This window comes from Pelodiscus sinensis, chromosome 17 (genome assembly GCF_052426305.1).
Source record: "Pelodiscus sinensis isolate ZL-2025 chromosome 17, ASM5242630v1, whole genome shotgun sequence".
NCBI classification, from domain to species: Eukaryota; Metazoa; Chordata; order Testudines; family Trionychidae; genus Pelodiscus; species Pelodiscus sinensis.
Genome location: NC_143068.1, coordinates 22,953,356 through 23,530,071, shown reverse-complemented (window position 1 = coordinate 23,530,071; position 576,716 = coordinate 22,953,356). Strand labels below are relative to the sequence as shown.

The following is a 576,716-nucleotide window of genomic DNA, read 5'->3' as shown; positions in this document are numbered from 1 at the left end:
ATGTCATGTTCGTTCTGTGTGCAGCCTGGTTCAAGTTTGCTTGTCTTCTGGCCATAGATAGTCACCCCACTCCTGCTTCATCTAGCTGACGTCACTAGTCCCTCTCAAGTGACAAATGATGTTCAGTGCCCAGTAATATCTGAATGCTTCTCCAAAGGCAGGCTGTTGCTAGAGTTTCAAACCACAGGCACAATTGACGTCAGAGGGTGTATTACCCATAGATCAGTCTCTAAACTACATTACTTCATCTAGTTGGCAAATGTTCAGATAGAATCCTTGATGGGATCTGCAGTCTCTTAGAATAGTTTGTAAGTCTAATATATGCTTAAAAAGCTCAGAAAACTGAGCATTAATATTTCCTGCTATTTTATTATGTAGGAGTTGAACTGCTTGCTCATGCTTTATTTAGTCCAAGCATAAATATGCTGCAGACCAACACAGCAGGTTATAGATTGACCACCTTAATCCAGAGCCTGGAGAATGCCTGTTAGCACTACTAAAGCTAATCATCCTTAAAGGGGGACATATCTTGCTTTTTTCTGCCGGTATTCTGCTGTCAGCATAGATTAGACAAGTAGATTGCTGACCATGAGTTTTTATTATGACAGCCAGTGTAAGTGGCATGATAATTTACACAGTGAGAGAACTCCCTACTGTTATGGTAGCAAAAGACATTTAAAGTTAAGAGGAGTTCAAAAGCTATTCAAAAGCTTCAGAGGGGTAGCTGACTTAATCTGTAAGTGAAAACACTTAAAAAACAGTGAATAGTCTATGGCACCTTAAAGTCTAACAAAACATGTAGATGGTATCATGAGCTTTCATGACCACAACCCACTTCTTCCAATGAATGGAGTTATTAAAGGTCCAGTTCCAAAATAAATATGGGAGGGGGCAGGAAAAAGAAGGGAAAAGGGGAAAAATAGTCAATTAGAGTGTTCGTGCTACATGAAGCTGATAGAGATGGTGCACCCTAAACCTAAAATTAGATAAGCAATTTGTGCTACACAAATTGCATATCTTATTTCGAAACTATTTTGAAATAGCTTATTTTGAAATTTGATGTGTTTACACGCTATTTCGAGCCATCCCGTATCCCTTGTGCAACGAGGTTTACCGGGATGGAGAAATAACGCCCCCGTTATTTCGAAAAATATTTCAAAATAATGGGTAGTTTGTGTAGACATGGGGTAACCATGCAGTGTAGACATACTCTAATTGACTATTTCCCCCCCGTCCCCTATTTATTTTGGAACTGGACCTTTAATAACTCCATTCATCGGAAGAAGAGGGTTGTGCCCACAAAAGCTCATGAAACCATATATGTGTTTTGTTAGTTAGTCTTTAAGGTACTGCTAGACTATTCATTGTTTTTTAAATACTTAAAAAATAACAAATAGTCTGATAGCACTTTAAAGACTAACAAAACATGTAGATGGTATCATGAGCTTTCGGGGACACAACCCACTTCTACACAGCCAGTTATCTGAAGAAGTGGGCTGTGTTCACAAGAGCTCATGATACCATCTACATAAGTGGTCCCCAACCTTTTGGAGCTGCTGGGTGCCCTGGGCAGGGCTGCTCACACACTGTGCGCCTGGGGGCGGAGCCGCTCAAGCACCCGGGGGTGGAACCGCGCATGCACTGTGTGCCCGGGGGCGGTGACCCCATGCGTTGCGCATCCAGGGGCGGGGCTGCCAATTCTCCATGCATCCGGGACCAGCGCCCCCTATAGCCACGCGCCCCCCATAGCCATGCGCTCGGGGCCGGCACTCCCCATGAGCTGTGTGCCCAGGTGCAGGGCCACCCATTCGCCACACGCCCAGGGGTGGGGCCACCCATGCGCCGCATGCCCGGGGGCAGGGCCACCCATGCACTCAGGGCTGGCGCCGCGCATGCGCGGCGTGCCCAGGACCAGTACCGTGCGTGCGCCCAGGGCAGGGCCGGCCCTGAGCACTTGGCGGGCGCATGTAAATGCCCCGTTGGGCGCTATGGCGCCTGTGGGCACTGCGTTGGGGACCACTGATCTACATGTTTTGTTAGTCTTTAAAGTGCTACCAGACTATTTGTTGTTTTTTAAGTTTTTCCTGTTACAGACTAACTCGCCTACCCCTCTGAAACGATTGTTTTTTAAGTTTTTCCAAAAACTACCTGATGGATCTGTTGTTGGAGGCAGCTCACTCTACACCTCTGAATGAAGTCTGCTACTTTGGGGAAATCTAATAGAGCCAGTAATGTAGAAGATCTCCATGAAGCCTCCCAGTAGCCTTCCAGACATCAATGGGTAGACAGCAGCAGCATTAAAAACCCCCTATCCATCTCTCCAGCTGCCTTCAGTGTTCTTTGGACAGCAGGAAGATGGGAAAGGATTGCTATAGTGTACAGTCTCAGCTCTTTGAGGAGGCTTCAGAGCAACTCTGCTCCTGATTCAAGAGTGTTCAGTGTAGCTTTCTAAGAGCAAACGTGAATCTCTGAAAATCCAACATTTTCATAAGAACTCTGACTTATGCTAGGAGCTCTTTAGATTTGAAAAAAGCCCAGAATAGTGTATCTAGCCCAACCTGCTGCTTTTCTGTTCTGATTCTAATATCTGCTCTTTAAGGGCCTACTCCAAAACCCACCAAAGTTGTAGGAAAGGCCCTAGCAGCCTAAACGTACGCTATAGAGTTTTACCTGATCTAGAACTGAGTAAACACTGATTGGCTATAGATATAGCATAAGACAGAGGATAGGTTTTGTCATGAGCACAGTGCAGGAACAGTGCTTGAAAGGTGCACTGATCTTCAAATTATTTGAACTAGTTGTTTGAGTTTAAAATTACCCCAAATTAATCAGAATAGTTAGAGAACCAAAAAGTACCACTATGGCTAAACAGCGAAGTAAAAGAAGCAGTGAGAGGCAAAAGGCATCTTTTATAAAGTGGAAGTTAAATCCTAGTGAGGAAAATAGAGAGCATAAACTCTAGCAAACGAAGTACAAAAATATAATTAGAAAGGCCAGAAAAGAATTTGAAAAAAAAATTAGCCAAAGACTCAAAGTAATATCAAAGAATTTTTGAAGTACATCAGAATCAGCCAGCTAAACAACCAGTGGGGCTACTGGATAATCGAGATACTAAAGGAGCACTCAAGGATGATAAGGTTACTAAGGAAAACTAAACAAATTATTTCTCTTGGTCTTTACAGCTAGGGTTGCCAGATACTTTCACAAAAAATCCCAAACATGTCAGGGAAAAAATTGGTTGAGCAAAAAAAAAGTGGGGGGACCAAACTCGTTGAGCAAAAAAAAAAGTTGCTGTGCCTTTAAATTTTCTGGTTTTTTTTAATGGGCAGAAGATGCAATTACCAGACTGTCCGGGCAAAAAACAGACACCTGGTAAGACAATTCACAGCTGAGAACGTGAGTGAGATTCCCAAACCTGAGCCATTCTTTTTAGGTTACAAATCTGAGGAATTTACCAGATTGAGGTGTCATGTGAGGTTTTGGAACAAACTGATTAACTAAATATTAACAAGTCACCAGGACTAGATGGTATTCCCATTTGAATATTCTGAAAGAATTCAAATGTGAAATTGCAGAACTATAGTCTGTAACTAATGACTGGAGGATGGCTAATATGATGCCAATTTATTAAAAAGGGCTCTCGCGGTGAACCTGGCATTTATGGGCTGGAAAGGCTAACTTCAGTTCTGGGTAAACTGGTTGAAAGTATAGTAAAGAACAGAATTGTCAGACACTAGAGGAACATAATTTGTTGAGGAAGAATCAACATGGTTTTTGTAAAGGGAAAACTTGCCTCATCAATCTGTTAGAGTGCATCTACACTGCGGGCTAAAGTCGAATCAAGATACGTTAATTGCCTTAACTCAGCTTTTGGTGCTATCTGCACTGCAGGAAGACACAAGAAGAACACTCTTCCTTCAACTTCCCTTATTCTTCGTGAAATGAGGATTATTTTGAAATAATGGGCTTGCTGTGTAGATGCGCACTCTTTTATTTTGAAATAACATGAGTTATGCAAACGAAGCAGGGGGATTTAAATCCCTGCTTCATTTGCAATTGTGATGTGTCTAATTTGCATCCCTTTTACGGAAAAGGGATGCAGTCTAGACACAGCCTGGGTGACTGGGCAACAAAACAGCAGATTAAAGTTAATGTTGATAAATGCAAAGTAATGCACGTTGGAAAACATATTGCTAACTGTACATATAAAATGATGAGGTCTAAAATTAGCTGTTTGCCATGCAAGAAAGAGATCTTGGAGTAATTGTTGATAGTTTTTGAAAACATCCACTCAATGTGTAGCAGCAGTCAGAAAAGAAAACAGAATGTTGGGAATCGTTAAGAAAGGGATAGATAAGACCTAAAATATCATATTGCCTCTAGATGAATCCATGATACATCTCGAATACTGCATGCAGATGTGTTCACCTCATCTCAAAAATATATATTGGAATTGAAAATGGTTCAGAAAATAACAATAAAAATGATTAGGAGTTTGGGGAGGAGAGATGAATAAGACTGGGACTTTTCTGCTTGGAAAAGAGACAGCTAAGGAGGGATATGGTAGATGTCTATAAAATTGTGACTGAAAGTAAATACAGGAGTGTCCTTCTCATAACACAAGAATTAGGGGTCACCAAATGAAATTAATAATAATGTTAATGCTCAGTCCAGTCATTGAGGCAGTTTTGTCTAGTGTTGCAACCTTTTCTTCAGTGCTTTCATGTTGGAGTGAAAGGAGGGTGACATCATCAGCAAAATGAATGTCTTTTAGCTGTTTGTTAAGTGTCCACTCAATGCCCCATTGATGGCCATCTGTTGTCCTGCTCATAATCCAGTCCATTGTGATCAAGGACAGGAAAGGTGACAACAGGCACCCTTGTCGCACTCCTAAGAGTATGCTGAGGGATTCTATCAAGACACCATTGTGAACAACTTGGCATGTTGAGGGTTCGTATGTTGAACGGACCAGGTTAATAATTTTGGATGAGGGGATGACCTGGAAGATGCAGAGCAGTTCATCTACTTGGAGAGTATTATGGGCAGAGATGGAGGAACAGACAAGGATATCAATGCTAGGATAGGAAAAGCAACAGCTGCATTCAAGACTCTTCATCCCATATGGAGTTCACAAATAATATCTGCAAAGATGAAACTGCGAATCTGCAACACAAATGTGAAGAGTGTGCTCTTGTATGGGTGCGAGACCTGACATACTAAAAAGTCTTCAAATCACAAGCTACAGACATTCATAAACACATGCTTGAGGTACATCCTTCACATCAGATAGCAAGACTTTGTCACAAATAAGGAGCTTTGGAACAGAGCAGGACAAGAACCACTTGACGTTCCAATCAAGAGAAGAAAGTGGGGATGGCTAGACCACATTCTCAGAAAACCATCATCCAGCATAGTCCATCAAGCTTTCTCATGGAACCGGCAAGGAAAATGCAAAAGAAGACAACCTCGGACAAAATGGAGAAGATCTACTAAGACTGAAGGACAACAACTGGGGTATTCCTGGAGTCAGCTAGAAGTTTTGTCTCAAGACAGAGTGAAGTGGAGGAGACTTGTAGATGACCTATGCATCACTTGGAGTACAAGAGTTTAAGAGGAAGAAATGAAATTAATAGGCAGCAGGTTTGAAACTAACAAAGGAAGTATTTCTTCATACAAAACCTGTGGAACTCTTTTCCAGAGGATGTTATGAAGGCCAAGACTAAAACAAGGTTCAAAAAAGAACTAGATAAATTCATGGAGGGCAGGTCCATCAATGGCTATTAGCCAGAATGGACAGGGAGGGTATGTCTACATTGCATTCCTCCTTCGAGAGAGGATTGCAAATGCAGACAAACAAAATTGCAAATGAAGTTCAGATTTGAATGTCCTCATTTTTGGAGTACAGGATCTTTTGAAAAAGCCTGCTGTTTTCGAAATAACCACATATAGACCATTGTTTCACTTTCAAAATAGCGCTTTTTCGAAAGATTATGCAAATGAAGTGTGGGAAATTCAAATCCGTGCTTCATTTGCAATTTTGTTTATCTGAATTTGCATTCCTCTCTCGAAAGAGGAATGCAATGTAGACATACCCGGATGGTTTTCTTCTTGCCAGAAGCTGGGAATGAGCAGCAGGAGATGGATTACCTGCTCTGTTCATTCCCTCTAAACCAGGCACCTGGTGTTGATCATTGTCAGAAGACAGGATAGTGAGTTAGATGGAACATTGGTCTGCCCCAGTCTGCCCGTTCTTATGTTCTTATGAATGCTCCATATCCGCAAAGGTATTTCTGTATTTCTTTCATAGGCAATTGCTTACTTTCATGGGCCACAGGGTTCTAGTTTCTAATTATAGTGGTTCTTGAAATGATGACTGCAAGAGTTATAACAACAAAAATGAAAAATCTGCAAGATGGAAATCACAATGACATGATTTAAATGACTGATATCTCTCAATTTTCCAGAAAATGAATTCTGCATGCTGATGGGCCATATACATCATTCTTTGCTTTGCTGGATTTTGAATCTGTTAAGTGCTCATCCATAACTTGAAGTTTTCAAGTGCTTTTCATTTCCACTTTTTCTTTCAGAATTTGGGATCCTATCCTGTGATGCACTAAATGTTTCTGTGAAAGTTGTGAGTACACTCAATTCTCAGTGAATTGAAGGGAGTCTGGCACTGCACAGAATTAGAATTTTGGCTCCATTTCCAAGTTGATCTTTTCTGATCTCATTAACTGCAGGTGTTTAGCATGCCTAAGATCAGCCTCTGAACATCTCCCTTCTATTTAAATTGAATAGTTTAATTTCTCCTTGAGATTCAGTATTCCTAGCTGTACCATTATTGTTTATGAAACCACGTGTTATGGGATCAGGGAGATTTTTTTATCCACAAAGAGTAGAGTCCTGCTGCCATAATATGTCACCATTGAAGTAAATCTTGAGAGTGCTGGAACTGACAACAAAGGACAGTTTGACAGTAAAACAGTCAGAGACATTGTAAGGGTTCTAACAAATTGTGATGGATGGAACATCATAAAGAGTAATAAATATGCTCCCATGACTGTTGCATTGTTTACAGGGGTAACATGCGGAACAAGTTGTTTCTGTAGAAAAATGTTTCAACATTTTTTTCAGACTGGTTTAAAGTCATTTTTATAGGTTCCCCCCTCTTTATTTGCTCTCCATTGCTTTCTGAACAACCTCTTCAATGTCTGACTGCCATTTTCCTCTTATTTTATTCTTCCCAGTTGGACAAACTAATTCAGTTTGGGAAGGAATTTAAATGGCCTTGGTTGTACTTAACTGCAAACACATGTGCTTGATAAAAGAGGAGAGGTGAAGTGAAGATGAATGATGTAACCGCCTTTTCTAAAACACTTCATGTCACTGGAATATTATCATTTGTTTTCTAACTGTATGAGGTTTTTATTCTTTGAGCATACTTAGTAGGGAACCTATGTTGAAATGAAGAGCTTTTTGATGAGGGCATTATGTTTGTCTTCCCGTATTATTGACTTAAATGGAGTAGGATTTGGCCCACTGTACAAAGTTAACAGAGTTAACAGAGCAAGTTAACAGAGAAATTCTGAGGACTCACTCTGCACAAGTAGCATATATTTTAGCACCAGTTCACTTAGGGGAGGAACAGGACTTCCCTTACCGTAAAATCCCTACTATAATGCACACCTATGCATAATGTACACCTACCTTTTAAACATGAGAATTCTGGCATAAACCGAGCTCCTATCTATAATGTGCTTCCCGACTTTGCCGTATTTTGTTTTGTCTTCTCTTGTCTTGTCTTGCCTTTTTGTATTACCGGGTAATCACGCGTGAGCGCCCGAGTCTACAGTGTGCAGCGTTTCCATGCCCTCTTTGGGATGCCATGAGTTGTCAGCGATCTTACACGACTGCTGAAAAACTTAAAGTTGTTAGCTATGCTGAGGCTCATGGCAACAGAGCTGCCAGCCGTGAATTTGATGGCATAGCAGAGTCTAACATTCGACTTTGGAGACAGAAGAAAGAGCGCCTGCAAGCGCTGCCTCGGATGAAGGTGGCTGAACGAGGTAAAAGTGCTGCATATCCTGAGTTGGAGGCCAAGCTGGTTGAATGGATTGCTGAGCGTAGACAGTAAGGCAGTGGTGTTAGCATTGTGGAGGTTAGAATGAAGGCTTTGACCATTGCCAAAACATGCGCTAACACAGCTGGGTTTAAAGCTTCGCATGGCTGGGGCAATCGATTCATGAATCGCCATAGCCTATCGGTCTGATGCCGAACAACAATCGCACAGAAGCTACCCATGGACTCAGACACCAAGCTACTACAGTTCCAAAAGTTTATCATAAAACTACACAAGAAGCACTGCTATGACCTTTCATTAATTGGTAATGCAGATCAGACACCATTAAATTTCGATAATCCGTACAACAGAACGCTTGAAGTGAAAGGTGTCAAGACCGTCTCCATTGCTACCACAGGCCATGAAAAGTCTAGGTTTACAGTAATGCTTGCTTGCATGGCCAATGGAATGAAGCTGCCTCCTTATACAGGCAGTCCCCAGCAGCGGCTGAATCTGGACGCCAGTTCCGACTTACATACAGATTCAACTTAAGAACAAACCTACAGTCCCTATCTTGTACGTAACCCGGGGACTGCCTGTATTGTGTTCAAGCGCAAGACAATGCCAAAGAATGTTATATTCCCGAACACCGTTCACGTGCGTGTTCACCCTAAAGGCTGGATGGATGAAGCTTTAATGCTTGATTGGCTACAGACGGTTTGGGTGAAGCAGCCGGGTAGACTTATGAGAAAGCGGTCTCTAATAGTTTTGGATGCATTTTGGTGTTATTGTATGCCATCCATCAAGAAGAGGCTTCAGCAGGACAAAACAGACTTGGGAATTATTCCTGGTGGAATGACCAAAATGTTGCAGCCACTTGATGTGACAGTTAAGCCAATGAAAGATGCACTACGCAGGGAGTGGAACACATGGTTGTTGGAAGGTGAACATACATTTACTGCAGGTGGACGTATGAGAACACCGACGCTGCAAGATGTTACCCAGTGGACAGCGGATGTCTGGGTTGAACTTGATCCCGCTATCATAAGGAAGGAGTTTCTGAAATGCAGCATTTCTAATGCTATGGATGGCAGCAAGGATGATGCCCTATGGATGGATCTGAGCGATGATGAATCATCTGAGGGCGAATTACTGGTATGCGAAGATGACAATAATTTGTATTACCTGGATGAAGATGTCGAGGGCTATACCCCAGAAGATATTGCTAGTCTGTTCGAGGAAGATTCTAACAAACGTGAATTCGAGGGCTTCGAAGATGAGTAGAAGATCAATTAACATACGGTATTTGCTTGTTTGTGCTGCAGTGTTGATTTCATTTGTTTAACTTACCTTTTTGAAACTGTGTATATAGTTGCTTGTTGATGCTAATAAAAATCAACTTAACCTCTGGTGTCCAGTGATTAATTAAGTGCCGCGGAACTGCCAAATGAAAACTTTGAAAAAAAACTCCTATGGATAATGCGCATCCCGACTTTGATGTTAAAAAAATGGGAAAAAAGTGCGCACTATACTCGCAACTTTATGGTAACTACAGATCAGCTATTCAAATCACTCTTAAAAATATTTGTATGTCTCTATGTCACCATTTGCTTATATAACTGAGCAAAATTTGATTGAACCTAGAACCTTCAGTATGGAATATAATGAGCTGCTTCCACTGGAGGTGGAGGAATAACTCTTTTAGCTGACAGCTGTAATGTATTCTTTTAGTCTTACAGGGTATATCTACACTGGCCCCCTAGTTCGAACTAGGGTGGCTAATGTAGGCATTCGAACTTGCAAATGAAGCTCGGGATGTTCCCGGGCGGGCGCCATTTTTAAATCCCCTTAGTTCGAACTGACTGCCCGCGGCTACATGCAGCAGTCAGAAGTTAATCCGAACTAAGATCCATACTCTCCGAGATTTGGTTACACTTACACAGGCTGCCACACAATTTTATCCTTGTTTTTGCAAGTCCTTTCTCCTGCAGCCATGGGTATTAGAAAGAGCCTCCTTATTTTTCTCCATTTCATGTCAAATATCAGAGGAAAACATTTTTCTCTCTTGTTCATTGTCTTTTTAATTGCTTTACCAGCTTTTGATATTTATTACTGAACTGTGCAATTTTATATTTTTCATTTTGGAAAACAAATTATATAGAAAAAGCTACAACTAATGTGATTTCTGCCAGCAATGCCCCTCTGCCATGTATATTGGCCAAACTGGAGAGGCTCTACAGGAAAGAATTAATGGACACAAATCAGATATTCAAAAAGGTAACACACAGAAACCTGTGGGGAACATTTTAACTTGCCCAGGCACTCATTAATGGATCTTAAAGTCACTGTATTGTTTCAGGCCAATTCCACAAGCCAAATACACAGGGAAACCTTAGAACTTAACTTCATTTACAGATTTGATTCCTGTCAGAAAGGTATGAATAGAGACATTGGCTGGATGGCCCACTACATTCCACATCCTACTGACATAAAAAACAATGGGTAATTAAAAACAATTTGCACCTTCTCTATCAGCTTCATGCAGCAAGGACGCTCAAATTGACTATTACTTTCCCTTTTTATTCATTCTTTTTCCTTCTCTATTCCTCCCCATCCCTTCTTTATTTAGAAACTGGACCCTTAATAACTCCGTCCATCTGAAGAAGTGGGTTATGCCCACAAAAGCTGATGATACCATGTACATCGGGGTGGGCAATAATTTTTCATGGGGGCCATTCCAAGATTTTGGAAAGTGGTCGAGAGCCGCACGCTTCTATGATATTAATGGAGGAAATGTATGGTCTGGAATGGAGGTTAGGTGCAGAAGGGAGCTTTGGGTAAGGGACTAGGTGCAGTAGAGAGACTGGAGTCTGGGAGAGAGTTGGGATGAAGCAGGCGGTTGTGACCTAGGGCAGGAGACTGCATTGCAGGGGTTTGGGATGTGACCTAGGGTAGGAGGTGATCGTGATCTGGGGCAGGAGATTGGGATGCCAGATCTGGGAGTGGGAGTGGGTATAAGAGGGGGACAGAGGGTTTGGGTATGTGGGGGGGAGGGCAGAGAGTTGGGGCAGGAAAGGGCTGGGGTGCCAGGAGCATGCTGTGGCCGAGAGATTTACTTGTCAGCTGCCAAACTAGCCTGCCTGCCTGCAGAGCTTAAAATGTTTCCCAGCCAGCCAGCCTGCTTGCCTGGCCATGAGCTTCATGAATAACTGAGCCAGGAGAGGGTGCGTGATTCTTCTTAGCTGCCTGTTATTCTAACAAGAAGCTCCCATTGGCTGGTTTCTAACAGAAACCAGCCAATGGGAATGTACAGGGGATGGGGCGGCTCCTAAAACTTCCCCCCTCCCCTCCAGTTTTAAAACAGAAACGGAGCCCTATAGCATTTCTGCACAGCACGCGGGGCTGCAGGGCAAGCTGGGGAGCCTGCCTGGGGCTCCCTGCTGCTTCTGCAGGCAGGATCTGGTGGCTTGACGGGCCGGATCCAACCCACAGGCCATATTTTGCCCAGGCCTGATATAATGGAAGAGTGCAGCCCTCGACCACTTATCAAATTCTTGAAGTGGCTACCCATAAAAAATTATTGCCCACCCCGATCTATGGTATGTATGGGATGACAACCACCAAAATATCCATGTTCAAGTCTAATCTACTATATATTTGAGAAAGTTTGTCTGTCTGTAAATGAATGTCTGTCCACCTATACGTTTGTTCAAAAACAGCAAGAGCTAGGATCACCAAATTTGGTAGGCAGCTTCCTCCTACCATAACTTAAAGCAAGGTCAGGGTTTGCTTGTGTCAGGAAAGTGGGATGTGCCTGGAATGGGACTGCTGCTCATAAAACTATACAGAAAAGAGACAGGGACTATGGCTCCGGTCTTGCTCTCACTGACGTAGGGGCACAACTTCTAAATAAAGAATGTATTTTTCATACTGTTTTGGTACTAATCAAGCATCTTTTGGAGATCATCCAGAAGCAAACAGATTATTTATTTATTTAATTTTTGATTTACGAGTGCATCTCCTGTTGAACTCTCTGGACTCATCTACAAAATAACATGGGATTATTGCTTTATAACCAGTAATCAAAGCAAAATCAAAAGAGATAGGTATGCCACCAGTCCCTACTTTGCCCTAATAATAGCCTATAAAATGTGGTCTTTTTCACACCAATGGGCTAAGTGTTTTCAAAATAAAGGGGCTGTTACTAGCAGTTAAATCTGGAGGTTAGAAGCTTGAGCACTTGGCTTGTCAAGGTAAACTCCAGAAATACTCTTGGCAGGGTGAAACACACCTGCATGGTGAGTGAATATAAAACTAAGCCAAGCATACCATTAACGCAAATGAGCCCAAGTTATTCATATCTCTGCAGAGTAATCTCTGCTCTTCTTCCCTCCTGGGCAAATAAATTAAGTTCCAAGTAGTTGATTCCATGTGTTGCTTTCACTTCTCTGGCTGGGCATTAAGGTTTTGTTTCACAATATACTTGGCATATAATTTGATTTGCAGAATGTGTGTGTATAGTTACTGCAGTTTTGCATACAAGGTGGGTGACTGTATTTGCAAATGTACCTAATTAGTCATTTGTCTGAGCTAACTGTTGTTGTAAATCTACCGTAGTTGTGTATGTACAATTTTGAAAACCTGGGGCTGATAATTCTGGGCTTTTTTTTATATGTGTGGTGCTTATCTCCAGAGTCTTTGGCCAAAATTTCTCCCATACCTCCCCTTCCGTTGGTAAAACAAGGTTTACAGAGGGTTTTTTTTTCTGACATTTGGACCTGAGTAAAGCTGCTTCCAGGGGGGAAAAAACGGAAGAAGGCATGCAAATGAAAGTTCTATTTGCATACCTCTTCCGAAAAAACCCACCTTGTCACCATATGCTTGCTTTGCAGGGTACTGTACACTGGCTGGTGGTTGCTCTGTCTACTAGATGACACATTTCATCAGTGGTGCATGTGTACAGTCTGTTAATTACTATGGGATTTTTCAGATGCCAAACATATAAAATGTTATTGTAGCTATTAAAGATTATTGTAGATTCTAAATGGACCTGCGTGATCCCCACTGTATTAATCATGTCCAAGTTCCTTTTATAATGAAAGGGCCCTGTGATTCTTGAAAACTTGCTTGAGCCTCATCTGAGGAATCGATATTAAATGATATTTCACCTGCACAAACATTGGACTTGCATAAACTTGCTTTTAATCTAGTACCTGTGAAGTTAGTTTTGGGGGCAGGAAGGGGGGTTCTTCTTTGCTGCCTGTCAATATTTTGATAGAATTTGTGTTAAAAAGCAAACTTTCCTTGTGAGAGATTTTTCCCTCCGCAAATCTGTTTGAAGGAATTTTTGCTAGGATGAAGTACTTTTTTATCTCTGTACGCTAGCTATAAATTATTGCTGGTGTTGGTAAAGGGATACATTTTAAATGGCTCACAGTTGGGGGCCAGTTCAGAAAACTTCCTGTCACCTGTGTACACTCCTTTAAAAAGAGGAATTGATGTCAAATCTTGACCTGCCTGTGGACTTTTTCCTCCTCCTATTTTTTTTAAAACAAAGCCCCAGATCAGCATGGTCAGCAGTAAGCAGTCCCTGTCTTTTAGTACAGCCAAGCATTTTGAAAATGTATTACCATTGACCCATGGCACTATAGATGAAATTACATTTCTTTCATTTGAGAAGTTGTTTGCTTGAGGGAAGGGAGTGAGAACTAGTAGTTTATACTGCAGCTTGGTAGTGAGGATTCTTAATTTTGGGGTAGTATCTTCACCTTTCTGGCTACATCTACACTATAGGGTTTTTGCGCAGAAACCGCTGGTTTTGAGCAAAAACCTGTGGAGCGTCCACACCTCAAGTGCATTTTTGTGCAAATAAATTTACAGTAAATCAAAAGAACAGAGGGGTTTTTGCGGTATAGGTATTCTTCTTTCGACGAGGAATAACTCCTTTTTGTGCAAGAGCTCTTGTGCAAAAAGGTGTGTGTGAACGGGCAACAGGGTTTTTTTGTGCAAAAAGAGCCAATTGAAAAAGCACAAGTGCTCTGGTGGCTATTCTGTGAATAGCAATCAGAGCTTTCTTTCGAGAGAGCATCCATGCAGTCTGGATGCTCTCTTGCGCAAAACCTCATTGCTTTTGCGATAAGCTTTTGTAGTGTGGATGCGCTCTTGTGCAAGAAGTTTTTGCGGAAGATCTCTTCTGCAAAATGCTTCTTGCGCAAGAAGCCTGCAGTGTAGACGTAGCTTCTGTCTCTCGGTTTTGCCAGCTATAAAATGGATATGCTTTAAAAGCTCATAAGGCTACTATTGCAGTTTGTAAAATACTGTGATATCCTCAGGATCAAAGTATTAATATTAATGTAATAATTATATTGCTGACTTGAGGAGGAAGGGCACCATATTATAGACTATTCAGCCATAAATGCTGATAGTTTAAATTTTTTTTTTTAAATAACTGTACAGCCATATTTTTTTAGCTAATGGGCCATGTTCTCAAACAATTTGCATGCCCAGTTCCTAAGACTACCTGGGCAAATCAGGTAATTGCATGCGATATGGCTAATTAGGAATGTTTGCTTGATCACATGCCATAACTTGGTCATTCTTTTGCATACCCGAGACTACTAGAATCCAGATTCAAAACACCTTGTGATATGTTTGGCTACATTAGCATTGAAATAGATCAATTCCAGAGGTAATACAATGCATTTAATAGAACTGCTGACGTCGCTTAGTAGAACTGTTGAAGTCACTCCATATGCATGTCAGTTCATATACATATGTAAATATAGTCTCAAGTCATATACTGTTGTGGAAAGTCCTGCAGCACCAAGTGAGATGAAGCTATAGGTTTTATAACCATTTTACAGGATTGTGAAGACTTTTAGGCTGAGTTTTTCCAAGCTGCTGAGCGGATTTGGATGCCCCTTTCCTTTTGATTTTTACAGGATGATGCTGGAGGGACAGGATGTGTGAGCTGGTGTTTAGGGGGACTAGCTTCAGACTTGAGAGAGCTGGGTTTAGCTCCCTGTTCTGATACAGACTTCCCGTGTAACTTTGGGCAAGTCACCTAGGCTCTCCAGTAGGGATGTGAAAGATTAACCAATTAACCAGCTAAAAGGTAAGCATCACCCTAAACAGGGTGATGCTTACTGGTTCCGGGTAACCAGTAGGGGCTGGAGCAGCTATCTGCCCACCCCAGGATCTGCACCATCCCTGTGAGGCCCACTGGAGGCAGAGCCTGCTTCAGATGGCTGGCCAGAGCAACCCCTGTCTGTGGTAGACCTGGCCCGACCCTCCTGCTGCAGGTTACAGAATGTTCAGTCCCTATTCTCTAGGTACATTTATACAGCCCATGGCAGCAAGTCTCAGTTAGGGCTGGATTAACTCTTCTAGGGGTCTGAAGCTAGTAGCTTTTGTGGGGTCCCTTAGGCTGTGGGGGTATCTAAGTTATCTAGATATCTAAGTTAATTGGATGTATATTTTCAACAGCCAGCTGCTAAGTATTCTGATAATCATTTTACGGCTGGGTAACCAAGGCAAAAATTAAGTGACATGCAAAAGGCCACACAGGAAATCTGTGGCAAGGCCAGGAACTGAGTGTGGATTGCCTGATTTCTAGTCCAGTATTTAAACCACAAAGCCATTTGTTGTCCATTTCTTTATCTGGTGACAGAACACATGCATTGCATAACAGAAATTCCGTCTCAGCACTGCTCAAAAACCTTCTATTGAAACATCTTTTTCAGAGAAAGTAGCTTTTTAACATAACAAATTATCATATTTTTTCCTATTTCTCCCATTTTTATCCAGCAACAGAAAACAGAAACATTCCATTTTCGATGAAGATCAGCTTTTGAAATCTTCATCTAAATTTCTGTGTCTGTTGGGAGCACCATGGAGAAGGGGAATAATTCCCAGGAAGCTCTATTCTTTATGTAGCCCATTAAATATCATTCATCGCTGTGGTATCTACCTAATTTCAGAAATATACATGTATGTAAGGGTACTCACTGACGTACTTGCATTACTCGTTTCTAGAGACTTGGACTACGGGAGTGTTCTTATTAAAAACATACAGTGGATCACATATGACTGAGCGCATGCAGATAAGTCCTTGCATTTTAAAATATCTGTTTACCTATACGAGACACTTACTTTACTTGTTTGGCAACTGCAAAGCTGTCACAATTATCATATTTTAAAACAAGCTGTTAGAATATAGGTGCTTATACTTTTACTAGCAGACAGATTTCCCATTTTACTTTGTGAAGGAAGAAAATACCATGCAATTAAAAGTATAAGCTTAGTTAATAGAAAGGAAAAGATCCGATTTATTAGAACAAGTGTTAGGTTGCTTTTGTACAACTGCTTTTTTATCCTTGTAGCTGTAGGTAAATATACTAAATACACACACACACACAGGCTACGTCTAGACTGGCATGATTTTCTGCAAATGCTTTTAACGGAAAAGTTTTCCGTTAAAAGCATTTGAGAAAAAGAGCATCTAGATTGGCACGGACGCTTTTCCGCAAAAGCACTTTTTGTGGAAAAGCGTCCGTGCCAATCTAGACACGGTTTTGTGCAAGAAAGCCCCGATCGCCATTTTCACGATGGGGGCTTTTTTGCACAAAATAGTACCGCGTTGTCTACACTGGCCCTCTTGCGCAAAAGCAATTGCGCAAGAGGGCTTTTGCCTGAACGGGAGCAGCATAGCATTTCCGCAAGAAGCACTGATTTCAGACAGTAGGAAGTCAGTGTTCTTGCGGAAATTCAAGTGGCCAGTGTAGACAGCTGGCAGTCTAGACACAGCCACAGTGTTATTCGTAAAGAAAAAGTTATAGATGGGAGAGGGGAGGCCAAACCTGACTCCTGGACATCTACATATTTGTGATTAGATATAACACTTCAGCTATGCATGGAAAAGGCTGACGATAGATAGCTGACATTTTCAGCTGTGGAACTACCCTGGATTACCAGAAGTTTATAACTTTCCAGTCTCTGTCTGAGTGAGGCACCATTAGGAAGGTGATGTTTTCTGACATGAGCACTAAGGCTGCGTCTACACTGCAGGCTTCTTGCGCAAGAACTGTTTTGCGCAAGAGTTCTTGCGTAAAAGGTCTTGCGCAAGAGCGCGTCCACACTTCCATGTGCTTTTGCACAAGAGATGTGCTTTTGCGCAAGAGTGTCCATGGTAGTGTGGACACTCTCTTGCACAAGAAAACTCTGATGGCCATTTTAGCCATAGGCAGGGCTCAACAAATCGCTGTATCTACTTGCCCCTGGCGAGTAGATTTCAGCGTTCGCCCCGTTCACCGGTGTTGCACGCATGTGCAGTGCCGGTCTGGCGCATGTGCGGTGCAGGGCTGGCAAGTAGATCTCGCCGCAGTTTGTCGAGCCCTGGCCATAGAGGTTTCTTGCGCAAGAAACCCCTGTTGCCCATCCACACTGCCTTCTTGCGCAAGAGCTCTTACGCAAAAAAGCTTATTCCTCATGGGGAGAGGAATAACTCTTGTGCAAGAAGCCCTCTGTTCCGATGCTTTACTGTAAATTTACTTGCGCAAGAACGTGGGTGCAGTGTAGACGATATATAATATGAATATATAATGAAAGTAGGAACTATGGCATAGTGTTACGGGAGGAATCATTATGTAGTGAGCCTTATTAGCAGCAACACTATTCCTACAGATTGGAAACTATGCAGGTAAGCTAGGAACATCTCTCTGTACAGTTCTCAGCAACAGACAGTGATTATTGTTACTTTAAAAACCTCCTGTGCCTTCTGTTATAATGGCAAGTTGGCAACAGCTATTACATGGTATCAGAAGAAAACTATAAGTAAGAAAAGAGAAAAACAAACCTTTTTTTTTTTTAAAGGACCAACTAAAGCCTCCAGGAAAGTTTGTGGTTGAAGGAAATGCAGCAGAAACTGGAGAAAATGGAAGCAAGAATTTGAGCATTGCAAGGGGTATAGACAAAAATGATGAATGGCTACAAACAGCATGATTTTTTCCTGCGGCAGATGACAAAGCAAGAGGGGTATTTAATAGTTCTCAATTTCATGATGCAGAACTTAAAAGACAAAAAATACATGTCTTAAGAATAAATTTCAAGCATACTGTGCACCGGAAAGAAATGCCATGTATCCAAGGTACACATTTGTCACCAGAAGTCAGACAGATGGAGAAAGCATAAATCAGTTTGTGACTGATTTAAAACTGGCAGTACAAATCTTTCAGATTTGGAGAACTGTGTGAATCCCTCATTAGAGACCACATTGCGTGCAGTATTGCATCAGACGTAGTGTGGGTTAGGTTGTGGAGGAGACTCATTTAACCCTGAAATGTGTGGCAGATACATGTCATACAGATGAAGTGACTGCAAAACAATTGAAAAGGCTGGGGGAACCAAGTGCATACACTGCAGCCTAAGTTCACCTTCAAGAACGACCCCGAGATGGAGTCATGGGCTGGAGGGTATCTTGTAGATTGGCAGAAACTTAGCATGGATCTGCTAGGTTTCTAGGTTTTGCAGATTACCTAATTCTGTTATTCAAGTATTAGCTCTACCTGGCATTACTTGGGTCCTTAACTCAATTAATATATTTTTTGAAAATAAAAGGAAAATGTATATGCTTTATTTAAATTATTGTATTTTTTAAAAATACAGTGTAATTTTATGAAGTTAATTTTTATTTCAGATTTCTCAAAAAAGGGATTGTTAAAATTTATCAATTTAATTTTTTTAGTAAAAATATTTTAATGGGATTTCCTCAATTGTATTTTTTCTTCATCCCTACAACTCTTATCATTCACTATGTTTTAACAAAACAGAGCTATACTCAATTTGGTGTCCAATAACTTTTTTTCTAGTTTTCAAACTTTAGGGTATGTCTAGACTACAGCGCTTTTCCAGGATACCGGAGGTATCCTGGAAAAGCTCTCCAGCATCCAAGGAATGAGTCCTCTTTTCTGAAATAAAAAAGTCGGAAAAGTGGACGCGTTTTGTCAGCGACCCTGTAAACCTTGTTTTACAAAGAAGGGATGTTCCAAAAGAGGGATTTTTTTTCCAATATTTTGCTGCGTGTAAATGGGCCAAATGTCAGAAAAGCCTCTTTCGGAAGTAAATCGGAAAAAGATATGCAATTTGAGTATCGAAAATTGCATTTCTTTTTTCGATTTATCTTTGTAGTCCAGAAACAGCCTTACACATTGATTCAGTTGTGTAGAACAAAACACTTCTCCAAATTTCTCCATTTTATCTCTTTTTTCTGTAAGATTTATTGAGAAGCAATCCCATTCCAGGTTCATCCTACTATTCTGGATTATCTTGGTTCAGTCTCTTTCAACATTCATTCAGTTATGTCAATTTTGGAGACTGTTCTTGATTTGGCAATTCTGTCTCTTTTCTGTTTAGTTTTATGAGAAGCAATCCCATTCCTTGCACATCTCATTGTCCTGGCACAACCAAACCCTTACTACGCTTTAATTTATGTTAAGAGGAAGCTGTATACCAAGTTTGGTAGTCCTAGCTCTTACTGGTTAGGAGGAGTTCTTGATCAAACAAACAAATTCTCTAAAATATATAATAGCGATACATACAGGTCTGCTTTGTTCAGGACACTACATGTGTTTCTGTATCAGACACTGCAAATCTCTGCTTGAAAAGTATAAGTATGGCATACCTGGAAAACTCATGTGTGACTGTGGACCACAAATTTACTCTTTTACAAAACAATGGGACTTTATTCACAAAATGTAAAATCGATTGTTCCCATAATTGGCCAGAATGTCTGAGAGCAGTTCAAATGGTAGAAGTATTCTTAAAAAAAATCTATTTTGGGTAATACAGATTTTTGTCTTAGCTTGTTGGACAATTGGAATACACTTATGGGACATTTAGGACCCCCTGCTGAACTCCTCATGAGACAACATACAAGGATTGCTTCATCAAGTTGTTGTAACATGAGCTGGTACAAGGAGACATACAAACTAGGGTTGTGTCTGCACTTGAGACCTTATAGGGCCACACCTGTACCAATGCAGCTGTGTCACTGCAAGATCTCTCATGTAGCTGGCAGGCGAGAGCTCTCCCATTGACAATCTCTGCACTGATTAGGCCTCAGTTGGAGTATTGTGTTCAGTTCTGGGCACTGCATTTCAAGAAAGATGTGGAGAAATTGGAGAAGGTCCAGAGAAGAGCAACAAAAATGATTAAGGTCTAGAAAACTTGACCTATGAGAGAAGACTGAAAGAATTGGGCTTGTTTAGTTTATAAAAGAGAAGACTGAGAGGAGACATGATAGTAGTTTTCAAGTATCTAAAAGGGTGTTACAAAGAGGAGGGAGAAAAATTGTTCTCCTTGACCTCTGAGGATAGGACAAGAAGCAACTGACTTAAATTACAGCAAGGGAGTCAGGGTGGTTAAACTCAGGAATAAATTGCCCAGGGAGGTTGTGGAATCTCTAACACTGGAGATATTTAAGAGCAGGTTGGATAGACAACTATTAGGGTTGACTTAGACAGTGCTTGGTCCTGCTGTGAGGGCAGGGGACTGGACTCAATCACCTCTCAAGGTCCCTTCCAGTTCTAGTGTTCTATGATTCTATAATTAATTCATCCCCAACTGTGCAGACTACCACTTATACTGATGAAATTATGTCACTCAGGGGTGTGTTTTGCTGATGTAAGTGGTGTAGATACGGCCTAGCCTAAAATTAAGACAAGAAGAGGAGACATTTATTTGACAAACCCTTTATCGCCACTGGGAAATGGAGAGACTATATTCATGTAAAAGGAAGCTAGAAGCCTTCACAAGAGATTAACCCAACAGACTGCTCCAAGATCTTATCCTGGTGAGATATAGGAAGGAGATGTCTGTCAATAGAAAACACAGAGAAGATTATATGGTCTCTGAAAGGATTGTGCAGAAAGGGTATGAAAATATGGCACAAACAAACTGTGTCAATATCCAGCTCTGAAATGCAGAAATAAAATGGCACACTAAAACTGACTGTTACCACCTCTGAATTCTGAAGGCAGAGTGATAAGAGAACCTACTAGACAGAATAGTTGTTCTGGACTCTTTAAGGATACAGCAAAGGGCATGTCTTCACCTGCCACGTTCAATTTAGTGGGTCTAGTATAGGCCTGTAAATCGAACACTAAGGGCAGCTCTGGCTGGTGCCTGCACTATTGGCAGTTGCAATGAGTAAGGGAAGCCGATGAGAGTGTTGTCCCTCCCACAGTGGTGATGGCGCCACACATAGCTTAAGGTAAGTCGAATCCAGCTGTAAGGCAGAAATGCTGAATAGAGAAAAGAACTGTGTAAATTTTAAAGCCCACTACTTGTAATGAATCTAAGTGGTATAATCTAGCGCTGTATTCTTGTCAAATGCTGGGAGGAATTGCAAATTATAAGAAAATGTGTGTAAAGACCATTAATGATGGAGAAACTGTTTAAATTGTGGTTTTCCAAAATGGAGTCCAAAACTCCATTTTGTATTTAGAACTTTGCAAAGTTGCTTTTACAGTTGAGTATGGCATCAAATGTGCAGGTAGAATGTTTGAGTTTAAACCTTAAGCTACCTGACAGTTAACTTGGCATAAGTATGAATATGCATGAGCATTCATATCAGCCAATCGAATCATACCACGCTGCGAGAACATCTTTGTTATATCCAATCAATTTAAACCATCGGGTTAATGAATATGTATGAACCTACCTTATATAAGGTGTGACCGAACGTCAGTTCGGGCTGGTTCCCGGACCTAGCTGGGGCCTGCAGCGTCGTGGGTTCGTCGGGTTAGAGCATCCTAGCCTGGGCTCTTTTCTAGGAAGAATACCTTAATGGTATTTGTCCTGTACAGCATCCCTTAGTATCGTAATGGTACTAGGTATCCTGGTGATACCGAACATCTTCATGGTGTTATAGTTTTCCTCATCGGGGTATATGACGGAAGGTCATGATTCCCACCCTTTAAACTAATTTAGTCCCTTTTAGAGGTAGGCTAACGGAAGGTCAGACCTCCTCTTTCTTAGATTGGGTTTAGTTAGATTAGTAACTTAGATAGACTAGATACCGTCATCGTGTTTGTCCGGCAGGCTGCGTCGGTGGATGCATATCGGCCGTCATCGAGTTTGTCCGGCGGGCGCGTCGGGATCTAGATAGGGTTTTATTTTAGGTTTAGGATTAGGGTAGGTTAAGGACAGGGTCTGCCATCGCCGGTTTGAGACGCTACCGAAGAGCGTGAAAAGGGCTGACGAGAGAACGATTCGTGGAAGACGAATCGCCGGTCGTCGTTCCCAATTCCTGCCTTCGTGTGACTATCCGGTCTCGAATCGTCCGACCAGGGATCGCCTGGTCGTTCCTCGCCCGAGGCTCCAAATCAGCCAGAGGCTTGAGGTCACCAGCTTCCGCAGCTCCACCATCGTCGTAGACTCTGGTAGTATTCAACGGTTTGAGGGGACTTCCCCTTCTTATCCTTTAGGTTTTTGTATAAAGGGGACTGCCCCCTTGTATGTGTTCATTTGAGGTATTGTTTTGTTAAGTTTATTTGTAACAATATAGTCCTGTGGTTTTCAGTTGTAAAGCAGACTTACGTTTTATTTTACGCGCCTTATAAGCTATGATTTGACATTCTCCGGTGATTAGATACGGAGTAGAGGGTCGTTACCTTAAGTACCATCCCTTGCGGATTGGCCAGGTTATTAAATCAACCTTCGGAAGGTTGTCCTTAAGACATCCTTCCTAACTCTGTCGATATACAGGTAACAGAATTGTGGCGACCGCGGCAGGACCCTCTCAGAGTGTCATTTCATAGTTTTATTTTTTTACAATTTATATACCTCAAATGAACACCAAGAGTGTGGCTTGTGGGTTGGTTCTGCTTTGTAGCTAGGGTTTTAGGTAGATAGAGGGTAACAAGGAGGGGATAGGTATCCTTGGGCTGTGGACTGGCCACCCATAGTTTTGGGGCCCTAGGAACCTCCAAACTGCCCAACGTCTCCCTTAATCCCGGCTGGAAACAGTTCAGCCTTATTTAGGTTCTTGCCCCTTTAAGAGGCCTAGTATAGGGAGTTAAAGCCTAAGGTTAAGTAGGTAGTCTCAGTTCGAACTACTAAGTTCGAACTGAAATAAGTTAAGTTAGGTTAAAGTTAAGACAGTGTCTCGAGATAAGTCTTGGTTCGGACTGGACGCAGTTCGAAGCAAGCAATTCGAGCCTGACATTGGTATTTCAGCCTAAGCCAAAAGCTTAGTGATTTGGGTAGTTCGGCTTGGAGTGGTCTGAACTGGGGATCCGGAACTCTCTGTAGGTATACAGAGAGCCCCGCTTGGTTAAAATACATACCAAGAGCCCGTGGTTCGAAGTAACATCGAACTAAGAGGTTGGTCTCGGCTGCAGCCAGAAACCTCATTTTAAACCCCTCATAAAAGTTTTCCTGTGAGGGTTCCGAACGTTCGCAATTCCGCCATTTTGGGTTGGCGTGGAACGTTCGGGGTAATTTAAATAGGTGAACATTTGCATAGGGTAATTTGCATAGTGGAACGTTGCCTAGCACGGAACGTTCGTCGGCGTTGCTTGGCAACCGCCGCTTACTGCGTGGAGCACCCCAAAGGTGCCGCGCAGCTTATTGTGCAGGGTTCCAAGGTGGACCGAACCCAAACTGCACAATTATTATTTTCTCTTTGATAGTCTTAAGGTAAATTCTGTGGGACAGTGAGGCTTGATCAACCTACTGTACCCAATAACCCCAGAATTTATCAGGTTTTATCTAGTTTTGTGAGTTGGTGAGTAGCTCACAGGACTTAGGTATAGCCTCTAAGAAAGTACACAGAATTTTCGGCATACATGGATGCAAGCCGGCGGAGCAGTTAAATAAAAGTGTACTAGAGGATGATGTTAATGTTTTTGTTAAAAATGTTAATGTATGGGATGAGAATGATCTTAAAGGGGAAAATTGTCTAGAAAATTTTAAGTTAATGTGGGAAAAATTTGTCCAGACAAGACCCAAGCCCAATAGAAAGACTAAAAAGGCAGCTATCATACAAGGACTGGCCATGGTGGCTGGAGCATTGGATACCGAGGTGAAGGCTATTAGTAAACAGTTAAATGATGCCAATGAAATCAGAATGGCACAAGATGCAACCATTAGTAAATTAAAAGGGGATTTAACGCTGAGAGAGACTAAATATAGCACCTTATGCTCTCAACGGGATGCTTTAACACACCAAATGGAGGATGTCATTAAGAGGTGTCAGCAATTGGAAAGCGAACTGACCGACAAGGTAGCAAAGTTTAATGATTCCAAGGCTACCGTGCGACACCTGTTACATGAAAAAAGCCAAGTTAAAACCGCCGTGGTAGATCATACTGAGTGTAATAGAAAGGTACAGGAACTAGAACATAAATTAGGACTGGCTAGAGGTTTTGTGTCTGCCATTAACGAAGGTATTGAGAAGGATATTTACGAAAATACCATCTTAACCAATGAATTAGTAGAGGGCATTGTGGAACCCATTATCACCACTGAGGTGTTCCACCCTAATGACCCGAATCCCATCGTAAAATATGAGCGGAGAGTGTTGTCACCTGAGCAAGCTAGAGCTGTAGGACAAAATCTGGGCCCCTGTAGGAAAGCCAATGCAATAGATTGGATGGCAAAGTTAGCCAGGACCAATCTTACAAGTGATGATCTGCTCATAGTGATTAAAGAATGTTTACTTCTGGAAGATTTCATAGCCTTCCCAGCTGACCTTGCCACTTCAATCCACCCAGATTTTAACAGAATTTATAAGGCCTTATATGATATATTTTATCCAAATGATGATATTCGGGGACGATTTTATTCCAGTAAACAACAAGAAGGTGAAAGACCCGAACTTTATTTTATACGGAAAGAATTGCTTCATGGCCTGGCAGGATTGAATCCAGGGGGGAGTGGAGATACCACTCATGATACCCCAGAGTTTAAGAGATCTTTGTTTTTAGGGTTACTCCCTTCAGTAAAAGCAGCTTTAAGCAGCTTAGATATTGAGAGAGTACCTTTGGCGATAATGAAAAATAAGATCAGAGAGATCTTTGAGTGGCAGTCGCAAGCTGGATTAATAAAAGTGGCAGGCCCATCAAGAAAGATTTCGGAAGTAAAAGAAGTGAGGTCTCAAACAAAAGGAAGGAGACGACCACCACCTCCTCCTCCTGGGGCAGCTTCTTATCGTCCTTATCAGAATCAGGACAGACGAAATGAGCAAGATAATGTGGCTAAGTTACCTTTCCAGCCTACTAGAATGTTTAAAGGAGGAAGGGAGCAATTAGCTGCAACTAAGCAGGTACTGGCCAACAGGTTGGCTAGATATCTCCCTTGGCCGAAAGTGCGAGAGATGGATATCGATCAGATCTTTGAAGCACTTGCAAAATTTGAAAACAATAGTGCGGCCGCTATATCCAGGGAGAGTCATCCTGCTCCAATCTCCGCTATAGATGGTACCCTCTACTGAGGAAGCCGAAATCTGCCTCGGCCCCTGAAAATCGTGGCACCGATTGAGTTTGACTTTTTCGGGAGACCCACCATTATAGTAGAATTAAGAGGCAGATTCGGAGTGATTATGCAAAGAATGCTTGTGGATACAGGGGCGTCCACGAGTATTGTCTGTACAACATCTGCTCATACTGTAAGACAAGTAGAAGTAAGTCATACTAAGCATCTACAGTCGTATAATGGCAAGACGTCAAAGGTTCCTTTTACCAACTCCATTCAATGTCGAGTTGGGGCCGCTACAGCTCAGATACCAATCGGACTACAAGCTTTAGATGGTGTTGGTATTATGGGAATAGACTTGTTGAAGGAGTTTGGATTTGTTATCGACTTACCAAACCGATTCCTGATACAAGTGCCTAGAGGAGATGCTGCAAGTGCTACAGTAATACCTAGTGTCCATCGACTGGGAGCTTTAAAGGCAAATGAAGAACTTCAGCTCCAGGCACATGAAGATGATGTGCAAGCTGTTATAAATCGTCATGTAGCAGTTTTTGCAAGACACAAACTTAGCTGTGGAAAGACCAAAGAAGTTGTGGAAGTAGCTGGTCCAGACCCGAAACCTATGAGACAGTATCGGTTTCCTGTGGAGGCGCAACAAGGCATTAAAGAAACAATCGATGCTTTGATTTCTCAAGGAGTCTTAGTTAAAACTCAGAGTCCCTGCAACTCTCCAATATGGCCGGTTATTAAGGCAGATGGGAAAACCTGGAGGTTGACGGTAGACTATCGAGGGGTGAATAAAGTTACTCCCCGTATGACTCCAGTTGTCGCCAAATATCCAGAGATCATGGCTCAAATTGCCAATGGTGCTCGTTGGTTTTCAGTGCTGGAATATCCAATGCTTTCTTTTCCATCCCGATTGCTGAGACATCGTGGCACAAGTTTGCTTTTACGTTCAATGATCAGCAATATACCTTCACCAGACTTCCACAAGGATTCCACAACTCTCCAACTATTTGTCATCGTATGGTGTCAAAGGCACTGAAAGATATTCCCCATAAGGTCAACGTAATATCATATGTGGATGACATCTTGATCGCCACCAAAGATCGTGCCACTCATCTAGTAGTCCTGGATGAAGTTCTATCTGCTTTGGAACAAGCAGGATTTTTAATTAACTCTCAGAAGGCTCAATTGGTCAAACAAGAGGTCACCTACCTGGGTGTGAATCTGGGTGTGGAAGGTCGAAGACCTGATAAGGACAGGGTGGAACTGATATCCAAATTACCAGCTCCAGCTGATGTCCATGGCCTCCGTATGTTTCTTGGTCTTATTGGATTCTGTAGAGATTTCATTGAAGAATTCGGGAAGACCGCCCGACCCTTATACAAACTCCTGAATAAACGACAGGAATGGCAGTGGGGTTTGGAGCAGGAACAAGCCTTTTTCGAGTTAAAAACTGCTTTGATGAAAGCACCAGCGCTAGCGTACCCCGATCCGACTAAGGAATATCATCTATCACTGACCACTGGTAGAGAAGCAATTGGAGCGGTGCTAATGCAGCATCATGGCACCACCTTAAAACCAGTTGCGTACGGCTCAAGGACTTTGTCTGGTGTAGAACAACAATTCACACCATGCGAAAAGGAAGTTTTGGCTTTGACATGGGCTCTCATACATTGGGAGTACCTAATTGGACAATCACCAATCATCCTGAAATCGAGTCATACTCCCGTTCGGTACATCATTTCTGGAAAAGCGAATAATGGAAGAGTGAGTCATCCACGTTTGGCGCAGTGGACCCTCACTCTGATGAACCACGACATCGTGGTGGAACCAACGAAAACGCAATCACTGGTTCCTGCCATTTTGTGTCAACCACTCAGGCTGGAAGATTTACATGTGTGTCCAATACCAGAAGAAGCCACGTCCACTATTAAGTCACCCTTCGGACTGATGTCAAAATACGAAGAAGTCCGGAAGACGACTCCTCAAAATATCTGGGTCGTGGATGGAAGTTGCTATCGAAATAATGGACAAGTCATCACAGGTGCTGCTGCACTGCATGTGGCGTCTGGAAGGAAGATTTTAAGACGAGTGAGCCTTCCTTCCGCACAGGCTGCTGAAGTAGTTGCTATTATTTTAGCTTTAGAAAATGCCAATGATCAGGACCTCACTATCTGCACGGACTCTGATTGGGTATTACGATCCTTCATTGATTGGATGACGGTGTGGAAGCAACGTAACATGTGCACCACGGATAATCGTCCCGTCATCTATGCCCAATTACTAAATTATGCATGGAGTCTTGCAGAAAATCGGAAAGGAAAAACTTTCCTTTTTAAGGTGAGAGCCCACCAAAAGATCACCAAGAAATCTCGGTGTTAAATAATACAGTAGATCAATTGGCAAAACAAGCAGCCACACGACCATCAAATATGACTTGGCAACTCCCAGCGGCGTATGAAGAAAAGATCGACGCCGTAACAAACCAGACGACCTTAAAAGATTCTGTGGACATAGTTAAACTGCAAGAGAAAGACCGAGAAGTAATGCAGTTGTTAGAACAGAGCCGGTATAAGGACTATGTAATAACGAAGCATGTAAATGGGCCGATTATGGCACAAGAGATGGTGTCCGACCAACAAGAAGGGAATCCATTACTGATAATGCCTGCCATCCTGCGCCAAGAACTAATTGAATTAGCACATGCGCAAGGTCACTTTGGAGTAGAAAAGACTGTCAGTAGGATCAAGAGTGTTGCTTGGTGGCCTCGACTACGGGCAGATGTGGAACATTGTATTAATAACTGTTTGCAGTGTGCCCAAAATAACCCGAAGGCACATAACAACAGAATTCCACTGAAACATCAAGTAATTACTGGACCATGGCAAAGATTACAGATTGATTTTATTGGCCCTTTGCCAAGGACAAGCCGTGGTAATGAATACTGCCTAGTCATCGTAGACTCTTTCACCAAGTGGATAGAGGCTATTCCAACGCGAAATTGCACCGCGAAGACTACTGCTCGCGTACTCTTAAATGAGGTCTTTTCAAGATATGGGTTGCCCTCTATCATTGATAGTGACCAAGGATCTCATTTCACTGCAGAGATCACTAAACAACTCTGTGTTGCTTTAGGAATTAAACAGCTGTTCCATATTGCAGGCCACCCACAGTCATCTGGGCTGGTTGAACGAACCAATCGGACGTTGAAAACTGCATTAAGAAAAGTTGTCGAAAAATCCGGCAAACAGTGGGATACTCATCTCCCACTTATACTCATGGCTACTCGATCCACTATGGGATCCGCTGGATACTCTCCTCATGAGGTACTCTTTGGAAGACCTATGAAGACGCCCGAGCTCTGGTGGATCGAAGGAGGGGTGCCTCCTGACGACTTTCAGCCAAAAATCAAAGTAGCTGAATATTTGCAGCAATTGTTGAATACTTTGTCCGACATACAGCACACAGTGGCACAGACGCTAAAGGGCAATATCCAGAAAATGGATAAAAGACTCGCAGGAGATTTTAAGATTCAAGACTGGGAGGTCGGAAGCAAGATCATGTACCGACATTTCAGTGAAAAGAGCCATCCTTTGAGTCCGCGATGGTTGGGTCCGTGTTATATCGTCAACAAAGCTGGACCCACCGTCTATCAGGTGGAAATAGTCAGTAGGAAAAGGAAGATCCTTAAATGGTTTCACGTGAGCCAATTGAAAGAGTGGAAAGGAAATTAGAGAAGAAACTTAAATGGAAGAGGGCTAGGAAGGAAGAGTATGGAAGCATCTAGGAAAAGATCTAGTGAGGAGGTTTTAATCAAAATCTTTATTATTTGTGTTTAACAGGAGCATTCCACCATGAAGACATCATTTATTTTGTCAATTTGGTTATGTGTTATTATGATAAGCATTCTAAATTCTGTAACAACTAAAGTAGTAATTCCGACCAGACAGAGTACAGTAAAAAAGGTTACGGTAGAAAAGGGCGCTATTCAAAAATTAGTGCAAGGCGCTCATGGTCTTGAGTGGGTAGACTTAGGTGGACATGTTTTTAAACAAAAAGATGGGTCGACGATTGGTGCATACTTAAAGGGTCTGACATTCCATCAAGACGAATTATGGAGATGTCAAGCAATAGATCGCCCTCTAAGGGAATGGGACATTAAACCTTTGAAACAACATCAATATGATTTGATGACACCAAAAAGATATGTCTGGACTCATCGTGAATCCCGAGATCTAGTTTATAATCGCCAGGTGATCAATTCCAAAACATATAAGCCTTTGAGAGGTAATACTAATCGATGGGAGGTTAGGCTTCCCATTTTTAAGAGTCAAATGGTCACAATTCGAGTAGAGCAAGATCATCGGGTTTGCCATCTATTCGTTCGAGATGAAATAGAAGGCAATATATTATTATATTTTACGATGGGTAAAGATGAGACTAAAGCTAATGGTTTTACAGTCCCTGGTTGGTTAAATATGCTAGTAGATACGTCTCCATCCAAGAAATGCCTATGGACATTTGTTAACCCCCATCTCTGCATAAATGAAACCATGGCACATGCATCGTCAGATATACATAATAGACGATGTCTGACCAATTGCAAAATAATAGCTCCGAGATGGACTGGTTCAACATGTGTATATCTGGACGTTCTGTATCATCCTATAGTGAAGCCAGGACAAGTCGTATGGGTGATAAAGTTTTATCACGATCATTTTACTACGACTACAATAGATGCTACTGTTATATCACCAGCAAGAGTAATTCGTGCCACAGTGCCATTGACCTGTGCAGCAAATAGATCACCACACAGAACTAGTCAGTTTGCTGCATCACCAAGCTGTATAGTAGATCCACAGCCAGCTGGTTATGAGTGTACTGGAGTATTTATAGAAAACATCACTGAATCCAACACCTGGACAGTATTAGGATTATTCGGGGTTAAATTTCCAGTGAAAATATTAGTAGCTGAAGAGCCTGACCGTCATGAAATTGGCCCTTATGTAGTTAAGACCAATATGGCTCGGCAAGTACTTATAGAACCCAAATACCACGTCAGATGGGTACACGTGCCGATATCTTCCTACGCCACCGACGTAAATGAAAGGTGTGAGCCTTTTGTGGAGCCGCTTATACAGGGCTGGTACAAATGGCTACAATCTATCACCTTATCTGAACAACAAACCAGAGCCAAAAGAGACATTGTGGCTAAGGTCCTAGGCGGAGTAGGTGCTGGCATGGGTGTTGCTAATGCCATCGATAATGCACACCTGTCTAAAAACTTGGCCAAACTAACCGCGGGTACCGAAGATTTAATACACCCTCTCGAAGAGTCTTTATTAGGGTTGGACAAAGTACAATTAAAGTTAACAGACTTGTTACCAAAGTGGGCTGACTCCCAGGAAAAAGATCATGTGAAAATGTTAGAAGGCATGCAAGAGATTATTAATGATACTGCCCTAGCATTAGCCTGCACCCAAGTGCAGAATATGTTATTTGGCTTATCACGCAGTATAATCCGTGATTCATTAGCAGGCCATCTTCCTGTGGAAATTGCCACCCTAATTAAGAGAATATCTACAGCTTTCGAAAGGGAGAATTCGGACCTATGGAATGTGTTACATGCTGAATATGACCCTAAGTATGATGTACTGCATGTTGTGCTTTTGACAGTTATAAGCGCACAGAAAGAATTGATATATCCAATAGCTACGCTTGGACTGAATCTTAATGGTTCAGTAATGATGCCTATTACAACTAGAGCCTGGGTGCGTCAGAACTCAGAGGGTGTTTTTGAATTAGTAAATATGCAAGCGTGTATGTCCCAAGATCATTTGGGATATGTATGTACATCCAACTTATGGACTCAGGGTCATCTCTGCCTAAATAACGCAGAAGGAGAGTGTAACTATGAATTACACTCTACTCTTTTGGGAAATAACAAGTCAGTGGTTGTGCAAATAGATCAGCACTGCGTGTGCATACGAAGCCTATGTCCCTCATTTACCGTAAATAAGTTCTATACGGTAGTCATGCCAAAATTAACGAATTTATGTCTATGTAGGGTCTTTGAAATTAAAGGCTGTGACATCAGCGTTACTTTGATCAATGCTGAATATGAGGATATTACGGTACGCTATGCCATAATAGATACCATAACACCGGTGTCATTAGGGCCAAACATTAATGCTATTAAAAACATGATGGAGCACCCTGATCTAAAACAAATTATTTCAGACATCAAGAATGCTAGCGAAAAAGTACATGTTGTGGTCCAGCATTCTGTGAACCAGATAGTCCAAATTGGCAAGAAAATCCATATAAGAGAAACGATATGGACCGAGTTATTTGGAAACATCGTTGGAGACGGAGGTTCTATTAGTATTACGTCTATACTAACCAATCCCTTAGGTTTAATTATCATTTATATCACCATGTTGACCATCTATGTAATAGCGTTGTCCTGTTATCTCTGTTGTCCACCAAGGAAGTTACCTGAGAGAGTCTTTGCATTTAAGTCTGCCTAAATTAATGTGATAAAAATCTCATTTTCCTTTCGATCTTTATCAAGGAGGGGAAATGTAAGGCAGAAATGCTGAATAGAGAAAAGAACTGTGTAAATTTTAAAGCCCACTACTTGTAATGAATCTAAGTGGTATAATCTAGCGCTGTATTCTTGTCAAATGCTGGGAGGAATTGCAAATTATAAGAAAATATGTGTAAAGACCATTAATGATGGAGAAACTGTTTAAATTGTGGTTTTCCAAAATGGAGTCCAAAACTCCATTTTGTATTTAGAACTTTGCAAAGTTGCTTTTACAGTTGAGTATGGCATCAAATGTGCAGGTAGAATGTTTGAGTTTAAACCTTAAGCTACCTGACAGTTAACTTGGCATAAGTATGAATATGCATGAGCATTCATATCAGCCAATCGAATCATACCACGCTGCGAGAGCATCTTTGTTATATCCAATCAATTTAAACCATCGGGTTAATGAATATGTATGAACCTACCTTATATAAGGTGTGACCGAACGTCAGTTCGGGCTGGTTCCCGGACCTAGCTGGGGCCTGCAGCGTCGTGGGTTCGTCGGGTTAGAGCATCCTAGCCTGGGCTCTTTTCTAGGAAGAATGCCTTAATGGTATTTGTCCTGTACAGCATCCCTTAGTATCGTAATGGTACTAGGTATCCTGGTGATACCGAACATCTTCATGGTGTTATAGTTTTCCTCATCGGGGTATATGACGGAAGGTCATGATTCCCACCCTTTAAACTAATTTAGTCCCTTTTAGAGGTAGGCTAACGGAAGGTCAGACCTCCTCTTTCTTAGATTGGGTTTAGTTAGATTAGTAACTTAGATAGACTAGATACCGTCATCGTGTTTGTCCGGCAGGCTGCGTCGGTGGATGCATATCGGCCGTCATCGAGTTTGTCCGGCGGGCGCGTCGGGATCTAGATAGGGTTTTATTTTAGGTTTAGGATTAGGGTAGGTTAAGGACAGGGTCTACCATCGCCGGTTCGAGACGCTACCGAAGAGCGTGAAAAGGGCTGACGAGAGAACGATTCGTGGAAGACGAATCGCCGGTCGTCGTTCCCAATTCCTGCCTTCGTGGGACTATCCGGTCTCGAATCGTCCGACCAGGGATCGCCTGGTCGTTCCTCGCCCGAGGCTCCAAATCAGCCAGAGGCTTGAGGTCACCAGCTTCCACAGCTCCACCATCGTCGTAGACTCTGGTAGTATTCAAGGGTTTGAGGGGACTTCCCCTTCTTATCCTTTAGGTTTTTGTATAAAGGGGACTGCCCCCTTGTATGTGTTCATTTGAGGTATTGTTTTGTTAAGTTTATTTGTAACAATATAGTCCTGTGGTTTTCAGTTGTAAAGCAGACTTACGTTTTATTTTACGCGCCTTATAAGCTATGATTTGACATTCTCCGGTGATTAGATACGGAGTAGAGGGTCGTTACCTTAAGTACCATCCCTTGCGGATTGGCCAGGTTATTAAATCAACCTTCGGAAGGTTGTCCTTAAGACATCCTTCCTAACTCTGTCGATATACAGGTAACAGAATTACACAGCTACGTATTCTACGCAGCTGGAGTTGTATACAGGCAGTCCCCGGGTTACGTACAAGATAGGGACTGTAGGTTTGTTCTTAAGTTGAATCTGTATGTAAGTCGGAACTGGCGTCCAGATTCAGCCGCTGCTGAAACTGATCAGTTTCAACAGCGGCTGAATCTGGATGCCAGTTCCGACTTACATACAGATTCAACTTAAGAACCCCAGGCATCCCCAAGTCAGCTGCTGCTGAAACTGATCAGCGGCTGATTCCAGGAAGCCCGGGGCAGGGGCTTCCTGTAGTCAGCCACTGGTCAGTTTCAGCAGCGGCTGACTTGGGGATGCCTGGGGTAGAGCAGCTGGGGTGCTGTTGGGTTGGTCCAGTAGCGCCGCCGCTCCTCGGCGCTACTGGACCAACTCAGCAGCACCCAAGCTGCTCTGCCCCAGGCGTTCTGATTCAGCTGCTGCTGAAACTGACCAGCAGTGGCTGAATCAGGACGCCTGGGGCAGAGCAGCTGGGGTGCTGCCGGGTTGGTCCAGTAGCGCCCAGAGCGGCGCTACAGGATCAACCGGCAGCGCCTCAGCTGCTGTACCACAGGCGTCTGGAGCAAAGCTGCGGAGCACGGGGGCAGCGGGACAGCCCAGACACACCGTGGCTGTCCTGCTGCCCTCGGTCTCCACGGCTTTGCTCTGCTTTGCTCCACGTCCCCCTGGTCTGCAGACCAGGGGGACGGGGAGCAAAGCGGTGGAACACGCGGGCAGCAGACATCCCAGACGCGTCTGGGCTGTCCGCTGCCCACGTGTTCAGCCGCTTTGCTCTGCTTTGCTCCCCGTCCCCCTGGTCTGCAGACCAGAAGGACGGGGAGCAAAGCGGCAGAACACGCAGGCAGCAGACAGCCCAGATGCGCGTTCAGCCACTTTGCTCTGCTTTGCTCCCCGTCCCCCTGGTCTGCAGACCAGAAGGACGGGGAGCAAAGCGGCGGAACACGCGGGCAGCAGACAGCCCAGACGCGCGTCTGGGCTGTCTGCTGCCCACGTGTTCCGTCGCTTTGCTCCCCATCCTTCTGGTCTGCAGACCAGGGGGACGGGGAGCAAAGCAGAGCAAAGTGGCTGAACACGCGGGCAGCTGACAGCCCAGACGCGTGTCTGGGCTGTCTGCTGCCCGCGTGTTCCGCCGCTTTGCTCCCCGTCCTTCTGGTCTGCAGACCAGGGGGACGGGGACCAAAGCAGAGCAAAGCGATGGAACACACAGGCAGCGGACAGCCCAGACGCGTCTGGGCTGTCCGCTGCCCGCATGCTCCGCCGCTTTGCTTCCTCTCCCTGGTCTGCTGGAGACCAGGGAGAGGGCCCCGTTCGTAACTGCGGATCCGACGTAAGTGGGATCCGCGTAACTCGGGGACTGCCTGTATTTAGGTCGACTTTCTAGGTCTGGTGAAAAAAAGATTGAAGCTTACATACAGAGTACTATCTAATTTTTTTTAAAATGTAATGATAGTGGGCACTTTGGAGTAGCAATCAAAATTACTTATAATGCTGTATAATATATGATTTTGTTGGGTTTGGTCCTGTTTTGAGCGAGGGGTTGGATTAGATGACTTCCTGAGGTCTCTTCCAACTCCAATCTTCTGTGCTACTGTGATGGGAGGAATCATGTTGTTACTTAGAGCCTGGCAGACAAAGCAGCAACACCTGTCTGTACTACTCTCAGCACCAAATCACTGCTACTTTAAATGTCTGCAGTATATCTTTTTATGTTATAATTGCAAGTTGGCAGCAGCCCTACACCCTGCTGCATGGGGATGCGCTATAATACCTGTGTACGTGCTGTGCTGAATGAAGCTCCCTATGAGTCTCCCTTTTTGTACTAGAGCCTAAGAGAGGAGCAAAAGGGAGAGGAGTACACACAGCAAGCAGTTAGATAAAAAGCATCAATGTGAACTATGTGAGGCCCGTTTGGAAAAATGTCGTTCAGCTTCTGTTTGATTCAGTAGGAGAAGTGCCTGGTGCTTTTGCCTTGTGTTTGTGTCCTTGAGTCATTCAAAATGGCAAATCAGCCTTAAACAAATGACAGACCTGCAGGGTGTAATATTCCAGAAAAAAAGCTGCACAAACCTCCCTGGTTTACGAAATTAATTTGAGCACACCAGCAGCCTTTAATAACCGACAATTTAGAAAGCATCTGCGTATCTCACTTATTGTCAGTAGAGTTACTGAATTGACAGTGGAAGTGAAAATGAAACACCACCTGCTTTGTCCTGCAGGAGATTCAGTGAATGACTTTCTGGGCACATGTAACCAGATCAGGCCGTATGCCTGTTCTGGCACCAAAGCGAGGCTGCTGCGTGCCTGCTCCTGGAATGTGGCAAGAGAGCAGCATGCCGCCTTCCTATAGCATCGGGGGATTCTGAATGATCAAGAGTCCAGTTCAGAGAGTGACTATTGTGGTGAAGTTTTACCTGCCCACAGGAGGCACCATTCAGACACTATTTTCTTGGGACTATATAACCTCCACCCCCATTTCCACTTTTTTTTGGTCACGGGGCCATATAGGCTTTTGAGAGCTGCTGAAGGAGGGTTTTTATATGTGTGAGCCCAGGATGCCCCATCTGCCAGCTGGGGAGACCACAGGAGTGTCAGGTTCCTCTGACAATGTGGGGTAGCCTAGCTCCGTGCTCCTTCAAGGGTGGCATCTGTGGTGGAAGGGGCAGGATTGGGGCATCCAGCTAGTGTGGCACGAGGCTCTGGAGCATGCCGCCTGGTGTTCCCGCCCTTTAGAATTGCCAGGCCCTGGGGCAACAGCCTCGTTTCCTCTCCCTTCCCCCATTGGAGGATCTGTCTGCAGGAATTTGTTTCTCAATCCCACCCAAAAGTCTGTATTCATAGTTTTGTTTTCTGGCTTGTTTGTTTTTTGTACACAGCTGCTGTGGTTGTTAGAGCTAATGTAACTTAAGAAGAATAATTAGGGCATGAAAGTGGCCAAGTTGTGATATAGAGTTAGGGTACACCGGTTGTTCCGAAATAACTATGCGAGCATCTACACAGCTAGGTCATTATTTTGAAATAATTTCGAAATAACGGACGGCATTTGTAAACCTAATTCCATGAGGAATAATGCCTCTTCTGAAATAGCTATTTTGGAATAGCTGTAGTGTGGACGCTCCACTACTGCTATTTTGAAATAGCTCTCCCCTTAGGGGGAAATTACTCCCTAGTGCAGTGGTTCCCAAACTTTTTGGCATCATGCCCCCTTTTTGATTTTTGAGAAACCCTTCCCCTCCCCCCAAAATAGCAGCAAAACTTGTTGGGCAAAAGAAAAAGCCCTTTTAAGAGCAGAGCAGGCATTGCCCTTTTAAGGTGGCCATTTTGAAGTCTGCCCCAGCCAGCCTGAGCGGACGGACCAGGCTCTTTCTTGGGGAGGGGGAAGGATTGACCGGGGGGGGGGGCTGGGTTGCCTCATGCCCCACCTAGAATTTCTTCATGCCCCCCCAGGAAAGAGCCTGGTCCGCCCCTCAGTATGGGAACCTATGCCCTAGTGCTTCCTGGGGCTCTAAATTGAGATAGCACGTCCACATTAGGGGAGCCTGCCTCGGACTAATTTCCAGGCTTCCCTATAGTACAGATGCACTATTTCTAAATAAACTATTTTGGATTATTTCTTCCAGAATAGCTTAGAAATAAGTGTGCATTGTAGACATAGCTTTTTTCTCAGTCATCAAAGGAGCTACACTGGAAAGTAGCAATAGTTACTTTTAAGCAAAGCAAGAGAGATGAATTGGTTTAGAGATGAATTGGAGCTCATATGTTTCTTTGATAACACCTTCACTGTTGCTGTCCGGGAAGAGAATAGGGAATTCAGTACTTATTTCCTTTGAACTTTGCCCAGTGAATTCATTCATGTAGCATGATTTTCCTGAGGAAAGGTGAAGTAAATAAATACTTTCCTTCATATTCTTCTATTCATTAGTGGGAATAAAGATTAAGAGCAAAAAGCCAAAGGAGGAAAGAAGTGTTGTCCTTGACCATGAGATAAAGATAGGAATTGTTGATGATAATCTGAGAAATCTTATCCCTGTCGCATATGAGCCTGGTGTGTCCTTGTGGGCTTCCTGAGCCTGGTGTGTCCTTGTGGGCTTCCTGAGCCTACAGTGTGACATTAAGGACACACAATATATACCAGAAAGAAATAATAATACTAATATCACTTTGTCTAAATTTCATTTTCTGGCATTTTGACCAGATGAAGAACCATTATAGTCATCCAACTGGCTGCAGAAAAATTGGCAACAGAAGGCAGTACTTCACTGCAAGTGATCTTGCGATTGAATGCCTTGAAGGGCCTATAGAGGAGAGTTTGGCAGGAATTTGGGAGCTTCAGAAAGAATATTTAGCTGGGCTTGAGACAGCATGGACTGGGAGAGCATATGTTGCATTTTATGCTGCTACAGATGGAAGGAGTTTAGCTCAGTCTATGAACTGATGTGATTATTGACTCATCCACAGCCTTTCAATAGAGAAATTTAAAAATAATGGAAAGTTTGATCTGGTAAAAGACTAGTGCAAGAGAATAAGGTGCATCGCATATTGTAAAAACTAGACCCTGCCTTTCTTTGGAATTCAGGAAGTACATCCAAACAAGGACAACTGTATACAATTAAAAGGTTCAGAAGTCAGAGCGGATCACAGAGTGTCAAAGGAGTTCAATGAATCCACTATGGAAGTTGAAGGCATAATATGTATTGTCTTAGGGTATGTCTAGACTACATGGCTCCGTCAACTGAGCCATGTAAACTAGTTTACCCGACATAGTCAATGAAGCAGGGATTTAAATAATCCCCGCTTCATTAAAATAAAAATGGTCACTGTGCTGTGCCGACAGTCAGCTGATCTGGCACAGCGCGGCAGTCTAGACGTGGATCGGTCGACAAGGGAAGCCTTTGTTGACCGCTCCATTATGCCTCGTTAAACGACGTTTACAGGAGCGGTTGACAAAGGCTTCCCTTGTCAACCAGTCCGCATCTAGACTGCCGCGCTATGCCAAATCAGCTGATTGTCGGCACAGCGCAGTGGCCATTTTTATTTTAATGAAGTGGGGATTATTTAAATCCCTGCTTCATTGACTATGTTGGGTAAACTAGTTTACATGGCTCTGTCGACGGAGCCATGTAGTCTAGACGTACCCTTATAATGGAGGAAGGGACCAAATATTAATCCTACTGTCACAATTCTGAATTGCAAAGAATAAATCAGTGGCAGCTAAGCATGAGAGTTGAGGATGTTTCGTAGTACTTGATATTATTTCTTTATATACTTTATCTATCTACAGAACTCTCAGACAAATGTCATGCACTTATATAAGAAAAGCTGGTTCATCTTACTTGAATGGGTCCCATTTACTGTATAAAGAAGCATCTGCAAATGTTACTTATTGCTTCACAATTTCTCATCGATTGTTATAGGTCATTAATCATTATTATTAATCATTATTTGCCATATCACTCCAGAAAATGGTCTATTTTATTTCCCTTGTTTTAGGTTGTCTCCCAGAATATTTATATGGTGAAATATATTTTCTTTCTCATTCACTTTATCCCCAAGGCTTTTATATTTCACTGCCTCAAGACCCATAATCAATATATTTTTTTTAATTTTAACTTCTCAACATCTTTTCCATGATGGGGCTAAAATCGTTCACTAGGTTAAGTGGAGCGAAGGGAAGTAGGGTTGTGAAAAGAAATAGATTCAGTGTGGAGACGGGAAGTTGCATAGTGGTAAATGAGAAGAAATATGATCTTTTGAAAGAATAAAACAAATTCCTGCAAAATGAAACCACTGGCAGACTAAGCATTGCCACAAAACTCTAAGATCTGAAAAGAAAAAAGAAAAAACAACCCTCAGCTGTTTCACATGGTTTCATACAAATAATTTGTTTTTATCTTTGAGCAGCTTTGTGGTTTCACTGTCAGATTTGAACAGACCTAGCTCTCTCAGGGTATGTCTACACACAATTTTTATTTTGGGAGAAGGATGCAAATAGCGCTGTGCATTTGCATACTTCCTCTGGGTTTTTTTTTCCGGAAGATGCTCTTCTGGTATTTACCCATGTCTACACATGGCCAAATTTCGAAATAAACCCCTATTTCATAAGACCCCCTATTCCTCCTACAATGAGGTTTACAGGGGTCTTTCGAAATGGGGGTTTATTTCACAATTCGGCCCGTGTAGACATGGGTAAACACCGGAAGCGCGTCTTCCAAAAAAAACCTGGAGGAGGTATGCTGATGCGCAGCACTATTTGCATCCTTCTCCCGAAATAAAAATTGTATGTAGACATACCCTCAGTGAACCCCAGTCAAAGCTATTGTGTTTTATCCATTCTTCATCAAAGTGAAACTGGGAAGTCTGACACAAGTGCATATCTCAGTGGTTTGGACCTGGGACTTTGTTTGCTCAACTAGGTTCATGAACTTGAGAGAACCTTTTGAAACATTTGGCCCAAGCTGTTAGTTGGCTAGAAAGCCCAAACCAAGTGAGTTTTACAGGATTTGTGTACTTTCAGCCTGAAAGTAGGAATAAGAGATCCTCCGGAAAAGGGCTTTATTCCGGACGATCGCGCCAGTCTAGACGCTTTTTTCCGGCTTTTCCCCAAGCCAGAAAAAAAGCGGCGGACATGTTTATTTAAATCCGCGGGGGATATTTAAATCCCCCGCGGATTTCCCTATTCTGACTTACCTGCTTTGCATCCCTTTTCCGGAATTTGGGGCCAGTGTAGACGGAGCCTCAGGGTTTTTGCTTTTTGCTGAGCAGTAGCTTGTAGGCTACTCTTGCTACCCAAAAGCAATTGTGTTAGTGACAGGGCTGGGCTTAAACTAAAAAATTCAGATAAAGAGCAAGATTTCAAATATCCCAGCTGTCAAGGCTTGGATGTGGAAGTTTGACTTGGTCCTATCTCTGTTCTGGAGTGGAATGTGGTTTTGCATATGGTTGTGCAGCTGGCCTATGCTCCCTTCTCTAACACAGCCTCATCTTCTCATCTGCTAGAGGCAGCTGTAGTATTGCTAATAGCTTAGAACACTTTCTTTCCCTAGATGGCAAGTCCCAGGTGTCATGACTCCATCTGGCTACTTTTCTCCTCCATGGTCTGCAACTGTTCCACCAGTGCCTGAAGAGAGGTTAAGAACTTATAGCTACAACAAAAGGTAAGGTTACAACAATAGGGCCAGCTGGTTTATTTTCCTAAGGCATCATGAGCTTTTCTTTCTTTCTACTGAAGATTCTTCTGTGCTTTTCAGTGTATTTTATTCTTCTCTTGCCCACAGTAGGTTTTGATTCCCCAGTGGGTGCTCCAGATGACTTACACACTAGTGATTCCATCTTTCTTATATTCCCGACGGTCGATTCCCCCTACTCCAGCCTGATGTCTGTTTTCACAGACAACTGCTTGCTTGCCCAACCATCTTGACGTTGAAGTTAGGCCTGAAGTGCCCTCTGTGCATTTATGCAAAGAGACTGGCAGGGAGAGCTGACATACATATTAATTCACTTCCTCTCCCTCTTGTTCTGTAGAAGAAAGGTCTGTAGATTGTACCTGGAATATTTATTGTGATACATTTGTTCCTTATTAAAAGTCTAAGTAGGGTCCATGTCACGTGCAAAGGCTTGTGGTTGTAGTAGCAATGATAGGTAACAAGTATTGTGGTGATGCATGCTGGTATTTAAGAAACAAGGAGACACATATCTATCTTCGGTTAATTAATAGCATTGAACCCATTGGACAAAGTGGAATCAAAATCCAGCATTGCATGATCACTACATATTGGCAACTTCTTTAGCTGTGATACTAACCTTCAACCACCATTTTGTTAGAAAGTAGTATATTGTAAAGAAGATAGTCTCACTTTATTTTTCTTTTCAGAAAGAAAAATGTCCACATTCTCATTACTGAGTGTTTGCCCCCTGACAAACTAAGGCAGTGGTTCTCCAACGTCATGGCACTGTGACCCCCTTATGACAACCAAAATTACTGCATGACCCCAGGAGGTGGGACTGAAGACTGAGTCCACCTGAGCCCAAGGTGGGGGACATGTAACCTTAGCTCTGGGCAGTTGGGCTTGGTCTTGGCCTTCAGACTTGCTGGGGCCCAGGGCCAACATCAGCCTAGGTAACCCCGTTAAACTGTCCCCACCCAGAGTTTGAGAATCCCCGAACGAGGGTTCCATTAGCACGACTGATTTGCACACACAATTAGTGAGATTGTGTGAGCAAGATAAGCACAACTGCACAGACAGAATACCAGGTCGGTGTGCCTAACATGTCTGAAAATAGATTTTTAAAAGGCATTTAAAGAGATTTAGACATCCATTTCCCATTAACATTGGTGAGAGAGATTGAGAGGGCAAGCTTGTCAGTTTACAAACTACGGTAACCCTTTTAACTTACCTGCTTGTGAAAGAGCCATTCCTTTAGAGAACTTTATGTTCTGACTTAATTCCAATATCCCTTTAATTACTATGTCTTTTGTTGGGTTCACTTACTGACAATGCTTTCATTTACATGAAGGGGAAAGTGCCTTCAGAAATTAACTACTTAATTCTTAAGTAATTCATTTTTCTGTCAGCAAGATTAATATGTTGTGAATGATGAACATGTATATGTAACATGATCTTGGGGATCTTTGTGTAATACAGCTGCTCCTGGCTTTAAGTAGATTATTGTGTTAGTTTTTTCTATTTTATTTTTGTGGGAGATGGTAGAGTAAGGGTAGGGGCATGCATGAGCTCTGGTAGAACAGGAAGTTACAAACAGTGTAGGAGTGTAGGCTGTACCCTTGGATATATGTAATAGATATTGACAGGCTCTAGCAGGGGAAAAGAGAACTTCATTGTGTTGCTGATAATTAGTGCAAGGAGTATGTTTCTGGTGCCTGCATGTTTTCAGGCTACAGCTACATGGAGTAATAATGTTGATTAACAAGCCATTGTCATCTTGGAAACTTTTGACAAATATGAACTTGTCAATTTTGTTAACCTGGTTTCTTTTCCACTTCAAAACTGCAGCCACTCTGTTCTTCTGTTATCTCAGCAACAAACACCATCCACTGCAAATCCTGATACCTTTCAACTTTGAGCCGTTACCTACCCCATTGTCAGTCCACCTTGCATAGTCAGCAGTTTCTCCATATAAATCCACATTCTACTGTTACCTTTACTGCTATTGTTAACATTGTTACCTTGTGTCAATTCACTGACTCCCACTTATACCAGTCAATCCTCCACTAACAATCATATGTCATCCTTCTCAAGTTCCCTTTATCTGCATTCTTCATAAGAAAGTCTTTCTTTTTTGCTTTTAGTGACCCTTTTCCCCCAGGGAACAGGAAACAGATGAATATTTCATTTTTATGGAAACGGATAGAAATGTGCTGTTCTTATTTGCGTGGTATTGCATTTTCTCCTAAATCTCATACATTCCTTCTATTCTGGAGGCATTGCACATTGGAAGATCAAGAAAAAAACTTAATCTTATTTCTTATCTGTTTTATTATACCATGTGAATCACAGTGGTATCATGGTGGTATGGTATTTGTACGCCAAATAGAACAAATACAGATATAAAGTAGTAGTTAAATTAGAAAATTATTAAAATATTTGGCAAATATTGTTTGCCTTTTACAGTTAATAAGCAAAGTTAATTAAGCAAGTGGATTAATTGTCCACTGTTATGTAAAAGTTTTGCCACTGGGTTAGATTGCCTTGAGAATTTATTAATCATAGAATCACAGAAGGGTTGGAAAAGACTTCAGGAGGCCATCTAGTCCAACTCCCTGCTCAAAGCAGGACCAATGTCAATTACATCATTCCAGCCAGGGCTTTGTCAAACTTGGCCTTAAAAATTAATTTCACTTGATTTGAATGGTCAAGTTTCAGGGAAATGAATATCACCTAGAAGATATTTTACAGGACATAATTAAAAATTATGCTTAACACTTCCTTTTAAATGATGAATTGATTGAAAGGGAAAAAAGCTTCCCCAAAAGGAAAAAGATTTAATTCAAGGAAAAGCCCAAATAAATACATGATCTAAAATTAAACAATATGTTCCCTATAATTTATAAGATTTTTTAAAACACGTTCACTTCCTTTTTGGATATAAATATGTTAGGTGTATTCCCCTCTCACCCAGGCAAGAACTTCTAATTAGTGTTTTTGGTAAGTTTCAGTAAATAAAAATAACAAGCTCCTTTCTTTCATTTCAAGTAAATGGGGAAAAGTGCTCATTTCTTGTTGGGAAGGCGATTATAATTCTCCTGCTGTTTAGTTTTACTTATGTATTTTTGGACTGCCAACCAAACCCCCAAGACTTTCATTTCTTGCCCCTCTTACATTTCTTTCTATATATCCCCTGCTTGCTCATTTCTACACATTGCTTTTTCCCCCTCTAACATAGCATCTTTCATCCATAAATTTATCTTATCAGGTGTTATCAAATTAACCTTCTCAACACTGCCAACAAGGACAATGATTATCCCCATTGTAGAGAGAAACACTAAGGCATCGATGGAAAATGAGCTGCCTGGGGCCACACAGCAAATCTCTGGTAGAACTGAGAATAGAATTCAGGATTCTTGGGCTGTGTTCACAGTGTCAATCTTGGGGCCCAATCCAAAGCTAATTGATGTGATTGGAAGGACTCATATTACATTAGTAGCCTAAGGATTGGGCTTCCTAGCCATAATTCACCAGTGGTGCAGCACCATTAATGGAAATAATGCTGTAAATTGTAGTGTGTTCCCCTTCTGTTAAGTTCCAGGCAGGTTCATCTCTCCTACTGGTCTCTTTGTAAATCTCTATTTCCATCATTCTCTTTCCATTAGCAGATGTATCATTGTTTTGTTCTTCTGACCTTGCATGAAGTGTATTTAAGATGATACACACTGTGCCTGAATGTCTTCGTTTTTTACTTTGATAGCTAATGTTGTTATCCCTCTTAGAGAGTCCTGGAGTCTCCAAGAATTAAAAGATTAATCTTTAAAGATTTATCTTGGGATGAAACCTCCAGAAATATATCAACTCTATTTATAGATTATTTTGACAGTCGAGAATGATGGGTGTGGTTTGGATCAGTAATGTCATCTTTGTGTGATTCTTAGAAGTTGATGCTATATTATGTGCTTTATCCAAGATACAGTTAATGCCCCTGATGAAATGCTGCTTTGTGTACATTCAGGGTCAAATCTTCCTAGTCTCTCTATTGCCACGAAAGGGCTAAAACACAGAAGAAGGTGGGCCAAGAAGTGGAGAAGCTGCACCAGATGACACTATAGGCCAATATCTTCAGTGAAGCTCCTTGGTTCTCTCCAAGGAAACACAGATGGGGTTTGCAAAAGTGCATATATACTCTTGCACAGAGTCAGCTTGAATGCACACAAACTCTTATGCGGCTTGCAGGGTGGAGTTTGTATGTAGCTGCCTATGTAGGATATTTACATTTTGAGACTTGTGTGCGTGCACACGATCTAGAGGAGTTGTGTTGACAAGGAGATTGCAATGTGAAAACAGCTTCAAGACTTGTTCGTTTTGCATGATGGCCGGAACAGTTTCTCAACATCTGTAGATAATATGTACAGGTGGCTATGCCATACCATGCCATGCACAACTGAAAACTCTAGCAGCGATGGTTAATAAATTGAAACTGTTGTACATTCACTTGCCCTACCTAGTTTTTCTGTGAAAAGCAAAGCAAAGGAACAACAACGAAAAAAAACAAAACTCAATGACAGCAACAAAAAAGGAAGGCTGTTGGAAGCAGTTGTGGAGTTGTTGTAAAATTAAGCTGTGGATGCATTCACTCTGTGCAACACAAAACTGGAACTCATTTACCACTTTCTATTCTGCCAGCGTAGAGAGAGCTAAAAAAAGGAAAAGCCTGTGCTATTGAGCTGTTCTTTTTTACCCTCTGGAAAGCATAATCAAACTAGGTCATACAAGGAGCTACATCTCAGCCTTTTGTTTGTGTGCACTGTTATTAAACACATCCCTCTATTTAAGATAAAATAAATCAACAAAATAAAGATAAAAATCACCAGCTTGCAGCTTGTGTGAACCCTGATGTCCTGAGTGCAACAAGAGCCAAATGTTGTTCGCAGAAAACCAATGAAGCACAAAATATGGCAGCATGTGTCACTCCCTGTGCGCATTATTATCTCTTGCACATTATCTGAGGCACCCCATCTTGCACAGTGTGTGTCTGAATAACCCCCTGCTGTTGAGTGGATTCATGCCTGCTGTTCATTTTTGAAAAGTCATTTCACACAATTATCCTGCTAAATATTGATAGCTTTCACCACTCCAGCCATGGCTAATTAAAAGACACACTGTGTAAAATTTTAATTAGGATTCATGTCAGGGTGAATAATGATTTAAAAAAAATGAAAACAAAAGTGTTTGGCATTTCGGGGTGGGGGCAGGAGGGGTTTATTTACAACCTGCTGGTTTGTTGCCGCAGCTTTTTGTCTCCTCTGATTTTTTCCCCTCCCAAGTTGTTCTAAGGGAAGACTTAAGAATGGGAAAGAAATTGGAGAAATGCAATATCTGTATTTTTAGGTTGGCTCCTACATTTTAAATATTCTTCAAATGGCTCTGCCATTTGGTATCAGGCTGCACATATTCTGTGGCATTGGGGTTTTCCTGTCTATTAAGCATTTACCTTTGAGTGACTGGGTGTGGGATTGATGACTAATTAAGAGAGTTGACCCCCTATTTCAAAGCATAGTGGTCCTTAACCTCAACTGTTCATTAACTCCTGGGAAATACCTTATGCTAAGCTCATTACTGATTTCAGGTCCCACTTGCAATCAAGGGGAGAAAAAGATCTTTGCTCCTCTTTTTTCCTCTGTGGGCTGCATTACTCCTCCAAATGCAATGGAAAGATGAATTGTAGTTTTCACACAGTGCTTTCTTCATGAGCTAAGCCTAGAATTTAAAACTTAGCAAGTAGTTTCATGGATGCTTTCAAAATCTGTTTAGGCTTGTTTGGGTAACTGGTGGGTATAATTTCAAAGTCTGGTGCATTCAGGGGTCTGTGGAAAACAAACAAAAATGGGTATGGACACAGTCAAGTCTAAATCAATTTATAATTCCTTACAACACCTAATTTTCTGCTCAGTCTACAATAAATAAAATGGTTCAGTGTTTCTGTCTGATAGGTTGTCATATCTTTGACATCACTTTCCATATCAGACTTATTTATGTTCAGAGTGTTTTTCCTTAGGGCAGAGGGCTAGCTTGGTGGTTTGAGCATTGGTCCTGCTAAATCCAAGGTTATGAGTTCAATCCCTGGTGGTGCTATTTAGGAAGCTGGGACAAATCTGTCAGGGATGGTATGTGGTTCTGCTGTGAGGGCAGGGGCCTGGACTCAATGACCTCTCAAGGTCCCTTCCACTTCTGAGAGACAGGTATATTTTAAGCTCTTTTATCGTGCAGTGACATCATATTGCTGAGCTCATGACATTTCTGCCTTTTCATGGCCAAGAGTATGAGATTGTTAGAGCAATCCTAGGAGTGATTTCCTTGCAGGTTTGGAAGGACACAGATGCTAGGTAATATGTTATTATTCAAGTAGAAATATCTTAAAATCTAGGCAAGATCAAAGGCACAGATTGACATTTCACACATTGAAAAGTAAATTAGATTGATGTTTGACTCTCCTGTTTGACACTGTATTTCTAGGTATTAAAGGTTTGATCCAAAACCCCATTGACATCAATGGAAAGATTGTCATTGGCTTCCATGTTTTTCGGCCAGGCCTCATAGGCTATGTCTAGACTGCAGGCTTCTTTCAGAAGAAGCTTTTCTGGAAGAGATCTTTTGAAAAAACTTCTTCTGAAAGAGAGCATCTACACTGCGAAAGCGCATCGAAAAAGTGATCTACTTTTTTGAAAGATAGCGTCCACACTGAATGGACGCTATCTTACATGTAAGCTGTGATTGCTATGGGTGGAATGGCCACCAGGGCACCTGTGCTTTTTCCTCTTCTTGTGAAAGAACTCCCTCTTTCGGGAAAAGGCTTCTTCCTCGTAGAAAGAGGTTTACCAACATTGGAAAAAACCCTTTGTTCTTTCGATTTATTTTCGAAAGAGCACGATTGCAGGGTGGACGTTACTCAAGTTTTGTCGGAAAAAAATGGCTGTTTTTCTGACAAAACTTTGTGGTGTTGACATACCCATAGAGAAGAGTATAAAAGAATGAGTAGTAGAAAGACTTGATAAGTGGTCTGACCTTGAAATGGCTGTATTTCTCATGAGTGAATAAAACAGGAGTGAACTAAACAGGTCTCCTATATAAATGCCGAAAACAACATGTTTTGCAAAAAAACATAAGAGAAGCTTTTAAAAAATGTATTGGACACATTTGATAATATATTTCTGCTTCTTAGCCTGGTACATAAATTACCAGGTTCAAGTATCTTAGGCTCTGTCAGGCTAGAAAGAAATTCTATGAACTATTTGAAATATAGGAGTTCCACTTCACTATTAAAAACAAGTCATCCTGTAGCACCTTAGGGTTTATTTACACTACAGAAAAGACCAAAGCTGCTGCTGTCGATCTTCCAGGGTCTGAATTAGTGGGTTTAGTGAAGACATGCTAATTCGAACTGAGAGGGACACTCTAATCGATGCCGATAGTCCTGCTTCCACAAGGAGTAGGGGAAGTAGAAAGGAGAGTGTTCTCTCTTCAACTTCCTGCAGTGTGGACAGAACCAAAAATTAAGGTACTTCAACTTCAGCTATGCAATTAAAGTAGCTGAAGTTGTGTATTTTAATTTAACCTTATCCCGTAGTGTAGACATACCCTTAGAGATTAACAAAAATATATAGATAATATCATGAGCTTTCGTGGGCAAAATCCACTTCCTCAGATGAACAGAATTATGTCTGCAACTATTTTTTTCCTGTAGGATGACAGAGTGTTGTCATAAGTCACTCTGTGTCTCCATGCCCCCAATTCCACGCCCAGAACACTCCCACTCCACCTGGAAAGGGCCTTTCGCCACACTACCAGCTCTGCCGGCAGGCTTCCTGGCTGACTGGTCTCTTCGCCCACAGCCTCTCCAGGCCCAGATACGGGGTATGTGTGTGTCAATGCACCCCGTATGGCCCTCAAAGTAATTTGAGGCTGGGGCAACGCATAGCCCCAACCTCCTGCCACTGTGCTCTGGCTGGGGGGGGGGGGACAGAAACTGTGAGCTGCATGGCCATGGGAGTCTCACAGCCACTCCTCTCCTCCCTCCCTCCCCCTAGACCCCACGAGGTCTAGGGTTGCCAGGTGTCCGGTTTTGAACCGGTCAGTCTGGTATTGGAGGTTTCTGTCCGGGAAACAAATTGAGAAAATACCGGACATATAAATGTCTGGTATTTTCTAATTACATTAGTTTTATTATTATGAGTATCAGTACGTATATGCGTACTGCCTGGCTGGTAGACACACTCACACTGCATGAGTGTGTCTGCCAGCATGCCAGTATGCAACTACATGGGGGGGTGGGGGTGGAATGAAATCCCTGGGGCCGGACTTGCTTGTGCTTCGCTGGAACCGTGTACGGGACGGACAGCGCCCGGGATCTGCGTGTGCTCAGGTCAGTCCCACTCCCCGCCGGACGATTCTCTCCCTCTTCTCCCCCCAGCCAACCTCGCTCCCCCAAACCTCCTCTTGGCCAGCCCTGCTTCCCACCGACCAGTTCCTCCCCCCCCGCCCGATCTCCCCCGGCCAGCCCCGCTCCACCCGACCCCCTCCCGGCCAGCCCCGCTCCCCTCCCCACCAGTCCCGCGCCCCATCTGAGATAAAGTATGTCTGGTATTTTTTTTGAAGCCATCTGGTAACCCTAACGAGGCCTGGGAGGGGAGGGGCGCATGTCATGAGGCCTCCCCCTCTCTGGTGCTCCACAGCGCAGGAGCCATGCCTTCTCTCCCCTCCCAACTTCCTAGCCCCATTCACACACACCCTAGGTCAGGGGAAGAGCCAGGACTAGTGTGCCATGGCGCAGCCCTGCCCTGCCCAGCAGTGGGATGGGGGGGGGCAGGGAGGCCTCCCCAATGGCTGTGGGAGGAGGGATGGGAAAGAACTGGAGTGGGCTGGAAGGTAGGAGGGAAGAGAAAGAGCTGCGATAGGCTTGGGTAGGAGGGAGGGTGAGAAAGAGCCGGGGTGGGATGGGGGGGGGAGAAGGAGCGAGAAAGGTGCTGGGGCAGGCTGGGGTGGGGGCAAGAAAGAGCCAGGGTGGGCTGGAACACAGAAGGTTGAAAAAGGTCCAGGGGCTGGGGCCAGCTGGGGTGGGCCAAGGGGTGAGAGAGACAGGTCGGGCCGGGGGCTGGGTGGGCCGGGGGGGCAAGAGAGAGGGCTAGGCTGGAGAAGAAGGGCAAGAGAGAGTTGGAACTGGGCCCTCCCCAGTGGCTGGAGTGGGGAAGAGCTGGGGCCAGTGTGGCTTTGGCCCTGGTCCTCCCCAGCCTAGAGGGGGGTTGGCGAGTGTAGGAAGCAGGGTGGCACAGCCCCCTAGTGATACTGTATATATAAATATGTTAATCTCTAAGGTGCAACAGGATTATTTGTTGTTTTCTAAAGTTACAGATTTAGAGTACATCTAGATGACAGTGCTATTTCGGGATACGTTTTCCTCATCTTAACCGTGTGCCCATTATTTCAAAATGCAATTGAAATAATGTGCTGGCTATTCTGATGTCCCAGTAAACCTTGTTCCACAAGGATTAAGGGACTGGCCGGAATAGCGGTCTATTTTGAAATTTGGTGTGGGGTAGACAGTGCCAAATTTCTAAATAGACTATCTCGAAATAAGCTACGCAACTTGTGTAGCTCAAATTGTGTAGCTTATTTTGAACAAGTGCTGCTATGTAGTCACACCCTAATATGGCTATCCCTATGAGCAGGGCTTGAGAAATGGCGGCGAAAGCCGCTCGCCAGCCCCACACTGCCCATGTGCAAACGCCGCATTGCGCATGCACATGCCGCTGATAAACGGGGCGCGCAGCTCAAATCTACTCGCCACGGGTGAGTAGATTCTATAGTTTGTCGAGCCCTGCCTATGAGCAGGGGTGGGGAACTTCAGGCCCAGGGGCCGGATGTGGCTCTCGGCTTGCCTGAATCTCGACCCCAAAGCTCAGGACCCCCTCCAACATTGGGGAGCCTGTGCTGGTGCTCCAGTCCCCCCGCTACCCTCCTTTGGGGCTGGAGCACACAAAATCTTCTAGGCTGGGCCTCCTCTAGGCTCTGGTGTGCGAGGGGAATGGAGGAGTGTCTTTCTCCTTCTCATTTGAGGGCCACAGTGAGGAGTTTTTTCCCCAATTCTCACTTCTGTGCGGCCCCCAACTGATTGTTCTGTGGGTCAGCAGCTCCAGACTAAAAAATGGTTCTGCACCCCCTGCCTATGAGACTTTTGCTATTAATAGTAATAATTGCTAGACCTGATTCTTCTCCATTAAATAATGTAAAGCAGGAGACTTTATGGCATGTCTCCTGTTCCTAGATCATGTGGATTTACAAGATAAGTGGCCTTCAGCCTCTCACTAGTCCAGGATTAATATTTCCTGTGCTAGGTCTTAGGCCAAGCACATTGGCAGGGAAGAAATTATTTTATGGCTTCCATGGGGGTTTTTTAAAAAGAAATTACAGCAATGTGATGCAGAGTTGAGATTTAAGACTGATCTCCGGAGAGATGATTATTGGGCAGAATGCAGGTGAGTAGTCTGAAATAGCGTTTGCTGCATGGTTCTGCAATTTATCATGTGACTATCCCCAACTCATTTATGCTGTATCCCTTCTGTGTTGTAAGGTTCACTGTGAACAAAGGTGGTTGAACATATGCAAAATATTCTGACGGTAATTGGGGCAAGACATCATCATTTCTGGAGGGAAAAATAACTGTGAATGCAGAGGCAGAGTAATTTGCCTTCATAAAATATTTAAATTATTAGTTTCATATACGTTGGGAAAGAACTGATAGGATGGAGAGATCTAATATTATATATTTGCCAGCAAGTCCTAGCTATGTTTCAGTATATCATTTATTTGTACGTAATTTAGCTTTTGTCCTGATTGAGGTCTTCATCCTACAAGGTTGTGAAGCTGACGGGGCTCTGCATCTCTAGAAGTTACTCAGCTTTGCGAAGGATGGAGATCGGCTCTGAGATTGCACATTAATGTGCATCCCACATCATTATTAATGGAATGTCAATGCACAATATATCTTTCAGTTCCTGTAATCATTCCATTAAAATATGAGTAATTGAGAAAGTATATGCTGCTTTGTGTTACATGCAGACTCTAATGAGAGCAGGCCAGGTAATTTATTTGCAAATGGTGTTCATGGACTAAACGCTGGCTTAATTTCATATGCTACTGCTGTTGGGTTTTCCTTAGGACAATATAAACATGATGACAGGTTCCTAATTAACTGATTTACAGCTCTTTGGAACAAATGGTTATTAATATTCATAAATGTTTGCAACATTCAAACAGATGTATAACCCTGACATGACAAAATATAGACTAATTTGGAGCCTCTCTAGTACAGCATGGAAGCTACCTTCATGCAGCAGGAATGTATGTAAGTGAGTGGTTTTCTTCCTTAACAAAATACTAACATTTACTAATAAGCAGGAGGCTGTCACTCTGGTACAGTTGGTAGTTTGTTTTGACATTTTATATAATGGTAGAAGACTAAACCATCAATCTTATAGACGTGGTACATGCTTCAGTGACAAAGCTCTCCAACCTGGCAGTACTTTTGAAAGCCTCAACTGCCTTTTACTTATTAATCCATCTCTCCTGGCTTCTGACAAAACACCGGCTGCTATTAATGAAGAACAAGGAAAGATTCACATTGATTTCAGTGGACTTTGGATTAGGCCAGAGGTCAGCAAACTTTGGCCTGTGGCCTGTCAGGGTAATTCATAGGTGGGATGCAAGACAGTTTGTTTATGTTAAACATCGGCAGCCCCCCCCCCCCGCCCTTCCCCACTCCTGCAACCCCTGTAGCCTCACTGTTTCTGTCCAAAGGCAGCTGCAGGAAATGGTGCAGGCTGCAGGGATGTGCTGGCCGCCACGTCCTTCAGCTCCCATTAGCTGGGAACATCAAGCCACAGCTGCTGGGAGCTGTGGGAGGCCAGACCTGTGGATGCTTAATGTAAACAAACAGTCTTTGCAGTTACCTGACAGGGCCTAATCCCAGAGTTGGCAGCCTTTGGCTTGTGGCCCAAGTGAACAGTTTATTTTGGGGTCCAATCCTGCAATTGAATACATTCTGCTCTTAGTATGTTCTTAAGCCACACTTACTACCACAGCATCTGATGTTCATTAAACAACAGGACAAGCAGCTCTCCCATGTCTGTTCTCTTGTTTTCTCCCTAAGGGAAAACATGTGGGGCAGTAGAGTGTTTTGTTTAGGATTTTTAAAATATTACGCAACACACAGTATATCTGTTTGTCACACTCATGCTACATACTACAGAAGGCAGGGTCAAAGAATCTGTGTGGGTAGGTGCCTGCAGGTGTACACAGCATCACCAGAGGGATGGCAGATGCATTCATTCACATGCTTGAGAGACTCAGGAGTTCTGAAGCAGGTGAAGGGCAACATGTCTCACAGGCGATCTTGCAATGACTCTTATGAGTTAGCCAAAGGGAAAGTCTGCTCTTATTTACTGCCGTTATTCGTCACTGGAGCTATTGAGATCAATCCTCTACTTTGCTGGTCCCTGGTGGAAACCACAGAGTAGAGAGCAGGGGTGGATATAGGGCAGGGCGAATGGGGCGGCTGCCCCGGGCCCCGTGCTTCAAAAAGCCCCGCGCATGCACCGTGGCAAAGGGGGGCCCCGCAAAACGGTCATCTGCCCCTGGTAGAGAGAGTCACCAGGAGATAGTAGCAGTTCGTGGTCTGTCCTTAGATCATAGTTTGGAATAGCTTCAGCCTTGCAGCAGCCTCCCGCCTCCCCAGGATTTTCTGTGAGCCAGAGATTTTCAGGGGGCAGCAAGCTCTGGCCATGCCCCTGAGCCCTCCTTGTCCATGCTCAATATGGTCCTGCCCTCACTGGAGGAAGGGTGCCAGTTGGCCCTTGCTTAGCAGGCTCTGTTGGCTATTTCAGGCTCATTTTGCAACTCACCCCTCTCAGTGAAATGGATAAGTATTCTCTCCATTTTAAAGAAGGTTAAACAGAGGCAGAGGGATTAAGTAACCTGCCCGTGACCACAGAACCAGTCAGTATCAGAACCATGATGAGAACTCAGGCTTCCATTCCAGTAGTCAGATTGGTACAGCGGGCTGCTCACTCTGAACAATTCAGCATGCTGGCACTTCAAACCTTAGCTGCCTATTTTACTTAAAAGCTGGGGAGCCACATAATCTGCCTATCAGCCAAACGCAGGGTCAATAGCATGGAAAAATAAAAGAACTTGTCTATGGGTGCCAGGAAAATGACATTTCTGAAACTCTTGGCTCAGTCACATCAACCAGCTTGTGAATTAATGTGTATTTTGTGAGAGGTATTTGTGCCAGGGTGGGAAAAGTTTATAAGGTGCCGTTTGGATTTGGTCAGAGCAGATATATTCATTACTCATTGGATTTCATCCATCATTTCTGTTCCCTGTAAAGCTCAGAAAGCATTTTGGTTTTTATGATACAATCAAATGTCTGGTGTTTGTAACCGGGAGTAGCTTAAGGGTTCTGCATAGCAGCCCTGTAAAATTTGAAGGCCTACAAATGAATTCCAGAAGTTAAACACAGCCTTTTTGTCTTCTTCTGCAGGGTTGGGAAACCTCTTTTGGGTCGGGGGCCGCTGACCCACGGAAAAATGAGTCGGGCTGCACACAAGTGAGAAGCCAAAACCCTCCCAAATCCTCACTGATGTGGCCCCCGACTGAGGAGAAAGACACTCCTCACATTCCTCTTGCACACCAAAGCCTGTCTGGGGCCCTGGCTGGTAGATTTTGTGTGCTCCAGTTCCTCCGTAGGTACGGGCTCCCCAATGCTAGGAGGGGAGCCTCAAGCCTCGGGGGCTAGATCCAAGCAAGCCGGGGGCTGCATCCGGGCCTCAGGTTCCCCACCCCTGTTCTAAAGAATCTAAAGCAAGTGCCATCTATGGAGCCCATTTATTTCAGGTATCTTGACTCTCATCCTAGTTGTGATTTACATCAAACATCAGTGTCACGAATAGTTACAGTAAACTGATAACTCATCACCCTAATTTAGAGAGAGACCTCCCAGCAGCCCCTTGTTGCACAGAATTATGAATCGTATCCCGTCCTTTCTCCCTGTAAAAGCTTGTAGGACTGTTCCCCATATCATTCCTTCTAAAAATCTTTCTGTTTTTGCATACAGTGTGTGGCAAGTCTCTTCTACTGTCTATCTGTCCTTATGCTTAACAGTTTCTCCCAGCATCTGGAGAAATCTTTTCCTTTTTTGGGGCCTAACTATCTTCTTCGATATTTGTCAATTTTAGTGTCAATCATGAGCAATCTTCATGCGAGAATTTAGCCCTTAGTTCCAGGTCATTGCTGCTTGTCATACCATGAGGGCCGTCTTTTATTTTACACCCAAACGTAGTTCTATCCCCATGCACCTTGGTATTATTTCATCCTCATACATTATTTACACCACAGATGTGGAAACAGTACAGTAAAGTTACTCTTGGCAAGATTATCAAACTAGTTAGTCATACAGTTATGTATGCCAGAAGTGAGTGCAATGAAGTGCTTAATTTGCACATATACTCATTCACTGAAATTTCATATATGAATCAGGTAACTGAGACGGCTAATAGCCTATTGGTCTCATTTATGTGAATAATTCCCTTATTTGAGTGGCAATCGCAGTACATTCACTCACAAACTGCGTGTGCAATCGCCTATATTTTGGAGTTCTTACTTGAAATATTTGCCCCACTGTCTTATAATAATGGTCTAAACTTCCTGTTTAGTAATTTTCCTTGTTTTTCTTACTTCTCTCGCTTTCAATTTTTATACTACACTGTGCCCTATCCTTGCATCTTAGCAGATTTAGCAGTGCAGGAATACTGGTGTGCTCCAGGAATCTGAAATGTCTACAGATTGTACTTCCCTGGCCCAGCATCCTTGGAACCTGACCAGTCATGAACCATGAATTTGCCAGACCAAGGGAGATCAATGCTGGTCCCTCTGCTGTTGCCGGCTGCGGGGCTCCGCTCCGGAGTTAGCAGTGGGGCCATTATTGACTGTGTGAGGACTGCAAGGGCGCTTGGGGGGAAGAGGCAGGGTGCCTGTGTCCAGGGGCCAGAAGCTCAGCTTTGTGGAACTCCATAGTCACCCTTCCTCTTTCCTTGAGTGTCCCCTGTACCTGCTTCTCTCCATTCCTCCCTGAACTTAAGTGTCTCAAATGAACTATTTGTAGTGCTTCAGAAGCTCTGGGAAGGCAGGAGAGGAGTTGCTGAGCAAGGGGCCCTGCTTTTCCCTCTGAGTGCCCCAGCCCGGGAGTACCCATGGGGATGCTACACCACAGACCTTGTCAGACTATGGAAGACCGGACTAGAGATGTTGCACCTGTAATGACAAAAAAACCTCCTTGCCAAATGCTTCATCCTTTTTTGCTTGAGATCAGTTTAAAACAACAGCGGCAGCAAGGGGGAAAGGAGACATAAAAGAAATCAAAATAATTGAAGTAATTTTGCTCCTTTTCCCACTCACATTAATCAATAGATACATTCTCTGGTGATGTTTTTTAATATAAAACCAACTTGTCACAAAAGGCAATACAGGAACAACCTTTCCTCAGATGGCAAAAGTCTACCTGCTGCACCTAGATTTCTGTTGGAAAACAAATATTCCATGTTTTCCCACTTCCATGTTTGGGCTGAACCATGTGGAATTGTTTTCTGTTGTCAGCTAGTGTAAGGGCTAGGAGGTCCAATGACTGCAAAACTGCCAGGCATTGAACACCTCCACTCTGTAACCCGATTGCAATCCGTTCCCCTCCCCCCATGACCTATTGCAGACATAGACTACAGGAAGTCCCACCTCAATGGGTCTGACAGGCAGCATTCCAGGGCTCCTGATTGGCTCTCCATCCTCAAAAAAGCCCAAAGGGCATTCCAATACATGTACAGTCAACAGTGCAGATCTGGAGTTGCTATGACCATTCCTGCTTTCTGGTATTGAACTGGTTTCAACATTGGCTTGATTTGTGCCTCGCTTCCTGACCAGAGCCTTAATCATCACTTGGACTCTGATCACCTGTATCAACCTCAACCTGGAATTTATTTAAGAATTTCTCTGCTACTCTCAGGCTCAGGTTTGACCCTACTCCGACCCTTGTTCCTGACTGCTCTTGTCAGGATCCTGACAACTAGAAATGCATGTAAAATTGAATGTGGGGGGGGGGGGGGGGAGGGGGCGGATGTGTTCCTGCTGTAATTCCAGTGACGCTGACGGAATTACAGCAGGATCAATATGCAATTGCTGTCCAAAAATTTGAAATATGTGAGGAACTGTTTGTAGGATGTTTTATTGCATTATAATTTCTTGTTGCAATGTTAATGGGTGGTGTAGACATGGTACCAAGATACGGGACAAGAAGGTATGGACGTGATACTGAGTTCTACTGGATTTTGAACAAACCTTTCTAAAACACAAATTTCTACAGCATATTAATCTAAACTCCACAATAAATAATGTATCTTAATAATTTAATTACATAGTCATACTTACTGATACCTATTTGAGTTCTGACATCATTCACCTGAGTATAAATTCAGTTTAATCTGGTACATTAAATAATACATTTGTGTAATATCAGCTTAATGCTTAAAGGCCCCATCGTGTCTTTATCAGGAACCAACTGAGGTTCAGTGCAAAATTAGGTTTTTTTTTTTCAATGACAACTGTAACCAGATTTTAATCATTGCATTTGGATTCCATTGGTGGTCATAGAGGCCCCAGAGGCCTAATCTACACCCAAACTTGCACCAGTTTTGTTTAACCAGTGCAAAACTCTCTGTATACACTCTTATTTCAGTTGAAAAGTGGTTTACTTTAAACTTGTTCCTAATAAAATTAAACTAAACCTGGTTTAAACCAAAATTGAAGCATTCACAGACTTTTGCACTGACTTAAAATAATTTTAAATTGCATTTTAAGTTAAACTGGTGCAACAATTATTGATGAGCCCATAAATAACTACAATACGTTGGACAAAATTCTGCTCCATTATGCTGAGGTAAATCAGCAGTGATTCTGCTTAAGTCAGAAACCCAGAGTAATTCCAATGAAGTCAGTGGAGTTGCTCCAGACAGACACATACACTGAAGCCAATATCAAGTTTTGGCTTATAGTATCCTGCTGACTAATAGGAAAATTTCCTGGCAGTGATAGAGGTCAGTCAGTTGATCCGATTTTTTTAAGGTTTTCTTTAATACTCGTGTCCATAATACATAGGGGCTTAATCAAAGCTCTTTGAAGTCAATGGAAAGGTTTTTTAAAAATTATACTATGGAATGGAATTTGGGAAACTTAAAATTGCACTGAGAAAGAAATGGAGAATGCTCTGTGAATTTTTGCCTTAAGCGGATGGATAGTATGGACAGACTATAGACCTGGGTAAATTATTCATTTTTCTTTGCAGGGTGTAACAGAGTGAACACATTGCAATTTTCTCAAATGTCTTTGTTATCCAAGATTATTAATGAAATTTGTCTTGAACATTAATTACTCTCTGATTTGCTATTGAAAATCCAAAATCTGGGCTAAGTTGTGACTGGGTGTATAGTTTTGTTTGCACCTCTTGAAGAGAAGAGTGTAACTCTTATGATCACATTTATGATGCGAAGGTTCATTATCCATGAGCATTTGAATGGAAGTTTAAAGATATGTTTTCCCTGCCATAGTAAAATCCACTAACAGAAAGTGATCGCAAAAGAGAGAGTAAGCATCAATGAAACACTGAGTCAATACATCTGAACTGGTATGAAAAGAAAATTTGTTGGTATATGTTTGGATCCTGTCTTGTCCATCTTTAACATCTATAAGATTCATGGAATTCTAGAACACGTTAACTGCTTCAGCAATTGTTCCTCTGTTCATAAGCATACTTGACCGTGTTTAAACAAAGTGTGTAACTTACATGGTGGAATTCAGCTCAGTCACACCAGTGTAAATCTAGAATAACTCCATTGTTTATACTGGAATTACCCCAAAGTAACTGAGAGTGAGTCTAAAATGGAATTGTTACTCATATAAAAGGTTGCTGCCTTTTCTGTTGAGAATAGATGTTTGTCAAGGGGAAATCAAACATTAGCAATTCCAGAAGAACTTACTGCCGTGTTGCCTCTGCAATGCAGCCTATCCAGGTTTAATCTTGTACCAAACTTGCAGGAGCTTTCATCTTTTGAGGGGACAGTGACTGTAATTCATTGTTTTCTTATTACTACAGAGACAGTCATTTCTTGCTAAGCAGTGCTGAGTGATGTGTGGTGATTTTATGATCTTATGCAGGGATTAGGGCATTGGAGCCAAACTCATTTTCCTTACTCATATATTGGCCTCAAATCATGGTTCATGGACCATGCAGATAAAAAGCAAATGATTTTATTCAGTTCACATTAAATTCAAACTTCAGGCCTTGGAGAAATAATGTATTAACACTTATCTTACAGAGCTGAATTCTTTTAGAATATCAATCCTTCAGCAGGCGGAGGAGATAGAATGCAAAACCTTTAGGAGCACAGAATTTTATTTTGAACTAGGTATTGTGCTGTAAATTGAGTTAGATGAAATTTAAAATATGTACACTGCTCCCATTAGAATCTTTAGCAGCTATGTTTATACCCTGGCCAGTCATCTGTAATGAACCTCAATGTTTTAGGAGAAAAAAGTCTGATAGACATAAAGGCCTGATGCAAAATCAGTTGACATCAACTGAAAGATTCCGACTGACATCAGTGGACTTTGGAGCTGGGCCAATACTGTGAACCTAGTGCCAGAACCACAGGAAGTATGATTCTATAGGTCCATTGTATTAATCTGTTTGCTTTTCCACCTAATCTGTACAGGTTTACAGGCTTTTTTTGGTCAGACTAAAGTGTCTCTGTACCTTTGGCTATATTCCACATTGTACTGCAGGAATTTTGTAAAATTTAGGAATGTCTTCCTCTTCAAGCAGTTTTTGCTTCAATCTGTTTAATACCATCCTGAAAGACATTAGCTTCATCATCCAAAAGTTCAGTGAAATTTTGTTTGGGGCCAAAATTCATTACTTTTTTAAAAACCTGCAGCCATGCTCTGCTTTGCTGATCTAGCTGAATTTCTCTCAGCCATTCTCTATTAAGTAATGCAAAACACCTTGCTTCACAACATAGCTATTTAGCATGTGTTATAGTTTTACCTTCTCTGTAATAACACCCCCTGGAGTGAGGATGGCTCCCTTATATGTTGTTAGTAGCCCTAAAGTCTTCTGCAGCTTCACATTTGTAAGTAGTCTCTGATAATCCTTCAGTGAAATTAAACACAGCAGACTCTATAAAAAGATGCATATTAAGTCTTTCTTCTTCCACTGGTAAAGAAATCCAAATAACACTTTGTTTATTATGTTCTAAATTAAATAGTTGTAGAGATGCTTTACCGTGCTCAGTACACTCTGTGTTGTCATTGTCAAGCTGATGGATATGAAATCCTCCAGCAAGCCCTCTTGAAGTGGTTGTTGTGCAGCTGAGTGGGGGAAAAAGGCAACCTTCTCTGTGTGCCCCAGAATGCTGAATTTTCTGCTGGGTTAGTCCTTGAGCCAACAATAATTTTTGCACTGTGAAATTATTTGTGACAGTGTAAGGACAGTAAGGACACATTTGTTGAGTGCTGTCCATGTTGTGCTTTCTGCTGGGCTCCCAGTTTATTTATTGTGCCTGTACCAAGGAGCTACAACTGCATTGTGTATTATTTTACCACTGTTTTGATTCAGCAGCATCTAATGTGCATTTGGAGATCAAATCAAGCTCCATCAATAGCTATTTTTAGATTCTTCATTCTGTGTACCACACACTGGCTGATTCCTTCATATATCATTTAACCTCTCTCCAAACTGACTATGCAAATTTCCTGAATTCAGTCACATAGTCACAAATTTGTTCACTTTCTTTTTGATTCTACTTATGAAAGCAGAAAAATTCTACAGTCATTAGAGACTTTGGAGATAGGTGATTTTTTAGACCTTCCACTTAAATTCTGAGTCTGTGGGTTTGTAAGGATCTCTTGGCAGGTATCTCTGTCTCTTCTGTTAAAGCTGTTACACCTTGTTGAAATGAATATTCACTGGAGCAGGGACTAGAACCCAGGTGTCTTCCCTCCCATCTGAGTGTCCTATTCACCATGTGATCAAGTCATTCTTTCACCTTTCTTCTGACCCATTGTTTATACAAAGTGGAACAACTTCAGTTGGAGGACTGATGGATATTTATCTCCCCAGAATAGCCAATGGCCTGGCTGTACGCTTCAGGAGCCTGTGATTTATCCCCATCTTTAAACTTCCCTGAATCAAACAGTTGCTCCATTATCACAGTTCTCCATTGTGAACCTCATCCCTGAACTGTGAAGACCAGTCTGTCTGTGAGTCCAGTTTGTGCCTGATGTGAATGCTCTGAGGCCAGTGGCATGACATATGGGATGCATTGCCTGAGTCTGCCACCATCTTAGAACTTCTCTGAGGAGACAGTTTCCATATTTCTGCATGGCTTTTCATTGGTCCTCTCTGGACACTTAGAGTATCTGATCACTGGAGTCACTGTCATCAACTAGTACCTTGTACCAAAAGGTCACCAGTTGTTCTGGGTCGCAAGTTGTCATTGTGGTGTGACTGAAATAACATTCTGTCTGACACAGAACCATCTCTTGGCGAGCAACACATTATGGCCAATATTAATTTGGGTAGGGAGAGATCAAGGCTAGGCATGGCAGAGTTAGTATCCTTCCCCAGCTTCAGCCATCCAGTTTCAAGCTGGTTCCTTAACTAGCCTCAGAAGTGTGCAGCACAGATGTGGGATCATGGTTCAATTTCCATGTGTTGCATCTGGTATCCCTTTGAAAGGGATGCTCAACCAGTGTGCATATCCATCTGTTTCTTTAGCTTATTTTCCAGACTGGTACTCCTGCCAGAGCCCAGCTGTTCATACAGTATGCATTCAAGGTTGAAGCCTCAATTCTGGGATGCTATACTGAATGTATTTTTCCCTCTCTGCTTTTGTAGCATTGATACAAATGCTCCTTAAAGCCAAAATATTTTAAGTGATTGTATACCTTGAAAGTAATGAAAGATGAGGAATGGAAGGATCTTCCTGTACAAATTATCTTTTATCATTTTAAGTACATAAACCGGGATTTCTCAAATGGGGGGGTCTGTAAGAGTACTCTAGGCAATCCACTGGCCCCACTGATCAACTCCTTTCCCCTTCAATTCTTCCCCTGCCTCTCATGACTCCTGCACACTAGGGGTACATCTAGACTACGTTCTTTTTTCAAAAGGAGATATGCATGTTCGGTGCTAATTTGCATATCTTCTTCTGATTGCTTCTTCGAAAGTGTTTTTTTTCGAAAGTGAAAGCAGTTTAGATAGGGTTTTTTTAAGAGCCCCCCTTTTTTGAAAGAATCTTGTATGCCTCATTTTTTAAGGAAGAAGGGTTCTTTCGAAAAAGGGGGGTTCTTTCAACCCCCCCCGCCTAAACTGCTTTCACTTCGAAAAACCCCTTTCGAAAAAGCAGTCAGAAGAAGATATGCAAATAGCACTGAATTTGCATATCTCCTTTCAAAAGAAGAACATAGTCTTGATGTACCCTAGAGAATAGCTGTTATGTGTCTTACAGGAGATGTGGGGAGAGAGGAGTAGGGATGGGATGTACTCGGGGAAGGGCTGGAAAGAGATGGAGCGGGGTGGGGTCTTGGGGATGGGGAAAAGTAGGAGCAGGGTTTGAGGCTGAGTGATGGCTTGCTGATCCATTAAAATTTTAAATCAGAATGGGAGTCCTTGGGCTGCTAAAATATGAGAACTACTGCAGTAAACAAATGGTTCTGTAGATACTCTGGTTCTATGTACAGGCAGTCCCCAGGTTACGTACAAGATAGGGACTGTAGGTTTGTTCTTAAGTTGAATTTGTATGTAAGTCGGAACTGGTACATATTGTAGAGGAAACTCTAGCCAAACATTTCTCCAGAGCTCAGTTTTATTCTCCCACACCTCACTTCCCTCAGTCCTTTATTCTCAAGCTGAGGTGTCTGCTGAGAAAAGCCGCTCCGCGTCTCCTTGGTCTGCTGGCGGGGGGGGGGGGGGGGGGCTAGCTTCGCAGTTCTCTGGTCTGCTGGGGGGAAGCAGCTAGTACGGGGTTGCCTCACCCCGTTTGTAAGTAGGGATCCGATGTAAGTCGAATCCATGTAACCCGGGGACTGCCTGTATTCTCTTTGTTGCATGTGTTCTCTCCTTCAATTTAATTTTCCCCTTCCCAACCACGCCTTTGACTAGGGCCCGGTTGCTCCTGTATGTTCATAAAGCAGTTCTCCAAATGTACACAAAAATGGGAGTGTGTCTTGCTGACAGCCATTCTCCCGGTATGAGGATGAAGTGATGGGTGCCCAGACAGCGTAAGCCGAGTATAATGGCCAGAAGGAGTCAATGACAAGTGATGGTGGAAACGGGTGCAAGTGTTGGATGTTTAATCAGATACAAGCTATTGGGCTGGATGCTGATGTAACTAGTTGTGTCTAATGCACTGCGATATTCTTAAGGCATTTCCATGCAGTTTATATTTTGTTTGAAATTACTTCAGAATGTATAGGTATTTTTTTACCAAAAAATAAAAAAAGGTGAAAATCAATGCAAAATTAACTTCAGTTTTTTTGGGTAAATAAGAGTTAAATTTGGGGGATGGGAAGGCAGAAAAAAAGCTACTGGGAAAAGTAGGATTATTAAAAGTGAAAGCAGTTTCATGCAGAGCATTGCCTAGAGACTGGACCTATGTTACCAACCCAGCATCGTTCCTTTTGCCTGGTCCAGGGAATTCTAGCATTTCTTTCTTTGTACTTGAGTGGTTCAAAATATACTTGTACCTGAGTAGTCCAAAATTTGGATGCAAACTGGTAGGAAGGAAATAGTAGCTTTTGTAAAACCTAGGCATGTTTCTGAAAAACTGAACCAAAGGCCTTCAGTATACTGAAGGCCAGTTTAGACAATTTAGGAGAAGTTTCTGACATTAAACTTCATGCATCTATGATATGCAGCATGGGATCATGACTGACAAAGTGTATCATTGAGTTCTGTGTTAGCTACCATCTCTGACTGCTGTAGGTTAAACGTGCACATGTCAGCTGTTAGTTTTGTTCTGCCTCTGTCAAAAATGCTCTCTTTGTGGACTCTTCAGTGCGTAGACGACTCAGTGCCTGGGGGCACTTTAGGCCTTTTTAAAGGTTTGGTTAGTTGCTGTATTGAGCAGCTTTTATTCTTCCACATAACATAGGAGTGGGAGAACAAAAGATGCCCAGAATCTTGAAATATTGCTTCCAGGGCTTGGCGCACATGTCTGTCTTCCTCCAAAGCCATATTTCTGACCTGGGAAGAATAATGGGTAATGCACTGGGTTGGGACTTGGGATCTCTGGGTTCACAACCTAACTCCTGCTGCAGATGTCCTCTGTTACCCTGGTAACTTGCTTAATCTTTCTGTGCATCAATTCCCCATCTGTAAAATAGTAATAACCATATTACTTTTCTCCCACGCTGTCTACTTACAGAGTAAGCTGTGCATGGGAGCAACTGTCTTTTACCATGTATGTAAAAAACCCAGCACAATCTTGGGTGGAATCTGTAGAGGCGAGTGTAGGACAAGTAATAATTAATAATCTTGTTCAAGTTTCCTTGGGATAAATTACTTAGTCTTCAATCTCATTGTTTGTTCACTTAGCTAATGTCTTATTGCTTCATAGAGTAAAGCAACCTTTACTTTGCACAATGCAGTCACACCTCTCCCGTGCATGATGTTCTGTTCTTATGTCTATATTCTTTTTTAGCCCTAGTTTTCTTTTTATGTTAAATTTTCCTCTTCACTGGAGTCTTGCATTTGTTTCTGTTATCTAAAAAAGAAACTACTTCAATCAAGTAGGTTATTGTTGAGTGCACATTAGTTTTAATGAGTAAATGTAATTTACTGATTAAATGGAATTTAACTAACCCTCATTAAAGAGAGCATCTAACTAGAGTGCTTGGCTCATGTCATCTGGCCATCACAGCAGATGTATTATTCTAGCAATTGTCTTTTTCAGCGGCTCCCCAGTAACAGTGAGTAGTTTTGACTCATGTAATAAGGAGCACGACAAGAGGGAATTTGATGTTTAATAAATCATGTTTTTAAGTTATTTAAAAATGACACTTTGTAGAAAATAATTTTATTACTTTTTAATGTTTGTATTAAAATTCAAAATAGTTAAAAAGGATATAACAAGAAAGAGTCCAAAAATTAAGGACACCATGGATAGATATTTTCAAAGAACCTAGGATTTTCCAACAAACGAGGTGAGGTGCACAATTATATACAAGCCTATGCTCATTTTGCATGTACACTGCATGATTACAGATGTGTATCACGTACAGTTGCCAGATTTGCCTATATACATGTAGTAAATGCTCAAGTATATTAGGTGAGCAATTGCATGTTTAATTCCATGAGCAAATTATTACAATTTCTTATTACATTTATTGTGGTCTCGTGGGAGTGCAGATTCAGTAAGATAATCTATAGCAGGGATGTGCAAAATATTGTCCACGGTCTGGATCTGACCCACCAAACATTCAGATCTGACCTGCCATGATTCTCTGGGCCTCCAATGTCCAGCATGACTCTTGGGAGGGCTCCCTGTCTGCTCAAAGCAGCCAGCTGCTGGGGTCAACATGTGAGTGTCTATATAATGCATGCCCCTTGAGGGTACGGGGATTTCCAGGCTCTGCCTCCAGCCAAACAATCGTTTGCAGCTCGCGCCTGGACTGTGCTTACAGGTGCAAGCAACTTGCAGAACCCCCCTTCCCAAGGGGCACATCAGCTAGCTCCAACAGCTGGCTGCTTTGAGTGGCTTGTGGGGGTACAGTAGGCAAGGAGCCTGCCCAATGGTCCTGCTGGACTGCTGGCTGGGAACCACCTAGAGTAAGTGCCTCCTGGCTAGAGTCTTCATTTGGCACTCCAACTCCCTGTCCAAAGTCACAACCTCCTCCTGCTCCAGGTCACAATTCCCTCCCAGATCCTGCTGCCATCCTACAACACTCCCCTATTTCAGAATCCACTCCTGCACCCAAACCCCTTCCCAGATCCCGCACCTCTTCCTGCATCCCAATCCCCTACCCCAGGTCACAACCCCCTCCTTCACCCAACCTCCATCCCAGACTCTGCACTCCCTCCATTAATATAAAAGAAAAGTGTGGCCATTGACCACTTACCAAATTCTTGGAGTGGCTCCCTGTCAAAAAATATTGCCCATCCTTGATCTATAGCTATTTATGTTTAAGAATAAAAGGGAAAATACAAGATTTGAAATTTTCATTGCTTCTTGTTATCGGGGATGTTATTGGGAGGGTGACTTGGCATTTTCTTTTGTGAGGATGGGAGAGAGATAGAAGTTTAATCCATTAACAAATTATGAGAGATTCTTGCTTAGGTGATTAATAACACCCTCATTTAGCCATTTGAATTTCTGTTGTTGGGAGAGAAAGTCCTGATTTTGGCTTAGACAAAGTCCATCATAAGATGAGAACTATTTTCATACTGTCTTTTCTTCTTAAAGTAAATAGGTGGGTCCTGTTTGGGGTTAAACAGTGGAAGTTTTTTAGAGGGCCAGAAGGAATCAGTAGTTATTCATCATTCAAGGTTCTATGTATCCCTCAGCCTGTGTAAATTACCTTGTTGATTTTCACCAGCTGAAGCTACAACTCAATGTCTCTGGCTTTCACCCCAAGCAGCAAAGAAGCCCCTTCCAAATTCTCATGTACTGCTAGGAAGCTAGAAAGAAGTGCTGGAGAGAAAGTAATCAAAATCCCTATTCTAACAGTTGAAGGATTTAGCATCACTGCAGTAGTTTGGGTTTGAATAGGAAACTCCCTTTCATACAAGAATTTGCAATCACTTAATATAGGCTGCCAGATGGAGACATCACAGAGCTCTTGCTAGAGAGCCACACTGGGAAAGATTGATTCAGACAGCAGCTGGTGAGGAGCAGCTGTAAAATCACCTCTCCAGAAGGGCACACAAAACTCAGCTCTCTTACTGCATCACCAACTCCTGGATCAGTATCAGTGTGTCAAGGCTCCACACTGATCAGTGGTATTTATTGCATTTTATGAATTGGATGCTGGCAATATACTAGATGTTACATCTGGAACTTTTATATGTTCTCAGTCCTAAGCCAGAGGCTAGCAACAAAGTCCTTCATTCTTTTTCTTTTTCTCTGTTGTGTGATTGCTGGTCCTGGGACTATCATATTCTGCATTTGGAAAGGAACTAGGACACTTTAAATGACAGCATCCTTTAAAATATGTAATGATAATATATCAGAGATAGTCATGAGATGGTTTTTCCATCCCATAGATTTTTTAAAAATTATCTTAAGGTGTGTTATTCATTTTATGGAAAGCCATACAGAATACAAAGCCATGGGGATAACTTCTTGCTACAAATGCTGAAGGAACTGACCAGGGGCCATGCACAGCTTGATCTGTGCTCACAAACAGGGAGGAATTAGTAGGGGAAGTAGAGGTGCATGACAATCTGGGAAGCAGTGATCATGAGATGGTAGATTTCAGGATCCTGACCAAAGGAAGAAAGGAGAGTAGCAAAATACACACCCTGGACTTCAGAAAAGCAGACTTTGACTCCCTCAGAGAACTTATGGGCAGGATTCCCTGGGATGCTTACATGAAGGGGAAAGGAGTCCACGAGAGCTGACAGTATTTTAAAGAAGCCTTATTAAAGGCACAGGAAGAAACAATCCCAATGCACAGCAAGAAAAGCAAATATGGTAGATGACCAGATTGGCTTACCGGGGACATCCTTGGTGAGCTTAAGCACAAAAAGGAAGCTTACAAGAAGTGGAAACTTGGACAGATGACTAGGGAGGAGTATAAATATATTGCCCGAGAATGCAGAGGAGTTATCAGGAAGGTGAAAGCACAATTGGAATTGCAGCTAGCAAGGGATGTGAAGGATAACAAGAAAGGTTTCTACAGGCATGTTAGCAATAAGAGGGTGATAAGAGTGTGTGTGGGGCCCTTACTGGATGAAGGAGGTAACCTAGTGACAGATGATGTGGGAAACGCTGAAGTACTCAATGCTTTCTTTGCCTCTGTCTTCACAGACAAGGTCAGCTCCTAGACAAATGCACTAGGCAAAACAGTATGGGAAGGAGGTGGACAGCCCTTGGTAGGGAAAGAACAAGTTAGGAACTATTTAGAAAAGATAAACATACACAAATCCATGTGCCTGGATTTAATGCATCCGAGAGTACTTAGGGAGCTGGCAAATGTCATTGTGGAGCCTTTGGCCATTATCTTTGAAAACTCATGGAGATTGGGAGAGATCCTGGATGATTGGAAAAAGGCAAATGTAGTGCCCATCTTTAAAAAAGGGAAGAAAGACAATTCAGGGAACTACAAACAGGTCAGCCTTACCTCAGTCCCCAGAAAAATCATGGAGGGCATCCTCAAGGAATCCATTTTGAAGTACTTGGAAGAGAGGAAAGTGATCAGGAATAGTCAACATGGATTCACGTAAAGCAAGTTGTGCCTGACCAATCTGATTAGCTTCTATGATGAGGTAATGGGCTATGTAGATATGGGAAAGTCAGTGGATGTGATATATCTTGACTTTAGCAAAGCTTTTGATACGGTCTCCCACGATATTCTTGCCAGCAAGTTAAGGGAATACGGATCGGATAAATGGACTGTAAGATGGATAGAAAGCTGGCTAGACTGTTGGGCCCAGCGGATAGTGATCAATGACTCAATGTCAGGTTAGCAGTCGGTTTCTAGCAGAGTGCCCCAAGATCTGTTCTTGGACCGGTTTTGTTCAACATATTTATTAATGATCTGGATGAGGGGATGGATTGCACCCTGAGCAAGTTTGCAGATGACACTAAGCTAGGGGGAGAGGTAGATACGCTGGAGGGCAGGAATAGGGTCCAGAGTGATCTGGACAGATTAGAGGATTGAGCCAAAAGAAATCTGATGAGGTTCAACAAGGACAAATGTAGAGTCCTGCACTTGGGATGGAAGAATCCCAAGCATTGATACAGACTGGGGACAGAATGGCTAAGAAGCAGTTCTTCAGAAAAGGACCTGGGGATTATAGTAGATGAGAAGCTGGATATGAGTCAACAGTGTGCCCTTGTAGCCAAGAAGGCTAATGGCATATTAGGGTGCATTAGGAGGACCATTGCCAGTAGATCCAGAGAAGTGATTATTCCCCTTTATTCAGCTCTGGTGAGGCCTCATCTGGAATATTGTGTCCAGTTCTGGGTCCCCCACTATAGAAAGGATGTGAACGCATTGGAGAGAATCCAGTGGAAGGCGACTAAAATCATTGGGGGCGGGAGTGCATGACCTATGAGGAGAGACTGAGGGATTTGGGTTTGTTTAGTCTGCAGAAGAGGAGAGTGAGGGGGGATTTGATAGCAGCCTTCAAATTCCTGAAGGGAGGTTCCAAAGAGAAAAGGGCTGTTCACAGTAGTGACGGATGGCAGAACAAGGAGCAATGGTCTCAAGTTACAGTGGGAGAGGTCAAGGTTGGATATTTGGAAAAACTATTTCACTAGGAGGGTGGTGAAGCACTGGAATGGGTTACCTAGGGATGTGGTGGAATCTCCATCTCTAGAAGTTTTTAAGTCCTATCTTGACAAAAGCCCTGGCTGGGTTGATTTAGTTGGGATTGATCCTGCCTTGGGCAGGGGGCTGGACTTGATGACCTCCTGAAGTCTCTTCCAGCTCTATTACTCTATGATTCTATGACTCTATGGTATGATTCTGTGGCTTGTTGATTTCAGTGGTGCCAGGATTTCACTCACTGTTGTTGTTTCAATGATTCTGAAACAGGCAGACAAAAATATTATAGGCAGAGAGCGCTGTGAAATGCATATACAGAAGGCTGCCTAATCAAAAAGAACCTGTTGTCAGTTGTTTATAACTTTATCAAACTTTCACTGTTTGGATAGAAATTTTCCAGATTTGGTTTATGAGTGGTAATAGCACAGAAGACTGGTAGTCAAGAATTTTGGTTTCTTTCTCCCCTTTATGTGCATCTTCTCTCTTTGTTTCTTTTCCCCTTTATGTGCGTCTTCTCTGTTTGTTAAAGGAAACCTATGGATTCTTGCCTTTATAAGTTAGAGGTTGCAGGGAGACAAAGAATCCATTTTTAGTTCAAAAATTTCCAGTTACAGTTTTTTACCAACTCTATAGTCAGTTGAAAAATAGGGATGAAATGGAGTCACTAAGTTTTTCAAATGTTTTTGATTATTTTAATTTTGAAATTTCAAATTTCTGCAAAATCCAGAAACTTTTATCTGGTTTTACCTGAAATATCTTCATTAAGTACAGCATATTCAGTACAATTTTGTTTCTCAGAGGTTAAGTGAAGTTGGTTACAGTGAAACCCCATTTCTAGCAATTTAAGTACAGGTTGAACCTCTGTAGTCCAACACACTCTGGTCCAGCAACATCTGTGGTCCAGCATGATTTCAGTTCACCCACTTATCATGGGTGTGGCCAACTTTCTCACAGTCCCATAAAGTTTGTTTATAGCCACCAGTCCTGGCTCTCAGTGTTCTGTGCTGCTATTTAGCTCTAATTTACCCCTATATGTCTTCTAAGAGCCCAGTAAGCAGTAGAAGTACAGGCAGTCCCCGGGTTACGTACAAGATAGGGACTGTAGGTTTGTTCTTAAGTTGAATCTGTATGTAAGTCGGAACTGGCGTCCAGATTCAGACACTGCTGAAACTGACCGCCAGTTCTGACTTACATACAGAATCAACTTAAGAACCCCAGGCGTCCCCAAGTCAGCTGCTGCTGAAACTGATCAGCAGCTGATTCCAGGAAGCCCGGGGCAGAGCAACTCTGCCTGGGGCTTCCTGTAGTCAGCGCTGGTCAGTTTCAGCAGAAGCTGACTTGGGGACGCCTGGGGCAGAGCAGCTGGGGTGCTGCCGGGTTGGTCCAGTAGTGCCCACGGGCGCTGCAGGACCAATCGGCAGTGCCCCAGCTGCTCTGCCCCAGAGTCCAAAACAAAAGCCTGGTCTCCTGGGGGGGGGAGCACACTAGCTGCGCCCCCCCCCCCAGCAGACCAGGGACACGGGGAGCAGAGCCGGAGCGGCAGCGGGGTACCGCGCCTCTGAGGCTTTGCTCTGGCAAAGCCTCAGAGGCGAGGGACCCCGCCGCGGCTGCAGCTTCAGTCTGGGTGCCTGTGGTCTGCTGGGGGGTGCCTGTGGTCTGCTGGGGACGGTCCCCAGCAGACCACAGGCACCCGGACTGAAGCCGCAGCTGCGGGGGGGTCCCGCGCCTCTGAGGCTTTGCCAGAGCAAAGCGGGGAACCGCCGCTGCTGCCGCTTCTGAAACATTTTTCCGAAAGAGAGCATCCACACTGCAAACGTGCATTGAAAAAGCGATCTGCTTTTTCGAAAGATAGCATCCAGACTGAATGGACAATCTCTCTCATGTAAGCTGTGATTGCTTGGTCACAGGGCACCTGTGGAATGGTCACCAGGGCACCTGTGCTTTTTCCTTTTTCCTCTTCTTCCGAAAGAACTCCCTCTTCCCTCTCCACACATGCTTTTTTGCAAAAGAACTCTTTTACAAAAAGGCTCTTCCTTGTAGAATGAGGATTACCAATGCCGGGAAAACCCCTCTGTTCTTTTGATTTTCTTGTGGAAGAATGCAATTGCAGCATGGACATTACTCAAGTTTTGTCAGAAAAACGGCCGTTTTTCCGACAAAACTCTGTAGTGTAGACATACCCAGTAGAGTAAAGCTGCTATGTGAAAATTGTTTCTTTGCCCAAGGAGTGATTCCACTTTATATAGTAGATTAATTCCTACCCAAGATCTGTGTTGACAGACTGCCAGCAAACGTGAGCAAAAGATAAAAGTCAGTGTGATCAAAGCAAGCCAGCTGAGGCTATGTCTACACTACCAGGTTATTTCAAAATAAATTATTTCAAAACAATAACTCCCGAAATAACTATTTTGAAATAAGCTTATTCCTCTTCACAAGCAGGAGTTCTTGTGAAGATCATAGGTGGCTGAGAGATTGTTCTACAGAAACATAAGGAAAATTGCAGCTGTTTCCCAAGGATAATTTTTGCACTATTGAGCTTTCGTCAAACAAAAGCTTGCAAGCCCCCTTTTATTATGCATGCTGCAGTCAAAAAGCTGACATAAAATCAAATTCTTTCCATGCCTTAAACTAATTACTGTGGCCTTTTCACTCTAAATATTGCCCTGTCATGAAATTCTGTAGCTAAATATTCAGAAAGGCATAAAATGCCACAGTCAACCCCAAACAAGCTGTGAAATGACTAATGGCTTGAGCTTTAATCATCTACCTCGGAAGTAGCAATTCTGTATGCATTTCTGTGAAATGTTTCTGGAACTGTGTGGCTCATCATGCATTTCCTAAACTAGTAATGTAAAAAATGAACTACCACCATTTAATGGGAAATGTCTTTGAATGGCTTCTTGTCTGACAAGTTCCCAAATACTTCACAATTTCCCATTGTGAAGTATTTGGTACATCTTTTACTATAATAGAATCATAGAACACTAGAACTGAAAGGGACCTCCAGAGGTCATCAAGTCCAGTCCCCTGCCCCCATGGCAGGAGCCAGTACCATCTAGACCATCCCTGATAGATTTCTATCTCACCTGCTCTTAAATATCTCCAGAGATGGAGATTCCACAACCTCCCTAGGCAACTTATTCTGCTGTTTAACCACCATGACAGCTAGGAAGTTTTTCCCAATGTTCAATCTAAACTCCCTTGCTGCAGTTTAAGTCTATTGCTTCTTGTCCTATCTCAACTTCTACTATTTATTTTAACCTGGTCAAACCAATGGTAGCTGCAAATGAAATGCAATAAAATGGAAGCATTTGTCTGAGTAAACTCAGCACTCTGACAAAAGTATGAATTGCTGACAAGGTACTTTTTGTTGTCTGGGAAAGGAAACATCTTTTATGTGCAGAAGCTGGACTAGCAACATTTTTCCAGTTTATCCTTACACTAATTAGAAAGAAGTGAGATGCTGTTCAGGCTTCTTCTGCTCACAGACCTGTAATGTGGCAAGCTCTTTTTTTAAAGAAAGTTCAAGCAACAGCTTGCTTTAAAGACCTGTCAGAATAGCAGTAAGCTGGCAAACAACAATGCTCGATGCCTCCGTATCTGAACTGATGGGGTCCTCCTCGTTGGCTCCTATGCTTGCTGCTTGTCGTGTTGCCTGTCTGATTCTAGACACTTAACTGTCTCGTCTGTCTGTCTCTAGACATACATAACACATTCTGCTGTCTCATTACCTGCATGCTGGGCTCACAGTTTGAAGACTTTGGGCCTGATTGGAAGCCCACTGAAGTCAATGTCTGTCTATTGATTCCAGTGAGCTATAGGTCACGTTGAAATTAACATAGGATGTTCTTCATAAAAACTTGCATTTGAATGATCCTAGGTATTTTTTTCCTTTCAATAGGTGTGGTTTCTATCTGTGACTCATGAAAGAAAATGCCATAGGTAGACGCATTGGCTTGGGGTGAGTGGACAAGAAAGATGGATTTATGTTAGAATTGTGGCATAATGATTTTGATGAACTTTGCTGGGAAGCCTATGGCTGAAGAGTGTACTTTGCTGAACCACGAACCATCAGCAAACTTACTGTTTCCATTCTCAGAGGTAACAAAAGCCCTCCAAGAAAGCAATGCTTATGGGAATGATAGAATTAGGCCAACCCTTTCCAAAGTGGAGGGTCTCCAAAGAATATCGGAGCCCACGCCAATGGAAACTTTCCCCTGAGTTATGACTGAAGGGGAAGACCCTTCAATTATACAATCCATTTTGAGAAACCTACATTAAAAATGAATCACTTGTGGAAACACTGCCTTTTAGAAGTAGTTCTTCAGGGAGTTTTGATCCTAACATATCTATAAATCATTGAGAGTATTACACAACCTTCTGATATTAGTTTGGCTCCTCTTCAGACATGCGTATATAACTTGGGGGTAGAAAAATTAAATTCCTGGGGAGGGAAAATAAATAAAACAATAATTAATAGCTTTTTTTTTCTCTGTGAAAGATGTGTTCTTATTTACTATTGGCTAAGTTTTTGCTAGAATATAGTAAAAATGAAGCTCATTGTCACAGTCCTTACATAAACCAAAGATAAATATCCAGTGCTGGTAAAAGTGGAGAAATTACCTTTTATACTCACTTTGAAAGGTGTACTTGTCTTCCCAATGTGCCAGGCACAATAAACTTCGCACTTCTATAGCCACTCCCACCAGGGGAATCTCAAAGTGCTTTAAACAAATGCTCATGGATTAAGTTTCACAGCAAAGACTCCAGTTAAGGAGGGAAGGGGGGCTAAAGCGCCTTGTACTGGGATGTTGCTTCCTTATCTTCTCCTTCTCCTCACTATGAAGGAGCAAGAGGAAAATACACAGCTTATGTGCATTCCTTTTACTCCTGGTGGGCAGAGGAGGAAGTAATGCTAGCTGTGAGCTTTCCTCTCGCTTCCTGATGGTGAGGAAAAGGAGAAGACAAGAAAACAGCATCCTGGTACACAAGGTTTTAGCCCTCCCTCCCCCAACGCTCTTGCGAGGAACTTGAAGGCTAAATTCACAAAGAGGATGTAGGCCTTGCCATGTTGAGGAGGGATGTGGCCCAAACCATGCCCCTCAAAGGGACTTAAGCACTTAATTATAGGCTGTAGGGATATGCCTGTCTCCACTTGGGATTCAGCCATGAACCCTCTTCTCAAGTTAGGTACCCAGGGCAGGGTTTTTAAGAACAACTGAGGAGATGGTAGAGGTACCAGTTCCTTCTCTAATAATTTTCAGGGCATGGCCCAGATTTCAGGAATACTGGGCTCTTTTCAGAGGTGAAACTAATTTAAATTACTTTCAGGTTCTATTGTATTGCCCCTCCTGGGGTCTCATAGTGGGAGGTGAGATATGTCAGTACTTGTAAAAAATGTTAAGTGTGGGATGGAGTGCAGGGGGCTCAGGGCAAGGGTTTGGAGTGTAGTGTGAGGGGGTTCAGAACAGGGGATAGGAATGTGGGGAGTGCAGGAGTCAGGGCAGGGTGTGTGTGAGGAGGGACTCAGGTAGGAGGATTTATGGGGAGTGGAAGAGTTGGGAGTGTGAGGCGGGGATTTCGGCAGAAGGTTGGAGTGTGTGGAGGGGTGAAGGAATTGAGGCAGGGGTCCTTAGAGCACAGGGTTGGGGGGTGTGCAGGAATAAGGGCAGGGCACTGGAGAGGTGTGAGGGGGCTCAGGGCAGAGGGACAAGGATGCCCTTTAGGAAGGGCAGAGTGGCTGAAACCTCCTCCCATTTCTACCGAAGCTGTTTGTTGTTTGCTGTTCCCCTTCTGTCACTCTCAGGGAGTGAAAGGAAAGTGCTCAGCGTGTGTGCCTTTCTCTCCCTCCAGGATGGTGCAGGGAGGGGGCAGAGGAGTGAGTGACCCATGCTACGTCCTTCCTCTTGCTCCCTCACAGTGATAGAATGGGAACAGGAAACAGCAAGCAGCATTGGTAGAAATGGAGGCAACACAACAAGCAGGAAGCGCAGAAACTAATGAGGAGAACCCTTTCAGCCTCTCCTGCCCTTCCTAAATGGTGCCCAGGGGGCCTCTCAGGGCCTGGTCAGTGCCTGACTGCTGTGGAGTACACTCCCAGCCAGCCCCTTTCACCTGCCTGCTGCTTCAGGAGAACCCTGAGAGCCTGGCTGGAAGCACACAACCTCCTCCCCCATCTCCCGGCAGCAGAGCACCCCAACTGGCTTTTACCAGTGTGACACAGTGGGCTGCACCACCTTACTTTCACCTCTGATTCTTCCTGATGGGGAACTGAGATTTGAACTCGAACTCTCAGGTCAGATCCCTAACCACTGGGCCTTAAAATCATTCTGACTCTGTGGTCAAATGACTATTTAAATAGTTACACACCATGGAACAGCTTTAAAAGGGAAATGGAGACAGCTGCTTCAGAACAGCCCAGTGGTGAGGTCAATACAGTGGATCCATATTCTAAGATCCCTCACCTCACCTGCCATATTTTGTAGGGGTTTAGGCATGTTCTCAGCAAGCCTGCTAGATCAGGCCTGCAGGCAGGTTAGGCAAGAATAGTGTGAATCGTGCTGAGGCATAGGTATGAATTTAAGCATTGGGTGGTGTCAGGATAGAGGCAGCTGTGTGCATGCCCAGCAGCCGAAATTTGGGCATTTCAGGGACTTTAATTGTGGAAATGTAGGCATCCAGAGATTTTAGGCACCTACAGGGTTATGTGGCAGCTGGTTGGGGACTTTGGGAATGTAAGTGGTGCATACATTTTAGAATTACACATCTAAGGTGTAGTTAGGCATCAAAGCCTCTTGTGAATCTAGTACTTAGTCATATAACCCCTCTCAATTTAGACTGGGAAATGGAGGCACAGAGAGGGGAAACTGGTTTTTTCAGGGTCACTCAGTGAGAGTGATGGAGCATGGACCGGAACCAAGATGTATTGACTCCTAGTCCTGTACTTTTAACTGCTAGTAAGTGCTCCCTCTTTGACCTCTGCATTTTAATTACTAGTAAGCATTATACATTAGTGGTAGTGCTCCAGAAAACAGTGTCTATTACTGCTGGGGAAATACCACATTCCCATTGATTGCTTTAGAATAACATGATGTAACTGTACTGGATGCCGCTAGTCCAGTCAATGCAGGTTAGGGTAAATTCAGGACATTTTGGACAGAGGCCTTGCACCTCAGCATGTGCAGTGTGGTGGGGCAGAAAGTCTAGTGCATGCTTGGTTTGGCTTAAGCAAAGCAGGCTTAAGCAAAGCAGTTTTAAGCCCCCTTGCTGTAGCAATGTCTAGGCATGTCAGTCAATTAACTACTCAGTGGAAAAGTCTAAGGAAAGACATTGCCATTATGCATACTGTACAGGCATCGTCATTGTTGTGCATAACCCACAGGCTATCTTGACTCATCATTTTCAAACATTTTTACACAAAACATTGCGCAAGTACATTTCTACTTGGGATTCTTTATTTTGCATGTAGTTACTTTAATTCTTGCTAATAATCTTTTCATTATTTTTTCCAAGAAGCCGAAATCCTTTCTCCCAAATGCATCTCTGATTAGTGTATTGGTAACTTGTGCATGGTATGGAAAGGCGCTACCATGTCCATATCACCATTCTTCATTAATTACCATCTCTTTTAAATATTGAGATTTAAACTGTTCCTTTTTCTGCAAACCTCTTTTCTCCCAGATATATTTAAATCCATTAAGATGACATTGTGGTAGTAAACCTTAGTATATTTATGTGGAGCTGGCTATCTAACAAATTGAATGAAGCATGTAACAAAATTAGAAGGAAATGGAGTGGGATATAAATCAGAATATATCATTTAATAATATCTGTCACCAAGGGAGATAAAATATTGTGAACTGTATCTAGTGGAGCAGATGGAACATGAGGAAAGAAAACTGAGTAAAATTTAACTCTGTGTAGAATTTACTACCATTGTTGCTAGGTGTTTTAACTACAGAAAATTAAAACACAAAACCATCAGTCTAATTATTTGGTTCTGTATATGTGAATGCTAATATTTAGGGCTTGATCCAACACCCACCAAAGTTATTGGAAAGACTTCTTTTGATGTCAGAGGACTTTTTATCTGGCCCCAAATACACCAGCATTTACTACCTGAGTGTTCAAGGTGATAAAGTTAACAAGGGCTTGCACTCACAATGCTAGATTTTAAACAGGTGTGTCAAACAGCATGGGTCTATTGATATCAACAGAATGGGACTACTCCCATTTATGCCATCTGCCCCATAAAGTGAAGGTACAGATTTCATGATATTCTGACCCATTCAAGTGGGAACTTATCAGAGGCCCAGTTAAAACTCCACCCTACAGTGTTCCAATATAGTTTCCCTATATGAAGCTCTTCATATTTGATTTAGCTTCCTTGGCAAGGTATAGTATGAGACCACCTCTTAAACTGGTGCAAAGCATATAGAAATGCACCTTAGGCAAGCCAGGGTATCCCAGGAATGCTGGAACTATTTGCATAGTGGGGGCACAGAGAGCCATTGAACTGAACTGTAAACCCTGGATACAATGGAAACCACTTCAAACCAACTGCAGCACACCTCGTCCTACACACACCCTTAGTTTCAAAACCTAAGTGGTATCCTTTTACTTAAAAAGCTTAAGGGTCAAAGCTCTTCATAGATGCTGCTAAAGTACATTTTATTGCTGTCTAGAGTCACTTCTTCACTATTGGTTATCACTCTCTTGGCTATGTTAGATGACAAGTTATTATATTAATTATATGATACAAACAAGAAAGAAGCTGGGGGTGGAGAAGGAGACTGGAATAGAGGAAATGTTTTGCGGGTATGAGTGATTTAGTTTCCTTACCCTGTCAAACTTTTCAGCTTGTCTGACTTGTAAAGAAAAGTGTTTGCAAGGTTTCTGTCCTTGTAGAGATACAAAAGTAATTGTGCAACATCTTATTTTTCAGTCATAATTTTATGGCCTTCTTTAGTAAGGAAACAAATAGTAGGCAACTGAAATGGTTAACTTTAAGAAATATTTACTCTTTAATAATCTAATTAATTCAGAGGCTCACACTGACCATGGTAAGACTATTTCTTTGTGTCCATTTTCTACGACTATTAGAAGTATTCTGTTACAGAAAGATAAATGTGATAATTTTATGTGTATATGTGATATTGCCTGTCATTCAAAGGATCTCAAAGCACCTTACAACTGAGAAACAGAGGTTATACATGCTCACACACTCCTGTTCTGCCCTCTAGAATGGAACACAGCAGCTATGTAGCAGCACAAAGTGTCATGCACAATTGTTTTGGAAAAGGGTATAAAGACAGACCATAATCAATGGAAGTTTGGGGGGAAACTCAAAGGAAAAGGAATGTAGGTACCAGGACCTTACATTTGGCACAATATGGAACCTTTTCTCTGCAAACTTAAACAGTAATAATACATTACATACCACACAGAAATTTTAACTACACACTGTATAAGGTGCTAACTACATAACATTGTCTGTTTTCCAGGTTTGAATTACAAAGCTTTCCTTTTATAAAGTGACTTATCCAAGGTCTTAAAGTGCTTTACAAAATTAGATCTTTTACCCCATTTTGCAGCTGGTGAAACTGAGGCATAGAGAATTTTAAATGACTTGCTCAGTGTTACGTAACAACTGACAGAGCTGGGAAGGGAATTCGGGTCTCCTAACTCCCTTTGCCCTGCTTTGGCTAGTAGACAATGTTACTAACACTGATCACAATTTGGCACATCCAACACTAGGCTGTTAGGGGTGAACTTATCATAGCGGTGCTGTAATCAGTCTCAGTTTCCCAGATGGATGCTGAACAAAGAAGAGCAAACTGAGTAGGGAAAAAGAAAATTCTATACTAAACCTTTAGATGTAAGTTTAAAGTAAAGTATAACAAAACAAAAACGTTTTTTTTTAATTTTCCTCTTCAGTTGATAAATGCAGACACAGAAAAATGAGCCATTCAGGTGGCCATTCAAAAGTAAATATGAACCAAGAATTACCGCACAGTGCTACTGGCAGGGTGTGCATAGGCAGTCTGTTTGAACAGTCACACCTGGGCTGCAGGAACAGAAGTCAGTGAGCAGTAGTTGGAGGAATTGGTAGACTTAGGTTCAATAAGGAAGAGTCAGGGTCAAAATCAGGCAGGGATCGGAGACTGGAGATCAGAGGAAGCGTCAGGCTGGAATCAGGTTGGGAGTCAAGACAGAACTGGAGACCTGAGGTAGAGCCAGACTCGAGTCAGGCTGTGTTTGGTGGCCAGAGATCAGGAGACAAGATGAAGTCTGGTGTTATACCAGGCCAGAAGTTTGTATTATTGACCAGAGAACTTCCTGGGGCATGATCTTGGATTAAATAGGTGATTGGCTAATTAGAGAGCCTCAGGACACTGTCACTCTGGTCTCCCTTGGGTGGTACTTCCTGCAAGCCTATTGTCCACAGTGCTGGCTGTGGCTTGGCATGGCCTCATGGTGGCACTGTAGGAACATCAGCTCTCCTATGCTCTCCTGACCCAGGTTCCCTGTATCTATACAGTCAAGTTCTGATGAAGTGGGTTTTGCGCACGAACACTCATGATCCTGTATATATTTTTTGTTAGTTTCTAAAGTGCCACATGACTCCTCGTTGCATCTGTACAGTTAGCAGAGATGCTTAGGAGAAGAAAACACTGTGGTATTTCAGCTACCAGTATGTGGTAAGTGTGGGTAAATGCTAACTTCCGTGGTACCCATTGCATGGTCTTGATCCAGAATATATAAAAAGTTTTGGATGAAGCCCCTAAGACTAGCCTATATCAGCTGATTCAGGTTCACGTGGCTCAGGCTAAAGAGCATTTTAATTACAGTGTAGATATTTTGGCTCATATTGGAGCCTGACTTCTGGGACCTCCCGCTTCACAGGGTCCTATAGTTTGGGCTCCATCTGGAGCCTGAAAGCCTACACTGCAATTAAACAGTCCCTGAAGCTGAATCCTGTATGCCTACATCAGCTGTAGGTGTTTACTTGCAGTGTAGACATACTCCCAACGAACAAAAGAATCTAAAGAAACAAAGAGGTTTGGGTTCTTAGATTAAATCAACTTTGGATATTTGGTTTTAGGGCTTGTCTGCACTATGGGCTGGCTTGACACTGCAGCAATCGATCCACCGATGGTCAATTTAGTGAGTCTAATAAAGACCTCGTAAATTGATTGCCAATGATTCTGTTGAATCCAGTACTCCAGCGGATCGAAATGAATAATGGGAGAGTTTTTTCTGTCTGTCCCTCCGCAGTGTAGCCCCCATTGTGAGTAGACCTGAGTTATGTTGATATGAGTGACTCTACTAATATAACTCCAATTGCATAGCATAGAATGACCTGTCTTTGTAGTGTAGACCTGCCCTTTGACTGCATCATTTCCACCTCCAGACTTTATTACTGGCAGCAGAATCCTCTTCATTTCTGTAAAATAGATCCTGGGTTTTCCTAGACTTACCCAATGCAAGTCTTATCTATTCTCATGTACTGCGAAGCATTGCACATTCTTAATACTTTATCAATTCTGAACAAAAAAGGGTGCAATTCTTAAAGTAAATATCACAACTCCAAACTGAGATTTTTATTAATACACCTTGCAATTCCCTACATAGCACCACTCCCCCCAAGAGCAATCCCTTCTGTTTGAAAGAGAGGCTGCACACGTTAAGCTGCTCTTTCTTGCTTCTAACTTCACAACCACAGAGCAAGAGCTATGAGTGCATCAGGAGATGTCTCTAAATTACTTTCCTGTGTTTTGCACAGGACATGTGAGGTTACACATTCCACACACAAAACAGTGATATAGTAAAGTACTAGCATGCAAACATGGGAAGAGTTAAGGTTATATTGTTGTTGGGAAGCATCACCTTACATTGTATTTTCTTATATTTTAATATTTGTGATTTGTTTTATATTGCAATTCTAAAGTTCTTGTAAGACAATTTAGCTTCCTGTTTCTTGAAATTCCAGCAGATGAGTTTGTGGAGTGATGTTCAGGAATATGTTTGCATGACTGATCAAGTCCAGGTTAACATACTTTGTAACCTTTGCTATATGGTGATGACCTATGGTTGTGTTTCTGACAAACTTCTATAGGTGGTGTTTTTTAATTGCTTCACTTCCCCAATATTTAAATTGAAAGATTATGTAATACAATGAAATGAGCAAACAAACTTGAGAGAGTAGTATTGTGTGACTGTCTTTTGGAATATTTGCATATGGTTAACCGAGAAATGCATAAGGAAAAGGTTAAATGATCCTTCTTTTACATATTATGTTTAAAATTTCTTTATAATACAGCAGAATTGAAATTATTAAGAAGCCTTCAGATGCATTCATCTGAAATATCACACAAAGAGGCAACTGTGCCTGGCAATTATGAAAGAATTTTAAACTTGTATTAATATTTCAGAGTGGTGGAAAAGCTGGATATGCGTGATAGCCTTTAATTCTCCATAGCTAAGTCTCTCTTTCTTTCCTTTTGATGTCATCTGAATATCTAGTTATTCTTTACCAACTAATATATTAAAATAAGATCCTTTAAGCAGACAAATTTTAAACTGTGACTTTGGGCTTGTGAGTCTTTTCTTAGGTGACACTGATCATGAATGAGGGCTAAACTGATCCAAGTCCACTCATTGTGATGAAGAATTCTCTTCATTTCTGATTTCTGCTCCTGCAATATTCCAGGATGGAATAAGATTTTCATTTCCTGTGATTATGTATTCAATGTGGGATGGTTTCATCACAATGCAAAGAGAAAATATACATTGTCTCCATGGAGACTCAACGGCCGAAGCTACATTCACACTAGCATCATGGAGAAGATTTCCTCTCCTTTGTCTTCCAGAGATGGGGACTTGGAGAAAGAAGATTGAAAGCAAACTAGACAGAATTCTCTAGAGACTGTGGGAGGTTTTGCCTTTGTCTTTTCAGCAAAGGATGCTTTGTATGAACCTTGAGTGGAGATGCTTGAATGCTGTGACAGATGTTTTGTTGGTCCACTGGGAAAGCTTTAAGAGTTTAAGATCCTAACTTGTATTACACTCGATAAGCAATGGTGAGTAGGCAATTCACCACACATACTTTATTCAACAAATTTAGCAGAATGTGGTTTCCATAAATGTAGTGCTTATTAGAATGTATTCAGTGAATATTTTTTTTGAAATTTTCACTCGGTGAGTTAATGGGGATGATTCAGCATTCAAGCCATGTCTCTTGGTTATTTGATATGTGAGAAGGTATTGGTATATTCCCCGAGGGGAGGAGTACACTAGTACTTCCAGTGGTGCACAAATAATTCTAATTTCAAATTAAAATATGATTTCGATGAATATTTATGAATGTGACTTTGAAAATATTTCTCCGATATTTTTAACCTGCTCTCAATAATGGATCACACTGAATCTTTCCAGGTTATCATGATATTTCTCTGAACAACTAACTATTCAAGTTGTGTACTGGTCTTATGACATAGCAGGTAGAATTCAGAAATGAAATGTGTTGGGAGTGATTGTGAGGAGCCCTATGTGTAGGAACCAAAGAGAAATACTGTACTTTAACTCACTTGTGGTAAGAAGATAGAGGCTGCTCAGTGTGTACTCCCAATGTCCGGAACTCAAAAGTGAGCCCTTGATTTGATCAGATACAAAAGAGTCTCGATTTTTCCGACCGCCGCTTATCCAACATTCTGTTTTATCTGATGTACCACCTGCCATCACATACTGCCCGCCAACGTGACAAATTGATGAATAAGAATGCAGCATGTACAACAGCCAATCACAATTAGCACCAAACACCCACACCATGCACAGGAGTGCAGTCGTGCTTTTGTTTGGTGACGCCAAAGTAGATTGAAATTTCTTTATCAGCATGACGAGTGAAAAAAGAAAGTAATTGTTTCAATGGAACAAAAACTTGAAGCCTTACAAAGCCTAGATAAAGGCGAAACTATGCAAAAAGTCATGTCAGAATATGGTGTGGGGCATGTTACTGTTGGTGATTGGAAGAGAAAAAGAAATGAAATTGAAAAATGGTGCTCTGACAGGGCTTCAAATGAAGGTCTGAAAAAAAGAAAGACAAAAAATGCAAGTACGAAAAGGTGAGTGAAGCTTTGTTTTTGTGGTTTACATAGCAAAGACAAAACAGCATGCCAATAACTGGGCCTATTCTACAAGAAAAAGCACTGGTATTTCACAATGAATTTAATGAAGGAGAAGCCAACCTCACAGCTAGTACAGTCTAGCTAGATCATTGGAAAAAATGTTATGGAGTGAGACAGCTCAACATCTGCAGAGAAAAGTTGTCAGCAGTTTCTGAATCAGTTATTAAATTTAGAGAACATTTTCTGTCTCTTGTAAATAATGAAGGGTTATCGCATGAACAGGTACACAGTTTTGATGAAACGGGCTTAAATTTTAAAATGCTTCCATCAAAAACTCTGGCTTCCCGTGCAGAAATGTCAGCTCCTGGCTATAAAAGAAGCAAAGAAAGAGTGACCATTTTTGCCCACAGTAACGCCTCAGGTAACCATAATCTCAAACTTGCTTTAATAGTAAAATCCAGAAATCCACATGCTTTCAAAAATATAGCTCCCACAGCACTGCCAGTTTGGTACAGCAACCAAAAGAGAGCATAGATGAGTTCTGAAATTTTTCGAAGCTGGTTTTATAATGAATTCATTCCTTCAGTAGAAAGATTCTTGAATTGAAAAAACCTAGAAAGGAAAGCTATTTTGGTTATTGATAATGCGCCATCTCATCCTTACGTAGACGAAGTGAAGGATGGGGACATAAGAGTGATTTTTTACCACCAAATGACACCTCATTGTGCCAACCTATGGTCCAGGGTGTTATTGAAGCTTTCAAAAAAAATATCGATGTCGGCTTCTTAAATCACTTATAGATGTTATTGGTGATGGAAATAGCATGCTCGATAAATTGAAAAAAATAAACCTAAAAGATGTTGTTTATTGGGTTGCGCAAGCTTCGGAAGAAATTGGGAAAAAAACCACTGGCAAGATCATGGAAAAAAATACTTACGGATGACGAAAACAGAATAAATGAAGATGAATATAAAGAAGAACGAAGTCAAGAAATTTGTGAAAATCTTTTAAACTTATTGAAACAGATACCAGTCTGTGAAGATGTAAGCAATGACGACATACAGGAACGGATGGAGAAAGATCAACAAGAGCTGGCTGATAAAGATTTAATTGACCTTGTGAATCGTGGTGATGATGACAATATGGAAGATGATATTTTCGAACTAGAGAAAGTAGACAGATTGAGTCACAGTGAGGGAGTGATGGCTCTCAACACAGCACTAATTTACGTTGAGCAACAGAGGGAAGCGACTGTTACAGACTTACTGCTGTTCAGACACTGGTCATAGAATCATAGAATCATAGAATAATAGGACTGGAAGGGACCTCAAGAGGTCATCGAGTCCAGCCCCCCGCCCTCAAGGCAGGACCAAGCTCCACCTACACCATCCCTGACAGATGTCTATCTAACCTGTTCTTAAATATCTCCAGAGAGGGAGATTCCACCACCTCCCTTGGCAATTTATTGGTGTGATCTTGCCGTGAAGAAAAGCAAGAACGCCCAAAAACAACTCCCAATCACTCATTTTTTAAAAAATGAAACTTTTTTATATTCACACAAGTGTTGTAAATTTTATTTTTGTTTGTTGAAACATTCCATTTTATTTTTTCCTTAGAATTAGTAATAAATTGAGTTTATACATATTTGTACCCGTGTTTTTTATTAGTATTCCGTTTTAGCTGACATTTCCTCTATGCAACCATTTTCCGATCCGGTTTAGGTCAGATAATCGAGACTCTACTATATCACTATAAACTAAGGCTGGCTTGAAAACAAAGTTTTGTGGAAAATGTCCAGGTTTCTATGTTTTTTGTTCTGAACTTAGGAAAAATCGAGTCTTTTCAAAACTTTTAACAGAGGGAGAATCCCACCTGGAGTAGCTAGTATCCTAGTGGTTAATGCACTCATGCGAATCTGCAGATTCAGATTCAAGACCCTGCTTTGAATTAGGCAATAGGGACTTGAATATGAGACTCCCACACCTCAGGTGAGTGCCTGGATTTCTGAGGTGGGTTTCACTGTTGATCAGAAATTCCATCCTGGATTCGAGAAACCTTGTTGATGAAAGTTGGATTGAAATGAGATATTTTAGCAGAAAGATTTGGTTTTGATTGATTGCCATTTTCCAACAAAAAAAATCATCCAAAAATTCTCAACCAACTCTTCTTAACATTTAATACACACGTGTACATGGGTTTGTGCACTAGTCCAAGGATTTAACTTGTAAAATGTTTCCACTTTAACACAAGAACCAAATGCAAACATGCACAGATACTGACATTAATCTTATTCAGATGCCATATGCATATTATCAACCTTTATATGGATTCACATTAAGGACAATGTTGCCTGTTTAAATTAAACAGACTATTTAAGTTTTATCAACACTATCATGGGTCAGGCCGCTCCTCAGGCTTACAGCCCTGTCATCATCGGGGCTTACCTGCCTACCGCCCCCTCCACCCGTGTCCTTTTAACCAAATTCCCGCCGTTCCGTGTCACTATGCAAGGTCCGGAGCTTGTTCAAGGGCTCCTTTAGTCTCGTTCTTCCTTGGCGCTATGGAAGGCCCACAAAGAAGGAGGGGGACCCGGGCCCGCCCTTGGTCCGGGTCCCAACCCAGGACCCTAAAGGCAGCGGCACTCGGTCGCTGCCCGGTTGGTGGGGGCTCCCCCGTAACTCACCAACCGCCCGGGTAGGGTCGACGCGCTGACGCCGCTTGCCGTCTCCGTCCTGGGTCACTTCCTCCTTCTCGCTGTCTGATCCGCCTCGGCAAAGGCCTCCTCCGTGCCAGCGGATACTTCTCCTTGATCCCTCAGCCTCTGACTTCCCTCTCTCCCGGCCGGAGCATCCTTCCCCCTTTGCTCTCCCTGGGCATCTTTTAAAATGCCCACCTCCATTGGCCCCGCCCCTCTTGTCCCCCGGGGAGGGGAATCCCCTCCGGGTGCCGACTGTGTCCCTGGCTATCCCCGTGCAGACGGGGCATGTGAGCAGGGGCGCCATCCGCAAGCATCCGCGCTCGCGGTTTCCAGGGCCACCAGACGCCACGGGTTGTGCTCCCGCAGCAGTGCCGGCCTCCCTCTTGCCCCCCGCGGGCTCAGGAGTGCGGGGTGCTGTCAGTTCCGGTGCGGCCGGGACCGGCGCCCCGTCACAAACACAAACATTAAAACAACCCTAACAGGCAGATTTACTTTGACTGTGCCCATTACCTTTTAAAACTAGTTTTCTGTGAAATGTTGTACATTGATTCTGTATCTTTTTGTTTTCTATGTTCATGGCAAGTAAGTCTTGTGAATGCATGTGCAATTATGTTCAGATTGGAAGCCATCAAGCAGACCTCTTAAAACATCCATTTCTATTCTCCTGTTGATGAGAAATTCAGTTGTCTAATTATGAAGCAGAAACCAAACTGTGTGACTTAGGTGACCAATCACATAGCATGACTAGGGAACAGCAAATGGTTGAAAACTTAAGTTAAATAAATAGTTTGCTAGGAACCAATAGGTGGAAATGTCTTCAATATAACGTGTGTCAGAACAATTTCAAATAACAAACATTGTACAAATATCCGTCTGATCATAGTTTCCTAGTAGGAGGAAAGTGAAATTTGTAAAATTATGGTTAACTCTTTTGACCTCTAAGTATTTAGGGATCTAGCAGGTTGTTTTCACTGAGAGGAGTGATGCGTTATAAATTTCTTTGAGGCAATGCTCTGTGTTTATGAGGAGTGTACACAAAGTCATCCTGCTTCCTTGAACACAGGAGGAGTCAAACTACAGGAGACAGTTTACTTGCTCAATATTCCAAACTTGTTTTTCCAGCCATCATTCAACACAAAAAGCTCACTTAGCTTTCTCTCAGTGTCACACTACAACTGCTCCTCTGTCTGATCTCTGATTCCTACTGCTTTCTTTGCCTCTTCCTGTGGTTTTTGTGACTGCCTTTGTCTCTGTCTCTACACACACACACACACACACACACACACACACACACACACACACACACACACACACAACACATACCCCTCTCTGTTTCTGATTGGCTTTGCATGTACCTGTGATTAGGTGGTTTATCTTATTCCATATTCCTACAATGGCCCAGTTCTGCAACCTTAATGAAAATGGGATTACTTATGATGTGTAAGTTTTGTGGACTTGGGCCTTGAGTTCTTTTGTGCTGGATTCCATTGCCAAACAAACTGGATTTCCAGAGGCATTTTCAATGTGTGTCGCATACTAGAAGGCTTAAACAGAAGCTTTAGAACCCCCTCTTTACTGTCTTAAAAATGAGTCTGCCCTGAGCTGCGAGGGATGGTTCAGAAAACTGTTTCAATCATATTTCATCCTTTTGCAGATACAATTTGAAACACTGATAGAGATGTTATAACACTGATAGCCGTGTTAGTCTAGTGTAGCTGAAACAAAAAACAGGACTGTGTAGCACTTTAAAGACTAACAAGATGGTTTATTAGGTGATGAGCTTTCGTGGACCAGACCCACTTCCTCAGATCAATATGTGGAAGAAAATCGGCACAACCATATATACCAAAGTGATACAATAATAAAAAAAGTGAATGCATGTGAAATTGACTAATCACATTTTAGAACAGGGTGGGGGTAAGTCCCAGACCAGATTAAGGCAAACTTCAGAAAAAAAAAACACCCTAACCTTTCTGCTCTCCTGAAATGTGAGTGGGAAGATGAGCTATTGTTATTACTTAACAGAAACTACTGATCAGATGATTTGCATCTGCCATCAGCATTGATTTCCAAGGAAAACAAGACAGAAAGGGACTATATTCTATTCAATGGTTTGAGTGAAATCCTCAAAAGCAACTTATACATGCCAAGAGAAGGGAAAGGGACGGCATAAAGCCTGGAAAATAGATACACTATGATTTGTCAGCCATGTGCTGGGAAGAGCAGAATTTAAATGAAGTATCCTGAGAGCTGAAACAAAACAAGCTGAGATCAATCCTGAAAACTGCCAGGTGCTAGAAATGGCTGAACATCTCTCCTGAATTTGAGAGTGAGGCCACTGTGTTTATGCTATCAGCAAGAAGACAAGGCATACTCACGGGACGCTTTGCCTCCTTGCAATGGATCTTGCTGACAAGGTCACTGAAGGCCCTTCAGGCAACATATCAAAGCCCTTCAGTAAATCCTAACGGCCAAGCATACAGGTGGCCCAATTTATTTTACTTTATTTTTTGGTTTTCAAACACCCAGGGAGTTGCTGGGTGCCTTGCAAAGCAGGCCCTGAGTCTGCGTCGGATCTCATTTATGCCTGTGTAAATCAGGATTAGCTCCAGTGAGGTCAATGGAGTTACAAGGGTGTAAATATTCATGTAAATGCAAAGTGGATTGGGCCCATGGTCCCTGTCCTAATGAGCATACAGCCTAAATTTAACATGACCTCAAGTGAGGGGTCACAAACAGACAGGAAGAGGAGAAAAAGGGGAGAGCTGAGGAAGGTGGCAATAAGATGACCATATGGTTACTCAGGAAGACATGGATAATCTGACTGTCTTGTTACATTCCTTCCTCCTCGCAATTCATAGCCTTGATAATGACATTATTAGTCTATTATGTTTGCTGTGAGGCTGATAAGTAACAGTCTCGTTTAAAAGACAAGGCTGGATGAGAGAATGTCTTGACTAAGGCTACCCAAGAAGACAGTGTCTAATGCATTGATTTGTGGAATAAGAGCACTAACAGGGGTTCTCAAACTTGTATAAGTGGAGTACTTCATAATAGTGTCTCACATGCATGATCAACAGACCTATGGTTCTTATGGTGAATGTGGATATGGAAAAGTCATAGTGTCTTGTCTTTGATGCAATAAATGTTTTATCCTTGGGAAAACAAGTCAATCACATGATCTATTCATGGTTTGTAAGCTCCCACTCCTATCTGGTCTCTCCCCTGCCTACAATTTCTGGCTGGCTGCCTCATTGCATTCTCTCCCCCCCCCCCGCCCACTGCCGGCTGGTAGCACCAGTTGGTATCTAGGGGTGTGTCTAGACTACATGCCTCCGTCGATGGAGGCATGTAGATTAGACAGATAGGCAAAGGGAAATGAAGCCGCGATTTAAATAATCGCAGCTTCATTTAAATTTACATGGCTGCCGTGCTGAGCCGACAAACAGCTGATCAGCTGTTTGTCGGCTCCGCACGCTAGTCTGGACACGCCGTGCCGACCTGAAAGCCTTTTATCGACATCCCCCTTATGCCTCGTAGGATGAGGTTTACAGGGGATGTCAATAAAAGGCTTTCATTTCGACAGGAGAGCGTCCAGACTAGCGCCCGGAGCCGACAAACAGCTGATCAGCTGTTTGTCGGCTCAGCGCGGCAGCCATGTAAATTTAAATGAAGCCGCGATTATTTTAATCGCGGCTTCATTTCCCTTTTTTGAATACACAAATCTACAAATCGAATACACAAATACAAAAATCTACAGGCATGTAGTTTAGACGTACCCTAGTAGTTCCAGGAATACTATTGTCTTCAGTCTCTGAAGGCAGCACTTGGCTGTTTCCTTTTCTCCTATTTTTATGTTGCAGCAGCATCATAAATCTGGATGCACCTCTTCCTTCTTTCCAGCTGCTTTCAGAGGTCTCCAGGCACTTCTGTGGAAATGTGGAGGAAGAGCCAGTACCATGTGACAAGTTAGCTCCTCGGAGATCACTGTTTGGGATTGCTGTAGAAGTTTTCAAGGCCTGTATAGAATAAGGGAATAATGGAAATGAGACAGCTCTGAGCCGGCATCATCCTTGCAAGCCATGGGCTAACCACTTAAGCATCAGTGGACAGTGCTCCACTGAAAATGGCGACAATGCCAGGAATGATACTGTCCAGGCTGATGCCCATCACTGCGAATGTAGTTGCTGTGCAGCTCACACACAGTCTGTCTTTGCATTGGAAAATCAATAGGGATTCCATATGATCAAAATGCTGTTGGCATCCAGAGAGCTGCTGTAAATTATTTGACACTTACTCCACATGGAGAACTCTATTACAGTAGAGAGCATTGCTGGGGAGAGAGAAGAGGACATCAGAAAACAGGGTCAAGTCCTGTCTCATGCAGGATGCATTCTAGATATTAAACTCATCGCTGGGTGGAATTATTTTGCTTTGTTTTTGTTTTCTCCTGTGCTTAGCACTGACTTACATATATGAAGACAGATCCAGTAAGCTTGGATTCAGATGCCTTTGAAATTACTTTCTGAAATAAATGACGACGTTCACCTTTTGTGATCTCATCTCTTACAGAGAATGGGCAGGTGTATGCAATTCTGCAGCTTCAGAGGGCTAGGGGGAACCTAAACTAAAGGCATCAGGCAGTGAAAGGATTACTTGCAAAGAAAAAGAGGCTTGTGATAGAATAGTAATAGGGCTGTATCTTGAGGCAGTGCAGAGGTGAGTGGAATTCTTCGGTGTGCCAGCCTTGCCATTTCATTGGAAAATATCAACTTGTGTGCACTTGTAGGTCTCCTTTCAGATGAAGTATGTCAGGCCTGTGCATGTGTTTATACATCCCTTCCTATGACTGCTAGTTAAGATGTTTTTAATCTCACTGGGTTTTAATGAGCCAAGAAGTCACATGTTCTAGTCTTCAGGCCCCTTGTGTGTCCCATTCTAGGCTCCATCATGCAGTTCACTGCCAGCTATGATTCTGCATGTATGGTGTGCCAGAGAGTTATCCCAATGGCAGGAACGTGATTCTAGCAGAGTGGCAAGGTAAGGGCCAGAGCAAGGTTTTGACATGGCCATTTCCAGGTTCTCATTCTTGATCTCTTGCTTAGACCAGTAATAGTTGCTAAACCGGTTGAGAATATTCAAGGGTGCTCAGTGATCACAGTGTGCAATTCTTAAGTGCTCTTATGCTTGTGAGTGGGTGTGCAAATGCTCATTTTGCATATCCAACTGAGGTTATGTCTACACTGCAGGCTTTTGCCAGCAGAGAGTATGCTAAGGAAGCGCTCATTAGCATTTGTCATGCTGTCATTTGCATCTCTCTGCCAATGCTTTTTGCACCGGAGGTTTTTGTGCAAAAACAAGCAGTGTAGACGGGTCCGTTTTGCGCAAAAAAAACCCTTTTGCGCAAGATCCTGTAAACCTCCTTTTTTGAGGCATAAGGGATCTGAGGTTTGCGCAAAATGGACCCATCTACACTGCTTGTTTTTGCGCAAAAAGCATCAGCAGAGATATACAAATGACAGCGTGACAAATGCTAATGAGCGCTTCATTAGCATACTCTCTGCCGGCAATAGCCTGCAGTGCAGACGCAGCCTCTGGCACCGAGACCTTAGTTCAAATGAGGCCGGTCTGAGAGATCACAATATAGTGGGACTTGAAGACTATGATAGAAAAAGGACTTTGTTTATTACATGACTTTAGTACAGTGAGTCTGGCTGGATTGAGACTGAAATCCACCACAATCTTGGGACTCCCCAGTCACCCCCCAGAAGATCTCAGGTTAGAAGGAATTTTGCTACATATCGTCCCTTACCCCAGAAAGGCTCTTCAGACTTTCCTCTGAACCTGTGAAGTTTAATTCATAGTTGATAGGAGTGGTGCTTGCTCTGCCTTCTCTCCATGGAGTGGCCTTCTCTCTGGCCAGCTGCCATCAAACTGTGGATGACTTGCAATTGGGAGTCTTTCCTCTCTCATCCTCGGGTGCCAGTGGTGTGTGTGTTCTTCTCGGTGCTCTCCATGCAGCTTTCAGCCAGCTCATGCTGCCTCAGCTTCCTTAAGGTAGTGGGCCTAATTCTTAATCCACATTAATATAATTAATTGACTTTGAGGTAGTTACACCTGGTCTACACCCATGTAAGTGAGATCAGAGTCAGGTTCGGTGTACTCATCATGCTGACTCAGTCATCCAGCTGACACAACCTGTCCCTGACATGCTTTCGTATAATGGCTTGGCATAACATTGTCAAGGCAAAGGAAACATCTGCACCCATGGTTTTGTGCCTGCTCCCACTATCCTGGCTCCTCTGCGGTGGTAGCAATTGGCTGTAAAGGTGTTCTGTCTTGCCCTTCCCTCAAGTTAAAAAGTGGTATAGATAAGGAGTGGTGTAGCTATTTTTCCCTCTATAGATCCTTGAGACCTAATTATGGTTTCCTAGCAGCAGGCATCCAGTTATCCAGCAGCAATCAATTGTGAGGCATGCCAGTTCTGGTTTTCTCCCCTGTTCTGCTCTGACTCATTACCAGCTGTTGTGTCTGTCTTGGGTGTTGGACCCCTCTGAACTCTGGGCCAGAATCCCAAAGCTCTGTTAATCCTCCCCTGAAGTGGAACAGAATCCTTACATTACAGGTGATGGAAAAATCTGAGTATTCTGGAGAAAGAATGATAATCTGTCTTCATTATATTTGTGTGCTCCTGCACGATGGCCAAAGCAGTTTCAGAGGGGCCTTGGCAGAGTTTTGACACTAGAAGTTTTGACTCCAGCAAGTATTTGCAGATTTTCTTTTTGAAGAGCTCTTTTGGCTCAAACTTATTTCACACTTAAAAAAGATTTTCGAAAGAATTTGGAAATGCTGTTTATTTTCCATAAAAATGGAAATTTTTCTTCACTCACTGCACAGTCAATCTGTGGAACTCCATGCCAGAGGATGTGGTAGAGACTAGGAATTTAACAGGGTTCAAAAAAGAGCTAGATAGATTCATGGAGATTAGGTCCATCAATGCCTATGAGCCAGGATGGGTAGGAATGGTGTCCCTAGCCTCTGTTTCTCTGGAAATAGGTGACAGGAGACGGATCATGTGAAGATTACCTGTTGTATTCCCTCCCTGGGCAACTGATATTGGCCACTATCGGCAGACAGGATACTAGGCTAGATGGACTGTTGGTGTGACCCAGTATGGCCTTCTTATGTTCTTATAACCGATGCTCACCTGCTTCCTGCCAGAAGAGAGCAGCAAAAGCTGGTGTAACTAGAGAGAGAAATGTGCAGATGCAAAAGGGGGGAGGAGTTGCGCTGCTGTGTGGTGCTATTTGCTTCCAGGCTTGCAATGACCATGCGGTCCCACTTCTGTGAGTCACAAAGGAGGAATTTAAAGCAGTAAAAGGTAGAGAACAGAAGTGGTTAGCACCTTAGCCTGGGGCTCTGGAGAAGGGGGTTCCATTCCCTGCTATGCCTCAGGCCTCCTCTGTGACTTGGGACAAGTCACTTAAATCTCTCAAGTTCCTCCTCTGTAAAGTGTTGATAATAGCACTTCTTATCTCAAAGGGGCGCTTTGAGGATCAAAACATTAAGGTTTGAGGCTTTCCTATAGTAACCAGGGTTATGTTGATAAGTTATAAGGCTTGAAAGGACAATTGTGATGTTCAGGTTTGACCTCCTTCAATATTTGCAAAATATATTTATAGGTGGGAAGAGACAAGAGAGCATCTGCTCTACACTGCATGCTGCTCTGTATCCTGGCAATTTTCCCAACAGAAACTGGCTCAAGTGTCAGTATGGTTTTAACAAAATACAGGACTATGTAGCACTTTAAAGACTAACAAGAGGGTTTATTAGATGATGAACTTTCGTGGGCCAGACCCAGCCCACAAAAGCTCATCATCTAATAAACCCTCTTGTTAGTCTTTAAAGTGCTATATAGTCCTGTATTTTGTTTCAGCTACACCAGACTAACACGGCTACATTTCTATCAGTATGATTTTAGTCAGTGTTAACTGCCCTTCAGTGTCTTTTTCTCTATCTAAAACTGTGTGGAGAAGAGGGATAGTGTGCAAAGGGGCAGCCATGTTACTAGGTGAGAGGACACACTAAAGGTGAATATAGACTGACCCAAGATGGAGCTTGTTTGTTTTTCATGTCGCTTAGTTCTTTGCAATGGCACTTGGCCATTGCTGTCAGTGGAGTTTGACAGAGCCCATGTCCATGAGAGGAGAGGATGAGGTGGAAACTTTGATGAGCAGATCATTGAGTTTTCAGGCAGACATTTCCCTTCCCTTTCAGCTGGAGGGCGGCTGAAGGGCTACTCAGACTGAGTCTGTACATTCTAAAGTTTCTTTTGCTGCAGTTTTAGCTCTTGGTTTGTGAGCTGTGGCAGGGCTAGGTGGTAAAAGGCTGGACAGCATGAGGTAAGTGTTTACAAAGCTAGCTGACATCTTGAAAATTACCAGAGACCCTTTCCTGAAACCACACATACCCTTGTGTAAGGCCAGCTTTTACATCATTGCCCCAGAACTGGCCTCATGGAGCTGAGGCACATGATTCTCCTGTGCAACTTGCATGAGCTCTCTTAACTCAGCTGTATGTTATGTACACAAGGCCTGCATTCTTCCCTTCTTAGCCTATAATTTGGAGCCACAAGGGACAAAGCCGGTGGGCAGGGGGGAGAGGAAGAAAGTGGAAATGAATGACTAGAGAGAGAGAAAGAAGACCTGGGAAAGAAGAGGTCTTGCATAATGAGGATTTAGCTGAAACCCTCATGAAAAGTCTGATAGAACTGAATAGAAAATTGTAGGCTTTCTGTAGTCTTTTTGAAGCATCTGCTAGTATATGATAACTCGATCCTTGACAGAGGATTCTGTAGGATTGTGTTTAATACAGAGTAAGATTGTTCTGTGAGATTAGAAAACTATAGATTTTTAGAATCATTTCTAAAAATGTTTAAATTGTATAGGATTTCTCAGAAGGGAATACTTAAACTGAAATTCACATGTTACACGATGGGAAGTTTACATGCATTTGAAAGTTAGATAAATAAAGGCTGGAACAAATATAGGAGATTAACTGGGATTGTAGCCTGAGACAGCTTCCAATTATCTTATGTTCTGCACTTGCATTATGAAAATACATTCAGTATTGGTGAAATTCACCATTATGAAGAGGATAGCACAAGACCTCTAATCACCCCTCTTTTGTGGTCTTCAGTCGGACTTCTACTTATGCTGGCCCATCTGTGCAGGGGTGAATGCAGCCTTTAGTAATGACTGATCATACTACATAGTTGTACACAGCATGAAATATGACCAAATGAAAACCCAAAGGATCAAGAAGACAGTATCAGAATTGTTGACACTTCTGGTTTGCTTATTTTAGAATAACATCATGAATAGATGAGCAAAGCCAGGTGGCCTATTTAGTATAGCTGTGGCTGGGATAAATAACAAATATCTTTTTTTAACTTGCTGCCAAACTGCTTCAATTGAATATCGGTAGTTTAAAACATCCCCCCAGCTCCCACCTTCTGCCCCTCCATGCAACATTTAGCTGTAATTGATAGCCCCAGCCAGAGAGATCAAGGGCTGAATAGGCTACCAAAACGGAGCTGTCCTTTCACCTCTTTCAGTTAAATGTTGAGGCCTACTGATAGTGGGGCATGAAGCAGGTTAAGTTTACATGCTACTGCCTGAACTCTGTGTGTTCTGTAAATAAACTGAGCTTTAGGTCACCAGGATTGGCAGTCTGGCCTCTTTCACAAACACTAGAGGCCTGATCTCAAACCCAGTAAATTCAATGGGTCAGTGGGACTCTTTCTGTTAATTTAGATTCTGCAGCTGTTCGGGAATTTTTCAAATATTTTTTTTCTTAAAAAATGCTTATTAATTGAAACCATGTCTCAAAAAGGGGTTTTTAACTACTTTTTTGACTCAATAATTTGAAAAGTTTAAAATGGTCTGTTTCATGGTTGACATTTTCTGAATGTCACAATGGCAGGTGAATGGGCCATTGTGTAGCTGGAATCAATGTAAATTGGAGAAGCTCCTAGGCTGCTCTTCTCTACGTTAGGACTGAGATTGGTTTACTGACCACTCCCGTGATCAGCTGCTCTCACTGAAGTTGGCTGTATTACAGAGGTCATTATAGATGCCATGTTGCCAGGGAAAGAGCCCCAGGGGCTGAGACGGTATCTTACTCCTGCCATGGAATATCAGTTGTTCAAGCAGAGTCTAACAGCTGCCTAGTATATGTCATTGGTGTTGCCAGCCGTAACAAATTAACTTACATTGATAGGGGGAATTTAATTAGCTATATTTTCATAGCTAAGTTATGCTGTCGTGCCTCTGTTTAGTGTAGTGTTTTTTTTTAAGATGGATGGGGGAAAATGTGCTGAATTGATATAGACCGATGTAAAGTGAGGACTATGATATTTTTTGTTGGTGCAAAGTTTAAACAGTAACTATGTTTGTGAAAAGTTAATACATAACTTTTATAGAAGCTAGATGGAAAACTAGACAGCAATGAATTTTCAGGTTGGTCTCAATACGGTAATTCTTTGAAAAATGCTTTCACTGTATAATGTGTTAAACCATTATTTGAAACCATCTCCTTTCTAATTAATTAGTGTGTGTTTGTAAATACATTTCCAACCATTGACTGCTAGGCATTTTTGCCATCAGTGGGAATCAATATCTGCAACCTACTAGTGGGGAACTGTGAAAATTCAAGCCTAGAAGATGTGGTTGTGTAGTTCCTATTATAACCATACACATACCTCAGAGGGTTTTCAAAATGCCACCTTTAATGTTCAACACCGTGCAGTGCATCAAAAGATCAGGTAATTTTTCAGATCCATTGGAAACTGTTCAAGAAACAGGAGAAAAGTGAAAGAATTACTGATGATCGGACTTTAACCACTGGAAGAATTGCATTTCATTTCCATTTCACTCATGATCAGGTGTTCGGGTTTTATAATTTGCTTTCCCAGGGATAGCTTGTGAGAGTATATTCAGTTTATCTGCAGAAATATGAGAAATGATAATTTTAGCCCAGATGCATATGAATTATTAAAACCAGAACTAAATCGTCTCTTGCCTTGAGAGAGAAAAATAGGTTGTTACCTGTATGATGTTGACTGCTATTTTATGTAGCCACCAAACAGTGCTTAGCTTTCTAATGTATTATCGGCATTGTAAAAGCACTGAATGTGGTTTATTACTGCTAGAATCCTCACAGAATTGGGCATTATCTCTGCTAATGACAGGCATCTTATTGTTCCCTTTGGTGTTGCTTCTGTCTATCAACTAACAAGTTTGTCAGTGGCTGCTGTCTAAAGATGACTTCTGTGGGGGCTTGCACATTGTTTAGCTGACTAGTAAGACTTTATTTCATGCATGCAGAGCAAATTGGTGATACCTAAAAAAGAGGGGATTCAGGCAGTTGAACTTTTAACACAGAAAAGAAACTTAACTGTTCTAGTCAGTTGAGGTATTAAAACAATGGCTTTTGGAACTGACCAAGAACAGGGTAGTTCCGTTTGCTTTCTGTCCTAATGTCTTCACCCTTGCTAAGAAGCAAATGACATTCATGTTTTTCGAACAACTGACCTTTAGAGAGACTGTTGCTTTTACAGATGCTATCAACCTGTCTTATTTTCATGTCCTACAAAGACCCTAAGAAAACACATATTGTACATTATTGGTTCCAACCATCTATAGCATGTCAATTCCAAGACAACCGTGGGACCAGGTCTCTGAGGTTAGACAACAAACAAAGCCCACATACATTATTTATGCTGACATGAGGAAAGTAGCTATTTTTAAATGAATCGATCAATCAATCCAAGTTGACTTATGGTCAAAGTTGGCTTGTCGCCATTAACAACTCCTATTCTCTTGAACTTGGCTGTTTCCCCCATCACTTAGATCTATGTGTCATTACACAGTGGTCTATGATTCTTTTCAAGTTTTAGCCAATTGTTTAACACAATTAACATTTTGGAATTCACACTTCGCTTCTCTGCATCAAAACAGTTAAATCAAGTTTAAATAGATTTTTAAATGCCTAAGTGATTCACTCATTACACTCAAAGGATGGGGCTGGATGCAGCTGGTACTCTAATTAACAGTTTGTTCTCATGGATATAGTTTGTTAAATTTACTATATCAATATCCATTGTTCTGATGTTTCCACTGTAAAAACATTATTCAGTGTCACTCCTTAAAAATAAAAATCTCTTTAGCATCTCAGAATCATCTATAGCAAGGAGGCTTTTAGCCAAGAAAATACTTCAAGCAGATCTTGTTCAGAAAGCAAGTTTCTGTGACATTTATAAAGATGAAGGGACACAGATTAAGTCCAAGGCATTAAAGTCGGGGTGGGGAACCTTTTTTGAGTTGGGGGGGGGGGGGGCACTGATCCACAGAAAAATCAGTCGGAGGCCACAAAAGTAAAAAACCCTCACTGTGGTCCCTGACTGAGAAGACACTCCCCATATTCTCCTCACACACCAGAGCCTAGGGGGGCCCAAGCTAGTAGATTTTGTGTGTTCTAGCCTCCGGAGGTGCTGGGGGAGCTATGAGCCTCGGGGGCTGGACTCAGGCAAGCTGAGGGCTGCATCCAGGCCTCAGGCCTAAGGTTCCACACCCCTGCATTAAAACATGAAAGGGTTTTATCTCATTCTATGAATTAGTTATTCCATGGTGAGTTGACACTTAAACTACATTTAAATCTGAAAAGATTAAAATTAATACAGGTTTTGGTGGTGGGAAACTTTTTATTTTTTGTCTAATCCAAAATTTCCCTCTTTGCTTTCATAATTCTCTACAGACTTGCCTCAACTCATATCATGGACACAGCATTATATTTTAAAAAATCCATTTGGGAGTACAGTTTGTCTAAAATTCACTATATAAAATTGTGGTGTGCCATATATATTTTTATATCAAGACTGGTAATTTTTGGTAAATTAACCAAATCTATGTGTGAGAAAAAAGAGAGACTCTAAAATGATATGGTTGAGAATTTTCTCTGTATAATTAATCCATTTCCTCTAAGGGTATTCTTCTGAAGAATTTCCCTGCAGTCTGAAAGATTAGTCAGTACCATTCTTGAGTCACATTGATTCAAATTTCTCCTTCAGTATAAATTATAAAGTCTGTCTTACTGTCTGCAGACAAAACCCTTTTAAATATGAAATCTGAGATTTAGTTCCCTGGCAGAAGGAAGTATGTGCTTCTGATTCATATCTACTAATGTCAAGAGATGCTTCGTCAGTTTTTTTTTTTTTAATCAATATTAATTTGAGGTCTAACTGCCATTAACTGTCTTTGTTTTTTGAACTTCACTGCTTTTCTTTAAACTATTATTCTTTTATATGTGTCTCAGAATTGTTTTCTTTTGGCACAAATTTTGTGCTAATGTTTATGGGAAAAACAACCTAGCAGGTACTGCACAAATACTTTGACCCTTGGCTAATATTTCTTATCGGTGTGAGGAGCATTCTGTTTTTTCAGGCTTTAGAAATGCTAAGTCCAAAGAAGACTTTTTTTTCTGTTTTTTACAGTGTAATTTGAAGTTGGGCTGCACTTTAACTGTGTTTTATTTTTTTCCTTTTGTCCCCCGCCTGCTCCCCTCCCCTCCAACAGCCTTGCAAAATTACTTAAATCAAAATCAGTATTCATTACGTATTAATGGCTAGCATATGTCAATGAGCAAGAACGCTGAGTAAATCATGCATGGCAACTGACAAACCCTCAACATTGAGTCTTAACATCTATAAAGCTGGTTCAGTGCCATAGAAGTCACTGAGCTGTACTTTGGGTTTGTTGGTGAGGAGAAAGTACCGTGTTTCATTGAGCTGTTGCTTGCAGAATTCAGCACGCTTGCTGGATCATTAGCTTCCCTGACTGCTGGCAGGTGGCGTGACGAGAATACTGGCCTCTGGGCAACCAACCAGTATTACTAGGGCCTTTGTGATAGGCCCTTTGTGCAGCTGCAGTACAACACAGAGGATGACGCACATTGTTGATGAATGCCTGCTGATTAGTGTCAGTGGTGGTCTAGAAGAACTTCATCACGCCACTGAAGATGCTGTTGCTTGGCTAGATGACTATGAAAATGCTAAATAAATAAATGGTTAGCCTGACCCAAGGCATAAAGAGATTCTCCTGAGAGCTCTGTTTCCATTATCTACTATATAGTTGAGAGAGTTTGTGCATCTGTCTGCAGTTTGTGTGTCTGTCCATCTGTGAGTCTGTTTGTTCACAAACTCCTCCTGAACCACTAAATTTGGTACACAGCTTCCTCTTATCATAACTTAAACCAAAGTCAGGGATTGATTGTGCCAGGATAATGAGATGTGTGTAGAATGCTATCCGTTCTCATAAAAGGGAAGGATGTGATAGCAGGGACAGTTATACTCATGTATGACCACAAGTGAGCAGCCACTGGCTGGCATCATAGCCTCACCATGGTGGCCTCCCTGGGGAATAGCTGCTGGCTGGCCAGCATGTCCCCTGCCGCCCTGGGCAGTTCCTGGGGAACAGGCTCTGGCATGGGGCACCTGGTGCCCCTAGGAAAAGCTGGCGGGCCGGCTATGTGTCCCACTCTGTCCTGGAGCTGGACTTGTGGAGAAGCCAGCAGGTGCCCCCACCCCTGCCTTGAGTCCCCACCCCTACTCTGACTCTTGCACCTCCCACCCCCTACCCTAAGCCCCAACTCATCACCAACACTGACTCCTGCACCCCCACGCTCCCTGCCTCCTATTGAGCCCCCACATCCCTAAGTCCCTGCACTGATTCCTGCACCCCCCATGACTCCAGCCCCCTGCCCTGAAAGACTTGAGCAATGTTGGGTAAGTCTTCTAATATTGCATAAAATAGGCCACCTTTGATTGGTGCATACATACATTAGATAGGACTGGATTGAATCACCAGTGAGATTTGCAGATGTTTGAAACTCAGCTGTAGATTCCGATCTCAATTTTGCAGCTGGTCATTATCTTTATAATGAGCCAAGGCAAACCCTTCACTGAAAGCCCCTGCACATTCAATCTGGGTTTGAATTTTGTAGCTGGACTGGATCTCTAATATATTTTTAAAAATCACACCAACCCATCATATTTGTTGGGATGGTAATGAGACTCCTAATTCCAAACAGGTGGTTTTGTGCTTCTGGTTAGGCTGAATATTATCTCTCCCCATCTAGGGAAAACAGCAATTCTAGGCTAATTGCTCACCTCAGTGGCTCACTTCAGCTCTCAGTCTAACCCCTTTACTTCAGGGGAAAGCTGTGGTCTGATTTAGCCAGTGTCATCATTGGCATGGCAGGGTAAAGGAAGGGTAAAAAAACATCTTAGTCTCTGGTGGCCTCTCAGACATGGAGGCAACCACACTGGATTTCCTAACTCAATCAGAGAGGAAGGGGGCAGTGTAGATGCTCCTCCTGGTGCAAGAGCCTCTTTTGCATACCTAATGAGCTGCCATTTTTTGCAGATGAGGCTCAGTGATATTCCACTCAGCCTCATTTGCATATTTCTGGTGCAAGAACCCGCCAGTATAGACCTAGCCCTGGGGTCCAAAGGAGCTGCTCCCTGAACAGTGCTCTTTCTACCCCTCACCTCTGGACCTGACAGCATCTTTACTATTTCTGCTCTCCAGCAGTACATTGTCCTCCCATAGCTCCTGGCATGCTACTAAAATGACTGAAAGGGAGACTTTTAATCAGTTCTAGCTGGTCCTTAATTGGCTCCCAATGTCTTATTTAACCTGTATCCACTGAATAATGCAGGCTCTTGACTGTCTCCAAGTGTCTTAAATAATCTGTCTATCTCTACTGGTTAATTCTAGCTGGTCCTTGTTTGGTTCTAGGTATCCCAATCAACCCACCTGTCTCAATGGGTTCTAAATAGGTTCTTGTTTGCCTCCAGGCATCTTAATTAACCTGTATCCACTGGTTAATGCAGCTGTCTTAATTAATCTGGAGTAGACCTTGTTTGTTTACCAGAGAAATAGGTATTTGTTTAATATGGGGCTAATATACCTGCTTTTTTACTTTTTTGCAGTCATCAGATCTAACCCTGTCACAGTACATATATTTTGTTTGCACTGAGGTGAATCAACCCCTTCCATGAACATAGATTCTTTTTGTTTGTTTCATTACCAGTGAAGTCACCCAGCAAACAATTACTATTTATCAAGGACCTCTGAGATGCTTAAAGCCCAGGTGAAGGGCTTAAGTGAATCTTAAATGGAACAAGAGGCATTTTTCATTCATTCTGCACTGGTATAAATATCACCTGACATCATTTGTGAGAAATTGAAGGACTCTGGTCTGATAGCTTCATTATGAAGCTGTATTGTATTCCTATGAATCCATGAACAAGTAACAGTGGGTTTTGAAAAGAAACTATGATTATTTGTATTGCCATTTAAGTGTTGTTTTCAAAATCCTCACTCTAGAGAGTCTATAGACTAAATCCATAAACAACCAGGGAGGAGCTGTTTAGTGCTAGCAGGCTTCATGGAATGAATGTCTTCCAAGGAGAGCTGAGTCTTGTCTTTGTGGTAGTGTTAGCTGAAGTTGTCAGTCAAGTGTTGCCTCTAACTTGACTTTCATACGCATACGTGAATATCTAGCTCAAGTTAGATGGTATTTCAGACTCAAGCCAGCTGGCTTGTCAGGAGTTGAAGTGCAACTTCTGTTGATGCCAGAGCTAAGAATGCAATGGGATACAGCTACAATTGGAGTCCTCACGACTCCTCAGTAGCTAATCCTATCACTCTGTAGCTCCAGTGTGGTTTTGCAGGGTGTCTGCTCCCACCTGAGCATGGCTAGCTCAAGTGGAATAAACCAGTAACTTGAGGCAATTGTTGCAGTGAAGACCAAGGTTCCCTCTAAGCTGTTTGGTAGCACAGCCCTACAGCTGCTTAATCAGCCCTGCCCAGTAGGGGCTGAGGGCTGCACGCATGGAGTTTCCTGGCTGCGGGAGGGGCAGCAGCAGCGAGTCTCTCCCAGTTGGAAGGAAGGGGACTGAAAGTGCTGGGAGGGATGAGGAGGAGTATGTAAGTGTGAGGCTCCAGTGCCCCACTGCACAAGAGGCGGCTGGAAGAGGGGGCAGACCGGTGATGAGCAGGCCATAGGTGAAATCCCAATGGGCCGCAGGTTGCCCACCATTGGCCTACAGATCACACCCTGAACTGTTTGATAGGCAGCATTGGTTCAGCAGCTCTGACCCAGCAGCCTGTCTACCATCCCACTCTGGCATCCACCAGCCTTGGTTACTACTTGCATGGTGACTCCAACAGAGTCCCAGATTTTCCCCAGACTATATGCTCTGTAATGTCCAGCCCTGTAGGCTGGGAAAATAATAAGGTTTGTTTGTTTGTTTGTTTTTAAAGAGTTCCTCAGAAACTGCACTCTCTGCTTGTTATGCTTGCCTGTGTCCCCCCTCCTCCTTCCCCTCTGGCTGCTTTTGTTTCACTCAGAGAACCTGTTGATGTTTTGACGTCATTCTGTCGCCCGGCAGCAGCATTCTTTCGTCCAGCAGGAAAAACTTAACTGGAATAAATATTTCCCTCTATTTAAACACAGCACTGAATTGGTGTATAGTAAAATAAAACAAATGTATCAGCAATAGGACATAGGGTACGTAATACCAAGTAAAAGGAATAAACTTACAAAGGCTTAAAAGTAAATAAAAGAGAAAACATACATCTAAAAGTTTAAAATGAACTCTAGCAAGGTACAGGCTTTGTTCAAGATAGTTTCTCTCACCAGTTATTCTTTGTCTCCACCCTGCATGTCTTTCCCTCAGTCTGGACCTTCCTCAGAAGTACAAGATACTGGCTTCACTTGTTTTCCCGGTGAGAGAATGTCACCTAACTAGGGGTCTCACCTACATTTAGTTTCCAGAGACCTCCTCTCCTCCCTAGATTGAAACACCTATCTTTCTTATCTTTCAAGAGCTCTCTTCCCTTGTGTCTGTCTAGTGATGAGTGCCTTTTATCTTCTGTCCTTGCTTTTATCTTCTGAAGTTCAATGAAATGGTTTCAGGTGGTGAGAACTTCATGTGGTTTTCCCCTTCCCGTGGCCTTCCCATCCCTCTGCTGATTTTTATGTAGGTATAGCTTCCACTGTTTCTGGGTGATGCCAGGGCAGTTGGTCAGAGAAGCAAACGCATTTCTTTGTCTAGACCTGTTTGCCAAATCCCTGACATGCTTGGTTTAAAAATACTTTCACATATATCCATAACTAACCCCATGTACATACATCATGTGAGAAGATTAATGATCCGCAAGCTATTAGCTTTCAAATGATACCTCACAAGGCATATTTTGTACAAAGATTATTACAAATGTGTGTGGACTGGGAATGCAGGAGTGGTTAAGGTCACACCTCCGTCCTTACAAAGCTGTAAGAGGATTAGCCACTGGCTGACCCAGAGAGGGCAAATCAGAGCCTTGACAGTGCCATTGTCACTGTATGTTCTTTCTCCTCAATGTAGGGGAAACCTGTTTTGTCACTTTGTCCATTTATAGACTCCGAGACATATCAGAGAGTATCCACAATTTCACCTTTAGTGTTGCTGCATTCACAGAGACCAATGTGGTGTTAGAGTGCAAATGATATACTATGTGCCACCTTTGGAGATGTGATGAGTATTACACACCTGACAAGCATTGTTGACACAAAGCTATGAAACACAAGTGGGCCTCTGTGTCACAGTTAGTAAACAATAGATAGTTGGTCTGTATTTAATGTAAAATGTAAGAGCAACCTCTGTGCTCTGCGTCACATCCCTCCTCTTCTGACAAGAGCTGTAGCCATTTTTTATGTCCATTGCTGACAATGTCGTGGATACGTTTGAATATCCTCTGAACAGGTTATTTTCAGGTCACTGGTTGCCTAAAATGGTCAGGAAAGAATTTATCCTTGAGTTTCAATTCATCTGTGGAGAACTAACTGCTTTGCTCCTAGTGACTCATGTAAACAAGCAGTCAAAATTTCTTCTTTAAATATTCCATGTTAAGCTGTGAGTGAAATGACCATAAGCACATATATTTTGTTTTGGTACAGCAATACAAAGGGGAGGAAACAATTTAAAATTCACAACAGATTAAATACTGCTACTCTACCACCCTGCAAAAAAAAACAAAAACAAAAATAGATGAGACAAGCATTTGGGAACAATGGCAGCAAAATGGCAGCCTCTAAGCATACAGAAAATTCTAGCTCTTTGGCTGTGTCGTCAAACATACTGACTCCTAGGTTCTATATATACTACCATCTGTTTATCTAGCACACCATTGTACTAATAATGAAGTGAAATTAATTCTGTCCCTGTTCTAATTTTATTGAACAAATCTAATGATGATGTAATTTACATTTGTGTAGCATTTGTCATTCTGCAGGGAACCTTAACATCATGCCACTTTAAAATGATATGCAGTGATGATCTTCAGAATGTTGTTTTTATATCTAGGGCTATTTCCTGTTCCACATTTTAGTGTGCTTACGGGTATCTCTGATACCGTGTGTGGTAACTGGATAATTATTGTATTTTTAAAGAGAATTCCTGTGATAGGCAGACTATGAATGGAGATCGTGTTAGCCACCTCTGAGATGGATAACTGCTACTGTCTACCAGTCCCCACAAAAACTTAGGACAGAAAATGAAGAAGAATGCAATGCATTCAACTGATATTGCAGGGCAAGTTTTATAGATTGAATATAATTACCAGAGTTGGATTTTGGCTAACACAAGGGAATAAGACTATGCTTTTTTGTGAAATAGGCTCTTCAGTTGACCACAGAAAGCCCAGACTTTGATTTTTAGATTTAATCCCAAAGATGGATAACTATCATATTTCCTAAGGCTGCAATGGCAACTGCTTTCCTTCTCTCTTCAGGTCCATGCCTCATCCTGGTGCCAAGCCTGGCTACTTAGGTTGTATTTTAGAGAACTGGTTAAAATTGAAGAGTGGGAGAATAACTGTCAGGGAGGTTGAAAATTAACAATAAAAAGTGTCCCTCTGCTTTCCTTACAGTGAGTCCGTTATAAGAAGCATTAGCTATGAATCAGAATTTCATTATACTAGGCACTGTACAAACAGAAGAAAAAGGAAAGTACCTATCATGTTTCACCTCTCCTGAATACACATCTCCATCTCTGCCTATTCCTTCCTTTTGTAGTTCAGGGACATTTATTCAGAGCTCTGCTTCTTGTTTCCATAACTCTTCCAGTTTTTTCTTCTCGAGGGAATATTCTCTCCTTTTCACTGTTGCCTGTGGTGGGGTGTTCACCCTGCTCCAGGCATAAAAAGGGTTAAAACAGCCCCGAGAGAGAGAGATGTAGCTAGGGGCCAATCATGAGAGGCCCTTGTAGTAGCCAATCAGAGCCCAAGAGGGCAGTATAAAACAGATGGCTGGCCAGGGTGAGCCACTCTTGCTCCAGCTCTGGAGAGAGAAGGACTTAGCTGTCTGCTAGCTAGGGTATCACAAACAGAGCAGTGCTGAGGAAGGCAGGGTGAGCCAGAGGAACTGTAGCCTGAATAGTCCTAGGCTGAGGTCTAGCAACAGAGGCCTCACAGGTACTAGGGTTGTAGGCAGGCAGGGCAGGCAAAGGCTGTAGGTCCACCACCCCTTGCCTATGCTGAGTGGTCATGTCAAACTTCAGTTTGCCCCTGAGGTAAGGAGCTAGATGATGACTGGCAGTAGGGTCACTGAGGCAAGGTGGCTACATTTAGACTGGCATGATTTTCCAGAAATGCTTTTAACGGAAAAGTTTTCCGTTAAAAGCATTTTCGGAAAAGAGCGTCTAGATTGGCACAGATGCTTTTCCGCAAAAGCAATTTTTGCGGAAAAACGTCTGTGCCAATCTAGACTTGCTTTTCTGGAATAAAAGCCCCGATCGCCATTTTCGCGATCGGTGCTTTTTTGCGGAAAACAAATCTGAGCTGTCTACACTGGCCCTTTTGTGCAAAAGTTTTGCGCAAAAGGACTTTTGCCTGAATGGGAGCAGCATAGTATTTCCGCAAGAAGCACTGATTTCTTACAGTAGGAAATCAGTGCTTTTGCGGAAATTCAAGCGGCCAGTGGAAACAGCTGGCAAGTTTTTTCCAGAAAAGCGGCTGATTTTCGGGAAAAACTGGCCAGTCTAGACACAGCCAGTAGGTATAGGGGGTTAGAGGAGACCCTGCAGGGGAGAACCTCAGAGTGTGGGAGCATTGCCACCCGGCAGTACCTGGAGGGAAAGGTGCCGTGATCTTGGAGGGATGTGAGTTCCAATGCAAGGTGGTGGAGTCATTAACAGAAAACAGGGAACAGTAGGTGAGATACTGGCTCGAAGAGGGTGCTCGGGCACTGAGCAGAGCTAATTCCCAGAGGGTATGTCTGCACTACAGCACTAATTTGAACTAACTTAGTTCGAATTAGTTAATTCGAACTAAGCTAATTTGAATTAGCGCATCTAGACTTAAAAACTAGTTCGAATTAGCGTTTTGCTAATTCAAACTAGCATGTCCACACTGAGTGGACCCTGAACTGAGGTTAAGGATGGCCGGAAGCAGTGCCAGCAGGGCATCAGATTAGGACTTAGAGTGTGGAGCTGCTGCCTCAGGCTAGCGGAGGGCTGTGCTTAAAGGGACCCGACCCCCACCCTGGACAGACAGTTCTCAGGGGTTCCCCGCTTGCAAAGCAGTCCTGGCTTGGAGTGCCCTGAGTGCCCACACTCGGCACATCACAGCAGTTGGCCATCAGCCCGGCTGCACTTGCCGCAGGCTGCCATCCGGGGGGGGGGGGCCAACCGGGGGGGCTGAAGGAGAGCTTCCACCCTAAGGAGCCCACAGAGCCACCCCAGTCCTCCCCATTGGGGGCTCGTACCCCATTCCTCCGTCACCTCCTTCCACTTACCCCTCCCTAGCCCCCCTTCCTGATGTACAAAATAAAGGACACGTGTGTTCAAAAATAGAAGCTCTCTGTATTGAACAAAACTCGGGGAGACTGGGAAAAGGAGGTGGGAGAGGGGAAGAGAGAGGGTGGGACAGGGGAGGGCAACTAAAATGATCAGGGGTTTGGAACAGGTCCCATATGAAGAGAGGCTAAAGAGACTGGGACTTCTCAGCTTAGAAAAGAGGAGGGGATATGATAGAGGTCTATAAAAGCATGAGTGGTGTGGAGAGGGTGCATAAAGAAAAGTTCTTCATTAGTTCCCATAATAGAAGGACTAAAGGACACCAAATGAAATGAATGGGTAGCAGACTTCAAACTAATAACAGAAAGTTCTTTTTCACAGAGCAAATAGTCAACCTGTGGAACTCCTTGCTGCAGGAGGCTGTGAAGGCTAGAACTAGAACAGAGTTTAAAGAGAAATGAGATCAAGTCATGGAGGTTGGGTCCATGGAGTGGTATTAGCCAGGGGGTAGGAATGGTGTCCCTGGCCTCTGTTTGGAAGGCTGGAGATGGATGGCACGAGACAAATGGCTTGGTCATTGTCTTCGGTCCATCCCCTCCAGGGTACCTAGTGTTGCCCGCTGTCGGCAGACAGGCTACTGGGCTAGATGGACCTTTGGTCTGACCCAGTACGGCCATTCTAAGCTCAGGGCTCAGGGTCGGGGGTCTTAGTGGACCACCTTGATTTTCATGCCAACCTGCTCCTGGGTGGCCTGGCTGGCAGCTCTCCTGCCCTAGATGGCCACTTTCCTGTGCCTAGTGCGGAGGTCATGGATGAGGTCCACGATGTCTGCACTAGACCAGGCGGGCACCCGCCTCTTGTGGACCTGGGCAGGCTCCCAGGAGCCGCCAGCCTGGTCCCGGGAAGAGGCGGAGGGCTGGGTGGCAGCGGGTGGCCGGCTCGAGCTGTGCCAGGTGCAGGGTCTGCTGGCTGGGTGCTGTGAGGCTTTCACCTGGCATGGGCACCGTAGCCAGCCCGTGCCCCTTTAAGGGCTCTGGGGCCGGGAGAGGGGCAGAAGAGTTTCCCTGGTGGTGCCCAGAGTGGCCACCAGGGAAAGCTGGGGAGGGCTAGACTCCCACTAGTTCGAATTAAGTGGCTACACAGCCCTTAATTCGAACTAGTTATTTCGAACTAGGCGTTAGTCCTCGTAGAATGAGGTTTACCTTGTTCGAATTAAGCGCACCGCTAGTTCGAATTAAGTTCGAACTAGCGGTTTGCTTGTGTAGCGCCTATCAAAGTTAATTCGAACTAACGTCTGTTAGTTCAAATTAACTTTGTAGTGTAGACATACCCAGAGTGACTAGCAGGAGGCATGGTGGTGAGTTGCCATCTTACATTGCTCTTTATGAAATTAAATGAAAAGCAACTTTTCCTGTCAGTAGGGTAGAGATTTGGTGCTTTGAGAAGATGTCTGTTTAGCAACTTTTTTTTTCTTTCTCTGTGTGATCCCAAATTATGTTAATTTAGGGCCACGTATTCAGAGTAGCTTGATCTAGACCGTCATTTTTGCACTTGCATTTTAAGGTGCAAATCATTGCTGACCAGTTTAATACCCTGTTATTTTTGGTGCAATTAAGATCATTTGTATGCTGAAATACCTGATTGCATTAATAAAACAGATAATTATACTTGAAAGTAATTGTAATTGCTCTCCCTGATAACTGTGGGTGCAGGATTGCATCTGTAATTATTTGTGCTCACAAGTTTTCACTTACTTGAAACATGCACTTGGACCTCTGGGATTCATTTTTGTTTCATTTGCAGTGGTTCATACTTACGTGGTATTAGCAAACTATTTTGTATAGTACTGCTAAAGTGGCAGAACCAAAGTCTTCAAAGCCCTGTGGAAAAGAAGAAGAAGGGGGCCTACCTTTCCAGAAAAACAAAAGCAAATGACCAACTTCAACTAATGTCATACTGAGCTGGTGTCTTGCTATTCATAGATTGACTTAACTCACCAAACAGGAAAGTATTGCAGTGTTACTCAGCTTCTCTGCAGAATAGCATTGCGTGCTCTGTCCCGCCAAATATCAGAACTCAAATGAATGGCTGTGTTCATGCAGCAAAAGGAGACGATCTTGGCAAAAGGAATTCCTGAGCATTCTATGAGTTTTTGACTTTTATTGGGCCAGAAAGTCTGATACACATCTACAAGAAAACTATTTAAAATACATACAAAAAAGTGGGTTTCCTCCCTAAATGAATAAATACAGAATGGAGAATCTCTAGGGGTATGTCTACATTACAGCACTATTTCGAATTAACTTATTTTGAATTAGTTAATTTGAAATAAGCTAATTCGAAATAATGCATCTAGACACAAACTATTTCGAAATATCATTTTTCTAATTCGAAATAGCGCGTCTACATTGAGTGGACCCTGAATCGAAGGTAAGGCTGGCCGGAACCAGTGCCATCAGGATCAGACAAAGGCTGCGTCTAGACTGGCAAGATTTTCCGCAAAAGCAGTTGCTTTTGTGTAAAAACTTGCCAGCTGCCTACACTGGCTGCTTTGAATTTGCGCAAGAACACTTCCGCAAATACAATGACTCTCCCGTTCGGAGAAAAAGCCCTCTTGAGCAAATGCTTTTGCGCAAGAGGGCCAGTGTAGACAGCTGAGAACTGTTTTGGGCAAAAAAGCCCAGATGGCGAAAATGGCGATCGGGGCTTTCTTGCACAAAACCGTGTCTAGATTGGCACGGACGCTTTTGCGCAAAAAGTGCTTTTGCGCAAAAGCGTCCGTGCCAATCTAGACGCTCTTTTCCACAAATGCTTTTAACGGAAAAACTTTTCCGTTAAAATCATTTGCGGAAAATTATGCCAGTCTAGACATAGCCTTAGTGTGTGTGTCTGCTGCCTCAGGCTATCTGAGGTCTGTGCTTAAAGGGACCCAATCCCCCATCCCGGACAGACAGTTCTCAGGTTTCTCTGCTTTCTGGTCCACCTCGCTGAGGGACAGCAAAGCATTTGTGTCTCGGAGTGCTCTGCTTGCCCTCGCTTGGGACACCATGGCACTCTGCAACATGGAACCAGACTTGCCCCCGGGGACTCTGCTGCATCTCATGGACACTTTGCCAGCAGCCTGGCTGCACTGTCTGCAGGCTGCCATCCAGGAGAACCATCGAGGGGCTGTCAGGATCCAGGGGGTCCTGCGGGAGAGCTTCCACCCTGAGGAGCGCTAACAGTCTCCCCGGTCTGTCCCACTGGGGGCTTGTGCCCCATTCCTCCCTCTCATCCTTCCACTTACCCTTCCTAGCCCCCCCTTCCTGATGTCAAAATACATGTATTTCCAAAAATAGAAATTGTCTTTATTTAACATAACTGGGCGGGGGGGTGAACCTCTGGCGAGACGGGAGAAAGGAGGCGGGAGAGGGCAGGAGAGAGGGGAGAGGGAAAACTGGGAGGAGGGAGCTGGAAGGGGCAAGCAAGGGGAAGAAGGGGGAGGGGAAGCTCAGCGCTCAGGGGTGGGAGTCTCACCGGGCCCACTACCTCCCAGCACCACGAAGGAGGGGGCCTTGGTGTCCCCGGGGGGATGGGGAGGAGGGTGCGGAGGTTGAGGAGGAGGAGGTTGAGGACGAAGAGGTGAGAGGGGAGGCAGGAGTGGGAGGAGGAACAGTAGCTGGGGGGGGCAGCAGGCACAGGACCAGCACGGTGCAGCATGCTCTGCAGATGGTGACAGATGGCACAGCCCTGGGCAAGCAGCTCCCGCTGGAATTCCCAGTTGTCCTGCGCCTGCTGCTCCATGATCCGGGTCTGGGCTCACAGGGCCTGCAGGTGCTGTTCTCTGTACCCCTGCCGCGTGGTGGTGGTCCTGCTGAGCCTGTGGGTGCAGGAGCATGTCCCAGGCGGGGAGGTGCACCCTGCACAAGCAGCTGGTGCGGCTGTAGAGAAAGAAGAGAAGTGGCCAGTTGCTCTTGGGGACACAGTGGATGATGCCCAGCTCCCCCTGCGAAGTGAGGGTGACCGTGCCCTGCACTGTCAGAGCTGATGTGCTTGCACAGAGGCCATGGTCAGCATGTCCGGCTCTGCCTGGGAGTGGGAGCTGCCCCGAGACCGCTCCCATGCCCCTGTGCTGTGTATAGTGCGGCCGGGGCAGAGGTGAGATGTCCCCTGCCCTTACATAGAGGGAGCGTGTGAAGGGAGGGCACCCTGCTGTGTCCCGCCCCGAGGTCGGGAGCATTTCAGGTCTCTTCACACACGTGTGACTATTGGGCCACGGCCCCTGTGTGGCACGCAGCTGGAGCCACCTGCCCAAGGGTGGCACGGTGCATGCCTGCATGTGCACAGGTGGCTGCGTGATCTGTGGGAGGCATGACTCACACTCACGGTCTCTGGTCTCCCTCCCTGCCTCCCGCCTCCCCCGGATAGGGGACAGTGCTGGCACTTGTCTGGTATGGCCTCCCCAGACGACCCTGCCAACTCTGGTGCTAGGACAGCTGGCGGTGGCCCCTCTGCTGGCCTGGGTCAGGGCTCCCAGCTTGCTGCCCCCATGGCTGGCGTGGACCGCCCCGCCCCCCAGGATTCGGTCAAGGGCAAGGAAGTAGGGGCAGGTGGCAGCCCCTGATGCGGCACCACCCCTGGTGGCCTTGGCGCATGCCTGCCGCAGCTCCTTAACTTTTAGGCGCACCTGCTCCTGGGTGTGCCTGTGTCCCTTGAGGGCCATGGTGGCCGCTATGCGGCCATAGACGGTGGCATTCCTCTGACTTGTGCGGAGATCATGGGCATTGGGGGCCTCCTCCCACACTTCAATGAGGTCCATGATCTCCACACCAATCCAGGCGGGAGCACACTGTTAATGGCCCCTGGGTGCTAGGGGACTGGGCGGGGTATGGCTGGCTGCCATTGTGTGGCCACTGGCTGAGGGGCTGCGACTGCTGGCAGGCCTGGCTCTCACACGTGACCAGTGGCCAGAGTCTACCCCTTTAAGGGTCCCTGGGGCTGGGGGAGAGGAGAGGAGTTTTCCTGGTTTGGCCCAGAGTGGCCACCAGTGGAAACTAGGAAGGGCTGGAGGCCTCCTAATTCGAAATAACTGTCTACACAGCACTTATTTTGAATTAGCTATTTTGAATTTGGTGTTATTCCTCGTAGAATGAGATTTACCAAATTAGAAATAAGTGCTCCACTGTTTCGAATTTATTTCGAAATAGCGGTTTGGCTGTTTAGACGCTATTAAAGTTAATTCGAAATAATGGCTGTTACTTCAAATTAACTTTGTAGTGTAGACATACCCTAGTTAGGCAGCATTTCTGCAGAAAAATCTGGGGATTATAGTGACTTGCAAACTGCATATGAGACAGCAATATAATGCTGTTAAGGAAAAGTCAATTGTCATTCTGGGATGCCCCTTTGCCTCCTTTCCCTTGTTGGTACAACTGCCCCAGGGGCCAGAAATTCAAAGGGTGGTGGTGCCTAGAACCCTCAACCCTTTAAATCACTTCTGGAGCTACAACATGCTCCAGGCGGGCGGCTCTTAGGCCTGCCTGAGGAGTCAGGGGCACTGTACAGCAATCCCCAAGCAGTGCTATTGGGAGGGCGCTGTGGTCTGCGCAGCGCTGAGGGCCTTCTGCCCTTGGCTCCGCCCCTTCCACCCGAGGCACTGTCCCTTCTGGGAGCATGGAGCTGGCCATCCCTACGCCCCACCTTGCCCAGGGGCCTGGTGTGACTGTTGGCTCCCCTGATGTTGGTTAATTGATTTGATTAGTTGAATTGGTCTCTTTTGGTAAGGTTTCAATAAACATTTAACTTAAATGTCTATGATGATAACACTTTGCATATTCTATTCAACGCTTTTGAAATAGTTTGCAAACGTTAGTTAAGTCATGCAGTACTTCTGGGATCCTGGGTAAGTCGTATTATCCACATTTTACAGAGCTGGGCTTATAAATACCCACGGGTAAGTGGAGAACATAGAGATCTGGGTCAAAAATGGGAGGAAGTGTGGGCTATAATGGCAAAGAGAAAGGAGGGTCAGGGCAAAACTGGGAGGCAAGGTCAAATCAGTATCTTAGATGCCTATATACAAATGTGAGAAGTATGGGTAATAAGCAGAAAACTGGAAGTGCTAATAAGTAAGTACAATTATGACATTGTTGGCATCACAGAAACTTGGTAGGATAATACACGATTGGAATGTTTGTATGGAAGGGTACAGCTTGCTCAGGAAGGATAGACAGGGGAAAAAGGGAGGAGGTGTTGCCTTACATATTAAAAATGTACACACTTGGAGTGAGGTGGAGATGGACATAGGAGATGGAAGTGTTGAGAGTCTCTGGGTTAGGCTAAAAGGGGTAAAAAACAAGGGTGATGTCATGCTAGGAGTCTACTACAGGCCACCTACCCAAGTGGATGAGGCTTTTTTTAAACAACTAACAATATCATCCAAAGCCCAAGATTTGGTGGTGATGGGGGACTTCAATTATCCAGATATATGTTGGGAAAATAACACAGCAGGGCACAGACTATCCAATAAGTTCTTGGACTGCATTGGAGACAACTTTTTATTTCAGAAGGTTGAAAAAGCTATCGGGGGAAAGCTGTTCTAGATTTGATCCTAACAAATAGGGAGGAACTCGAGAATTTGAAAGTGGAAGGCAGCTTGGGTGAAAGTGGTCATGAAATCATAGAGTTCACAAATCTAAGGAAGGGTAGAAGGGAGAACAGCAAAATAGAGACAATGGATTTCAGGAAGGCGAATTTTGGTAAGCTCAGAGAGCTGATAGGTAAGGTCCCACGGGAATCAAGACTGAGGGGAAAAACATGTAAGGAAAGTTGGCAGTTTTTCAAAGGGACATTATTAAGGACCCAAAAGTAAGCTATTCCGCTGTGTTGGAAAGATAGAAAATATGGCAAAAGACCGCCTTGGCTTAACCACGAGATCCTGCATGATCTAAAAATAAAAAAGGAGTCTCATAAAAAATGGAAACTAGGACAAATTACAAAGGATGAATATAGGCAAACAATGCAGGGGCAAGATTAGAAAGGCAAAGGCACAAAATGAGCTCAAACTAGCTACGGGAATAAAGGGAAACAAGAAGACTTTTTATAAATACATTAGAAGCAAAAGGAAGACCAAGGACAGGGTAGGCCCACTAGTCAGTGAGGAGGGAGAAACAGTAACAGGAAACTTGGAAATGGCAGAGATGCTTAATGACTTCTTTGTTTCGGTCTTCACCGAGAAGTCTGAAGGAATGCCTAACATTCAGTGAGAATGCTAGTGAGAAGGGGGTAGGTTTAGAAGAATGCTAGTGAGAAGGGGGTAGGTTTAGAAGATAAAACAAAAAAATAAGTTCAAAATCACCTAGAAAAGTTAGATGCCTGCAAGTCACCAGAGCCTAATGAAATGCATCCTAGAATACTCAAGGAGCTGATAGAGGAGGTATTTGAGCCTCTAGCTATCATCTTTGGAAAATCATGGGAAACAGGAGAGATTTCAGAAGACTGGAAAAGGGCAAATATAGTGCCCATTTATAAAAAGGGAAATAAGAACAACCCAGGAAACTACAGACCAGTTAGTTTAACTTCTGTGCCAGGAAGATAATGGAGCAAGTAATTAAGGAAATCATCTGTAAACACTTGGAAGATGGCAAGGTGATAGGGAACAGCCAGCATGGATTTGTAAAGAACAAATCATGTCAAACCAATCTGATAGCTTTCTTTGATAGGATAATGAGTCTTGTGGATAAGGGAGAAGTGGTGGATGTGGTATGTCTAGACTTTAGTAAGGCGTTTGATACGGTCTCACATGATATTCTTATCAATAAACTAGGCAAATACAACTTAAGACGGGGCTACTATAAGGTGGGTGCATAACTGGCTGAATAACCATACTCGGAGAGTAGTTATTAATGGTTTCACAATCCTTCTGGAAAGGTATAAGAAGTGGGGTTCCATAGGGGTCTGTTTTGGGACTGGCTCTGTTCAATATCTTCATCAACGGTTTAGATATTGGAATAGAAAGTACGCTTATTAAGTTTGCAGATGATACCAAGCTGGGAGGGGTTGCGACTGCTCTGGAGGATAGGGTCATAATTCAAAATGATCTGGACAAATTGGAGAAATGGTCTGAGGGAAATAGGATGAAGTTTAATAAAGACAAATGGAAAGTGCTCCACTTAGGAAGGAACAATCAGTTTCACACATATAGACTGGGAAGCGACTGTCTAGGAAGGAGTACGGCAGAAAGGGATCTAGGGGTTACAGTGGACCACAAGCTCAAAATGAGTCAGCAGTGTGATGCTGTAGTTAAAAAAAAAAAGCAAACATCATTCTGGCATTAAAAGGTGTGTTGTGAACAAGATACGAGAAGTCATTCTTTTGCTCTACTCTGCGCTGGTTAGGCCTCAGTTGGAGTATTGTGTCCAATTCTGGGCACCGCATTTCAAGAAAGATGTGGAGAAATTGGAGAGGGTCCAGAGAAGAGCAACAAGAATGATTAAAGGTCTAGAGAACATGACCTATGAAGCAAGGCTGAAAGAATTGGGTTTGTTTAGTTTGGAAAAGAGAAGATTGAGGGGGGACATGATAGCAATTTTCAGGTATCTAAAAGGGTGTCTTAAGGAGGAAGGAGAAAACTTGTTCATCTTGTCCTCTGAGGATAGAGCAAGAAGCAATGGGCTTAAACTGCCGCAAGGGAGGTTTAGGTTGGACGTTAGGAAAAAGTTCCTAACTGTCAGAGTAGTTAAACACTGGAATAAATTGCCCAGGGAGGTTGTGGAATCTCCATCTCTGTAGATATTTAAGAGTATGTTAGATAAATGTCTATCAGGGATGAGCTAGACAGTACTTGGTCCTGCCATGAGGGCAGGGGACTGGACTCGATGACCTCTCGAAGTCCCTTCCAGTCTTAATATTCTATGATAACCCATCCAGGTCTCCTGCGAGCTGGTGTCATGACTAGATCACAAGATGATCCATTCTGTCATCTAACTGCATACCCTTTAATTCTAGCCTGGCAAAGAACTCTAACATCATCTTACCTTGACAGAGGACTGATTCTAAGAGTACACCTCACGTTATTCTGAAATATCATAGTCTGCATCTATACTACAAGCAGTTATTTCAACATAATATCAAAATAATGTTGAGCTAAGGACTTCTTACTCCAACTCCTGTAACCCTCATTTTACAAGGATTTAGGGAAGTCGGAGGAAGAGTGCTTTTTCTCGGACTTCCTGATGTGAAGACCATGCCTAAAGCCAAAATAAACTATTTCGACTTAAGCTATGTAATTGATGTAGCTCAAGTTGCATAGCTTATTTCAGCTTAAGCCCTGCTGTGTAGATGTGCCCTAAATTATTGCTTTGATGTCAATCAAAAATTTAGCAGTACCAGTGCAAGACTATGGGGCTACGTCTAGACTGGCATGATTTTCCAGAAATGCTTTTAACGGAAAAGTTTTCCATTAAAAGCATTTGTGGAAAAGAGCGTCTAGATTGGCACGGACGCTTTTCCGCACAAGCACTTTTTGCGGAAAAGCGTCCGTGGCCAATCTAGATGCGCTTTTGCGCAAAAAAGCCCCTATCGCCATTTTTGCGATCGGGGCTTTTTTGCACAAAACAAATCTCAGCTGTCTACACGGGCCCTTTTGCACAAAAGTTTTGCGCAAAAGGGACTTTTGCCCGAACGGCAGCAGCATAGTATTTCCGCAAAAAGGATTGATTTCTTACAGTAGGAAGTCAGTGCTTTTTTGGAAATTCAAGCGGCCAGTGTAGACAGCTGGCAAGTTTTTCCAGAAAAGCGGCTGATTTTCCAGAAAAACTGGCCAGTCTAGACACAGCCTGGAAATAATGTACATTTGACAACAAAATTGTGTCATCCTAACAGTTTTCTTTCTTAATTGTTATTTTAAACTGGAGATTATTTGGTCATATCACATTTTGTTTTCATCTCAACTGCTAATCAGCCCAACTGATTTCTACATTAGTTGCGTAGCTGCAGTCGAAATAGCACCAAAAGTCAATTAAGCTACCTACACTGCAGTAATTCGATGGAAGAACACTCTTCCTTCAACTTCCCTTAATCCTTATAAAACGAGTGTTACAGGAGTCAGAGTTAGACTCCTGTTATTTCAAAATAATGACTTACTGTGCAGATGCGTTCTTTGTTATTTCATCATAATATCAGTTATTCCAAAATAACACTGCTGTGAAGACATAGTCATAGAGTACAACAATGGTAACATGGATGTATTGGAAACAATTGCCAAAAGTCTCAATACCACAATAAAATTGCTGTATTGCAGCATCATGTGTTAGTTGCATTATTTACTCATGTCACCTGCCACAAGAATCAGGAGAAGCTTCTCCAAATGCAGCTGAAATATATTGGGACAATATACTTCTCTGTATTTTTCTGAGTGCACTGTAATATGCTGCTTTGTTATAAAAGGGGAGTCTGTTACATCATTTGTCCATCTTAATCACTTCCCAGTCACGCAACAGTGTGAACAGATAGACCTAAAGGGAAATAACTTTTTTATCACTTTCTGAAACAGAAGTTTCTTCACTTCATAAAATGTGAGTTATGAAATGAATCACTTCAGGCCTGGTCTCTGGCACATTTCCATGTACACAAACAAAACAAGCTCTGATTTTTTTAGCATGTACTTAATGGTGCACTTTGAGTATCTCTGGGAAGCTGGATAATATCTAGAAAATAAATTCTGTTAGCATATTACCAGGAGATCTTTTACTATTTGAAATTGTTGAAACCTACATACTCTTTGATTGGTTTAGCACACAGCATTCTGATGGGTGCTGGTGAAAGGATTTTCACCATGAATTCTGTGTTCATGTAGAAGTGGGAAAGGGGGGGGGGGGATGAGAGTAAGGAGGGAGCCACCAACTTTGGTTTAAAGAAAAATATCAATAGATTCCCTTTGGATTTCTGCCCTGAAACCTGCAGCTATTCTTAGAATAATTAAACAGCTATCATTTACTGTCCTCAGACAAGATGCTCTATGTTGCCCTGTGCAGTAATAAAGGGGTGTTTCTTTGCTTCTCTGTTTTAAAATACTATTTAAATACACTGCTCCAGATCTAGCAATTCTGTTCTTATGGACTATGAATGGTTCTGAGTAGCACTGGTCAAAAATGTTCCAATGCAATCAAGAAATGCTGTTTGAGAAATTAAAATGTTTTGCAGGAATGTCAGTTTCATCAAAAAATGTCAATTAAAATGATCAAAGCCTTCTGATAAGGTCAAATACTTCACTTTTACTTTATCATATAGGATAAGTCTACGCAGCGCACACAGCTCAAAATAAGCTACGCAATTTGTACTGCACAAATTGCATAGCTTATTTCGAGTGTATTTTGACATAGCTTATTGAGTAATTTTTCATACCAAAATTCCATTGTAGTGGTATTTTTCCATACCAGTTTCCCACCACCTTCTATTTGCAGAGCTTTGTTCCAGCAGCAAACTCAGCCAGCCTCTCCAGCTGACTGCAGTGCACACCCAGCCATTCTCTGGCTCCTCTCTTTTCACTTCTCCTCTGGCTGCCTTATCTAACTCTGTGCTAGTGAAGCCCACAGTTGTTTCCCATTTCCCATGGGGTTTCTCAGGTGGCTTCAACTGCCCTTCTCATCTAGGCTCTAATGGCAGAAGTGTGGCTTAGCCAGCAACCTGTCGCATGACCTATATGTCTCCATAACTGGGCCTTCTCTGTTTATCCCAGTCATATCTTCTTTGCCTTGAACCTCCTACACCATTTTTGTACTCTAGATACCTTTGTGGGTTCCTCTGGCTTGTTGACCGGGAGGGGTTGGCAGGAGATGGCACTAGAGGGAGGAGATTTGGGGGCCAAGGGATGTCAGCTGTGGTGGGAAGGGTCGTTTCCACCTTCTCAGAGAGGTAAACAATCTCTGCCCATGATCGTGAACCTGGCGTTCAGTTCTGTTGGGTCTGAGCCCCAATGTGAGTATTTGTCAATGTAACCAAAACAAACAAGCTCTGCCCCCTCCTGCATGACAATTTGTGTTTAACTTATCAATTACAATCTCTTTTAGTATTTTAATGAACAGTGACTGATGCTTATCCCTGCCCTGCTGTCTGAAGTTGTAGAGAAAAGAGCAGGTCATCAGTGAGGAACCGTCCCTGCTGTGCTACCAGAAGAGATAAAATGATTACATCTCTACAGCACACATCAGAAGAGGGTGGGAGAGGTAGGATTAGCTCTCATAGGAGACTGATCATGGGCGATAGAGTCTTTTACCCTTTGGTCACCCACTAAACCCACCAGATTAACTGTATTGCCACTAATTGGCACCTGTGATGCATAAAGGTCAAAGACTTAATAGACCAATAAGACTGGAGCACCTTCTGTCCAGATCAGGTATAAGGCACATTGGTAGGGGTCACAGTGTGTGTGTTGTATGAGTCTTGCACTGCCACTGCCTAAGCCATGCCTGCTTTGTGGACAAAGGGAGAATTTGATGCTTTAGGGCTGTCAAAATCAAGTTCCTCTTCCCTGGCCCCCTTGTCCTCCCCTCCCCGCCCACTCCTAAGGCATCACGCACACACACAACAATGCAAATCACAAATCAGTATTGTGTCTACAGAACAGTTTCTGAATGTTGTTTCAGGATATGCCGCATAAATCTTGTTTTATTGCAGTATCTCAGCAATATGGTACAAAATGTAAACACTTTATGATTGAGACAAAGCCATCAAATTTAGAGCAATAAATTTAAAAAGATTCTGAAAGCAAAGAGAAGTAGCAACCCACCCCTTTTAATCAATCTTTTTATTGAGTCTTTGACCCTAGGCTGCTACACAATGACTCAGTGACATAGTTTGTATTCAGGAACCATCTGCAAAATCAGATACTGAAATGCCATAGCAATTGGTGACAAACTAGACCAAATACCTCCCTGGTGTGTGATCCCTTCCAGCAGGAAAAATATAGCCCGAAGTGTTTACTGGGTTTGGTTCAAAAGGTAACAGGAGTAGATTGATTGACTGTCTTGTGTTTTACTTGAAATATCATGTGGAGCACTGATTCCACTTGGAAAGAAGGTTCCCATCTACAGATCTATTATCCCTATTTCAAAACTCCACATTTCTCTTAAAGGTCTCCCATCTGGATACTGATCACCTCGGCATACTTTTAATTTATTAGGCTTGAGTAGATATATTTGTAAGCTACTAATAATATCTTATTTTGTTCAGAATTCTTACAGGTGAATTGACCTAATGAACAATTGCTCTGTTTAACAAAAGATCTTATTTTGATGCCAAACTGAGCAACCTGAAAATATGCTGAGGAGGGGAAACGAGCAGTTCTCAGTAAAATACATAAAACTTCAATGTTCTGAGCAGTTGATCTACTATTCAAATGTTATCCGTTGAGGAGGGAGCAGGAGACATTCCAAGGTGATGGATGCAGGAAGGGGGAAGGCAACAGGAGAGGACCACAGGAGCTATTTGCAGGTTTCCGTGATTTGAAAACAATTATGGGCCCCTTTCCAAAACATTCAGTCTGAAATGCATAGTGATTGCCTGATGTATGGCTAAAATAACTGGAGGACAACTATCAGAGGGGTAGCCGTGTTAGTCTGAATCTGCAAAAGCGACGAGGAGTCCTGTGGCACCTTATAGACTAACTGAAGTGTAGGAGCATAAGCTTTCGTGGGCAAAGACCCACTTCGTCAGATGCAGTCTACATGCATCTGACAAAGTGGGTCTTTGCCCACGAAAGCTTATGCTCCTACACTTCAGTTAGTCTATAAGGTGCCACAGGACTCCTCGTCGCTTTTGGAGGACAACTGTTCTTTTAAATCACGTCACCTGCAGGGAGCCCTAAAGATTGCAGCATACTACAGTCATACCTACATATTTAGGTCCAAAGATTCAGAATTTCATCTACCTTTTGTATGCAATTTTGGTAATTACCTACATCATTTAAAAAACCCCCACAAGCTCAGCCTTTCTGTATGTTGGAAGTTAATATACATTACACTTATAGCCTGCTCAGATTCCCATTTCAAAGGAGTGTGTTTATATTCTGTGAGTTGCTTGGCCCATGAGGAAGATGGCTTTGTACCAATTGTTAATGCACACTGTATCAGCTGCATTGGCATTATTATATTACCATTCCATTGCAATCACTAGACAGTTACATGGTACCCACCACATTAAACAGCTCAGCAGGTATGTTCTACTAGAATAGGAGTTCTCAAAAGGGGGTTCAGGATCCCCCATGGGGTCACAAGGCTATTACATGGGAATCACAGGCTGTTAGCCTACACCTGAACTCTGCTTTGCCTCCAGCATTTTTAATGGTGTTAAATATAGAAAAAAGTGGTTTTAATTTATAAAGAGGGTTGGATCCAGAGCAGGGTTGCCAACTGTCAGTAAATTTATGGACAGTCTGTAAAAAATTAGCCGAAATTGGAAATATCCATAAAGTCTGTAAAAAAAAAAATGTAGGTGTCTTGTCTGTAAATTTCGTAGAGGTGCAATAAAATTTCAAAAAACAGCAATTATTCAATAGCGATTAATTTTTTTCTATGCTGCTTCGGCCATTTTACTGTGGAGCAGTGGAAATTGGACGTTTTAGTTGTTTAGTTGTCAGTGTTCGGATGTACAATCACAAAATGGAAAACTTCCAGGACCATAACTAACTAAATGAAAGTAAGCTAAATAGCATATTGATCTTGTGATGTATGAATGACAACGATTACTTTTCACTTTTGGCCATTTATGTCATCTTAATATAGTATAAAAATTATGTTTGTAAAAAAATTTGTCTGTCTATACATTTTTCCCATTTTGTCCATAAATGAAATTTCTGTGGGTTGGCAACCCTGATCGAGAGGGTTGCAGTGTGAAAGGGGTCACCAATTCAAAAGTTTGAGAACCACTGGACTAGAACATACCTAGCACATTTTACCTTAGTACTGCTGTTAAAACATCTGTGCCTTCCCATTGGAGTGGTCTCCAAAATGTGGATGTTAAGAGTATCCTCCAGTGGTTGCTGATGTATAGTGAATGATTGGTTATATACAAGACCCAACATGGACCATTTTGACATAAGAAGCAAAATTGATTTAGTGTGACCTACTATATCAAAGTGACTCTTGTGGACCTTGTCATCCGCTGAGTTACTGGAATGTACTTTAATATGGGTCTGATGGTGCAGGTTAAACCAAACCCAGCTTCTATGCCTATGGTAATGCAAATAATAATACATATTAATTCAATATAACTTGGCAAAAGGTCAACCCTGTATGGAGACTGACTGACTGACTTCCACCAAGTGGTAACAGATATTCAGGGCCTTACAAGCCAGCTTCCCAATGGAGGAAAAATTAGTGATGCATACTCTGGGGCTATGTCTAGACTGCAAGCCTCTTTCGAAAGAGGCTCTTTCGAAAGATACTTTCGAAAGAGCCTCTTTCGAAAGAGAGCGTCTAGACTGCACGTTGAACTTTCGAAAAAGCGGCTTGATTTTCGAAAGAAAGCATCCAGTGAGTCTGGATGCTCTCTTTTGAAGAAGCCCTATTTACATTGAAGAACGCCTTCTTTCAAAAGAGGAACTTTCGAAAGAAGGCGTTCTTCCTCGTGAAATGAGGTTTACCGCCATCGAAAGAAAAGCCGCGTTCTTTCGATTTAATTTCGAAAGAACGCGGCTTGAGTCTGGACGCAGGGGAAGTTTTTTCGGAAAAAGGCTACTTTTCCCGAAAAAAACCCTGAGTCTGGACACAGCCTGGGTGTATTCCAAATGTAGCTTGTTTTATTTTACTTGTACATGTGAGTCAGGGAACAGAAGTGGTCATAAACACATGTAGGTTATTGCTTCTATCAGGAATCTGTGACCAACACCAATGCCAGTTGCTAGGGAATAATTCTTCCTCAAAAATTGACTCCAATAAGAGACCAAGGCAGGGACAAACCTCTTTTGCTGCTTGCACAGGTTCCTATATTCAGAACTTTGTATAACCAAACCGCAACATCAAGATTGTATTCCCATTATTGTACATTTTCTTGCACACTAAAGAAAATAATTGGGCAGACTGTAACAGCACCACATGGTGCCTATTGTCAAATCTATAGTTTTTTGTGCATGAATACAGTTAGGGTACATCTACACTAGCCCCCTAGTTCGAAGTAGGGAGGCTAATGAGGACAACTGAAATTGCAAATGAAGCGCAGGATTTAAATATACCGCGCTTCATTAGCATGTTCCCGGGTGGTCGCCATTTTGGAAACTGACTAGCCCGGAATAGCTGCCCGTGTCTACACGTGGCAGTGAAACGGGAGTTCGAAGTAAACCCTTAACTCAAATTAGCTGTTATTCCTCGTGAAATGAGGTTTAACAGCTAATTCGAGTTAAGGGGTTTACTTCGAACTCCCGTTTCACTGCTGTGTCTAGACACGGGCAGTTATTCTGGGCTAGTCAGTTTCCAAAATGGCGACTGCCCTGGAACATGCTAATGAAGCGCAGGATATTTAAATCCCGTGCTTCATTTGCAATTTTGGTCGCCCTCATTAGCCTCCCTAGTTTGAACTAGGGGGCTAGTGTAGACATACCCTTGCAGAGGAATATACATGTCTCGGTATCCAGATGTTATAGGGATTCTGATAGATTCAGGTGCCTGTGGTTATAGGAAACTGCTGACACATGATGAGAGCAGTGCTTGTTGGCTGGAGTGACAAGATATGAAGGTGAAAAATCAGGATGGGAGGGCAGATATTTAGTTTTCTATATAAGATAAAGCCTCTAATATCAGGATAGTCCTGATAATATTGGGCCATCTGGTCACCCTATTGGTGGCACATGAAAAGGGCATTCGTTTTCCTAAACCAGTGGTTCCCAGCCTGTGGGCCACGGACCCCTGATGGTCTGCAAAGATACTGCAGGGGGACCGTGGAAAGTTAAAATAAGGATCGAGCCCACCATGTTGGGCCCAATCCTCACTTTTCTTTATCTTTTCTTTTTTTCTCCACCAGGGAAGGGGGTCCATGAAATGTTAATAGATTGAAAAGGGGACCATATGCTCAAAAAGGTTGAGAACCACTGTCCTAAGCCATGACTGTGTTTTCCTGTGAGTGGGGTAGTACAATTCACTGTGCTCATGTCATTCCTAGATTTGCCACTTGGAGGAAGTGGAACTAATTTATTGACACTTATACATGTTCAGTGCCTTCTAAGCACCTCTCAGTGGCACATAATTATAGTAATGTAAGGATGCAGTTAGTGGTGCACCATCACACTATTTTTAGGGGAGAACATAACACATTCAGACAAGGACACGAGCAAACTTTATTGGTGTGTGAAGGGGAGAGGAGCAAAGTGGGAGCTCAAACCAAGTGAAGCCATGCTTGCTGTGTGTTTGTAGACTCTCTTGTGCTGATTGTGCTCTTACCCTTCCATATGTAGGTCACTTAGCTGGTGTGCTATTAATGGTTCTTAGGTCAGTTATAGTTCTTGTGATGATAAATGACTTTCTTCCCCAGGAAAATGTGTGTTAAGGTTAGTTGTGCATTTACCTTCATGATGGAGTCAGTGTGGGCAGAGGAAAACAATTAACCTATTTAAAAGCACATATTTTGAAGAAGAAATTGTACATGGACAAAGCCAAGGGGTATGTCTACACTACAGAGGAAGATCGAAGTTGCTGCTATTAATTCCAGAGTTTGAATGAGCAGGTTTCGTTAAAACAACTAATTCAAACTGAGAAGGGCGCTCCAGTTGATGCCGGTAGTCTTGCTTTCACAAGGAGTAAGGGAAGTTGAAGGGAGAGTGTTCTCCCTTCAACTTCTTGCAGTGTAAACCGTGCCAAAAGCCAAGTTAAGCTTCTTTGACTGCAGCTACACAATTAATGTAGCTGAAGTTGCATAGCTTAATTCGACCTTGTCCCATAGTGTAGACATACCTAAGTAGCATTTCCCATCATATAAAGAGAACATGGTTCAGTTATGTTCAATCAATCAAGCCAATGGAAAAGATTTATTTAATGATATTGGCTGTTCAAATTATTTGAATAATTTGTATGTAGTTCAGTCAGAACAAGTTAAAGACAAAGAGAAACATCTGTGGATGAAAAACATTAGTGATGCCTGTAACAAAGGAAGCTAGTTCACTACTTTAATTTGGAGCCAAATTAATGATTGTGACAGGAAGAAGGAGCTCCACACAGGGCTTGGCTGTGAAGAGTTAAATCTGTATGGAGCAAGAGGATGGGGACATGTTGCCTCAGTTTCCAGGAATGGGAAATAAGTGCTAGTAGGTAAGTCTGGTTGAGAGAACTCTGTGATGAGGGAATCTCCTGGGATCAATTAAGATGACCAAGATATAAAAGGGCAATGGCTCGGGATGGGTGAGTACTTTCTCTCTCTTTTTTCCTTGGTGGTTTGTTATGTTTGGCCCTGGTGCAAAGAGCTGAGCTAGGAGAGAGGCTTTTATTACATACCCAAGAGAACTGGAACATGTACAATTCCTTTTGATTTATTATCGAGCACTTTTGTTTTATGGCCTGTCAAAGACCCAAAAGACCTTTGTAAGCTGGACTTTATACATGCAGTCTCTTTGCTGGCAGAAGGGGAGCTGGTTGGCTTTGACCTTGAGCTGAGCAGCCTCCCTCAGTACTGACCACATTTTTTTCCTTGTTTTTCTCACTTCTACTGGTTAGTTGCTGTTATTTTTTCATAACATTTTATCATGGCCAGAGAGTATGCCTAGCACTTGGCAGATGACATGGGAAGGTCACCCTATGTTTGCCGAAGATGGGATTGGGTGACAGGGGATGGATCACTTAATGATTGCCCATTCTGTTCATTCCATCGGGGCCATCTGGTATTGGCCACTGTCGGTAGACAGGCTACAGTGCTTTTTTTGTGATGCTATTGCCCAGTACTCAGTACCGGCACCTCCAGATGCAGTACCAGCACTTCCAGTCAGAGCTCAACAACTTATCCCCTGGAGTACCGGCACTTATTTTGTTAAAAAAAAAAGCACTGGTAGGCTATATGGACCTTTTGTCTGACCCTGTATGGCCATTCTTGTGTTCATGGTCCCTGCTCCTAGGACTTTGTTTTTGTTGTGGTCCAATGAGTGGAGATGAGGAACAAGATGGAGGGGAGTGAGCTAGGCAGAATGAAGGTTATAACATGGCACTTATTTCTAATCCTTGGTGTAAAGGAAACTTGTGACATTCCATCTACTGGTGTGTGGGAGCTATTGGCAAATATTGACATTTTGATGATTTCACTGTTTCCCAAACTGAAAGGCAGACATTCTTGGGGGCTAAGTGGTGGGGACAGACGAGCCCCAACAGGACACAGTCCAGGATCAATGGGACTAAGGAATCTGGCAAATCCCCATGGACAGTGGATAAAGCAGTGGGCAACCTTGAAAACTCCTGATCCTGAAACCATTTCTGGCCATAGGAACCCTCTATGCATGTAGGGCTACAAGCTGGAGAACAGGCGTGAGTCACAGCTCAGTAATGAGAGCAAGTAGGAATGTTGCAGCCACCCTCTGGGCAGCAGGTAAACCTCTGGTGAGTAGGGATGTAGTCTGTAGGGCTAACCTGCTTGCTTGCTTCCCTATATTTTCTTATAGAGTTATTGCCTTATGGTTTTGATTATATGTTTATTATAATAGGTTACAATAGGTTTATATTAAAGTAGTTTGGCTGTAACACAAGGGACCTACAGGCCACATCTTGTATGTTAAGCTAAGGCAAAGTTAGCATACACATGCCTGGGTCCATCTGATGAAGTGGGTTTTACCCACCAAAGCTCATGATTCTCTAAATATTTTTGATAGTTTCTAAGGAGCCACAGGACCGCTCCTTGTTTTTCAGATAACACATTTGGCGTACATATGTCTGGGACCTTTCACCTAGCTAGCAAAGTCAATGTGCATATATCCAGGACCTTTCACATAGCTAGATAGTGATAAGATAAATCAATCTTTAATGGCACAGGGATTTCCAAATATATCCTCAAACTTAACAGGTATACTACAACTTGGAAAAGGCTGAAATAAACAGTTAAGACCAAACCAAATAACTGGTTAGGACATAATCGGGGGCTAAGGTAACAAATTGACATAGATGATAAGTTGAGATAAATCGTATACAAACCTATAGGGAAAAGACACTTCACCATTAGTAGGGTGAGGAAATACAAATAAAGAGAAAAAACCTTCCCTACTGAATATGCATCAAATATAATGTCCCAGTGGCAGCCCCACCTAAGGGTGGCAGGAGAAGGAGATATAGCCCTTAAGAGGTGCCAGAATGGTGACCACTAGTGATGACAAGGAAGGGGATGGTGATGAGGAAGACAATGGATAACACTTCAGGTTGTTCTTGAAGGAATGGTGTGAGTTAGGGATGTAAGTGACTAGTCGACTATCTGATAAGCCTAGGCTTATCGGGTAGTCCAGTCATTACTCAACTAGCGGCTTCCCCCCCTTTGCTGCCTCTGTATTAAAAGCTGTCGCCCCCCCTCCCCCCCGCACCAACTCCATAGGGGGACAGGGGAGGCACAGGTGCAGTGGGGGAAGCAGCATGAGGGGGGACTGAAGCAGTCCTCGCTTGTGCAGGTTCCCCACTATGCCTCTTCCTTTGAAATGTACAAGAGCCACGGGTGGCTTTTGTATATTTCAAAGGGAGAGGCGCAGCAGTCGGGACTGCATCCTTTACATAAAGGAAGAGGAACAAAGCATTAAACAGCCAGGGAAGAGGCAGTCATTTATTCTGAGCTATCCTGTGCTAGATAGATGTTTCAGGGGGACAAGCTAAGGCTCATGTATTTCTTATCCTTCTCTGCCAGCTTATTTCAGTAGGGAGTAAATGGACCGATCAGCTCTTCAAAGATATTTAGGTGCATAAAACCCTTTGATTCCAATCTGAGCCGTGTCTGTTTACTCTGGAATGCCCAGGCCTGAGATCTGGGTAGCCAATACAGAAGAGTCAGGAGGGAGTCCTGCATGGTTCTGCAGTCTGGCCAAAATCTAGCACTTTGAAACAACTATTAAATATGACCCCTTTGCTTGTGGAGTAACAAGTGTAAAATGAAACTGGGCTAGATTCCAGATTGTGAGCTGGCTCCTTCGTATCACGTAGGTGGGGTAAAGAGTCTGGATTTTGGCTGTGAGGGCCCAATAGAAAATGCTCTTGAGGAGATTGGACTTGTGCCAATTGCCTCCTGCCCATCACTGGTATACAGGAGTGAGGAATGGTATGGTAGAATAGAGTGCAAGGTAGAGCTGCATTCACTGATTTTCCACAGGCATAATGGCTCATACATCAGTGATGTAAGTTAGAGCAGTCTGTAGAGAGATCTCTTAGGAGGTGGGGTAGAAGGGAAAAGCTGGGACTGGCTGGGCAAAGAGTGTGGGCCAAGGAGCTGGTGCGGGGAGGGCACAACTTGGATGAGAATCCCAGGGAGAAAGATTGGGACTGTGAACAAATGAGGTTAGGGTTGGAGTGGAGACTGGAGGCCCTGGTGGGGGAGTGAGAAGGATAAGAAGAGAAGTGGGGAGGGGGAAACTGGGATGGGGCATCCTGAGGGTTGAGAGTAGGACTTGCTGGGTAAGGAGACTGGGACTCGGATGAGAAGCCAAATGATGCAGTGGAGACTGGGACTGGATAGGTGAGGCTAATGAGACTGGGATGAGCAACTAATGTGGAAGAAGTATCAGAGGGGTAGCCGTGTTAGTCTGAATCTGCAAAAGCGACGAGGAATCCTGTGGCACCTTATAGACTAACTGAAGTGTAGGAGCATAAGCTTTTGTGGGCAAAGACCCACTTCGTCAGATGCATGTAGTGGAAATTTCCAGAGGCAGGTATAAATATGCAGGCCAGGATCAGGCTGGAGATGACAAGGTGGATCCAATCAAGGAGGATGAGGCCCACTTCTAGCAGCTGATCTGGAGGTATGAATTCCAAGAGAGCAGAAGCTGCTTTTGTAGTTAGCGAGCCATTCACAGTCTTTGTTTAATCCAGAGTTGGATTGTTAGAATGGCTTGCTAACTACAAAAGCAGCTTCTGCTCTCTTGGAATTCACACCTCCAGATCAGCTGCTAGAAGAGGGCCTCATCCTCCTTGATTGGATCCACCTTGTCATCTCCAGCCTGATCCTGGCCTGCATATTTATACCTGCCTCTGGAAATTTCCACTACATGCATCTGATGAAGTGGGTCTTTGCCCACGAAAGCTTATGCTCCTACACTTCAGTTAGTCTGTAAGGTGCCACAGGACTCCTCGTTGCTAATGTGGAAGACTCCTTGCAGCCAGGACTTCTGCCCCAGTTCAGTGTTAATTTCCTTGTCCTTGAGTTGGTGTTGATGCCATAGGCAGAGAGAAAAGGAGAAATATTTTAGGGTGTCTGTCCCACTTTTTTATACTCTTCTTTTTCTTTGAAAATCATCTCCAGCTGAGTTTCAGGAGACAGACTATCTGTGGGAATTGGAACCTCCAGTTGTTTCTTTGCCAAAATATAGGTTTCTTGCTCACCCCCTTTTTCCTTCCAAAGAATGGCTCCTAACCAGGTAATAGGCCACTTGGTTTTATTGAAAAGTGGCTTTTGTCTCTGAGGAACTGGTTTCTGCCTGCTTTTCTAAAACTGGAACATGTCTCAGCAGTATCTTAAAATAGAATTGTATAACTTTACATAGAATGTTGCCACACATTTTACCAGGATAATAATGATCTGCAAAATTATGATTTTTTTTCAAATTATACCTTGCAAGGCATACCTTGTACCATCAGGCATACCATCATTGTTTTGTGAAAAGGGTGAACATAGAGATACAGACTGTCACACTGATTATGAGCATGAACATTTTTTTAAAAATTTTGAAATATAGTTTGTACAACACTAGTGTGATTAATGTTTCTTCTGGTTTTGTATATTTAACAAAGCACCTTCTGGTAGAGAGAAACTTGGAATTAGCCACCATATATGTAAATCACAAATGAAACCTATTCAGAAATAATATTCTTATATAGTAGAAAATTATACAAGTGTTGATCTGTTGAAAGACAGATGATCTTTCTAACTTATGTCCTATTTGGGAAGGACCTGTGTTTTGTTACTGCCAACTGGCTTCTTTCCACATTTCAGAGAGACTTCAAATCTGGCTGGAATCCATGCTCAGTGGCTGAAATCTGACAGATTTCCCTCCCTCCATTTTCGGTGGAATATATGGGAACAGACTCCTCTCTGGTATTTTAGCATGTAATGCTGTGCTGCGGTATATCTCAGTTTTAAAGGGCCTAGTCAGTAGCTGACACAGCTCACCAAGTGATTTATGAGTTTTAGCATAAAAATGGAAGAAAATCTCATACTTGAAATTTAAGGACCCTAAACATGTGTGTGTTAAAAATAAAATGTCACCAGATCAATATGAAGTTCTTAAGGAAGGTCTTTAGAAACAATACGTATTTGTTTCCTACAACCAGGCTACCTTTTTCTCCCAGTGGGAAAAATTTGCAAAACCGAATGCTCCCTTTGCTCCCCCATGGTCTGCAATGTGATTTTCATGTTTTGACAGCCTTGACTTTGGAGGGGGTTGTAAATTCACTCTAGAATTATTTTATGGCCCAGTCAAAAGAAATCAAAATGAAATTCAGTGAATTTATATCACTTTGCTGTTTGCCCATCAGAGCCAGAAGAACCTAATAAGCAGAAGATAAATTGAGCCCAACTTGTAGAGGAAATAGGTAAAAATAATGGTGTTATGCTGAATGATGGCATTATTAAACAGCAAAAGGTGGCACAAATAGCTCAGGATACTAGAAACAATGTGCTCGCTACACTGGTGCTAATGTGACTGGGTTTTACAGTAACCTGAAAAGTTAGATGTGATTTTTAGATACTGTGCCATGGCATGTGCTGAATTCATAGTTTTGATTATATGCTGCCTTTTTCCTTTAATGGTTAAAATCAATTAACAATACATATTTCAAATAAACTTTTGATCTGTGGGTGATATAATTAACCTCTATGCAGAAGGCCAGAACAAAGGCCAACTTTCTGCTTGCCCCTTTTTTAATGACTAAAGATTTGATTGGCATCCACTAAAGCAAATTGGAGTTTTGCGACTGATTTCAGCAGAAGGAGCAGAAAGAGACCTTTCGATGGGATGTAAGTATTTTACAGGGTGAATTTCACCCTCACCTCCAGAATCCTGAAAAAGCCTCCCACACATACCTTCCTTTATGCATTGTGAGTAGTTCTTTTTACTTGAAGTGTTTTCAGGATTGGGGAATTGTAGAGAAAAGACAAAATTCTCAAACTTGGATGCCCAAAGGTAGGTGCTTAATTCCATATTTAGCTACTTAAATAAAAGTAAATTCATTTTTATGGGTGTTGAGCACTGACTGGTAAACGGAGTGTCCAAACCTCAAATGTGCTTTTGCGTAAGGAAATCAAGAGTAAAGCAGCAGAACAGAGGGCTTTTTCCGCCATAGGTAAGCCTCCTTTTATGAGGCATAACTCCCTTTTGTGCAAGAGTTCTTATGTGAAAAGACAGGTGTGCGTGCTCGAGAGGGGTTTGTTGCACAAGAAACCCCTATGGGAAAAAACACAGGTTCTCTGATGGCCATCTAGTGTGGATGCTCTCTTGCGCAAAAGCACATCGCTTTTGCCATGTGCTTTGATGTGCAAAACATTTGAGGTTTTGCCATGTGTAAAAACGTTTGCACAAAAGGCTTCTTGTGCAAGAAGCCTGCAGTGTAGACATAGCCTAGGAGTTGTGGGCCCTCACAGTACCTCTGAAAATCAAATCACTTTTTAAAAATAGTATTTTGTATCAGATGTTTAAGTATGAAAATGTGCCTCACTTTAGGTTCCCAGACATGACAATTTTGGCTTTATGCCATTTCATTCATTTAACTCAAATCTTCTTAGTCCCTCAGTATTATCTTCCTAAATAAACATGGGTTTAAGATGTATAAATATGGTACCACATGGAAGACCTTCTAAATGTCTCAGTCTAATCCCGGTGATGTTCTGTAACAGTCTGAAAACAAACAACAATTATGTACTGAAATGATGTGGAAATTTTCCCTTAATATTTCACATAAACAAGTTCATTTGTTCATTCAATAAATGTGGAGTACTTCAAAGCAAATGTCTATATAAAGGAAGAAACACAAAATTTTGGTTGGCAAAATTCCATCTTCATACCTAAAGAGTTGTCAAGCAGTTAGCTAAACATTAGAAAGCTAATATGTTTGTGCTGAAGGAACAGCTCAAGCCAAAAAAATTATTTTTTGGATGGAACATCCAGATGTTAGCCTATATACTCACATTAATGGAGACAGAATGACCAGTGTTAGCTGGCAAGTCGGCTTTGGCAAAGCTAGTTTAAAGAACATGCACAGATGTACATGCACAAATGTTTATGCACAGACTCCAGTGCTAGTTAATGTAGATTGAAGTGGCTCTATTGTTAAAATTAGACTGTCAAAGAGAATTATAACAAAAAGACTTGGGTCACAATCTATCCTGATTTACACACCATAAAACCCCAATTGAACCTTGGAGGACAAATTAGTTCCTAAGTGAGAGCAGAATTTGGTGTCTCAGCCCTGGTCTACACTAGGGAGTTATTTCAAAATAATCCTCCTTATTTTGAAACAATAAGTGGAGCATTCACATTCACCAAGCCTATTATTTTGAAATAACAGGCTGGTTATTTTGAAAGCTCTACTCCTGTTCTCCTGAGGGAATTAGCTTATTTTGAAATAGTTATTTGGGAGTTGTTATTTCAAAGTTAGTTATTTTGAAATAATTTCCTAGGGTAGATGTGCCATCTCAGTTCTATAGCAGGGGAAATGTCCTTATAAAACAACATAGGGATAGTGGGTGAATACCATATTTGTGAATGTTCACTCCAATACTGTCAGTTCAATTGTATTTGGACTAACATTAGGGGGCTAGACTGCAGGCTCATAGCCTAGGAAGTGACAACTTCCAGGGGTGATGTGAACACATCCAGCCTTCATGACTTTATGGATAAATGAGAAGGGAGATCCAGCACTGTCAGGAGCAACAAACTTTTTTCTGTTCTAATGTGGTTTCATGGTATGGAAAAAGCTGAGAACCACTAGACTACAGGATTTGGTTTTCTGTGCCAAGTCAAGTGTGCAGAGAGTGAGTTTATTGTCTGTGTGGTAACCACTGGATTTTATGTGTTGGGAATGCACAGAACTGTTCCTATGCCACCAGCGTGTCTCATAAATCACCTCTAGCTTTAGTTTGACAATTAAAGCAGCACTGAGATGCCAAGGCTGTTTGCCTGAATAGCCTAAGTAAGGGAGTAATAGGCTACCCTCGGTGCCTGTTTCCTTTGAGTTAGCTACAGAATGAGGAATGAAATGCTTTCAACGGCAAAATCAGAAATGTGATATTACCTGTCTATACATGCCCCAGAGCAACAAGGCAAGTGAGGGAATATCTTTTATTGGATGAGCTTCTGTTGGTAAGACAGACAAGCACTTCTAAGAGCTTTGTGAGGCTCAAAAGCTTGTTTCTTTTACCAAGAGAAGTTGGTCCAATAAAACATATTACCTCACCCACCTTATCTCTCTAATATCCTGGGACGGACTCAACTACAACTACCCTGCATATACATGTCCTAAATTGTTTTCGCTTAACTCACCTAACTTTTGACACTCTCTTCCCTGAAAAATAAAGTAAAAATATTGGCAAACATACTTGTTATTCAGTGTATTAAATCCTTCAAGGATCTCTGGCCAATTGACAAATATACAACAGGAGTCAATTCCATTAGTCATAGTGTAAGTTTTATAACAATGTTTTCGTCTTTAAGGCATTTGTTTCAGGAACCTAAGCATTTTGACAAGGGAATAATTATAAATAGAGGTGTGAGGGAACAGAAAAAGGCAGTCAGGGAACGTCTACATGGGGACTGGGATTGTTGCTGTTGATCAGAGGCATTGTAATGACTCTCTCCTTAGCTAGAAGAATGATGCCTGTTATCAGAGTTCTGCACAAACTGTGCCTTCCTGAAGAGGGGAAGGAACTTGCCGGTTAACTTCAGGACTCTGTTAAGAATAATAGATTTAAGTAAAGTTTGGCTCAGATCCTCACTTCCTACTAAATTGTGTTTGCGTTGCCAGAGTGGCACAAAGGGGTCTTAAATCAGTTCTAAAGCAGCAATTGAGGAATCTCTGAACATGCTGATCTTACGTTACCTGCTCTTCCCATCTTCTCAGCATCAGGAGTAAGCCAGGGACAGGAGCGTGTGCAGCAAGAGCTCGAGCTGGTCTTCATTAGAGCCGCCTAGTGTAGAGTTGCCATATTTGAACTTTTAAAAAAGGACACTCCTGAGAGGGAGTGTATCTGTATCAGTATCTACCAACTCACGTTGTATTAGCCTGGAGTAGGGCTACTCAACATGGGGCCTGTGGGTAGCATGTGGCCCACAGCCCGTTTGTTTGCGGCCTGCAGGTGGGAACCAAAACAAAAAAAGTATTCAATATAATGATTTTCTGTTGATATGCATTTTAGTAGTTAAATTCCTGGACTGTCATTGCTCATTAAAAGTGCTGTCATACGGGTGGAAATCGGTTACATATTGCATTTTATTAATATAAGCAGAACTGACTTAAATGGGGCCTACATGTTGTGTAGTTTTGCCTTAATCTTTCTGATTGATTATATTTGCATGTACATACAACTGCATGTAAGTTGTGGCCCTCAGCATGTGCTATGAGAATCATTGTGGCCCCTGGGGCTTTCAAAGTTGAGTAGCCCTGTCCTAGAGGCTTTGTCAAATTATGTTAGGGGCCAAAATAGCCTTTTGTAGGCCCAGGATCAGGGGAATGGAAAGGTGGTTTAGAGCTCAGCCTAACTGAGACTCTGGCTTACTGTGGGGGTTTTTTAAAGCCTGTTTTCATTTAAGCTGAAGTGGAAACCTAACAGGGAAGTTCAGCTGCCCAAAATTCATTCTCTTCAGAATTAAAAATGGGCCAGAGACAGAATTGTTTATTCTTAGTCCCCCTCTATGCTGAAATGTGAGGATTCAGATTACATTGGAACAGCATTCAAGGATCCCTTAATTTTGGCTTTTCAAAGCCTAAACCCAGCAAAGGGCAACCCGTCCCCCCAATTATGTTTCATTTTGCTCAACTGTATAGACAAAGAGATAAAAACAAAATAAGCCAACGCAAGGGAATTTTTCTGCTGGAAAACTCCAATTGCAAACTTTCTGGCCCATTGCTTCTGATGTATCGGATCACCCACACAAACACTGAAAAAATTAAGCTGAATGTAAATAACTTCTAAATCATTCTGTTGAGTTTTACACTTTATTTTGATGCCAAGTTTTAAAGTAGCATTAAAAAGTTGACCATGAACAAGAACAACAAAAGAGAAATAGTAAGTTATAGTTCATATGGTAGTTCTGGCTGTCTACCTTAAGCTGTTGTACAAAGGGAAAAAATGCTTATGCCCAGGCTTTGAGTGTGATTTTGGTTGCTCACCTGTGATAAATTTCAAACCAAGAGGACATCAGTGCTGTCAAGAAGGCTGGCATTACTCCCCAGGTTTGTGAGTAGGATCCACCTGCTGGGTAGTGATTGAATGAGCCATTTGGATCTGCATGTGGAAGAATACAAAACTTCCATGAAACTAGATAGGTATCATTTGTGCAAAGGAACCACTGAATCCAGAGCTGCTATATTAACTGTTTAAATTGCCATGAAAAGATAAGCAATATATTATGTCTCCCAGCAGACTAAGGAGATTGTTGTTTCAGTTAAACATTTATAGAGAGACAGCTTGCGGTGGTGGATTAGAAGACTGATCAATGAATGTAAATCATAGATATTAGAGATGGAAAAGCTCTAGTCCTTCATCAGCTACCAGCTGTTGATTATTAACATGGTGCACACAGAACTGCTGTGCTGTAATTGATACATGTGGTTCCTTTCACGTGTGTGCCAGGTAATTGGGGAAAAAGGTAGCAAAAGGATTTACAAGCTGACAGGAGCCTATTCTCAAACCTGCCACTTGAACCAATCTGTGTCTGTAGACAGATAGCTCTGTGCTAAAATGTATGCATTTCACCAACCCTATCTTGCAGAGGTGTGGTGAGGTATAATTAATATTAAAGTGTTTTCAGATCCGGAGGCGAAAAGTGCTATGGAAGGGCAAAACAGCCTCTTCCTTTTTTCCATGTCTCTTGCAGTAAGAGTTAAAAGTTATGCAGGCTTCCTTCTCCGTGCCAGCTCTCCATGTTTTTGGATCGCCTACGCTCTCCAGACTGACTGGCACCAGCTGCTAACGCAGCCTTACAGACAACCCTGCAGGGTTTCCTCTCCCCAGCATTGTAAGGTAAAGGGACTCTGCTTCCACTATAAAAAACAATCCAGAACATTTACACAGGTCAAAAGCACAGCAGGAATTTAACAAAAATATTATTACAGTAATAATAACTAGTTCAACAGTAATTTCCTTGTAGGGATCAACCATTGAAATGTAGTTTGCAGCATGGTAGCCATGTTTGTCAACATTATTAGACAAAATGGGTGAGGTAATTTTTATTTCATTTCATTTTATTAGTAGTACATCTTAGTATTTTGTAGAAATTGGTCCAATAAAAGATAGTCCTTCACCCACTTTGTCTCATTAAAATATAGTGCATTTTGCAAGACTGTCTGGTTGGGAATTTATCTGAAATAGTCAGATATCAAGAGTGGCAAGGTAGGTGAGGTAGTATATTTTATTGGACCAACTTCTGTTGGTGAGAGAAACAAGCTTTGGCTTGCGAAGAGCTTTTCTTCAGGTCTGGGAAACTTAACCCGAGTGTCACAACTAAATGCAAGGTGGAACCAATTGTTTTAGGTAAATAACACGTACCCAGAGTGGCAGCTAAAGATTTCTGGAGTAGCATAAGATAGTTGGAAGAAGAAGTTGTGACTTAAAATAAAATGGAGAAATCAGCTATAGATCCCAATGGCTGAATTCCAATGGAATGTAAACAAGTGTGGATGGGGTCTAATCTGATGTAATTTGCACTTTCTTCTGGACCCATAAATGAACGTGTTATACAAACTAAGTCTTCGTTGGACTCCTTTACATTTAATTTACTCATTTAGACTTCCTTTGGTTACATCAATACTGCACACTGCTTTCGGTGGTGCGTAGAGTATGTACTTTGGTAACTGCTTTGGCACTGGTTTAAATAGCAGTGTAGCTGGTGAGGCACAGTTTAGGCAAGTTGAATGCTGACATGCCTGAAAGGTGTGGGCATGTACTTCAGTACATATCCTATGCAGCACCCAAGCTGTGCCTGCTTATCTATGCTGCTGCTTATAGCTGCGCAGTGTATTTCTGCCTCCCAACTTCTGGAGCCTTTCTCTGTTGCCAGAAAAAGACTCTGTCAGTGGGGAAAGGCTCAGACAGTACACTGTAGAGTTGACTCTTTTAGAGCTACGTACATTCATTGCAGTTGTCTAATAGCAGTGTACACTCAAAAATTATGTAAAAAGAATGTTACTTAGGTTGCGTAGTAACACATTTAAAACTTAGGAAATGCCAGATTTACGGTGGTCTTTGCAACGTGAATTCTACCCATTTGAGCATCTGTTCTGTGCACTGACTGAGGCGGAGTCCTGTGGAAAAAAATAGCATGTGAAGACCAAATTGTAATGTATGTGTGTAAGGGTGCCGAATTATGATTGCACAGGCAGCCATAAATCTGACAAGTGCTAACGTGTGAGTGCTTGATTTTACATCAGAGATAACATTCTTTTCAGTATATTTAGAAATGTTTGTAACAAATTTTATTATGTACAGCTGTATCGTGCGGGACACAGAATCTTACCCACCCCTTCCTGTAACAGGCCCATGACCTCTGGCTGAGTTACTGATGTCCTTGGTTTAAAAGACTTCCCGTTACAGATAATCCATCATTTATTCTAGTTTAAGCCAGCAAGTGAGCCACATCCCACACTGCACCTGGCTGTTGGTGGGAGTCCAGCCCACCTCATCTCTCTCTCTCCAAGCCCCTGGGTTGGGTGAAGGGGCAATAGATGTAACAATCACTGGGGCAGTGTGCTAAGGCTGTGGGTTCACAAAGGAAAAGGGACACAGTGCGGGTCTCTTCTCTATCTGACATCTCCTCGGCTGCCCTGGTAGCTCCCTGGTGTTCCCAAGGCAGGGAATAGCTGAGGGTGGTCACAAGAATCCTTCAAAATAGAAAAAGTAAGGTCATGAAAAAATGGTTACTTACCTACCGTAAGTGTCGTTCTTCGAGATGTGTTGCTCATGTCTATTCCATGTAAGTGTGCGTGCCACATACACGCATCATTGGAAAGTTTTTCCCTTAGCAGTACCTGTTGGGCCAGTGGGGAGCCCTCTGGAGTGGCGCTGCTATATCGGCTCAAATATACCCCTGCTGGCTCTCCACCTGCTCAGTTCCTTCTTACTGGACTACTCTGATGAAGGGGAGGTGAGTAGGATTTGGAATGGACATGAGCAACACATCTCAAAGAACACACTTATGAGAGGTAAGTAACCGTTTTTTCTTCTGCGAGTGATTGCTTGTGTCCATTTCATGTAGGTGACTCCAAAGCAGAAACCCAGAAGGCGGGGTCAGAGTCCTAACCCTCCATGGAATGGAGAACTGCCCTACCGAGAGTTGCATCCTCCCTAGCCAAGTGGGCCAACATGTAGTGGTTGGCAAACATGTGGACCAACGACCTGAGCCACAGGGGCTGTGGAGGAGAATGGCCCTGGTGGAGTGGGCCATCAAAGGAGGGACCGGCACCCCGGCCAGGTCATAGCACACTCTGATATAGGAAATAATTCACTAAGAGATCCTTTGAGCCTAGACCGGTTGGCCCTTCAGCCTTTTGGCAGGCTGTGGAGGCTTATGGAAGGCATTTGTTCAATTTAAATCAAAGGCTAAGGCCCTCCTAACAGGCCTTATATAAGGCCTGTTCTTTACCAGAGGTATGAGGCTTAGGGTAAAACACTGAAAGGAAAATGTCCTGGGAAACATGAAACTGAGACACTACCTTGGGCAGAAAAGCCAGATGAGGACAGAGCCTTGGAAAAAAAAACATGTAAGAAAGGTCCAAATTGAGCATTCTGGGCTCTGACACCCTCCTGGCTGACGTGATAACTACCAGGAATGGCACCTTCCATGACAGGTGAAGTAGTTAACATGTCACCATTGGCTCAAAGGGGGGCCTAGTGAGCTTGGTCAGAACCAAGTTAACATCCTACAGAGGAACAGGTTGCTGAACATGTGGGTAAAGCCTATACAGCCCCCTCAGAAATTGGTGGACCATGGGGTCCGTGAAAAGCGTCTTACCCTGGGAGCTCAAGTGAAATGCAGAGATCGCTACTAGATGAACCCTGATGGAAGAGGAGGACGAGGTCGAGGTTGGTAGGTAGTGCAGGACCAACAAGACCAGTGTCTTCACCGGAGAAATGCCCCGCTGAGCAGCCCAGATAGAAAAACGCTTCCATTTAGCTAGATATACGGTCTAGTAGTGGCCTTCCGACTTCCTAGTAAGACCTGCACTCATTCCGAGCACTGCAGCTCCAGAGCTGTCAGCCATGTTGCTTCCATGCCATGAGGTACAGGCACTGGAGGTTTGGATGGCGGAGCTTGCTGAAATCCTGTGTTATCATGCCTGGATACGGGGAAGAGCCATTGGCCTCTCGAGGGAGAGGCTGTACAGCGATGTGAAGCTGTGCTGCCTTGGCCACACCGGCACTACAAGGAAGCTCCAAACTCCCATGCCCTCAGGATCACCTTGTGTGCTAGGGAAAATAGGGGAGGGATGCATAAAGCAGACCCTTGGGCCGGGGTGAGGAGAGCATCCCATGGCCAAGCCTCATGAAGGAGCAAAACAGAGGACACTTTTTGTTCTGAGTCGCAAACAGGTCTAGTTGGGGAAACCCTCACCTGTGGAATATGTGTGGGCCACGTCCTCCCTGAAGGACCAATTGTGGCTTGCAAAGGACCTGCTGAGCTGGTCCGCGAGGGTGTTCTGGGTCCTGGGAAGGTAGGAGGCTACCGGGTGAATGCCCTCCTTGACACAGAGATTCCAGAGCTGAAGGGTTTCTAGACATGGGAAGAGAACGAGCACCACCCTGCTTGTTTATGTTGAAAACTGCTGTCGTATTGTCAGACAGGATGAGAATAGGTCTGCCCCTGAGGTGAAGGAGGAATACCTGACCCGTGAGATGGATTGCCCGTAACTCCCAGACCTTTATGTGTTAGGAGAGTTCCTCTTGGTACCACATACCTTGTGTTATCATGTTTCCAATATGGGCTTCCCATCCGGTGCCAGCAGGGATGGTAGGGATCAGGAAAAAGAGCCTGCAGACCACTTCCTCCTGGAGCCACCAGTCCAAGGAGCGTAGGATGCTGGGAGGAACCATCACAACCCTGGGAGGACAGGTTATGCACTTAGCCAGCCACAGCTGTAATAGGCAAAGGCAAAGCCTGCCGTGCTTCACCACATATGTATAGGCAGCCATGAGCCTGAGGAGTCACATGCAGTTTCTGGCCATGGTCAAGGGAGATGCCTACAAGGCTAGGATAGTGTCTCTGATGGTCAGGAATCGGACCCTGGGCAGGAAGGCCATGACTAACTTTGAGTCCAGGTGGGCCCCCATAAACTCTTATACCTGTGTGGGCACGAGGGTGGACTTGGCCACATTCAGAAGAAGTCCTAGGTCTGAAAACAGGTCCTGGACCAGAGAAATATGGCATAACACCTGAGCTGGGGACAAGCCATGTACTAACCAATTGTCCACGTATGGAAGGAAGGAAGATGGCCACTGTGGCCATACACTATGTGAAAACTCAAGGCACTGTGAAAAGGCCAAAGGGAAGGGCTGTAAACTGGTAATGGTCCTGGCTCACAGTAAAGTGTAGGAACCTCCTGTGACGTGGGGCAATGGAAATGTGAAAGGAGGCGTCCTTCAGATCAAAATTGAGAATGAGGATGATAGATGCCAACGTCACCATCTTGAACTTGTTTTTGGTGATGAAGGCCGGAAATCACCCTGGGCCTTGGGGGACCAGGAAATAACAGTAGTAAAATCCCTTACCCTTGAACTCTGGGGAGACCACTTCCACTGCTCCAAGATTTAGAAGCTGTTGCATCTCTTTCTGCAAGAGATGCTTGTGAGACAGGTCCCTGAAGAGGAATGGGGAAGGGAAGTGAGAAGGGGAAGATGAGGAGAACGGAATGGCATAACTCTACCATTTCCAGGACTCAGCTATATGAAGCTATTGTTCCCCAGGCATGGTAGGGTGTTCAGGAAGGGAAGAGTGGCAACTGGTAGACTGTCCTTGGGCGCACCTTCAAAACCCTGGCAGGGGCCTTCGGGTCTTTTGAAGGGGCTTGCCTCCTGGTCGGAAGAAGATGGGGAGTGTTGTCTGTTGTTTCTGTTGCTTGCATTCTTGCCCCTACACCTAGAAAAATCAGGGTGAGCACTCTACTGAGAGGGGTGAGGGGGTTCCTGTTGGAGAAGGAACATCTCTGGGGGGCAGGGGTGTGAATCCCTAAGGATTTCAAGGTGGCCCATGAGTCTTTGAGCCCATGCAGACAGTGATTGATCTTCTCCAAGAAGAATTCAGGACCCCGTGGAACGAGGTGTACAGATAGTTCGGAATGGCTTGCTAGTTCGAACTATCTAGCCCGTGCCGCTTGTAGCCGCGCGGCACGGGGTTCGAACAAGCCGGCATTTAAAAATGGCGCCGGCCGGCTTATGCAAATGAAGCCCGGGAAATTCAAATCCCGGGCTTCATTTGCAAGTGCAGTATGCCTACATTACCACCCTAGTTCGAACTAGGGTGGTAGTGTAGACATACCCTGCGTGGTTTGCCCCCTAGACCACCAAGGATTTCGGCGGAGGGTGAGAGAAGGGGTGTTCATTACCCTCTTGTGGCATACTTTCAGGATGTGCCTCGATGGAGACCTACCCCTGCTAGGTTCCAGAGAGGCGCATGGATGTCTGGGTGCCTTACGCACTGGAGCCAGAGTACTCTGTGTCACCAGTGCCGAGTCCAATGCTGGGGCCACACGAAGATCATCCTCCATGAGAAGAATCTTCAAGCAGGACTTTCTCTCTCGCTTGGTCCACGGCTCGAAGCGCCTGCAGATCTTGCAGGAGTCGGAGAGATAAGCCTCACCAAGGCTCTTTAAACAGGCTTTGTGAGGGTCTCCACAAAGCATGGGCTTCTGGCACTTTACAGAGGGCTTGGGGCCTGGGCATGCCCACGGAAGGCCCCGGGATCGTGAAGCAAGCCCTTAGCTAAGTAACAACCATATATACTAGATGAAAGCAACTATTTGCACACAATAAGAACTAGTCACAGTAAGCTAACTAACAAACGAAGAAACACAACCAGAACTGCTAAGTTGTGCTTTCAGATCAAGAGCAAGGCACGTTCCAATGACCGTCACAGGCAGTAAGAAGGAGCTGAGGGGATGGAGGGCCAGCACGGGTATAGATGAGCTGATATAGTGGCACCGTTCCAGGGGGTTCCCCTGCTGGTCCAACAGGTACTGCTAAGGGAAAAAGCTTTCCGATGACATACGCCCTCCTACATGGAATGGACATGAGCAATCACAACAAGAAGAAAAGATGGTTACCAGCTCCCCCTTTACATGCCCAGAAAGTTTAATTTGTACTGGCCCTACAAAGTGTAAACTACACCAAATTACTAGAATTATGATCATGAACCATGTGGTGCCATTTAGAGGCCTATTTGGTCAGCAGGGCAGGCAGTAGGAAGCTGTAATTGTGCCTCCTGCCTCCATGGGCTTTCAAGTCAGAGCTCTCTCCGGGTATGTCTACACTACCCCGCTAGTTCGAACTAGCGGGGTAATGTATGCATATCGAACTTGCTAATGAAGCCCGGGAATTGAATATCCCGGGCTTCATTAGCATAAAGCCGGCGCCGCCATTTTTAAAAGCCGGCTAGTGCGAACCCCATGCCGCGCCGCTACACGCGGCACGGGCTAGGTAGTTCGAACTACGTAGTTCCACGAGGAGTACAGATAGTTTGGAATGGCTACGTAGTTCGAACTATCTAGCCCGTGCCGCGTGGCTACACGCGGCACGGGGTTCGCACTAGCCGGCTTTTAAAAATGGCGGCACTGGCTTTATGCTAATGAAGCCCGGGAAATTCAAATCCCGGGCTTCATTAGCAAGTTCGGTATGAATACATTACCCCGCTAGTTCGAACTAGCGGGGTAGTGTAGACATACCCTCTCTGACTTCATGGCTCTGAATGCACAGCACATGGGAGCCTGAGCCAGCTCCAGAGACGTGATTGTTCTTCCTATTTGAGCCTATCTGGACCTTGTGGAGGAGAGAACATAGTTGAAGCTGTGGGCAGTGGGAACATAGCCTCATGGGTGACCTTGATATAACGCAGTAGGGAGGGAACCCTGACCCATGAGAAGCCTTGGCTAGGGGAAGAGAAGTTGTTTTTTTCGGTAGTTGAGGGGAGAATAGGGGGGTGTTTGGTATAAAGGGAGAAGACCATGGGTGGTGGGTGAAGGTAGGGCTGGGGGAGGTAAGCTCCAACCCTGCCCCTTCTGTCCAGGCCCTGTCCCCCCTCCCCACAGAAGCCAAGCTGCCGCCACTCCCCCCGCACCATGGGAAGGAGGGGGTGGCACGCAGCTCCAGTCTCCCCGGCCCCAGAGCATGAGGAGGGTGCATGGCTCCAGCCTCCCTAGCCCAGAGTAGGGGGAGGGCGGGCACTGGGGGCAGCAATGCTCTGCCTCCAGTAGGCACTTTCGGGGCAGATTGTGCACAGGGCCAGGCTGGCTGTTTGGGAAGATAGTGCCTTCCCCCGCCTGCCATACCCACTGCCCATGGAGAAGACACTGGAAATGGAATGAGGGTAAGGGAGGGAATGTTTATGGAGAGGGAATTATATCGTCTTGGTGGGCGGAGGAGGAAATGAAAAAACAAATCTCATGATGGGGAGCTTGCAATGTTGCAAGGGGATGTGGATTGCAACTGCTTTAAATACTAAGGAGAGGGGATCACCACATGGGAGTGTAAAGGATTTTTTATTCAACTAAAACTGGGAAGGGAGGGGAATCTCATTCATACATTCAATCACACTTACAGTCCCAGGCAGGATGATAAGGCGAGCAGAAGGCAGTTCATATTCTTTAATCGTCCCAAGTTGACTCCTAAGCTGGTCCGCTGGCCAGGCGATCCGAGCAGAGGGCGTTCGGGGAGGCTTCACTTGATAGTCCACCACCACTGTGTCTCTCTCCCTCTCTGTCCCTCTCTCCTTCAAGGATCAGCCACATGCAGCCTCTGAGTCTAGGCCTCTTGGGGCCGTGTGCACTCTCTGCTGGGGGCCGTGTGCACACCCTGCTGGGGGCCGTGTGCATTGTTGTTTACTCCTGCTGTTTACCTCAGACATTCTTCTGCACTCACTCAGGGAAGGGATAGGGGGTTAACAGACAACACTCCAACAGTTTAAGGAACCAAATAACATTAACAGGTGAGAAAGAACAACCACCATTTTAACTGTCCCCTTACTTCTCCTTTGCCTCCAACACCCCGCCCCTTGATCTATTGATCATCCCATTAGGTGATGTCGTTGGAGGGCAAAGGTTACCTGTTGAAGGCGTACTACTCTATTTACCAATCTACGAGTATAACAACATAGACATAAAAATACAATAAAGAACACAATTAACAATAACAAGAGTCCTACAATAGGGTGGACTAGAACTCGTAGGATAGATCTGGCAGATCCTGACCACCCTTTAAAAATGTCCCACCAATGATGCTGAGTAATTTGAACAGCCTCATCCCCTATTTCTACGAGGCGTTTACTTTGTTGAATAATGTGTATTTCTTTATTTTTAATTTGTTGAGCTACAGCTTTGGCTTTCTTAAGACTATGTTGGGCATCCTTTTGTAGTTCAGCCCAAACAGCAAAGTTAATGCTTGGGGGGGGTCGGTATGACCATATAACTGCTTGTATAGCCAAATTCTCAACTGGGGGAGGCAATAAGGCAGGTGAAAATATACCATCCACTACAACCCCGATAACGTTAGATACACAACAAGTATAATTACTGGGTGCACACCAAGAAGCATTGGAAGATGGGGTCCACACCACTGCAGTAGATAAATTTGCTCGAACCCCACACATAAATAGTGGACTAGGGGTCAATACCACTACCAGTTCTTGTAATCGCTGCAACACACACATGGTTTCGGCATCCCATGGGGAATAACAGTCATCTTTGGCTGGTGCTTTGGCAGGACATATCCATCGACCAAAACTTGGGCTTACACACTCTTTGCCTAAATTTAAAAACCCCAGTTGTGGGTGGTGATGGCTGTGAACACTACGGGGAATCCATAGAGATGGTCCTAAAGCTTGGGGCATAGGAACCAGGGTACACAGGGTAAAGTGTGGGGACTTTTGGGGAACTGCCAATAATGACAAAACCCCTGTCCATGGCCCCTTAGGCACATAGGATATACGGTGAGCGTATTTCCAATCGATTTCAGTAAAATGCTGTTGCACCACCCCTGGAACCAAACCCTGGTCCAGGAGGGTACGTTGCTGGAACCAGCTTACAAACAAAACTTGCTGAACTGTTAAACACTGTTCTGCCCAAGAATGATTGACAAAAGATTTTACCAAAGCCGAAAGGGTATTAGTTAACAGATGGAGGGGTAGAACCCCCATTGAGGCAACAAGACTCTGCCCAGCTGCCAAGTCCTCTGAAATACTCGCAGCCGTTTTTTGGGCCTTTTGAAATAGGGACCCTGTGGCAGATAACTTGTTGGCCACTACTTCAATATCTACAGCATTTAAAATGCCTGTTCCCGTGCCCAAACCTCCCAAAACCCACCCTCCCAAATCCCGCTTAGCACGGTAAGGGGGGTTAAGAGCTAATTTCAACCATGCTTCTACCAGGCGAGAACAATTGGGCCACACGGTGGACACATTAATTAAAGACATGTCAAATTGAATCCGATACAAAACCAATTGAGCCACCGTAACCGCTTCCGCCTGTAGAGAGGGAATTTGGGCACAAATTAGAGGTGACGGCGGAGCCCGCGGGACTATCCGGCCAGGTACCCATCCCCCCCGCAGTTGCAACAGCCATCCTCTAAATCTGCGGTTCTGGCCTCCACAGTTTACATATAAGTTTAGAATACCTTTGACACATGGCTCTATCACTTGGACACTGCTATCCCACCATTGGGACCACAAAATCACCCGCTGCTGTGAGCTCAAGTTGGTGGAAAGAAAAATGGAGGAAGTAGTGGGATCCCACCTTTGAAGCCGGGCTCGAAGCCGGTTGAACCAATCACAAGTTGTAGTTCGTGCAACCATATTAGCGTGCTTACAGATTCCCTCCCACCAGATAGAGTTGCTTGGGTCAGCAAAAGATCCATTGCCATTCTGCCAGATCAGTTGAAGGGTTACTGGGCCTACCCATGGAACCCAAGGTGTACATCGTGTGTGTAGACGAGTATTATAATAATCTCCTATTCTTGATGGGTTCCCTCCCCGATTTGGTCCTAAGTGGCCACATGGGTCAATTATGGGTAAGGCAGTTCCATCAGCAGTGGAGGCAATAATTTGCAAAAAAAAAGGCCTTAAAGGAATGGAGGGATACTTGTCTACTGATTTACACCACAGAGTTGAATTAATGTTGGAATGGTTCACATGCGTGCCTGTTGTCTCATTCCACCATGGAGTCCGTTCTGCAGGTGGTGGGAAAAACTGCAAGTCCAAACGCCCTTGAGCTCCAGGATACTGGCACCATCTGTTTTAAAAGAAAACTCACATAACCAGATTAACATAAAGCATGGTAGTTTTCTTGAATCGCTGACACTCGCTTCAGTTGACCATGGTGAACCAAATGTTTTCTGGGTGAATGATTGTTTGGGCTTCTGCTAAGGAGGTGGCCTGTCTGTGGGTGGTGGGGTAACAAGGGCAGCCTGCTGGACAGCATCCAGCAAGGCTTCCACGTCTGCAGGTTCCCCAGGCCTCCATCTCCCTATTGCCTGCTGTATATACATTGGGAGACTCTGTGCAATTAGCCTTAATTCATCCACAGGTAAAGCTATTTGGGCTATGGACGTGGGGGTACCACTCCTTGCTGCAACAGGCACACCCCGACCACACAGACATGCCAGGAGAACCATCCTTTCCACAAACCTAGTGGGGTCTTCCCCCGGTGCGGCAGCTGCTGAAACCAGTTCCGCCAGCAATGCTCGTGGTCCCACAGCTGATGTCATTCCCATCAGCATCTCAAATATATCTTTGTGTGTGGTATCACAGGCCTGGTGTCGGGCCACCCCCGCTAAGTCCCCTCCCAATCCGGATGCAGCCTTGAGTACCCGCCGAGCCTCTGTCATATTTAGGCTCTGATCCAGGCACAAAGTCACTAGATCTCGGGACCATCCACTGAACCCAAAACGAGAGGGTCCTCCTAAGGTTTTGGCCAACTCCACCGCCTGTGCAGGGGTCAACTCAGTCTCTGCTACTGTATGCCCAATATTCAGGGCCTCTCCTCCCCCTTGGGGCGTGGGCCCATAAGTCCGGACCACCCTCCGGATCGCTGCAACCTGATGTCTGAGATCTGGCCCTCCAGGGTCTGGATCTGGGTGATCCAGGTCACCCCAAGTATCCCCATCCCAATCTTCACCCCAGTCTAGGGATTGATCATTTCTCTTAGGAAGCCCTAAAGCTGCTACTCTTCCCTTAGAAAGCAGCCTTCCCTCTGGCCTACTCTCTCCCAAAACTAACTCCTTGAGACACTGCACCCTTTCACTTAAAGTTCTATTCTCCTCCTGGACATGCTCCCGTTCTTCTTCTGCAGCTGCCACTTGTATGGCAGCAACAGAAAGAGAAGAGGCTTGGGAACTGGCTGTAAGCGCCTGAGCTTTCCATATATCTCGTTCTTTCTCCAGTTCCTTCTTCTGTTCGTTCAACTGCTCCACATCCTGTGCTAGCTGACTCTTAGCTGCCTGCCACTGATGTACTGCCTGCCATAGCAGCCAAGCAGCTGCTCTCTCCTTACCTCCCTTGTCTGGCTTATACAACAACACATATTTTTCCATCATTAGTTCCAAATCAGTCACTGAAGCACCAGAGAGCACCGCCCCTTGAGTCCAGGGGTCAGCCCCTTTACTTTGGATCCATTCCCTCAGGGGTCCGGGCGTAGGTGCTGCACTCCACCCTTCTCCTCCCTTCTGGGAGTACTTTACACCTCCCTTTCCTTTACCCCAAATGGGCATCTTGTTGTCGGGAACCTGGACTGTGTGCCGTGGGTTGCTAGCCTACCACGTTACAACGCACCCCAGTTCCCCAAAGTTCACCGTCTCAACTTCCCGTGGGGAAAGGACTTTTACTTATCCCCTCCTCCCCGGCATCTCCACCAAAAATGTTGCAAGGGGATGTGGATTGCAACTGCTTTAAATACTAAGGAGAGGGGATCACCACATGGGAGTGTAAAGGATTTTTTATTCAACTAAAACTGGGAAGGGAGGGGAATCTCATTCATACATTCAATCACACTTACAGTCCCAGGCAGGATGATAAGGCGAGCAGAAGGCAGTTCATATTCTTTAATCGTCCCAAGTTGACTCCTAAGCTGGTCCGCTGGCCAGGCGATCCGAGCAGAGGGCGTTCGGGGAGGCTTCACTTGATAGTCCACCACCACTGTGTCTCTCTCCCTCTCTGTCCCTCTCTCCTTCAAGGATCAGCCACATGCAGCCTCTGAGTCTAGGCCTCTTGGGGCCGTGTGCACTCTCTGCTGGGGGCCGTGTGCACACCCTGCTGGGGGCCGTGTGCACACCCTGCTGGGGGCCGTGTGCATTGTTGTTTACTCCTGCTGTTTACCTCAGACATTCTTCTGCACTCACTCAGGGAAGGGATAGGGGGTTAACAGACAACACTCCAACAGTTTAAGGAACCAAATAACATTAACAGGTGAGAAAGAACAACCACCATTTTAACTGTCCCCTTACTTCTCCTTTGCCTCCAACAGGGAGCTTGCACCACGATGAGGAGCTGTGGTGTTTGCCCCTTTGTCTCTCCCATTTTGCTAGCCAAGTTACTCTACTGACAGTCTCTCCAGATTGAGCACAGAATATGAAGTCTGGTCCCCTGAATTATTCTAGCCACTGATTCCCTGAGGCTGGCTTATGTTATATTGATGCGTTTACCATTTCGGTCTCACAGCTGTGGTCATGTGCAAGACAAAAGGCGCTTAAGGAGATGGATTTTGACTTGTCAAAAAAATTGTTCCGAGTTCTTCACTTTAATAACTGTCTAACCCCAGTTGTTTAATTCCACTCAACTCAACTCATTACACTGTAAATATGATTTACTGTCCTTAATGCAAACCTAACTATGTACAAGGCAATTTTGTCAGACAAAGTTTACCCCTCTGGGTAGAAAATAATAGACTCTTCTGGCAAAATTCTCCCCTTGATCCACATACCAGATCATGACTCCTATATTTTTATCTCCTTACTCGTGTCTCACCCTCCTTAGGACAATATCAGAAGCAAGATTTGCTATGCAGATCTGAGAGGAGAATTCCCCCCTTAATCATTTTTATATCTTCTTTATTATGACTTGCTGAGCTCTGATGTGTTTGGCTCTGCACCTATATATAAGAAAATGCTGATCTGAATCTGACAATTAGACATCTTATTTTCAATCTCTCTAATACACACACACACACATACAGTGTCTCTCTCTCACATGCACACACACACAGAGAATGTCTACACTACACGGAAGATTGGCACTGCGGCGGTCAATCTTCCAGGGTTCGATTTAGTGGGTGTAGTATAGACCCACTAGATAGAACTCAAAGGGCCCCTTCCATTGGCATTGGTACTCATACTTCTTGCAAGGAGTAAGGGAAGCCGATGGGAGCATTTGCTCACGTCAACTTCCTGCTGTGTGGACAGGGATTTAAGATACGTTGACTCCAGCTACATAATTTATCTTACTTTGAGCTTTCCATGTAGTGTAGACTAGACCACACACAGTAGACACAAGAAAGATGAGTTGAAACGGAGGGAATCATGATATTTTAAGAATACTATACTAGCAATCATCTCTAGGCTTTGATAACCCATCAGGGTCTCAACCCTGTACCTGGGAATCTGAGAATAAACTCTATGCAAAGGGGACTCTTGCGGCAATATAAAATCTTCTTCTGTATCACTCACTTTGCAAGTGAAGCACATGTAGAGAGAAGGCCCTTTGGCATCTTTCTTCCAATGGATATCTGAATGATTAATATGAAGGGATATGGAGGGGGTGCCTTTTCTCTGCAGTATGTCAGATGTCTCTGTGCTATGTGGAAGCCTCACAGACTGTTGCCAGCAGCCTCCATTACAGATTGTTTCTTGCATTTCCAGATCTAATCAGACAAGATGGCATGTAGATTTACAGGAAACATTTTATTGGCAACCTGACTTTTTGCTAGTGATACAGTTCACAGGCATACTATGAGGACAGCGATGCCTCTCATAAGACTAGATTCATGAGAGAGAGAAAGTGTTCCTGAAAAAAGTGGAAGAGGCAATTTTTTTCTGAGCCATTGTCCTTTCTCATGTTGGATACATACACTTAGTTCCGTGGGACTCTTGTGTGAAATGGGATCTGATGGGCACAGAATGATCATGACTCTGGTTTAATAGAGAAGAACACTATTCACCAGGGGCTGCGAAGGGAATGGAGGATGGATGGACTTCTCAAGGGACAGCCTCCCTTGAACACGTTTGCTAGGCTTCCCTGTCAGTTTATGTCCAGTGGACTGATATGTCTGAGTGGCTTTGCATCTGTAGTCTCTGCAAGTACCTGTGGACCATAACTACTTAAGTGATGCTCTGTTCCCGCCACGTATTTCCAATAACAACTGCACGTTTTCACCTTGTGTGGGCTTAAGGGTTTCTCAGTTAATATATCCCCACTTACCTTTGGCTTTACAATGGGAATGGGATTCACATCACCCAGGATGCTGTAGTAGCATAAATAGCCAGCTGGATGTGGAGTACAGTTAACAAACAACGGGATGGTTGATATGTCGTGAAAAGAAAAACTAGTACTTGGAGTACGTACTAATGCGGAAGATGTTGATTGGGTCATATTCACCATCTTCCAGATTTAAGTTGCATTTAGTATATCTCTGACATTCACATGACCAGCTGCTTGCTAAGGGGGAAGGATTGCACAAGGCTGACCCAAGTTGTTGGCTAAAGCCCTGCCTCTACTGCATACAAGCTCTTGTCCAAGCCCAGCCTTCTACCTGCATGGGGCTGGCATCACTCCTCACCCAAGCCCTGCTAGTTTCCCTCCCCCACTCATGGAACTGTTGCTGCTCACCCGAACCCTGTCTGCCCCTGAACGGCTGGCTGTCACTGCTTGCCTGAACTATGCCTCCTCTCTGTGCAGGTAGCTTCCCTGCTCACTCCCGTGCCTGTTCCTCTGCATCCTGCTAGACTTGCATGACCCATTTTTTTGGCAAGTGTGGGCATTTGTCCCATTTGCTGCTGATTGGTTGGCAAGAGAAAATGGGATAAAAGCCTATTTTTGCCACACACACAAAAATAAGTCAGGGTCACAAAAAAGTCACAAAAAAGTATAACTGGGACAGGACTCAAAAAAAGAACTATCCCAATTAAAACAAGGTGTGTGGTCACCCTAATCCTAACACTGTGCTGATATCTCTGAAGAATGGGATAGTATGGAAAACCTACATATCCCTGTCAAACTGGAGCACCATTTCAATTATGTGGGCTTCTTTGCTATAAGTAGTAAGGTGAAATTTGTGGACTGAATAAAGATAGAATCAATAGGAATATAAATGTTCTATTTTAGCTCCAAAGAAGATTACAGCCAGGGGAGAGAATAAAATACCTGACTGTATCTTTCAAAGGCCCAGCTGGACACACATTTTCAAACACTCATAATTGTTCAGCAAATCTTATGAATAAATAATATTTTCAGAATGGATGTGAAAGCATTACGCTAATATTCACATCACTTTTGCTTTTCACAAATATTCTTGCAGGTAAAACCTCTCATGCTAAATATTTGAAAATAAAAAATTATGAATGGTAGCAAAATTCATCAGTGGGTTCTAGTCTCAAGAATGTTCAAAGATATATTTTGGTTGTATTTTCTCAGCTCTAGGCTGAAATTTATTTGCATGGAATAACAGACTAATTTAAAAAATTGTAAAAATCAAGGAGGAATACCACCTGTTTCTGAGAGCAATGATGGGGGAATTTCACTAGTTAAATTGTTCACTGTACTATGAAAAGTTCACCCAGCTGTTACTGGGAGGATCAAAATGAATGGATACTATCAGGTTTAAATTAGCTCTTTCCTAAATCTGTCACTGTCATGTAGTTTTAATATAAAATCTTATGAGCATGTGATGATCTTGACTACCAAACTACCTAGCAGCCACATAGGGCCCTTGCTAAAAAGTATTGTAAGGCAGTGTAAAGAAGTGTACATGGAAAGAGACTTAAATCATTTTTATTTTATGAAACCTTAATATAGTAATTCCTCATTTAACACGATAGATGCGTTTCTGAAAATGTTCGTGCTAAGTGAAAATGTACTATACAAGGTCAATTTTACCATTAAAAATAATGGAAAAGATAGGGGTTGCGTTTCAGGTGGTGGTGGCAAAGTCAATTTTTTGTTGGTGGTGGGTGGTCAACGTCAACATTAGATATCTAGCAACACAAGTCACCGTGGTTTGTTAAAACACAAAGATAAACATGTGAGTGAGTGGAGGAGCGCTGTGACCACGCTCATGTGTATTACCACTGTTTTCACCAACTTATACCGTCGTACAAAGTAGTCTGCCACTTGGTTATTTTCGTGTTATTTTGTGGATAGTCATGTTATTCAAAAAAAATTCCCTAAAAAAAAAATTGTGCCATTACGAAAATATGCTAAGCAGGCACATGTTATATGAGTAATTACTGTATTTTATTTCTGAAAGGAATATAGTAGATTCTTTATTTTTAGAATGCTCCTTTAATGATCTACTTAGTTTAATCCAGGGCTGGTTTCTGGTAACGTTGAATTAATGTCCCTTTCCTGAGAAAATTCTAATACACTGGCAGCTGCCGCTTACCTGAAATGATGAACAATGTTAGCCCTTTTACGTTGAAATCCTTCTGGCATAACTTCACTCCTGACCTTCCGAGCTTTCTACACCATTTAAACTGAAGGAGAATTATGAAAAAGGATATTTCACTCAATATAGATTTTTAGCACTGCCAGACAACACAGAATCTGATGCATGGACACCCAGCTGTTGTATAGCTGCCAAGATCTCTTGTTTAACACAGAAAAGGAAGGGAGTGTTGCAAAGTGGATAGAGCTCTGATTGGGACTTGAGAGCCCTCAGTTCTGGTCCTGGCTGTGATACTGGCCTGCTGGGTGACTTTGTACAAGTCCTTTCATCTTCCTGTCTTTCAGTTTACCCTTCTGTAAAATGGGGATAATGAGGCTTGCCTTCTTTTAAAGTGCTTTGAGATCTACTGATAAAAAGCACTGTATCAGAATTCAGTGTTATTATTGCTCCATTAGTATGAAAGTTATGATGTGATGGACACATTTAATCACAGCATAAAATGTTCCATCTATTCCAGATTGACTTCCGAAACAACTGAGTAGGTAGATATGAAATAAATAGTTATTAGCACCAGCATTCCACACTTGGCAAAGAAGTGTTATTACCTCACCTTGTTCTCTATCTACTTAGCAGCCATTTTGGTCCTCATTAAAGATCACACCCTTCCCGCTCCCCGATGGAGTTGACATTCAGTACAGAATGGATGGGCAGCTCTTTAATCATCAACTTTTTCACTCAGTGTTTAAGGTCTGCAGGGCGTCAGTTACTGATCTTCACACTAATGACTGTGTCATCCTTGCACACCCTAAGAATGACCTTCACTCCATACTGGATTTGCTTACCGAAGGACTCTCACTCAGTAATGAGAAGACTAATGTGCTCTATCAGACTGCTTTGGGTCACACTTAGACAGTTGAGCACTTTTGCTACCTTGAGAATCAACTTTCTCAGAACATTTAAAATTGACACTGAGATCCTGCACAGGATCCAATGCACATGTGCTTCCTATGACAAATTGCTCTGATGCTTTTTCATAAGTCATGATCTACGGGAGGACACCAAGATCCACGTCTATAAGACAATTGTTGTCCCTACACTCCTTTATGGATGTGAAATCTTGGTGACCTATTGATCACACCTCAAGAGTGTGGAGATGTACCTCCAATGATGCCTCCAAAAGATTCTTTGTGTCAAGTCACTGCAGTAATGCTAGCATCCTTGCTGAAGCCAATGTCACCATCATTAAAACAATGATTCTCGTGCACCTTCTGGACATTGTGTGCAGATGCCAAACTCTCATCTCCCAAAACAAGCCTTCTACTCCCAGCTCACTCTTGGTCAGAGATCCCATAGTGGTCAGAGGAAATCCTACATAGGCACATCGAAAGAATATCTTAAGAAAATTGATGTAGACATCACAAGCTGGGAGGAGCAAGCCACCAACCAACCCAGCGGCACCATATCTTCCATCAGGAAATGGCTTGCTTCAAGGAGAAGAACCTTGCTCTCAAAAAAGAAAAGTGAGAGAGAAGGAAAGAAAAAGAGAGAATTTTCTCTCAGAAGGCAGCTGACCTGCCACAAAATGTCTGTACCTACTGCAACTGGATTTATGGTTCCAGGATCAGATTCCTGAGTCATCTCATAATCCATATGTAAATCCGTGGTAGAGAGAACCTCAATTCAAGTGATTGTCAATGATGACCCACTTTTGGGAGCTTGTAAATGGCTACATATGGATGGAACTGCATGACAGAAAGCGAGATATAAAGTTTGAAAGGAAAAATATTCACCTATTGATCCTAAATTTTCTTTGGTTTAACTCCACTGACCTTATAAATTCTATTTATATATCTTGGCCTACCATAGACAACTCTCTGCTTAGATTTAAACCCTTCAAATTTTTGTAGACAATATTGCCATAGAAGTGATTCCTGCTCCTTTTTCCAAATGTGACTATTTTTTGTCATTTGTAAGTCTTTCCTAAATGTTGCATGGAACAGAAAATATTATATGGCACAGAAAAATTTCTGTTGAAGTTCACAATGAATTTACATTTTACCAAGAGGATATTTGGAAGTCAGTGCAGCATATCAAATGAATTGCTCAGAGTTGGGTGTAAAATGAGAGGCTATAGTAGATGTCCCAAAGTTGATTTGGAACAAGAAGCACCTCCATTTCTTTTATCTCTCATGTTTCATTGTCAAAGCAAATGCATATTACAGTAAATAGCATTTCTGACCCATAAAACAAGTACACAAAAGCTGCAAAGATGGGATAGAATATACATGTGATATTTGCATCAATTAGCTTATAAGAGTTAAATGGCCCAATATTCATAAGATTTCACTTGGATTCTCTAAAGCAAATGGGCTGAATGATAATTTTTCTGGACAATGGTATTCTTTTCTTTTCTTTTCTTTTCTTTTCTTTTCTTTTCTTTTCTTTTCTTTTCTTTTCATGCCAGGGTGATTAAAGTGGTTTATTTTGCTTTGGGAGAGCTGGACCCATTTCTGTTTAGCAGAGGAACATTTGTTAGTGATTCCAGTACACTAGGCTTTATCCCTCTGAATATCCCCTGAACAAAAATATTCCATAATTTCATTTGGGTCAATAATGAGGCAGAATCAATGTTGTTTACTCAAAAGAGAAGCTTATTATGGAATAAGCCTTCACAGAGATAAAAATAAATACAAATGCTGTATATTAGTGCAAAATCCAAATTATATTGTGTGTTTTGTTAATGAAATTATTGTTGAGGGCAAAAACTCAACATTGGGGAAAAGTGGACATAGTTTCTTGAGCTGCATTAACTCAATCCATACCCGAACTATTAAGACTTTAAATGCTTCTCAAAACCTGACTGCCAATGAGAGATCTTAGGCCAAGGCTACACTACAGGAGAAAGTAGAACTAAGTTATGCAACTCCAGGTACGTGGATAGCATAGCTGCAGTCAATGTACCTTAGCTTGACTTACTGCAGCATTCCCACTGCAGGATGTCGATGGGAGAAACTCTCCTGTTGACTTCCCTTACTCCTCACAACCTAGTGGAGTACTGGAGTCAGCAAGGGTGTGATCGGTACTAGTGTTCCCTTTGCAAGGAGCTGACTGACTGTGTGGAATTGATTAATCACCTGTGAAGCTGTACTGCCATGCTGTTTTGTGGGAACACTCGTTCTTACTAGACTTGCTAAATCGAACCCCGGGAGATCGATCTCTGCAGCATCAATCTCCTGATAAGTGCAGACAAGCCCTTAGGTTGTCTGCCTGTTCTGCTTCCTCAGATATTGCCTGGTGGTTAAAACAATTGATAGGGAAACAGAAGACCTAGATTCTGTTTGTGGCTTTTCACAGAACCCCCCCCCCCCCCAATCTCTAATAGTTAATCTCTCAACCTAGGCAGGCACGTACACAGACCTGTCACCTTCCAGGACACAAGAATCAAATAATTGCCTTAAAGGTGATTTTATTAACAAAATAAAAAGATATACTTGATAAAGCATACTTGTATGCTAAATGTTACAGGGCAGCTGAGAAAAGAGCAGATTAAAACACAGAGGAAAAAATGGTCTCTCTGGCACAGCTTAGGTATAGTGAATGGAGGGAGGGAAGCACATGGATTTCACATGGAGAAGTTCAACCAAACAGTGAAATCAAGAAAAATACTCTGATCACAACTAAATATACATTTCTCTATCTACTCATGAGCTGTACTGAGCCATACTTCAAGGCCCAGCCCACTCCCATGCCCAATATTTCTTTTAGGCATGGTAATTCTGTCTGATTACTTTAGCTTGCTTCCTTCCAGCTTCTAACTTCGAACTCACACACAAAGGAATAGCAGCAAGTATATATGTAAAATTGACATTTCAGCACTGTAACCCATTGGTTGTTCTGGCTTCCTGCCAGCACCTTAGTAATCTGAGTTTAACCCTTTAGTTACCAGCACTCCTATCCATCACCTATGCACATGCAAATTTCAGTTAGCTTATGCAGTTTGTGTGCATGCCAGCAGACTAGTCAGTTTTATAAAGCCCCATTTAATCTTTCTACACAAATGACCCACCACTGTCACCTTCTCTGCTCTGTCTCCTTGTATCTCTGCTGCTATTTGCCTCTGCCAGATTCCCCCAAGATACCCATTGTCTTTGGCATTCACAGCATAGATTGAGGTACCAGGCACACGGTGGCACAGACTCCACCAGAGTGACAACAGTTGTATCTGCAGAAAGGATACATTTGGGACTGGCTCACTCTCTGCCACTCGTTCATTTCAAGAATATAAAGAGCTGACACTTTGAAATAGTGTCTGTGAAAGATCAATGCACTGACCCTGAGTCATTTCAGTAATCAGGGACCTTTACAATACATTAAAATGAAAAGCAAATCTTAGAATGAAAACCCTGTCTCTAATGCATTCTCATTTTGTGCTGTTGCAGATGCACACTAAATGTGCTTTACACACTAAGCTGAACGAGGAGAAGGTAGAACTTTGAACCTCAAGTACAGCACAAACCAGTACTTAAAAAGCCATGACGCTTAGCTACATAAAGTACGCTATAGACGTTTCCCAAACTTTGGCATTCAACCTGGGGTTCAGTCCTTCAGCTTTTACTTAGCACAGCTGCAGGCAAAACACCCATTGACGTCAATGGGAGCTTTGCTTGAATGAGGTCTTGACCCCTGAATTGTAACTATCTCTACAACAACTAGCCTGTCTGGAGGTTGAGACATACTTTATACACATTTTTATGGTTGATTTTCATTTGTCTGATTTCAGTGACACACCCTCACCCCCTGCCCGAATCTTACTTGCCTTAAAAATACTTGGGAGAGTTTGGTGGAAGTGCACTCACTGTCCCATGGAATATTACCTTGTTTCTTGAATACATTCAAGTGGAAGAAGACTACTGTCTTCATTTTATAATTATTATAGGGACATAAATTGAGCAACATATGCTTGGTCAGCTGTCCTGCTCTTCTGCTAAGTAGTGATTTTACAGTGTACACATGCACCAAAGTAATTATTCTCAGATAGTTTATGGTATTTTAGTTCTCTTTACTGATAAATCTAATTTATATGGCTTGGCAATTCTAACAATGATGTATTTTCTGGCCTCAAAGGGGGTACCATATGACACACTTTTTGTTTATTAACTTGCAGAGATTAGGTTTTTGCATAATGTAAATCTGAGGTGCAAGATATTTTGTCTATAATGCTATGAATGCAATTAGTGAGATAAACACAGAGCAAAATTCATTTTCCCTGAAAAGAAACAGTCTGATTGGTATGCAAAAAGCACCTTTATTTGCAATACTAGAGCTTCATAATGTGGTTAGCAAGGCACAGAGTGCCTTGCTAGAATTCTGGGATGAATAAAACATGGAATTAATTGCCAAAGAAGAACCTTTGCCAGACTGCATGAGATCTACTACTGTACTGGATAAAATCTGTAACTTATGACAGGCTCCATTCCAGTATCAAAGGAAATGATGCCAATACTGGAAAAGGTTAACCAGCACTTCACATAATTTTTGGTAGTCAATATTTCTCCCCTTTCAGATTCAGGCTGGAGGCAGGATTTGGACGCATCCTATCATGCTGCCTGAAGTTTTATATTGAGCTGTGGAATATACCCATCATCGTGCCTTATATTAATAACTTGGTTCAACATGCAGTAGATTATAATGAGAACACGTTAGGAAAGAAAGGATACTACATCCAAAATGTTAAAACTCAAATGCTTAAAGTTCCTAAATCTATATGGAGGCTCCTATTTAAAAGTGGCATGATTTTTTAATGTGCTGAGTGGGGTAGCAGGACTCAGCATGCCTTTAAAAAGCCACTTTTGTTTTGGAAACTAATATGAATTTAAGGCCCTGATATTAGGAACACATTTTTGAAAATTTTGTCCTAGTTTAGAAAACTTTGGCTGAGAATTTTACTAAATAGCTATGGCTGCCTTCTCTTTGTTTGTACTGGATAAATGTGATGCCATGATTGTATGTCAAAAGGACAAACAGAAAATACAAATTAATTTTTTTTCTGTAAATATAACAGAGAAAATGAATTTTGCTCTGTATTTATCTAGATTTTTTTATACAAATGCTAAGCACAGTTCACGTTTGTCCGAAAGTTCTCTCAGGCTCATGAAAAAGAGCTGTTTCATGGCTTTCCACTGAACCCATGCAAAACTGGTGGTTTCATGTGGTCTTGATGCAAAACAAGGGAAAGTGTGATGGTTATGAGTGAAGTTTACTTTGAGTGTTTGGGTCCAATTGAACCACCAGAAAGATACAGGGATGGGAACTTATATAGATCAAAACAGAAGAAAATTTTCACATGAACGCTTGCAAAGTGCAACCAGCAAGTTATGGAGAGCTGGAGTCAAAAAGATTTAGGAAGAAATCCTCCCCTATCTTTTCTGGCTTCTTTACACTGAGTAAAAGGGCCAACAAGGACTCAAAACCTCATAACCATTTGGGAAAGGATTCCCCCAGGGCAGGGCTACAGAAAACACTGTAAGGTAGCCTCCTAAGGACTACCTCACAAGCCCTGGCATGGGTGGCATATTAGGCATGGGGTTGAGTTGGAGGGAATGTGCTTGGGAGTTGAGCGACAGCACACAATGCTTGTGGAATTTTTTGCAGCCTGGAGATGTTGCTATAACTGCAATACTTAGTCTCTTATTTCTGCTGCAGGACTTTCCAGCCTCTGGAATAGCCTTGTATCAAGGTGGGTTCAAAAGTGTAGGGCCTAGGGTGGGGTCCTTAGCCACTGTGCCACAGCAATACACTCAGCTGCTGGCTCTGACCAGAGGCCAAATCTCAAGCCCATGATTGGATAGACAGGCAGGACTCTGAGTGGGTACTTGGAGGCTATGTCTACACTCGCGGCTTCTTGCGCAAGTACGGCCGTTCTTGTGCAAGAATCTGCAGAGCATCCACACTGCCCGCCCGCTCTTGTGCAGGTAAATTTACAGTATGGCGTGGTAAGAGAGGGCTCCTTGTGCGAGGGCTCCTTGCGCAATAGCTACGCTCTTTTTTGACAGGTGTAAGCCCTCTTGCACAAGAGCTCTTGCGCAAGAGGGCAATGTGGACTCTCGGCAGGGATTTCTTGCACAAGAAAGCCCTATGGCTAAAATGGCCAACAGAGCTTTCTTGCGCAAGAAAGTGTCCACACTGCCATGGGCGCTCTTGCGCAAAAGCACAGCTCGCACATGGCAATGTGGACGTTTTCTTGCGCAAGGTGTTCTTGCGCAAGAAGCCGCGAGTGTAGACGTAGCCAGAGTATATAAAGGCCCCAGTGCGAAGAGGAAGTTGTCTGAGCAACAAACCCTACACTGCCTCTGTAGACTGACCTGCTGGCTCCCTCATCACTTGTATGCCCTTGACTATAGCTCTGGACTGTTCCCTTGGCCACCAGGCATTACAAAGGGTGGCTTAAAGCCCTCCTGCCCAGGACTCAGATTTTTCACTATGCATCTTGGAAGCAAAGCTCAGACTCTCAGCCTTTCATGGTCAATTCTACTGTACCACTAATCCAAGCAGGTAGAGGAGGTGCTATTACAGTAAATGACCTACAAAGATTTGTTTTATTTTCATTGCTTTTCTCCTGCCAAGCTTCTTACTATCATTGGACGCATCTGTTTTCAGGTTCATTTTGGGAGGGAAAGAGCAGAATCATCATCCAAGTTTTTTCAGGAGTGCAAAGAAACCATTGGACTTGTTCTTCCAAACTGCATCAATTATTATCAGGCAGCCCACGTAAAATACTTAGGAGACAGGATATCAGATATTTAAAGGGGTTGCACAAATACTAATTTATTGGCTTAGTTTGCCTCCCTTGTGTAGACTGGCAGCTGGATCAGAGCAGGTGGCAGAGACGTAATGCTTTTGTGGGACTTCTAAAGGATATGAGGAAGTCAAGAGACAGAGGAAAAGGAACAGCAGCGTCATTGTTTTCTAGATTTGTACAAGAAATATATGGATATACATAGAGAAAGGGGAGTGAAAGAAATAAGATTACTTTTAGCTGTGTGCTCTAGTGTATGGTTCCAGAGTTTCCCCCTTGAAAAACTCAACCCTTCTGGAGACTGATTGAAATAAATGTGCAGTGTCGTTCATTAATGTGAGAATACAAACTCAGTTACGGCTCAGGTCTTTTGTATATGGAGATGTGATGGGAGGACTCTTTTTAAGGAACTGGTGCATGCCCAAATATTTTATGCAAAATATATGTAGATTTCTTAAGGTCCTTTTCATTTCTATGTAAATTATGACTGAAAAAGCTTCTTTATTAATAGCTCAATAAGTTTATGGGAAATCAAGTGAGCATCTGGCAGAGCGAGAGAGATGCAGAATATTTGTGTCAGTAGTACTGGAATGAACAAGGCCCTTCACATCAGAGCAATTTTGATGTTAATATTTGCCCTACTTTTATCTATTTTCTTAAGCAGGATGTTTTTCTGCAGCTCCTTACACATCACTGATGTGAAGAGCCTGTAAAAAAAGCCAGGGCTTTCTAATGAGAAATGAATATCCATACCTTAGGTTTGTATTTCCAGTATAATTAACTTGAATTTGTGTCCTTTCACATGCAAATGAAGTCATTGAGAACACTGCCAGCTGTAATCCTTCCACTCTTTGGGGCTTTGCAAGTTTGCAGGCTACATTTTCAGTTGTAGGCGCTTAAAACTGAACCTTTTCTTGTGATTTGTGCCGTACTGGCGTGTCACTCCTGTCACATTACGTTATACGATGTACGTAGCAGCATGGTCAATTTAATTTGCTGCTAACTAATATGCCTTTTTAAACTGTTCCAAGAAGAACAATTAAGAGAAAGACATTTAGAAGAATCATCTGGTTTTAGAATAACTTTTTGTGAAAGCATTGATTATCCATAGCTGCCTTGTTTCAGTTGTTACACTTTACCGTTTTATTTATTTGCTACTGAAAAATTTCAGCCATGTCCTCCAGAGCAGAGAAGTATTAGTTTGCAAAGTTTAAAGACATAGTTACAGACACTGAACTGTGGCACCTGTTTAATGCTACATTCCACAACATTTTAGTCCCAAATCTTGTGGGGTAGTTTACCAGCTCTGGATTCTTCACATCTGCATGCAAATTGGTCTAATTAGGAAGCCAAGCATGTATAAAGGGATTGGTTAGTGTAAATATTTGGTTCATAATTGCAAACTTGGAAGCTGGGTTGTGGTGAGCTGAAAATTTGTCCCTGCGTGTGGAACACCCTTGACTGCATGATGGAATGATGCTCTTTCCATTTATCCCATTAATTGCTGGGTAGGTAGGGTTCCAGAAGGTTACTAAACTAACAATGAAATCCTAGGAGTAAAATCCACAGTTGTGAAGTAGAGGTGTCCATTTATCTGGCCAGTGTAAGCAGGCCCGCTGATGTGGGCAACTGCCTTGGTGCCTGGTGACACAAAAGGGCCTGGAGCTCCTGGCAGCCGGTGCTGCTGCAGCAGCAATGTCAACCATGAGCCCAGGGCCCATTAATTGCCTCCAGCCCCCATTCTGCCAAGGCCCCACCCCTGGACACGGAGCAGGGGCCCCATAGGAAGCTCAGGATGATTAGGAAGTGCTGTGGGGAGGAGTGTTAACATACTGCTTGATACATGTGGCTCTGGAACAGAGCTGGAGATTTGGGAGAAGGGGACTGGGCAAGGGGTTGAACACCTCCAGCACCCGGAGGAAGCCAGCGCCTGTGATATTAGTATAAAGATGCTTTTTATAAGTATTTCAAGTACAGTAGACTTCCGATAATCCGGAACCTATGGGACCTAGGTGGTGCTGGATTATCAAATATGCCGGACTATCAGGAGGTACTATAAACTGGTTATATTATATACTGTATATAAAGAGTTCTTAGCCCTTTTTATTGTACTTACTGTATACAGCATACTGTAATGTTTTAGTTTTTTTAAGCCTTTTTTATCCTTTTTGCTCAGTTCAGCTGCTGCCGTTGTTACCTTGTGACTCATTTTTTGCCAAAGCTCATTCACTAGGCTCTTGCCATTTTGATGCCGGACTGTCAGAAGTGCCGGACTATTGGAGTTTTACTGTATTTAGGTTGGACATTAGGAAAAACTTCCTTACTGTCAAGGTGGTTAAATACTGGAATAAATTGCCTAGGGAGGTTGTGGAATCTCCATCTCTGGATGATCAGGGGACTGTGAGGGCAAGGGACTGGAATGGATGACTTCTCGAGGTCCCTTCCAGTTCCAGTGTTCTATGATTCAATTCCTGGGGAAAGGAGAATAAGCTATCATGGAAAAAACACCTTTACAGCAGTGTAACTGCATCCCTGTTAGCAGTTATACCGATATAATTTTTTTGGTAAAAAAAATCATGCCCCTTATCGAAGTAGTTATATTGATACAAAAACTCTATGTAGACCAGGCCTAAGACAGCTGCATAGTCACTTATGGTAAAACAAGAAGTGAGACTCAACTGTGCTGAATGCAGTGAGGAGTCTTAAGGCTACTAGACAGAGGTGCATCTTGAAGTCCCCTGGCTCTCTACCTTCCAGTTTGACTCACAAAGTTTGTGCTGTGTAGCAGTGATCCCTGTAAGCTAAGCTCTTGGGTGGACACCCAGGAGAAATTCAGATGCTCTCCAGCTGATTAGCAGAGTGTGCTCATAGCCGGTTGCATTTGTTTCTGTTGGAGGTGCACATCTGCATGTGCCTTGGTGCACATAACAAAATTTATTCTGCACATGGATGGAAAAAAAATTAGAGGGAACATTTCTGTGTAGTATCAACACATAGAGCCTCTGCAAGTCCAGGTATGCACAAAGCAGTCTTGGATGGGTTTGCTGGTTGCTAACCATACACTATTTTCCAGAAATCCTATACTGGCCTTTCTTTCATTAAATGGTGATGCAGCCAGCAGCCTCCCTGTCCCATCTACTGGGACTCCCGCCTTTGGGGAAATATGAAATAAATGTACCCCGAGAGAACTATACCATGTCTATATGGGTATGTCTACACTACCCTCCTAGTTCGCACTAGGAGGGTAATGTAGGCATACCGCACTTGCACATGAAGCCCGGGATTTGAATTTCCCGGGCTTCATTTGCATAAGCAGGGAGCCACCATTTTTAAAACCCCGCTGGTTCAAGCCCCGTGCAGCGCGGGTACACGGGGCTCGAACTAGGTAGTTCGGACTAGGATTCCTATTCCGAACTACCGGTACACCTCGAGGCGTTCCATGAGGAAACTCAAATCCCGGGCTTCATTTGCAAGTGCGGTATGCCTACATTACCCTCCTAGTGCGAACTAGGAGGGTAGTGTAGACATACCCTATGTGACTCAATGCCACCTTAGAATTGACAAGGATTTGGGGTTTGCTACAGGTCTACATTTGGACTTGATCTGACCCCCTCCTCCTATCCCCAATACTGTGGAATGTTGTTGAAAGTATAAACCTCCTCACTAGCAGCCAGTTACCAGGGCTTGGGGACTGACAGGTTATTTTTATTGTCCCTCTGACTGAGATGTTTTAGTTTAAAACCCTAAAGAGTGAAAAATTACTCAGTCTTCAGACTTTGCTGGGTTCTCTTAAAATGCACATTTTAATGTAATCATCTGAAGAATGCCACAGTGTGTAAGAAAAAATTGCCAGTTCTAGAAATGGAGAATGTGACACTGCTAGCACGATATATATTAAACTGCCAGGGGGGATTTTTCTTTAGTTCTGAGAGCCAATAGACGTATTAAGAACAAGTCAAAAGCTATTTCTTTTTCAGCCTGTCAAACCTGCCAGGTTTAGACACATCCCTTGTTTGCTTTGTGCCTGTTTGAAGCCACTTTGTTCTACATCTGTACGGTCATCTCCATTAAATTTTAAAATGAAAGCCTGCTGCACGCGGCCTGGTGAACTGACATTCAGGGATAAGGTCACCATCTGCTCAGATGCTCAAAGCTTTGTGCTGAAAATTGCATTTTGCTTTGACAATGACAGACCCCGGATGGTTCATAGGAAGGGTCAAGTGAAAACAGGAAAACCAACAGAAGGCAACTTTCATTTACTAGAAAACCTATGACACAACTCCTTAGCTTTTAGTTTAGGGAATCCAATTTTCCTTCTAATGTGTGTGTGTTGGGGCTTTTGCAACCATCTGCACACTCACGGAGTGCCAAATTCATTCCTGGTGTCACTCCATTATTGTGCAGTGACTGTCACCAGGGGTGAATTAGGCTCATATTTCCTTTTGTCAGGTGCATGGTCGGCCCAATCACTCACATCTCATGGATCATCTTTGGTTTCCTTTTCTTCAGTAGTACACTTCCAGCCACCACTGAGGTAGATGGAGGTGACTGACTTTTGTGGCACTTGAGTACTGTATGATATGTGATCTCCCTCAGTAAAATGTAGAACTTGTCCCAGGTTTCTCATTTGGATGGTTATTGTTTCATGCAACAAGAACTATTGGATCTGATATCACTTTGCTAGTAGGACTGGATGGATAACAGATTTTTCAATTTTCTGGCAATTCCAAAAAAATCATAAAAAAAAATGTCTCGCTGACTGAAAATGATATTTTTCAATATTTTTGAGGAATCAAAAAGTAATAGCATAATTTAAGTGAAAATAAATGGTTTGTTTGACCCCCAGAATTAAATATTTTCTTTCCGTTTCAAAAATATTTCATCTTTTAAAATAATTATATTGAGGGATGTTTTTAAACAAAGTTATTTCAAACTGAAAATGGAAATATTTTGTTTTGAAAATGTTGAAATGCTTAGAGTTTGTTGGATTTTTTTTTTCACATAAAAAATTTGGCAAAACATACATGAATTCATTTAACATTTTGGAGATGCTAAATATACATTTTTCCCTCAAAAGATTTAGCTAAAAATATCATACAGCTATTGAGTTATTTTTACACCAGTGTAACTTCATTGACATTAATTAAGTTACTTTGGTTTTATATCAGCGTAAATTACAGTATATTCACTCCCATTGTACATATACACACACAGAGAGAAAATCTTCTCTTTTGTCTGTTCTGAAAAAGACTCAGTGTTGCAAAATTGTCAGTCAAGACTTGAAGCTTTAAATCTCTTTTCTGTAGATCTCGTATTCTCTGTTGCTTTGACAGGTGACATAAGTATTGACCTGAAAGCTATTTTTCTAACTGAGGCTTTATATTTCTCATTCTTCAGCATTTCATTTTGGGATCCTTTTTATTTTTCAGAGCTTATTGTATAGGAAGCAACACAGCTGTGCAAATAAAGTTGAAACCAGCAAAAATATCTGCAGGGAAATCTCATTGGCAAGAAGTGTACAGGGTTATCTTAAAAGTATGTACTGCATTCATATATGAGAAGGCAGTGGAATGCTAATTAAGAAGCCCTAGCAACCCAGCACATATTGATTAAAATGTAATAGGAAACAAAATGGAAAATTTCATGCTTGGCATCCATCCAGCGATCTTTTCATTTTCAAAATAAGCCTGAATATGTGGTGCTCACAATTAGAAAGTAATTTAATTAGTCACTAAAACTTTGATTTGTAAATTAATATTTAAATATATTCCACCTATTGGCTACTGGTTTCTTCTCATTCTAATTTTTTCTGAAAGAGTGTCAGCTACAGACTGATGTAATTACCAGGCCAAATATCAGACTTCAAAGGAGCAGCTTTCCTGCAGGATCTGGGAAACTAAGAAAAGGGGGGAAAATTAAACCTCATACCAAAATAAACTAGTCAGATCAAGGAATATAGGGGAGATAATTGCAAAATTCAGACTCTGCTCATGCAAATGCCAGTGCAGTGTAAGAAGAAACTCACAAGAGGAAACTGACTTACTTTGTGAACCTTTTTAAGGCCATATTCTCACTTCAGGTTGCCATTGCTGTATATAGCAGAACATTCCCATCTCTTTCCATAATGTGGGGTGATACATGTATTTTTATTAATAGAACTAGCCACACACTATATAAGTTTCCCTTACTGTACATAGGATGCACCACCCTGCTTTCTATCTGTTTTTAAAACATAAATTCTCTAGCTTGTGTTAATCTCATTCAATTCAGGAGAGGTTAACATTAATTCTAGCAATTGTTAGAAGTAAAACTGATTGTGGGAAAGATGCACATGTATGAGCCTGTCCCCATTTGATTGGATTTGTGTATGCATTTCTCACATGACTTTTTCCAGGGAAAATCTCCCCCACTGTCATCCTAAAAATGAAGTTCAGATTCTCTGCTGGTATGAATTGGTATTGCTCTGTTAACGTAAATGGAATTGTGCTTATTTACCGCCAGCTGAGAACATGGCCCCTTTAAATGTCCTGAGACTATAGCTATCTCCTTGGAAGCGACTTCACTTAGGAACCTCTGTTTCTTTCATTCTGGTTGATGAACTGCATTTAAATGGCCTAATATATTTGCTTTAAGAAATAATACACAAACTCACAAGCCTCTTCCCCAAAAGGGTGTGCTCTTGTTTTTTTAAGGTGGATTTGTAGCTGTTTCAGTCACTAAAGTGGAAGCTGAGCAGATGGATAATGCTGTGAAGACAAAAATAATAACAGCAACAAAATCTGAGAAATAAAAGTAGAAATAAACATGCTGAAGACGAAAGAGAGTTAGAAAGAGCATTGGGAATAAACAAAGGTTCAAGCATGTTCTAAGAGCAGAGAGCAAAGCTGAACTGTGAATCTGCCAGTTCAGTTCTGGTAAGTGCTGAGTACCCTTGATTCCCACTGACCTACAATACAATGCAGACCTACATTACAATACTCACTGAACATTAAGGACTCTCAGAACTTGCAAGTAAGTGCTCAGGACCTTGCAGGTTTCTGGTGCAGTCCTTCTTAGGTGGTTTTTTTTTCCATCCTAAGCTAAATTTCCATCCTAAGCTTTTAAATTTCACCACCAACACAAATCTCTCTCTATGCTTCTAAACATAGTCATCCCCCAGCTCTTAACCTTTTTGTTTCAGCTCTATCTTCTTTTTTTTTAAGATAGTGCAAGTAGATGTGAACATAGTATTCCAGATGTGAGTTACCCCTGGAAGAAGGGCATTGTCAAATTTTCAAGAATATTATTTAGCCTGTTCTTAATGCAACCCATTTAAATGTTTTCTTTGGGGGTTGGAGTTTGTTTGTTCGGCTATGTATGCATGTTGAACAGAGATTTCTATGGAGCTGTCCACAGTGACACTCAGGTCTTCTTCTGGTGCAGTTACAGTGAATTCAGTACTCTGCAGAGTAAATGGATGCTTTTTAAATTAAATCACATGGGCTGAGGAGAAGAGGGGAAATGAGGCTGAATTGCAGGCTGTGAATTCCACCTATTTGTGTGAGCCCTCCACAAAGAAGCCACTTGCAAGATGTGATTCTGTCATTTCTATAGATGACCAATGCATATGTATACTAGAGACCTTTCTAGTGAGAAATAAGACTTGAAAGATCAGCCCTCCCCAGCCCCAATCAGTTCACCAGTTTCAATAAAAACTTTACAAGGGGAGATCCGATGTCCCATGTCCTGGTGATAGTCTCCTGGGTTTGCAAGGAAATGGGAATTGTGTCCAAGATACGTTTTCTCTGCCTGGAATTGTATGAAAAACAGAAAACTAAAGTGAAGCAGAAGTCCTAATTACTGACACAGTCCTGTGTGTGTGAGAACTGGCCAACGAGCTGCACAGCAGCAGTCACTCACAGATCTGCCCATGACAAAATGCCCTATCAGATAAAATATCTTTAGCAGAGATATCTGTACGACCACTCTGGCAATCTCCCACTCTCCCTTATCAACTCACCACCAGCGAGTGCTTCTTTGAGTTCCTTCAGTACAGACCCAAATATATCCATCTCTTATGCAGACCTGCTATTTATTTTAAAATTGCATGGCAATTTAAAAAATATATTTCTTTGTCCTCCTTTTTTTTTTACTCTTGTCTTTCATTGCATATATTTTCTGCCTTTCAGCTTCAGGTCTCAGGGACAAAAATAACATTTCAGTCCTTGCCAAAGTGTCTATCAGGTATTAACTGGTGGCCAAATTCTCAAGTGCACTTTTACCAGCACACAGCTTAATTTGGTGTGAATGCTTGATATTTTATTAATGGAGATTGCCTATCTCCTAGGACTGGAAGGGACCTTGAAAGGTCATTGAGTCTAGTCCCCTGCCTTCACAGCAGGACCAAGTACCACCCCAGACAAATTTTTGCCCCAATCCCTAAATGGCCTCCACAAGGATTGAACTAACAACTCGGGGTTTAGCAAGCCAATGCTCAAACCACTGAACAACCTCCCCCCCATATATATGTTTTCAGTTCTCATAAACATCAAGACTCATCTAGACTACATTGAAGTTTTGAAAGAGGATATATAAATTCTGCTGGAATTTGCATATCTTCTTTCGATCTCACTTTCGAAAGTAGTTGGGACGTGGTTTTTTCGGCAGCTTCCCCCCTTTTCTGAAAAGCTGCGTAAACCTCATTTTTTGAGGAAGAGCTGCTTTTCGAAAAAGGGCAGGGTTGCCAAAAAAACCCAAAAAAACGCGTCCCGACTACTTTCACGTTTGAAAGCTCTGCTTTCGAAAGTGAGATCGGAAGAAATTCCTGTGGAATTTGCATATCCTCTTTCAAAACTTCAGCGTAGTCTGGACATAGTCCATGATAGCAATGTTGGTCAAACTCTCTTCTGTTAGTTGAGTGAGCTAGAAAACCCCGAGATGCTAGGAGTTTAGTTGAGATTGTCTAGGCTGAGAAACAGCTCTCTAATGACATTTTTTAATTAAATCCAAGGAGTATGTTTGTGTTCCATGGTCTCAATCCTAGTTAAAATCTTTCCTGTCAAAATGTATCAGCACTGACTGACATGTTGAGGTTTTTCCATCCTCTGAGAATTGCTAGTGCTGTTGCAATGAGACATCTTAGTTTCTGCAGAACTTGTTTCATCTGCTCTCACATTACCTCTTAAATAAACGAGAGCTCAAAAATAATGAGAGAGAGTGGGAAAACCAAATTCCTTTTCTTTAATTAAAAAAACACTTGCAAATGAGAGAAGCTCACAGATTCCTTCTGGGTAAGTCAAAGACACGTGGACTGCAAGAGAGCAGATACTACAAAACAGTCCACCTCAGTGAAGATAGCATGTTTGATAGTCATATTATCCCACCCTGAACAACTCTCTACCCGTTATCGAAGGTGAAGTGCAGTTAGGGTACATAACAAAGCGAACCAAATCAAAGGCAGCTGTATTAACAAAAGAGGACAATTCTACCCTCAGCCTCTAGACATTGAAGCTCTCTGGAAAAGTATCAGCCAAGATAATTGCTTATCTGCATATTGTCTCAAAGAGGATGGAGCGTCAAATGCCCAGCATAAAACATCCCCATAAGCAATAGTATAATCCTACCACTATGGATATTTAGTAGCTCTACCTGGATGCAGGAGTAACAATAGATAATAAAGGAGATTTAATAAGCACTTAGCAATTAATTAAATACCTCTTGGAGTTAGCCCTTAGTATTCTGGTATGCTGTAGACTGCCAGCTTTCTGAGGGTATGTATGTACCTATATTTGCAGCTTCCAAATAGTTAATGGTTTGCTACGGCTATATAGACAGACTGCACAGTTCAGAAAAAAGGACCCCAGGCATAGCATGCATAATACAGCTTTCATCTTGCAATTTTCATGCTGGAGTTGAGCTGTATTTGTATCTGATTCTCTTACAGATATAGCATGAAACTCAGTGGAGTAGTTGCACACGTGTGCAGAAAGAGCTGTGGGCCTTACGACACACTCATTTTAGCCAACTGTACTCAGTAATCACACAGTTGGTGCTAGAATCTTTTCTAACTGTTCAGCGCTCCAATAAAGTACATTTGGCTGATGATAAAATGGTATCAAGGCAGAACCAGAAACCTTCTGTGCTCTTTTTACAGCTGGCTATATTGACTTTACCTGCACTCTAACTTAGATACTTAGTGGGTACCTGCCACCTTCAGGAAGCATCGTGCCATGGTTCATTAAAAACACTTAAAAAACAACAAAGGTCCAGTAGCACCTTAGACTAGCAAAAATATATAAATAGAATCATGAGCTTTCGTGGGTACAACCCACTTCTTCAGATGACATATCTGAAGGTGCTACAGGACCATTGTTTTTTTTAATTACAGTCTAACACGGCTACCCTTCTGAGACCTTTACACATGGTTCTTTAGGTATTTTACAAAACAGTCCCAAATACTCGAGTATGCAGGTGTCCAAAGGTTTTCAGAACTGTTCTCTAATGGTCCTATTTGCCTTAAGGAGCAGAGTCCTTCATGTTGTTTTCATATGAGAATGGCATTCATATCTGATTGGGACTCAATTAGGTAAAGGGAAATGTAGCTTTATTAGATTACAGTTCCCAACTGTGCTCTTCTCATTCCTTCCAGATTAAATAAGGGAGAAAAAAAATATGTACAGTTTCTGCTTACACACCCTCAGTTCTGGGCCTTCTTTGGTATGTGGGAGTGGGGGTAGGAGTAGAGTGCAGCTCTGGAATCGGGTACATTGGCCTCACATATAGCAGATTTACAGATTTCAGACAAGCATCATTGTGATTTATGTATAAAATTGTAATTATGTATGCAAATTAGTCACATATTTATGCATGGTCCTTATGAAACTTTATTAACGTAGGCCTGCTCCCTAGCCTGGCATAGCTAGTGCCATTAATCCTTCATTTTCCTAATCTTCAAATTCACCAAATTATATACCAGTGTGATCTGGCTATGAGTGCGGGTTAATGTACGGTGATTCTTTAATACAGAATTAAAGGAGAGAAAGAGGACTAAAGCCATTCGATGTGAGTTTGTAGAAAATCGATCTTGTCAAATTAACACAATATCTTTTTTTGATTGTTACCAGTTTGGCTGATGAGGGCAATAATGGTGATGTCATACACTTCTGTAAGATGGTTTTGACTGGGTGCTGCACAGCATTTTGATAAAACAACAAGAACCATGTAAAATCACCAGGGCATGCATGAAATGGATTAAAATCTGGCTATCCGGATGTGAATCGAAATGATAAATGACTAGAGGTTGGCCTCATGAAGCCAATGCAAGAGACAGACAATCAGGCTCTGAGCAATGAGTGGCGGGGGTATGGATGGCTCAGTTCTGAGCCCCCCAGAAGGGGCAGGACATGAGGCAGAAGGGGCGGGGTTAGGGGCAGCCACCTCTCAGAGCCACTGGACCATGCCCCATGAGGCTCTGGCAGTGATTTAAAGGGCCTGGGGCCTCCCTGCCCCTTATTGGTGGCTTAGCATGCTGCTGTTTAATATTTTTATCCATGGCCTTTAAAAAGTTTTATTGGGATAAAATTTGTATATGACAAAAATTGGGGGAATAATCAAACTAGCAATGAAGAGAGATTACTGATACTGATAGTGATACTGAGTCACCTGGTACGCGGGGCACAAGTAATCAAGATGCATTTTAATCCAGTCAAGAGTAAAAGTTCTTCATATAGGAACAAAGAATGAAGGCCAAGCTTACAAGATGGGGGAGGCCAGGTCAGGAAGCAGTGACTCTGAAAAGCACTTGTGATTTATGGGAGATAATCAGTTGAATGTGAGTTCCCAGTGTGACACGTTGGTCAAAAGAACTAATGTAATTCTTGGGTGTATAATTAGGGGGAGGATGATGCTTGTGTTATATAAATGACATAATCACAGGGCCTCTTTTTGACCTTATAATTTAAGCTTCTCTGAATCTATTATGTTATTATAACATATAGGGATTTTCTTTGGTAAAAATAATATCTAGGTTGTATCTTGTTGAGAACCTTATGCAAGCTTCCCCCCTCCCTGCAAATAAAGCGTAGAAAATGCATCTCCTGGATTTTATACCAGTGACCCAAAATGCCTGTAAAATACAGGCTGTGCGGTGAAACAATGTCATTTCTCTTTGACAAACCACAACATTACTTGGCTCAGCCGTGAAAAAGAGCCTGGTTCATTTACTCTTCTACCTCAAAAAGCTGTTGAGCAACTGCAGTACAACTAAGCTACTGGTATGGTAACCGTCTGAAAGAAATGTAATATGATATGACAAGTCATAACTATAATGAACTCCCAAGGGCTGGAGATACTTAGATACATTACCTGGCTATCGACACTTAGACTTCCTTGGTTAAGTGGGTAAATGACACTGAAGGGACTATCTGTGAAAGCCCCATGAAAGACAGAAACAATTTGCTTTACATTTAGGGTGTGAAAGCTCTGAATAATTCATATCCTATTCAAGCTACTTTGGATCTTTATTTATCAGAATATTTTCACAAGCTCCATTAGGGTGTTTAAATACAATCAATAGAGTACTGCTGCAAGCCGAGATTAAAATTGTGCCACTGTGTCTAATTGATGCTAACATGTGTTTTAAAGATCCCTGTTCTAGGAAATGTTTAGCATTACCAGTAAGATTCAATCCAAGACAGCGTTATTGATCTGAATGTCAATCCTTGGATCCTTGAGTTACTGCTTTATGCCTGCAAGACACTTCTGTACTTTCAGCTCAAATGAAACGAGTTTCAAAAAGCAGAGTAATCATCTCCATTCCTATATCACATGTGAAATGGCTTGATTCGTATGCCTCACAGGGTTGTGTCCTGAGAAGTCACATTGTTGAGATTTTTCCCCAGTTCTTCGTTCACTCATTAGAATTGTAAGGCTCAGATTTTTACATGCAATGTCGGTAAGTGTGCAAGCAAATTAGATAAGTGTATCTCCACATGGACAGTTACGTGCATTTGTTACTGTGGGTGGTGGGTATGATAGTCTGTGCCTCCCCAAACAGCCAGGCATAGCCATGTCCATGCTCTGCCCTCAGGCCCCCTCCTGTTTCCCTCTGCGGCCCTCCCATGCAGCAGCTCTAGGTTGGGCTGGGGCCATGTCACCCTCTCGCTCCAAGTCCCAGTGTTCCAGGGCTAGGGAGACTGCAACTGATCCAACAGCCCTCCTGATGCTCCAGGGTTGGGACAGCTAAAGTCAGGTCTCTATGTTTATTGCTGTGTTTTCAGTATCAGAGTATGCAAATTAGTCAAATATGACCAATTTCTGAAAATGTGGGCATAAGAGATCAGTTGACTCTTTATATAAGCCAGCGATGGGCATCTGAGGCTAGTGAGTGGGCTGCATGAGTGGCCCTCCTTCCTCTCAGTGGGCTGCAAGATTGTCGTTACCAAGATGGTCTCCTCGGGTAGGGTCGTTTTGATAACGGCGCTTGTGTACCTAGAACTTGCAGGCATGCGGCGATTCAACCAAAGCAGCCCTTTGGCTGAATACAGAGGGAGCATCCGGCCTCTCTGTCAATAACCTCTGCCATGAGCCCGCACCTCACTTCATGCGCCCTGGCTTCATGTGCGTGTCAGTTTAGTAACACTGGTAGGAAAGCAAACACTGTGATACATAATCTAATTTCCTGGGGGGTATAATACTTTGATTTAATTTCAGTTGTTGGGGTTAACGCACAGGGTGGTAGTCTGTGGTATATGGGAGGTGAGATTGAATGATCTGATGCTCCTTTTTGGCAATAAGCTCTATGTCTAAGCACTCCCTGAATCAGGGCATGTCACCAGCAGCCAATCCCCCCTCTGGGGCAACACTTAGGGCAGCAACTTCTCTCAATTCGAGGGAAAAGGGTAAAAGAGAGGCCAGGGGAGGTTACACCCCAATTTCCCCTGGAACTAGCACCTGAAAGTAGCAACTCACCTGTTCCTCAGGAGAAAACATCATGCTCCTGCTGCCAGCTAATATTAAGCCTGGACCTTGTTCCACTCGTTCCATGAGGCGTACAGCTAGTTCGGATAGGAAGCCTAATCCGAACTAGCTAGTCCGTGCTGTGTGTAGCCGCGCGGCACGGGGTCCGACCTAGCCGGCATTTAAAAATGGCGCCGGCCAGCTTTATGCAAATGAAGCCCAGGAAATTCAAATCCTGGGTTTCATTTGCAACTCCGTATGACTACATTACCCCCCCCTAGTTTGAACTAGGGGGGTAGTGTAGACATACCCTTGGAGACAGAAGCCCTGAGGACATGGGCAGAGTTGGGGACATGAAGAGCATTGCTTCCCACATACTGCATCATGAGATCAGGTCTCCACACGCACCCTCAATCTCCTCTCCCTGCCCCCTGGCCAAAACAGAGGCAGGAAGTCAGAGTGGGGCAGTGCAGGGCAGCTGTTGTTCTGGCTGGTGCCATGGAGAAGGCCGCAGCAGCAGACCCTCATCTGCTCCCATAGAGGCTGCTGGTAAGAGCCGCTGGGGTGGGGAGATCCAGGAACAGGGACCCAGCACAGAGCCCCTAGTACTCCTTTACCTACCTCCCACATGCATGTATATGCAGGGGAACTAGGGGTGCAGGGTATGCGTGTGTGTGTGTGTATATCCTAAATAACACATTTGTAAATTGCCAACAACATTATCTAGCAGCAGGTATCAAATAAAGGCAATTGTTGTTCTGAAGAGTTTATATTAGCAGCAGAAGAAAAGGAGAGACCAGGACACACTGAGAAGCCCAGAGGACAGATTATCTTTACATTATTTTTTTTCCCTTGACGTTATTTGTAGGTGTTGTTATGAAAAAAAAAAATAAGCCACTAGGAGAGATTTAAGTCTTTGGTTTCAAAACTCTTCTTACTAAAGCCAATGGTAAAACTCCTCCTGATTTCAATGGGAGCAGGCGCAGGCTTTTTCTTCTCTATTCCCACAAAGTAAAAGCTTGATGACTTTGACCACGCTTCTGCAAGCTCTTGTCAGCCGACGGTCAGGGCAGTGTGTGTGTGTGTGTGTGTGTGTGTGTGTGTGCGCGCGCGCGCTGAAAAAAGGTTTAATGTCCGTGACTTTACCACTAGGACCGGGGTCCCGTCGTGGAGGGCAGCCAACAGGCTGACAGACGCCCCAGAATTTATAGGAAGAGCTTATTACATCTCAGATTTTAGCTGCTAGGATACAGGATCCCTTTGCAGCGGGCAGTCTAGGGAAGACTGAGAGATGCCCCACTGGGAGTGACACGATCCAAAATGCCCAAGCTCTTCCTATACCTGTCCCTTATGACCGGCTGAAGTTCTTTTAAATTGTGCTTGGTTCTGTTATGGCAACTGAAGGAGTCAGGTTAAAAACTTAAACAGTGAGGCTACGTCTACACTGGCCCCTTTTCCGGAAGGGGCATGTTAATTTCAGAAGCCGTAATAGGGAAATCCACGGGGGATTTAAATATCCCCCGCGGCATTTAAATAAAAATGTCCGCCGCTTTTTTCCGGCTTTTAAAAAAGCCGGAAAAGAGCGTCTACACTGGCCCCGATCCTCCGGAAAAAAAGCCCTTTTCCGGAGGATCTTATTCCTACTTTGAATATAGGAATAAGATCCTCCGGAAAAGGGCTTTTTTTCCGGAGGATCGGGGCCAGTGTAGATGCTCTTTTCCGGCTTTTTTAAAAGCCGGAAAAAAGCGGCGGACATTTTTATTTAAATGCCGCGGGGGATATTTAAATCCCCCGCGGATTTCCCTATTACGGCTTCTGAAATTAACATGCCCCTTCCGGAAAAGGGGCCAGTGTAGACGTACCCTTACAGGTTTATTAAAAAGACTTATAAAAGCATATGGTTACAATGGCTATTGCTGTCTTTCTTAACTGCTAGCAAATACAGATCTTAAAAATGGTTACAAAGAAAATAAAGATAGAAAATAGAAATAATGGTACCAAGTGACAGCTTAATCTTTAAAGAGCTCTAAGTCTATGTGTACACTTAAGACAAAGGACCACATCTAGGTACAAGTTTTACCCCTTTCTGTGCCTCTTGACTCCAGCGGGTCAAGCCAGGGCCGGTCCCTCAATTCCTAGGAAAGACGAATACTAGGTGGGCGTCCTCGTGGAACCTCGGGAGGTCAAACACCTAACCCGACCAGCAGATAGATGGTAGATTGACACTTAGAGTAAATGTGCTGCTGGACCCATCTTTATACCCCTGGGGACCCGTATCCTCTTTCTTATCTTAAGATGCCAAATTGTACTGGTCTGTTTTGTGGCGCCAGTTCTTACAAGCAAGTTTCAAATAATTTACACTTGTAAGAGAGGAAGATAGCTAAATTAGGAGTGCCGGATATTCTTTGCTGGGCGGGAGATTCCTCCCCCGCGGACAGCTGTGTGTTCGTATCAATATGGGTTTTAGTCAAGGGCACTCCTCGGCAGCCTCTTGGTCAGCAATTGGCATATCTCTGTTTACAGCCATTCACGGTCACTGAGCCTGCATATCCAGGCAAGCAAAAATGGATGTTACAAGGGGGGTTCCTGTCTGGCTACAGCTCTCCAAATTTCTGTGTTTTGAGCAGTGGTGATTCTGATACAAGAAAAGACAAATTCTTTCTTTCTCAGGGGCAAAAACACATGGTCAGAGAAAACAAAGACACTTCTTGGCCTTCTCCAATGCTTCTCAAAGAATATTAAGGCCCATAAGCAGGAGGGGTGCGAAGGGTGCGAATGCATCCATCCCATGGTCCTCCAAATAAGCCTGAGGCTGGGACAGTGCATTGCCCCAACCTCCCTCCCCCCGTACTCCGGCCAGCCAGGGGAAGACAGAAGCAGTGCATTGCCCCAGACTCCTTCCCCCATGCTCTGGCTAGCAGGGGGAAGGCTGGGGCTGATTTCCCTCCCCACAGAAGCGAGGCCGGGGGCAGGGCTGGGCCACGGGAGCGAGGCAGCCACCAGCCTCTCCCATGGCTCACCCCCCCCCCCCACACACACACACAGAAATTCCTGCATACACGCCTGATGTTGCTCCTTTTTTACCTGAAATTTTGGGACCCTGGGATGTTCCACCTGGAAGTAGAAATTGATGGAGTCTGGTAAATTCTGGTGCTAGTTTCTGGGCAGATTTTTTATTAGGCCTTGTTTTAGATGTAGTTCCTTAAATGTCTCTTACAGTATCTTAAATGGAAGGGACATTTACATATCATTTTGAACAAGGTTTTAGCTCAACCTGTAGCAAAATTTCACCTAGCTCATAGCAAAACACATATCTGGCATTGACGTTGGAATCCTATTCACTGACATTTTAGAAATATTATACTCATGGTATTAAGCACACACTTGAAATCATTAGAGCTTCTGCCCAGAACCCACACTGCCTTATCTGTATTGCTGATCTTAGTGACTACCAGCCAGATGCAGTGTTGTATTCTGTTTACGGCAAAGTTCCAAAGACTTCTCTCCGAAACTATTATCCTGCACTCCCCACCACGCTATTTTCTCTATTATATGGAGATACGATTTTGTAACAGCATTTGCCTGCATTATTTCCATTCACTTCCTTCAACAAATATGTTAGATAGATATAATATGCTCTCTAGCTGTGATTTCAGGAAGACCTCTGACCCCTTTTCCTGGGCTAGATTTCCCTAATGGTGCATGGTAGTAAATTGCTAGACATGTGTCAATTGAAGATCTTAAAGAAATTGGCATAATAAATGTTAACATAATGGCCTGAATCAGTGCTCAGAATTTCTGCTTTTATTTTAGGAGAGAATCTATATTTTCCTGTGCTAGACAGTCAGTGAACAAAAATGGCTCCCAGCCTACAGCTGCAAAAGGCAATTATTCCTGTCACAAGCTGAATTAAATATCAGCCTTCACAAAAATAGTAATAAGTTGACTGCTTGGATCTCTGATTTCTATTAAGCCTTGCTTTCCCCGCTCTGAACATTGAATATGCTTGATTTATATGAAGGTGTTTTCTACATCCATTGAACGCGGTTTGCATATTGTTAGTAGTGATTGACTAAGAGTCACAATGACCTGCTGTTTAATACAACAAAGCATTTTTGAACAATGGGCTGGGCCTCAGAACCTTGGACATGTTGGGCGAAGTTGTTGTATGAGCTCCAACTCTGTCTTGCCTTTCAACAGGTGCACTTTTCTGCCTTCCATTAATTATGCCGGCAAATGACAGGCTCTGTCAATCCATCTGACTGTTCCTATAGTCAATAATGTGTAGTATCTTGGCACTATAATGCCAATACAGTCAAGCAGGACAGCCTATAATTTCCACCTGCAATTTGTGGCAGGTGCCAAGATACACGGGCTATTCTCTATGGGCACAAAATTACCGATACAGTTAGAAGCCATCTTTGGAAATCACACCCAAATGCCAAAAATGTGTTAGTGAGATACTGGTGCCATTGTTCAGTTCAAATCCACAAGAAGCCAGAAAATATGAAAGTTAAGGCTAACATGGAAATGTTAACTCAGCTGTGTTGCACAGCCTTTACGTTTTCTGGTACACAATTTGGTGCTTAATGTGCTATAAAGTAAGTGTTCCTTGTCCTCTTGAGATGACCTTTTAGGAGACTTGCCTTTTCCATTTTTTTAAACAGATACTTTTAATTATCTTGATTTTAATGGGTCCAGTACCTACAGAGCTCTGACTGGTAGGTGCAATTGGAAATACTTTGGAAGTATTTGAATACATTTATAAATGATCTAGAAAAAAGGGGTAAACAGTGAGATGGCAAAATTTTCAGATGATACCAAACTGCTCAAGATAGTGAAGACCAAAGCAGAGTGTGAAGAGCTTCAAAAAGATCTCAACAAACTGAGGGTATGTCTACTCTAGCTCGTTAGTTCGAGCTAGGTAGGGTAATTAGGCAACCGGAGTTGCAAAGGAAGCCCGGGATTTAAATATCCCGGGCTTCATTTGCATGTTCCCAGGCGCCGCCATTTTTAAATCCCCCTTAGTCCGAACTCCGTACCCACGGCTACATGCGGCATGGAGTAGGTAGTTCAAATTAAAGATCCTAATTTGAACTACCGTTACTCCTCGTGGAATGAGGAGTAACAGTAGTTTGAATTAGGATCTTTAATTCGAACTACCTACTCCGTGCCGTGTGTAACCACGGGCACAGAGTTTGGACTAAGGGTGATTTAAAAATGGCGGCACCCAGGGAACATGCAAATGAAGCCCGGGATATTTAAATCCCGGTCTTCCTTTGCAACTCCGGTTGCCCTAATTACCCTACCTAGCTCGAACTAACGAGCTAGTGTAGACGTACCCTAAGTGATTGGGCAACAAAATGGAAAATGAAATTTAATGTTGATAAATGTAAAGTAATGCACATTGGAAAACATAATTCCAACTATACGTACAATATAATGGGGACTAATTTAGCTATAACTACTCCAGAGAGATCTTGGAGTCATGGTGGATAGTTCTCTGAAAACATCCACTCAGTGTGCAGCGGCAGTCAAAAAAGCAAATAGAATGTTAGGAATAATTTAAAAAGGGATAGAGAATAAGACAGAATATATCTTAATGCCTCTATATAAAACCATGGGACACCAACATCTTGAATACTGTGTACAGATGTGGTTGTCTCATCTCAAAAAAGATCTATTGGCATTGGAAAAGGTACAGAAAAGGTCAGTAAAAATTATTACGGGTTTGGAACGGGTACCATATGAAAAAAGATTAAAAAGACTTGGACTTCTCAGCTTAGAAAAGAGGACACTAAGGGAGGATATGATAGAGGTCTATAAAATCATGACTGGTGTGAAAAAAGCGAATAAGGAAAAGTTATTTACATATTCCCACAGTATAAGAACTAGGGGTCACCAAATGAAATTAATAGGCAGTAGGTTTAAAACAAACAAAAGGAAGTTTTTCTTCATTCAGCACACATTCAATCTGTGGAACTCCTTGCCAGAGGATGTGGTGAAGACTAGGACTTTAACAGGGTTCAAAAAAGAGCCATATAGATTCATGGAGGTTAGATCCATCAATGGCTATTAGCCAGGATGGGTAGCAATGGTGTCCCTAGGCTCTGTTTCTCCGGAGGTAGGTAACAGGGGAGGGATCACGTGAGGATTACCTGTTGTTTCCCCTCCCTCTGAGGCATCTGGTATTGGCCACTATTGGCAGACAGGATACTGGGGTAGATGGACCATTGGTATGACCCACTATGCTGTTCTTATTATTATTCCCTCCCTTTCACAGGCTGATAAACAGAGGCACTGAGAGGCGAGGATCAACATTTTCAAAACTGAGTGCCTAACGTTATGGGACTATCTTTGCATTTAGGTGACTAAATAGTTGGACTGATTTTCAAAAGGGCTATGCCACTAGCAGCTCTCACTGATTTTAGTGGGAACTGTTGGTTGTTTGCCTTATGGAAAATAAATCCACACGTTTAGGTTCATCACTTTAGTTATTTGACAGTCTAAATGACTTACACACGCTCTCACAGATTCAGGAGTGGGACCGGACTCCATGAATTCTGATTCCCAGAATTCTAACTCTACTCATGTGATAGAAGGCCTCATCACAGCTCTGCATCTAGTACTGCAGATCTGCAGATTATTTTTAAATGTAACTTTAATTTTTCAGGGTAAGAGTTTCAAAAGTGTGCGTGCTTGAATATGCATTCTCATGCAAACTTTTGGAAAGCTGGCTCATATTCCTTTTGGCTTCTTCTCATCTGGCTTCTGTTTGTTTCTGCACATTGTTTTATCAAAACTCTACTGACAGTGCCACCATGGAATTAGGATTAATGTCTTGGCAATGACATGTTAGTTACTGAAACACTAACAGGATCATTGTGTTCACTGCAGTTTTGTGAGATTTTTATCATCACCAAGAAATAAGCACATCGCAATGAACTCATAGTGCTTTTCATTTAAGTACCCTTTGAGAGCTCCACATAGTCCATAACTGCAGTGTTGAAGCTGGTCCTGAATGTAGAGCCATTTAATGCAAATACAATGTAATTGTTGTTTAAAAACTATTTAGAAAATATTTGAAATTGTGAAAACATTTAGCTGAATGGAAATTATACAACCACTAGACATAGTTGCACAGACTTATTACAGCATTAATTTAAATGTAAATGTATGGTTTTCTCTTGTAACATAAATAAGTTATTTTTTCTGCAAACTTTTTTGCATTTAGAAACTTTCCCATCTTTCTCGGCAAAAAAAATTAGGATTTTCTTCTCTTCTTGGTCAGGATTGCTGTTTGCAAAAGTCTCACATTAAATTCTGATACTTCTCAATCATGTCCATTTTTTTTTCTTTTTCTTTTCCTTAACAAGCATGACTTCATCTTTCCATTTACAGGAAATGAGATGAAATTGCCACAGGTAAGCAAGAGTCTCCTTGATCCTGTTATATGTCTCTCCTTTCATCATCAATTGAGTATCAAGGCAATTTGTTATGCAGAAGTTACATTTATGGCAACTTCAGTATAGAAGCACTGTTCTGAATTATTTATTGAAAAATTAAATGGCAACATGCCAGAGAGCTAAAATGAAATTCCTTCTATTGATAGGCACTTTATTTTTCAAGTTACAGAAATATAGAAGACCTAAGTAAATTTTCCCAGTAACTCTTTCAATCCTGAAGCATTATTTATATGTTCCTTCAGTTCAGGATTTATGTGAAAGAACTGACTTTCTAGGGAACCTTATCATGCATTACATCAGGAAGCATATTTTATAATGGCAACAATAAAGTCATACCTGCCTGGAACTCTAGAGGCTAGAGGTGAAAGAACAATGTAGATTTTTTTTTCTTCCAAAAGGAAGGAATGTGCATGTTCCCTGAATCCAGGAAAAAGACAATTTGCCAGATTCTCTCTGCTGTACAATAATTAGAGGCAGCTTGACTTTTCTCGCATAACTTGACTCATGAGATTCAGTGTTGAGATTATGGCTGTTTGGTTTGTGAAATATTACATTGAACATTCCATGCTTTCCTTCTCCTCCTCTTTCTGCTTCTTTGACACTTCTAATAAGGAGAAATGCCTCAAAACCAAGTCACATTTCCAGGATGCCGGTTCTTAGTGTAGATTCCTACTATAGGTTCAGATTTGGTTGCTGAGTTTACATGCTTGTGACCACGTTACAATCAGGTACTTTTCTGGATGAATCCCATCTTTCAGGAATCCATAGCTGATAGTTCTTTGTAAAAATATTATGCAGAGCGCTTGTGCAAAGGTGCACGTGGCATAGAATTTAAGAGCTAGACAAATGCCCTGATTCAGCAAAGCATTTAAGCACATGCATGAGTCTCATTAAAGTCTTTCATTAATTGCAGTGAACTTGGAATTAGGCCCTAAACAGGGCAAAGATGCTTACATAATAGCACCTCTGCACGGCAGTGAATTTCATGCATATAAAGATGTAAGTATTCTTATGACAAAAAGCCCTCTGGGATACCAGAACTGCATTGAGCCCCTTTAAACATACCATGTTGAATTTTTATGGAAGTGGCCAGCTGGTAGCCTAACCGCAGGACTAGAACTTCCAATCAAGGTTCTAATGTGGAGGATTAATGGCCAAGGAGTCCTGCACTGAAGTTAAAGGCATTGCTGATGGAAAATTAATTGGGTAGCAGGTGAATATAAATGGAGAACACACAGAGTGTTCAAGGTGGAATGATGGGATGGGGGAGCTATAAGTGGTAATGCTGAGAGCTTAGTTCTAGAACAAAAACAATCGGGACTTCCCTGTCTGCACTACTGTCTTTTTTGTACTTTACTAAAGGTGTTAGGATCCTAAGCCCCAGGATAGCTGCTACATGAGTATGTTTTAATAGGTACATAAAGATGATATAGAGAGTATTAACTGCTAAAGCCAATTTAGAATAGGCAGTCAAGCATATTGGGAAAAGGGAATACTGCTGGCTCTTCTAGCTAAAGATGTTTGTTGCTATGGAGAAACAAAAGTTGTATTAGACCAAGACCATCCTGAGCTGTACTAAAGGACTGGATGGAAGAAATTATCCTGATAACTCTCCCTTCCCATCCAATTGTTTAGATTCTCTAAATCTCAGAGAAACATTTTACTATAATTAGGGATATGAAAGGTTAACTGGTTAGCTGGTTACCCGGTAAGCATCACTCTTAATGGGTGATGCATACTGGTTTCAGTTAACTGATGGGGACTGAGGGCTGCACCAGCCCTGCAGGGGACCCACCCCGAACAGGGGCTGCTCCCGTTGTCCACAGCAGCCTCTGTCCACAGTGAGCCCCAGGCACCCCATAAGCAGGGGCTACTTAGCAACCCTTGCCTGCAGTGGGGGGGAGTTGTTCCAGGCCAGTGGGACTGGAGCAGCCCCCTCTCACCTATGCCTCCTTTAATCAGTTAATTGGTTTATACACAATGTTTAACCAATTAAATAGGATTTTACATTCCTAAGTATAATGCAAATATATTTTCAGCATAGTGCAAAGCATAGCATGGAAAGTACATCTCCTAGTTAAAGAGCTGACAGGAGGCTTCTCATATGCTATTGCAACAGCAATTTGATGTGCATCAGGGAGAAAACTTACTGTGGAACTGTGCCCAGTTCTACTTCCAGCAAAGATGCATGGTAATTAGTTGTTCAAACTGATCTCCAAACCACCCCAATCAGTTCAACAACCCATTGTTATTTAGAAAATCTCTGGTTTGTAGCAGTACTTATGTTGATATGAATCTGGTTTGTTTATATATAAAATCTGTGTATAATTTCTCTCTCTGTGTAAATAGTTTATGGAAAGTATCTGAAGTTTTGGCTACTTCTGCATTTATAATAAATCAGGTCAAGTCCTCTTTTATGTGTTACAAAGAAGCAAAATAGGCTATTCTTAAATATCCTTTGTAGGTCTCATTCAGTACTGGTAGGTGGTTGCTATAGATAAGAGTAAAGAGCTTTAGATTTTCACCTTGGTGGAAAATACCATCAGAAACTTCCACTAGCATGTGCTGATGCAAATTCTAGACTTGCTGTGTGCTGGTTAATGCAGCTTCATTTATTTGTGGGTTTGGCAGAAATGCCTTTGTTGTGCTGCTAAAATACCCACTGCATAATATATTCAGAAAGCTGTTGGATTTTGTGAGTTTGTGTTATAACAAAGATGCATTGTTAATAGGTGGAGATAGTGCAGTCGTTCTCAAGCTGTGGCTTGGGATACCAAAGTGGGCATTTTAATGGGGTCACCGGGGCTGACTTAAACTTTCTGAGACCCTGGGCTGAAGCCCATGCCCAAGTCCCACAACCTGAGGCCGTAGCCAGAGAGTTTCAACCCCACCTATTGGGACTCATATTACATTCCCCTACCTAGATCAGTGAGACTCAGGTGGGCTCTGACTTCAGTTTCCCCTCCTGGAGTTGCATAGTGATTTTTATTGACAGAAGGGGATTGTGGTGCAATGAAGTTTGAGGACCCCTGATGGAGTGCTAAATATTGGAGTTGAGTTCTGGTCCCTTTCTCCTGGCTAGCAAGAATTGGGAAAGCTTGAGAGAATGAAACCCTCAGTCCCTGTGGTAGTGGGGGAAGAGTGAATGAGCGATCGCTTGAGCCAATATGTGTTAGTGATGAGTTCTGGATGAACCATTTACGTGGCTCCTGATCCAGTTGTTTGCAAAGCCCTGTTTAGAAGCACGAACGTGGAAGCATTGCAAACATGTCCATATCGAAATTCTCTTACATTCATTAATTCATGGAACTCTTTTTCCATTGTTTGATCAGATCCCATGTACGTTCCTGGTGCGTTTCCCTGAAGAATGTGCTATCTCAGGTGCTCCAGAACTGCAGGGGATAAGCACAGTACCTGAACAGAAAATAAAGGGAATGGGATCCATATAAGAGCTCACAACACTGCACAGTTGAATTTTCAATTGATTATCCTGCAACATAATATAGGATGGAAAGCAAAGCTCAAATTTCAGAGGGAAAACAAACCCTAATTCCAAGATCAAGGCAGCTCCAAAAGTGTAATCCAAAATTGGCCAGGTTTAAATTCTATTTTTCCTTATGGCTAATAGTAATGCAGTAACGAACTGACTCCATTTTATGAACATGACTGTTTATTAATCATGGAAGTATTTGACTTCCAAACGTTACAAGGAGAAAATCAATATCTGCTTCCCATTTTTGTACTATAGATGATGATATGTTGGGAGGAATTTCTGCCTGTTACAGGTCCACATTTTTCTTCTCTGCAGTTTAAATTAACAGCTTCCAGTCTACTGTAAATTATTCTCTTGTAAAGTTTTCTTGCCACTGAGTTGATAAAGCAAGATGTGATCCCTGTTTGTATGCTGTTCTGTCCCCTGGGTTTTCTGCCATGTGCCCTTTGTATTGCCTATAGGCATATGCTCATGTGGTTATGCTGAAAGAAGATGTTTTTCAATGCATCATAAAAAGGAAGTGCATACACTAAACTTTTTCTAGTGACTCTTTCTGTCCTATATACCATCCATACGTTCATTGCCTCCTCCAGTAAGAAAATCCTGTATAGAAAAGTAGGCTTCCGGTGTCCTTTTACCATGGTGACTGGAGATTACTCACACAGAGCAACATTTTCCTCTGAGATCTGCATTGCTCTTTGCTCTCCTATCTGTACACACGCTGAAATCCTTTACTCATGTATTGGACTGTTGTCTCTATTAATTTCATGAACAGTTTGTTCTCCACTAGCTATAGAGCCTGATTTTTAGGCAAACCTCAGCTCTTTGTGAGCAGAGTTTTCCACCTGAAATATTGTATACCCTATTGTTTTGCAGATACAAATAGTAACACGAATAGCTAACTATCTGCTTGCTCCTGCTTATCAAGTATCTGAAAATAGATGTCCAAGTGCTAGCAGCTGTAGGAACAAAATTGCCAAGCACCGTTACGTGCAAATACAAATTGCACCTGCATTATTAAAACATGAATCCAACCTATTTTGTCTTTATCCAAATGGTTACATCTGATCTATCATAATTGTTAGAGAAGAAGGCAGTGTACTCTTGTTAAAATGTTTTAATGTGAGGTTCCTGAAAATGTGATCGTAGATCATCAAATTACTCCAAAACAAAGAGTGTTTTGGGCATAAGTCCATATAACTAAAAGCAGGAGAGATGGGCAAAAATAGGAGGGTGCTTTACGTGGTTGTTGTTGTTTCTTTTTTTTTCATTTTGGCTGGTTTGTTTGATTGCAAACCTTGGTTAATTGTGGTTTTATTTTGCAAACTCAAATACAAGTAGGGTTTGCCAGGTGTCCAGTTTTCGCTCGGACAGTCTGGTATTTGTGGCCTCTGTCCGGTAGAAAAACCTGACATCTTACATGTCTGGTATTTTCTGTTTTTCTCCGACAGAAGGCTGGCGGGGACATTCTTTCCCTGCCACGTCTGGAGGGGGCAGCAGGGAGCGTGTGGATTTAAAGGCACAGTGACTTTTTTTTTTTTACTCAACAATTTTGGTTCCCCATTTTTTTCCGCCCCTCAATCAATTTTTTCCCCGCCGTGTTTGGGATTTTTTGTGAAAGTATCTGGCAACCCTAAATACAAGATGGCTCAGTCCATGTTCATATTATTTGAACCACCCAAAGTTGTAATACAGAGGGAAAGAGGAGGCTCTGCTCAACTGCTGTCTATTTCCATCATATTTATATTAAGTTTTCTCTGAATCCTCAATACTTATTGCTCTGAAGAGCCATTTTACAGGTTGCTGCTAGAATGTTTTTTTTTCTTTCAATGTCTGATACTGAAATTACTGGGAGATTTGCCATTGACTTCAGTGGGATCAGTGAGAGCAGGAGAAGTAAGGTCTTGACTGCACCATAGATCTGCCACTTTCAGCTTTACTCCAGCTATTCATGGCATCAGTTGGGGGAGCATTTATTTCTGTTCGTTTTCCTTTTTGTAATTCTACCCTGATTATTTTGATCGTCTATTGGCATCCAACATAAAATGTGTAAAATGTTTATTTCAGTCATCCATTTAGTTCTTGTGCTTCATTACCAGTCATGGCATAATCACTTTTTGCTTTAAATCAAGCAGAAAGGTGCATTTGTAATCAGATGCATTGAAAACTCTGTAATTACGGTAACCAGATACCCCATTTTTAAAGGGACAGTCTTCTACTTAAGGCCTCTTGCACTGTCCTGGGTTCTGCCCCTAGCAAGTGCGGGGCTGCTCCATCCCCAAGGCACCCTCCCCTGTTGAGCCACCTCTTTGGCTGGGCTCTGAAGTGGCTGAAGCTCCTGCAGCCGGGTTCCTTGTAGGGTTGCCAGGTGTCCGGTTTTTGACCAGAATACCCTGATGGCTCTGGTCAGCATCACCAACCAAGCTGTAAGAAGTCTTGTTGGCAGCACAGCAGGGTGAAGGCAAGTTCCTTGCCTGCCTTAATTCTGCACAACTCCTGAAAGCAGCTCCACATATTGCCAACTCTGCAGCTCCCATTGGCCAGGAATAATGGCCAATGGGAGATGCAGAGGCAGTACCTGTGAACAGGGCAGCGCATGGAGCCACCTGCCTGTGCCTCTGTCTAGAAGTCAGAGAGGACATATACTGCTGCTTCTGGGAACTGCTTGAGATAAGCATCACCCAGAGCCTGCACCACGCTCCTTGCCCCAGCCCGAAGAAAATTAGTGTGTGAGGATGGGAGGAGCAAGTGATGGGGGAGGAGGGATTAAGTGAGTGGGGCTTGGAGAAGGGGCGGGGTGGGGTGGGGTGGGGAAGGGGTGAGGCAGGAGCAGAGCAAGGCTGTTCAGTTCTGTGTGTGTAGAAAGGTGCATCCTTAGTTGCCTAGCCCTAGGCAAGTCAATGGTGGGGGCAAAGGGGCCCATTTCCCAGGGATCCAGGTGATTTAAAAGGCTTTGAGGGCCGCTGCTGGTACTGGCAGAGCAGTGGGGCTAAGGCAGCCTCCATGCCTGCGCTTACTCCACGCTGCTCCCAGAAATGCCTGGCAACATTTCTGCAGCCCCTGTATCTTTGTGTGTATGTCTGCACCCTGCCCCTGCCCTGAGCATCAACTCCTCAACTCCTATTGGCCAGGACCAGATGCCAATGGGAGCTGTGGGGGCAGTGTGCAGAGACCTCCTGTTCTCCTCTCGTAGGAGCAGCTGCCAGAGGGGTGCACTGCTTACTTTCGGGAATTGCCCAAGGTAAACACTGCCCCCTGCTTCCTTCCTGCACTCCAACCCCTTGCTCCAGCCCAGAGCCTATACCCCACATCTAAATGCTCTTCCAAAGTCCACACTCCCCTGTACTCCATTTTCTTCCTGGAGCCTGATTCCTCTCACCCCATCCCAGATTCTGTACCCTAGGCCTTCTGCTCACCCCAAATTCCCTCCTAGAGCCCCCACCCTGCACCCCCCCCCCATCACTCAAACTCCCTTTCAGAGCCCACACCCCTCCTACATCCACACTCACTCCCAGGGCCTGCACCACCCGAATGTCAGACTTGCGAGGCTTGTGCAGGGCTGTGAACCCATTGACTCTTCTGTCCTGGGGTCTGGATGTGCTGTCCATGAGCCTGCTGGGGCCTGGTGCACAATGCAGCCTTAGGGCTTAACCCCTTCCTGCCCACACTGTAACTAGGGGCAGGAAGTGACTGGGTTGTGTCAGTGGCCAGCAGCAACCTGGAGATGTGAGCTGCTTTTTGACACTGGGCAGGTGGGAAAGGACAAGCTGCTTCCTGCCATGGGGTGGGGTGAAATGGGGAGGGAAGAGCTCTGCAAAGACATGGGCTAGGTCATCCTTTCTCCTCCTCTTCCTCTGCTCCTGAAAGCAACTCCTGCCCCTTCCTTCCACACAGTGTTGAAAGGCCATGGTCTGGTGTGAACCCGGGCAGGGATGTGACCTCGAGCCTGCCCCCCGCCCTACTCTATTGACTTGGGAATGCCGGGCCAAGTACCAGAAGAGGCATGTCTGTCCTGCAAGTCCAGCCAGGTATGGAGGGCAGAAAGTGCCAGGCAGGGAGTGTCAGGTTGATCCGGTGCCCCTGCTGTGTGAGAAAGCGACACATGTGTGTGTTATCTCCCCATGCGTGGGAGGATAGGGATGTGCGTGTCACCCCTCTCCTTGTGAACCCTAAAGTCTTAAAGAAGATAAATAAAATCAATCCAACTATGTAATATTTCTTTTCAGCGGGGGCTCAGTCAATGTGATGTTAGTTCGAAGGTTTGTACTTCATAGTTCTAATTAATTGCCATTGAACTTGATTGAATATGAGAAATTTTATCAGATGTCCAGTATTCAGCGTAGGGAAATATGGTCATCCTGTCTATAATGAAATGTATTCAAGATGTGATTGTTTCCCTGTATAGCTGGGCATGACTGGCTAGTTCAGTATCATCATCTGCAGCCATCATGTGGTGGAGTGGAAGAGGTGTACCAATGGTTCAGATGAAAGCGCCATTTGGTGAAGCCCCCGGTGCATGTGCCCAACTCCCTTTGCATCAGTATCTTGCAGAATTAGGCCCTAGGCCAGGAGAGAGTTTGCCAGCACCAGCCCTTGGAAATACCATTTTATCATTTAAAAAAAATGCATCCCCTCCTCTGTGCAAAAAAGTTTGTGTGTGGGCAGGAGGGTTCTCTCCTGGAAGCAGCAGCATTGGTAAGATGGTGCTAAAAGGTCAGGATGTTAAATTTAGATTAATTGGCTAACCGATTAGTCGATGTAATTTGCATTGACTATTCGATTAGTTGATAAGGGCGCCTCTGCCTTTAAAGTGTAGCAACAGCCCCAGGGCTGTTGCTACACTTCAAAGGCGAAAGTGCTGCTGGGAGCATGGGGCCAGTGGGGGATTCAAGCAGTCCCCTGCTGGACCCGTGCTCCTCACAGGGTTTCAAAGTGGCAGCGCAGCATGGAGCTAGGGATCAGCTGGGGCCTGGTCTGGCCCTGGGCTCCATGCGGTGCAGCCACTTTGAAGCACCTCCTCCTCTGTCCCCCCCCCCCCCCCCGATAGAGGCAGCAAGGGGTGGAGGAAGCGATTTTGCTTATTGGATAGTCGACTAGTCAACCAGTCGTTCATAGCCCTACTAAAAGGGCACCTCTCAGCAACCTGGCTCAAGTGGAAATATTTTTGGCCAGGTGTCAGACCCTCTTGTGCCCTCTCCCCCAACTTTAGGCACTGATTCTGTGGAGCAAGAACAATGATTCGGCTTCTTGTTCATGACTGAATATCCCCAAATGATATATATGCAGGCCCACTGACTGGCAGTACAAAGGGGGCAGTTGCGCCAGGGCCCAGTAAGTCAAAGAAGCTTGGAGCCCTGAGCCCTTTAAATTGCCTCTGGAGCTCCATGCAGTGTGCTCTGGGTGGTTCTTAGGGTTGCCTGTCGCACGTGGGAAGGGGTTGCCACGGTCCACATGGCATAGCTGGTTACTCTGGGCCCCACCCCTCCTGCCTGATGTTCTGCCCCTTCCAGGAATGCTGAGTGCTCCTCCCCTTTCCCTCCCACCCCGCTGTCCCCCCACATCTTGCCCAGGGATCCAGCATGGCTATTGACTCCCCTGTATATATGTTTCCAATTGAGAGATATGCATGACCAGCACAAGGGAAAAGCCCTGCAACAAGACTGTAAGCCAGGGCCACTCAACACGTGGCCTGCAGGCCACATGCGGTCTGCAGATGCATTTGTTTGTGGCCTGCGGTGCAGTTTGGGTTTATGTGGGGCTCAACACAGGGCCCATGGGTGGGATCCTTTGAACATGGCCTTCACTGGGAACACGCTCCACAATGGTGAGTCAATATAATGGTCTTCGGTTGATATGCATTTTAGTAGTTAAATTCCTGGACTGTCATTGCTCATTAAAGTGCTGTCATATGGGTGGAAATCGATTAAATATTGCATTTTATTAATATCATCAGAACTGACTTAAATGGGGTCTGTGTGTTGTATAGTCTTGCCTTAATCTTTGTATTCATGCCGTCAGTGTGAAAGAAGCTATTTGCATATAGATTTGCATGTATATGCAACCACACTTAAGTTGCAGCCCTCAGCATGTGCTGGGAGTATCATTGTGGCCCCCTGGGCTTCCAAAGTTGAGTAGCCCTGCTCTAAGCTGTGGTCCTTCTAAAAGTTTCCTTCGGGTGACTGACTGTGTCCTTTAGGATCTGTCTATACTGCAGTAAAAGACACATGGTGCAGCTGCTCTGGGTCAGATGACTCGGACTGGTGGGCAGGGCTGTGAGGCTGAAACTCACAGAGTAGACGTTAGGGTGCAGGCTGGAGCCTGAGACCTTAGACCCCACCAAGGGGAGCATCTCCGAGTCTGGACCCCAGTCTGAGCCTACGGTCTACACTCATACTTTTAGGTTTTGGATTGCTGTGGAGGGAAGCTCTTAGTGTCAGAACTGGTGCTTAGGGTGTGTATCACTGCATTAGGAAGCAATGCCCACCTCAAAGCCCAAGCCCTGAACTAAAGCTGGGGGACACTTTTCAAACACACCGTTTCTGGGGCAATATTGTGATGTAGGTCAATGAAAAGATTTTGCAAATTTATGCGGATCGTGGTGAATTTGATTCAGTTGCAAATAATCAAAAGACATTGCAAAAAAAGTCAACACATTTCATTTCAACAGTTTCTAAACAAAATGTTTTGACTTTTCTTCATGATTTTCAGATTGCACCCCACCCCCCTTTTTTTTTCTGAATGGCCAGAGAATCAGAAAATCAATTATCCACACAGCTCTACACTGTACTGCTCCTGTGAACTTTGCAAGATCTACTTTTGAATGTTTGTCACTGCAGTCTAGCATTTTTATGGCACCCTCTGATGTAATCTGACAAGCCTGTCCTGTAGCTTCTAGCACTGCAGAATTCTGATGCAGCTACCCTTAATCTAGCATGCTCAATGCTGATGCGTACACATTCTCTGATTTCCAAGAACATTTATTCTAGTTGAAACAGTATGAATTCTAAAGCAGTCAGCAGATAAGCAGAATCCTTCTTCTGAAGCATTTTCACTCTAATGGTTTGGTTTAACCTGCCTTGCTCACTGTGTAAGGAGATGTACAGTGGCTTTCACAAGGGTGTGGTAATAACATAGCAACATTTTCTTCCATTCTTTTAAATGCTTGTATTTTCAGGACCTCTGGATTGGTGAACTTTCCTACTGGTGTCTATGCTTCACATGCATACCATGAAATTTTATTTAGCTTTCCAAAATAGGTTTTGTTTACTAAAGGATTTACCCGGCATTGCTCAGGTCCTTGGGGGGCTCAGGGCAGAGTGTGGGAGGGGCAAGAGTCAGGGCTGAGGGCTGGGAGGTCTGTGGGGGGCTCACCAGGGCTTCCCATGGTGATGAGGATGGAACTGCTCTGACAACAGCAGCTCCTTGGGGCACCTGGTGGGGCCATGTTCCCAGCTGGTGGTTCCTCTGGGGGAGGCATGGGCTGCACTGTAAGGCCTGCTGGGGAGGGGCCATGCAACCCAGCCTGCATTTCCTAGGGGAGGGCAGGCTCATGTGGCCCAGTCCCCCGGCCTGCCTGTGCTCCAGGAGGGAAGGTGCTTGGCCACACTGCCTGGACTCTCGGCCCCCATCTTCCTGGCATAGCCCAGCTCCCTTGTCCTGCATCTCTTCTGGGAGGGCTGGCCCATGCTGCTCACCCCCTTTCCTGTGTCTCTTTGGGGAGGGCGGAGCCATACAGCCAACCTGCATCTCCTCAGGGGGCATGTAGCCTGGTTCCCCAGGCCTGCATATGATCCGAGGGGGAGGGTCTATACTGTACTTCCTGGGCCCCTGACCTGTATTTCCCCAGCCCACAGCTCCTAAGAGGGACAGGGTTTTGCAGTGCTCCTGTGGGGGGAGGTGTTTTGGGCAGGATATCCACTTACCTGTGGCTGGTGGCTGGCAACATGGAGAGCTCTAGCCCCAGCTGGCCACTTTTTTCCTGATGCAGCTGCCCCTGTGATCACGCTGTGGTATAACTGTCCCACCCCCCATGTTTGCTGCCCCCAATGGCTATTGCAGAGCATAACTATCCCTGCTCTCAACCCCCTCCCTTATCATGCTATGGAAAGCAATCCCATTCCAGGGACTTCCCATTTTCCTGGCACAAGCAAACCCTGACTGTGATTTAAGTTAGGAGAAGAGGAAGCTGCCTACCAAATTGATGATCCTAGCTCTTACCATTTAGGAGGAGTTCTTCAACAAACAGACTCACAGATGGACAGACAGATGCACAAACTCTCATATATATGTGAACAGGAACTGGATTCCTAATGATTTTCATTTTCAAAACACTTTATGAACATGACCAAATATGTGCAACAACCCTGTAAGGCCAATCAGTGTACATTATCTCCATTTTACAGATGGGGAAATTGAGGCAGAGAAATTAAGTGATCTGCCTAAAATTGCAGCAATGATCATAGTCAAGATTAGAATGCAGGAGAGCCTGTAGGGTGACCAGATGTCCTGATTTTATAGGGGTAGACTCTCTTCACACACTGCAGCCACCCTAATTCCTGCCCTCTGGATATGCAGGGCTGCTCTGTTCCCTAGTCACTTCCTCTGCTGAGACACCTCTCTGGCCTGGTTTTCTGAAGTCCCTGCAGTCGGGTTCCCTGGTCCCTGGTGCACAAGGCATCCTTAGCACTTAACCCCTTTATGTCTAAACGTTAGCCAGGGAACAGGAGGTGGCTGGGTTATGTCAGTGGCCAGCAGCAGCTTGGAGGCCTCCTGTCAACAATGTGCAGGTAGGAAGGGACAAGCTGTTTCCAGCCACAGGGGAGGTCAAATACACAGGCCAGGTCATCCCTACCCCCAATCCCCACCTCCCTGCTGTTGAAAACAGCTCCCATCCCTCCCCCGCTGCACAGTGCTGAAAGGCTGCTGCTGAGCATGCTCTGGTGTGAAACCCTGACAGAAATCTGGGGGGAGAGGCTGTGATCCTATGTGCCCCCCCATATGGCCTTGAGAAGATGCAGTGGAGGGTACCAGGAGAGGTGGGTCCATCTCAAGAGCCCAGCCAATCTTGGAGGCTGGAGTGCAATGGGCAGGGAAGGTTGGGTCAAGTCAGTCAGACTTTGCCTACGCTACAGAATTTCTTTGGGAAAATGGCTGTTTTTTTGAAAAAAGTCACTACGTCCACACTGCAATTGCATTTTTTTTTTAAAAAAATTGAAAGAACAGAGGAGGTTTTCCGACATTGGTAAACCTCTTTCTATGAAGAAGAAGCCTCTTTTGGAAAAAGGCGTGTGTGGACGGGGAAGAGGGAATTCTTTCGAAAGAAGAGGAAAGAGGAAAAAGCACAAGTGCCCTGGTGGCCACTCCATCCATAGTAATCACAGCTTACATGTGAGATAGCGCCCGTTCAGTCTGGACACTCTGTTTTGCAAAGCAGATCGCTTTTTCTATGCGCTTCGGCAGCGTGGACGGTCTCTTTCGGAAGAAGTTTTTTCAGAAGATCTTTCCATAAAAGTTTCTTCTGAAATAAGCCTGTAGTCTAGATGTAGCCTCAGTCACCCTCATTCCTGTGTTAGAGAGGTATACGAGAATGTGTGTGTGTGTGTGTCACCTCTCCCCAGGCAAACCTTAAAGATAAGAAGGTAAATAAAAAGACTCCAGCTACTTAGCATTTCATTTTAACAGGGGCACAGTCAACTTGATGTTAATTTGGATGTTCATGCTTATAATTCTGATTGTTTGCCATTGAACTCTCTTGAATATGAGCAGTTTTACCAGTTGTCCCATATTCAGCATAGAGATAATTGGTCACGCTAGTTCTGAGTTACTACAGAGAATTCTTTTCCAGGGCATTGTCTGGTGAGTTATGCGAAAATACTCATGGTCTGACTGACCCCATGTTTGGGGTTGGGAAGGAATGCAGAAGGGAGACAATGCCACATTGTTCCAACCTTCCTTCGGCGCTGCTACTGGTGGTGGCACTGATTTCTGAGCTGGCCTCTGCTCTGCTGCTGTTCAGATCAAAAGATAGTGCCACCCCCAACAGCAGTGCAGATGGAAGAGTGGAAATACCATAACATGCCATCCTCCTTGGCCAATCAGCATCGAGACTCAGAGAGCTGGGAAGTGGGTGGTTACCTCTGCTCTGTGCCTTATCTTGGGGAGACCAGATCTGGCCCAGCAGGACAGGATGATGAAGAGCCCCAGAGAGCAAGAAGGTGAGTGTCAATGGCTTCATCAGCACACCAAGAAACAGTCCCGAGTCCTTGGTAGGAAATCGAATCAACTTAACGTAGTGATTTCTATGCCTAGAATTCTCTTGGTGCCAGATGTATCAAACTGAACAGGTTCCAATCCTCTCTGACCCTCTGATCTTCTAAACAGGGACTATAAAATCAGTCCTAGGGAAGAAGACAACTCCAACAAGGTTCTTCCTCATGCTCAAATGCATTAATTCTAATTGCTGGGATCACCTCTATTTTGGCAGACTAAAGAGAGTCCTGCCTGGCCAGTGCTTGGAGTCTCCCAGTACACTCAAAGAAATGGTGTCAGTGAGTCGGTGGCATTCTAAGTATCTCCCATAGGGGGCACTGTGCTGCCAGGTATGGACTGAACCCATATCTAGGGTGGACAGATGTCCCATTTTTAAAGGGACCTGTCCCATATTTAAGCTCTCTGCAGGTGTTCCTACTTTATTTTTAATGGCAAATTATCCCATATTTTCTGTCTCCTTCTTTTCACCAATACAGGTGGGTCCTACTGCTGGCCAGATCCTTGCTCTCCAGCCGCCCACCCACCAATGGTGAGTGTGGGGAGGAGTGGTCTAGTGGCTGACAATGGGAGTGAGTGTGCAAGGTGGGTGGTTGGGCAAAGATGCAGCGTGTAGGGCAAGGCGCTCCCCCTGCTGGTCCCTCAGTGGCATGGCTGCTCTTGGCCAGCAGGCTCCTCCCCACCCTCACCCACCTCCCCCCGTTTCCAGCCAGCACAGGCTGCTTGCTCCAGTGGCTGTTGAGTATAGGCAGGCGGTGGCTGGTTACGTGTTACCTCTGCTGCCCACCCACTCTCATCTCTGTGTGAGAGAGATGTAGGGAACATGTGTACATCACCTCTCCTCATGGAAACCTTAAATATAAGAAGGTAAAATAAAAAGATTCCAGCTCTGCCGTATTTCTTTTTAACGGGGCTCAGTCAACTTGATGTTAATCTGAACATTTCGACTGCATAGTTCTGATTGCCTTTGAACTCATTTGAATACAAGTAATTTTAACAGGTGTCCCATATTCAGCATAGGAAACATGGTCATTCTATGGTCCCCAGCCTGATTTATCACACTTACTATCTGGTCACTCTAAGGCTACGTCTACACTGGCCCCTTCTCCGGAATAGGCATGCTAATTTCGAACTTTGGAATAGGGAAATCCGCGGGGGATTTAAACATCCCCCGCGGGATTTAAATAAACATGGCCGCCGCTTTTTTTCCGGGTTGGGGAAAAGCCGGAAAAGAGCATACAGACTGGCGCAATCCTCCGGAATAGGGCTTTATTCTGGAGGATCGCGCCAGTCTGGACGCTCTTTTCCGGCTTTTCCCCAAGCCGGAAAAAAAGCGGCGGCCATGTTTATTTAAATCCCGCGGGGGATATTTAAATCCCCCGCGGATTTCCCTATTCCAAAGTTCGAAATTAGCATGCCTATTCCAGAGAAGGGGCCAGTGTAGACGTAGCCTAAGAGTATGGGTCCCAGTACTGTGACCAGACCACAAACCTGCACCTCTCCATAATTATGTTATCCATTTTAACTTGATAAGTAGCCATATAAAATACTTAGTACTCTGGTGCATATGAAATTAATCTGGAACTGTTTTCCTCAGAGCCTTCCAAAAAGGAAAATAATTTATATCAACATGTAGAAGCAAACATATGCTGAATGGCTTTGCAAAGATGCCGTTTAGAATTCCCAGCAAAGGTCCCACATGTTAATATTTTCAGACACAAACATGATCATTTGGGAAAGACCTATAGTGGATTATCTAATCCATCCTTGCCATCATAGGGGGGACGAATTCCAGTAATCTTCATCTATCATTAGTAGCTGACTTCAAGTCATGAATAAGCACAAGTGCAACAAGAAACTGCCTGGAAGGATAAAAATAAAAGAGAACCCAAAGTGTGTTTGATTTTCTCACTAAAATTGCAGTGCAGTTTAACAACTGCTGAACATCTTGTCCTGTTTCAAAACTGTGTTTATTTCACATGAAGCCAGCTTGGTCATGTTTCAAAAAAATGTGGCTGTGTAGTAATCACAGTTCTGTTATTTGGTGCATAAATCTTATCCACTGGCTCTCTGGAGAGAGAAATTGGTTTGATAAACTATAAAATGCACAGGTCTTATAACCATTAATGGGCCATTAATGAGGTTTAGCTTCATTTTTATTACCTCAGGGGAGACCCATGTTGCTTTCTTACCTGTGACACGAGGGATGGACATTTGAATGGCAGCTGACTTCTGTAACTATCCCATAATGCAGGAGCATCCACGGATCTTTTGGCAGCTCCGAAGCATACAGCCATTTTTTCACCAGTTCACCCAGACTTCAGCAGAACAAGCATAAGGAAAGTACCCAAGTATGAAGCATGTATATTTTTAAACCATTTAAACATGAATTTAGGTAATAATGGAAAGCAGTGACAAGCCAAACATGGATACAAACATGAATTTGACTGATTATAACTAAAGAATATAATGAAATTTACCTTGTTTATAAATTACTTTGAGGTCTATTGATGAAAAGGACTATATAAAGAGGTATAGGCACTATTATAATTTTATTACTTTTTTATAAGATTGCTAGGGGCCATCTGGGTGATTGGAGTAGTAAAAATACAAATAAATAAGGCACATTGTATGGGCTTAATTACTTTTAGGCCCTTGAACAATATGGCATCTTGTGTCAATGTGGACAAGCCCTTTATTTTATGATCATTTGTTACTCCATAAAAGATTTTAAACCATTTTGGTTTGGATTTTTTTTTTAGATTAGATTTCTAAAATGTGTCAATAATTCATGCCAGGGCACATGTGCATTATTTAATCCAGTGAATATTATTGGAGGGAGCATGGCGCTCGATGGACAGTTGATTCAGGAGATGGAGATCTTAATTCCACCTCTTCCTTTATTTTCCTGTGTAACCTTGGACAAGTGTCTTCATCTCTGAGCCCTTGGTTTTCTTGTCTGTAAAATGGGGATAGCGATACTTTTTTTCCCTGTGTACAGTTGTAACAGGGCAGCCTGCTCTAAAGGGCTCTGTTCATTAATCAGACCGACCAGAGGAGATAGCTGTTTTGTTTTCCTGTTGTGAGTTTGGGGGTGGTTAGGACAATAAATGGGACCTAGATGAAAAATGCTATATCAGTGCCAGTTATTACATTGTTGTCGTTGTCGTCGTCATCATCACAGAATACAAATGAAAGACATTTGCCGAACTAAGCAGGCATCCTCCTGCTTAAACTCCCTAAACCCAATGGGGAAGAGGTTGATTCTTGCACCGTTCACTCTAGATTTACACTTGTCACCAGTGGAACTGACAGACTCATTGGGCACGGCGGGGGTGGGGACTGGAGCTAGCCTCCCCTAGGCCGTGTCACCTGGAGCGTGCTGCACCCAAAGAGCACTGTGTGGAGCTCTGGTGGCGATTCAAAGGGCCTGGGCCCCTTTGAATCACTCGGCCCCAGGGCAGTTGCCCTCTTTGCACACAACGCCCCTCCGTCAGCAGGCTTGCTTGTCCTCAACACCAGGTCTGCACCCCCCCACACAGTCAGCCATCACAACCGCCTGGGACTCTGGGGGGGCGTGATTTAAAGGGCCCAGGGCTCTGGCCATTGTCGCAGTAGCAGTGGTAGCTGCCAGAAGTCCCGGGTCCTTATGAATCACTGAGACCAGGGGCAGTTGCCCACTTCACCTTCCCCACCGCCCCCCACACAATGGAGGGCCTGGCTACAAGGGGTTCTGTTGTCTGGAAAGGAATCTGTGCCGTGGATTCCAGGGCTCAGACTGTGTAAGGCCATTGTCTTTGTTAATCCCAAGGATACCTCTGCCTGCCTCCTGCCTGAGCAGTGGTGCCTCCTTATCTTCTACATCTGAGTAGAGAAGGAAATTGCAATGTTCGAAAGCTATTCCGATCTAATTGTCCTTTGCAGGTAGAAGAGAATTTAATGTGCTCAGCAACAGTGATATTATTAGTTTAATGTTGTTTTAATCTTTTATTCAGGGCGTGTTTAGGTTCCCTGGAGTGGGGAAAACATTTCCATGAGCATCAAAGATTAAAAGTACATTAAAGCCCCTATCACCACTGCTACTAGACAGCACATTAATTCCTACTTTGCCTGCATATCAGTTAGATTACTTCTTTGAATAGTACAGCCAGAGTCTTCTTTCAAAGCTAGAAAGGAGTTTAGCTCAGCCTCCATGGTGATATGGGCATCAGCATACCCGCTGCGGTCTGGTGTTTCTGTCTTTGCTCCAGAATTCTCCCCATGCAGCCAAATCTCTTACACAAAGTACATTGGCTTTGAGCAGAAGACCTCTTATAGATATAAAGCTGATAGAAACTGGGGGGGAGAGGAGAGGGAAGAAGCTGGTGCTGCAAATCAGCACTGGAGTACATTGGCAGAGCTATGGGGCAAAGCTTGACCACTGCCCGACTGGGTACGCTCTATGCTTGACTCCAATCTCACTTTCTATTCCTAGTTGTTTTAACTTACATAGCTAAACCTTCATGCTTATGAAGGTGACAACTATCGAGAACTATCTGGATCAGGATAAGATTTAGGTTCAAGGTAGGGATGTGAACGTGTACCCATGTACACAGTCAACTGAAGAGCCTGGGCTCATCAGTTAGCCCTCACAGTTACACGCAAACCTCCCCTCCCGCTCCACACACTGCTGCAGAACAGAGCAGCAGTGCAGGGGGACAGGTGGGAGCAGGTACACACAGGGAGCTAACCCTTTTAAACCAGCTCCCTGTGCGTACCAACTCCTGCGAAATCACCTGCCCTCCTACCTCCTGGCTCCCCACACAGCTGCCTTTGAGACAAATTTTCAGAGGTTACATGTTTTACCAATATAAACACATTTTAACATCCCTAGTTCAAGAGTTAGAACTGGGTATACGCATGTAATTTGTATATGCAGTTTCCGTTATCATATGTGCAACAGAATATGTGACTGCAAATGTGACTAATTAGCTGTCTGCATGTGAATTTGCCAGGTTGAAATGTGTGCAATAATGCCACCAAAGATTATAAGCAAAAATATCCTCCCTTTGCTTCCAGCCCCATTAGCTAGCAATATATACAGTTTAGGAATAAAAGGAAGATTACTTAGAACCGTTGCCATCTAGATTCTAAAATGCACTGCTTAAATGTGTCATAATTTATCAGTCAGAAGGATCTTCAGGCAATAGGTTATTCTGGCTGCAGAGATAATGATCTTGTGTATTCAGAAAGGCTACACATAAATTCTTTGAGAGTTGTTGTGGAAATAGTCCCATAGTTAGCTGACAGGAGGAACAGTGCAGACTGGAATGGTGTGAAGTTGTAATAGATTCTTTCTAGCAGCCATCTATCTTCATGACAACAAATGCAAACTTTGCAGTACCTCAGCTGGCAGATAATGAATAGGTTATCATGCTACTCTAACAAACTTTCTTTATAATTTCAGCAGATTCCAAAACACTATTCAGGGTATGACAGCTGCTTTGTTCCCTTTAGTTCTCAATCTGGGGACCACTAAAGATCTGGGAACCATTAAGATCCCATCCGATAGTATATGACATTTATTCAGTTTGCACTCAGACATGTTGCTATTATGAAAGCTTTTTTCCATTTTCAAATAAACTAGAATTAATTGTGCAATTCTAACTGAAATTATGACTGAATTAGGATGTTATTTTTACATGCATGGCACAATATTACATTTCAAAATCTAAGAGGTAAATTTTGTATGTAGCAGCAGTTACCCTTCATTACAGGTCTTCCAAGAATCTCTATTTTTTAAATGCAATGGGGCGTGGAATGCCCATGAAGTTAATGGGGGGCCTACAAGGAATGAATTTGACTTTGTTGTTTTCTTTTTTGAAACCAAGTCTCATTTTGCACTCTCCCTTCCAGAGACGGCTATGTGGCTTTGGAGTGTTATAAAACTTCCCACACCTTACTCCTGCCATTGTCAGATCCCATTCCAGAGGTTTATGGCTGCCATCTCAGTAAGTACATGGTCGATTTTTTAAAAATCCCATTGGATTTCCCTAAGGTGCATAGAAAAGGAGTTACCTCATTCCCTGGCACACTAAGATTTCATAAACTCATTGCTACTCTTTCAGTCTCAATGTCCAAATTGAGTGGGAGAGCAGGTAATGAAAGTACAGTCTCCAGAGTGCAGTAGAGGCTGTATATGTCAAGTCTTAAAAAAATATATATTTGAACATTCAATTGAGTCTAATAAGTTAGTTTTATTATGGGTACAAAGCAAAACATAGACAAAAGGAGACTTTTTCATTACACGTCATTGATTTATTACAGGCTTTTTCCTGGACCCTAATCTCCTGGTTTAAAATATGGCAACCCAAGGAAAATCCGTATATGGTACTTATAGAATATACTGCATATCGATATAAATGGAGCCATTTGCAAATATACAGCTCTACAGTGTACTCATTATCTAACACTAGACCATGACTCAGATGCTTAAGACAAGTTTTAAAAGTTGTAAAAAGAACGAAAACCAAATTAGGTTTCTATGAAATCTATTATCTATTTTTAGCGTTAGACCAGAGCCAGCATCATTGATTTTACACATCCATTGCATTTGTTTTCCATGGAATTTACCTTCCGGAAGTGCAGACGTCATCAAGGGCAAAGAAAGTCTGTGGTCTTGATACTTTAATAAATGGGGAGAAGGTGGCTTGTTATATTTACTGTATATTAGGGTATGTCTACACTACCCCGCTAGTTCAAACTAGCGGGGGTAATGTAGTCATCCGCAATTGCAAATGAAGCCCGGGATTTGAATTTCCTGGGCTTCATTTGCATGAAGCCGGCCGGCGCCATTTTTAAATGCCGGCTAGTTCGAACCCCGTGCCGCGTGTAGCTGCGTGGCACGGGGTTCGAACTAGCCGGCATTTAAAAATGGCGCCGGCTGGCTTCATGCAAATGAAGCCCGGGAAATTCAAATCCCGGGCTTCATTTGCAATTGCGGATGACTACATTACTCCCGCTAGTTCGAACTAGCGGGGTAGTGTAGACATACCCTTAGAGAGTTCGTGCTTCTGTCTGTGTGTCTGTCCATCCGAGAGTCCATTTGTTCAAGAAACAGTAAGGGTGCATCTAGACTACAAAAATGAGGGAAATCGAAAATGCAAAGAAAGCGCTGATTTACAAATCTCGTGCTTCATTTGCATAATCTCATCTGTTTTTTGGAAGAGATTTTTTTTGAAAAAAAAAAGCAGTGTAGACGGGGTTCTTTCCAAAAAAAAAAAAAAAAAACCCTTTTACAAGAGAACCCTTATTCCTGAAAAAAATGAGGTTTACAGGGATCTTTTCAAAAAGTTTTTTTTTTCCCCGAAAGAACCCTGTCTAGACTGCTTTTTTTTTGGAAAAAATCTCTTTCAAAAAAGCGATCGGATGAGATTATGCAAATGAAGCATGAGATTTGTAAATCAGCACTTCATTTGCATTTTTTATTTCCCTCATTTTTGCATTCCTCTTTCAAAAGAGGAATGTAGTCTAGACGCACCCCTGGGAGAGGTAGAACCATCACATTTAGTATGCAGCTTTCTCTTATCATAACTTAAAGCAAGGTCAGGGTTTGTTTGTGCCAGGACAATGTGTATGGAATGTGGTTGTTTTGTATCAAACAGCAAGAGAGGGGTGTGAGAGCAGGGATAGTTATACTCATGAATATAAAAATTTACATGGCCATGGGATAAGAGGGAAGGTCCTTTCATGGATTGAGAACTGGTTAAAAGACAAGAAACAAAGGGTAGGAATAAATGGTAAATTTTCAGATTGGAGAGGGGTAACTAGTGGTGTCCCCCAAGGGTCAGTCCTGGGACCAGTCCTTTTCAACTTATTCATAAATGATCTGGAGAAAGGGGTAAGCAGTGAGGTAGTAAAGTTTGCAGATGATACAAAACTGTTTAGGATAGTCAAGACAGAAGCAGACTGTGAGGGACTCCAAGAAGATCTCACCAGACTGAGTGATTGGGCAACAAAATGGCAAATGAAATTTAATGTGGATAAGTGTAAAGTAATGCACATCGGGAAAAATAACCCCAACTATACGTACAGTATGATGGGGGCTAATTTGGCTACGACAAATCAGGAAAGAGATCTTGGAGTTATCGTGGACAGTTCTCTGAAAACTTCCACGCAGAGTGCAGCGGCGGTCAAAAAGGCAAATAGGATGCTAGGAATTATTAGGAAAGGGATAGAAAATAAGACCCAGAATATCTTACTGCCCCTATATAAAACTATGGTACGCCCACATCTTGAATACTGTGTACAGATGTGGTCTCCTCACCTCAAAAAAGATATTTTGGCCTTGGAAAGGGTTCAGAAAAGGACAACTAAAATGATTAGGGGTTTGGAACGGGTCCCATATGAGGAGAGGTTAAAGCGACTGGGACTTTTCAGTTTAGAAAAGAGGAGACTGAGGGGGGATATGACAAAGGTATATAAAATCATGAGTGGTATGGAGAGGGCCGATAAAGAAAAGTTTTTTATTAGTTCCCTAAATAGAAGAACTAGAGGACACCAAATGAAATTAATGGGGAGCAGGTTTAAAAGTAATAAAAGAAAGTTCTTCTTCACACAGCGTGTAGTCAACCTGTGGAACTCCTTGCCAGAGGAGGATGTGAAGGCTAGGACTATAACAGAGTTTAAAGAGAAGCTAGATAATTTCATGGAGGTTAGGTCCATAAAAGGCTATTAGCCAGGGGATAAAATGGTGTCCTTGGCCTCTGTTTGTCAGAGGCTGGAGAGAGATGGCAGGAGACAAATCACTTGATCATTGTCTTCGGTTCACCCTCTCTGGGGCACTTGGTGCTGGCCACTGTCGGCAGACAGGATACTGGGCTAGAAGGACCTTTGGTCTGACCCAGTACGGCCGTTCTTATGTTCTTATGAATGGCCACAGGGGGCAGCAAGCATACCAGCCTCAGGGAGCAACCACTGGCCAGCAACACAGCCCCTGCAACCCTGGCTTGACTCATGTAACATCTACTGGCCATTGCACTGCCCCCACTGCCCTGGGCCACCTCTGGGCCTCCATGGTGCATGGCTCCCACCACCACAGGATGGCCTCAAGAAGAAGCCAAATAAGTTTTGTGTGTGTGTGTGTGTGTGTGTGTGTGTGTGTGTGTGTGTGACTGCTGTGCACTGTGGGTGCAGCCACAATACAAATAAGCAATAATGATATCTCTCTCCATAGCGGATTCAAGTGACACCTCTGCAATGTCCTCATAATATGGAGAACCAAAGGTACAAGAGAGATTGTAGGGTGAAATGGTTAGGACTTAAGAAAAATCCCCATTGGAGCTGGGTCTGTTAGGCTATGTCTATACTACAGAGTTTTTGCGGAAAAACAGCCTCACCTCAAGCGCTTTTTTGCACAAGAGAATTGAAAGAACAGAGGGTTTTTTGTGCAATTGGTAATCCTCTTTCTACAAGGAAGAAGCCTTTTTGTGAAAGAGTTATTTTGCAAAAAGGCGTGTATGGAAGGGGGAGAGGGTTTTTGTGCAAAAAGAGGAAAAAACACAGGTGCCTTGGTGGCCATTCTGTGCATACCAATCTGTGCTTACTTTCAAGAGTGCGTCCATGCAGTCTGGATGTTCTCTTTCACAAAAGATCATTGCTTTTGCGATGCCCTTTTGCAGTGTGGACGCGCTGTTCTACAAGAAGTTTTTGTTGAAGATCTCTTCTGATAAAAGCTTCTTGCGCAGGAAGCCTGGAGTCTAGAGGTAGCCTCAGTTATTCCTTCTCCTGTTTCTAGTAGCTCAGGGCTATCCTGTTTATATCAGTCCCAGAAATATTTGATTGTTTACTTAGAGAGTGCTTTTTTGCTTTAGTCAGCGATGATGGCTCTGACTTAAAATTCAGGAAAGACCATACAGGTCTATTGTGCACAATTCTTACTCATATAGCTAAACATTTTGTATAAGGCTCTGCCTTTTACTCAGAACAAAGCCTGCACCACAGTGAGTAATTATGAAGCAAATTTCACATTTAAGTATAGGGTTTAAGTACCTTGTATTTGTATTTTTCATTTTGGAATTTCACAAGGTTTCAAAAATATTGTTTAGTAGGGAAACTGAGGCACTGAGCAGCGACATGACTTCCTCAAGTTCACATGGTGTGCCAGTGACAGACTGACCGACCCCAGTCTTTTACTCATTACATGCACTGTGAATGAATATGTTGGTGACAGTCACAGGAGAAAGTCTTTGCAATTTAGTACCATTACGCATGCTTCAAAGTATAAAGGGAAAAACTTTGGGAGAATGAATCTCAATGACCATGTGCCTGTTGATTATGAGTTCAGAAAAAGTCTTGCTGGTGTTGCTACTGCTCCTCCTTCCCCAGAAGTTTTAGGAGACGGGTAACTCCCTGACAGCGATGGCTGAGTTTTATGGTCTAGAGAAATGCTGCTTTCTTTCTGGCATGGAAAAACTACTATGAAGAAAGCCTTAGAGCCCCAAAAGCTGGCAGATCCTGCCCCAAGGAATGGAAATAAAAGTGAGAAATGATTTTGAGCAAGTTGTTAGTTTTCCTTATTCCACAGCACCAGAGTCCCATTTGAGCTGTGAAAAAGCTGTGGCTTTTTTTTTTTTTTTTTTACATCAAAGTATACGTGTGATTATTACAACATATTTTACATAAGCACAGGGGAAATGTCTTACTGCCAGAAATGACACGGTATAAGCTGCAGAGTCCAAGGAGCTTTGACCTGGTGAAGAGTCTCTTGGCTTGACTCAGAGCATCAAAATCAATTTCATAATTCACTTAACTTGATCAAACCAGTGGTGATATTGAAGGACAGGCATTTCTGGGTCTTTCTTGTGTATAGCTGGCTGCCGTGCGGGGAGGGGGTAACAATTTACTTGAGATGAAGGTTCTTAGGCCCAGATTTTTAAATGTGTTTAAGTGTTGCTGCATGGAGTGTTGCAAACCCTAACCAATGTAGAAGTCTAAAACTCACAATTCAAAAGTAATTGAAACACATTGACAGTGGATGGGATTTAAGTTTCTAAATGAAAATGAGAAATAGGTTCCTAAATCAGTTAGGCATCACAGGGTTAGTACAGCAATGTCTAAATTACCTTTACAAATCTGGGCCTTACTCTGTTTTTTAAAAAATAGTAGACCAGGTCCCCAGGCTGTGTAAATGGGTATAGCACCTGTAGTCCACTTACTAAAGGTGTCTCTTCTTATTTTCTGGAAAGTCCCTGGCTGTGTCTAGACTGGCAAGTTTTTCCGCAAAATCACCTGCTTTTACGGAAAAACTTGCCAGCTGTCTACACTGGCCGCTTGAATTTCCACAAAAGCACTGATGATCTGATGTAAGATTGTCAGTGCTTTTGCGGAAATACTATGCTGCTCCTGTTTGGGCAAAAGTCTTTTTCTGAAAAACTTTTGCGCAAAAGAGCCAGTGTAGACAGCAGAGATTTGTTTTCCGCAAAAAAGCCCCAATCGTGAAAATGGCGATCAGGGCTTTTTTGTGGAAAAGCGCGTCTAGATTGGCCACGGATGCTTTTCTGCAAAAAGTGCTTTTGCGGAAAAGCATCCTGCCAATCTAGACGCGCTTTTCCGAAAATGCTTTTAATGGAAAACTTTTCCGTTAAAAGCATTTCCAGAAAATCATGCCAGTGTAGATGTAGCCCCTGTATGCTACAATCCAGCCTCACAGACTACAATTCCCATGAGCCCTTGGGAGAAACAAGAAGGAAGTTACTCTTGTGTAGGAGATCAGAGGCTCTCCATGTGCATGAAAAGAGAGGCCTAGCAGTCTGCGACTCTGCCCTTGGATTTTGGGAACAGGCTGCTGTGGAGGAGTTTGATCCAGTCCAGGGGCTGTTGGAATGCAGCTGCAGACTGGGACTGCCCTTTGGAGCTGGGATCTAGCAGGCTGCTTCTGATAGGCACATCATGAGGCTGTAAGTGATTGGGCCTTTTTGGGAAGGGTGCTGCCTGGGAAAGAGCTGCTGCCTAGCTTGGATCCTCGTACACACTTTCTGTGGAGAATCTCCACTACAGCTGCAGTTCTTCAAGCGTGCCCACGCAAGCAAGAGTTTGGGACTCTAAGTCCAGGGCTGTGCACCTGGGGTGGGATCAATGTTGGCAGTGCAAATGCTAGATATAGATGTTCCGATTATTGTTGTGCACTTTGTTAATGCTATTCATTGTTAATCTGTTAAACCCTGTTTATTTAAGTTAAGTAAAGATTGTTTATTTTAATGTAATCTATTAGATGTATATGATTTGTAGTTGTTGTTCTGGAATTAGATCCAGATTATAGCTGGAATGAGTATATTCCTGGAGGCTCTCAAGGTACACCAGTAAGTGTGTACAAGGCCAGCCAGGTGGAGGCACCACCATTGTACATTCATTATGAGCAAGGGACTGCAGCAAGGGGGTGGATAGGGCTTTCCCCAACTAAACACCATCACCACTGGGGTGCTCAGGATCTCCTTTTGGGTTAAAACCATCAAACGCCCAGACACACCTGTGAGTGTGACCTGCTCCCCAGTAACTCAGGGAGGAAAAAGGGGGCTCCACACCATTTAAATCAATGGAGCTGTTTGATTTGTGCCACTTAAAAATCTGACCTAATACTAATAAAGATTACAAAGTGGTAAAGAAATGTAGAAGCAATAGTACATTAAATGTATCTAGCTATGCATCTGTTTATGAGACACAGCAGGAATGAATGTGCATCCATTTGCTCTGCATTCTGTCAAATATTCTGGACTGTGTTTTTATTGTATATTTCTTCAATATGGGCCTGAGCCATAGCCCATTGAAGTCAATGGAAGTTTTCAGCAGGCTTCAGAAACAGGCCCTATTTCTCATGCTGCTGTGAAATTGTTTTAAATTGCCTAACACTGAAATTCCAGCTGAAGAAGCAGCAGCCTCAGACAGAAATAAAGCTGCAACATGCATCATTGGTTTCTGTGTGGGAGAGACTCAAATAAGGTGGCAGGCTTAGACCTGCTTCAAAAATGTAGGATTTCTACTCAAGACCAATCCCAGCCCAATGTCTCCTAGAATTTGAAGGGATCAGACAGAATGTTATTTACCTGAGATCTTGATGATGATTGTAACAAAGGACAATCACAGTTTGTGATCTGCAGCCAGTGACTCAAAAAGGAATGGTAAAAGCAGAAGTCTGAAGTTTTCCTGACGTGTCCACAATAGGAGCCTATTTTATAGCTGATATTTTATTTTGTTGGGCCTTTCTCTGGAGAACCTACTATCTGGCTCTTTCAGAATATTAGTCTTCATAAAGACAGCACTTTAATTTGCAGCCTGGGGAATAGGAAAATCTATTGTTGAGTTGCTATGTAGGAAAATCGTAGTCAGCTGTGGAGAAGCTGAGATATTCCTGTTCTCTGGGCCAGACTCAAACAAGTCCATGTGGACAGCAGAAGCAGAGTGACCAATCTCTTTTACTCAAGAGAACTCTGAATATACCTGCAAGGAGAATCCTTTCTAGACACCCCAACCCATCCTGTGAGCTGAACATTAGAAGCTGCATTTTACATTTCAAATGAAGAGTATTTTCCTTTGCAGGGTCCAGTTCTGATGTTCTCGCTCAAGCAAACTCCAGCCAAAAAGTGCTGCTAAGTCAGGCAGTGGGATGTGCACATGCGTCAATGAGTTTTCAGTTGCCTGAAGAACTATGGACTACAAGGGGGAAACTGTGCAACTAAATGTCTGCCTGCTTGGGAATGCAAACAAAAATAGCCATGATAAAGTCTATTTTAAATAGAGAAGAGTGTTATTTCATTGGATTGCAGTCTCTCAGACTTTAAAATTCTTAAAACTTAATATACCATGTGATGACCAGACTCTTGATTGGGCTGTAACCTAAAATAGGGTCTCATGACCAATGGAGACCCAATTCTCCATTCTGCTATGACAGTGTAAATCAGGAGTTATTCCACCAGAGTGAGTTGATTTATTATGGTCCTGGCATACAAGTGGTGTAGGGAAAGAATTTAGTCCACTTTGTTTGTCCTGAACATTGTCAGAGCTGAGGTTCAAACTGGGACCGTTGAGGTCTATAAGTAGGCAGCCCTGCCTGGAGAACCAAAAAGGAACATCCTGTGGTTGAGGGAGCAAGAACTTTGCTACTCATATTGTGGGTGCAAATTTCTCTTTGGACATCTGCCATCCTCCTGTTAAATTTAAAATGCAAATGAGAGATTATGGACCATAGTTGAACCCTCAGCGGGACAAGTATGACCACTGAACTCTTTGATAATCCATCTTCTGCTAAAATTGCCATTTAGTGCAGTGGGCACTAAATAATTGACACTGCTCTACCCTTTTCAGTTCTTCCTCATAACCCAAGAGTTTATGAGATTTACAGACTGCCTCAGGTCTTCATTTCTCTGCAGTGCGAGGACATACTGCGCCCTGTCTAGACTGAAACTATTATCACAGATAATCCCAGCCTTATAGCTGCAGAGTCAAGCAGTAGAAAAAAAGGAGATAGGAGCATCCCCTCTGGTATTCTATTATGTTTTTAGGGACCAGTTATTTATGCTAGTTAAATAGACAGAAATGTAAATCAGGTGCAGAAACTATACCTGAATTGGTCAATTATCTCTAAGCTATTAGTATAGGAAAAACTAAGATATAACACCACTTATATATTTTTAAAAAAGGAGTAATTCCTTATATGGAACTGCAATGCTAAGAATAGTGAGTACTTGTACTGGATAATATTTTAGTTGTTCAAAGTACTTTCAAAATATTAAATAATTTTCTAAACACTGTGGGAGGTAGGTAAGTACTATTATGTCTAGGGATAGGTAAAGTCCCTGAGGCACAGGTGGAAATAAAAATGTCACTTGGCATTAAAAACCAGCATGCTCTATTTTGTAATTACCAGAGACCCAAATTCTGTTGTTTCTCTCCTGAATGCACAGGGCACCGGTGTGTTCATTTGACTGGATATCCATCTAAGTAGAAAGATACCTCCATACAAAGGCAACCTGTGCAGTGTCTCACTTTAATTGTGGTCTCTTCAAACAGTCATCACTCTCTGCCTCCCAGTATGGCAGTAAGATCAGCACTGGATGGATGAGGGGGAAACTTGCTTCTTTATTGCTGTGCTGCCTTTGAGACACTTTCCTTGCCAAAGGGGATGTTTTCCCATTGTTCCTTTCAATATACTTCTTTACTGCTGGATTGTTCACCCTCCTCTTGTGTTAGCTAATAAAGCAGAGATGTGCCCCACTTTCCAGGTATCGTATGTAGATGTTTGGAGGGGAGGAGGAGAAGGAAGTTTCTAAAATCAGCAGTCAACAGGAGAGTAGAGAACAGCAGGAAGTGGTGGGGTTTATTAGCATCCTGCAAAATAAACAGAGGTGAGAGCAAGTCCTTAAGCTACTCTGACTGTCACAGTAACAGGGATCTGTCTTGTATCTTAAGAACGCAATATGGCAGGGACTGTTTCTGTTCGGGGGGAAAAAACCTTCAGTTAAATATAAAAGCCTGCTATTGTTCTGATTCTTGATATCATCAGCATGCTTTCCCTGTGCCCTCTTTGACTATTATAAAAATATATATCCAATTACTCTGAGACACCTACAGTGATATAATTTTACTTGTTTCTTGCTCCTTTTTAATTCTTATCTTTGGTGATATTATTGTGCATCATTAAAACATTTTATTATTGTTTATTACATTAATACATGTTATTATTTATTATAAGCATCTGAATAGAATCATGTATTTGAAAGGCATATTTTAAAATTTTACTTGCTTCATTTGGGAAAACATCCAGGCTGCCATTTGGAATCTCCTGCCTCCTTCCCCCTTTTTGGACAATATTTTTGGAGTTATTAGGAGCTGAAGGACCCATTGCAGCAGTCCATCCCTATTCAGCAAAGCACATAAGCCTCAGTGAGACTTAAAGGTACATCTAAAAGTAAGCCTATGCTAAAGTGCTTGGCTGAATCGGGGCCTAGGAGATTATTAAAATGATGACACTCTTTAAAGGCTACGCCCAAAGCAGATTGAAACCAATGGCAATCTTTCCATTGATTTCAGTGGGCTTTGGAGTGGGTCCAGAATGAATAAAATTGATGTCTATAGGGAGCCTCGATGATACTCCACTGGGTACCTTGCTCCATCTCAAATTATTTGTATCTATGTTCACATTGTCTTCTCTATCCAAACTAACCTTCATTCATTCAAGCAGTTCGCTCATCATTTCCATGTCACTGACCTCCTGGAGCAAAACTCTGTCTTGCGTCTGCCTGAAGCCCACGTGCATGTACACAGCTTTTCTGTTCCATTATTTCATAAAAATGAAATCTCTCTGCTTTGTTGAACTCTTGATCTCCTTTCTGTTACCCTGCAAGGACTCTTCTTAACTAAATCTAAAATGTTCTAGGTCTCCTGCTTGTTCTGCTTCGTACTACATTAAGTAAGGATTTGTCTCATAATAACGTGGGGTCACAAAGGTTACTTGCTTGAGCTCAGGCAATACTAGAAGTAAATGCACATGAATATTTGAAACAAATTAGTTTCAGCTGCGTTTGAGCTCCTTGCATATTCTCATTTCATGCACAGCCCAGAGCAAAGCAAATTTTAAGCTCATGTTCTCAATAGCTCTTGGAAATCTGCATTGCCATGTGCAACAAAAACCTTATTATAAATAACGAGTAGTCCTCTGGCACCTTAGAGACTAACAAATGTATAGGATATATACTATCTATAGATGATGAAGTGTGTTTTACCCACGAAAGCTCATGATCCCAGATATTTGTTAATCTCTAAGGTGCCACAGGACTATTCATTGTTTTAAAAAGTACAGATTACCATGGCTACTGCTCTGAGACGTATAAATGTTTCATTCACCTAGTCAGATAACACAAACAGTGTCATAGGACATAGGCGAACAATCTCATCTAAAGGATACAGCTTGCATTTTGGACTTTGAAGTTTTGAGAGAATTTTGTGTAATTTTCATTCTCTCGATGAATTGCCTTTTCCAAGAATTTAAAATAAGAATGCAATAAAAACAAGCTGTCTCTGGCCATTCTGTGAACATAGTTATTTTTGGCACATGATTTACTTGGCTCTGTAACTTGCACTCTCACAACACAATGAAATGTTATTTTGTATTGAGGAAATCTTTACTCCATTGATAACATTGAAAATTCATATTAGCACAGCTCAGTCTCCTTCCCAATGTGGGTGCAATTAACACAATAACACGCAGAGCTACATTCAGACTTCACCATACTTTTTAGTACTTTTTCTGATCCAAAAGAGGAATACCATGTAGAGCAGGGGTGGCCAAAATACAACCTGCAGACCCTGTCAAGCCACTGGATCCAGCCTACAGCCCAGTGGGAGCCACGGGCAGGCTCCCTGCCTGCCCTGCCCCCGCACGCTGCTCAGAGAAGCTGGCTGCAGGGCCATGTGTCTCTGAGACAGGCTTCACATGCTGCCTTGCCACCAATCTCATAGCTCCCATTGGCCAGAAACTGTATTTTAACAGTATCATTTTCTACTGTTGATAAATCATGCTAGATGTCTCAAGGGTTTTAGTCCATTTTTCACCAACACATCTCATTCTTCATGTGCTTGACAAATGTTCTACTATTTATCTTAAATGTGCATGTAATCTTCCTTTCTTTCTCTACCTCAGCCTTTCTTATCTTATTTATACTCTTGGCTGCATTCTGTCACCTCTCCAGTTCTTGCTGTCTGATGTTTTATACCTCCCCAAAGCCTCTTTCATAACCTTGATTACTTTTTGCACATTGTTGTTCATAAATATTGATTTTTTTTTAATCTTAGCATATTTATTGTTGGAAGTGGGATACATAAACCTACGGCCGTCATTAATTTATCTTCACATGTTTTCTTTTCACTTCTACTGCTTTGTTCCTTTCATCTCACCATTTCTCACATCCTTCCAAAATTTGTTCTTTGGGAAAATTTGCTCTTTAGGATTTGTGTTGGTTTCTCTCTCTAGGTCTAATTTCTACCCACTTAGTTGTTTAGGCCACATCTATACTTATGTGCCAGAGATTGATCTTCTGGTGTTCGATTTAATGGGTCTAGTAAAGACCTGCTAAATTCAATGCTGAGGGCCTCCCTGGTTGGTGCCGGTACTCTTGTCAGTCATAGGGAGTAAGGGAAGCTGACAGGAGCATTTGCTCCCATTGGCCTCCCATTGTGAAGACTGCACCAAGCTCAGCTTAAGATATGTTAACTCCAGCTACGTTATTCACCTACCTGGAATTGCATAACTTAAGCAGACACTCCAGTTCTAGTATTGACCTGGCCTTAGATGCTCAGTCAGATTCTCTTGGCCAGGTCTATACGAGACCTGGAAGGTAGGCTTAAGGTCAGCTTCATATACAAAATGAACTTTTAAAACAGTTATGTTTGGGTATGTCCTAAGTTATGATTGCTGCAATGCAGCTAGGGATGTTAAATATCGGTCAATTGAATAGTCAATTAACCTCATGAATTTTTATCAGTCGACTATTCTATAGTTCCCAGGGATGAGGCTGGCAGCCAGTGCACGGTGCCAGGTGGGAGGTGGTCCATGAGGGGAGCCAGTTTAAAAACCAGCTCCCCTCGCGGACCGGCTGCCTGTCACCCCTTCCCCCGTCTGCACAACATGAGGTCCGGGGGAAGGGGCGGGGCTGAGCTCCCAGACCCTGTGCGAGCTGGAACTGATCTAGGCTGCCTGCCCACCTGGCTCCTAATGCACTTTAAATGCAGAGCCACATCAAGGATAGGTCCTGAATATGGCATGAGCCAGGACTTAGTCTGGACTGAGCCTGCTAAAAAATTGACTGGCAAAGGGGGAGGGGAGGAAATACATGTAGTCTATAGCTTTAACCTATAAGCTTTTGCTTATCCATTAATTGACTACACTATTACATCCCTTGATGCAGCTACATATTTATGTCACAACATGAGGTTCTTACCACTTAATGGACACGATTTTCATTTACACGAAGTCCCCGTTACAGTTTTCTGGCAGTTTACAGAAGGTTTATATTTCCAATCACTTTGTAGTCCTTCAGTACTGCCACAGTGTTGTGGCTTACACTGCCACTGCAATTCAGATATGCACTAGTTCTACTCGAGGTAGTGTGCAAAAAATAACAGTGTGCTGTGAGTGGCACAGCAGCTCAGGCTAACCATTTGACTATGTACCAGGCTCCAGGTGAGTTTGTACACATGCAGCTAGCTGAGCTTATGACTATGCTGGTCGCGCTACAATGCTATTTTTAGTGTGCTAACTCAAGCAAAGCTAATGTGAATCTGTCTACCTGAGCTGAGAAGTACATCCCTAGCTGGAGTATAAACATACCCATAAATGAGAATCTGGCCCAGTCAATCTCGGGTTGTATCCAGCTAGTGGAAATCTTCCTTTTTGCACTGATGAGTTTTTAAACCTTTTGGGATTCAGTTTTATCATTTTAATGTGAAAATCCTTCTGCTCAGATGGTATGTACGAAATTCTGCTGTCTATTTGCTCTCTTCATATCCTTGTAAATTGGAACTATAATTATATCAGTGGCTTAAGTCTTCCAAGATCTCTAATCTCAGCTACTTCTGAATTTTTCTTAATGTTTACTTTGATGCTAGTTGTTTACTGATTATGTCCTCCCTGTCCAGGCATTTTCACTTGGTCTGTTTTTCCTTCCTGGTCTTTTTCCTGGTTTCTTTACAGTCTCTCCCCCGTATCCACTGGTTTAACTAGTGTAACACGACCTTGTGGTTTGAGACTGGATAGAGATTTTGAAGATCTGGGTTTATCTTTGGCTCTTCCTTGGGCATCTTGGGTGACTTTCACTTAAAATCTCATTCTCTATTTGTAAAACAGGGATAATAATAGTACTTCCCACAACAGTCCAATGAGGTTAAAGTTTTGGATTTGTTCAGATACTACTGTTACGTGGACCATTTACTGTAAGTATCTAGATACTAATTAGAACCAGGAGCCACTAAGCAGTACATCATAATAAAGAGGCAAAGGTGACTTAAAGCCACCTTAGCCTCTTCCTCTCCACCTGAATTGCTAATTCTGTACTTTACCATTTAGAGAAACTCACCATAAGCATTTAGCTAGTGAACACAACTGAGATGAATGCACAGATACCGTCTTTGCATGCACAACTACTTGTGAATTTAAAGCAGGAAAGCACAATTTTGAAAGCTGACAAATAACGTATCCTTCAATTTTGACCATTTTAAAGCAAATGGATGGGGTGTGTTTTGGTAAGTCAGAAGGACATTTCCCTACAAACAGTCCTTTCCACCTGGTGTAAAGAGGGGGAGAAGGATTTCATCCAGAACTGACCTACCTGCCTTATTGCATTCATAAAACATGTGGGTGCCACATTTGAAGCTGACTTTGGAAAAAAGGCCTTGTCAGTCTTTTATATGAGTTTGAAACTCTGTTTTTAAATGTCCTTGGAGTTCTCCCTTTATTTGGTGCTGATTCATTTTATTAAATTGCGCTAATAGTTTGGGCTCTCTCTGTGGACATTCATCCAGTGTTTATGGTGTCTGGGTATCTAGCTTATCGCATATTCATACTGGCAATATCTTTTAAAAACAATAAAAATGCTGGGTTAGTTAGAATGCACAGTCCTTTATTCCCTGGACTGTCTGCCATCTCCACAACAAGCAGCCTGCTTCTCTGGGTCTGTATTTGTATTAGCAAAATTATGCCCCAAGTTTTGCTGATCTGAAATCAAGCTGAAACTTTTCCTTTGTATACTGCTCAGGTTTTTAGTTTCTGTGTGTATTTTAGTGACTCTATTTAAAAATTATGAGTAGTAATAACAATAAAACAATAGTCATTTCTCTTTCGTGTATATACTTTAAAAGTTGTAAATATGGGTACGTCTACACTACAACGTTAATTTGAACTAACTTAGTTCGAATTAGTTAATTCGAACTAACGCGTCTAGAACTAAAAACTAGTTCGAATTAGCGTTTTGCTAATTCGAACTAGCAAGTCCACATTGAGTGGACCCTGAACAGGGCTTAAGGATGGCCGGAAGCAGTGCCGGCAGGGCATCAGAGGAGGACTTAGAGCGTGGAGATGCTGTCTCAGGCTAGCCGAGGGCTGCGCTTAAAGGGTCCCGACCCCCACCCCAGACAGACAGTTCTAAGGGGTGCCCCGCTTGCAAAGCAGTCCTGGCTTGGAGTGCCCGGAGTGCCCACACTGGGCACATCACAGCACTCGGCCATCAGCCCGGCTGCACTTGTCACAGGCTGCCATCTGGGGAGAGGGGGCAATTGGGGGGCTGCAGGAGAGCTTCCACCCCCAGAAGCCTGCAGAGCCAGCCCAGTCCTCCCCATCGGGGGCTCGTACCCCATTCCTCCCTCACCTCCTTCCACTTACCCTTCCCTAGCCCCCCTTCTTATTGATGTACAAAATAAAGATAACGTTTCTTCCAACATTGACTCTGTCTTTATTGAACAAAACTGGGGGAGACTGGGAAAAGGAGGTGGGAGAGGGGAAGAGAAAGGCTGGGAGAGGGGAGGGCAACTAACATGATCAGGAGTTGGGAACAGGTCCCAGATGAAGAGAGGCTACAGAGACTGGGACTGTTCAGCTTAGAAAAGAGGAGATGGAGCGGGGACAGGATAGAAGTCTCTAAAAGCAGGGGTTGGGTGGAGAGGGTGCATTCAGAAAAGTTCTTCATGAGTTCCCATAAAGAAGGACTAGAGGACACCAAAGGAAAGGAATGGGTAGCAGGCTTCAAACTAGTAAGAGAAAGTTGTTCTTCACAAAGCAAAGAGTCAACCTGTGGAACTCCTTGCTGCAGGAGGCTGTGAAGGCTACAACTAGAACAGAGTTTAAAGGGAAGTGAGATCAAGTCATGGAGGTTGGGTCCATGGAGTAGTCTTAGCCAGGGGGTAGGAGTGGTGTCCCTGCCCAAGGTTTGTGGAAGGCTGGAGAGGGATGGCACGAGACAAATGGCTTGGTCACTGTCTTCGGTCCATCCCCTCCAGGATCCCTAGGGTTGGCTGCTGTCGGCAGACAGGCTACTGGGCTAGATGGACCTTTGGTCTGACCCAGTACGGCCATTGTAAGCTCAGGGCTCAGGGTCGGGGGTCTCAGTGGACCCCCTTGATTTTCATGCACACCTGCTCCTGGGTGGCCAGGCTGGCAGCTCTCCTGCCCTAGCCGGCCACTTTCCTGTGCCTAGTGCGGAGATCGTGGACGAGGTCCACGATGTCCGCACTAGCCCAGGAAGTTGCCCGCCTCTTGTGGTCCAGGGCAAGCTCCCGGGAGCCGCCAGCCTGGTCCCGGGAAGAAGGGGTGGGCTGGGGGACATCGGGTGGGCGGCTCTGTGCCATGCCAGGTGCAGGGTCTGCTGGCTGGGTGCTGGCAGGCTTGCACCTGGCATGGGCACCATAGCCAGCCCGTGCCCCTTTAAGGGGTCCGGGGCCGGGAGGGGGGCATAGAGTTTCCCTGGTGTTGGCCAGAGTGGCCACCAGGGAAACCTGGGGAGGGCTAGCCTCCCACTAGTTCGAATTAAGGGGCTACACACCCCTTAATTCGAATTAGTATGTTCGAACTAGGCTTACGCCTCGTAAAATGAGGTTTTCCTAGTTCGAACTAAGCGCTCCGCTAGTTCGATTCAAATTCGAACTAGCGGAGCGCTAGTGTAGCGGCTATGAATGTTAGTTCGAACTAACATCCGTTAGTTCAAACTAACATTGTAGTGTAGACATACCCTATGTTATCCTGAATTATTTTTCCCCAGTCATTTTTGCACTAAAAAAACTCCTTTGTCTTTAGAATGAATGCAGAAAACCAATCAATAAAACTAAAGGACCAAGTGTGCAGCAACCTGGATTATTTTTTCTGTGGAACCAGTGCTTTATGGTGTCAGTGACATGCTTTGTGATAGCCAGAGATTTCAGTTGGCACTCTTTTCCTCAAGCCACAATGAAAATTCTGAGCTTGCCGTGAAATGCTCCACTCAAACTTAGCATCATTGGTGTGCCTGCTACAATGCAGGATCCAACAACGACAATCCAAACCATGTCACATAGCATTGCACTTAAAAGCAATAATTTGCTACCATGCTGTGCTTTAAGATGGAGCTGTGGTAAAGTCTCTCACCTCACTCCATTACTGAGTTGGTATTTCCTGATACTACCACCTAACATTGAGTTAATTGTAGCCTGCTGAGCTAGTATTGTCCCAGATTCAGAAAAGCACTTAAAGTTTTGTTCTTAAAGATGGAATTTTTCGAAGCACTCAGCACCGACCTAATCCTCATTCCATGGAAGTTGATGGGCATTTTACCATAGATTTTGATGAAATATTAAGTCAATGCTGAATATTACTGAATATTTCACCCAGGCGGCTTTGCTTAACTGGGGGTGGGAACGTAAGCACATGCTTAAATGCTTTGCTGAATTAGGCCCATTTATTGTTGTTGTTTATTTTTATTAGAGTAGAGCCAAGAGAACCTAGCTGAGATGAGGGCCCCACTGCAAATAGTTCACCCTGATCTACTAGGCACTAACAAGCTTGCTGGAATGCTATGAATCCTTTACTCTTTCACAGACATTTTGCTGAAACTTCATGAAGGTAAGTGACAGCCATAAAGAAAATAAGCCCAGATTTGGTGCCAATAGCAATAAATGCCAAAGCGAAGGAAAAATTTGCTAATGCTATTTTTAAAAGCACATGTTACAACATCTCCTACAGAAAAATACACCCTCTTCTTATTGGGTGTAGCAGTTTATTTAAAATTGCTTCACAACGTGTTGGGTGGGGAAATCCATGAAATACTGAAGAGCACAATTCTGAATTTATTCCATTTCTTTACCTACATATTAAGCATAAACATGGTAAATAGGCTGATAACAGTAAATGATTTGTGAAATAGCAGGCTTGAGAAGTGCTAGGGATATTGTTAAATTGAAACAGTGTGGAGAAGCGGCGAGGAGTCCTGTGGCACCTTATAGACTAACCAAAGTGTTGGAGCATAAGCTTTCGAGGGCAAAGACCCACTTCGTCAGATGCATGTAGTGGAAATTTCCAGAGGCAGGTATAAATATGCAGGCCAGAATCAGGCTGGAGATTACGGGTGTGGAGAAGGCTATACTTAAATTGTGGCAATGGAATAAGATGGAAAGGACAGTAGTAACATCACCACCACCACCCCTGGGAATCTTTTTTAAGATTCGATCTACAGAGGGATAGTAAAACCAAATCCTACCATCACATGGGGTAGAGTGGATGACTATTACCTTCCTGGCTACTATGGAATTTCTCTCACCCTGGGTCTCTCTGATCTGCTGCCCCTTTCTGAGAGAGATTTGGCTTCTTGTAGGTCATGTGCTTGCTCCTACAGCTCTCAATTTTAAGGGGCTCAAGAACCGTAGCAGGTATGTGTGATTCATATATGCATGTGCCCCAAAGGCCTTGTTACTTGCATCTTAAGGATGCACTTTTCCAGCTCCTGAGTTTAGATATGCGCAATGGGCTACTGTGCACATGAAGATTGGGCTTGTACCCCAGCATGCAAGCATGTGTGCACTGAACCCTGGGTTTACACTTGTATAGCAGTGATCTATATGCTCTGAAGTGCTGTGCACTCATGTGCACACACATAAAAAATCTGTTTCTAAATGTTTTGCTATCATTCATGTTGTGCAAGTAAGCTGTACCTTGCACTTGTCCTTCTTCATTTTAAATACAGTGCTCATTTTAGTGCCAAAGATATTATCTTCCACACAAACTTGACATCCCTCACTTTTACTTCAGCATTTATTTACTTTAGAAATTAGAGCCGTGTGTTTCATGAGACTTTCCACTTCACTCCATATTCCATTACTTCAGAATGTGTTTTGTCCCGGATCAGAAAGAAAATGAAGAATTAAAAAATTTCCTACCAAAATGAAATATTCAAGGGGGGGAGGGGAAGTGTTGAGTCAATGGATATGTGCTGAAATATCATGGGTCATTGTTGGGTTTTTAAACCTTTTTTTAAAATTGAGAGAAATTTCTAAACAATAGGTTTTTTTCAAAAGAAAAAAATCAAAATCTTCCATTAAAAAATATCAAAATAGAACATTTCAGTATTAAGCGGGGGGGGTTCAATTTTAGTTTACTTTTTTGGTATAAATTCAGCACTTCCCACATTACATTCAAATGAATCATAGGGATGAAAAGAAATTTGAGCAGTCATTTAGCCCAGTCCCCTGCACTCATGGTATACTCAGAACTGGACAAAATACTCCTGTGAAGGTCTAATTTACACAGAGTACTAATGTGCTCTAGATATTCCATTGTAATCAGCAGTGTTGTCTTCAAGTCGTCATTGTCAAGTCCAAGTCGAGTCTCAAGTCACTACAGTTCTAGTCTCAAGTCGAGTCTTGAGTCCCTAAAGTCACTTTCGAGTCAAGTCCCAAGTCTTAATTTTAAAAATGTCAAGTCGCTTTTGTACAAGCCATCAGTATCGGCATTTTAGGACAATTTTTTCACCAAGTCAATTTAACAAAATTAGCAAGTCTCAAGTCGAGTCTCAAGTCACAAACAATGAACCCGAGTCGAGTCTCAAGTCGAGTCACCTAGGCAACTTAAGTCGGATTTGAGTTCAAGTCGTGGGACTCAAATCAACTCTGGTAATCTGTGCTCATTAAACTTCTGGTGACCAGTTTACAGCACTCCTGCTAATACGTCCCAGAAAGATGGTTGGTTTTTTTGCAGCAGTGTTATACTATTGGCATGTTTTTAGCTTGTGATCCACTATAGGTCCCTTTTTACAGCACTCCTTCCTAGGCAGCCATTTCTATTTTGTATGTGTTCTTCCTAAATGGAGTGTTTTGCATTTCTCCTTATTGATTTTCTTCCTATTGACTTCAGTCTATTTCTTCAGTTTGCCCAGATCATTTTGAATTTTAACCCTATCCTCCAAAGCACTTCTAACCTCAACCTGAAAGAAAAGCTTTCCGTTGGAAAATTTTAAAAGAGCTATATAATGATGCTAACCTCCTTTGTGAAGTGCTTGGAGATCTACTGATGAAAAGTGTTTAAAAAGAGTAAGATATTTTAATAATAAAGAATATAAGAGTGCAATTATAGAAACAGTTGATTTACAAAAAAGGGACAATTCCCACAACGTTGTAAGTTTCTTACATAAATAATTATTTTGTGTGTCTCATTTTGAATATTGTCATACAGCCTAGATTTTGTCCTTGGCTGGTTGAAAAGTGGGAAGCAGTAACAATTTGATGGCTAACAGGTGTCACGTTACTGGATTTTGAGGGGAGCAGCCAGATCACTGCTGCACCCATGGGGGGGTGTTGGCCCCAAAAGTGGTGCAAAGGGGACCATGTAAGGTGTCCAATAGAAGCCTACTTTCTTCTGATTCCATATATGCTATTCATGTGATTGTATAATGTCAGTATGTGAAGTTATAAGCATGTATTTTGTGTGGATACCAAATGTTTCTCTATATCTGGTTGAACTATGGGCAAAGCAGCTCAGCCTATGGACATGCTAACGAGCAAAGCTCTGGAACAATAGCCCTCTATAGACCAAGGACACACCTCAAGAGTGGTGACTCATACCTAAGGGCTACCAGCAGGGAACACAGATATAGGCCATGGGCCAGGTGACCTGCTGTAGCCAAGAAGAGACCAGGAAGGAGGGATAAATAGGCCAGGTGGTCGACTCCATCTTGGTACTCAGCTCAGCACTTCATCCCAGAGGCAGCAGTGCAGGGATCGAAGAGCCAGGAAGAACTGTGGACCCATCCTGATCCTAGGATGCGCAACAAGGACTTTTAAGCCAGCAGCTGTAACATCTCTGCTAGAGCCCGCATTGAGAACTGGGAGATTTGATGCATGTAATGTACTATCCTTTAACAACCTTACTCTCATGCTTTTCTTTATTGTAATAATAAACCTTTAGATGTTAGATGCTAAAGGATTGGCTCAGCGTGATTTGTGGGTAAGATCCAGAGGGTAAATTGACCAGGGATCTGTGACTGGTTTCTTGGAACCGGACAGAACTTGTTCGGGGTAGGTGGGATTGGGTTCTAAGATCCCCCCCCCCACTGGTGTATGAGGCCCGGGGCCATCTGGGGCACGGATATTGCTGGGGTTTCGGAGGGATTTTGCTCGTGAGGCTTCAGGCAGGCTGCTGAAGCGCTCTGTGGGACTGGTTTGTGGCCTGTTTGGAGAGGTCACCAGTCTGGGGACTGTAAGGAGCCCCAAAGTTGAGCAATTCGCCCTGAGCGGATGCCCTCAGCTGTGCCCAGACACGTCCTGGTCCGTCACAACAGGTTATAGAGAACCTTAGAGAAAACTATCTCACTGACTTTGTAGAACTGGTGTTCTACATGGTGTATGTCCGGGCTAGCCTGACAGCCCTTGTGACAGACTGGGCCGGGTCTGGGCACCACTGAGGGCGTCTGCTCAGGGCGAATTGCTCAAATTCGGGGCGTTCTATAGCCCCCAGACTGGAGACCCTCCCAAATAGGCCACAAACAGTCCCAGAGTGCTCCAGCTGCTGGCCCAGCCAGCCAGTGGCCTCACGAGCAAAACCCCTTTGACACCCCAGCAATATCTGTGCCCCAGTTGGCCCCGGGCCTCATACACAGGTGAGGGGTTTTAGAGCCCAATCTCTACCTTCCCCGAACAAGTTCTGTCCAGTTCCAAGAAACTAGCCACAGATCCCAGATCAATTTACCCTCTGGACCTTACCTACAAGATCACGCTGAGCCAATCCTTTATAATCTAAAATCTAAAGGTTTATTAACACAAGAAAGAAAAGCATGAGAGTAAGGTTGTTAAAGTATCCTACATTACATGCATCGAATGTCCCAGTTCTCGATGTAGGCTCACAGCAGAGATGTTATAACTGCTGGATTAAAAGTCTTTGTTGCACATCCTGTGTCAGGATGGGTCCATAGTTCTTCCCGACTTGTGAGTCCCTGCAAGGCCGCATCTGGGGTCAGAAGCCGATCTGGAGACCAAGATGGAGTCGGCCACATGACCTATTTATCCCCCCTCCTGGCCTCTTCCAAGCTGGGAGAGTCACCTGATCTCTAACCAGGCACCTAGATTCCTTCATAGGTGGGTCTCTGGTACTTAAGAGACCTATTGTCTCTGGAGCCTTGCTAATTAGCATGTCCATAGGCTGAGCCCGTTGCTCAACCACATACAGAGAAACTTCCAGTCTCCATACAGAGTACATATTCATAACTCCACACACAGACGTTATACCAATATATGAAGAGCATATACAGAACCAGTAGAAAGTAAGCTTTTGTTTGACACCTCACATGGCCCCCATCGTACCAACTTTTGGGGCAAACATTCCCCCATGGGCGCAGCAGTGACCTGGCTGCTTCCCTTAAACTCCGGTAACGTGACAGCCCTACAGACTAAAATCTTGCTGGCAACCATAATGTAAGCATCTCATGCACTGCCTTTATATCTGCTTCATATCCTCACATGGATGCAACACTTCTAGGGATATTAGAGACAGAAGACTATTAGGACTTTAGTACCACCCACTAATTTGTGTCCTCCTTTTGTCTTTTATTTAGAGTATGAACTCTTTGGGGCAAGGGTTCTTTTTGCTTTGTGTAGGTACAGCACCCAGTGCAAGCCCATGGCTGAGGTCTCTAGCTATTACTGCAATATAAATTCATAATATTAGTTTGTAGTGAGTTTGAATTTTTGTAGGTAGGACTGGGGGCCAGATCATCAGCTAGTATAAATCCGCCTAGCTCCATTGACTTCAGCATTTTCCAGACAATGATTCTGTTTTCCTACTAGTCTTGTTGCAGCTTACTTCCACTAACTTCAGTGGAATTGTTCCTGATTCACCCTATGCAAGTAAGCAGAGACTCAGACGCCTGTCCGCTAGGAGTTAGACTGAGTCTCCCTGATTTCATTTCACTGAGGTCCTCAAGCAAGAAGCATGAGGAAATAATGTTCCTTCACTGCTGTCTCAGTCTGGGTTCCACCCAGCCAGCTAGCACTGAATGAGTTGATTATTCCTCACCCATTCAGCAGAGCCATGTGTTTAGATTTCATCTTGCCCATTCTTAATTCTGAATGACAGCACCTAGGAGACCAGCACATTGTTTATATTATTTTCTGGCCTTAAAAATATTTCAGGTTGCTTTAAATCAATGTATAGTTATTGTTTTGGGCAATTACAATGATCGAAAAATCATGCTTCTCTTTCTAAACATAATCACCTTTTTATCCCAGCAGTGGGAGTACGGTTGGAGTGATTAAATTCTATCTGCCTGTCACGGGGCCGACTCACCACCATAGTGCCTCCAGCCAGCAGTCCTGGGAATTAGCTTGTTTGGCGGGCTGGCTTCCTCCCTCTAGCTGGTGACGCCCCATGTTTCTCTTTGTCTACAGCGTCCTCTTCAGGACACTGCCCTCTGGCAGTGCCCACTCCACTGTCTGAGCCCCCCTTCTGGGGGAGGTGTTGTTTACCCAGCTGAGCACCCCAGGGAATACCCAGTTCTTCTGTACCCACCTTTCCTCAGTGACCCACTACCAGTCTTCATCTACCCGTGTGTTTCTCACCCAGTGTTACGAGTACTCTTAGGGGTACTTGAGAGAAGTCGGGTGTACGTCAGGACAACTGAAATTTGGAGAAAACTGAATGTTTGTTTTAAGTTTTACAGGGCTTTATTATTTTTGTACTTTTTACACCCAGAAATTTCATCCTCCTTCCCCCTCTCCCCCCAGCTACAATTAAGTTGCAATGATAGAAATGTATTGCAATCATAGAAAAAAAGTTTGTGTCTGAAAACTATAGGTACTGGGGATACTTATGGGCTATGTCTATATTGCGCATTCTTGCGCAAGAAGATATACAAATGAGGTGCGGCAATGAATATTGCCACGCCTCATTTGCATACCTAATGAGTCGCCATTTTTCCACAAGGGTCTTTTGCACAAGAAGGAGCAGTCTACACTCTCCTTGCACAAGACCCCACACTTGTGCAAGAGCCATTCTACTGCTTATTTTCAGGCAGCAGTGCTCTTGCGCAAGAGGAGGTTTTTGCGCAAGGAGGAGCAGTGTAGACTGGTCCTTCTTGTGCAAAAGCCCTTTGTGCAAAATGTCTGCTCATTAGGTATGCAAATGAGGTGCAGCGATATTCATTACCAGGCCTCATTTGCATATCTTCTTGCACAAGAATGCTCAATGTAGACATAGCCATAATGATTTTTTTAAAAAAGGGGGGTATTTTTTTGAAAAAGGGGTACTTTATAAAAAAAAAAAAAAAAGGTTGAGAAACACTGATCTAACCCCTGCCTCGGGGCAAACTGCAGTCTGTAATGGCCACTCATTACTGGCAAAGGGAGGTGGACCTGCTGCCCCTGCCTACCATGGCTGTCTCTCTACAGCCCTAGTAGCCTCAGACCTTGCTTCATGCCCTGCAGCCTGGGAACTTGCTTGGCCAGAGCTTCCCCAGCTCTGCCTTCCTTCCCCAGCATCTCTCTACCTCCAGAAAGCCTCCTGCTTCCCTGGCAGTTAGGTCCCTACTACTTTCTCTCCAAAACAGCAGTCAGTTCTCTATACAGCCCCCAGCTGAGCCCTCATTAGCAGAGCTACCTCAGCTGGGGCTTCACTCAGCCCTCACTCAGGGCTGGGGTTTTTGCCCTTAAAGGGCCAGTGCAGGGCAAATGCCCTGTCACACTGCCATATATCAACTCTCAAAAAGATCGGCTCTAAATTTACAGCTAGGTCTGTCCCCTTCACCCTGCGGTCAAATAACCGTTTCCCTTTAAAGCAAAAAACCTACCAATCTCAAGGTGTCCAAACATCATCTCTCCATTAAAACAGACCCAAGAGTAGAAACTGGTATTCAGCTAGGGAAATGCCTCGTTGCCATGCATATCAGTGCACTGAGCCAACTTCTTGCCGGACTTGTGTGAATGCCCTAGAATGGGGCAAATACAAGCCACCCTTCCTCCCAACACACCTGTGAAGGTGGATAGGGGAGCGCAGTAGTAATACTTTGGCTGTCTGCACTGAAGGGCTATAAGGCAGGCTAACATAGCTGGCAGCATTAGAGATGTGATGTATCAGAAGCATGCATGGTCATGCCTTGCCTTCCTACCCCAACACACTGTCAAGTACCAGGAGTGAGGACAGCCTATGCTTGTCCAAACATTTCAACTCAACTTTACCACACTCTTGATCAGCAGGGGCCTCATCTCTTCCAGTGCTGGAATCCATCAGTGTATTCAAACCCAAGCTAGAGTCTGCAATGCTGTTCCAGTCTTGGGACTCAAATCCTTCACCGATGTATCTCACACTTAGCCAGCAGCATCCCCTGCTAGTTCAGTCCCAAGAGCCCTCATAACGTAAGTCTAGTGGAATTTGAACTGGTGATGAATATAAGTTCTCATCATGCTCATTCTGGTTTTGCACCAGTGTAACCCTATTGACTATGGTGGAACCACTTCTGATTTATAGTGATGTAAGTTTGAGGAGAATCAGCCCTGAGAGAAATAGAAATGCCACTGAATACTGTGCTCCCTTGGGGTCCTTAGAGGCATTTACCATTTAAGGTGCGACTTCCAGAGCCACGCTGCCACTCAGGAGAGCCGACAGAATTATGCTTCTAGAAGAGGAGGGGCCTTGGGCGGAAGAAGTGGGGTTGGGGCAGCCAGCCTTTAGCATTGCCTGGTTTGCACAACACACACTCCCTGCCAGCCCTTAGCACCTCCTGGCGCACACACTTGGGGCTCCGGTGGAGATTTAAGGAGGCACATGATTCTGATTGCTGCCTCAGCCACAGTACCAGTGGCAGCAGCCAGGAACCAAAGGGCCCTTTGTCCCCTCCCACCCCCCATTTGGTGGACCTGGTGCCACTCTTCATGCTGCTGGGGACCATTGGGTGTTCATTCATCACCAGCATGATTCATGTGCAAAAGTAGAATTCAGGCTGTAGCAAAGGGGCATGGTGGACTAGGAGGGACCCATGTCTGCCCCCTGGTGGACAGAGCTGGGACATCCTCAGTTACTCCATCAGAAGCAAAGAGGCGGGACAGGAATTGGAACTATAAAAGAGAAGCCTCTAGCTCAGTTGGAGGAGAACCACTAGACGAGCAGGACATCTCTCCCCTGCTGCTGGAGCCCAGACCTGACAGAGGCTGCTACAGTGCCAGAAACCCAGAAGGATTGCTGGAGCAACCAAACACTAAGGAGCTGTTGGAGCTGCCACTTGCCATTTACCTGAGCGAAACCAACGACAAGCCAGGAATGTAGGTACCTCAGAATGGGGAGTTAAGGAAGGAGCCAGGGAATCTGAATAGAATTCGGTTGTGTGACTGGTTGCTAGCTGGCCAGCATGTTGTGAGTGGTTCCCTGCTGACCCACTGGCAATCTCCTCCACTATTGTTAGGGTCCTGGGCTGGGACGCAGTGGATGGGGAGGGCTTGTGTCCTTCTACCCTGGCCACTTCATCCCTGAAGGGTGGCTGCCCTGCCCCAGCCTTTGGGACAGGAGGCCTGTATTGGTCTGGTGCCCTCCTCAGTTAGGACATCAGATAGGTTTGGATGTTGCTCCCACCCAAGAGCTGATTCCCCCTGAACTGCTGTGTTGCTCTGAATGGACATGGACCAGAACTGTCCATTGACTGAGGGCCCTGAGCAGGTAGACTCCCTGTTGTGCAGCCCAGCTGCTGGAAAGAACCAGTTAACTCCTAGCTAATTTTCCCCTGAATTGAGTGGCTCCCAGAGGGTTTGTAGCAAGGGGGCATGGTCTCCTGCCCTGACAGATAGGGAGAAACCTGCAGCTACCTTATACAGGTCTGTAAGGGTATGTCTACACTGCCACCCTAGTTCGAACTAGGGTGGCTAATGTAGGCATTTGAACTTGTAAATGAAGCCTGGGATTTAAATATCCCGGGCTTCATTTGCATGTTCCCGGGCGGGTGCCATTTTTAAATGCCCGTAGTTCAAACTACCTGCCCGCGGCTACACACGGCACGGACTAGGCAGTTCGAATTAAAGCTCCTAATTTGAACTACCGTTATTCCTCCTGCAAGGAGGTTTAATGGTAGTTCGAATTAGGAGCTTTAATACAAACTACCTAGTCCGTGCCGCGTGTAGCCGTGGGCAGGTAGTTCGAACTACGGGCATTTAAAAATGGCGCCCGCCCGGGAACATGCAAATGAATCCTGGGATATTTAAATCCCGGACTTCATTTGCAAGTTCGAATGCCTACATTAGCCACCCTAGTTCGAACTAGGGTGACAGTGTAGACATACCCAGAGAGATTTATGTTTCATGTAAACACTTCCAACAGCAAAGAACTACAGAAAGGGTATGATACTGATGCGATGCTGGTTCTGAATAGAAGTCTAGATATATAGAACTATATGTCACCGTTCATGGTAACTACAGTTGGATTCCCCTTTTGTGGGTGCTCCTCTGTAATTATTCTACACTCTCTGACAGTCCAATTTAAGCTCAACTGACACTGTAATTCATCAGTATGGGGACACTGGAAGCTCTTGAAGAATTGCTGGGAATTTGTATAGTTTCATGGCATATAGTGTCGGAGACCTCCACCATTTTCCTGTCGAATAAGAAAACGGAGAGCATGCTGCCTAACGTGTGTGCTGGCTTATTTGCTGTGTGCCCTGCACTAAATTACAAATCTCTTTCTTAAAGAAATTAAGAAGTTAGCTTCCCTAGTTGGTTCACCCATGCCTTAATTTACAGTAGCCAGTGTGAGAGGAAATGAAAGCCCAAATAAACATTTTAATAGGAAGTTGACTGAGATGGAGGATAATATAGTGATAGAGTTCTGTCATATTGGAGGCCAAAGAAGGGTGGAGCTAGATCTTCTGATTCCTTGTAGTGGAATTGGACATGGAGGAGCAGCTGGATTGGAGTGCCTGTGTAGCCAAAGTTAAAGTACTAGAGCTTCAGAAGAAGAGAGTCCTGCTGTTGTTGGAAGGAAAGGAGCCCTGTTAGCCTGACTGATCAAGACAGGAAGACTCAGCAAGGTGTGCACTGCTAAATACATTTGTATATTTAATTTGTTAGAGGTGATTGCTTTTCATTAAGAGGTTTTTATCCTTTGCCATTCTACATGGCTTATAGTCTTTGGGCTTCTTCCGCTGGTGTGTCCTTTTTTTGCATCCATAAAGATCTTGGAAACAAGAGTAAAAAGGTGACAACATTATTGGCCACATTGTCCTCTGGGAACTGGGCTGTGAGCCCCATCTCATTTCAATTACGTCTCCAAGGAACCATTAGACGGTTATGACTTTTGGTTACTACTGACTTGTGCCTAAGTTCAACCAGTGATCTGTAAGGCTGCGTTTACACTGCACCCATAGCTCGAAATAAGTTACGCAATTTGAACTACGCAAATCATGTTCCTTATTTTGAGTTAATTTCAAAATAGCTTTGGGGTAACTTCAAAATAGCTGTCTACACTGTGCCAAATTTTGAAATAGAGCATTATTCCGAAACATCCCATACTTCTCGTGGGACAAGTTTTACAGGAATGTCTGAATAGTGAACCCATTATATTTCAAAATAACAGGCTTGCTCAAAAGATGTGGAATAGCTATTTTGGGATACTTTCAGTATCCCAAAATAGTTGTGCAGTGTAGACATAGCCTAGTACAAGTAAAAGGTTATGTCCCATTCCCAACACCCAGGGTCATCCACTCCCATGTAAATGCTTATGGGGTAACAAAAAGCTGAAAAAACAACAGCAGTCATTTCTGTATAGGGGGACAAAAATTCTGTAGTTCATTTTTTTCATTTCTTTTTTTTTTTTTAAAGTCCAATGCCCCCAAGCTAATCAGATGAACGAGACTCTTTAATGGCTGATGATTGGAGGAAAGCTTCACTGATTAAAGACCAAACCTGACAGAGTATCAATCATTGCTCTTTTTGATTAAGTACAGGAGTAATCTCTGTCACCGTATAATGACTACCCTGGCAAACAATCTGATTGCTGAAGGTAAATCATTTACATTAATCAAATAAAGTAAGATAGAGATGTAGTTCACTGTAAAGACAAGATGCTGGATAGCTCATTGCTAAAGAAGCAGGCTAGACAAGCAAGCCCTTTATGTATTGTAGAACTCGTTAGATAGATAGAAACCTCCAGCTAGAATGCATTTTAATGTTCCTTTGTTTCAAAAGCAGGAGTGCTGACTCTTGCTTTCACTGACAGAGTGATTCTATAAACAATTCATCATCAAAGCAAATTTTAACAGGTAAAAAATTCCAAATATAAATAGCAATTAACAGGAAATTAGGATTAGAAAGAAATCAGGTTTTTCACAGTGCTAGACTTAATATAAGGATGACCATTAGAAGACCAGTTCAAAGGAAAGCTTTGTCTGGTAGATATCTGTGCACTGTAGAGATTTTTGGGGTCACTTACTTAATAGATAGTAAGGCTATGTCTAAACTATATTCCTTGTCCGAAAGAGGAATGTAAATGTAGCCGATCGAAAATTCAAATGAAGCGCAGATTTACAAATCTCACGCTTCATTTGCATAGTTGCAGGAGAGCACTTTTTCGAAAAAAAGGTTTTTCAAAAAAGAAACTGTATTCTAGACAGGGTTCTTTTGGAAAAAAAAACCCTTTTCCAAAAGAACCCATACACCTCATTTTTTCAGGGTTCTATCAAAAAAGGGTTGGGTTTTTTTGGAAAGAACCATGTCTAGACTTTGGTTTCTTTTTCGAAAAACTGCTCTCCTGCAATTATGCAAATGAAGCGCAAAATTTTTAAATCTGCGCTTCATTTGAATTTTTGATCGGCCTCATTTACATTCCTCTTTTGGAAGAGGAATATAGTTTAGACATGCCCTAACTGTAGTGGGGGCGAATAGTGGAAAATTAATAGAATGTATAAATTAATACAATTTTGTACTTGATTAAACAAAAATAAAACGAATGCTCCCCCCTGCAAACATTATTCTTGTTATATTATGGACCAACCCCTATTTTAAAGGTAGGAAACTGAGGTACTGTGATTTGAAGGGTACATCTACATCACAAAGTAAGGTATAACTGTAGAATAGTGATAGAAATGTAGCCGTGTTAGTCTGGGGTATAACTGTAGTGCAGGTAGGCATATCCATGCTCACTTTAATCTGGCTAACATGGGTAACAATAGTAGGAGTCTGGGTGAAACAGACTTCAGTGCAAGCTCGCTGTCTCAGTACAAGTTCACCAGGCAGCATGCATATGAACCTGGATTGCTCACCTGCTACAAGAACTCTATGATAGAGACATATCCAAAGTGACTTGACAGATCATGGAATTGAACCAAGTGCCAGGCTAGCATTTAGACTTGAAATTAGACAAAGGTTTCTAACCATCAGAGGAGTGAAGTTCTGAAACAGCTTCCAAGGGGAGCAGTAGAGGCTGAAACCTAACTGGCTTCAAGACTAAGTTTGGTAAGTTGTAGGGCATGGTATGATGAGGCTGCCTGTAATGGAGAGTTGCCAATCTGTGACTGCTTGTAGCAAATATCTCTGATGACTGGTAATGGGACGTTAAAGGACGAGGGCTGTAAGGGCATGTCTATACTTACCAGAAGATCAATGCTCTAGAGGTTGATCTTCTGGCGTTTGATTTTGCAGATGTAGTATAGACCCGTAAATCAAACGCTGAGAGCAGCCCCCTCCCCCCAGTGTCTGGAACGCTTATTTTTGCGAGGAGTAAGGGAAGCTGATGGGAGTGTTTGCTCCTGTCATCCTCCTGCAGTGTGGATACCACCAAGGCACAGTTTAAAGTAAGCCTGCTCCAGCTATGCATCTTGCATTTTGCGTAGCTGAAGTTGTGTACCTTGAGCTGACATTCCTGATCCAGTGTAGACCAGGCCTAAGTTATTACCGAGAATTTTTTCTCCGGTGTCTGGCTGTTAGGTCTTGCCAAAATGCTCAGGGTCCAACTGACAGCCATAGGGGTTGGGAGGTTTTCCCATGGATCCGATTGCCAGACCCTGTTTTATTTTGCTTTCCTCTGCAGCATGGGGCACAGATCAGTTGCAGGTTTAAACTAGAGTAAGAGGCAGATACTATGTAACTTAGCATCTTTAAATCATGATTTGAGAACATCTGAAACTCAGCTGGAGGTTAGGGATCTGTTGCAAAAAGGGGTTGGTGAGGCTGTGTGGCTTGCTATGTGCAGGAGATCAGACAAGCAGATGATCATGATAGACAGTGCATAATTCCTTGAGGAAATGGCCTGTGTGATAAAAGGAATAGTATGTCAGCACAGAATTTGTCCCTGATGTAAAACCACTGAAATCAATGTAGTTGTGACACAGGTACACAGGGCGTCAGTCTACGCCAAGGTCCCAGGCCTCACTGAACACTGACACATTTATATCTGGAAACCAGTGTGTTAACCTCTAATATCTATGTTGATAATTGTAAATTACAAAGAATGTGTTTGTTGTTTAGACTGCACAGAATGCTTGTAGGATGCTGTGTAATCTCACTTATGACCTCTATAGCCCAAGATATAAAGTTATATTGAGTGTTTGCATTGTAAACCTGTGTAATCGTGTTACACCGAATCAGAAGTATTATTTAAGGTAAAGTGCTCAAGCTGGCCTATTGAAAGCAAATAAGGTGTTGTGTTTCAGAGGCGTAGCCATGTTAGTCTGTTTCAGCAAAAACCAAGGATTCCTGTGGTACCTTAAAGACTAACACATTTATTTGGGCATCAGCTTTCTTGTAGCATCAAAGGAGAAAGGCCTTGTTGACAGCATTCCTATCTCCCTCCAGGAATGGGAGACCTATGGATGAACTCATCCTGTCAGCTTGGACTCTGGAATAGGGGAGATAAAAATCCCTGACAAGGCAAAACCGAGTCTCCTTACTGTTTGGACTCTTCAAACAGCTGGAGCTAAGAAACAAAAAGCAGAGAATCCCTGGGGTCAACCCGGGTTTGTGCTAAAAAGACATTCAGTGCTGACAGATTCTCTGTCACCTTTCGGAACCATGGAACTGAGCTCATTTAACTTGTCAGTAACTCATTTCTGTTACCTAGCTATTAAATTCTTAATTAGTCCATTATAGGAGTGGCTACCAATGTTGTCTTTGGTACGAGAACTAAGGTATAAATTGATCTGGGGTAACAAACTAGTCTCTCGGGACTGGGAGCAATCTGAATACAGGCAGACCCCGGGTTATGTCAATCCGACTTAAGTCAGACCCCTAGTTACGAATGGGGGGGGGGCGCAGCTAGTGCAAGGTGCCTCCCCCACTGTCGCTGCCTCTGGCGGCGTGGGGGGCGCTTCTCCCCAGCAGACCAGGGAGACGCGGAGCTAGCGCCCCCCCCCCCCCAGCAGACCAGGGAGACGCGGAGTGGCTTTTCTCGCTGCGGAGGACGCGGGCGGCGGGACCACCGAGATGCGCTGCGGTCCCACGTCCTCCGCGGCGCGAAAAGCCGCTTCGCGTCTCCCTGGTCTGCTGGGGGGGGCACAGCTAGTGCGCCCCCCCAGCAGACCAGGCTTTTCTTGCCGACGCCTGGGGTAGAGCAGCTGGGGGGCTGCCGGGTTGGTCCCACAGCGCCGAGGTGCGGCGCTACTGGACCAACCCAGCAGCACCCTAGCTGCTCTGCCCCAGGCGTCCCCAAGTCAGCCACTGCTGAAACTGACCAGCGGCTGACTACAGGAAGCCCGAGGCAGAGCTGCTCTGCCCCGGGCTTCCTGGAATCAGCCGCTGATCTCCCCCAGGCGTCCCCAAGAGCAGCTGGGGTGCTGCCGGGTTGGTCCTGCCGCGCCAAGGGTTGGCGCTACCAGACCAACCCAGCAGCACTCCAGCTGCTCTGCCCCAGGCGTGTCCGATTCAGCTGCTGCTGGTCAGTTTCAACAGTGGCTAAATCTGTAGTCAGCCACTGGTCAGTTTCAGCAGCGGCTGAATCGGGGACACCTGGGGTACAGTATGTACCAGTTCCGACTTACATACAAATTCAACTTAAGAACAAACCTACAATCCCTATCTTGTACGTAACCCGGGGACTGCCTGTACTTGGTAAGTGACCATTCCTGACTAAGTCCAGCTGGTCTGAGTTGCAAGATAGACTAGAGTGTCCAAGGGGACTGTCTGTGACTCTATTATTATTAGATTTTTGTAGTACTTCGGGAATGCACATTTGTTACTGGGTTGGTGACATTTAATGATAGAACATACCACCCATTTGGTGTGTCTGCCCTGCTTTTTGACAGTCTGTCCAGAAATTAGCATTCAGTCATGAACCACTCCAAAGTGGTTGAATGGCTGGCCAATTACAAACGCAGTTTCTCCTCCCTTGGTGTTCACACCTCCAGATCAGCTGCTAGAAGTGGGCCTCATCCTCCCTGATTGAATTTATCTTGTTATCTCTAGCCTGATTCTTGCCTGCATATTTATACCTGCCTCTGGAAATTTCCACTGCATGCATCTGATGAAGTGGGTCTTTGCCCATGAAAACTTATGCTCCAATACATCTGTTAGTCTATTAGGGTATGTCTACACTAGCCCCCTAGTTCAAACTAGGGAGGCTAACGTGAGCATTCAGAGTTTCAAATGAAGCCCGGGATTTAAATATCCTGGGCTTTATTTGCATCTTCCTGTCCTGGCGCCATTTTTAAATGCCACTAGTCCGGACTAACTGCCCGCGGCTACACGCGGCAGTGAAATGGTAATTCGAACTAAGTCCTTAGTTCGAATTACCTGTTACTCCTCCTGGAATGAGGTGTAACAGGTAATTCGAACTAAGGACTTAATTTGAATTACCGTTTAACTGCCGCATGTAGCCACGGGCAGTTAGTCCGGACTAGTGGCATTTAAAAATGGCAACTGGACGGGAACATGCAAATAAAGCCTGGGATATTTATATCCCAGGCCTCATTTGCAACTTCGAATGCCTACATTAGCCTCCCTAGTTTGAACTAGGGGTCTAGTGTAGACATACCCTAAGGTGCTACAGGATTCCTTGTCGCTTTTGCAGATCCAGACTAACACGGCTACCCCTCTGATACTTGACTCCAAAGAGTGTGACTGTAGTTATGCTGGGAATGAAGTCAGCCAAATGTTAATAAATATATTAACTTTTGTTGGAGCAATGGCATTTTTGTTCTGGGCTGTGAATGACTGAAATCTTTCTCCTGTCGCATATTGGGTGATTGCAAGTTGCTACGTACATTGATGGCTCTATAGAAATAATAAATTACTGCTGAACGAATGATATATGGGTACAAACTATGAGAAACCAGTTGCTTATTTGTAAGAGCAAATGCCTTATTAGTTTTTAAGTGAACAACACGAGAAAAGTGGATTCCATCTATTATGTGACAGACCTACAGCAAATATGATGCATAATATGCTTTTGTGGCCAAAGATACTTTGTTGGAGAGAATAAACCACAGCAAAGAGCGCAAATAGAAACCTGAATTGAAAATCAAAGGCCTTGATTTTCATCACATCCTATCCCAGTGGCTGCATGAAATTGTGTGCTTAATTTGGAAACACAGTTTTTGCACCTGTATGAACAAACTGATCAATTATACATGCAATTGGACATCCAATTCACCATTTGGTGTGCATATATCAATACCCGATTTGGGTATGTCATTGCAGTAATTGTGTGCAGCCCTGCATTTGTAACATTTTCATAATCAGATCCCTGTAACTGGAGAGGCAAATTGGAAGAATGAGAGGTGCAGAAAAGAAGAGATCCAGTAAACATCCATTTTAAGGGGTGTAGTCAAGAATAGGAAGTTTGTCCACTAGTAGCTATTATGGATTTTGCCTAGGGCTCTCAGGCAAATGTAAGGAAGCCAAGCAAGCCACTAACACAGGATACAAAATGTATTGGGAGATAAATATTGATTATAGTAGTAACAAAACTATGGCTCTGAAGCATTTTTACTCTGGGCCATATTGTATATATGTGTGTTGGTCAGCCTACTTTCAGCTAAGGACTTTTTAATGATGAGGGAAATTATATCAACTATAAATAACATTGAACGAGGTGCCTGGACTACAAGTTACCAAAATGCTTTGCACTAGAGCAACACAACCATTCTGCTTAAGCTAAAGTCTAAAAACGTAATAACTTCTTAACCACTTTTAGTGAGGTGGAGTGGCCCCCCACTGACCTGGAGGGGGAAGAGCCCCTCCGTGAACCCTCTTGGGTAGAGCCTGGCCCCAGCCAATCACCTGACCGGAAGACGGGGGCATGGCTAGCAGGACAAAAGACCAGCCCATGAGCTCAGTTAGGCCCCAGCCTCCAAAGGAACCAGCCACCTGCCCTGTGCTCCCACGCTGGGAGGCTGCTGAAGGCTTGCAGGAGACTGACCCCCGGGATTCCATACAGACTTTGACTGAGAGGAATTACCTGCCGTTCCAGAAGGGCTGCTGTGGGACCAGATATGTGCAGAGTGGGAGATGGGAAGTAGCCTTGGGACAGCTGACATTAGTCTGGCCAAACCAGAACTCGTCAATGTGTTGCAGAGAGGATCCCTGCTGACTCAGCAGCTGGTTAATCTGCTACTGTTAGGGCCCTGATCTGGGACGCAGTGGAGTGGATAGGCCTGCGTTCTCCCAGCTCCACCACCCAACCCCTGGGTGGCAGTCTGCCTTCCTGCTACTCCTGGCCATCCACCTGCACTGGTTAGATCTCTGCCAGAATGAGGAGACCCGATTGTTTGGTGTCCCAACTTGAACTACTGGGTGTTTGTTGCCCCGTACTACACCAGGGCCTGGGCCCCTAACTGTATAGAATGCTTGTTTTCTGCCCTGTCCTGCGCCAGGGCCTGGGCCTCTCTATTAACTGTGGGTTTGCTGCCCATCCTGCACCAGGGCCTGGGCTTCAAGGCTGTAGTGACTGCTGTTTGCGGCTCCACTCTGACCCTGGGCTGGGGCCCAAGAGAACATTGTCTCTTCGCTTGGTCTAATCACAGGCCCAAACCGAAGGACTACAGGGAATTGTTGGGCTGCAGAGGAGTGGCTGCCCACTGACCCAGAGGAGGAAGAGCCCCTCTGCAAACCCTGACAGGCTACATCACTGGATATCTGAAGACACTGATAATTTTCCAGTGTGGAATTAAGATGAATATGCAGAAGATCTAACTCATAATAAAAAAAATAAGATTGTAATGTGAAGGAGTATGGTGGGGGGAGGATTTTCAAAGTACTTAAAGTGATTTAGGAGGATTTTGGGCAGTCCAGATTGTACCAGCTTGGCCCAGTTGATACATACTACACCTCACTGTGAAAAAGAAATGAAAGAGACAGATGTAAATAAACGAAGAGCTTTGAAAGGCTGAACAGCACCACCAAGAGCAAATTTCTTTTCCATTTTAAAAAAAGCATTTGTCCAACCAGCCATGAAAGTTGTAACTTATGGCAAAGGATAAAATGTTACCCCATATCTCGACTGCGAACTCTTAAAACACTCTGTGTCCAGTTTGTTCCATATTCTGTTCCTGTAGAGTTTTTAGTATGCCCGTGAAATAGAATGTTATTGGTGCTATTTTTTTGCTATAGTCATAACATTGGGAACAAGACGATACCTGTAATTATGCACTCATGAAGTAATGTATTGTTATAACACTGATTATAACAAGAAAAAAACACTGCAGACAAATTCATTGTTTTGACAGTTTCTCCATTTTGATGGCAAAGATTTAATAAGATTAGGAAAAGGTATAAAAAGAATATCGATGTTGAGATTGTAATGTCATTGCTCTCAATAGAGGCTTGTGATGGGGAGTGCATACCTTGCACTGAAGCGGGAGGTGGAGGGGGCTAAGACTCTGGGTATGTCTACATTGCATTCCTCCTTCAAGAGAGGAATGCAAATGCAGACACCTGAAATTGCAAATGAAGCGCGGATTTGAATTTCCTGCGCTTCATTTGCATAATTGCGGACTGCCGTTTTTCCGGAATAGCGTCTTTTGAGGCAACAAACGCGGTCCCCGTGGGGTTATTTTGACAGAAAACCCTTCCTTCGAAATAACCCTTAAACCTCAGGAGTAAGGGTTATTTTGAAGGAAGGGTTTTCTGTCAAAATAGCCCTGCCCCTTCACCCAGACTGGGCATGGTCCATGTGCTGGAACAGTATAAAAGACAGCAGAGCAGCTAAGTTTGGGCTGACCAGCGAAGAAGATGGACCTCCTGTCAGAGCTCCTGAACTTCTGCTGCCAGCCACACCTGCAGCGAGAACCAGAGATCTGGGAGACAGCCAAATGCAAACCCCATGGAATCCCAGGGAGAAGCGGCTGCCGGAGAGCCTGAAGACCCAGTTACCATGTGGGACATTGATCCAAACAAAGCAGTAGGAAGTAGCCCAGGGAGGGTGCAGGAGCAGCCTCTCCCACCTAGGTGTCCTCGGTGTGTTTTAGCTGGATTCCCCACCGAGGGAGTGGCAGACCATACTGCTACTCACAGGGCCCTGGGTTGGGACCCGGTGGGGCAGGGAGGGCCCGGGTCCCCCTATCAGGGCATTAGCCTCAACCATTTACTAAGCCTGGCCAGAAGGCCATTCTGCCCTGGACTGAGGGCTCTCTCTCTCTCTATGTGTGTGTATATCTATATCTATATATTTTGACTCTGGCCATTAGGCCACGCTGCCTGGTGAGCCGAGCCACATATGGACTCGGGGTTACCCGGAGCCTGGTGAATTGTTCCACATTATAGTGACAGCCAACCCCCTTGTAGCCAAGGAGGCAGCATCTGCACCCCAGAAAGTGGTCACCTCAGTGATGGGGAGTGTTTACGCCTCCACAAGGCTGCTGAAAGAACTGGGAAGAAAACAATTGATTAATATACTTTGCAAAGAAAATCAAAGTGACAACCCCACCATCCTTCAAAGCTAAGCTGGACCAGTATTTAATCTTCTTAAATTCAGCCTTCCTCGTATTTATGCAATAAATACAAAAGGTGATTTTTGACCATTTAGTACCATGGAGTTAAGATAATAGAATAACCCTCCACCCCCCCAAAAAAGCTGTGTATTTAGTATCATCTCACACCCAGCTTTCTTTTTTTGATGTTTTAAATTAATATGTCTTGCATTTAATGTTTCAGGTACTCTTTACCATCTTATTGCCTCCTCAAACATAGGAAAATGGAACCATAGAAATTACAAGACTGGATCAGACTCATTTAACCCATTGAGTCCAGTTTCCTGTTTCCAAAATTGCCAGCTACAGGAACAGTGTAAGGAACTAAGCAACAGCCAGATGTGGAGTAATCTGCCCTTCAAAGGTTATTCAGATCCCTAATAATTAGAGATTAGCGTAAACTTTGAAGCATGATGTTTTATATCCCTTCTAAAAATGATCATTAACTATTTATAACACTCTAATATTCTAGTTTTTCATATTTATATGGAATCTTTCTACGGTTTTGGCCTTGACAATATTCTGTGACAATGAGTTCCATGGTCTAATTATGCATGTAAAAAGGTAGTTGCTTTCATCCATTTTGAATTTATCACCACCATTGAATGAACCCTTTTTCTTTCCATCAACGTACCAGATTCATTTCTTCAACATTGCTAAAAATAAATAAACATTAAAAAAATTCTCACATACTTTCCCTTTAGGGAAAAGAAGGGAGAAAGAAAGAACCAGATGTAAGAAATGCTAGTCACATTGCTTAATACACGTTTGGAAAGAGCTTAGACACCATGGAGATGGGCATGGTATAAGAAGCATAATAGAATATAATTATACTAACTTATTCTCGTTTTATAGTTAATTTTATACTTCTGGATTACATTTGTTGTTTGCCTTCTCAACAAATGCCAGGGCACAATGGCCTTCTCACTACAAAGGAATACATTTCCAAAGAGTCTCCAAAAAGGTTGTTTTCAAGCATTCTTGTCCATATACATGATATCACACATTTGAGTATTTGTATATGTAAATGTCACCTTTTCAAAATTACAAACTCTGCATCTCATAAAACTAAATTGTCATAAAAGGGGACCAGATCTGTTTACAAATGTCACACTGAAAAAGTTCATTCAGTTTTAAGAGATTCTACACATTCGAATGACATGTCCTATACGTAACACAGGAATTATTGTTGGGAAACCAGAAACATCCTACAGACAGAACCTACTTTTTAAGTCAGACCTCAGTACCTGTCTAAATATCAAGAGATGTTGGCATTGAATAAGGGTGCCATTTCAGGCATCTAGAGAGAGCAGCAGTCATGTGCTCTGGGACTTTTCATCCCGTTCCCTGGATACTAAGGGAGAGAGGGGAAAGTGCTTGCATTCTGTGCATTCCTCTCCCACCTGGCTGGTGAGCTCCCTTCATTCACCTGCCCCCCTTTCCCACTCCCCCCCCCCCCGCCCCGTGAGAGGAATGCATGGAATGCAAGCACTTTCCCCTCTCTCCCTTAGCATCTGGGGAATGGGATGAAAAGCTAGTTGCGTCCCAGAGCGCACAGTTGCTGCCCTTCCTAGATGCCCGAAATGACACCCTTGGCATTGAAACCAGGGATAAATGGTGAAGACTTGTCAGAAAAGGAATGTCAGCTTTTGAGGAAAATCACCTTGCCCTGCTCACAGGAAAAATGCCAGAAAAGAAAGCAAAGAGAACTGTCCTGCAGCAATCATGGCCCAATTCTGGCTTCCAACACCTCCTGCAATGTTTGCCAGTGAGCCTGCAGCTCCTCAGGCACCAAAGGACCCACAAAAAAATAAAACCGGCAAAGATCATCTTGGACTTCAAAGGATCACTGCCGCCTTCACTATCTTCACTAGAGAGATACTTGACCCAGATGAGCTGAGGATTCTGACCCAAACTCACTGCACAAGGCTGGCCAGTTCATTCCACGTGGATTAACTATGATCCCAGCTGTAAGATTTATACAGCTGGATCCATAGATAAGTGGGTGTTTTTTCGATTATCCAGATGGCTGTGTCATGGAACTGAGAGGTTGAAACTTAGATTGTACGGCAATATGCCATTCAGCTTCTAATAGTTTGGGAACATTGCAAGATAACCTTCAGAATGGCCAATTGATCATGGTTTTGGGTTTACATATGCAAAATCTGAAACCCTGTTGCTAGTTAAGGGGGTAATATCCAACACAACCTTCAAAACCCAGTAAACCTAGGAAGTGTTTTAGGGGGACTATGGCACACACATTTCATAGCCTCCAAATTATATTTTAAGAAGCGGATCTGACTCTAGCAGATCTTGTTGCAAGAGCTGCAAGGTGTTGCCAATGCTTCAGGGTTGTTGTGATTGTGGCTTTTCTTAGAGCTCTAGTGTTAGTTGCTATGATGGAAAGTGCAGCATGTTGATTCATGATCGCTCAGTGCCATTCATAAGGAAAGACCAAAGGCTTGATGCAGTGGCATAGGAAGTTGGCCAGGTTTATTGTTGACAAAGCACAGTACAAGTGCCCTATAGGAGCTACAGGCACACTAAGGGCACATTTACACAGCAAGGCTAAACTCAAAATAAGCTATGCAACTTGAGCTACATCAATTGCGTAGCTTATTTTGACTTTTGGCACTGTCTACACAGCAGTTATTTTGAGAGCACTCTTCCCCCGACTTCCCTTACTCCTCATACAATGAGGGTTACAGGAGTCGCAGTAAGAAGTCCTCCAACTCTCCATTATTTCGACGTGATGTTGAAATAACTGCTTGTGTGTAGACGCAGATTATGTTATTTTGGAATAACATTGGTTATTCCAAAATAACGCTGCTGTGTAGACATAGCCTAACAAGTGTATGCCTATAACAAGGGACCAGCTCATTCACGCGCTAGGATGCTGACCCCAGACTAGTACAAAGATACCTCTCCTATGACTTCTTTTTATACCCTGATTATAAACTAGTTTTGTATTACATTCCAGATGTTAATTACCACCCTTATCTTTGTACCAGGTAGTTTTGGACAAAACTTCCTCATCTATTATCCTGTCATTCCCTTCTGTATCATTATAATGGACCAGTGTGTTTTTGTATCATCTCTTGAGAATGTGTTCATATAGTTATTTGAGACCTCTGTGTGCCTCTGTGCCATCCTCTCAGGTTAGGAGTGTGCTGACGTGGCCTACCCTAATACGCAGCCTGTGGTTCATATGCTTTAGTCATGCCTTGAGTTCCAGCAAAGCCTATTACGTCCACCCTGGGCATTCTCAATGCTGTAGTTGTTTCTCTTTCTCTCCTATCAGGCCTGACTTTGAGGCATTCTCCAACTAGCGTGGGAAATGAGGTGCCAGAGCAGAAGTCTGAAAGTCCTATTTTTGAAGATAATGCATTTTTCCTCACAAATGGTGTTACAGATCCTGCTCAGACACACAGAACTGTGAAGGTTCCCTGACACACCAGCCTGTCTGCCCTCCTAGCAAACTCTTCAAGACTCCATTTATCTGAACTTTGCCTTGGAAAAAACAACTAACAGCTCTAGTTTTGGAGTTCCCCAGAGATGGCTCCTTGCAGTGTGTGCAGTCCCTCTTACTGAACACTCAGAAATTTTTACATTTGCTACATCCAAAGATATAGGGAACACATTAGTATGTCCAGTTCACTGAAGACGCACACTTCCTTTTAATACACAGAACAGAAAGGGTTTTATAATAGAATAAGAATAAGTTGTTAATAAAGACCAGAGAGAGGTATGATTACAAACACAATAAAACATGCTTTCTGAAACTTATTCCTGGGAAATTACAACCTGTGCTCAAGACATTTTTTTACATTGCTACCAGCATCTCCAGCCCAGGCAGCCCCATATGCATGGAATGAAAGGATGCTGTTCTCTCTGGGTGCGTCTACACAGCACAGCGTTTTCGAAATAACTGATGTTATTTCGAAATAACAATGTGAGTGTCTACGCAGCAATTCCGTTATTTCAAAATCATTTGGAAATAACAGATGCCTTATTATGAAATCTGTAAACCTCATTCCACAAGGAAATGCTCCACTGTGGCTATTTCAAAATAGCTCCTCCTAGGGCCATTCTAAGTTATTCCTCCCCAGTGCCTCTGGGGCTCTAAATCGAGGTAGCACATCCACATCAGGGAAACCTGCCTCAGACTAATTTTGAGGCTTCCCTGTAGTATAGACATGCCTATTTTGAAATAAGCTATTTCAGAGTATTTCTTCTGGAATAGCTTATTTTGAAATAAGCGTGCAGTGTAGATGTACCCTTTGTTTCCTAAGTGACGGGTAAAAAAATAAAGTATCTCTATTCCCTTTAGATGACCCAAAATCCATTGGCTCTGCCTCAAAACCCTGGTAGGATCTCTGCCTTCCAGACTCTAACCCTGTGTTCTCACTAAGCTGCTGCTTGTTAGGCTTGATAGCTTTATTTACCATATGTGTAAATGTACTTTCCTTGTTCTCTCTCAGTAATCAAGCCAGTCAGACAGGTACATACACTTTCCTTTGTCTAGGGGAGACTGGGTTTATGCACTGCTCACAAACACATATTAAGAAAATATGTGATGTGACACTTTGTACTCAACCCATACATACATCATCCAGTTATTTTTTCAGGACCAATATATTTTCAGTCGGCATACGATACCTTACATGGCACCTTTAAAATAAGTATTATGACAACAGTGTTTCGAGGCTAATGAGTGTGTCAAGCGTAATATGAGTTACAATATGATGGGCCCTCTGCCAATTGGCACTAACTGGCTTTTAAGACCAGAGCTAGGTCCCCAGTGTTCATTACCCACAAGTTCACATAGAAATGGCCCTGCACCATTTGCTTCAATGTATTACCCACATTTTCCCACATCTCACACACATATGTCACTCAGCACTGAGGAAAAGCAATCTAGTCATGATGTTTCAGGTTGTCTTAATTAGGTGCCATGCAATATACCACAATGTGTGATTCAAGTCAGGAATAGCTTTCACCTGCTTTCAAAGCAAAGCATATGCAGGCTGTGGCTTGTGATCAACAGCTTTTGGTGCCAATGTTAGGTGCCAAGGGTGTATTTCATTGCAGGCCAACTGTTCCAGGCACACACTGCAATTTAGAAATATAATCAAGTTATTTATTAAGCTAAGGAAAGCCAAAATTAGGCTCCAGTGATTGTATGTACGTTTGGGGCCTTTGAATTACTTTTCATGGTGAGATGGCTGTGGAGTGTTATGCTTTTCATCAGGCATGGCCAGTCTCTGGAAGTATTTTACAAAAAAAACCTATTGGCAGAGGGTAACACCATGTGATCATCTGCTTTTTCCTCATTAGTGTTACGTGTTTTCCATAGGTTTGCAACAATCAGACAAAGACTCCGATTTACTAGATAGTCTATTAATAAGAAGAAGGCCCTGAAGCACATGAAAAAGAGTCTTTTCCTGCTCTTCTTCAAGTTGTTTGATGTTGATATCAATTTTTGCAGGGGAAACAACAGTCTCTTAATTCAGTTCTCTAATTGTAACCATTAACTGTCAGAGGAAATGGTTTTCAAATGTCCTGTTCAGGACAGGCAGGGGTCTGACTAAAAAATGTGGATCCAGACATCCATGGACTTTGAGGAATTTTCTATATTAAATTTTGGAAGATCCCTATCTCCAAAATAGATCAGACTAGAACCCCAGATCTAGATGCCTCCTAACTAGAGAAAAGTTCATCTTTTGTTGGGATCTGTCTCTGATTTTGTGCAATTAATTAAATATGTGTGTGTCTAATACAAAAACAATTGTTACTATTTTAATTCTAAACTGCCGTTTTAAGGAATTCAGGCACAAAACTGCATGCATTTGTACATAAAGATGGTATATGCAGTAATCATAATTGTGTTTGCAATGTAAATATCTGGGCCTTACAGTCATGATATCTGACTCTCTTCTCCCAAAATACCAACTTTACTCTACTGCAATTTCATTGATTTTAATAAAGTTAATTCTAATGTACTCTAGTGTAAGTGAGAGTAAAATAAGGGGAAAATTTGGTTCAAGCTCAGATGTGACTTTTAGCACACAGTGAGCACGGGGTGGTGGCTAAGTTGCTGCAGAAACTATTTCCCTCTGTATTTTTTGTTTGTTTGTTTGTTCTGGTAGCCATAATCTGTTGCTGGCCTTTATTATATGTGACACCACCTGTGCTGTCTGGCTTGTAAGTTGCAGAAGAAAAAGTTCTGCCCATTCCTTGCTCCTGCCTGATCCCTCTTGCCTGCTCTGAGGGAAGTGCAGAATATTGGGTCTGGATTGCTGATGTTCTCCCAAATGCCGGACCCATGGTCAGGGTAGCTCACACAAAGGCATATGGGCATTCTGACTTTTTCTTGCACCCCTTTGCAGATGAGTAGTCCAAGACAGTCTCTAGCTGTTAAATTAGATTTATTCTATTAGAAAAGTGTTTAAATTACTACTTTTCCAGTCATGCTTAACATGCCTGGGATTTGAGATTGAACATGTCAGTGGCGCTGTGTTAATATTTGAATCTGCCAAACAGAATATGGAAGAAAATAACATTCGAAGTTGCAAATGAAGCCCAGGATTTAAATATCCCGGGCTTTACTTGCATCTTCCCGTCTGGGCGCCATTTTAAAATCCCCTTAGTCTGAACTAACTGCCCGCGGCTACATGCGACAGTCAAACGTTAACTTGAAGTAAGTCCTTAGTTTGAGTTAACTGTTACACCTCACATTCCATAAGCACTTAGTTTGAGTTAACGTTTGACTGCCGCGTGTAACCGCGGGCAGTTAGTTCGGACTAAGGGGATTTAAAAATGGCGCCCGGACGGGAAGATACAAATAAAGCCTGGGATATTTAAATCCTGGGCTTCATTTGCAACTTCGAATGCCTACATTAGCCTCTCTAGTTCGAACTAGGGGGCTAGTGTAGACATACCAGGAATTAGCTCTGTCCGTGGGAGTGTGCTGCCTTCTGGCTGGTGTCTTGCCCTTTGTCGCTCCGCTCTTCGCTCCCTGTCTACACTCCCTGGCTCTGGACCAGTGCCACACCCTGGACTGTGGCATCTTCTTCAAGATACTGCCCTCCGGCAGTACCCATCACTCCGTTCTCATCCCCATCCAGGGGTATCAGCAGACCTCGGTCGTAACACCAGTCACCGTGGCCAACTGCAGCCCCAAAGTCTAGCCCCTTGCTTCAGGGGCAAGCTGCAGTACGGATAGGCCACACACTTTGGTGGCAAGGTGTGGTGCAAGGGAGAAGGGGGACCCAGGCCTGCCCACCACTTTGGGCCCTGACCCAGTGAGCCTATGGCAGCAGCCTTGTCCTACCCTCCTTCACTCTCCTTAACTGTCCTCTGGGTTCTCTGGGCCACTTTCCTGTGACCCTATAAAGAGGGCTGCCCCAGCATGCCATCCTTTGATTTACTCCCTATAAGCCCTTTCCTGTTTGGCTGAGGTTCTATCCAGGCTCCCTCGAGCCTTAAACCCTCCCCATTAGAGTGGGACAACCACCCCATTAACAATGGGTGGCAATAGGGACTTTCCAGTTTTTTGTTCAATCAAGATCTATTCCAGCTTTCTGCTTTCACGTACAGATCAAAGGTTGCGCTGCACAGCAGGATGTCTCACACACATGTCCCTTTTCCTGCTTTCTCTGCAGAAGTGTTTTCTCACTAGAGACATAATGATCAGATAATCAAAAACAAACTCCAAAGCCAATGAAGCAATCTGTTATTGTCACCTTTTGTTTCCAGCCATACCAATGCATGGCTTGATTAAATTAAAAGTTTGCAGGCGATGCACAGTGCTACCAGTGAAAATTCACACAAGCATAGCATTGTATTGTGCATTACTGAATTATAAAAAAAAAAGGAAAGGACTTATGTGGACATCTTCTGAACCCCCCAGGCAGGAACTGGTCTTCAGGGGAATCTCCATTTATGAGAGAAATTCCAGCGTGAGCCAGGGAAATAAATTATTTCTGGACATAATATATAATTGGCTGTTTCTGGCTGACATCAAAGATTCCCAAAGCAATCCTCTGCAGAGAAGCTGACATACAGAGTACGGCAATTGTGTATGTGCTGGGAGTAGAAGAACCTAATAGATACATTTTTCTTCTCAGTGAGTGACATGTCTGCTGAAACCAAAAAGGTGCTGCCTGTCAATCTCTCCTTCCCAGGATGGTTTTGGATCTCCCAGCTGTCTCTACAGTGGCACAAATACGACTGCTGCATTTCAACGAAAAAACCGACAGATTGTTGCTTGCATACATGGACTATAAAGGGAAGCGGCAGATTGAAATTAGTAGAGGGGGAGAAAGAAACCATTTGGCAAGCAAAGTAGCAATAGAAACCGTTTTAATTGATTAATAATTCCACAGTATGATAGGTCACAGCCGCTGTGAACTGAAGAAGGGTCCCGGAACTGAATATTAGGATGGTGCATGCCAGGAATCCATCATGTGCATCTTTCTACTTTGCCCATATTATTGGATGCTAAACACACTTTACTTTGAACACATTTATCCTACCTGTTTTCATTTCTTCCAAATTCTAAGGTTCCTTCCTAATTTCTATAGGCCTTCCTTATTATCCAAATAGGAAGAGAATGGGAGGGAAGGGGGATGGGGACGGAAGGGGAATCTTTCAAACAGCCAGGAGCTGATAGGATAATATCATTTACAAATACCATCTTTCCTCATGGAAAAGAACAATCCTCTCTATAGTTAAGAGATCCCAGTTCCCCCTAAGTAACTTGAACCCTTCATGGTGTCTGGCTTGACTTTGAGGTCCATCATCATGCAGTTTGCTCTGGCTACTGGAACAAGATTGAGAATTGCATGCCAGCAGAGCCATCCTTACCCATTCACAGAATATGCAGTTGCATAGGTCACCTGAAAATTTGAGGCACCACTGGGTCTTAATGCCCACCCACCTGCCTCTTCCTATCCCTGTTCTGTGGCTCTGCATCCTCTGGAGAGGATCTAGTTAATGTCAAGGTCAAAAGGGCTGCCATACCTATTAGCAGAACATCAGACCTGTGAAAGAGCCATTCAAGTGGTAATGAAATCATTTAACAGGCATTTGCCAACTCCAGGTATATGCTGTCATTTTCTGAATTTACTGTGTTAGTCAACAGGACTTTAGTTTAAAATTTGTTTTTAAAATATATCATTAGTGTTGCTGCAGATTATAAAATCACATCTCTAAAAAAATTATCATCCCGTCCCCCCACAGCTACCTTTAGACATAAGGGCACCAATTTAATAGCGCTGCATAGGGTCCCATAAATCCCAACCATGGCCCTGCACACTGGTCACAGAATCTTCATGGGACACAAACTGATTTGAAGGATGGAGGCAGCTGCAGGCTAACCTGTATAGTTCCCATAATCATTTTTTTGACCAAACTGTGACCATCCCTGCAATAAAATCCCATCTGGTTTTTGCACATAGGTTAATGCTGGTACCAGGGACAGCTGCACATGATTTCTCTCCTCTCCACGATAAGGAAGTTAATAAACATGAGCACTTACTGCAAGTCAAGCTATATCTCTACCTGACACACTTCCCAATTTTATACTGAACACCTGCCTGTACAGAACAGATAAGTAGTTATGGAAGCAATAACAATTAAAGCAAGGAACTTTATTGTAGATTAATGACCAGCTGGGCAAGTCTTTAAATATTGCCACTCCCAGGAGAAATATGTGGGTGGTTTTCATAAAGGAAAAAATCCAAACGATTTTACCTTTTAATGGAAAGTGCTGCAGGGAGATAGAATTTGAAAGATACTAGAAGGATGTTGCCCTACAGGAATCATGTCCCCTACAATAGCATCTAGACATAAAGGCTACGTCTACACTGGCCCCTTCTTCAGAATAGCCATGCTAATTTAGAACTTTGGAATAGGGACATGCGCGGGAGATTTAAATATCCCCTGCGGGATTTAAATAAACATGGCCGCCGCTTTTTTTCCGGCTTGGGGAAAAGCCGGAAAAGAGCGTCCAGACTGGCGCGATCCTCCAGAATAGAGCCCTATTCCGGAGGATCTCTTATTCCTACTTTCAAGTGGAATGAGGAGTACAGCTAGTTCGGATTAGGAAGCCTAATCTGAACTAGCTACTCCGTGCCGCGTGTAGCCGCGCGGCACAGGGTTCGAACTAGCCGGCATTTAAAAATGGCACCAGCCGGCTTTATGCAAATGAAGCCCAGGAAATTCAAATCCCGGGCTTCATTTGCAATTGCGGATGACTACATTACCCCCATTAGTTCGAACTAGCGGGGTAGTGTAGATATACCCTGAGACTTTTTGGTTATCTCAGTCTGTTTCATTGTAAAATCATGTTATATTTGGTGCCCAATTCATTCAACATTGGGCAAAGCTGAACAGAGACTGTAGGGCGACACAGCTAAGCAGCTGGAGATAGGGACCTAAAACATATTCAGGCAACTTGTTTTAAGTGGAATTTTTAGAGGTGCTGAACGTTATCAATGTCCACTGACTTCAGGGCTTGAAAATGGAGGTCACCCAAAAATGAATTCATTGGAAACTGCGGATTTTCAGTGCCTCTGAAACTGAGGCTGATAACTTTGCATGCAAGTGTTTAACTAAGATGGAGGAAAATGTGGATCTGGATTTAAAATGCCCATAGCTCAGGGATGGTTGGTTTGAGCAACTGTAATGGCAGAGTCTGATTGTAAATGTCACATGTGGATTTCATGTGCGTGTAGATCAGGTCTGAGGTTCTATCTTGGATCTATTTCTCCTTCCTAGGCCTGGCTCCATGAAAGTCAGTGGAATGTCTGCTTACTCCTGTGCTTAGTCTCTTGAGGAGTCACCCAGCTTACTCTTGAATTTGGTTCAGCAATACAGCTCCTCATTTAGTTGCCTGGGAAAGCTAGGGTGCACCTTCAGTGCCTGCAGTGATCATCTGACTCCTTATTTTTGTAAATTTAAAAAAACATAAACTAGGGTGACTCATTTAAATCTCCACTAATTAACTGAAGTTCAGTTACGTATGTATTCCTCTAGCAATTAACAGATGTACATCAGTGTCAGTGTCAAAAACTGGAAAGGAGCCAGTCTGGGGCTCATTATCCCACCAGAAATCCTTGGTCGCTAATCACTGCTTGATAAAGATTAGACAGTTCCCTGCTGACGCTTGGCGATTAAATTCCATTTATACTGTTGCCCCATAAATACTATAAATTCTCTTTCATTAGTGCACTGCTCAGAAAACCCTTTGAAAATGGAAGTTTCGTTCGAGGATGACTGAACAAAATGGAATTTAATTAGGCCAGAAGTCCCCCAAACCACCATCAGTTCTTAGTGTGTATTAACTCTTCAGTGATTCTTTTGAAGCTGTTCTGCTACAGTATTTCAATATGTGTGGCATTAAATCAGTAGGGCTTAGCAAGCTGGGACAATGGCTTTGGACCAAAGGCATGGATTTACAGATACCCATGAAGAGAATTGGGATTTTTTAGAAGTTGAATGGCACCCAGACTATGCTGCCGCTGTGTAAAACAGCCAGTTTCACATCACAAGTTGCTCAGAGGAAAGTCAATTTTCCGGCCGTAGAAATGATGTGTGCTTTTTCACACAAATGACTTGAGGGGCATTAGAAATTTAGAATTGCAGAACACAATGCATTGATCCAGAATCTGAAGGGTTGTGTTTCTCTGTGTGTATTGTAGATGGGTTAATTAGAATAACTGGATGCTCTTCCTTTCCTATTAGGTAGATGGGCTCCTATTGGGCTCCTAAATATTCTATATTATATTATTTTATAATGTGGTTTGAAAATGAGACCAACTTGAAAGCTAGTGAAAAATAATGTTCTTGCTCCTAAGCTTCAACAGCTGTATTAAAGTCCAAACTTGGTGTCATCAAGCCAGCCTGTCCTTTGTAACATTTTGATGTCCATTTATATGTCAGCAGTAAAAGCCGGGTGGTTGACAAGAAATCAAATTTGAGGATCTTGTGTGTAAGATACCTTGCCCAGAGATCGATGTCAGTTGTAAGACCGACTCTCCTAAGGATTACCCTAGGACTGGTGTTACGAATGATCATCATGGACAGGATAAGCACCGCTGATGCTCTAAGATATTTTGCAGATCATATGAATTCTTAATAATGCTGGTAATGTTTAAATCTTTTTCTTTTTCTCTCTTTCCCATCCCTTACCATGTATCCATCTTATTCACCCACCAAGCTGCCTACAAGTTCCCTTCCTTCCTTTCTCCATTTTGACCTCTTGATGAGCTTTTAATTGATTTTAAAATGTCTTACATTTTGTCTCAATCCAAATTAACTTGGATGCAGGTGAAAATATGGCAGCCATGTCAACGACCTATACGTTTTAATTTCTCTGAGGGCAGCATTTGTTTGCTCGTCATCAGGTCTTATGGCAACATGCTGCTAAATCTCTCTAACGGCACTCACTATGCTAGTGAGTGTGATGGCAGGTCTATCTTGGGACATGATAGGCATGAATTGCAGACTGTGGAAAATGCATGGCCAATAAATATTACTAACTGTATCATGCATCTCAGTGCTACACTCATTTCCCAGTCACTAAATTCACCTACCACACTGATAGTGCTGCTTCATAGCAACATTGATGCAAACAAGACCCTCCTTATTTCAGTCTGCAGGCACTCATTATTCATAAAAGATCTTAATGACTATGAGTGTGTCTACACTGCACTGTTATTTCGGAATAATTAGTGTTATTTTGAAATAATGCAAGCGTCTACACAGCAATTACGTTATTTCAAAATAATATCAAAATAACGGGCAGCTTATTCCGACTTCTGTAAAGCTCATTCCACAGGGAATAACGCCTCTTCTGAAATAACCATTTCAAAATAGCTGCAGTGTGGACGCTCCACTGCTGCTATTTCGAAATAGCTCCTCACCAGGGCTATTCTATGTAATTTCTCCCCACTGCTTTCTAGGGATCTAAATCGATATAGCATGACCACATTAGGGAAGCCTGCCTCGGACTAATTTTAAGGCTTCCCTGTAGTGTGGATACTCTATTTCAAAATAAGCTATTTCGGAATATATCTTCCGGAATAGCTTATTCCAAAATAAGCGTGCAGTGTAGACGTACCCATAATTATATGTTTGTGATTTAAGAAATTTCAGATAATGGGACAATAGGATCAGAAAGGAAGGGGACATCTACACTATCTGGTTGCCCACACAGGAGCGTTTGAATTTTTGTAGTACCTATTTGGAAGTACATATAAGTCACATTTAAAAAACAAAGGGGTGAGGAGATCGGAAGCTGAAACACACAAGTATGGCAATGATGTGTGCAGATATGCCCACTGAAGTAGATGCTTCAGTAAGTCTTTTCTATCTCTGTCCTCCATAGGGAGTCAGCTACGAGAGGTTTCAGCCACTTTCTTTAGCATAAGAAAGGTGAACTCCATAGCGATGCATTTATTCTGTGTACCTAACTGTAAAAAAATTGTCCACGAAACTGTGTGGAACGCTGGGAGTATCTCCAGATTTGTCCTGTAATAAATGTTATTTTGCAGCTTATATTTTTTTATTAAAGTGATATCAAAGATTCAAGGACAGAAGCTTCCTGTTTGGAGTTGCAGTATCAGAAGTTAGATTACTGTATGGAGTGAACTGAGAAAACTCCATTCTAATCTTTTCCAACATTGATGCAATGGGGCATTGCAAAACTCTTTCTGGAGCAAACTCTGCTGACATCCTCTGTGATTGTGAACAGTGCAACAAATAGAAAATTAAATGTCATTCTGCCTTTTCCTCTTAGCACATGATAGTCCCCTTCATCCTTCTTGAAATGAGCTCCGGTCAAGTAGCTCAGCTGAAAGAACTGTTTTGTTGGCAACATCTGGGGTGCATCTAGACTGGCAAGATTTTGCGCCAAAGCAGCTGCTTTTGTGCAGAAACTTGCCAGCAGTCTACACTGGCCGCTTGAATTTGTGCAAGAGCACTGACTTTGTAATGTACAAAATCAGTGCTTCTTGCACAAATACTTTCATGGTCCTGCTCGGGAAAAAGCCCTCTTGCGCAAGAATATTTGCGCAAGAGGGCCACTATAGACAGGGAAGAACTGTTTTGTGCAAAAAAGCCCCAATGGCTAAAATGGTGATCGGGGCTTTCTTGCACAAAATCGCACCTAGACTGGCCACGGATGCTTTTGCGCAAAAGCACTTTTTGCACAAAAACATCTGTGCCAATCTAGATGCGCTTTTGCGGAAATACTTTTAACGGAAAAACTTTTCCGCAAAATCATGCCAGTCTAGATGCAGCCCTGCAGTGTGTTTTATTCCCCAAATGTCTGGACCAAGTGAGATCCATTAAGCTCTAAATTATCAGAAAATAGCCTCTTGCAGATTTTTCCCTCTTCATTTCTTCAGCAGCAGCAGCAGCTTTCTAGCAGTGAAGCATTATGACTTGGAGTGTTACATGTACATTGAAACCAGCCATTGCCATTGAGTTTATCCCCATGCAGTAGAAACAGAACAGTTCTGATTGGAGCTATCCCCTCCAGAAAATAGTCATATAAACAGACGTATTGTATTACTCAATCTCTTACGTACAGAATGTTTTCTAGTGATTGGTGCAGTCTAGCGCTGGTATAAGATGGAAAGCAGTTTGAGATAGCTTATCTACCATGTCATAATAAATCTGTAGCCACCTGGGACTTTTGTACACTATGGCAGACTGACCTTCACATTGGCAGAAGGGACAGAATTCTCATTCTTCCTCACCAAGAGCCCAGATCTCTGTCTATTGAGCTAGAGGAGAACCTCCATTAGCCCTTTACCTGGTCCTGATTTGACTTCTAATTAAATCAATAGGAGTTTCAACAGCAAACAGACTGAGGCATCCTCTTGTTCTCTATCTCCAGATCTGTTATCATGCACACTGTATATAGATAAACTTATTTTATATGACAAGAATTGGTCATTTTAACTTTGATTTCAGATTCTTAAATGCCATTTATTTTTGCCTGGCTCTGTCGTGGGTTTGGTATTTTTATACCTAAACAACCTCTGCCTTTACTTTACCAGCCTGTGGAGTATCACAAAAGTAATAAATCATTCTGTTCTATTTAAAAACCCATAATCTGGGTGAATGACAGTGTCAGGAATAGGAGCGTGCTTTGAGAACTGTGGAACACACTAAGAGGATCTCAATATCCTCTACACTTTCTCCATTGCCACTCTCTGCCATATAATTCACAGCATCACGTATCAGTGCCTCATAAAGATAAGTGGGCAATCCCAGTAAGGCCTGGGGGTAAGATGGTATATTTCATACTAGAAGATTTACCTGGCATAACAAGGGGACAGACAGATGGACAAACTGACAAACTCTCTGAAGTATATAGTAGATAGTTGTCCCTTTCTCCACACCTGTCCCTTGCTGGCCAATTGAGGATATTGCTGTCCTTTTCCCCATCTTTGGCTCCTTGCTGCCCCCCCCCCCCCCCGGCATTGTGCAGTATAATTATACCTCCTGCCAGACCCCTCCCTTTTAATTTTATGAGTAACCATTGATTTCTAGACACATCCCTTTGTCCTGGTATAGCTAAGTCCTTGTCTAGCTTTAAATTATGATAAGAGGAAGCTGCACACCTAATTTGGTGGTCCTAGCTCTTACTGGGGAGGAAGAGTTCTTGAACAAATGGACCCACAAATGGACAGACAAAAAGACACAAATTTCTAAAATATATAGTAAGATGAGCAGACTAAACCTGTGAAATTGCCCTTTTCAAACATGTTTTTCCCCTTCTTGTTCTGTCAGGGCAGGAGGGAGGGAGTGACAAAAGGGTAACTGAAAATTGTATTCTCTCTTTTCCATATAGCTTTTTAAAATAAAAAATGGCTTGTGTTGTTAGAAACTCCCAGAAAATTGTTGAATAATAGATAGCCTTTCCCTGTCACTAAGCAATAATGTGAGTTGCATCTGTATAGAGTAATGACCTCCTGTTTGAGGTATCTGCTATATACATGTCTAACTGACTAATGACTAGTGGAAGAGATGAGGTTCTGACTTTCCTGCCTGTTAAATAGGGATCATTTTTTGAGCTGCCCAAATGTTTGGGGTGGTTTTTGTGATTTTTAAAGTTTTTATTTAGCTCAAAATGTTTCACTTTTTAATTAACGTTTCAACAACAATACCAATCAATGTTACTTTTTATTAAGAAAAAAATAATTTCATTTAGAAATATTTCTCTCTAAAATGTCAGGGATTTTTCTCTTTCTTTCACTTTTTATTTTTTCTACTGAAATGTGTGGAGTGAATAAATTTGAAAAAGGGAGTAAGAGAATTATTTTCTCTCACTATTACAAAAAACTGTTTTCATATTGTTACAATAGGAAGAAATAAAAGTATGAGAAAATGAGTTTTTTTCAATTCATTTCTAATGTTTAATCTTTCCATCATTCATAGTGAGAAAAAGTAAATAAGGAAAAGAAAAAGTAGCTTTTTTCCTTCACTTTCTCCAACTTTTTGACCTTCTGCTCCCAGTGGGGAAAAGGGTTTGTGTTTAAAGACCTAAAAATTGAAATTTTTCCACTCAGGTGAAATAGAAAATTCAGAAAAATTCAAAACCATTTGAAAATTTCTAGTTCTGAAATTTTTTGAAAGCCAAACTGTCATAACATTATTTCTGTCAAGCTATTAAACATTAATTGTGACTAATCACATGATTAATCACCTGAAAAACAATAATAAATACAATTTATTTAAATATTTTGGGTGTTTTCTACATGTTTACACTTTATATTTAGAAATATTTGCACTGTAAAAAATAAGAGGTATTGTTTTTCACTTTATCTAATTCAGGTACTGTAGTGCAATCTCGTGATCATGGAAGCAGAACTTACAAATGTTGAATTGTGTACAAAAAAGCCCAACATTCAAAGATAAAACAATGTAAAACTTTAGACCAGAGATGGACAATAAGTGGCCAGCAGGCTTGATGTGATTTGCCAGGATAGTCCCTGGTGGGCCACCAGACATTTTATTTACCTGAGTGTGCACAGACCTGACCATTCGCAGTCCTGCTGGCTGTGAATGACGAACCATGGCCACTGGGTGCTGAGAGCAGCCGTGCCTGCAGATGCTCAGGTAATTAAAGAATCTGGCAGCCTGCCAGGAGAACCATGTCCGTGCAGCAGGCCGCTTATTGCTCACCCCTGCTTTAGACCCTACAAATCTATCCAGTCCTATTTCTTGCTCAGCCAATTGCTCAGACAAACAAGTTTTCTTACATTTGGAGGAAAAATAATGCTGCCCATTTCTTGTTCACAATGTCACCTGAAACTGAGAACAGGCATTCTCAAGGAATGGTTATAGCTGGTGTTGCAAGTTATTTACACGCCAGATGCTCTAAAGATTCATATGTCCCTTCATGCTTCAATCACCATTCCAGAGGACAGGTGTCCATGCTGATGATGGGTTCTGCTTGATAACAATCCAAAGCAGTGTGTTCTGAGCATGTTCGTTTTCATCATCTGAGTTAGATGCCACCAGCAGAATGTTGATTTTTTTTTTGGAGGTTTGGTGGTTTGTGCAGAAAACTTGCACAGAGAGCCATCCAGATACACCAGGGCTGCGTCTAGACTGGCATGATTTTGCGGAAATACTTTTAACGGAAAAGTTTTTCCGTTAAAAGTATTTCTGCAAAAGCACGTCTAGATTGGCACGGATGCTTTTGCACAAAAGCATCCGTGGCCAATCTAGACGCAATTTTGCGCAAGAAAGCCCCGATCGCCATTTTTGCCATCGGGGCTTTTTTGTGCAAAAAACAGTTCTTCCCTGTCTACATTGGCCCTCTGCACAAGTATTCTTGTGCAAGAGGGCTTTTTCCCGAGCGGGAGCGTGAAAGTATTTGCGCAAGAAGCACTGATTTTGTACATTACAAAGTCAGTGCTTTTGCGCAAATTAAAATGGCCAGTGTAGACAGCTGGCAAGTTTTTGCGCAAAAGCAATTGCTTATGCGCAAAATCTTGCTAGTCTAGACGCAGCCCAGGGGTGGGTAGTAAGTGGTCCGTGGGCTGGTCGCGATTCACCAGGGTTTGCCCCTGGCAGGACACCAGATGCTTTATTTAACTTGAGTTTCTGCAGGCATGGCTGCTCACAGCTTTTGTTAGCTGCGGTTCTCTGTTCATCGGCCAATGGGAACCGTGGGAAGTGGCACAGGTGTCCACCGCTTACCAAAACTCCCGTTGGCTGGGAATGACAAACCTTGGCTACTGGGTACTGCAAGTGGCCGTACCTACACGTGCTCAGGTAAATAAAGCAACTCGTGGCCCATGTGGGTGAAATCCTGGTGAACCTCATCTGGCCAGCCCACCCTGCACTAAATGTATGCCACTTGGCTAACAAAAGGCTGATATAGGTGGAACTTTTGAAGCAGTGCAATGCATTTGGTGACTCAGAGATAGCACACTACTTCACTGGCAGACTCAGTGCCTGTTGCAGGGAATGCTGGGAAGAAACTGCATCAAATAAAGGCATGACACGATCTAGGAGGAAAGCATGTTCATTTATAGGGAAGACAGGATCAGCAGAGAAGTCGCTACCTATATATCCGTGTAAAGTATCACCAAAAGCATCACCACCACACAGTTAACATGGCAAAAGCCAACAAGGACAGGCTTTCTGCAGAATCGGTATAGAGGGAATGGTGCTGATATAGACTGGACCCATGTTGGAGTTTTCTTCTAGTCTTTCTCCAGTGCAGGGGGGCTGACAGTCTTGCCAGGCCCCTGCCCAAGGTGGGGAGAGTGACTTGTGGAAGAGGCGGGGCCTTGGAAGGAGCAGGGCTGAGGCAGCTAGTGTCAGAACTGCCCGGAGTATGCCATGCCACAGCAACCTGGAGCATGTAGCTTATCACTCCGGTGGCGACATAAAGAACCTGGTGCTCTGGCTGCTGTTGCTACCGCGGTAGCAGCAGCAGTGACTGGGAGCCCTGGGCCCTTTAGAATCACCAGGCCCCAGGATAGCTGCCCTCTTTCCCCTCCCTCCCTTCCCATCAGCAGGCCTGCTCCAGTGAGAAGGTGGAAAACCAGGAAAAGCAGGCAACTTTACCAAGATTTTGCGAGAGATGCTACTGCACCTTGTTAAGGAGATCATAAAACGGCTGTTAATTTTTATATCCCATGTCATCTAAAAGAACAAACATGCCTAAGCTATTCTGGAAAGCCAGAGTGGTAGCTCTACAAAAACCATGAAAATACAGGCAGTCCCCGGGTTACATGGATCCGGCTTACATCAGATCCCTACTTACAAACGGGGTGAGGCAACCCCGCACTAGCTGCTTCACCCCAGCAGACCAGGGAGACGCGGAGCGGCTTTTTTCAGCAGACACCTCAGCTTGAGAATAAAGGACTGAGGTGTGGGAGAATAAAGCTGAGCTCTGGAGAAATGTTTGGCTAGAGTTTCCCCTACAATATGTACCAGTTCCGACTTACATACAAATTCAACTTAAGAACAAACCTACAGTCCCTATCTTGTACGTAACCCGGGGACTGCCTGTAGTTATTCTCTTTGAGCTAGCTACTGTCCAATATCATGTTGGAGCTATGCTTACTAACTTCTGAAATGATTTATACCCACTGTAGAGCAGGCTCTGAGCATTGTCCAGGGAGACTTCAGAGCAAGTGGTCTGCAATCGAGTTCCAACCGAAGAAGATGGGGGCTGTGTTCCTTGACTTGGCAGCAACATGTGATACCATATGGCCCTCTGATCAAGATGTTAAAGATGTTACTTTAATGGATTATTATGGCAATGGAAATGACATATTGACACAGACAACCCCCAGTGATACTAGCCAATAAACTGAACTCATGAAGGGTCCAGAAGAACAAACTCCCTCAGGAATCTGTTCCTGCTTCAGCTTCTTTCAACATATATATGGTCTGCCTCCAACATTTCATGACCGATCAAGTAGGTAGAAGATATTGGCTGAGCTTCAAGAGACAGACCATTGAGAAAAACTTGATCCAAGCGGTGGCAGTCTTCAGTGACTATTTCAAGAAGTGGAGACTTAAGCCTAGTGTGTCAAAGATGGTTTTGAACTGTTTCCATCTCAATCATGCCAATACTTCATGAGACATCAATGTCTTCTTGAATGAAGAATGACTGGCACATGACCTAAAGCCACTGTCATCTAGGATTAATTCTAGCTCACAAAGGCTACATCTACACTGGACCTTTATTTTGGAATAAGCTATTCCGGAATTGTTATTCTGAAATAGCTTATTTCAAAATAGCATGTCTATACTACAGGGAAGCCTTAAAATTAGTTCAAGGCAGGCTTCCCTAAAGTGGAAGTGCTATTTCGATTTAGAGCCCCAGAAGGCACCAGGGAGGAATAACTTAGACTGGCCCTGGTAAGGGGCTATTTCAAAATAGCAGCGGTAGAGCATCTACAGAGCCCCTATTCCAAAACAGGTGTTATTCTTCGTCGAATGAGGTTTATAGAAGTAAGAATAAGTCTCTCATTATTTCGAAATTATTTTGAAATAACTGAATTGCTGTGTAGACGCTCGCATAGTTATTTCAGAATCATGGCAGTTATTCTGAAATAACTTTGCAGTGTACACACACCCACACTAACCTGCAAAGACCACCTCACCAACGGAGCTCAGATGATTACAAGAAGAAATAGTCTTTTAAATGAGCATGCAGGCTCAACTTGTGAGCCAGCGCATAGCTTGGCACTAGGTCTGTATACTCAGATGAAAAATACTGGGCTCCTGTGTGGTAAAACTATTCCCACACAAAGCTAATATAAAATGGAATCAAATGAAGAGAATCGCAGTAGGGAGTATGACTAACAAACATCAAATGGTAAGGAGGTTTACAGGATCTATTGAAAAAGGTTAGGCTGCCTCTAGATTGCTGCTTTTTGCCGACAAAGTGCTGAGTCAGCAAAACGCGACAGCCATTTTTATGCAAATTAGGCACGGGATATTTAAATCCCTGCCTCTTTGCAATGTCGACCTGCCTAATCTGCATCCCTCTGCTGACAGAGGGATGCAGTCTAGACATACCCATGCTTAGCTTTACTTCCATTGAAATCAGCGGCAGCACTTGTAAAGCTAAATTATATACATGAATACATTTTTCCAAGACTGGCGCCCATGCGAACACACATGAGTGAAGTGTGTCCCTCAGAGCATTATTTTAGTATGTTAATTTCAACTTGTTCTTTGTGAAAAGGTTAGAGGTTCCGACTTTTTCTGTTTCTACTGTCAGGCTTGCAAGTAATTAAAATAGTGGCAGACATCATTTTATTACATGAATAATGGGACCAAATCAGATCATATGTCATTTGTGATATATCTGGTCAGTCATGTGTGAACTACTGTCTCGCCACTTTATGAAGTGCTTCAGCATTGCATATACAGTGCAGGAACATCTCTGAGGCTATATCTATACTGCAGAGGTTTTGCGCAAAAAAAGCTGGTTTTGTGCAAAAACTTGTGGAGCATCCACACTACAAGCACGTTCTTGTGCAAGAAAAAGGACAGTAAAGTGTAAGAACAAAGGGCTTTTTGCACAGGAATTATTCCTCTCCCCATGAGGAATAAGCCTTTTTGCGCAAGAGCTCTTGCGCAAAAAGGCTAGTGTGGACGGGAAAAGGAGTTTCTTGCACAAGAAACCCCTATGGCTAAAATGGCCATCGGAGCTTTCTTGTGCAAGAGAGCGTCCACACTTCCATGGATGCTTTTGCGCAAAAGCACATCTCTTGTGCAAAAGCACAGGGCAGCAGAGGCGGATGATAATTTTGCAGGACCCAGGGCAGTGCTGCAGGGCCCGGGGCGGCACAATTTTGTGCATGCGCTTCGGCAGCAGCCGACTAGAAGTAGCGTTTCGCGCATGCACCTCGGCAGCAACCAACCAGAAGTAGCATGCGCGGGGCCTATTGAAGGTCGGGGCCCGGGGCAGCTGCCCCGCTCGCCCTGCCCTATATCCGCTGCTGCATGGCAGTGTGGACAAGCTCTTGCACGAGAACTCTTGCGCAAAAAGTTCTTGTGCAAGAAGCCTGCAGTGTAGACATAGCCAAAGGCTTATAGGGATCCTATGGCCAATCATAAAGCCCAGGCATCTTTCTCATATGCCCTGCAAATCAGACTAGTGCATAGTTTGAAATCAGTGTGCAAGTTAAAAATATCGGTGACCATATGTTTCCTCAACTGGTGCATTGATCTATGACTGAAACCATAATCAAAAAGAATATTTGTTTAATATTTGGTGATTAAATTTTCAGTGATTTGGGGCAATCCCAGAATAATCAATATATTTTCTGACACCTTCAGTTTTCAAATTCTGGCACTAACCCCAAAGGATTTGAGATGTTGTGTGTAATGAATAATTCTTTCTGTCTGACTTTCATTAAATATTCCTTCCCTTCTTGATACCCCTGGGGGAAACAATTGCTTATGTTTTCTCAGAAAAGTATCCCTGCCCTTAATTTGAACCACAGTCCGGCATCTCGCATTGCTAGCGCCTTTCTTGTTTCACAGAGATGTGGATCGCTTTTGCGTTGTACCATTATGATGTCATCTAAAGAGACAGCAAATATTGCAGATGAATCCTGCCAAAACTGAAGTAATTATTCTCTGAAAAGTGACAGGCGTGTTATTGAGGCCATATGGCATTGCACAATAGTTAATATAGTCACTAATCAGAAAGAGCAGCATTTCTAGGACATAAATGTTTGGCAACATAAACCTGATTAATAGTCTTAGCATTATACATATATGCGCTTCTTGCCAGGAAACCAAGGAAACCATCTATTCTTAAGAGAGTAAGCGCATCTTCTGGGTAGCAACACAAATTATTTCTGGGACTTGAGATAAAAATGATACTTGCCATCTATTTCTGGTCAATTAAAATTGAAGATGGCCATCATAACCCTGAGGGCAGGTTGGCTAATCCTTTTCTGATAGCATTTTTTGTTGTGGTTGTTGATAGTGACTGCACATTGTGTATAGGTAGTGCAAAATGCTCCTTTATTATGGCTGACCTCTCTGGGCAGCTGCTGGTGCTTCCTCCTCCCCCTGACACACACAACAGAGTGATGGTATCAGCTAGAAGGACAGTGCCAGTTTCTGCAGGAAACAGAGGCATTCAGGACGCAGCACATTTCTCTTCCTGGTCTAGCTCTAGACTGTACAGAATAAATATTAACTAACACTGGAGAATCTCCATTGGCTCTGGTGGGACTTGTATAGTTCTTAATAGCCTGCTGGTTTGGGGAGTGTTTTGTTGTCACAGTAATGATGGGAGAGCAGTACAGCAGCAATAGTGCTTCTGTTACTGCTAGAAATCTTACTGCACAGCCCAACACTAGGCAGGCTTTGCTAGAGCTAAGGAAAGTGTGTCCAAGTGCTGGGTTTTGCCAGGACACTCTCTTTGCATAGGAGCTGACCCAGGCACCCTGTTGTGGATAGAAATTTTTCTCTGAACATCAATAGACAGTGGGCCATAGACTGTGAAGAAAGCTGTGTCAATGGCTATCTAAGAAAAGCCTCTAGGTTAAAGCATAAAAACAAAGGAACATAAGAACAGCCATAGTGGGTCAGACCAAAGGTCCATCTAGCCCAGTATCCTGTCTGCCAACAGTGGCCAATGCCAGATGCCCCAGAGGGAGGAAACACAACAGGTAATCCTCACATGATCCCTGTCCTGTCCAGACAAACAGAGGCTAGGGACACCATTTCTACCCATCCTGGCTAATAGTCATTGATGGACTTAACCTCCAGTGGATCTATCTAGCTATTTTTGAATCCTGTTAAAGTCCTAGTCTTCACCACATCCTCTGGCAAGGAGTTCCACAAGTTGACTGCATGCTGAGTGAAAAAAAAACAAGAAAAAAAAGTGAAGCTAGCTGGCAGGGTGTGATACTCACATTCATGAAGAGATATTCCATAATGCCTTATGGTGAAGGCCCCAATCCCTCAGGACCTCATTGTGCTAGACATTGTATGCACACAGTGATGATATGGCACTAGGAAGGGTCAAAGGTATATTGTTCTCCAGAATTAAGCTGCTTCTTTTTGCCTGCTCCATTAAGGATGGTGATTGGCCAGTGCAAGGACAGTAAATTACAGGCTTATGTTATCTCCACTTTCTGAATTTGACTCCCTTCTACTGGGGAGATCCCCGCTGATTGACCGCTGATAACGTATAATATTTTCACTGTTGCATTATGAATTTCATGATACACATTGGACCAGTTCATCCCCAATGGAATTCCACTGATCTCAATGGCATCCCTATAGGGATGAATTGAGGCCATTGTATTACCAAAAAAATAGCCTAAATCCAAGGAATGGCTCATTATTCTGAATACCCCCAGATCACTGCTGGTAGTTGTGCATTCTCAGTGCCTCTGGCTCTACATGTATCAAGGTGGGGGTCTCTAAATCAGTGAAGACCTTTGGAAATACTGGCCTTGGTCACTCTGTCCCAGCTCTTCAAAGATTCAAATCAATGGGTATGTCTAGACTACATGCCTCTACCGACAGAGGCATGTAAACTAGGCTGCCCAACATAGTCAATGAAGCGGGGATTTAAATATCCCTGGCTTCATTAAAATAAAAATGGCCTCCGCGCTGTGCTGGCTCAGCTGATCGTCAAGCTCACAGTCAAGACGCAGATTGGTCGACAAGGGAAGCCTTTGTCGACCACTCCCTTATGCCTCGTGGAACGAGGTTTACAGGAGTGGTCAACAAAGGCTTCCCCTGTCGACTGATCCGTATCTTGACTCGCACGGTGTGCCAACAATCAGCTGAGCCGGCACAGCGTGGTGGCCATTTTTATTTTAATGAAGCTGGGGATATTTAAATCCCTGCTTCATTGACTATGTCGGGTACCCTAGTTTACATGCCTCTGGAGGCAGAAGCATGTAGTCTTGACATACCCTATGAAAATAGGCATCCAAACACCTTTGAGAGCTGGTCTTCTTAGTCTCCGTTTCACCATTTGTAAACTGGGGCTAATACTTCCCAAGATTGTTGTGAGGGTCAGTTAGGTACTCTTAGTGTAGTAAAGAAGAACCAAGTATTATAATAAATGAAGCATATATTTGTTCACTGAACCCATAAAACTTCTTTCCAACCCCATAAATTGCTGAGACTTCTTGGGAGCAGATAGCACTTAGCCTTTAAATATATTTTAAATAAATATTTGTCTTCATAAATCTTCATTAATGTTTGTGTTTTTAATGCCAATTTCTAAGTGGTTACATTCATGCTCTCCAAGGGCTCCGAGATATTTTTTTGTTCCCACAAAAATCCTCAGTGAAGAGCCTTTGGTGTTACTTTGATATTTGTCTCACAGTTCTGCTGCTTTCTGATTTTTGGTTGCAGAGTGTTTTCTGTATTTTTCTCATGTTTGTAACATATTTTGCTCTCGGTCCCATTAACTGGTATATAGGCATTTTAGATACAGACTGTCCTGAATTTTGTAAGTTCAGGAAAAGAGAATTAAAATGGATTGATGGTTGTTAAGAAAATACAGAAGGCTACATTATTAATCTCTGGTGTTGATTTATGATTTCAGTGAAGTTATCTGAGGGATGTAGTTGACCTGTTGTTATTGACATGGCGAATTTCAAACGTTCTCAGAGAACTTGCTTTTCCTTTCATTGACCTTTGTGTGCACTTGATTATGATGTTACTGCTTTTAACATGTCCTGATCAGAATGGTGCTTGATCTGTGGAGGAAACACACCCTCTGGTTATGACAGTTTGTGAGCAGGGTCCTGTCACTTTCCATTTGGAGTCTAAAAGACTGCAGTGTAGTACTCAGAACTGAGGCAGGGTGAACAGAGAGGATGTTAGGGAGAAAAACAAACCCTGCTATCTGTCCTTGATAGGGCTAGACATAGGTAATGAAAGTCTCTGCTCTGAAGAAGAAACTTTTAATCCTCTGTGTAATGAGTGCCGCTGCTGTTCTGCTTGAATAGGTTGTCGGGTTGAATATGCTTCTGGAACGAAGCTCCTGGCACAGCCTGTTTAATGCATAAGTAATGTATGTATTCAGTGGAAATAAAATGAAATTAAATGTGCATTAAAAACACTTATGCCGTTTTTATTGCTAAGGTTGATGAGCTTGTGCATAAAGCAGCATTCCCCTAGAGCTGGGCGAGAGGCCTGGGGGCACCTTGAGCAGCAGTGGACAAGGACTTTTTGTTTGTTGTTCTGGGAGATGCCAAACAGAAAATGTGAGCGAGTTGTACAACTGTTCCTTCAGAAGGAAAGAGCTAAGTGGCAAATGCCCTGTCGCAGTCACAGGGCCAGGGGAGTGCGCACAGTGGTCTTTGTGCTGTTGCAAACATGCCCATTCAAATCAAAGGCCACCCTGCAAAGGCAGGCATGTCACGATCGGGATGATCCTGTGCCCACAGAAGTCCTTGGGAATCTTTCCAGTGACTTCAATGGGTTTGGGCTTGTGCCCCTATAGGAGTACTCTGAGGTACTGTCTGTGCTGGAGGCTTAGCCCCTATGCCAGCCACCGGTGTAAGTGCCCTGGTGCAATTCCATAGTTTAGATAAGAAAAACGTAATTTTCACTACTGTAGTGAAGTTTACCTTGATTTTTTTTCAAACAAAGAAAAATTCTTCTGATACAAATTCTGGTTTTTCTTGTTTCTCCAAGGTGTTTGCACTGGGAAGCTGTGACAATTGCTGGCCAAGGATTGCAGAAGTTGCGTCTAATACCCTGTTTAGATAGGCCCCCATCGTTTTAGTTCAAGGAGGAACAAACATTGAGGTAATGATAACCGTATTCAAAATGTGTTTCTAGAGCAGTATGGAAAATGCCTGAATAAGGCAGACTTGGGGTAGCTATTCACTGCACAGCTACCAGAGGTATCCCGAAATAGCTACCCCATGTCTACACAAGTAACCTGTTATTTCAAAATAACGGGCGCACTATTTCACCATCCTGGTTGCACGAGGGATACGAGATGGCTTAAAATAGCACGTTATTTTGAAATTTGGCACTGTGTAGATGCACCACATTTTAAAATAAGCTATTTTGAAATAGATTTTAAATAAGATGCTCAATTTGCCTAGTGCAAATTGTATAGCTTATTTTGAATTTAGGGTGTTGTGTAGACGCACCCTAACTGTTGTCACTGCCCAGCAGGTGAACCTCTGAGTGCTGGCCGGGCATGACAAGCCAGTGAAAACAAAACAAAAAAACTTCAACAAACAAGTTTGCAAAAATGAGGGCACCTGCTGTTTAAGCACAAATCTGGTGAAAACTGGAGGAGCTAAAATATGGCTGAATCAGGAAATAGGCTGTGATATTACATTACTGTGATCCACAGTGCACAGACAGGCTAAGTTCAATGAGCGGGGCAGGAGGAGGTGTGATAATATAAACAAGGAAGGACATTATGTTTGAAGAAAGAAATAACATTCACTCTGGATGGTAAATATAAGACCCCTCAAGCTCAAGGCTAGATAATGACACGGTAAAAACAATGATACTAGAAAACAATTACCGATTTCCCAGGGCAAGGTGAGAAGACAGATCAGGAAATATTTATGCAGAGAGAGGACTGGACCAGGGTTAGACCATTGATCATAGGAGACTGCAATTACTCTGACATTGACTGGAATGAGAATTATGGAGGGATTTAGGAAGCAGAGGGAATATTTATTGACATATTTTCTCATCCTGCATTATCAGCAGCAAACAAAATCAGAGGCCCTTTGGAAAAAGTTGCAATAGGTAGGTGAAGGGAAGCATCTGCTGACTGACATAATCAGATTTGAATGGCGTTCATCAGCAGTTAGGACAGCAGCAGTTGCAGCAGAGTCTGCCTCTGGTTTACAAGCACGGGGTCATGGGAGGACCTGGTTATTTTATTTTACTTTTATCGTTGTAGGTTTGGGATGAGCTGAGCAGCATTCTAAGTCCAATACATCTTCTTTCAGGGCTCTCTCTCCTGCCCTTGACTGGAAAGGGACTCAGTGACCTTTTTTCCATCTTCATTTATTCTAAACAAATGCAGGCACGAACACTGGTGATAAACTTGTCTCCAGGAGAGAAGTCAGAGAGGGAAGTGTATAGTTATGGGCCTCGTCTGCAAGACCAGAGCACACTAAGGCCTCTATGCAGTATTCTCTGTAAGCTGAGTGATTGGGTGTCCACCCAGGAGAGATTTAAATGCCACCCAGCTGCTTAACAGAGCACACACGGCACCCAGAGCTGGCAGCATGTGTGTCTACTGGTGGTTACCTCCACACATACCTTGGTGCACATACAGGTTGAACTTCCCTGGTCCAGCATCCTTGGGTCCTGAGCAGTCCTGAACAAGGGAGTTTGTTGGACCAAGTGAGGTCAGGCCGCGGTCTCTCCCAGGGCTCCCCATCTGGCTGTAGCCCTAGCCAGTGCACTGTCCCCAGCCCACCTGCTGGGCTCTGCTGCCCCCAGCCCTCTGGTGGGGCTCATCTCCAGGTTGCTGGCCCCACTATGCCCAGTGGGGCTCTCTGCCCCCCCAACCAGCCTCCTCTCTGGGCCACCAGCCCTACTCAGGTCAGCAAGGCTCCATGCCCCCAGCCAGCAGGGCTCCCCTCCGCACCCGCAGCCAGCAAGGCTGCAGTCCGGGGTGGCCTCCCTCCTGCCATGGCAGGGCCCCATGCTCCATCCCTTTTTGTACCTTGCATTCCTGAGAAGAAGGGAGCAGATGCACCTGAGTCTTGGGACTTACGTCTCTTCACCCTCCTAATGCACAATGTTTAACACTGCCTGCTCCCGCTTGCAGTATCCACTCAGCCTTAGGCTGGAGCTACAGGAGCCTTACATTCCCTCTTGGGCACCCACACAAGGATGTGCAAGATCCCCTATTATTGTGAACAAAATGAGACCCAGCAGCACTGTCTCAAAGATGGACCCTGATCAGGCAACCCCTGGATTTTCAGATCACCCTTTGATGTCAATGCAGTGCAGGTGCTTTGCATGGCCATAAATGTATCTGATGGACATCAAACAATTGAGGCCTGGTGTGATGGCCACTATCTTGGCTGACACTTCAGGGTCCTCCAGAACTAGAATCTTGAGTTAAGATTACTAGGTCGGTCTGTAAGAGTCTCACATCCTCTGTGGGTTAGGTGGAGAAAGGGTCCATCAGCATTTCCTTTTGTGAGGTCGGAGAAGCATCTGTTATCTACATTCTTTTTACGAGAAAGCCACGATGAAAATAGCATCCACGGCTCACTTAATGCCAATACGTTTTCACCATTTTACTAGCTCCTTTGTTTTCCCATCCCACATTCTCTTTGCGGCGACTTCTCAGCAAGTACAAAATCGTGGAGTGAGCTGAAGAATATTGCTTGGCATCAGCGAGGATGGAGCCAGCTTTAAAAGAAAAACTAAAGAGAAGAAAAACCTGTATTCATTCAAACAGAATTAATCTGTCAGAACTGACATCAAAAACCCAGTAGGAGGAAGAAATTAAGCAAGGAGCAATGTTAAATATATACATAAAGATTATGCAAGCTATTTAAAAAAACTTCCTGCAAACAGGCAGAATAGGTAAATACAGGTTAATGGGAAAAAATACGAGCACTGATTATTCACCAAATAATGTACAATAACACTTTTTAATGTGCACAGAGTACACTATAAACCAGATAAATATTAATGCAAACCCTGGCATGTCTTCCTCTGAATTCCAATGAGAGGAGGCTATAAATCCAGCAGAGAGCTAATGGGGGCTCCATTCATGCTGTTTTCATTAAGATCTTAGCAGCTCATGTTTGAAGTCAGGTGACACATGCTAAATTACCCAACCCAGGGGTTCGTTTTCAACTTGTCAGGGGACTAGGGGCTGCACCTAATGTGCATAGCATGGCGAAGTCACCGTTCCTTCATCGTAAGTAGCAAACTGTTCAACACTTACTCACCTGCATAGACTCACTGAAGTTATTGGGATTACTCATAAGCTCACTACTACGGGGGTCACACAGTTGGTCCTTGAGGCTAATCTAATTCCCCTGGGAGTCCATGGGTGCACCCCCACCCTCTTTACTTTAATGGGAGCTGAATTGTGGCCTTAAAACTGAGCTGCTCAGCCAGCTCAAAGGAAAGGGGGCAAGTTGGTTTCAGAGACTTGTTGGCAATGAAGCTCGCACCTTCCTGACTCAGGAGCGGCCAGCCGTTGCATGACTTGGGCACACAGAGCTAGAGAGGCAGCTCCTGATGTCTACTGCCTAGCCATTTCCATGTGTTGGATCAGATTCTCAGCCAATGTAAATCAGCAAAGCCTGATGTAAACCACCGGCCTGAAGTGAGTGGAGCGAGGAAAGTTTGCACCAGTTGAGGATCTGTCCCTGTGACTGAAGGAATTTGTGTTCCTTACATTTCAGATGCAAATATGAATTTGAAATAAGCTTTCCAGGAATAATCTCTGCTACTGACAAGTATTCGCTGTTTCTGGTTACTCCTGTACTGAACTATTGTGGGAATGCAAGGAAAAAGGAGGAGTGTAAACAGAAATTCAAAAGTATATTTGTGCTTGTGTGTGTGTGTATCTGCCACCGGGCAGATTTCAACCTGCGACCTCTGAAGCGGAGTATAGGAGCCACTATTCTCTGATCTAAAAGCCAGCTGGCTTCCAGCCCATGCTGTAGAGGTCTCTTGGTCTTAACTGTTGCTGTGGTCTAGGTACCACTTGCATTGCTCAGTACACACTAGGTGTTGTGGGTTACATACTTCCCCTAGGTGAGGAAGCCCGTCCCGAGCTTCAGAGATCCAGTTGAGATCCCAGATGAGCCCCCACTTGTAACCTCCACCAGGTGGATTTCAACCTGTGACCTCTGAAGCAGAATATAGGAGCCTCTACCCTCTGAGCTAAAAGCCAGCTAGCTCCTAGCCCATGCTGTAGAGGTCTCTTGATCTTAACTGTTGCCGTGGTCTAGGTAACACTTGCATTGCTCAGTAACCACACTAGGTGTGTGGGTTACAGGTGCATATGCACGCACATGCACACACACACATGTACATATAGTTGCAACATGTGCTCAGGGTGTAAGAATTAATGGATCAGGCCCAATTTTCTTAATGCACCTTTTAGAGGATAAGAAGTTCAGGAGGGATCCAAGAAGGCAGAGGGATGGATAATTCTGTGGTAGATAGGACAGCATATCACAGACTTACACATGAGGATCACACAACAATTTAAGCTGTCTAGCACAGGTAAAAGAGGAAAGGCAATCACTGAAAAATGTCAAGCTAAGGGGAAAGTATCACGTTTAATTAAAAAACTCAGCTACTCTTAGTATGACAAATCACTTCAAGAGACACACTATCTTATTAGACCCACCTTGCCTCTAATATCCTGGGACTGACACAGCTATAACTGCACTGCATATAACAGTAAGTCTGAAGTAAGTTTGTTACGGTGGTAGATCTGCTTATGGGGAGGGGTTGTGATATCTATACATCCCAGTTGATTCAAGGAACTAAGCCCAGGGCTCTCACTATGCTGTAGAGCATTTATCCCAAGTGCTATATTACCATACAAGCACAACAGCTAGCGATAGTCACAACATAAAAGCCATTGTTCTTTGTGTTCTGTATATGTGTGATTAGTTCTCACAAGAAATCTTGACTTGACAGCCCTGGGAATCTGGTAACTAGCCACCAATTTGTCTCTTTCCTAGACACAATGAGAAGGTAAAAGAACAACAAGAAAAAGAACATAGCTATATTCCTTTAATATAAATGCCTTAAGGTGGCTGTACCACGTTGCATTTCCTGCAAGCTGTACAACTAAAATGAACTGGGACCATATTTCAAGAAGCTTTCACATGCAAAGAGAATTAGCACCATCTACTGGTCATATGAAAAAAAGCATCCATCGTAGCCAACTTTCCCTTCCTAAACTGGACAGACTCTACCCCAAAGGATTAATGGACACAAATCAGATATTCAAAATGGTAACACACAGAAACCTGAGGGGCAACATTTTAACCTGCCTGGGTTTAAAAGAAGCCATTCTTCTACAAGAAATTTCAGGCGCCAACCACTGAGAGAGAGAGACTGCTGAACTGTCCTTCGTGTGCAAATTTGACACCCTCTCCCAGGTGGTGTCAAACTGAACTGGATGGGCCGTTATATTTAACACCCAAATGACATCAAAAGCTAGGTATGGGACACTTACAGCCCACTCTATTAACCTCATTTTGCATGAGCACTTTGATAGTTTTTTTTTTCTCCCCTTCTCCCTTCTTTTTCTGCTTTTGATTTAGGGTTTCTGTCCCTTTTGCTCTACTCATCTGAAGAAGTGGGTTGTGTCGACAGAAACTCATGATGCGTTATGTATAATTTGGTTTGTCTCTCACGTGCCACAGGACCACTCATTGCTTTTTAAGTTTTTTTATAAGTTACAGACTATTGCAGCTACTCCTCTGAGACTTGCAGAAGGAAGGAAACTTCAGCATTACTCCTCTTTGTCACACTGCAGGATTTCTGAGCAATGTGAGTAGCTGTGGGAATCTAAAGGGAATATTCATCTTATAAAAGAGAGGCAGCACAGTCCAACAGATAGGGCCCCAGACTCAAAATTTGAGTGTTATATCTGACTCTGTTATTGGCTTAGCGTGGCAGTGTGGAGAACTGCCAACTTTCTAATAACATAAAAAACCTGAACACACTTGCCCTGCTTCCCTGAGGCCCTGCCTTGTGCCCTGCCTCTTCGCTGAGACCTCATGCCCACTTCATCCCCCCTCCCTCTATTGCTTGTTCTTTCTTCACAGTCGGCAAGTCATTCACTCTCTGTCTCCTCTTCTCCTCCTATAAAATGAGGATTAGGACACCTGTGCACCTTTGTATTGCATATTGAGCTCTCTGGATGGAAACTGTTGTGCGTGAGTGACTCTTTACTACATGTCCCAAATAGACAGATTAACTCTCTAGAAATGGTCCTTGCAGGAGTATATTACCCTCCTTTACAAAATCTGTCCTTTCCTGTTTTATTTTCATGTCCAGCTCATACCATCAATCATACCCTCACACTCACAGCATCCTGAGGTGCAGGGACCAACTGGGGTTAATGGCTGGAGAACAGCTGAGGGTAATCAGCCCTGTTCAGTTAGTCACTTATTGCCAGTAAATGCCTTGTGTTGTCATTGTTGCTTAAGTAACATCCCTGCTATTGCGTGTGAAAGGGGACAAAGAGATGGCCTGTGGTTCATAGGATATGATCATTGTTCTGCGGTATTTATGTGTCCCTCTAGAGCATGATCTCTGGTAACTTTAGTTCTGCCATGAGCATTCTTTCCCAGGATGATCTGACTTGCCCGCGGTCAGATGGAATCAGTAATTTGTGTCCAAATATGTTTGACATGTTTAACAAAAATGTATGTTCCAAAAAACCAAACACAAACTATCACATCTCTTAACTCTTCAACCTCCTCGAGGTCCCGAAGCTCTTAGCAATTATTTCCACTAGTGCTTACATGCAACCACCTCTGGGACGAAATGTGCCACACAGCATTGCTACATAAATATTGAGGCCGAGTGAAAAAATCATGTCCCATTGAAATTGAAGGGGGGATATTAGGGAATCTTGGATACCCCAAGTGGAATTTAACCAAAATCTTGGTGCCAGTGTTTTCAGCCTACTGAGAGATGCTGCCATAATAATTAATAATAAATTAAGATTGATCCTCTACAGTGCCGGTGTGGAGTGTTGAATTGCGAAGTACATGGAACAGAGTAATGGACAGGAAGGACAACACAGGGGACACCCACTCTGCATTATAAGAGTGTGACTTGCATCTCACTACAGGAATGAGTCCAGAGAGGGAAGTATTTAGTTATTACCATGATAGCCTAATGAGGATCAAGCTTAAGTCCATGTTCTTTGTAGATGCATCAGTTCTGTTCCCAGATCTAACCTCTTTTTTGGTTCACCCCACATGCAAGTAGGGATGGCCATTCAGAGTTCTGCTCAGCACTCAGGTTAGTCTAACGTGTGATCTTACATTTGCTCTGAGGTGCAACCGTTTTTTGCTGTGCTCTGAGCAAGGACTTGAAGGGTAAAGGGCTTTGGCTTTAATATTTATTGCATGTCCCTAGCACTTTACAAGCAGCGAGTAATTAATGGGGTTTCCTTGTACTTTGTATTTGACAGGTGTCCATGCCATTTTACTTCTTGACCTCCTGTAGACAAGATGAACCCAGTTTTGAGTTTTGATTTTCTTAATGGCAAAGCCTGTTAAATGTAAATGACAAAGCAAAGAAGGCTGTGGAGTTAAACATGGGTTTATGTTCTGAACACCCACACCCCACAGGCATGGCTACATACTCAGGTCAAAAATAAGCTTTCTTAAGTGATTATTTACTCCCCGCTCTGAAATCATCTTGCTATTACACGGTTCCCTGAAAACACCCATGAATGAATTATAATATGATACCACCATTGAAACTCAGGGTATCAGAGAGGTTGTTTGAGGTTTCATTTTAGCTTTGTCATTCATCTGCCATCTCTCTTCACAAAATGAGTTGTTGACCTCTGTTGGGTGGGAAGCTGTGAAAGATTATTCCAGTCATTTGGCATACTCTATTCAAAAGTACTCTGGTTCTGTCAGTCGATAGTTGAAGCCAATGAAAACAGCACAATTTTCTTATGCTTCAGAGCTGTTGTCAATGTTATAATTATCTGAATCCTTAAACATGTTGGGAATCATGTCTATAATAGGACTCAGTAAGGTGCCTTTCAGCTGAAAAATCATTATCCTTACAAAGGGGTTTTAGTGAAAGGAACTGAGATGGGCAAAATCTAAGACTTAGCATCCATGAGTTGACAACAGGTGAGCTCTCAATGTTAGGTGTAATTCCAGACTAGATAGGATCAGATTTACAAAGGTAGCTTAAGTGGGATTTTCAAAAGCAACTACGTGAGTTAGGCGCCTAATTCATACTTGACTTTCAATAAGCAAAAAGTTTCAGTTGACCTAAATCTGCTAGTTTAATGAAAAAAGTTTCAGCTCCCAAACGTTGTCCAGCTCTACGTTTGTAGTTAGAGAGGCAAAATGGACATCCAGAGAGAAACCAATAAAGCAATTGCCTCTTGTGGTGGTTTCAAACACTAAATGAAAGAACTGCTCAAGTTTCACTCTGTTCCAAGCTGAGAGTCTGCATTATGAGCAACCACAGGAAACAAACAATCCGGGTGATTAAAGCAAAGCCTGGCCTTTTAGACCCTGTTCTTGCCGAGGCTTTTAACATTCTCATTTTTTATTAAAAGCAGTGATGAACTGTTAGTGACTGGTAAGAGAGAGGATGGATGAGGCATTTAGCTTTAACATCTGACTTGGTTAATCTTCCAAGAGTCTATTTATTCTTGGTGCTAACTATAGTGAATTTAATGGAACGCAGAGTTAAAGTTAGAAATTTGAGACGCAACTACTGTCTATTGAGAAGCCAATAAATAATTGAACAACCTGACAGCCCAAAACTACTGTCATCTTAATTTAATTGGAGTGTATGGAAAAGACATTACTATCCAGTGCCTACATAGTTTCCTTTACTGGTGACACACTGCTTTGAATATACACAAGCTAGAGTTTTACCATTAATGTGAAAGGAGCAGAATTGGCAGTTTGTGCTGTGTACTTCAAATCTATTTTGAATGGTTTATTGTTTTTGTGATCCTGCACATGTGGAACCTCTCAATATGTCTGAAAATGGATAATGGACATAATGGACTAAAATGAACGAGGCTGAACATCTTTGAAACTAGTTACGCTGAGTCACAAGAGTAGTTTATTAGCTGTGATTCTCCCAGATGAGTAAGAGTGGAAAAAAGTAGTATTACTATGATGGAATTATACAGCACATCATTTGAATGACATCATGTGCAGAAAGTTATCTATGCAGTGAAATTTGTTTTTAATAATCACCTTAATACTGACCATTCAGCTGGCTGTATTGATCAAAAATTGCTTTCCAAAAGCCAGTCCCTAGGAGTGCTGATATTTTGCTCCCTGCTCATACTAAAAGTTGGATGCTCGGGTAGAAGGAGTAGACTGGATGTCATTAAATGCTTTGATTTTCAAAGATAAACAATTTCAAACCAGATTGAGTATCATTTATCTGCAAATAAAGAATGTCGCAGTTTGGGGAAGAACCAGTTTAAGATAACTGCAGCTAACTGGCCTGCTTTAAAATGCCTGGCGGTTCTCATTCTGAGTAGAGGTTTTGATTCTGTATGAGGAAGCTCACCCTTTGGTAACACTGGATGAGTATAGATGGATAGATAGATGGATGATTCTGTGTGTATTATGACCCAGATCCAGAGCAGGTAAAAATTGAAATCAAGAGCTGTTTTATACCTACTGAAGAGTAGGCCCAATATTTACCTTATTGATGAAATCCATTAAAATCAATAGGAGTCAAAACCCACATCCATAGCCAAATCTATAGCAGAATTGCTAATGTACCATCACCGCATTATGCCTCTGCACCATTATTGTGAAGCTATTTCCATGCATATTTTTCAGGAGATAACTAAAAACCATTCGCTAAACAACTATTTAGGTTCAGGGTCCCTTCTCAATTTGCACACTGTTTGGAATAGTAGAAAATGTGTGATTTGGGGTCTGTGTACACCCCACTATTTCTTTAAATCAACCTTTCTTTGAAGATGAGTCCAAGAACATACATTTAACAGTAAGGAGTAAGTAGAAAAATAGAAATATCAGATCGTATCCAAGTGCATAGCAGTATGGAGATAAAGCACATGCATGGTGTGATATAAAGTGGGTTTAAAGGGCTGTGTAAGGAAGGGGCTGAGTGACAATGTACCATTCTAGGAAATACGGCATCTGTTTCAACCTCTCTCACGGACATACACAAATCACTTAACTTCTCTGCGCTGTTTAGCAACCAGCAGCTGCAAAGCACTCTGTGTTTGCTAGGGATTATTAACAGAGTACTAATGAAATTACAGCTGTGCCATGGTTACTGACCAGGGAGAGGGGGCAGTGTGTTTCCTGAAAATTTATTGAGAAGGGGCATAATAAATGGAATCACTCTTTGCAAGTGACATCAGTGTTTCTCTCCACTTATTTACTTTAGTGGAACAAAACCAACCCCTACTGGTTCTCTTGAAACCAACACAGTTTTTACCTACTGCTGTGAAATACTGGTGTTACCATAGATTTCTTTAAAGTATTTTATAGTCATATTAGTGACCACAGCTAAAACTGTCTGGTTCTGAGGAGTAAAACTAAGAAGTATTAGCCTGCTAGAAAGATTTTAAGTGGCTCTGAAACTACTGATAATAAAATCTGGTTCTGAACAATGTTTCTGAGGATTCTTGATGGGCAAGGGCAAAGAAAACATCTAGATGGGAGGTGCGCAGAAGAGGAGTTTAAGAAAGGGCCATGGTGTCTGGTTCACACAACTTGCTGTGCAACCTTGGGCAAGTCACTTAGGCCAGGATCCACAAAGGGACATAGACTATGTCTTCACTATGAGCTAGTGATTTGACCCCCCCACACACACTTGATCTTAGCCAAAAGGCAGAGAAGCAGTTATCCAGGAAAGCCTATAGACTTGCTAGGCTCTAGAGCATGGTTGGCCGGGGAGAGGGAGCAGAGCGCTGTGCTCCTGGAAAGGGCAGGGCCTCAGACAGAAGGGACAGCCCTCAGTGTCACCCATAGCCTGCCGCCACCCCCACACCCGCCAGGCAGCCCTCAAAGCTATCCAGAGCATGCTGGGGAGAGGGTGAAAGAGCAGGCTATGAGCAGGATGTGGTATAAACAGTGACTGGAGCCCCAGGCCCTTTTAATTGCTGCCAGAGAACCACTCTGCATGCTCTGTGAAGCTCTGAGAGACAGGTACCCCCAGCCTCACCCTCTCTGCAGAGGAACATGGAGCGGGGGCCCCTCACTTTGCCCAGCGCCCATGCAGGCTGTCAGCTCTTCTGATTGGTGCAACATCTGATTTGTACTAAGCCAAACTCTGTATTGGGCATTGGAATGACCACTGCTGGAAAACCGTGCCCACTTCTGTGTTCACCATTTCATGAAGGATGTTGATAGATTGGAGAGAATTCAGAGAAGAGCCGTGACAGTGATTACAGGGTTAGAAAACCCGCCTTATTACAACTGAATTGAGGAGCTCACTTTGTTTCTCTTAACAAAAAGAACCTTAAGGGGTTATTTGATTACAGTCTATAAGCACCATGGGGAACCAGTATTTAATCTTTGGTTATTCAGCCTACCAGAGAAAGGTATAATGTGATCCAATGATTGGCAGTTGACGCTAAGCTAGTTCAGATGGGAAATGAGGAATACATTTTTAACGGTGAGAGGAATTAACCATTAGAACGATTTACCAGAGATTGAGGTGGATTCCTCATCACTGATCATTTAAAAATCAACATTGGATGTTTTTCTGAAAGATCTACTCTAGGAAGTACAGACGGTCTGTTTATACACAAAGTCAAACTAGATGATCACAGTGTCCCTTCTGGCTGTGAAATGTATTGTATGAATCTGTATGTGAGAGAAAATAAGGCCCAGTATGTGTATTGTCCCTTGTGGCAAGATACATTAGGACTTGTATTGGCTATAAGGTTGCTTAGTTGCATATGCAAAAGAATAATAAACACAAATTGAAAAAATAAAAGAGGGCTGAGTTCATGTGGGATCAGAGATAAAAGATATACCCTGTGCAAATCCTTCCTTTCCCAGCCTTGTGCTCATGTGGTGTCTTCATTAACTCTCATGCAGTAATTTGAAACAGAATTCTCAACCCCAAAAAAGCAAGTTTTCAACCTTGACTAATAAGGTGAATTTGATTTTCATGCATTAAAACTGCGATAAAACCATGCTAATTGTTTTTAATTATCTGAACCAAAAATGCCTCACTTGTGTAAGTAATTATGTACGTAATTTCAAGCTGATTAAATAATCATGATTCTCCGCTCATTGCCCTCCAAGTGCTTTTAACCAAATTTAATTTTAAAAAGGATCAAGAAAATAATGACCTGATTCAAACATTAATTACTAATTTTAATCCTAATTCATTAAAAAACAGACCTATTTTTCCCCTGCAGAGTCTGCAGAGCATTAATCAGCATTTCTTAAAGTGATTCTTTTAAGAGACGGATACATTGTCCCATATTTTCTGTCTCCCCAAGCACCATCAGTGCTAGCAGGTCCTGCTGTTGGCCAGATCGCTGCCTGTCAGCTGCTCCGCCATCAGCAGTGAGTGTGTGTGTGTGTGGGGGGGGGGTCCAGAGGCCAGCAGTGGGGCTAGATACACAAGGCTGATGGCAGGGCAAAACTGCAGTGGGCAGGGCCAGATCACTTCCCCTGCCAGTCCATCAGCACAGTCCTGCTGCATGCTGGCCCTGGAGGTGATTTCCAGTCTGTTCCCACCCTGAATCTGCAGACTGCACAGCAGCCTCCCTGGCAGCAGCTTAGCTCTGTCTTCACCTGCTTCCCCCCCCCCCGGTCCAGGGAACATGGAATTGCTCCATCCCTTATGCACCCTTCTCTTCTGAGCCCTGGTGCACAATGCATCTTTAAGGCTTAACCCGGGGTGGGCAATCATTTTGACAGGGGGCACTTCAAGAGTTTGGTAAGTGGTCAGGGGCTGCACTTTTCCATGGAGGGGGTGCAGGGTCTAGGACAGAGGTTGGGTCCAGAAGGGAGCTCACGGTCCTGGGGTGCAGGAAAGGGTGTGGGATCAGAGAAGGAGTTTTGGTGAAGGAGGGGGTTGTGACCTAGGGTTCATGGTCTGGGAGGGGGTATGGGAGCAGGAGAGAATTCTGGGGTGCTGGGGGGGGGGAGGTGCACGGTCTGGGAGGGAGTTGTGACCTGGAGCAGGTGAGGAGAGGGGTCCAGAGGGTTTGGGTGGTGACCTGGAGGTAGGGGAAGAGGTGACTTGGGCAGGGAGTTAGGGTACGGGATGGGGTAGGGTGCCAGAGAGGCTCTGGCCAGCAGGTGCCAGCAGCCCAGCAGACTCCCTGCCTGCCACAGCCCCAGAGGTCTAAGTGGCTGGCTTCTCCATGTGCTTCACTGTGCTGCATGGGGGGTTAATGGGAGCTGAGAGATTGTGCTGGGGGCAGGGGCAGCCAGTGGAACCAGCCAATGGAAGCTGAAAGATTGTGCACATGAAGCTCTCCCCTATCCCTGTGCAGAAAGGCAGACGGAGTAGCTGCTCTGAGCCCTGCCTGAGGGTCCTAACGGGTAGCCTCAGGGTGGAATGAAGGCCTTGGCAGGCCATATCTTGCCCGCCCTAACTTAACCCCTTCCTGCCCAGGTTGTAGCTGGTGACTGGGTTATGTCGGTGGCCAGCAGCAGCCTGGAGGCATTAGCTGCTTTTTGACAGGAAGGAATGAGCTCTGCAAATCCACAGGCCAAGTCAGACCTTCCCACCCCCTCCCGTGACTGGAAGCAGCGCCCATCCCTTCCTCCAACACAGTGCCAAAACACGCTGCTGGTCACATCTGGTGTGAATCCTGACAGCTTCTGTTCCCTGCCCCCTACCCCCCATGGATGAAGAGGCAGGCTCCTACCCTCCCTGCTCCCGCCCCCCACCCCAGGCTGGAGCAGCCCTCCGCCTGCGGTGGGCTGCAGGTGGGGGGCTGCTTCCAGGCACTGGTTAACCAGTACCCAGAAAGCAACACCCGGTAAGGTTCCCCATTCACATCCCTAATCCTAACATGGCTGTCCCCAGCTCCTCCATGGCACACCTCAATCACTCATTTAGCGTGGGGTTTCCCTTGTGCATGCAGGGCCTCCACGTGCTCATCAGAGAGATGCTATGAAGTCACTGACTTTCTCTGCGTGCTGGCCAATTTCAGTGTGTTTGGTGCTCTTCACGCTGTACAGAACAGGAACATCTGAGCCTAAATAATTAGATATCACTGATAACATTAATTATAAACATAATAAACAGAAGAGAGAGCTAATGGAAAGGGCTAATGAGACATGCACGGATGGTGCACCGGGCATCACAGCTGATGCACAAGACAAAGGGCTTGGAATGCAATGTGAGAGCGCAGAAGTGCTGCCAAAAGGCACATTTAGTCAGGCTGATGTAAGTGCCATTGATATTTCAGAGACAGACACCAAAGATGATACAACAGAGAACGTAATCAAACAAGGGGAAGGCTCCTGGACTAAACAGCCTAATAATGGACATGCTGGAAGAGCTCTCCCCGTGAAGGGGATTGGAAGCCACCCAAGGGGCCCTGAAAGAAATGTGAGAATCACCAGAAAAGAGTATACTTCTCTCTGGGGGCTAAGATGAAGCCATTATATACTGGTTTGTACTGTACACAGAGGGACAAGAGACTCTGAGTGCGTGTGTGTATCCGTAGGCTAATACACCTGCTACACAGAACTTATTTTCTGTTGTATCTAGGGCAAGCTGAAACAAACATGTAGAGGACTCTTTGCTCTTTTGATAATTTTCCATTTAAAGGACAGAAATAGCATTGATATTTGTTGCCATGTCTTGTAATGGTGGCAGACTTGGGAGAATTCCAGCCTTTTGTAAGAGTCTGACTATTACCAACATCCAGTGGAAACACTTGCTAGTTTCTTGTTGCTGGTCTGAGAAAACAGGATCACAGTCATTTATTCCAGTTTGTAATTAGGCCCAGTATTGGTAGACTAGTAGCATAAACTCCTCATCCCAGAGCTTTATCTATACCTACATTCCTATTGAAATCAATGGGAACTAGGCTCCTGTAAGTACCTGGGTCTTGCCTTCTGATACCACTCACTGTTTAAAATACCATTGCCATATCTTAGGGCAGCAGACAGATTAGGCCTTTGCTGTAGAGAGCCTAAGGTGTAAAAGAGGCCCAGTTTTGGGAGAACACTGCAGAGACTTTATCTGATTTCCAACAAGCAAGACATTAACTCCCTGCTCAGTGGCTAACTCCACTCAGGTGATCAGGAGTAAGTAATGAAGCAGAGCTGAAGCCACTGGATCCAATCAGGAAAGGCAGGGAACTCTATATAAACAACTGCTGAGGGGCTAGCTGAGAAAGCCTTATATTAAGGCAGCATTCCCCACCTAGGTGCTATAGGGCTAAGCTCTACCTCATGGGGGAGAGTTGGTTGTGATTTGGAATTAATTAGCCTATTTTGGGGTCCTCTTTGTAACCTGACTAGGCAGGTATATATAAATCCTTGAGAACAAAGCATTGAGAAGGAAAAGCTGCTGGCTAGATTTTCTGTTGCTTAACCCAGATGGCTAGCTCCTGTTATTCCTCATCTTTTCTTTTCTTTCTACAGAGACTTGTCCTGTTTTTGTTTGAGGCTTCTTTTTATAGTAGTGTAGTTTGTAATTTAGGAAGAAACAATTGTTTATCTCCATCTGGGATGTTGGCAGGGGAACAGAGGAGTGTGTTATCTTCATCAGCCTCTCTTAATTTAATGTCTGTTCATATTTCTATAGTCTAGGCATATTTCTAAGTTCTTGTGTATGGAGGCCATGTACAGGTTTCCTGGGATTTTCCATCTCCACAATATTTTGTTGTTGTAAGAGTGTCTAATGGGCTGAGTGGAGTTGAGGGAAAACAGATTCTCTGCTTCTCTTCCCCATAAACCAAAAGAGCCATGAGCACCAAATGAGAAGTATTTCCTTAGTCCTCCTGCAGGAAAACTCCCCTGCAAGTTAAGAGAGTTCTGCTTGAACAAGGACACCAGGGACTGGCCCTAGTGGTTTTATTAACCTTGTATGAGTGTGCCCATCCCATTCCCTTTTCCCTGTCCCCTTAAACCTTGGAGGAATAATGTGAATCCCATTGAATATTACAGGATCCATCATGTGGATGTCCTGATAATGATTCTGATGAGTTTAAATATAGTTTACTGGCCACAGTGTTAATCCCCAAATGATGCCATGGATCAGATATCACAGCAATGCATTCAGCTGAACATCTGTGAAGTATATTACAGCTTTTATCCTAATGCAGGAGACACATGCTCAATTGAAAATACAGAACATTAAGGAAAATATACCATGGCTGGTACAACTTAACCTTTCCTCCCCTGCAAAAAAACAACAACACTTCACTGGAAAAACTCTTATGTGTATTTTTTTACAAAACATTTGAAAATGTGAATTCCCTACAACTCTCTCAAATTATCATTTCTGGAACATCTTCCTATAACATGAGAAGTTCTGCTGCATGCAAAAACACATTATACATTGTGTATCATTCAGCCTTGCCCCTGCGAAAGGTCTTGGGCACAAAATGATCTTCAAATGCAGCAGTAGCACAGCAGTGGTCTTTGAAGTCTCAACAGATGGGTCTTCACTGCCACATCAGGGGCCACATGTTAATTTGTCCGCACCAAAAGGCCACACCTATTCTGGACACATCTTCTTAAACTAGCAGTGGAGTTACACTAGCATGAAGTTGCTGTGGTACAATGAAGAATCAGGTCCTTCTACTTCTGCTCAGAGATGCAGCCTCTTGACATTATGGCTACGTCTACATTGGCATGATTTTGCGCAAGAACTCTTTTGCAGAAGAGTTCTTGTGCAAAAACTCTTCCAGAAGAGAGCGTCTACACGGGCATGTGCCTTTGTGCAAGAGCATCCATGCCAGTGTAGAAGCTCTCTTGTGCAAGAAAGCTCTAATGGCCGTTTTAACCACAAGGCTTTCTTGCGCAAGAAATTCATGTTGCCTGTCTACACTGGCGCAAGAACAGTTGCGCAAGAGGGCTTATTCCTGAATGGGAGCATCATAGTTCTTGCGCAAGAAGCACTGATTTCACACATTAGAACATCAGTGTTCTTGCGCAAGAACTTCCCGCCAGTGTAGACAGGCAGCATGTTTTTGCACAAAAGCGGCCACTTTGGCGCAAGATCACACCAATGTAGACACAGCCCTTAAGTATTACAAGTTCCAGTACCCCTACAAGTGACCAATGGTAGATTTTCGAATGTTATATTGGGATGCCTTGCATTGCATCCGGCTAGCAAATGGACAGGTTCTGTTGACAGGTTCTTCTGACACAGGTTCTATTCACTTACACTAGTGTGACTCAGGATCACAAATAAGTAGATTTACATTGGTCTCAAATGTGGCTGAAGGGTGACTCAGCCTCAGAATGGGCACCCTGAATCTAAAATAAGTGCCCTCTCTCCAAGACAATGTTTTAAAGTGATTATTCAATTAACTTTCTATTACTGTAGGCTGGATTCTGAGTCTCTTGAAATGACAGTGTAAATCAAGATGAGTAAGACTGATGAATCTGGCCTTATACAACAGAGGTTTTTTCCCCTAGTGACAAGAAATGTAGTAAACAAACTGGTTTCCCAGATTAGGGGAGGCACTGAAATATCCAATAACTGCAATTCCAGCAATGAGGAGTAACACAATAAATCAGATATGCTTATGTGTAAAAAGTATTTTGGGTTGATGTTCCTTAAGCCTGCTGTTACCAACTATCTAATTATGGGAAATATATGTTGTTCTTTTGTAATTGTTTCTTCTTTGTCTCCCTTGTACCCCTTTGTCTCCCTTGCTAACTCTCAGCTGAGTGAGGAAAAATAAAAATGCTTCCTTTAGCATTTTCAGACTTCAAAGCAGTTCACAAACAGTAGCTAACAAAGCTTCACAATGCCCCGGGAGGTAGGTAGTCCTATTATTCCCATTTTACAGGTGGGGAAGAGCAATAGAGAGGGTTAAACAGTGTCGGAGCTTGATTTAAAATTCAAGAATTCATGGCTCACAAACTAATTTATGTGCAATCACAGAATGACTAGCTTTTAGGGCTGGGTTGGGGGTTAAACATTTTTAGGACAACCCTAATTAAGCAATGAACAGTTTTTGGTTTTAATAGGCCAGAATCTGATCCTGGATAATGGCCCCCGATGCTGGGTAAATTCAAAACAATTTTATCCAAAACAGGAACCGCTGCTTCTGTGACCTTGCTCTACTACAAAGACTCTTGGCTGTAGTACTGCTGTAGATCTCACTGATGCATCCATGTGTGACAGAATGACAGTCTCACTTGCACATTTTGGTGTGACACCACTGTTAGTGTAGTGAAGAGCTGTATTAGGGTGACTGGGTGAATCAATGGTCACCTTATTCACAGAACTACATCTGCTTTTGTGAGTAAGCTGGGTTGGATGGGCTGATAGTGTCTTTGATCAGTGAATAATGCCCAGGTGTCCGAGAAGCCCATTGATTGCCTCAGATACCATTTAGTATGATTTGCTGTGCCAGACATTGCCTATGTGTTTACCCTAGTCATCGTGGAAGCAGTGAAACTGTGATAGTTAGCAGCTAGTGTTTTATATTTTCAAATCTCTTTACCAGCATGACCTGGTAAATCATCACAATCCTCAGAGAGGTAGACAAGTGAGCATTATTATAACTATCCCTTCTTACTGATGGGGACCTGTGGCAAATTGGTTCTGGGACTTCCCAAAGTCCAGAAAAGGGGCTAGTGTCATAGCAAGACTGGAGGTTTATTCAAAATCTTTATTAGTGACCTGGTTAAGGGGATGGATTGCACCCTTAGCAAGTTTGCAGATGACACTGAGCTACGTGGAGAGGTAGCTATGTTGGGGGGTAGGAATAGAGTTCAGAGTGACCTAGACAAATTGGGGGATTGGGCCAAAAGAAATCTTATGCGGTTCAACAAGGATAAGTGCAGAATCCTGCACTTAGGACGGAAAAATCCCAAACACTTATACAGGCTGGAGACCGACTGGCTAAGCAGCAGTTTGGCAGACAAAGACCAGGGGATGACAGTAGATGAAAAGTTGCACATGAGTCAACAGTGTACCTTTGTAGCCAAGAAGGCTAATGGCATATTGGGGAGCATTCGGAGGAGCATTGCTAGCAGATCTAGAGAAGTGATTGTTCCCCTTTTTGCAGCACTAGTGAGGCCACCTCTGGAGTATTGTGTCCAGTTCTGGGCCCCAGAAAGGATGTGAATGCATTGGAGAAAGTCCAGTGGAGGGCAACAAAAATGATTAGGGGGCTGGAGCACATGACTTACAAGGAGAGGCTGAGGGATTTGGGCTTATTTAGTCTACAGAAGAGTGAGGGGGGATTTGATAGCAGCCTTCAACTACCTGAAAGGAGGTTCAAAAGAGCTGTCAGAAAAAGGCGAGTGTGTGAATGGGGAAGAGGGATTTAGTTGGGGTTGGTCCTGCTTTGGGCAGAGGGTTGGGCTCGATGACCTCCTGAGGTCTCTTCCAACCCTATGATTTTATGAATTTGGGACTTTGAACCTCCTCATGCTAAGATCAGGCCATTCGATCATGATGGGCTAAAGAATTTGACATGAGAGGAATATTTTCTGTTAACCAGACTCATAATTTTATTGACCATTTTTCAAACAGTCTGCCCCACTGGGATTTTTTCCTCTTCTCCTTGGGGACTTTTTGCATTTCTGGAGGCGCAAGGGCATGATAGTTCAATGTCCTGTTGTGGTAATGCTTTTTTTCAGGTAGATACAGGAGAAAAAAAACCCTGTTTTTCTTGTTCATATTTTTTAAAAGATATTTTACAGCCAAAATACACTTTTGCTGAGGGAACAACTTTTTAATTTGAGAAAGGGGAAAGAGGAACCTCCAGCTCCAGGTTAGAACCCCCTCCCACACCCAAACTCCCCCTCAGAACCCTCACTCCCAACCCTAGCTGAATGAATGAGTGATGGTGGGGGAGAGCAAATGATGGAGGGAGGAGGAATGGATTGAGCGAGGGGTGGGGCCTCAGAGAAGGGGCAGGACAGTGGTGGGGCCCTGGGCCACTGGTAGGAGGCAGAGCCAGGAAAAGGTGTTTGGGTTCATGTGATTAGAAAATTGGCACCCTCACCTGGGATCTGACTCTGACTTTGGTTGTAGTCCTGAAAAGTCCATATCCTGAGCCTGCTCTACTGATTTCACTTGTCGTTTGGCATAAGCCTTCTAACTCCAACTGTGCTCACTTTTTCAGGCCTAGCCTCAAACTTTATAATTATGTAGCCTTAGAAATGCTCTGTCCTATTTTTAGTAAGAATTCTGAAGTGAAACTACATTTGTAGGTGGTACTGCACAAACAGGAAGAGAGTAGCACTGCGGAGGCAGTTTGATCAGATATCAAAAACAACTTTTCCAAACCTCTTCAACTTTTGACTTTTCATGGCTCTGCAAAGTCCTAAACTCTCTTTAACAACAAAGCACAAAAGGGTGTAACTTACATAAATAAAATCATCTCCTCTTTCATTGTAATAGAAACCAACTTTTAATAATAAAATGTTCTAGCATGTATTTAATGAGAAAAACACATACATTTTAATGTAAACCAGTGCACAGTGTAAATGCCCTTAGATCATCTTCTATGCGCCTTTAAGGTCTGTATGAACTGCATAAATGTAGGACAGGGTTCTCAACTGGCAGTATAAATCAGATCTACTGAATTCAACAAAACTGTGCTGATTTACCCCAGAAGAGGATACTGGCCCCTACGTTTTTATTTCTTGGGTGTTTCAATAGGGTTTTTTTTAGATATCATTATAGTTAATTTTAAGTTGGGACATTTGTTAAGAAATGATTCTTCTCAACAGCAAAAGGCAAGATTAGATCTTCCAAGGTTATGAAGAAGCACAACTGCTTAGAAACCATGTGTTCTGCTCATCTGACTGCAGTAACTGTCCCCTGTGTCTTGGATGTAACAGGAGCCCTCTGCTGTGGACTGAGGTGGGTCAGAAGAAATACTTAAAAAGAAATAAAACAAGCAAGCGTGTGTCCCCTCTCCCAAAAACACTCAGTCTGACAATGAAGGAAACCAAAAATATTTCAAACATTTAATAATTGAGGAAGCCTATACAACCCCCTCAAAGTTGGTGGTAAGTAATTTTGTGCCAGCTGAAGAAATCGAATTAAGAAAACCTTCACAGCCACGTGAGAAGAGATGATTTTTAACATAATATTTGAGATGGTTGGCTTGTTAACTAAATAAAACTGGAGTTCATTAATGCCCTGTTCAGAACAAAAACAAACTAACACAATCCTTCCCTCCCCCAACCCCCTACCCAAAACAAACAAACAAAAGAAACCCTTCATTCTCTAGAATGTACATCACTCCAAACAGTTCCTGGAGTCTCCTAACAATGAATTGTTTTAAAAGATACTATGGCTTTTCTACAGTGAGAGAGAATAACGTTAGGTTCCTCCAGTGCTGCTGAATTTTATTAGATATGGGTGAATCATTATTAAGGCACTCACTCCAAAAGAACATTATTTCTGGCCTGAGACTGCTGACATTCTCAATGAGTATCAGTAATTTGGAGAAAATTACTGCACAAATGCTAATACTGACAGAATGGAGAACAATTTTGAAACAGGAAAAAATAAAGTACATTATATACATGATTCCTTTTTCTTTTAACTTAAAAACCTTTCTAATACATTTTAATAACTGTATTAAAGACTACTTAAATACTGAAAGATTTTAAATAATGTAGAATTGTTTCCAGTAAACTGGGATTAGCTGTGTAATTGCCAGCATATTGGTCCCATTTTAAACAATATAATTTTTATTTAAATTTTGTATATATAATAACATGATCCAAAACAAATACTCCACTCCACATAAATAACTATAGTTCTTCTGACCTTCTTTTAAAAACTACATCTGCTCAAATAATCAGACTATAAGACCGCAATTATTTTCTTTGTAATTTCTCCTAAAAAATCCTTCATTGCCAAACTCTCTGGTAAAATATTATTGTATTTCCAGAATACATAATAGACCATTAGTAAAAAAATGTTAATCCCAAACCTGACCTCTATTGTAAGTCAGAGGAAGTAATGGTAAGAAGTATTATGGAATGTGTACTCTGCAGCATACAGAGATTGGTTCTCACTGGGCTGAGGAGGAAAACGACTCTAGAAGAGAAACTTTATATTCATATGTGAATAAACCAGAAACTTGAGTTATTCCTGGTTCAAAAGTGCAGGTCAGTGTGTTAACTCAGTGGTATTCCTCATGCTTTTACAGAAGAGACCACTGACCAAAATTCTGCTGGCAATTAAATGGATGCCAGATACACTACTGGGAGAGTAGATGTGCTTCATCTTGCTTTTGCTTTATGGATCCATAACTCGAAGGCCACAACTTCAGCCAGCAGCATAGCTGAATTCTTAGTAAAGTTGCAGTTTCTTGACATGGAATTGCCATTCCTTCTGGCCATTCGGGCAGGGGGCACGTCTTTTGTCTCAGCTCTACAGTGTTTATGGTAAGAGAACTTCTCCAATAAGCCAAGGAACCAATAAGAATCTTTGCCCATATACTGTAGGAGTTCTCAGCAGGCGGGCCTCGCAGATTCATCTCTCTTACCGAACACAGGACACCCAGCACCATCTCCTCCCGTCTCCATTTAACACCACCAGTGTCAGTTGTCATGGGTCCTTGGTCAGGGTTGATTTCAGCTGAATACTTTAATGACTCCATAACATGGGTGTTGCTTTCATTTTTATAAGTCCCCATCTAAAGGTGGCTGACATAGCCTGTAGAGTCTATAAGGGAGGATTAAAAATGGATGTTTCATTATATAATGATAAGTTACTACAATTAGCATATGACTTTCAGCTTCTTTATTGCTCTAAGAAGCAGTCACTGATATTCTGACAGGAAAGATTCAGCTAGTTGCAATTATTAATCCTTTCGCAAACTAAATGTGTCATTAGAGAATTGCTAATTAAAACACTTAGAGCTGTTATCATAAAATTGACTTTTATTTTTGAGACCTTACTCCACCGCTGTGCAACCCAAGTCATATTTTGGTCCTTAGTTCTTGGCAATCCATAAATTATTAATTTTATTATTATTTTCCTGGATATTTGTATCTGAGACAAGTCTCATTCCACTGTGATTTAATCTTGTTTACAGAGACATTTAAAAAAAATCACAGAAATTAGAGCTAGACAAGGTGCTGAAAATGGGGATTTTTCCATCTCCCCAGTACATGATGGTTCCCTGTAGCATTTTCTCCAGCTTTGTCCAAGTTTAAGTAAAGAACTCAAATGATGGGGCTTCTGTAACTTCCTTTCCAAGATTATTCCACAGTCTAACAGGCCTCACTGTTAGAAAATGTTTCCTGATACTTAGCCCAAATTCAGTTTACCTGAAATGAATTTACCTTTGCTCCGTTATGTTCCATTTAGTCTTAATGCACCTCACACCAATGAAAGCAAATAGGAACCTGTGTTTTTTCAAAAATAAGCTTTCCAAAATGAAGGTTCTTTAAAACCCTAAAATCAAATATGAGGCTTTTCTCTCCTTCACTCCACTTTGTAAATCACAGCTCGAGCTCCAGTGTTATTTATCCTGAATTACGTCAAACACATTATAGCTTTAGGATCATAAAAACAGCTCTTCAGTAATGAATATTCATTAAAAGGGGAAAATGTCACTGCTATGGAAGTGTGATGCTTGACATTTGGGATGTGGCACAGAGTCACGTGTAGACAGTGTATGTTCATCCCTTACTGAGCAGGCTCTTGGAATCCAAAAGAAGGCCAATGTATGAGAACCAAAATCTTGTTCCCTGTGAAAGGTCTCTGAGAAAGCAAAACCAGGCCAAATTGTGTCACAGGCAACTTCACCTCAACCACCAACTACTGTTTTCATGCCACAAGCGTGAAATAACTTTCTGCAAACGAACAATTACTTAGGGTGGCCCAATGGGATATAGTTAAGAGAAACAGGATGACAAGGAAAAATTGACACTGAAATGTACAGTGGTCTAACCCTCCTCTCACAGGGCTTACAAAAGTGAACCAGGTAAAACATGATGGCTACGTCTACACCGGCATGATCTTGCGCAAAAACTCTTCCAGAAGAGAGTGTCTACACTGGCATGTGCTTTTGCGCAAGAGCATCCATGCCAGTGTAGACGCTCTCTTGTGCAAGAAAGCTCTGATGGCCATTTTAACTATAGGGCTTTCTTGAGCAAGAAATTCATGTTGCCACTCTACGCTGGCCTCTTGCGCAAGAACACTTGCACAAGAGGGCTTATTCCTTAGCAGGAGTATCAGAGTTCTTGCGCAAGAAGCACCGATTTCATATATTAGAACGTCAGTGTTCTTGCATAAGAACTCGTGGCCAGTGTAGACAGGCAGCAAGTTTTTGCGCAAAAGCCGATGGCTACGTCTACATTGCATAGTTATTTTGGAATAGGCTATTCCAGAATAGTTATTCCAAAATAGCTTATTTTGAAGTAACACGTCTACACTGCAGGGAAGCCTAAAAATTAGTCCAAGGCAGGCTTCCCTAGTGTAGACGTGCTATCTCGATTTAGAGCCCCAGGAGGAATAACTTACAATAGCCCTGGTGAGAGAGTATTTCGAAACAGCAGGGCTACGTCTACATTGGCCCCTTTTCCGGAAGGGGCATGGTAATTTTTGAAATCGCAATAGGGTTTCAAAGTAGGAATAAGATCCTCCGGAAAAGGGAGCTTTTTCCGGAGGATCGGGGCCAGTGTAGATGCTCTTTTCCGGCTTTTCTAAAAGCCGGAAAAAAGCGGCGGACATTTTTATTTAAATGCCGCGGGGGATATTTAAATCCCCCGCGCATTTCCCTATTGCGATTTCAAAAATTACCATGCCCCTTCCGGAAAAGGGGCCAATGTAGACGTAGCCCAGAAGTGGAGCTATTTTGGAATAGGCATTATTCTTCATAGAGTAAGGTTTACAGAAGTCAGAATAAGCCGTCCGTTATTTCGAAATAATTTCAAAATAACAGAATTGCTGTGTAGATGCTCTCATAGTTATTTCAGAATAATGGCCGTTATTCCAAAATAACTTTGTTGTGTAAACACACCCTATAATAGAATAAACCTGCTCTATCCAGGAAAGATGTTGTATACCTAAATGTTTTTTTCCGCTTCTCATTTCAAGGGCCAGTGCTGATTAGCCTTACTCAAATGAATCCCATTAACTTCCATAGGAGTAGACGCAGGCTCACTGAGGGTACATCTACACTTGCCCCCTATCTTGAGATAGGGATGCAAATGTAATGTACCGAAATTGCTAATGAAGCGCGGGATTTAAATATCCCACGCTTAATTAGCATAATCGTGCCCGGGCGTCATTTTGAAATCGTATTATTGCGAAATAAAACGCCCCATGTAGCAACGTTATTTTGAGAGAAAACCCTTCTCTCGAAATAACTGTTACGCCTCATAAAATTAGGAGTTTAACTTTATAAGTAACAGTTATTTCAAGAGAAGGGTCTTCTCTCGAAATAACGCTACTACACGAGGCGTTTTATTTCGTAATAACGTGATTTCAAAATGGTGCCTGCATGCGTTTATGCTAATTAAGCACAGGATATTTAAATCCCGCACTTCATTAGCAATTTCGGTACACTACATTTGCATCCCTATCTCGAGATGGGGGCAAGTGTAGATGTGCCCTGACTTCCATGGGCATAGTCTAGCATTCTATGAATGTTCAATGAAGCTATAAAGAACTCTCTTTGGTCTGTCTGAGAGGGGAAGGAGGGCAGAGGGAGAGGAAATTGGTGAAAACAGCTTCTCTTGGAAATAGATAATAACAACCACCTGAAATTGTGTCCGGATTTGCAGGTGAATAGCACCTCTCAGGCTTTGAGCCTCAGATAACAACAGAATGGCTATGACTTCAGGTAATTGATTCTTCTAGGAAGTACATCACCATAAATTCAGTTAATTTGAGCTGCTTGCTCTTAAACCCACTCTGCAGTAAATTATGAGGCACTCAGGCTATTCCAGACACTTGGTCGGGCTCTGGCCAAAATATTAGCTCATGAATGATCTTTGCATAGTTGCAGTCAGATCTGGCATTTAAGAATTTCTGCTCCTCGGCATGCCACAGATAGCTGACAGTCACTGAGGTTTAGAAACATATTCCCACTGTCCAAAAAAAAAAAAATCAGTGATGTTTTATTTAGACAACGCAGGAGTTCTGTAAGTTAATGGTGAGTGACAGGGGATTTTGAACAAAGCTTTTTTAAATACTGGTGCACTTGGTTTAGCATAGTGATGGCTGGGATAGTTTTGTGTACTGGTGTTAAAGGGCATGCCATTTTGAGAAGGAAATGTCACAGCTGGGTGCAAAGATGCAACACAAATATTCAGGTAATACGTACTGTACATAATGACCTACCGGGGTGCAGACTGCGGCATCTGATCCATCACTTTAAGATTTTTAGCAGAGATTTCAACCCTTGGTCCCTATGGAAACACAGAATTTATGGCATTGATAATATCAATAAAACATCTGACCCTAAAGGGAAAATACTCTAACAGGAGTCTGATTTCTATCTTATAATCCATTAACTACTTTTAGTAGCACTGAAAGCCACTGGGTGGGGACATCAGTCATCTGTGTTTACTTAAAATGACAGAAGTCTCAAAGCACTTTAGAAGCAATAGTATCTAACACTAGGAGATTTCCACTATATAATGTTGTAGGCAGGAGAACATGTTATAGAATAAACAGGACGTGTATGAGAATACTCTGTGACCTACATTTTCCAAGGCCAGACTCTTTTTCTTTTATACGTTTGTATAAAGGCATAAGCCTACACATTTTGTACATTTTTCAAATATCTGTTCATGCACTTTAAATAATGTAGCCCCAGGTATGCAGTTTAAATAGCCTAATGTCTCCACGTGCACAGGTCAGAATTTGCTCCTGCAAGGTGTACATGCAGTTGTACAAATTTTACAGTGTGTGGAGGTAGGTATGTTTATACACAACATATAATTCCACAGAGAAATTAACTGAAATTGCTATAAAGAGATCCCAGGGATTAAGATGGTGGCATACTAAGGAAGGATCCAACGAAGGAAGTAGTAGTAGAAAGGATCTAACTACTCACTTGCTTTCTCATGATGTCTGTAGCTTGCATGATGCATTTGGGTAAAAGTCCATGACTTCGAGCCAGGATGGCTGCTTGTTCCAGAGACACACTCAATGTACTTCTGGACATGGGTACATAAGGGAATAATACATTCACAAACCATTCTTTAAAATTACTTGTGTCTTTTAATAAAGTCTTGAGTTAGGGCTTTTAACAAAGCTACTTAGCCAATAACTACAAATGAACTTGGCCACGGCACCATTCTAGATTTACTTTTTGGCTTCTCATTTAAAAATATATAACCAGTTATGCAGTTAAGCTCAATGACACCTCCCCTACAGCAAGTGAGCTATACTGCTGTGATTTCATGTGTCTCACTGCAGTTCTAATGTAGTTCATGTGTCTTCCATGATTTAAAACTCTTCTAAAAATGACTCTTTTTAACACTGAAATTGTGGGCCATTTCAATAAATGGTTTTATGAGAGCCTACACAAAAGATTTAAAAAACATGTATTAGAGGTCACCTTTGTGATCAAAGACCGTGTTGTCTGAAAGACATATGCTCTGTGCCCCCTGCCCCTCCAGCATAGGTTATCAGTAATTGCACTGGGACTTTGTGTCTCAACCACTGTCCAGCAGTGCCTGATGTCACAGCAGTCGCAGTCGTCATAGTCCACCCTAAAATAAAACTTGCCACCAAAGGGCTTTTTTCTTTTTAATTTGTCAGAGATCCATCCCTCTCTAGCTTTATGTAACTGGCTCAGGTATCAGATTCTTATACAGAAGAAAAATTAATATCTCAACAGTACCTTGGAGGGCTTCTTGAATCTTACCTCTGCATCCCAGTGCCACACATGGCAATCTGACAGGCTCCGAGCCGGTAACAAAGCTCTGAAGATATAGGCAGCAGCCCAGCTCCTGATGTATTACTACTAGAATATCCCGACTGGGGGGGTTTTGTATTTATGAAGGACTTCATCAGTCTACACAGCTCATCCATTGCATTAATGGGGCGAATAAGCTACATAGGAACAGTGGACACATGCATCAGTGGCATATTTACATAGATTCTTATAAGAACTTTTTTTTCCCAGACTCTAATACTCTTGGTAGGTCTCAAGTAACAACTATTCACAGTAGATACGATTTTCAACACAAGACGTGAGGACTTGATGAGGGTTTAAGACAGTCCGTTGCAAGTGAACAAAAATCATATCCATCTGCTTTACAGTATATGCTAATACTGCACAGATCGGGGAGTCCCTGAATTTTCTCCCCTATAAGACCCAAATCTCTGTTTGCTTCCATAGCATGTGCAAACATTCACATGAAGCATCTACCCAGATATAGACTGTGTTTACTATTGAATTGAGTTTTAGGTGAGGGTCTGGGAGAGGTTGCTTTTATTGTCCTGTATGTTGTGAACAAAATTTCCATTCAAATGGACTTAAGTGATTGTTCAGTGCTAAAGTGATGGTACTCATTGCTGGGTGATGGAACCCTAACTGATCCTCAGGCTGATTCAAGATCTTTTTGTTCTGTGTTTTTATAGCAGCTAGTGCTACAAAGTCTTGGTCCATGATGGGGGCTGCAAGTTACGACCATAAAATAAATAATAATAATACCTGGTCAATCTTCACTGCTGTTGTATTGGAATCAGTAGGCAAGTTGGATCTCTCAAGGTAAAATGTCCTGTGATTAGCCATTAAAAATTGGATTAGTGGGTGAGAATCTCACTTCACTAACTACTGCATAGCATCTCAGCTGGATATGAAAGGGCAGTTCTGTGGGCCAATAAGGTATATCTTCTTATTAAGCACTTGGATTATTTCTTTCTACAGGCCTTGAAGACTAATGAAAAGTCTCTTTAGCTCAATTTTATCTACGGTGAAAAAATCTTAAGTCCAACATAGGTGGAAATTGCTTGACACATTCTATATCCCAGGAGGATTTTACAATTAAGGCTATTTTTGCTAAACTATTTAAGGTTTCTAATACACTGGAGATTTAAAAAAAAAATCACCTGATTAAAAAAACAACATGTGAATCTTAAATGGAATATCATTGTCCCTAGAGTCTTTCTTTTCATATCACATGCTTCTTCAAAGAATCACTGTGCATAAGACATGAAACCACCAGGACAGAAAAATCTGTCTATGAAAGGTCCTGCATAAACAGCACCATTTTCTTTTGTCTTGCGGGACAATAGAAAAGGCACATTACCTGAGTTTGCGATAATACTGCTGCACTTTTTCAAGTGAGGCTCCATTAATCTGTTGCTGGAGTTCTTCTAGAGATGAGTCACCTGGCTGTGACTGGCTCTCCAGGCTTTCAAGAGCTGGAAGGAGATAAGATTTTAATAAATATATTACTGTATATCATTTTATCATGTGATTGTTTTCATCCCCCTGCTAGGTAATTGACAAAATTGTGTAAATGACCAACCCTATAGAAAATAAGATGAATGATCTTATTTCCCTCTATGGAAATGTCTTCTGTGAAGCACAGTTTTCATTATGACATCTCAAAGGCCAATGGCTACTGTGGTACAAGATCATTGGAATATGATCATACTGCTCTTGCATTGAAGGAAGTATCCTATGCTGTATGCCACAATGCATGAAAACAGATTAGCTGATCCTCAAGATATCCCTCGACTTTCAGCCCAGATGATTCTATGAATACACACGTGAAAAAAATGCCTCCTTTACCTATCTCAGTCTATGACCTAGTCTACACTACACCTACTCCCGCCCTACCCATAAATAGCATAGCTGAAGTCAAGGTTACTTACCACGGTGTCTTCCACATGGAAAGGTCAGTGGGAGATATACTTTCCCATTGACTCCGGCTACTTTTCTCATCCTGGTGGATACCGGAGTCAACGGGAGAGCATGTGGAGCTTGATTTATTGCGTGAAGCAGAAGTGATAAATCGACCACCAGTGGATCGATCACTGCAGCGTCGATCTACCATCTAGTGTAGACAAGCTCTATAGCTTAGGGAATATGGACATTTCCAGACTGGAGCAGACCTGTAGTCTGTCTTGTACAATGTCCTGTCTCTGACAGTGATCAGATGCTTCATAGGAAGTTGCAAGAAACCTCACAGCAGGTATCTGTAAGGATAATCTTACCCCCATGAATATCTCATCCTAACCATCTACAGCATATTAATCCCCTATTCCAGTATAGTAGATTGTCATTCGGAAGGAGGGGATCCATTTTTACCTATGGAGTTGTCACTTTTTTTTCAATCACAACTTTATGGCCATTCCTTCACAATGAACCTTAAAATGTTTAGCAACTAATTCTATTCACATCACTTCTTTTTCTTGGTCAAGAATTTTGGGGGCACCTTTTGTAAAGAGCACCGTGTGCAGCTTCAAGCTTCCCCCATTCTGAAAACGAGATGGCAGTTTGGAGAAGTAGTAGCTGTCAAGGTAAAAGATAATCTTCAAGGCCTGGCGACTTCCTTCAATCTGGTAGAAGACTGGAGTGTCTGGGGAAGCAACAGTAAAGACATTTGTGTTTTACTGAGACTGCAGAGACTAGCAACATCTAAGCACATCAGTCCATTGAATAACATCTTGTTTCTGAAAGGTTAGAAGTGGTAGCAAGTGAGGGAGGTCCTGTATTGAGAGATGATATGCTCAGAAGAAGCATGTTGTTTACAAGACATGCCATCAATTAAGATGATATCTGATAACACCACACAGATTGTTTTGCTTGTACGCAAGATCTCTTCCCCCACACTGTGTGTCTTTCTTTCCTATCAAATTTCTAAACACTTTAGAGTGGGACTGTTTACTACAGCACCTGACCCAGCGGGGCCCTGTTCTTGCCTTGCCCTTGGCACTACTGCAGCAAATATGGTTAAAAATAATAGAGTCCTGTCATGTAAGCTTGGACTTGGCAGGGGTGTCTGCCCTGGCCTTTGCTAAAAGGCGGGTGATTTACACACATCTGTCTGGAACTGCTCACTCCAGCTGTCACGTCTCTCCAGATGCTTGGCAAGAAACACAGGCTGGGCCGAGTGGTTTCCAATTGTAGAGATATTACAAGTGGCGTCATCAAATGAATGTTGGCAATTAGGCTTATGCTACCAGCCTGACTATTGAGTAATCAATGAACAGATCTGGGGCTAGGTCCTCGGCAATGACTTATGGCTGGTCATAACTTTAGCCAGTACAGTTGACAGAAATACCAATACTGATTATTCCAAACTTCAGACTGCATTATACCAGCCTGCATTCTTATAGTGCCTGGAAGCATGTAAGATTCCAAGGTGCTCCACACACTGCAGCTAAAAAGTGCAGCCACCTCTGGGGTGTGAGGAAGGATAGCCAGCTAGCACAACAATGGAAGGAAAGAGAAGTTTCTTGGTCACTTTGGTAAATCACCTTCTGTATTTTCATGGGAACTACCATGGATTTTATTAACATGCAGTGGGCACCCTCATTTTTAAAGTCTCTAACCAATTGCCATCTACAGAAAGTGATGTAGTGCTCAGTGTATCCATTTTAGAAAAATATGGGGCTAAGCAGATCCAGGTAGGATTTGAACCTGTTGCTTGAGTCTCGATATTTCAAAAATGGATGGTCAGACAAATAAAAGATAACCGATAAACGGTTACAGCTATATTGTTTAGCCAGATAATCAGATAACCTTTTACATCCCTACTGGCTATGTGCCTTGCCTACCTGGTCCAGAGAACAGCCAGAGCTGATGTGAGTTACCATTTTAGGACCCAATTGTGCAAGGTACCCTTGGGCAAGGTGCTGAGTGACTTTCACTCCAATTACATGCCATGGAAGCTAAGGGAACTCAGCATGACACAGGAGATGCTCAGCTCCTTTCAGGATTGTGCATTTCAGAAGGATTTAACCTCACTGCGTAAACTAACCAGCAATACAACAAGAGGGGAGAGTTCATGTCCACTGAAAAAAAGCTGAAAAAAGCTCACTTGCTACTAGGCTTTCGTCCAGCTCCTTGAAGTAAAAGGCAACCTTGTCCAGCTCAGACAGAGTGACTGAGATGTCTTCTAGCATAGCCCGCTCTTCCTTCTATGGTGGAGAGAAACAAGCACGAATGGGTAATCTATCCACAGGGAGAGTAGGAGCAGACAAGCACAGACATTAGAGGTGTGGAGGACTGGATAGTGAAGGAGCCTGAGAGCAGGGGATGGGGTCTTTTATCAGATCCAGCACAGGTCAGTAACGAGTGAAGGTTGTTTCCATTTGGCGACTGTCTGAAATGAGCTTTGGCTGCCTCAGACCAGTTCTCAGTGGACATGAGGTTCACCATCAGCAGTACTGATAGATTCTGAAGGGAGGCTAAGAAATGAATGGATCTTGTGGAGTAAACTCCCTTCTCCAAAAATGTGCCTCCTTCTCCCCCTATCATGACCTGAGGACTAAGCCAGTTAGTCAGTTAGGCTGACATATATCTGTGTCTGCGCCTCTTCTGCCGTTTCAAGGAATGACACAGATGTGCACTGTATAACACCTTGTCCGTCAGGTTTCTATTTAGCAATGGACATAAAATATGTCTCACTCCATAGCTCTTGCTTTTTTCAGAACTGGTTTCCCTTCACACTCATTTTCCTTCTAAAATTATTATTTTAGTTGAGATCCTGCAGAAGTTGATGGCTCTTGCCTGACAGTTTTCTGCTCACCACAAGCCAGCAGAGCCCTGCCCTTCTGATCCAGATGTGAGGCCTGTCAGTGTTGGAGCACATAAGTCAGCATAAGAGAGAACTTTTAATACCAATGCCAGTGCTGAATATATGCCGTGAATTCAGTCAGCATCAGAGCTGTCCTTGCCATTAAACAGATTGCGTAGGGCACCTGAAAATTTGGGGCACTATTGGGTCTTAATGTCCACCCGACTGCCTCTTCTTATCCCTGTTCTGCAGCTCTGCTTCCTCCATAGAGGATCTAGTGAATTTAAAAGTGAAAAAGCCTGGCAGACCTATTGGCAGGACACTGACTCTGTGAAAGGGCCATTCGAGTGGTAATGAAGCCTTTCACAAGCTGTTGCCAACCCCAGTTATTTACCCTCAGTCTCTGAATTTACTGTGTTAGTAAATTCAGTTATTAGTTACTAGTTAATCACTTACTAGTTATTAGTTAATACTACTGCATAGGGCCCCATAAATCCTAAGGGTGGCCCTGACCTGCAAACAAGAAAGGCCCAGATTTGCCCTTCTCGCTGGGAACACTACTTGGCTACGTCTACACTGGCCCCTTTTCCGGAAGGGGCATGTAAATTTCACGAGTCGTCGTAGGGAAATCCGCGGGGGATTTAAATATCCACCGCGGCATTTAAATAAAAATGTCCGCCGCTTTTTTCCGGCTTTTAAAAAAGCCGGAAAAGAGCGTCTAGACTGGCCCCGATCCTCTGGAAAAAGTACTTTGAAGTAAGAATAAGAGCCTCCGGAAAAGGGCACTTTTTCCAGAGGATCGGGGCCAGTCTAGACGCTCTTTTCCGGCTTTTTTAAAAGCCGGAAAAAAGCGGCGGACATTTTTATTTAAATGCCGCGGGGGATATTTAAATCCCCCGCGGATTTCCCTACGACGACTCGTGAAATTTACATGCCCCTTCCGGAAAAGGGGCCAGTGTAGACGTAGCCCTTTTGTCTGCTTGTTGAAATTCATTTTCTCACCAGCAGAGGTCAGGTCACACATACTTTCCTAGCAACTGTGCTCTTCGTCTTTTGCTTTTTACATTTCCCAGCTGTCCTTTTTAGATACATGTTACTTACAGTTTATAACAAATGCCTGGTTCTAAACGTTCTGGGAATGTTGTGTTGTTGAGAGAGAACGCATGGTCTGGAGTGATTGTAAAACATGAAGTAGGTGCACTTCAGTGAAGACTACATAGAACACCTTCAATGCGTGTGCAAGTCTGATGTCCAGTGTACTTTACACCTGTTGTTTTACTTTACTACCATAGAGCTGAGTTGTTAGACTATAAAGAATTTTGAGATGGCAATAAATTACTTTCACAAAAAACAAACAAATGAAACACAAACAAACAAAACCCCCCGTGACGTTAATCCACAGTAAAGAACAGCGGGCTCCTTGACAGGTTAGGAGTTTCCATATAAGGCCAGGAGGTTAGTAGGAGGAAAGTGACTAGGTGACCTTAAAGAGGCCAAGAGAGAGGCAAGCATTCCTGGTGAAGCTGTGAGACCCAGTCTTTAGCATCTCTCTTACCACGCTGGGGGACAGCAGGGACTGGTAGTGGAGTAAAACCCCAGTGGCTGCTATCTGCTCCAGCCATTTCCTGCTGGCATCTCTGCTGCTCTCTTCATACTCCCCGTTGTTGTTGTATCTGTAGCTGAGAGCAGCCAGCAACTGCTCAGAAAAAGTGCAAATAGCAGCCACGAGGGATTGGCAGAAAATGACGTCTCGTCTCAACTGCAGCTCAGTATCTGCCAGAGAGGGGAAGAGAGGCATAAAGGAATTAGAGGAAGTTTGTCTTCCATTCCGTCTCAGTCTCTCTGTATGACCTTTGGCTTGCTCTGAATCCCGTTCTGTCCCCTATCGGGAGTGGGTAAGAAAAGAGGATTTTCCAAACCTTGTGTTTCTCCCTTGTGTTTCCCCCCTCCTGTTGCCCTGTACCTGCTTGTCCATTTGTCTGACTGAGAGAGGCTAAATAAGGCTCCCCATGTTATCAGTGCCAGACGTGGCCGGATTCCTTTAATTGACAATGGCATTCGTGAATCAGGATCTCCACTCTTAGTGATGCTACTTCCCCTAACTCCCATATCCATTAACAGGCATGCCTATATGGGACCACTTGGTTCATGTTTGACTGGCAAGCTCGGTGGGAGCACGGTTAACACTGTGGAGATTCCGCAAGGCAGTCTTATGCAGGCCGGATAAACGGTGTCACACTTAAGGGGATTGCAGCTTATACAAAGAACATGCAAAGGGCAAGAAAAGGAAACGCATGAATAAATGAAGAGCGGCTTCCCGGGGGCCTTAGGTTCCTCCTAATATGCCCTAGGTAGGATGAACCAGCCTCTCGCATTCCTGAGAGAGTGTTTTCTGCAAAATGAAGCTGAATATATCACACCAGGGCTTTGGAGAGACAGATTACTTGTATGAAGCATGAAATGCAACAATAAATGAACTAAGACAATAAAGACCAACAGCCAGATCCTCAGCCTAGGCAAATCTTCTTTGTTGGAGGTGCAGCAAAGAGAGCTCAAAGCTGCCCTACCGACAATCGAATCCCTGGGTCACGTAAAAAGGTGGCATAGCCAGCTCCACACCACTGCTCCTACACCCAGGCTGTGTCTACACTGGGCCACTTATTCCAGAAAAGCAGCCGCTTTTCCGGAATAACTTGCCAGCTGTCTACACTGGCCGCTTGCTTTTCAGGAAAAGCACTGACGAGCTACTGTAAAATTGTCAGTGTTTTTCCGGAAAAACTATGCTGCTCCCATTCGGGCAAAAGTCCTTTTCCGGAAAAACTGTTCCGGAAAAGTGCCAGTGTAGACAGCACAGTAGTCTTTTCCGCAAAAAAGCCCTGATCGCGAAAATGACGATCGGGGCTTTTTTCCGGAAAAGCGCATCTACATTTGCCACGGACGCTTTTCCAGAAAAAGTGCTTTTCCAGAAAAGCATCCTGCTAATGTAGACGCGCTTTTTCCGGAAATACTTATAACGGAAAACTGTTCCGTTTTAAGCATTTCTGGAAAAGGGTGCCAGTGTAGACGTAGCCCCAGTGTATATTTTTGCCCCCTTGGAATGATGATGCCTGCAATGTATGTAGGTGCAAATTTAGGGTACATCTACACTGCAAGATAAGGCCAGGGTGCAAATTCACACTCAAAGCCTACCCCCCTTCCATCTCCTCACAAACTGCGTTAAACCAGAGCTGAGGATCCCAGGACACTAAGCAGGGGTGCAAGGTGTACAGCTAGTTCGGATTGGGAAGCCTAATCCGAACTAGCTACTCCGTGCCGCGTGTAGCCGCGCGGCACGCAGTCCGAACTAGCCGGCATTTAAAAATGGTGCCGGCCGGCATCATGCAAATGAAACCCGGGAAATTCAAATCCCGGGCTTCATTTGCAACTCTGAATGACTACATTACCCCCTAGTTCGAACTAGGGGGCTAGTGTAGACATACCCCCAGAGATTGCTAATTTATGCTCTTCTAACCCTGGTCTTACTGCTCTGCAGACCATACCCTTAGGCTACATCTACACTGCAGGCTTTTTGCACAAGAATGGCTGTTCTTGAGCAAAAACTTGCAGAGCCTCTACACTGCACGCACATTCTTGCGCAAGTAAATTTTCAGTACAGCGTCGGAAAACAGGGCTTCTTCCGGAAGAGTTTTCCGACGCTGCTGCATAGTCCTGTCTTTTGCTTCTGGCAGGTCTGTTTGTAAAGAATGAGGGTTCCACAACCTCAAAATGAATTGTGCCATAGCTTCTCACTGTTTGCTGCATTGTCTCCACCACATCAAAAGCCAATGGAGATCAACTGGGACTGAGGCTCACGCAAGGGGAAGAAGATGAAGAAAGGGCAAAGGGATGACATTTGCAACATGCCTAGTGATACTGGAGCATAAAGTGAGCAACCCCAAGACTAAAGAAGACTGAGCAAAAAGGCAATGGAAGTAAGAAAGAGCTGCCCAGCATGAGGCACACAAGAGATGGCATAATGTCATCACTGCACTCTGAGTGCACCATTACTTGGCTAATGTGTTGTGTGCTCTGTAACTGGAGATAAGAGATTCAAATAAATGCAGGCAGGCATGCATTTATAAATCAATAAATGCTTTCAAATAAAGATGCTGGCCAAACTACACACTATCACACCAATACCAGCATGGCAATGTTTCCACCGATACATCAAATCAGAAGCCCTTACCTGTGCATTTTAGCAAGGCCAGAAGTAGTTGATTCTTCCCATCTAGAAGAGTAAAAAGAAGAAAGATACTGATAAACATGACGCAAAGGTGGATTTGACACCCCTTCTTTGTTTCTATCTAGTCTAGAGTTAATCCTCACTAAGGCTATGTCTAGACTGCACTGCTTTTCTGGGATACCGCATCCAAAGAACATTTTTCGGAAAAAAATTCAAAAAAGCGGACGCGCTCTTTCGCCATCCCTGTAATCCTCGTTTTACAAGGAATAAGGGATGTGTCGAAAGAGGACTTTTTTGCGAAATTTGGCGCTGTGTAGATGTGCCAAATTTTGGAAAAGCCTCTTTCAACAGTAAAGCAAATTGCATCTCTTTTTCCGATTTAACCGTGCAGTCTAGACGTAGCCTAAGACACAAACAGGAAGCGAGGCATAAATCAGACACCTTATTATAGATTAAATGCTCCATCGACTACCATGAATTATTGGGAACAAATTGCACATGTGGAGGAATCCCTACAGAGGTGACCTCAGGGCTGGGTCTTGCACTTGAGAGTAGACATCACTCTCAGTCATTCTACTTGAATCAAAAGCACAGCATTTTGTGAATGTAATGGTTCAGTGAGTTACGGGGACTGATTACATCCATCTCCACTCATCTCGTTTCAGAATCAGCTTAGTATTTTTTCTATTGCATTTTCTTTACGTGTTTTTAATAATGACACAGGCAAGTAAGTCACTCTGGCCCAATTCAGTCCCTAGAGACTTCGAAGCAGATTAAAAAAATTAAAAAAAATTCCTCATGATCATTCAGTCCACAGTTGTGGTGCTACAACACATCATCACTGGGAAGAACAATAACCCACTCTCCCTACTCCCCGCTAAAATCCAGGTTAATTTATTACCTATATTTCCATTCCCATATTAAACATAGGGAACAAAATTAACCTAGACTGGTTCACTAGGGTCATGTCTATACTAGGAAATTATTTCAAAATAATAACTCCCGAAATAACCACTTTGAAGTAGCACTATTCTTCATAACAAGCAGGAGTTATTATTTTGAAATAACGGGCTGGGTAGTGTGGACGGTCTGCTCGTTATTTCAAAATAAGGGGAGTTATTTCGAAATAACTCCCTAATGTAGACCAGGATTAGAAGTCCACCTAACACAGCATCTTGCCTCCAAACTATGGTCCGTAATAGCTCCTTCCAAGAAAAGTGCAACAAAAACAGTGCTTATTTTGTGCCAGGCACCTCTAGGCTTGACAGTTCAGAGCTCCAGCACTTCTGGGCTTGCTACATTAATTATGAAAGTAAAAAACTTGCTTGAGCCCCAGCATCTAATTGCTTGAGTCCTGGGTGTCTCTTTCATGCAAAGTAAGCACTGAACAAAACTATGTGCGATGCAGTTACAGAATAATCTGCCCCCTCGCAATGTTTCCTCCTGGCCCTAATAGTTAAGATGTTGACATCTGCTCTTTAACACAGGGCAAAAATAAAGGAAGAATTGGATATTTTGAACCCATTCCATTTTTAATATTCTTGAAAGTTGCTGGGGTCCTAGGGAAGGAAGATTTTTCCAGTTACAATTTTTATCTTCTCAGCCAGAGATGGGCCAAAAACAACATCAGCACAACCACAAACAGTGGAGATGCTTGGCTCCAAACTCTGTAAGTGGCTCGTAGCTCCCTAATGAGCTGAACAAAAACTTCAGACCAGACTCGCTCCCCCTTTTTATTCACATCCACGAGCTTTACAGCTTGTACTCATCTCTGTAAACAAAACATGCCTGTAACACTGAAACTGATAAATGACCACCCCTATTCACAGACCTTCCACATGTTTTTGAATGGTTTCAACAAGGTTCTTTATACTCAGTGGAAGGTTCCAGGGGTCTTCTTGGACACTGAATTGAATATTATTCCGGCATCTTATTGTGGTTTCTTCTTTCTGTTTAAATTCTGCAGCAAAATAGACAATTTAGTCCAGGGAGTGGAGAGAGGCCACATAACTCAGCATAGCTCATTAGCTATATAATTTGCATATAGGTCTAACCAATGAATACACCATCTATATCAACCATCAGTGACGGAATTGCTTAAATGGGTCTGATACAGATGGAAAAAAGAGTGTGATTTGCATAGTCTTGTAAAAACCAGTTCTAGCTCATTATATTTTTCAGTCTCATACACAAAAATTAGGCATGCAACTCACAGGCACAATACACAGGAATTGCGTGATTTGTTTTTTTTTGTTTTTTTTTGGCACTATATTACAAATATATCCCTAAGCACTATGGCTACAGAGCTAAGCTCTGCATTCCCCTCTGTTCTCTCTGTCCCTTCTAATGTATAGTCAAGTGTGTTTGTGTCACCTGCAGGGGGGATCAGACCAACCCCAAGATTGACTGTCACACTTACTTAAGGCTGCAGCTCCTGGGAACGTGTAAGTTAGTTAATATTCTGCTTTGCTTCACCAGGTAGAATCCTATGTTTTTTGAATTGAAGAAGGTAAATTTGATTCCCTGTGATGCAATTATGCAGTTTAGCCAAACAGTCTGGTGTCAGTGATAAAGCCCATGGCCAGGCACATACTGTGTGCCACATTACTATTTCCAAAAAGAGACAGGATGATATGCAAATTCACATCCATCGCTGAGATGTGACCACACTAAGCTCTCCTTTTCATGCTCATTTGCAACTCAGGGTGCCTCAAGAAGATACTTTGGGCAAAGATTCCAGCTGACTATAATCAGGGTTTGTCTATTCCTGTGGTGTGATTCCTGGTGATTAATATGGGACCATCCTGAAGTGTCAGTGAACTGAAAGGCTCTTTCAGTGCAACTGGTCCAGTGTGAATAGACAAGTCTGTGTGTAAGTGAACAAACAAAAGAAAGCTTGAGGGAAATATATGCAGGGTGACTGCCATTTCCTTATTGCATTCAAAGAGTGTAAGGGCAGTGGCAGGTATTTTACAGCTGTTTAAATGTCACAGGAACATGGCTTTTTCCAAACATTTCCACAGCGTTGACAGGAACCTCTCCTAACTCTGAAGAAGAGAGGCTGCACACTTTTTAAAGTTGCCAATGTGGCTAAAAATAGGGGCTAAAAGAGAGAGAGAGAGACCCTGACCAGAACACATGAAGATCAGCCAAAATAACAGAAGAGAGTTTAGGTTCTAAGAGGAAAAGGAAATGCAGCAAATGTTTAGGAAATAAAAATCCTTTTCTGAGGGAAAAAGCCACATTCCGGTCACCAAATTCATGAGACCAAGTTCCCATCATCCTCTTTGAGGAAAAACCCACAGCATTATTTGTGTGCTCTCTCTGGGAATGGCTGAATTTCCAAAATGTGTGTTGGTATTATTTGATGATGAGCTTACTTTGGCAATTAGCCATCCCCAAAAAGAAGTGGAGTAATTCCTTAAGTAAACTTATGCAGAACTTTTGGGTGCCACAGAATTGCAGTAGCTGACCCTCCATCAGCTTGTTAGAGATTTGCTACTGTGTGAGTCCCACAGGATGTGTAGAGATGCTAGTGAACAGTATAGAATACCAATAGTCAGCATGTAACTGCTCATTTATAAATCACATAACTATTGTAACTGAGTGGGCTAATTATGTGTGCACAATTTTATATAAGAACTTGGGTGTACTGACTTCTGAACCTCTAGTTCTTAAATTTTAAGGGCTTGTATTTTGTGAAATTACATTTTATTCACTACACCCAAACCATTTTTTCTATTACCTTGCAAATTGTTGTCCATAGGAAAGTGCTTGGTTTCTTCAAAGGCCTTGGATATGACTGATCCTTTGAGGAGTGCATTGATAGCATCCACCTGGAGCAGGAATTGCATTAGATCACTCTTAGTAAAACTGCAGGAGAATCTCTGAAGAACTATTTATTGTGCAAAGAAGTTGCAAGTAGTGCATGTTGTCACTAACACATTCACTTAAGCTAAGCATGATGCCTCCACGTCACAGTCTACACCTATTTATCTTGATGGAAATTTCAACTTTAGCATAGGTAATTAAACCATTCCAACCTCAGCTTTTCATGGGAGTATGAATTTTTGGGGCATGGTGTGGGCAGGAGAGTAATGATTTGGGCTCTGATGAACAAGGGATACAGAAGAACAATTTAGCTGAGGTTATAACTGTGTAAAGAGATCTTTTGGTAACATTATTTTCTTTGCACAGAGGGGTAACTTTTCCAACAATTCTGTCCATGAGATCTATTCTTACTGCTCCTAATAGGAAGGTTTCACTACTATTGGTTTTCACACATCTGTTTCAAAGCACCTGTCTTGAATCCAAAGCTGCAGGCCAATAGCCACCGCAGGCCCCAGGTCAAGGAGGAGGCTCCATGCCCCGGGAGGGGCAGGGCATTGAGCGGAAGGGATGGGGCTGAGGACAGTCAGCCCTTAGTGTCACCCAGACCATGGCATGCCTCTCCCCACAGCCCTTAGAGCCGTGCAGAGCTGCCGGTGCGCCATTCAGAATGGACCGAGGCTTCGGCCACCATGGCCGTTGCCATAGTAGCAGCGGCTGAGAGCTCTGGGCCCCTCTGAATTACCACGCCCCAGAGCAACTGCCCCTTTGCGCTCCTTCCCTCCATCAGCAGGCCTGGCTGCAGGTCACCATTGGCCAAATCACTTAAAATGACTTGAATGTTGGTGGAGACAAAACTGTTTCCTCAAACTATCTCACATCCACTTCTTCTCCTCTTACTCTGAAACATTGCTCACTGGATCTCTGCTTAGGCATGGTTTGCTAATGCGGTCTCTGATAGCTCTGTGATAGCGAGTACGCTGCTCCATGTAACCGTGCCAGCGTCCTGTACCTGGTTAAAGAGATGCTCCAGACAGCCATGGAGTTTGTCTTGTTTGTCTGAAGGAATCCTCATGTCACTGGGAAGTTCATCACCTAATAAAGGAAAGATGAATTATTTTTTATAACTCTGGTGTGGCCAAACTGTGGCTCATGAACCATGTGTAGCACTTATACAGTTAAAGAGTGCCTCTCGGAGTCTCCTAAACAACCCCCCCCCTCCCCCCCCGGGCCCATTCTCTGCCTACAAAACTAGACAGCGAGAAGTTTGGTGTGATGTGGTTATGGCACAACAAAAAAAGTCCCGTGACCATGGTTTTAACTATGGGCTGTGTCTAGACTGGCAAGTTTTTCTGCAAAATCATCTGGCTAAAATGGCAATCGGGGCTTTTTTGCACAAAAGCGCGTCTAGATTGGCACGGATGCTTTTCCGCAAAAAGTGCTTTTGTGGAAAAGCGTCCGTGCCAATCTAGATGCTCTTTTCTGAAAATGTTTTTAACGGAAAACTTTTCCGTTAAAAGCATTTCCGGAAAATCATGCCAGTGTAGACGTAGCCATGGAGTATATTAATGTAAGATAACAAGCTTGAAGAGATCAGTGAAGACAAATTGGGTAGCTTGGGAGCTCTCCTTCCCCAATCCACAGATCAAAATATTTTTCAGACTATGCCAATACCTTATGTAAACAAATCAGCAACAAAGAACTCTAGTTTGGTCCTAGTGTCTCCTCCTCTCACTATGATTATAATAGTCCCCTGCGGAAAGAGCAGTCCTCTAATTCTTTAGCTATCATGCAAATAGTTTGGTCTATGTTCCTTTCAAGGAATTGCCTTAGCAGCTAAATCACAACCAACAAAGCTACTTTGCCCTATCACGTTGGAGAGCCTCTTTTATTAGGCCTGACTGATAGCCAGCCGCTCACTCACCTGATCCCATTTCATCACTGCCCAGGTAAGAGCTGTTACTCCGTACACTGGTGTAGGAGAGCACAGAGTCCCGGTTACTGTTACACTCACTGGAAGGAGAAGAAAGGGAGACACTTGAAAATTTTGCCTTGCCCCAGGCTCTGATTCGGTTATTACTTGGTTTATATTCAATTCTGTGGTCCCTCAGGGAAATTTCCTTACTCATCAACAGGGGTTGACTTGACTCGGGACTGAATAATGTGAAGTATGGCCTCCTGATTTGGCTATTACACTGTGATAAAACCAGTGGCGGGCCCATGCCAGTTGACTCGGGCTATAGGGCTGTTTAACTACAGGGCAGAGATTCAGGCTGGAGTGGGGGACTCTTGGGTAATGCAAAGAGAGAGAGTCTCAGAGCTTGGTCTACCACAATTAAACAGTTCCTGAGTCCAAACCCTGTGAGCCCAAGTCAGGGGCCAGCCGAGGTTTTGTAACTACAGGGTAGATGTACCCTAAGAGGGACAGCATCCTTCAGCTCGTGGGACTATTGAAGTGTGGCTGTGAGCAAGTCTCTTATAAAGCACAGAGAGTTTATTAAAGATGACCCAGGAACATGCATGGGGGGTGTCCAGTACACAATTAAACTCGGTGTACTTGATTCTCCATGGAGCCCAAGCATAGGGGCCTGGTCACAGATTCTCAGCCATCTAACTCAAGGGTACGTTAAAGTTGCAGGGGCATGGCTGGGAGAGCAGGGAAGGGACCCTTAACAGCCTTATGCCAGTGGGGAATTGGGCATAGTAGAGTGTTGCACTGTCATGTTCGTTCCCTTCTTTGCCCTTGCCATACTCTCTCCCCTTCTTGTCCCAGCTGTGTCTCTCCCCTTATATTGGGAGGTGTTTGGTGCAGACACAGGAGGCAGTGGAGCTGGGAGGCACAGCTGGCATGAGACGCATTTGAGTCATTTCAACCAGCTTTATCCCAGAAGAGATGCCTTGTACACAGGGGGAAATCTCCAGCACAAAGTGTCCTCCTGCTTCAAGTTCCCTTTGCCCATATTCATGGTGCAAAGAGAATGGGATGGACTGGAGAATCCAGTTCACTGTTTTTATCTAGCCTTGCCTTAGAATTTTTCAAATCTTGGCTTTGGAAAGTCACCAATCCTCGTTCTAAAACATGCAGACCTAAAACAGAAGGGCTTTTAACTTTGGTATTGGAAGCATGAGAATAATTTCCCCTCTGCCTCATTAATATAAAGAACCTACAGAGTCCTGTCTCCCTGAACTGGATTTTGTTTGTCCTTGTAAGAGCTATTATCAGCAAGGTCTGTTTTCTCTTCTTTCTGAAGAAGTTTAAAGGGAGATAGCCAAAACTTATGGCTGCTGCACTGCAATACAAACCCTTGTGGGGGAAACACAGCTTCTGAATTAGCTCTCCCAACAGTCAACCAGAAAGGAGCGTGGTTAATGCAAAGAAGGCATATTCTTATCTGTAATTTGCTCATTTTTGTCGCTCCCCAGGATCCATTTTCTGGATCAAAAACTATCAGAATACATTTGAGTAACTATCATATCTGTTACGTGTACTTAATTGTTTGCCTCTGTCTAATAAAGATAAGACAGAATAATCTCTCTTATCTTACATTTATGTGTAAAATTATGAAGCAAATGACAGCCCCACAGAGACCCCTCCTTTGATCTCGCAATTACCCACAGTAGATTAGTTTCAGTTATAGAATCTCTTAAAGTAAAACAGAGTTCAGAAATAGGCTGATGATAAAAGAGCAAGACGATTCCTTAGATTTCATTAAAAGATCTTCAAAGCACATAACCTGGTTTTCATTTTGGGGTGGGCAAATGTCTAGTTGGAACAAGTTTGAACCCATCAAAGTCACCTATTTGGTACATAGACAAGAGTTTGAACTAAGAAAATGCATTTTTCTATTTGTAAAACTCTACTTATAGAGGAAATAAATGTTAATTTTGGTGAATGAGACTTTAGAGCTCAAGGTATCACTGTTTTAAAACAAGAAAGAAAAAGAAATAGCATATCTGATCAAACTGTTATGGCTTATTTTTCCTCACTTTGTAGAATCAATGTTTCATTGAGGGTTCCATATATACTGGCATGAACACTTGCAGGTTCAGGGCTGTTTCTTAGTATCTTTTAGTGTTCAGCAGTTGTTGCTGCTATCAGACTCATGCAAAGCCCAATCTAGTCACATTTCCACACCCAATACTGTGATGGAAATGCTGAGCCTATCTTAATGCTGTCTATGTACCACACAGAGCAAGAAGAGGGTTGTGAAGAATTTCAGGTACCAGCAGCCTCTAGTCAACTTTGCCCTTTAGTGTAGACCAGGTCTGACAAATTTAGCTGGTGTACAGAGAGCAGAATAAGGATCTTTGCACCCTTCAGGCCCAGAAGCAACCAAACCCAAACTAACTCTCATTTGGAGTCACCAAGAGTCCAATCATGACCTTTGAGAGTTCATTCTAACCTAGAACAGCCAAATCATAGAATCATAGAACACTAGAACTGGAAGGGACCTAGAGAGGTCATCAAGTCCAGTCCCCTGCCCTCACGGCAGGACTAAGCACCATTTAGATCATCCCAGACAGGTGTCTGTCTAACCTGCTCTTAAATATTTCCAGTGATGGAGATTCCACAACCTCCCTAGGCAACTTATTCCAGTGTTTTTCCTAATGTCCAACCTAAACCTCCATTGCTGCAATTTAAGCCCATTGCTTCTTGTCCTGTCCTCAGAGGCCAAGGAAAACAATTTTTCTTCCTCTTCCTTGAAACACCCTATTCGGTACTTTAACCAAAGGGTTAAAGATTTAAAGCAAGGGTTCTGAATTTTCACTGCTATGCATCTTGTGTTGTTATGTACCTCCCTACACAATGAGGTACCATTCTGCTAAGGTAGAATTTAACACCTCAGTTGCATCCGTGTAAATAGCAACAAAAGGCACAAGGCAGTGGAAAACCAGTTCATCCTGCACAAAGCTCCAGAGACGTGTGATTAGATTGAATTATTCTTATCTTTGTAACTTTCTTTGACAAGCCCGCTGTGTACTAGAGCAGGCCTAGAACATGCACATCCTTCCCCATTAGAAAAATGAAAAAGGCAACTTGTTTCATCTCTTCTGAAGTCCTGCCTTTAAAAACGTACTCTCCCAAGAAAGCCAGCTCTTGTGGAGTGTGTGAGCAAATATTCCAGAAGAAGCAGCACATCAATCTTGTCTCAAAAACAAGATTTTGAGACACCTGACTAAATATTTGTGTTTGTGGTTTCAAAGATCCATTTTTTTTTAAAGCTAAATGTTCATTTCTGCTTCTGAGTTTTCGACTTCTGGGGAAATTGTTCAGACTTAAATGAAAAAATCCTCTTACAATAGTATCTCTTATAAGATCAAGCAGTCTGCAAACTCTGTCGAGTGTCTGTGGCTCACAGTTATATGGGTTAGGAGGAGAAAAGTCAAATTAGACTTTTTGATATTCTAAAAGTCTTGGTTTTGGGGGGGTTGTGAATGGGGCACGGGGGAGGGAGTGTTTTCTATGTTTATCTCTGTGCAGTGAGGTAACTTGAGCTTAATAGCATACAGCTGACTACAAAACAAAGCACTGACTTGAAAATAATGTTGCTTATTATTTCCTAAGAGAAATAAGCCCCAGAGAAGCTAGTTCTAACATGGTGCTGCACAGCTGGGTTCTAATCCCAAAGCACATCGACTGGGATTTTCAAAGGATTTAACGGAGTTAGGTGCCTAAATTCTCTAGGCATCTTTAAAAACCCTAGTGGTGGTGGGCATCTCTTAGGGCATTGGCTAGGGCACTGGTAATTATGTAACCAGCAGCTGGTTCAGTGTGCTAACTAAAGATGCAAAATCCCATTTAATTAACAGGCTAAACATAATATTTAATTGGTTAACTGATTAAAGGGCGGTTAAGCCGGGGGGGGAGGGGGGAGCCACCCCCCCCCCCCACCACAGGTAGGCTGGAGCACCCCCGCCCCCTGGCTGCGAATAGGGGCTGCTTTGTCTGGCTAGAGCGCCCCTGCCTGCAGCGCACCCAAGCTGGGCTTGACACGGACAGGGTCTGCTCCAGCTGGGCCGGCAGGAAACAGCTCCAGTGCCCGCCCGTTAACCAAAATTGATGAGCCTCACCTGTTAAGAGTGAGGCTTACCAGTTAACTGGTTAACCATTCATGTCCACAGTGAGAACACCATGAGAAAAACTTTGGCGTGCTTCATTCTATCTTGAAAACCTGAAGGGGGATTCCCAAGATCTGGCCAGAGGCTTCACAGGACTTCCTGCAAGATATGGGAGCGCTTGCGCCTACTGAAAGACCATGAGAAACACGATACTTTAAGATCTGCTTGATGTGAGGACCCTTGCAGGTGTTCTTGTACCCATGATAGGTCTTACTGCTTCCTACAAATTGAGCATTACTGGAGGATCCTAAATGGAGTAATGCAATGGGGGGGGGGGGGGCCATATTACAATACCATTCCACTTTACACACTACACTGGTCTTATAACTTTCCCATGAACAGAAACACAGTTGGAACCAAAATAATGCCTTGTGTAATACTACAGACATGATTGGAGATACACCAAGGATAAATTCAGATGTCTGTGTTTGCCAGGGGAATCATATGGCAGTTTATCAGCCCACAATGCGTAACACTAAGGGTGGCTATCCTTGTAACAGATCACCACACACATATTAATATTAGGAAGTACAGTCCAGTACATGCTTTTCCTTTGCTCTTTTATCATGCAATGTAATGTCTAGAAATTGTTTTGCCTCAGAACTAAAATCACAATGACCAATATAGTATCATTACAAGTCGGCTGGCAAGCTCTCCTGAGAACTGGTGCTACATTAACACTGTCTGCCCTAGAAACCTGAGACAGGGAGCAAGAGACAACCACCAGCATAATCATTACCAAAGTCTAATTAGTCTGTACGTTCTGTGGGCAATGCGTTTATACACATAAGGCACTCAACCATCAGGAAAAACTACAGAAGCTGCGGGGTAGGTCTTAAAGCAATGGGTGACTCTTCCTGAACCCCCTGGAGAAATCCCTCCAGTAGCTGCTGCACTTTACTGAAGAACAGCCTCCTTTTTGACCTTACGTGGATCTCTGATCTTTTGACCCTGCAGTAAATGGATCTTGTGATAGCCTGTGTGACATGTGAACCGCGTCCAATTGATGCAATGTTGTGAATCCAGTACTGGATACACTTAAACGTGTAACATATGAGCAGGAACTGGGGCCTGTTCTTACACTCCCTGGTACCAGTGGGAGTCTTGCCATAGGCTTCTGTGGGAATGGAATCGAGTCCTAAGTGTCCAGAAATACAGGTCCATTAATTGGGTAATGGGAAACACCCTGAAGCATTTACTCAACAGCAAGACTTGAAGTTATTTCAAGGAGAGTTTTGCTAAGTAAGCAGTAAGGATTTGGGGACAAACTATAGTTTGCATAGCACTTTTAAAGTTGCAGAGAGGTAGCCATCAGTGTTCCCTCTAATCTTTTCCATCCATGTGCAGAATGATTTTTTTTCCTGCTCGCCAAGGCATGTGCAAATGTGCACCGAAACCCCTGCTGTGGGCTCTCTGCTCATCAGCCGGGCGGCATTTGAATCTCTCCTGAGTGGCCGCACAAGTACCCAGCTTACAGGAAACTCTGGTAGCCATGTTAATAGGTTTTAGCAAAAACAAGGAGGAATCCTATGGCACCTTAAAGACTAACAAATTTATTTGGGCATCAGCTTTCATGGGCTTTTATAGTGTAAGCATCATATATAGCTACCATGTGTTAGTAGTGGTATAATGCCATTATTATTCACAATTATCAATTTCAACAGCATGCACCTCTGTAGTTACCTGACTTTCTGATCATTAATCTGTCTTGATCTGTCTAGTTACCATCCAGTACTGTAATACTGAGATTAAGTCACCTCAAAGTACTAGACCAACCACAAGGCAGAGCCATGTATATCTTTAAACACACCTGTAGGAGTCTCTGAAACTCATTGTGTCATGTCCTGAGTCTTCCTGGTCCTCTTCAGAAACTTTGAAACAAACCTTCTTAATCCCACCATGCTCAGCTTTGTCAGTGTCGCTCTCTTCGGCTCCCAAGGAAGGTGGGGATGTCTCCTCAGTGGGCAGAGAATCACATGTGCCAGTGGGTTCTGTTATGGTGGATAAAAGCCTACAAAGGTAAAACACATTGCTCTCAGTGACTGTGTGTAAACTTGTGAGCTATGCATTCGCTACTGTGATCTGAACCCAAGGGACACTGGGAATCAAAAGGAACATTTCTATAAGTTGAGTTAGCTATATATAGATGGGAACTACATAAAACTCAGTCTGATTCACTGGAGTTCATGCAAGTTTTGTTTTGTTTTAGTTCATGTGAACTCACAATAGATGAATTTTGCATTCATTCCAAACCTAAAGTACAACGTGAAACTTGGCAAAAACTGCCAAGTTCTGACTTGTTTAAGGTTCAAATAACTAAGCAAACATTGCCTTTAACAATACTGAAAAGTAGGTGAGTTTTGGTTATGAGAGTTTTGCACAGGTCTAGATGATCCCCTCCCCTAACACAGTATTTGGGATTAAAAAAAAGACCGCAACACAGTGCTGTCGCAGTATGCTAGGAATAGGCACCCACCCAGTTTTTTGCAAAATACTGTGAGATTTTTAGGCACATTTTGAAGTGTAATTATTTACTGAAATAAATTATTCTGCACAAACAGTCTCACTTCCATCAAGAGTGAAGAAATGTCCCCTTGTTTGCATCCTTTTTCCAGCTGGATTTTCTCTAGACACTAACTGGCACTCCAAAAACCACAAAGCATACACCATAAATCTGCCTTTTACTTGCCAATGGAGGAAGCCCTGTAGTCAGTATTTGCTAACTCTTTCAGGAGATCTCTTCCTGCTCAGACAGGTCTAAAGCCTTGCAGATTTTCCTGCATGCCCTGAGTCCGACAAACTGTAATCACATTTATAAAGAGAATCCAATCCCTTTTACTTGACCGACCTGTTAAGCTGACTTCAGTGCTGAAAGCCCAGAAAAAGAATAGAAAGCAAAGACTGAGCCCCTTCCACTGTTCATCTTAGAATAAGAAAATGTTATCCCCCATAACTCAAGTAGGGCAAGTATCCTAAGAGTCTATGAGCCTGACACACACTCACAACCACCACAGTCACCAGCTAAAATGCACAACTGGGACATAAGCACTGGCCTTTGTAACTGGTTCCAATCCTGCCATATTCCCCTTTCCTTCTTCATTCCAACATTCTCAGCCTCATTTGTTCCTTTCTTCTCCTGTTCCTATCTCTGCGCCTTCTCCCATCCAGCCCCTCTCCATGGAATGAACTAGTCTGCCAGGCTCTCCTATCTAAAATAGCTCCTGTCCTTGGGCTTCTCAGTCTGGCTTCTACTTTTTTGTCAGTCTTATAGACAAACTCTTCAAGGAAGGGATTTTCCCAGTGTCTGTGCCTAATACAGCACTTAGCCTACACTTGAAGCTTAACAAATACAGGAATCAGAAGCAGTATAGACAACCCTTCGGTCTAACACAGACTTCAATCCAGTAAGCGCAAAGAGAACCTACACCAGCTCATTAATAGTGCAACTGACATATGGGGTACGTCTAGACTACAGGCTTTTATCGACAGAGGCTTTGTCGACAGATACTGTCGACAAAGCTTCCGTCAATAAAGAGCATCTAGACTACATCCAGTTCTGTCGACAAAGTAAGCCGCTTTGTTGACATGAGAGTGTAGACGCCAAGGACAGCGTAGATGCAATAACACCTTCTGTCTACAGAACTCTGTTGACAAAAGGCATTATTCCTCGTAGAATAGATGTTATGTTGACAGAACTTGGCGGTAGTGTAGACGCAGGTATAGTTTTGTCGACAAAAGTCCACTTTTGTCGACAAAACCGTGTTGTCTAGACACCCAGAGATACAACCCTGCATATATGCGGAGAGTGGAGTGGATACCCATGCAGGACTCTTCTCTCCCTCTCCTGCCAGCTGCCAGGTGGGGGCAGGAATAGCAGGACAGGTCCCTATATTGCTAGTATGAAAAGGACACAACAAACTCTGTCTAAATCACCCTGAAGGAGGAGCTAAGTGCCAGCCCTGTCTGGGCCCTCTCTGTCCCCCACGCCTGGTGATGACTGATCTGTGGAGCCCTGCTGCCATGTCCCTGCTGCCCCTAACCCCCAGCCCCTGCTTTCGTGCTGCCTGCCTCTTTCCTGCAGAAACTTGCCCCCTCCTTGCTCATCTGTGCTCCCTCCCCCATCCCTTCCCGATGATTTGCTGTGAGGACGCAAGTAAAATCCAGGTTGCGGATCGGATGATGAGTTGAGCCTGGCAGATGCAGATGGGAGGCAGATCCACATTTTTGTATCCCCTCAGGGCTCTACAAATAGGCAGATGGATCTGCATTTGAGCAAGTCCAGCCTTCTCCATCCAGCAAAAGGCAGTGGCACATTGGGTGGGCACGCACACATTCGTGCTGATGGACACAGAACATAATTCTGTGGTTGCATATTTCCATTTTCTCAGTGTGTCCCTTTTTTCAGGAAGTGCCATCAGCAGCACAAACACAAAACACACAGGGGTCTTTTACTCACTTATTTATCTGAATGACGTATTGCTTCATTTCCTTCACTGCTATCTCCAGCTTATTAAAGAGTTGAAGGTATGAGTCCTGTATCTCCCGGTCTTCTTGTTTCAGCAGAAAGCTGAGTCCCCTTTCCTCCTGGTTTGCTCCCCCATTCTGTTGGCCAAAGCTACCTTCATATTGTTCGTGTGGGCTGGGTTCTCCATCTTCTGGGCTTAGGCACCGCCATGATGGTGCAGCCATGGTGGTGATGCAATGCTGGGTGTACGAGACTGGATTCAAAGTACCTACTAAACATTGAAGGAAGGAGTTAGTGGGATTTTAGTGACGCTATGAACCATCTCTCGATACTTAGAGAAGTTTCTATGGAATTTACTAGGAATTAAACCAACAGGCTCATACAGAAATGTAAACAGGTGAGTCTATAGAAATTGCTTTAAAATCCTACAGTGTTTAATAGAGACTGTGTGCTTCCGTCTAGGAATTCTGAACCTTGTTTAAAGCACTATAGCAAAAATATAATTGTCTAGTTATTCTACAGGACTTCTCCATGCCCTGAAAACTGAACTTTTTGACATGGTTGTATTTCAGGATCACACCAAGTCATGTACTGCATTTTAAGAAAGATGTGGAGAAATTGCAGAGGGTCCAGAGAAGAGCAACAAGAATGATTAAAGGTCTAGAGAACATGACCTATGAAGGAAGGCTGAAAGAATTGGGTTTGTTTAGTTTAGAAAAGAGAAGATTGAGGAGGGACATGACAGCAGTTTTCAGGTATATAAAAGGGTGTCATGAGGAGGAGGGAGAAAACTTGTTCATCTTGGCCTCTGAGGATAGAACAAGAAGCAATGGGCTTAAACTGCAGCAAGGGAGATTTAGGTTGGACGTTAGGAAAAAGTTCCTAACTGTCAGGGTAGTCAAACACTGGAATAAATTGCCCAAGGAGGTTGTGGCATCTCCATCTGTGGAGATATTTAAGAGTAGGTTAGATAAATGTCTATTAGGGATGGTCTAGACAGTATTTGGTCCTGCCATGAGGGCAGGGGACTGGACTTGATGACCTCTCGAGGTCCCTTCCAGTCCTAGTATTCTATGGTTCTATGACTCTATGTAATTACATCACCCAAGTATAGCCCTGACCATATGGGAAGCGAAACACATTTTCAAAGTGCGATCGAATTTCAGATTGAGAGAAACCAGTTGGATTGGTCTGCATTATTATCCCAGCTGCAGATGGGAAAACTGACCCTAAAGAGAATGCCTCTCATTTTTAGTTTCAGAGGGGTAGCCGAGTTAGTCTGTAACTGGAAAAAAATTAAAAAACAACAAATAGTCTAGCAGCACAAGACGAACAATAATACCATCTACATGTTTTGTTTGTCTTTAAGGAGCTGCTAGACTATTTGTTGTTTTTTATTTTTTTCTTATTTTTAGGGAAAGGAAAGAATACATACAAAGAGCGGCAAGGAGAATATCCATAGCAGAGCTGGAATATGACTGGGACATTGTGACTAGTCCCTCCTACTCTCATGAAAAGTAGGGATATAAAAGGTTAACTGGTTGACCAGTTACCTGGTAAACTTCACTCTTAGGGTATGTCTACACTAGCCCCCTAGATTGACCTAGGGAGGCTAATGAGGCTGACCAAAATTGCAAATGAAGCATGGGATTTAAATATCCCATGCTTGATTTGGATGTTTCTGGCTGGTCGCCATTTTAGAAACTGACTAGCCTGAAGTAACTGTCCGCGTCTACACGCGGCAGTGAAATGGGATTCCGAAATAAAGGCCTAATTCGAATTAGCTGGTATTCCTCCTGCAATGAGGTTTACCAGCTAATTCGTGTTAGGGCTTTATTTTGGAATCCTGTTTCACTGCCGCGTGTAGATGCGGACAGTTACTTAGGACTAGTCAGTTTCTAAAATGGCGACCGGCCGAGAACATACAAATCAAGCACGGGATATTTAAATCCCTGGCTTCATTTGCAATTTTGGTCAGCCTCATTAGCCTCCCTAGATCAATCTAGGGGACTAGTGTAGACATACCCTTACTGGGTGATGCTTACTGGTAACTAGTCAACTAGTGGCCCAGCCAGACTGGAGCAGCACCCCCCAACTGCAGATGTGGGTGGGAGGCTGCTCTGGCCCAGCCAGGCCCACCACAGCATGATGCTGATGGAGGGCTGCTCCACGGTAAACTGGTGAAACCGTGTTTAACTGGTTAACTTTTTAAATTGACATTTTACATCCTGAATGAAAAGTGCCAGGGCCATTCTCCAGTACGTTGGATAGTCTAGATTTCCAGGGCTCCGAGTCCTCTTGTACACTCCTGTTACTAGACAATGAATGAGTTGGAAGTGTATTCTGAGAGGTACAACAGGGAAACATTGCAGCACAAGTATCTGCCTGGCAGGGAAACCCTAAGTGGCAGCCATGGCGGGAATTAGTTTAGTGGCAGCTTAGAGGGAATAGTACTGCCCTCTGATTGGCTACTTAAGGTTTCTAACCCGTGTTTATGATACAACTTCACATTATGGAATCACGTAGCCCCATCACTTTTTCTTCCACTCAATAAGTCAAAGCTTCTAAGTGGGAAGACCACCCCAGGGCATTTATTTGTGATGAGAAAACCACACTGCTTGGCTGTTAAAGCTGCTCAACAGTAAAATAACACAGTGCCTCGGGCACTTGGCATGGCCCCAACTGCCGGGCCTGCTGACACAAGGGGGAAAGGGGGCTGTTGCTCCAGGGCCTGGTATTCCAAAAAGACCTGAGGCTCATGGTTTCTACTATTGTGGCAGAGTCAAGAGCCCCAGGCCCTTTAAATCACTGCTGGGGTGCCGCGCTATCACTGTAGGTGGCTCTTAGGACTGGAGATGGGGGTGTGCCAGTACTGAAGGCAGGGGAACACACTATAGCCCCATCAACGCCAAAGACTGTCTACCCTGGTCCTGCCCCTTCCACCTGAGGACCCGCCCCTTCTGGGAGTGAAACACAGAGTCATGCCCCGTCCAGCTTGGCCAGGTGCCCAATAAAGCTGTCAGCTCCCTTGATAACGGCACACTGTCATCTTACTATGAGCATTTTAAGGGAAAAAAGATATCTTCTCAAGGCAGCATTTCATTGGATCTGTCTTCATCTCACTGAGCAGCCAGAAATGCAACTAATCTTTTTACTTAGATAATATCACTGAAGCACTGGGAATTAATTAGCACCTTGTTCCGGATCAAGACCAATTATAGACGGTTTCCGTCCTATGCGAATGCTGAACGACCTTCCGGCTGAGGTAGTGTTTTTGGGGTATGACACCTCCATGAGGTTAATGTGGCAGTTGGTGGGGCAGAAATCCATGCTGTTGAAGGGGTGAAGCTCCATTGTGGCTTGTTTGAAGGCTGGGCTCACCTTCGTTTTGAGCTCATCTGCAAACTGGAAGGGGCAGGGGTAAAGCAAGTTTGTGAGATTTCATTTGTAAAAAATGATGCAACACAGCAGGCCCTCATTTTTCCCAGCCAGCCTCCCATTCCAATAGCCATCTCCTCTCTGTGAGCCTGGAGGATACTGTTTCAAAATATCACTGGAAAAAATGGCATTTGATTTAATTGAAAATTGTTTTATCTTAGGTTCAGATTTTAAATGTGTCAGATAACTGCAGCAAAACACACTGGCTATGTCTAGACTGGCCCCTTCTTCGGAAGAGGCATGCTAATTTCTAACTTTGGAATAGGGAAATCCGCGGGGGATTTAAATATCCCCCGCGGGATTTAAATAAACATGGCCGCCGCCTATTCAAGTAGGAATAAGAGATCCTCCGGAAAAGGGCTTTATTCCAGAGGATCGCGCCAGTCTGGACGCTCTTTTCCGGCTTTTCCCCAAGCCGGAAAAAAGGCAGTGGCCATGTTTATTTAAATCCCGCGGGGGATATTTAAATCCCCCGCGGATTTCCCTATTCTGACTTGCCTGCTTTGCATGCCTCTTCCGGAGAAGGGGCCAGTCTAGACGTAGCCACTTAGTTTGTGCATGCTGCTACACTAGGGATACTCAACTGTGGAAGCCCCGGGGGCCACACTGACACTCACAGCACATGCTGAGGGCCACAACTGTGGTTGCATATATGTGCAAATGTATATGCAAATAGCTTCTTTCACACTGATGGGCATGAATACAAAAAGTTAGGCAAGTCTATACAACACGCCAGCCCCATTCTGCTGATATTAATAAAATACAAAATGTACCCAATTTCCACCCATGTGATAGCACTTTTAATGAGTGATGACAGTCCAGAAATTTAACTACTAAAACGCACGTCAACAGAAAATCATTATATTGACTAATTTTTTGTTTTGGTTTCACAACAGTTCAGTAATTTAACTACTAAAACACGTATCAACCCAAACCGCACCGCGGGCCACAAACAAACGGCCTGTGGGCCACGTGTGGAGTAGCCCTGAGCTACACCATGTTTTCATTCAATCATAGTAACAGGTGCGAGCAACACAGACATCTGACAGCTCTTGTTACTGTTAGAGGAATTAGCAGGTTGGGCCCTCCATTGGGATGGGCAGGATGGATTTGTCAGCAGAGGAGTCCAGGCATTGTAGCCTGTAGTCAGGACAGTGTAGCACATGCTCTGCAAACAGGTCCTCGTCTCATAGAGTTTGCAATCTACGTAACTTCTAGTTCTGTGCTCAAACCAGTATGACACTTCTTTCTAAAGCCATTAATGAGGGAAACACAGCAAAGAATACTCAGGCCGCCCCCATCTTGACAGTACAGCATTGTCTAGCTACACGACTGATGGTTATCATACTGCACCTGGTAGTAGCTGGTGAGCCTTTTGCAGATACTCTCCAGCTTAGTGTCACAGGTTTGCCGGAAATCGTACTCAGGCATGGTCTCCACAGCTCTGCTCTGGGAGATGAGCCTCTTGCAGTTCTTCACAAAGTGACTGTCGTCCACAGCAAAGGCTTGTAAAATCTGAAGGAGACAAAATTTCAGTGGTACAGTGCCAAGAGCCAGGAATACTGCAATATCCTTCCACTGCACTATGTACAGCCCACATTTTGGCATGTTTGAGGAAAGTGGCATTTAACATAAATCCAGCCTTTTGTTGCCTAATTAGCCCTCTGATTCATGCCTAAACTCAACACTGCAAACCTTTGGCCAGAAGTTTTAAAAATATATTTCATGTGCTCAAAACAGTCGCTTTGCCACAGGAAATATTTTCCTTCTCTGGCTCGTTTTCCCTCTCTTGTTACTTCTGCTTTGTCCTATCATGGCCGTGCCAATACCGTTATTGTTCCTTGATACAGACATTTATTATTGGTCCATTGTAGTAAGCACCAAAAGATACTACCAATCATTCCTGCCCACAGTGGGCAGCAACCATATCCATTCCTTGTGTCAACCAACTCAAGCTGTCTGATGTGGGAAAGCCTTCATAATCTTATCCCAAGATGAAGCAAATGCTTCCCTGAAGAGATGGATCTCACCTTTGCCCAGAGGAGCAGCAAACTCCTGCTCTCATGGACAGATAAAAAAGGGAGAGTTCCCAGCTGAGGACACGCCAGCCACAGAGGCTTGACTCAAGTCCCCAAAAAGTTGAAACGAAGGGCGAGTCAGTGGAACTCGCCTGTAGCAAACAGGAGTTAGTTACTCGATGCCGGTGCATTCTAATGAACTCGTGTGGCAGGTACCTTTGCAGTCAGATTGAAACAACCCTTCGGCTCTACGATTTTCTCCAAGACAAAACACTTGATCCCGGCAGTGCTGACATATTCATACACCACGGCGTGCTCCAGATGGACATTATCCACAGTCAAGCTAATGAGAGGCATGTCTTCGCTCATGATCAACGGAGAGACTGGAACCAAAGGCAAATCATTACTGGACCAACCCTTAGTAATGCCCACATACACAGATGCAGGTTTGCACATGTGCATGCACACGCAGGAGACTTATTGCTTCCAGCTCTGCCCAGGATACATTTATGGTACAGATCATGGTACCTGGCTGGGGCTCTCAAATGGGGGGTGAATTACAATAGCCCTCAATGTCCTGGATGAAATGCGTGAAGCTCTGGCACCACTATGCTTCAAACTGCAGTTAATGCTCCAGGCTCTCCTGGGTGGGTGCAGCTGTGCTAGAGGGAGAGTCATCCCGGGGCAGGGCATTCAGTGCTGTCACTAGCTCCTCTCCAAGGCCACCATGAATTTCACCAAGTATCAACTTCACCAGCAGAAACAGCCTAGAATTGCATCTTGCAGCGACCTGTCCCGGGGCGGGGGAAGGAGGGACGTGTTCTGGACCATCTCCTACCTTTTAGGAGCAGGGGCATGGGGCATGGGCAGGAATTTAAATGTAACCCCTTTTGGGGAGAAGCTTGCTTCCCCTCTCTGCTCCCGGCCATGGAAGGAGCTCGCTGTCACCCCTCTCCTCAGCTCTGGGGCAGCTCTCTGCCCTCCCTCTCAGGAGGAAGTTGATCCCCCTCTCTGCCTCGAGGCTCATTTCCCCCTTTCTAACCGATGCAGGAGCTCAGTCTTCTCTCCCTCCACCCAGCTCTGGCCCCAGCCCTAGCTCAGTAGTGATCTTCCCTACTTCTGCAACCCCGAGGGTGGAGAAGTTCTAGGTTCCCAATAATTATTGGAATGTCCCTGTTTGCCCTCCTCTTGTGCAAGTCCCTGTTTTTAACAGCTGCAGTATTTGGTTTCAGATACTCTGGTGCATCAGCGTCTGCATGCGACTTGCGATGCTGTGTATCTGATCCCAGTTCTGTTGTTAACAGGCGTCCAGCAAGCCTGGACTTATACCCCGCGGAGTGAATTTGCTTTGAGTGTTTTTTGGGAATATTCTCCCACATCAATCAATTTTCTCTATCAGTATCTTAATATCTAGTTAGTCTTTTTATGTATAGTTATAATCTGTCAAGCTAAGGGGAAGGTTGCCTGTAGAATGAGATGTACCCAGAAATGCTGCTGACACTATTAGCACACCCTCTAAATATCCACGTCACTTAAATTACAAAGAAGGTCTTATTCTAGCTGGAGTTACTTGCAGGCTTTTAATTTGCAGCCATATTACCCAGGCAGCTCCATGGAACACTTCTCCCTCCCTCTTCTGCTGCCATCACCCAGCTCCTAATTTGTAGGAGATGCTACCACACAGTTATCAAAAGTGTTCCCTCCAGAAACTTCAAGAACGAGTGTCTGTCCTGTAGGGTAAGGTGGGGGAGATGTCAATCTGTTTCCATTTGGCATAGCAGGCTAAAAAACACAGACAACATGTGGAAGAAATAAACACAGAAGGCCTGATTCTTGCTGAGGTCCTAGTCTTTGCAAATGCTTTGTGTACATCCTTCACTGGAGGCATGTCAGGAATACTTCTGAGGCCAATATGGCACAGAGGCCTTCTCTGTATGAGCTGGGCAGCCAGAACCTGCTCTAGTTAAATTGTGCCATGCTAGAGAATCATGTTAAATCTGACTCAAGTTTTCTGTTCAGTATAAATACCACCTTTGTTTTAGTCACAGTCTAATGCCCATGATGGGAACCACATGGCCAAAATACCAAATGGGGACCAGATGTCTCAAGAGAAAGAATCTTCTGTCATTTTAACCTTTCATTTTCATCAGTTTTAGCTCACCCTGTGGTGGCCAGTAAACTATATCCCACGGTCCCTTACTCCAGCTGAGTCCCCTTGAAGGGCTTCTTGACTGTCTTATAGACCCAGAGCGAATCAGACACTGCTTTCCACTAAGTGAGGAGAACTACCCAAAGAAGTTGAGCTGCATGGGGGAGGGGCTCAATGTGATGCATCTTGACCCGAACTCAGAAACTGTAAAATCATGCTGGTTTGAGGCTTGACGTCACAGCTACCAACTAGACAACTCCAGTTAGTCCGTACTTTCTCAGCAGGTGAGGCCCAAGTCAAAAAGGTTTTTTTTTCTTCTGCCTGCCTAGCTTTGTGACATTGGTACTTATAGAAGTACCCTTAGGCACCTCATAATTGATTAATGCTGTCTCTTCTGTTCAGAGCAAGGGACGGTCCTCTTTGTTGAGAGCCACAGCAGTGAGATTGCCATCTCACCTCCCAAATTCATGTTCCTCCCAAATAAACTGCAGCATGACAATATTTCGTCTGGGAAGCTGCAGCTCCCTGCACATTTTGCTAGAATGAGAGATTTTCTCCAGCAATAATTGCATTTTGTCTTTCCACCCCACCCCTTTTTTTCTCCCAAGTAATTAGAAAAAGCCTGACTTGCCTGCCTACGTATTCTTCCTTCATGAAAGTAAGTGGACTTTCCTTTACCTGCTTCCTGTTGGCTTTTATGAAGGGGCTCCAGTTCTCCACTTCCTTCAATGGAGAGCTGTCCTTTGTCGGGCTCATGATGGCTGCCATTCAAGTACACATTAAATGCTGACTGCTGAGCTCTGGCCTCTTCAGCATCTTCATGTGTTCGGTACACCCACTGGTACAAGCCCTTTCAGAAGAACAGGAATATTATGAAAAGTGGACTCAGCTTCATCGGGGATATACTTGCATTTCACACTTTCTTCTCACATGGATTTCAAACCTTTTGATGATGACTGTGAAGTTTTTGTCCTCTAGCAGTCTGGGTTTGTGTGCTGTCTGTGAGGCCTGAGTTTACTCTACTGGCACCTGAAACCGTGTTGCAACCACAGCCTAAGAATTAATAACCTAGACAGAAACACCTGAATGCTCTGAGGAAGGGGTATAGGTTGGTAATATAAACCTGGATGTACAGATTGAACCTCTCTGGACCAGAGAGCCCCAGTGGCTGGGAGCAGGCGTTGGCTAGAAGTCCTGGTGCAAACAGGCTGGTGGCCAGAAGCCTGGTCAGGGCTGGGAGTGGACCTGAGTGGCCAGAGTCAAGGGCCATGAGGGGAGCTTAGGAGTCAGTGGCCAGGGGGGAGCCTGGCTGGAAGGCTAGTGGCCCCCTGGGAGAGCCAGGAGTCCAGAAGCAGAGGGGACGGAATTAACCTTTGCTAGTCCAGCAAACTCCCTCATTCAGTACCCGTCAGGTATATATGTGAATTTTGCAGCTGATCCCCATCTCCAAAGTAGGCTGAAGTAGAATCATAGAATTATAGGACTGGAAGGGACCTCGAGAGGTCATCGAGTCCAGCCCCCCGCCCTCAATTGAATCCGGATTCAATCCCCCCAGAAATTTAGGAGTATAAAATATGAATCTGTGTTTAAATTTTGTAGCTCAAACCTACCTCTGCTATTATCTGGGAAGCAATCTTTAGATGTGTGTGGACTGGAATACTTGTGATTCACACATATTTTACACCTAGGGGGTAAATTCTATTCAGGGATTCACCCCTACGACCTCCATTAATTACAGCTGAGCGCCACAGGGGCAAGTGGATAAGTGAAAATGTACTTTCTGAGATTGCTTTTAAATATTTAAGGAGCACATTTGTGTAAGACCCTTGCATTATTTTTCCCCTCACAATGTTAAGTTCCATCTAGGTCACACATGTATGTACTCACCAGCAATTCCTGCTGCCTGTTCCTGTATGCTGTAAAGTGCTCAAGGACCTCAGTGTAATTTTCATTCATCATATTATTCCCATTCACTTTCAAAATACACTGCCCTGAGTGGAGTCCCACAGCTGCAGCCTTGGAACCTGGATTAGGGACAGACCAGAGGAGAGTTCAAATAGCTTAGAAACCCAGAAATAGATCAGTAAACCTCCTTTTTTGGGGTAAAGGATCTTGCCGAAGAAGGGGTTTTTGCGCAAAAATAAAACGTCCACAGTGCTTGTTTTTGTGCAAAAACCCCTAGCACAAAAACAGATTGGCAGAAAATAAGCAAATGAGATCACAACTCATGCAAATGAGTCCCTCATTTGCATATTTTTGACGAAAAAAACTCCTAGTGTAGACGTAGTCTCAGTGCATATATTAATACATCATAGCTGATGTGTAAGATGTGGTTGTGAATCACACTCTAGTAACGTGGGGCATGTCAACACAACAGCATTTCAGAATAACCAATGTTAGTCCGAAATAATAAAGAGTGCCTCTATACAGCAAGCTGCTATTTCAAAATAATGGTGAGCTGGAGGACTTCTTACTCCAACTCCTGTAACTCTTATTTCCGGAGGAGTAAGGGAAGTTGAAGGAAGAGTGTTTTTCCTTCAACTTCCTATTGTGTAGACAATGCCAAAAGCTGAATGAAACTATTTCAAGTTCAGCTACACAATTGACAGCTGAAGCTGCGTCTCTTAATTCGACTTTTGCCCTGCTGTGTAGAAGTACCCTTGCTGTGTGACTGTCTGATTCTCTAGTACTTTGCATTGTGGCTAGTCAGTTACACCGGTGTGCGTACCTATGTGGATACTAATAATTTCGAATTGGAAGGGGCCTATTAAGTCCAGTCTCCTGCCATCACAAGCACCCACATCATCTAATACCATTCATAAAACTTATCAAGCACTGGCTTTATTCCCCTACCATCATTCACACACTCAGCTCGGAGTGTCTAGCTTGATTTCAGAAGGCACAATCATACAGTGAAGGCCTAGACTGGAGTGTTATGCCCTGGAAAAATCCTACAGAATTTCACTGGAGTGATTCCTGATATACACTGTTGTGAGAGAGGATTCGAGTGCTTTATGTCTGCCTAAAACCCAGTGACTGACAGAATATATGTTAAGATTTGTTAAGTGTGTCTAGGCTGCAGTTAAACACCCACAAGGGGTGAGGTCCCAAAAGTCAGGCTCCAGCCTGTGTTCTAATGTCCACTCTACAATTACACATCTCCAAGTCAGCCAATCCAGGCCAGCTGCTGGTGTAAACTGCAGTGTAGGCACACTCACAGAACCTGTTTCGATAAGCCTGTTTACCAACTTTCAGTGCTCAAAAGTGAAAACAGAATGCATAATAAAGCCATGAAGTAGCACAAAGAAAATACTTATGTTGCAAGGCATGAACGATTGGTTACTTTATGCAGATTTTCTGTCAAGTACAATGCACAATATTTTATCAACTATGCTGAAACTGGGACTTTCCATTTTATGTTGCAAATTATAAGAATTTATAATTCTTTATAAGAATAAGAATTTAAACTTTTATTTTCATCTTCCTCTTGGTAGACAGATGCTACCACACCAGGTTTTCATAATAAAAATTATCGACAGGCAGCAAATATGTAACACTGTATACTTATCTAAACACTTTGGATCATTGTTTACAGAAATTCGTTCTAAAATTACAGAAAATCCAGATCCAGCTAGCTCATGCATGTGGACATATAAGGTATGATTCTCCTCTGGCCTCAGTGGAATTAATCCTGATTTATATACCTAATATCTGCTATTCACGTTGGTGACCTTTGGATCATGTCCTATTTAAGTAAAACAGGGGAATCTGGCCCATTAGAGTCCTTCTCACTTTGACTGAAAGACAAATATCTTTTTTTTTAAGTGCCGCTTTTAAATCAACATGAATTTAAAATTTATCCCTTCACATAACACAAGAACTAGGGGTTACCCAATTAAATTAATAGCCAGCAGATTTAAAACAAACAAAAGGAAGTATCTCTTTACACAATGCACAGTCAAGCTGTGAAACGCATGGCCATCTGCTGAAGGCCAAAAGTATAACTGGGTTCAAAAAAGAGTTAGACAAGTTCATGGTCCATCAATGACTATTCGTAAAGATGGTCAGGAATGCAACCTCCTCCTCTGTGCATCCCTAAACCTCCAACTACCAGAAGTTAATTCTGGATAATAGGAGATGGATCACTTGATAATTGCCAGGTCTGTTCATTCCCTCTAAAGTATAAGACTTCAGCCACTTACAGAAGAGTGGATATTGAGCTAGACAGACTAACTATTGGTTTGACCCAGTATGGCTATTTTTACATAAACCTGGATACAGTCACAGCAGAAAGCTAATGAAATTCTTAAAGGGTAAACTAATCTTTTGAGGATCTTTGACGGTCTTTTCTTTTTAGTCTTAATTAGCTAGGATGTTGTTTAAATTTGCATAACGACACAGTTTGCAGCCTATCTCATGTTAATTGAAAGAAGCTGAATATTTCCCCATTAGGCAATTTACCAGAGTCCAGGAACAAGATTCTAATGTCAGTTACACTAGAGTAAATCCAGAGTAATTTCACCAGCTTGAGTAGATTTACACCAATGAAATTCTAATCAGAATTTAGCCCGTAAAGCCTATATTTAAAGTCATAATTACTTTTAAGCTCAATTATCTAAGATGCAAATCATTTTAGTCAGTGTAATCAGTCTCTTTTCTAGTAAAGGCTCCAGAAATGAAAGCTTTCTAGCAAGCATTTCTAGCTAAAGGAAATGCTTTAAAGCTTTGTCTTAAAAATTATATTTTGTGTTTGTTTCAAGGTATGTAACAAAAGGATGCTTTGATGCAGGGTACTGTTGCCTGTATATGGGATGATAAGTCTTTGTATTGTTTCTAAAAGCTGACTTTATATATTTGTACATACACACAATCCTACTGAAGGAAGGAAGCTGGATACAGCTGAAAGGTCTTGCTCTCTGCAGTTACAAAAGATAAAGCTAGGAGCAGAGTTTCATTTGAATCACAGTATTAATGAATATCTCTGGGCACATCTACACAGTAGGACCAACGCCAACATAAGCTACACAACTTGAGCTACGTCAATTGTGTAACTTAAGTCAAAATAGCTTATTTCAGCTTTTGGCGCTGTCTACACAGCAGGAAGTCTGAGAGAGCACTCTTCCTCCGACTTCCCTTACTCCTCGGGAAATGAGGGTTACAGGAATCGGAGTAAGAAGTCCTCCAGCTCGACATTATGTCAAAATAACTGTTTGCCCTATAGACGTGACTGTTATTTTGGAATAACGTCAATTATTCTGAAATAACACTGCAGTGTAGACATAGCCTCTGTGACCCATGCTATGCTTTCTCCTTTTAAAAGAACTGAGGAAGGGCCCCAGTTCATCTCTTGCTTATAGGCATAAGTTAGGCATAACTCATTAAAGCCAGTGGAGTTTCAGCAGTACAAACTGGTGTGAAAAGTAGAAGCTGTCCCCAAAGCTGATATAATGCATCATTGCAAAGGGCATGAACATTGGAGAGATGATCCATCCACCGGAGAGCAGAGAAGTGATTCCTACTGGGCATTGGCTGCAGTGGCTCAAGTGATGAAGTTTCCTCAACAACCCTTCCACAGTCTAACAACACGTTTCTCCTAGCATTGAGCCAAGACACGTTTTGCTTCCTGTAGGTGGGAGCAGCCATTTAATACCCTGCTGAAATAGTGAAGCAATGCTTCAACTGAATCCTGAATGCAACCTCTTTGGGAACAGGTCTTTCTCATTGCTCTGTATTTGTACAAAGCCACAAGTGCAACAGGATCCTGTTCTGTGACTGGAGCTCCTAGAGACTTCTACATAGTGTTTTAGTGGTCTTGGGGCAATATAATGTGGCTCTTCTTCGGTCACAGGGATATGTTTGGCTGTGTGTGTTTCAATACTGCAATCCAGAGTGACATGTACACCCCTTGCTTACCTCTGCCCACAGCACGGACGTAGGGTGGTGCTGCCCCCCGTATCTGAAAGCATAGAGCTTCATGACAGTCCGGGATTTTTATAATTCTGCAGAAAACAAGAAAGAAAAAAAGAAAGCAGCAGGTCAAATTACACTCAGCACACAGTTAACTGCTGGAACTCCTGGGCAGAGGATGTAGTGAAAGCTGGGACTTTAACAGGGTTCAAAAAAGAGCTAGATAGATTCATGGAGGTTAGATCCATCAATGGCTATTAGCCAGGCTGGGTAGGAATGATGTCCCTAGCCTAAGTTTGTCTGGAAATGGGTGATGGGAGGGATCACATGAGGATTACCTGTTGTGTTCCTTCCCTCTGGGACATTTGGCATTGGCCACTGTCAGCAGACAGGATACTAGGCTAGATGGACCATTGGTCTGACCCAGTATGGCCGTTCTTATGTACACTGCTAGACCGAGGTGTGCTGCCTTCAGTTTTTTAGTAAGGTCATACCACTGTGTGCTATGGGCTCAATACAATTCCTAGACTGTTTGCAAACAGTTTTAAATATACGTGAATGTCTCAGATGGGTAGCCATGTTAGTCTGTAACATTAAAAAATGAGTAGTCCTATGGTGCCTTAGAGACTAACAAAAATATATTTACTAAACTATGCTGTGCTATGCTATACTGTTTATATATTTTTTGTTAGTCTCTATGGGTATGTCTACACTACCCTCCTAGTTCGAACTAGGAGGGTAATGTAGGCATACCGCACTTGCAAATGAAGCCCGGGATTTGAATTTCCCGGGCTTCATTTGCATAAGCGGGGAGCCGCCATTTTTAAAACCCCACTGGTTCGAACCCCGTGCAGCGTGGCTACACGGGGCTCGAACTAGGTAGTTCGGACTAGGATTCGAGGTGTACCAGTAGTTTGGAATAGGAATTTTATGATGTGGACATCTGTCTTCTGGGAACTGAATTGAAAACCTCCTCCATACATGCACACTCACAAAGGAGGCCACCAAAGAGTCTCTAATGGTAACAACTTTTGACCTTGAACGGGATTTAAACCACAGGGCTTGTGGTAGTATGTACCACATGCAATAATGAGGCCTTTGATGAAACATCTAATCTTCATATGAAGAATAATGTTATTTTGCAACTGATGAGGCTAATTCTAGGTATGTGGGCATTATAGGACCTGACTGGAGTACAATATGTCCCACTCTAGTCCATGTTTCTTGTTGGACTGGTGCATATGGAGAGCTAGAGCATGGCAAATTGCAATGCAAACCCACCGCACCCATGCATGCTGTGCAATGCTTCATGCAGCTGTAGATCAAAGTGCGCTATGGAACTTTTAGTGCACAGTAGTAGGGACCACGTGGTCAATTAATACATGGCATGCGACAGCACTGTAGATTTACTTCCCAGCATGCTGTTCATTAACTCCCCACATGGATATGCCATGTATTAAAGCGACAGTCAGAGTGAAGAAGAAACAAACAATAAACCACAAAGTAGTTAAGCTCTCACGAGCAGAGAATTGACTTGTCACCAAGCAGCTTTGCACATTCTGTTTCTATCTGGAATGTCATTACAGTCTGTGCAAATTAAAAATGAGAGACAGCTGCTGCACATGTCTCTGCACTGCAGCACGTAGGAAAGCTGAACATATGGTAGGTCAGCCCCCCTGCCTGGAGACCTAGGTCTAACGAAGGCTACAGCTGAGCAAAGCATGCAGGGGGAGCACATGGGACATAACCCCAATTACTCTCCGTTCAAAGCAATAAATCCTGCTGAGGTTTTCCTAGATACCAGATACTCACAGGTCTTGCTGGCTCACATCCCTTTGGCTCAGAACGAAGTTGTGGGTTGTGTACCCCAGCAAACAATGACAGATGGCATTGGCAATGTGTACGTTGGAAGCTAGGGCTCAATGCATCCTCATAGCTTACTCCCTTCCTACCCAAATGGTACCCAAAGGACAGAAGGCCTCTGGGTTAAGTTGGTGGCCAGCAGTAGCTTGGAAGTGTTAGCTGCCTTTCTACACTGTGTAAGTAGGAAGAGACAAGCTGCTTCTAGCCATGGGGGAGTGGGAGGGTAGGGAAGGGAAGAGATGATCTCGGGAAAAACATGGGCCAGGTCATCCCTACACCCACTCTCATTTCCTTCTTTAGCTGGAGGCGGCTCCCATTCTTTCCTTCCCACACAGTGCTGAAAGGCTGCTGCTTGCCATTGATTTGGGGGGTGTGTGGGTGGGGGGGTCTGTGACGGTGCCCTCCACAGGTCACCTTGAGAAGGTGCAGTACCAGGAGAGGCGGGTTCATCCCGGGGGCCCAGCCAGGAATGAAGGGTGGAGAGCACTGGGTAGGGAGATTGAATCAGGTCAGTCAGTCACCTCCATCCAATACAGAGAGTTGTACAGGAATGTGTGTGTGTGTGTATCACCTCTCCCCAGTCACACCTTATCGATAAGAAGGTAAATAAAAAGACTCCAGCTACTCAGTATTTCTTTTCCACAGAGACTCAGTCAACTTGATGTTAATTTGACCATTTGTACTGCATAGTTCTGATTGATTGCCATCAAACTCACTTGAATTTCACCAGGTGTCCCATACTCAGCACAGGGAAATATGCTCACCGTACTGGATACCCATATACCTTTGTCTCTCTGGCCACTTACTCTTTAGACTTGGTGGCCACCAGAAGTCTAAGTGGCCTACGAGAGCAGAAAGATTGGTTTAAGATGGTCTCCACTTCTTGAAATGGACGCAGAAATACCAGGTCCTCATTAATCGAGTAGATCTTCCTTCCAACCTGCAGGCTGGCCATCTGCAAATGAGACATAAATGCCACACAAAGCTTTAGGTCATTTGAAAGGTCTTCAAGAGTTCAGGACACAGGAAAGGTTGGCTACAGTAATATCCACTGAGAGAGTCACAGAAATGTGTGAGGCCACTGTTGATGAGGTTTGATGCCTTTGAACTCATCCAGTTACAAATTTCCAGCACCTGAAGCTGGTTTTACTCTCGTAGGCAAAGTCTCTGAGGGATTGTAATGGGCTTTGTAAGACCTTGGCTGTGTTGTCCTTCTCTACGAGTCCTTCGATGATTCATTTGAAATCTACAGAAAGTTTCATTGATTTAGACTAATGGAGATATGTACATTACCTCCAGGTGTGAAATTTAACCTGTGGCACGAGGGAAGTTGGAAGCCCAGCTTTTGTCTTAGCCTATGAATGGTTTGGGCTTATTTTAAATTAGCACTGCAGTTTTGGAAATTAGAGCTGTTTTGTAATCTGGGGTTCAACAGGAGATGGAGGAGTTAGCAAAGTAAACTCGGATTTTCAGAATTATTCATATGTATTTAATGTGTGGATAGTTACTTCAAATCCATGCCTAACTGCAATAATTCAATGTGCAAATGATTACTTCACATTTTAATAGACTGTTCGTATATGCTGCAGACCAATTTAGACAAACAATCATGGTTAATCCATGTACAAATTAGGAACAAAGGTACATACTGTGACGGGGCGGCACCGCCCCACACTCTAGGTCAGGGAATTCAACTGGTCCAGGTGGCTGAGAGGGCCCCACTCCCACAGCCCTGCTGGGTATGCTCTCAATGCAGCCCAGGTATAAAGGGCTGCAGAACTGCTCAGTGGGGGCTGACCTCCGGAGGAGAAGGAGCTAAGACACAACCTTCAGAGCCCCAGCCACCACAGACAGTCAGACAGACAGAGAGACAGGTGCCGGACCGGCTGACCTCACTGCTGCCAGGCCCAGGCTCCACCCCCAACGCTGGAGCTGCAGTACTGCCTCCCTGGACACAGCCGTTGCCCCTGCCATGGCTACCCCAGATGCTGGGTTGAGGAATGCCGCTACTGCTGCCCGACTCATGCCTGCAGGTGGGACCGCTGCAGGGGGTACGAAGTGACCCAGGGTGGGGAGCTGGAAAGGCCCTGGCAGGCTTGGCGCATTTCGGGAAGGACTCCCCACTGAGCAAATGGGGGGAGATACCCGACACTGATAGGGCCCTGGGTCGGGGCCTGGTGGAGAAGGAGGGTTCCTCCCAGAAACCCAGCGAGAGAGGGATCCTTTAAGGGACTAGGCTGCCGAGCCTACATATAAAAGACTAGGCCAGTGGGCCATATTTCCCCTAAGAGAGGGGCATTCTACTTTAGAGCCAGGTCCGGGAGGTCTAAAGTATGCCTCAGACCTGGGCGGCACACCCCAGAACGGGGGCAGCCCCCTTACATACCAAATTGAACTATAGAAAGGTATTTTTTCTGTTGACTATAATAATTCAGGGTATGTCTACACTACAACGTTAATTCGAACTAACTTAGTACGAATTAGTTAATTCGAACTAAGCTAATTCGAACTAACGGATCCAGACTAAAAAACTAGTTCGAATTAGCGTTTTGCTAATTCGAACTAGCATGTCCACATTAAGTGGATCCTGAACCGGGGTTAAGGATGGCCGGAAGCAGTGCCGGCAGGGCATCAGAGGAGGACTTAGAGCGTGGAGATGCTGTCTCAGGCTAGCCGAGGGCTGTGCTTAAAGGGTCCCGACCCTGACCCCGGACAGACAGTTCTCAGGGGTGCCCCGCTTGCAAAGCAGTCCTGGCTTGGATTGCCCGGAGTACCCACACTGGGCACATCACACCACTCGGCCATCAGACCGGCTGCACTTGCCACAGGCTGCCATCTGCGGAGAGGGAGCAATTGGGGGGCTGCAGGAGAGCTTCCACCCCCAGAAGCCCGCAGAGCCAGCCCAGTCCTCCCCATCGGGGGCTCGTACCCCATTCTTCCCTCACCTCCTTCCACTTACCCTTCCCTAGCTCCTCTTCTTGATGTACAAAATAAAGATAACGTGTCTTCCAAAATGGAATCTGTCTTTATTGAACAAAACTGGGGGAGACTGGGAAAAGGAGGTGGGAGAGGGGAAGAGAGAGGGTGGGAGAGGGGAGGTCAACTAAAATGATCAGGGGTTGGGAATAGGTCCCATATGAAGAGAGGCTAACGAGATTTGGACTTTTCAGCTTAGAAAAGAGGAGATGGAGGGGGGACAGGATAGAGGTCTCTAAAAGCAGGAGTTGGGTAGAAAGGGTGCATACAGAAAAGTTCTTCATTTGTTCCCATAAAGAAGGACTAGAGGACACCAAAGGAAAGGAATGGGTAGCAGGCTTCAAACTAGTAAGAGAAAGTTGTTCTTCACAAAGCAAAGAGTCAACCTGTGGAACTCCTTGCTGCAGGAGGCTGTGAAGGCTACAACTAGAACAGAGTTTAAAGGGAAGTGAGATCAAGTCATGGAGGTTGGGTCCATGGAGTGGTATTAGCCAAGGGGTAAGAGTGGTGTCCCTGCCCAAGGTTTGTGGAAGGCTGGAGAGGGATGGCACGAGACAAATGGCTTGGTCACTGTCTTCGGTCCATCCCCTCTAGGATCCCTAGTGTTGGCCGCTGTCGGCAGACAGGCTACTGGGCTAGATGGACCTTTGGTCTGACCCAGGATGGCCATTGTAAGCTCAGGGCTCAGGGTCGGGGGTCTCAGTGGACCCCCTTGATTCTCTTGCACACCTGTTCCTGGGTGGCCAGGCTGGCAGCTCTCCTGCCCTAGATGGCCACTTTCCTGTGCCTAGTGCGGAGATCGTGGGCGAGGTCCACGATGTCTGCACTAGCCCAGGCGGGTGCCCGCCTCTTGCGGTCCCGGGCAAGCTCCCGGGAGCCACCAGCCTGGTCCCGGGAAGAGGGGGAGGGCTGGGGGGCATCGGGTGGGTGGCTCGATCCGTGCCAGGTGCGGGGTCTGCTGGCTGGGTGCTGGCAGGCTTGCACCTGGCACGGGCACCGTAGCCAGCCCGTGCCCCTTTAAGGGGTCCAGGGCCGGGAGGGGGTCAGACGAGTTTCCCTGGTGTTGGCCAGAGTGGCCACCAGGGAAACCTGGGGAGGGCTAGCCTCCCACTAATTCAAATTAGGGGGCTACACACCCCTTAATTCGAACTAGCTAGTTCGAACTAGGCTTAATCCTCGTAAAATGAGGTTTTCCTAGTTCGAACTACGCACTCCACTAGTTCGATTTAAATTCGAACTAGCGGAGCGCTAGTGTAGCGCCTATTAAAGTTAATTCGAACTAATGTCTGTTAGTTCGAATTAACTTTGTAGTGTAGACATTCCCTCAGACAGATGAAAATTTGAGGTCATGTTTCTTTAAGCATAAAATTCTACATTGTAAATGGCTTTTTCATTTCCTGAATCATGGATGTTCCTTATGCTAACTCAGTACAGTTGTCTGGATATGGGCCACTGGCTTTTTTGAAGAGCGGGCAGCTCACTGGATGCTATCCATTAGATGGCCGTTGCCAGAATGGTTGTACGTTTGATACAGTTTGTTCAGATACTTCCGCTTGTCATTGGCTGTTTAAAGCACGACTCTCAATGGAGTAATTTTTTCCTATTTCTTTCTGATGTATCTGAGTGTACTGTTTATAGACAAGCTCCAGGATCAAAACATGTGGCAATAAACGTTGCTGTAAATAAACTAACTGTGCAATGGATGTGATGAGGTGCACAGAAGATACATAGAGAAGGCAAAGAGCCACATGCTGAAATCAGTTTCACAGGTTTAAATCACAGAATCATAGAACTGGAGAGATGGAAGAGATCTCAAGAGGTCATCTATTCCAGCACCCTCTGCTGAGCCAGAACTGCGTATATCTAGACCATCCCTGACAGATGTTGGTCTAACCTGTACTTAGCAATCTCCCATGATGGGGATTCCACAGGTTTACTGGAAGCCTCTTCTTATAGGGTACATCTACACTAGCCCCCTAGATTGATCTAGGGAGGCTAATGAAGGGAATCGGAATTGCAAATCAAGCCCGGGATTTAAATATCCCGCGCTTGATTTGCATGTTGCTAGCCGGTCGCTATTTTAGAAATTGACTAGCCTGAAGTAATTGCCCGCGTCTACACGCAGCAGTGAAATGGGATTCCGATTAAAGCCCTAACTCAAATTAGCTGGTATTCCTCCTGCAATGAGGTTTACCAGCTACTTCGAATTAAGGGCTTTAAATCAGAATCCTGTTTCACTGCTGCGTTTAGACGCGGGCAGTTACTTCGGGCTAGTCAATTTCTAAAATGGCGACTGGCCGGGAACATGCAAATCAAGAGTGGGATATTTAAATCCCGGGCTTGATCTGCAATTTCGGTCGCCCTCATTAGCTTCCCTAGATCTATCTAGGGGGCTAGTGTAGACGTACCCAGAGAGTTAGAAAGGTTTTCCTAATGCCTAACATAGATTAAGTCTGTTATGTCTTGTCCTATCTTCGGTGTACGTGGAAGACAACTGATCACTTTCCTTTTTATAAAGGCCTGTAGCATATTTAAAGACTGTTTATCGGGTTTCTCCTCACTGTCTTCTCTCAAGATGAAATCTGCCGAGTTTTTTAACCTTTTATCATTTTTGTTGCTCTCCTCTGGAGTCTCTCCAACGTGTCCACTTCTTTCCTGAAGCGTGGCATCTAGAACTGGACACAGCACTGCAGCGCTCTAAGCTGTATGGCAGCATGGCTCCACAGCTGCTTAATGAGACCCACCCAGGGGCTCAGGTCTGCCACCCACAGAGCTGTCTGGCTGGGCGAGGGGCACTTCTCCCTCAGCTACAGCAGCAACTTCCTGCCCAGGACAGAGAAGCTTCTCTTCCAGCCAGTAGAAACGCGTCCCCTCCTTTCCAGCTGGGAGAGACTAGTTGCTCAGTAGGGAGCTGCTGCTGTAACTGCGGGAGAAGTGCCCCTCCCCCAGCCAGCCAGTTCTGGGCATGGCATTCCTGAGCCCCTGGGCGGGGTTCAGAAAGCAGCTGTGAGGCCGTTCTGTCATGCAGCTTAGAAGGCACCTTGCTCTAGCAGAGGCCTTACTAGTGCCAAGTAGAACAGGACAATTACCTCCTATGTCTTACATATGACACTGCTGTTAATACAACCCAGAATGATTAGCCTTTTCACAACTGTATCACATTATTGACTCTCAGTCAATTTGATCCATTATGCCCCCCCAGTCCCTTTTCATCAATACTACCACTGAGCCAGTTATTCCTCATTTTATAGCTATGAATTTGATATTTTCTTAAGTTTAATATGTTGCATTTCTTTTTTATTGAATTGCATCTTGTTTATTTTAGATAAGTTTCCAAATTGTTGTTTTGAACTATAATCCTCCTCTCCCAGTGCTTGCAATTCTACCCAGCTCAGCATCATTTGCACATTTTATGAGCATACTCTCCAATCGATTATTCAAGCCATCAATGAAAACATCTAGTATCAGATCTAGAGAAGATCCTGGTGGGACCTCTTTAAATATGGTCTTTCTAGTAGCTTTGTACCCAAGTCTATCAAGACCCATTTTCCCTAGTTTGCTTATGAGAATGTCGGATGGGATTGTGTGAAAAGCTTTACTAAAATAAAGATCTATCACATCTACAGCTTCCCCCCCATCAACTAAGCCAATGACTCTGTAAAAGAAAGGAATTAGGTTGGTTTGGCACGATTTGTTCTTGACAAATCCAGGTTGGCTGTTATCCTATCATCTGCTAGGTGCATACAAATTGATTGTTTAATAATCTATTCCAATATCTTGGCAGGTATCAAAAGGCTGATGGGTTGATAATTCCCCAGGTCCTCTTTGTTCCCCTTTTTAAAGATACATATTGTATTTGTCCATCTCTAGTCCTCTGGGATTTCATTCCCTCTCCGTGAGTTCTCAAATATAATCACTAATGATTCCAAAATTGCTTGAGTGAGTCCCTTAAGCACCTAAGAGTGAATTTGATCAGGCCTTGCTGACCTGAATACATCAGACTTACCTAAATGTCTTTAAACCTGTTCTTTCCCTATTTTAGCTTATGTTCTTCCCTCCATGTTTTTAATATTAAATGTGTTAAAATCTGTTAACAGTTAATCTTTTTAGTGAAGACTAAAATAGGCATTAAAAACCTCAGCCTTCATGATGTTATTAGCTCTCCCTCCCCACTAAGTGGAGGAGCTATTTATCAAACCTCTTCAGATTGCCTTTTATGTCACTACTTTAGGTGTAACTCATTTTGTGCCTTAGCTTTTCTGATTTTGTCCTACATGATTGTACTATTCTTCAGCTGTCTTCATTAGCATTTCCACTTTTTGTAGGATACTTTTTGATTTTCAAATCATTAGAGAGCTCCTGATGGATCCATATTGGCCTCTTACTATTCTTCCTATGTTTCCTTTGCATCAAGATAGTTATGCCTTTAATACTGTCTCTCTGAGAAATTCCCAACTCTCCTGAACTCTCTTTCCCCTTATATTTTCTTTCTGAAGTATCTTACCTACCAGTTCTCTGAGGCTATGTCTACACTGGCATTTTTGCGGAAGAGGAAACGCAAATGAAGCGCTCATTTGCAAATCTCATGCTCTCATTTGCATATTCTCTTCCAATCCTTTTCGTGGAAGAGGATTTTGTGGAAGAAAACTCGCAGTGTAGATGGGGCCATTTTTCAGAAAAACCCTTTTGCACAAGATCCCTTATTCCTCAAAAAAAGAGGTTTACAGGATCTTGCACAAAAGGGTTTTTTTCTGAAAAAAAGCCCCATCAACACTGTAGTTTTTTTCGCAAAAACCTCTTCCACGGAAAGAATCAAAAGAGAATATGCAAATGAGCATGAAATTTGCAAATGAGCGCTTCATTTGCATTTCCTCTTCTTCAAAAATGCCATAGTGTAGACATAGCCTGAGTTGGTGAAAGTTTGTCAAATTGCCATTATTCTGCTGCTGCTCACTCTTTCTTTTTCTATGGAATCATGAAACATACCATTTCATGATCACTTTCACCAAAATTGCCTTCAGATTTGCAACCAATACCTTCTTGTCAGTTAGAATCTAGTTACTTCCCCAATTACTTGTTTCAGAAAGTGGAGGAAGTAATGTCCCAAGTATGTTTCAAGAACTCACTGGACATTTTGTGTTTTGCTTTATTATTTTTCCAGAAGACAACTGGGAAGTTAAAATCCCAGTTACCAGGTTTTGTGGTTCAGATATTTCTGTTCCTTACCATGACTTCCCCTCTGTTCAATTCCCCCTTTTATCTTCTCAAGGGCTATGTCTACATAGCAGCATTATTTCGAAATACAGTCCGCGTCTACACAGCAAGTAGATATTTCGACATAATGTCGAAATAATGTTGAGCTGGAGGACTATTTACTCAGACTCCTCACTTTACAAGGAGTAACTCTCATTTTACGAGGAGGAAGGGAAGGCAGAGAAAGAGTGCTTTAACTCGGACATCCTGCTGTGTAGATAGCGGCAAAAGCTGAAATAAGCTATTTTGACTTAAGCTATGCAATTGACATAGCTCAGGTTGTGTAGCTTAATTTGACTTTGGCCCTGCTTGTGTAGATGTGCCCTAACAGACCATCAACTGGTCTGCCTCTCACCTTCTTCTAGACCGCAGAAAAAGTGTATATATTATTGATGTATAATACAAAACCTCCTCCTTTTTCCCCCTTGCCTGTCTTCCTGAACAAGCTATAGTCCTCTAATCCCTCTAGAGCAATATTCAAGTCATAATTGTATCCCATTGCACCTCTGTGATGCCAATTAAGTAATAATGTAGTTTTTGTACTAATATTTCCAGTTCTTCATGTTTACTCCCCATATGCCTTTCATTTGTATACAGACATCTAAGATGCTGAGTAGATTCACTCCTTGTTGCGCCTATGACCCTATTGTAATTTTCTGTTCCCTCCCCTCCCCCCAACATCTAGCCCTGTGTTACAACTAGCTGTGAGCTTTTGTCACCTGTTCCCTTTAATCTGGAGTAATTACTTGCTGAACTTGATGGAGTCATTCTAGAGTCACATTAGTATAACTGAAATCACAGCCTAAACATTGATAATAAAACCCTATGAACCGTGGATGGGCACAATGAGGTGAAACTCCTTGCCCTGGTTTTGTCCTTTGAGTTTTAAAACCGGCAGAGGATTACCAAATGGTCTAAAGCTGCTGAGCTGGCCCAGAACCATATGTTAGCTAGCACTGTAGTATCAAAAAGCAATTAAGAGCCCAAGAATGTAATGAAATGCATTACTGCTAGGCTTCAAATCTTGGTGAACTGAGCTGACAGCTTTCCAGTTCAGTGAGATCTTGACTTGGTTCCTTCAGGATTCTAAAGCCAAGTTGAAAAGATGGGCAGATGGTCACAGCCTGTTTGTCTTGGACGATCAAGAAAAAGATTCCTTAGAAAATTGTGTGCTTCTGTTGTCTCAGAGCACAAACAGATTTTCAATGCAAAATGTTCTACGGGCAGCTGGCCAAAGAAATGACTGAGCGATTATCTGTCAGGCAACAGCTTACCCCCGAGATTTGCATTGGCCCATTTATGTTAATCTGAATATGAGATGAGGCCACGGCCCAGTTTTGCTCATGGCTATAAAAAAAAGAGAATAAGGAACAATGAGATCATTTCATTCTAATGTTAGACCGTAGCTTCAAGTTCCTATTTGGGATTCTTGCAATATGTCGAAATCAATCTGGTTGCTTCTTCTCCTTGGATCATTAAAGAATCATAGGCAGTTCAGAGCAATACATATTCAAGCAATCTGCAGGATTGCCAGGAAAGATCGCCCAAGGATAGAAGTTCTAGGCTTGGATTTGGGAGATTAGAGTTCCATTTCCTCCTCTCCCCACAATCTTCGGCTGTGTCTAGACTGGCCAGTTTTTCCGGAAAATCAGCCACTTTTCTGGAAAAACTTGCCAGCTGTCTACACTGGCCGCTTGAATTCCCGCAAAAGCACTGATGATCTCATGTAAGATTGTCAGTGTTCTTGCGGAAATACTATGCTGCTCCCGTTTGGGCAAAAGTCCTTTTGCGCAAAAGGGCCAGTGTAGACAGCCCAGATTTGTTTTCCTGCCAATCTAGACACGCTTTTCCGAAAATGCTTTTAACGGAAAACTTTTCCGTTAAAAGCATTTCTGGAAAATCATGCCAGTGTAGACGTAGCCTTCTTGTGTCTCTCCATGCCTCAGTTCTGCAAAATGAGAATAATAGCACCCTCCTACATTGGGGGAGCAGGGAAACTGTAAGGGTAAATACATTGAAAGGTTGTGAAGTGTTCCAATACCGTGGTTATGAGAGCCACATACCTCAGACAGGTAAGTTAATATATGTGAGACTGCATTAAAGCTGATTAGTGCTCTTAGAAAACAAGGAAGAGATCAGATTATATATGGTTGAAAAAAACAGCATTCAAATATGCCCACTCTGTAATTCCAACTCTTGTCTCACTGCTCTCAGCTTTGTATCTCCCAACACTGCCCAATGTTTGTGATTGTCACACAAAGGGGCTGTCTGTTCTCTTACCACTTAATAAAAATGTTCATCAAGAATGTTTTATCCTAAGCGGCCAAAAACATATCAACGTACAGAGGCAGTTTATTACCGGAGGATGTCAGACAATACTCAATTTCCTATTAGCTGCAACTAACATGAAACAGGCTTATAAAGGATAGACACTTCTTCCCACTGCTAAAAGGGAAATATTTATAATTGTCAGAAGATCTCACCTCTGCATGAGATCCTGGCTGAACAGACTTGACCACGATTGCTTTGTTCTTTTCTTCAATGTCAAACCCATAGTCATCCTCTCCTGGTAAGATCTTAAAAACAAAAAGCGTGCAGGTAATGTTTTATAGACATGGAAATGTGTTTTGGAGGAACTGGTGAGCTGAAAGAAGTGAGCTTTTCACTTCTTCAGTCACTGTTGTCATAAATTCATGGATCTGAATGTCAGAAGGGACCATTAGATCATCTAGTCCAATGTTTATCAACCAGTGGTACAAGTACCCTCAGGGGTACTCAAGAGAAGTCTGGGGAAACGTCAACACAAGTGAAATTTGGAGAAAACTGAATTTTTGTTTTAAGTTTTACAGCGCTTTATTTTTGTACTTTACACCCAAAAAATTCATCGCCTGCCAGGCTATGATTAAATTGTTTAAACAAATGTGTTGCAATGGTAGAAAAAAATGTACTATGTCTGAAAACTGTAGGTATTGGGGGTACTTATAATTTTTTAAAAGGGGGTACTTTATAAAAAATGTTGAGAAACACTGATCTAGTCTGATCTTGTATAACACACATGCTAAAATTATACCCTGTTACCCCTGTATTGAGCTTAATAATTCATGAATTCAGCCTCAAATTGAACTGAGTTCCATCAGATAAGCAACATGCATTTTAGTGAGCTTAATACATTTAATACACATCTATTGAATCAGAGTTGGGATGAAAAGAAAGTTGCTTATAAGCTAACCCATGTCACTATGAGAAGAAAATTATAGATTCCTCCCTTGTTCCTTCTGACTCCTATACTGTTCAAAAGCACTAGTCTTTTTCTATTACCATTCTAATGCCATTAACTTATCAGCTTCCTCCTGTCAGTGGTTCACCACAGCAGATTATGAAAATAGAAATGTTTTTTCCTGTACGATCAAAATCTGTAGGTGCAAAATAACTCACTACTCTAGGACACCTGCAAGAAAAAAAAGCTGTTCAGGAGATGTTTGGATTAAAAGGGAAACCCCAAGGAAGATTCTGTGAAAAAGGTGCAATGCAATGCTACTCAAGTGTACTCAGTGCAAAGAGTTCCTTAGAAAACGAGCACAGGGATAGGTAGGTTTTGGCCTTGAACTCTTACAAGTATCAGCCCAATACAAGTCTCAGCCCAACACAATGGGTAAGTGATTGCTTCAAGTTTGGGATTCAATTGAAAACTGCTTGGGCAACTCTCCCGTTCAACTTGTCATTTCCCATGTGGAAAGGCTGTGCAGTTCCTCTTCTGTTGGAGGAACATGCTCTGGGCTATATGTTCAAAGCACCAAGTGGAGAGTTAGCCTTAAAATTCTCATTGTTTTAATGGGTGTCACTACCGTTAACCTTTTGAGAGAAAAATCAAGCAACAGCAATGAGGCTGGTTAATGGGGAATCGGGATAATTTCAGCTAGCTTCTTTGGAAACAACACTAAGGCCAGGTCTACAAAAGACCAGAAGCTCAGCTTAAAGTATGCAACTCCAACTTCATAGAATTCGTACCTGGAGTTGGCTTACCTTAAGCCGAGCTTGGTGCTGTCCCCCAAGTGAGAGGTCAATTGGAGCAAATGCTATCATCAGCTTCCCTTACTCCCCATTGACAGCCAGAGTGCCAATGGGGGTGCTCTCTGAGTTTGATTTAGCAAATCTTAACTAGACTCACTAAATCAAACTCTGGAAGATCGCTCGAGGCAGTGACGACAAGGCCTAACTCACTGTCTTTGTATTCACAGATAGCATGATAAAGTTGCCACTCTACATCACCCACAACCACTAATCCAAACACAAGTTTGGGGGGGCGGAGGGAGTTCTGAACATTCACGTATAGCATGACAAGACTATTTTCACCTTTCTGACAGCAATGGTCTGTGAAACCAAATGACACAATATTTTAAACATTCAGCGTATGTCTACTCTGAGAGCAGCAGCCTGCAGTTGCAAGTCTCAGATGCCAGGTCAAGACTAGATCAGGGCTGGCCAACCTGTGGCTCTTGAGCCACATGTGGCTCTTTGCTCACAGAAATGCGGCTCTCAAGGTTATGGCTCGTTCAGAACCCCATGCCCGCTTTGTGCACACACCCCAGTTCCTGGAGGGAGAAGTGCGTGGCTGTGGCGATGGCAGCTCCGGTGAGACTCAGGCATTGGGTTAGAGTGGGAGGGGCCTGGGGGTGCCTGGCTCTGGGTGAGGGATGTGTGGCTCTTTGCATTACTATCCACAGCTATTTTGACTCTTCGTGCCTAACTGGTTGGCTACCCCTGGACTAGGGCTTATGGGGCTTTCGCCATGGTGCTAAAAGCAGTTGTGTAGATGTTGCCGCTTAGGCTGGGGTCTGGGCTCTGAAGCCTAGGGAGCGGCATAGGTTTCACAGCCCAAGCCATAATGGAGGGGTGGGCAAATAACAGGCCGGATCCGGTCCACCAAGGTTAGCCTGGGGACAGAAGGTCGGCAGGTTCAAGTCCTGCCCACTCTGGGGGTATGTCTACACTACCCCGCTAGTTCGAACTAGCGGGGTAATGTAGGCATACCGCACTTGCAAATGAAGCCCGGGATTTGAATTTCCCGGGCTTCATTTGCATAAGCCGGCCGGCGCCATTTTTAAATGCCGGCTTGTTCGAGCCCTGTGCCGCGCGGCTACACGCGGCACGGGCTAGATAGTTCGAACTAGCAAGCCATTCCGCACTATCTAGCCTGTGCCGCGTGTAGCCGCGCAGCACGGGGTTCGAACAAGCCGGCATTTAAAAATGGCGCCGGCTGGCTTATGCAAATGAAGCCTGGGAAATTCAAATCCCGGGCTTCATTTGCAAGTGCGGTATGCCTACATTACCCTCCTAACTCGAACTAGGGTGGTAGTGTAGACATACCCTGGGAGAGGTAGGAAAAAGGGCTCCCTGAAGGTGAGGTGGTGGGGTGGGTTCTGGCATGGCCTAGGGGATAGGGTGTTCGCCCGGGGAGAGCTCCACCCACCCAGAAGCATCACTGTCACTATGGCCAGCATTTGCCTTTGCCTCTGCAGATACAGGGGATCAGAGTTCCCTTTGGGCATGGATCACCATTCCCAGACAATGGAAGCAGTGATTGCCTGTACCTGCAGAAGTGCAGTAAAGAGAGCAGCAGCAGCCCACCAGGGCCTAATCATGAAGAACCTCTGCTGTTTTATTGCCCACCGCTCCTATAATGTCTAGGTATTTTTTGTGCTGTGGTCCAAGTCTATCAACCCAGGCTCTGAGACTCACTGGTATGGGCTGTGACTTGTTGTGCAGATGTACACAGAGGTCTTAATTTGCAAACCCTGAGAAGCCAACGGCTACACACAGTTGAATGCCGAGTTTCTGTGCAGATCTCATGATTACACATGGAAATCTCTTTCATGCACTATCGTTTACTCATAATCTTCCTGCCCTTCTCAGCTCTAAAAATGAGGGTAAACAGAACAGTTTTTAATGTGGATTGTTTTCAGTCAATATGATGGTGATGAAACTAATAGTCCTATATTTCTAAGCCACTCTTCAAAACACAGAATCTCAAAGCCCTTTTATAAACATTTATGCAAACTATCGTCAGTGTTCACTTCATCTTTGAGAAAGTTGTGATATGTTTTCCAAATAATGAAATAGTAATACCTTGCATTTCAGTACAGAACAACCTTTCATCCATAGCAATTAAGAGACTTTCCATAAATAGGAATCAATTCTGTCACCCCTAAAATGCAGCCACTTTGGAAGTATAAAACAGCAGCTGCTTAATATTGAACAGCAGCATCATACAATTATACAGTACAGGATGCAAAGAAGAATATTCAATTGAAATTACAAGGGAAGTTTAGACAGGCATAGCATCCTCAAATAGAATTTGACCAGGACACGGGGAGAAGACATATCCTAAAAATAGCCCATTATAATTGTCTCGCTCACATCTGCTTTGCTTGCAACAAGTGAGATGTGAGTTCCTGACATAGTATCAACATTAGTGACTGAACTCTCTTCCAATAACAGCTTGTTGCCTGTACAATGTCCATCATAACACTTACATAGTTATTTGTTTTGTTAATCATTTTAGTACACAGGTTCCCAATTGTGATCTGCAGAGTCCTTGCTGGTAGTCCATGATGAGCAGTCATGTGATCACATGGTCACATGATCCTGGCTCCTCTTTCATTCCAAGCTACTACATCCCATTAAAGGATAGCTAAAATACTGAATTAAATATTTCTTGCATAACTTTCCATATTAGCTACTGTAGTGTCACAGGGCAGTCATGTGACTGTGGATGGGTGGAGCAATGTCCATGACATAAGGTCAATTAAAAGCTGGTCCAGGATCTGAAAAAACTGTAGTGCCTCTACTTAATGTAATCAGTATGATACATATAGGGAACAGTGTCTTTAAGGGCTGCTCTTCCCAGTTGGGTGAGATGCTCTTGTAATGCACAGTCAGTTAGAACCAGACACAGAATAAAGTGGAGCTCTTACAAGCACTGTAAGTGCTCGGATGATCAGTGAATATCACAGATATGACCTTCAGAACACAAGAATAAGATTATCTTTTCATTTAGGCTCTTTCCTTAAGAGGGGATGGTAGGAAAGAGCATGTTCAGGATACATCTCTATCTTTTCACTTTGTGCTGTTAAAAGAACATGGTTGCATGTTGGGTCAATTGTGTTAAAAAAAAATTACATGAAATGAACAGCACTATGCCAGTGTTTGGGTAATCAGCGAGTGGTGGACAAATAAGCAATTCAGTTCTAACATATCTTTAGAGAAAAGGCTATTTAAGGGATGGCTCTTGGCAAAATGGAAGAGATGAGAAGGAGGCAGAAAGACTAAGCTTTAAGCTAAGGAGAATCTAAGTCCTTACGGGTCAGCTTCTGCCCTCAGATTTCCATGGATAGCTTCCCACTGGAATCAAAAGGATCTTCCTGCCCCAATGGACCAGGAGAACATGGCCACAAGCCAACATTAAAAACATTGGCAACAAAGTGTCAGACGTTTCCGTAAACATGAACTATACTGTTACTGTGCTATGAAAATGGCCAATCCTCTAGTAGGAGATTTTCCTTTAACATGGAAAACACATGTTAAACCACTGTCAGTAGCCTGGACATCAGATTGCAGTATGCTCTGACTGAATAAACAGTAAAACCAAATGGATAGCTTGTGGCTTTCTTTATCCCGGGTTAACCTCAATGTCAGTTATCTTCTGAATGCAAATGACCATGAGCTAAATCAGTGTTGGGAGGAAAGCAGTGATTATATCTACTCCCCTCACATGCTTTAAAGTGGCAGGGTGGTTATGCATTCAGAAGCCTTAGAAGCAAACGAAAGGCTGAAGATTTCTCCCTTTACTTCCGCTGTATTTTCATTTTAGGTCTTTGTACCAGTCTTCAGAGTTTGGCCCAGTTACTGTATGTTTAGATGTTTCTCAGATATATTAATTTCGAGCTAGATTGTGCTTCTTGCACCCATACTAACCTAAGTGTGAAATCTTAAATTAAATCCCACAAAGGATGCACATTAGTAAAACTTGACTGATGGATGTTTGTGGAAATCCAACTTCAGAGTGGGTGTGAACAGGATTGAAGTGAATTAACTGAAAACTTCAAACACACATTAGTGTGAAGAAAACATCTGCAGCATAAACACAGCTCTGCTATAAGTCTTGCCAAGGACTTTGAGACACTAAAACCTTTGGTGGCACAGTTCACCAATTATTAAACACAAAAAATAAAACACAATAACCAAGATCCTTTTGATCAAAGACCTCCTCAGTGAACTGACATTCTGAATAAATTAACAATAGAATATTTTCAGTATAAGGAATACTTATTTTCACTTTAGTGTTTGCTGGGGTTTTTAGTGACTAAATCCACCCCAAAACACCCTTATCATGGCCTCTAGCTACACCTGGATGACACATTCTTCTTGTTATTGACTTGCTAGCCCAATTCCTTGGGCATTCAAAGATCCCTCGGGGACAGAATCTCATTAGTGACTCTGTTCCTGAGGGTGTTTTTAATCAAGGATTTTGAATTCTCAAGCCTGAATAGACTTTGGGAGGCTAGACTAATGAAAGCAATGAGGCAGCCTCTGTCTTGCAGAAGCTGTGCAGAATGAGGTCATTTTCTATTAGCAAAAGACACAAGAATAATTCCTCTGGAATGCAAAAATAAATTTTAGTAGGGAGTGAGCTGGACTTTATTTTAAAAATGCAGGTCACAATGTAAGCTCTAAATAAGAGAAATATATTTTGCAGTGCCATCATTTTAGCAGCACATTTAAGGAGGTTGTCCTGTTCAATGAATGGGCTCTTTTAAAATTGCAGTGAGAGATATGATTGAGTTATAATGCTACTGAGTACCTACACATTTGAGACCCTGCAATGGGAGAGTGCTAAACTATACAGAGTAAGTTCAAACTGCTATTATTATCATCAATTATTCTTATTTGATTTAGTGCTTTTTATCTTCAAAGTCCCTTTTAAATATGACAGAGGTGGAAGAAAAGCATTATCCTCATTTTGCAGATGGGAAAACTTAGGGTGCATCTACACAGCACCCTAAACTCAAAATAAGAAGCAATTTGCACTACTCAAATCGTGTATCTATTTCGATTCTATTTTGAAATTTTGAAATTTGGCGTGTTTACACAGCGCCAAATTTCAAAATAACACACTATTTTCAGACATCCGTTAACCTTCATGGAACAAGGGCTACAAGGATGCTGCAATAGCATGCCCACTATTTAGAAAAATATTTTGAAATAATGGGCAGCTTGTTAAGACGCAGGATAGTTATTTCAGGATATATCTGGTATCCCGAAATAGCCACACTCTGTAGATGTACCCTGAGACACAGTTCAAGGGTATGTCTAGACTACATGCCTCTGCCGACAGAGGCTTGTAAAATAGGCTACCTGACATAGTCAATGAAGCGGGGATTTAAATATCCTCGACTTCATTAAAATAAAAATGGCCACCGTGCTGTGCCGGCTCAGCTAATCGTCGGCACAGCGTGCGAGTCAAGACGTGGATCAGTCGACAGAGGAAGCCTTTGTCGACCACTCCTGTAAACCTTGTTATACAGGCTATACAGTGATCTCATGTCAGAAACTGGGTTAGGCCCCAGGTATTTCTCATTCTTGTGCTCGGATCACTAGATGTCACCTTTTTTCAGAACCCGAATACCAGAAGGCAGTAATGTTGCTATTGACTTTCAGTGGTGATTAGGCTCCTGAGTGACTTAGGTTCAGTTTGACAAATGGGATGAAGGCTCCTATATCACTCCTTAGGTGCTTTAGAAGCTGTTACCCAAGATGTTTGCAGCCAATATCTCTACAAGGATGGGAAAAGCTGGGACAACTTCTATTTAAGATCAGACAAATAATCCTGACTCTGTTGGTGTTCCCTATCAACAGACTTAACTGTGTGTGAATTTGCCAGTCCAGTTCCTTGATCATTCAGAAGTAAGCAGAAGTGCAACTCATAAAATAAAGGAGAATGCTGCAACATGGATGCAAACCCTGTAGCTGGAGGCAGTCAGAAGCCCGAATTCTTTTTGAACTATGCAAAGAATTTTGTGTATTTTTTCAACGTGTCAGGATTTATGTCCATAAATCAAAAACAACTGCATAAATAAATGAATATCAAACTTTGTCTGAAGTGCATTTTTTTCCAGCCTAGAATCACATTCCTTTGGCATTTGTGATTTTCATTGGACAGAAAGCTCTTCTTGTTTCCCTCCTTAGAGTACAAGTTGTCCAAGATATGGAAAGGGGGTAAAAGCTTTCACAACTTGGTGAGTAAATTGAGTTTGTTCCCCGTAAGCAATTCGGGTTACACTGAAGAGGTACAGTGCAAAATCCAGCAGAGAGGAAGTTGTGTTACTCTAACTGCAATGTGGCTTACACAGAGCCCTAAAGAATGGAGTGATGCACAAAGGCCCAGTTAAAGAGGAAAAAGGTGGAGTCATATTGCAGCCAGGGAAAAACAAGGATTCCAGCAGCTTCTTATTGCTAGCCAAAAAAGGAAGTATGAATAAATGCAATGCACTTCCAGTGCTTGTATTTGTGGGAATCTCTACTTTACAAGTATTCAGGTAGCTCTTGGTTTGTGGCAATAGCAATGATGCGCAGAATTTTAGTATTTGAAAATCTGTACCAAGAAGCATGCTGTTTGTAATTTGCTATGCATTATTTACTATTCATTTTCAACTTTTAGCTCTTTGGGAGGAGATTGTGTTTGTGCACTGACTCACATCATGGCATTTGTTTAGGAACTACAATAACAGTAATATAATGATAAATATCTCTCCTGTTTCAAATCCTTTAGTTACCCAGTCAGGGAGCAGATATCAGGGAGTTTGCTATTGATTACGAATAGTGTCTGATTGAAGCACCAAGCTGAAATGTGTTCTCAAACTCTTTTATGCTAATAAATACCCAATACATTAGCAGAAAGAAGGATCAATTAGGTCTACTGCTAACCTTTAGAAGGCTCCCGCATTTCAGGGGTAGAAACAGGGGGCCAACAGAATGCCAGGCCCCTGGGCAAAGTGGGGGGTGGGCCTGGCTCCACACTCCTGAAAGGGGTGGGACCTTAGGTAGAAATAATGCCTGGGTAGAAATAATGTAATTGTTAGACACCTGCCCTTTTAAATTGGGGGAAGAAAAGAGGAAAATGTACGCTGGTATCTATTCCCTTCCTCCCTCCCCCCCTCCAAAGGGACCTCTGTCCAGAGGGAAGAAAATCAAAGCAGCTTGAGTGATGACCAGTCCCCTATGGGTGAATATGAAGATGATCTCTGAGTGCTTTGCAAAATGCTCAAGCCCAGAGTCTAAGTTCTTGGCAGTTAATTATTCTTTTAGGAGCTTCTTTGTATCAAATGCTGAATATGGTAACTTTACACACAGCTCACAAGAACTGGGAGGAGAGGGGGGGAGAGTCGCCAATCCTTCAGGATTGTCCTGGAATCCCCAGGAATTAAAGACTTAAACTTTAATTAAAGATTATGACACATGATGAAACCTATAGGAGTACATCCAAACTGGCAACTCTGGGTGCAGGTGAACAATTTTTAGGGAGAAAGAGGGAGGGTCATCATTGGATGGGGGTTTAAATATCACAACTGGCCAGTTAGACAAACACTGAGGGTGTATCTAGACTACATGGCTCCGTCGACAGAGCCATGTAAGTAGTTTACCCAACATAGTCAATGAAGCGGGGATTTAAATAATCCCTGCTTCATTAAAATAAAAATGGCCGCCGCGCTGTGCCGACAATCAGCTGATCCGGCACAGCGTGTCAGTCTAGATGCGGATCAGTCGACAAGGGAAGCCTTTGTCGACCGCTCCTGTAAACCTCATTTCACGAGGCATAAAGGAGCAGTTGACACAGGCTTTCCTCGTTGACCAATCTGCTTCTAGACTCCCGTGCTGTGCTGGATTAGCTGATTGTCGGCACAGCGCAGCAGCCATTTTTATTTTAATGAAGCAGGGATTATTCAAATCTCCGCTTCATTGATTATGTCGGGTAAACTACTTCACATGGCTCCGTCGACGGAGCCATGTAGTCTAGACACACCCTGAATGACTTCCCTGGAGGTAGAATAACAGCAGGCAGGGGTGGGGGAATGTCTGCCATCCACCAGGAAAACTCTTCCCTCCTTTAATGGGCCTTAGGATCCTTTCCAGCAAAGCTGTTTTTGTTGTTACTGACTTGGGCTTTCATCCTGCTCCTGCATTTTGCCAGTTCTCAACAGGAGAGGAGAGTGGGGTCTGGGCCACTGGCAGTAAATGAGCTTTTCTGGACAAATAGCATCCAAATCCTAACCAGGATACAACAGTCCACATGCAGTCAAGAGTGTGACAGTGTTTAAGAGACTGGGTATCATGGGAAATAACTATTTGTAGGGCAATTAGCATGAAGAACAATATTATTGCCTGGAAAATGTTTTCTTGGATCCCATCCATGATATTGGAACTGAGACTTGAAGTGGATATGTTCTGTATAGGAATCTAGCTTATCTGAAATCACTCTGGGTATGTCTACACTTGCACCCTAATTCGAACTAGGGATGCAAATGTAGGCATTCGAAATAAATCAATGAAGCGGGGATTTAAATATCCCACGCTTCATTAGCATGATCTCCCAGCGCGCACTTTCACTTTCGAAACAGCTGGCATTCGGAGTAACGCGCCGGCGAGATCATGCTAATGAAGCGCAGGATATTTAAATCCCCGCTTCATTGACTATTTTGAATGCCTATATTTGCATCCCTAGTTTGAACTAGGGTGCAAGTGTAGACATACCCTCTGATAGTGACTCCCAAATACATATGAATCTTGGAGAATTACCTGATTCTTACCTAAGTACATCCACCATACTATTTGTCACCCAGTGTTTTAACTTCAGCCCAATTGATGCAAGACCTGTTTTTGAATCTACCTCTCCTTTTTGTCTCTCAACAAAAAGAATTTTCACAGTGAATCAAAGTCAGCTGCAATATCTGGCTACTGTTTGTAATTTCCCAACCTGTTTTTTTCTTCTGTACACTGGTATAAATTTAATTGCTTTAGAAAGCTAAAGATCACAATGCCTTATGTGAAACAAATACCAGATCAGCTCTGTCTTACCAGCAGGTTCTTTGCTAGGATGTTTTCAATGAGCTTGAAGTCATTACGCAACTGCTTGCTCTTGAAACTTGTACCCTCCATTTCCTCATCAGCATAAAAGCGGAAATATTGGGATTCATCCTTGAATTCGCTCTTCTCCAGGACTGAAAACCAAAGGGTGGAAGGCAGACAGACAGTTAGAAGGAAATCTAAACATATTTCTCTCACCTTTAGAAAACCAAAGACCAAAGAAAATCCTGACTAGGGGTATGAATGGCTAACTGGTTAACGGGTAAACATGACTCTTACCGGGTGATGCTTATCAGTTACAGTTAACCAGTGACACAGCTGGGCTGGAGCAGCCCCCCCCCCCCACCTGACATGGTGGGGGGGAGCTGTTCCAACCCAGCCAGGCTCATGGCATGGTGCAGAAGGCTGGAGCAGCCCATTGCATGTCAGGTGGGGGCGCGTCAGCCCAGTCAGAACAGCCCATGCCTGCGGGGGGACCGGCCTGGCTAGAGCAGCCCACCGCACTGCTTAACTAGTTAACAGATTAAACAGGATTTTACATGCCAAATCCTCACCACCAATCCCAGCCAATCATTTATTTAACCCTGGCTTCTTAATCTGTGCCATATTTTGGGCACATCTCACCAAAGTGCAGGGTGTATCTTGGTCTGATCTTCAGTGCTTCTGGTCATAGGCGTAGTTTGACTTCTATATTGGAGATTAGCTCCAGTCAGGCCAATAGGGCCACGCCGGTGGGGTAGGGGGAGTGAGGAGGGGAATTCCATGCCTGCTTGATACTTGCCATTTGGGGGAGGAGGGGGCAATACTCTCTCTCTAACTCCACCAAACTACGCCCAGGCTTCTGATGAATGTGGAATGCTCATCAGGTCCTCTTACAAGAAAGTTTCTATGTAGTAGATTATCAAGCAATATGCAACTTGTTTGGTTCATATTAGTCTCATGTCTGGAAACACCCACTGATACCTGGAAAGTAAATATTACTTCCCAGCTGAATTAGCACTTTTTCTTCACTGGTTAGTTTGTCGATGTGATTTGTTTACTTCCCTGCCTTGGCATCAGTATTATGGAGGAAGACAAAGGGAAGGTTCTGGGAACAAAATTGATTTTGAACTGCTGGTTAGAGAGATATGAGTCCACATAGAATGGTTCAGAGCATCCGTGGAATGAAGGTATTCAGAATGGATAGGACAGCTGGAAATGGGAGTGGAGTTCCTGAGAGAGGCAGGCCATCCTATGTGTGTAACAATAGCTTTGTAAATCAGAGTAAATTTGGGTGCTCGTGCCCCAAATGTTCCAGGTTGGGGCCTATGATCTCCCTCCCCACAGCTTTTATCCCCATGGCTCCTGCTTGTTCATTCATGTGCCGCCTCCTGCAATCAAACGGAGCATGTTTTCATACTACTTGTGCAGAATCTGAAACACTCAAGGGAGGGTGCAGTATTGGCTTTTTCAGCCACTACCTGGAGTAATTCCCATCTGTAAACAGATGGCCATTGTGAAGCTTTCAAAGGCCTGTTTTCTCCACACAACAAAGAATGGCCTCAGAAGTAAATGAACTTTTTAACAGCTTCTCTTTCCTTCAGCTTTTTTTAATCACGTGTCTGGCAGAGGTGTCCAGAACCAGTTTGGATGTGATGTCTGTTTCCAAATGTCTGTTTCAGGTTCTGTGGCCACTTCAAAGCTGGTTCTGATTATAGCCAGGTCTGCTGATGGAGGGAGCTAGGGGAAATGAGGCAGTTATCCTGGGGCCTGGTGATTCCAAAGGGCCCAGGGCTCCCAAATGCTGTCACTGCTACTGCTGTGGCACCTGGAGCCCTGGGCCCTTGAATTGCCGCCAGAGTGCCATGCAGCACCCTCTGAATGGTTCTAAGGGTTGGGGGAGCAGCACAGTACACTCTGGGTAGTACCAAGGACTGGCTGCCCCAGTCCCGCCTCTTCCACCTGAGGCTCCATCTCTTCTGGAAGCACAGAGTTGGCCTCCCTCACCTAGTCCAGGGGCCCGGCATGGCTGTCAGCTCCCCTGATTCCAGCCTATGGGTAAACACTGCAGAGAAATCTACTGACAGATTCTGATCCGGCCCAGAGCAGCAATACTGGATGCTCTCCCAACTCCTCCTCTTCTCCAGTCTCCAATTCACCTTTTCCAGGAACACTTCATGGAAAGGTTTTGCAGCCATTTCATTTATTGTTGTGTATATAATAGATATTCAAAAGCCTGCAGTTTACGCAATGTATCCTAAAAATTGGGCAATGGCCAGGGTATTCCCTGAGGGTCTGCCAGAGATGGGGGTTCTACAGGGCACATTTTCCAGTTCTCTGCTCAGGTCTCCATGCATGTGAATTCAATTGCACCCACTCACCAGGGTAAAGGGTTGGGATGAATGTTTGCACCCTGTGAGGATTGCTCATCGCTTGTCTCCCTTTCATTCTGGGACATATTCTGAGAGACTTGCTTGTGTTGACCTTGCTCTGAAAGGAGCAGTGGGACTCTATGAGAAGTAAGGGGCTACCAATGTGAATAAAGCAATGAAAATCAGACCCTCCCTGCCCTCTTCCTCCAGCTTCCAGGACTGAGGCCACAGCTGCAGGCTGAACTGAAAGGGAGACAATGTGCTAGAGAATGTGCACATGGTGGGCTCGTCTACACTGGCCCCTTTTCCGGAAGGGGCATGTTAATTTCAGCTATCGTAGTAGGGAAATCCGCGGGGGATTTAAATATCCCCCGCGGCATTTAAATAAAAATGTCCGCCGCTTTTTTCCGGCTTTTCTAAAAGCCGGAAAAAAGCGGCGGACATTTTTATTTAAATGCCGCGGGGGATATTTAAATCCCCCGCGGATTTCCCTACTACGATAGCTGAAATTAACATGCCCCTTCCGGAAAAGGGGCCAGTGTAGACGTAGCCGGTGAGTTTCTCCAGTTCCACAAGATGAGATGAGCAGTTAAGACTCTGGAAACAGGGTGTTTCATTACAATGTCTGCCCAAGAAGGGGCAATAGGATAGAGAGTTTAATTCAACCTCTAAACCCCTCAAACAGCTACAAATTCTCATAATCCATGCTTTGACCTCAGATGTGATTTTCCATTGGCCTTGCCCATCTCAAACACCCATCGGAAGGAGGGTACCTTCTCATTTGGGGGCAGGAATCATAGCAATGCTCCTTTACAGTCCCTCACTAATTGCTACTCCTAGACTGCACTCGGGGGTTTGGATATTTCATCTGCGTTGCCCACATGCCACATCTTCATTACTATGAGGACATGGGAGACAGAAGAATGTGGATCAAGGAACAGCCGGGGGCTTTTATTTTAGAGCAAATCTTCACTGCTGTTGGGGTGCCAAAACAACCGAAAATAGCCACGAGAAATCAAAGGGCAGGGCAGACCTCAAAACACAGGGCTGAGCTCGAGAATCTGGCAGCTCCCAGCAGTACAGTGTCGAGGGCCGCCAATGCTGCTCCGAGAGGCAGGCACTAAAGAGAGCAATTTGGCAGTTTCTTTAGGATAGCTCAGCCTAGTGTTTGACGATTCAGCCCGAGTCATGTTGTACCCGAGACCTACTGGAGTGCATTTCGGGACAGCACTTAGTATGTGCAGCATTTTGGATGGCCCAGAAGGTGCTGGGTATTGTTCACAGCTCTGAATGGCATCTCACTGAATTCTGGGAGCTCAGCATCTCTCAGGATCAGGCCTTATTGAGGTGCCTTTATTTCTAAAATAAAGGCCATATTTGCAGCTTGGTTGTTCCCAAGAGAACATACAGTGAGAAAATGATTTCCCCATTTAACTGCCTGGGTGCTGCAGGGTTTATCATGAACATACTCCATGTGGGGACCCTCTGACAGAGCTATTCCCCCAATCATCTTTGATAGGGTCCGTGCTCCCCATGGCTGCATTTCAGAGGGATCCTGCTGGGACCTCTGAGACTGCTTGCACGTATGACACAGCCAATAGGATTGGGATTTGAAGCTATCCCCCATTAATGAGACAGAAGTGAGAGCTCTGTTAATTGGCTACAAGAAGGGTAATTGGTACATTACCATGATGCATGAAACCATTATTGCAGAGTCCAACACCCAGTGCGACGGCTTCCTCCCGAGTCTGACAGTCTCCCTAGAAACAGGAGGATAAATGTTATACCTCAGTCTACTTCCTAATCTAAACAATTTTCCCTCCCTGCAGTTGCAGCCCTGAAATTAACAGGGTTGCAGAGAACAATAGCAAGTAATTAAAGCAGGCTTTCCTTTGCCCCAACCCCATTCATTCCTATATATAACACACCTTCCCTCCTACAGGAATTGGGAGGACAAAAGACCTGAGTCTGGAAAACAGCTATTTTACTAGCACAGACGTATAATATTACATCAATGTGGACACTTTTTTCTTTATTACCAGCAATTGTGATAAAGATTAAGTTCAGTACCCATTAGCCACAGACAATGCCACTCATTCTTAGAGAGAGAGAGAGAGAGAAATTTTTATCTGTATCTAAACGAAGGAAGGGAAAACTCTATGCATAATCAGTTCAAGTGAACTCCCAAAGGTTTCAGTTAATTAAACTTCTATGGTACTCTGTTTTCTCATATAGCCAAATCAGCATAACATGACTCACTCAGTTAAATATCATTTGAAGCCCTCAGGCCAATATTTCAAAGTAGGGTACAAGAGGTGAGCCTGCAAATGTGCCTGTTACAAATCATTAAAAAGTAATTTGCATGCACAAAATCGGTCATTTGCAATTAATGCCCAAATTCTGTATATGAAACAGCTTATTTGGCATGTGAAGGAAGATGTATGCATGTATCCCTGATGCACCTTTTCTTCCTCTCTCTGACACCCTGAAAAGTGCTGAGTATGGCTCACAGCTCTGAATGGCATCCCACTGATTTCTAGGGACTCAGCCTCTCTCAGGATCTGGCCCTATTGAGGTGCTGTTATTGCTAAAATAAAGGCCACATTTGCAGTCTGGCTGTTTCCAAGAAAAAAATACAAAGAAACAAAAAATAAAAAATCTAGGAAGAAAAACTAGGTTCCACCTTGCAGACGCTACCCATGTACTTAAGGACTTAGCACTCACAATTTGAACACAGGTCCCTGTAATGGGGCCATCACCCCAATTGGTGAAATAAGAGTTAAACGTGAGTTGGGGAACCTTTTTTGGGCCAGGGGTCACTGACCCACAGAAAAATCAGTTGGGGGCCACACATAAGTGAGAAGCAGAAAAAAAAACTCATTGTGGCCCCCAACTGAGAAGGAAAACGACACTCCCCACATTCCCTTTGCACACCAGAGCCTGGGGGGGCCAGACTAGTAAAATTTGTGTGCTCCAGCCCTCAGAAGGGCAGCGACGGGGCTGGAGCGCCATTGTGGGCTCCCCTATGCTGGGTGGGGATCTAAGCTTTGGGGGCTGAATCCAGGCAAGCTGAAGGCCACATCTGGCCCCCAGGCCTGAGATTTCCCAGCCCTGGGTTAAACTCAGACCTGAGAGAGGGCTAGGACAGTGGACCAATCAGCTGAGGCAGGTAGCAGCCAATCAGGATGGGGCAGTATACATTGAGGCTGTCTGGGAAGCAAGAGAGGGTACCTGAGACAGAGCAGGGTTGGGAAAGCTCAGGAAGAGTTGGTGAACTCTAGCCAGGCAAGCTCCCAGGCTGAGGCCTTGCTCTCAAATCCTGAGAGTCCTAGGGCCGTAGGGAGGCTGCCAGGGCAGGAAAAGGCAGCAGGTCCACACTCCCTTGCAGAGGATGAGTGGCCATTTCAGACTGCAGTTTGCCCCTGAGGCAGGGGCTAGAGGATGACTGGCAGTGGGTCACTGAGGCAAAGTGGGTATAGGGATTTGGGGTTTGCTGTGAGGGGAGACCCCAGAGTGTGTGGGGGGAGGAGGGGTAAAGCCGTGAGGGAAGTGGCACTGTGGTTTGGGAGGGTTTGAAGTAGCACAGAAGAAGACAGGTAACTGAGGGTGAGACACCTGTCAACCGGGGGTGCTCCAGGGCTGAAAGCTAATTGCCAGATAGACCAGGGGGAGGTGCTCAAGCAGAGAGTGCTTGAACATGCTACAGTCCCATACCCCCCAAACCCACATGCTACCACTGACTAAGAATAACTGACATGCTAAGTATAGATTCCTATTGCCCTGAGACTTGGTTACATTTAGGCTCCCTCCCTTCTACTTCTTAATCCTCTGCTCACACTGGAGAGATGGTGTTTGACAGCAAGACTAAACCCATGATAGCTGCGAAACAAAAAGCAATGGCTGTATCTCTGCCAGGATACCGAGTGACTGCTCCAGGGGTTGCCTGAATCTGATTCATAATCCCCCAAGGATACACAAGCCGTGGGTATTAATAAACATTACACTCATTTTCTACTCTAAGCCAATTTCTAAGGCTTTACAAGTCTCTTCTCAGTTTCCACATCCTGCCATGTGACAGCATCCAGCTAACACCATGACTTGTTTTTAGGCTAAGTGGATAGTTCATTCTACATAAGGGCTGGGGTTTAAAATCTAATTTAATTCTGTAATTGTGAATACATTGAAGGGAAAATGGCTTCTGACACCATTCTGAAATTAGCCTTTGGGATCTGGGTCTCTTCCAGGTAACTGACCATTAAAATCTCCATGGGCAGGGATTCTAAAGCAAACTTGGCGACTCCTGAGGATGTTAGGGTGCCCTTAGCTCACACCCTAGGAAACCAGCACCTTTTAAATATAGAAGGTAACTAAAAATAAAGCATTGCAGATCCTGTGCATATTTCCAAATAATATTTGGCCATCCCTCCAACTGCAATAAATAATAATAAAAAAAATCCCTTAAAGAGAGATATCCTTACATTCTACATGTGATTTTAGATGTGTCTCTTGTAGAAACTGCAGTGCACATGATACTCAACACCCCCCCCCCCCCACACACACACACACATTGCTCAGCTGTCAGTGAGGGGAGATGACTTTCGAACATGAAGAGTGACAGGATCCAGCAGTTCACCTGCACAAATGCCGAGTGATTATCTCTAAATTTCCACAGGGACCATTATTGAATTGAGAGACATCTTCAGTTGCAATCACAAAAGCTAGAGCAGGTGTTTCTCCTTTCAGGCTAGGACTTGCCAAAGCCCTCTCCCCACAATGTTCAGAAGGTCACCTGAGAAATACCCAACACAGGGTTTCTTACAAGTCTTCACTTTCCAGGACCTACCCTATGCCCTGAGATGAGACATAAACACCCTCATCTTCCATCAACAATGTTGCTGGAATGTTCTTCCAATGTCATGATGACTAATACTGTGTTCAGGTGTCAAATATAGAACACACCTTAGACACACAATGGGAGATAACTGAGACCAAATCCAGCCATTGTGGGCAGGAAATAACTAACAGAAAGGCAGGCAACCTCAGCGTTAAATCTCCAGGTCTTATGGAAAGCCCTCAGCCTCTCTCTCTCACATAAAGGCTAGCTGGTATTGAATATGCAGTGCTAGTATTCCAGGTTGCACAATATAATAGGCCTCATAGTGAGAAATGCTGGAACATCTGCAGCTCCATTTATGTGAGGAGATACTAGCACTCAGTGTCTTTGATAATCAGGCAATTGGTGCCTATTTTGGTCTAGATTCTGAGAGCTTGTGATACACAAGGGATTGTTGTATGTTTCAGATTTAAATGGCAACAGGTTAAATGTACACATAGTTGTGTCTCTCAAGACCAAATTCAGCTTGATTGTTGGCAGATGCAAGAAAATATAATATTCCCCAAGTAGGAGGCAGGGTTTAGGATCTCAAATGATGACTAAAATATAATTTCTTTCATAGGGAAAAAAAAGCCCTAATTCCTTTGTGTTGCTGAATCTTGAGAATATTTGTGAGGGCCAAGGAAATGAAAACCAGAATCTTCTATTAGTGAAAGATCCCCCTCACTTTTCCAATCTAAATGACAAACAGAAGGCAGATTCCATCCTTCAAGTACTATGCTGGGTCACTGAATATAAAGAAAACAATGGTCTGCACTATTTGTACAACATTTCTAAATCAAATCATGATTTTCTACTTCAAATCCTGAATATAGAAGGTATGTCAGAACCAGGAAGTGCATTTTTTTCAAGATCCCTTTCTGGCTACTTGTTTAGTTGTGAAATCACATTAGATACCACAGCCAAGATTTTAAAAAATGGGGGCCTAAAGTTACATTCCTAAAACTGTAATTAGGAAACTAAAAGTTGGATCGATTTTTCAAAAGAGCTGAGCACCCACCAGCTCCTACTGAAATATTTAGGTAGAAGATCCAAATTGTGACCAGTTATAAGAAAATAATTCATTCTGAGGGGTGAATTTCCAAGCAAGTGCATAGGCTGTTTGTAGGTCTGTCTGAATGGAAATCTGATTGTTATAAATGCAGGGCACTTACTCACAAAGGCAATAAAATCTCTCAGTGTAGCTATAGTCAGAAAAGTGGTCACATAAATCATCTCCATAACTTAACATGTTGCATATGCTCCCCTCCATGTCTGGAAGTTGCATCTGCTTTATCAGTATGAACACTTTTCCATTTCTAGAGTGCCAACACAGCTCTGGAAGAGCAATTGGGAGTTTATTTTGTTCACTGCACACGAACAAGGCCACGAGCTAAATTCCAAATATAGAATCTTTAATACTGCTCTTATAGAAAAGTCCTAATAGAATTCTATAGACGTGTATTAGGTTTCTAAAGAAATTACTCAAATAACTATAGAATTTAATAGAAAATAAGAATTTTTCTATATATTTCTAAACTATCCTATAGGTTTCCATACAATGGAAGGAATTTTCTATTAAATTCTATGGGATGTTTAAAAAAAAAAAACTATAGAAAAGTGATAATTTTCTATCAAGTTCCATAGGATCTATTCATAAAGGAAGTAAATGACATAAGTAGCAGCAATATTCCACCTGGATTTTTATATCTATGGGAGAATTTGTAGTGCCACCAGTCAGAAAAAATCAAATTTGATTTTTAATTTAGTAACATTAAAAATCCAACTCCCACTAGTCAAAGAATGTCTCCTAATGACATGATTGGGAATTGGACCAAGGCCTAGATGCAGAAGTTAAACGTTGACAATGATCATATAAAGTAAATGAATACACCAGAAATTTTTCACATATAACATACGCATCAATTTAGCCTCTATACATATATGATTCAAGCCTAATGCATGAAGTGTAAAGAAAAATTCAGTGAACAGCAAACCTACAGGCTGGCTTAACCTAACAGAATGAGGAAAAGGAGGAAAAAAATGAGTTCACTTTCTCCAGACCTCAGATTGATCTGTTATTTTTCCCTCTGAGTCATCCTCTTGCCTACAGAACTGTGATTAATCACAATCATGGCCACATCATATTGATTAAATTGCACCTCTTCAGCCACAGCCGCCTCTTTTTCCTTTTTTTCTGGTTCTCCATGGACCCCGCTAAGCCACATGGAACAGATCCAACTACTCCAATATGCCTGCTTTCCATCTGCCTTTGATAGGCAGGGCTAGGTAACCCACCTTCAGCTGTTCCATTTGATTTAATGGGGGTCTTAAATCACATTTGTGTCCTTGCTGTAAAGAAATGTCAAAAGCAATTGGAAGGAACATTTCCAAAGAAGAACATGCCAGGTCTGATTCTAATTTATACAAAGGGCCTTTTATGTCACTTTGGGTATGTCTACACTACAGCGCTAGTTCGAACTAACTTAGTTCGAATTAGTTAATTCGAACTAAGCTAATTCGAACTAACGCGTCTAGAACTAAAAACTAGTTCGAATTAGCGTTTTGCTAATTCGAACTAGCAAGTCCACATTGAGTGGACTCTGAACAGGGCTTAAGGATGGCCGGAAGCAGTGCCGGCAGGGCATAAGAGGAGGACTTACAGCATGGAGATGCTGTCTCAGGCTAGCCGAGGACTGCGCTTAAAGGGTCCCGACCCCCACCCCGGACACACAGTTCTAAGGGGTGCCCCGCTTGCAAAGAAGTTCTGGCTTGGAGTGCCCGGAGTACCCACACTGGGCACATCACACCACTCGGCCATCAGCCCGGCTGCACTTGCCGCAGGCTGCCATCTGGGGAGAGGGGGCAATTGGGGGGCTGCCGGAGAGCTTCCACCCCCAGAAGCCTGCAGAGCCAGCCCAGTCCTCCCCATCGGGGGCTCGTACCCCATTCCTCCCTCACCTCCTTCCACTTACCCTTCCCTAGCCCCCCTTCTTATTGATGTACAAAATAAAGATAACGTTTCTTCCAACATTGACTCTGTCTTTATTGAACAAAACTGGGGGAGACTGGGAAAAGGAGGTGGGAGAGGGGAAGAGAAAGGCTGGGAGAGGGGAGGGCAACTAACATGATCAGGGGTTGGGAACAGGTCCCATATGAAGAGAGGCTACAGAGACTGGGACTGTTCAGCTTAGAAAAGAGGAGATGGAGCGGGGACAGAATAGAGGTCTCTAAAAGCAGGGGTTGGTGGAGAGGGTGCATTCAGAAAAGTTCTTCATCAGTTCCCATAAAGAAGGACTAGAGGACACCAAAGGAAAGGAATGGGTAGCAGGCTTCAAACTAGTAAGAGAAAGTTGTTGTTCACAAAGCAAATAGTTAACCTGAGGAACTCCTTGCTGCAGGAGGCTGTGAAGGCTACAACTAGAACAGAGTTTAAAGGGAAGTGAGATCAAGTCATGGAGGTTGGGTCCGGGGGGTAGGAGTGGTGTCCCTGCCCAAAGTTTGTGGAAGGCTGGAGAGGGATGGCACAAGACAAATGGCTTGGTCACTGTCTTCGGTCCATCCCCTCCAGGGTCCCTAGGGTTGGCCGCTGTCGGCAGACAGGGTACTGGGTTAGATGGACCTTTGGTATGACCCAGGACGGCCATTGTAAGCTCAGGGCTCAGGGTCGGGGGTCTCAGTGGACCCCCTTGATTTTCATGCACACCTGCTCCTGGGTGGCCAGGCTGGCAGCTCTCCTGCCCTAGACGGCCACTTTCCTGTGCCTAGTGCGGAGATCGTGGACGAGGTCCACGATGTCCGCACTAGCCCAGGCAGGTGCCTGCCTCTTGCGGTCCAGGGCAAGCTCCCGGGAGCCGCCAGCCTGGTCCCAGGAAGAAGGGGTGGGCTGGGGGACATCGGGTGGGTGGCTCGAGCCGTGCCAGGTGCAGGGTCTGCTGGCTGGGTGCTGGCAGGCTTGCACCTGGCACGGGCACCGTAGCCAGCCTGTGCCCCTTTAAGGGGTCCGGGGCCGGGAAGGGGGCATAGAGTTTCCCTGGTGTTGGCCAGAGTGGCCACCAGGGAAACCTGGGGAGGGCTAGCCTCCCACTAGTTCGAATTAAGGGGCTACACAGCCCTTAATTCGAACTAGCTAGTTCGAACTAGGCTTAATCCTCGTAAAATGAGGTTTACCTAGTTCGAACTAAGCGCTCCGCTAGTTCGATTCAAATTCGAACTAGCGGAGCGCTAGTGTAGCGCCTATTAAAGTTAGTTCGAACTAACATCCGTTAGTTCGAACTAACTTTGTAGTGTAGACATACCCTTTGGGAATATAAGAAGAATACCTAGCTCTTATATAGTGATTTTCATCAACAGAACTCCAAATAAAAGGGGTTTTATGTAAGTAAGAGTCATCTTCTGGATTTAAACCCCAAGAATGCAATCAGACTTCTAATTCTATTTTTGCTCTAGCTATTAGGCTTGCTCTAGAACATTAAAGCTCAAATGTAAATTCCTCAGGGCTAGATTCTGATCGAGTGTAAAAATGCTGCTTTATTTGCCCTAGTATAAGTGGCAATAACTCAAACTTACATGCAGCTACTCCATATTTACACTGGTGTAACTGACAGCTAAATCTGTTTGTCTTCACAGAAACATAGAAGCTAGATATGAAAAGATCCAGTTCATCTCCCAGAGGGCCAAGGCAGAATTTTTTTGGTCTGTACATTGCCAAGCACTGAGTGGGAACAGAGTAAATAATAATAACCAACACTGGAGTTTAATGGGTTTTAAGAACACAAATGTCTAAAACATATTGAAGCACTATCTAGATAAACTGCTGCTTTATACTCACTGTACAGTTGCACTGATGTGGCAATGTTGAAAGATCCAGAAGCTGTCAATGATAGCATGACAGCAATATACAGAAGTACTATTTATCTACATTTTCGTACCTGTGCAATCAGCCAATCCACTAGTTTACTGGCAGGGATTACTGATTTGTAGGTCTTCAAATGGTAGTCTCGGTCTCTTAGGTAAAAGAAAATAAGAAACATCGGTATAAAAATGTACTCATTTCAATAAGGCTGGATAAATAAGTAAAGTATTGCAACCTGTATTTTACTCAGGAAGAGGAATTACAGCTATAAGGGCAACTAGACCATTCATTATTTTTTTAGTACTATAAATAAAACACAAGAAAACAAAGTAGAAGCTAGTCTGCTCTTCTCAGGCCCTGCTCTGGGCACCCCTGAAGGGGGCTGGGTGGCAGAAGATAGTACCAGCCCTGCCCTTTCCACCTGAGATCTTGCCCCTTCCAAGGGCACAGAGAACCCCCTTTTATTCCCCCTCCCCATCGAATCTTGCCCGAGGGCCTGGCAAGGCTGTCAGCTCCATTGCCTCTTCTAGAAGAAAGGACTGAGATTTAAACTGTGGAACATCTCACAGCCTGGATGAGAAACATATTCCAGATCCACATGTCCACATTCAGATCCACATTTTTCTAAAACTTGGAATTCAGATGTTGTTGATCCAGGAAGAAGAGGTCAAATACAATCTTTTTTAATTGTCAGCACTTAAGTCTTTTAATAAGGACCAAAACCTCTACATTCCTGCCCTCATCTAGAACAGCACCATTCTTGAGACAAAGAAAAGATGCATTTATAAATCACTGCTTCTTAGAGGCTTTGTTTGTTCCTGTTCCAAGATCATGGAAATAACTGAAGCTTTGGAGTCTTTTTGAAAATATATTTATGTCTCGAATCTGTGAAGCAATGGGGATTAGGTGGCTCAGGACTTTGGCCTATAAAGCCTTTTACTTTTTACCACTGGATTGAATACATCCCATGGCATTAGTGAACGAAAGTTGTTTTCATTTTATGGTGATTCACCGGCCTGGATGAAATGAGTTTGGTGATCTTGATCCGATTCCTAGTCCTACACTGCAAAAGCCATTTCTGAAATTAATTGGCTCGCTCTTGTTGGCAGTTTCAGCAGAGAAGCCAGCTGCTGAATGGGCCATGGAGGATAAATTTCCCTCTTTACATAGACATGGTCTTTCCAATTCACGCTTGAGGTGCATTGGCATAGCTATGTGGGGAAACCTTCACAGTCAAGATGTACCTGTTCTATAGTTTAGTCTCTGGTGCTATTGACTCAGGCTGTTTCATTAGCACCAAATTATACAAACGTGGGGTTTTCTTTAAGACAAAGAGGAAAAACCTAAAATTAAAGTTCACCCTACTGGCATTTTGCCTTTATAGGTCACCTACAGAGGGACTGTGCTATATCTGGCTGTTTTAAAGAACTCCAGAAGAAATGCCTGCATGTTTGCCTAACCCAGGGAGTGAGAAATTAGAAGGGGAAGTAGCACTTCCAGAACTTGAAAAAACAGTCTGACAAAATTCCCAGAAATGTATGTCCTCAGAACACAACTTTCCCCGTAGTGCTTACACACATTTTTTTAAACCTGGCTTCCAGTAATGCACTCACTCCAGCACTAAGCTGTGGGAGTTCTGAGGAGCACTTCCCCCACTCACACATTTATCACGAGCAAATGTGCTCTGGAAATTTTAGAATAATAAAGCAGAGCACGAAAATATTGAGCTGTCATGAATAGGGTTTTCCAGGTTGGGAGAGGTGGCTCCTTGCATTTTAATGTTGAACGGCAGCATACGGGGAGGGCCTAGACACTGCAATGAAAGGGCTAACATTTCATTGGGCTCTGGATGCTTGGTCCAAGGCCCAGCTGCTCGCTGCTGCCCATTAAATGCTTGTCAGGAAGGATGTCTGGACATTAACTCACTGACCCAGAAGCTGCAGGTGATGCCACTACATGAGTGGCCACAATATGGAAAAATATCAGCCTGAATCTTAGCTAGTCACACTGCCTCAGACAAATTAAGGTAGCATGATGCCTGCTGCTCCCACAACTTAGGGAGGTGTTGTCCATTACTCACACATTAGTGCCGGAGGAATAAACAAAGGTTCCTGATATGTGCTTCCTGTCATTAGCTGATCAATCACCCATGGGTGGTCTTCCACAAATCTAACAATTTTCTGTTTAGATGCCCTGGTCATACACTTCGCTGTTGAGGCAACACCCTGCAAATTAAGACATGCTCTATTGCCAGTGGGGCACCATCTTATTTTGCCCCAAGACTTCACTGAAATATCAGTGGGAGGGAACAAATAACAAAGGCAGATGCTGTGTTGAGGCCACTGTGCTTTCAGTAAAAGGAAATGGCTTCACATGATGATGGAATGAATAGCCACAGAGTAATAAAATCAGAGACTTCCTGTTGCCCCAATACGTCTTGGCATTTACACCCAGATATTCCAATTTCTGCAGGTCTCCCAGCTTGTTGGAGTGCAAGGCATACTCTGAAAAGGGGCCTTCATCCACCAGGAACTTATGGCAACAGGAACTGTAGGATCAGAAGATGCCAGACAGAGCAGAGATCGAATGGCAGAATAGCTGTGTAGTGGGACAATGGCGCCAGGCTACCATCCAATGGGACAAGTTGAAACTTGTCATAGAGCAGGAAGATCAGAGATTCAGGAGTGGAAGATATCAGTCCTCGCTGGGGTGATGGAGTTTGTTTGATGGACGGTGGGCATCAAAGAAGAGTCTGAGAGTGGTGAAGTTGTAAGTCCATTCATGAGGAGCCCAACGTTTTCAGTGGCTGTAATTTTTCCCAATACCAGGATTCTTCTTGAAATAAAAGAATGGCTAAAAAAATCTGATAGAAAAAATGGTGCATGGTTCAAATGCCACAAAATGGAGATGGCTATTACTTTCTCCAGCACAATTCATCTGATGCTGGAGGCACTCTGAAGTCAGAAGCAGTTTTTCTCAGTTCAAGTTACAACTAGCATTATTTTTCTTTACATATCAATTACTTTCTTAGTGGCTGAGGTGCACACACAAACACACACATATTGCCACTTTGCCTACTCAGAGCCACATGTTGTCAGTTAGACAGAATTATGATTGAAGAATGGACACGCTTCATCAGATAGACCCCTGTCATACCAAAAGTATCTTTTGTCTTGGGACATCTCCTGAGCGCACTCGGGACAGGGAGGTCCATGTCTCCATGTTTATTTTTCCTAGGGGTTATTTTTTGTCATCAAAATTGTGTGTACCTTAAAATAGAAAGTTCCTGTGAGCGAAAATGTCTCATCTCAACCATGGGCAGTTGGACAGGATATCTGAATGGTTCATGTAGAACCTCAAATAGGCTCATGGCATAGACTTTAGGAACTGCAGATCTGGACATTCCAATAGGGCATTAACATTTGAAAAGCCCATATCTTGGAAATGAGTTAACTAGTAAACTTAGATTAGTTCTATGCCGTGGGCTGGTATTTGGGTCAAATCCCAATGCCCCGATCCAGGCTATCATTCTGCAGAAGTCAAGAAGAGTTTTGCCAAGTGAGGATTTATCCCTCAATGTGAGGTTTGTTTTTTTTTATGAGCCCTTTGCTTCATCCTCTGGGTGAATTTACCAAATGGAAACAACAAAAAGACTATTGCCTGCAACAAGCACCAGCAACAGATGCTCTACCATGTCTCTCCTCATTCAGGCTTCACTTATCAATACACCCACTCTAACCCCAGTCAGAGGAATCTATCTAGGATAAATAAATAGTCTAAGGCTGTGTCTACACTGGCAAGTTATTCCGGAAAATCAGCCGCTTTTCAGGAAAAACTTGCCAGCTGTCTACACTGGCCACTTGAATTTCCGGAAAAGCACTGACGATCTAATGTAAAATCATCAGTGCTTTTCCGGAAAAACTATGCTGCTCCTGTTCGGGCAAAAGTCTTTTTCCGGAAAACTGTTCTGGAAAAGGGCCAGTGTAGACAGCACAGTAGTGTTTTCCTCAAAAAAAGCCCCAATCGCGAAAATGACGATCGGGGCTTTTTTGCGGAAAAGCGCATCTAGATTGGCCACGGACGCTTTTCCGGAAAAAGCGCTTTTCCGGAAAAGTGTCCTGCCAATCTAGACACGCTTTTCCGAAAATTCTTTTAACGGAAAACTTTTCCGTTAAAAGCATTTCCGGAAAATCATGCCAGTGTAGATTTAGCCAGTAGGTCACCAACCTAAGTTCAGTTCTACACTTCTTCAGCAGAAGCACCTCTGCTAATCCCAGCTGGAGATGGGATTGTAGCAAAGGAGTCTGATAAACTGAGCAAATTCTTTCATTGCAGGTTATAGGAAGGAAGAGCGAAGATTCCAAATGGCAGCACAACAGGCAAGCAGAACTTACTTTATTACAGGCGTGTAAAGACTGTGCAGTCGACAATAGAGCCTCACACCCTAAGGAAAAAACAAATGTGGCTTTATAATTATGTACCAGATCCATAGTTTTTCATAACTATACTGAATAGCTATAGCAGCTCTGGAACTACAGTAGCATGGCCATGGACAACACCAGCTCATCAGGAATTAGACAGATCAAATGTTTGTAGAAACTCTTCTTCTTCTCCTCCTCTCTTTCCACTTCCAGCAATCTCTCTCCCATCCCTGGTACTGAGGTTTTGCTTCTAACATCCTCCTTTCCAGCATTCACCCCCATTTCAACCCATGCAAACCGCAGCTGCTAAGCTCGCGCTGACTGAATCACATCCTTAGTTTGAGACCCCTTCCACTGACCCCACCAGTCTCATTTTACCAAGCATGAGCTTCTTGTCTTTACCTTCAAATACCTTGTCAGCTCTCCCCCAGCGTTTCCACACTTGTTTCTTAGGCTATGTCTACATTGTGGAGCTATTTTGGGATACCGGAAGTATTCCTAAATAGCTATTCCACGTTATGCCATAACGGGCTTGCTAGTCCAACGTCCCAATAAATCTCGTTCCACGAGGAGTAAGGGATGTTTCGGAATAGCGCTCTATTTAGAAATTTGGCGCTGTGTAAACAGTGCCAAATTTCAAAATAAACTATTTCAACATTAACTTGAAATAAGCTACGCAATTTGCATTGCTCAAATTGCATAGCTTATTTTGAGTTCCGGGTGCAGTGTAGATGCACCCTTACTGTGTTACCCCACCTCCTTTGCTCTGCCAACAGTGGCAGCCTTGTGTATCAGCTTGTCTGCTTCTTACATAAGCATCTTAGCCTCTTCTATCCTGCTTCTTAACCCTTCTTCTCCCGATCTTTTCACAAGAACCACTTCTGAAGTGATGGCCATAAGAAATTAATCAATTAATAATGAATTCAGGGGTAGATGGGGATCACTGGAACTCATCATAGACATATGTAAGTATCAAAGAAAAAACCTAAACATCTACACACCATTGCTATATCTCCTCTCTCTTAAACTGGAAGGTGGCCTCAGCTGGTATCAATTAGCCTATTGTGTTTTCACAGAATTCAAGCCTTCGTTCGGACTGGGGGCATTAGATGCCACCATAATTTATGTAACTAATAACAGTAATTTATCACTAGGCCTTGCTTTCTCTCCTAATCAACAGAATCCTCCAAAATGGCATAAAAAGTGGGCAAGATGGGGAATGAGAAAGAGACTGTCTCCTACACTAGCATGGCAGCAGATTGATACAACAGATAGATTTTACTAGCTTTGGATAGTATGCTGTAGTGCTTATGACCATGCAGATGCAAAATAGACATTTTTAGTAACTATTATTCAGAGTTATCAGGCTCTAGCCTGGGAGATCGAGTACCTTGGACATGATATCTTCCAATTCGCTTCTCGGTTTATAAGTTCCGTCATCATACCGAAACCTGTACATCACCTGCTCATTCTTAAAGTGGTGCTTATCTGAAACTGAACCACAAGAGCAGCAATTACTAATCAGTCCAGGCCTCTTCCCTGGCCACACATTATGACAGCACAGTATTTCTGCATACAAAGAACCTACAATTTTCTGCAGTACCTCTAATGACAAAGGCTTCACAATATCAGGTTTGTACACGTACACACACACACACACGTACACACACACACACACACACACACACACACACAGTTACCAGTCCTGCTGTTGACAGATACATTTCTGAATGTCTGGCCTCAAAAGCATGATCTTCCAAAATGTCGCCATTTCAGGAAAGAAATATACCCTATAAAATACTGTTCTCTTCCATCAAGCCTGTTTCAGTTAGTTACAGCTTTGAAACCAGCTCCACTAAGTCAATGCGAGTCTTTCCATTTACTTCAATCAGCTTTGAATCAGGCCCTTGTTGATTCTGTAATCCTACAACATGAATGAAATGATTTTTGCAGCTGCCCAAGGCTCTGACATGGGGATCTGCTGCAATTCCTAAAGGAGAGCATGCTGGTGAAAGGACCTACAGATGTTTGAGGGATTATTCCACCAGGGCCCTTGTTTTTAATACGGTGTTAATGGGCTCACTGATGCAATTAAACAGTGCTCTCCAGACACTACTTATTTTTGCTAAAATGACCATTCTGCCATGGAGCAGCTGAGATCTTATTGGTCCATGTTGTATTATAATGATGACTCTAGGCAGCAGAATATGATTCACAGGGGAAAGATGGGTCCAAAGTTGAAAGCAAATACAGAGGAAGAAGAAAAGTGGGAACAGAGCAACCAAAACAGTAGGTAGAGATGAGGGTGGGGAGTGAGCAGTCCCAGGCATCTCTGTCATCTCTAATGAGACATACGACTAACCAAAATGAACTGACACCCATATACCTGTTTTTTGCATATGTGGGGATGGGACAAAACTACCTATATTCACTGGGACATACTGCCGTGTGCGTGCTTATGATGAAACTTGCTTTCTGAAATTTTATACAACCTTTCCTCAATCTTTTCTCTCTGCCAAACATTAAACAGGTTCCAGAATGTTCCGGACTCTGTTTCAATGTTGCAACACTTTGACACAAGAACACAGGAGTTAGGACTGGAAGAGCCTAACTTGATAGGCTGATCAAGTCCAAACTCCTGGTACTGAAGGTAACTGCATCATATAATCCTTTTCAGAAGCTTCTCAAATTCTTTCAGACATGGGGGCTGTCTCTAGACTGCATCCCTTTTCCGTAAAAGGCATGCAAATTAGACATATCTCAATTGCAAATGAAGCGGGGATTTAAATCCCCCCCCCCCGCTTCATTTGCATAAACATGGCTGCCGCTTTTTTCTGGCTCGGGGCTTTGCCGGAAAAAAGTGCCAGTCTAGACAGGGATCTTTCGGAAAATAAACCCTTTTCCGAAAGATCCCTTATTCCTTTTTTTAAGAGGAATAAGGGATGTTTCGGAAAAGGGTTTGTTTTCCAAAAGATCCCCGTCTAGACTGGTGCTTTTTTCCAGCAAAGCCCCGAGCCGGAAAAAAGCGGCAGCCATGTTTATGCAAATGAAGCGGGGGATTTAAATCCCCGCTTCATTTGCAATTGCGATGTGTCTAATTTGCATCCCTTTTACGGGAAAGGGATGCAGTCTAGACACAGCCGGAGAGTTTTTGGATGCCCTCTATGATGGCTATTGACTCTTCCCTCGCTGAGGGTCTGCATGCTCTAGGTCTGCTACTTCCGCATCTGATTTGAGAACGGGTCCTGTGTAGAGATCCCTTTGATTCTTTGTGCCTGGCACAGGTGAGAACAAAGTTCTGATGAAACTCCTTTGGCTGGCTGTTATGGGTACCAGGCTGTCACACACATCAGCAACCCCAGATAAAGGAGCCAGGATTAAAAGAGATGAGGAGGCGGTAAAGTGATAAAATACACAAAGCTCAGCACTCCTGCAGGCCTGTGATCTGCCATGAGTCTGTTCTGCGTTGCACAGAACCCTGTTCCCAGAGGAGGGTATGGTCAGGCAGGCTAGGAGAATCAGCAGTTTTCATCCAACAGTCATCTTATACCAAGTGCAAAACAAAAGATAAGGCACGTTGCCTAATGTGGGGCTACATTGCAGGATTTGGATTTTAACTTCATTCGAGATAAGGAAACTCTTTTCATGTCAATAAAACTCAAAACCTAATTACAAGTGTTGTTTCCTCAACTAAAAATAGGGCTGAAGAAGCCTTTTAAAGTCTACGAATTGTCATCAGGAGACAGGGACAACAGTTGCTCTGGATACAGGCAATATTATATATATTCAGAGATATCTGTTCTTTGTCAGGGGAGGGTAATATTTAACTACTAGAAGACTTACCTGGCATTGCTTGGGTTCTTCAGGGTAGGTGGCTGGTGGTATGGGGGGCACAGGAATCAGGGCAGGGGCTTGGGGAGGGTCACGGCATGGGGTAATGGTGGCTGCCAGCTTCTCCCCGAGGCTGTGCACCCTGCCTGTTTCTTTGTGGGGTGCGTCTGGAGTGGGAGGGCGAACACCCCACCTTCTGCTGATCCCCAGGGCTGGCATGGAGCCACTAGTGCTCCCCAGGGCTGGCATGCCATGGTATGAGTCTGGGCATCCCACCCACTGGTGCTCCCTAGGCCAGCCCAACGGGGGGCGGGGAGGGGGACAAAAGCTGCTCACCAACTTCTCTCCGTGGCTGGCCCAGGGCAGTAGGGAGTTTTGCAGTGGCCAGCAGCTGCTTCCCAGAGCATGCTGGGGTGGAGGTGGCTATGCTGCTGGCCAGCATCTGCTTCCTGTGATCATGCATGTGTATAACTGCTCCTGCTATCACACCTCCTCCCTTCTCCATTGATATGAAACAATCAGGCTATGTCTACACTGCGCGTTGGAGCCGTCCTGCCGCTTATTTTCAGGAAGAACGGCTCCTGCGCAAAAGGGGTTTTTTGCACAAGAAGGAGCAGCATAGACAGCTCCTACTTGCGCAAAAGCCCCTTCCGCAAAATGGCAGCTCATTAGGTATGCAAATGAGGCGTGGAGATATTAATCGCTGCACTTCATTTGCATATCTTCTTGCGCAACAATGCGCCATGTAGATGTAGCCTCACATTCCAGACACTTCTCATTGACCTGGCATGACCAACCCCTGACTTTCCTTTAAGTTAGGATAAGAGGAAGCTGCATCCTAAATTTGGTGGTCCTAGCTCTTACCACTTAGGAGGAGTTCTTGAACAAATGGACTCACAGATGGACAGACACATGCACATTTCTAAAATACCCCGTAAGATTTTCATGTCTCTGTGCTGGGAGATTTTGTTGGGGCAGCTGCTAAATCACATTGCCAGGATGGTCAGCTATAGCAGCTTGGGTGGCTGTAATAAAATGTCAATACTGGATCATACAACCTCAGAAAAATGTATTGTGCGGTGCCAAGTGAGTGAGTGTGTGTGTGAGAGAGAGAGAGAGAGAGAGAGAGAGAGCCTGCATGGAAAGGGATAGTTGTGTGCCTATGCACATGCAACCACTCAAGAACTCAGAACCCACAATTAAGGCTCTATTTCTATTTAGGCAAGTAAATACGACATCAGTGTCACTAGGGGTCTACTGAGTTTTGATTATTTTGCCACTTGTTTTGTTGCCTAAATGGGAGTTGAGTTTCTTTGAAAGTATGGTCCATAGTGTGAGTTAACACAAATGAAGGTGTCCACACATGAGCAGTGGAAGTGCGTGGGTAACCCCCACACCTTGTAGGTGTGGTTCACTTTCCCACAGAGTGGCATTTAAACCACTTACAGAGACAAAGAATGAGCTTGCTCTACAGTCTTAGCTGAGAGCCAGCAGGCTTTTAGCTCAAGCAGCACAGACTCTTGTGCACTAAGCTCCTGAGGTGCCAGGTTTGGTTCTACCTGCCGGCCTTACACATGTGCATGGAGAAATCTGAAGCTGCTGGTGTTAACACACATCAGAGAAAGGTTTCCCTGTGTTTTGATTAAGAGACGACAACAGACATCACTTCTTAATGCCGTTATAATCTTCTGGAAGAAGCTCTTGTGGAGCTGTAATGCCAACAGATTAGTGCTAAATCAATACCAGTCTAATTAATAGCTCCCCTATTTAAAGTGGATTAGAGATTACTCTGAAATATGGGCAACTGATGACTTATGATCTTAAGGAATAAAATTCTCATTTCTTTGATGAGTATTTTCCAGCCATGTGCACCTACTGGCTAGACATGAGGCACCTGCTGTTTAACGTGTGCATGACTGACTTACTCTGCTTGCTGAAATGGGAAAAGAATGGGAAGAGCAGGAGAAATCTGGGTTTTGAAGGGCACAAAAAGCCGGAGAAAAACCAGGCCTGACTAGAAACAGGGAGTGGGTCCGATTTTCCATCAAGTCAGGTGAGCAAACTCTCACACAACTGCACACAAAGAGGCCCGAGCCTTAAAATATGCCTTAGGAGTTTATGAAGAAGAGGCATTTCCGGGGCGTCTTCAGCAACGTCACATGACACTTTTAAAACGATACACTCTTGGAATGTGAGCTGAAAAGAACAAATACTCCCCCACCCCATTACAACCTCGCTCAAATGGCTAAGAAACGCAAGGAGAATACTGTCTACTAGAAAACACACCTAACTTCCATAGCTTTTGAGTCTGAGACTCGTTTTTCAGGGGAAATTGCCAAATGTCTCTTTACTCAGTGAGCCACAGACCTCCCGTTACTTCAGTCTCTGCCTCTTTCCAGAGTTGCACAACTCGGCTCTCTTCTCTAGCTTTCCATAGCAGGCATTAGGAATCCAAGGCTGGACTTTTAAAAATATGAAGTGCACATGAACGTACAAGTTTTTAGGCCCGCGTGTATGCATGCAGCTGCTGAGATGGTACACACATCTCAAGTAATTACAGGCAAAAGTGGCAGATTAGGAGTGTTTATACACCCAGTGTCATTTGGCTCTCACCCAAAGGAACACAGGTGCCTGGATTGTCATAGACGAGGGCACTGCACATGGAATCATGTCTTTGTACTCCCTTGCTCAGTAAAACGGCTAAGAGCCACAGAGAAAGGAGCCATTTACTCTGTAAAACATTTGTCGCAAAGTCAAGGGTAACTTTTCCTCCATAGGCCACTTAGGCCAGAATCAGAAACAGCCTTGATTTTCACAAGACTGTCCCGCATCCCATCATTTGAGAGATGTAGGCTTACCTTAGGATGGAGGCTGAGTCGTCATGTTATGACACAAGTGGCTACAAATGTGGCCCCCCTCCCCCATTCATTCTAGAAAGAGTTAAACACCCTCCCACAGTGGGAAAACGAGGATTTGATGCAAATGTTGAGGAAAGCCACTTGAATGTCATAGGAACAACTGCTAGGGCCTTTACACCAATGTCTCCAGTGTCTCACTAAGCTCTGGCACCTTGCTGTGACCCAGAGCACTCACCATGATGAATGATGCCATTTTCCAGCAGCGCTTGTCCCAAGTTGACCCCTTCCTCTGGCTTGCTTATCTCCCCAATCTCCGTGAGCCAGGATACAAATTCACTGCAAGGGGAAGTAGAACAGCAAAAGCAATTAGCCCTCTCCCCCTAAGGGCAAGCAAACATGTCTCTGCCAGACATTAACCAACCACAGGTGACTCTCTCCTTGAAGCACTGCATCACCATCTATCCTACACTTCAGCTACAGTACTCAGGAGGGAATGAGGGTGCCTCTTCTAGACAGCTGGATTTCCTACATTTCTGTAGGAAATGCTCGGCGGATGAAGCACGTTTCCTGTGGGAAACATTTCCCTTCATTCTCCATAACTAGCAGACTTGGAGGGAAAGAAGGTCCATTTGTAGCAGAAAAAGACTACAACCGAGACTTATTTTAACGAGCACTCCAGACTCTGAGATGAGAGTAGCAAAGGGAGGTTTATTGATGCCCTTAAAAAACAGTAAATCATACAGACAGGGAACTGATGTTTTTACCGTCGTATCCTTCAAAGCAACATATTCATCTCACTTCGTTGGGTCTGATTCTCCTCCACTGGTTTTGCACTGGGTATAACACCATCGTCTTTCCTGGATTTACATCAGTGTACATGAGTGGAGACTCAGTCAGAGTTCAAGTCCTGTTGCTAGGCTAATATAGGGTCTCTACATTAAAGCTGGGTCTGCTTTATAAATAAAAGATTATCAAAACCTTCTACCCTACTAAAAGTTGGTGGTAGGAGGCATACTAATTCTGAATGAGCAGGTGAATCACATAGCTTGTTTCTATGGTGAAGGCAGAACTGAAACATGGGCAGAGGAAAACTTCTGCCTACAGCTAGCTATGTAGTGTGTGACTCAAGAAGAGTGGCAGTATGTATAGCAAATATAAACTTTGCCAGCTGGATGAATGGGACCCTGCCAGTGCCCTCGAGGGACCAAGCAAGTTTGTCAGTTTAATCAGGGACTACGTCAGAATGTGTAAAATTTATCGAAAAGAAATATTTGAAAGCAGAGCAACATATGGGAAATCTGAGTTCAATAAACCAGCTGGGTGCCTGCCAACTTATGTAGGGTTATTTATCAAAACCAGCATCCGTGCCTCCAATTATGGGCTTTCAAGGCAGTATTTTTAGTCTTTCTGTATTTGTCATGGACTGACTCATCCCAGCCGTAGGTAATGGGACTGTTTTGCTTTTAGAACAACAACAATAAAAAACAGCTTCAGCTTGTTGAGGGACTGCCATGTAATTGGAACATCAAAGCAGTAGAACTGCTTCATTACATCAGCGTAATACCATGGAAACCAAGTTTGTAAAACACCTAAGACTATGCTAAACCAGTGCTGTATCAGGCCCAGTACCTTAAGGGATGCCTCCTTGGTCTCCCGGGGTACGTCTACACAGCAACGTTATTTCAAAATAATGTCAAGCTGGAGGACTTCTTACTCTGATTCCTGTAACCCTCATTTCACAAGGAGTAAGGGAAGTCAAAGGAAGAGTTTTCTTCCTTCAACTTCCTGCTGTGTAGACAGCACCCAAAGCCGAATTAAGCTATTTCAACTTCAGCTACACAATTAACGAAGATGGGGTGGAAATCATCAGATGCTCCACTCCCATTACTGAGAATATGAGTTGTACTACCTAATTATTTGCCTGCAAAATTGCATGCATATTCCATTGTCTCCCACTAGGCACTACAGTAGCAAATAATACACTTGTTTGCTAGCAGGTATTAGGGTATTTAAAGGAAAAGTAAAAACATTAGACTGTGCAGAGAGGTTTGCAGTTACCATGTACATGTGCATACTTGTTAATGCATGATTTTGTGTGTGCACAAGTAGAAGCTAAGGGTTGGAAGACTGGCACCTAATTACTTTCGTGAAAGAACATGTGAAATAACTCCTTATGGAGAGACAACTACTAAGAGAGCTCAGCAGATCCTGTGTTTTCCTCCAATGGATTAAAGGCGAAGAAGGGTGGGATGTCTCTTTTTGAGCCAGTCAGTGCTACTCCTTATCTGTCAGAGGGGACACCAGCAAATTAAATGAGGAACTGAACCACAGAGACCCAGGGGAGACCAAATTAGACACAATTAATGCACAAATTAACATGCAATTACATTGCAGAAGTTAATTGCAACCTTTGTGACTAGAAGTCATGGAAATCAAGTCATTGCATGCGCGCAAATGGTCACTCAGCTCTGTCTACCTGGCCATTTGCACATGCAGTTCCTTAATCTCCATATTCATTTGCAGTAACAATAACCAGGAGACACCCTGGCATAACAAATGCATGAGATTAAAATTCCATCTTCCTATAAATTTCTTGATTGTCTTTCTTTGGCTTCAAACAGATTGATTTATTTATTTGCAATGGTCTAGCATCCGCCAATATTTCTGGGTCACAGTCTTCTCAAAGTTTATTAAGACTGCAAAATAAACACTAATTTTGATTAAGAACCAAATGCCATAGAGATCTTAAAGTGGCACTTAAGAAAGCCATCTCACAGTGCTAAAAGATTCAGAGGAAGGGTTTCAGGGAAGGGGTAAAGCAAGATTGTTTACTTTTCTGCAGTCAGAACGTTGGCAGCCCTACCTAAAGAGCCAGACGTTCAGTTCCTACCACACATGTGAATTAATTTGGTGCTATTTGGGAATGTCCTTAGCATCACATTCTCCATACATAACTCCAGTGTCAGCTGTATATACCTGTAGGAGGGCAGAACTTGGCTCTCTGTATTTAAACTTAACCTCTCTAAGGGTATGTCTACACTACAAAGTTAATTTGAACTAACAGATGTTAGTTCGAATTAACTTTGATAGGCGCTACACAGGCAACTTAATTCGAACTAGCGGAGCGCTTAATTCGAACTAGGTAAACCTCATTCTACGAGGACTAACGCCTGGTTCGAATTAAGTAGTTCGAATTAAGGGCTGTGTAGCCATTTAATTCGAACTAGTGGGAGGCTAGCCCTCCCCAGCTTTCCCTGGTGGCCACTCTGGGCACCACCAGGGAAACTCTTCTGCCCCCCTCCTGGCCCCGGAGACCTTAAAGGGGCACGGTCTGGCTACGGTGCCCATGCCAGGTGCAAACCTGCCAGCACCCAGCCAGCAGACCCTGCACCTGGCATGGCACGAACCAGCCACCCGCTGCCACCCAGCCCTCCGCCTCTTCCCGAGACCAGGCTGGCGGCTCCCAGAAGCCTGCCCAGGTCCGCAAGAGGCGGGTGCCCGCCTGGCCTAGTGCGGAGATCGTGGACCTCATCCACGACCTCCGCTCTAGGCACAGAAAAGTGGCCGTCTAGGGCAGGATAGCTGCCAGCCTGGCCACCCAGGAGCAGGTTTGCATGAAAATCAGGATGGTCCAGTGAGACCCCTGACCCTGAGCCCTGAGCTTAGAATGGCAGTACTGGGTCAGACCAAAGGTCCATCTAGCCCAGTAGCCTGTCTGCTGACAGCGGCCAACACTAGGTACCCTGGAGGGGATGGACCGAAGACAACGACCAAGCCATTTGTCTCGTGCCATCCATCTCCAGCCTTCCACAAACAGAGGCCAGGGACACCATTTCTACCCCCCGGCTAATAGCACTCCATGGACCCAACCTCCATGACTTTATCTAACTTCTCTTTAAACTCTGTTCTAGTTGTAGCCTTCTCAGCCTCCGGCAGCAAGGAGTTCCATAGGTTAACAATTTGCTTTGTGAACAACAACTTTCTCTTACTAGTTTGAAGCCTGCTACCCATTCCTTTCCTTTGGTGTCCTCTAGTCCTTCTGTTATGGGAACTAATGAAGAACTTTTCTTTATGCACTCTCTCCACACCACTCATGCTTTTATAGACCTCTATCATATCCCCCCTCCGTCTCCTCTTTTCTAAGCTGAAAAGTCCCAGTCACTTTAGCCTCTCTTCATATGGGACCTGTTCCAAACCCCTGATCATTTTAGTTGCCCTCCCCTCTCCCACTCTCTCTTTTCCCCTCTCCCACCTCCTTTTCCCAGTCTCCCCGAGTTTTGTTTAATAAAGAGAGTTTCTATTTTTGAACACACGTGTCCTTTATTTTGTACATCAGGAAGGGGGGTAGGGACGGGTAAGTGGAAGGAGGTGAGGGAGGAATGGGGTACGAGCCCCCTGATGAGGAGGACTGGGGTGGCTCTGCGGGCTCCTTGGGATGGAAGCTCTCCTGCAGCCCCCCAATTAACCCCCCCCCAAGGATGGCAGCCTGCAGCAAGTGCAGCCGGGCTGATGGCCAAGTGCTGTGATGTGCCCAATGTGGGCACTCATGGCACTCCAAGCCAGGACTGCTTTGCAAGCGGGGCACCCCTGAGAACTGTCTGTCCGGGGTGGGGGTCGGGTCCCTTTAAGCACAGCCCTCGGCTAGCCTGAGACAGAAGCTCCACACTCTAACGGTACGTCTAGACTACATGCCTCTGGCGACAGAGGCATGTAGTTTAGGGTACCGGACATAGTAAAATGAAGCGGAGATTTAAATAATCGCCGCTTCATTTAAATTTACATGGCTGCCGCGCTGAGCCGACAAACAGCTGATCAGCTGTTTGTCGGCTCAGCGCGATAGTCTGGACGCTCCCCTGCCACATCAAAAGTATTTGTCGACCACCCAGGTATGCCTCATCCCAGGAGGTATGCCTCATCCCTCATCCCAGCCATGTAAATTTAAATGAAGCGGCGATTATTTAAATCTCCGCTTCATTTTACTATGTCCGGTACCCTAATCTACATGCCTCTGTCGCCAGAGGCATGTAGTCTAGACGTACCCTAAGTCCTAAGCTGATGCCCTGCCGGCACTGCTTCCAGCCATCCTTAACCTCGGTTCAGGGTCACTCAATGTGGACATGCTAGTTCGAATTAGCAAAACGCTAATTCAAACTAGTTTTTAGTTCTAGATGCACTAGTTCTAATTAGCTTAGTTCGAATTAACTAATTCCAATTAAGTTAGTTCGAATTAGTGCTGTAGTGTAGACATACTCTAAAGTATCACCCATAATCCTGCCCTTTCTGCTTCAATAAAATGCACTTTAAAGCCCTACATATGTGGCCATTCATTCCACTTGTCACCTCAATTGTTGGAAAGCAGTACCAATGGCTAACTTATGCATGGTGGGGAAAAGAGGGTGATTACACACTTTTGCCTCAGCTTAAATAGAGACCATGGATTAGATACTCAGCTCTGCTCAGCTTAGGTGGGGTTGGGAAACATGGGGTAAGAGGTGGGACAAAGCTTCCCTTAAGCCTCCTTGGCACTTGTTGGAGTCCTGGTTTATCCTCATCTTAATTTAGAGCAGCCTTAATTTTAAGTTCTGACAGCCACATACCCTCCCACAACCCCTCAGGTGACTAGGTTTCTGCTCCTCAAGAGAGAGAGAGAAAAATCTTTCCAACCCATTTTGGTTGCTCCAATCTGTCCAGACACATTTGAAAGCTTTTAGGGTTGCTCGCCCCACTACCTTGCAAAATTCAGTAAAGCTCAAGGTCATTTGAGCAATTTACTAAGGTGAGGAAAGAAACAAGTACAGAAAGTAACTGTTGTAGCAAAGACTTTCCTGGCACTGAAGAATCCCTTTCACCGAGTATGATTATTTGCCTGCCTAGATGATTTGCTGGTGTACCTGAAGAGAACGTTGCAAGATGGATTTACTCTCTAATAAATTATTCTTTAGAATCAAATTCCGGAGACAGTCCTATAAATAAATACACTTGATATTTCTCTAACTCGTGATGTGCTGGAGGCCGTTATGGCTAGTTCATGGCGTATCAGTATTATTAGCTTTTCCCTCCGCATGCATGCTTTTGCATTTAGAGTGATTGCTCTAGTGCAGTGAGATGCTGTGTGAGAGAGTCCAAGGGCAGGAGTGAAATGAGTTCAGCAGCCTCAGTCTTATTCCCAGCTGACACCCGCCTGCACCTCAAAACCACCAAATACACAGGCACAATTCAACCTGACAGTCACTTCTTCTTCAAGATTCTGGGCTGGAATGACCAGCAAATATGCAGGTCACCATTGAAATGAATTGTTCATGGCAAGCCCAGGAATGGAACAGTGGGGTTAGGATTGAAATGCATTGGCTGAGCTGTGCTAGGAGCCCAACACTAGAAGAGCAAAGTTGCTTTAGGTCAGGGGTGGAGAACCTCAGGCCTGCGGGTTGCCTGCGGGTTGCATGCAGTGGCTGGATCCAGCCCCTGAGGCTCAGGGCTCCCTCCCCTCAGCTTTGGGGAGCCTGCACTAGCGCTCCAGCCCTCTCCACCATCACGTCCCCTGCCACCCCACCATGGGGCTGGAGCACATAAAATCTACTAGCCTGCCCCCCCCCCTCCCGCCCAAGCTCTGGTGTGGGAGGAGAATGTGGGGAGTGTCTTTCTTCTCCTCAGTCAGGGTGGGTTTTGGTTTGTTTTGGTTTTTTTGCTTCTCACTTGTGTGCAGCCCTAACTGATTTTTCTGTGGGTCAGTGTCTCCTGATCCAAAAAAGGTTCCCTGCCCCTGCTTTAGGTAAAGGCTGAAGTGCACTAGCAAAGCCACTTTTTATGGACATTGGCATCATGTATAAAATAGCAGGGACATCCTAGTTCAGGTACAAGGTGCATTGGTAAGTGTAGGGGGTAGATCCTAGGCCGGGTCAAGATCATGGGGCATTGGCAGAGCTGCCTCAGGTTTCCAAGACTGGAAAACGAGGGTTGTTCCCAGGCCATACTGAGGGCAATGAGCTGCCAAAATTGTGAAACATTTAAAATATCACAAAGCCTATGTCTACCCTGGCAGCTTCTTGTGCAAGAACAGCCGTTCTTGTGCAAAAACTTGCCTGCTGTCTACACTTGCGCAAGTAAATTTACAGTATAGCGTTGTAAAACAGAGCTTCTTCCGAAAGAGTTATTCCTCTCCCCATGAGGAATAAACCCTCTTGTGCAAGAGCTCTTCTACAAGAGGGCAGTGTAAATAGGCAACATGAATTTCTTGTGCAAGAAGTCCCTATGGTTAAAATGGCCATCACAGCTTTCTTGCGCAAGAGAGAATCCACACTGCCATGGATGCTCTTGCGCAAAAGCACATACCAGTGTAGACACGCACTTGTGGAAAGACTTTTTGTGCAAGAAATTTTCCGCAAAACAGTTCTTGAGCAAGAAGCTGCCAGTGTAGACGTAGCCAAGGAGTATGTTTAAAAAGGAAAGGATTAACCAGGAAATTCCACGGATGACTTTTGGAATGAGGTAAAATATGGGGACTCGGCAGAGGAATCAGTAATGTGAGAAGACAAACTTTAGGTCTGGCACTTCAGGCGGTGCATGAACTGGGAAATATTAGAACTCGCCTCACATCTAGAGCCCAAGCTGTCCATGTGAATCTAGCAAAAATAAAAAAAGAGCGAAGTCCTCTCATTCTACCAGGAATTCCAGTCTGTCCATTAGACTGCTGTCTGTCAAGCATAAAGGCACTGAATCACTTCCACTTCACATACACCCAAGGGCTGCTGCATGCAAGCTGCCTCTTTACAGTGACTGGGAACAGGAGGAAGGGGAAGTATCTGGATAAGGTGGCTCTCAAAATTATTTTTCCCAGCTGATAATTTCAACTATAAGCAGCCAAGTATAAAAAGTCTTCTCAGTTCATCAACTCTGACTCTCTGTGAACTGTGCAGGATATTTCCCCACAGTAAGGCTCCCTAATGTCTTATCTAATTTCTTCTTGACTGCCCCCAGTAACGATGCTCTGGCACCTCCATATTGCTTCTTCCAAGACATTAATAATTATTTCCTGAATGAGAGAATTTTCTCCAACTGAAAGTTCTTTTTTATCCCTTACTTCTGCACGACATGAGGTCTCCTGATCAATGTACGTTGTCTCTGGTGCAGCAACTAAAATGAGCACACTCTAGATTTGAAACTGAGACTGGTGTCATTCTGCTGGGCTCAACCCCTGTCCTTTTAAGTATCCCCTTCTGAATAAAAACAGAGCACAGGTGGACTATCAAAAGCATGGGGCGTCTGGGGAAAAAGAGGAGGAGGGGAGCTAGGCTCTTTTCTTATCCCTGCTGTCTATCTGAAATAATTGTTGTGAAATATTCCACAGTGGAATGTGCAGCTATTGTACAGCCTGTGCAGAACACTAAATAGAAATTAATGATTAATTTTAATAAATTGCAGCTGTAATGGGGGTTATGGCCTTTCCAATTAAGCCCCATCAAAGCATGCCTGATCTGCCCTCACAATACCATCCAAAGAAAACCCACAGTCCCTTCTGTTAATTGGCATGAAAGGACCTTTTCAGTCCAAACACCACTTACTTGCCAAGAAAGCACTTCGGGACAGTGCTTAATTTTCTCCTCCTGTCTTTGATAAGGTTCACTTTCTTGTTCATCATCATGTGATACAGCTTCTCTCCTTTCTCCGCAATCATGACGTACGCATCCCTCTCCATTCCCAGTTTCAGACCTGGAATACAAAGCAGGGGTTGCTCCAGACCCTTGCCACCAAAGTGTTCCCTCGGACCCAAAAGTTGAGGCTAACCACATACACAGAGCACCTGCTGCCCATCACACGAGACGATAAGAGTTTATGGGAGAGTCTCATTTGACAAAAATGGGCCCCTTCACAATCTGGATACAAAATGGATGGGCGGTTCAGTGCGCAGGTGAAGTTTGCAGCCTTTCTTCTCTGATTCCCATGGAGAGCACCAGCTCAGAAACAAAGGGCACCAAACACGAGGTCCCAACACATCACACAGAGTGGAATGTTCCCAGGAACATGCACTGAGAACACACACCAGTTGGAACAAGCAAACAAACAAACAAACGCATCACTCCAAATTCATTCTTGGTGCAGCTGTAACTCTCACAAGGCTTTGTTCAAGGTGACAAATCTTGTCAGAACAGATGATTTTGAGAGACTTCCATTAGTTGGAGCCAAAATTCTGTTGACTCTAACTCCAGAAATGACTTAAACCCAGTCTAGACAGGAATGCTGATTCCTCGTCTTGTCCCCAGTAAACAAGCTGTTTACAAATGCCCTTGTGCTTCAGGACACCCCTTAACTCCATATCAAACAGTCAGCCAGAGAGATACTGGATGACTTAGAAAAACTTAAAAAACAACGAATAGTCTTGCATCACCTTAAAGGCTAACAAAGACTACCCCTCTGAAGCTGGATGACTTAGGTGAGTAGTGATGGAATATATGAAGGCTGTCACCTCCTAGCTATTGGTTCACTTATGACCCAGTTTAATTGTGACTGAGAGTTGCAACAATCAGATGGTTGGTTTGAAATGATTCCAGCGCCTAGTGAACATGCATCCACATCACAGCTTGCCTTTCTTATCTTATGGAAGACCGCGGAAACTGTCTTAATGAATGCCCCTGGTATTGAGGCTTAAAGCACTTGCACGGGACAAAGCATGGAGGGTATTTGCAACTCCTGTTGTCTGCACTGTACCTGTCTGGCAATGAACAGGGTACTTCATTTTCCAGGGTTTTTTGGCAACTTTCACCAACTATGCCTTTACTTTACAGACGAAAGCAGCAGCCTCAAAGGCTAGTTAGAGAGGATGCATCATTATCTCTAAAGGATGCTCAGTTTACCCCTTCCAGCCTTATGTTATGCTTGAAGAACTAACAAACAAAAATTAACAGTCATGGCCATCAATTACCACACTGTCTTCAAGTTTCTTTCAAATAGCTATTGCATTTGTTTCACAGACTTGGTTCATGTGCTTAAGCAGTGAGAGTCATATGCAGTATTTCATCCTGCACAGATAGCATTTGTTTCATGTATACAACATCTGCCTAAAAGTTTTGGTTTTGAAGACCTCCTGACTCAATACCGCCTCCCCCTTCCCATGATTCAAATATGCATGCTGTCATGTGTAGGCAAAGCTAATTTGCAGTGTGAACTTGTGATAGAAAACAGCCGGTGTAATAGTACACGTTTCATTCTGGTCTGACATCACTGAATTCCCCAGGCTCTGATGTAAACAGCAGACTGGAATGCACACACTACACAGCTTACTCCGGGATCGCACAGAATTGGGAAGCTCACCAAAGTTTCTAATCCAAACACTGATAGCTCTGTGACCCTGCAAGTATCCTGAGTCAAATGAAGCTTTCCAATAAGGTCTGGAATGTCTGTTACGATTGCCGTGTTTATCCGGCGTTCCTGTCATCAGCTGCCACATCATAAACCAGCATGATGAAAAGCAGCAGAAAAAAGTCACAGAGTCACACAAAAACGCAGAGAAATTTCCATTAACAAATAATTCTACTTCCTAATCTGCGATTGTCTGTATTTTTTTCCTAAGGATTTTGTTATGTATCTGATGTTGCTGTAGTTAAAGAGTTCAGCTACCCCAATGAATGGTTCCTCACCTGAGTCAGGATTCTCTGTTGGGAAGGAATAATAATAATGCTTGATATTTTTCTTTCCACCTGAGGATCGACAAGCATTCTATAAATACTACATTCCACGTGATGACCCCCAAAGTAGAAAAGTATTGGAGTCTGTGTGTAAGCAGAATGGGTTTTTAATTTTTTTTCTATGAGAAAGCTGTTTCAGAGAGATTTGGAAACAAAGCGTACTTGCATGCTTTTTCTATTGTAGGTTTATAAATATTTACCTATAAAACTATGTAGCATATTATAATATGGCTTTTTATATAATCCATGTGTGCATCTATGCATGTGGGTGAAAACAGCTCAGCTCTACAGACATCCCACATGTATCAGCAAAGAGCCTGTATCATTAGGATACTCTAATTTTTAACAGTAGTTCTGCTTTGTCCCCAGTTGTCTCTCCTGTGCCCAAGCATTTATTTAATAATGGTTCTGTCTGTCTCGCCCTGTCTCTTTTGTTTCTTATTAAACCTTTCTCCTCTTTTTTATTGTACTGTACTGCACTGTACATCATTTTATTATGCAGTACTGTGTTAAAATAATTAGGGTAAGGCTTTTCAATGCAGCCTAAGGGATTAAGGCACGTAAATCCAATTAAATTTCAATGGGGTTTGGGTGCCTGTTTGACTTAACATCCTTTGAAATTCTTAGTGAAAATGAGTATCACTTAACATTTATAGGGCTAAGTACAAAACGGGTCTCAGGTTGATCTCAGTTAGTGCCTGGAAGAATTAGGTGGTTATAGCTGTAAATGAGGCCAACTGCATCCATAAAACTGTGCCTGTAGAATGGGAGGACACTTCTAAAGGTCAGGCTTCTAATCTTCAAAGTGCTTTATAAATGTTAACTGGCAACCCCTCTGCCAATGAGTTATTATTCCCATTCTGAAGACAGGGAAACAGGCTAAGAATTCAAATGAGGCTACAGAGGGAGTTGGTGTCAAAATCTTTTCACTCAAGGATTCCTGGCTCTAAGTCCGGTGTTTAGGCTCCATAGACTTTACCTTTCCCTCAGGCTGTGTCTAGATTGCAAAGAAAAGTCAGAAAAAGATATGCAAATTGCGAACCACTATTTGCATATCTTTTTCCGCTTTTCTTTCAGAAGAGGCTTTTCCGAAATTTGGCCCATCTACACAGGGACAAATTTCAGAAAAACCTCCTCTTTCGGAACATCCTTTCTTCCTCATACAATGAGGAATACAGGATGCCGAAAGAATACGTCCACTTTTTCGGAAATTGTTCCGAAAAAGCGGATGTGTTCCTTGGACATGGCATAGATTTTCTGGGATACCTCTGGTATGCCAGAAAAGCTCTGCAATGTAGACATAGCCTCACAGAACACTTCCACAGACAAACATCAGCACAGATTTGTCAGTATTCCTAGGCTAAAAAGCCCAAACATTCCCAAAGATGTTCTCCCTGGATTGTTTTATTTGACTGCACAGACCAAAAACATTTAGGATGACTCCTTGTGAGGATGAGTCTGTAGCACTGCCTGGCAAAAGGCTGTGGTTTTTTCCCCCCTTACAGATTGTTTACAAATAAAATACTTAAAAATCAATTAAGTAAAGACAATATTTTGAAGTGCTTCAATGCATGAAAGAAACTGACAATTTGATTCCTGTAAATACAATGAAGCAGGAGCATTAAAATGCCCATGGGTAAATTAAGAAGTAGATGCTTCTAGTCACTTGATTTTCTTGTCATTAAATTTGGCAATTAAAAACAACTTGTGATGGTGTGCCATCACAGAAGACCCCTTGGGATTGTTCCCTGGTGGCTGATCATACCACTGACACCTGCCTTCTTGCTCTCTGGGCCTCCCCACCAGCCTGTCCTCATGGGCCAGATTCTCTGTTCTCTTCCAGATAAGGCACAGAGTTGGGGTTACTGCCCCCCTGAAGAGCAATTGCAGACTCTGCACCACTTCAGCTCTGGGAGGACACAGTTGCAGGGCACATCACCCAGGAATCCAAGCTTCCAAAGGGATCCATTTCCCAAATAAATCCATCTTTCTTTGTCTAAAAGTTTTACCCAGGAAAAGCTCATGAGGCTGTTTCTTTATCAAAGAGAGAGAGAGATGCACACTGATTGCCCCCCCCAACAATTATTTACACTGGGCCTGATAGTAAACAAAAGTGTTTTTATTTTATTAAGTACAAACAGTGGGATTTAAGTGGTTGCAAGTGAAAACAGACAGATCAACGTAAGTTACTAAAAAAGAAAAAGAAAACGCATAGCTAGTTCTGAGTCACTAAAAAAACTTCTTGTAAGCAGAATCTTATCCTGAAGAGCTATTCCTGTTTCAAGTCTTCACATCAGAGACAAACTATTTTACTTTCACTTGGGTCTCCAGCCCATTTTAGAGTTTTCTTTATATCCTAGGCCAGCTGAAAACACTTGATAACTTTCCCTTGCTTAAACAGACTTTTTGTTGGGGTGGGAATCTTTTGTTCTCCATTCCCCCTACCATGGAAAATGTCCTGGTTCAAAATGGAATCCCAGTACCAGGTGATACGGTCACAAGTCTTACTAGGCCAATTACCTTTGGAATTACAGACAAAGAAGGCTGTTTACAAGTCATTAAGTTGATCACTTAATGATTTTTTTTGGGGGGGGGGGAGGGGAGATCAGTCATGGCTCTCATTAGCACATTTAAAACTATAAACAGTCTCATACTTCATATTTATAACTTTACATACAAGAAAGATACATGTACCAAAATATGATATACAGATCCAGCAGATTTTAACATTAAAATTGATAGGTTACATGAGGTATATTGTCCAAAGCATATTTAAGTCATGTGTATTAATATTTATAAACATTGATAGTCAACCAAACATGTATGCAAGCACCCATGTACACATGCATGCGCACACATGCACACATTCACGTACAGTATGTCTACTATGTGAGTCACTCAGTGCTCTTAGAAGATATACTATCCACTTACTCTCTCTCTGTTCCCTTTCCCTGATTATAGCATCCAGCCATTTCTGTTTGTCCTCCGCAGTCTTGGCCATGCAGACAAACCATTTGTTTTTGGCAGTATTGTGTATCTTCCAGCCATTAGTCACCGTGTAGCCATGGCTGTGATAATCTGCTGCAAAAACACAAAGCACAGACCAGAAAGTGAATGAAAGGCATGGCCCTTTAATGAAAACAAATTAATCCATTGGCCATAATTTCCATATTTAAAATTCTCCGAATTTCACAGATGCTGGCACTTGCAGCTCTTACTGAAGTCCACAGAAGCTAAAGGTGCTTAGCTCCTCTGAAAGTCTAATGGAGGGGTGGGGAACCTAAGGTAGATGTGGCCCCCAAAGCTGCGAGTAGCCCCTGATTTTTCTGTGTGTCCCAATCCAAAAGAAGTTCTCTACTCCTGGTCTAATACTTATGTAGGTTCCTTTCTTTAGTGCACCAAGTTTGGAAACCGTGACAGCCCCTGCCCGGAAATTCCATGCCTGAGCAGCAGTTCCTTGGTCAGCAAGAGTTTGGGCAAGTCTCATTCCAGAAGCCATGTCAATAGAGGAAGTCTGCAGGAGGCTCACCAACGGTTTGAATTCCAGTGAAATTATACTGATATATAGCTATTCTGTACTGGACAATCCCTTTGTGCAAATCCTGTAAACGTGGAGCTCTAGAAACTGAAATTTCTCCTTACCCCTTCAAAAGTAACACATGGCAGTGAACATCTGGAAATGACACACACTCCCTCACACATGGGCACACCATGTTTTCCCAAGAGTTCTCCTCTAGATCAAACAGGGATTCATTCAAGGCACTCCTTATGGCCTGTGTTATGGGGGGGAAGGAGGTGACTACCTGATCACAGTGCTCCCTTCTGGCCTTGGAAGCTATGAATCTATGAACAACCCCCCCTGGTTTCTCTGCTACAAGCAGGCCTGCAGCAGCCTCTTCTAACGTGAATCCCTTTCAGCCTCCATTCTCCATACCCTCAGCCCCAAAGGGGATCCAATTAGTGACACGTTATAATTGGGCCTCATCATACGAGAAGCTTTCAAATGAAAACCCTTGAAAGAAAATATCTAGATCTAAAATATGGCATGAAAAAGAATATGCTCTTTGGCAAGAGTCTTCATTCTGCACCTCGTAGGAATCCACTACTAGCTCCTTCACAGCTTATATTGGAAGCTTTTTGGACAATGTCAGCCCACAAGGACAGTCACATCTGATCACATTTCATTCATGGCAACAAATCCTTTATAAGTGTCTTGATTCCCAAATGACAAAGGAATATAATATTATGTGCTGCTCACCTATGGCCTGAGCCAAAGCCCCTAGGAAGAACCCAACCTGTAATCCAATACAGTAGTTTTGTATTTTGTGGTTTACTAAGAGAGGATATGGACATGTCTGTTCTTAGAAGGAGAAAATAGTTCTTACCTGTTCCATCTTCAACGTTCTCCACTTCCATGACCTCTGTGTTTATTCGGCCCCTGAAGATATAGAGGGATCCGTTGATTGACTTGGTACGTTTAGATGCCTTTTTCCCAGCAACTCTGCAAATAGGAACCAGAAATGCAATTAATAGCTCTGCTTTATCTTTTCCCACAGTAGGGGTGGGCAATAATTTTTGAAGGGGGGTTACTTCACACATTTCTGAAGTGGTTACAGGCTGCCCCAGATGGAACGGGGCTTCAGGCAGAAGAGGCAGGGCCAAGTGGCTTCCCCGCCCACAGACCCTGATTGGCCTGAGGGCAGGGAGAGCATGTGAAGTCTTTGCCCCCCAGCACCTAGAAAGAACCGCCAGCTGTTAAACATAAATAATGTTGCGATAAAAAGAGCTAATCAGTGAATTTTTGTTGAAATGAAAAACAGGTGTCACAGGTGGAGTAGAGAATCAGCAAAGCTTTTGTGAACAATATCTTTCATTTTCCAACTAGAACTAGTGCTAAACACAATTTGGTGATGACCAGATATTTACATGCCATCAGATTGCTACGGGCTGAAATCTTGGAGTCCTTAGATCATTTCCTCAAGGGCACTGAGTTGATTCAAAAAGAGAAGCTCTCCAGACAGCCCTGATGAAGACCTTTGGAGAGACAGCCCATTTCCCCAAAGGAAGCATATTGTTCCTGACATCAGGATGCAGTCTGAACAGCTGCTTCTAACGTAACCAAACAATACTCAGCCCTGAAAACCTGTGCCATCCATTTGTCAGACTTTGCTAGACCCCTGTAAAGCAGGAGTGGGGAATCTTTTTTGGGTCAGGGGCCACTGACCCACAGAAAAATTAATTGGGAGCCACACACAAGTGAGAAGCAAAAAACCAACCAACCAACCAACCAACCAACCAACCAAAAAAAAAAAAAAAAAACCCCACACTGACATGGCCCCAGTGAGGAGAAAGATACTCCCAACATTCCCCTTGTACACCAGAGCCTAAGAGGGCCCAGCCTAATAGATTTTGTGTGCTCCAGACCCGCAGTGGGGCAGCAAGATGGCTGAAGCATCAGTGCAAGAGCCTCAATGCTGGGGGCGGGGAGAAGCTGAGCCTCGAGGGCCAGATCCAGGCAAGCCAGGGGCCACGTCTGGCCCCTGAGCCTGAGGTTCCCCACCCCTGAAAAGATCAAACACCTTTATTTAAAAATCTGGGTCCTGTCTCTGATCCTAGACCCATTTTACAGTAATGTAATTCCACTGAGCTCAAGAAATCTACTTCTGATTCATGCCAGAGTGGGACCCCATGTTTTCCAAAACACAGCAGCAGTGTTTTTTCTTATTGTTGACATTTTACGGAATGTGGTGGGATTCTGATCTCAGTTACACTGGAGTAAATCAGAGGTAATGCCAGTGGAATTAGCCCTGTTAAAGTCAGTATAAGTGAGATCATGTGATTAGGCAGACAGCTCTAACTTTCACGAAATCTGCATCCCATTAATGTGTCAGTTGTTTTTCATGCAGCTGGCTGACGTACAATACTATCACATGTGCATAGGCTTTCATTTCCACTCAGGACTGGATTATAAATAGCAGCTAGACAAGGGAAATATCCAAAATTAAAGTAGCCCTTTACTCCCTAAATAGATCTTTCAGATTACGCAATGCCCAAAAGCTTCTTACTTTGCTTTTTAATGGAAATCATATTCTGGAGATTTGGAGAGTCTATGTTACATTATTAAAGAAAGATAAACAGAACTGATCCGTTGGGGGAACTCAAAGCCTTAGAACAGCCGAACCCAAGCCAGAGTACAGAGTTAGTAATGTCTGCTGTACAAAAACAGACACTTGCTTAAAAAACAGTGGAACATTTTGTTTCCTAAAACTTAGTGTTCCAGGAAAAGTGCATAAGGGGAGGGGTTGTACCAACCTGAACTACAAAGAGCACCAGAGCGAGAAAAAGCTCTTAGACAGGCAGAAATGGAGCTGTGAAAGGCCAAATGCAACATTCTAAGTGTGAGGCTTCCTTCAGGACTGGTTTGTAAAGGGGGAAAAGGAGCGCACTTAGCGGTGAGAAGAGGAAAAGAAATTGGTGAGGGTTATGAAAGGGAATATAATAGGAAGCAAGGAACGAAGAATGAAGCGAAAAATTTGGGGAAGGTGTGGGGGTGAGATCTGAGCCATGAAGAAATGAAAACTGAAAGGAGAATTAAGCCAATAAAACGTGGACTAATTGCTGTAGTAACTATGTCCAGGAAGGGGGAAAGACACAGGAGAAGAGGAGACAGAGGGAGGGGAGGGGGCAAAGGGGAACCAGACTGAGCAGGCTCCAAACGCCTCTGAGGCTCCGACCTTCTCACTGGGCCTGACACAGTCACTGGGAAGGAGAAAACGCTGACAAGGCTCCTCCTGCCCCTGCCCCTGGGTCCCAATTCTCCATGCGGCCCCTACAGAGATCTGGGAAGACGCCACACTGCTACCAAGCCATGGGAATCTCTGCGTTTGCCCTGGCCTTGTGCCTCTATCCTGATTGGCTGTTTTCAGCGTCTCTCTATGAGGTCGTCTCTCTCCCCCAATCAGCTGAAATCCTGCCACAGGCCTTTGTGATGTCACTGCCACCCCACCCTTCCCATGTAAGGCTGGTGTCCTGGCCCTGGCCAGCCCCTCTGGATGTTTGAGGGGTTCCCCTTTGCATGCTGTCAATGCTACATTCGTAATAACAGTCAATACTAAGGCTATGTCTAGACTACACTGAAGTTTCGAAAGAGGATATGCAAATTACATGGGAATTTGCATATCTTCTTCCGATTTCACTTTTGAAAACAGAGCTTTCGATAGTGAAAATAGTCGGGATGCGGTTTTTTTGGCAACTCCCTCCCCTTTTTGAAAAGCCACTCTTCCTCAAAAAATGAGGTTTTTTTTGAAAAAGGGGGGGTTGCCGAAAAAACCGTGTCCCGACTACTTTCACTTTCGAAAGCTCTGTTTTCGAAAGTGAGCTTGGAAGAAGATATGCAAATTCCCGCGGAATTTTGAAACTTCAGCGTAGTCTAGACAAGCCCTAATAGGGCATTAAGGGGGCACAAGGGGAGAGTTAGTGTTAACAGCAAAAGAAGGGAAAATAATGCATACACCTCTGTGCCTAGGAACCTGAACCCTGTGATCTCAGGCCCTGTGACAGTTTTCGTAGGGGTGTAGTCCCATAGCGATACGTCACTGAGGTCCTGGGGTCACCAAATCTGAGCAGTCCTCATGGGAAGGCTGCCCCAGAGCAGTGGTCCCTTAAAGCCCATGTTCCCCTACAACCCACCCGGCATGATTATCTGCACTACAAGTCTATATTTCACTGGAAATTTGTCAAAACTGACAGATTTCTAGAGAACATTTCAGTTTCAATAAATCTACATTTTCCGTCCAACCAAAAAAGAACCCTGTTCCATCAGAAATTTCCTGACCAACTCAACTCATGTGGCCTGTCTTCTCGATCTATTCTCTCTGAACCAGTGTCCCCTGTCAGCTGAGTGCTTGGGCAGCCACCCAAGAATGATTCAGATGCCATTGAGCTGATTAGCAGAGCTTCCACAGCCTCCCACAGCCAGCAGCATGTGTTTCTACTGGTGGTGCACATCCACACATGCGTTGATACACATGACAAAATTCATTCTGCACATTGAAGGAAAAAAATGGAGGCAACATTGCTCTTTTTGTCTTCTCTGCCCACTCACTACTTCATGTCTTCTTTCACCTGGTCCTCTTATGCTTGGAACAACCGGCCAATGAATAGTTGCAAGTGGCCCTTCTTCCCAGCTCGCCTAAAGACTCACCTGCTCTGTGAAGCTTTTCAGCTGTAAGGGCCACACCTTACTCATTTCTTCTGTGTGGTATCAACTCACATCTTCAGACTGTACATTTTTCAGGGCGGGGACCCTATTACCATGCACATTTATCCTGGTGTACAGCACTCTGTATGTCCATGAGACTGAATGGACAACAGTAGTAAAAGCAGATGAAAGGAACAGATAATAAACCTGTGAGTCAGTCCTAGAGATGGATGAGAGATAGCATAGATGACCGGCAGTTGCTGCTTGTCTCCTGGTGGAAAAGACACACTTAAAAATTGCCCCATGAGAGACCTGTTAATGCCTCTGGGGCTCACCTGGATTTCCGCTTGCAGTAGACCAGAAGGTTGTCAAACAGAAAGAATGTTCTCTCCTGGATGTTTCCTGCTGAGATTTTCAACAGAGTCCCTTGGAGCAGGAGTTGTGTGCAGATATCAGTCAGATTGGACCCCTAGAGCAGAGAGAAACAATTGTGCTTATTTTACCTTTTCTTTTCTGAGAGTTCAATGAAACATTGTTACTAATAATCTATGTGTTTGCTTATCATATCTGTCACAACTACAACTGGGCAAAAAAAAATTCATACGGGTAGGTTGTTGTCCAAAAAGTGCAACTTCAGGTTGACTAAAACTATTTATGAATTAAGAGTCAGATTTGGAAAGAAAGAAAGAAATGAAAAATCAATTACTTGCTCAGGTCTAATCTCAACTACTGACTAGTGAATTTATCAGGGTTGTGTGATTTCTTAATTTTGGATGTGACTATATGTATTGTCCTCTCCCTGGGAGTTTAAAACATGCCCTTATTGAAAACCTGTTTATTGTGATTAGATTTTCCTATTCAAATCGAAGATCTTTTCTTCATAAGAAATCCCTTTAAGTCCCATGCCTGTCGTACTGGTACCAGTGTACTCTCTCCAGAACATCAGTCTGACTCTATGCCCAGCACTGCAAATAAGTGGTAGCCTTAAGAGTGGGCGATCGAGCCTTCCTGATATTGCAGCTTTGCCACATTCTCTGTTGACCATTTTTCTGGAAGATGAATTTACCAGAGATCCATCTCCACAGTCCACATGCAAAAACTTATCACTGAGCTGTCTGAGCTAGCTGCGCAAAGATTCCCTCCATAGGCTACTGTAGCTGGTTCCAGGCCATCTTCTCTTTGTACCACTGTATGGAGTGTGGCTGGAATGCCCTTGCATGGTTGATTCCCAGCTGGTGGAACAGACCATTGAGAGGAACTCAGTATGGGCACAAATTAAGCTGTAGAAATGCTCTAAATTGCACAAGTGAGTGTGTGTGTGTGTGTGTGTGTGTGTGTGTGTGTGTAAATAGTTCTAGCCAGCACCATGGTTAGGCGTTATAACATCCTCTCCTTCCCCCTAAGCCTTCACCAAGGCTAGCTTGGCCATTCCCTATGATCTAGCCCTATGTTCCTAGATTTAGCATTATTTCACAGATACCAGTAGGTTGGGAAGTAGTTGATTTTTATCGGTAAGATGTTGGTAAATCTCAATTTCACCATACACTGATAGAAAATATTACGACAAATCATTGAAAGTTGCAGAGAAGCAAAATAAGAAAAATGCTGGATGAGAATGTATTAGATTTTTATTTAAGGTTATTAATTCCGTTGTATATTCTGACATGTGATAATGGACACTTGTGTTTTAACAGCTGTTACCCTTTAACTTTTTGAATCTCACCAACATCATTAACTGACTCTCCCACTGTCTGACGGTATAATATTTCCTGTGACTGTGAAAATTAAAAATGATAAAAATAGAAGAAAATGCTTAAAAATAAACATTGACATTATCTGTCCAAACTATGAAAAAAAAAACACATTGAATTCTGCTCAGCTTAGATACAGGGATTCAATTAATTCTGTATTAACAAGGATCCACTTACAACAAACACACTGAGGGCATGTCTACACTGCGGCGATAAATGGGAAGATGCTACCTCAGATGGCAGGAGAAGAAGACGCTCATTCACACAAGAGGGGGGTAGGAGTAGGGGTTTGAGTGACTAGGGTTAGCGTGGTAGGAAGGGGAGGGACATGGGCTATGCTGGATCATACCCACAAAGGGCGGGTGTGTCTACACTTGCACCCTCTTTCGAGAGGGGTGCAAATGAAGACATTTGAAATTGCAAATGAAGCCAGGATTTAAATACCCTGTTGTCAAAATAACTGGTAAACCTCATTATTGTCCCATATTATATTTAAGAAAATAAAACATGTCAGCACTGGAAATGGAAATATTGCAAACAGTTTTTGCTAAGTGTAAAAAAACAAATGCATGGAGTCACAGATGTGTAACACATGCATGCACATGCACATTGATCTGCATACACTGCAGCCTTTGACTAGAAACTGCTTCCTTTCCTAAGCTCAAGCTTGAAAGATGCAACACCATTGAACAGTGCTGGTTTGGAAACCAGTGAATCCAAGCGTAGCTCACCTCTCTAGAACAACCAGGACTATTTTGTGTCTAAACTCTTGTCAGTGATATCTCTCAAAGGGTGCATCTACACTGCACCGTTATTTCGAGATAACTAGCGTTACTTCGAAATAACAATGCGAGCATCTACACAGCCATTCTGTTATTTTGAAATAATTTTGAAATAACGGACGGCTTATTCCGAAAACTGTAAACCTCATTCTACATGGAATAACACCTATTTCAAAATAGCTATTTCTAAATAAGGCATGTGTAGATGCTCCACCGCTGCTATTTTGAAATAGCCCCTCACCAGGGCCATACTAAGTTATTCCTCCCTAGTGCCACCTGGAGTTCTAAATTGAAATAGCACGTCTACATTAGGGAAGCCTGCCTCGGACTAATTTTGAGGTTCCCTGCATTGTAGACATGCTATTTCAAAATAAGCTATTTTGGAATAACTATTCTAGAATAGCTTATTTTGAAATAAGCATGCAGTGTAGATGTACCCAAATAGCTTCATAGCATCACATTTCTGACTCGCTATGTCTACACTACCAGGTTCCTCTCAGAAACAGGAGTTAATTTGAAATAAGCACATTATTTTGAAATATCTGGCTTGGTAGTGTGGACGCTCGCCTTGTTATTTCGAAATAAGGCAAGTTATTTTGAAACAACTCCTCAGTGTAGACATGTCCGGGAAGACCTCAGGACACCCTATAAAGAACATCATGGGGGAACTTTACTCCTGTATACCATTTCACTCCCATTTAAACCTTTCTGGAATGTTCCGTGTGCACAGGTGTAAATTTAATCTCTTGTGCCCAGAGGTATCTGCAGTCTCAGTTGGTCTAAATGTGTTTCACAACATTGTTGCAGGGGGTTGTAAAAATGGTGTTAATAAATTCTTTGCAAATTAAGCAGTTTGGATTATAAAACATATATCAGCTAAAGACAGTTCTCTTTTCCAGTAACACTCAAATCACAGTAGGTCAAATTATATAATATACTTCCTATTCTGCCCTGCTGACCAGACTAAAGAAGTCACAGCCACACAAAGAAGTATTCTTCCTCCTAACTACATTACACATGCAAAAAGTGTTAACATTCATTTCTATAACACTGATTGGCTAAGTGCTATCAATGCCTCAGGCTCTGTTTGCACTGCCAGGTTATTTCGAAGTACGTTATTTCAAAATAATAACTCCTGAAATAACTATTTCAAAATAAGCTTATTCCTCTTCACAAGCAGGAATTATTATTTTGAAATAACTCCCTAGTGTAGACATGCCGGGTATGTCTACACTTGCACCCTCTTTTGAGAGAGGGATGCAAATGAAGACATTCGAAATTGCAAAGAATCCGGGATTTAAATATCCCGAGCTTCATTGGCATATTCGTGTTATGACGCTGTTTCGAAATAGTGCTATTTCAAAATAACAGATGCTGTTAAGACGTGGTTATTTAAGAAAAAACCCTTCGCTCAAAATAACTGGTAAACCTCATTGTAGCGGAACAGGGTATTAAAAATGTCTTTATTTGAAGATGAACTGTTGACAAAGCAAAGTGGCCAGAGATTGCTGAATTCCAGAATAATGACACCTCCCTCTCCCTAATTTCTACATACAGTTGTGCAAATACAGATTGCACCTCCCTAAACCACTTGTCCAACAACAGCTGTGGTCTGGCAGGATCTTCCCCAGCATTAACACCTCTCTTCTGACTCCTGCTGTTCTTTTCAGATGGTAATTTTGCTTTTCTGCACATATCACATTGGGGAACCCAGGAAATCAGCATGTAGTGATTGCACAGAGAAAACAGTTTACACAGGGTATCCCTAACTGATCCTATAGAATATCTTCCATTGTTGTTTGGAGTGTTGTTGCTGCCAATATTGGTGCCAGGATATTAGACAAGGTGGGCCCAATAAAAAATATTGTCTCACTCATCTTTTTTCTCCCTAACAGAATTGTCAGTATAAAGTACAGTGAAATGGTCAGTGTATGAACTGGTTCTGTGGTAAACAAAAAGCCCCATGTAAAGGATGCTCTTTGTAAAGCACTCTCTTTCCACCTATCCTTCACCTCCACTCCCCCCTCTTTGAAAAACAGATCCACAGAATTGTGAAAGGAATTCCCCATGAATCAAGTGGAGAAAACAGCCTGTTTGATGCATAAATTATACTTCTCAGGATTTGGCAAAGTTCCCACAGAGAAATGAATGTGAGCATAGTTCACTCTGATGAACAGACCCTGTCCTCAAAAAGCAGGTGTTTCCCTGTTCCTGATATAGAACAGTGCATCCCAGCATTGCATTATGTGTCAAAAATTAACTGAAACAGCCTTAGGCCAGGACTCTGTCCTGGGCACGGGACTGAGTGGAGCTGTGATGGAAAGGTGGAAACATAGAACACATGGTGTAATGTGGCAAATATAGGCATAAGTGAGAAAATCACTTTAAAAAATAAAAATAGTATTCAGTGCTAACGTGGATTGAAGTTACGGGAGGGTTACAGTGTGGCTACAGCAAAGGACGGTGTGATGGTAGCGCAGGCAAACAGCCTTAGAAGGAAGAGAACATGGGAGCGGCTAAATGTCATGCTGTTTACAGGCTGGAAATGAGGATAGCAGCGCAGACTGGTAGTGGAATAAGACTGGAGGTCTCCCTTGGACATCTGGCAGGGAGGGCAATAAACCTGCTCTGGTTTATTAGAAACAACAGAAAAAGCGGAGCTGCTCCCAAATTAGAGGTGCAGATTTCAGTGGAACTGAACAAATTTAAACCGAGCTGCTCTCAGATTCTCCAGACAGCTATGCAGCTTCCTGGGTAAAGATAAAAAGCCTACATATTATATCACGGTGATATCTGCTGGCTTTTTGACAATGTATGTGCTGCAGATTAAGCCTGTTGGAAGCAGGAAGCTTTGTTGATTGAGAATGAGTGGTGCGGGAAGCTTATCTACAGATGCTAACATTTCGGGCACCCCATTGACACAATCGCAAAGGGAAGAATTTGTATTTCAAAGACAAAACTGTGTTCAAAAGGTTAAGGAAAACGAGGAGAAAATCTGTCGGGGCAGACATTGTTCTGACCTGCAAATGGCATCAGGTTCCCTCTCACTGCTAGGGATGGCCACCTTGTTCAAACACTAGGGCTATGTCTAGACTGGCATGATTTTCCGCAAATGCTTTTAACGGAAAAGTTTTTCCGTTAAAAGCATTTGCGGAAAAGAGCATCTAGATTGGCACGGACGCTTTTCTGCAAAAGTACTTTTTGCAGAAAAGCATCCGTGCCAATCTAGACGCAGTTTTGCACAAGAAAGCCCCGATCGCCATTTTCGCCATTGGGGCTTTTTTGCACAAAACAGTTTTTAGCTGTCTACACTGGCCCTCTTGTACAAAAACATTTCTGGAAAAGGGCTTTTGCCCGAATGGGAACATCAAAGCATTTGCTCAAGAAGCACTGATTTCAGACAGTAGAACGTCAGTGCTTTTGTGCAAAATCAAGCAGCCAATGTAGACAGCTGCCAAGTTTTTGCACAAAAGCAGTTGCTTTTGTGGAAAATCTTGCCAGTCTAGACACAGCCTAGCAGTGTGACAAGGAGTCCTGTAGCACCTTATAGACTAACAGATGAATTGGAACATAAGCTTTCGTGGGCAAAGACCCATTTTGACATGGATCTGATGAAGTGGGTTTTTGCCCATGAAAGCTTATGCTCCAATTCACCTGTTAGTCTATAAGGTGCTACAGGACTCCTTGTCGCTTTTGCAGATCCAGACTAACATGGCTACCCCTCTGATACTTGACACCTAGCAGTGTGGAAGCCCAGGGTGAAGAATTACAAACCAGTTTCCCACTTGTTCAATGTACATCAGAAGAAATGTCAATTTGGATCTCTTTCTACAATACGTGAAGGAACCGCAACCTTCAAACCACCAGTAGGAGCCACAGCCCATCAGTTTGAAAGTTCAGAAGTGTTATTCACTAGCAGTGGGCTACGAATACATTTCTGAGTGACATTCTTGTAACACGGTGCAGATAAACAGACCTCAAACAGTGCTTGTCCCCACAGTGTTACTGTAGATTATTTTAGCCCTAAGAAAACATGAGTGGTTTGGGTATTTTTTGTGACTGACACCATGGACACTCTCAAAGTCACCCTTGAGGCTTCAGAGTTTCGAGATGTGCCCCTTGCCTAACTGATCCTCAACTCACATCCAACTGGTTGTAACTACTTCTGGGCATCTTCCTGTAGTGAACTTTATCTGCCTTTGCTGTGCTTGCAAGCCAAACACCACACAGCTGGATATCTGTGTGGCTTTCATGTCATCAGCTGGATGCCAAAGAACATCCTTCAGGGAAAAAATGAGCAAAGTTTAAAACAAACAAACAAAAAAAAGCAGTCCTGGAGCACACCCAGAAGTCCGAACATGAGGAAGTTTACTTGACCTCTGGAAAGAAGTCACCAGTGAAGGAATCCTCAGCAGGCAGCACTCGGCCTGGATATTTTAAATGTCAGGCACACTCCCAACGCCAATTTCTCCATGAAGCCATTTAACACCACTAACTCCCTACGGTGAACTAAAAATGAACTCTGCCTCTCCCTCCAGCTTCCAGCACTGCTAATCCCATGGCCTTAGCTAAAGACATCAAATTACAAAATTGACAAACTTTTTTTGTTGTTTTTGCATTAAATCCACTGCCAGAATCTACCACTGGATGGCTCCTTTCCAGGCCGCTTTTTCCCTCAAACTTCTCCTTCTCTCTGTCACTTTCTCTGTGTTCTCTTCCCCAGCATCAGCTAATAAATACTCCAATAGAATCCCTTCCATGACTTACCTAACAGCAGCAAATACAGACACAGCAGCCTTAGTTCATTGTCATTTTGGGGGGAGAGAGGAGAGGTGACAGACAAGGTTCATTAAGACAGGTGGGTTAACTTTGACAGGTCCTGGATGAAGTCATGACTTGTAGGAAGAGGGATTTAGAACACCTTTGATTTCATCCTCTATATTTCTGTGTTGCTCAAAATTAGATCTCCTGATTTCACATTTGAAATTCCTTTCAAATCTAACAAATTTCTTTCTTTCATGCTACCACTTAGGCATAGCTCACACTCCTAACAAAACCAGTGAATTCTAAACCCACACCTTTAAGTGCTGCCACCTACACCTTTCAGTGCATTTATATCCCACATAAGACCTACAGAGATCCCTGTATACCATGTGAGTCATTACATCCCAGCCCTTTGGGTTACGCAGAATAGTTAACTCCCTACAGGGGAGTTAGCAGTCCCACTGATCTGCCACCATACCTCCCATCCTTCAATGTGGGACTGCAACTGTTCAAGGGCTTCCAGCTTCTCCATCTGCCTCTTGGTTTCATTGATATTGGTGCAGACGGTCTTCATTGCCTGCAATGCGTTCTGGACCGCTTGGTGATCGGGATGCTTAGAGGGAGTCCTCTTAGCTAGCTCCTAAAAAAGGAAAATTGTAAACATGTGAAAGGCACAGTCACTAGAATGGGATTTGAGTGCAATTGCATAAGAAAAGCACTCCAGAGTTGGTTGAATTGAAGAAAGATGTAGGTTTGTTGTTGTAGATCAGGGCTACTCAACACACGGCCTGTGGGACACACGTGGCCTGCAGCCTATTTGTTTGCAGCCCATGGTGTGGTTTGGGTTTACACAGGGCTCAGCTCATGGTGGGATCCTTTGAACATGGCCTTCACTGGAAACACGCTCCACAACAACAAGGTATCTCCCAGGCGGGGAGCACTGAAAGATGCAAGTGGATGGGCTGGCTGGAACAGACGGGTATAGGGTGTCAGCATTTCTAGCCCTCAGGGAGGAAGTGCCAGGAGCATCAAGGCATTGTGTGAAAGAAGCTATTTGCATATCTTTGAATATATATTTGCATGAATATGCAATCTCACTTAAGTTGTGACCCTTGGCATGTGCTATGAGTATCATGGTGGCTCCTGGGGCTTCCAAAGTTGAGTAGCCCTGTTGTAGATGCTGGTCTCTGATAGGGGTGCTATCATGTAGCTATGTTGTTCAGTGAGTGCAGGCACTGCATGCTGACAAATATATCAAAAGAGGAAAAACGTGCAATGCATGTTGTGTTGAGTCAAGTGTGTTTGGTGATAACAAGAACCACACTTAATTGCATTAAATAATTATATAGAAAAACAGACCATTTCCTGCTGCACATGTGCAAACAGACATGTTCTGAATGATAGCCCTTTTTATGGGCTTGACACTGTTCCCTTGGAAATCAGTCATGCACCTTCCATTACATCAGTGGTATAAGAGCAGGACCGATAGTCCAGATTTTCCAAACAGCTCAGCCCTCAGTAGCCAATGGAAATGGCATTCTTTTGAAAATCTAACCCTGCACGTGTGGTTGATAGATTAGGTATCCCCATGCGCAATACTACAAATAGCAATGATAGTAATACTTTATGTATTCTGGGCTAAAAGACATTGTTTAAGGACACAGCATTAATTAATTTATCCTACCAACATTTCTGGGTGGTAGAAAAAGTATTATGTTCATTATACCATAGGGGAATTCAAGGCACAGGAAGATTAAGTGACTTGACCAATGGTCACAGAACCAGCAAGTGGTACTGCTATCACCTTCAGGCTATGTCTACACAGCTTCCCTCTTCTGCAAAAGCCTATGCAAATGAAACATGGATTAGCATATGCCTGCGCTTCATCTGCATAATTAATTAGGAACAGTTTTTGCGCAAGAGGTTTTTGTGAAAAAAGGTGCCATCTGCACAGTGCCTTTTTGCGCAAAAACCTCTTGTGCAAAAACAGCTCCTAATTAATTATGCAAATGAACCTCGGCAATATGGTAATCTGTGCTTCATTTGCATAGGCTTTTGCGGAAGAGGGAAGCTGTGTAGACATAGCCTTAGTTAATTTCTTATGAGTCAAAGGCCTTAGTGGTCACCAAACCAACACACAGTGATCACAGATAGATCCCAGAAAGGGAAGGCCTACCAAACAATCTAGGCTGGGAACAAGAAAGGACCAAGATAACTGCAAGAGCTCAGCAATTCTTCCCTGGATGAAGTGTAGTCGAAGGGCATGTGTCGTCTGGACTGATTAACGTAAATATGAACACTCTGTCACCTGTGAAGAATTGCTAGGCGTCTCCAACTCTCCCGGTTCAGATCAGAGTAGCCCAACTAGCCACAGCTTGCTGGGGCACAGCCGTGGGAATAGTTTGGAACCTGACAATAATCACCCATGATGAAGGTTTGGCAAATAGCGTAACCACTGTCGACTCATAATTCATCATTTTTCAGTCCAATATTATTTTATTGCTAACCTCAACTGGATAAAAGAGCCATTAAAAAAACCTTAAGTGAGATTTGCTGTTTCCTCTTGATACATAATACGGTGTTTAAGATCCACATTTTTAGCCCAGCTGGAATATTTCACTTTCTCTCAATATTCTTTCCCTTTTGATCATGGTTGTTCTTAAGTTTTGTGGTGGAATGGCAAACTGCTGCTGAGCTGTCTCATTGTACATGTCCAGAGTGCTGGCAAAGCAAAGCAGGCTGCAAACAGTGCTCACAACCATCCCTTCAGAGCTACCCCACCCAGGTTGATGGCCTTCCATTTAGGATAGACCACTGGTTTCAATTCCCTGCTTCCACCTAGGATAGACCACTGGTTTCAGTACCCTGCTCCACTACACACTTCTTGTATGATCTAGGGCAGTGAGGGGCAACCTGCAGACCGAGGGCCACATGCAGCCCACTGGGGGTTTTACATGTGGCCCACTAGCCATTTTGTTTATCGTTGCTCATGTGCAAGGTTGCCAGATTACACTGGTTTCCATTTGCATTGTTTTTTCCCCACCACTGTTACTAAACTGACAGCAAGGGCACATAAGGTGAGGGGTGTGCTGACTGCACACAGCACTGACAGGGAGAGCCGTGCGTTCCATTTGTGCTGCTACGGTTCAATTGGCACATCCTATAAGTTCTAGGTATGCCAGTGCAATTAGCAAAACTCCCCTATCCTGGGAGACCATCTTGGTTATGACCGTCCTGCAGCCTGATGAGAGGAAGGAGGGTCACTCATGCAGCTCACTCACTAGCCTGGGCTGCCCATCACTGATCTAAGGCACATCACACAAGGTATGTCTACACTGAAAAAAACACAGCAGTGAGTCTCAGAGCTCGGGTCACCTGACTCAGGCTCACGGAGCTCATGCTGCTGGGTTAAAAACAATAGAGTAGACGTTCCCGCCAGACTCTGGAACCTGGTGAGGCGGCTGGTTCTCAGAGCCTCAGCGCCAGTCCAAGCAGCAGCATCTGCACTGCTGTGGTTTGGCACTGTGACACGGGCCCTGTAAGGGCCAGTTGATTTGTTGGTTGGTTTCTTGACTTACTTTTAGTCTTTTTGGAGCCTAAGTTCCCCATCTGTAAAATGGAAATAACAGCACTCTCTCCTCCACAGGGCTGTGGTGAGGGAAAAAGGCATTAAAGAGTTTGAGGTAGGACGGACTCTTAAACTTCATTGCACTGCAACTCCTCTCTGACTACAAAAATTACTATTTGACTCCAAAAGGGGGAACTGAAGCCTGAGCTTGTCTGAGCCCCACTGCCCCAGTAAGGAGGACAGGGGCTATGCCAAAGCCCAAGGACTTTGACCCCAGGCAGGGGGCCTGTAACCTGAGCCCTGCTGCCCAAGGCTAAAGCCCCTGGCTTCGGTCACTTGGGCTTTGCCTTTAGCCCTGGGCCCCAACAAGTCTAAGCCAGCCCTGGCAACACCATTAAAATGGGGTCACAACCCACGCTGGAGTTTCAGAATCACTGAGATATAGAGATACCATGGTAAGTGAGGGCTTGATAAGTTCTAAGACTGAATATGGATGTTCAGGAGTCAGCATTTGGAGATGTTGAAAAGATTTGGACCACTGCGTATGAAAGAAAAGAATTAAAGAAGGGGACAAAGTCCAGAATTAAAAAAGGATTTTCAAAAGATGTTCAGGATTTAATAACAATATTATAAATCTGGGTTCCATTTCTGTCTTTGCCCCAGAATTCCCCTTGTGACCATGGGGTAAATTACTTAATCAATGTTGTAAAATGAAGATAACAGAATCTATCTCACATGGGTTGTTGAGAGGCTTACCGTAATTCATTTGTTCCTGCGACACTGTTTAGGATCTAATCTCGTAGGGTGAAAAGTACTATCATTGCTTATCTAGTAAGTAATCAGTTTTGTGTTAATCTTTTAAAATGAAATTTACATCTTGAGGCTAACCTACTGTTCTCATGAGAATCATGATGCTTGGGTACTGCACTTTCTGGGCTCTCTCTCACTCTCACATGTTGGGTGCTATCAACAGATGAACGAGACTGATCACTTTCGTAGAGCAGAAGGTAAATATACCGGGCCGTATAGATTTGTAATAATAATTAACCATCAAATTCAAAACAGAATAAACTCAGAAATGTCATTCCCTGGGATTTTTTTCAAGTTTATAAAACTCATTACTGCCCTTTGGCCATGGCCTCTTTTTGCATCATGTATGGGACAAGCTATTTTAGGAACTTACACACAGCTACGAATTTTCCTTCCTGAAAATTGTAAGTGTGAATGATAATGGCAATTGCTAGGTGGGAGATGGAGCAGAAGTGTACTGTACTGACAACCAGGAGTCCCATTAGGGGAGCAGAGTTAATTATCCTGAGCTCTAGGGTGATTGACTGACTGGATAACATAGGCAACAGGGAAAGGAGTCGGCTGTCCAGCTTGCACCATCCCTATAACTGTCAATCAAAAATCACAGGAGGAGATCCCATGGGAGGGCTCTGTTACTCCCTGTGGGCTCCAGGTAAGGCAGGAGATGAGTGTCCCCAAAAAAAAGAGTGGATGATACAGCACGCACTACAGTCATCTGTCTCAGCCTCACCTATTCAAAGTGGTGCAGGCCGTTTTTGCTGCATGACTCTCATTAAAATCAATACAAAGTGTTCTGCAGCTTAAAGCAGTAATGCAGTCTATATAGCTAGTCTTTCCAAAATACCACCACGGGAGGGGGGGTGTCAAATTCAGCCCCTGGCTTACCTGGATCTGGCCCCCAAGGCTCAGGGCTCCTCCCCAGCATTGGGTACTCCACACTATCATTGCCCAGCATCGCCTCCCATCAGGACCTTCCACCCACAGCCTGCTTTGCACCTTTCCTCCTGCCTATATCCCACATCCCAAGCCCGCTTCCTGGCAGCCCCCTCCCACACACCAAACCCCTCATTTTTGGTCCCAGCCCAGAGCCTAGGAGGGCCCACAAAAACTACTAGCCTGGACCCCCCAAAGGGGGTGGAGGGGGATGTGGAGGAGTGTCTTTCTTCTTCTCAGTCAGAGGCCACAGACGGCATATGAGTAAAACAAAATGGCTTGCCACAAACTGGCAGAAAGACAACTCCCATTCAAGCCTACACAGAACTGAGAGCCTTCTGAGCCTGGACTCTGAGATACCTCTCTCCTGGAAGGCCAGTGCAGTGAACAATAAGACTATCAACAATTAGACTACATTCAGAGAACAATTAGACTGTCTGTTCACACCTCAAAATTCACATTGGTTTGTACCATTTTGTTCTCGTAAAATCTCCCTTTTGCACTGGAAGAATCCAAGCATTTAAGTACTGTATCACTTGATTATTATTCGACTTTGCTCATGTACTGAAGTACGGTCAATGTGGAAAACCTTCTCAAAGGCTTCGTCTACACTGCAGGGTTTGTGCGCAAGAAGCTTTTTGCAGAAGAGATTTTCCACAAAAACTTCTTGTGCAAAAACATGTCCAGACCTCAAAGCACATCGCAAAAATGATGTGCTTTTGTGCAAGTGAGCGTCCACACTGCATGAATGTTCTTGCACAAAAAAGCTCTGATGGCTATTAACAGAATGGCCATCAGAGCACCTGTGTTTTTTCTGATAGGCTCATTTTGCAGGAGGAGTAATGGTAGTTTGAATTAGGAGCTTTAATTTGAACTACCTAGCCTGTGCCGCGTGTAGCTGCTGGCAGGTAGTTCAAACTACGGGCATTTAAAAATGCGACACCCAGGAACATGCAAATAAAGCCCGGGATATTTAAATCCCGGGCTTCATTTGCAAGTTCGAATGCCTACATTAGCCACCCTAGTTTGAACTAGGGTGGCAGTATAGGCATACCCTTACTGATGTGGCTGCCCCCAGTGGTCACTCTGCAGTATAGCTGTCCCCTACGCTCGCTGCCCGCGGTGGTGACTGTGAGTATCATGTCGGTACTCTCTCTGCCCCGTCCTTTTCCTTGTTCTGGAAAAAAGTCCCATTCCCAGCACTTCCTTTTTTCCTAGCACAACCAAACCCTGATCTTGCTTTAAGTTAGCATAAGAGATAAGAATTTGGCGGCCCTAGCTTACACTTTAAGAGTTTTTGAACAAATGGACTCAAAGGCAGACAGATTCACAGACAGAAAGACACACACATTTCTAATTAATATACATAGATATAGATAGATAGATTAGTAGGCCTTTCTGAGAGAAGTTTGTCCAACCCAAGCTGGGTCTGCATTTCTTTAAAGGAGGGCTATTCAACTTTGGAAACCATGGGGGCCACTATGATACTCACAGCACATGCCAAGGGCCACACCTTAAGTGCGGTTGCATAAACGTGCAAATATATGCAAATAGCTTCTTTCACACTGATGGGCATGAATACAAAGATTAAGGCAAGACTGTACAACACACAGGCCCCATTTAAGACAGTTCTGCTGATATTAATAAAATGCAATATTTACCCAATTTCCACCCATATGACAGCACTTTAATGAGCAATGGCAGTCCAGGTATTTAACTACTAAAACACATATCAACAGAAGACCATTATATTGACTACTTTTTTATTTTGGCTCCTACCCGCGCCACGTGTCGAGCCCCACGGAAATCCAAACTGCACCGCGGACTGCAAACAAATGGCCCATGGGCTGCATGTGGCCCATGGGCTGTGTGCTGACTAGCCCTGCTTTAAAGTCTCAGGGTATGTCTGATTTTTTTTCCTTCTTCCCCTTCGGTTGTTTTTAATGTGTTTAGTGATTAAGAGAGGTGCTAGCCAACATCTATGCATGTAGAATCATATCTTCTCTTTGTCCAGAGAACATATACATCATGGGCAGCTGCAGAGCAAGATCTGCAGAGCAAGATTCCCCCTTAGTGCCCAAACAATTTGATTCTAGTCTGCTCTGGAGACACCACCTCTTTTTAAAGCACCTTGTGCATATCAGCTGATGATCATATGATCACTGTCTGACAATGATTTTCAGTATGTCTCCAATGTGCGAGTCACAGATCTGAAAACTACAAGGCCTGGAGTACATGGGAAAACATCACTGTCTGTAGGGTTTCTCAGAGCTCTTCTGTTCTACAGCACACCAGGATCTGACTACACTGCAGTGGAGACAGAAGATTTTGCTTTAAAACCCAATGAGGAAATGATGATTGGCCACTGCATGCATTTATCGAACTCTAAGTACAAGCTAGTGCATGTGACACATGTTAGATATCTAACTAAACAAAGCAATGTATTTTGCTTGTGTTGCATGCATATAACCTCATTCCTTCAGGCACCATATTTGAAAACCACGTCCCCAAAAGAGTGAGGGGGTCTGATCGAAATCTATTTGACAACTCCCATGAATTCAGTGCAAGTAGCACTGGATCCCAATGTAACTGGGAAAGGCAATTTGCATGCATATTTTTGAAAGAAATATAAAAGCACTACATTAACAGGTACATCTGCAGCTTCTGTACTTGGATTCCAAAAGCTTATTTTCACTTGTGATTTCCACACAACTCTATCAGAACTTAAGAAATGTGCACAAAAGAAAAGCCCAGGCTGCCCAAAGCACATTTTCTTTTGAATTGTACAGTCTTTCTATGAATTGTACCCTCTGACTATTTTTCACATGCTCGATGCAGCATTTTGCCACAGAAAAAAAGAGAACTCTCTGCCTGACAAGCAAAGATACAAATCGTAGATTATGCAACACAGCAAAAGGATTTCCGATTTAGGTTGAGTACTTCGGTCATGAATGCAGCTCACATAGTTCAAAGCTGAAAGCTTTAAACTTCCAACAGAATCGAAGTGTAAAAACTGAACCATTTTGGATGTAAAAGATAACATCAGAGAACAGACAAAAACATGTGCTAATTGTACGTGTCCTATAAACTTAAAACTATGACAGGGTGGAGAGGACTCAGTGTAAGATACAAACAGTGAAGGGAAGAACAATGCAGATTATTTAGACAGAGGAAATAAGAGGTTTTTCAAATATAAACCCAGCTGTAATACTTCCTAGCAGAAAGGATGTTATTCAGCTGAACTGTTCTCTTTTTTTAAAGATACTGCCAGCCTTCACCACCACCACCATCAAAATGATTATCTTTGATTATATGCTTTAAATTGATAGCTGAACACATATTTTGCAAGTGAAAATGACAAGTATCCACATAAAAATATTTCTTTGTTTCCTTCTTCATGAGTTCAAGAATACTCACCTTTATGACAATACACTACACTTTCCAGACACTACACGTTCATTGCAGATGCAAATTGTTGCTTGTCAGAGTACCTAAATTTGTACAACTAATGCATATGTAAAATATAGTTGTAAGTGGCAATCCTGTAGGCTACAAATTGAAAAGACAATAGATAAAGATAACAAAGACACCAGATTTCCTGTTCTAATCTATTTGGAAAAGAGCATTAATAAATAGTTCAGCTCCAAACTGTGTTTCTCCAACAAAACCTAATATGAATGGAAATTATTCCATGAGTTTAATTTTTGTGTTATTTTTGTATTATTTTTCTTAACATTAACAATAATAATCATAATAATTAATAAACAATAACAAGAACAAGATTGCACTTTGTCAGCTTGAAATTTAATCTTTTTTTAAGTTAAAAGTTACTTCAGGTTGTATTTCTGTCCCTGAGTCTGCCTGCCAATTTGTGTGATTTTATAATTCTACTTTTAAAATGCATTTCTTTCCTCTTCTACTTTGTGAAAGACTCTCACTGATGCTATGTCTAGACTGCAGGCTTCTTTCGAAAGAGGCTCTTTCGAAAGCATCTTTCGAAAGAGCCTCTTTCGAAAGATCGCGTCTAGACTGCAGGCGGATCTTTCGAAAGAGCAATCCGCTTTTTCGAAAGAGAGCACCCAGCGAGTCTGGATGCTCTCTTTCGAGGAAGCCCTATTTACATTGAAGAACGCCTTCTTTCGAAAGAGGAACTTTCGAAAGAAGGCGTTCTTCCTCGTGAAACGAGGTTTACCGCCATCGAAAGAAAAGCCGCGTTCTTTCGAAATTATTTCGAAAGAATGCGGCTTGAGTCTGGACGCAGGGGAAGTTTTTTCGGGAAAAGGCTACTTTTCCCGAAAAAACCCCTGAGTCTGGACACAGCCTGACTGGGAGAAATGGTAGCATTACACAAAGTGCTATAAAATCCACAAAGTGAACAATCGTTAACCATGATAAATACTTTCTTTTTTCTTTTTCATTGTTAGGAATCTTAGCTATCACTTGTGAAAATAGCAGATAAAAGTATTTCATGCATTGATGGGATTTTTAAATTAAACAGTGTCCCTGAACAACAGTATTTCATTCATTTATGAACACGCATTTTTTTAAATTGCAATTCAGTCTGGATAAGCAAATTAATTTAAATTTTTGATGCAATGTTATGAACCCAAATACAATCCCATTTTCTTTCTGAAATGGGAAAATTAGATGGTAACACATTAAATGTTGTCTAATTAGAGGTGTCCTGTCTTTTAAGCAACTCTGAGGGGAATAGTGGGGAAGTTAGCAGTTTTCCATTCCACTCAGTATCTGCACCATTGGCCTCATTATTCTCCATTTCAAAATTCAGGTACTGTGTTCATTAGGGTTTATACACACCTCATTGTTCTGCTTTACCTTTCAAGTACATTCTGAATCTGGCAGTTTAGCTTTTGCCTCCAGGTCCTTCTTTCCTGTTAGGTGCTATGACTTTCCTATCACATGAGGCAACACTTAATTACTACCCTGGATTTCTGTATAGCTATGTATTTTATGGGACATGTTAGAAAAAATGGACTGGAACCTGAGTATAGATGTCTGGCTGGATACTTATTAACTCCTACCCAGAAGATGCATAATACAGGAAATGTTCATAACCTTGTGATATGCCTTTACAGGTCAGGTGATTCGAGGGGGTGTGGCGTATAGTGTGCTATAACTTGTATATGTTATAAAGTAGGAGAGATGGGGGTGAATGCCTCTAATCTCACCCCCTAAGGGTGTGATTAACTCATCACCCCTTTCCCAGGTTCTCTTACAAATACACTTTTTTAGGGGGGAGAATATCTATTTTTGTGCAGGGATTAGCTAGCACAAGAGCTGGTTCTACTAACAAGTGTAGCTCCTACTAATTAATGTACAGTCATAGAATCATAGAATCCTAGGACTGGAAGGGACCTCGAGAGGTCATTTAGTCCATCCCCTACCCTCATAGCAGGACCCAGTATTGTCTAGACCATTCCTGATAGACATTTATCTAACCTACTCTTAAATATCTCCACAGATGGAGATTCCACAACCTCCCTAGGCAATTTATTCCAGTGTTTAACCACCGTGACAGTTAGGAACTTTTTCCTAATGTCCAACCTAAACCTCCCTTGCTCAGTTTAAGCCCATTGCTTCTTTTTCTATCCTCAGAGGACAGGAAGAACAATTTTTCTCCCTCCTCCTTGTGACATCCTTTTAGATACCTGAAAACCGCTATCATGTCCCCTCTCAGTCTTCTCTTTTCCAAACTAAACAAGCCCAGTTCTTTCAGTCTTCCTTCATAGGTCATGTTCTCTAGACCTTTAATCATTCTTGTTGCTTTTATCAGTTGTTATCAATGACACAGCTTGCTGCTTTAATACAGCTCTTCTACTAACATTTACCCACTCAGATTTCCACCTGATACTTCAATGCTGATCAACTTTGTCGGTAGAGTGTGCGCTACCAAGGTCAGCGGTATGGGGCTTTGTTTTTGCTGCTATTAAAGGATTAGAACACTTGCCATAGACAGCACATTTCTCCCTGTTTAATGTAAGCCTTTGCTGAACCCAATCCCATGCTTAAAAAGTGATGCCTGTTGTTTTGTGTACATGATAAAACTCACTGCCAACAGACAGATGAAGAGTGGGATATTCTGAATGCCAACATACCAAACACAGACTCTAAATCCTTTGCCAAAATGCAGCACCAACAAGAAAGAGAAGAACAGAAAGTAAGATTAGAAAAACTTCATATTGAGGATCATTAATGTGCCAGATGACAAATTCTGTCTATACTCCCTTATACACTAGAGATGGTAGGGAAGAAGGGTACCATCAGTAGTATCGGAACTGTTCTACGTGTACAGGAAGTCTCCTACTTACAAACATCTGTGTTTCAAAAGTTTGTTTGTAAGTCAGTTGTTTGGAACTTGGAATTCATTTTCCCATAGTGGTCAGGTTCCCAGCCTCGCCCACAAAAGCCTATTTAACCCATAATGTAGCTGAACTACTGTATATTTGCTATGAAAAATAGTAGAAATAGTATTTCAGTTAACTTTAAATACTTGTGCGTGAGGATAGGATTGCCAGGTGTCCAGTATTGAACCAGACAGTCTGTTATTTTCGCCTCCTGTCTGGTAAAAAAAATTCAGAAAATACCAGACACCTAAAATGTCCGGTACTTTCTGATTTTTTCCCAGTCAGGAGATGAAAATCCCGGGCTGTCCGGCTCAATACAGAGGCAGCCTGGCAACCCTAGTGCTTACCGGGGAGCTGTTTGGCCCAGGGCAGGGAGGCAAGATGGCGGGCGGCTGCTGGCAGCCTTTTAGAGCTAAAAAGCCTCACCACACGGTTTTTAAAGGGGCCAGGTGTTTGGGTTGTTTTTTTTGCTTAACAACTCTCGGGGTCCTTTTTTTTTTTTTCTTAAACTTTTTTCTGGCATTTTTTTTGGGGGGGGGGGGGGGGAGTTCGCTATTTTTTCTGAAATCATCTGGCAACCCTATTGAGAAAAGGTAGGTTTCATTAGAGGAGGATGCGGAGCTAGTTGGAGATTCTGAAGGGGACTTATGGGCATCCCCCATTGCGCCCCTCCCCTCCAAGGGCTGTGCGCTGGCTCCTGTGGCCAGCTCCATCCCCGGGCTACCTCTCCCTTGCGGACTCAGCACCAGCTCTGCAGCCCCCTATCCTCTGGCTGCCCCTCCCCCACTCGAGCTCAGCACCACCTCTGGACCCCCCTAGAGGGATGCCACCCCAGGCCCCTCATAGCCCCCCCCCTTACGATAGTCCGGCTCTGCCCCAGGCGTCCCTGATTCAGCTGCTGCTGGTCAGTTTCAGCAGCAGCTGAATCGGGAATGCCTGCAATAGAGCAGCTGGGGTGCTGCCGGGTTGGTCCCGAAGTGGCAAGGGGCGGCGCTACAGCACCAACCCAGCAGCACTCCAGCTGCTCTTGGGGACGCCTGGGACAGAGCAGCTGGGGTACTGCCCGGTTGGCCCCGTAACACTGCTCCTAGGGGCTGCGGGACCAACCCGGCAGGACCCCAGCTGCTCTGCCCCGGGGTCCCTGATTCAGCCGCTGCTGAAACAGATCAGCGGCTGATTCCAGGAAGCCCGGGGCAGAGCTGCTCTGCCCTGGGCTTCCTGGAATCAGCCGCTGATCTGTTTCAGCAGCAGCTGACTTGGGGACCCCTGGGGCAGAGCAGCTGGGGTGCTGCTGGGTTGGTCCCGCAGCGCCAAGGGGCGGCGCTACGGGACCAACCCCGGCACCCCAGCTGCTCTGCCCCAGGCGTCCGGAATCAGCCTGCTGGTGAAAATGACGCTGCTGGTCAGTTTCAGCAGTGGCTGAATCCCAATGCCTGGAGCAAAGCAGCTGGGGTGCTGCCGGGTTGGTCCCGTAGCGCCGCCCCTCGGCGCTGCGGGACCAACCCAGCAGCACCCCAGCTGCTCTGCCCCAGGGATCCCCAAGTCAGCCACTGCTGAAACAGATCAGCGGCTGAATCGGGGACCCCTGGGGCAGAGCAGCTGGGGTCCTGCCGGGTTGGTCCCGCAGCGCCATCCTTTGGCGCTGCGGGACCAACCCGGCAGTAACCCAGCTGCTCTGCTCCCAGCTTCCCCAATTCAGCTGCTGGTCAGTTTCAGCAGCAGCTGAATGGGGGAAGCCTGTCCGGCTGCCCCAGCACTTCCGGGTTCCTGATGGTGCCGGACCATCAGGAGTCCCGGAGCATTGGATGCCGGACTAATGGAGTTTTACTGTATTTGGAAGTTGCATTGTTTTAACGCCTACTTTATTTTTGGGTTTGGAGAGCTGGTTTTAATTGGTCAGCTTTTATGGAATCATTCCAAACACTCATGTCTTCTTCTGAGGAACTGGTAGTAAAACTTTCCATTTTCATTTTATATTTTTTTCTTAGCAGCATTAACTGAGATTTGAAAGGCACACGACACATCCATCATAAACATGTATCGCTTCTGAAGATTAAGGACATTTTCAGAGCTGAAAGGCATTTCCACTAATTACATGGACTCTCTGGATAAGGCTGATGCATTGCAAGGACAAACGCTGCATTCCCTTCAGCATTTTCCATGATATAATTTTTTCCATTAGAAATGCTGATTTGTCAAGAAGCAGCTTTTTTGTGTGCAAAATGGTTGGTTTTGACTTTAGTGGAAATGTTTCAGGATGGAATTTCTGATCAATGTAAAAAATGAGTAGTCCTGTGGCACCTTAGGGCATGTCTACACAGCAGGACTAAAGCTGAAATAACCTATGCAACTTGAGCTACGTCAATTGCATAGCTTAAGTCGAAATAGCTTATTCGGCTTTTGGCGCTGTCTGCACACCAGGAAGTCTGAAAAAGAGTACTCTTCCCCTGACTTCCCTTATTCCTCGTGAAATGAGAGTTACAGGACTCTGAGTAAGAAGTCCTCCAGCTCGACATTAGTTCAACATTATGTTGAAATAACTGCTTGTAGTGCAGATGCAGACTATGTTATTTCGGAATATTGTAATGTCAGTTATTTCAAAATAACACTGCTGTATAAACATAATTCAAGAGACTAACACAAATATATATACATCATAATGATCATTCGTGAACAAAACCCACTTTTTCAGATGATCTTGAGTGGAGAAAAAAAAGGAGGACCCTCAGAATATAATCTGAGGGTATAATATAGAATATAATTCTGAGGGTCCCCCTTTTTTTCTCCACTCAAGCTCATCTGAAGTAGTGAATTTTGCCCATGAAAGTGCATGATAATGTCTATACATTTCTGTGAGTCTCTAAGGTGCCACAGGACTACTCGTTTTTAAAGTTAAAAACTAACATGGCTACCCCTCTGAGGCTGGTCAATATCAGAAATTTCTATTCAGACTTCTCTTCTATCAGACTTCTCTTCAGATCCTGTTTCATGTCCATGAAATGCTGAGAAATGCACAGTGATTTAAACCAACCAGGATGTGAAAAGAATCTCATAAATTAAAGACGTGCAACAAAATAAGAATTTCCACCCAGCACATCCTGCCCGATAATGCCTTGCAATGTGCTCTACTACTGTTTCATAAATAGATTTAATAGTGGTGAAGAAGACTAAATGGGCAACAGTGGGTCCTCTATCCAGAAGTCAAGCATAGCCAGGGCATCAACAGTGCACACTTAACCCCATTCCTGCAATGTGCCTTCATGCTGACTATCCCATTTCTAGGTAGGAGAAGCTGTTTTCAGTTGCCAGGCCAAGTCAGTCTTTAGTCTGCCTTCAGAGCATGGAGATTGCCGCCAACTAGGATTTTTATGACACACGGACCTCAGTAGGAGAGAGGGAACTGAAACCACTAGATCGTTTAAAAAAAGGCCATTAAATGGTCATCAAATATTAATGACTTTGGTTGCAGTTGATTTGGGCTAGATTTGAACCTGTGGCTTAGTGGCATTTATTCAAATGTCTTTTCCCCCTTCTCCATTTGTAAAATGACACATTCTTTATTGAAACAAAGCAGGAGAAACTGACTCTATGGAAATTCCAGTCATAACCCGTGTCATCTCCTGGCATGGAACCACTAAGTGCCGTCCACCACAAGTTATGCAAAAAAAGAGAAAGGGAAGTCAGAGCGTGCCAAAATTTCATCATATCACTAGAACTGCTATCTGACAGTCAAAACTGTCTGCCTCTGTCTGAGATGTTTCCATAGCAACCGTAGGGATAGTATTTAAAAAGCGGCACATATCCTATCAGTCTTCGAATGAAGGAGCTGAGGTTTCATGATTTGCTGTAATATTTACAGTATATGCTCTTCTAATATATTGATGGGCTTTTAAAATAGTACACAGACTTCTATTTGCATGATAATGGTAAGTGTCTGCATAGATGTGCAAAGATCTAGAAACCCTAGATTTGCCTTGCTTAAAGCAAATTGCAAATAATTTATGAATTTCATGGCACTCCTTGTGAGACAGATAATTCTCACAAGTCACAGATCTCCTGGAAGAACTGAGAAAGAACCCAAAAGTCCTGATTTCCAGGTTGTAAATCTAAGCAGAAGACAAAAAGGCCTCTCAGACAAGTTTCTCTCAGACAGTTTAGTGCCTTCTGCTTTTCTGTTGATGTCTGGTAGGTCTGGCCTTCTGAGTCAGCCTATGCACTGCTGACTGGGACTGGGGAATTCCTAAGGCTTGGAAAATATGATATTTTAACATGGATTTCTACCAATGGCCTGCCAGAATCAAGCGCTTTAATTCTCTTTTAGGGCACAGTTCACTGCCACGACGTGCAGTGCAGGAGATCCCTGATTCTCTGATCAGCCCCTGGACACAGGAGAAAACAGCCTAAAGATCATTTCCCAGGTTGAAAATATGCATTAGCCACTTCGGCCATTCGCCTCCAGTATATCTCCACCCAGCTAGGCAATGGGGGGGGGGGGGTGTAGGAGCAAATGCCATAAGCTCTGCACCTGCTGGGGACTCCCCCATCCAGGCAACCAGCAGGAACTTTCCTGAGCGGGGCAAAGAGAAGTGGAGCACGAGCAAGAATCCATCCAGTCACTACCCTCTTGTGTGTGTCCAGTGTTTTGAAACATTTGGGCACTCTAGGGAATTCAAAGAACCTCAGATTTTCAGTCATCACGACTGCATTTTAACGCTCGGACAAACACAGCTGGGAGCCAAATAAGCAACCAATCACAATGTGGAAACAAGGAAGCATAAATATTACTAAGGTCCTTGATCAGGAATGCAAACCAACCACATTTTTAGATCCTCACTTCCTCTGGCCTATTTACCCTAGTAGATTCCACAGCAGACATCTTTCCATGGGCAGTAATATTGCTCACAGTCCCAGTGTAAATTCAAAGTCTGAACAGACACCCAATCCTCCCCAACCTATCCTGCATAAACAAATACACATATATACTGCAGGAACTGACACACCATTCAAACCAGGTTTCCTGTGGACTAGATGTGACCAGTCTCATGGCCAAAGATACACCAGAGTTGGTGGCACTGTAGGACAAAGAGTATTGTCCTCTTTCAGCTACTATTAACAGGAAGGAAGAAATGTTCATAGCAGTCTTACCTTGGCCTCTATTTCTGCTCTTTTTGCTCCCACACTCCTGTGTATGCAAACCCAATGTGCACTCTGGCCGCCGCACTTGGTTTGCACAAAACAGGTTCAGTGTACATAAATCCTACCAGCTGTGCCCACAACTGCTAGTATGTGAAAAACAACATGTACATGTGATTAACCACCTGTAAAGTTGCACATGCATAAATGGAAAGCCAATTGAATATCTGGGGCAGGGAGGAGGGAATAAAGAGGAAAGACAATAGAATGACATAAGCAAACAGTGGGTTCATAAAAGGAGAAAAAGGGTAAGGAGTCCGAACCTAGGTAGTGATAGTTTTCATGCATTTGGAATTAATGGATACAGTATTACAGTAATTCCTGACAAAGGCAGCTGAGATGGAAGATAGTGGCTTCTTTTATTTTTAATCTTAATCAATTAATGTGATTCTAGAGGAAGGCATGAGACAGGCAGCCCAGGGAAACTGGCATTTTCTGTTTTAACAACAAAATTAGGCACAGCATGGACAGGGGAGGTGCAAGTTCTCCCACGTTGGCCTGCTTTGCCCATGTGCCTCAGTTCTGATCTAGAGGGGACACTGCAAGGGAGGAGAAGTAAGTTCAGTCCTCACTGCCTCTATTCATTCCTTGGCTCATCTGCTGAGATTGCCAACAAGGGGGACAATTAGCGTGAACAGGAGGGGTGTTTTTTGCAATGTTACCTGTCAACTGAGCACATTGCAGAAAAGCTGCCAAACATCAAGAGGGTGTAATCCCTACAGACACAGATGGATTCAAACCAGTGACCCTGAGATGGAAGGCTTGCTATCCCAACATACATCATTCCCTGACTCGCCCAACACTCCGGCTGTGTCTAGACTGGCCAGTTTTTCTGGAAAATCAGCCACTTTTCCGGAAAAACTTGCCAGCTGTCTACACTGGCCGCTTGAATTTTTGCAAAAGCACTGACGATCTCATGTAAGATTGTCAGTGTTCTTGCGGAAATAATATGCTGCTCCCATTCAGGCAAAAGTCCTTTTAAGCAAAACTTTTGAGCAAAGGGCCAGTGTAGACAGCTGAGATTTGTTTTCCGCAAAAAAGCCCCGATCGCAAAAATGGCGATCGGGGCTTTTTTGCGGAAAAGCGCGTCTAGATTGTCACGGACGCTTTTCCGCGAAAAGTGTGTTTGCGGAAAAGCGCCCGTGCCAATCTAGGCGCTCTGTTCCGAAAATGCTTTTAACGGAAAACTTTTCCGTTAAAAGCATTTTCGGAAAATCATGCCAGTCTAGACGTAGCCTCAGAGTAATGATATAACTGTTTGAACACAGCTTTTCAGGAAGTGGCTAAAATAGCACTGATGCTTCCGAGCATGTGATTCTCAAGCAGAACAGCATGACCTAGTCAGTACATCAGCCTTTCTCACCTAGCCAAACCATTGCAGTAATCACCCATCTGTTAGACATGAGCCAGCCTTTGACTACACCTACAAAACTCATTCATGCAGAGGATGTAAGTTAACTTTTTGATATGCACATGAGAAGGCAGAAGTAAGTGCTCAAGAGCCAAGGCTGAACATCTGCAAAAGGAACCCAGGAACAAAGCAGACAGCTGTGGAAATTCTATTCTAAACCATACCTTTAGGAGCAGTGGATATTTGCAAATTCTCTGAATTGGTGTCAGCAGATAACCTTCTAGTGGAATGTCTGTTGTCTTTCTGCCTCCCAAAAGCATGCAGCTCTATACACAGAAAGGAAAAGAAACATCATAATTGATACAACACTCCCATGCACTCTTTGATTATGACTTTATAGGCCCTTAGTGCTGTTCACACATTAAGATCCCAAAATACATTGTACAGGAAATAGAATCACTTCATCATAATTGAAAAGCAGCCACTTCCTGGAAAGCAGAAACTGTTTATCTGCTGCTGTAAAACTTTATAACTTTTCATACCAAGAAATGAAGCAGAATGCTGCATGTACGATTCCTTGCAGATCCAATGTCATTCCCAAACAGAGGTCAGGAGTTCCCACAGTAATTCGGATAAATTTTCAGGACAAGTCAGGGCTAGGGGCCAGTAGATTATAAATTGTATTGTGGTGGCATCTAAGAACCCCAATCACAGACCAGGGCTCATTGTGGGAGGTGCTGTACAAACAGAATGAAAAACGGTCCCGCATCCAAAAGAAAAAAAATACATATAGCAATACTAATAACTAATGCAAATAATTAAGACTAATCACCTCCCCAGCTGCTGGGCTGCAACACAGCACAGCCCCAGTCTTTCCCAGCGGCCAGGGAGCTGGAATGCCACATGGCCCCAGCCTTCCCTGGCCACTAGGGAGTCAGGCTGTCATGTAGCACGACCCTTGCCTTCCTCAGCCACTGGGAAGCCGCATAGCACAGCCTCTCTCAGGTGGCTGGACAGTGTTGGGAAGGCAATGCCTTCCCTTGGCTCCATTACCTACCACCCATGCAGCTAGCTCCTTACTCCCCAAAAGCCCTGCTGAACTTAATGTGACCTCTCACATGAGTTAGCGCACATATATATAAGGCTTCCACAACTGGGCTCCAAAAATATCAAACCCAAAAGGTTAAAATATGATGCTCTCCTTAGGAACAGTATTATAAAGTTATGGCCAAGATTTGAACTGCAGGAAACCAAAGTCCACTGCATCCCATAGACAGTCTCACTGACTAATCATCATGGCAGAACCCATTGTTTGGCTCCAGAGTACTTTGCGTTTACCCTATGTGAGACCCTGAAGCTTCCAGACAAAAAAAAGGTGCATGGGCATGTCTGTACCCAAGATAGGTTCAAACCCACCCACTTTTGGTTTTATATAGTTAATCATAGAACACTAGAACTGGAAGGGACTTTGAGAGATAATCAAGTCCAGTTCTCTTTACTCACCACAGGACCAAGCACTATCTAGTTCATCCCTGGCAGATGTTTAACTTTTTCTTAAATATCTCCAATGATGGAGATTCCACAAGCTCCCTATGCAATTTATTCCAGTGTTTAACCACCCTGACAGTTAGAAAGTTTTTCCTAATGCCCAACCTAAATCTTCCTTGCTGCAATTTAAGCCCGTTGCTTCTTTTCCTGTTCTCAGAGGTAAAGGAGAATATTTTTTTCTCCCTACTCCTTGTAACACCCTTTTAGGTATTTGAAAGCTGTTATGTCCCCTCTCAGTCTTGTCTTTTACAGACTAAGGGTGCATCTACACTGCACCGCTATTTCGAGATAACAAGCATTATTTCAAAAAAACAATTTCGAAATAGTTTCGAAATAACGGACAGCTTATTCCAAAATCTTTAAATCTCACTCTTTGAGGAATAACACCTATTCCAAAATAGCTATTAGACACTCCACTGCTGCTATTTCAAAATAGCCCTCCCCTGGGCCATTCTAAGTTATTCCTCCCCAGTGCCTCCTGGGGCTCTAAATCGAGACAGCATGTCTACATTAGGCCTGCAGTGTAGCTGTGCTGTTTCGAAATAAACTACTTCGGAATAAATATTCAGGAATAGCTTAGTTCGAAATAAGCGTGCAGTATAGATGTACCCAAAATGAAAATAAGACTATAGGACTAATGGACTAATGAATGGGACTATATAAACATATATACTCAGAGCAATTGTTGCTGATACAAGAAGTAAGAAAATTCAATTAAAACCCAACCAAGTCCAGGCAAAAGGACCAGAGTTGTTCCATAATTCATTTAAAGTATATTTGAAAGACTCACAAAACCTTCAGTCAACCAAAGTTGAGTGATAAGTTTGTAATGAAGCCCCAAACAAACCAAGCTTCAGCTGCTTTGTTCATTGAGAACATTTTCCCAGTGCATCAATGTTTGCAGTGGCCCAGAAGCACTCCGAGAACTGGAGCTTTTATGTCTGCAGGTTGAATCATACTATTTTCAAACTGCCCTCTCAGACATATTCATCAACAGCCCTGAGAAATATTTTTGCATACAGTCCCCTGCACAGTAACTACTCTCCAGGCTATTTGAGATCTGTGGTGCTTGCTACCAGCTCATAAAATGCTCAATTCAATTTTCCAAGCATCTCGTCTGATTCAATCCTTTCCATTCCTCTTCTCCGCCCATTGCTCCAACATTGGCCTCAAAATGGCCATTTAACTCTCATTGAGTTTCAAGATACATTTTTAAATCTTCTGAGGCTGGGCTCTATACTTCACCAGCTGCAAGAGGGCACCCGGGCCAAACCCCTTCATACAAGCAATGCTTTGTATTCTAATGTAGCCCTTGTTGCATGGTGACATTACAACATGGGCTTTCATGGGAGATTGGGAGTGGAAGGAATTAAAACAGCCATGGCAAAGCACAGTGTTTAGTGCTTTCCCCGTATTTACAGCTATTTTGAGAATCTTTTGAATTTAGGTGCTACAGAAAATGACAGTTGGCAGCATATCATCTCTCACTCTGGGCCTTCTGCCCAGTTTACTGGTTGAGGCCAACAACATAGCTAATGCTTTTTGTCTCTGCTGGTCCAATTAGTAAGTGCAGAGAACACTCTGAGGGTGAGAGTACACAGCAGAGTTATTTCGGAATAGCGGACTGTGACGGGGCATGGCTGCCCCGCACCCGGGAGCCACCAGCAGCGGCCCTGTATGGGGCACGGCGCAGCAGGGAAGAGGCCGGTGCAGTGCAGTGCGTCTCCAGCCCATGTAGGATGGAAATCAGCGCCCCCACCCCTCCTACCTCCCAGAGCGGGCCAGGGGCGGGGCGCAGGAAGGCTGCGAGGGAGCATGCGCAACGTGCTCCCAGGCAATGAGGGAGGGAAGGGGGCACGGAGGAGAGAGAGAGGGATGGCGCCCGGATGTGACGCAACACCCCGGCTCCAAAGTTTAAAAAGAGCAGCGGCTTTTCTGCAGGGGAGGAGGAAGCGGCACGGGGAGTCGGCCACCCAGCAGGCTCATGCAGGGGCGTGGCGAGAGGCCGGAACACTGAGGGAAAGGAGGCTTAGGTAAGGGGAGAGGAAGCCAGCCAGGGCAGGCTCCCTAATAGCAGGGCTGGTGTGTTATGGCTGGAAACCCTGCTAGCCAGACTGGACCACAGTGGGTCTGCGTCGTTAGGGCCCTGGGCTAGGGTTCGTGGGAGAGGGCGGGCCCAGACCCCCTCTCCCCTACACCTGGGGCCAGCTCAGAGCAACCAACGGGGCAGCCACAGAGTAAAGACAGGACTTTAGGCAGGCCAGACTCTTGCGTCCGCTAGGGGATGATGGTGGTGGGACACGAATAAAGGCACAGATTGACTATCCCTGTGCGTACGTTGTTACACGGCCGTTACACCGAAATAACAATGCGAACATCTAGACAGCAATTCCGTTATTTCGAATTAAATTTGAAATAACCTACAGCTTATTCCAACTTCTGTCCATGAGGAATAACGTCTAATCTGAAACAGCTATTTCGGAATAGCAGTAGTATGGATGCTCCACTGCTGTTATTTCAAAATCTCTCTTCCCCAGGGACTTACAAACTAATTACTCCCCAGTGCCTCATGGGGCTCTAAATTGAGAGAGCACAACCACATTAGAGAAGCCTGCCTTGGACTAATTTTGAGCCTTCCGTGTAGTGTAGATGTGCTATTTTGAAATAAGCTATTTTGGAGTATTTCTTCCGGAACAGCTTATTTCGAAATAAGTGCGCAGTTTAGATGTACTCTCAAACAATTGTCATGTGCACTTTTTTCTCTAGACCTTTGCCGAGACATACACAGAAGCCAGCAGGCTAGAAAGAGAAACTTCAGTGCTTCAAAACCATGGTGACGTCATGGGACTAACTCAAACTCAGAAGAGCAAAGGGAGCCTAAATATTTATAGGACTGAACACTTGTTCTCCACCCTTCCTGTTAGGTCTAGGAATCGTGGCAGAAAAGTGCCCAGGGGGTGAAGGCTTACCTGGGAGGGACATTCATTCAGAAGAGGCTTCCACTTCTCTATTTAATCACCAACGACTAGGCCTTTAGTAGGCGGGAGACATGTTAGGAGTAGAAGGCAATGATAGAAGGGCCATATTTTCAAAAGGGCAGCCTCCTTTCTACCTTAAGGCATGCAGTAAGAACTTTACTTAACATCATCACCCTATCAAATGATGGCAACACCCATGGTTGGCAATAAAGAGATGGCCTAGAACCAATGAATAAGGGGTGAGGGTGTTGAAAGGAAGAAATGCCATCAAAGAAGGAGAAAATAGTCAAGAAGTGCAGTTCACCTTTTTGGGAGGGAGCTCTGTCTCTTGCTCAGTGCACAGACTGGGAAATCCGATCAACTGGGGTGCTATTCGTACTTCTGCCACTGACTTGTTGGGCAACTCATTTAATCATTTGTGTGTCACCTCTTCTCTGGACAAAATGGGGATAACCTCCTGTTGAAGTTGCTCAGTCCAGGGCTGCATTTAGTTCTGTGACTCAGTTTGCCAGTCAAAACAATGGGCATATTAAGATCTCTCCTACTAGTAGCAGCGAGGCTTGAAGAGTTCATGTTTGTAAAGTGCTCTGATCCCCTGGGACATGAAGGGTTCCTTGTAAGTAGAGTACCCAATTGGACTGTTCAAGCAATAGGATGCTAGAAAAGATGCTCACCAAGAGGAATGCTCTCACTGCTGGAATCTTATTCAGTTCCATTAGAAGCCTGAGTGCTTTCTCGTGGTTGCTGCAATACTCCTCATACACAGAGAACTTGTCTTTCTGCAAGAAAAAAGTAACACATGTTGACTCACAGTGTGATTGCATGGGTAGAGTTGGATTGCATATTTTCTCTCTGAATAATATTGATTCCTACTTTGCAAAGGAGTCTGAGTTTAGGCACAACATTAACAATACATGGAGGTGCTCTTCCAGTTCCTCACCTACTGTGTTGTAAATAAACATGGTCCTTCTGGCCGTTCACATGATGTCACACTCACAAACTGAAATTAAATCTCCCTGTTAAACTACAAGAAGCAGCTGGTAGTACCATGTTCTGTCTCATTTAAACCACCAGGTGAGAGTGATGGTAGAATTTTCCCCAAGTGTTAACAGATTAAAGATGCTGAGTCCCCCCCAAACATCACTAATTTGGAGAACAACGTGGAATATTTCACAGAAAAGCAAAAAAAATTATTTCCAGCACCTTATCATTTAAAGGCCTTTGTGAAAGCTCCATTCACCTTCCTGTATCTGGGGTTCTGACACAATCTGCCCCAAACTATGAGCACTATGGGCACTTTTAGGAGCAGTATTTTGCTGGCATTGGTCCATATAGATCTTCCTGCCCACACTGCAATTAGATACTTCCAAATTTGAGCAGCTTTATTTATGTAGATATGTACAGATCCAAGTAAAAACTGTGGCTGATTGAAACAGTTTATATAACATGGCTCTGGAAAAAAATAGCTGCATCCACAGTGAATTCCCTTCCCTATGACCTCATGGAAGACAGTGTTTACACACTGATACAGGAGGACTGGACAGTTTGAGGGCTGGACACGTGGACATGAACTGAGTAAAGTGCTGCCTGTTTTTTTAAACCAAAGGATCACTGATCCAATGGGGCATTTTGTTTCTCCTTTTAACGATGGGTGTAGAGTGAAGACTAAACTGATTTCTTCCCAAACACAACAATGGCATAAGGCAAACAAAGCAGCAGCCACAAAGAAATTGGAGTGAGAAGCTGACAAGCAGACTCTGGAACTTTATCTCTCAGCTGCATGGTTAACATTGGTATATGGCTTTAATCCTAGGGAGTTGGGTAGAAAGGGAGGCTCCAGACCACCAGACACAGGTTAGGTGCATGACTCACATGGATGGAGGCAACTGGGAATGATGGGACTGACTGTGTCTTTAAAAGAGCAAGTTAAAGAAGGAGAAGCTGGGTATATTAGTCCCTCAAATATTTGCTCTTTTTGACTCCATTGTGCAAGCCCAGATGCACAGGAGCAGCACGCTTAAAAACTAGCATCTGTTAACATGACAGCATCTGTTTCAGATCAGGGGAAGAGCTCATTTCCATGCAACAAGAGCAAATGTCATTGCTCACTGTACTGACTGCAGCTCCATGTCTTCAACATTGTGGGAGGTTATAGTTAGATCATGACAAAATCCCCCTGTTAAACTTGACTCAATACAATAATTATACACGCACCAAAGTGCTTTCATCAAGTCCTTTCCAGCCGCCTTTCATGCATAAGACCCACATGTGTGAGAGCTATGCTGTAAATTACTCAGTGTGTGAAGTGTTTAATTTCCTCTCTGGGTGACAGTGAGGTTTCCCTGCTCCCCATGAATGAGGAAATTATCAGTTCCATAATTAGAGATGTGTCCCCTGGAATGCTGAGCCTACAGTTACCGCTACTTTAAAGTGCAATTATGGTCAGAAAAAGGACCAGGTAAAAATGTCACCTTCTTACTCAGCAGATCTGCTCCCCATGTGCATCCAAAGCCAGAGCTGCTGTAGCGACAAAAATAAGTTTTGACTGCTCTAAGTTGGAGTATTCTTAAAAGCCTTGTCCCCCCAATATTCTCTCTGATCCTTGCGTGGAGCCCTTGGAGTGAGAAGTGGGAAGTGGGAAGAGTAAGATGTTCCCCTCAGAGGAGCCCCGCAAGCCCCAGTTCATCAAAGCACTCAAGCACATGTTTAATTTTAACCATGCGGTCATTTCCATCTTTATTCAGGAACTTGAGCACATTCTTCAATGCTTCAAGACTGCTTGATTCCAGTGCACATGGGGGATGCGACATCAGCTTCCTTCATCCTGGAGACTGAATTGTCCGATCACATTCACACAGCACCAGGCAAACCACTCATGTATCTAATTCAATTAATAGGCGCTCAGAAAGCTGATGAGACCAGCTAAACCAGCCCTGCTGAATTGGAGGGCTGGAGCTATCTGGTGCATCTGCAACAGGGCTGGGCAAGAGGCAACCCGGGGGTCGGATCTGCTCCATATAACACTTTGATCCGGCCTGCAGACTGCATCTGGCCACTTTCTATTTATATCTTGCTGCCTGTGCCACTGAATTTCCAGGTGGCAGCTAAAGCATCAGGATCCTATTTAAATGGCTCATGGCTCACAGTCGTGGCACTATCCTGGTAGAAGCAAGAGTGGCGAGCCCTTTAAATAGCTGCAGCACTCCCGGGTAACTGCCAGGCAATGTGGTCATGGCAGGGATGGGAGCCGTGAGCGCTTTGCTGTGTTTTTAATTCAAAGCCTCTGGCCCCAGACACCTGGAGGGGGGGGGGGGGGGGCAAGTTTCTAGCCCCGCCCCTTCCACCTCAGCCCCACCACTTCCAGGGGAGCCTTCCCATGTCCATGTACCAAAATTAATTAACTGACCCCTCCTGCAGAAATTACTGCCCACCCCGAACTACACACTGTTTCTCTCAGCTAGTAAGGCTCCTATCTAGACCTAGTGGCTTGGTTAGTCAGCAACCTGTCTTGTCCTCATCACTGTAGACCTAAGGCAGGATGAAGGTTAAGGCTGTCCTATGGAGCAGGTCAGTTACATAGGCGAGCCCATAAATATGCATTGATAGATATTGCTTGGCTAGTTTCTGCCTAACTTTTGTGACATTGATATGAAGCCTCATTGTTCCAGGAGGGAGCTGTCAAGTAAAAATAAAAGAGAACTTAAAGTCCCTTGAATGTGCTGGTGTGAGACTGCTGATGTGTGGTTAGATTTTTTTTGGGGGGAGGGGTGATGAGTTCTGTGATTTGTTCAGACCGTAAGTTATGTGGATATTGCTTGGCCTCTGAAATTTTATCACTGTCAGCAGGTAGTTCCCTGTGATCCAGGAATCTGCACACAGACTTCCTGTCCTGCTTCTACCCGACATGAATCAGCTCTGGCAATAACAGAGAGACCAAGCTCTGGCCAGCTCTGAGCATTTCTGCTCCGCAGACAGCCTGATGTTTCCATGGTCTGCACAAAAGAGCCTTTATAACAAGGAAACTCAGGGAAAACGTTTAGAGCTTAGAAATTCCAGGGAAATGTCAGAAAGAGACACCATTGGCCTGTAAGCACTTGAGTCCTGGAATTCTCACTCTATTTGCTGAATTGAGAAGCATTTTTTTAAACAGCTGTCTGCTGCAAGGGAACATCTGTGCTAACATCTGGCAGGTGATACAGGTGTGGCACTTGTCCTCAGGAACAGTCATGGGCACTGGGTTAAGGTAGGACTGGAGGAGGCAAGCTCCCAGCCCTGCTGCCCAGTCCCGCCTCTTGTGCCCAGGCCCCGTCTTCTTCAGGAGCCAAGCCGTTCCTCCCACACCCACTGCTGTATAGCACCATAGGGAGGGCAGGTGGCACAGTTTTAGTCTCCCCAACCCCGGAGCACGTGGAGGGCAGGTGTTCAGGGGCAGCCCATAGGAACAGTGATGATCTTGCTGTTAAGAAAAACTCTCTGGTGAGAGTGATGTCTGGATACACCGAACCTTTAGAGATTTGTACATGCAATCCAGGGTGGAATCCATCTATCCATTCGACTCTACTTGCTAGGCTCACCCAGAGAGTTACAAGATTTATTTTTAGAATATTTGTTATCTCAAGGTTTTCTTCCTCCATCTAGGTCAGTGTTTCTTAAACTTTTTAAGACCGAGGAACAGCAAACAATATTTTTTTTTAATGAGGAACACCGAGGATTTTTTGTTGTGCAAAAAAAAAAAAAAAAAAGTGTCTCTGTGTGTGGGGGGGAAGAGTCAGGGGAAAAGTTATTATTGAGCAAGGGCGGCCATTTTGAACTCTGTTGTTCTCCGCGGCACACCTCCGACTGCCTCGTGACACCCCGGTGTGCCACAGAACACAGTTTAAGAAACAATGATCTAGGTTGTTTGCTCCCTTGTCAAACGGGCTAACAACATGTGCTATGGAAACGTGGAAGCTCTACACTTCTGTCCCAACCAACGATGGCTCCCCAGGGATGCAGTCCTTTTTCCCTTCAAAGCCTAGAGTGTGCACCCAGGCTTCTGTCCTTTTTTCTCTTCTGTCCTTTTTTCTCCTACCGCCCACCATTTCACTGAAACTATGCAATGACTCCATGGAAAACGGCTCCAATGGCAGCTCCATAGTACAGCTTGCGCACTCTTCACTAGAACAGTACGAATTATACATATGGGGCACAGGTACCCTAAGCACAGAGGGGAACTGGAGAGTTGCTTTAAACACAAGCTGCTGCATCAGAATTGTCACTGCTGGTCACCAGGGACTAAATCTACACTATGGCAAAACACAGGCCCCCGAGCATTAGCCCTTTCTGTTGTCACACTGTGGCACTCAAGGCTGTATATTATCTTCTGAACTCCAGCAGAACTACACATTTTAAGGAATTGCTTTCTCCCCCTTTGTTAACCTTCCCTTGGACCCCGGGCATTCGTACAACATAAACAATTGTAACTTGCAAATCCGCGGATATCTGCTTTATATCTGCGGGTATCACATCCACGGATATGGATGCAGATATCCACGGCTCATTTTTGTGGATACAGATGCAGATATGGATACAAATTTTATATCCGCACAGTGCTCTATAATCAATAGATTCCACTAGTAGGAATGTTTATATGATTGTTGCATAATAAATAAAGATGTGCAAAGGAAGCAGGTGATAAACTAATGTATAAATTCTGTGCTCTCAGACCCAGCAACACTGTCGGGTCTAGATCATTCCAGATTATTAAAGCATGATGGAACAGATTTGAAAGAAGAGGTGCTGCTGTTGAATTTATTTATTAGAGTTCACAGCAAATATGCTGTGTGGGAAATTTCTGATTTTTGAACACCTTGGCTATGCAGTTGCATATGCAAAATGTCCGTGCAATTGTGCGTTATTGTATGCAGATCTGGTAATTTTGCATGCAAATAGCACGAGTGAGATGCCAATCAAGCTGTACACATTCATAATCACTTTTCTTGCATGCACAATTCATGTATTTTAATCATGGGATTGCACACCTAAACGTTTGAAAATGAGGCCTTTATCGTGTAACCAAGTCATTAAGGAGCACTGCTCCCGTAAGAAAGAAATACTGCCTTAGTTTTGAATTTCTTGTCTTTTGTGGATTAAAATCTCTATCTTATTTTGTACTAAAACCTAGAGATTTTTTAATTGATTCTTTTTAGAATGGATATTCTTTTTTTGAAACTTTTAGAGCCAAAGAAAATAAACTCTTAGCAGTAAAATATGATCAGCTGGATTGGACGAAAAGAAAAAAGAAATTCTATATACAGGGAAAAGGAACAATTTCTAAAAATACCTCCTTGTTTAGCTGGGTTTGATCTTGTTTCCATTGTTCCAGTCTCATTCACAAAGTGTTTTCCCACCCCACATAGTATGTTCATAAAAGATACACATTGTCATGGCACAACTACCAAACTTAAGAGATTAGGGCTAGCTAAGGAACATGGGAGCATGTGACAGGAAGCTGCATTTACAGATAGCATTAAGTCATTGTACTCACAAATTTTAAGAAAACATTTCCCAGTTCATGCTGAGATTGAGGTTCTGGTTGTAAACAAAATTCCAGGGCAGCCAAGAACGCCTTGTGAACATCAAGAATGTCTTCGATGTTGGAAAACAAGATCTGAAATACCAAAAGAAATCCAATGTTAACTGTTGATGAAGGTGGGGGTGTCTTATTAGAAGTGCCCAAATGCAGTGCCAATGTCGTACTGTCAAGAGGGAATCAAAATCATGAGAAGCAACTGCATTTTAAAATGTCTCTGGGATCTGTATGATTATGTGCCTTTCACACTATTAGCCTTCCCCCGGGGGAGGATCTTAGTTTTGCTTTAGCCATTGATGTATCTATGTAAATAAAGATGAACTTTCCAAGTATCTCAACCTGATAATCATCAGTGACCTTTGTCAGTTCTACAGGTTTCTCACAAACTCTCAAGAAATGTAATGGGAAATACCATGTGGGCTTACAAAGGCCAAACTCATGGGGACAGAGACAAAAAAGCCCTTTGCTTTCTCCTCCCACTCATGACAAGTCACCTTTCAAAGAAAACTGACCTACAAGGTTATTTGAACATCTCAGCACTTGTGGTCATTACGGATCCTGTGGTACGTTTTGCATGACATTAGAGTCTAGCAATGATGTTCTAGGTAAACTGGAAGGCACTATTATTCTTACCCTTTAAATAATGATGATGCTGTTCACTTACACTGTATACGCCATACGTATACTGCAGTGTTGCTGTGTGTTGTTAAACAGCAGCCATGTTCCTCACCACCGGTGGATTTTACTAGCGAACAAAGCATTTCCTGCAAACACAGGAACTAATTTTTCATACCAAAATTAGGCATGAATTTACATACATACACTTGCACATTAAAGGTCCAATTCCCAGCTTGCACACACATAGAGAAGTGCACTTTCAGATAAAAGGGCTCTATTCTCTATTACCTTACTCAAGTTGCCATTTATACTAGAGCAAAATCAATATAAAAGCACTGTCAAATCAGAATAGTAGCATTTTACTTCCACTTTGCACAGATGTAAATGGCCACATAAGCTGCAGGTAGCAGAGAATTAGGTCCCTAATTTGCATATGCACTACTGCATGTCAGTGCAAGTTGGGTATTTGTGCATCCTCTTACTACATAAGAGTCTTGCTAACCATGTGTGAACATGATTTCCGACTTTGTGTGAGCTTGCGTGCATGGTAGTGATCATGCACAACTGCTCATGTGCAAACTCACAGACTCAGCCCTGGTCTGGGAAAAAATCCAGGGTGTAGTATTCTGACAGAATTGTGAAAGGTGAAGGGTGAAAGGTGCTACAAACATGCAAAGTTGTATAACTTCTAATTATCATCATAGCAAAAAGGAAGAGAAACGTTAAGTGCAAAGGCTGCCATAAAGGTGGAGAAACCCTGACAAACAAGTGACCCAGATAAGCTATTAGCAGTGGCAGTCACTAGCTTAGCAACAAGTACACTAGCGTCGCAGCTGGGATATTTGTAACCAGGCCAGTTTCAAAGGGGGAAGATATGCAGTGAAACCAACTCATTTCTCACCCTGCAAACAGCCTCCTAGCTCTGACTTCATCAATAAGCAGGGGCGGATATAGGGCAGGGCGAACGGGGCGGCCGCCCTGGGCCCCGCGCTTAAAAAAGCCCCACGCATGCGCCGTGGCAAAGGGGGGGGCCCTGCAGAGTTATGCTGCCCGGGGCCCTGCAAAACAGTCATCTGCCCCTGTCAATAAGTGACACTTTTGTGAGGTAAACAATACCAAGGAGCAATGGCTTCCAGTTTCCTGGCACTCACTGAGTGAAGTGAAAGAGAGTCACAAGCTTCCAGCACTCTTCTCGCGCCCTTCCTCCCTCGTGTCCAGTTTACCTATCAGGCGTGCTCTCATGTCATTGGCTATGTTGTCACATGCGTCAGCATGAGTTCATGTGATATTGGCCACTTCAGGAACCACCTTGAACTCAAGTCCTAATGCTCCCTGCGACTGGTATGAAGTAGTTGATAGCCAACATACTTTGACTAGAGTGTGGGCTGTGGGGTGGGACTGAGGATGAGAGCTTTGGAGTGTAGGAGGGGGCTCTGGCTTGGGGGGGTGGTCAGGGCTGTGGCAGTAGAGGCTTACCTTGAAAGGCGCTTGGTCAAAGGTGCAGCAGGGGAGCTAATGCAGATTTCCTGCCTCTCCTGGCACCACAGACCATGCTGCTCTCCAGAAGCAACAAGCAGCAGGTTTCCAGCCAATGGGAGGGTGGAGTAGGACTCAGGGCAGAGGCAGTGTGCGGAGCCCTGTGCTTTTCCCTCCCTCCCCTAGCTAGGAGCAAGGCCTGCTGCTGGCCGCTTCTGGGGTGCAGCGCAGTCTGCGGTGCCAGGACAGGCGGGAAGCTGCGTTAGCACCCCACTTCTCACCTGATCACCCTGCAGCAATGAGACACCAGGCCTGACATTCCATGCCCCAGTAGTGGGTCACAACCCGTAGTTTGAAAACCACTGCCTGTAGCCCTACACCATCCCCAACGCAGGCCTGTGCCTTAAAGCCACCATTTGGCTCGAAAAGTATCAAGCATTCCAACATGGTGAATTTGCAATGTTGGCCTTTGAACAGCTCCCTGTGCTCAAGCTTAAGAAAGCGGAGGAAAGAGGAGAGGAACACAAGCTTCTCTCCACAGAGGGACTGTTTGTTTCCTTCCAGAAAATTCCCAATGCAAATCCCAGCAGAACATCTCCAACTCAGCTGTGACTGATGTTATGATATGTTAGCCTCTTCTTGCAGGCCAGGAGGAAAGCTGTGCCAGAAGGAGATTAGCAAGGAAGAGGAAAACATCTGTCAGGCATGATTTTACCCTTCAAGGAGCAGTCTTCAAGGGTGTATTTTATGACCCAAGGAACATCTGCTGTGTCATCGACTGTGAACTGTGATGATCAATGGGATCCAGGCTCTTTAGGTAACAAAGGTCACCTGAGGCAAAAGAGGGCAGAGGGGTCTTCTCTAATTTTGCTAAAAAAGCCTGTTAGTTTGATATGACATTTCTGTTGCCCAGCACTATGTCAGGGATCTACAGCTGGAGGCTTGTTTACATTCAACAGTTGTACCACTTTAATTACACCTGTACAGTAATGGTGGTACAATCCTCATAATATGGCTATATACCCAGTGCTTTATACTGGGATAGTTATTCCCGGATGGAAAGGTGAATAAGCTATATGTGTGTGAAGCACATTATGGCGCTGTAACTGCAACCACATGAGGGTCTGTATCAATATAATTATTTCAGTAAAAACATCGGCCTTCTCACCGAAATAGTTATATTGATACAAAAACTATGTGAAGACCAGGTCTAGGACTGGTCATTCTGGAGGTGACACATCTTGTACCCAAAGTTCTCTGAATTCTCCAACCACCTAAAATACCAGCTGTAGGAAAAATCTACAGTGCTAGTACTGAAAGTATTATCCCAGCTGGTCCTAAAAGATATTTTCTTCCTTTGCTTAGCAATCAAAATATTCTCAACTTCTCTCCAGACATTCTCACTGCAGGAAGAGGGAGATTCATCTTTAAACAGGCTTCCAAACCATTTATATACTCTTCACAGTACGTGCCATGAGCCAGCCATGGTGCTAGCTACCTTACAGCTCCCTAGTAAACAGAGATACATAGTACTGTACAAGTGTGCACCTGCCTCTATGAGGCACCAGTGAGGAACACCGTGGAGATGGAAAAGCTCCTGGCTTTAGGAAAGCCACTGAAATCCCTTCCATTGGGAGCAGAAAGGAGGAAATAATGTTCCTACTGTGCAGCTATGAACGTGCCTCCACCTTAATGTATACTGGTCCTTTGTTTCCAAAGGGAAGCTCTGTTACTGCAAGCTGGTTAAGATAATAATAACCATTAATAAAGAAGAGCCTTTAAAGTCTGTATCATGAAAGCCCTCTGGGTAGTGAGCAAAAGAATAAACCAAAAATATAATGGTGCATCCCCCAAAGAGGAACAATGGAATTCCATTTAATCCATTTAGTCATCAGGGAAAGTGAGGAGTTTTCTGGATGGGCCAGTGGTTTTTGCATTTGATTATGAAGCAGTCATAATTGGCACCTGTTTTATGAATAATAGCAGCAAGCATAACATTCAGCAGCATCTTTGTTCATTCGTCAGACCTGCAAATTGGTGTGTGGGTTTATTAGTTTATTTTTTACATTTTTTGCAGCACGCAGCATCGGTAGTCACTAGTCGCTGCATGTGTTATTCCCCTGAACGCATGCTCTGCCCTGATGGGTGACACTTCTGCCTTGCTAACAGGTCAGGCTAGACTGCACAGGGAATGCTTAGGGACTCCCAATGACTCCTATCTTCACTATGCCTGGGTTACCCACCTGTCTGCTTCTCCCTCTCCCATCCCCCCAACCCCATGCACAGGAAAAACTCCCTGGTAAAATCTGTACCATTACTCTCTAAAATCCCTCCTCCTTCAAACCTACCCTGATGCTTCCAAATCATTCTCACAGTTGAACTAAGTGATGAGCTGTTGATTTTAACTTTTCAGCTAACCTCTGTTCATTTTATAGTTGCCTTATCTTGCCAACCCACCTCCACATCGTCTGGCTTGGTTTGCACCTCCCAGCGGGTCTGTCTGACATGTAGAGAGTGAGTTGTCTGCAGCAAGGTCTACTGTTAATGTCTGTACATCGAGGAGCATAACAGAGGCCTGCGCATTGATTGGGGGTCTATCGACATTACAGCCATACCAATAAATGAAAAGAAGAGACCATCTCTGGGGAAAAGAAAGCGTGTTCAACTCCATATTCATGTCATGGGAAGGACGTTACTGCTGTCACATTATTCTATTACTGTCAGATCATCAGCTTTGCTTCCATTGATTTTACCACTACAGAAGCAAACCACAATTTAGTTTATGAGCCTGAATTAATGGCTGAAGCTCTTGTACTTCCATTTCTGCCGGCTACAAATTTCACTTGCCTACAAATCTCCAGAACTGTTTCTAACTAAAATTCCTACAAGCCAAACATCACTTGCAAAATGTTCACAAAGAACAAATGAAAAACAAGTGTGGATATGACCTGTGGGTGTTTGGTTTCTCATTCACTGAAATGAATAATTTCCCCAGAATTCTCTGCCACTAATTACGAGTTCTTCACGTGAACTAATAAAACTGCCAATGAAATGAGAAAGATGGAAGAAATACCTTGACATTCTCCTCTGTTATGTATTTCTCGGCGTTATCCACAGCATTCTGTCTGATTCTGTGCAGAAATGCCTGAAGGAAGAGAAAAAGGGATCATTTTCAAATGGCTTAATACTACTTGAGTTCACTGCTTGTGCCTTCTGGCTTTTCCTTAGCATCCAGCCACATAAGTACGATGTTATAACACAATGGACTGATCACTTCTGAGACTTGAATCTAAACCTACATCATGTCATTACTAGGACTGTTAGACTGAGCTAAGCATTTCAGGTATTTCCTTAAAGACGTTAGGTCTGCCACTGCTAACAGATATTTAAGTCAAAAAGAGTTGGTGGACTTGTGACAAAGCAAAGACCAAAGTGAGGAACTGCTTGTTTATTCTCTCCTCTCCTCAGGCTGATCTACACTACAAGGGAGATCGATCTAAATCAGGGCTACTCAATTTTGGAAGCCCTGGGAGCCACTTGGATACTCATAGCACATGCTGAGGGCTGCAACTTAAGTGTGGTTGCATATACAAGCAAATATACATGCAAATTCCATCTCCCAAACAGGGTTGAAAACTCTGTGTTCATCCAACAAACATCTTCTTTTTTTGCCATTTTTAATGCTTCTTATTAAAAAGAAAATTGTATACCAGTGTTTTGGGTGTTTAGCTTGAAGCTTCAGGTTGTGCGTTTCTTGAAGTGATTTTACTCAGAAAAAGTTTCCAAGCCAGAGCACTTCAACCTGCAGTGGGCGGGGAACTGGGCGAGTCAGGCTGGACATGAGAGGCAAAAAAGGACAGGTGCCCGGGAGCTCTGTCCTGGATTCCCAGCAGGACTGACGTCCCCACGCAGGAGTCCGTCGCTCCGTGCAGGATGGAGGCAGGGCTGTCCGGCCACAGCACCAAACTCAAATGTGCCAGTGTGAGCCAGTCAGCACCTCTCAGGCTCTGCCCACAAGGCTAAGCAGCCTGAACTTCCCACAATGCCCTGGCTAAAAACGCCAAGACTCTGTACCCGTCTGTTCCAGCCAGCCCGTCTGCTTGTGTCTTTCAGTGCTCACTCTGCCTGGGAGACGCCTTGTCGTTGTGGCGCATGTTCCCAGTGGAGGCCATGTTCAAAGGAGCCCGGCATAAACCCAAACTGCACTGCGGGCAGCAAATAAACAGGCCACATGTTGAGTAGCCCTGATCGAAATTATGCAACTGTAGCTACATGACTCCCCTTGCACTTCTTGCTGGGGATAGTTGGGTGGAGTACCCGAGATGATGGGAGAACCATTGGTGGTCAATTTATCACCTCTGCATGACACGATAACTTGCCCCCTGCTGGATTGATTGCTGCCCTGTCAATCCAGCCCATAGTGAAGACATGCCCTTAGAGAGAGAGCTGTTTTGACTTGACTTTCAGAGGCAAAATGCCTGTCTCCCATCAAGGTATATGACAAGGAAAAGGACTTGAAGGAGCAATAAAGGATAGCAGAAGCTGAGGGCATGTCAGAAAGAACTAAGAACAAGAACTATGGACAACTTCAGTATACCCAGAACTGCAAATGATGCCTGAATTTCATTTTCATTTCCATTTAATTTTACTTGGACTAGTTTAAAACTGCAAGCAAAATAACATCAGAACTTTCATCCCTGCCTAGGCTACCCTGCTCAGTATAGCTCTGGCAGTAACAGTCAATCCAATAAAAAGCTAAGGTCCAGATACCAATGGACAGTGATTCCAATGTCCATCTTTAGAGTTCTGTTCAGGCTACTCCTGCATTTACACTGAATATATATGACCACAATATGTCTGATCCAGTTGCAAGGATTTAACAGGGGAATTGGCGATGCAGTGATGGGGTTAAACGCCTCCCTTGAGGCAAGAAGAAGAGAATTTTACACTTCCCCTCCAAGGCATCTTAGTGGATGCAGACAAACACCTGCAGGGGAAGCTGACTCTGGGTGACCCCAGAGGAGGGAATCTGCTGGGATCCATCAAAGTGATGCAGACATAAAAGAGAAGAGGGGTCTTTCCAATTTGTCTTTGTTAGTGGTTTCTATGTTCACCTGCTACTCAAAAGGCTGAACTCTGGGGAGTGTCGCAAACAGGGGAAGAAAGGGCTTTTCGTATCCACCTGAGACAAATGGGGATGTGCGCCATTCCTTTCTATTTATGGTACAAAGCTGCCTTGTTACTGAACAATAATAAAAAGCCTTTAAAAGCTGGATTGTTTCTGTTGTTGGCCGATGCAGACCCAGTTCATTTTTGATTCAGTGTCACATGGGGAGCCAGGCAACTGCCCGTAACACCACAGGAGCTGTGTTTCTGAATCAAACCTGTAGTCTGTGATTGTCTCTGCCTCTAGTTTGTTGGCCTGAAGAGTATGACTCATCTATAGGCCCTTCAGCACTGCATGGGCACTGCTCTGTTCCTACTCAGTGCTGGCCCTCTCTCAGCCAGTACACAATTAACATCTGGATGAAAGGAGAGACAGATTAGGCCTGCAGTAGCTATATAATTTCCAGACTCTGGATTTTCAACCTAGGGTACACAAACAAATGGCTGGGGTTCACAACCACCTTGCTCTTCCTGTATTACTACATGGGAAGAGGATCCTAGCGAGGTCCCAGCCAGCTATGTGGAGCTGGGAGCAGAGATCAGGATGGGAAGGTTTCAGAAATAATATTTTTAGGTGATAGAATATTTTTTCTGGTGACCCAGAAGCCACTTTACAAGAACACAGCCAATAATCTTAACCAGCAAGCTTGCTGAAGTCACCCCCAATATTAATGTGCTTCCAAATGTTCTGACAGCAACTGGGGAAGTCATTGGAATTGTCTGAGATGAACGGCTCAGCATGATGAGCAATGGCACCAGGATTGAAAGTAAGTATGGAGGGGGCAGAGGGGAGTATGACGCCCTCCCCACTCCCGCATCATGTATCTGAGCACTAATTATCAGATGTCAGATTTATGAGAGACAGAAAAGCTGTTCCACTAATTCTAAAACTATAAGGCAAGCAGGGACTCTTACTTTAATACAGGCTCCTCTTGCTGTTCGGGAATAATAAATCCAATTGGCATAATTAATTAATCTACACAATTAGCAGCCCTACTGATGACTAATATTTACCAGCATCTAAGTCCTCATAATATATATTTCTAATAATAGAAAGCTGGTAAGAAGAAGGTGCAAATCATATTAGCTGTTACGGTCTACTCAATAAAAAGCAGAGCCTGTGTTAATTTAAAAAACAGCTTTTCTGTGACGCCTGTCTGAAAAGATCATTTAATTTGTGTGTGAGATTGAGAGTGTGAGGGACACACACACAGAAAGTGAGATTTAAAAACAGTGAGACAAAGAAGGAGAGAAAAAGGAAAGGAAAAGGAAAAGCATGCCAGGGGGAAGAGAAAGAATCAGTTTTGTAGACAGATTGTCTAGTCTGTTCCAGTCTTCTGATCATTTTGATGTGTATAGAAAACAATCTCTCCAGTATCACTAAAACAAAGCAGTTGTTAAATTAGATCATAGTTGTTGTGAGGGTTTTTTTTGGGGGGGAGGGGGGAAATTGTCCTAGAAACCTAATAGCCAACTTTTTAAAACGTAGCCATAAAAATCTGGCTTATTGGATACAAAACTATCTGTTCCCTGGTTTTAAATCCCTTTTCTTCTGAAATCAAAATATTTTGCAACAGTCACTCAGGCTAAAGAAAATAATCCAAGTGGTTGAAGAACAGTCCTACCGTTAATGTGTTCATAGGACAATGCTACCTGCTCCCCCAAACATGCTTGGGAAAATAACTCTTCTTCAGAGACATTTTGTTAAATGCTTTCAGTCAACACAGGATATTTCACATCCTTTGCAGGTAACTTGCAGTTTTTACCTGGCTTAGCCCATATCTGCACCAGCATCATCTCCCATTCAGTGACTGACATAGGCTAAAGTACCCACAATACACTGATGGCAGCCAGTTTTACATATCTTCTTTAGCACCCAACATCAACAGTACCATCACCCTTATACCTGTCGATGAAGAATAACTAGCTGAAGTTGAGCCCGAGCAGGACAAAGATGATGCTTATGGGAAGAAGGGCGAACTTTGAAGAACCTGCCATATCTATAACCTGACCTCCATTAAGGTCATCTACTCTCTTAGCATTGAAACAGGTTGCTGTTGTGAGGTCCCTCTGGATACCTAAAGATCAGGGGATGTAAAAAAATGACCCTTTCTATCTCTTCCAGACCAAAGTCAGGATCCAATCCCATCCAACCTCATTTGGCCACAAGGAGCCATACATCAGTGACACCTTCACTTAATTATTGTATTTTATGTAACACTGAAGGTCCCCATTGAATAATCTCCAGTTGGTTCTGAAGTCAGCCACTGGCTATTCAGCATACCAGGCTGGAAAGAGACCTTGTTCCGACCGCAGGCTGCGCTGGCTACACTGCCAACTCAAGGGTTTGGTCCTGATGCCCTACACAGGTTGTCAGAAGAACTGCCTCCCACTACACAGTCATATTGACCTACAACAGTTGTACTTCTCAAGGATAACAGAATCATCAATCACAAGGGCGAGACTCATAAACATGGAGGACTGAGCTTCCCATGATGATGGAATTCATTCACACCAGCATGGTCAGGAAACTCTTTTCTTCAGAATCAAAGACAAAACTCACTTATTTGACTTTTTAGCCTTCCTTGAATTATAAAGAAAACTAGGGCTGCATATTCATCGTGGTGTGAAACGTCTTGTGGATGCTATGATATCCCAGTTTGTCTGTGACTCATCTTTCTGTCTGTGGTTTTAATAAACTCAGCCTTCAGCAGTGGCTCCTGAGGTTTTATCCCATGTGACAGGGTCCAGCTCCCTGCTCTGGGAATTGTGAGCTGATGTGCAAAGTCACAGTGCTGCTCAGGTACAAGCCAGATGCTCCTCTCCTGTTGTCATGGAAGGGAAGCTGGGCCAACTTTGAGTGACTGGTGTTGAGACCTGGAATGCAGGAATGACCTATTGGCATGACAGAGGGGGCCAGGCCAAACACGAGCAGCGCTGTGACTCCGTGTGCCAGGGTGTGATGGTTGGAACAGGGACAGCTCTGTAAGACAGGAACAGCAGCAACAATTATTGCTGGGTGCAGGCAGGGTGGGATCATTATCCAGCCTTCTCCTGACCAGGCTCTTCCTCCTCATTTGTGATGGCATTTTAAAATAAAAAACTGCTTTTAGTAAATCAAAAACCACTTTTACTAAATTTCCCATGACCGCTCTGAGACTTTTAAAAAACTCCCTCACAAACCGGCAGCTCTAGTTCTAATCAAAAACTAAACTGTGAAGGTGCTTGGTAGCAGGGTGATGAGAGCCTGGGATGCAGAGCTGTCCTATCCATAAGACGGTTCGGGGTGGCTCCCCCAGGTTCCATGCTTTGGAGGGCGCTATGGCAGCCACCTCAGTCATCCTATTGACAGGCCTGGCACGAGGCAGCAGCAGGGGTCATCCCTCCCACATGGCAGCAGGAGCCAGGGCAGACCGGCAGCCTGGTGTACTTCTCCCTGCTGTGCCCAGGGTGCTCCACTTCCCACCACCATGGAGAAGAGAGGTACCGTGTGCCGGAAGAGGGCAGCGCGGCAAAACAGGCTGCCGAGCTGGTTCAGCTCCCACCACCACCATGGTGAATGAGGAGAGGGGAAAGAGTCAACCCCTGCTGCTGCATGGCCTCCGGTAATCCCCTAGTTTATGTTGTGTGCGGGAGGGAGAAGGAACTGAAGTAGGGGTGGGATTTGGGGGAAAGGGTGGAGCAGAGGTGGGGTGGAGTCAGCAGTCCCAAAGGATGGCCTTTCTGGGATGGATGGACAGACAATAGTTACTGTTCCTATTCTATCTGCCCATACACTTGGGCTATGTCTAGACTGGCCAGTTTTTCCGGAAAATCAGCCGCTTTTGCGGAAAAATTTGCCAGCTGTCTACACTGGCCGCTTGAATTTCCACAAAAGCACTGATTTCCTACTGTAAGAAATCAGTGCGGAAATACTACGCTGCTCCCATTCAGGCAAAAGTCCTTTGGCGCAAAACTTTTGCGCAAAAGGGCCAGTGTAGACAGCTCAGATTTGTTTTCCGCAAAAAAGCCCCGATTGCGAAAATGGCAATCGGAGCTTTTTTGCAGAAAAGCACGTCTAGATTGGCACGGACGCTTTTCCGCAAAAAGTGCTTTTGCGGAAAAGCATGCGTGCCAATGTAGACGCTCTTTTCCGAAAATGCTTTTAACGGAAAACTTTTCCGTTAAAAGCATTTCTGGAAAATCATGCCAGTCTAGATGTAGCCTTGGTCTTGTGCAATCATTAGGCTGGGTTTTAGAGCAGCTCCAGTTCAGTGGTGCACAACAGAAAAGAGGTAGGAGATGGTGGGACACAGAGAGGTAGAGAGAGCTCAGAGTGCTAAGACTACACAACAAACATCTTCAAATAAATGGGGAATTACTCAGGTCAATGTCACCAGCCAGATCAGCAGGGCAGATTTTCGTTCCCCTCCTCCTTTTTTTTTTTTTTTGAAACTCAAGGTTCCTTCTTCTCCACGTGCATGCTAATTGCTCGAAAAACAGCCTGGGGAGGATTTGTTTTTGTTTAAAATTCTGCTGCTGCATCAATATATAAAATATTTGTTTGGGCACTGTGTGTCTGTGACTTGTTGCCTTCAAGGTCTGATTCACCACACATCATGCATGTTTACTCACAGTGCAAATGCCTTGCAGGATTCATGAAAACCTATCTTAAGCAGAAGAGGCGACAAAGTGTTTTCTTTCTGCACCATGTCACAGAGCATTCTGCATTGTGCGTCTTTATAAGGATAGGAAAACAAGGTCCTTTCCATCCTGACAGACTCAAAGGAAAACACACAATTTTGGAACATGCAAACAATGGTTGCATAGATATTTTCTCTTCACCAGGCCATAAGTTTTTAATGGCTCCCTTTCCATGGAAGTCTTACACCATTCAGTCTGCTATGCTGACAGTCCACTGTCACAACTGCAAGTCATTTAGTTTGAATTGTGCAACTTAGAATTTTCACTGCACTCCACCGTTTAAGGCAAGAATTTGCAGATAGGTGTCTTTCATTGAAAATCACACTGGATTCCTTCTGAAATGAGTTCTGAGGGGTTCTGCAATACTTAGGTTTACTAAGAAACAAGCTGTGCTTTTACCTCGGTAGTAAATGTGTTAACACACGATAATATTCTAGTGTGGACAAGAATGTTACATTAGTAGGTCACATTAAGCATACCTTAGTGTTTAGTTACAATGTGTTAGCTAATCTATGGTAACAGGACACGTATTTTCCTAGAGTGTACATGCCCTTATACTCATCTATCTTCCTATCTCCCCCTTTTCCACCACAAACCACTAAAAAGTCATGTTAAAACCACACTCCAAGAGTTTATCACTCCCAGCCCTCAACAATATTAACTTCCAGACAAATTATAATTGCAGCCACATTCAGAAATGAGTAACACTTAAGCAACTAGCCCTATCCATAAAAATAATAGCTCAGAGTTTGGTTTTGAAGAGTAACTGGATTCGCAGTAGCTGCTGCATCCCCCTGTAGTAGCAGCTCAAGTGTCAGCTGCACTTGAATTTTAACCCCTCCACACCTGATGGACCAACTAGCTCCAGTTTAAAACACCTCTTACCTCAAGCCAGGACTGGTCTACACAATAGAATTCTGCCAGCATAGCTATCTTGGCTAAGGAGGTGAAAAATTCACACCCGCAAAGGATAGACAGCAGAACCCCAAGTATATACACAACTACCTATCGATGCTGATACAGGCTTTGTAGTGTAGATGTGACCCTAGAGATTTGTGTGCGTGGAGAGGACTCAGGTTAGAAACCAAACTTGAGTCACAGCTCTAGCTAATAATGTAATAAGAAGAAGCTCTACGTTACCACATAAAATGTACAAAGCAAGGGAAGGCTCTTACCAAATCTAAAATCAGTGAATACAAATAAGAAATAAAAACAAGGAGTGGATGATACATTAGAAAACAAAGTGGAAAGGAACCTGTAACTAAAACAACAGAGCAGAGATTGCAACGAGACATGTGCCCAACTTCCCCACCCAAAATACACAGCATACTTCCTCAAATGTTCAGGAATAGAAAGAGATTTCCAACTAAATATAAGGAAGAGAAGCTGTGCATAATTCAAAGAGAAATGAAAAGGGGAACAGAAACAATGAAACAGCATGGGACAGCCCACCACTAAATCAGCAAAAGACAGTATCTTAAACTACAGTATCATGAAGCCGGTTCCCTAGACAGGTAGCTAATGCCATGCACAGGCTTTGATAAATATCTGATTGACTATTTTTTAACTGTGATCATTCTTGATTTAGCATTAAGGCCACCCTGCATTCTAAGTCCCTTCATGGCCCCATATCTGCTAGGGATGGAAAGTGAGCAACTTTCAGGGTACGTCTAGACTACAGGCTTTTGTTGACAGAGGCTTTGTCGACAGATACTGTCGACAAAGCCTCTGTCGAAAAAGAGCATCTAGACTACAGCCAGTTCTGTCAACAAAGCAAGCTGCTTTTTCAACAAAGAGTCTAGACACTCACTTTTGAAAAAGCGCAGTGTGGATGCAATAGCGCCTTTTTTCGCTCTGTCGAAAAAAAGCGTTATTCCTCGTAGAATGAGGTTTACTGCCATCGACAAAACTGCAGCGTTCTGTTGATTTACGGTCACCAGAACTCAGCGGCAGTGTAGACACACGTATAGTTTTGTTGACAAAAGTCCACTTTTGTCGACAAAACCCTGTAGTCTAGACACACCCTCAGAGTTAAGATAAATGGTCTAGTTGAGGGTTCCTCAAAGCGTGCTCCATGGAGGCCAGGGGCTCCACAAGAAAATATTAATGACAGTTATTTGGAGTGATGTTTTTTATTAAAAAAATGAGAATATTGTTTTTATAAATTACCAATTATATTGAGAATTATTATGGAAATATTCAATAAATAAGCTTGATATTGCAACTTGAAATGAGAATAGGGGGTATATAACACTATGTATAGCTTGACAAAACACTGAACCTACCACTAGCATATAGCACGTTGTATGTGAGCTGCAGGCCCGATGACATATATTATATCAGTGGTTCTCAACATGAGGTCTATGGACCACTCCCATCTTACAGGTGAGCTGCTGGCTCCGGGGTCACCCCATCACTGCAGCAGGGAACCTGTGCTGGCACTCCAGGCTCTCCTCCCCCATGAGGTTGGAACAACAGTGCCAGCTTCCCACTATGGGGGGGGGGGAGGGGGAGGGAGCCTGGCAGGCAGGATCTGGCTTGCAGGGGAAGGAAGAGGCTTCATGCACTGCTGCTCCCCCTCCTCCCTACTAGAGGAGCTGCAGCACAGGGAACTGCTCACCTGGAGGCTTTCCCCACTGATCCCATTGGCCAGAATCACAGCTCACACTGCCTATCTCCCTAACACACCCCTCTCCTGCCAAGACCACCGACCCTCAGCCTACTCCCGCATCCTCCCTCGCAGACATCCCTCCCCCAGTCTGCTCCTGCACCCAACCACCCAGCCAGACTCCGCACCTCCACCGCCTCCTGCACCCATTTTATCAACATGAGTGGTTGGCTTCTAGTCCACAGAAAGAGCTGCATTGAGCAGGGTGGACTATGGGCCAAAAAGTTTTGAGTACCACTGCTTCACAAAACACCCATCTGGCTTTGTGACCGAAACCCACTGCAATACAGTGTTCTTCATGCTGTGTTTTCGTTCAACATTTCGCAATACATCACTACCTCCCCTTACTACCAAACATATTCTCAATGGATAAGTGGCTAAAAAAAGAAACTATGGCTTCTATCAATTGGACTTTGGCTGGAACAAATGAGCAAAATTTTGGGAGAGGAGAAGGACAATCACAGCCTTTTGTGACTGAAAAACTGAAACGCGAGCTGTTGAAGAGAAAACCACAGTCATCCAGTGGATTAGCAGCAGGCAACAAGAAACACAAGTATGATGAGAGTTATGTGTCTTTTGGATTTGCTTGCATTGAAAATAAAGCAAACTCATATCATACTCCTGGGCTGTGTCTAGACTGGCATGATTTTGCGGAAATACTTTTAACGGAAAAGTTTTTCCGTTAAAAGTATTTCCGCAAAAGAGCGTCTAGATTGGCACGGATGCTTTTGCGCAAAAGCATCCGTGCTCAGTATAGATGTGCTTTTGCGCAAGAAAGCTCCGATGGCCATTTTAGCCATTTTAGCCATCGGGCTTTCTTGCGCAAAAAATTAAGGTGCCTGTCTACACTGGCCCTCTTGCGCAAGTATTCTTGCAAAAGAGGGCTTATCCCTGAGTGGGAGCGTCAAAGTATTTGCGCAAGAAGCACTGAATTCTTACATTAGAACATCAGTGCCCTTGCGCAAATTCAAGCGGCCAGTGTAGACAGCTGGCAAGTTTTTGCGCAAAAGCGGCCGCTTTTGGGCAAAATCTTGCCAGTCTAGACGCACCCCTGAAATATAGTGCAAGTATAGTACAAAGCAATTTGCAATAGTTCTCTGATGCCTACTAAACTATGAAGGCATGTAGAAATAAATCATTCTGAAGTCAAAGGCAGAAGTTTTTTCAAGTGAAAGCATGACACACTTTCAAATAGGAAACTCCCAGTGATTAAAAACACTATATCAGACAATGAAAATGCAGCAGAAGCATCCTACTAAATAAACTACCTTATTGCACTAGCTGGAGAAGTGCATACAGTTGCAGAAAAACTCATCAAGATTTTTGAAAAAGATATTGTGATCGAGATCATCTCATCTGAAGAACAGGATTTTACCCATTTCAGGACCCCATAGGGGCTCCACATATGAAGAAGACTGGGAAACCTTGGTCTAATTCATGCTTTCTGGAGCTATTGTTTCAGGACTTCTGCAAACTCAGACATGTATCAGTTACATGCAAGTCACATTTTCAAGCTTTACTTTGCATCTGTGATGGAACAAAACATCTTTTTCAAACAAAAGTTGAGATTCTGATCTCATCGTGTGCCGCTTGAGAGTGAGGCCCTCACAATTTCTATACCTTAGTCTGGCCTGCAATACTGGGAATAACTCCTCACTCCCTTCCTGAATCTGAACATGTAACACCCCTTGGGTATGTCTACACTACAGCACTAATTCGAACTAACTTAATTCGAATTAGTTAATTCGAACTAAGCTAATTCGAATTAGTGCATCTAGACCTAAAAACTAGTTTGAATTGGCGTTTTGCTAATTCGAACTAGCATGTCCACATTGAGTGGACCCTGAACCGAGGTTAAGGATGGCTGGAAGCAGTGCCAGCAGGGCATCAGGTTAGGACTTAGAGCGTGGAGCTGCTGTCTCAGGCTAGCCGAGGGCTGTGCTTAAAGGGACCCTACTCTCACCCCGGACAGACAGTTCTCAGGGATTCCCCGCTTGCAAAGCAGTCCTGGCTTGGAGTGCCCTGAGTGCCCACACTCAGCACATCACAGCACTCGGCCATCAGCCTGGCTGCACTTGCCACAGGCTGCCATCTGGGGGGTGGGTCAATCAAGGGGCTTCAGGAGAGCTTCCACCCTGAGAAGCCCACAGAGCCACCCCAGTCCTCCCCATCGGGGTCTCGTACCCCATTCCTCCCTCACCTCCTTCCACTTACCTCTCCCTAGCCCCCCTTCCTGATGTACAAAATAAAGGACACGTGTGTTCAAAAATAGAAACTCTCTTTATTGAACAAAACTCGGGGAGACTGGGAAAAGGAGGTCGGAGAGGGGAAGAGAGAGGGTGGGAGAGGGGAGGGCAACTAAAATGATCAGGGGTTTGGAACAGGTCCCATATGAAGAGAGGCTAAAGAGACTGGGACTTCTCAGCTTAGAAAAGAGGAGACTGAGGGGGGATATGATAGAGGTCTATAAAAGCATGAGCGGTGTGGAGAGGGTGCATAAAGAAAAGTTCTTCATTAGTTCCCATAATAGGAGCACTAGAGGACACCAAATGAAATGAATGGGTAGCAGGCTTCAGACTAATAACAGAAAGTTCTTCTTCACAAAGCAAATAGACAACCTGTGGAACTCCTTGCTGCAGGAGGCTGTGAAGGCTAGAACTAGAACAGAGTTTAAAGAGAAGTAAGATAAAGTCATGGAGATTGGGTCCATAGCGTGCTATTAGCCAGGGGGTAGAAATGGTGTCCCTGGCCTCTGTTTGTGGAAGGCTGGAGATGGATGGCACGAGACAAATGGCTTGGTCATTGTTTCGGTCCATCCCCTCCAGGGTCCCTAGTGTTGGCCACTGTCAGCAGACAGGCTACTGGGCTAGATGGACCTTTGGTCTGACCCAGTACGGACATTCTAAGCTCAGGGCTCAAGGTCGGGGGTCTCAGTGGACCACCTTGATTTTCATGCAAACCTGCTCCCGGGTGGCCAGGCTGGCAGCTATCCTGCCCTAGACGGCCACTTTCCTGTGCCTAGTGCGGAGGTCGTGGATGAGGTCCACGATCTCCGCACTAGACCAGGCGGGGGCCCGCCTCTTGCGGACCTGGGCAGGCTCCCGGGAGCCGTCCACGATCTCCGCACTAGACCAGGTGGGCGCCCACATCTTGTGGACCAGGGCAGGCTCCCGGGAGCCATCCACGATCTCCGCACTAGACCAGACGGGTGCCCACCTCTTGCGGACCCGGGCAGGCTCCCGGGAGCCGCCAGCCTGGTCCCAGGAAGAGGCGGAGGGCTGGGTGGCAGCGGGTAGCTGGTTCGTGCCATGCCAGGTGCAGGGTCTGCTGGCTGGGTGCTGGCAGGCTTGCACCTGGCACGGGCACCGTAGCCAGCCCGTGCCCCTTTAAGGGGTCCAGGGCCGGTAGGGGGGCAGACGACTTTCCCTGCTGGTGCCCAGAGTGACCACCAGGGAAAGCTGGGAAGGGCTAGCCTCCCACTAGTTCGAATTAAGTGGCTACACAGCCCTTAATTCGAACTAGGCGTTAGTCCTCATAGAATGAGGTTTACCTAGTTCGAATTAAGTGCTCCGCTAGTTCGAATTAAGTTCGGACTAGTGGTTTGTATGTGTAGCGCCTATCAAAGTTAATTCAAACTAACGGCTGTTAGTTCGAATTAACTTTGTAGTGTAGACATACCCCTTCTCTCTTCTCATTGCTTTGGTGAGCACTGCCACTGCTTTGGGTCACTGACACAGTGCGCTTTGAATCCACTGAGACACCAAACTGACCCAGGTATACCTCAACTGACTTCAGTGCAGTTGCTCGGAATCTCTTTGGGAGCATAGATCTATTAAACTATGTGGACAGTTTCTAATGAACATTTGGCAAAATCTGGGTTTTGAATGCAGGTGCATCCCAGTTCAAGATGCTTAACCTCAGCTGAATGCTCATGTTCTTATGATGTAAACTAAAGGCAAAAATCATAACCCGTCACCCTGCAGAAATTACAGGAAACATGAACATCCTTCATCTTCCAGGTGACACACACTTTGTGAGCTACACACCTGTGCTGCTGTCTCATCCACACCATAGTAAATAATCTCAGGATAATTTAAACAATGATGCCCCATGGGCTATTTCCAAAGACTTCAATTTGATATGAGACATCTTTTCATATTAACACACTCCAACTAAATGTACAGGTCTAAGGGAAATTAGGCTTTGGATATTTTTCTCTAAGGAAATTGAAAACTGCCTAAAGCAAAACTTATATGAAACTCTGCTATACTTCCCAGACATAGTCAATCAGAAATCAAGCAATTTCAATTGGATGTGTAATTCTTCTCCTCATTACTTCTAAACTGTTCCACAGTATAGTGTGCTGTTAAAAAGCTACTCACTTCCATCCAAGAGGAAGTTGGATTTTAGTAATGAATTTAGTGGTTCCTGTCTCTATATAGACTGTGTGGTCTGTGAAACTATTCTGGCTAGTTCAGGATGAAAGCCAGTGTAATGCTGTAAGATATTGGATTTGCTTCAAATGTCACATATGCAGGTTTTATATGGGTGCAATGCCATTTACACCATGTAAATCCGAGCAACTCCACTGATGTCAATGGAATTACACCAATGTAAAACTAATGTGAGATCAAAACTATTATAATTTACCGTTGTGCCTCATATATTGCAGATTATACTGCAGCGATTTGCTGTGTTAATTGCAAAATTACTAACAACTGACATTTAGACTCCTACCATGAGGAATTTTAAATAAGCAATTTCCAGTAAAGGAAGAACAGAAATTAAGTGCCATCATACGCAGATATTGCCAAGAATACTTATGTGCAGTTTTTGCCATGTGAAGAGCATTCTCCATCGCTTTTTGAAACAATGAAGAGTCACAGCTGAGTGGAAAAGTGACGCTGAGAAGGGGTGCAGATCTAATTAATTCATTTGCAAACAGCTGAACAGGGACTTGCCTCAGAGACAGCGGTGTTTAGTGGCAGGAAATAGCATGACAATGTTCTTTATTGCCCTAATTTTGTGCTTCCTGTGTATTATGTTGGCTTCAAAGTGACAAACCTCAGTGGCACATATTTATATTTCAATCTAATCTCTGATGAGGAACGGAAATGCTAAATACCCTGAAATGGAACCTTTTTGGCGTTGGGGGCCACTGACCCAGAGAAAAATCAGTCAAAGGCCAGGCCACACACAAGTGAGAAGCAAACAAAAACAAAAACACCCTCACAGATGTGCCCCCCACCCCAACTGAGAAGACACCACTCCCCACATTCCCTCCCACACCAGAGCCAAGAGCCAGGGGGAGGAGGGAGGCAGCCTAGTAGATTTTGTGTGCTCCAGCCCCAGGGCAGGGCAGCAGGGAGGCTAGAGTGCCAGCGCAGTCTCCCCAATGTTGGAGGAGGGCTCTGAGCCTTAGGGGCCGAAACCAGGCAAGCTGCAGGCCGCGTCTGGCCCCCCCGAGCCTGAAGTTCCCCACCCCTGCACTAGAAAGTCTAAAAAGCCCCTGCAATAGCCCAGTGCATAAATCTGTAAACATGCATCATTGCTTTTTTCTCAGCAGAATATCAAAACAGCTTTTCTATACTGAATTTTTAAATGGGCACTTTTTCTTCAAATGTAAAAGCACCTGCAGACGAAGGATGTTAAATATCAACTAATTTACTAGTCAAGTAGTCGATGAAATTTCCATCGACTAGTTGATAGGCACTTCCGTGTTCCTCCTTTGAAATGTACGAGAGAGCTCCACGCAGCGCTGCCCTTTTGAAACGCCGCCTCGGCATTTCAAAGCGTCAGTGCCACACTTAATTCAGTATGGGCTCTGTGCTGCACTGCCACTTTGAAGTACCTCCTCTTCCCCTTTTGCTGTCTCTATTTGATAGAGGCAGCAAGTGGGGGGGAATCGACTTGTCGACTAGTCCTTAACATCCTTACTGCAGATCACTGGGCTTTATTAGACCTGTGATGGGGTGGATTATTAGCAATAATCACTTGTGGTTTTTATGCTGTACAATTCACCATCTTTTGCAGGCCTATATGCAGATCTCCATGGTATCTGCATAATTCTACCCAGAAGGATATTCTCTTTCTTGCTAATATATACTCTCTGTTTCCTCTAAGAAATGTTTTTTGTTGTGGTTGGGGGGTTTTTTGCACTCCAGTGTTTTCCTTCTTCTTTAGGATTATGGACCTATTGCACATCTCGTGAACATGAATTCTAGAGCCGCATAAGGAACAAATCATCTGCTCCTATGCAAGGCTGTGTGAATGTTTTTTCAAAGGTAGCCCTCCTGTGGAACTGGAAAGACCCCAAGAAAACAAACACCACTCCAGTCACAAACTCCAGACGCAACAGCTGCCTCTTGGAACAAATACAGGGAGAAGCCAAGTGGATACTGCTGGGATTCCCCTGAGAGCTGTCAAGCCAGGGTACAGATACCACTTTCAAGAGATTGTTTTATCCTCCTCAGACAAGTAAATAATAACAATGTCTATATGTATTACAAAACACATACTGGTACCGGCAATCTGGTTAAATATGAATTAAGAGCCCAGGCCCAACTACTGGCTACTAAAAGCCTTTTGCTCACACCTTTTAACACAATATATGGGGAATCCCAATGTGGACCAAGTGAACTATGGAAAATAACTCAGAAACTCAACTGTTTAAAATCCAGAAGTGAATGAATAAACTGAAGGATTATTTCTCTATATTTTGGAAGAAGTAGCTGCTGATTACACAAGCCAAATCCTTGATAGCATGGCATCTATCCTTTCCCTTAACTAATCCAGCATCAAAAGGACCACCCATACATCAAAATGCCCAACTGATGTATCTAACAGCCATCTTGTAAGTGGGCATCATGATGTATAACACAGAAAGTAATAAAAAGGATTGCAAAATGTAGCTATTGCATGGGGCTGGGATTTTCAGTGGAGCCCATGGGAGTGAGGCACTCAAATCTCATTTTACTCCCTTCAGATCCTTTTCAAATCTCAGCTGATGTGACTGGATTATGTCAAAAGCTTCAGCGGGGTAGCCAAATTAGTCTGTAACAGGACAAACTTAAAAAACAACAAATAGTCTGGTAGCACTTAAAGAGTAACAAAATGTATAGATGGTAACATGAGCTTTCGTGGGCACATCCCCCTTCTTTAGAAGCAACATGTGGCCAGTCTGACACTACAGAGGAGGGAGAGTTCCTTTCTTATATTTGTTTCCATTTAAATGTAAAGACTGCTTCTTGAAGTGACAGAGGGTCATTGGTACAAACTGGCTTATGGGCACATCCGTACTCTTGTCTTGACCTCTACTGAAATCTCCTCCAGGCTATCACCCCCTCCTGCCTTTCCACTGCCGTTTCTACCTGGCTTCTCCAAGTCCCAGCTCCAGCGGCTGCATTGTCTGTAGAATGCTGCTGTTGCCCATGTTCTTCAGCGTACAAAGAAGCAAAGCCAGCAGGGTCACATCCTCAGGCAGCACTAAGGGTTTTCCATTCATTTCAGGTTCCAACCCTTTGGCCCTGTCTACACTACTAGGTTATTTCAAAATGATAACTCCCGAAATAACTATTTTGAAATAAATGTATTCTACTTCAAGCAGGAATTATTATTTTGAAATAACAAGTTCGTTATTTCATAATAATAGGGTTGGTAGTGTGGACGCTCGCCTTGTTATTTCCCCAGTGTAGACATGCCCTTTGTGGGCATGCTCCAGCATAGCTCACATCCCTCCTCTCCCTAGCACTCTAATCCTAGTCATTCACATCCCTACGCACCTCTTTTGTGAAGGACCCTTCTCTGTCTCCTGCCATCTGAGATAGCCTTCCCATATATCTCCATCTCATTGCTATTCCACTTCTGATCTCACATGAAAACAGACCAGCTGGTATTTTCAAAGGAGGCTGTGTGAGTTGTGTGCCTATCTTTCCTAGGCTCCTTTGAAAATTTCACACGACGACTGTCCCTTTCCTAGGCCCCTTAATTTGTTTCTCCCAGTGCTTCTATCTGATCTTTTTTGCTGCCTTACTTAACTCTGCATAGTGCTTTAGGGTGCAGTTTACATGAAAGGTGCATTGCATCTATCCCTCTTTTATGTGGCTTAAGATGCCACAGAGCCAAATTCTCAGGGCCTTTATTCAGCCTTTACTCTAACCTCTGTGGCAATCAGCCTGAGGAGTAAGGGCTGAGGAAACACTGTGTAAAGATCTCAAGATGTGACCCATATTACCTGAACTGGCAGTGCACCCAGATCTGAGAGGGAGCTGCAGACCAAAGCCAATTCTAGCCCGCTGCAGTCTGAGCCCGGCATGACCAAGAAATGACATTAAATGTTCCATTACTTCATTCTTCAGGGCGGAAGTTCAAGCATCAGAGTGTCTACAAACATCAAAAGGTGCCAAATTGAGGTTTAGAGGAGGAGCCACACACAAGCCAACTGGTGGGGGGCAAAGGCAGCAGCTGCCATGGGGCCTGGTGATTCAAAAGGGCCCGGGGCTCCTGGGCGCTAACATTGCTATTGCAGCAGGAGCCCCAGGCCCTTTAAATTCATAGACTCATAGAATCCTAGGGCTGGAAGAGACCTCAGGAGTCATCGAGTCCAGCCCCCTGCCCAAGGCAGGACCAACCCCAACTAAATCATCCCAGCCAGGGCTTTGTCAAGCCGGGATTTAAAAACCTTTAGGGACGGAGCCCGCAGAGCATGCTCCGGACAGCACTGAGGACTGTGGGGGAGAGAGCTGTGGTCTGGTCAGCACTGAGGGCTGGCTGCCCCAGCCTCTCCCCTTCCAGGAGCTCAGAGTTGCCTCCCTCCTCTCCCGCAACCTTGCCCAGCGACGCTGTCTACTCCCCTGCCCACACACACACACACACACACACCCATATCCAGATATTAAAGTGGTGCAGTCCAAACAGGAGGGCTGTGTCTACATTGGCACCCCTTTCCGGAAAAGGGATGCTAATGAGACACATCGCAATTGCAAATTCCACGGGGGATTTAAATATCCCCCGCGGCATTTGCATTTACATGGCTGCCACTTTTTTCCGGCTTGGGGATAAGCCAGAGAAAAGTGCCAGTCTAGACGTGATTCTCCGGAAAATAAGCCCTTTTCCAGAGGATCTCTTGAAAGTAGGAATAAGAGATCCCCCGGAAAAGGGCTTATTTTCCGGAGAATCACGTCTAGACTGGCGCTTTTCTCCGGCTTATCCCCAAGCCGGAAAAAAGCGGCAGCCATGTAAATGCAAATGCCGCGGGGGATATTTAAATCCCCCGCGGAATTTGCAATTGCGATGTGTCTCATTAGCATCTCTTTTCCGGAAAGGGGTGCCAATGTAGACACAGCCTTGGAGCCTTTGAGTTTATATTCTGATTGCAAAAATGTTGCTGGCTTCTGGTCTGATTAAACAACTTAGATGATGGGGAAATGACTGTCTACAACATCTCTCTCTCTCTGTTCTTTCTCTTCCTAATGACATGCATCTGACCAAGTGGGTCTTTGCTCACGAACACTTATGCTCCAATAAATCTGTTAGTCTATAAGGTTATGTCTACACTACCACCCTAGTTCGAACGAGGAGTAACGGTAGTTCGGACTAGGAAGCCTAGTCCGTGCCGCGTGTAGCCGCGCAGCATGGAGTCCGCACTAGCGGACATTTAAAAATGGCAGTACCCGGTGAGATGCAAATGAAGCCTGGGAAATTCAAATCCCAGGCTTCATTTGTAACTCCGGTTGCCTACATTACCACCCTAGTTCGAACTAGAGTGGTAGTGTAGACATACCCTTAAGGTGCCACAGGGACTTCTTGTTGTTTTCTCTTCCTAGTGATTTTTTCTTAGACAGAATATCAAATACCTCACAGGGAAATCGGAATTATATAGAATAGAGATATACCATCTCACAGAGCTGGAAGGGACCTTGAGAGATCATTGAGTCAAGTCAAGTCTCCTGCCCTCATAGTAGGACTAAGTACCATACCTGACAGATTTGACCCAGATTGCTAAATGCCCCCCCCCCAAGGACTGAACTCACAACCCTGGGTTTAGCAGGCCCATACGCAAACCACTGAGCAAGCCATCCCTCCCCCTCTTTTAAGGGTAATATCCTATCTCATTGAAATCAATGGGAGTTTTAACATTGATTTCAATGGAGCCAGAATTTCACCCTCCTGGGTCCTCCCGCAATGTGGAAGGATCATTTCTGTTGAACATAAATAAACCAATGGGCCAGGTGAAAACGTGCAGAAATCCATGAAAGAGCCCAGCCTATTTTTACACACATTGCGCTCTGGCTCCCAGAAGTACTCTATGATCACTTTAAAGCTGAGGAGAAGTTTCTCTTTTTGGGGGTTCATACAAACATAAAGGTTAGGTGGTTGGCTGAGGTAAATCACTGTGGCCCCACATCAGCAAAACCAAATTATACAACTGAGACTCTGGCCTGCAGATTCCTCCGTTTCTTGAAACAGGTGAGATTCAGTATGTTTCACAGGCAAGTTTACCCAATTTCCATGCACAGCCATCATCGAACCCCAGCTTGCTTAGGGTTGCCAGGTGTCCGGTATTCAACTGGACAGTCCAGTTGTTGGGCCCTCTGTCCGGTAAAAAATTCAGAAAATACAGGACATGTGTAATGTCCGGTATTTTCTGGTTTTCTGGCTGGGCGCCCGTCAGAAACCTGGCTGGGGTGGAGGGAGTGGCTGGGAGGCAGGGCGCAATTGGCGCTGGGAGCCTCTGGTTGCGTCTGATGTAGGAGTGACACCTTGGGGAGGAGGAGAAGCCCTGTCCGTGCTCCTGAGCGCTGTGCAAGCACGTTGTGGAGCCGTAGCCGGACTCGCTCGTGCTTCGCCAGGACCATGCAAGGGACGGGCAGCGCCGTAGGATCTGCATGTGCCTGGGTCAGTCCCGCTCCCCGCCAGCCGATTCCCTCTCTCCCCACTCCTCTACCTGGCCAGCCCCGCTCCCCCTGACCCTTCCCGACCATCCCTACTTCCCCTGACCCCCTCCCGACCAGCCCTGCTTCCTGCCGGCTGGTTCTCCTCCTCCTGATCTCCCCCGGCCAGCCCCGCTCCCCCTAACCCCCCCCCCGATCTCCCCTGGTCAGCCCTGCTGCCCCCTCCCCCGACTAGCCCTGCTTCCCACCGGCTACCCTCTCCAATCTCCCCCGGCCAACCCTGCTGCCCCCGAGCCCCTCTGCTTTCCGTTCCCCCCGCCCCTCCTCCCGGCCAGCCCCACTCCCCTGCCCCATCAAGTGTGTCCGGTATTTTTTCTGAAGCTACCTGGTAACCCTAAGCTTGCTCCAGAGCCTCATGAACCTGGGTGACCCACCAACTGGGTCTATGTTTTAAACATACGACAAAATCCTAACGAGCACATTCTCTGGTTTTGTATTTCCTTAGAAACATTTTGCTCAGACCTAATTGTCATATGGTTAGGGAGTCACTGAAGTAGCTTAGGTTCCAAACTGGACCTTAATATTAAGAAGCTGCTGTGGGACATACTCTGTTATGAAGTGTATTTTCATGGAGGCCTCACACTGGTCTCTATTTACGTGTCTGCCAATGTGAGCTTCATTTGTGCATCTACTTTGCATGTGCAACTACTTTACTGTTCTTTATGGTACAGAAAAAATCAGGTCACCAGTTGTACTTTGATCTCTGTACTAGATTTTAAAAGGACCTAGGAAGATAAAATGATGGAACAGGCATGGTATTTCTGTTGTATTTTTTGAGCTGCTCTGTTACAAAACTAAAAAGGAACCAAGTAAAAATTTAAACCGGGGCAGACTTTCCCATCTGGAGAGATTTCCCCCAGGACACAATTACTCATGCAAGGGGTTCTTGTTAACCAAACTTTAGTGTTGATATAGAGAGAATAGCCTGAAAGTCTCCATGTGCCCTCCACACGCAGAAAACTGCTCTCAGAATCTGACAACAGTTGTCATGAATCCACTTCAAACAATTTGCTGAATTCCAGGGGAGGCATATCAGGTACCAGAGTTAATATAGCAAGTATTAATGACTGCAGTTAACATCCCTCTGCTCCCCATACACATTCTGAACAGTGGTGCAGGAATGTATCTATGGGACCTACAGTGGTGGAGTTACTATTTCTGAACTAACAATGAGCAGTCCTCTGGCACCTTAAAGACTAACAAATATATTATATCATGAGTTTTCCTGGGTAAAATCCCCTTATCTGATGAAGTGGGTTTCACCCACAAAAGCTCATGATATATTTGTTAGTCTCTAAGGTGCCACAGAACTGCTTGTTGTTTTTAAAGTTACAGACTAACACAACTACTCTGAGACTATTTCTGAACTAGACCATCCTACCATATCTCTTCAGTAACAGCAGCCTCTCTAATTAATTCTCCTCAGAATCATGTCAGGCTGACACAGCATCTGTCGGACCACCACTAAGGTTATAAAGACTTCTGGGGTATTTGAAAAGTCTCTTCAAAGCTAGCGCCCAGCACTCCAGTACTGAACACAAAGGCTGCGTCTAGACTGGCATGATTTTGCGGAAATACTTTTAACGGAAAAGTTTTTCCATTAAAAGTATTTCCGCAAAAGCACATCTAGATTGGCAAGTGCCTTTGCACAAAAGATTTGCTTTTGTGCAAAAGCATCCGTGGCCAGTCTAGACGCAATTTTGCGCAAGAAAGCCCCAATCGCCATTTTAACGATTTTAACTGGGGCTTTTTTGCGCAAAACAGTTCTTCCCTGTCTACACTGGCCCTCTTGCGCAAGTATTCTTGTGCAAAAGGGCTTTTTCCTGAGCGGGAGCGTGAAAATATTTGCGCAAGAAGCACTGATTTTGTACATTACAAAGTCAGTGCTCTTGCGCAAATTCAAGCGGCCAGTGTAGACAGCTGGCAAGGTTTTGTGAAAAAGCAGTTGCTTTTGTGCAAAATCTTGCCAGTCTAGACGCACCCAAACAGTGTAACTCCTGGTCTTTGGCGCTGCAAATATCCTGCCAGGAGAACTCTGCTAAGCAGCTGTGATGTGACAATGGGGAGCTCAGCTTTCTGCAAAGGCAGCACAAACCCCACAAAGGGCTATCACAGGTTGGGATTCTCAAGAGGCTCAAGATGCACAGACACATGGAAAAATGTGTGATCTGGTGAAAGGGCAAAAGCGGGAACGATGCCACAGAGTCCCAGGAGGTGTGATGGCGCTAGAACAGTCCCCAGCTATCTCCATGGAAGGCAGGATAGTCTGATTCCCTTGGCATCTGGGAACAAGATGAATTCTCCCCGCTCTCCTCCTATGCCCCAGAGAGTGTGCAGTTAATACGCTTTGGGCAGCTTTCAAAAACCAAAATGCATATTGAGCTTTTCCCCATTGTGGATTCATTCACCTCATAAAACAAGCAATTAGAGAATGTGTGTCTGTCAGCTGCAGTATTAACCTGCTCAGGATAAATGGAGAAGAAACTGAATCAAGAGGAAGACACGTACCAAAATCCCCCATAAGAGTTAAGAATATAGAGACTGCTCCTGCTGAGCTCAATGAAAGCAAGATCAACTCTCTAGTTTGATTGTAGGAGTGTCTAAATTCAAAAGAATACTTCCTTCTACATGTTGGTTACAGACACAACATTTTATTTGAAAGCTTCCCCTTCCTTTTATTTGGCTGGAAATGAGAACAGAAAGAGTTAACCGTGTGTGGGGGAAGGGAGAAGGGAGGATTCTTAAGGAGCAACTTTGGCCAAGTCAAACAGCTAGTCTGAAAGATTTCAAGGTACAGTGAAATATTTGTTTTATTTGTTTTCTCACGTGTATTTTGCAAACCACTGGTCCCTGTGGCAGGATTCTCAGCTCTCAATCCCAACACAGATTTGCTCACTTTCATGGCAATTACTGCAGCAAACGTCAGCTGAACCATTAAGTCTCTCTCCACGGCCTCTCCCTCTCTCTCTCTCTCTGCTGCTTCATATCCACTGCTACATTTTCCTCTCTTTATTCAACCCCCACCATTCCTTCTGGGCCTGGTACTGAGGCTTAAAGGCACGTCTACACTATGGGGAAGATGGACGCTGTCGCGGTCGATCTTCCAGAGTTCAATTTAGCGTGTCTAGTGAAGACACGCTAAATTGAACTCAGAGGGTACCCCTGTCAGTGCAAGTACTCCTGCTCCTCACAAGGAGTAAGGGAAGCTGATGGGAGCATTTGCTCCCCTCAACCTCCTGCTGTGTGGAAGACGATTTAAGATACACAATTAATGTAGGTGGAGTTGCGTATCTTAGGTCAACGTTCTGCTCCAGTGTAGATCAGGCCTCGGGGACTAAGGACTGCACTCATTTGCTATCCTTGTCCCAATAGCTAACCAGCAGGAGGCGCTCACAAGCAGCACAACCGCTGTTACAAGATCTCACCCACCCAGTGCTGAGATCAGATATCCTCAGTCAATAAAGAGCGCATGTTTAAGCTACTTCTAGAAATAGGAGATAGTATATCAGTCACTGTAAGGTCCAATCTTGCTTGTACCCATTAAGGAAAGTGTGTTCATCTGAAATTATCAATATGTTTATGTGCGATTGTTTCTTCTCCTCTAGGGATGATCAACCCTGAATTATAAGCTGTGATTGGCAGGCCACTGACAAATAATCAAAGTTTGTAAAAGCCAAGGACAGATATACATAATGCAGCGTTTTACAAATAGTGACTATAAAGCTCTACAACTCTCCTGTGAAGCTAGTAGTAATAATCCCCATTTTGCAGATGAGGAAAGCAGCAGAGAGCTTAATGACTTACTCAAGGCCACACACATGGAGTCAGTACCAAGAAAGGAAGTGTCTGATTGCCAGGCTTGTGGTGCAACCATCAAATCACCTCTTTGTCTCTAAATCAGGCAAAACCCTAGGTGTAATTGAATAAGCCCTTTCCCTTCTTCAAACACTGATGCTTCCTCACTCGATTCACATTTCCCACACACCCATGGGAAAAAATCAGTGGGATTTTTGCCATTGATTGCAATGGAGGTAGCGTTTCCCTTTAGGACTGGTGCTTCCATTTCTAAAGAATGAAAACAGGAAGTCGTCCATGTTTAATGAAAACTGTTGGCACTAACATTGTTAATGTAAATCATCTTTTAAAAGACACCATCTCTCTTTATAATTCCGGAGGTAGAAAATAAAGGGCTGGATTTTGAAAGGTTGTTTTGCATGCTACTAATTTCTGGAGCTAGCACCCAAGTTGCGGGTGGAGCTAGCACTCAAGTTGCGGGTTGTGCATGCAAATCTTGGGGCTTACATTGCACGAGACTCTGACCACACACAACACTGCACTTCTCAAAAACTGCCCTAAAGGGGGTTTAGACTTCCAGCAAAAGAAGTTTCTTTTACATGTAAGTTTGTAAAAAAGGAATTAAAAGAACAAGCCTCACAAACTCAGCAGGAACGAACAGTTTAGCTCATGAAAGCAAAAGCTCCCTAATGCTAGTGCAGTCACCAAACTGAGTTGCATTCTTTACTAAACCCCACCCCAGCAACGTCTAGGATCTCCTCTTTCGGGCTATGTCTACATTGCTGGGTTGTAGTTTTTTTTTTTAAAGTATGCAAATTGAGGTTCGCAATTTGCATACCTTTTTCCAATTTTTTTTTCGGAAGAGACTTTTCCGAGACATTTGGCCCGTCTACAGGGCTTCTGAAGGAGCACGTCTGCTCTTCCGAAAAAAATTTCGGAAGAGCAGACTTCTTCCCTGGTACCATACTTCTGGTATCCCGGGAAAAAAACTCCATAGTGTAGACATAGCCTAGGGGAACAGTTAGCCATTTGAGTGCAGTGGGGACACAACAATGTGGAAATCACTTTCACAAAAGTCAACCCTTTATTTGGTCCTTAGCACTAGATCCTTGCAGCACTGACTGGAAGATGTCTGTGTACCTCAGCAGCCCACACTTCCGCAAGAAATGTGTGATCATTAAAAATAATGCAGAGTAGGACAAATAGGCAGGATAATATCCTCACAACACTGTGAAATGTGGCCCCACACTCTGAACCAATCCAAAACTCTTCCTGGAGATGAATTGCACCAATTGTTTTTTCCTCTTTTCACAGCTGCCTTTGCAGTCCTACATACCACATGGAAGAGCAAGCACCAAAATGCTATGAGACAAGCTAATCTACAGGGTTGTCCAGTTCACAGAATGCTCCGGAGTATCTCATGAGAAAGTTTGTTCCTGTGAGATTTCCTGCCCAGTTTTACAGGCTTTAGAAGTCAGGATTGTTAAGAGAAGCCTCCACAATTTGGGGTGCTTATCAAGGCTGCTGTCCCATACTTCCCAAAACAAACAGGAAAATGGGTGTCATTGTGGCTGATCAGAGAGCAAGACAGAACACAATCCAAATATATCCGCGGCTCTATTCCCCCAAACCTACCAAAAGCTGGGTTTCATAGTTCCCCTTCACATGCATTTGTTCTTAGTGGCTCCTTCTCATTGCACCATTTCTTCCTTGTACACATGTTCCTTGCAGAACACAATCATATCACACACAGCCTCCAATGCCCACTTCCTCTGAATCAGGGCAAAGAATCAGACCATTATGTTTGAAACATAACGAGGAAGTTGAGAAGCCAGCTACTGTAACCTGACCTGACAGCACTGGCGGGCAGGGACAATTGTAATAAGGCATGCAATTCTACACTTGCATGCAAGGCATGACCTCACATACCACATGTGTGAGGTCACATTGCAAAGAGGACACCATATTGTTCTACATGGCCTCCTACGTGTGCATTTGGGGTTTGGCACAACCAGTCAGGAAGTCGTATTCAGGGCTTCTGTGGCATGTAATGCACACTACTGCCTGAAATGCTCCAGTAACTTGCCTTTCCAGCATTTCCATCACCTCAAGACAGCATTCAAACATGTAGTAAGGCATATTAGTTCCGTCCTCGGCATCTCTCAAGATGTTTGGGGTTCCGTTTGCCATTACACCGACTGTATGAAGAGGTCACCCACAGGCAGTCTAGAACCCAGGGCACAAAGGCCTTGCGCTCTGTTATAGGCATGTGTTAAAAATGTGCAACCATTTATGTGTCTAATTTATGAGAACACACTACACATATGGCTTACCACTGGGGTAAATGCCCCCTCAAATGCCTCTATGGTATTTGTGTTATGATGAGCGTGAAATTTTTCCCAAAATTTTATTTGGGTCACAATATGCTGATGTTTTTTGCGAGAGAAAAAAAACTAGAAGAAACCCAAATCGTTTTGAAAACTGAAATATTTTTTGGTTTTCAGTGTTGGTCTTTCATTGGGAAACTAACACGTTTTCACAGGATATCTTTTGTTTGGGGGGAAAACTTGATTTAAAAATATGTCCCAGGCAAAATTGGCAGTTTTCAACCAGCTCTATGAAAACAAACAAAAAAACCGTAGCTGGCTCTGGCTGTGGTTTAGTTATTGGGTGATTGGCTTTTTCTGTTTAGAGCCCTGCCATAGGCATTCCCTCTATTGCCCTTAGCATGGCGATGCTATGATGTGAGTCAGAATATGATCAAGTCCCTGTAGGGATGTGGGAAGAGGGGTTTTCCTAATACTTCCAGGCCCTTCTGCATTCCAGAGTGACCACCCCTCCTTCCTTTTAACCTCATTTCCCATATTTATATTACACCACAAGATTCACCTGGCATTGTTCGGGTCCTTAACTCAAATAATTTTTGTTTTTCTTCATTTATCATTGCTCTGGGGTGGGGCTGGAGATGAGGGTTTCAATATGCAGGCTGCCCTTGGGAAAGAAGACATCCCCAGCCTTCTCTCATCACAACAGCTTAGGGCCAGGTGAGAAGCACCTGTCTATAGCCACTGCAGTTGTAGCAGGCACAGATGGGGAAGGGACACATGTCCCCTGGCTGGAGGAGAGACAGACAGACAGACACACAAACAGACAAACTCTCTCAAATATTTAGTAGGTAACTGTCCTTTTCTCCACCCCTGCCCCTTCCTGCCCCAATGCGGTTATAGTCCCCATTTCTGGCCCCTTAATGCCCCCTGTGGTCATTATACAGTATAACTGACCCTGCTAGCAGAGCTTTCTCTTTCCATGTTATGAGAAACAATCACGTTCCAGGCACATCACATTGTCCTGGCACAATCAAACCCTTATCTTGCTTTAAGTTATGATACAAGGAAGCTGCATACCAAATTTGATGGACTTAGCTCTTATTGTTTAGGAAAAGTCTTGAACAGATAGATAGATAAACAGATATACTCACTCACAGGCAGACAAACTCTCTCAAATATATAGTAGACTGTATAAACAGCAGAGTCTGGGACACTTTAAAGACTAACATATTTATTAGAGTATTTGGGGGACAGCCTTTCATAAGATACAACTTACTTCCTCAGATGCTGAAGAGAAAAGAAAAAAAAGGAAGTGAGACAGAGAGGGGAGTGTGACATCAATGCTAATTAAATCACAGTGAATGTGGCTCATCTCCAATACTGAGGAGATGGTGAAAGTATGTGAATGGGAAATTACCTATTGTAACATGAAAACCACTCCATGGTTCTATGTAAACCCATAGCATAGCCCTCATGCCAAGGGCAACAGAGGTGAATGCATGTATTCCAGTAGATTGTATACTAATCACAAAAATACTTCAGTAAATCCCTAGGGCAGAGCTGGGGAACCTTTTTTGGGTCAGAGGCCACTGACCCATGGAAAAATCAATGAGAGACTGCACATAAGTGAGAAACAAAAAAAGCCCACCCGTCACCAGCATTGGGGAGCCCGGAGCCTCAGGGACCAAATCCAGGCAAACCAGGGCTGCATCCATCCCCCGGACCTTAGGTTCCCCACCCCTGCCCTAGGGGCTGATTCTAATCTCACTCACACCAGGTTTTCTTTCCTTTGGGTGATAGCAACTGAGTTACACCACTGTGAGATGAGACTCAAGGCCTGAGATTCCTTCCTGGGCTAGTGTTTCTGCAGCCAGTGCTCTTCCCAGCAGGCTTCATCCTCATCTCTACTATTAGGCTACGTCTACACTACAAGTTTTCTCGGCAAAATATATGCTAATGAGAGACTCATTTGCATGAGTCGTGATCTCATTTGCATATTTTCTGTCAATCTGTTTTTGCCCTGGGGTTTTTGTGCAAAAACAAGCAGTGTGGACGTTTTCTTTTTGTGCAAAAGCCCCTTGTTCTACAAGATCTTTATTCCCCAAAAAAGGAGGTTTACTGATCTTGCAGAAAAAGGGGGTTTGTGCGCAAAAAGAAAATGTCCACACTGCTTGTTTTTGCACAAAAACCCAGTACAAAAACGGATCTGCAGAAAATATGCAAATGAGATTGTGACTCATGTAAATGAGTCCCTCATTAGCATATTTTTTTGCCAAGAAAACTCATAGTGTAGATGTAGCCTTAGTGTTGCAGGCAGGAATAGCTCAGCAACAGTTTAAGGAACCGACAGCTAGGACGAACATCTGGAAATTGAGACAGCCAGTATGAAAACAGTCTATTGACAAGCCTAGATCTGAGGCTACAATTATCCAGGACTTTGGCACCCCAAAACATGACGTCTTAAGAACAGCCTCTGCTCAGAAAAGCACGTTGACCATCGCTGACTGGCTGTGCTAAGCAGCACATTCATTTAGACTGCCATTTTCTCCTCTCATCGCTCCCCCTCCCCCAGCTGCCCTTTCATTAGCTGCTGAATAGTAGCACCTAGTTTCTGGCCAAGAAATGCACACAAGGAGCTCCCTTTGGAGCTGACACCCCAGCTATTCATCCCATCTGTCAGTGTGGGAGCTCTGCATCCAAGACTATCAGCATCCTCTGCCACTCCAAAGGCTGCCTGCAGTACATTCCCCACATGCTCCTTCTCTACCAGCCCCCCGAACAAACTCATGAATGTGCTGCCAAAGCCCAGGTCTCCCTCCACAGTGTCCTGGGCCAAGGCAAATAGTTCATTTAACACTTCACCCACCACAAGTTTACACACTGGATTGAATTTAGTCTTTGCAAGAGTCCTAACCGCATCTGTGAATTCAGCTGAGTGCCAGTCACTGAGGGCTCACACAGAGCAGAGACTTGATCCGCAATAAAATATTGAGAGTGGAAAAAATACCCCAGAATTTAATAAAAGCAACACTCAAAGATTGCCAGTGATTTGTGGTGCATCTGCTGAGATGCTCAGAATTCCCTTCATAAAGCTGGATTTTCAAGTCCTGTCAGTTTAATTAATCCTCCTTTTTTAGTCAGCATCTTGAATTGAAACAGTAATTAATTTTACTAAAATAAAATAAAATACTGGCGGCTAAGTGTGAAGTCCTGATTTGTAAGAAGTAGACTCTGCGATTGGGTGCATTTGTACATGGTTACTGGGCCCAATGAGTTATTTGTGCACACAGCATGCCCAATTTGCCTGCACCACCAAAATTAAATCATGCAGGCCAATATAAGGGCAAAAATGTGCCTTCAAAAATGCATGCAGACCTTGGGCCTCTTGTTTCGAAAACCTTGCCCTAATTGTTCTATTTACCTATTGACCCTTTATGGGAACATCCTAGGGAAAACAACATGAATTAAAGCAGTAGGGCTTATAGAAATTTAATATGAGTTCATGCAAATTACTCAAAGTCTTACAGAATCAATAGAATCTGTTCTTTTCAGTTGTGTGGGTTTGTTTGTTTTTTTAAACCTACCTATACAAATAGATAGCCGGAATATAGTACTAGGTATTCTATAGGCTAGTAAAATACGAGTAACTTAGATAAAAATTATCCTTGATTAAAATCCAATAGGACTCTTTCATAAAGGCAGGATTAACTGTAATACAGCATGCCATCATTATTGGAAGTTTTGGCAGTTCAACGCAGATAAGGTGCAGGAGCCATGTAAAATCTGACAAGTTTACTTCAAAGGATTCATGCAAGCCTTTTTGGTTTGTTTCAGAGCTTCATACCATGCCATCTACACAGCTCCTTTTTGCGCAAAAGCCTCTTGCGCAAAAGCGACTGCTAATTAATTATGCAAATGAAGTGCAGCGATATTCCATGCCTTGCTTCATTTGCATAAGCTTTTCTGGAAGAAGGCTACAGTGTAGCCATAGCCATAGACTACAAACTTGTCGGGACAAGGAATGCTTTTTTGTTCTGTATTTGTGTAGCTCCTAACAAAGTGGCGTCCAGGTCTATGAGTGGGGCCATGAGGGGTTACTGCAATAAATAATAAAAACAGGCTAGGAAAATATTTTTTCAAGATGATGTGTCCAAGAGCAATCTAAATCTCAAATTCAATTGTCTAAGAATACAATGGGGAATAAAAAATGTCCCCATTTTTTTTTTTTTTAGCCAGCATAATTAATAACATGGACACTCCTTGCAAGAGGACATGCAGCTGAATGACCAGAGCAAATGGAAGAGTTTAGAAAAATCTTGGGCCAAGAGAGCAAATGATCCATTTCTGGAATTTTTCAATGATGCCCACAAAGAATCAAGGGTGGGATGCCATTTCTCATTTTCAGTCTTAGACTGGATATGCCATGCAGTCCAATACACCCAGAAGTTTGGGACCAAGGCAGCATCTTACCCAGCAGTTACTAATTAGATTTTACTCAACCTAGATCTTGTTTTTCCCTGTACTCATGGACTAATCAATATGAGAATTTTGCCTTGGGTGGCTCATACCTCCTGAGTGCTGCATGAAGTCCAGACACTAGGGACTCAGTCTGTATAGTAAGGAATGGGAAACATAAAAGACTTGAAAAGCTGTTTCCAGATGAGTGTCGGGCATTTGGAAAGACATTAGCCTCATATAAGCCATCCTAATGTCTTCTTCCTGCAGATGGTGTCGAGGATTTTTAAATTTAAGGCCCTTTGTACACTGAACCAGGAACAAAGGTAAGAAGCCATGTGGAAATACAATTTTCCCATCATGGCAGGCGGAGAATAAAGAAAACAAGTACAGTGTGTGCCCAGAGCTCCCCCTCTGCACTTCCCTTCCTCTCTGTAGCATGGTGGATCAGTACTTCCCCATGACTTGTTCCCTCACTTACTTGATGTAGTGAGAGCTCTATTTCTGTTTCAACTTCCTTTCACCACTGCTGCAGACCAAAACAATTCTAAAGCCTGGTCTAGAATGAGGATTAAAAGAGTGGCAGTAGATTGAATTAGTTTAGAAATGTCTGTCTTGACTAGAGTTTAGAAGGTGGTAATTAGATAACATCACACCTTTAAAGCCTAGTTTCGATAAGGTAAAATGATTTGGCCAACCCATATAGACAGGATCTCATGGTTTGTCTGCACTGTTTACTGTAGTACAGACCAGCCCTTAGACTGTAATGTAAATGCAGAGGCTTAATGGTTTTAGTGTGATATCCTGTGTCTAGCATCACTGCTGGTATAGGGACAGAAAAAAAGTGTTAATTAAGTGGCAAGTGGACATAAGTTAGGGACTTGTCCAAGAGCAACCTAGAGGCTGAGGGCTGATGCTACACTTAGAAAATATGTTACAAGCATGGAAACTTGTTGGAAAACAGCCTTCAGATTCCAGTTTTCCCTAGACACTCAAGAATACAGAGAGTATTCTTCCTTCAGGCCAACTCTGTACGACTTCCTGTCACAATGGCAGACTGTTTGGTTTTAAACTGGATTTTTTAAAGGGTACTTAAGGGGTTTTACAAACAAGATGAAAGGATTCTGACATTCCCGACAAACTGTTATTTGCCTCTCAATTGCTGGGGCTTCCCCACTTTCATGCCCAAAAGGTTTTCCTGTTTTGTTCCCTGTTCTCCCCACATCCTGTTTTCACCCCATTCATAGTGTCCATGGGTAGGGTTGCCAGATGGCTGAACCAAAAATACCGAACACCCCTCCCCCCCCCCAAAAAAAACACTGGGGAAAAAATTCTGTTGAGGGGAAAAAAAGGGGGGGAGACCAAAGTTGTTGATTTAAAAAAAAAAAAAAAAAAGGACTCTGAGACTTATTAAGCAAAAAAATAAAATAAAATAAAATATTAAAACAACATTTTAGGTGTCCGGTATTTTCTGAACTTTTTACCAGACAGGAGGCAAAAATACCGAACACCTGGCAACCCTATCCATGGGACTTTTGGAATTTAGAGGAGTCTCACTTTAGAAGTGCATGAGCAAGAAGAGAGGACAGCATGCAATGGGTTAATAATACCCAATTCGTTCTTCCTGCTTCCCCTATTTAAGTACAGGGAAAAATTGGGGACATAATTAAGGTTTGGCCTACAATGGGATTGGCTTTGACTACAGCCATCAGTGGCTGGGCATAAATGATCAGCTTGGATGTCCCAGTGCAAATGCCTAATGTGTACTGGGAAACCTGTTATAAGCCTCAAATGGCACCAAAGCACTTGCCCTGCTTTTGTAAACTGTACTGGTTCAACCAGTGACTTTGCCTAGGAGTTGGCACAGGTGCAGCTTCACCAATGACCTGTCAGCAATGGTTGTAACAAAGAAAAATTCCCAGAGTAGGCAAGGCCATAGGCTTCTGTTGAAAGGCTCAGGCAGGTACATTTAGTAAAGAAGTTTTTGGGACATCAGATGGAGGAAGGGAGCAACTGGAAACCTAGGGTATGTCTACACTACCCCCCTAGTTCGAACTAGGGGGGTAATGTATGCATACCGAACTTGCTAATGAAGCCCGGGATTTGAATTTCCTGGGCTTCATTAGCATAAAGCCGGCGCCGCCATTTTTAAAAGCCGGCTAGTGCGAACCCCATGCCGCGCGGCTACACGCGGCACGGACTAGATAGTTCGGATTAGGCTTCCTAATCCGAACTATCTGTACACCTCGTTCCACGAGGTACCATTTGAGGCTTATAACAGGTTTCCCAGTACACATTAGGCATTTGCACGAGGCGTACAGATAGTTCGGATTAGAAGCCTAATCCGAACTATCTAGTCCGTGCCGCGTGTAGCCGCGCGGCACGGGGTTCGCACTAGCCGGCTTTTAAAAATGGCGGCGCCGGCTTTATGCTAATGAAGCCCGGGAAATTCAAATCCTGGGCTTCATTAGCAAGTTCGGTATGCATACATTACCCCCCTAGTTCGAACTAGGGGGGTAGTGTAGACATACCCCTAGAGACATAGTATCAAACCTAGAATAAACAACATATTGCCCCAGTGGAAAGAGCAGCTCGAAGACCATGGCAAAACAGACCTGGCTGAGCCTCTGTCTCCCAGCTCTGAGACTTCCTCTTCACTGTGAGCTTTTTCAGCAAAAAATATGCTAATGAGGGACTGTGACGGGGTGCTCCCACCCCGCACTTGGAAGGATTGGGGCGAGGGGCGTGCGGGATCCTGGGGGGAGAGCAGGCCTGTCGGGGGGACATGGGACCAGGCAATGCCCCCCGGACCGGCTCCGAGGGACACGGGGAGCACGAAGAAGTGGCAGGGAATACCCCGGGAGGCGTGGCTAGAGTGGCCGGCAGTGACGCCATACGGGGCGGCTCAGGGGCACGTGCAGATGATGTCACCGGTGGCTCGGAGGCGCGGGCAGATGACGTCATCAAGGAACGACTCCAAGTCGCCAGGAGCCCCGCTGGAGGGGGATTTAAAAGGACGTCTCGCCAGCCAGGAGGGGAAGAGAGACAGAGAGATGCTTGAGCAGATGAATGGCGAGCGGGAGGAGCCAGAGTGGACCTATCCCTAGAGAGATGGCGTAGGAAGTGGTCCAGGGCAGGGTCATGTAGCCCGTGAGCGGGTGGGTTTAGGGGCAATACCCCAACCGCTGAGCGGGGATAGGTGATCCCTGCCTTAGGGCCCTGGGCCGGGGTTCGGAGAGAGGGATGGCCCGAACCCCCCTACTCCGTCTTCTGGAGCGAAACAAGCCCCACAGCTGGGTATGTGAGACTTAAAAGCCGTGCCTCCTTGGAAAGCGACGGGAGGCTGGAATTTTCTGTCTAGTGCGCAAGACTGTGTCGGGATTATAGGCACAAGGAGTGGTTTAATAAATAGGGTGGTGGGAGAAAACAACTTCTCAGGACAGTGTGGTCCTTTACAGGGACTCCTTAGCATGAGTCGTTATCTCATTAGCATATTTTCTGCCATTTCTTTTTGTGCAACGCGTTTTTGCACAAAAAGAAGCAATGTGGATGTGGTTTTTTTGCGCAAAACCCCCATTTTACACAAGATCCTTATTCATGTCCCGGACGGGGATTTTGTACCCCCCAAAAAAAGTCCACACTGCTTCTTTTTGCGCAAAAACCCCTTGCACAAAAAGAAACTGCAGAAAATATGCTAATGAGATTGCGACTCATGCTAATGAGTCCCTCATTAGCATATTTTCAGCCGAAAAATCTCGTAGTGAAGACATAGCCTGACTGTAGTCATGCACAGGAAACAGACAAGTTCTTATCTATAACTCTACCAGCGACCACATGATAGAAACAGAACATAGGAGCTCCAAAGTACAGAGGAAATCAGGCAGAGAAGAACAGTGTGATAAGCAGAGCCGACTTATCCATTAGGCACAGTAGGCACAGTGCCTAGGGCCCACGATACTTTTAGGGGCCCACAAAAATGTTTTAATTTCTTTTAAAATCAGAAGAAAAAAATGAACTTTTAGGGTCAAAGAAAATGTTTTAATTTTTTTCTCATATCAGAAAAAAATGAAACGTTTAGGGCCCACGAAAATCTATTAAATTTTGCCTAAAATTGAAAAAAAAATAAAATGTTGAAGTATTTAAAGTTATATCAAAAATAATTTTTAATATTGATATTATTATGGTGGGAGGGGCCCAAGAAGGTAAAAGTGCCTAGGGCCCACGAAAGTCATAATGCGGCCCTGGTGATAAGTGAGTCGATAATTATTATTTAATCCTTCCTTGATGGGGCTCGTGGTGGCAACTGCAGAGAATGTCAGGCTCAATTAAAAATAAGCCCTGAGGAGCTAGAGCCTAAGATAGAGAAAAGGCTTCCAGGGAGAAAGAAAAAGGGGATTGAAGGGTAAGGAGTCCTGATTCTATCTTCAACGGAAGAAGGTGTCAGGGAAAGTAGGCCTCAGGGGATATGTCTAGACTACATCCCTCTGTCGCCAGAGGGATGTAAATTAGGCATACGGAAATTGCTAATGAAGCGGAGATTTAAATATCCCATGCTTCATTAGCATAAAAATGGCCACCGCTTTTTGTCACCACGGAACATTGGCGATGAAAAGCGGCAGTCTAGATGCGGATCTGTTGCTCACTAAAGCTTTTGACGACAGATCCCTTATGGCTCGTACAACGAGGTATACAAGATCTGTCATCAAAGGCTTTAGTAAGCGACAGATCCGCGTCTAGACAGCCGCTTTTCGTCTCCAAAGCTCCATGGCAACAAAAAGCGGCAGCCATTTTTATGCTAATGAAGCACGGGATATTTAAATCCCCGCTTCATTAGCAATTTTGGTGTGTCTAATTTACATACCTCTGGCAACAGAGGGATGTAGTCTAGACATACCCAGGGAGCCTCTCCTGGAAAGGGAGCTCTGACTGGAATAGGAAAGACTTAGAATGGTTACAAGAAAAAAGTGTGAGTCTTTGTGATGGACCTGGATAAAGGGGCAAAAGTCCAGGGAGACAGATCTGACAGTTGATAGGCTAGAGGAGGGTTGGGTTGGCGATGTCTAGAGAAGTTGCTCTGGAACCAGATACTTGAGTAGAGAAAGGAGGGCAGAAGGAGCAGAAGATGATGGACTGATCTGTTTTGGGACCCTGCAATACTATACTAAGCACTAACCTGCTAGAAAGTACTCCCATGCTAGTGGCTCATGACTGCTCTACCAGTTTACCAATGGATCTGGGGGCTTTTCCACCAAGGAATCCAAAAGGTCTGCTGGTCATCTTTGCTGTGTTTAAAAGGAAGATGCAGGAGAAAAGTAATGGAGCACAGGAAAGGTCTCTGTGACAGCTCTCACTGTATGAATTTTAGCAACTGGAGCAGAAAGAACACTTGCAAAGGAAAAGCATTTTGCTGCTGCATGCCAGATGCACATACGGCTTCTACTACCTCTTTATTTATTAAAAACTTTGAGCCTGCTAAGCTATGCAATGCTTAAAGGTCAGTGTGGATAGACTGGTTCCCATGAGGGATCTGCAGTGGATGTCCTTATTCTAGCCTGCCAATATCTGGAAATAACAAACAAGGAGATTGGGGGGAGGAAAAATAGGGACATACTTTTTAACTCTGTTGAAATCCATCAGAGCTGAAGAACTCTTTGGATGAATATGAGGACATCTGATCGATATTTTCTTGGAAGCCTAGGGTAGCAATTCTCAGGACGTCCAGTTTCTAATTTCACCAAGGTTCCTTAGCCCTTCAGCATTTCGTGATAGATAAATGGAGTTCTGCACAACTTGCTGTTTGGGTGTGTAGTTCAGGTAATGTAAAAAATGAGACTCTGGCTGTGATATATGGATGACAGAGATCCCCTTGCACCTGTCATCAGAGCAGGCTCTTCTTCCAGGTTCTTCAACCAGTGGTTCCCTTCTCCACAGGATGCAAGATGCCCTGCGTGCTAGCTGTCCACTTCAGGTGTTTCTGCGTGTCAGTGGTGCAAACACATATTTGTGGGGGCCCTTAAGAGAGAAGGGGTGTCACAGAAATCTAAAATATGTATTTGTGAAAGCAAGGTAGTTTATGCCGAATTACATATCAGGGACAGTAACAAACCAGTAGCAGAATTCCAGATAATTTCTCTCACCTACATTAATTATATTAGACCTTCCATCTGTTGTTTTCCCCTCCTTGACTCCAAGCATTTTACATTAAATAATTGATCTTTATTTGAAATGTACATGTTGATTGAACTGGGATAATTTTTAAGATTATAAAAAACACAGATTTTCGTCACTAAGGTGACAGCTCCGTTCCTTTTGACAGCGTCAGAGGCTCGTGATAGTGTTAATCTATGCAGCTTTAGTCGTGCTGCTTCTGATGCTTTGTCACTTATTGAAGGTTCAGACAGACGGGTACCTCTCCTTCATTCTATCTCTTATGTTGGAGCTGCCAGCAATGCTTCTAATTACAAAGGATTGTCACTAACCACACTTCTTCTTTAGGGCAGAATTCTTAAAGGCATATACCAGGAAGTGAGGCATGTCAGAAATCTGATGAGAAATAACTCACAGTCCTGAACATTTGTAGTTATTACTTACAGATCCCCTGGCACATTCTGCAAGAGTCTGTGTGCTAATCCTGCTGTCTAGCCACATTTCACTCTGGGTAATTAATTGTGTGCACTGTGTGTACTTAGAAACTCTTCCCGTTATCACTGCATTCATTTTTTTTAAATGGGGTTAGTTTTTTCTGTTTTGTTTTTAATTAAAATAGACCACAATTCTTCTTACTGTATGGCATTTATTATTCAGCTCCTGCAATGATAGATTAATAGAAAAATGATAGATTTCCTCCCTGGAAAATGATAACATATTTAATTGTCGTACTTTATACAATAATAATTTTCATGTAGTTTGGATAATTCATTTTTGAGATCTGAGACCCATTGTAAACAATATGCTTACAGGCAGGAGAGCTGACAGCCTCGCTGGGCCCCTGGGCAAGATGGGAAGGAGGAGGGTATTGGGTCCATGCTCCCAGAAGGGGCAAGGCCTTCAGTGGAAGGGGCAAGGGCTTGTGTTGAAGGGGCAGAGCCTTGGGCAGGGCCTCATGCTGGAGAGGCGGGGTTAGGGGTAAGCAGCCCTGAGCTCTGGGCACTGCCACAGCAGTAGTGGCAGTAGCAACTGGGAGCCCAGGGCCCTTTTGAATCACCAGGCTACAGAGCCTTCTCCTCACCCCCACCATCGTCAGGCCTGTTTACAGGTATGATTCATATTTAAAAGGGCTGCAGTTCCATTTTGAGGTGTAATTTTGAGAGGAACTTAGATCAGAACATTGATTGCAGTGCTTCCACATAGTGTTAGCAAACTAAGTTACAGGTCACTATACAGATAGTTGGCAGAACAAAGGGGAGTACTGTAAGAGAGGCTGTAGCCCATTATCCCCCACTAAAAACTGGCCTGATCATATCCCACTTAAAAGTTACCCCTTAAGCAGCTTACTCTCGGGACAACCCCAACTCTCCAAGATGGTCTGTCAACAGCAAACGGTGACAGAAAATCCAGTGTAACATTCAATCCTTCCTCTCCTCCCCAGTCTCCTCCAATAATAGCAGAAGAGATAGATGGCTAAGGTAGGATATTATGTAGGATCTGGTTCAGGAAGGTACTAAACTTCACATATTATGTAGGATCTGGTTCAGGAAGGTACTAAAGCCTATATATAACTTTAAGCATAAATCTCATTAACTACAGTAGAAGTGAAGCACTTGTTTAAAGTTAAGTATACATTTAAATACTGACTTACAGAGGGACATTTTCCTAAAATAAGGCTAAGTGATATCTTGGCTATGGTCTGAAAGATATTACAGCAATATGGACTGTGCTGCATGGAATACAGTCACACACACCTTTGCCAGGATTTCAGTGTTTCATCATCATCTTCATCTCTCTCTCTGTCTCTCTCTGATTGTCCCAGTTCTCAAAGGTCCCAGTGTGTGGTGTGATCTTATCTCCCTGGTGTATGGTGGAGAGAAGCAGGCACATCCAGCTTCTGGATCTGATAGCTTTAACAAGGCACCAGGAAGTCAGGAGCATCTTTCCGCAGGCCACAAACACAGGGAGCACCCTAAAAGACTTCCATACAGTCTGTTCAGGGAGATCTCTGGAGACAGCTAAGCAGAGTCATTGGACTGCTATACCCCTTTGTTTTGTGTTGCTCCCGGGTGCACTCTATAGAACATAAGGCTGCCTCAGAAATCCTTCAGGATAGAAATCTGACCATCGGCATTATTGAGATACCTGTGTTTCTAGCATTTGACTCTTCAGGTACCTTTTCTTGCTACTAATGGACTATAATAATACTAAAGCAAAATGCAGGACAATGTAGCACTTTAAAGACTAACAAGATGGTTTATTAGATGATGAGCTTTCGTGGGCCAGACCCACTTCCTCTGGGTCTGGCCCACGAAAGCTCATCATCTAATAAACCATCTTGTTAGTCTTTAAAGTGCTACATTGTCCTGCATTTTGCTTCAGCTACCCCAGACTAACACAGCTACATCTCCATCACTATAATAATACTAGATTCTCTAGAGCCACAGGTGTAAATTTTGGCAGGATCCCCTGGCTTTCTCCCTTCTCCCCAAAACGTCTGGGATCTCTGATGCCCACCCAGAGCATGGAGGAGTCCTCTAACTACTCCCTTAATACTTTCTTCTCCAAAGGCCTGAATCACAGGGGCTCCCCATTAGTAAGAGAGGCTGGATGTAGCTCACTCTAGAGGCTGTCAGTGAAGCTCCTGGAATGATCCAGTATTAATCCATGTGATCGGTGGCCACGTGGCTTCCTCAGAAACTTTCACAGCCAAGCTTGGCTTGGAATCAGCTGAGGATTTGTTTATTTAACCGTAAGTTGAAGCCAATGTGTTTGGTCAGACACGTCAATTAATAAGGACGCAAAAGGCTGGCGGGAACATTGTTCAGCTAAGTAAAGATGTCTTATGGCTATTATGGGAGGGTTCTCTGTATTGTCTCTCCATATATTAAAAAATCCTTTTCCTGTGAGACTAAACATTTTCCTGCAGCCCCTCCCCTCTCAGTCATCAGGCCTCCTCCTTCCCTCCTCCCTGCTGCTAACTCCATTACCTCAAAACGCAGTCTGCGCCGTCCTGACCCTTCTCCGCTGATCAGATGGGGGCTGAGAGGCCTGGGATAGCTGCAGCAGATGGGGAGACTGAGAGGCCCAGGCTCCCACTGGCTGGGGAGAGAACCAGGCCTTCCTACCCCAAGAGACTGGGGGGTTGGCGAGTGCAGTGAGCAGGGGGCACAGTCGCCTAGTAACTTGTTATGTACCTTCGCCACCCATATATGCATGTGCACATGCACACACACACACACACACACACTACACACACTACAATAATCTTTGCAGCCTTCCCCTCTCTTGAATTGTCTAACCCAATACAAGGTTTTGCTTTGGGAAAAGAATTGCACAGGAAATGTCAGGAGACTTTTCTTTCCCCTGCATCTCTCAAGAGAGCCCTGCTTATTTTTACACTCTGTCTCTTTTGTGCATTGTTTTCAGAGAACGTCTCCTGCAGCTACATAAAACAACACACCCAGCTCACCATGACAATTACTCACCGTGGGTCAGGGCACAAAGAATTGTATAGGGAGAAGTATTTTTTATTTGATTAGAAATCATTCTCTTTTGATGTCAAGGATTAGCTTACATTATTCTCCAGTCAAAATCTATTTATTTTAGCTGGCTATAAAGCCAGGACGAAGAGCCAGAAATTCCTGAGATATAATTCTATCCTGATGAAGACATTATCAATAATCTGGAGCAAGTCACATAGCTTTTCAGCCTTTAGTTTTCCCTCTGCAAAATGGGAACAATATAATTTGCATCATTGTGAGGATGTACTAGTTGATTCTGAGAACAAAATTCTGGGTGAAATCTTGGCTCCATTGAAGTCAGTGGGAGTTTTTCTATTAACTTTGATGAGGCCAAGATTTCACTCCTTAAGCATTATTGAGCATTAAACCAGCAGCCTTAGCTCTGAAAAAGTTTCTAGTATTCTGTCCCCTTTGTGCAATCAATTGTAACACTAATTTTTTTCCACTTTGTCTCAAAGCCTTTTTCTTTGTAGTGAACATATCACATTTTTAGTCATTTTCTACCTACGACATGTGCATGTTTGAGTATCCACATGAGATGCATTTTATGAATTTTAAAATTAAAATGATATATAAATATTTGGATATAAATTGAGAAAAGTTTGCATTTCAGACAGCTTTGAGGCTGGAGTAGTTTACATTAAGTGGTCAAACAAACTAATGTAATTAGCGTTAACAGAATGTGAGCAATCTGAGGCCTTCAAGTGGGAGAAAGCATGGTATGCCAAAAATGAATCCTGAGCAGAAAATATCCTCTGACAATGTTGCTTTTAAATTATGACTGACGGAGTATGCTGAGCAGATCAAGAGTGAGGCCAGCCCTGCAGTCCTTATTGGGGCAAAATTCAGATCGACTTGAACTGATGCTGTGAACACTTATCATCTCTGAAAATCAAGCTCTGTTTATCTAACATTGGACAATTAAAAATGAAGGCACCCAGACATTAAAGACCCCTTTTGAAAAGATGAGCTCATTTAACTTGCCCAAAGTCAAACAACGAGCCAGTACCAGAGCTAGGATAAGAACTTACGAGTTCTAATTAAAAGCCTGCTCCAACCACTCCATCATACTTCCTGCTCAAATGGCTTGTATTCTTGAAAGACAGGATGGTGAAGGGTTTTGGTTTGGGAATAAATGAGAACAGCAAGTCCTCATTTCTACTGGCATGAAAGGGAACTCTGCAGGGGAACGTAAAGGAAGCCTCTGGGAAGAGAGAAAATGGGGCTGTCATATGTAAACAGAGGCTAGCCTACCTACTGTTACCTGCAAAAGATGAGAGAAATATGTTGCAAACATTATCAAATAGGTACTAAATCAAGCCAAGTATTGTGGGGGAAATCCCCAGAAATGGGATACAATGCATACAGATACATCCCTGACTACTAGTGGAGATACAAACCCTGGGCAGCAGGATTTTTCCATCCCTGGGATTCATGACATACTTTTATCTGAGAAACACAACTAGCCCTTCTGAGCCTTCCAAAGGCAGATGCCTTTGGATAAAGCCACTTACTCGTGACATGAGGTGCAGGGTTCTCGCTGGGTTGAACCTGGAAACAGCTCTTTGCTCCTTTCCTTCTTTTTTGACCCATGAATGTGGTTCTTATTAAAGTGAGGGAACCAATAATAATATAAAGAATTCATAATAAATAATCATTTGAATTTCCTTTATGCCTTAAAACCGGATGGGAACAACCCCGCACCTTGTCTACCTACAGGAGTGTTTATGCAGCCACCTTTAGGGCAGGAGGCATCAGACAACTAATAGAAGGCAGATGAGCCACCAGTGATCTATGTGGAAATTTTGTCCAAGGACACTAAAAGCAAATCTCTTTGCTCATGTGCCACAATCCCATTCCACCCCTATATATATCTCCCGCCACACACTCATCCCACATACACATATGGAGCAGACAGCATGGAAATCTGCCTTGACAGAATGAAGGACTAAGTTTATGCTGTAGTTCTAGGATGTAGTCACAACAAAGGTAATAAGAGAGGTTCCCTCCCTCCCAACCTCACCTGCCTGCTAACCAGAAATATGTTTATGCCACACAATGCCAACCAGTCATGCCAATAGCTGTTAAGCACTCAGACTTTCATTGCATGAATCTTTAGCTATCTCAAAAAGTTCTGTCTTGATTAAAGAGATTCTAAAAAAGAGACTCTGGGTGTTTTGCTAAATGACACCTGGGCTGTGTCTAGACTGGCAAGTTTTTCCGCAAAATCATCTGCTTTTGCGGAAAAACTTGCCAGCTGTCTACACTGGCCGCTTGAATTTCCACAAGAACACTGATGATATCATGTAAGATCGTCATTGTTCTTGCGGAAATACTATGCTGCTCCCGTTCGAGCAAAAGCCCTCTTGTGCAAATCATTTGCGCAAGAGGGCCAGTGTAGACAGCACAGTACTGTTTTGCGCAAAAAAGCCCCGATGGCTAAAATGGCGATCGGGGCTTTTTTGCGCAAAAGCGCGTCTAGATTGGCACGGACGCTTTTCCGCAAAAAGTGCTTTTGCTGAAAAGCGTCCGTGCCAATCTAGATGCTCTTTTCCGAAAATGCTTTTAACGGAAAACTTTTCCGTTAAAAGCTTTTCCGGAAAATCTTGCAAGTCTAAACGTAGCCCTGATGTTTTATCCACGCCCCATTCTCTAACATCTGAGCTTTCTTATACGCGCCACAGGACCCAGACTCTGGGTGGCCCCCACAGGGTCCTACTGGTCCCACATGCTTTGCTGGCCCCCCGGAGTCCTGCTGCCATGGACTTTGCTGGTTCTTGGGGTCCCATTGCCCATTGGTCTTGCCATGGGCTCTGCAGCCAACCAGCCCAGAGTCCTTTTGCTGGCTCAAGGCGCTGCAGCTGCCCCAGCCATTTGCAGCCATGGAGTCTGGTCCGGGAGAGTTGTCAACTTAATCTAAATAGGTATGGGGGGGGGGCGGGGAGGCGGTGCAGCACTCCCACCCCAAAAATAGTTCCAGGACAAAATAGTGGCAGGACAAAAAAGGCATCGCATTTATTTTACATCTTTCATCACACATCTCACAAACATGTACAGGTTGGACCTCGCTGGTCCGGCACCCTCTGGATCCCAAACAAGGGGATTTGCCAGACCAGCAGAGGTCCCACTTCTCCTGACCTGGACTGACACTGGGTTAGGGTGCCAGCCTGCCCCACTGCTGCCCCAGCCCCCAGGGGCTCTCTAGATGCTTCCGGCCCCGCTGCTGCAGGTCCAGAAGGGCCATGGTTGGAGGTCTGCAACTAGGGCAGAGCTCTGCAGCCACCTGTCTTGTTGGCTGGGGCAAGAGCTGTGCAGCCAAGGCTGGAGCACCAGGGCTAGGCCAGAGCTCCTTGGCCACCACTGGGGTTGGGGCCACAACTCCCTGCTGTGCCACCTGTTTCCCCCCTCCCTTCACACACATATACACTGGGGCTTCCAGGTAAGTTGCTGATGCCCCCTACGGCACTCCTGCCCCACTGCCAGACCTCCCTGTTCCTGGGCTCTGTGGTCCAGGAACATCTGTGGTCGGTGCCAGATGTTCCAGGGAGTCCCACTTAAGGGAGGTACAACCTATAACTGAATCTCCCACCAATGCTGTGATGTAGTGTCAAACTCTGTTTGGACAGCACCTAGCACAGTGAGAGCCTGGTCCCTGACTGACGCACCTAGAATAATAATAATAATAATAATAATAATAAATTAATAAACAGGTGTTATTACTGAAATGAGCTTCAGAAAAGTTAAGCAATATGCCCAAAGCAGCACAACCCGTCAGTGACACCGCTAAACATTGAACCCAGAGGTCCCATCAATCTGTCCCTAGATACAACCATTGGGAGAGCCTCCTGTTAACATGTTCTTTAAATATTCTACAGAGGCATCCAGAGAGTCCCAGTGCTGACAAATGCTGATAATATTAATGATGACAAAAATCTTAGAAACCTTTCAGCCTGCACAGTGGCAAGCACGTTTGTTCTGCAGCTCAGTGCTGTCTAAAGAACAGTTATCAACTCTTCTGCAGTTTGGGTCGGAGTTATTCCTCCTGCCTTTTCACCTTTGCACCAGGTATTCCACCTGCTGCAAGAGGGCTCTTTGGTGGCAAGCTATTGTGAGCAAAATCGGTTCTGTTGCAGATACATGTGTATGCTTTTCTCCAGTGGGAGGAGTTTCCACCACAAAATAATGTCATGGAAGGGAACAGATTAAACGGCATTCTCCTCTGGGGCTACCGCTACACTTGAAGCTAGGGTTGGGATTCTAAGCTTGCCTAGAAATACTTTCACTAGTTCTTATCAAGCTAGTGGGTAAAAATAGTAGGGTATCCACAACAGCATAGCAGCCCTTAGTAACAGTGTGGACTAGCTGCCCTGAATACATACCCTCAGAGTACAGGTGGGTTTGTTCTCAGAGCAGGTAGCCTGTGCTGCCACTCTTTGCTACCCATGCTTACCCCAGCTACACTACTATTTTTAGTGTATTAGCTTGACAAGAGCGAACATCTATGCAAGTTGGAATTTATCCCCCTAACGCTTCTTAAAGACACAGTCTGAGAGTGAAGGGCTTTTTCTAAAAGAGACAGGCCTCTCCCTTTTCAATCAGCTAGGAGACTCCTGACTAGATAGTTATTCTGAAGTTGCTCTGAGATTTCTCTTTACATTGTAGTTTACCATCCCTTTGCCATAGTGTTCCTAATCTCTCCCTTTAAAAGAATCCTTGTTTAAATATTTTTTAAAGTGGAAAAAGTGTAGAAAGATGGAGTCAAATTCAAAATAATTTCTCTTCACTGTTTAGGGTGCGTCTATGCTGCACTGTTATTTTGAGATAACTGTAGTTATTTTGAAATAACAAAGCGAGCGTCTACACAGCCATTTCATTATTTCAAAATAATTTCAAAATAACAGACAGCTTATTCCAAAATCTGTAAACCTCATTCTACGAGGAATATCGCCTATTCCAAAATAGCTATTTCGAAATAGGGCGTGTGTAGACACTCCACTGCTGCTATTTTGAAATAGCCCCTTACCATAACCATTCTAAATTATTCCTCCCCAGTGCCTCCTGGGGCTCTAAATCAAAATAGCATGTCTACATTAGGGAAGCCTGCCTCAGACTAATTTGGTGGCTTCCCTGCAGTGTATACGTGCTATTTCAAAATAAGCTATTTTGGAATAACTATTCTGGAGTAGCTTATTTTGAAATAGTCATGCAGTGAGGCCATACCCTATCAGAGAAGAGAGAGAGAGAGAGAGAGTTTAAAATATTCAATATTTTCATTGGTTTCATTTGTGGAGTTGACAGTCCCACAATTCAGTCAACTGCCATCTTCCAAAACCCAACAGCTGCCCAGCCAATTAGTCCTCCTGTAATACTCAAGCAGAAGCTTAGGCTGCCAAGCAAAAGTTTTATAGGAAAGGTGAAAGTTACAGAAAACTGTTGGCTGTTCTTTTGCAAAGATAAATGCAGAGAGTTACTTACCTGTTGGTTAGACTCTTAATATTTTCCTGGGGTGTTCAGAGGGGCAAATAGGTCCAGGAGTATTAAACTTTCCAAAAAGATGTGACTTTAAAAAAAAATTAAGCCTTTACAAAGGATTTTTTTTTCTCCCATGCCTTGTTGAAACAGCTTTGTAAGAAGCAATTAAAGGTTTACATTCCCTTTGATAAGCTCTATCCAGAAGAGTCTGATTTAACTTTAATAATGCCAAAAAGAGAGAGGAAAACAAACTTTGCTTACAACTGCTTCTTTGCCAAGTATTAGCCGCAGCCACTGTGCAGATTTCTTAATAAGCAAAACACTGAAACGAGGGCTTGGTAAAAATAAAAACACACCACCAACCTGACCCTTTGGCTAGAACCTAAGCTGAAACTTAGTTGTGTACTGTGTTTCGTGGATTTTTTTCATTATTTTTCATGTTCATGCATCTTTACTCTTTGGGGTTCCAAACTAAAGTGAAAGGACATGACAATACTACAAGAAATAACAGATTTCGAGACAGAAAAGCATTAAAGGAGTAACTGGTTAGAGTTTAGTGGCTTGATATACAGGAGGCCAGACAAAATGATATGATGGTCCTTTCTGGCCTTAAATCCTAGGGTTATGTCTACACTCGCGGCTTCTTGCATAAGTATAGCCGTTCTTGCGTAAGAATCCGCAGAGCGTCTACACTGCCCGCCCGTTCTTGCACAAGGAAATTTACAGTACGGCGTGGTAAGAAAGCGGTTCTTGCGCAAGAGCTACGCTCTTTTTTAACAGGTGGAAAGCCCTCTTGCTCAGGAGCTCTTGCGCAAGAGGGCAGTGTGGATGCTCGGCAGGGATTTCTTGCGCAAGAAAGCCCTATGGCTAAAATGGCCGTCGGAGCTTTCTTGCGCAAGAGAGCGTCCACACTGCCATGGGAGCTCTTGCGCAAAAGCACATGGCAGTGTGGATGTTTTCTTGCGCAAGATGTTCTTGCGCAAGAAGCCGCGGGTGTAGACATAGCCTAAGACTGTAGGAGTTTGTCCTGCTTTAACTGTATTATTCTGCTTTAATTGTATTATTCAGTACTGCTTTAATTATACAGGTTGAACCTGCTGTGGTCTGGGACTCTCTGGTGTGGCAACATCCGTGGTCCAGAAGGACCAAGGATGTTGCAGGACTAGAGAGCCCCAGCAACAGAGATTGCTGGTGGCGCAAAGTAGAGTCAGCCAGCAGGGCACCAGAGGCTGCAGCCAGTGAGGCAGGAAAGCCAGCGGGGGGGCCTGAGCTCATGGGGCAGCAGAATGGGAATTCTGGTGGGGTGGCTGGGCTGCCACGAGGTCGGTGTGGCCTCCGGGAGCTCCAGTGGGGGCAGTGGGGCTGCTGCGAACTTGGCGGGGCCGGTGGGAGCTTCAACGGGGCTGCTGCAAGGCTGGCGGGGCCATCAGGAACTCCGGCAGAGCTGCTGCAGCTGGGGAGAGGAGCTCTGGTGGCTGAAGAAAGAAGCCCAATGGGGAGGCTGGCACCTACCCTTGCAGACTTCCCCTGGTCCAGCAAACTCCCTTGTCTGGGACAAGGAGTTCCGACCCATAGTATAGTTAAATTGGTGTAAAATCACACCCTAAATTAAAACAGTGTATTTCTGCATTTAGCCTAACCTTTAAAAACCCATTAACCATAAAAATGAAGTTTTGCCTGCTAATCTCTTTGGACTGGCCCCAGAGCTCAGCAGATTTGCCAACTACTGGAAACGCAGAGTTAAGGTTATAGCACCTCATAGTGCAGGCAAGGGTCTGGCCCTATCCCACCACCCCTCCCTTCAAAGCTCTGGAGTAGCTATGGCTGGAAAGTGGATCTGCACTGGAGATTATCAATCCTGCTGTCCTAGAAGGGCCTGGAGTGTGGCTAGTGCGGTAATGTCTGGAGAAGAAGCACAGCATATCACCTATATTCCTTGGAAGCTGAGCACTTGGGCAGCCACCCAGGTGAGATTCAAATGTCACCCAGCTGATTAGCAGAGTGCCCAGAGTTGGCAGAATGTGTTTCTACTCGTGGTGCACATCTGCACATGCCTTGGTGCACATAACAAAATTTATTCTGCACACAGATAGAAAAAATTGGAGGGAACATTGTGTATCGCTAAAGAAAATATCACCGCATCGATGGCTGCAATTTGGCTGACGATGGAGAAGCTCCTTGCACTGTACATTTGGCGTGTTAAAGGTTTCTATCCAGAGTCAGACTCACTGACTGTGAGCTAAAGCCACCACGTTAGTAATTTGGAGAAGGAACAGAAGGAAGGTCTGCAGCTGCTTTTGGCAGTGCAGCGAGATGAGGAAAGACACAATAGGAGGTGATATGGGAAGGAGTCACACATGAAAACAAGACATTTTGGCTAAGTGTACAGTGGCACTTTACAGCACTATAACTTTTTAGCTCAGGGGTGTGAAGAAACATTCCTTTCCTAAGCTCAGCAAGTTACAGTGCTGCAAAATGCCAGTGTAAATCAGGCTATAGCACTGGAAGCCACATTTCCAGCACTGTTAGCTACTCCCCTCATGAAGGAGATTTACATAGAGTGGGTGGGAGAGCTCTTTCCCAGCACTCATGCTGTGGCTACACTTGGACGCTTTAAACTTTTCATAGGATCATAGAACACTAGGACTGGAAGGGACCGCGAGAGGTCATTGAGTCCAGTCCCCTGCTCTTATGGCAGGACCCAGTACCAGAGACCATCCCTGACAGATGTCTATCTAACCTGCTCTTAAGTATCTCCAGAGATACTTAAAGTGTAGACAAAGCCTTAAACGTAATCCAGTGAGCAGAGAAAGGGAGTGGAGTGATTAAAAGTGCATGTGAGTAGATAAGATCAGAATGATGATCAAAGGGAATAATTTTGGACAACTGAGGGAGAAGGAGGAAAAACTCAAAGAGGCCAGAGATGAAGCAGCTACAGTGATCACGGTGAGCACATATGTTTTGCCTCCAAGAATAAAGAAAGTCACATTTTTCAAATGTAGAGAAAGTAAGGGACAAGACTTAGGGTTTGTTTACACTTGAAACCCTGTAGCACTTCAGTGTAGACTGTCCCTATGCTGACAGGAGGGAATCTCCTGTCCATGTAGATAATCCACTTCTTGGGGCTAGGCTTGTTTAGAGGTGTAGTCATTCAGGGCTAAAGATTCTTTAGATTTTCAATTAGGCCTGCTCTACCTGGGAAAACTGCACCAGTTTGAGCAAGGAATTAACTTAATCTGATTTGATTAAATAGGTGCAAATCTGATTTGATTAAATAGGTGTGAATGCTCTGAGATCTGTTCCTGGCAGACGTTAGCTAAAACGAAATCACACCACACTCAGGGCAGGTCTACACTGTCGATCTAATTTGCATCACTCAGAGGTGTGAAAAAGACTCCCCTTCCTCCCTTCACTCCCCACCCCCCGCCCGCTTTGAGTGACACAAGTTAGAGCGACCTAAGATCTTCCATGCCAGCACTATGTATGAAACAAAATACAGGACTATGTAGCACTTTAAAGACTAACAAGATGGTTTATTAGATGGGTGATAGAAATGTAGCCATGTTAGTCTGGGGTAGTTGAAGCAAAATGCAGGACAATGTAGCACTTTAAAGACTAACAAGATGGTTTATTAGATGATGAGCTTTCGTGGGCCAGACCCACTTCCTCAGATCAAATAGTGGAAGAAAATAGTCACAACCATATATACCAAAGGATACAATTTAAAAAAAGTGAACACATATGAAAAGGACAAATCGCTTTTTTTAAATTGTATCCTTTGGTATATATGGTTGTGACTATTTTCTTCCACTATTTGATCTGAGGAAGAGGGTCTGGCCCACGAAAGCTCATCACCTAATAAACCATCTTGTTAGTCTTTAATGTGCTACATAGTCCTGTATTTTGTTTCAGCTACACCAGACTAACATGGCTACATTTCTATCACTAGCATTATGTATGGCGCTCTCCTTCAGACATGGCTTTCCTCTCACGGAGGTGGAGCAATTATGCTGGCAGGAGACAGAGCATCTTCACCAGCTGCGCCGCTGTCGCATTTCTAGTGTAAACTTGCCTTCAGAGTGTCCACAAAGGGAACTGCTCCAGTTAAACTGATTCCGGATAAACTCACCCCTAAGGTGAGATGAGTGCAACTCTACAAATTTGTGAGGAGGCAGAGAGGGAGTCAGCAGTGATCCAGAGGCTGTGAGATGGGGAGAAGGCGGGAAGTTGAGGGGGGGACGATTCAGGAGGGAAATGTATACCATTTACTTTCAGGGGCATATATATAAATGGGCAAAAAAAACCCAACAGCCTAGATTTGCCTCCAGCTCATCCTGTCAATCTATGCTGCAAGTCAGCCTGAGTGCCAGTCCCTTTGAAGTGTTGTTAGATTCTTTGATATTTGCATAACATTACCTACAGCTCTTTTGATTTCAGATCCTGCTTGAGGTTCCCTTTCAGTGATTGCATTAACCTATTCTCCTGGACTGATTACATTGACCCTGGCTTCTGAAGGGCATTGACTCTGGGCATGAAAATTCGAAGGTATTTTAAACAGCCAGGGAAAGTGATTTTAATGCCTTCATGTCAAAAGCAATGTCAATGTAGGGAAGTAATGCAAGTCCTTGTTCTTCAATAGCAACCACCCTAAATTGATGCAACCCACACACTCAATACAAATATAGCTCTGTTTCCTCTTGTCTTCCCAATGCTGTTTTGCTCATCCTTGCAGGCCAGATCCTCTGACAATGTACAAGGATGTCGATCCACTTACACCAGCTGAGGATCCATCCTCTTGTGAGCAATGACATGCAACTTTGCCTGCATCCTGGAATCTGTAGTACAGCCAGAACTTTGTTCTCATTCATGTCACTTGAAGAATAACAGGCTATGTCTACACTTGCAAATAGATCAACAAAACTCCTGAGACATAGGCACCAGCTAAGGAGAACACCAGCAGTTGTAAGTCTCCTTCACAAAGAATGAAAAGCAATTAGAAACACTATCCCAGAGGACGCTACTGCCAACCTGATAGCAGACCTATGTAACTTTGTTCTCACCCACAATTATTTCCAGTTTGAGAACAACTTATACCTCCAGATCAGCGGCACAGCCATGGGTACACGCATGGCCCCACAGTATGCTAACATCTTTATGGCTGACCTAGAACAACGTTTCCTCAACTCCCGTCCCCTTTCACCCCTCCTCTACCTACGGTACATCGATGACATCTTTATGATCTGGACACATGGCCAAGAAACACTGGAGATATTCCACAGAGATTTCAACAACCTACACCCCACCATCAACCTCAGCCTGGACCATTCTACACGAGAGATCCACTTCCTGGACACCACCGTACAAATCAACAATGGAAAATTAGACACCACTCTCTACAGAAAACCCACCGACTCATACAGTTACCTACATGCATCCAGCTCCCATCCAGAACACACCACACGATCCATCGTCTATAGCCAAGCCCTTCGATACAACCGCATCTGCTCTAACCCCACTGACAGAGACCAGAAGCTTCAGGATCTCTACCAAGCATTTATAAATCTCAACTACCCACCCAGAGAAATAAAAAAGCAAATTGAAAGAGCCAGACGAATACCTAGAAACCATCTACTTCAAGACAGACCCAAGAAAACCAACAATAGAACACCACTTGTCATCACCTACAACCCCCAACTTAAACCTGTCCAACACATTATCAATAAACTACAGCCTATATTGGAACAGGATACCATACTCAAAGAGGCTCTGGGAGACAGACCCATAGTCTCCTATAGACAACCACCTAACCTCAAGATGATTCTTACCAACCACCACAGGACATACCACACTAATACCAACCCTGGTACCTTCCCTTGCAACAAACCCCGTTGCCAGCTTTGTCCACATATTCATTCTACTGATACCATTATTGGACCTAACCAAGTGAGTTATAAGATCAAGAACACATATTCCTGCGCATCCAGAAATATAATCTATGCTATCATGTGCCGAAAGTGTCCGTCTGCTATGTACATTGGACAAACATCTCAGACACTTCGCCAAAGGATTAATGCCCACAAAACAGATATCAGACAAGATCACAAAGAGAAAACAGTTTCTTGCCACTTTAACCAGAAAGGACACTCTCTAAATGACTTAGCCACCTGCATTCTGCTACAAAGACCTTTTACATCTGCACTTGAAAGGGAATCCTCTGAACTGTCATTCATGTTAAAATTCGACACTTGCCAACAAGGACTTAACAAGTCTTTGAACTTTCTCACCCATTACCAAGACAGTTTCCCCAATTATCACCTGTAATACCATTAACTCACAAACATCCCACTCTCCCTACCTTTAATATCAGCAATTCACAGACACTTACCTTCCTTCCTCCCCCTTCCCACCCCCCCGCATCCCCCTTCTGTTCTGCAATGTGATTTGTCCTTTTCATATTTGTTCATTTTTTTTAATTGTATCCTTTGGTATATATGGTTGTGACTACTTTCTTCCACTATTTGATCTGAGGAAGTGGGTCTGGCCCACGAAAGCTCATCATCTAATAAACCATCTTGTTAGTCTTTAAAGTGCTACATTGTCCTGCATTTTGCTTCAACTACCCCAGACTAACACGGCTACATTTCTATCTCCATTATCAAAGTGTCACCCAGCAGCATTAGCTTTCACTGATCCACAAGCAGCAGCTTTACATTACTATAGGGTAGCAAGGCAAGTCTCCTGGTGCAGATGTTATTCTTAGCAATGTGTCTGCACACAGGAAACTGTTCTGATAGTTCACGGGCCGTATATCAACCAAAATACATATAGATCAGCCCCCACACCAGAGCCACAGGATGCCGGAGAATTAAACACAAGCAAAATTAGCAGCAGACCAGAACAATTAAAAGCAGGAGCAAATGTATTATGTGTATTTAAATTTCATTTTAATGGACCCAAAAGTTAGACAGCATCGATGTCACTGGGAAATGAATTTCTGCTCTCAAGAGGCATGGGTACTAAATACCCCAAGGTTATAACCTACAGAGCAACTGGTGTGTCTAATCACAATGCATGAGAAGGTACATCAGCTGACAAAATGCTTGTCAGATGCATATGAGACTCAGCAGCCTGGTGTAATTAAAAGAACCTTGAAATCAATCTGAAATGTTACAGGCAGCCCATGCAAAGATTTCAGAATTGCAGAGATCAAGGACTTTGTGTTCCTAAGGAAACCACCCCTCCATCCCCTTCCCTTCATTAACATCTCCCGGAGAGATGTCAGCTCTGAACCCTTCCAAAGCATTCAGGGACTCTGAAGCACTGGAAGCTTGCCTAGAAGGCTTGTACCCAGTCCTGAGAGGGAGGGGGGAGACTCCTTCTCCAAGGAATTTCGATTTGTTTGGCTATTACAAATTCAGTCACAACAGTAGGAATATAAATTCATGAGCAGACTTGAGGAATGTGGATGGAAGAAACCATACCACCACTTGCCACAATAAGCAGAAAGCTAACCCCCTTCGACCCAGAATGATGGTGTAATAACAACACACTTCATACAGCCCTGGACTACACTAGGTCATTATTTCAAAATAACCCCTCATAAGGTAGAACTTATGAGCGAAGCATCCACACTACCGAGACATTATTTTGAAATAATGGGCCACTTATTTTGAAATCTGTACTCCTGCTTTCCTCAGGGAGAAACACTCATTTTGAAATAGTTATTTCAAAATAGCGTTACTGTGGATACTCCGATACGGCTATTTCAAAATAGCTACTCTCCAGAGTAATTCGAACTAATTAGTTCCCAGTGCTTCCTGGGGTTCTATGTCGGGATAGTGTGTCCACATTAACGAAGCCTGTCTCGGACTAATTTTGAGGCTTCCCCATAGTGGAGACACGCTGTTTTGAGTTTGTAAAATTGGGAGTTATTTAAGTCGAATTTAGTTATTTTGAAATAACTTCCCAATGTAGACATGCCCATATTTCCCTTGGCACAGTGATTCACAGACCAGGAGTTAGGCCAACTATCTATATTGCACTGCTTGTTTCTAAAATTCAGGTGACCTAGTGGCTCCATCTGCCCCAAAACATATTTGCATTGTGCATGAGTTATCTATAGCAACAGATCTGGCTTTGTGGGAAAACAAACAATAAAACAAAAATAGAACTACGCCCTAAAAACAGACAGAATTGTGAAGCAAAGGCCACAGTGTCCAATGCCAGCCCCAGCAGACCCCTGAAGTCAGGGACGCTAACCCCACACTGGGCAAAAAGGAGCTCTGACTCACCATTGTTGTTAGAATCCAAATTTCCCCAGGCTCCTATACAGAACTGGTTGAAAGTTTTTCAGCAAAAAAGTTTTTCCATCAAAAATTCTGATTCAACTAAATCAAACCTTTACGTGGAAACATGGATTTTTGTCAACATTTTTTATGAAACTTTATTGAATTGTTTCAATAAAGTCAAAGTATTTCATTTTGACCTTATTCTGATATAATATAGACATAAAATATATCAACCTTACCGGAAAGACAAATTTTTATATCATTTGACATTTCTGAGAAACTTAATAAATTTGACTTTTTCATTTGGGTTTCGAACAAAGGCAGATTTTGAAATGTCAGAATTTCCCACAAAAGGGGAAACCCCTCACTCTGTGTAATCACAATACTTCTGTAGCAAGTTTGTCTCTATAAAGAGATGCAGGCTCTCTCAGATTTGTTCATTCGTCCAGAGAAACCTACAAGGCTGTTGGATGCATGGTTGTCAAGGCATGAAATGCTGCCCATTCTTCAACCTAATAGTGGAGACCAATTGAGTTTAATGTCCCAGAGGTGTATTGGTAAAAAAAAGTCTCTGTGAAAAATATATGCATTGACTGAAACTTGCAGCAGTCCTTCAGGTAAATGATCACTACCAAAATATATTTTAACTGTACTTGAAAAGAGATTTAGATTTATAATTGTAATCTGGGGTTCTTTTGAGAGCTTTGTATTCATGTTACTAATGACTGAAGTTCTTGTAGTAAGTAAACGCAGCTGCTCTTGCCAATGGCCGACAGGTCTCTGTGGGAGAGGATAGGATTGTATGATGAGGTTAATGAGGTTAGTCTGGAATGAAACGTGAATTCTGTAAAACAAGCAGAGGAAGACATGCTGCCTTGTAATGTACTGCATGAATGCATGCTCAGCGTATTGGCAAAAGACTTCCACATTTAAGGAAATATTGTTAGGCCTCAACATAGGTAGGTTTTTTAAAGCGAAAAACCAGGTTTTAACTAAATCTAAGACTAATACAAACTTTTCCATAATTTTTATTTCATTGAAAATAGAATTTTAAGTCTGCACCAGACTGGAAAGCAATACAATCCCCATATTTTATTTTATTTTATTTTATTTTATTTTATTTTATTTTATTTTCTAAGTGCATGAGAGCTGGACAGTGAAGCTGAGTAGGCTATTTTCAAAATGCTAACCGCATTGCAGAGATCAGGGAAATGCTAAAATAATAAGTATAAATCATGACAGGTAAATTATATGTTAATATTATTTAAGTTTTAATAATTAACAATAAATTAACAATTAAGTAAATAATAATTACATAGGATAGAAAATGAATATTTTTAAAAACAGAAGGCTAATTTAAGTTTGCTAAAATCACATTTAAACACCTAACTGATCTTCAAATGCACTGAGGGGCCCAGACAGAAACAGGTGCTTCCTGAAGGTGAATGCCTGGCTGCAGCATTGTGAGCAAAGTTCAATATGTGAAGGCCAGAAACTATAAAGCAGCATTGAATCTTCAGCCAATCGGAGCAATTCCAAACTGATCAGCTAGTTGTTTGGATATAATACCTGCGGAGTGAGCCCTCTTGTGAGATCTGAATATTATCTGTGTTTCAGTCTTATACAAAAGAGCTGCTCTTCAGTCTACCTCATGCTTGTTTTGGTCTTGCTGTCTATGAAATTCTAATCCAAAATGAGGCCTCCCTTATCTCCACCTAATGAGTAATATTCCCTCTAATCTTTTCATTCCGCGTGTGGATTTTTTCCATCCGTGTGCAGAATAATTTTATAGGTGTACCAAGGCATGTGCAAATGTGCACCACCAGTAGAAACAAAAAATCTAGCTGTGGACACTCTGCTAATCAGCTGAGTGGCACTGAAATTTCTCCTAAGCAGCTGAACAAGGAACAACTTACAAGGAACACTGCTAATGAAGCTCTTTTGTGTGTTCTTAGCGTGACTGGAGCATGAAGCAGAGCTGAGCACTTGTGCGCAGAGCCCTTTTAAGCATGCCAATGAATGTGAGCCACCTTTAGAGATCACCCCTGGAGGTCAGGGCTCAGCTATATTGATCTGGTAGGATGAGGAGAAACTTGTTCTTCAGCTGTCTGTGCTGTGTGGGTTGTGGGGACAGAAAGCCTCTATCTCCCAGCTTGTCAGTCCATCACCCCCCTCCCCAAGACTGAATACAAGGGATGGGAAATGGGGAAGGCAGCAACAACCCTATTTCAGGGGATGTTTTCTGAGCTGGGCCTGCCCCACTCCCTGGGAATTATTAAAGAACTGCCTAACTCTTACAGTTAGTACATCTTTTAATGCTGTGACAATTTCAGCCATGGGTTTGCTTTCAAGTCTTATTCAAACAGAGGGAAGGAAGCTCATGCAGGTCCTTAATGGTGCTGGAGAGGTAAGTGTCAAGGCTCAGCTAGGATTACAATATTTTGTGGAATGTAACACTTCTGGAAAAGATGTCACTCTAGTGACACCTGTAAAAACCAAGCCAGGCATTCGGATCACTGTGCCTCATAGCCCTAACTTCCAGAAGCAGACAGCACCGGGAGGAGACGGGAACAGCCATGCACACAGGGCCACACAATTCCACTTGTCTCATCTCTGCTTTCTTTGCAGCCAAGCAAGACTGAAATCACCTTCACTCTCACGTACTACTCAAAAAATGCAGATCAATTCCTCATCGGATCATGCCGATTTACCCCAGTGCAGTTCAGTTGACCCCAGGGGAATCGCCCTGGAGTCTATCGAGCCTTGCATGTCTGTTCCCCTGGCACAGCATGATCACGGACTAACTTAGTAGCAAACACAAAACAGCCTTGTCAGCTCTTGATCCATTAGAAACACCGAGAGGGACAATAATCCCTGTTTCCCAACCACGCAAAGGGCACATGCTGGTTGGGCTAAATGCTTTGAGCCAGATTCTGCTCTCAGCAAGGCAGGAGTAAATCTGAGTAATTCCATTTACAACTGAGACCTAACTCTGGCTCTTCAAAATGTACCCTCTTCAACAGAAGGATTAAAAGTAGTTTAGGCTCTGAACATCTTTCAAAGGCTCCCATCCCATAGAGAGAAAGGTTGTGTGGCCTGCTCATTTCTCCTCCTGCATTAGCTCCGGATTGTCCCTGATCCTCTCTCTCAAGGTTTTAGCGAGGCTAGTGTATGGTATTTGGTGCCTATATGCCACTCATCAATGGCTTGTTAACCCTCCCTCCCCTCCAGAGCATCCCTTCTGCTCTGTGCCTACTCCACCAGAACTGCCAGTGTTAATCAGTGGAGTAAGCACTGCGAATGTCCCTCCTTCCCTCCTGTACTCTGTAACCATGGGAACGGCTTTGCAGTCCTTAGGAACCACACCTCTAATTTAGGGTTAGCTGCCTAGGATGCTCTGGCACCAGAGCCCCTTCTATTTATAAAATGGCTTGTGATGTGGCATTAAATATCCACATGCGCACTAGCACATGGGCACTTTGAGGACAGCACCACCCCACCACATCTGCTTCAGCAATTAGGCCTCTCCCGTCTGCTTGGCAGGGTAACATCAGAAAAAGGGAGCAAAGGTGATGAGCCATCTGATGGCGGCTTTGTGTATCTCACACACCTCCCCCCTCAGTGAGAAATATATAACAGCAATGCGGAGCCACATATCTATGGCAGCCCCCTTCCAGACACACTAGGTTTATCAGCAAAGGTGAGAGAGGAGAGAAAAATCCAGTGTGGAGAAAAAGAGAGCCAGAAGAGCTGAATCGCTCCATGCTCTAAGCTCCATTTACATGGTCTTGAGGGAGACGTAGCCAGGCCTCCGCAGCGGGATGGCCAGGCTGCTCTAGGAAGGAGGCAAAATGGGAGAAAATAAACTTTTGACCAAAAAGGATTAAATAGTGAGAGTTGTAAAGTTATTCTGTGCATGTCTAATTGGCTTTTCCTCAGAGAGCTCAAAGCACTTTCTTCTAGACACCCTGATTTGATGGACTATCAAATGCCTCTTTTGAGGGGAGCATTATTATCATCCTCCCTATACAAGGAGGGAAAGTGAGGCACAGTGAAAGGCCATAACTGGTCTCAAGATGCCTAGCAACGCCCTGGCAGAGTTGGGAACAGAACCCAGGAGTTTTGGGTGTCAGTCTTATGAGCCACAAGACCAGATTCCTTTCCCATGACCTAGTCATTTTATCATAGAGACTGAAAAGTCGAATAGGTTACCTGGTCTATCCCCCACTTTCCTGGCCAGTACAGCTCCATGATACCAAGGAATATTCACTATTCATTCCTACCATCAACAAATACTACCCAGGGAAGTGCTGAATGTCAGCACACTTAGTATTGAGGCTGTTTACAAATTCATCCTGCAGGCAGCATGGCTACTTAGAAATCAAAACACCTTGGCTGTGTCTACACTGGCATGATCTTGCGCAAATACTTTTAATGGAAAAGTTTTTCCGTTAAAAGTATTTGTGCAAGAGAGCGTCTATACTGGCATGTGCCTTTTCGCAAAAGATTTGCTTTTGCGCAAAAGCATCTGTGCCAGTGTAGACACTCTCTTGCGCAAGAAAGTTCCGATGGCCATTTCAGCCATCCGGCTTTCTCGCGCAAGAAATTGATGTTACCTGTCTACACTGGCCTCTTGCGCAAGAACATTTGCACAAGAGGACTTATTCCTGAGCGGGAGCGTCAGAGTATTTGCACAAGAAGCACTGATTTCAAACAGTAGAACATCAGTGTTCTTGCGCAAATACTCGCAGCCAGTGTAGACAGGTGGCAAGATTTTGCGCAAAAGCAACTGCTTTTGCGCAAAATCTTGCCAATGTAGACATAGCCCTTCTTTATACTGCTCACACAGAAACTACTCATGCAAATATGGCATGTGCATAAGTAAAGGGACAAGCAAAGGGGGAAAGCAGGCTCCTTAGGGTGTGTGGGCAGCCTCCTCATTTATCAAGACTCTCATTTAACCCTAGTAAACCAGTGATATGACAGTCAGGGAACTGATGGGTAAATGTGATTGTCCCATTTTTCTCCCACAGAAAGCAATGGTAAAAATCAAAGCGATTTTGTATGAAAATGACAATGACACACAAGGTTAGCTCTGTGGCCAGCTGCGCAACTTACATCATCATCGTTGTTTGGTGGTCACCTACAATGTGCCCGATGCTACACAGTCATTCCCTTCCCTAACTCACAGTCTAAAGAGAAAACATAAAACATGGAAAGTCTGATCCAGCACCCTACATTAGAGAGATTCCCACTGATTTCCATGGGTGTTGGCTTAGGTCTTTAGGTCACTCACTGCACTCAGCTGTAATCTTCCTTATTCTATTAAGAACCAAACGTTTAAAGCCCTACTTCAATAGCCACCAACGCTCCCACAGAGAGGCCAAGCACTGAACAAGCCATGGGGCCTGAACTGTCCTCTCACCCCTAGAAATGGTCCATGCTCTGCATAGTTAATAATTGACAAGGCAATGTGTGTGTATGTGTAACAAAATACAGGACTATGTAGCACTTTAAAGACTAACAAGATGGTTTATTAGATGATGAGCTTTCGTGGGCCAGACCCACTTCCTCAGATCAAATAGTGGAAGAAATAGTGGAAGTGGGTCTGGCCCACAAAAGCTCATCATCTAATAAACCATCTTGTTAGTCTTTAAAGTGCTACATTGTCCTGTATTTTGTTTCAGCTACACCAGACTAACACGGCTACATTTCTATCACTATTCTGTGTGTATGTGTGTGTGTGAAAAATAAAGAGAAATGGAAATATATCAGCACAGAAGAAAATGACAACAGAAACAGACCTGTATGTCAAGTCTAGGATCTCACCTTCCATCTTGTTACTGCTCCCACTGAAGCCAATAGAAAAACTCCCAGTGACTTCAGTGGGAGACCAGGGTGAGGCCTTCTGTGCTTTCCTGGATATATTTTGTGCATATTGTGAACTATGCAGAGCAGGAATTGAGCACCAAGCTGCAGGGCTCAATAAACAATATTATCGTTGCCAACACAGCTTCTAGCTTTGTGTGTGTTAATTCAGGCTGGCTGCAGAAAAAATTCCTAGAAAATCCCCTCTTGTGTTCCTGAATGCACTATGATATGGTGTCCATGGCAAAGAAACCTGAGGAGAGTCCAATCCTTTTAACAGCTCTGCCCTGCACCTGTTTGAGTACCTTTGCACCTGGTCCTAGACAGAACTGATTATCAGCCACATTATCCTCCTGGAAATTTGCTCCCATTTTATTCCTGTGAGGTTCTCTGTAAGCATCTCCCTGGACAGTTGCTGAATAACAACCAATAAGTGACGGAGGGTGCCAGGGGACGCCATCTGACATCGTAAGTGAACCCTCGGCCTTACTTCAGTTTTCAGAAGTGGATTTGAGATATTAGAACTACACAGATTTAGACATGAATTTAGGCTGTTTTGGCTTCCCAGCTGACAAATTTCTCCCTCCTGAAATCCATGGACCACATATCCAATGGCTCAATTGAAAACCTTCCAACTTTAATGCTTCCCTCTTAGGGTACTTCTAAACGACATGCCTCTGGCAACAGAGGCATGTAAATTAGGCTACCCGGCATAGGAAAATGAAGCAGCAGTTTAAATAATCGCCGCTTCATTTAAATTTAAATGAATGCTGCGCTGAGCCGATAAGCTGTTTGTCGGTTCAGCGTGGTAGTCTGGACGCTCCAGGAGGCATACCTGGGAGGCATATCCCAGGAGGCATACCTGGGAGGGTGACAAATGCCTTTGATGTTGACCGCGGAGCGTCCCGACTACCGCGCTGAACCGACAAACAGCTGATCGGCTCAGTGCGGCAGCCATTTAAATTTAAATGAAGCGGTGATTATTTAAATCGCTGCTTCATTTTCCTATACCGGGTAGCCTAATCTACATGTCTCTGTCGCCAGAGGCATGTAGTCTAGACGTACCCTTAATGTCTACATGATACTGGGACATTTGAATCAGTTTTCTTTCTACCCTTGGTCTTCCTTTTATAAATTGCAGCTCTTTGTTTTAATGCACTGGTATTTTCAGTGGTGAGGGTGGCATTCACCATCATATGTTTGCATGTGTGCAAGCCAGAGCCCATCAGCAAGGAGCTGTTGAAAAACAGCAAGTTGTAATTGTGTACTTATTTATTCCCACTGAGTCTCTACCACCTTCATGTTCTGCAAGACACTAAGAATCTGCCCAAGCGCAGACAGGTCACCCCCCAGCCATTGTTTATTTCAAAATGTGAAGAAGAGGCGGAAGGAGCATCTGGCTGAACTAAGGGGAAGAGGCTGAGAGCCCAGCTGGGGCATGTCTGACATGTCACTCCTTTTTGGTACCACCATATGGCTGCGGGCATGGGACAGCCACAAAGGTGGCCTTTGATGCATGTCAATTCCAGCTGCTAATATGCAGTCCATCTTGCTAGGAACAAAAATGTGGGTGTGTTTTTTTCCCTGCCCCTATTTGACTCCTATGGGATCTAAAGCCTCATTCCCAGGTCAACGAACTGCACCCACCCCTTCAGTCTCAGTTTGTGCCCAACAGGGTGCATGCTGGGCATTGGGAATGCCCACAAGTAAGTCACTGAACATTTATCTCATCTATTTCATTTTCTGATCTGCAGAGAAATAGATTTTTTATGAAGTCCCTCATTCAGGGAAATGGAGAACTTGTCTTATAGACAACAATTGTTCCGATAGTATCAAAAAGCTGAAACAGAAAAGTCGCACTTTGAGACTATGTGTGCACTGCAGGCTTCTTGCGCAAGAAGCTTTTTGCAGAAGAGATCTTCCACAAAAACTTCTTGCACAAGAGCACGTCCACACTGCAATGGCACATCGAAAAAGCGATGCACTTTTGTGCAAGAGAGCGTCCAGACTGCATGATCGCTCTCTCGAAAGAAAGCTCTGATGGCTATTCACAGAATGGCCACCAGGGCACTTGTGTTTTTTTTCAATAGGGGTTTTTTGCACAAAAAGAGGCAGTTCCCCGTCCACATACACCTTTTAGTGCAAGAGCTCTTGCACAAAAAGGAGTTATTCCTCATAGAAAGAGGAATAACTCTTGTGCAAAACTCCCTCCGTTCTATTTACTTGCTCAAAAATGCACTTGAGATGTGGACGCTCCTCGAGTTTTTGTGCAAAACCTCTGCAGTCTAGATGTAGCCTGAGTGAAAGAGGCCTTTGGCAGCAGAGTTAACACTTCCATCTTCGCCTTCTGTAACAGCCACTTAACCTAGCGAAGGACAGCTCACGCCAACCTGCAACCATTGCCCCTTGAGTACACATAGTGATTGCAGCCAGCAGACTCTGCTAATTGCCCCAGCCCGACCAATATGCACAAACCACTAATCCATCCAACCCAGGAGAGATGTAATGTCTGATTAGCCGTTTCTGAACTGAAAACCCCCAGTGAAGGTAAAACGATAGCGTCTTTATTCCTGAGGTTTCACAGCCACCTGTCACCGCCTGGATGCAATGTGCCACATCTATCCCTGGTGTGACTCCATCAACTTCAGAGGAGCTGAATTTAGCTCAGACTTTAGGAAGTATTTTCGAAAGCTGAGCATAAGGATTACAGGTAAAAATTCACAGAGAAACATTCTGTTCTTGTAGGGAGAGAGAATGCTTCTGAATTAGGGCCCAAGGCCCAATTCAGAGCCTGGCAAAGGGACCAAATGGGCATTTTGATGATTGAAAGCTGAGAGAGAGGCAATAAGCTGTGAGACATTTAATTTTACTTTAAACCTGAAAACAATATAAACCGTTGAATAATTAGGGACCAATTCCTACCACCTGTCAGCCTGCTCACTCACTGAGTTTGATGGGAGTTTTGCCTCACAGATATGCCTGCCAGATTCAGATAAAACCAAGTCAAGGGACAGCCACAAAAAGCAGGAGAGCAGTATTAAGTGACAAGGGGCTGCCCGATGGAAAAAGGGTGCTTGGGAACACCAGAAAGGATTGCAGAGAGCCAGACATGCTACTTAGGCTGTGTCTAGACTCAGGGGTTTTTTCGGGAAAAGTAGCCTTTTTCCGAAAAAACTTCCCCTGCATCCAGACTCAAGCCGCGTTCTTTCGAAATTAAATCGAAAGAACGCGGCTTTTCTTTCGATGGCGGTAAACCTCATTTCACAAGGAAGAACGCCTTCTTTCGAAAGTTCCTCTTTCGAAAGAAGGCGTTTTTCAATGTAAATAGGGCTTCTTCGAAAGAGAGCATCCAGACTCACTGGATGCTTTCTTTCGAAAAAGCAAGCCGCTTTTTCGAAAGTTCAACGTGCAGTCTAGACGCTCTCTTTCGAAAGAGGCTCTTTCGAAAGTATCTTTCGAAAGAGCCTCTTTCGAAAGAGGCTTGCAGTCTAGACATAGCCTTACAGAAAGGTTGGGGTGCTTTATTTCCAGTGTAGAGTCACTTATGTGGATTTCACTGATTCTAATCCCAGATAGCAGTTCCATTGGTGGCCTCAGCTAAGATGGGTGTAGCCCACCTACATGGAACTTGGCAGAAGGGGAGCACAGGTTGCAGGAGGGAAGTGTTTGGAGGAGGCATCATGAAGTCAAGCTGTAGGCTCATGGTTAGAATACTAACAGCAGTTGTGGACTGCACCACTGTAAATAGTTCTCTTAATAAAGATCCAGTTTAGGATTACAAGCCTGGAGTGCTTATTATCCAGACCACAGAGCATGAAAACACTGGGGAAGGAGGGTGCACAGCCAAGCCACCGTACCCCAACAGGAACCTTGAAGATGAACTCCCAGAGGAAATGTGCCTACTGCCACACTTCTTAAAGGAGTGAAGTGTGTGTCTTTCCTAGCCTTCCCTCTTCCACATCCCTGCTAGTGTGCTAGCTTTGTGCTTGCATTTAGGGGAGCACAAAAACTGCATCTGAACAGGGAGTACAAAGAACAGGGCTCCTTGTGCCCTCCCACCCTCCTCTAATGTCACCACGTTAGGGCCGACCAGCCCCAGTCTGGCTGCAATCATGACCACATTGTTTATCAGGGACACAGCACACAACCATTGAGGTTATTTAGTAAAGAGGAACCAGATGTGTCCCACACTTACAAAAGCCATAGAATGACAGTGCTGGAGCCTTGAACTTGCATGACACTTTTAACACACAGTAAAGAATTGGGTCCTTTAAAAAAAAAAAGCTAACTCTCCAGTGGCTGCCTTCCACAGGATCATAATCTGTTCCAGAGGTTTGTTTTAGGTTGCAAAGACAATTCTTACAGCTGCCTGAAAGGCCTTGTAAGATAAAAGGCTCTGCTGGGCAAAGCATGACACAGCCCCAGTTATTTTGTGATTAAGACATGGAGATGGCTGTACAGAGCAAATTTCTTCCACACTGTTTTCATGGAGATGGATAACATGCCCCCACAAACAAGCAGGAAAGGGATAAAAATTATAAACATAGAAAACCTCCCTTTGAGCACCAAACTTTGCCAGAGGCCAAAACACCAGCTGGAGGGGGAATGGTCACAGAGAGAGGATGAGTCACTGTAGGTAAAATGCTCAATAACTCCTTGCTTAAACAGAAATGGAAACTTTCTGGAGACTCACAAGCAGCTCAATATTTTTTGTTGTTTTAATTTTTGAGACCTTTGGGGCTCCCTGATACTGGCAGCAAGCAGAAAAACACACTGAAAAGAGCTTTGTGTGGGGTATTTCTGACCCACCCTCTTCTCAGAAGATTTCCAGCACAAGTTCTTCTTTGCAGACCAAACCATTTCAGGGACTTCCAAGAAGCATTTATGACTCTTCTCTAAACCAAATGAAACTTCACAACCTCCTGACATTAGCCAAGCAATATATCTAGGCTGAATTCTGCCCTGACCTGCAGAAGCTATGTTGGGATGGCACTGGAGCTCTCCTACCTCACTGTGCAAGGTGACTCAAGGATGTAACTGAGACTTTACACGATAGGACGCACAGAGCTGTTTTTAAAAGAAACAGCATGCATTTCCAGCTATGTGTGCCATGCCGTCCAGTTGCCTGAGTGCCTCCACACATAAGAACAGACATACTGGGTCAGACCAAAGGTCCATCTAGCCTAGTATCCTGTCTGCCGACAGTGGCCAATATCAGATGCCCCAGAGGGAGGAAACACAACAAGTAATCCCCATGTGATCCCTCTCCTGTCATCCATTTGCAGGCAAACAGGCTATGGACACCATTCCTACCCATCCCAGCTAATAGCCATTGATGGACTGAACCTCCATTAATCTATATAGCTCTTTTTGAACCCTGTTAAAGTCCTAGGTCTTCACTACATCCTCTGGCAAAGAGTTCCACAGGTTGACTGTGCGCTGAGTGAAGAAAAACTTCCTTTTGTTTGTTTTATACCTGCTGCCTATTAATTTCACTTGGTGACCCCTAGTTCTTATATTGTGGGAATAAATAAGTAACTTTTCCTTACTCTCTTTTTCTAGTCATGATTCTATAGACCTCTATCATATTCTCCCCCCCTTAGTCTCCTCTTTTCTAAGCTGAAAAGTCCAAGTCTTTTTAATCTCTCTTCATATGTTCAAAACCTTAATCATTTTTGTTGCCCTTTTCTGAACCTTTTCCAATGCCAATATATCTTTTTTGAGATGAGGCGACCATATCTGTATGCAGTATTCAAGATGTAGGTGTACCATGGTTTTATATAGAGCCAATAAGATCTCAAAAAGTCTCTGTCTTATTCTCTATCCCTTTTTTAATTATTCCTAACGTTCTATTTGCTTTTTTGACTGCCACTCCACATGAGTGGTTGTTTTCAGAGAACTATCCACAATGACTCCAAGATCTCTCTCTTGAGTAGTTGTAACTAAATTAGTCCCCATCATATGATATATATAATTGGGATTATTTTTCCAGTGTGCATTACTTAACATTTATCAACATTAAATTTCATTTGCCATTTTCTTGCCCAATCACTTAGTTTGGTGAAATCTTTTTGAAGCTCTTCACAGTCTGCTTTGGTCTTAACTATATTGAGCAGTTTGGTATCATCTGCAAATTTTGCCACCTCACTGTTTACCCCTTTCTCTAGACCATTTATAAATAAATAAAATAGGATTGGTCTCAGAACAGACCTTTGGGGAACCCCACTAAGCAATGCTATATGCAAAATACTTCTTGTAAGGTATCATTTGAAAAGTTATAGTCTGCTGAATGTGTACATTCTGTTTGTGTGCACATATCGGTCCTGTATTTTAAGTTAGAAATGTGAAGTATTAACCTATTTTACTAATACAGATGCACTAAGTGAGGATCATTAAAGGGTATTTCAGAAATGTGATGGTTCCTGGATAAGGACAACAATCTGTAGATGAGTTTGTTTTTCCTATAGACCTGTCCGCAGGAGGGGCTGAGAATCTCCACAAGCACATGTGTTTAGGTCACTACTTTTCCACTGAAGATGCGGAAAAGTTTAAACTGAACACAAAGGATTCCTGTCTTGGGCAAAATCAATATAAAAGTGGGAAACCAAACAATAGGGACAGCTGCCAGATTCCATGACACTCCTGTTTACCACCCAAGATGACTGATGGAAACATCTAAGACAGAACAGTGGGAAGGTTTAGGCCCAGGCTGGGAGGCTTTCCAGCTTGTGAGAAATGATGAGTAGAACTACTGTTAGGGTAACACATTGCATGGAACCAGTGTTTTAGAGTTAGCTAGTGTGTTTTATTTTATTTAGTAACTTTCATTGTTCTGTCTGCTATCTCTTATGATCACTTACATCCTATTGCTAATACTGAATAAAATCACTTTTATTAATAACCCCAATGTAAATAATTGTTACCGGGGGGAACAGCTGTGGTTGGCCCTCATAACATAAGAAAGAGGGCAGACAATATGAGCTTGCTGGATGGATTTATCCGGGGTTCTGGTCCCACTGCGGTGGTGCACCTGGATGCTGTGACAAGTCCCTTTAACTGAGCCTTCCCAGAGTTGAGCTGATTTCAGCATCTGCATTCCTCTGCTGTAGGCCATGACCCCAATCTCTGTGCTGGTGCTGGAGAAGGTTGGAGGGTGTGGCTCAAAGTAAAGGGGGCACCCAGGAAGGCTGGCTCGGTGGTATTTTCAGCACATCAGGTGATAGTCCCAAGGGGATCTCTGTGACCAAATCAGTCACAACTCCCTACCCTCCCCCGCCTCTCCCTGCCCTGTGTAGTGTTCTCTTGAGAGCTAGGTAGGTATCCTAATTTTCTGCTGCATCGCTAGGGTGAGAGAAGCAGCATTCTGGCCAACTTCCTTTAGAGCAGGATGTGGCCCTTATTCATGTGAAAGTGACCGGTGATGCCGCCAAGGCCTAATATTCCAAAGTGGTGTCTAGCTCAGTCAAGTAGGCTTTAAAAAACCAAAACTTTGAACAGTCCTCAGTCACCAGGACTCCACTTTAAACCCGGCCCTCCACCTTTCACATATCTGGCACCTACCAGACTGTGGGCCAAATACATCCCTGAGGTAACTTCAGTGACCCCCATCCAAAGTGGAACAAGTGGGACAACTGACACAGGTCTGTAATTTACAAAGGCCAGAGCACTGATTCCCACTCAGACCCAATGACACATACAGAGCCAGGTTTCTAAGGTACTCTACTGACAACCCCAAACATCTTGATTCAGGTTTTAAGATGAGACTGGCTTAGAAGTAACACATTCCGGCTTCTTCCTGTTAGATTGTTTTTAGGGTTCCTGTTTTAAAGCTTTTCTCTGCGCCCATGAGGGCTAGAAATATTGGGGCATTTCAAAATGAAAGCTGAGATGCTCCCATAGCCACATGACTCCAGCAGCTGGGGCCATAAGAAACACCAACTCTCATCAGACTGATCATGAGAGCTGAACAAATAACTGATTTTTAAGTTTAGTGGCAGAACCAAAAAATCTGAAATTTTGATCCAAACTAATTTGAGGGGAGGCAGGTGATTCATGAATGATTTTGGTGTCCTCCACCAATACATCATTTGTTAAATTTACAATCTGCCGAAAACTTGTTGTGCAGTTAGAGTTGCCAGGTGTCTGGTTTTTGCCTGGACAGTCTGTTATTTCTGGGCCCTGTCCGGTTAAAAAAAACAGAAAATACCGGACATGTAAAATGTTCGGTATTTTCTGATTTTCTTGGACGGAAAGCCAGCGGGGACATTGTTTCCCTGCTGCGTCTGGCATGGGCGGGGAGAAGCGAGGAGCGTGTGGATTCTTTAAGGTTCAGCGACCTTTTTCTCTTGGTGTTCTCCCATTTTGGGGGGGATTTTTTGCTCAACAACTTTTGTCTCGTGGTTTTTGTTTTTTTTAGTTTGGTCTTCTTTTCCTTTCCTTTCCTTTCCTTTCCTGCCCTGCCCTGCTCTGCCCTGCCATGTTCGGGATTTTTGGTGAAAGCATCTGGTGAGCAGGTGCAGCTCGACTCATGATAAAACCAGGAGAGCTGGCAACGCTGGCAAGTCACAGGGGCAGGGAAAGCTGGCAGAGTTTTCATCAGAAAACACTCTATGCATCATGGAATCCTCTCATTAAAGACCCTGTTAGCCTCTGTGTGATCCCTAGACCTCTAGCCACTCCAAGGCCACGGATCAAAGCACAGCCTTATGTTGATACAACAGGTCAAATTTCCACCAGGCCTCCCATGTGTCTGCAAAATGTCTGGGTGCACCTCAGCACCTGCGATTGTGGATAATTGTATGCAGTTTCCCAGAGTGTCCACATACATGGTGTGCAGCAGCCTGCTGTTTGTGGGCATTAGTCAGAGACCCATGTAAAAGCCTACCCCTGGATTACTTTTTTAATCATAAGAAATGGTTGATTTGATGGTGACTAGAGCAGCAAGTTACCCAGAGCTTGTATAGCTGACTCTGCTCAAAGTTACAAATACATGTCACAGAGTTATTTAACATCTACATTTACACTGTGTAGATAATTTGCAGACAATTGCTATCAGGCAGCCAAAGGTCTCCTTTAAACGATGACTAATTCACACAGGGTTGTAATAACAAAAAACCTGTTGGCTTTGCAGCAGTTTTCTGGATCTCCTCCCTGCTCAATGATAGCAGGATAGGGGCTTGTTACCCTTGCCACGAGCTCAAAACATCCCCCGAGACACAGCTTCAGGAAACAGGCTCATTAAGTTGGTTAACAAAGACTGGGAGCATGAAGTCAGTGCATCAGTCTTAGGCCAGGTCTACAATGAGGGAAGAAATTCAATTTAAGATATGCAGCTCCAGCTACAAGAACTGCCTAGTTGGAATTGACATGCCTTAAACCGAACTTCTGGGCTACGTCAAGACTGGTATGATTTTCTGGAAATGCTTTTAATGAAAAAGTTTTCTGTTAAAAGCATTTTTGGAAAAGAGCGTCTAGATTGGCACGGACACTTTTCCGCAAAAGCACTTTTTGCGGAAAAGCGTCCGTGGCCAATCTAGACGCGCTTTTCTGCAAAAACGCCCTGATCGCCATTTTCGCGATCAGGGCTTTTTTGCGGAAAACAAATCTCAGCTGTCTACACTGGCCTTTTTGCGCAAAAGTTTTGCGCAAAAAGGACTTTTGCCCGAACGGGAGCAGCATAGTATTTCCGCAAAAAGCACTGATTTCTTACAGTAGGAAGTCAGTGCTTTTGCGGAAATTCAAATGGCCAGTGTAGACAGCTGGCAAGTTTTTCCGGAAAAGTGGCTGATTTTCCGGAAAAATTGGCCAGTCTAGACACAGCCCTGGGGTGGCCTCACTGTAGGAGGTTGACGGGGAGAAACTCTCCCATCAATTCCCCTTACTCCTTGCAACTCCATGGAGTACTGGCATTGATGGGGGTGCCTTCAGAATTGATTTAGTGGTGCCTTACTAGATCCACTAAGTCAAACCCCAAAAGATGGATCTCCAGAGCATTGATCTCTGTGTAAGTATAGACGAGACCTAAGGCCAGGTCTACACTAAAGGGGAAGGTCAAATTAAGATACACAACTCCAGCTATATTAATTACTCAGCTGGAGTTGACATACTTGGATTTGAGTTTCCCTGCCATATCCATAGTGGAGGCATCAGCTTCCCTTACTCCTCACAGGAGCAGAAGTATTGGCTGCTGACAGGGGCACCCTCTGAGTTTTATTTAAATCAAACTCCAGAAGATTGATCATGGCAGCATCGATCTTCTGTGGAGTGAAGACATGGCCTAAGAGGCTAATGGAGTAGCCCTTCTGTAGCTTCCCTCCAATGTTCATATGTAGAAGCAGCCTAGTGCTGAGCTCACTTTCACTCTCCAGAAGCAGGAACACAGCCTAGTCCCTTTCTTAATAGAATCACTTCCATTTAATTAAATGTGCCTTACTAGGAAACTAGTACCAGTTCTTTGAAGAGAAATTAAAAAACAGCTAGTTCACAGAGGAAGTTTAAGGCACCTACATTTCAGAAAGCTTTTCACAGATCCAGGACAGAGCGTCAGGTCCTGAAGATCTTACTTAGTTTCTATTGAAATCTTATGCCAGTAGCGTGTCGGTATGTTTTTCCAGATTGAGGAGTGATGGTCTGGGAGAAAAATCCTGCTTCCAGCCTGATCCATAAAGGCTTGCAGAGCCACTAAGAAATGCCCTTTTCAGCCCAACTACAGTAAACTTCTGATAATCCGGCACCTTTAGGACCCAGGGGGTGCCAGATTATCAAATATGCTGGACTATCGGAAGGGGGGGGCTATGAAAGGTCTGGGGAGGATGGGGGGGCGGTGCTGCAGGACCAACCCAGCAGCACCCCAGCTGCCCTGCCCCAGGCGTCCCCAAGTCAGCCGCTGCTGAAACTGACCAGTGGCTGACTCCAGTAAGCCTGGGACAGAGCAGCTAGGGTGCTGCCGGGTTGGTCCTGCAAGCGCCGAGGGGCGGTGCTACGGGACCAACCCAGCAGCACCCCAGCTGCTCTGCCCCAGGCGTCCTCAGGTCAGCCGGTGGTCAAATAGAATCACTTTGGGGAAGCCCGGGGCAGAGCAGCTCCAATTGTCCGGCTGCCTGGAGCACTTCCGGGTTCCAGGTGGTGCTGGAGTATCAGAAGTGCCAGACCACTGGCTGCCGGACAACTGGAGTTTTACTATACTCTGAATCTAGGGAATGGGGACATAAAATTGGCTTATGCGGCCTATCCACAGCTCCCTCACAGTGCTCAGCCTGACCACTCCATTCAGCAGCACGTGCACTTTGCAGGCCTCCTTGACAACTGCCCTCTGTCAGTTTCTCCTTGCTGAAGAGGTTCCTCACGGACGGGTAGTAATTTGTGCGTACAACGTTCTATACTGAGTTACCGCTCGCTTCGCCGCAAGAAAGACAGGTCTCATCCTGCTGGTTTCTGCACTGCCGAGGAAAAGCTCACTCAGCACATAGCCACAGGAATGTGGCCTCCCACATCCTGAAGGTCTGGACTGGAGTCAGTGGCTGTCATCCCAGATTTGTATAACAATCAGAGTCCCACTATTCAGGGTTGGTTGGACACAACCCTCATCTAGTGCATTCACTCCGCCACCAGGTAAAGCAGGAGTGGCGCCATCACCTTCAAGTGTGAGTTATCTTGCCAAGCCCATCTGCCTTTCCAGTATATTGGGGTCATACGCCCTGTCCCAATGATGGACGAGAGTGCTACATTCCTCTATGCTTCATCCATACTGGTGATAAGTGGTTTGGAATGCCATGTGGGTGAGTGATGGATGTTAGAATAGATCAAAGAGAAATCTGGTCATTTCACCCCTGCCCCTGAGTTCCCAGAATTTCCTTCAATGCCAGCAGGTACCACCTAATACACTACACACATTTCCCACAAGACAGTGAACTTGGAGCTGTGCACAGGAATTCCTATCCTAAGTTGCACTATACCAATAAATGCTGCACCAAGACATCATAACTAGGCACACAGTGCTAAAATCATAGTGTTACATATGGACAAACTGAATGACAGAGAAGAAAGTGACTTGCAGATTGTCCAACTACTTAGTACAGTTTGGAATAGAAGTGTGAAGCAGTGTTTCCTGTAAGCTGAGTGTATGGGCAGCTGCTCATGAGAGATTCAAATGCTGCCCAGTTGATTAGCAGAGTGCCCACAGCCAGCAAGATCTGTTTCTTTCTATTGGTGGTGCACATCTGCATGTGCCTTGGTGCACATAACAACATTTATTCAGCACATGGAGGGAAAAAAATTAGAGGGAACATTAGCCGGATGTCTTATTTCCTAGCCTCCCACTAACCAGTAGAGGACATCGCCTTTGTGGACACAGATTTTCATAAAAATTGGGTGCACAGAATTCATGCATAATCAATGCATTTCATTTGTGATTGCAGTTCCCACAACTTCACATGCCAATCCAGTAACTGTACTTGCAAATGGCCATAATTATCAGAGGCGGATGTAAAACATGTTGAAACTGTCTAGAGCATAAGGCTGTCTGTAAGCCACTCCGGTTTTCAGGAGTCTGATGGGAGACTGTTCTGAGACTTATACAGGATCTATCAACACCAAAGAATTCTGGGGTATGTGTTACAAACTGTAGCTGACGTTCAAATTAGGAGAAAGTCCACTCTGGCTAGGGACTGAGAGGTGGGCAGAGCTTAGAGGAATGGGAGGGGGGATTCTCTCTTGCCAACCAGCAGAGGTTACTATGGTCACACACAATTATGAGCAGATCACTAGGAGAGAAGCTGAGCTTTCACCCTCTGACCTAAACAAAAACAAGGGCACTCCAGGAGCCTTGAGGCGAGCCCACAAAGTATGGCTCCTGATTCTTTCTGGTGTCTCCATTCTGTAAAATAATCCGGGGGGGGGGGGGGACTCTCGCTGGGTACATGTCATTTTCCATAGCAAAATAGGAACCAGTTGAGGTTATCTGGGCAAAAGATCAAGAAAAATTCAAGCTGCAAACAATGCACTTCCAAGGCAAACATCCATCCACAGAGCCTCTCTGCAAAGCTCTCTGGGAGCTTGGCCTGGGGAAGAAACCCTTCTGCTAGAGAGGGGCCCGGCGGCTCAGCAGCGTGAAGCTGAATAAAACCTCTCTTTGTGGCAGCGTCCAGCAGAGCAGGACAAAGGGCCTGTGCCACTGCAGCGTTTCTGAATGACAGAGGAACTCCAGCACCCCTCCCACCCGCAGCAGATCCCAGGGAACTGAGTGTTTATTCATGACTTGGGCTCTGTCCGTTTTCCCAGTTTCTCCTTGCATCCTTCGCTGCTGAGCAGTTAACAATATCTTCTTTTAGCTCCTCTCTTGTCTGCCGCTTCCGCCTTTAATTGCAAGTTCATGGGTATTAAGTGGCCTGTACAGCTGAACTAAGTCATCTTGATTTGAAGGCTCCCTTTCCTCAAAAAAAGGAAAAGAAATAGCTCTCTGTTCTCCTTCCCGCTCTTCTTCCCCTGCTTACTTTCCCCCTTCTCCGTCCCTCCCCTCCAGTCTCTTCCCTGTCCCTCTCTTCCTCTGATTCTCCCTACACATCTAATTCATGCTGCTCAGGAAGAAGGTGAATGTGAAGGTGAAGGTAGGCTGGGATGCTCAGAACGCCGAACAGCTGTCTCCTGAATTTCCTGTTCCCAGATGTCTGCAGAAATTTCCAGGCTGCATCGATGTTCCTAACCAGACAAAACACTGGTCTAACACATGCTAAATCTGTATGGCAGCTACTTTGGTTCACCCGATGTGCCTGTCTAGAATGTAAGCAACTGAGATCACCAAGCAACGTAAGGTCCAGCTGCAGAGGTGGGGTTACACCTTGTGCCTAGGCCAAATCCTGAAAGGAAGATGTTTAGGCCTGGGAGTGATTTCTGTGAGGGTACCTTATCTTAGGCTACATACATTGCCTCCCTCTTGCACAAAAGGCTATGCAAATAAAGTGCAGATTAGCTTATTGTCATGCTTCATTTGCATAATTAATTAGGGGCCGTTTTTGCGCAAGAGGCTTTTGCGCAAAAAGGAGCTGTCTACACAGCTCCTTTTTGTGCAAAAAACCCCTGTTGTGCATAGGGTTGCCAGGTGTCTGGTATTCACCCGGGCAGTCCAGTATTTTTGCCTCCTGTCCGGTAAAAAAATCAGAGAATACCAGACACCTAAAATGTCCAGTATTTTCTGATTTTTTCCCCGGTCAGGAGGCGAAAATGCTGAACATCTGGCAACCTACACACTCAGTGCCCGGCTTCCCCCCCAAATCCCCTCTGGCTCCCAACACCTCCAGTCCCCGGATCCCAACCCCCATGCTTACCTGGTTCCACAAGGCTGCCAGCATAAAATGGGTGCTGGCCAAGGGGACGCTTCCCCTGGGTCTTAGTGCTCAACTGCTCACCTGTTCCTATCCCTGCACTCACTCTTAAAGGGGACATGCTGTTTTAATGCTGTTTTATTTTAAAAAAAAATTTTAACAACTTTGGTCTCCCCCCCCTTTTTTTTCTTCAACAGAATTTTTTCCCGTTTTGGGGGGGGGGAGGAGTTGGTATTTTTGTTTCAACCATCTGGCAACCCTACTTGTGCAAGAGCCGTTCTTCCTGAAAAAATGAGGAAGAATGGCTCTTGAGCAAAAGTGGCTGTGTAGACGGCTCCTTTTAGCACAAATGCCTCTTGCATAAAAACAGCCCCTAATTAATTATGCAAATGAAGTGCTGCAATATGCTAATTTGTGCTTCATTTGCATAGGCTTTGGGGCAAGAGGGATGCAATGTAGATGTAGCCTTAGAGTGTGCTCTTTAGAGCAGTAAGGAAGGCTTCACTTGCACACACACACACTCTTACACATTGTGACAGGGTCAGGAGAGTGACAGAGGGGAAATATATTAGCCCTAGATTAAATAGCTCCCTGTTTCCAGGGTAGACTAACAAGGGCTGATCCAGAACCAGCGAGGAACGTGCTAGAATCAATCAGTGCAATCGGGCCAATTAAAACACCCGGAACCACTTAGGAGTGTCCCAGACTTGGAGTCAGGCTAATCAGAACACCTGGGAGCCAATTAAGACCCCGTTGAGACTGGTTAAAAAAAAGGCTTCCCTTCCGTTAGCTCAGTGAGAGGAAGGAGCTGATGAGAGAAAGTGTTGTGGAGAGTTGGGAGGAGGGGGATGAATGTGCAAACAGATACCAGGAAGAAAAACCTGCCATAAGGAAGGTGCTGGGGAAGTGGCCCAGGGATTTGTAGCTGTCACACAGCTGATACCAGAGTCATTATAGACAGCTTTTGTACCTGGGCTGGAACCCGGAATAGAGGGTGGGCCTGGGTTTCCTCCACCACTAACGCCCCATTTGAGCATGGGGGGAAAACTGGGCTTTGTCCTGCTCTGTATCACTTGGAAGGGCCACAGAGACTATGGAGTTTGGTTTCCCTTCTTTTCCCCATGCAGGCCAACAATTAGAGTAGCTCAACAAACAGCAAGCTGGTGTCTAAACTGAGGGCTGCTATGAGCCTCTGAGGCAAGTAATCTGCCTGAAAGCCTGGGACCCACCCAGGTTGAGGGGGGGCTTTGTCACAATGCCTATTGCAAGTTACATGCCAACCCACAGTGATTTAAAGCGTAAAACCCCACCCGCACTGGGTGTTCCAAATCACACTCATAGTACTGATCATGGTGGGGATCTGATTTACCGTTCCTAGCCCACTGGGACAAACTGATTTTGTGGAGTCTCCACAGTAAACCAGAGAAATGAACAGGTGCCTGATTGGAAGGAACCTGAGTTTGTGCTGGACTCAGCACACTCCAGCTACTGTCACAGACAGGGAAAAGGAAAACACTGGTGCCAAAACCAAAAGCCACAGCAAAATAGCAGCCTTAGCCCAGGGGAAGAGGGCTGACACCTGGGACATGAATCCTGGAACTAATTGTGACAGATGTTAACCAAAAACCTCACATTTATCTTCCTCTTCCCCCATCTGCAGTCATCTATGCAGTCATGATTTCACTAGGCTCAGACAGCCAAACTTATGGGGCCGGCAAAACTCTTATTTAAAAACATAGACAGTTGACTTCATGTACTGTGAGTGCCCTATTCTGCTGTCACAATGATTTCTGCTCACTGAGTTCCTGGCTCACAACGTACATTATTTGTTATAGGATGATAATACTAACATAAATACTTACCACTCTCCAGCACCTTTCAATGACATCAAAGCATCCTACAGACGTGAATGAATTTAAGCTTCAAAGTATTTGTGTCCACTAGCTTCAATTATCTCCTTTATAGACACAGGCACAGAGAGGTAAGCTGACTAGCTTAGATGATGCAGCAAGTCACTGCAAGAGCAGGGAACGAAATCCTACAATAACATATGGACCTTACTGAAGACAATGCCAAAACTCTTCTTAACATCAATGGGACCAGGATTTCCCTTGTAGTCTTCCACATCCCCAGCCCTAACCAATAGATAATGCTCCATGACAGAATCAAGGAGGAAAACATTTCTTCTCCGAACAGTGCCACTGATGGCCACCTGAGGATGTATCTACACAACACACTTACTTCAAAATAAGCTATGCAATTTGTGCTTATTGGAATGTTATTGGAATTAGGTTATTCTATTAAACCAGTCAAAGCATCAGCAGATTAAATAATATGCACCCATTTTGGATTCCCATCTTCCAGAGCTGACTGTTTAAACCAAAACTCACCCCATTCCCTCAAGAAGGCTCAGGAGAAAGGGTCTCCCATTTGGAAGATACTAGTGACTTCTAGGAAGAGAGCAGAAAAAATGTGCTGGGGGACTGTGAGCACTAAATGCCGGGGTAAGCATCTGAATTCAGGAAACTGCATTCAAAATGGTTTTCTTAATTATTCATTTTATTTCTTCAATTATTGGCTACATTATGCAAAATCAAAGTGATGGGAGGAATTTCCTCTTTTCCAATAATCAGCATGGCACAGAATGATCTGTTGGGTGAAACCGTGGCTTGCTGTGTTTTGTAAAGATGGATCTTGTTTATGAGTCACAACTTCCACAGACTGAGTTCACTCTCCCTCTTACGGAAACCCGTCATCCAAAGCCATTGTGCAATCGTGTGCATTTTAGAAATGGTCAAAGATCTGTGTGCTCATCAGTTGACTGTTTTACACTGATACACACGAACAAAAGGAAGCCCAAGTCCACATTCTGAGCTAGCTGCCTCAGCGTTCCACTCTGAGCTGCAAAAAAGCCTCCAGATTGTAGAGGGAACTGCAGACAGAAAGGGGAGGCACAGGAAGAGCCGCCGTCTCTCCCACTGCCATTTCCACAGCCCTTTCATATCTCTCAAACAGGAATACTCATGAGGTATGTGATCCTTCATAGCTTGGCATGTGGCTCCATTCTCCGGGATGAGTCAGTCCACACAATGGCTATTAAGAACAAAACCACAGAGATGGGCAGACAGACATCAAGATGCACACACAGAAATACACACGGTGGGGGCATAACAATGAGAAAGCCGCATGCCTTTGGTGACAGACTGTGACTGCTGAATCTCTCCCTGCACCTTAAATAACTCCGTGACCTTTATTTTGCTGTTTTGATGAGTGACCTCTCACCACCTTGTTACATGCACTATTGCCGCCTGAGATGGGTCTGTGACTCACTGTGGGAGTCTCTGACGCACGGGTAGCTTTGGCCCTTGTTGAAGGTTGCATGCCATTGCCTGTACCAACTCCAGTAATTGATCCTCAAGCTGGGATTCAAACCTTCCAAGTGATTTTGCTTCCACCACCTCTTTCAGAAGCTGGTCTTATCCTCTACTTGCCTGAGGAGATCTATGCAAAGCTCCAGCATGGAGCAAATGGCTTTGCAGGGTTCCCACCTATGGGCCGGGACCCAAATATGGGTCACCATTATATTTCAACAGGGTCACCAAGGGTCTCCCCAGGTGGCTCTGCCTCCTCTCCTCCCCCTGTTTTTGAATTGCCTTGGGTCACCAAGTCAAAATGGATCCCCATCTGGAAAAGGTTAGGAACCGTTGGGCTAAGGGCAAGTTAAAGATGTCTTAAAACAGTCAAAAGTCTGTGGCACTAGCAGAAGGCAGCCACATCTCTCCTGCTCTGTTGGTCAGCTCAGGGCTCCCTCCACCCACCCAAGGTATGTCTACACTGCCACCCTAGTTTGAACTAGGGTGGCTAATGTAGTCATACGAACTTGCAAATGAAGCCCGGGAATAAAATATCCCGGACTTTATTTGCATGTTCCCGGGCTCCGCCATTTTTAAATGTCCGGTAGTTCGGACTCCCTGCCCGCGGCTACATGCGGCACGCGCTAGGTAGTTCAAATTAAAGCTCCTAAGTCTTTGTTCCATGAAGATTTTGGGGCAGCAGGGAATCGAAGTGTGTTTCTGTATGGCAGATGTGAATAGCAACCACTGGGAATTCCCTGGAAAAAAAGCAGGATTTTTAGGGAAGCTCTTGTCCAACCTGAACTTTGAGGTCAGACTCTGATCCATTTGGTGCCAATGGTCAAAACCAACTTTTGCCAAGTTTCTCATTCTGAATATCAGGGACCAAGAAGGGTTCTGAAGTTTTGGAAATGTAGCCAGTGCCAGATGAACACTAAGCTTGAAAGCTTCTCATGGATTTTTCCTAATGATTACAGGTCCAGTCATGGCCACCCACCTCTGGACAAGCCACAGCTATGAATTCCTTGACCACTGGGAAGAGCACAATTCAAGTTTTCAGATGCAGAGGCAATGAATTCCAGGCTACTGTGAATGACTCTGGGACATCTCAGGCTCCTGCGGTGGAGTAGCCTGCATGACCTCTGTCCAGAAGGAGAGACAGTACGGGATAGTGGATGTAGCAAGGGACACAGGTATATGCCAAAGAACCCTCTCCCAAAGCCATCTTCAAATTCTCAGACTGGCACTGTGTGCCCAGCAGTGCAACCAGGGTAGACAAGAAACTTTACAAATGGAAGGAAGAAAACTATTTTTTTGTTTTGTTTTTGTTTTTTCAAACCCACCCCAAAAAGCTAGGGGTTGGCCTATTGTACAACTCTCATACCAACAGCAAAAACAAATAATCACCAGGACTTTGACCATTTGGGCCTGACCAATGAGCTCTAGGACCAACGATATAGGCTACACTTGCATTCACATTATTTGCCTTACAATTTCTAAGCTGCTAGGGTGCACTGACTTCCATTTTCAAGCTTTTCCCTGCAGCGTGAGGACTAGAAATGAAAACTGAGATTTCCCTGTAATCACATGAGCTGGGGCTTTAAGAAAAACACCAGATATGGAGAGAGGCACCATAAAATTGCAAAGAGTTGGCAGCACTGATAGGCCTTCATCCCTGCTAGCCTGTCTGAATCATACTGTGCGGTATGGGTTGCGATAGACTTACCCACACACCTGTGCTACTGCACTGAACATTTTCCTGACTGAGCTTTCCAGAGATTATAACTTCCTGAAACAACTGTTCAAGAACCCCTTGTGGTCCTCTGTGATGGTCACAGGCCTGACAAAAATACTACTAAGGCCAGTCCTAATGATAGTACTCACTGGCTGCGTCTAGACTGGCAAGTTTTTCCGCAAAAGCAGCCGCTTTAGTGCAAAACCTTGCCAGCTGTCTACACTGGCCGCTTGATTGTGCGCAAAAGCACTGACGATCTACTGTCCGAAATCAGTGCTTCTTGCGCAAATGCTTTGACATTCCCGTTTGGGCAAAAGCCCTTTTCCAGAAATGTTTTTGCACAAGAGGGCCAGTGTAGACAGCTAAAAACTGTTTTGCGCAAAAAAGCCCCGATGGCGAAAATGGCGGTCGGGACTTTCTTGCGCAAAACCGTGTCTAGATTGGCACAGACGTTTTTGTGCAAAAAGTGCTTTTTTGGAAAAGCTTCCGGTCCAATCTAGATGCTCTTTTCCACAAATGCTTTTAACGGAAAAACTTTTCCGTTAAAAGCATTTGCGGAAAATCATGCCCGTCTAGATGTAGCCACCTTGTTTGGAGTCTGAAGTAAGGAATGAGCAAGGAGAGAGAGATAGCTGCAGAGAGACAGGAAAGAGGTGAGGGTTGAGAGCATGGAATTTCTATCCATAGAGCTTCTACGGGTACTGTTTGATTCATTTAAGATTTTTACTATAGAGTCAAATATAATAAATATCGTAAATGAATCAAACTATACCACAGAATTTCTGTGGACAGGAATTCCAAACTTGAAACATATAACAGTAGGACTATACTACAGACCGCCTGACCAGCATAGTGACAGGGATTGTGAAAGCTCAGGCATATTAGAGAAATTACAAAATCCAATAACAATGGGGGATTTCTACTATCCCCATATTGACTGGAAACAGGTCACCTCAGGACGCGATGCAGACAAAATTTCTAGACACCATTAATGACTGCCTCCTGGAGCCCACAAGGGAGGAGGTAATTCTTGATTTACTCCTAAGTGACAGACAAGATCTGGTCCAAGAGGTGAATATAGGTAAACTGCTTGGTAATAGTGAGCATAAAGTACAGCCATTCTGTTCGTAAGTGTGGGTCACGTTTGTAACTCGGGGACCGCCTTTACGACCGCTCCATGGTCATAAGTGCAAACGGTCGTAACTCAACCGTTCGCAATTCGGGGAGCATCTGTAATTACATTTAACATCCTCACCGGGGATGGGAGGTACTAAAGAACCACACCACCATAGCATTTAACTTAAAAAAGGAGAACTAAATAAAAATGAGGCCAGTTAAATGGAAATTAAAAGGCACAGACATAATTGTGAAATGCCTGGGAGCTTCATGGAAACTTTTTAAAAACACCATAAAGAGGCTCACATTAAATGTATTCTTCAAATTAAAAAAAACATTAGGAGGACCAAAAATTGTTACCATGGCTAAACAACAGAATAAATGAGGCAGTTAGAGACAAAAGAGACATATTTTACGAATTAAGAAATTAAATCCTACTGAGGAAAATAGAAAGAAGCATAAACTTCATCAAACCAAGTGTAAAAGTATAACTTGACAGGCGAAACAAGAATTTGAAAAGCAACTAGAAAAGACACAACAATAAAATTGTTTAAGTACATTAGAAGCAGAAAACCTGCCAAACAATCAGTGAAGACACAAAAGCAACGAAGACTGTTGAAGAGAAGTTAAATTAATTCTTTGTCTTGGTCTTCACTGCATAGGATGTGAAGGTGATTCTCACATCAAAGCCATTCTTTTTAGGTGACAAATCTTAGAAACTATCCCAGATTGAGGTGGAAATAGAGGAGTTTTTGGAACCAATTAATAAAGTAAGCACAAGAAGTCACCAGAATCAATGGCATTCACCCAAGTGTTGCACCATCTGAAGGAACTCGAATGTGAAATTGCAGAACTACTACTTCCGTTTGTAATCTCTATCACCAGATGACTAGCCGATAGCTAAGGTGATAGCAATTTTTAAAAGGAACTCCACAGGTATGCAAGCAATTCCAGATTGATAAACTTAACTTCAGTATCAGAGAAGATCCTCTCTTGGACCAGTAAGGGTTCGTCTACACTTACACCCTAGTTTGAACTAGGGATGCAAATATAGGCGACCAAAATTGCTAATGAAGCGGGTATTTAAATATCCTGCGCTTCATTAGCATAATCTTGCCCACGCACTATTCTGAACTATTAGCTATCATTTTGAGGAGTAACGTTAGTTTGAACCAAGGGATTTGATTTGAACTAATGCGGCCCGAAGCGCACTTCCTGGTTCAAATCAGCTGGCGATCGGAATAGCGCGTGGGCAAGATTATGCTAATGAAGCATAGGATATTTAAATCCTTGCTTCATTAGCAATTTTGGTCGCCTACATTTGCATCCCTAGTTTAAAGTAGGGTGCAAGTGTAGGCGTACCCTAACTGCTTAAAAGATAGGAAACTAAGGGTACATCTACACTAGCCCCGTTGATCGATCCAGGGAGGCTAATGAGAGCGACCGGAATTGCAAATCAAGCCAGGGATTTAAATATCCTGCGCTTGATTTGCATGTTCCTAGCCGGTCACCATTTTAGAAATTGACTAGCCCGAAGTAACTGCCTGCGTCTAAAAGCGGCAGTGAAACGGGATTTCAGAATAAAGCCCTAAATCGAATTAGGTGGTATTCCTCATGGAATGAGGTTTACCATCTAATTCAATTTAGGGGCTTTATTCCGGAATCCCGTTTTACTGCCACGTGTAGACACAGGCAGTTACTTCGAGCTAGTCAATTTCTAAAATGGCGACCAGCAGGGAACATGCAAATCAAGCATGGGCTATTTAAATCCCTGGCTTGATTTGCAATTCCGGTCGCTCTCATTAGCCTCCCTAGATTGATCTAGGGGGCTAGTGTAGATGTACCCAAAGAGAAGGAATGAACTGTCAGTTTTCATACCAGGAGGAGGTAAATAGCAGGACACCCCCCATGGATCTATAGTACTGGGCCAGTGCCATTTAACATATTCATATATGGTCTTGAAAAGGAGGTAATCTGTAAGGGTACGTCTATACTGAATGGCCATTTTGAAATAAGCTATTCCAGAATAGTTATTCTGAAACAGCTTATTTTGAAATAGTACATCTACACTGCAGGGAAGCTTCAAAATTAGTCCGAGGCAGGCTTCCTTAATGTAGATGTACTATCTTGATTTAGAACCCCAGGAGGCACTGGGGAGGAATAACTTAGAATGGCCCTGATGAGGAGCTATTTCAAAATAGCAGCAGTGGAGTGTCTACACACACCTTATTTCCAAATAACTATTTCGGAATAGGTGTTATTCCTCGTAGAATGAGGATTACAGATTTTGAAATAAGCCGTCTGTTATTTTGAAATTTTTTCAAAATAACAGAATGGATGTGTAGACGCTCACATTGTTTTTTCAAAATAATGTTAGTTATCTCAAAATAACTGTGCAGTGTAGATGCACTCCGAGATAGTAAAGTTTACAGACAGTTTACACAAGATAGTTCTGTCCAAAGCAGACTGCGAAAAGTTACAAAGGGATCTCACAAAACTGCGTGACTGGGCAAGATGAAATTCAGTGTTGCTAAAACACAAAGTAGTGCACATTGCAAAACATAATCCTAACTATACTTATAAAATGATATGGTCTAAATTAGCTGTTACCATTGTGGATAGTTCTCTGAAAACTTTATGTGTGCAGCAGCAGTCAAAAAAAGCCAACAGAATGTTAGGAACCATTCAGCAAGGGATAAATAATTAGACTGAAAATATCATAATGCCACTATATAAATCCATTGTGTGCTCAGACCTGGAATACTGCATGCATTTCTGGTTGCCCCTGCTCAAAAAAGATATTGGAAAAAATACAGAAAAGGGCAATAATAATGATTAAGTGTATGGAACAACTTCCATAAGAGAACAGATTTAAAATTCTGGGACTGTTCAGTCTAGAAAAGAGACAACTGAGAGGAGATATGATAGAGGCTATATAATCATGAACAGTGTGTAAAAAGTGAATAAAGGAAGTGCTATGTACCCCATAATGTAACAGGAACCAGGAGTCACTCAATGAAATTAATAGGAAGCAGGTTCAAAACTGTCATAAGAAATAACTTCTTTACCCAGTGCTCAGTTAACCTGTGATACTCAATGATGCTGTGAAGTCCAAAAGTGTAACTAGGTTCAAAAAAGAATGGAAGATAGGGCCATTAATGGCTATTAGCCAAGAAGGTCAGAGATGCAACTCCATGCTCCAGATGTCCCCTAACCTCTGACTGCTAGAAGATGGGACTGGATTGTGAGTGGATTAGTCAACAAATTACCCTGTTCTGTTCACTCCTTCTCAAGCATCTGGCACTGGCCGCTGTTGGAAGACAGGACAGTGGGCTAGGTAGACCATCAGTCTGACAAAGTCTGTCCTTTCTTATGAGAGAGGGAGAAGAGAGTGAGGTAACTATGAAGCGAGCTCGACATGGGACACTGAAACGGGTATGATGTGAGCTTATATTAGACACTGAGGCCAGAACATGAAATTTGTGAGTTGTATGAACACAAGCTCTCTAGAACATGCACTGTTTAATAAATACGCCTGTCTCTTTGTGGCTGACATTCTGAAAGACCACATCCCCTGTGTGTCTCTAGCCTGCACTAGAATCGTATGCTCCTTGGTGCAGAACTAATCATTATTATTAATGGTGTCATTAATTGTTGTTTTAGCATTAAAAGCATTTTATTCTTATTAAGATAAAAGGCCCAAGAGTCACCTGGAAATGATTATGTCTAGTACATCACCAGATCTTCTTTTAGAATCACAACTGAGTCTAAGCAACTTTGCCTGAGCTGCTGTGGCAGCCATAAAGGATTCAATCCCCCCCACTCAGGGCACTTAGGGAAGGGTAATTTTGATACTGCACAATTAACCATGAAACCTGACATGAGATTTCCTGAAAGCAGCCGAATGGGCATATGCCAGTGCAGATCATATCTTACAAACAGATTTCAGAAGCAGACTTTGGGAAACAGCACCATCTGGACTGAATTTGTAACTCTGTCCATAAATAAGGAGGGTTGGCTTATGGCAGGGCTGCAAGTGTATTTATAAAGTGTGGGAATACTAGTCTGAAGAGGGAGAGCACTAAGAGAAAAAAACTGTCTACAAGAGTGAAAAGTGCAGTTACACCATTCTATGATGAGCAGTGGTGCCGATCAGGATCAAGAATACTGGAAATGCTGCAGAGGGATGCCAAGAACACTGAGCAAAGACAAAATCAAGTTCAAGATCCAGATTTGGGCAAAATTCTCTGGGATTTGTCCAACAATGCTCCACTCTGACTTGCTGCTCCTCCGCCTTGTGCAGATCTCGGAGGGTATGTCTACACTACCACCCTAGTTTGAACTAGGGTTTGAGAGTCACAAGTTTGCTTGCATGGATTGTCAGACTATTTTTTAAAGTCACTTATATTCTCTAAGGGTGCACCTATACAGCAGTGTTATTTCAGAATAACAGCTGTTATTCCGAAATAACAATGCGAGCATCTACACAGCAATTCTGTTATTTTGAAATAAATTTGCAATAAAGGATGGCTTATTCCAACTTCTATAAACCTCATTCCCTGAGGAATAACGCCTCCTCCAAGATAGCTATTTCGGAATAGCTCTAGTGTGGACACTCCACTGCTGCTATTTTTAAAATAGCTCCTCATCAGGGCCAGTCTAAGTAATTACTCCCTAGTGCTTCCTGGGGCTCTAAATCAAGGTAGCATGTTCACATTAGAGGAGCCTGCCTCAGACTAATTTCAAGACTTCCTTGTAGGGTAGATGTGCTATTTCAAAATAAGCTATTTTGGAGTATTTCTTCCAGAATACTTTAGTCCAAAATAAGTATGCAGTGTAGATGTAACCTAAGGGCCTGATTCTGCCAAACTTACTCACACTTACTCAGGGCACTGGGACAATTTTTACAGAGGGGGTGCTGAAAGCCACTGAACTAAACTGTAAACTCAGTAGATGATGGTAGCCATGCAGTCAGTTGCTATTATTACTTCAAGTCAGGGAGTGCTCTGGCACCCAAAGTGCCAACGTGGCTGCAATGAGTAGCACCTCTGCAAAGGACGCTATTTGGGGATAGGATTGCCAGGTATCCGGTTTTGAACCGGTATTTGAGCTTTCTGTCCAGGAAACAAATTTAGAAAATACCGGACATATAAATGTCCAGTATTTTCTAATTAAGTAAGTTTTATTATTATCAGAAGTATCAGTAAGTAGTTGCATACTGCCTGGCTGGTAGACTCGGTCACGCTGCGTGAGCATGTCTACCAGCCAGACAGTATGCAACTACGCAGTAGAGAGGAGGAAGAAGGGAGCAGGGGTGAAGTGGGATGGAATCCCCAAGACTGGACTTGCCTGTGCGCTGCGCCAGGATCGTGCGTGGGACAGGCAGCACTCCAGGATCTGTGTGCGCCTGGGCCAGCCCCGCTTCCCACCAGCCGGTCCCCCCCCCCCGACCCTCCCGGCCAGCCCTGCTTCCCACCGGCCGGTTCCTTCCTCAGATTTCCCCCGGCCAGCCCACTCCCCCGACCCCCTCCCAGCCAACCCCGCTCCCTGCCGGCCAGTTCCCCCTGGCCAGCCCCTCTGCCCCCCAATCCCCTCCCAGCCAGCCCTGCTTCCAGCCAGCTGTTTCCCCCCAACACATACAATCTCCCCTGGCCAGCCCCGCTCCCCTCCTGACCGCCCCCCCCCCCTCAGCCCCCATGTGAGATCAAGTGTGTCTGGTATTTTTTTGAAATCATCTGGTAACCCTATTTGCGGGGGATGGAATTAATCTGCATAGGGGTGGCAGAGTCTGATCCGAAGTGGACATAGTTCTCACAGAAGCTGGAGGTAGGGCAACTTGTCTGTGGCACAGAATAGCTAAAGCATTGGCAGTAGCAACACAGGCATCCTCTAGCATGCCTGTGGGCAGGAGTGCTAAGTTTGATATAGACCCTTGCTGTCTAGTAGCTAGATGACAGAATAACACCACACAATTTGGTACAACTGGCAGATTCACTGGTAGCACTCACAGTCTGTCCTGAAGAGAAGTCCAGGCCTGGAATAGCAAGGGGCATTAGAGAGTGGGGTTTAAATGCATTGGGAGAACTAAGAGGTAGGCTGGAATAGGTGGGGCAGAGCTGGAGCACAGTGCTGAAGTGCATTGGCAGAGCTACGTGGGGGATCTCAGCCACAGAACAGCAGGGTCATCAAGATCAAAGTGCACTAGCAGAGCTGTGTGTGGGAAGCTTACCCTGTGCCTCACCCAGCAATAGCAACAAATTCATTGATCAAAAGCAAAGGCACGTGGCAATGCTGTAAAGTAAACCAAGCATCTTAGCTCCAAACCTGCTCCTCATAACAGACTGATACTTGCCCTGCATACATGTTGATGTGTCCGGGACAAAGGCAGTTTGAATCTGTCCACCCTGTCAGTAAGACCAAGATAGAAAAAGGAGAGAATTTTCTGGGACATTCACATTTTTTTTTTTTTTAAGTAAAAAGTCATATTAATAACCAATGCCAACCAAATGCAAGAAGCACAGGTTTCCCAAACCCTAAGACTAGCATAGGGATTGCTAATAATTGGTAGGACATAGTATTTGCAGGAAATACTTGGAATTTATCTAGGTGGGTATCAGTTCTGGAAAAAAGAATTTCCCTGGCAGAAAACACACATTTTCCAGGAAAACATGGGCAATATATTTACCTAGTTAATCACCTCAAGATGTGGAAATATCCTTCCAGTGTCACTGTAGATGACAGACAATATTGTTTCCACGCCTGTGGCTAGCGGTGGTATTTTAAAAACTGAATTCCAAGACCGGACACAAACTTAAGGGAAGTTTTCAGTTAAAAACTTGCCTTCATTCCACTTGCTTTATCCTAAAATTTCCCAACCTCAAAACACCAAGTCTTTCTACATACATTTGAGGATTTTTTTTTTAAATATGTTTTTTTATTTTGGAAAAGAGTAACATTTTTTAAAGCACCTAAGTCCTGTTTTTGAAAGTTAGGAGCCTAATTCCCATTGACTTTCAGTGAGACTAGAAGGCTAGATAAGATGAGATCAGGTAACCAGAAAGGGAAGCTGCCTAGAAGAAATGGATGAATCTGTCTCCATTGTTCATGCTGAGTGAAATGCATAAACCATGAGCTTGAATGACAAGATGCAAATCAGACTTTTAAAAGCTCTTTCAGTTATAATAGCATATTAGCTGCACACATGAGGGAATCTGTTTTATTAATAGTGTATGCTTAATACACTACCTGTGCCATTAATTCATAAGAATTCTTATAATTTAATCTTTCTAGCTCTCCTACAGGGCTTTTCTCCTCTCGTTTGTGCTGCTGTCTCCAAATGGCCTGCTATGTCTGTGTAGTCCTCTTAGGGCAGGGGTGGGGAACCTCAGGCCCGGGGGCCAGATCCGGCCTCTGAGGCTTAGTCCCCCCCACACTATTGGTGAGCCTGCACTGGTGCTCCAGTCCTCCACTGCTCCCCCATGGGACTGGAATATACAAAATCTATTAGGCTGGGCCCCCTCCCCCCAGGCTGTGGTATGCAAGGGGAATGTGGGGCATGTCTTTCTCCTCATTTGGGGGCCACAGTGCGTTTTTTTCCCCTGTTTCTCACTTTTGTGCAGCTCCCTCCTTCTTCCCCCAGGTCTGAACATGCTGCCCTGTTGTAATTACTCTTCTGCTGCAAAAAACATTGCTGCAGTTTCCACAATTGCATGTGTAACTTTCATTTTTCCTCAATAAAATCCAAACCAGGCTCCCCCATGACCCCTTCATTGTTCATTTTTAAATGTCCTCCCTCCCCCGTTAATTCTTAATCCAAGCTCCTACAGGGCAGAGAAGGGAAACCACAGTCATATCTCTTCCTCTGACTTCTTAGTCAATGAAACAAAACAATATTATAAATCAAAAAGCATTTGTTGTTGTTGTTTTAAAAACAGCCATTGCGCAAGCAAACAGCTAGAGATCTGGCAAGCCCATGTGAACCACTGGGCAGCCTGGACAGGAGCAGCATCACATAACACTAACTTCACACACTCCATGCATGAATGCTCTTTATAACTCACTCCAACTCTGCTTAGATTTGCAGCTGGCACATGCTTTAACAGTTGGTGCCACACATCAATAGATTATGCATTTGGAGCCATGACTGCTATGTAAATTCATCAGAGTGCCACATTAATCTTCAGTAACGACTGAGCATTCACTGACCAGCATGATGAATTCAATGTGTCATTGTTGAGGAGGTAAGGATGGATAGACAGAAAGAATACATGATGCCGTGGTGCACAACATAACCTTTTGTGGCATACCTATGAAAATGTCTAAGTGACATTCATTTTCTTCTGGACTTCCTTCTTCCTTCCGGAAAGTGGTCATTTGTTGTTGCCCTATACCAGCAGCAAATTGCACCACCCTATCCTCTCTGGCTCAGTTCTGCCCATTCCCCATCCACCTGTCTCTGAGGTGGAAGAGTAAGGAGATGGGCAGCACCCTTTCCACCTCTGTGCCTGGACTTAAAAGTCCTGGCAGTCCAGTGGCTGGTGTCTATGGGACAATCTTCCTTCTCTATGTTGGTGCAGAGCCTGAAGGAGATGCTAGCTCTAATCCTTTTACATCTCTTTGATAATCTGCACATGCCACATATTGCACAGAAAACCCACGTGACAAAAGTTTTAGAAAAAATGGATCACTCCTGCTTTTGTATCTCTTGGATAATAGGAACACAAATGTATCCTCCACTTGGAGCTGAAGCCACATAAAAACAGCTGAAACCTATTTGTTTTAGAATCCACCCTATCTCTGGGTCCTTTATTTTCTAGAGTATATACTGTATTTACTTTGTTTTGGGTCACTGGGGACATTTACATTGGGTGAAGAGAGGGGCAGAGTTTCTTCTATTTCCTAACAGTTCATCTGTTTCTCCTGACTCCCTCGCCTGAGGTTAAAACCCTACACGGCACCACAGTCATTGCCAGTGCACCTGCTCCCCTATCCCCCACTCGGGAACACACATCAACACATACAGGTTTCTGGTTGCAGCTAGGGAATAGACAGGAGGAGCAAATCAAGTCAGGAATAAGGAACCAGATTTCATGCAGATGTCTCAAACAATATCAAAAAACAATAACTCAAAGGCAGAAAAAATTCCCATGGTACATATCTGTAGAATTTGCCTCCAAATGGGCTGTTTTACTGAGTTCCCCATGAAAAAAGAATGGCTCTTTAAGCAGTTATTTGCCTCCATTTTTGACCCTATGAAAACTTGTCTGCTCTACAAAAGAATCAGTTAGTAAGCTGAAAGAGTTGTGTGTTTTTATGTCTCATACTACAACCCCCATACTCTTCCAGAACAAGAAATAAAAACGTGGAGAAACGGACAGTTCCCGGCTTCACAGTCTCTCGACTGAAATATGTTCTTCCTGAAACCAATGAGACCCTCTTCAATGGTATGCAGAATGTTGCACACCTAATGGAGATCTTATTTCAGGGCTGATTAAAGAAAGATGTGGAGAGAGAACTTGCTATAGGATTTCACTCCTTGTCACAACTTGGAGTCCACACTGAAAACTAATCTGAAACTGATATACAGCATCTCCTCCCCTGTTGAAAGAAAGAAAGAAAGAAAGAAAGAAAGAAAGAAAGAAAGAAAGAAAGAAAGAAAGAAAGAAAGAAAGAAAGAAAGAAAGAAAGAAAGAAAGAAAGAAAGAAAGAAAGAAAGACAACTGATTCGTCAGGTCAGAACACACGAGAGAATCTGTATCAGGGGTCTCAATTCTTTTTTTTCCCCTGCCATGCAAAAGTCATCCATTATTGCACAGATTCATCCCTGATTCCTTGCAACTCTGGTAGAACTTCAAATGAGATGTGATCTGATAACGATATCAGGGCTCTGTGGGTTCTAGGCCCAGGGATGGTCTTGATGGATGTCATTGTGCAATCTACTCAACAGTCTCAAAGGGCATCCTCAGATATATCCAGGGAGGAGCAGGAAAGGAGGAGGATAACATCAAAGGAGATAACAGGATTAGGAGACCTGTAAAAGGCTCAAGACATGGATTGATGTGTAAAAAGGCTGGGGGAAAGGGGCCTCTTTCAATGCCCATGAAACCTTTTGTCTTTGAAAAACTATAAAAGCAAAAAACAACTTTGACCAAAGAGGAGGAAGCTTGGAAATTATTCACTTTGTGCAATTTAAAATTAGCACATATGAAAAAGGCTGGGTTGTCAGTCCCTAAACTTAAGAGATTGTACACGGCTATGGCTAGTATATATTTCAATCTCATTACTGTCATAGAGAGGATAGGTCCACCCCCAAATGCTCCCTCACATTTATGAGCTGGGGAGTTCCTGTTTCTTGTTAAAGCCTCAGCCATTTGACCATATTTCATCAGTTCAGCTGGAGCTGCTGTTTACACAACAAACATAACCAATATCACCATGAACCCATAAAACCCAACAGAAATAAAAGGAGGCAGCAAGAGAGCTCTCTTTTCCCCCGACGTTTATTACTTTTGAAGCCATCTCTCAAGTATCTTCTGCGCCCAATGTTGAAAAAAGAAAAAGCTAAGAGCTTGGCTCCCAGAATCTAAGTCCTATGCTATCATACATCTTCACTGCAGAGTTATCCCAGGTGACCAATACCTTTGTGCTGCAGTAAGTCAGCTAAGCCACTCTGATTCTTTCACAGTGAATTTTGGGAGAACGTGTGTGTCCTGGGTACATGAGGGGAATTGTGGGAAGGCACTATCACCACTCGAGTGGACCCTCACTGCAAAGAGAGTTACCAGCCCCAAGTGAAAGCAGAATCTGAGCCCAGTCAAATCAGCCAGGTTAAAAGCACCACAACAATTAGTTGAGAGGGGTTTGTGTATGGACAGGAGGAGTATTAGGGGGTACAACTGTGTCAGAGCCTGAATGAACTCTGCAGTGAGGACATACCCTTAGAAAAATGCAAAAGAGAATAGAAACAGGATGTACCCCTGAGAGGAACAGAAAAGTTAAAGATTCATCAGCAAACTGGAGACAAGAGACCCACAGCAGAGACCAGCATTTGTTTCTGAAAAGCTCAACTTCTCCTCACATCACCCAAACTTCCCATTCCTGTACCTCTAGGCTGGAAATCTCCTCAGAAGAGGCTTCTTTTTGGTGGCACCTCAGCATGTCCATCACTAGCCAAAACCAGGCAGTTCAGAACAAGCCACTCAAATGTTGCATTCTCTATTTTTAAATGTAAAACTACCCACTTGTCTTCAAAGCTCACAGAAAGTCCAAGTCAGCTGGCATTTTACTAGAACGGTTCTGCCCATCCCCAAAGGACACAGACAAGGCAAGGCAAGCCACCGACACGTGCAGCTTTCAACCGGCATTGTGCAGAGCCAACTTGGTTACACGCTTCAGGAGTGTGCTCACCTCTCTGTAAGAATGCGCAATTCCCCCTGTGAGGTGAGGTGTGAGGTGTGAAGTGAGAGAGTTTCGCACCACCTATGAGTACGCAAGCAAATAAAAAACCAGATGTCTAACCACTTGGTTGTGTGAGCATTTGCTGAGATTAGCCCACCAAGAGGGTTGATCCGGCCCGCAGAGGCCCTGCCGCTTCCCCCGCCCCCAGGCCAATTAGGGCCTGGGGGCTGGAGGAGCATGTAAAGTTTCCTTTGCCCTGACCCCATCCTGCGAGGGCATTTAGAAGCGCCGTGTGCTTCTGGCAGGGCAGGAGGCTTCACGTGCTCTCCCGCTCCCAAGCCCTGACTGGCCTAGGGGTGGGGGAGCGTGGGAAGTCTCCTCCCCCTGCCAGGGGCATGGATGCTTAGTGGGTGGGGAGGGCAAAGGGGCTCCCCCACTCCCCAGATCAATCATGGTCCGGGGGTGGGGAAGCCCAGAAGCATCCTGACCTCGCCCCTTCTGTTTGAGGCCACACCCCTTCCATTTGAGGCCCCGCCCCTTCCAGTGTGGCTCAGGGCCACTTCAAAAATTATTGCCGGCAAAAAATTATTGCCCACCCCCGATTTAGAGCAAGAAGACAGTGAGTGACCACTCTGAAGAATGAAGTGTGCCTTTGAGTACTTTGCAGCCATGCAGCAGGGGAGGCTTCCAAACATGGATTCCTGGGGAAGCGCCTTGAAGTGAGAAAAGAGTTATTCTCTCTGACTCCATCAATTCTTATGTCTACTGAGAAGTCAATATATTGGCCAATTGAAGCCAATTGGGGAAGTGGAGGTGGGTGACAACCTGGGAAGCAGTGATCATGAGATGGTAGATTTCAGGATCCTGACCAAAGGCAGGAAAGAGAGTAGTATGATACACACCTTGAACTTCCAAAAAGCAGATTTTGACTCCCTCAGAGATCTGATGGGCAGAATCCCCTGGGATGCTAACATGAAGGAGAAAGGAGTCCAGGACAGCTGGCAGTATTTTAAAGAAGCCTTATTGAAGGCACAGAAAGAAACCATCCCGACGCGTAGCAAGAGAGGCAAACATGATAGGAGACCGGATTGGCTTACAGGGGAAATCCTTGGTGAACTTAAGCACAAAAAGGAAGCATACAAAAAGTGGAAACTTGGACAAATAACCAGGGAGGAGTTTAAATGTACAGCTCAGAAATGCTGGGTCTGTTTAGTCTGCAGAAGCAAAGAGTGAGGGGGGATTTGATAGCAGCCTTCAACTTCCTGAAGGGGGGTTCCAAAGAGGCTGGAGAAAGGCTGTTCTCAGTAGTGACAGATGGCAGAACAAGGAGCAATGGTCTCAAGTTGCGGTGGGAGAGGTCCAGGTTGGATATTAGGAAAAACTATTTCACTAGGAGGGTGGTGAAGCACTGGAATGGGTTACCTAGGGAAGTAGTGGAGTCTCCATCCCTAGAGGTGTTTAAGTCTCGGCTTGACAAAGCCCTGGCAGGGTTGATTTAGATGGGATTGGTCCTGCCCAGAGCAGGGGGCTGGACTTGATGACCTTCTGAGATCTCTTCCAGTTCTATGATTCTGTGATAAGGGGATGGGTTGATGAGAGAATATGATCTTGGTAACTAATTGACCATTCATTTTCAGTGGGAAATATGTCAATGGAGGAATGATAGGAGTTACTATAGAGAATTTCTGGGTGTCTGGCTGGTGAGTCTTTCCCACATGCTCAGGGTTTAGCTGATCGCCATATTTGGGGTCAGGAAGGAATTTTCCTCCAGGGTAGATTGGCAGAGACCCTGGAGGTTTTTCGCCTTCCTCTGTAGCATGGGGCGCAGATCACAGCTGGAGGACTCTCTGCATCTTGGGACCTTCAAAGTATTTGAAGGCTTCAATATCGGAGATATAGGTGAGAGGATTATTCTAAGAGGGGTGGGTGAGATTCTGTGGCCTGCACTGTGCAGGGGGTCAGACTAGATGATCATAATGGTCCCTTCTGACCTAAAAGTCTATGAATCTATGAATCTATGAAACTGCAATGTATTGAAAACACAGTTCCCCTGGGAACACCAGCTCATTCTGCATGGGTCACCAAAATGTTCTCAGATGTTGGCAGAAGAGTGAGATAAAGTTTCTTCTTCATCCTTTTCCTTCAACAGGGCAAAAGTTTGTGTTCTGCTGTTGTTCTGCTTACTATCTTACTATAATGGGCCAGGAAACTTGCATTCTGTTCCCAGCTCTGCCACTGACTGCCTGTGTGGCTCTTGGGCAAATCCCTTCACCTCCCTGAATCTCAGCCTCTTTACTGTCCCACGGTGCTTTTCCACCATGGAAAAGGTACCTATGAAAAAGTGTTGCGTAGATGCAAAGTAGCAATAGTCTGTCTTTAATGTACTTCAAAGTCAAATGTTCTTCTCTAAGTAAAATGACTTTTGGGGGATTATATTTTTTCCACTGGGTTAAACTGTTTCCTGGTATCACGCTGCCTGACAGCGCACCCAGAACCACATTAAAGGAGAACTTACGTCAAAAGGCACTGCCTCCAAACACATGCCACCTGGACACAGCGACTGCTGCCACTGCAGTTTAATTGTTGCTGCCTGGTTGCAAATTTCAGTTCCTCTGGCTATATTGCAGTAAAATTTTGATTCATACTTTACTTTCCAAACATTGTGGCTTTTTCTTGTGCAATCACTTACGAAAAATGCAGTGTTCCTTTCTTGTGCAAAAGAAACCCCCTCCCCCCATGACACACACAAGAGGCACAGTCAGACACAGGCTTGTTCCTTCTGGCTGTGTTTTATGTCAAAATACTTATTAAGCTGTTTTTAAATGGAGGAAGGAAATAAGAGTTCAAAGCAAAAGCGTCTGATGCAGGATGCAGATCTCGGAGCTTGTTAGCTACACACATGATCCTGCAGAGTGCTAAGGGCCGGTGGGCTCCAGGCAATGCTAAGGGCCGGTGGGGGGGAGGGCACGATGCAGTCCCGGCAGTGCTGAGGGCTGGCTGCCTCCAGCCCCACCCCTTGCACCAATGCCCCGCCCCTTCTGAATGCGCAAAGTCACTACCATCCTTTGCCCAAAGGCCTGGCAGTTCTGTCTGCCCCCTGAATGCTGGGCACCCCTTTCCAAGGACTGAGCTCCTTCACACCGATCAAGACTGAGCCCCTAGGCAGACCAGAATAGTGCAGATAAGCCCAACGGTGCACGTCTCAGAGATGGATTTGAGCCAACATTGTTTTGTTTTGTTTTTTCCCCGCTCTTAATGTAGCTTCAGTAGATTCCTGAGAACCTCCATTCCGACACAGACCCTCCCTCTGTTGGCCCAAGCTGCTCACCAGCTCAGAATCAACCAGCAGCTGATCATGTTAACATTCTCTTCCCTTAAATATTTAACAGCTGAAAGAAATGGTCCTTCTTCAGGGAATGTTTTGTTCACTGTGTAAAACTATCCAGAGCTTTATCCAGCTTGGCAAACATTCAAAAAATAAAGTCATAGCACTGAAAAGCCATATGCAACTTCTAAGACTGTAATACCTGGAGTTGCTCACAGCTGAGTTTTTACAGGGCACCATAATAATTAGGGAACAGCAACAGGCTTTATTAAATGCTTCCATAGCCATTCGTCTATTCACTCCAGGGATCGCACAGATCTCTCCTCTCTCCCTCTTTTCCTCTCTACACCTTCCATTCACCCCAAATCAATTTCATTCCTAGTTACTTTTAGTACGAGAGCCAGGTCCTCTGTTGCTGCTTCCCTTCATCAGTTCATTTTTCTTTCAGAATCTCTCTCCCCCCTGCCCTCTGTCTCTGAGGGCTGGTTACACTGCAAGGTCCTGCACATCGTGCTGGTACTGACGGTGAGCACAGAAGAGGAGAAATACGTGAAGGTGTAGAAAATGTGTGAGACAGGACTTTCTTCTTCAGAGCTTGTGCAAGGCTTTCCAGGCCACTGGAAAGGCATCCTGGAGATAAATGCATTGGAAAGCTCAGATTTTCTGCTTCGAGGCTAAGCGACAAGTCTGGCCTATTTAAAAGCCCTGCTGCATTTTAAACCCAAGCTAGTGACAGGAAATTCTGCCTTTGGTGCGGTGCAGCCCCAGCACAGTTCTCCTCACCGTCTGAGCTGCAGTGACTGATGATACCTGCTACTGTTTCCTCCGGACACAGCTTGTGCAGATTCTAAAGATAAAAGTGAGGTGTGCAGAAATTTTGCCCTGTGTATCGGGCCCGCAGCAGGCCCTGTGCACCACCGAAAAGCCACATTAAGGGCTTAACAGGACTTAATTGGTTCAAAAGGCTTGATATAAACCCCGGGCTCTGCAGAGAATTTCACCACCCAGGCAAACATACAAGGGAAGAGAGCCTCTCCCTGCCCAAATGGCCTACAGCTCTGATTTGCTCTGTTCAACTCAGGTCAACCGTTCGGGCCACTTGGCCTTTCAGCATCATTGAGCAACAGCCATGTACAGGCACGGACCGGGAGCTGTGTGCGCCCTACAGGAACATTTGCACATGCAGTACCTTGTTTATATCTGGAGGCTGCATAGGGGACAAGTGCTGAAGTTTCTGGTCCACCCCTTTTCTGAGGGATCACGCCTCCATCAGCTGCAACCTCACACAAGACGCAACTCTTGGGAAATGTTCCCCAGTTGTTTTTTCCTTTTACTGTAAACATCTTGACATACCCTCTCCTCACCCCCGACTGCTCCCAGCCTCACCCGATGACTGAGCACAGACAGCTAGTGAGATGACACACAGGGCCCCATTTGGGCATCCGGCTCAAGTGACCACATATGGGTGTCCAGCAATGATCCTCCAAAGCCTCTGATTTCCCTTAATAAAATAAAAGGGGTAGGGAATTGGCAGGTGTGCCCAGGCCGAGGTGGATGTGAAGGGCCTATATGCACTATCTGAAAATGTCAGCAGTTATGTATTTACCAAGATAAAGGCAATTGAACATCCCTAGTTTCAGGCCGGGTTTATCACTACAGCTGCGTTGCATAAAGCCAGCTGTGCATATTTTTTCAGTTCATTTTATCTCATGCCCACTGAAAGCACCCCATTAAAACAGCTTAGTAATGCCACCTCCTTGAATGGCATCCAGTCCGGGTTGATATACTTAGGTCTATGCAGTGTGAGAGTAGACACAGTGTGACTTACGTCCACCCTAGCAGTCCTCTAGCAGTTGTCCCACAATGCCTGACACTGGCTGCTCTGGTCACAGTTGTGAACTACGCTGCCCAGGGGTTATGGAGACGGGCAGCCAGATACACCCTTAAAAAAAACCCTTTTCCTGATTGCCCAGTTGGTGAACACACTTACAAGTTTCCCCTTGTCTGTCCAGTGGACTATGCCAGCTACATGCCCCAGATGTGGTCCTGCCTGGGCAGACAGGGGTATTGGCTCTCTTGGGCCTGCAGGGAGAAGAGGTTGTGCAAATGCAGCTACAAAGCTTTCAGAGAAACACTGACATCTACGAGCTGGTTGCACAGGCAGGGACCAGCCACAGTGCCTCATGAAAGCAAAGGCACTGAGCAAGCAGAGCAGAAGACCACAGAGGCCATCAGTCAATTTGGTGCTGAGCTGCAGACTTGACATTTTTACAAGCTGTGCTATGCAGAACCAACCGTGACAGTAGGGGAGAAAGGGGGAGGCTGGGACAACCCCCGTCCACCTCAGACACCCACCCCCCACTCAGCCTTTTTCTGCCCCTGCCCCACCTCATCCCTTCCTCAAACCCCTGTCCTCTTCCATCCCACCCCCATTCCACGCTTTCCCCCAAATCCCTGCCCCTCCTCCATCTCCCCCACCCTACTCTGCCCCTTCCCTTAACCCCCTGCCCAGACTCTGCCCCCTCTCTGACTCCCAGACATGTCGCTCTGCTTCCTGCTGCCATCGGTGAGTCCAGGGGCAGGGGGCTCCCCGGACTGCTTTAGGGCCTGCGTTTCTCCCAATTGCAGGGCCCAGGGCAGTGGCCCCAAACTGTACTATGGACTGGATGGCTCAGATGTCATTCTTGGCAGAGACCCCCATCCTGACCCCCCTGGATACCTCCCAAGAGCCCCAATCACATGCCCCTGCCATGGGCAGCAAGGAGACAGGGAAGTCATGTGACTGGGGGAGTCCAGCTCTGATGTGAGGTAGGACCTGTTTGAGATGCCACTGCAGTCCGGTCAGTCAAGCAGAGGAAAGTCTGATGCAGGGGAAGGAACCTTGCTAAGTGTGGGACTATGTTTCCCGTTACACTGTTAAAGGTACTGATGGCGCCCGACCCCAACAGAGCAGGGCACAGCGATGGACTTTTCAGTATTGGACGCGTACGGGAAGAGATACAGCAAAGAGAGGTGGAGCTGTTCTCTGCTTTTCTTCCTGAACAGAGCTGGGCGGAGGAGGGACATGCTGTGTCTTTGTTTATGTACACAGGGATGTCCCATGAATCCTCCTAAGGCTGAGCCATCTTCATGAAACGTTCCTGGAGGCCCTCTGCAGTCCTCTCCCCAAGGTTTCAAGGGATAGCGGCCTTACTTCTTCTTCCTCAGAGGACACTTTCCCAGGCCACTCTGGGATCGCTTTGGCAGGCCCCATTGCAGTAAACAGGCTAGCGGCATACAGGCCTGGGTGGCTTCTCTCTGCCTTTGTTACCCTCAGATTTCAGCCAGAACTACCACCGCATATGGAATGTAGCACCAGCATTCCACACCACTGCCTGATGCTCGTGCCATGCAACTAAACAAGCATCACACGATTCCTAACAGGCCCCAAATCTTCCAGTCCGGGCACGGCGCAGCCCACCACACCGCATCACTTTGGCTGCTGGATGCAGAGCTCTGTAGTGAGCTCTTCAAAGAGTCCTTGGATGTGGCTGTTAAAACTCAGCAGACAGTCGCTCCACCTCGGTCCTGCCTAGCAGGAGATAAAAGGCCCTGCACACCTGCATTTCAGCAGTCCGGCACTGCAAGCTTCCACGTGCCGTCACCACTTGCGGCTCAATGGTCAAAGCAACTCACATTCTGGTGTCCCTGCTCCGGAGGCTTGGGATGAGCTTGGCACACAGATCTGGGAGTCCGGCATTTTGCATGGAAAGCACAGCAGCCACTACGTGTCATCCCAAACCTGCTTCTCATATGCCCCCACCTGCCAGTGCTTGTTTCTTGGGCCCAGCAGCAGCACGCCGCTGTATGTGACTCGATTTTTGCTAGCTCCGTCGAGCATTTTTGCAAGATCAAAAGTTTTATGACCTTCTGTATCTGCCCCTTCAAAGGAAAGGAGAGGGGCTGCTTTCAGCACAGTCATAACACTCACAGCAAATGGCTCCAGCAGGGTGATGAATTCAAAGTAGTTGTCAGATTAGGCGGAGAAACCCACAGAGTTTGCTTCATCACTGAAACACACCCACTTAGTTCAGATAATAAACCAGTGTAGTGCAAACCAGGGATCCCTGTAAGTTGTGTGCTTGTGCGGCCGCTCAGGAGAGTTTCCTATGCTCACTGGCCTTTAACAGCAGCCACGCAAAACCGCCAGGACAACAGCGCCAGCCATGGAATGATTTGTGGGCAGGGGATTTAGAGTTTGTTAGTTCTAGGATTTTGGTTCAGACGCAGCCTAGTTAATATCTGCTGGCCATGCAGTTGCCCCTATGTAAAATGGGTTTCAGTCTGTTTCATGTCCACATCATGTTAGTCTCAGCAGTGGGGCTCAGTGGGCATAAGACGGAGCTATCCCTGTCTCGGCAGAAGTGGTCCCTTCAGGGCCAGCCTGAGGCACAATGGCAGAACGCTCCCAGAACTATCTGTAGTAGCACTTATGGCACACATGTGGGCTGTGTCTAGACTGGCAAGTTTTTCCGCAAAATCATCTGCTTTTGCGGAAAAACTTGCCAGCTGGCTACACTGGCCATTCGAATTTCCGCAAGAACACTGACGATCTCATGTAAGATCGTCAGAGTTCTTGCAGAAATACTGTGCTGCTCCCGTTCGGGAAAAAGCCCTCTTGCGCAAATCATTTGCGCAAGAGGGCCAGTGTAGACAGCACAGTACTGTTTTCCACAAAAAAGCCCTGATCGCGAAAATGGCAATCGGGGCTTTTTTGCGGAAAAGCGCATCTAGATTGGCCACGGATGCTTTTCCGCAAAAAGTGCTTTTGCGGAAAAGTGTCCTGCTAATCTAGACGCGCTTTTCCGAAAATGCTTTTAACGGAAAACTTTTCCGTTAAAAGCATTTCCGGAAAATCATGCCAGTGTAGACGTAGCCGTGCAGAATATAGCAACTGGAAAGAAGTGGGCCTGTCCCACTCGACCCAGGCAATCCTGCCTCCTCCAGCACTCAGATCAGTGAAAGCCAAACATTTACACATGCATCCAATTGCCTGCCCAAATCAGAGAGCTGTGCACCTAATGGGGACTACATGGAGCCTTGGAAAATGTGGCCCTAAACACTAGCAACTGAACAACTGACAACTCCTGGAGGAGAGGGGGAAATAGTACAATTGTCTGGATGTAAAGCAAAGCCCTTCTGTTGAATGCAGCTTTTGGGGTCAGCTGTACGGCAACCTGCCTGTTGATGCAGGGATAAACGACAGTGCCTGAAAAAGTGGACGTGCCTACATTTTACACAGACAAACTAGACACCTGGGGAAGCACAACCCACCCTGTCTAGAAGGATCAGGGATTTGCACAGGTAAAGTGGGGGTGCAAAAATAGAGGCCAGTTTGAGACTGGCTGAAATGTCACCCTCTGGGCCACCGAAGTCAACAGAGGAACCAGGCTCCAGCAGGGAGGAACCAGGCTCTGCTGTGTAGTTGATATGGTCCTTCACTAATGACCTGCTGCAGGAAATTGATGAGCTCCAGTCCACTAAGAAGCCAATGGCTTCCATGGACATAAATGGTCCCACAGCCACTTCACGCCCTCTCCAACTTTGCCTTGGGAAACTTGGCCTAATCCTGAAATGCCTACAGGGCAGAAATCGATGGCCTTTGCCACAGTCCAAGCAGTAAAGGAAGTGGAGGGCTGCAGCTGAGCTCTGCATTGCACGGTCATGCTTCACAAGTCTCTGCACTGTGGTGCGGGGGGATTCCATCCTGTTGGAGCCCAGAGGGGTCAGACCCTGTCTGTCTGTCATCAGGCTTCCAGTGGCTTATCACAGCTGCCAGTCAGCCGCTGGCCATCACTATCTTATGGCCTGACATCTGGCTATCAGCTGTGTAAGCAGGGGGTTAGCCTCCTAATGAGGAGGGCTCTGCATTTCCCAGTGGAAGAGGGAAGGAGCACAGCCACAGCCAGCCACGGGGCTGTTTTCTCTCACTCAGCTGTTGGCTGCTATCTGCAGTTCAAAGGGTTCCTGAGGCTTCATGGAGCCAGCATGGGAGGGACGGAGGGAAGGAGCGGCAGCCGCAAGGCATTTTGGACAGTGGCAGCTCCCAGGGGTTCTTTCCCCATCCAGGTCTGCCACTGGGTCTGACTCTGCCACCGCATCCACAGGAAGCAAGGCCAAGGTCCCGGTCAGGCTTTTGGTCTGCAGCTAGATGCAAGTTCACAGGTCTGCTCAGGGAGCAACTGCAGAGCTGGCTGCACTCCTGAGACCAGGCCTCAACTTACGGTCCAGCCGAGAATGGGAAAGCTGCGGAGGCAGCAAACCCAGCCCTTGCACAAGAGGGACCACGTTGCACTTCTCCTTTGTGGCTGATTAAGGACTGACATTGCTGGGCATTTCAGTCCCCTGCCCCAGTCTCTGACTGGGAAGGGCTGGGAATGTTGCACTCCTTCCCAGGAATGCTTCAGATTCTAAAAGGCAAAGGTTGCAAATCAATTCTGAGTGGCACGAAGGATGCGTCTACACTGCACCATAGGTCGAAATAAGAGACAAAATTGGAGCTACGCAAATTGCATATCTTATTTCGATGTTATTTCGAAACCGCTTATTTCGAAATTTGGCGCTGTCTACACAGCACTTCTTTTGAAATAACCCGCTATTCCGAAATGTCCCTTACGCCTTGTGGAATGAGGTCTACAGGGGCGTTGGAATAGTGAACCCATTATATTTCGAAATAACAGGCGTGCTCAAAAGACGCTGAATAGCTATTTCAGGATACCTCCCATATCCCAAAATAGCAGTGCAGTGTAGACGTAGCCTAAGGGAGCTCCAGAAGGGAAGGATAGGCCCATGCTCTGCGTGAGCTGGTGGACACAATGTAAATTACAAGTGAAAACTGGAAATGGATGAACAGGAACCACCCTAGCCCTCTAGAAAGAAAACAACAGTTAAAATCCAAGATGATGACTGTGCCTTGCCCCTGCTTTTTAGTTCTTTAATCCAGTTGGCCTTCATGTGCTTAAAACAGCATCACCTAACTGATTATATGAATGAAGGGATCATCTGTCCGTTCAGAGCATTTAACAGAAATGCTGCTGTGTAAACATGGATTAAGTGTCCCAACACAATACAAAGCGGTTGGGAGCACGCAGGCAGCACTAATGAACTGCACATTCTTTCCTGTCATCCAAAGCACAAAACAAAAGCCTCCAGCTTTTTCACAGCTGAAAGTGGGCTGCGGAGGAACCGCGCCATGTAGCCAGGGAGAGGGGAAGAGAGACAGCAGTTTGTGAAGATTACAGAGATTTCCCCGACAAGAACAGTTTTTCTGCCGTACTGAGAAGTGTTACTAGCAAATCAAAAATCTCTCCAAAATAACGGAGTCCGTGACCCCATCTCCACTCCTCCCCTCCCCTCTCCTGCCCACCAGCATCCCGCCGATAAACTCCTCCCCCTCACTCCTAGCACCTTCCACCCACCACAGATCAGCTGTTCAACAGTGTGCAGGAGGTGCTGGGAGGAAGGAGGAGCAGCAGGGATGGGGCATGCCACCCGCTCACAGGAGAGGGCGGAACTGGACAAGAAGAACTGGAGCAGGGATGAGGACCTGTAGAAGGGAAGGGAAGGGAGTGGAGTGGGGGTGGGGCCTAACTTTGAGCCAGGGGTTGAGCACCCCTGTGGAAAGTTGGAAGCCAGCACCTGTGGTTTTATCTCCTAATCTCCAGAAGGCTCTTACACCAGGAACTAGAAGACTATGGAGAACAGATGAGCTTAGGTCACTGCCATCAGACAGGCCGGCGTCAGGCAAGAACTCAGAGGTCAAATGAGGTCTCTGCAAAACTTCTTCTCTTCTCTGCTACTGGCTTTAACTTTTGTGGTTGGGAAGGTGGTAATGGTCCTTGATGGAGGTCAAGGCTGTTGGGACTAGCAGAACATGCCTGGGCCATCAGTGCTGGTCTTCAGGCACACAGCAGAACTCTATTCATCTTAAACACCTTGATCTGTGGAGGGGGCGAGCCCCAGGACACTGGGATTAAGATCAACCACAGCAAGCAGGGCCGGCTTTAGGCCAATTCGGACAATTCCGCTGAAACGGGCCGTACGCCTAAGAGGGGGGCCGCACGCCTAAAAGGGCCCCACTCCCGGGCATGCGGCACATGCACGGTGCCCTGGGCGCCCAGTGCATGCGCGGTGCTGCCCCGGGCACGCGGCGTATGCGCGGCCCCGCCCCCACAATTCGGGCCCCGCACTTAGTAAAGCCAGCCCTGACAGCAAGGATCGGCAGTGCGTTGGGCTGGAATGAACCAAGGAGAACAAGAAAATGACAAGTTTATCCCCATCAAATTGGCACGATTTATACTGAATTGGTGACAAGTGGGCAATGCACAACAATTAGCACAGGGGCGCTTTTAGCATGCAACAGTGCCATGGCTTACATGCAGCACAGTAGAAGTTCTCTTCACTTGAGTCCTGTCCATGCAGGAAAGTGTGGTAGCGTTGAAATTTGGAGTGTCTACATGGTGCCAAATTTCAAAATAAAGCACTATTTTGAGAATCCCTTATTCCTCGTGGAACGAGGTTTACAGGGATGCTGAAATAGCACATCCGTAATTTTGAAAATTATTTCAAAATAGTGGATACGTTCCTTGTACGCAGGGTAGCTATTTTGGGATATCTCGGGTCTCCTGAAATAGCCTTGCAGTCTAGACGTACCCTTAGAGAGCTCCCTGTCATTAACATCAAAACCATTCAGCCCAGGAGTACCATACTCTGAACTACAAACAATTAGTTCCATACGAGGTACTGAAAATATCTTAAAGCAGCGAGTGGACAACCTAGGCTAGTGAGTGGGCCGTGTGAGTGGCCCTCCTTCATCTCTGTGGGTCACAAGGTTGTTGTAACCAAGACAGTCTTCCATGATAGGGTATTTTCCTAATTGCATTTGTGTGCCTAGAATTTGTGGGTGTGCCAAATGAACTGTAGCAGCGCTTTGATTGGCTGTGGAGAGAACATGTGGCTGTCACAGATAATGTTATGGCTGCTTTAGGTGTGTGCCGTGTTAGATACACACCTCTAGGAAGAAAACTATGTGGGACAGAAACTAGCAGAATCTGGCAACCTTGCGTTTGGGCAACAGTAAACAAAATGTCTCACAGTTCACACTAGAACCCCGATAGGTCACACATATCCTGCAGACCACACATTGCACACCACTGTCCTACAGACATAAAGATACCCTGGGAAGAAACTGATCTCTTTGATTCTCTTTCTCCTCTCTGCCAGACATACTAGTGCACACTTCAGAAGCACATGTCTGTTATTCTTGGGACAGGGTGTCCCTGGTATACATCCATTCCACACTGAAGTCATTGACGCTTGTAGGAACTGATACATTATAAGTCCTCCCATTCCCCCCTCTTAAGTTGTGCAAAAAAAAAACCAATTTGCACAAATGGAAGTCAGCCGTGGGGAAAAAAATTCCCCGCTTTAAGTTGTTTCACTGTAAGTCCAAGTTTTTTGGAAAGTATCTTGAACTTATAGTGAGGACGCTTGTACATCAATTCAGTGTGAGCAAGAGGAGAAGGGAAAGGGAAATGTTTTATTGTATCCTTTTTTCCTAATAACCCTTTTGCTGTTGATAGGACATGAGCCAGAACCTCCACAGCAGAAAACTGATGAGGTTTCACTGACTTCAGGACAGCTACACTGATTTACACCAGTTAAGAAAACTGACTGAAGAAACCAATATTTTCAGTGAGGTCGGTTTGTCTGTTTTTTAATGGCTTTTGTTTCATTCCCTACATTCAGATTGCTTTCTGCAGTGAGAAATACAACCAGCCTCCCATGGCTCGGCTGCTTCCTAAGGTCATTCGCTCTGCATACCCAGAGTGACTGAAGGTATGTCTACATGTAAGACACTACAGCAGAACAGCTGTAACATCAGTGTTCACTCGCTACAAAGCAACAGGAGGATTTCTCCCATTGGTGTAGTTAATCCACTTCCCTGAGCCCGTGTAGCATGTGGTAGCCACATGCGTAAGTTAAGGGCTCAATGCTCATTGAAGTTCAAGGTTTGTACAGAAATGTGTATACAATAGGAGTCGTACATTTGCAATGGGACATGGGGTTCAGGCAGTTACCACAGTTCTGTTCTCTACCCCCAGGGTAAAGTTTGCACAAATAGGTCTGTCGGAGGTGTGGATTTTTCATGCCTCAGGAGACAGCTATGCTAATGTGAATTTTCAGTACACACCAGCCCTGAATCTCTCTCTAGTTCAGTGGTTCTCAAAGTGTGGTCCGTGTCTTGCAGGTGGGCTGTGGGCTCAGGGCTTGCCCCCCACACACAGCAGAGAGCATGTACTGGCACTCCAGTCCCTTGCACTAGTGCTGGATTCCTGCTGGGAGAGGGGGTGGGAGGAGCCCTGAACCTCACAGGCCAGATCCAGCTTGTGGGAGGATGAAGCGACTCTGCATGCTACCATTTCCTCTTCCTCCCCGCACCTCCCAGCATGGGGTGGGGAATGGCAGTGCAAGAAACCTCTCACCTGGAAGCTTTCCCTGCTGCTCCCATGGCTGGAATCCTGGCCAATGGGAGCAGCAGGGGATGGTCCCTGGAAGCAGCGGGAGGGAGAGGCACAAAGCCTAGTAAGCACCCTCTGTCCCCCTCATGCCCAGACCCATACCTCCATCCCCTTCACACACTCCCCTCCCCCACACACTATCATCCCCAGCCCACTCCTGTACCCTCCCTCTCTCCCACCCAGGCCTCCTACCCCCGCCTGCTCCTGCACCCATTTTATCATCCTGGGCGGTTGTCTGGCAGTCCACGGAAAGTTTTGCATTGAGTGGGGTGGGCCGCAGGCTAAACATTTTGAGAACCACTGCTCTAGTTCTCTTGGCTGCTTTACACTAGAAACATTTACACTAGTCAGAAGAGTACCCCAAGCAGCTGCCCTAGGTTCTTGTGTAGACAATGCTAAATTGATGGAAGAATTTTTCTGTCAACCTTGTTGCTGCCTCTGAGGGAAAGAGATGTATTCTGTCTACCATGGCTACACTGAACCACTGCTGTAGAATTTTACGTGTAGACACGTCTTTAACTGTCAGCTTTGCTTGGAACTTACTCAGACTGGAAGGGAGGACTCTTCTGAGATGGGAAATATCTTTAACAAAATGTAGTATTGCCAAACTGCAAATGTTCAAGCACCAAGATACAGGCCCCTAAGAAAAACCCATGGGATTTAAAAAAGAATAATGCATTTGAAGTTGTTTCTTTTGTCTTCTGGAAGGGGGCTATCACTTTACATTTTCAAGCTTTATTCTGCAATCTAGAGGGCTAGAAACTTAAAAAAAAAAGTGGAGATTCTCATGTACTTATACAACTCTAGAAGCTGGAACCTTAAAAACAAGATTTGACTATAAGATTCACAAGAAAAGGCATAAGAGTTAGCAACATTGAGGCTTTGTCTACACTGCAGGGTTTTTGCACAAGAAGCTTTTTGTGGAAGAGATCTTCCGCAAAAACTTCTTGCGCAAAAGTGCGTCCACATCGGAAAAGCACATCGCAAAAGCAATGTGCTTTTGCACAAGAAAGCATCCACACTGCATGGACACTCTTGCGCAAGAAAGTTCTGATTGCCTTTCACAGAAAGGCCATCAGGGCACCTGTGCTTTGTGTAAAAGGCTCTTTTTGTGCGAGAAACCCCTGTTGAGAGTCAACACGCACCTTTTTGCACAAGAACTCGTGTGCAAAAAGGAGTTATTCCTCGTGGGGAGAGAAATAACTCTACCAGCAAAAGCCCTCTGTCCTGTCAATTTACTGTATTTTTTTTTTTTTTGCGCAAAAACGCGCTTGAGGTGAGGACGCTCCACGGGTTTTTGCGCAAAAAACACTGTTTTTATTCAAAATCCCTGTCGTGTAGACATAGCCTGAGAATGATAATGATTTTCAAAAGTAAAATAAATAATCCTTGAGTGTCTCTCTCATACACTGTAGCAATACATAGGCACATGGAGCTGATCTCCAGAAACAAGAGGACAGCAATGCTAATTTAGATCTTTTCCCCATGAGTTCCTTTCCTTCCACCCTTCTACTCCTCACCCACCCCTTTAGCTGCTTTAAAGCAAAGAAAAAATAGTTACCTCAATCACAGGGCATGCCTTACTGCCCGCAGAACTTATCTGCATCTATTGAACCTGAAACACACGTAAAACAGGGCAAGACAGGAAACCACACCTCTGAGATAACTGTTCTGTTTTTTTGACGCTGAACCCCAAACCAATGACCCTGAATGCAAACAAGCTAGTGAAAATGTGAAGAAAAACACATTTGAATTTGTCTGTTACATCTTGAGATGGGTGGAGTGCAGAATTCATAGATACCAGATTGATTACAACGCAAAGCAAGTAACAGAAAATTCTGCACATTACAGAACAAAAATATGTTTCGTCTGTAGGATGTGGGCAAATTTATGTGATGGCACGTGTCTTAATATATCACATTTACACAAATGTTAAGATGGAGAAAGACTCCTGGATTCTATAATACTTCAACCTAAAAATAGGCTAGGTGCTATTACTTACCCTATATGAAAGCTGCCTTAAATAGGGACAGTCTAACTTAAAAATTATTCTCTTGCCACTGCGTTAGTGACCAGAAAGTATATTCTGTGCAGACCCAGACAAAGAGTTTGCAAACCCAAGACCGCAGGCTGTGGTTGGCTGCACCGCATGGTTGGGCAGCTCCCTGCCAGGGCAGTAAGCGAGCGGCCAGGTGGGCGCTGGGCAGCACAGAGTCCTGAAGGCATGGGGCCCACGGCAACCACCTTGTTTGCCTTGCCCTAAGATCAGGCTTGATTCTGTGAAATTTTACAAGATAGTGATTTAACTTTACAAAAATGAAACATGGAACCAGATTTTAAACAAAATGGGCACAACTTAGCCCTCTATCCTGGCAATTTCTGATTTTCAGGCACTATTGTGTTAGCTACATGCGTAAATAAGGGCTCAATGTTCAGTGAAGTTCAAGGCATGTACAGAAATGTGTAAACAATAGGATACCTACATTTGCAATGGGATATTTGGTTCACGCAGTTACCACAGTTCCATATGCAGATCAGATGAATACACTGGCATATTGGATGAATGAATATGTAAATAGGGAAGTCTACCTAACTATTTGTGGACACCGGTATTTGGCTTGCTCTTGGAATCATAGTAAATGAGCATGTATGGAATTGCAAATACATTTCTAAGTTGCCTTTCAGGTCTCCCTTACCAGAAATCTGGCCTTGCAAAATTGCAATGCTGCAGCTTTGATTAGGGGGTTTTGGAAATGAATATACAGAACAAACCACCAGTCTCCTTGTTTTCTTTGAATCTGGTAGTGAATTTTAGAGCTTTTGTAAAATAAACAATGCTAGGGAATGAAGACCTGTCTTTATCCACAGACTAGATATAGCACGAGCAATAGCAGTGCCCAACCAACATACCTCAGCCTCAAAGACAATAATCCATTATCAGAGATTTATTCCACTCTAGGCCTCTCTGATGGGAACGCCAGCAAGGCTGCCATAGGACCAGCTGAGATGGAGGGTTTGGAGAGTATACAGTTGGGTACTGAACTGAGATTATCACTGGATGTTCACACAGCCCCTGATCACAGCTTCTCATTTTGTCACTTACAGCAAAGAGCCTAGAGAAGCCTTTCCAAAATCACAGGATATGTCTACACTAGCCCCATAGTTCGAACAAGGGAGGCTAATGAGGGCGACTGAAATTGCAAACAAAGCGCGGGATTTAAATATCCCGCGCTTCATTCGCATGTTCCAGGGCGGTCGCCATTTTGGAAACTGATTAGCCCAGAGTAACTGCCCGTGTCTACATGCGGCAGTGAAATGGGAGTTTGAAGTAAACCCTTAACTCGAATTAGCTGTTAAACCTCATTCCACGAGGAGTAACAGCTAATTTGAGTTAAGGGTTTACTTAGAACTCCCGTTTCACTGCCACATGTAGACACGGGCAGTTACTCTGGGCTAGTCAGTTTCCAAAATGGCAACCGCCCGTGAACATGCTAAAGAAGCGTGAGATATTTAAATCCCACGCTTTGTTTGCAATTTCAGTCACCCTCATTAGCCTCCCTAGTTCGAATTAGGGGGCTAGTGTAGACATACCCACAGTGAAGAGAGTTAAAACAGGCAGCAACAAGGGAAAGAATTAACTGAATCTTTAGGTTCTGGAGACTCTGAAAATTCTTATGATTTATGATCTCGGATGAAACCCAGGATAAAATTTGCTTTATCTCTCTGAAACCCATCTTACGCCATCGGTAACTTTCAGTAAAGTTCCATGCCTTCCATTTTATCTTCTATTCAATTAATATTCCTTTAACTATGTTGGCATTTTCAGATAGGCTTGCCAGAGGCTTTCACCAAAAATCCCGAACATGGCAGGAAAAAAACTTGGTTGAGCAAAAAAAAAAAAAAAAACCCGGAGACAACGAAAGTTATCGAGAGAAAAAAAAAGGTTGCTGCGCCTTTAAGAATCACCGCACTCCTCGCTTCCCTATGCCAGACGCAGAGGGGAACAATGGCCCCATCGGCCTTCCGTCCAACAAAAACAGAAAATACCCAACATATTACATGTCCGGTATTTTCTGGTGTTTTTTTTTTACCGGACAGGGGCCAGAAATAACAGACTGTCCAGACGAAAACCGGACATCTGGCAACCTATTCTCAGATTTTCCCCTTCTCCCTCTCAAATGCCTCACTGATGGTTTAAAGAGTTGTTGATGGAAACTTTTGGTCCCATCTGCACCACAAATGGCTTAATGAACTTATACTTGTCTGAGTAAAGTTAGTAAGGTGTGTAGGTATTTGCAAGGTTCTAATCGTCTCATGATTTACACAGTATGTCTATACTATGAACTAATGTCATTCCCAGCTCATGTAGATATACTCATGTGAGCTCTCATCTAAGATAGTACACTAAAAATAGCACTATAGCTGGGTTGGCATGGGCAGAAGCAGCATGTAACTAGCTTACCTAGTACAAGCCTGTCTGAACTCCATGGGTACGAATGCAGCATGACTAGTCTGTGCTACTGCTACCACTGCCCATGCTATCCCAGCTACACTATTCTGTCAGCTTCCTAGCTCTGGTAAGAGCAAGTACAAACGTGTCTAGGTGAGCTGGGGATCACACCTCTAGCTGGTAATGTAGATGTAGCCTTGAACAGTAGGGCTGTGTCTAGACTGGCAAGTTTTTCCGCAAAATCATCTGCTTTTGCGGAAAAACTTGCCAGCTGTCTACACTGGCCGCTTGAATTTCCGGAAAAGCACTGATGATCTCATGTAAGATTGTCAGTGCTTTTCCGGAAATACTATGCTGCTCCCGTTCAGGCAAAAGTCTTTTTCCGAAAAACTTTTGCACAAAAGGGCCAGTGTAGACAGCACAGTACTGTTTTCCGCAAAAAAGCCCCGATCACGAAAATGGCGATCAGGGCTTTTTTGCGGAAAACCACGTCTAGATTGGCCACGGACACTTTTCCGCAAAAAGTGCTTTTGTGGAAAAGCATCCTGCCAATCTAGACGTGCTTTTCCGAAAATGCTTTTAACGGAAAACTTTTCCGTTAAAAGCATTTTCGGAAAATCATACCAGTGTAGACATAGCCTACGATTCTTGTACACTGCAGTACTATGTCTGCTTAGGTGTATGGAGCAGATAGGCAGATTAAGGGGCGTGGTACCACATACATATACACCTTCATGATAAAATCTATAGCCATAATTCATTAATGGTAGGTTGCCCAAAAGAAAATGTTTACCTTTTTCAGGGTAGTAGTCCTTAGTTTATGGAAATTATAAGTTTAGTAGGCTCAGAAGGATAGTTAAAAGGACATTAAAGAGGCACTATTGATTTAGGATAGATCCACACTCTCTAGATTTTTGTTTAAAAAATGCTGCAACTGAAGTGAATAGGAGCATTTTTATGAGATCTTGAAAAAATATGATAAGTTGTTGGTTTTATATAAATCTCCCTCTCCCAGATTCTGAAACATAACAACATAATGCTACCTTCCACAGGAGTTCCAGAGATAAGACAAGACAGGAACAAAATTGGCTGGAGACTCTTTTCATTGTCCAAAGTTCAGTGGAATGCAAAAAGCTAACCAACAGCATAAATGGTGAAACAGTCATTAAATATTAAATATCTTGCCAGATTGGATACTTTTAGATTCTAAAATATTATCAATAGCATGAAGCATTCACATTTCACATGTATGATTATTTTGGGACAATTACTTTAAAATGAAATATGGTATTTTATTTATCTACATAAATAACTGGGGCTTGAAAATGTAGATCAAATGCCCCTTTCACCGTATATCTTCTTATTCCTCGGGAGAAAACAAAATCAACAGTTTTTCATAGTGATTGTCACAGTTTTTGTTGGGAAACTAAAAGACGCTTCATTCTGTAACTTCCTCGATGTCCACTTGACTGAGCCATGGAAGCAAAATAAAGGGCATAGAATCTTTTATACAAAGCAAATAAAGGCTGGGCCTCTGTGTGTATAGAGACCCCTACCTAGCTTAGGGGGAAAAGGTCTCTAAGCACCAAAAATAAAAAAATCCTTTCCCTTTACTGCTACATGACCACATACTAGTCTTTCTAAAAAGAGATAAAAATGCTCTTAGTTACTTTGATTTATTAGCAAATCCATAACATCAAATACCCATGAGATTCCTTTACATTACCAGGGAAGAGGAGGAGGTTGCTGGTAGATGGCCATGTCAACACTGTGACTAAACCCATAGAATTTTGTTGTTTGCTTTTTAAAACATTGTTTATTGAGAATAATAAATGAGGACTAGGGCTTGAATGGCAAATGTTTAACAAGGGGCACCAATTCCCGCTGCCTAACCTTCTTCTAGGCCCATCTGTGTTGTCCTTATTTAGGCAAAACTTCCACTGATAATTTTGCCTGAGTAAAGATAGCAGGATTTAGCCCTCTTATGTTTATCAAACTAATATTTAATTTTATTAATCAAGGGAACTGTGGTCCCATTGCCCTTATGTGTCTCCCTTTAAGCAGTGACAGGAACAAATTGGCCCCAGAACAGGGATATGACTTTCTGTGGGTTGGTAGAGGGAGAATTCTGCCCAGGCTCTTGCTCCAACTGGGTCAGTAACTTCAACTACATCCACTTGATGGCAATAAAATTCACATCATCCAGTGAAGACTAACATGTTCCTCAACAAGCCTTGAACGTTACTTGGGTACATCCCTTGGAATGGGCGCAATTTATGTTCACTTTACACAGGGATTTATAAATGACTGGTCACAAAAAGTGCCAGGCAGGGGAGGATCAGGACCACAGATAGGAAGCGGCAGTTCTTAGGCAATACTATCAAAGGATCAAGAAAAATAAAGGAAAAGGGAGCAAAGTGGACCAGTGTATTTGCAAGAATCAAGTGCTTGGGAGCACTGGGCCATCTCTTGTATTTATTAGAGTCTTAGGGCAAAGTCCTTGCCCTACAAACTTGTGCAATCCCATTGACTCATATTATCCTAGATGTTAAAGATGGCTAAGACCGAATGGGCCACTTCTCCATCCCCTGGGAACCAGTGCAGATTGTTCCCTGAATGCATTAGTGTCACAGTTAAAGCCAGACGGGAACATCACATCATCTAGTCTGCCCTCTTGCACATCTCAGCATCCCCACACACCTCCACTCCAAGCCTCAAAACCAGAATTAGACCAAAGTGTTGCAGCTCTCAGCAGACTATATGTTTTTAGTGTTTTGTGCAGTCAAGTTTTGAAAGTAACAAGTAATGGAACTTGCACAAATTCCCTGGAGAGGAAATTCCACAGCCAAATACGATATTCATTCCTAACCATCATCCTAAGTTTTACCTCTCTGTTTCACCCCATTCAGGGTCGCCAACGGGGGGGGGGGGGGGGAGGCAAAGAAACAGTTGTTCCAGGTCCATGGTATTTAAAAGGGCCAGGAGCTCTGGAACCTTTAAATGAGTGCTGGAGCACAGTCCAGGAGGCGCTGAGGGGTGGGTGGAGGAGGATAGCCCTCACTCCTTCTGCCAGTCCCAAAACCCTGCCCCTTCCCAAGGAGACCAAGTTAAGCCATCCGCACCCTGCCCAGCGAAATGTCACTAGCCCTGACTCCATGACTCCTAGTTTTACCCTCATTCCCCTCACTACATAATTCTTCTCCCTTGTAGGAGAAATATTTGTAGGTGGCTGAGTAGGGGTTAGCCAGCATAGAAACTGGCCAATACAAACTAGGTCCACAATTCAGCAAATGGGCCTTATTCGGGAGAGAACTTTAGCACTTAAACTCAGGCTTAAGATTAAGCATATGCTTAAGTGCTTTCCTGAATCAGGGCCTATGGATGCAAAAGACCTGTTAGGTCATCTAGTCCATCTCCCACTCCTGGATTCAAATATCATTACAGCAACCCAACATTTTTAACGGGGTAAGATTATATTGTAACAAACAAACCTCCCAAGATAATAGCCACGCCATTCAATACCCAGCAGCCAGTGCAGCATAAAATGATGGTGAAAGACAGAGACCGCCTGCTGCTCTGCTCTAAAATGTGGAAATGGAATTAAATCCCTTTGTCATTGTTTCCCCCTTCCATTACATAAGACATAGTCATCACTACTGCTGTCCTGAAAACTGTGAAAGACAATAAACAAAATCAATACATTTGCTATGTTTTTCTATAAATGAAAGCTCCTGACTGAATAGGCCTTGAAATGTACATGTTGAAGCTTAAATACACCCAGCTGGATGTTGCCAGTGACTGACATTCCAGCCAGCAGATGACAAAATCGCAAATTCAGTACTTAGGACAGAGGAGTTTTTCTCTTTGAGTTTTTTGTTTTGTTATGTCTGGGACTGGTGGGGGAGGAGAGGGAGTTACAACTTGTATCAGTTTTAGAGGAATGCCTCAAACTGAAATAGAATTGTATTTTTAAACTGACTCTGTAATTAGGAGCTTTCAAAATGTGCAAGACTCTGGTTTCTGGGTTCAACCCTTTGTGAGAGAAAAGGAGGACTGAAAACAGCATGAACCTCAGTCTTTTCATTAGTCTTTGTTAGAAAATCTTCCACTTAGGTGATGCTGAAAAACTCTACAACCAAACTAATTTTAAAACCTTCAGAGAGGTAGCAGAGTTAGTCTGTAACAGGAAAAACTTAAAAAACAACAAATAGTCTAGTAGCACCTTAAAGACTAACAACACATGTAGATGGTATCATTTTAAAAAGTAACCCCAACAAACAAACCTGCCAGAAAGGACAATGGAGAAAGGCTTCAGGGTGTAAACCAGTTAGATGAATCTAAGGTTTAGCAACTGGTTAGCAGTCCAGCAGAAAGAATTTCTGCCCTGTCAAATCTGTTAAAAGGTTTCTCCAGTTCTGGATCTTGAGCTACTGCAACCAGTGAAGTGTCTCTCTGTTTCTCTCTTTCTCGCCTTTTAATGACACCTCTTATCTACTGACTTTCTATGCAGGCTCATCTGGGTATTTATATGAACGATTAAGCCCTTTAACTAAGTTACACGGGAGTGTGATGGCATGCTGATGAATTCCAAGTGTAGAGCCTACATGCAAACGAGATGGAAATTTTACTTGTCCACGGATAATTTCAGGGGAAGGGTATACAAGTCCCCGCCCTATGCACAGACACACTCTGCCCCAAGCCCAGATTTATGTTTAGCGTTGAAGTAGAAGTCAGGCAACGGCGGGAGAGTTCCCAAGCGCGTGTGATAGTCAATTTCGAAACAACAGCGAAAGTGAAGCGCAGACAAACCTCCTCCTTGCAGGTCCCCGTCATTAACATACAAGGCACCGGACAAGAATTCCCCTCCCTCTCTCCCCCAGCCCAGCGGGAGGGCAGAGTTGTCAGACACTGCCAACGTGGGCCACGGAAGGATCCCTCGGCGTGAGAGGGTTTTCTTGATTTAAAAGAAAACTCGGCTGCTCATAGCAGTGCTCTTCCGACAGCGGTCGCACGCCTCCCCCATCCCCATCCCCATCCCCATCCCCATCCCTCTCTCTCTCTCTCTCTCTCTCTCTCTCTCACACACACACACACACACACACACACACACACACACACCCCGCCTCACACACACACACACACACACACACACACACACACCGGCTGATACACACGCCCTTAATTGCACAGCCCACTCAAGTCCTGGGAGCACTGTGCGTAAACAGCCCATCGGCATCCCGTAAGAACACCCCGCCACGCTGCAGCGGCCGCTGTGCCCCGCTTGCTTAACCCACCCCCCTTGCCTCGCAGAAGAGCTCCTACATCGTGCGCACCGCGCAGCCGGGCTGCCTAGGGGGCGCCCCCCACGTGCCCCACGGCGCAGCCCGGAAGAGCCCCAGCTTGGAAGGACCGTGTCCCACTGGTGGCCCCGCGCCGGGGACCAGGAGCTCCTGCTGGAGGCGCTGCAGCCGCCCCGCGTTGCGCCCCGTGGAGACCGCGCCCCCCGCCCTACACGCGGCGCTCACCGACTGCAGGAAGCGCAGGGTGCCCACGTAGTCCCGCTCGGTGACCAGGATCTCGCTGAGGACGCAGAGGCGGAGGCGCAGCTGGCGGTCCGTGTCCTTGGGGCAGCCGAAGGGGTCCGGGGCCGTCGGGCCCCCCGCTGGCGGCGCTTCCATGGTGCTGTCGCCTCCCCACCCGGCTGCGAGCGCTGGTGCCGCCTGCCCTTTCTGCTCCGCGGCCAGCTCAGGCTCCCTCCATCCCCGTGCGGTGCCCGGCGCTGCTGGGCACGGAGCCCCCCAGTGCAGCCGCCCCGGCAAGGGGGCGTTCGGCGCGGCTACAAGAGCCGGCTGCCCGGGCGAGCCCGGCTCCGGGACATGGCGGGGACAGCGGCAGCAGCGCGCGGCGCGGGCAGCACTGAATGGAGAGGGGAAGGGAAGCCCCAGCGCTCAGGGAGGGAGGGAGGCGGGCTGAAGCAAGGAGGAGGGGAGAGGGTGGGGGCCGAGCCGAGCTCCGGAGGCGAAGGCTGCGAGCAGGAATGGAGAGGTGGGGTGGGGAGCGGACAAGGCGCCGCCAGCGGTGCAAACGCAGGGGAGAGGGACACACACACACACACAGACAAGTGACTATCCCAGATGCACACAGAGTACACACCCAGAAACCCACAATCAGCATAGCCAACAAAAGACGCGGAGAGAGAAATACACAACGAACAGCACCAACACGCAAACCCTCCCATATAAACAAACCAAACTATCCCCACAGACGTATCCAGAGAGAAACACGCAGAGAAATAGACATACATATGTGGACACACGCAGATGTGTGAAATACACCTAGGTATAGAAATGTGTGCACGCTCAGAAATATACACGCAAGTTACAAGCACAAAAATAAATCCGTAGGAACAAATACCTAGATAAAACACAAAGAAACATGCACACACACAAATATATTATAACAAAAATATACGCAGACAAGCAAGTACACAGATAGATACATAAACATAAAAGGCAGCACTTACAGTAGCCAGTGGTCTCCAACCTTTCTAATCACAAGATCACTTTTTGAATTTAACTGCAATCCAAGAGCTACCTCAAACCCAAATCCCTCACCCCGCCTCCTTCTTGCCCCTTCTCCTAGGCTCTGACTCTGCTCACTGGGTCCTCCCTTCCTCCCTCCGCCATTCTCCCTCCCTTTCACCAGGCAGGGGCAGACGGTTGGGGCACAGGCTCTGGTCTTGGGCTAAGGGATTTGGAGTGTGAGGGGGGGGGGCTCTGAGCTGAGCCTGGGGCAGGGAGTTGGGGTGAAGGAGTGGGTTCAGGGTACCAGGCTCTGTAAGGGAGTTTGAGTCAGGGCTAGGTCAGGGGCTTGTGGTGCAGGAGGGGGTTCATGACTGGGGCAGGGGTTTGGAGCTAGCTCCAGATAGACACCGCTCACCTCAGGTGTCTCCTGGGTGGTGGTGCCATGGGGCGAAGCCAGGCTCACTCCTGCCGTAGCCCTGTACAACTCTCAAAAGCAGCTAGCAAACTCCTTCCATCCCAAGTCCTGTTGTGCCCCTGCTTTCTCCCCTCCTTTCCCCCCCTCCCCCCGCTGTTCTGTGGAGATAGAATATAAGGTGAAAGAGGGTGCATCCTGACATCAGTGGCCCCTCCTCTCCCTTCCCTGCTCTGTACCACAAGCAAGAGGCTCCCAGGGGTGGAGGGAGCTCTAAGGGAAAGAGCAAGAGGTGCTCAGCAGTGGTGGGAGGGGCAGCTGAAGTGCTGCGCTTGACAGCCTCTTGGCCAAACCAGTCAGGATCACCTGTCAGAGGCTCCAAGATCTACCAGTAGATCCGGATCTACTGGTTGGTGACCACAGCAGTACAGGTACACATAAATATGCTTGGAGAGAGAGATAATGCTGCCACACTGATAGACCTAATTACACCCTACATATATAATACAGACACAGAGAGATGATCCATTTAAAGTTGTGACTTTGGGCCTGTTTGTGGAGTTTCTGCACACTTTTACCATCACAGCGCACAATACACAGGGAAAATACTTCCTCAGTGTGAGCCAAACAGAATGTGACTCTTTAAAAAAACAGTTGGCCATCAAATTGTATGTACAAAGTGGAATGGAGCAGGTGAGTGAGATGATCTGTGCCTAGATCATAGCAAATTGGCATGGTTCCCTTTGACTTTAATGGAGTTATGTTGATTCAGTGTCTCCCAACAGCCATTCAGTCTTCAGACTGCCAGTGTTAGATATTTATTCTCTTAAAAAATATATTTTAAAGTCTTCAGGGAAAAATTGTGAAATAATGAAGAAATATGAATATGAGTTATAATTATATCATTAGATTGTATTATATTATCCAGAAGAATGGTGGGAAACTTCTTAGCTACATATTTCGGTTCTATCTAGCTTACAGAATCCTAGGACTGAAAGGGACTTTGAAAGCTCCTCTAGTCCAGACACCTGCTCTCATGACAGCACTAAGATTATAGACCGGGGTAGACAATACAATGGTGGTGGTTCACCAGGTGGGCCACTGCTGCTATATTTACATGCACCTCACAAGTACAGGCGATCACAGCTCCTATTGGCTGGGAAAAGCAATCAATAGCCAACAAGAGCAGTGATCTCCCATACCTACGGAGGTGCAGGTAAATACAGCAGTGTGGAGGCCCACAAAGGGCTATCCCTAATGGACTGGATCTTGCCCATAGGCTGGTATTTGCGCACCTCTGATCTAAACCATCCCTGACAGGTGTTTCTCTAACCAGCTCTTAAAAATTTCCAATGATGGAGATTCCATAACCTCACTAAGTAATATATTCCCAGTGCTTAACCACCCTATTAGTTAGGAAGTAGTTTCCTCATGTCCAACCTAAACCTCTCTTGCTGTAATTTAAGTCCATTGCTTCTTATCCTATCTGCGGAAGTTAACAACAATTTTTCTCCCTCCTCCTTGTAACAACCTTTTATGTACTTTTATGTACTTGAAAACAATGATCATATTCCTTCTCAGACTTCTCTAAATCTGGTTTATGGGAAGCCCTGAACCTCAGTCCCCCCCACTTCCCTTCCCTTCACCCCGTGAGGCTGGGGCACCAGAGGAGAGAGGTGTCTCAGTTGGGGCCACATCAGTGAGTGTTGGGGGATTTTTTGAGGAGTTTTTTTGCTTCTCACTTGTGTGGTCCCTGACTGATTTTTTGTGGGTCAATGACCCCCACCCCCAAAAAGATTCCTCATCCCTGCCATAAATAAAGAAAATATTTTAAATGAAGTTTGATAAACTAACCTCAGAAAGTTAAAACGCTTAATCTATTTCCTAATTTAAATTAAACAGTTCTTACTAGCTGCAGCTGGTTGGGAAAATAAGTTCACCATACCCAGCAGAGTAGCTCTCAACCCTGTCTCTTCTGTCTGAGGCCCCACCCCTTCCACCTGAGTCCCCGCCCCTTCCAGGTCGGCCCGTGGCCACTTCTGAAATTTGTGAAGTGGACCTCCCTTCCAAAATTATTGCCCACCTCTGACTAACTAGCCATGAAACTAACCAGACTCTTATTGGTAACTTAACAATCTGGTCAGTTTCATGACTGCTATTCAGTGTTTGACAGTGGTGAAAGCCTTGGAAGTGGCTTCTTAATGGAAAGTTCCTGGCTTAGCAGGATGCCAATGAGCCAGGTAGGAAAACTGATAGGAAACCAGGCAAAGTCCACCAGAAGTTCACACATTTTACATCTTGATATACTGCAACACCACAATCTGCCTCCATCATAGTATTAAGAGGACAGTACATCACCCACAATGGTCAGTGCTCAATGTGGGAAGAAAAATGCTGTAGAGCTCCTGTAACTCTGTAGGCAGGTGTTTTGAGAGAAGAACAGTAGGGGAAGTGGGAAAGTAAGGGAAGTACTCTAACACTGCAATGCAGGTCTGAGCCATTGTGAAGAAAAGCGCAGTGAGACATGGGAGAACAGCTCAAGTGTGAAGCTTCAGGCCCAAATGTGAAGGTGTAGGAGAAAGCACTGTAGAACAGTCTGATAAGACCCTCACGTTAATTGCTCTTCCTTTGGAATGTGATTTAATGTAACGTTATGTTTCTGTCTCAAAGTCACTGCTGCATTGATTTATTTATTTTCCTATTGCCATAAGTTAAATACTCTCAGATACTTTTTCTGTTCCAGGCCAGAGCCAGGACATAGCTCCTGTTCCTGACTTAATTAAAATCACAGTGCTTCCTTCTGCTTCTTCTGCTTGGGAGCTCAAAATCTCCAAAGCAGTGCCCCCACCCTGTGGCTGAACCAGAAAGCTGGTAGCTTGAAAGCTGGTGGTTTGCCAACTTTAATCTCCTGTGTTTACTTCAAAAATGGATTTCGTTTCCCTTTAGCAAATGCTAATACAGGCAAAAGTAACCCAATCAATGCAATGCTATCTGAGCAATATTTAAACTACTATTTAATGTGGCTACTTTTTTGGTTGGTGGCTGCTGAACTATCCAGCTTCAAGAGCTTTCCTGATTTAGATGCTAACATGGTGACTGTGACCGTACAAAGCTATTACAGTTACTAAAGCGATATTACTGGTGTCCGAAAAAACTCAAAACGCTAATAAATGCTTTCATTATGGAATTTTTAGTCACTTCTAAAGGATTTCTTATGAGAAGTTCATGTTAAAGTTTTGGAAGAAAGTTACATTTCACATGGTTGGCTGTGCTGTAAGGACTGAATGGTTCACAGGGAAGGAATATGATCCAGTCGTTAGAGCAAGAAATCGGGATTCAGGAGTCCCAAATTGTGTTCCAGGTTCTGCCACTGACTCACTGGCCCTATCCATATTAGCAAATTTGATGCCCATTTTTTAGCACTAGTGCAACTGTTGAAAAATAATGAAGGTGCTAGTGTAACCATGGCTCAGGTGGTTGTAGTGCTGCATTATGAAGTTATGATGTACACTGCTGCTGCCACTGGTACAAAGGAGATGGCAACTATCAGAGTTCACTGAACTGACTGCGCCAGCATATTCTGTCTACTGAGCCTCTGTAAGGGTACATCTACACTAGCCCCCTATCTAGGGAGGATAATGAGGGCGACCGAAATTGCAAATCAAGCCCGGGATTTAAATATCCCACGCTTGATTTGCATGTTCCTGGCCGGTCGCCATTGTAGAAATTGACTAGCCCAAAGTAACTGCCCGAGTCTACACACAGCAGTGAAACAGGATTCCGATTTAAAGCCCTAACTCGAATTAGCTGGTATTCCTCCTCCAATGAGGTTTACCAGCTAATTCGATTTAGGGGCTTTAAATCGGAATCCCGTTTCACTGCTGCGTGTAGACGCAGGCAAGTACTTCGGGCTAGTCAATTTCTAAAAATGGCAACTGGCTGGGAACATGTAAATCAAGCACGGGATATTTAAATCCCGGGCTTGATTTGCAATTTCGGTTGCCCTCATTAGCCTCCCTATATCGATCTAGGGATCTAGTGTAGACGTACCCAAAGTTATCAGGTACCGCCACTCTATTGTGGCTTCCCTGTTAATCAATGGACATATTGTTGCAAGGTGCATCTTAAGCAGAGAGAAAGAAACATTAGAAACATTAATTGATTATGTTCCTGAGTTGATTAACAGCCTTGGATTATCCAACTTTGGGAGATTATCTGTTAAGTGGAATCAGAGTGATTCCTTGAAGGTCTTTCCAACATCACGTTATTCTGTTGTATTGCCTGCAGTTCTAGTGACTGATCTAAAGTACACTGAAATCAATGGGATTCTTTCCATTGACTTCAGTGGACTTTGATTCAGGCCCCTATTCCTGGCCAAAAAATAATCACCACTTAGGTTTAGTTTGGGGGTTGTCTGGTGAGGAAGGCAGATGTTCACTACATTACCTCTCTGGCATGACGCGTAATCCATTCAAATTGTGTATGTGATTTATATTAAGCAATCCCATACATTTATTTATTTATGGTGGTGCTAAATAAATGCCAGCCTCTCATGCCTTGATTTATGAAAATGTTTATACAGCTTTTTAGTGGAATTTATTGCACCAGAGTTTTGCAGTTTATAGAATGTGCAGTCAAAAGTATCGGGACAAGTGAAGAAAGTGTAGGAGATGGTATAGGTGTGGGAGTATTAAAACAGTGTATTATTTTGAAATGGGGGCAGGAGAGGCGATCATGATTGGTTTTCCCTCCTATGGCTGTGTCAGAAAAGCAGCTACCTTCATTTTTCTCTATATACATATAAACAAGTTTTTCCTGCTGGAAGACAGAATTACATCATCACACTCTTATGCTCTCTGGCTGCGAAATCCCCGCCTCCTATGCCAGGGCTTGGTAACCTATGGCTCCCAAACCAAGTATGGCTCTTTTGCAGCTCCAGCTCAGACCCCTGCCTCACTCACCCTGCAGCAGGAAGACCATGCTAGTGCTCCAATCTCGCACCTCCCTTCCTCCGTGAGGTTGAAGAGCCAGTGCCGGCTTCCTGTGGGGGGGAGGGGGAGAGGGAGAAAGCCCCAAGGCTCCCCTCCAGATTTGGCTTATGGGGAAGAAGTGCAGCTAGGAGCGGATGCACACGCTACCACTTCCTTCCCTCTCCCCCAGCTTGGGGAACAGTAGTGCAGGGACGCGCTTCCTGGAGGCTTTTCCCACTGCTCCAGAATCCAGCCATAGGAGTAGCAGGAGGCGGTGCCTGGGGCATGGTGTTGGGAGCCATATGAAAGCAAGTAAGTGGCCTCCTGCACCCTTCCTTGCTCCTGCACCTCCCCCCTGGCCAGACACCCTATATACCCCCACACTGCTCCTACATCCTCCCTTGCTCCTGTACCCTCCCTCCTGCCCAGACTTGCACCCCCATCCCACTCACAAACAGCCCTGCCAAGACCTCCAACCCCCAGCCCGCTCACTCACCGCCTTGCTGAGACTCCACACCCCGAGCGCGCTCAGTGATCCTTCCACCATGACTCTGCACCCCAATCCCCTCATTCATATCCCCTGGCGGAGTCCCTGCACTTCCACCCCCCTCACACACACACACTCCACTGAGACCCCACACTCCCAGTCCACTCCTGCACTCTCCCCTCTGGCCAGACACTCTACCCCCATCCCGCTTCTGCACCCTCCCTCCTGGCCAGACACCCTACCCTCACCCTGCTCCTGCACCCTCCTTTGCTCCTGCACCTCCCCCCTGGCCAGACACCCTATATACCCCCACACTGCTCCCACATCCTCCCTTGCTCCTGTACCCTCCCTCCTGGCCAGACAACTTACTCCCAGCCTACTCCTGCACCCTCCCTCCTGGCCAGACTTTGCACCTTCACCCCATCCTGCACCCTATCCCTTACCCAGACCTTGACCCTTACCCCCTCCTGCACTGCACGTCCCACCCAGATCCTGCATCCCCATCCCTATCTCTCTCACTGGCAGCCCTGCCCCACACACTTATCCCCTCATTTTGTCTCCACCCCAGAGCCTACGAGGGCCCACAAAATCCAGACAGAGAGGGGTTGGCAAGTGTAGCAGCTGGAGGTAGGGGGTTGGTGAGTGTAAGGCCAGAGGCGGGGGTTGGTGAGCATAGAGAGCAGGGGTGCAGCCCCCTAATACTATATAAGATGACTTTGCACATTCACATGATAAATATGGGCCATGGGAAGTCTTCATGTGAACACCGTTAACTTTAACACGCAGTTGCTAAAAGCCAGCCTTAGTGACAATGTAATTGAATTGACATGCACAGTTCTTACACATTGTACCAGCAGATTTAGCTGCTACCTACTGACAGATCTTCCAAGGGCCACATATTCCAGTGGGGACCACTCCACAGATGATGTTCAACAGCGTCAGGTCTCTGACTATGGATTGCTTCCATAGTTTTCTGCAGCACCAGTTGGCCTATTCAGACCCATAGAGACAGGTGTTATCAGCTGTTAGAAACCTTTTAACAAAGACATATTTGGAGCTTCTAGCCAGATGAGGCTTCACTCTGGTGGTAAAGTAAAAAAAAAAAATAGGGGCGACAATCTGAACTCCACACTGATAGAGATCAAGAGTAAACCCATTGAAGTTAATGGAGTTACACTAATATAAAGCCACTAAAAGTGAGATCAGAATCCACCCAGAGGTTTTTATCTGGTGAAAGTTGCAAATTTTTATGCCTTTGTAACATGACCCAAACTTTATACTGGTCAAAGGATGTTAGATAAGCAGCATACCTCAGTAAAAGAAAGCCATACTTTGGGCAGCAGCAGTGTTCCCTGTAAGCTATGCACATCCACGGCCACTCAGGAGAGATTCAAATGCTGCCCAGCTGATTAGCAGAGTGCTCCACAGCTAAGTTCTGTTATTTTGTTTTTGTTTTTGTTTTGTTTCTGCTGGTGGAGCACATTGGCGCATAACATTTATTCTGCACATGGATGGAAAAGATTAAAGGGACCATTGGCCACCTCCTTTTAAACATTTCTGTTGGGATTAGCTATGGCAATGGTTGTAATATGTAACAATTTCAAAGATAAGTAGACAACAGAGCCACATACTAGGTGCTTCGCTAGCTAGTCAGAGTGGGATCTTCAAACTAAATTCACTTACTCTTTTGAGTTACAGGCTTCACCATTACTGTAACCAAGTTTTTTGGCCTTTCATTTCCTTCATTTCATTTGTTTCCCTTTTTTACCCCCATGATATTGTGTTGCCATCATTTTGTTTTACACTAAATTCTGCTGAAATTCTTTCACTTCTATAATACACATGGCAATGGTTCCCTTTATTGGTCTCATCTGTTGATTTTTTTTCTTAACTTAAATATTTTGGCTGCTTTCAGCATTCTTTCCTTTCTTCAAAGTCTTTCCATTGGCATCGGACAATATGGCACCTGTTGCCCAAATATGAAACACTTTTTAAAATGATGTAACTTTTAAAAATATGTTTTTTTATCTTGGGGCTCAGCACAGTGAGGTACTATATATTTTTAAAAGCATGCACATTCTATTGTGATCCTTAACAAAACCTCAACTGATTGACAACTTGCGGGCAAGGTTTCTTCCTAGTGAGACTTGAAACAGATGAGATATTAAAACCTGAGCTGGCAAAGCATGTCTTTGTGCAACTTTAAGTATAATAATGATGCTACGGAATGTAACAGGCATAATTATATCATCTTTCATGCACTTTGGTGTAACACAGGGCTACTCAACACATGGCCCATTTCTTTGCGGCCCGCGGTGCGGTTTGGGTTTCCGCAGGGCTCAATCTGGGGCCCGGAGGTGGGATTCTTTGAATATGGCCTCCACTGGGAACACGCTCCACAATGGTGAGTCTATATAATGGTCTTCTGTTGATATGTGTTTTAGTAGTAAAATTCCTGGACTGTCATTGCTCATTAAAAGTGCTGTTGTACGGGTGGAAATCAGGTAAATATTGCATTTTATTAATATCAGCAGAACTGACTTAAATGGGGCCTGCATGTTGTGTAATCTTGCCTTAATCTTTGTATTCATGCCCATCAGTGTGAAAGAAACTATTTGCATATATATATTTGCATGTATATGCAACAACACTTCAGTTGCGGCCCTTGGCATATACTGTGAGTATTACTGTGGCCCCCGGGGCTTCCAAAGTTGAGTAGCCCAGGTGTAACATGTACACAAATACAATGTACACCACTTAAAAAAGTAGGAAATTCAAATGAAAACAGTTTTCTCAAATACAGGGCCACATTCAGTAACAAAACATGAATAAATTCAGAGTAACTCTTTTGAAGTTAGTGGATTTACAGGGTATAAGTGAGAAAAGAATTCAGCCTAATACTCTTTTATTAACTTACCTAAAAATAACTCTTTGCTCATAACAGGTCATTTTGTTTTAGGATTTTCCAGGCATAAAAATCTCTGATAAAAGCTAGCTGGTAAGGAAAATGGGCAAACTCACTGAGTCAAAGATACCCAGTTTCTGATCTTAATTACATAGTCTAAACCCAAAGCAATTCCATTGAAGAAATGGAGTTACTCCTGATATTCACCAAGGCCGTGTCCAGACTCAGGGGTTTTTTCGGGAAAAGTAGCCTTTTCCCAAAAAAACTTCCCCTGCGTCCAGACTCAAGCCGCGTTCTTTCGAAATTATTTCGAAAGAACGCGGCTTTTCTTTCGATGGCGGTAAACCTCATTTCACGAGGAAGAACGCCTTCTTTCGAAAGTTCCTCTTTCGAAAGAAGGCGTTCTTCAATGTAAAGAGGCCGTCTTCGAAAGAGAGCATCCAGACTCGCTGGGTGCTCTCTTTCGAAAAAGCGGATTTCTCTTTCGAAAGATCCGCCTGCAGTCTAGACGCGATCTTTCGAAAGAGGCTCTTTCAAAAGAAGCCTGCAGTCTAGACATAGCCCAAGAGAGAGCAGAATGTGACCCACATATAGTTGACATGAATCTTATTACATATAATCTGTGTAATTTACTCCACTTCATTGACTTCAGTAGAGTCACTCCTGATTTATTCCCCAGTAAAGAAGCTTATAATCAAGTCTTCCTCATGCCTTTGTTTCCTACAAATGAATTTTCTGCAGCCAGGATAAACTGTGTTAGTTTTCAATGAGCTTTGCAGAAATAATTTCTCGAGTTCTCACTCTTCAGGAACCATAGCTGATAACGGCATTTGCATTTTCTTTTCCAGCATCAGCATTAAAAAAAATCTTTAAAAAGAAAAAGCTTTCCAGTTGCATGACTTCAAAATTAATTTGAACAACTATAGAGCGCAACAAAACAAACTTGCTGGGTAGGACTGGGTAAAAAAAAATGTCTCAGCCTAGAATAAAAATATTTGCATCTTTCACATGTGCATCATAAAGCACTTCATTAATTTAGACCTGCAACACTTCGGTGAGGGAGATAAATGTTATCATGCCGATTTAAAATATGGAGCAACTGAGATACAGAAGAGATTAATAGACTTGCCCAATTCCACACAGTAAGTCAATGGCAAAAATCAGGAGTACTGACCAGTAGTAAAATTCAGGAGTACTGACCAGGTCTATACTACAGCTGAAGGTTGGCTTACGTTACACTATTCCAGCAACATAAAAAATGTAGCCAGAGTCAACATACTTTAAGTTGAGCTTAGGTGCTGTCCTCACAGAAGATGGTAGATGGGAGAAACCCTTCAGTCGACCTCCCCTCCTCCTCGCAAGGAATAGGAGTACTGGCACCGATGGGGGGCACCCTCAGCATTCGATTTAGCAGGTCTTTACTAGACCCCCTAAATTGAACCCCGGAGGATTGATCACCAGAGCCTCGATCCTCTGGTAAATGGAGACATGGCCTCAGTCCCTTCATGTATCCAATAGATCCCATGTAAGGAGGATCTGCCACTTTTGCCACCTCCAGTTCAACTCAATTAATGACAGCACTTATGTAGCCAGGGTTCCAGGCTGCTACTGACATTTTAACAATCCTGTTGTCCAGATATTTTCTGGGCATGATAATGACATCGTGGTTAAAACACTGACTGCTGCTTGGCACCATCAGTGCAGTAGGGGAAGAGTCTTGGTGTTGATACAACCTTACGTTATAGAGGCTTCAGCCTGTCGGGGATTGAGATAAGAAGCATTTCATTGTGTCTCTTAGGGATGCAGGACATTATGTAAAATGTCACATCACAGGCTGCTTTAACAAAGGACTGATGCATACTGACCGTACATGGGAGCTGACCAGGCTATGTGTGATCAGGCTTAGTATTTGAAATAAGAGTTTAGCCTATTGGTAAGAGGTGGTACAGAATGAGCAGAACCCAGGAACAAGCTGAGGGTCAGTATTGGAGGGACAGAAGCCAAATGCCAGAGCCAGAGGATCAAGCACTGTTGTAAGTCAGAGAGGAACAGACCCTGGAGCAGAGCAGGAGCCGTGCCTGGAAGCAGGCTGGGGCAGGGACTGAAAAAGAACAGGAGCAAGAACTGAAAGCAGAGACTGAAACAAGGGCAAGTGCAGCTTCAGGTGTGATAAAAAAATCTAGTTTCTAGAGTCTAGTTCCTAAAAATACATTTCTTAGCTTTGTAGTCCCTCATTATATATGTCTCTGTCATGCTTGGTCCTTCTTTCACCCAGTTCAGTCCATTTGCTGTATGTTCCCCTGATCCTCTCCTTTTGCTCTTCCCTAATTAACAGTTGCTTATGTAAAACTCATCACATTCCAAAAAGGGCACGACTAGATTTTATGATGCTATTTCCTGACATAATAGTTTTGATTATGTGATTAAGAGCTCTCCTTGGGCTCTTGAACTCAGAGAAGTTTAATCAAAGGCCAGGCTCAGTTCAACGTTTTGTGTTTTCTAAACCTGCTTATTGCAGAAAACATTTTCACATGAAAGAAATCATACATTTTATCCCTGCCTTAATTTATGTAGCATTATGTGGTACCTTGTGTTGGACTTGATCCTGTTCCTGTTAAAATCAATGGTCAAATCCCCTGTGGTTTAAATGACATCAGGGTCAGGCTGAAGCATAATAACGATAGCTGGGGAAACACTTTGTAACAAAATTCAAGATGCTTGAAACAGGAGGATTTTTGTATCTCATTGCAGATTGAAATTGCTCCCATTGTCACGAAATGCTCACATAAAAAGGGGTCCTTTTCCAAGACATACAAGAGGGTTTTTTGTAGGAATCATTCAAAAATTCATCATTTCATATGTTTTTCCTTCCAAATGAGCATGTCTTGTGAAATTTCATGAAGCTTTTCAAGGAACAAAGAGAAGCATAATAAAATTGCAGGAAATTTTGCAAAAGTTGTTGAGAAATACTTTTGCCCAGACCCATAAAACAGCCAAGAACAAGGCCACTGTTGCATGTTTTCACTTTTAAGTAAATGAAGCAATAATATGTAGTACAGCTTGTGGTTATTTTTGTTTGTAAGCATCTCTCTTCTAGATACATGTGTCTTGTGTTATTTTCTACTGGTGGACTCATTTTATTACAAACCCGCTTTCCTTGGGTTCAGCATGACCAATGAAGATGTTGCATCTATAATTATGCAGCTACTTCTAAACTCGTGGTTTCTTTAAATAGAACCAGAAAAACCAATACTCCCTGATAGAATAGAGAATTAGAGATCAGACAAACATTGTCTTAGTAGATAAATCTAACATACGCCATCAATCTTTCTCTTCTTTCCACCCCTCTCTTCTGCCTCTTTCTTTCCTGTCTGGATAGTTCAGATATGAAGATGCTGGAAGCCTTTGAGAGTGGCACAGCACCTTTCCTGTATGCCAGAGAACAAGCCTAAGAACTTTGTTGAAAGGAATGGAATAACTCAGCTCAGCTCATATTTAAGTAAATTGCTAAATTGGAGCCTCTTTCCTTCCTGCTAGGGGACCTCTGGAGTTCTGTGCAGGATGAAGACCTCATGCAAACATCTATGTTGGCATCAGACACTTGCTGTCCTGACATCCATTTAATCATTGCATTACGCTCAGCTGAATAAGTTGTTCTACACTCTGTTTTTCATAGTCTCCACCTGCCCCTTAGCTGGTTTTCTTCCTTTCTCCTTGCATTCATTTTTTTAAATGGGAGGGGTGCTGTGTAATATAATTTACACGTGAGCTGATGCCTGAGGTGCTTTCCTTTAAGTTTAAAGCACACAAGGGCACTGTAGGGTTATGCAATGTGTATTTGATATCAGGATCTGAGGGTATGTCTACACTTGCACCCTCTTTCAAGAGAGGAATGCAAATGAAAGCATTCAAAATTGCAAATGAAACTGGGATTTAAATATCCCGCACTTCATTTGCATATTTGCATTAAGGCGCTATTTCGAAATACAGCCTCTTCCTGACTTAAAAACCGGTTATGAACCAAGCAATTGGTCGTAACTTGGTTTTGTTCGTAAGTTGCACCCCATAGAAATACACGCGACCGCGCTGTTCGTAAGCACAGATCACGTTCATAACTCGGGGTCCGCCATTTACGACACCTTCTGTCGTAACTGCGAACGGTCGTAAATTGACCGTTCGCAACTCGGGGACCGGCTGTAGCACTATTTCGAAATAACAGGCGCTGTTAAGACATGGTTATTTTGAAAGAAAACTCTTCTCTCAAAATAACCCTTATTCCTCATACAATGAGGTTTACCAGTTATTTTGAGAGAAGGGTTTTCTCTCGAAATAACCGTGTCTTAACAGCATCTGTTATTTCAAAATAGCGCTATTTCGAAATAGCGCCATAACGTGAATATGCAAATGAAGCAATGGATATTTAAATATCCTGCACTTCGTTTGCAATTTCGAATGTCTTCAGTTGCATCCCTCTCTCAAAAGAGGATGCAAGTGTAGATATACCCTGACCTTAGTCTAAAAGGGCTATGGTAGGCTCGGCACACAAAATACCAAATCAGCAGAGGTGCATTACCTTGCCACTTACAATTCTGACAATCATACATTCAGGGTAAAACTCTCTTCTGAGTTATCCCAGTACAAATCCTTTGGCATCAGTGGGATTATACTGATGTAACCAAGAGACGAATTTATCCCTGCAGTGTAACTTACACCACTGAGTTCAGCCCACAAAGTCCCACTGGAGTTAAAACTACTTATAAGAAGACAGTATCAGAGGGGTAGCCGTGTTAGTGTTAGTCTGAATCTGCAAAAGCGACAAGGAGTCCTGTGGCACCTTATAGACTAACAGATTTATCGGAGCATAAGTTTTTGTGGGCAAAGACCCATTTCGTCACATACAGAAGACAGAATCTGAGCTAAGATTTCAAAGAGTAGGAATAGACAGACATCCTAGGAAAATGTCATCCTGCTCCACTAAGATACTAAACAACTAAAGAAGTCACATTAGGTAAGTCAGAAACAGGAATGATATTTTTACCTGACTGATGCCACTATAGCATGATTTATCTTTTCACTTACAAAATTCCTGCAGAAAGGTTAAAAGCTAATAGAGTACAATCCCCCTGATAAACTGACAGGATCACTCATGTACTTTCAATCAAATCACACTGCAAATGCCAAACAAGTCATAACACGAAACCGCTGGCAATACATTAAACATGTAAGGAGAGGCTTGCATGCTCTGCAGAGGAAGATGGTACTGCATGTAAGTGCATAATGACTTCAGCCCAGATCTTTGGGAGTTAGGTGCCTAATACTTTTGAGGATCTGCACTGAGATTGGTAAGGATATAGACCAGATCTGTTCTTCTTTACAGCTTTTGTGAGCAATCAGAGTTACAGGGAAGGCTGTAAATGTTTTCATTATAAGCCCTTGTTATCTGAAGCTCACAACTTTAGGGAGAATTTCCTTTCTAGGCCAAAACTTCCCATACTGGGTCTCAGTTCAAAAGCCAAAAATTTGAAGAAATTTTGTTGAGACATTTTGTAGTTTGGCAAGGATGAAAACAATGCACTTTCCTGTGATACTGCCCCCATATATTCTTCACAGTGGTAGTATTATAATATAGTTATGGCATAATTATGATGATGCATTTTGTAAAAGAGAGGTGTAATCAGAAAAGTGATGATTTGCTGAATATGCTTAGTGTATGTGTGTTTCATTTTTGTATCTAAACTTATGAATATTGTGTCTGTATTCAATTGTGCATACTCTGGGTAACACCCACAATTAGCCTTTTAGGTACAACAATGAAGAAGTCAGATAATGCTGATGGCCCATAAGCAAAGACAGTGGACCTGGAAGAACTCAACCTTCCTGTGACCGTCCCAGACAGTTTGTCAATAATGGCTGCTGAGGGTGTGCAAGGGCCTGCAACGCGGCTAAATGACTCTGGACTCCATGTTGGGATGTTACTGTTTTTCCACAAACTGAGTTTGGGACAAAGGGTTCCGGCCATAAGCTAACGCTATCCAAAGCAGGGAGTGAGGTCATATCTTGTTCTTTACTCCCCACACAAGAAGAATCCTGGAAAATGCCTGAGGAACTGAGGAGCAAGACGTGCTGGACCCAGGCTAACAGGATTTCTAGCATGTGCATGAAAGACCTGGGGATTCCCAGCAGCAGATCAAGTGTAGTTTGTGCCTTAAGAATCTGCAGCCTGTTCGCATCAACAGCCAGGATGAGAATTTTCTATTTCACACCTTTCTAGTATCTGAAGCTTAATTTTCATTTTTGTTTATTTGCTTGGTGATCTGCTTTGGTCTATTTGCTATCAGTTAGAGTATTGTGTCCAGTTCTGGGCACCACATTTCAAGAAAGATGTGGAGAAAGTCCATAGAAGAGCAACCAAAATGATTCAAGGCCTAGAAAACATGAGCTAAGAGGGAAGACTGAAGGAACTGGGTTTGTTTAGTTTAGAAAATAGAAGACTAAGAGGGGACATGATAGCAGTTTTCAAGTATCTAAAAGGACGTCACAAGGAGGAGGGATAAAAATTCTTCTCCTTGGCCTCTGAGGGCAGGACAAGAAGCAATGGGTTTAAATTGCAGCAAAGGAGGTTTAGGTTGGAAAAACTTAGGAAAAACTTCCTGTCCGGGTGGTTAAACACTGGAATAAGTTGCCTAGGGAGGTTGTGGAATCTCCATCATTGGAGATATTTAAGAGCAAGTTAGACAGACAGCTATCAGGGATGGTCTAGACAGTGCTTGGTCCTGCCATGAGGGCAGGGGACTGGACTCGAAGATCTCTGGAGGTCCCTTCCAGTTTTAGTATTCTATGATTCTATGATTCTGTCATTTTATTCATTTAAAATCTCTTTTTGCAATTAATAAACATATTTCATGTTTTAATCTAAACCAGTAAGTTTGGAGTGAAGTGCTTGGGAACTTTAGCTCAGGGGGCTGCTGCGTATCCACTGTACATTGAGAGAGAGGTGAACTCTGGGAGCTTATGCTATACAATTCCCTGAGCAGAGCAAGACAGGGTAATTTTGGGTTTATATTCTGGTGGGTGGTCCTAGGCTGGGAAACTAGTGGTTATTCTGGCTGTAGCTTCTCTATCATTGGTTCATGCAGTGGCTGGTTAGAGAGCCTGCATGTAACTGCAGCCCAGTGTATCCCTATCTGTGTGAATGCTGGAGGAAGTATAGGACCGGGATTGGGTCCCACAAAATGAACAAGGGTTGCCTGATGGACCGCACTCTGAAACGTCACACCAAGCTGAAATAGCTGCATTGAGGATGGACCGTTCCCAATTGCAAGCACTACCCCACGTGAAGCCACACCACCTCAGTGGGAGCTAGCAGTGAGACCTAACACCTCCACATTCCCCACATTTTGTGTGCTCCAGCCCTATCACAGGGCGGAGGGGAGGCTGGAGAGCCAACATGGGCTCTCCTTGAGCCTCAGGGGCCAGATCCAGACAAGCCGGGGGCCGCAGGTTCCCCACCCTGTCCTAGAGTCTTCCAGGTACAGGTGGAAGGCAGCCATCCCTGAGCAGAATGCAATAAGAACTCTCTCTCTCCTCTCCTCCTCCCCCTCCCTCCAAGCTGACCAGCATGGGAATGGAAGGAGCCTATTTTCCCCCTATCTTCTCAGGATAATAAGCACCAATGCCTGAAGCGTGCCACGTGCCCTGGGCACCCTCTACGGGGTAGGACCCAAATTAGCCTTTACTGCAGAGAGTTTAGAAAGTTGCCTTATTTTTGTCCCTTATGCATCAGCAAATAAGCTCAGAGTCAAACCTGCTCAGTTTACTCTTCCAGATAAGCCTACAGAAGTCAGGGGGACTGCTCCTACTGCCATTGAAGTCAGCAGATGACACATGAGTAAGGTGGGCAGTGCTTGGCCCTGAGTGCATTTAGATGGTGATAGTTATTTATATAACCTTGGAAGAGGAAACAACTCCCTCCTCCACTGTTTTAGATGAACAATCTCAGTTTCACGTTCCTAATAACACCAAACGATGACATTTACGGTTTCATTTCTCTGCCAGTCAACTCAGTACCCAGCAACATCACTCCGGAGAGGATCTTGCATACATATTGTATTCCTAAGTTAAATAAATACAATTACAGTGGCTAATATCGGCGGGGAGAGAGACTAAACAAGAAGGTTTCAAATGAAATCTAAGAGGAGCCAGGATGAGATGGAGACAGAGAAGTTCAAGGGGAGGTGATGGCTTTAGCTGCAGTGCTGTGGAAATTATGTTAAGTGACTAAGGGCATATCTTCATTATAGGGCTGGATCAACAAGCAGTGATCGATTCAGCGGGGGTCGATTTATTGCGTCTAGGATAGATGCAATAAATCAACCACCGAGTGCTCTCCCATCAATTCCGACACTCCACTAGAATGAGAATAATAAGTCGAGTCGATGGGAGAGTATCAGTTGTCAAAAGCAGACATGAGTACATCAACTAAGCTGCATAACTCAGCTCGACAGCCTGCAGCAGTGTAGACAAGGCCTCAGAAGGCAAGGAGCAGAATGGAGAGTGGGATACAGGAGGGCTGATCCAAATGGCAGGACCTCTCAGCAGAATCAATTTTTAGATCTTTGGTGGAGTGTGCTGCATTGCCAGTTAGAGGAAAAAAAGATTTGGTTTGTAAACTGATCCAATCAGATATCAAATGACTGCACAAGAATCAGCGTGAAGCCCCATGCAGATGATAGTGCAATTTTGCCTCCATCCCTTCTTCTCTCTACCCATCAAATATTGTGCACCTCTGTAAGTCATCTGGGGTAAAGATTACAGGAGAGATGCTCTGCAAAATGAACTTTAATTTTACTGAGGATGCAGACAGAGCTCCTGCTGGGTTGCACATATCAATCCCGGCACCTCGTGAAGAGAAAGCAAGGGGCAAAACCGGAAAACTTTTCACAAAAGGTATGGGCAAACCTGCCCAGGAGCTTTGGGCTGAGTATTGTGTTGGGGGGAGGGTAAGATGAGATCCAACAAAAACTGATAACACACAAGAGCAGAGATGGAGAAAAGCAAGAAAGTCACAGAGAAACCCTTTCATGTATTGTGCTTTTGGGAAAAGCTAGAGAGGGGGCTTTAGGGTCTGGGGTTGGCTAAAGAGACTCTGGGTCTGTTAGCTAAGGAACTCCTTTTGATCTTGGTTCCTTCTGCCTTTAGAGACACAGGACTTGGTTACTGTAAATAAACATAACTGCATTAAAGGAAACACCAGGCTCCATCAAGTGTTACTTCCAACTATAGCCTAACCAGGACCCCAAACTTTCACTAGCTGCTTGGATTGAAAAGAGGCAACAAAATGAATGCAGCAACAAGCAGAGGGAGGAGGGCTTTCCAGGCTACAAAAAGAGAATCAAATGTCTTAATCCTGAATCAAGGAGTCAGGCCAGCCAATGGGGGTGGAGGGGAGTGGGAAAGGGGCAACTGCCCCGATTCAAAGGGGTCCAGGGCTCCCGGCCACTGCTGCTACTGCAGCAGTGTCCAGAGCCTCAGGCCTTCTAAATTGCTGCCAGAGCTCTGGGAAGCACTGAAGAGCTGGTGGGGGGAGGCTAGCCCCAGCCCCTCCTTCTGCCTGAGGCCCCACCCTTTCCCTGAGCATGGAGCCAACCCTCCTCATCTGATCTAGGGGCCCACCCAGTCTGTCAGCCTCCTTGAAAGAATCTAAGAAACTATTTTGAGCTGTGCATTATCAGGAACACTGAAGGCATGCATAAACCTCTGTACCAAAAGACCCCAGGCAGCTAGCCCCTCTTGACATTTGTGCTGCTTTGGTTACATTCTGTTTTTAGCACACTACCTCTAGGACTTCTCCTCCAGTTGGGAATCACACACCCAGCTCAAAGTGTAGAGTCAAATTCAGCCCCTGCAGGTGTATGCCAGACTTCTGCTGTCTTCTAGAGGAGCCTTCGGGGCTAGGGCAGGTGGCAAATTCTCTCTAAACTGGCATTCAGTGCAAAATGTGGTTATTGGCAGTATGTATTTTTTGGTGAAAAGTGTCCACTTTCCATGGGAAATTTTAAATGTTCAGCAGCAACCCTAAAATGGAAAAAATTGGGTTTGGGGACAAAGTTTTAGGTGTTGGTTTTTCTCCAAAAGTTGAAGTTTTCTGCTGGAAAAAAATCTGGCCAGCTCTAATCTTTGCATATTTAAGGCAGAATCTGAGCATGTGTGAGAGTTTCACAGAGCCACTATTATATGAATCCCAATATTCCTATTATCCTGTGTGAGGGCCATTTATATTCTGGCTTCGGACCACAGCAGAGCTTCCACTCATGATTGAATGTGAGGACTGTTGACAGTAAGTTGGCCATAAAAGGCCAGAGATCCAGTGCTTGATTTAAAGGGGAACTGAGGGAGTGAGACAGAGAAACCATCCCCAGTAAATTCCGTTCTGGAATGTTTTGCTCCTGCTGTTTGGATCATCATCTAAAGCCCTGCAGGCTGGCACAGCTAACTGATCCTCCAGTTACTTTGTACTGTCCTATAAAGAAAGGGAAAACTGTACAAAGCCTACAAGGCACAGAGGTTTGAGGCTTTGGCCTTTGTAGTGCCCAGCAGCTGAGAGAAGAGCTGGGCAGCTGAGCAAATGGAAAAGTAGCATGGAGAGATGAACTAACACAGGTCAACCTGCTACTGTCAGAGCTATGCAGAGGGAGGAGAATAAACTCCTACAACATGATTAAAGTGGTGCAGCAGTTAGGATAAGAAATTGTGCAATGAAATTTCTGTCTGCAGTAATAAAACTGGATTAGGAAGTGGGCTTCTCTGGAGGGCAGAGATGTCCTCCCAAACCCCCATCGCCATTCTGGAACTCCTCAGGGAAAGGTTTCCTTCCTAGTGCAAAAAGTGTAACAGTAACAT

The 576,716-nt window shown here is 43.9% G+C and overlaps 1 protein-coding gene and 1 long non-coding RNA gene across 6 annotated transcripts; one reads left to right on the top strand and one right to left on the bottom strand.

The window, feature by feature from the left end:
* Positions 1-208,891: 208,891 nt before the first annotated feature.
* LOC142818856 (uncharacterized) lies at positions 208,892-353,175 on the top strand. 2 transcript variants are annotated; one of them, XR_012896537.2, is made up of 3 exons: positions 208,892-209,258; positions 267,909-268,022; positions 272,927-275,102. It is a non-coding gene; the product is annotated as an uncharacterized LOC142818856 (long non-coding RNA). The 2 variants fall into 2 exon arrangements; XR_012896534.2 differs by lacking the exon at positions 272,927-275,102 and adding an exon at positions 352,921-353,175 and having other exon boundaries at positions 208,893-209,258.
* Positions 288,472-556,461, bottom strand: PREX1 (phosphatidylinositol-3,4,5-trisphosphate dependent Rac exchange factor 1). 4 transcript variants are annotated; one of them, XM_075901238.2, is made up of 40 exons: positions 556,045-556,461; positions 439,995-440,066; positions 434,783-434,905; positions 428,931-429,035; positions 423,955-424,056; positions 405,989-406,150; positions 398,549-398,682; positions 394,399-394,514; positions 392,945-393,094; positions 387,893-388,040; positions 379,570-379,670; positions 374,036-374,139; positions 372,619-372,668; positions 368,301-368,376; positions 360,184-360,256; positions 356,137-356,279; positions 345,489-345,581; positions 335,583-335,731; positions 332,920-333,005; positions 328,894-329,030; positions 327,685-327,856; positions 325,074-325,240; positions 324,193-324,354; positions 322,596-322,806; positions 319,393-319,669; positions 316,747-316,947; positions 310,741-310,829; positions 309,829-309,911; positions 308,734-308,824; positions 306,820-306,948; positions 304,992-305,033; positions 302,322-302,539; positions 300,068-300,167; positions 298,460-298,603; positions 297,326-297,440; positions 296,728-296,794; positions 295,936-296,123; positions 295,120-295,222; positions 294,402-294,469; positions 288,472-290,771 (listed from the first exon to the last, which is right to left on the bottom strand). In XM_075901238.2, exons 1-40 carry the CDS (start codon positions 556,195-556,197, stop codon positions 290,729-290,731), a joined length of 4,947 nt encoding a protein of 1,648 aa, XP_075757353.2. In that variant the 5' UTR covers positions 556,198-556,461; the 3' UTR covers positions 288,472-290,728. The 4 variants fall into 4 exon arrangements, with proteins under 4 accessions (XP_075757353.2, XP_075757351.2, XP_075757352.2 ...); XM_075901236.2 differs by having other exon boundaries at positions 319,393-319,672; positions 556,045-556,460; XM_075901237.2 differs by having other exon boundaries at positions 319,393-319,672; positions 392,945-393,091; positions 556,045-556,460.
* Positions 556,462-576,716: the final 20,255 nt, after the last annotated feature.

What these genes read in the sequence shown, in the direction of transcription:
- PREX1 (XM_075901236.2), bottom strand. Translation starts at nt 556,197, where the DNA reads ATGGAAGCGCCGCCAGCGGGGGGCCCGACGGCCCCGGACCCCTTCGGC. An exon ending in GAACGTTGAAGATGGAACAG is followed by an intron (nt 393,095 to 394,398) that starts GTAAGAACTATT and finishes GTGTTTTTGCAG; the next exon opens with CAGATTATCACAGCCATGGC. An exon ending in ACAGGCAGCAGGAATTGCTG is followed by an intron (nt 327,857 to 328,893) that starts GTGAGTACATAC and finishes TTCTTCTGAAAG; the next exon opens with GGCTTGTACCAGTGGGTGTA.